Source organism: Rattus rattus, chromosome 7 (genome assembly GCF_011064425.1).
Source record: "Rattus rattus isolate New Zealand chromosome 7, Rrattus_CSIRO_v1, whole genome shotgun sequence".
NCBI lineage: Eukaryota > Metazoa > Chordata > Mammalia > Rodentia > Muridae > Rattus > Rattus rattus.
In genome coordinates this window covers 108,382,783-108,959,498 of record NC_046160.1, presented here as the reverse complement: position 1 = coordinate 108,959,498, position 576,716 = coordinate 108,382,783, and the positions used below count along the sequence as shown (strand labels likewise).

The 576,716-nt window shown below is 36.6% G+C and overlaps 3 pseudogenes; 1 reads left to right on the top strand and 2 right to left on the bottom strand.

Annotated features, from left to right (window-relative positions):
- The first annotated feature begins 24,264 nt into the window (after positions 1-24,264).
- On the top strand, positions 24,265-24,739 carry LOC116906180 (annotated as a pseudogene).
- A 106,471-nt stretch (positions 24,740-131,210) lies between these two features.
- Positions 131,211-131,633, bottom strand: LOC116905840 (annotated as a pseudogene).
- Positions 131,634-394,567: 262,934 nt separating this feature from the next.
- On the bottom strand, positions 394,568-395,421 carry LOC116906178 (annotated as a pseudogene).
- Between the last annotated feature and the right edge of the window lie 181,295 nt (positions 395,422-576,716).

The window sequence follows — 576,716 nt, the reverse complement described above, 5'->3', positions numbered from 1 at the left end:
TTGAAAATGTTTGGCACTGCTACTTTTCCACTTCCATTGTATACATTTTTCCTTCTGGTTTTACAGGTACAAGAGAGATTAAGTCTATGTATAGAATGGAGTAAATCCCATGAATATTGTTACTGGCTCAAATAAATTTTAGGACATAATAGGCAAATACTCTAGAGGTTCATTAAAAATTGATATCATTTTCCTTTTGGATGAAACATTTTATGGATAGAATGTGTATACTTATATTAAATAGCCAAAAGATCTATCAGACCATACATTCTGTAACACTGTTGCAATATTAAGTCACAGATAAAATATTTAAATAATAATAGCAGCATGAAGTTAATTCAGAATCTTGCTTTCTTCTGCTGGTGGCATGGGAGAATGTCACCCAGTGGTGTTTTATACTGTAACCATTTGCATTGGTCATTTCACACAAATGATATTCAAATACTTGGCAGAAATACTGTAAAGGAAAAAATGCTTTCTTCTTTATTATCATTTCCATTTGTTCAGTGTTTTTGTTCAGTAGTTTTTTGGTTCTATGAATTTGAACAAAACATCATATTAATAGGAACTTGTGGGATTTACCTCATGTGCAAAGAGCAGAACATACTTCTGCTGATGTCCCCAGTAGTAACTTCATTCTAGCATCCTATCGAAAATGAAACCCTCAAACTGTGAGACTACGGGGGCCAGGTCAGACATCTGAAAAACTAGAAGTTAGTGCTGTATTAGAAATATCAATGTGAGAAATTAAATACAAAACTATCTGTGAATTAGCAAAAACTTATTGTCATTTCTCCCCTTTTCTGTGCATTTTTTGAGACATTTGATTGCCTCCTTCTTTTCATTACTAATGCCACAGATAATCGTTGTCTGAATTATTTGAATAGGCAATAATCATTACCTAATGAATTTTTAGTAATATATTTGAGAAAAATTGTTCTAGTCTAATTCACAGTGGACAGAAATCTATACAGGCCAAAGAAGACATCTTGCATGGTTTACTGAAATGACATCAGCTGTTAGGAGTTCAGAAGTTATAGTGAAAAAAGTTCATCTCTTAGATCTCTATTTAGCGGATGAACACTAATAACATTAAAAAGGACATTTCCCTTTCCCCTCCACCTCACCTCTCCCACCCAGACCCCTTTCTTCCTCTGCCTCCTGTGATTATGTTCTTCCCCCTTTTAAGTGGAATTGAAGCATCCTTACTTGGGTCTTTTTGCTTGTTACATTTCTTTTTTTTTTCTTCCATTTTATTAAATTGGGTATTTCTTATTGACATTTCAAATGTTAATCCCCTTCCTGGTTTCCAGGCCAACATCCCCCTAACTCCTCTCCCTCCCCTTCTATATGGGGTGTTATACTCCTCATCCACCTCCCATTACCCCCCAACAGTCCCGTACACTAGGGGTCCAGTCTTGGCAGGACCAAGGGCTTCCCCTTTCACTAGGTGCCCCTACTAGGCTATTCGATGCTACCTATGAATTTCGAGCCCAGAGTCAGTCCATGTATAGTCTTTGGGTAGTAGCTTAGTCCCTGGAAGCTCTGGTTGGTTGGCACTGTTGTTCATATGGGGTCTCAAGCCCCTTCAAGCTCTTCCAGTCCTTTCTCTGATTCCTTCAACAGGGGTCCCATTCTCAATTCAGTGGTTTGCTGCTGGCATTCGCTTAGGTATTTGACATATTCTGGCTGTGTCTTTAAGGAGAGATCTACATCCGGTTCCTGTCAGGCTGCACTTCTTAGCTTAATCCATCTTATCTAGTTTGGTGGATGTATATGTATGGGTCACATGTGCAGCAGGCTCTGAGTGGGCGTTCCTTCAGTCTCTGTTCTAAACATGGCCTCCCTATTCCCTCCCAAGGGTATTCTTGCCCCCCTTTTTAAAGAATGAGTGAAGCATCTGCATTTTGTTCATCTTTCTTGAGTTTCATGTGGTCTGTGAATCTTGGGTAATTAAGCATTTGGGCTAATATCCACTTATCAATGAGTGCATATCATGTGTGTTTTTCTGTGATTGGGTTACCTCACTCAGGATGATATTTTCTAGTTCCATCCATTTGCCTATGAATTTCATGAAGTTATTGTTTTGATATCTGAGTAGTATTGCACTGTGTAGATGTACCACATTTTCTGTATCCATTCCTCTGTTGAAGGGCATCTGGGTTCTTTCCAGCTTCTGGCTGTTATAAATAAGGCTGCTATGAACATAATGGAGCATGTGTCTTTGTTGTATGTTGGAAAATCTTTTGGGTATATGCTCAAGAGAGGTATAGCTGGGTCCTCAGGTAGTTCAATGTCCAATTTTCTGAGGAACCACCAGACTGATTTCCAGAATTGTTGTACCAGTCTGCAATCCCACCAAGGATGGAAGAGTGTTCCACATCCTTGCCAGCATTTGCTGTCACCTGAGTTTTTTATCTTAGCCATTCTCACTGGTGTGAGGTGAAATCTCAGGGTTGTTTTGATTTGTATTTCCCTTATGACTACAAATGTTGAAGATTTCTTTAGGTGCTTCTCAGCCCTTTGATATTCCTCAGCTGAGAATTCTTTGTTTACATCTGTACCCTATTTTTAATAGGTTACTTATCTCTCTGCAGTCCGACTTTGTGAATTCTTTGTACTATCGGATGTAGGATTGGTAAAGATCTTTTCCCAATCTGTTGGTTGCCATTTTGTCCTAACCACAGTGTCCTTTGCCTTTTGTCCCTACTTTTTCTTCTATTAGTTTGAGTGTATCTGGTTTAATGTGGAGGACCTTGATGTACTTGGACTTAAGCTTTGTACAGTGTGATAAGAATGGATTGATCTGCATTCTTCTACATGCTGACCTCCAGTTGCACCAGCACCATTTGCTGAAAATGCTATCTTTTTTCCATTGAATGGTTTTAGCTCTTTGTCAAAAATCAAGTGACCATAGGTGTGTGGGTTCATATTGGGTCTTCAATTCTATTTCAATGGTCTATCTGCCTGCCCCTTTCCCAATTTCTTAAAGTCTGTTGCTTGTATTTTAGGTAATCTGTACTTTTTGGTTAATATTCACTTATCATCAAGTACGTACCATCCATGCATTTTGGGTCTAAGTTAGCACTTCACTCAGGATGATATTTTCTAGATCCATTCATTTGACTGGAAAATTCATGATGTCCTCTTTTTGTAGCTGAATACAATTCATTGTGTAAATGAGCCACATTTTCAGTAACCATTACTTGACTGAGGGACAATCGGGATGTTTCCAGCATCTGGTTATTACAAATAAATCTGGTATCAACATAGCGGAGCACACGTCTATGTGGTATGGTGGGACATATTTTGGGTATCTAGGAGTGTTATAGTTGGATCTTTAGGCAGAACTATTTGCAATTTTATGAGGAACCACGAGAATGATTTCCAGAGTGGTTGTTACAGCTTGCAATCCCACCAGCAATGGAGAAGTGTTCCTATTTCTCCACATCCTCACCAGCATGTGTTGTCACTTGAGTTTTTGATCTTAGATATTCTTATATATCTAAGTATGGTATGAGGTGGAATCTCATTGTTGATCTGATGTCTAAGGACTTTACACATTTTTAGGTACTTCTCAGCCTTTAGAGATTCTTCTGTTGCGAATCATCTCTTTAGCTCTGGACCTCAATTATAATTGGGTTGTTTGGTTTTGCTGGAGGTTAACTTCTTGAGTTCTTTTTGTATTTTGGATATTTGCCCTCTATGAGATGTAAGATTCATGAAGATATTTTTCCTAAAATGTAGACTACCAATTTATCCTGTTGACAGTGTCTTTTCCTTTCAGAAGCTTTTCTCTTTCAAAATGTCCAATTTAACAATTGGTGTTCTTGGAACCCGAACCATTAGTGTTATGTTCAGGAAATTTCCCCTGTGCTAAAAAATTCAAGGCTCTTTCCCACTTTCTCTTCTACTAGATTCAGTGTATCTGGTTTTATGTTGAGGTCCTTGATCCACTTGGAATTGAGTTTTATGCAAGGTGATAAATATGGATCTATTTACAATCTTCCTCATAAGACTGACAATTAGACCAGCACCATTTTTAAAAGATTTATTTATTTTATGTGTATGAATACACTGTCACTGTCTTTTGACACAACTGAAGAGGGCATCAGATTGCATTATAGATGGTTGTGAGCCACTGTGCAGTTGCTAGGATTTCATCTCAGGACCTCTGGAAGAGCAGTCAGTTCTTTTAACTGCTAAGCCATCTCTCCAGTCTCAACCAACACCATTAATTCAAGAAGCTTTCTTTTTTCCATTGTATGCTTTTGTCTTCTTTGTCAAAGATCAGGTGATTATAGGTGTGTGGATGTAGTGTGTGGTATTCAATTCTATTGCACTGATCGACCTCTCTGTCTCTATACCAATACCTTGCAGGTTTTATCACTATTGCTTTGTAGTAGAGCTTGAGGTTAGGGATGGTGATTCCCCTAGAAGTTCTTTTATTCTTGAGGATTATCTTGGCTATCCTGAGTTTTTGTTTTTCCATATGAATTTGAGAATTGATATTTCCATGTCTGGCAAGAATTGTGTTATAATTTTGATGGGTATTGTATTGAATCTGGTAGATTGCTTTTGGTAAGATGGCCATTTTCACTATGTAAATCATTCATATCGATGAGCATGGGAGATCTTTCCATCCTATGAAGTCTTCTCTGATTTCTTTTTTCAGTGATTTGAAGTTTGTCATAACGATATTTCACTTGCTTGATAAGTGTGATACCAATATATTTTATACTATTTGTGGCTACTTTTAAGGATATTGTTTCCCTAATTTCTTTTAAAGCCTGTTTCTCATTTGTATAATGGAAGGCTACAGATTTATTTGTGTTTTTGTTATATCCTGCCACTTGGCTGAAGTTGTTTTTCAGCTGTAGAAGTTTCCTGGTTAAATTTTGGGGGTTGTTTATGTATACTATCATATCATCTGAAAATAGTGATGTTTTGACTTCTTTCTTTCCAAATTGTATTCCCTTAATCTAATTTTGTTGTCTCTTTGCTCTAACTAGAGCTTCAAGTACTACAATGAATAAATAGGGAGAGAGTAGGCAGCCATGTCATATCTAAAATTTTAGTGAGAATGTATGTGTGGTAGGGAAGAAAGCAGAGAGGCCCAGAGGTTCAAGAGAATGAATGGAAATAACCAGTCTCAGTGGGAGAAGATGAAAGTTTAATCCTTGAGAGATTTGAGATCCCAGGGAAGAGGGAGATCTGGGGGAGAGGAAGTACTCTCTCCAATGCAAAGAGAAGGAGGAATGGGATGAGGAACCATAAGAAGGGGATTGGGAGTGGGCAATATTGGAATATAAATAAATAGAGAGAAATGGGTGACCCTTTAGAAAGTATCAGAGACCTTAGAGGTGAAAGAGTCTCAGAACTCAATGCAGGAGACCTTAGCCAAAAAGGCCAACAATAGGGAAAGCAAACTCAAAGACTCCACATCCAGTAGTTAGGGCCCCAAGTGTAGGGATGAGGTTATCAATCAACAGTAAAAAGTTCTGACCCAAAAATTTTCCTGTCTAAAAGAACTACAGGGACAAAAATGTAGAAGAGACAGAGGGAAATGTGTTCCAAGGACTGGACCAAATTGGAATCTATCTTATGAGGGGCATGGGACACCATTTTCTGACACTATTACTGATGCTGTGGTGTGCTTACAGACAGGAGTCTGGCCAGGGTGTACTCTGAGTGCCCTACCAACTGCTGACTGAGACAGAAGCAGATACTTAGACCTAACAATTGGACTGAAGTCAGGGACTCCTATAGTTGAATTAAGGGAAGAATTGAAGAAAGTGAAGAGGAGGGCGACCCCATAGGAACACCAACAATCTCAACTAACTCAGATCCCAGGGAGTTCCAGGAGACTGAGCCATCAACCAGAAGCATATGCCACATGTTGATTTAAGGACTCTGGCATGCATGTATATATATATATATATATATATATATATATATATATATATATATATATATATATATATATATAGGGTATTTGTATATATATATATGTATATATATATATATATATATATATATATATATATATATATATATGGAAGTTTGAAGTATATCAGTATAGGCTCCTCAGAGAAGAAGATGTGCTTAATCATAAAGAGACTTGAGGCCACAGAGAAGGGGGAGTTTTGCTAGGGGAAGTGTACCCTCTCAGAAGCAAGGGGGAAGAAGAATGGGAGAAGGAACTGTGGGAAGGGTATCAGGCTGGGGAAACTACTGGAATTTAAATAAATAAAATAATTAAAATTTTCAAAAATAAACGAACTTATTTACAGATAATCTGAAAAATGTAAATTAAGAAAATTGTTGAAGAAAAACATTATAAAAACATAAATTAAGACATTTAAATATAAACATAAACTGACTTTGAAAAATTAAGTCAAGGAGGTATGTAAATTTTACTAGAATTAGGACAGCTTGTCTTTTTAGTATTTGTTTTTCTTATCATCAGACATTCTATTGTGCAGCATAAGTTGGCTTTGACTTGGTGCATAGCCAAGGTTGGCTTAGAAATTCAATATTCTTCACAAAACGTTGAGTGGAAAAATTCCAGATCCTATAATTTTGTACAGTTATGATAAATACTAGATGACCATGATAAAATAAAGACATTTTCACCCATTTGACAGACTTGAAATATTTCATGTGGAGAATCCCAAGAAAACACTACCCCATGCAGAGTGCCAAGGTCAGAGTAAACACATAAATCATTCTGATAAGAGACACCATTACTAAGAGGTGCTAGAAAAAGCCTGCCCCTCTTCATAATCCTTGTGTTCTTCTTAGAAGAAGCATCATTTAATGGAACATTTTATAATCTATTTGAATTAAAGATCTCTTACCTTTAAAATGAAAAAAAAAGAAAAACAAGGTAAATATAAAAATTGTCATATTCATGAGAATTGGCAGAAACAAAAATATCTTTTAACAACAAAGGGACTCTGTGATTAATAAAATGTATCATTATTGATTAGCCAACCACAATAAATATTCTATATCAAGATCATCTACTAATAAGAAAAGATACTGAAATTAAGTATATCAATAGTCTGTATAAATTTTCTATAGATCTAACATGTGTCTCAAATTCAATTTTGTATTTTAAATGTCAACAGCATGGCTGGACAATTTAAATTAAATGATTACAAGCACAGGTAGCAGAAATAAAAATAAATGGTCACAAAAACTGCATCTGCTTGTATGAGAATCGGTAGGTGTATTAGTGAGAAAGATTCTACAAATGATTAAGAACACAGTTAAAGACAGATACATTGGATATGATACTGCATAATGATAGGCTAATATATGAAATACCTTTTAACTTCACATATCTGATTGGAACTTATGACTTCAAACAATAAAGACATATATCCTTTAAAAAAGACAAAATGACTTATTCTATATGAGAATAGGTAATATTTCTGAGAATTATAAAATGTGTTTCTGGTCTTATGTAGAAAATATAGAGAAAATAAAAATTTTAAAACATAAGTGAGTAGAAGTGTGGTTGCACTAGAAGAAAATGTAGAATAGATTTATTGAAAATAAAAAGATTGGGCTGGCAAGATGGCACAGGAGGAGGTGGTGGGGGATTATAAGTTTGCTACCAAACCTAAGATTATTTGCTGAGTTTATAGAGCTACTGGAGAAAACTGCTTCTGCAATTTTTCTTCTGATCTCTACAGGAGCATTTACACATACACACACACGCACTCTCTCTCACACACACACACACACACACACACACGCACTCACACACACACTCACACACAAACATTCACACACAAACACACACACACACACAAACAGAAAGAGAGAGAAAGAGAGAGAGACTGAGACAGAGACACAGAGACACAGAGACACAGGGACAGTGAGAAGAGGGAGAGACAGAGACAGAGAAGCAGAGAGACAGAAAGGCAAAGAGACAGAGAGAATATCTTGACACATGCACATACCCAGAGAGAGTGTAAAAATTAAGAGAATATAAAAATGAAGGCAAAAGATGAGTTAATTATGTAATGAAACATGATTTAAGAAAAATTTTGAACCAAGAGGTTCTCAGGACCCAACAGGAAGTACATTAGACAAAATACCTACAAAGGGGAAATAGAATCTATAGAGACAATATCCAGATATGGTCCCTGGTTGAGGGATGGGGCCACTCACCTGTCTCCAAAATTTAACCACAATTTCTCCTGTCTAAAGGAAAAACAGGGACACAGAGTGAAGCAGAGACTGAAGGAAAGGCCATCCAGACACTGCCCCACCTAGGCATCCACACCATCTGCAGACACCAAACCCAGACACTATTGCTGATGCCCAAAAGTAGGCACTGAAAGGAGCCTGGTACAGCTGTCCCCTGAGAAGCTGTGCCAAAGCCTGACGATTACAGATGCATATGCTTGCAGTCAAACATCAGACTGAGCAAGGGTACCTCAGTGAAGAAGTTAGGACGAGGACTGTAGGATCTGAAGGGGTCTGTAACCTCATAGGAAGAATAGTATTAACTAAGTAGACCTCGCAAGGCTCCTAGGGACTAAAACACCAACCAAAGAGTACACATGGTGGAGGTGGGGGGACCCATAGCTCCAACTGAATATATAGCAGAGGATTGCCTTATCTGGCACTACTGGGAAGGAACACCCTTGGTTCTGTGGAGGTTCGATGACCCAGGGTAGGTGAATGCTAGGGTGCTGAGGCAGGAGTGTTTGGGCAGGTGGGGAGCTCCCCTCATAGAAGAAGTGGGGTAGGGGATAAGGGTGTGTGTGTGTGGGTGTGTGTGTGTGTGTGTGTGTGTGTGTGTGTGTGTGTGTGTGTGTAGGCACTTGGAAAGGTGATGACATTTGAAATATATGGAAATAAAATAACCAATAAAAAATGAAAAATAGTGAGCTCATCATTGACTACACAGTCTATGCAGAAATAGGGTCATAAACATGAGTAAAGTTATTTTTTTCATCCTCTTAGCTAGACACTGAGCAGTGATATTTGGAGCTTTGACAATAAAGACTCACTAGTCAGCCTCAATGTAGTCTAAAAGAATATCAACCTGTCTAAGATAAATCTTTCCGAGGTCTCTCTGCATCCTGGCTTTCAAGGCAATGTCAGAGACTGTTTCCCTCTGTTGGAGTGGTTCTCAATCTGGACCAGTCATTGGTTGTATGATCCCACAAGTTCTGTGTCACCTGTACTCTAGAACATTCTATAGGTTGGACAAATTGTTGGTTGAACATTTGTGGCAGGGTTGGTGTCCCAGTTCATTCATCGGAAGGCTTGACTGGTTAAAGGAGATGACCTCATCAGGAACCATCTACTCCATTGCTAGAGGTTTTAGCTAGGATCTCTCTTGTGGATACCTGGGAGTTTCCATTGTACTATCTTTCTAGATGCCGCCAGATACAGTTTTCTCTTCCAGTATTCTCTCCCTCCATCAACCTAGACTTCATCCCTTCTGTTTCTGTCCTCCACTCTCCTCCCTCCTCCACCTACTATGTCTATTCCATTTCTCCTTCCCAGGGAGATTCCTTTTTCCAGGCCTGAGCCCTCCTTGTTACCTAGCTTCCTTATGTCTGTGGATCATAGCAGGGTTATCCTTAACTTTACAGGTAAGATCCACTTATAAACGAATAGGAACCATGTTTTTGGCTGGAAGTAGGATAGAATGAAACAGGACCTGCAAAAGAAGTCAATGAAGATGATAGCTAATTTTATACTCTCTATTAATATAGTGGTGACTAATGCAGCAGAGAACAGAGAAACTTCAGCCAGCACCTAGCGGAAAACATGCAGACACCACAAACAAACGTTAGGCAGAACTTGGGGGATTGTGTAGAAGATGAGTCAGAGGTTCCAAGACCACCAGAAGGAAACCCACAGAATCAACTCACCTGGGATCATAGGGTCTCAAGATGCTTTACTGCCAACTAGGGAGTCTGCATGGCACTTACTTAGGCCCTCTCCATATATATTAAAAATGAACAGCTTGGTCTTCTTATGAGATTCATAATAGTGGGACCAGGGGCTGGTTCTGACTCTTCTCCCCGCTTTCCTCCCAGCAAGTTGCATCATGTAGTTTTACTGCAACTTGCTATGCAATACTTTTTTAATATCCATGGGAGACCAACCTTTTTTTAATACAAATGGAGGAGGAGTGGATTGAGCAGGTGAGGAAGGACTGGGAGAAGAGGGAGGGGAAACTGAAGTCAGGATATAAAAAGTTAAGTAAATACATAAATCTTCCTTTGTTTGGTATTAAACAAGCATTTTCATTGATTTATCTCACCGTTGTTAAGTCCTAATGTATCATCCTGCATTCAGGCACTTACACTTATGTGAACCAACACCCTTTGAAATAAGAAATCTACAATTTATTTTTAGCAGCTACCAATCACAACCCAAGAAATTCCAAGGCACAAACAACACTATTACAAAATTACAGCTGTGCTGTGTAGATTAATGTCAAGCCCTCTGTAATTTTTGGATGATAAAATTGTATTTTCAATTTTAAGTTTCCATTTAGTCCATTTAGATATGATTAATGAAAATGAGGTACAGAACTAAACAAAAAATTCTTAGCTGAGGAATATCAAATGGCTGAGAAGTACCTAAAGAAATGTTCAACATCCTTAGTCATCAGGGAAATGCAAATCAAAATAACCCTGCGATTCCATCTCACATCAGTCAGAATGGATAAGATCAAAAACTCAGGTGACAACAGGTGCTGGAGAGGATGTGGAGAAAGAAGAACACTCCTCTACTGTTGGTGGGATTGTAGACTGGAAATCCACTCTGGACCAATCTGGAGGTTCCTCAGAAAATTTGACATTGCACTACTTGAGGATCCACCTATACCTCTCTTGGGCATATACCCAAAAGATGCCCCAACATATAATACAGACACATGCTCCACTATTTTCATTGCAGCCTTATTTATAATAGCCAGAAGCTGGAAAGAACCCAGATGTCCTTCAACAGAGGAATGGATTCAAAAAAATGTGGTACACAATGGAGTACTACTCAGCCATCAAAAACAATGGCTTTATGAAATTCATAGGAAAATGGATTGAACTAGAAAATATCAACCTGAGTAATGTAACCCAGTCACAGAAAAACACACATGGTATGTACTCACTAATACGTGGACATTAGCCAAAAAGCTCTCATTACTCAAGATTCAACCCACAAACCACATGAAACTCAAGAAGAAGAATGACCAAAGTGAGAATGCTTTACTCCTTCTTAAAAAGGGAACAAAAATATTCATAGGAGTGGATATGGAGGAAAAGTTTGGAGCAGAGACTGAAGGAATGGCCATTCAGAGCTTGTCCCACATGTGGCCCATATGTATACAGCAAACAAAACTAGATAAGGTGGACGAAGCTAAGAAGTACTTGCTGACACAGTCAGAGCATGTCAAATACAGAGGCGAATGCTAGCAGCAAACCATTGAACTGAGAACAGGACCCCCGTTGGAAGAATTAGCGAAAGGTTTGAAAGAGTTGAAGGGGCTTGCAACCTCATAAGAACAACAATGCCAACCAATCAGAGCTTCCAGGGACTAAACCACTACCCAAAGTCTATACATGGACTGACCCATTGCCTCAACTGCATATGTAACAGAGGATGGCCTTGTTGGGCACCAATGGAATGAGAAGCCCTTGGTCCTCCCAAGGTTGGACCCCCACTGTGTGAGAATGTTGGGAGGGGGCAGAAAGGGGAAATGGGGAGGGGGACACCCTGATAGAAGAACGGGAAATGGTTGGGATAGGGAGTATCATTTGAAATGTAAATTTAAAAATATCCAATAAAAGAAATAAAAGAAAAAATTTAAGTTGTTAAAGTAAAAACTTTAAATGAGAGCTATCTTTATCTTACGATATGGAGAAGAGAAAATCTTCCTTCATTATTTGAGTTGGTTTCAAGGAAAAACATTACTGACAGTGTTTCCTAATGAATCACAGACTTTTTCTCTTCATACATGATAGCACAGGTTTGTAGAGATACATACTCAAATTGACAAAAATTAGCATTTAGAACTAACCAAGCAGCAGTGAGGCAGAGCTCAAAATGTTGCACACAGTGAAAAACCATGTAAAGTGGAGAAAACAGTCCTAATTCTGCATAGCCTCTGAACAACCTTGTCCTAAAGATGGACTAAGAATCCAAAACTTTCCAGAGCAAGCATGTGCCCTCAGATAATGTCATTCTGTGTGGCTGCCAAGGGGAAACACAATTCACAGACTGCATTCCATTTCAATCTAATAGATAACATTTCCCTGTCTACTGAGTTTCCAAGCTATTTTTAATACCTTATTGTTAAGTGTGAATGAGCATTAAACGCTGACTCAAACATTTCAAGATTACTTTATAATGAAAACTGAGCTAAATTTATCACGAAAACAGGACTTAGATGAAAGTAAGCAGAAAAAAACATACAAAGTTAAAAACAGTTGTAATTAACATAGTCAGAGACTATTAATAGCACCGTGATGAGCTTTGGTTTTCATTATAAAGTTAGACTTTAATATAGGGTAAAATTAGGGTGTGTTGCGTTTGTGCCTGTGAAATCAAAAGGAAAAAACAATTAAAGCTACCAGTCTACGTGACGATGATAATCTAGACAGTCTCCAGGCAGTCAGAATAGAGATTTACAAGAAAGAATCATAAACGTCTAGAATCTAGCAGTCTTAATGTCTAACTCACTTGGATTTTTCAGATGCTGAAATTTGAAGAAATATAAAAATAATATGCAAATTTTTCATAGAAAGGAGAGCATGAGTGAAGACACTCTGGGGTGCATGGTGAAACCTGGAATAAAGAATGGAACATGTGAACACACACAGATACCCTGCAGTATAACTTCTGACAAATATTGGAACTTAAGAAGCTGCAACGCATCCCCAATGTTGTTTCTCTAATAAATCACATGTTCATATACTCTTCATCTAGACCCTTCTTCATCACTATGAACTCTAATACAGAAAAAAATCAGGGTTACATATGTACCATCAGAAAAGACTGTATTAAAATATGGTGTAAAGATAAAAGCTTCATAAATATATAGTTTAGATTTCATAATACAATAAATAATATAATTTAGAGAAACATGCATATTTTGTTCAAAAATATGTGCCTAGCACATTGCACAATTGTTCGTTTCATTGTTTGCTTGAAAGCTGATTGTAGCAGAGAAAATGATTATATTTGTGAATTTTTTTATAAATATACTAGCAATAGGTAGTTTCTTAGAACATTTCACTGTATTTGTAAAAATAAATTCTCTATTCATTAAAACTATTTCAAAGGTTTTTATAATCTTTAGAAGAATATATATACTGATAGACATGTAGATATAGATAGATAGATAGATAGATTTTTACCTTTAATCCAAATTTTACAAATATAATAATTTGAGAAGCCAACTTCTCTGGAACAGAGATAAATTTCTGAAGAATAAAATTCAAAACTAATTAGATATCTTTTAATACTTAACAGGTGTGACAGCTCAAAATAAGGACAATTAAAATACAGAGCAATGCCCTCATTTTGGAGTATGAATAGAAACAGAGAAAGAGACTTTGTTAGAATTAGAGTAAATGGAATTGATAATTTTCCCCAAGAAAGAAAGTAAATACATTTTCTTTTATTTCAATTTATGCTATGCACATAAATGTGTGTGAATGTGTGTGTATGAGTGTGTGTGTGTGTGTGTGTGTGTGTGTGTGTGTGTGTATTGGGGCATGGTCACAAAATCAAGCATGTGAAAAACAGAGGACAACACTTGGGCATTTATTCTCTCTACACTACAATGTGGCAAAGAGCTCAATCTATCAGCTTGTACAGAAACCACTTTATCTCACTGGAAATTTTCCATATATATATATATATTCTAAAAATAAATAATATACATGTAGAATTGAAAGAGAAATTCCAGCAACAACAAAAAATGTTTTCTTTGGGTGTATAATGCATATATTGGGTATATTATCAAATGCTGGGGACATTTAGTGGGACAACGCAACATTTAAATATCATGATTATATCTTTTATATATACCAATGCCTTTTCAGACTTTTAAATCTGTTTCATTTAACTAACCTCCAAAAATCTATCATAATTTTAATTCATATAAATTATATAAATGCATATGAATAAGTTATCTATATGAATATGAATGTTATCATTTCTTTATGGGAACCAAAATGTACTCGAATATAAGTAAGGCTCACTTCAAACTTGGGGTAATTCGCCATCTTCAGTCTCATCTGTGAAAGGATTATAGGTCTATTACACTGCCTTTATTTATAAGTGTGTGTGTGTTTGTGTGTGTGTGTGTGTGTGTGAGAGAGAGAGAGAGAGAGAGAGAGAGAGAGAGAGAGAGAGAGAGAGAGAGAGAGAGAATGCACATTTCTGTCTTTGGCATGTGTCAGAAATAACTACTTAACTTACTATGATGTATATTACACAATAAAACAAGATTAAATGTATTAATGACTATGTGAAATACAGATTTAGTCATTTTAATTTAAATTCTATGAATTACAATAAGTTCTTTGATGTGTTCTACATTTATATAATGAATTTTAGTCATTTTCTTCCTCCTCATTTTCCTCTATCACGCCACTGCCTTTCTCACTGAAACCCTTTCTCCCAATAAATGAACTTTATACTTTCCTTCCTTTATTGTATATATTTAATGAGAGTCTCTTCCTCGACTGTGGTTATAAGTATGCCTAATGGAAAAAAAACAACACATGGTTTAAGCTTTATATAGCTTGTGAGTTTTATCATAAGTATTCTGAGCTTTTGGCCTAATATCCCATTATCAGTGAGTACATACCATGCATGTTCTTTTTTGTCTGGCATACCTCACTCAGGAAGATATTTTCTAGTTCCATCCATTTGCCTGTGAATTTCATGAAGTCATTATTTATAATTGCTGAGTAGTACTCCATTGTGTAAATGCACCACATTTTCTGTATCCATTCTTCTGTTGAGGGATATCTCGATTGGAAACCTTGTGCCGTCTTCTTGAAGTCTAACAAAAAGTTATTTCACAAGGTTGCTCTTCTGTCAGGTTTTTCCATCAGTATTTTGGTGTATACATTATATTTTATAAGTAAGATCTCTTGCACTGGTACCCCTAGAAGAGTATGCTTCTCATTCCAGTTTTAATTGTGAAATTGTGTGCTTTATAATCAGCAAGTATTACCTATGAATGATGGGTTTCATTTTCAGAGTTGCAGGAAATCGTGTTTTAATCTGTGGACATTTAACTTTAGGCTTCACCTTCAGACTTTTTAGAAACTTTTCATTGGACTTATATTACTTTATTGAGCATCTCTAATTAGAGATTTCATGTCATATATTGTCTTGTATTTACATCATTGAATGTAGACTTTTTTCAGTATATGTACTTTGTGATGCATGTAAGAGATAGTTTCCATTCTCTCCTTTCACGAACAATTCCACTACGTAGCAATGGAGGTTCATGTAAACTCTCCTCATTGGATTGCTCATCTCCAATGTTCTTACTCAGAACACATACACTATCTAACTTCTCTACACAGTGATACTAGCAGACAGATAACTGTTGGATTCCCATTAGCCACCATGCCAGCTCTTTGTGTGAAATTCTGTAACTTAACATATTTGTGTTGACTTGAGTTCCTTAAGAAGACAGCTTCCTTTTGTGGTGTGCTCTGTTTTAGATCACTTCTTAGACTTTTCTTTCCTTTAGTTCCTATGAAATTTCCATGCTGTCTGCTTTAAAGTTTCTTTTACCTGTCATTGTACACACACTTTTCCTTCAGATCTTTGTCAACTTTGATTACCAAGAAAGAATTTTTCTTATGGATATTTTCACAAGCATTTTTTGTTTGCTTCTTATCTCTTTCTCTCTTTTTACTAGTGGGTATGGCTGTTCTCCTATTGATTTATGAGTATAGGGTCTATGTTTCTGTAAAAGATTACATAGAGAGAAAGTATCTGTTCCAACTTGAAGATGACAGTATAAAAATTTATAGCCGTACTAGGATCAATTCTGCCTACAGTGTGATAATTAGTTCTTATATGTTGTCTATGCACTAGATAGGGACTATATATGATCTCTATTTCCAGGTGTTTCCTTGTACAACTTGACCATAAGATAATTTTGTCAAGAAGTCTAGAATTCATAGTAATTAACCTTGTGATAACTTTTTCTACTTTTCACAAATGTTCATAATTACACAGCTGGGGTCATCTTATGCGTTTAAGTCAGGTTTGTTGCACATGGGTTCATAGCTGAAATCCCAAGATATTTAAGGTAGACAGAGGGAGGTTATGTGCTTAAGACCAGCTTCAGTAAATAGTGTTTTTGAGTGTATCAAAATTTCACAAGCAGGGTATTCAAATATAATACAGTTCACTGAAAAAATTCAGTGACATTGATTTGCATATTGAGAACTTAATTTTAGGTAGAAAAAGGAAGCATGAATCTTCAAAATATCTCTCCTTGCTGAGTAAAAATATAGTATGAAAATTTTAAAGGGCCCAGAGGGAGAATAGAAATGTGAATTGGAAAAAAAACATTTCTTCATATTGACACTGTTATCTTGTAAGTGATTTACATGTGACAAAGAAACCATTAACAGAGCATACCCAGCTGCAGTCTGAATAAAAAAACTAATCTATTAAAACACTTGGGTTGTATGATAGGAAACATTACATTGTAAATGTAGTAGGTATGTGACCTTTGATAAATCAATTCATATCATCCTGCTGTCTGTTTTACAACATCCATTCCAGTGCTACCTTCTCGCTAACTTTAAGGCATGCTAGTTGATATGCCTTAAAGACCAGAAGGTTTAACTTTAACTACTTGGATGCATAAAATTTTAGTCCATAGTTTACATCTACTAGACCATATTTTCTCAGGAAGGAGATAAGAAATATTTTAGGTGATTACTATAATTATTTATACTTTGCAGTTGATAATAATTAATAAGCACAAAAATATTGGCCACTAGAAGCAACCAAAGTGAACCTGGGTAGAGATTTTTCTCCTTGTATAGAAACAGATTAGAGGTGCTTTATAATGTGATACTTGTAGTGAAATAATTTAATAAAGTCTAAACAAAGGTGAAGCAAAGGACCTGTTTGTTCTGTGGTTCTTGATCTTTCTCTTGTAGCAACATTTGTTTTCTCTTGTAGCAACATTTGTTTTCTCTTGTAGCAACATTTGTTTTCTCTTGTAGCAACATTTGTTTTCTCTTGTAGCAACATGTGTTGCCACTAGATCACACTTCCCTTTGACCTAAGAACTAACAAGAGTGAAATACCTTTTAAAAAAACTATCAAACAACATCCACCTCCCTCCTCACACAACTCCCTGAAGGCTGGTACCTCTATTGTAAACCTGCTGTAGGGTTTTGGTTCCTAAATGTAAGAAAGACTTTTTTTTTATGACACATAATATCACAAGGCCAGACTCTGTAACCTTGCAAATCTGTACCTACTACACATTCCCTTGTTAGGAAAAGTCTCTACTGTTATAACAATACTCACTTCCTCAATGCACAAGGAAAACTCATGATTCATAGGGGAATTTCCCTTGACACTTATAATAGAAACTTTACTATACCTGTGGCCATATACATTTTTTTTAAAAAGCAATGGAAAGGGCCTGGAATTTACCAAGAAAATAAACCAAGAACAAAGTAAAAAGATAATGTCTTCCAGAAGGCAAAGAATTGGACTACTGGGGAAATGCTCTCGTGCTCAGTAAATATGCTCCTACACCCGACGCCATGTGGAAAGCCCATGATCCAGTACTTAGCAATGATACATAAGAATGCATGGCTCTACAGAAGCTCTTCTCTCAACCAGTAGATCTTAATTTCTGGAGAAAAAAGATAATAAAATCTGAAATTTTCAAGTTGATCAGTATGAAGAAAATGAAATAAAAAGAACATTGTTTCTGGGTCAACTCTAGATTCAATCTTTACTGAATATATTGTTAGAGCAAAGAGAGTATAGGACAATATGTACCAATAATTTTACTGCATATAAAAACTCATATGCGAATGATAGTTTTTCTCAATTCTTAAAGAAAGGGAATCTTTTATTTTCTAAATGAACTTTGAAAATAGATGGGCCTTTGGGAAGGAGTTTCCATATGGAAACAATTTAAATGTTCAAAATGACTCTGGGTTTAGCTCAAAAGTAGAGTACTTAAAAATCAACAACAAAAATTCCCACACAACAACATAATAAGTGGCGTTCTAGCAAAGCAAATATGAACTCACAGAGAATGAATTAGCATTCACAAAGCCTGCAGGGGTCTGGACCGGGTCCTATGCACATATATTATGGGTTCCGATTTAGTGTTTTTATCATGAATGTGAGATCAAGTGGTTCTCTGATTCTTTTGTCTTCCCTTGGTCTTTGTTATTTCTCTTGATTTCTTTGGTCCAATTTCAATGTCACAGATTTTGTTTGATTATATTTTTTTTGTTTTATGTTATTATTTTCTCTTAGAAGTCTGCTTTTTTCTAATGAGTTACAGAAAGGGAATCAATCTTGATGTGGGGGAGGTGAGGCAGAACTCAAAGGGTGGAGGGATGGGAAACTGCATTCAGAATATATGAGAAAAGAATTTATTTGATAAATAATAAATGGAAAAAATGGAGTTGTAAATGCATCTTTGACATGATATCATAGGAAAAATGTTCGGATTCTAGGCCAAACTTTTCTTCCTCTTAATTCTCTCTCCCTTTAATTCTTTAACCTCATTAAGTCTATAAAATATGGCAATAAGTTTGAATTTAAATTCCCCAAAAGATATCATACTAAAGACACAGTCCAGATAGATGTTAATGCTTGATAATGTAGCCTTTCAGATTGAAGGCTAAATGTGAGGACATAAGACATAGAGAATGTGTCACTGAAGGCCATTTTAAAACTTTTCTTCTTCTTCTTCTTCCTCCTCCTCTTCTTCTTCTTCCCTCTTCCTTTTCTTCCTCCCTCCTCCTCTTTTCTCCTCCTCCTCCTTTCTTCCTCCTCCTCCTCCTTCCTCCTCCTCCTCCTCCTCCTCCTCCTCCTCCTCCTCCTCCTCCTCCTCCTCTTCTCTTCTTCTTCTTCTTCTTCTTCTTCTTCTTCTTCTTCTTCTTCTTCTTCTCTTTCAACTCCCAGCAACAAGTGGCTTTTCTGCTGCCATTGTTATCTGTCTGGCATCCACTTAAAAAAGTGAAAAAGAGTCAACCTGGCCAAAGGTCTTAGCCAAAAAATTAATTCAAGTATTTTCAGTGAAGATAGGAAAATGGCTAGCATAGAAAAATGATACCCAAGAGATGCTTTGTGTTTACTATGTTGAAAAAGTGGAGAAAGCTGTAAGAATTCATAAGCAATTCTGAGAAATAGGTTAAATAAAGCTTAGAATGTTGTAAGTATAGTAGGTGATATTGTTAGGACTCACAATGCCTATTGCAATGTAGAACTAAAAACAAAAAAATGTGCAGAAGAATTTTCTAATAATACTGCTATTTGTTTTAGGAATTCACCTGAGAAATTTATTTCATCATGGTAACTAAAACGAAAGAAAATAGTTAAAACTCACAATGTTTTGTTCATAACAATATCTTGTGTGGAAAGCTGTTCTTAAAGATAATGGACTTTAAATACACTTAGAAGGGGGAACGAAATAATCATGAGAGGCATAGGGAGGGAGAAGCTTGGTGTGAAAAAGGAGGAGGAGGAGGAGGAGGAGGAGGAGGAGGAGAGCAGGGGCAGGATGAGGTATGGTGGCAGGACAGAAGCCCAGAGGACTAGAAGAATAAATTAAAATAAAGAGCAGAGTAGGGTAGGAGGAAGGGGGAACCTCTAGAGAGTCGCAGAGACCTGGGAAGTCTGAGGCTACCAGGACTCAATGGGGATGACCTTAACCGAAATGCCCAACGGTAGAGAAGTGGAACCTGAAGAGACCACTCCCAGCAGATAGTTGGATCCACAGTTGAAGCAGGGGGCATCCACTGATTTTCAATTTTTTTTGACTCAGAATTGTTCCTGCATAAAGGTAATGTAGGGACAAAAATGGAGTAGAGACTGAAAGAAAGACCACCCAGTGACTGATCCAACTTTCATAGCATGTGCAGGCACCAAAAACCCTGACACTGATGCAGTATTGTGCTTGCAAGCAGGAGTCTAGCATGGTCGTTCTCTGAGAGGGCCTACCAGCAGCTGACTGAGACAAATGCAGATACTTTCAGGTAACAATTAGATTGAGGTCGGGACCCCTATGGAAGAGTTAGGGGAGGGACTGAAAGAGCGGAGGAGGATTGCAAATCCAGAGGAAGACAACAGTGTCAACTAACTTGGACCCCTCAGAGCCCTTAGAGACTGAGCCACCAGTCAAGGAGCAAACTACGATTGGTCCATGGCCCAGGTCATATAGGTAGCAGAGAATTGCCTTGTCTGGCCTCAGTGGGAGAGGATGCACTTAATCCTGTAGAAACTTGATGCCCCATGAATGAGGGATGCTAGTGCGTGATGTGGGGGTGGGTGGACAGGCAAGGTTGCACTGCCTCAGAGGCAGGGTGTGTGTGTGGGGGGGGCGCGCAATGGGGTGAAGAACTTATGGATGGGGGATCACAAAGGGGGACTACTTTTAGAATGTAAATAAATAAAATGATTTAATGAAATAATGACAATGGTTCATTTCTCTGAGGAACAACCTTATGATTTTGGAAGCTGCAGAGATTTTTCTGGCTACTTTTAGATAAGGTTAAATTATAAAATGAAGAGCAGTGAGATGCTTACAGATACATTAAAATCAATGAGTTCCCAAATCAAAGCTATAATTTGCGCTTCACCCAAAACAATCACTAACAACTAGTATTCCAACTAATACTTCTTACAGTTAAGATCAGTGAGAAAAGGCGGGTCTTCTCAGGTGCTCTTAGAAATCCCGAACTTGTCTTTCACGATTTATTTACAGCAACAATATAGAAACAAACAAACAAACAAAAACCCAACAAATCAGACCATACTGAAGCACTTTTGGAATGTAAGGCAGATGATGTTTCCAAGTCTGTTGCTATTTGAGAATGTAAAGGATTTCAAACTCTGCATCAAACAGTCAAAAATCTTCCTCTGCTTTTTTTTTTTTTTTTTGTCTGTCAAATAATCAAAATAGAAAACAGACTACATCCTAGTTTGGGTTTATGCATAATAACTTAATTGTTGAACTGTTCTTTTGTAATGTTATGTCCTTAGAGTATCTCCTTAAAGCCTGCCACATCTATGAAGTAGGTGACTTTACCACACATGTGAAGGCTTAGTACCCTTGCTTTAATATACTGCAGGGTGGCAGGGCTAAACCATCCGACTCTCAAAACAGTAAAATAATAACATAATCAAGGAAGGACCCCGAACTACCCCAGCATACTGTGCTCCTCCTCTTCATAGGTAAAAACTAATGCCTCCAAATGCAACATCCACAGTGAGGAGTATCTTCAGGAATAAAATCTTATATTCAAGTTCTGAAGGTAACCAAAAAATAAATAAATAAATAACAAAGCCTCTGTTGTTTTGGGAATCCCTTAAATTCCTCCTGACATTGGTTGTCCAACCTGGCACACAGGTTAAGGAAAATTTCTCATGCCTGACATTAGGTGTATTCTAGATAGTCTACATCTCTTGGAAAGAGTGCTATCATCCTCTAGTACATACATTAATATGTACGGTCTATAATATATATTATGCCTATGTATTATGTCACATTATTTTCAAATAAGAAAAATGAAACTATGTGTGTTTTGGGATTAGGATATCTAAGGTTGTTTTCACTGTTGAAACTGTGAACATTTTCTAAAGATACGAGAGAGTTTACTCATGACGAACTTGCATGCAGACATCTACAGTAGCTCTTTAATCACTCTTACAGTCTTCAGCTTGGTTTCCACAGCCCTTACAGCTAGTGTGTGTGAGCTATTTCTAAAGATCCACCACCTTTAATAGATATGTAACGTGGCCTTTCATCTGAATACATGACTAGAGCCCAGATTCTATCTATTCCCAGAGGGAAAGAAAGAAAGAAAAAGCAAAGGGGTTGTAGAATTTAATTAACAACAATAAGTTGGAAGCAAATACCTGGAAGACTAACATTTGAGATGATGAATTGTATTTTCAGTATGAATGGACTAGTTCCGTAATCCTCGTCCTCAGCGTAGCTCCTAAGCTCTAGCTTCTCAACAATGGCTATTCTTCTGAGAAAAGCAAACAAGCTTCTGCATGAAAGCTTTAGCCACTTGAGGTTCCTAGAAAGCAAATTAATCTGCAGGGCAGTTTTCAAAACATAAAAGAGGGAAGTGGGAGCATGACTCAGAGAGGCAGCTCAGCTAGACCCTTCCTGCTTAAGAATGCACAAGAGGCTCTTGGTAACAGACCTCTACTGTGGGCTTTGAGCCCCTCTGGGTTTGCTGTCTGTGGGAGTCCTAATTCCCAGCACAATAGGTAAAGCTATCATGTATACAACAAGCTATTTAATCTTGTCCTGCTAACAACTCCTGGCCATGTTTGCAATATGAAACAATTCCTGAGTTGGACGTAGGTCGACTTTTTAATTACTGGTTGTTTCAAAGCATTTGAGATTTTAAGTCAGTGACCTGTAGCATTATCTTTGGAATGTGGTAATAGTTCTTATCTTTACAAAAAAGTATCTATTCGTATAAGAGTACATAAATAGAAAGTAGAGTCAAACTGTGGCAAATTTTGGATACATTAAAATTATACATACCATAGAGTGATATATTACATCGTATACATAATTTTTCTGTAGAAAATCCCATTATTTCTGGGTAACTCAAATAAAATTATCAAAGGACCATTCTTTATTGTTAACAATCATCCTAAGTATATAACAATTACTTGACTTAAAATATTCTATGATAAATTCTTTCTCACAAGCTTCTACAGATGGATTATTGTCGGTAAGTTATAAAGATACTGAAAAATAAAAAGGAGAGAGGACACTAGGAAGGTGTCCTTAAGTGTCTATTTAATGTTCACAAATGCTATTATTATTTCTCAAGAACTTAGATTTATGTTTAAAGTGAACAAATATTTAAAAACTTAAATTAGTTCTGATCATTGGACAGGTAAATATTATAGTTACATATCTTTTACTGTAAATGCATTTTTTCTATCAACAGAATATAGAGATTCTTTGCTTCAAAATGCCCTTTCTGTGTTGTTTGCTTATCATCTTTTTACTTATGCAATATCAGTTACAATTTTAAGTGGAAATTGACAAAATTTTCCAAAAGTGTTTTGTAAAGTGTTTACCACTGATGTTGATTCATGCAAAAATGAATCTAAAACCCGTCCCTGATGTATACTTGAACATAAAAAGTAGAGGCCAGAGGGTATCTACAAAAGAGATTATCTGAGCTCTGTCTCCAATATCTGACTTAGTAGGTACCCAGAAGAAGATGGGTGATAACTTGTATTTCAAGCAATATTCTGGCGGCCACACCTGCTGTGAGGTCAAGAATCGAACTTACTACTGCAAACTGGTAGGACTGTGTTGAGAAAGTTACAGAAGGTGATATTTTGGTACTGCTCTCTTTTACTTGACTTCAATGATTTCTTTTATTAAGACATCAAGTTTTCTAACTTTCCATCATCCAGTCTAACACTTTATTCATTCTTATCCAGTTTGCACCCTGATTGAGAAAGAAATTAAAAACAAGTTCATAAAAACATCAAAAATTATATTGAAATAAATCTGAGAAAGAAATGGAAAGAATCGTACAACAAAAAAAAAAATTAAAGACATCTAAACAAGGAAAAAAAGAAAAGAAAAACTGAAGTCAGAATCAGAAGATGGAAAAGCCCTCATCCTCATAGACTGATGGAAATGCCATTGTGAAAATAACTTCTCAACTAAAAATAGTCCCTGTATAAATTCTAATGCAATTGCTCATAGAAGTTGAAAAAAGTCTTAAGTCTCGTATGGATATATAAGAGAACCATGATAGACAAAACATTCCTGAACAAAATTCCAATGTATGTGTCACTCTCCCAAGGTTTTAAGTTATACTTGAGATCTAAAAGTAAAAAGAGTGTGGTAATGTCATTAAAACAGAATCACTGACCAGCAGAATAGGATTGAGAACCCAAACATGAATCCTAAGTTTTATGGACAAGAATGACTTTTATATACTCTGTTTCTCCATGCTACTGTTTTTATTAACATTAAAAGCATTAATGCAGGCTTGGCTGGCTGACTCTAGCGGATTCAGAGGATTTCGCAGAGCTGTTTCCAAGATGAACACCAGAGGCCTGAAGGACAGTATTCCAGTTATAAAGCTCTCAGCCAGTGGGCCTTTCGAGAGTCATGATCTTCTCCAGAAAGGGTTTTCTTGTGTGAAGAATGAACTTTTACCCACTCACCCTCTTGAATTATCAGAAGAAAAAAAATCCAGCTCAACCAAGACAAAATGAACTTTTCCACCGTGAGGAACAACAAGGGTCTGTTTGCTCCCCTGAAGTTGCAAATGTAGTTCAAGGCAGTGCAGCAGATTCAGCGTCTTCTGTTTCTTCCAAGCTCAAACCTCTCACTGGCTATTTTGAGTGGCAACGATGAGACCATTGTTTTGAGGATATTCTTACCGACCCATCACAAAGTGCACTGATGGGCGAGCCACACTTGATGGTGGAATATAAGCTGGGCATGCTGTAATACAGGGTACCATGCAGGAACGACGAATGTGCTTCTCATAGATGCCTCTGCTAAAGTCTGCTGTTCACAGCATTAAAGTACTGAGAGGATCGCTGGATGAGGTTTTGGGTTGTGAGTCAGTTGGAAGCCTAGAGGTGGTTTCTAAGCATTGAGGTAACAGCAAAGCTCAACTTTTGAAAACGTATTTCGTATAAATGTTACAAACGCAGCAAAGTTCCCAGGAGCCTCCTTCAGAATGACGGTTGTGATTGGATTGGGTGACACCTCCCAGAACAGGCTTAGCTTTGCTCTGGAGGATGCTACAGGCACCTTAAGGGTTATAGCCAAGTATTTTTACAAATGGAAAAGTTTAAGTTTCCAGAGTTTGGTCTCTTTTATATGAGAGATCAGATACAGCTTGAACTATTGTGCTTCGTAGATTTTTAGCTTATCCGTGTTCTGTGGAAGGAAAGTACAGGTCAGTTGTTTTTAAGTTACATATCAAGTTACAGAAAAGTTTTTTAAGTTAGGAGAATATTCCTATTATACACCCATGAATAGTTCCATACTACTTTATTTAAATACATTTTCAACATGATGGTTCTTTAAAAATAAAAAGAGGATTAATGCTATACTTGAACATCATCAAGCAGTACAAGCCAGGTAACATTTTATTGTATTCTAGAAAGATAAACTGAACTTTAGATTTCACTAATTATTCATTTAATTCCTAAACCCAATGATAATATGTAAAGGATGCTGAGGTCCACTATATTGGAATAACTCTATTATATTCATCTATAAGGGAAAAAATGGAATCATGACATTGGGAAAAATGAATGTAGTGAGCAATATTTATAACTGGGCAAATATGTTTTCTCTCCTATAAACCCTAGATATCCTAGATATAAAACAAAAAAGCACATGCCCAAGCAAACAAACACATGCACCCACATAGTACACACATGCGCGCGGATGCACACACACACACACACACACACACACACACACACACACACTGTGGAAATAATCTATTTGACAGGACCAGAGACAAGATCCTAGGATGGTGAATTTTCTTAATGTTTTCTCAACCCTAATTTTTAAGAACCATTCTTAAATGTCTTAAAATTTTTAATCTCCCTTCTTGGTCGGCACCCACCGGAGGTAGTAGAATGGTTGCTAGGATATAGGGGAAGTGTACCTGTTCAACGATTTCTCTTTGGAGCAAATCCAACCTGCGTTGTCAGGAAATTAGCAGTTCAGTTCACGGGATTCAGCAGTCGAGTTAAGTAGTGTTAGGATAGCAAACAATAATCAGCAGCAGTAGTATAACCTAGCTGGAATAGCCAGCTCCCTGCCAAGTCGGCATGAGTTAGCAGAAGCAACCAGGTCCTTGCATGAGTCTTGCCTCACCAATAAGTCTATCTTAGCAAAATTCCCTGTGAGTCTGTATCAGCTGACATCACTCTGCCAATCAGCTGAGTCCTCAGAAGTGGCAAAACGCCACTAGAGCATCACTGGAAGATTTTTGGTGCATTCCTCTCCATGGAGTCCCAACAAATGGAGCTCAGCAACTCAGTGTAAGGGAAAACAATACAGGCTCGTCATTTGTGAAGAATCCTTCATGAAGCGTCCTTTCATGTGCTTGCTTTTACAAAACAACCTTTCACCTGTATCCACTTCGGGTAAAGGATCCGTGTGTCTGCCCCAGAAAGTACACGATACAACACAGCTGACTTTCCATAGAAACCATACATTTCCACTTCAGGGAAAAGAAACAGAGGTGGTTGGAATGCAGAGGACAGACTGTGTGTATGTGCGGATGGAACAAAAGTTGGTACATAAGTTGCAGTAGAGGAAGCAAAAGAGAAAGTTGGGTAAGAACAATAGTGTACTAGAATATGCCACAGAGACACCCAAAGTGCTGTGGGTTCACTAAAATTTTAAGAAAAAAAGAAAACAAAATCTTAAATTGAAAATCATCCAGGTTTTCCTGTTTGGCCATGACTTATAATCAATGTCTTCTTGCCTTTATCCATTTATTCCACTCTTTGAATAACTGCTATAAAGGCTTTAAAATATAAAGGCTCACCAAACTAGACAAGATGGATGAAGCAAAGAAGTGCACGCCGACAGGAACCGGATGTAGATCTCTCCTGAGAGACATAGCAAATACATAGACGAATACCAGCAGCAAACCACTGAACTGAGAATGGGACCCCCGTTGAAGGAATCAGAGAAAGGACTGAAAAAGCTTGAAGGGGCTTGAGACCCCATATGAACAACAATGCCAAGCAACCAGAGCTTCCAGGGACTAAGCCACTACCCAAAGACTATACAAGGACTGACTCTGGGCTCCAACCTTATAGGTATCAATGAACAGCCTACTAAGAGCACCAGTGGAAGGGGAAGACCTTGGTCCTGCCAAGACTGAATCTCCAGTGAACGATATTGTAGGGGGGAGGGCGGTAATGGGGGGAGGATGGGGAGGGGAATACCCATAGAGAAGGTGAGAGGGAGGGGTTAGGGGGATGTTGGCATAGAAACCGGGAAAGGGAATAACAATTGAATGTAAACAAGAAATACCCAAGTTAATAAATATGGAGAATAAAGAAATGTAAATAAAGAAATATATCTAATAAAAAATAAAATTAAAAATATCATTGAAAGAAATTGTTAGTAGTGCATGAAGCATTAAAAACTATAACTGGAAAAATGGAGAAAAATAAAAAGGTTCTTGGTAACCTAAGGACAGGGACCTCCGGACAGCCTAGTACCCAACCTTCTGAATTATGATAGTAAAATGATCACTTTTAGATACTCTTCTGAAATGTGGGTAATTTTTAAAAGATTTTCCCTATGTTTGATTCACAAGAAATTAAGAATTTAGTTGAGATTCAGGATGACATTTTTATTTGACAACAGAGGCTACATGAAGATATGCTTTAAAATAGGTTTCCTTTATTAACTCACGCAGACGGAGATTATTATTATATTTAAATACGTTGCCATTTCCGGAACCCACTCTTCAAGTATTTCTTGCCACCGCTCAACAGTCCCTCCACCTCTAGTATTTTGTACGGAATTTACAACCAAGAACTCCGCAGGGATACCCTAAGTAAGTTAAGTTAGAATTCCTTTAGCACAAGTACTTGTTCTTAAATGTCTATAAACGATCTAAGGAGTATTCTTTTCAGCAAACTTACAGGTATCATCGTAGAAATGACAGTTGGCTCTTGCTCTTAGCAATTAAAAATTACATTTTACATTTAAATTAAAAATTACAAATTACATTTGTTCTTCACTCAAAAGGTGGGCATTGGGGTTAGTGCTGGGGAAATGGCTCAGAGATGAAGAAAACTTACTGCTCCTGAGGGGACATGAGTTTTGCTCTCAACACCCGTATTTGGCATTTGTAACCATTTGTAATATAACTCCAGATCAAACAGGCTTAAATCACTTTCCTTGATTCTTAGGGTCCACACACAAAATGGGAGATACACTAAATGTAACCATAAATTTAAAAAAAAAGTAAAAGAAATCTAGATGTAGGTGTTTATAACTAAATAAAATGTTTTTTTTTAAATTGGTCTGGCTTATATTTGCAGATAATACAGCATGATTCAGTCCCAGACAGATTGGAAAATGATCGTCACAATTCATTCTAAGTGTATTAAATTCAATATTCAATTTTATTTTCCTTAATTTTAATTTTAAAAAATACACATTTTATAGAATGAGTGTTTGCACTGTGTTTGTAAATGCTGTGCATCTTACTGTATCTCAAATTCTGAAAGCCAGCGGTACCATGCACAGATCACATTGGGCTCAATCCTCAATGAGAGCAAATGTGACAATCATATAGAGGGGATAATGTAGAAAAGCTGCCTTCCTGCAAGCAAGCGAAGCATTGGAAATAATTCTCCAAATTTGCATTCATCTGGATGAGGAAAAAAGAATATTCTACTGGAGCAAATTATACATTTCATCTAGGGAGGGCTCTGTCTCATACACAGGTAGGAATATTTTGAGCATGTTCCCTTCATCGTCTTTCTTCTCAGACATGTTTCTGGGCAGAAGATGTAGTATTATAAAGAGCAAATTTTTCTTTCAGCTACTCAAAAAAGAGCAAGTGAATTCAAACTTTGTAGAGAGGATCTCTGTTGTACTATGTGGAGGCATCACCTTTCAATAAAAAGCTGATGGCTTATTAGCAAAAGGCAGGAAATAGGATCTGGAAGTTCTGGTAGATAGTTATGAATTGTGGGGGTCAGTTAGAGGCAGGAAAGCTCCCCAATTCTACTCCAAGGAAATCGATATATGAAACTGAGGAGAGGTCAACATCCATGTGGCTCAAGTAGAATAAACGGGTTATGTAAGTTAAAAGCTAGTTGGGGAACAAGCCCAAGCTTATGTCCCAGGCATTAGTTCATAAAAAATAAGTCTTGGAGTAGTTATTCAGGAACTGGGGATCTGATAGAAAATGCCAGAATTACATGAAGTGATAATTTTGGTTTGTTTCCCTGGAAGTTTAACAAACAAACGGTCTCCTTCCTTTAAAAGAAAATAAGAGACAAACAACAACAAATAATTCGAAAGAATTTTCAACATTACCTAGGAAAACTAGTTTTTCCTCCACAGTCACTGGTCATTTTGGTAACAATCTGGCCTGTCTCAGCTCAGAAATCCCCACTTCTCTGAGAGTATGTGCATCATTTTATGTGGCTCAAAGCCTTTTGGATTTCTAAAATAAATTATATTGTGTATAGAGGATACACAGGATAAATTGGAATCGTGTGTGTGTGTGTGTGTGTGTGTGTGTGTGTGTGTGTGTTTCTGTGTGTGTGTGTGTGTGTGTGTGTGTGTGTGTGTCTGTGTCTGTGTCTGTGTCTGTGTTTGTGTGTATGCATGCCCATGTGAATCTATAGTAAAATACTATACTGAAACTTATGGAGATAACTATAATTTTATACTGTTACTCTGTTGCTGATAAGGGTCACTAAAGCTACTCTTTCTTTAAGAAAATCTCTTACATAATTTGTTTAGTCTTTATATTTTACATTTATATCTAGACTATTTATCCCAAATTTTAAAAAGTCAAGTATTGATTGGTGTGTGACTCCACATGGTTTTGCGTGAGATTGCGCGTGTGACATAGAGAAGTCAAGGAGGTCAGCGTGTTCTCTCATCCACACCACATAGCTCAAAGGTTGATCTCAGGTAAGAAACCTTCACAACGTTAGGTGCCCTTTAGATACTGAGCCATCTCTCAGCCATAATCACATTTTTTCCCTAATTCATTGCCTCCTCTGTCTCAGTTTCAGTGTTTGTCAATCGTCTCCCTATCATAGTAAACATTGTTTTGTTCTATGTCCTTAAATTGTACATGTAAGAAAAATCCAGAAATATTTTTACTTCTCCCTGCTGGAAAAGTACATCAAGCACTGTGACCTTGATAAAGATACTCACGTTCCTAACCTGGCATTTAATCTCCATCCACTCAGTTTCTTTGACAATATTTTGTCCCCCTATGGTATTATCTAATTGGAAATAGATACAGTGTGGTGGTTACCCAGTATTTGTCAGGCATTTGTGGAACATGAACATATTTAATATTCACTAAACCAGGAAGAAATTGAGATAAAGAGTCTCATTTTAGAGATTAAGAACTGAAAAGTAAATTATGTGAGGGACCTGAGGCCCTGTAGTTTATAACATGGACAGAAAAGATATAAACTTTTTACAATCTGGTTGATTATATTTCCTCTTCTACTTAGATCTGTGCCTGAACGGATAAAGAATCGTATTTATCTCCAGATGTCTTAATCCAAATGCAAATAATATCGTATAATGATTACTTAATGAATCTTGAGTACCTGAATGAACGAATGGATGAATTAATTAATTAAAAAAATCTCATTTTCCCCAAATTGAACAGTTTTCACAGTATTTGAAGAAATGTACAAAGACTTTTCATTATTTGAGAATTTAATACAAGCATATAATGGATATAATTATATTGCTCACATTCGTTCTTCCAAATCCACTATATTTTGGAAGACATGTCTTATTCTCTCTTCCTAACTTTGTGTTGTTGCTTTTTGATAATTCAACAATTCCGGTGGGTACTTCCCATACTGTTTTATGTATGCCACCATCAACAGGAGCGTGGCAAGCTACCTGTGGTTACATCCACGGGAAAAATATAATCATTTTTTTCTCTCTGGAAGTATTTGCTACCCATAGCTTCTCAGTATGGGATGTGTCCAGGGAAAGACCTAGCCCAACTATGTCATGGACTTGATTTTGTACAGTGTTTATGCAAGTTAACACAATTGCTGGGTGTTCACAATTGTGATAGTCAGGTGACGTTCAGAAGACATTATATCAAGACACTCATACCCAGCCTCAAGCTTCCATATTTTTTGTTTTTCTTTTCCTTTTTTATTGGATATTTTATTTAATTACATTTCAAATGTTATCTCATCTTCCATGGCACTGCTTCTATGAGGGTGTCTCCCACCCACCCACCTATGCCCACCTCCTTGCACTAGCATTTCTCTACACTGGGGTATCAAACCCTCTCAGGAGAAAGGGCCTCTCCTCCCATTGATGTCCTACATGGTCATTCTCTGCTACATATGCAGATGGAGCCATGAGTCAATCCATGTGTACTCTTCCGTTAGTGGTTTAGTCAGTGGGAGTCCAGGGAATCTGGTTGGTTGATATTGTTGCTCTTCCCATGGGTTGCAAACCCTTTCAGCTCCTTCTGTCATTTCTCTAACTTCTCCATTGGGGACCCTGTGTTCAGTCCAATGGTTGACTGCGAGCATCCACCTCTTTATTTGTCAGAAACTGGCTGAGCCTCTCAGGAGACAACTATATCAGGCTCCTGTCATTAAGCACTTCTTGGCATTCGCAATAGTGTCTGGGTTTGATGTCTGTGTATGGGATGGATCCCCAGGTGGGGCAGTATCTGGATGGCCTTTCCTTCAGTCTCTGCTCCACACTTTGTCTCCATATTTCCTCCAATGAGTATTTTGTTCTCCCTTCTAAGAAGGACTGAAGCATCCCCACTTTGGTCTTCCTTCTTCTTGAGCTTTATGAGGCCTGTGAATTGTATCATGGCTATTCCAAGTTTTGGACTAATATCCATTTATCAATGAGTACATACCATGTGTGTTCTTTTGTGACTGGGTTACTTCACTCAGGATGATATTTTCTAATTCCATCCATTTGCCTAAGAATTTCACGAAGTCATTGTTAATAGCTGAGTAATCCTTCATTGTGTAAATGTACCACATTTTCTGTACCCATTCCTACATTGAAGAACATCTGGGTTCTTTCCAGATTCTGGCTATTATAAACTCGGCTGCTATGAACACAGTGGAGCATGTTATATATTAGCCATCTATCTGATTTAGGATGGGTAAAGTTTCTTTCTCAATCTGTTAGTTACTGTTTTGTCCTATTGACAGTGTTTTTTGCCTTATAGAAGCTTTAAAATTTTATGAGGTCCAATTTGTCAATTGTTAATCTAAGTCATTGGTGTTCTGTTCAGGAAAATTTCCCCTGTTCCTGTGTGTTTGAGGCTCTTCCCCACTTTGTCTTCTATTAGTTTCAGTGTATGTGGTTTTATGTGGGGGTCCTTGATCCATTTGGACTTGAAATTGGTACAAGGATATATGAATGGATAGATTTTCATTCTTCTACATGCTGACCTCCAGTTGAACCAGCACCATTTGTTGAAAATGCTGTCTTTTTTACACTAAATGGTATCAGTTCCCTTATCAAAGATCAAGTGACCATAGGTGTGTGGACTCATTTCTGGGTCTTCAATTCTATTCCATTGATCTACCTGTCCATCTATATATCAATACAATGGAATTTTTAATATGATTGCTCTGTAATAAAGACTTAGGTCAGGGATAGTGATTCCTCAGGAAGTAATTAATGTTGAGAATAGTTTTCGCTATCCTCTTTTTTTTTTTTGTTATTCCAAATGAATTTGCAAATTGCTCTTTCTAACTCCATGAAAAAGTGAGTTGGACTTCTGATGGGAATTGCTTTTTGCAAGATGGCCATTTTTACCATATTAATCTTGCCAATCCATATGCATGAGAGATCTTTCCATCTTCAGAGATCTTCTTTGATTTCTTTCTTCAGATATTTAAAGTTCTTGACATGCAGATCTTTCACTTGCTTGGTTACATTCACATCAAGGTATTTTATATTACTTGTGACATTTTGAAGGGTGTCATTTCAGTAATTTCTTTCTCAGTCTGTTTATCACCTGAGGACAAGAAAACTACTGATTTGTTTGACATAACATTATATCCAGCAACTATGCTGAAGCTATTTATCAAGTTTAGGTATTCTCTCGGGAAATTTTTGGAGTAATTTAAGTATAGTATCATATCATCTGCAAATAGTAATATTTTAACTTCTTTTTTTTACCATTTGACCTCTTTTGTTGTCTAATTGCTCTGGCTAGACTTCAAGTATATACTGAATAGGTAGGGAAAAAGTGAGCAGCCTTGTCTAGTCCTTGATTTTATTGGGATTGCTCCAAGTGTTACTCCATTTAGTTTTAATTGGGCTACTGGTTTACTGTATATGGTTTTCCTACATGTGGTTATGGGCCTTGAATTCCTGATCAGTCCAATAGCTTTGTCATGAAGAGGTGTTGAATTTTGTCACATGCTTCCTCAGCATCTAATGAGACGATCATGTGGATTTTTATTTCTTTGAGTTTGTTAACATACTGGATTACTTTGATGGATTTCCGTATATTGAACCGTCCCTGCATCCCTAGGATGAAGCCTACTTGATCATGATGGATGATCATTTCGATGTGTCATTGGATTAGATTTGCAAAAAAATTTATTGAGTATTTTTCATCAATATTCATAAGCTAGATTCATCTAAAGTTCTCTTTCTTTGTAGGGTCCTTTTGTTATTTATTTATAAGTGTAATTGTGGCTTCATAGAAAGAGTTTGGGAATATTCCTTCTGTTTCTAGATCTTCTACGAAGGTCTGATAGAATCTTACACTAAAACTATGGTTCTTTTTATTTTTTATGTTTTTTGTTGGGAGACTTTTAATATCTGCTTCTATTTCATTAGGACTTATGGGACTGTTTAGATGGTTTATCTGATCCTGATTTAATTTTGTTACCTGGTACCTGTCCAGAAAATTGTCTATTGCATCCAGATTTTTCAGTTTTGTTGAATATAGGATTTTGTATTAGGATCTGAGGTTTTTTTTTTTAAATTGCCTCAGATTCTGTTGTTATGTCTTCCTTTTCTATTCTGATTTTGTTAATTTGCACACAATCTCTGTGGCCTCTGGTTAGTCTGGCTAAGGGTTTATCTATCCTGTTGATTTTCTCAAAGAACCAGCTCCTGGCTTTGTTGATTCTTTATGTAGTTCTTTTTGTTTCTACTTGGTTGATTTCAGCCCTGAGTTTGATTATTTCCTGCCTTCTACTCCTCCTGGGTGAAGTTTCATTTTTGAATGTGAGTGCCCTTGCATTTGGAGCAAGCTGTTTAGAATTGGGAGTTCATCGTGGTAGATTTTTCTTTAGAAGAGTATGAAGTGTCCTTTCTTATCTATTTTGATAACTTTTGGTTGAAATTCAATTTTATTCAGTATCTGAATGGCTACTCCAGCTTGTTTATTGGGACCATTTGCTTGGAAAAGTTTTTTTCTCTAGCCTTTTTACTCTGATGTAGTATCTGCCTTTGTCACTGATGTGTGGTTTCTGTATGCAGCAAAATGGTGGATCCTGTTTATATACCCATCTTTTAGTCTACGTCTTTTTTGGGAGGAATTGAGTCCACTGGTCTTAAGAGATATTAAGGAAAAGTGATTGTTGCTTCCTCTTATTTTGGTTGCTAGAGTTGTAATTATGTTTGTGTGGCTCTCTTCTTTGGGGTTTGTTGCTAGAAAATTTCTTTCTTGCTTTTTTATGGTGTAGTTTCCCTCCAATTTTTGGAGTTTTCCATCTATTGTCCTTTGTAGGGCTGGATATGGATATGTGGAACAATATTGTGTAAATTTGCTTTTCTCATGGAATATCTTCGTTTCCCCATCTATGTTAATTGAGAGTTTTGCCAGATATAGTAGCCTGGGCTGGCATTTGCATTCTCTTAAGTGTCATATCTGCCCAGGATCTCCTGGCTTTCATAGACTCTGGTGAGAAATCTGGTTGCCTCTCTATGTTACTTCATCTTTTCCCTTACTGCTTTTAATATTCTTTCTTTGTTATGTGCATTTGGTGTTTTGACTTTCATGTGACAGGAGGAATTTATTTTCTGGTCCAATCTATTTGGAGTTCTGTAGGCTTCTTGTAAGTTTATGGGCATTTCTTTCTTTAGGTTAGGAAAGTTTTCTTCCATAATTTTGTTGAAGATACTGACCCTTTAAGTTTGGAATCTTTCCTCTCTTCCATACCTAATATCCTTAGGTTTGATCTTCTCATTGTTTCCTGGATTTCCTGGATGTTTTGCTTTAAGACTTTTTTTCATTTTGCATTTTCTTTGACTGTTGTGTCAATGTTTTCTATGGCATTTTCTCCATCTGAGATTCTCTCTTCTATCTCTTTCATTCTGTTGGCAATGCTTGTATCCATGACTCCTTATCTCTTTCCTAGGTTTTCTATTTCCAGAGTTGTCTCCCTTTGTGATTTCTTTATTGTTTATATTTTCATTTTTAGATCCTGGATTTTTTTTAATTCCTTCACCTGTTTGGTTTTGTTTTTCTGTATTTCTTTAAGGAATTTTTTGTGTTTCCTTTTTAAGGGCTTCTACCTGTTTACCTGTGTTCTCTATTTCCTTAAGGGAGTTATTTATGTCCCATTTTTTGAAAGTTAATTTCTTTTTTTAATTTACTTATTTTTATTTGATATATTTCTTTATTTATATTTCAAATGTTATTCCCTTTCCTGGTTTCCTGTCCATAAGACCCCTATCCCCTTCCCCCCATAAATGTTTTGCCCCCATCCACTCCCTCTTAACACCCACCCCCAATATTCCCCTGCACTGGGGTTCCAACCTTGGCAGGACCAAGGGCTTCTCCTTCCACTGGTGCCCAACAAGGCCATCCTCTGTTACATATGCAGTTGGAGCCATGGGTCAATCTATGTATAGTCTTTGGGTAGTGGTTTAGTTCTTGGAAGCTCTGGTTGGTGGGCATTGCTTTTTTTATGGGGTTGCAAGCCCCTTCAGCTCTTTCAACCCTTTCACTAATTCTTCTATCCTCATCATGAGTTGTGATTTGAAATTAGAATCTTGTTTTTCTGGGGTGTTGCAGTATCTAGGACTTTCTGTGGTGGGACAACTGGGTTCTGATGATGGCAAGTAGCCTTTGTTTCTGTTGCTTATGTCCTTGTACTTGCCTGTCGTTATGTGGTTATCTCTGGTGTTAGTTGGTCTTGCTGTCTCTGACTGGAGCCTGTCCCTCCTATGAGCCTGTAAGCCTATGATCTTAGTTGTGTTAGCAGTCCTGGGAGACCAACTCTCTCTAGGCAAGATTTGGGTCAGGAGTGCTGTATCACTGGCTTAACTCGGGGGTGGATATGGAGACTGGAAGGATCCTGGTCCCAGTTGCTCTGCAGTTCCTGAGCCCTGTAGTCTCCTAGCAGGTCCCTCTTTGGCCAGTTATTGGAGCAAAAATATTCATCTCACCTGTGAACTGAGGATTAACAGATTCCTGGGAATCCAGCTTTCTCTGGTTGGGATTTGGTTCCAGAGAACTGTGCAACAGGGTTAACACTGGGCACAGATGGAGACCAGAAGGGCAATAAGGACATTTCTATAAACAAAGATGAAGCAGCCTGGCCCTATAGCTATAAACAGAAACATTGAGAAATAATGTTATGACTTGACAATTTAGCAAAATAATAATAAAAATGTTCTAGATCAGGGCTTTTGGCTTCCCCAGGCAAGGACTTTGGCAAAAATTATAAGACCTGGCTTGATATTCACTCATTTGCCACCTATAGAAAGTTGTAAATCTCGAATTTGCATTAAAGTTTATTGACTGTTGTCTTATATTTTGTCTTGGTTTTAACAAGTCTTGGAGGTAGACTTCATATTAACAAATAGTAATGTTGTAGTCTTTGTTAACCTATAACTCAAACAGAAGTCTTCTGGGAAGAGTTAACCCAAAGGAAGAAGATATATTCATTAGATTGGCTTAAATGTAACACTGTGTGGCACTTTTGTAATTGATGATTGATTTGAAAGGACCCTTCATGAGTGATACCAAACTAGGTAGGTAGTTGTGGGTTGTATACAAAAGCAAGCTGGGCAAGCCAAGAGCCAGCATGCCAGGAAGCAACATTTCTCCATGGGTTCTTGTTCAGTTCCTATCTCCAGCTTTAGTTTCAGTGCTTTAGTTTCTTCTTTGGGTTCCCTCAAAGTTGGAATGTAACCTGTAAGACAGATAAATCCTTTCCTCACTAGTTTGCTTCTGATCAGTGTTTTATCAAGCAACAACCGATTGATTAGAACACTGGTTGGTTGGCACTCCTTCCTTGTTGCAAAAGAGAACGTTCTTAATATAGTTGGTAGAAAAATTTAATTATGAGTATCCTGGGAAATAAAGGTCAGAGGAATTACCAAAGCATTGCCCTATTCTTGTATAAAGTTTGGTTTAATGGCTGTATCTACTTTTAAATAAACATCGAACTGCTGCACATGAGATGCAGAATCCAGCCGTTCTCTACCATCTTCACTGCTCTATGCCTTCCTCTTTTCTACCAACTCTTAGTGTGATGATCCCTATCTGCTCCTTGGTGATTCCTGCCCAGGGACAGCTGGACATAATAAGAATATGATGCTCTCTGCTTATAAGCGCCATATCCCATATGAACTCTTTACTATGGCCCACTGATTGTCTCTCAGCATATATGTGGCTTGATTTCTCTAAGTCAATCAATGCCTTGGAAATCATGCTTCAGGGATACAGGCAGCAAAGATGCAAGTCCCTGTGTCCCTGTTGCTATCCCCAAGCCAGGAAGGCCCCTCATTTCTGTGTGTGGTCTCCCCCATGTTGGGATTGCTCAAAGGAATTTAAATACTAAAAATTCATAAACATTCAGTTGAAAGTTGTCTCACTGACTCTATTTGATAATGCAAGTTAATACTGTCCCCAAAGGTTCTATGAGGGTTATGTGAGTAGAAAACCATCCTAACTCTTTCCTGCGTACCTTTGTTTGCTGAAGAGAGCAGTAGCTACAAGAAAAGCTGATAAAAATCTGGAATAGTTGAATTCAACACACACACACACACACACACACACACACACACACACACAAAGAGAGAGAGAGACAGAGAGAGACAGAGAGAGACAGAGACAGAGGCAGAGACAGAGACAGAGGCAGACAGAGACAGAGGCAGAGAAAGACAAAGAGAGACAGATATAAAGAGATAGAGAAACTGAGACAGAAACAGAAAGATAGAGACAGACAGAGAGACAGAGAAAGAGGCAGAAAGAGAGGGGCAGAGAGAAAGGCAGAGATAGGTGGCCGGTAGAGGGAAAGGGAGAGAGGGGAGAGGGAGAAAGAGAGAGAAAGAGAGAAGAGCTTCATAAAGTAACATTTATAAACCCCAAAGAAATGTACCTAAAGTTTTTGGCAAGTAATTAGGGGAATGAAATGACTTGACTAATATGAAACTTAATCATTTATATTAGATGCCTTTTATCATGTTTGTTGCCATGTGGCAGATAAACGTTCACAGTTTTAAGGTCATATCTATGAATTCTATTCCTTCCAGATGAAATATACAAACTTATATAATTATGATTCATGCAAATAAATCTCCTGATGAGCATAGAATGCTTGAGAAAACAAAACAAAACATGAAACCACACCAAACAAGCAAGCAAACAAATGGTCTAAGCTCTGTCAGAATTCCAAATTCTCTTTTCATTATTAATTTTAATTAGTTTTAGTTATTTCCACTCCAGCCATTGCCTCCTCCTGATTCCATCCCACAATTCCTCACCCCATTTTCTCTCCCCTTTGCCTCCCAGAGAGTGCTCCTTCCCCAGGTATCCCCCTTCCTTGTGGTCTCAAATCCTGCTCTAGAATTAGACACATCTTCTCCACTGAGGCCTGAGGCCAGACCCGGCAGTCCTATGTGTATATACACACACACACACACACACACACACACACACACACATATATATATATATATATATATATATATATATATATATATATATATATATATATATATATATATGACAGGAGCCTCAGGCCAACTGTTGTATGCTGCCTGATTAGTGTCTCAATCTCTGGGATCTCCCAGGGGTTCTGGGTGAGTTGAGACTGATAGTATTCCTATGGTATAGTGTTAAATATTTAAAAAAAAATCACCAACCCATACTATGTCTGGCTACTCTCTGGCCCCTGTGGTCTCCAAGCACCCATGCTCTCACCTGAGGGCACCAGTGGGCCTGGTCTCTTCTTATCTCAACAGACTTGCTGACCCTGGAGCTCCAAAATCTCTCCACTAGACTCTAATCTCCCATGGCAGGTCGTTGCACACCACCGACCGTGCATCCAAATTCCCATGGCTGCCTGAGGTGCCAAACAACTGTACCTTTTTCTGGAACTCAGTTGAGTCACCTTGTGAAGGAAAACACCATACAAACTTAGATTAGAATCAACAGCTAACTCAATTGCTGGGCGATAGCAATAAACGTCCTAACTGTAAGCCATTCTGAGCTAAATCTTCAGGTGGCAGATCATAGTAGATCCCAACAGATCCGCCATTTGAACCCCGGGGAGCCTCCCCTACCTACGTTTTGGACTCTGCTCCTTGAGACCAGGCCTGGCCTGCCTATGCACTGAGGCGATAGCGTGGTTGCTTGGATGCCTGAGAGAGACAGCTGGGGGCAGAGATTAGTGGGACATAGTGTGGGTTGGTGCATTTTTAAAATAATTAACATTACATTATAGGGCCATCCTCCCTTTGAGCATCTTTAATCCTTCCCATAATTCTTCCGTAGGGGTCTCCAACTTCAGTCCAATGCTTGGGTGAAAGTATCTGCACCTGTCTCATTCAGCTTCCGGTATGTCCTCTAAGAGGACAGCCATGCTAGCTCCTGTCCATAAACACAGTACAGCATTAGTAATAACCCTCAACCAAAGAATAGATACAGAAAATAGAAACCAAAAGAAGTGTAACAAGCAGGAAGGCCCAAGTGAGGATGCTTCAATCCCACTTAGAAGGAGAAAGAAATTAATCAGAGCAGGCAGACAGAAGGAAGGACCTGGGTAGAAGAGGGTCAGGGAAAAGGGGAACAGGATTAGATATGGCAACTCCACAATGCATTGTACCTCAAAACACAAAATGGATCTGTGGTTACTTAGGCTTATTAACTTGTAAACACACTTTTTCAGAAATGGCCTTAGAATTGTTGAATCATAATAAACAACTTTCGTTTGAAGGAATGTTAATATCATCTCAGTTAGGCTCCTGTCATATTAGAATGGTGGCTCTCAACCTTCCTAATGGTGAGACCCTTTAATACAGTCATAGTTCCTTATGTTGTGGTGATCCCCAGACATAAAATTTGATGCTAATTCATAACTACAACTTTGCTACTGGTATGAATCATAATGTAAATATCTGGTATGCAGGATATCTGGCATGTGACACATATAAAGGTTTGTTTGACACAAAGGGGTCCTGACCACAGTTTGAAAACTACTGAATTAGAATGTTGCTTCAACAATTCCATGGAGACCTCAAGTTGCATTGGACTCTTGATCCAGTATACAATTGGTCCTCATGGAGAATATTATTTTATTTCCTTCTCTGTCTGTTTAGTACACTTCCTCCTTCTCTATTTATTCAAAAGTTAAGGAGGTAAAAACAAAATAAGGTATTAATTATATGATTATCTAGCCACCAAATCAATAAGAAGAACACATTCCTAGACTTACAATCAATATGGGAGTCTACACTTTTTATGTAATCCATTATTTTATTATTTTTCACTTATGTATACCCTAAGAATATATAATATTCACTTTATTAATAGCACAACATTGACAGTGATAACTATGATAATATATACAAATATTATAATCTACTATACGCAATGCTGTTCATATATTCTTGCACTCAAACTATAATCCTGTGCCCACTTTTCTTCCCATGGCAATGGGAAAAGACACTGTCCATAGCATTAGATATAAGGTATATTATATAGATACTACAGCTTCAGCATACAATGCTTTTCTTTTCCTATGATATCCGTGGGTTTTATTTCTCATAAGAAGCAGCTTGCTGCTTCTTGCTTGCTTGCCTATCTAAACCACTGTTCTTCTGCCCTGTAAAGTTATCCAACAAAATAAGAGTTTCTTGTACACAAGTAGTGAGGTGCCATGTCAATTGGCTGGTGGGGAATTTGCATGTACAGTGTGAATACATGGTGGGAAGAAAACTATGGGCTTGTCACCAAGAGCTGAATGATGGAAGTTTTGTCATACTACTCGGAATGGTGCATGACTTGGAACTGGTGAATATTTTATTTTGTGATTTTTTTTTAAATTTACTTATTCAGGTCTCATTTCAATGATGGTGATTGAACAGGTGGGAAGAGAGAGCACACAGAAGGAAAAGCTATTCCATTATCCTAGACAGATATCGTTGAAAGGCCTCAGCATTCAGTTTATTAAACAAAGGAGGAGTTTCTATGGAAGCACAAGAAAGCACTTTAGATTTCAAATTCTCACTGTACACTTTCTCTTTCTCTGGTTATCCCCCGGTTTTAAGATGTCTAGATGATGGTCTCATTTATATTAGTTGTTGGATATTCTCCATGCCTAGAAACTGTTCACTGCTTCATTATAGGATTTTGTTTCATGAGCTGCATCTTTTACTTAACTTCTTTCCAGTACTTGTCATGATAATCTTTCTACAATCTACAAGAAGACAGCTAGCTGTTAACATGCTGCCCAGGTAAAAAACCTCATTTCAATTAAGAAGCCTTGAGACAAGGTTTCTGTATAGAAAATGGAGTTGACCTTTGTTTCATTTGAAAAGGTCAATGTGTTAATGCTTATAACAAACATATTATATTCTTATACCTACATAAACAGCTACCAAAGAATTACTAGAATAAGACAATACAGGTACCTCTCTCTGTGGTCTCAGTAGAAAATTTAAGCATAACACTTCTGGGTATCCATAAGAAGAGAATAAAGCCATCTGCCAAGGCTGAAATTCTCATGAGGCTTCTCTACCCTACCTGAAGATAACTTGCTCCTCAGCTCTTATAGCTGTGCACACGGCCCTCCCTCAGAGTAAGTTACAGAACGATCTCTGAGGCCTTATAAATCACTCACCACCTATCTGGCTTTCAATGTGGTAACCAGATAATTGATAATTTTTAAAAGCATGATATAATATGATCTGTATTGAGAAGACAATGATATATCACTAGTGGTATTCAATAGTAGCATGGCTTCCCATGTTAAGAACATCATCTATCCCTCTCTAAGGAATAGCAAACTTGAAACCTGAAACTCAAGTGTACCATCCATCCATGTGAAAGACAACATCACATCACCATCATCATCATCATCATCATCATCATCATAGATATAGATATAGATATAGATATAGATATAGATATAGATACAAGTGACTACTCTGAAATGGATGCTGAGGCTGCTAATTCCCTGAGACTGAAATCATGGAGGGAGGATAGATGGCGTAGGGAAGAAGGGGGTTCAGAGAGGGGCAGCCTTCCTATCATAGTAAGGAACTGACGTTTGTAATTATAAGGTTAAAAAAAAGATTCAGCATTCTACAAAACTTACACTGGCAATTAGAGGAGTGCAGGAAACATCGTAAAGATTAGGGACCAAGTTGGTTTGAGTTATAACAGCAAACGAATTGAGTAGCTGTAAAGAACACAATGTATGCCTCACGTTGCTGGAGCCTACAAGTCAGGGCACAGCCTCAGTGAAGGACCCCTTTCAGTTTCATATTTCCATCCTTGTCTGTTCTAATGTGTTTTAATAAGAGAAAGAATTTTCCCTACTTTTTCTTTTGCAGCATATAATATAATCCAGAATACTACCTTCATGACATGACTATAGCCTAATAACTGAAGGTTAGACATTTTGATATAGAAATTGTGGGAATAGATCTGTTCAGACTCAATCAGGGACTTAAGCAAAAGCAAGAGGGAAAAGTGATTCTGCACAAAGAAGGAACGCGTTTTAAGGAAAAGATGGCAGGCGTGTGTACTATGGCAGAAACAAAAGCTAAATAATTAATTCAGTATTCACTGCCTATTAATGAAGACATTTTCATTGTTTTTAATTACGACAAATTCTTAAGTTTCAATGTTCTTGGCTTGAAGGCCGCTTAGCGTTCTTGGAAGAAATGAAAAAAAAATACTATATTGGAAATTAGTTCTCATACTACTGTCAGGATGTTTCGCCTTAAGATAAAATTCCAAATCGGGACACTTTCAGCAGCATTTGAACCCGAAAGAAATACAACCTGTATTGCTGCCTTCAGAAGTTGTAAATGCTGCAAAGCAGTTTGAAAAACAGAACAATTGAAATACAAATTATTTGTCCCTCTGGAGATTTACTTGCGATCGAAACAGCCATTTGTTCTGTAGTGACATGGACAGGTCTGGTATTTCTCTCTGGATTCTCCTTCAAGCTTTTATTTAAGCAATTGCAATTTCAGTTTAAGGCATTCCTGGAGATTAATGAATGTCTGGGAGGGGAAGCTCTTTGGTCCATTAACTCCAACCAGTCATTAATTTCCATGAGAAGTCCTGGATGAATGTTATTATTACTCATACAAGCAAAATAAAAGGAACAAATAGTAAAACTATGGATTTTATCAGTTCCTAAGGAAAACGAAAGTCAATTCATCTCTGAGGAAAAGTGCAAAATGAACTTCTTGCATATAAATTAACATATTCTGACACTTGGCAATGTAGTTTGTTTTTTGCTGACACAGTTAAGCAGCCAGTAAGAGTATTTGTCTACGGACCTATTTTGGACACATTTCTCCAACAGATGTATCATTTTTATGGAAATTTGGTTTACTTTATTGAGTTTAAATTTTTTAACCTAGTTTGTAAAGGACGCTTTCTCGTTTAACAGGAAAAAAAGATGTGATCTCTAATGTTCAGACATTGTTTTTAATTCTTCAGAGACTTTAACCATTTACCTATGTAAAATGCATATCAAGGTAGCTATAAAGCATCAAATTAAGTGTTGTTCCTTATATTTCACTAGATTCAGGAATCTTTGCCACAAGGCAAAAAGGATGCTAAAGCTGTTGAGTGTTTGCTTTTACAGAAGATTCAGGTTCTGTTCCCAGCACTCACATGGTAGCCCTCTGTCATACATAACTCCAGATTTGGGGGATTGCATAATCTCTTTTGTCTCTTAATGCACCAGGCAGTACATGCTAAAAAATTTAATTAAAAATGTTTTTCCCCAATATTCCTCACAAGGAGGCTAATCTTACTCAGTTCAACCTTATGGGTCAGGTAGCTTCAACAACAGAGAAAAAATGCTCTCTGACCATAATAGAGGCTGAAAGTCCAAAGATCAGGATGCCCAATGATACAACATTGTATGAAGACATTCTTCCTAGCTTGCATATGGTCATCACTAAAACTCATCTGGTAGAGAAAAGAGAAGGAAGAAGTAAAATCTTAAATATTTTTGTAAGGGCACTAATTCCTGTCCATAAGGGCACTACTGTTCTGTAAGCTCAAAGACATCATCTCCTATCTTACCTAGACTGGAGGTACAATTTCAACGTATGAGTTAGAATGGCACAATTGCTTATAATAGGCTATGATGGCAGAAAGTATACCAGAAAAATAAACCAGAACATGATTTTTGAGTTGAAACCTTTAAATGTTCTCAAAGACTTTCAGCCACTAAATACTTCAACATTTATTGTAAAAAAAAATCCACAGATTAAAAAAAGGTTATAGCATTCCTATATCCACAGATGTCAATGAATAATGACACTATCTCATTTTAAAATATATTAAATTTATTACATTTGCAGCATTTGCATACTCCATTTACACATTTTTTTAGAAAAATAAATAGTACTAAATGGTATGTATGCTATATGCTAATGCAAAATAATTTATTAAATAAAATGAGCTGTCTTAATATAAGGCAAGATGATATACATGGTATGTTATATGTCCACATACAAATGCATGTAATCATGCATAAGTACATGTTTACACATCTTTCTTATGTGTATTCATCATACATGTGGTAGAACACCTTCCATCTCTTACAGACACATAATTAATTAGAGAGAGAGAGAGAGAGAGAGAGAGAGAGAGAGAGAGAGAGGTCACACTTAGAATAGACCAGGGAGATGCGTCCATGGGATAGGATTATAACTGCCAAGGCTGAGTAGTCTTATTCTACATAAAAAGCCAGAGGAGGGGCACTTATTTGTAATCCCAGTGCTCATACAGTGAGATGAGAATCAGAGACAAGAGAATTACTCAGGTTCATTGTCCACCTAGCCTAGAAGATGCTGAATGAATGAAACAAGCGAGATCATCCAATTACAAATTAGAAAGACCTCCTCATGTGTGCCATAGGACTACCAGACCTGTGCACACACACACACACACACACACACACACACACACACACACACACACACACACAAATACAAACATAAAACAAATAAGTCAATAATCAATTAAAAACAAATGAATACTTCAAACAATGAGTTAATGAATGCCCTGCCCCAGCTGTCTCTGTCATCTTTTGTTTACCCATTTTCAGAATGTAATATAGTTTCCTATTTTATTTAATAATACACTCATATTTATTGAAATATTTTAATTGGGAATATTTTTAATAAGTCCCCAAATCTCTGTTCCTTTGCTGTGAAGAGAATTCTTATCAATGAGAGGATTCAATTGGGGACTCCCTGTATTTGCAGAGCCTTAGTCCAATATTGTCCTGGTGATTAGCATAGCATTACCTAGGCAAACAGTGATGGAGAAATATTTGAGAGTTCTACACTACATGGGGGAGTGGGTACAGAAACGCATCTGGAATAGGCTTTTGAAATCCCAAAGCTCACCCACAATGCTACATTTCCTCCAACAAAACCTCCCTACTCCAACAATAGTAAGCCATACTTAGTAAGCCTTCTTCAAAGTGACATTCCTTGATAAATAAGCATCCAAATCTATGAGCTTGGGGGTGCCATTCTTATTCAAATCACTACAGTCCTTGATCTGAAATTTGTTTTAGTTTCTGAGTAGTATTTCCTCCTATGGATGAAGAATATTTAACTTTTACCTACTAACCTATATTTTGGCTTCCTTTGTTTGGGGCACAAATCTTTTCGCTGTTGTAACACATTCTGATCAAAGGAGTTTATTTTGCTCATAGTTCCAGGAGTGTATAATAGTTGCATCAGTGAGAGAGAGAGAGAGAGAGAGAGAGAGAGAGAGAGAGAGAGAGAGAGAGAGAGAGAGAGAGAGGCAGCCGCCCAGTGGAAAGCTTTGGGGTGACAATCAATAAGGCTGCTATAAATGTTGGCATGCAGTTTTTCAAGGCCATGCATTTTCCAATCAGTTAGGAAGCTATTGCTCGACTGTGGTGACTACATTTAGATTTGTGAGAAATTGGCAAACTGTCTTCCAAAATCAATGCACTATTTTACATTCCCAGCAACAACGCCTATGTCCCTGTTGCTCCAAGTCAACTTTGAAATAACAGATCTTTCTCTTTTTTATTAATTATTTCATTAATTTGCATCTCAAATGATATCCCACTTGCCAGTCACCCCTCCAACAACTCCCCATCCCACATTCACCCCTCTCCCCTTTGTCTGCATGAGGTTGCTTACCCATTACCCATGCTCCAGTCCCACTGTTCCAGCATCCCCCTACTTTGGGGCATCACACTTCCCCGGGACCAGGGCCTCCTTGCTCATTGCTGTCAGGCAAGGCCATCCTCTGCTACATCTGTATCTGGAACTATGGATCCCTCCAGGTACACTCCTTGGTTCGTGGTCTAGACTTTGAGAGAACTGGTTGGTCAGGCCAGTCTGTGTTGTTCTTCCAATGTGGTTGCAATCACCCTCAGCTCCTCCAATCCTTCCAGCTACCCCACCGGGTTCCCTGAGCTCAGTGTGAGGTTGGCTCCAAGCATCCACATCTGCATTGGTCGGTTGCTGGCAGAACCTCCCAAGAAACATTCACACCAGGTTCCTGTCAGCGAGAGCCTCCTGACCATGACAACAGTGTAGGGTTTGGTGTCTGCAGACGTGATGCATCCCCAGGTGGGGCAGTCCCTGGATGGCTCTTCCTTCACTCTCTGCTCCAATTTTTTCCCTGTTCTTCCTTTGGGCAGGAACATTTCTGGGTTAAAAACTTTGATATGGGTGTGTGCCCCCATCAGTCTACTGGGTGCCGTCCTGTCTACTGGAGGTGGTCTCTACAGGTTCTATCTCTCCTTCATTGCACATTTTGGCTGAAGTCATCTAAAAGGATGGCAGGTATAATGACATAATACCAACCTTCATGCTATTTCTTAAAAACTGGATATGAAGCCTTAATGGAAAATGTATAAAATTCTTAGCATCGAAGATGAAAGGTTGAATTCTAGAGAATTCTAGAATCATAGACCTTGTTAAAACAATGTTACAATTTAAAATTACTTCATACTATGTAATTGCCTTTTTACAACTTATAATTTCTTTCCTAAGCCTAAAAATGGCTTTTCTGCTGTTTTCTCCTTATGAGCTTCCAATGTAATCAACCAACCAACAAATGAAATCACCTGCATAAAAAATGTTAAGTCATCCTATTGTTAACCAATATGATGTGAATTATACTTTTATACACAGAGTTTTAGTGGACTAAGATGAATTTACTCTCTGCTCAGTGGTGCTTATTTTAGTTTTCATTTCATTCATGAAAAATATTGGTGAGCATTGAACACATTGAACATCAAACATATTGTTTTACAACTTTATAACATTAATCTTTGTATATTTAATTACTCATTTGTGCGGTTTGTGTGTGTGTGTGTGTGTGTGTGTGTTCACATATGTATATTCTCACAATAAACGACATTAGGCACCAGAACTAGATATCTCCTTTGTCATGCAACACAGTACAGGAATTATAAGCATGAGCTAAAGACTCTCTCTCTCTCTCTCTCTCTCTCTCTCTCTCTCTCTCTCTCTCTCAGTCTCTCTCACTCCTCTCTCCCTCTGTGTGTGTATGTGTGTGCGTGTGTGTATACATACATATATATATGTGTTGATATCTATAAGTTCATATCTATGTGTTTATGTATATGTTCATTATATATCATATAAACATATTATATATATATATATATATATATATATATATATATATGAATTCTAGAGAGCTAACTCAGTTCTTAAAGGAAGACTGGCACTTTGCTACCTGAGTGGTCTCCTCAACCTATATTTTGCCTAATTTTATTTGATGGGATTTTGCTTTTATTAACTTTGATAAAGAAATTAAGTTCTTTATTATGTAATTAATAAAAATGGACAGCATAATATTTCCACTTCTACATGAGTTAAAAATTCACTTGGTTACTCAAATACAGAATACACATTTTAAATGTCACTATTTTCACCCAGAGAGAATTTGACATTTTATACTTTCAACTATTTTAGTATAGTAAGTTAATCAATGTAAATAACGAACAGTACACAGGAGCTTAGTTTTCAATGTTTACTGTATAAAAGTTTTAGCATATGCACAGGAGGGAGATGAAAAACAATTGGCTTATATGAGCTTGACAGTCATACCAGGAAAATGGATGATGTACAAAGGACTGAGAATTGGAGCCCACCAGTAGGGAACTATATTTCAGGTACAATAGTCAGCTGGAGAGAAAAACTTCACTTCTCTCTGCATCCATGTTCCTATGTTAATGCTCACTGGGATGTATATCTGAGCACTCTTGTCAGTCAAGTTGATACATAAGATCATTTTGTGAGCTTAAAACATTTTCTAAACATGAAGAGGCACAGTAGGAGAAGATATTTGAACTGTCCTTATAGTGACTGTAGACTCAAGGACATAGTAGGCATGGCCCTCCAGTTCAGAAGACCTTCTGCTGACATTTAGCATATCGCAGACTATTGACTGTTAAGTAGGCATAACCCAGTACAATGTGTTTCTTCTCCTTGGCCTCCAGCTTAAAATCCCAATTGAAATCCTAGTGAAATGCTGGATTGTCAAATATTCAAACATAAAATTAGTAATTCATTAGGAATGGACTGATTTCTCATCTTTACAATCTAACAGTAATATGGAAATACATGAATTGTTATATATATATATATATATATATATATATATATATATACTCACTTGAATCAGAGAATGAAGAAATTTTCATAGTACACAAACTTCAGGTATAAAAGAGGGGACATAAGATTGAGATTCCCCTTGAATTCAGATTTATGCTTAATAGGGTTTGGGGATGGACCACTAGCCTGTTGTGTGATACATACATGAAGCTTTAAATACAAATATTTTGATCTGTAATGGAGAGAATGGGATTCTTCCTTGCGAACCACCATATATCCATTCACTTACCATCATTCATTATCCATGTTAGGTACTTACTAAAATAAGTTAATGAAGTGGCTTTTAAGGGTTTGTACATAATGGGTCATAATTTGATTGATCATTTGGGGAGTAGGGGAAGAACCAAGAAGTGGAGCAGAGGCTGCCTGTTCTCTCCAGGGATTTGCTATAGACAGGTCTCAGCTACAGAAGCTGCTCTGTTTCTCTGTTCTCCCCTCGTCATTTCCAGACTGTTTCAGGGGTAGGAAGGCATTGGTAGGAGGAAGGGAAGTTTCTCACCAGTGGCTCAGAAAGGACACCACACTGTTCACCGGTTTCCTTCCATCTCTCTCAACCTGCCTGCTCTTGTCCTGCCAGGTCTGACACCCATTGCACCCTCATTTCTCAAACTCCTCACACCTCCAATTTGCTTGATGATCCTTAGTATATTAATTATTTATATTTCTGTTGTTGATGGCACTGTGCTCAACTCCTAGAATGAAATACATTGGTGCCCAACAATGCCATCCTCTGCTACATATGCAGCTTGAGGCATGGGTCTGTCCATGTGTACTCTTTGGATGGTGGTTTAGTCCCTGGGAGCTCTGGGTGGTTGATATTGATGTTCTTTTGGGTTGCAAACCCTAAAGATAGTGATTCATCAATCCTAACATAACTTGAATATCAACGAAGTCAGTGGCTTTGTTAGCATTGTATAATACAAAGGAAGTTAAATTATGATTGTTTATTCTAAGTGCGAATACTGCTGTAGTGCTGTTAGCATTTCAGGAAATTCAATAAAACACAATACTTTAATTTTTTTCTTTTTTAAAAATATAATACATTACACTTTACAATTTAATATGACAAAATAATTGAGCTGAATAATCATATTTGAGACCAAAATATCTATGCACAGGGAAAACTTTAGTGTACTTTTTAGTACAAAATACTATTTTTAAATAAATATATAATTATGGATTATTTGGGCATTGTGCTAAAAATTTCAAAATAAATTTTCATATATAAATAACTAAGTAGACTGTCTGGAGACAATAGTATATTGTAAAAAAATAATTAATTTGGGCCAAGCTGTGGTAGCACATGCCTTTACTCTCAATAAACAGGAGGCGGGGACAGGAGAAGCTCCAAGAGTTTGAGGTCAGCCTGGTCTAGAGTGAGACACAGGACAGCCGAGGAGACATTAATTAGTTCAAACGGTATTACTCACTCAATGTAGCATTTCAAATAAATTTACATAACTAATTTACATTTTCTAACATCTTTTATTTTATTTTATATAACTATTAATCAGAAGTGTTTTCAAAATTTTTGTTAGCATGCTCAAAATTGTTTGTTGTAACTATGGAAGCAGAAGCATGACTCATATTCTGAATGTTATTGATTGTCAGGGTCTATTCTACATTAAGGAAATATATATAAAATCATTTCTGTGCATCTAGACAGTAATGAAATAATGGAATAATATATACATTTCATTTTGATCTAGAATTATATTAGGAAATACATAGCCGTGAGAATTTGGAAAATATGGTTTTTAAAAGACTTAGTATGTCATTAGCAGTACTTTAACATGAAATAAATTATTTAAGTTTTCTGAAACATGTCTCATTTAGTGGAGTAATTATTCAATAAAGCTATGTTTGTGTCCTATTTTTCAGATGTATTAAATAAAGCTATTTAGATTAATACAGGCGAATGTTTCCATCCAGAAAGCCAGTACATAGGAAACTCAGGAAGGAAAATAAATGCCAGAGAGACATGGATACCTACAGAGGAGATGAAAGGTTCTTTTGAAATGCCTGGGCTTATGTGTCTAGACCGATGTTCACCTATCCTGCTCTCCTTGAGAAAATAAATACTTGCCTTTTCACTGCAAAAAGACAAGGCCAATGTTTTAGCCCCTGGTGTAGCATACCCAGGAGGCTGTCTACAGGACAAAAGTCGAAAAGTGTTAAGACAGTGTACGCAACAATTTCTGAGTCCCAGTTACATGTTTGTCCCTAGAGATAAAAGAGTGCAGGGGAGATCTGGAAATAGGAAATATCACATTTGAGTGATGAGTGTTGACAACCTGGGAGATCCTTTCTTCCATCTTGACGTCATTAGGTGATCATGAATAGAACAAAACCCTTGAAGAAGCATCAACCGAAATATGAAATGACCCAGCAAATAACTGATAGGAAGGTTCATTAGAGTTTCTTTAAATTCATTCTCCCAAAGCCGAGACATTTACAGTTGAAAAATAGAAACCAAAGGCACAGGAAGAGAAATGGTGGGTGCACAGATGAAGTAATAAATGGAACATTGAACAGAGATGAAAGATTATAATTAAATTGAAGAATTATTAAAGGATGAAACTGAAAGATATTGCAATCTGTGAATATCTGTAGAAGTACAAAAAGTTTAAAAATAATTTTTCATAACAACCCAATGGGGAGAGCCAGAAAAATTATTGTGTTTAGGGTCGAAGAAATAAACATCAGGTTGAGAGGGAGTATAAAATGCTAAACAAATATAGTAATAATAATTCATATCAAAGAAATTATTAAAATTCAACAAGTCTTTAGAGGAAAAACAAAATATCTTAAAAGAAAAAATAGCTATTTTGACAAAAATATTTGCCATAGCCAAAAAAGGATTAAAGAAAAAGAAAGACTACTGTTATTGGTTATAAAATACTAACTTTGAAACTATTTAACAAGGATATAATAAAAAATTATCCACAGAATTAACAAAGGAATCATCTATAACTCATAAATTCTAACATGTCTTCTAAAATCTATACTGTGAAACAAGTGTTTAATTGACTTTCAAACAAAAATAAGCAGAGGAAAGCAGAGCGGATCCAGTGGTATAGCCAACCGGTCCAGCTCTCCCTCACAGCAGCGTAACATTCTGATTAGACCAAGCACATGGAACAAATACAAGTGGAGATTTAGAGCTGGAGCAGATCAGGAGTTAAGTGCATTATATATATATGAAATTATATATATAATTTCATTTTCTTGGATATTTTATGTATTTACATTTCAAATGTTATCCTCTTTCTCCCTCTCCCATATCCCCTCCCCTGCTTCTATGAGGATGCTCCCACTCCCTCCCACCCACTCCCACCTCAACGGCCTAGCATTACCCTACACTGGGGAAATGAGCCTTCACAGGACCAAGGGCTTCTCCTTCTATTGATGCTGGACAATGCCATCCTCTGCTACATGTGTGGCAGGAGCCATGGTTCACTCCATGTGTACTCATTGGTTGGTGACTTAGTCCCTGGGAGCTCTAGTAGGGTTTGGTTGACTGATATTGTTGTTCTTCCTGTGGTGTTGTAAACCCCTTCAGCTCCTCAGTCTTTTCTCTAATTCCACTAGGGTCCCCTTGTTAAATCCAATGGTTAGCTGCAACCATCCTCATCTGTATCAGTAGAGCTCTGGCAGAGCCTCACAGGAGACACCAATATCTGGCTCCTGTCAGCAAGCACTTATTGGGATCAGTAATATTGACTGGGTTTGGTGGCTTCATATGGGACAGATCCCCAGGCTCTTCTTAAGGCCCATAGTTAAATTACTAACACCCATATGGTGGTTCACAACCTTATGAACTCCAGGTACAGGGAAATCTGCTGTTTTCTTCTACCCTCTATATATACTGTATATACACAACATATAGACATACATGCAAGCAAAACACTTCTGTCCATCGAGGTTCTATTGATATTTAATTATTAATAAGGTAGGAAGCTTGAGAAGGTCTATGGAACTGGACTAATGTGAAGTTGTAGGTACCACTTATTTTAAGGTAGAATTAAGAGGGACTAGACAAGTTTCACCAATGAAAGTAGAGTGTAATGTGGAGCAGTTGTATTCAACTCTAATAGCATTGTAACAGACATAGGACTGCTGTGAAGGGGAAGGTGAAACAGAAAGTCCATGTTGAATTATCCTAAGAGTAAAAACACCCATACAAACGTAGTTTTTACACAATTTGGATACTCTAACCCCCAAAAAATTAATTTTAGATTTTATTTAAAAGAATGAATTTGAAAATATTCTTCCATGCTTTTGGTGTAAGCAAACATATGAACTATGTATGTATTAAAGAAAAATGCCTATGTATATTTTATAAATAGTCAGATAAGTAATCAATTAATATAATTCTTAGGGGAAATTTTTAATTTTAATTATGTAAGTAATAACAAATAATAAAGTACAATTTATGGACAGAAATGTTTATAGTGTGGGAAGAAAAATCGCTACAATAAAATGGAATAAGGGCTATTTAAATAGCAATAAATTCTATAAACATAAATTACATATACAAGAAATAAGCCTGGGGGTAAACATTATAAAAATGTTTATTTGAGCAGAGAACAAACATAGATAAGCCACATGAAAACTTATAAATTAAATAATAAATAGGAAAGAAATAAGCTGAGGCAATGTTGTTGGAAATATTGGGCATGTCCTCACGCAGGTTCATCTTGAGATTCCCCTTAGGCAGACTGGTTCAAACCTATAATCATAGGACTTAGGTGACAGACACTCAAAGACCACAAGTTTAAGCTCTTAAAACAAGTAAACAAGTAACTAAGTCATAACAATAAATACCCAAGATTAAAATGATCAAGTGTTTTATACATAGTTGTAAACTATTTTTAAAAGGTATGTTTTTTGATAAAATTTAAAGTAATGATAGGAAAACGCCGCTGACCAAAATTTGAAGAAAGAAGTGAAAAGACCATAGAAATCAGTAACTGTGCTGTATTTAGGAAACCTATGTTATGATTTAAGTTCCTAAAGACATAACCCTTAACCTTGATAGGAATGTTGGTTGAATTCTACCAAGTTTCAACATTCAACCCTCATGTTACACAAACTCATCCCAAGTATTCATTAAAAAGGCTTCATTGCTTAAGGAAATGATTACCTTTACATTCAAAGCAGATTTTCCCAGAGAAAAAGAAAGTCATAGATCCTAATATCTGTGAGAATGGAAGCAAATATATATATATATATATATATATATATATATATATATATATATATATTTGTTATTGGTATATAAATGAAACCTTATTTTGTAAATAAAAATATAACTTACTGTGATATTTACAAATGTAATTAATTATGTCTCTTAGGAATCTTAGCAAAGTTTCTAGCAAATCAGAATACATTAAAATTCCTTATGCATTATACATTATATCTATTAAAAGTCACATATCAATGTATATGTTAATATATATGCAATATTTTAAAAAGCAATCAAGACATTTACCATGTCTACTGTAATTTTTTATGCTGCTGCCTTAGCAAGTTTAATTAGATTATGAAGAAAACTTTGTAAGTATAAGAATTACAGGATACATTTCTTATGTCTGCTATAATAATTTCATGAATATAGCAACTTGTAATATATGTATACATATGTAGGCAATATATTGTCTATACAGAAAAAAAGAAAATGTTCTCAATTTATTACACATAATAAGTGACTGTATTTGAAAGATTGGTTTCAGAATATTGAATATTTGATTTTAGTTTAATAAAATAGTTCAAGATATATAATTATAATTTTATTTAGAATTGTAATAGGTACTTACATGTAAACATAGTCAAAATATGTATAACTTACACAGGATAAATTATTAAAATTCATAGAAGGATGTTAAAGAAACATAAATATCTACAGTGGTACACAAAACCCATTTATGGGAAGAGTTCATGGAACTCTAGGACTATAATTAACTTAAACAGGTCAAGTTTTATCAAATTGATTTTTAATGTCTATGAGATTTTCATTAAAATTATCAAATTCATGGAGCTTCACAAAAAGAATTTAAAACATCCATCAAAGTCTCAAGAACCAATCACAAACAAATAAATAGCGAAATCAAACATTTGCTCCGTACCTAGCCTGATGTATTTTTAAGCAATAATTGGAGAAAGATAAATGAACTGATGAATAGGCTACAACTAAGAAACTACAAACCCCCCCAAAAAAAAAAACAAAAAAAACCAAAAAACAAAAAAACAGGGCAGTGATGGTGACTGAGTGCTGGGAGTGCTTGTCCTCCATGGGAGTGCTTGTCCTCCATGCATAAGGATCTAATTTCAATCTCTCAGAGCCCACATAAAAACAATCCAGGTGCAAAAAGTGCTGAGTGTGGGGATGCTCACATGGAGTCACCAACCTGGGAGGTGGACGGTCCATCCAGAGAGCTTGTTTGGTGAGTCCTGTTTTGAGAGACCTTATCGCAAAAGCCTAAGTGGATAGAAGTGAGGAATAACGACCTAAGTTTGAGTATAAGCATTTTGTTAATAAGATTCCTCAAAAAGACACTTTTATTCACTCTCATGTTCAGTGTCAACACATCAAAGCATTAATAATAAGAGGGAGTTTGTTTACCTGGAAGGAAAACACTTTGTATGTGAATTCCTTTCTACCTCAAACGTTTATCAGTTTTTACAGCTACTTGTTTTTCTGACATTCTTGTAATATTTAGTTTGTACATACAAGAATTTTAAAGACAATGGGCCGGGTGAATTATATGAACTGGTGTACAGAGGTAAGTCTAACGTGTCTTCTCTTAAAACTGTCATTTAATAAAGTTAAGAGTTGATAATGATAGACCCCGGGGGAGAAAGACCTCACTGCCTGGTCAGGTGGGCACTCCTGAGGCTGCAGATCGGAAGAGATCACCAACACTGCCCACCCCTGCCCACATCCCTGGCCCAAGAGGAAACTGTATAAGGCCTCTGGGCTCCCGTGGGGGAGGGCCCAGGAGCGGCAGGACCCCTGCCTGAGACACCGCCAGAACCTGAAGGAAACAGACCGGATAAACAGTTCTCTGCACCCAAATCCCGTGGGAGGGAGAGCTAAACCTTCAGAGAGGCAGACAAGCCTGGGAAACCAGAAGAGACTGCTCTACGCACACACATTTCGGACGCCAGAGGAAAACACCAAAGGCCATCTGGAACCCTGGTGCACTGAAGCTCCCGGAAGGGGCGGCGCAGATCTTCCTGGTTGCTGCCGCCGCAGAGAACCCGTGGGCAGCACCCTGCGAGCGAACTTGAGCCTCGGGACCACAGGTAAGACCAACTTTTCTGCTGCAAGTGACCTGCCTGGTGAACTCAAGACACAGGCCCACAGGAACAGCAGAAGACCTGTAGAGAGGAAAAACTACACGCACGAAAGCAGAACACTCTGTCCCCATAACTGGCTGAAAGAAAACAGTAAAACAGGTCTACAGCACTCCTGACACACAGGCTTATAGGACAGTCTAGCCACTGTCAGAAATAGCAGAACAAAGTAACACTAGAGATAATCTGATGGCGAGAGGCAAGGGCAGAAACCCAAGCAACAGAAACCAAGACTACATGGCATCATCGGAGCCTAATTCTCCCACCAAAACAAACATGGAATGTCCAAACACACCAGAAAAGCAAGATCTAGTTTCAAAATCATATTTGATCATGATGCTGGAGGACTTCAAGAAAGATGTGAAGAACTCCCTTAGAGAAACACAGGAAAACATTAATAAACAAGTAGAAGCCTACAGAGAGGAATCACAAAAATGCCTGAAAGAATTCCAGGAAAACATAAATAAACAAGTAGAAGCCCATAGAGAGGAGACACAAAAATCCCTGAAAGAATATCAGGAAATCATAAATAAACAAGTAGAAGCCCATAGAGAAACAAAAAATCCCTGAAAGAATTCCAGGAAAACACAATCAAACAGTTGAAGGAATTAAAATGGAAATAGAAGCAATCAAGAAAGAACACATGGAAACAACCCTGGATATAGAAAACCAAAAGAAGAGACAAGGAGCTGTAGATACAAGCTTCACCAACAGAATACAAGAGATGGAAGTGAGAATCTCAGGAGCAGAAGATTCCATAGAAATCATTGACTCAACTGTCAAAGATAATGTAAAAGCGGAAAAAGCTACTGGTCCAAAACATACAGGAAATCCAGGACTCAATGAGAAGATCAAACCTAAGGATAATAGGTATAGAAGAGAGTGAAGACTCCCCAGCTCAAAGGACCAGTAAATATCTTCAACAAAATCATAGAAGAAAACTTCCCTAACCTAAAAAAAGAGATACCCATAGGCATACAAGAAGCCTACAGAACTCCAAATAGATTGGACCAGAAAAGAAACACCTCCCATCACATAATAGTCAAAACACCAAACGCACAAAAAAAGAAAGAATATTAAAAGCAGTAAGGGAAAAAGGTCAAGTAACATATAAAGGCAGACCTATCAGAATCACACCAGACTTTTCGCCAGAAACTATGAAGGCCAGAAGATCCTGGACTGATGTCATACAGACCCTAAGAGAACACAAATACCAGCCCAGGTTACTGTATCCTGCAAAACTCTCAATTAACATAGATGGAGAAACCAAGATATTCCATGACAAAACCAAATTTACACAATATCTTTCTACAAATCCAGCACTACAAAGGATAATAAATGGTAAAGCCCAACATAAGGAGGCAAGCTATACCCTAGAAGAAGCAAGAAACTAATCGTCTTGGCAACAAAACAAAGAGAATGAAAGCACACAAACATAACCTCACATCCAAATATGAATATAACAGGAAGCAATAATCACTATTCCTTAATATCTCTCAACATCAATGGCCTCAACTCCCCAATAAAAAGACATAGATTAACAAACTGGATACACAACGAGGACCCTGCATTCTGCTGCCTACAGGAAACAAACCTCAGAGACAAAGACAGACACTACCTCAGAGTGAAAGGCTGGAAAACAACTTTCCAAGCAAATGGTCAGAAGAAGCAAGCTGGAGTAGCCATTCTAATATCAAAATAAAATCAATTTCCAACTAAAAGTCATCAAAAAAAAGATAAGGAAGGACACTTTATATTCATCAAAGGAAAAATCCACCAAGATGAACTCTCAATCCTAAATATCTATGCCCCAAATACAAGGGCACCTACATACGTAAAAGAAACCTTACTAAAGCTCAAAACACACATTGCACCTCACACAATAATAGTGGAGATTTCAACACCCCACTCTCATGGACAGATCATGGAAACAGAAATTAAACAGAGATGTAGACAGACTAAGAGAAGTCATGAGCCAAATGGACTTAACGGATATTTATAGAACATTCTATCCTAAAGCAAAAGGATATACCTTCTTCTCAGCTCCTCATGGTACTTTCTCCAAAATTGACCATATAATTGGTCAAAAAGCAGGCCTCAACAGGTACAGAAAGATAGAAATAATCCCATGCGTGCTATCGGACCACCACGCCTAAAACTGGTCTTCAATAACAATCAAGGAAGAATGCCCACATATGTGGAAATTGAACAATGCTCTACTCAATGATAACCTGGTCAAGGAAGAAATAAAAGAAAGAAATTAAAACTTTTAGAATTTAATGAAAATGAAGGTACAACATACCCAAACTTATGGGACACAATGAAAGCTGTGCTAAGAGGAAAACTCATAGCGCTGAGTGCCTGCAGAAAGAAACAGGAAAGAGCATATGTCAGCAGCTTGACAGCACACCTAAAAGCTCTAGAACAAAAAGAAGCAAATACACCCAGGAGGAGTAGAAGGCAGGAAATAATCAAACTCAGAGCAGAAATCAACCAAGTAGAAACAAAAAGGACCATAGAAAGAATCAACAGAACCAAAAGTTGGTTCTTTGAGAAAATCAACAAGATACATAAACCCTTAGCCAGACTAACGAGAGGACACAGAGAGTGTGTCCAAATTAACAAAATCAGAAATGAAAAGGGAGACATAACTACAGATTCAGAGGAAATTCAAAAAAAATCATCAGATCTTACTATAAAAACCTATATTCAACAAAACTTGAAAATCTTCAGGAAATGGACAATTTCCTAGACAGATACCAGGTACCGAAGTTAAATCAGGAACAGATAAACCAGTTAAACAACCCCATAACTCCTAAGGAAATAGAAGCAGTCATTAAAGGTCTCCCAACCAAAAAGAGCCCAGGTCCAGACGGGTTTAGTGCAGAATTCTATCAAACCTTCATAGAAGACCTCATACCAATATTATCCAAACTATTCCACAAAATTGAAACAGATGGATCACTACCGAATACCTTCTACGAAGCCACAATTACTCTTATACCTAAACCACACAAAGACACAACAAAGAAAGAGAACTTCAGACCAATTTCCCTTATGAATATTGACGCAAAAATACTCAATAAAATTCTGGCAAACCGAATCCAAGAGCACATCAAAACAATCATCCATCATGATCAAGTAGGCTTCATCCCAGGCATGCAGGCATGGTTTAATATACGGAAAACCATCAACGTGATCCAATATATAAACAAACTGAAAGAACAAAACCACATGATCATTTCATTAGACGCTGAGAAATCATTTGACAAAATTCAACACCCCTTCATGATAAAAGTCCTGGAAAGAATAGAATTCAAGGCCCATACCTAAACATAGTAAAAGCCATATACAGCAAACCAGTTGCTAACATTAAACTAAATGGAGAGAAACTTGAAGCAATCCCACTAAAATCAGGGACTAGACAAGGCTGCCCACTCTCTCCCTACTTATTCAATATAGTTCTTGAAGTTCTAGCCAGAGCAATCAGACAACAAAAGGAGGTCAAGGGGATACAGATCGGAAAAGAAGAAGTCAAAATATCACTATTTGCATATGATATGATAGTATATTTAAGTGATCCCAAAAGTTCCACCAGAGAACTACTAAAGCTGATAAACAACTTCAGCAAAGTGGCTGGGTATAAAATTAATTCAAATAAATCAATTGCCTTCCTCTATACAAAAGAGAAACCAGCCGAGAAAGAAATTAGGGAAACGACACCCTTCATAATAGACCCAAATAATATAAAGTACCTCGGTGTGACTTTAACCAAGCAAGTAAAAGATTTGTACAATAAGAACTTGAAGACACTGAAGAAAGAAATTGAAGAAGACCTCAGAAGATGGAAAGATCTCCCATGCTCATGGATTGGCAGGATTAATATAGTAAAAATGGCCATTTTACCAAAAGCAATCTATAGATTCAATGCAATCCCCATCAAAATACCAACCCAATTCTTCAAAGAGTTAGACAGAACAATTTGCAAATTCATCTGGAATAACAAAAAACCCAGGATAGCTAAAGCTATCCTCAACAATAAAAGGACTTCAGGGGGAATCACTATCCCTGAACTCAAGCAGTATTACAGAGCAATAGTGATAAAAACTGCATGGTATTGGTACAGAGACAGACAGATAGAACAATGGAATAGAATTGAAGACCCAGAAATGAACTCCACACACCTATGGTCACTTGATTTTTGACAAAGGAGCCAAAACCATCCAATGGAAAAAGATAGCATTTTCAAGCAAATGGTGCTGGTTCAACTGGAGAGGTCAACATGTGAGAAGAATGCGATGATCCATGCTTATCACCCTGTACAAAGCTTAAGTCCAAAGTGGATCAAGGACCTCCACATCAAACCAGACACACTCAAACTAATAGAAGAAAAAACTAGGAAGCATCTGGAACACATGGACACTGGAAAAATTTTCTAAACAAAACACCAATGGCTTATGCTCTAAGATCAAGAATCGACAAATGGGATCTCATAAAACTGCAAAGCTTCTATAAGGCAAAGGACACTGTGGTTAGGACAAAATGGCAACCAACAGATTGGGTAAAGATCTTTACCAATCCTACAACAGATAGAGGCCTCCTATCCAAAATATACAAAGAACTCAAGAAGTTAGACCACAGGGAGACAAATAACCCTATTAAAAAATGGGGTTCAGAGCTAAACAAAGAATTCACAGCTGAGGAATGCCGAATGGCTGAGAAACACCTAAAGAAATGTTCAACATCTTTAGTCATCAGGGAAATGCAAATCAAAACAACCCTGAGATTTCACCTCACACCAGTGAGAATGGCTAAGATCAAAAACTCAGGTGACAGCAAATGCTGGCGAGGATGTGGAGAAAGAGGAACACTCCTCCATTGTTGGTGGGATTGCAGACTGGTACAACCATTCTGGAAATCAGTCTGGAGGATCCTCAGAAAATTGGACATTGAACTGCCTGAGGATTCAGCTATACCTCTCTTGGGCATATACCCAAAAGATGCCCCAACATTTAAAAAAGACACGTGCTCCACTATGTTCATTGCAACCTTATTTATAATAGCCAGAAGCTGGAAAGAACCCAGATGCCCTTCAACAGAGGAATGGATACAGAAAATGTGGTACATCTACAGAATGGAATATTACTCAGCTATCAAAAACAACGACTTTATGAAATTCATAGGCAAATGGTTGGAACTGGAAAATATCATCCTGAGTGAGCTAAGCAATCACAGAAAGACATACATGGTATGCACTCATTGATAAAGTGGCTATTAGCCCAAATGCTTGAATTACCTAGATGCCTAGAACAAATGAAACTCAAGGCGGATGGTCAAAATGTGAACTTCCTCCCCTTCTTTAAAAGGGGAACAAGAATACCCTTGGCAGGGAAGAGAGAGGCAAAGATTAAAACAGAGACTGAAGGAACACCCATCAGAGCCTGCCCCACATGTGGCCTATACATATACACCCATCCAATTAGACAAGATGGATGAAGCAAAGAAGTGCAGACCGACAGGAGCCGGATGTAGCTAGCTCCTGAGAGACACAGCCAGAATACAGCAAATACAGAGGCGAATGCTAGCAGCAAACCGCTGAACTGAGAATAGGACCCCCGTTGAAGGAATCAGAGAAAGAACTGGAAGAGCTTGAAGGGGCTCGAGACCCCATATGTACAACAATGCCAAGCAACCAGAGCTTCCAGGGACTAAGCCCCTACCTAAAGACTATTATACATGGACTGGACCCTGACTCTGACCACATAGGTAACAATGAATATCCTAGTAAGAGCACCAGTGGAAGTGGGAAGCCCTGGGTCCTGCTAAGACTGAACCCCAGTGAACTAGGACTGTTGAGGGAAGCGGCAATGGGGAGGTGGGAGGGAACACCCATAAGGAAGGGGAGGGGAGGGATGTTTGCCGGAAACTGGGAAAGGGAATAATTTCGAAATTTTATATAAGAAATACTCAAGTTAATTAAAAAAAAAAAGAGTTGATAATGAGGTAAAAATTTTACTAATATTTTTGTTCTTCACCAATCTATACTCCTAGGAGCTTAATTCCCAACAAAGTGTGTAAGAAAACTTTCTGCACAGAGGTTGCATTAAGCAAACCCATTTTGGAATAAACAATTCCAGAAACACAGAACAGATAGTTTACAAAACAGAATTTGAACACTTATCAAGGGACAGCACAGATTTCCATTAAATACTCGTAAGTTGTTATAGAAGTCTACTTTATTTACTGAAGGACACCAATAGTAGAGAGTTTAGTCTACTCAAATAACTAAATGATGATACTCTCAATATGAAAGTAGAAATGTACCTTTTTCTTCAATTTCCTAAATTTCTATTTTTTAATTTCAGAGTTTTTTATTGGATATTTTTAATTTACATTTCAAATGTTATTCACTTTCCAGATTTTCTGTCCATAAGCCCCCATCCCATCCCCTCCCCCTTCTTCTATATGGTTGTTTCCTCTCCCCAACCACTCCCTCTTCCTGTCGCCCCACCCTAGCATTCCCCTCAAAAAGAAAGTAGAAATTTACTCTTTTCTTCAATTTCCTAAATTCCTTTTTTATTTCAGTCTTGTTTCTGCATTAATGAAAGGGTGAAAGAGCTGTATTAGAAAGAAAATGTTGAGAATAGTTAATAACTAGAGAAGAAATACCAGCTAATGCACCCCTGTCCTAGATGCAAAGTTTTCTCATAAGCCAACAAACTTGTCAGAATTTAGAGGTGGTCATGAGTCCAGAACAGATCAGCGTCAAATGATGACCCTCTTTTTATTCCATTGCACTGAGGCAGAAGAAAAGGATACCTGTTTTAATTTGCATGTTAGGCTCAGTTCACTCAGTAACCAGAGAGCAGGACTAGGACCCAAAGAAGATTGCTGCCTTCTTCTCTTAAGAGTCAAATAGCAACTAAAATATCTGACAGTCAGACCTCAGCACAGCGATTGGACTAGCATTACTATACTGGATATCTATACACTAAAACTATTTTAAAGATATTTATAGTTTATTCTGGTTTGCTTTCTGGGGAAAGGACAAACAGACCTCTCACCAAACTTTCTATCTAAGTCTTTTAAAACAAAATTTACTAGAGATAACTATTTGTTGATAGTTGTTCAAGTAATTTAAAACAGCACAATATTAGATTATTATCTGCATGTGTAACACTTGTTATTTTAATTGTCAAATATAGCACCACTTCAAGTAAACAACTAAACAACAACAACAAAAATAGCAAAATGTAAAGAACACATTTTTCTTTTCTTTATTTCCTTCCTTCCTTCCTTCCTTCCTTCCCTCCTTCCTTCCCTCCTTCTTTCCTTCCTTTTCTTTTTGTTTCTTTTTTTATTTTAGTTCAACTTCACATATGGCAGATAATACAAAAACATTAGTCAACAAAATTTACAATGTGGTTAGGCCAAGTGGTGTATCCATTCTACAAGGGCAGGGATTTTTACATATGTGGATTTGGCCATGACCTATGGTCACATTGCCAGAGGGAGTATGTCTAAGAGTATGAGCTTAAATTGAGGGGTTTTGAAAAGATTTCAGGCCTGTGAAATCGTTTGGAGCTTCCTATCCAAAGAATAATTATTTTTATGAATATGTCTCTATTCGCAAGGAAAGATCTGCAAACATCGTGCATTTTCTCCAAGAGCTTTAGCAAGGAATTCGGAACTTAAAGGGAAATTCCAAGGCCTCTTGACTTCCATCTGTAATTTATTTTTCTTTTGCAGGAGGAACAGATGGGATTCCGAGACTATTGTCTGCAAGAATCTGTTTATCAAGTGCACTGCAGTTATCCTCCTGCCTTTTAAAAACAGTATCTATTTATGCATTGTCTGTTATCCTTCTGCTAACTGATGTATTCTCTTGTAACTCACATGCTCTTAGTAAATTTGTTTTGGTTCTTGCTCTTTCTGTTAATAGAGGAGATACAGGTCCCTGTCTCTTACATCCTGAGTGTTTTCCTCATGTGATTATATAAAGGATAATGATTTTAGTAATAATAATAATAATAATAATAATAATAATAATAATAATAATAATAATAATAATAATGAAAGTTAGCTGGTCCTTAAGAAGATAGATGCTAATTAAAAGGACATAATGCAGAGGAAACAATTTTATTCTCAGAGAGTGGGACAGGTCTCATTGAAATGCAATGAGTTTCTTGATAATCATTTGTTTCTTTTATATAAAGAGTTATTGTGGCCTCTCTTTCCTTTCTCTCCCTTCCCTTCTCTGCCCTCCCCCCTCTTCCTCCTGCCTTCCCCTCCTTCCCCTCCTCTCCCCTTCCCTCCCTGTCCCTTTTTTATCTTCTCTTTTCCTTTCCTCTTTTCCTCTCCTCTCTTCTCACCTCCTTTAATTTCCTCTGCTCCCTTTACGATTCTTTTCTCCTCCCTTTTTTCTCTTCTCTTTTCCTCTTTTTATCCCTCTCTTCTTTTTCATTTTATATTCTCCTTCTGCCTACCCCGCCTCCCTGAGTCTTATTCTACTATTATGCCTTTGCATTTTCAAGCTTAAGTAAAAGAAAAAGTCATTTAAAAGAATGTTTTCTCTTTATAAGTTACTCAATTTTGAGTATCTGGTTATAGAGCCACAACCTGTGCTAAGACAGGGCATCTACATATTTCCTGACTCCTGCTCCCACCCCAAATCTTCCAAGAAAACACTGAGGAATCTTTTCTTCCTTTGATTTCTATTTTCATTCCCTAAGACTGACTTTTGTTTTCATTTTGAAAGGGTCTTACATTAGGCTAGCTGCTAGTTCAGGGATATCTTACCATAATATATTCAGTAATTTCAACTGCAAAATTGTTAGTACCATGTAATAGACATCAAGATGCTTAAAGGAGTTAGCTATCTTGTGAGGACAAATCTTACCATAGGTTTTTCTTTTTTTTTCTTTTTATAGCTCTCCTTTTCAATCAATTCTTCTATTTCAACGAGTTCACACCAAACATGCTCAGATATTTAGCTGCTAAATAGTTTAGGATTTCTAGATGCAAAGTGTGTCTGTAATAAAACTGATGGTATATCTGATTGAAAAAAAAAGTGATTTTAGCACGGTAAACCTGAAAACCATTTCAAGAAATATAAAGAATGCCCTTGAGGAGAACCAATAACATGGAAAAGAAGTAGTCATATAAAAGGATATATTTAAGTTGCTGAGTGCTAAGAAGCAAAGAAAACAAGAATTTCATGGTGAGGCACCATATCACAATTGCCTATAGGTATAATCCAGTTCTTATCTTCAAGTGTTGTGTGAGATAGTAGAAAATAGGGTAAAAAAAAAAAAGTTTAAGTGAAATTTGGAAGAGAAAATCCATGCATGTCAATATAATTCCCCTCAGCGGTTTTTAAAATTCTCCTTGTGTTCTCTAGATATGCAATCTATGGAAGAAGATGTTCTTATTCATGTATTAATTTAATCCATGCCAGCCTCCTAGACATGTCTGGGAATCGTGCTACTCCAAATTAAGAGAAAGTTCTTATCACTTACACTGATTTATTTTTTGACTGAAACATTATTACAAAAGAAGTTGCTTTATTGCCTCTCCCTGACTATGAAACAGATATGGACTTAGCAAACATCAATTAGAAAAGAAATATTGTTTACAACTTTTCACATATTTCTTTTCTTGATTTTATAATAAGCAAATATTTCAAGATACCTACCCATATTTAATGCTGTGAACATGACCAAATGCAGAACACATAAAGTGGACATTACCTATTTATAGTTTTCTGCTTTGTTTTGAGATGTTAGGTCATGACAATCGTCTAGAATCAGAGGTAAATAGTTTATCGATTTTGTGTGTGGCATCATGAACTACTAGAGACCTGGAACTTAAGAGATGGTGTAATGGATAAGGTCACCCAGTGTTCTTGTAAGAGACTGAGATTTGGTTCTCAGCACTATCAGGAAGGTGTCAAATGTCTGTAAATATAGTTCCAGGAGAATCAATGCCTTCTTTTGGCTTCTGAGAACACTGGCTCATACTTAATACCGGCAGATAGTTACATATGCAAATAAACAATAAATACATATTTTTTGAAAAGCCGTTGTCAGCATGGAAGTGTTTTTCTTTCATTTGTGTTTTTATTTCAATATATTTGTTATCTTGTATGTTCTATTGTTCCCCAGACCCAGTTGATGTGGGACCTTTCTTATAGAAGCTCAGCCTTTCCTCTTTTTCTCCTCATCTCTCTTTCATATCTGCAAAATCCCTTTTCTTATCTCTGTGGGTTTCATTTCCTTGTTTGCTCCAGCTTATAAAGGTGAGGGTGTGGAAGGTTAGCACATGGTTGTACAAGAAAGAGTCACAGGAAGCATACCAGTTCCATAACATTACATCTTTTTTGACCTATCATTGATTGCAAGCAAACCACATATTCAAACTACTAAGGTACAGTGGAAACAAATACTCAGCAAACAGATAAGGGGGCCATTTTAAATTCTTACCTTATAGGAAAAAATAACTGAGATGTAAGGGAAAATAACATTCCTATACTATAGTTAGAAGACATGTAATTTCTACAAATGAAAAGAAAAACACTCTTTTCCATTCAAATTTTGGCGTTGTATTTAGTTACTATGTACTAGAATTATACATTCCCTGAGCCTTCCTTTGTGTATAGAAAGTGTTAGAAAGGCTTCAGATCAAAGAATTTTAGTAGGGATAAAAAGGACCAGGTGTTCTTCAAAATTATGTGTCTCAGATGGATTCTGAAACCCAACTTTGATTAATTAATTCACTCTTTAAAGGCTTTGATTGCCTTTAATACACCTCACGAGAGTAGGAGCATCTTAAGGGACTATTTTTCTTTTATTGAGTGATAAGAATGGTGGATTTGTTTAAATCATTTCCAGTAGGTGGAACCAGTAAGACAGAATGAAGGAAGCAAAAGAATTCCAGAGCAGGAAAAGAGATGGAAAATCTTGTAATTTGCATTTTCTTTATAGTAGATTATTAGGTATAAGGATAGTTACTTCTGATTATTGCTAGTATAACTTCCAAGCCTCATTGAAATAAGATTAAGACACACTATCTTTATTTATAGGGTTATAAATCAATATAGCAATGGTGGACAATGTCCATGGAGAAAGAAAAATGGTAAAATAAATTTTGATTTAAGACAGTGAGCTAAATTAATTTTCAAGTCAAATGAAAAATAAACGTATCTACACAGCATAGGGACTGGGAAAATATTCCAAAGGTTAAAACATGCAGAGTACTTTTAGCTGGTCATTTGAGGGTAACAAACAAAAAAATACTCACGCTAAACATATGCTTCTAAACAGTTCCTTCCTAGGATCTGTGGAGGGAGTTAATGGAAGGAGGAAGTTCAGATTTTAGTGGACCAAACCATACAAACATATCAGGTTCCTACCCTGGTGTGAACTGAATAAAAAGGTACACAAGAATTCCATTCTGTCTCTCAGGTTTCTGATCTCTAATCATATTTTTGGAAAAGTCACAGAGCAAGAAAAAAATAAAATAAAAACAAATTTGAGCAGCTAATTAACTTAGATACTTTTACTTCCAACAATATAAATTTTTATTTTGATTATTTTAACAGTTTTTACATAAAACATTCATAGCACACATAACCACAGAGGAACTGCATTTAGCAGCCATTTCTGGGATTGGGCCTTCAGATAAATGCAATAGTTGTTACAAAGTCAAAAGTTTTGCTTTTTTTTATTTCTTTTCTTTTTGGGTTTTCCATTTGGTATTCAAGAAATTTAAAGATCTGAATTTCGTGACTTCTTTTTAGAAAAATGTTTACTGTTTAACAGAGAAAACTATTTTAATAGAAGATAAAAGCAAAACTCTTAACCTATATAAAGATAAAATTTGGATCATATTATTAATTTAATTTATGGTTCACAACACGGCTCAGCAAATATGGTAAGTTGAATATATTGAAATTGATAATTTTCTAGGGGTTAATATGCATACTATGAAAAATTAGACTTGGGGCAGGCATACATATTTTTTAACATTTAGAGTGAATACTTATAAGAACTCTGATTTAATGGCAGTCATTTACACATGACCAACTAACAATAATCATGCTGAATATACATATTTTCTATATTCATGAAGAAAATGTGATTATTACATTTTGAGGCAACCAGCCAGAGTAAGTACATCCCTGAACCTGACATCCTGTCCTGTGTGGTCTATGGACAATTCAGATTTTCTCATATGTTTAGATGAGTTAAATCATCAAAAATACAGAAAAAAAAAACGGTCATTTTGTACTTTCAGAGTTTACCAGCAGTGTAATTCCACTGTACCATCAAGACTTTGTTTACTTTAAATCAATCCACAAAACTATTTTAGGAAATTCCCCAAAAGGCCGAGGAGGGTAAAGTTTTCCTCTACTTACTACCTGCCCAGCCCCCACTGACTTACAATCTCACCCCAGTCTCTTTGACCAAGGTTTTAGGACCAATAAACCGGCAAATCATACATCTGCTTTGGTAGGAAAATGAAAGGTTTGCTTTGGGGTGTGTGTGTGTGTGTGTGTGTGTGTGTGTATGTGTGTGTGAGTGAATTCACTGGGAGAAGAAAAGAGTCTTAAATTTAAACACATAAGGATCCTGGGAAATGACCAAATAATATAACTAAAGAGAAGAAGCAGATGAGCATAAGCCTTGAACCAGAAGAGGCCCCATGACTCACACAGGATCCATAGGCTCTTCCTAATGAAGAGGGTACAGCAGACATGAGTGCAGAGCATGACGTGACTCAGCTCGGGAGCCTAAATAATGCCACCAAGAAAGAAAGGCCAATGCTTTTCAATTTTATTTTCTAATTTCTGCTCCAATCCAAATTGAAAAAAAAATTTATTCTTGAAGAATTACAACAAAGATTCTGATCAAAGATCAAGGGCAATGAATATTGAAAAAATGCTTTAACTGTGAGAGTTTAGTTTGAGGCATTTTAAAAAGCACCATATTCTAGGGTGGAAGAAAAGTTTCCATCAGAAAAATGGGTACTACAACAGCGTAATGACCTCCATTCACATTTGCAGAAAACATGAAAAAAATCTGGGTACTTCCTCAGTGACCTTACGGTTTAGGGATAGACTCTGTCTCAAAGCTAAGGTAATGAGCAATGTTGACTTCCGGCCTAGCCACACACGTAGACACACAATATACACACACATTCAACCTACAGAAAATATTAACATATACACCAGAGCACCTTCCTCCAATAAGTTGTGCAAACCCTTAGGAAAAGCTAGTTTTAAATTGGCATGTTTAAATTGTCGAACTTGTTATTAGTTACTGAATCAGATCCTTATTCAACTCTTTAAAATGTAAATTTACATGATATGAATATGGATATAGAAATATTGAAAGTTTATACCAAAGCTTTCATGTTCAATGGTAGCAAATTTATAACTATAACTGATAATTGCATATATTTCTCCTCCTAGGCACAAGGTAGTTAGGCTTTTGTTTTTTTGTTTTGATTGTTATCTTCATGTTAAGTTTTGTCATGGACTTTGCTTTGGTCAATGATATGATAACAACAGAATGATGTAAGTGATTTACAGAAACAAATGACTGAATTGTGTGATTGTTGTGCTGGTTTTTCTATACCACAGCAACACATGGCAATTCGATTGATAAACTAGAGAATTGTTATAACCTTTCCATATTAAATTCTGAAATTCCATCGTCATCATCCAGCCATGCTGAAATATAGGAAATGAAATAAATAATAAGTAACACGAAAAATTAAAAAAAGATATGAAACTCTTAACTAACCATTATGATCTTAAATTTAAAGCAATTGACTTCTTTGAATTCCACAAGTGTTACTTGGTTACCTATTTTCTGTCTCCCAGTCTTTAAATCTATTGTGGTTAAAGAAGAATACATTAACACAGCTTTGAAGTGTAATGTAAATGTTTAACAATATTTACTAGCACCTGCAGTGTTTCCTAGGAGACTTTATATATGGCTAGTGAATTGATACATTTATCCACTCTTTCAGTAAATGATTTTCAAGGTCACTTTTTTGTATCAAATACTCTTGAAAGTGCTCAGAGTACCCCAGTAAATAAAAGATAACTGTTTTCATGATTGCATCTACCAATGAGAATTATGAAAAAGAGATATAAGACAGTAAATTATACTATAAGAGACAACAAATTTTATGTACACGATATAAAATAGTACGAATGGGATTGAGTGCACTAGGTTAGACAAGAGCGACTTTTTTTTTATCTTTATTAACTTGAGTATTTCTTATTTACATTTCGATTGTTATTCCCCTTCCTGGTTTCTGGGCCAACATCCCCCTAACCCCTCCCCCTCCTCTTCTATATGGGCTTCCCCTCCCCATCCTTCCCCCATTACCACCCTCCCCCAACAATCACATTCACTGGGGGTTCAGTCTTGGCAGGACCAAGGGCTTCCCCTTCCACTGGTGCTACAAGAGCGACTTTTAATCTTTCTATAGAACATATGGACAGATTTTCATTCCAAGCCAGCTATAGAAGTAAATCATATAATTCAAATAATCCTCTAAAGAGAATATGATATAATAGTTATTTTCATAGTTAAATTTTTCCTTAAAAATTCGGAGATATTTGGTGTACTGAAACAACACAAAGCTATTTCCAGCAATTCCAGTTTCAACTGCTAAATTTGCCAGAACAAATAAAGGAGACTGTAAGGAGTACGACAAGATCACTCAGCAACCACTTTTGATCTCCTCTGTGTTATTAACCAACCCCAAAAGAAGACAAATGGCATCAGAAGACATAGAGATGGTGTCCAGTGCTTTTTATTTATTGGATGTAGTGCAATCTCTGAGAACAATAAACGGCAGATCCCAGAGACACGAGGGGAAAGAGAGAATACTGATCCAATAGATTTATGTTTATTTATGTTGAATAAGGATGGAGTTAGTATATAGTCACAGTTATATTTGCCTGCCAATAGTCTTGGATGTAGAATTAATCTCAGCAAAGACCCTTAAATAAAAACATCTTCATAAGCTTAAGGAACAGGCGAATGTGGCTGAGGCAGATTATGGACAGAGGAAGAAAAAAGGTCAGGTTAAAAAAGTAGAAACCATGCAAAATCTTCAGGGAAAACCGCTGTTTACCTTCCCATCTGAACATAATTTAGAGTCACACAATCACTTTGTCTAGTGTGGGCAAGAGGCTAGTGCTCGTGTCATTTGCCTACATTAAATTTTCTACCACACTTGATTGATGTCAGGAAAAGATTCATCCAGGGATGCAGGGATGGTTCAACATATGGAAATCCACCAACAGGATCCTCTATGTAAACAAATTCAAAAAATGATTATCTCATTAGATACTGAGAAAGCATTTGAAAAAACTCAACACCCCTTCATGATAAAAGACATGAAAGGATTAGGAATTCAAGACCCACACCTAAACATAGTAATTAAAGCAATATACTTTACCAGTATGCCAACTTTACCAGTAACCAACATCAAACTTAGTGGACAGAAATTTGAAGCAATCCTCCTAAAATCAGGGACTAGATAAGGCTGCCCAATCTCTTCCAACCTGTTCAATATAGTACTTGAAGTCCTAGTCAGAGAAATTAGATAACAAAAAGAGGTCAAAGGGATACAAATTGGAAAGGAAGAAGTCAAAATATCACTATTTGCAGATGATATGATAGTATACTTAAATAACCTCAAAAATTCCTCCAGATAACTCCTACAGCTGATAAACAATTTCATCAAAGTAGCTGGATATAAAATTAACTCAAACAGATCAGTAGCCTTCCTCTAGTCCAAGGATAACAGGCAGAGAAACAAATTATGGAAATGACACCCTTTACAGTAGTCACAAACAAGATAAAATACCTTGGTGTGACTCTAACCAAGCAACTGAAAGATCTGTATGATAAGAACTATAAGTCCCTGAAGAAAGAAATCAAAGAAGATCTCAGAATATGGAAAGATCTCCCATGCTCATGGATTGGCAGGATTAATAAAGTAAAAATGGCCATTTTGTCAAAAGCAGTCTACAGATTCAGTGCAATCCCCATAAAAATTCCAACTCAATTCTTCATAGAGTTAGAAAGAGCAATTTGCAAATTTATTTGGAATAACAACACTACTAAGATGGCTAATATACAAAATATAAATTATGTTAGATATATTGTGATAATTACTCATATACTCTAAATTGAATGTACATTAGCAAACTTCAATTTATTGGAAAAAATATAGAAACATTTTTTCTAACTTAAAACTCCAGGTTAATGGTAACAAAACAGCTCTGTCATTTTGAGGTAATACTTCAGCTATGTTCAAAGGTAATAGACAAGCCTTATCTCACTCTACACATGAAGTAGTGGCATGAAAACACAATAGTGGCAAAATAGAATCCTGATTTTTAGAACATTTGTAACACAGAGACTAGAAACTAATGAAAGATTTGTCCTGAGTGGGTCAGCTGTCTACTGGATGGATTAGAATATATCACAGAAGGGATGCCTTTATCAAAGGAACATTCTTTATCAGAACTTTTCAGGGTAGTAGTCCAAAATCATTTTGCTGGCATTGGTGTTTTCTGGTGAAGTCTGCCTTTCTGATTTGTGGATGATCACCTTCAAGTTGCATCATGGGACCTTTCTCATGTTTACTACTACTCTATGGATACTCACCCTGCTAAGTTAAGTTACAAGTTTATTACCTCTCTAATATGTTGTAGCCTCAAAGACACTCATATTGTTCTCTCTCTCTCTCTCTCTCTCTCTCTCTCTCTCTCTCTCTCTCTCTCTCTCTGAATAAACTCTCTACCTCTCCTCCTCATGCCCTGAATAAACTCTCTTCTATACTATACCATCCTATGTCTTTTCCCTCAGGGAGAAGTGATTGGATCAGCCTCTGAATGGCTGTGATTACAGGTATCTGCCACGACTCCCTTTAAACATACATTCAACTTTAAAATTAATCAATTGAAAATTAATGTTCAAAAGAAGAATTTAGAGGGCCTGGAAAGATTACTGAATGATTAAGACACTGACTGCTTTTACAGAGGTCCTGAGCTCAATTCCCAGGAGGTACCTGCTTGCTTATAACACTCTGTAATGGGATCTGATGCTGTCTTCTTGTGTATCTCAAGACAGCCACTATCTACTCATATAAATAAAAAAATAGTTAAAAAAAGAACTTAGGGAGAATAGAAGTTAGTTTATAACACTACTATGTAATATTACCTCATTTTATTTTGTATCACTTGTCTTTTAATTTTAAAGCAATAAGAACCTCAAGTAGTTGAGTTATCTCAAAGCATACAAATATCCATTCTTCAGAGAGGCATAGAGATTTACTGGTGCACATGAGGTACACAGCATTAACATGATGTCCCCAAGCCTATTAAAGGATGACTCACAGCGATTGTCGCAGCTTTTCACAACCTTCTCCTCCCCTATTCTCTATTTACAGTATATTTTCTCATCCTTTTGATGGCTAACAGGGACTCATTCATACAGCTAAGCTGTATTCACAATACAGGCTTGGAATTGTCTCCAGAAGGCTCTGATATTCTCACCAATTGATATCACTTTTATTCCCTTGGGCTTTACTTCAGAATGATAGGATCTCAGATAAAAACTCCCGCCATTATTGTTTTTGCTTTTTCCTTTTAAGCCTCATACTTTGCCATGAATCACCTGTTGGGATCACATCATACTTTGCAGATATTTATCCAATAATCTACTTTTCATTTCAGTGAGTTTCCTTAAATCTTACGGTTCTAACCACTGAACTTACTATACCTATCCAGTACAGAGTATAACTATTATCCAATTATACAACTTGACATGACACGTTCTTTACTGTATACACATATAATAAACAACTGATCTTTCTGAAATCACAACTTCTAATGAGAACGTGAGACTTGCTTTATGTGAATGAAACATGAGAGAACAAGTCCATTAACATACTAACCAAGTATGTATTTCTTAAAATTTAATGCATTAAATTCACTTTACTTTTGGTTTTTGCAAATTAGCTTTAATGACTTGATAACAAATTGTGAAAAGATGAAATGATGTATCCATATGTTCTGAAGAATCTTAAATTTTATATATTGATAAGGTGTGCCATGGAAAGATACAATATATAAGCTGGATTCGGGAGGTGAAGCAGTTTGCAAAAGATTTTCTAGAGAAGGCATTGACCTTTAACATGACTGGAGTCACAGAGGACACAGATACTAAAAGAAAGAGTCTGAGTCTCTTGAATTCTTTACACCTGGATATAGATCTGCTCTAAGGCCCTCTTTGAAAGAGTACACGGGGAATGTGGAAGAAGTTATTTGAAATCTTTATATTTTGTTGATTAATTTTTTATTAAGGAATAAAAATAGTATATGGTTATCCTAAAGCAAGACTACATGAAGTATGCTATTTTAATTGAATTTACAAATTCAGATATTCAATGTCCATGACTTATTGGCATGTTTCTACTGACATTGGGAAAATAATCAATGAAACAAAAACTAATCCATCCCATTTTGGAGAAGAGACAAGTTTGTGGATTACATTCTTTAAACACTAATAGTTGAACTATATCTCACTGTTCAATGTTCATTCCATATATGATTATCCTTTGATCTGAAATCATATCACTAAAAAGGCCAAACATCTTACAGTGAATCTATGTATCCTAAAGTCTTATGAATTGTCAACAGTGTATTGTCCTGTGACATATGAATTTATGATGAAAAATTCAGTACATTTGTGATTATACACATGTATCTTGACTGTGGGTGACTAATAAATGATAATTATTTGATTTTCAGTTTCAGTTACATGCTTAAAGAGCTTACTTATTTTCTTTATTACATCGAGTTCCTCACCCAGAATGAGCAATATTATATTTGTAACACTACTTGTGTTTCTTTGTTTATACTTCCTTATTCCTTGTTTTCTATAACTAAACATTTCACCAAATTACTCCACTACAACAGCTCTTTGACATACATGCATACAGTACTATACTTCTCTTAAAATATAGCATATAACTGTATTATGCATTTCCATTTCTTCCTTGAGAAGCATTGATTACCATGTAAAAATAACCCCTATTATTTATTTTAATAGTTAATTTTTTTTTAAATTTTGTTTAACCTTTTTTATTACACTCCAGATTTTATCTTCCTCCCAGTTTACCCTCTGATTGTTGATGTCCCATACCTTCTCCTCTCCCGACCCCTGTCTCCATGAGGAAATCCAAACACATTCCAGCCACCACACCCCCAGCCCACCAGCCCTCGAAAGTCACTGGGGCCTTTAGTCTCTTTAAGATTAGGTGCATCTTTGCCTGAGTCCAGACCCAGCAGTCCTTTGCGTATGTGTTGGGGGCCTCAGATCAGCTGTTGTATGCTTGTGGTTGGTGGTCCTGTGTCTGAGAGACCTCAGGGGTCCACGTTAATTGAGACTGCTGGTTGCCCTTGTTCTCAGCTTCTTCCAGCTTTCTCCTAATTCCACCACAGGAGTCAGCAGCTTCTGTCCATTGGATGGGTGCAAATATCTGTATCTGACTCCTTCAGCTCCTTGGGTCTTTCAAAGGCCAGTCATGATATGCTCTTTTTGTGAGCACACCACAGCCTCAGTAATAGTGTCAGGCCTTGAAGCCTTCCCTTGAGCTGGTTCCCACTTTGGGCCTGTCGCTGAACCTCCTTTTTCTCGAGCTCTTCTCCATTTCCTTCTCTGCATTTCTTTCAGGAAAATTATGGGTCAGAGTTTTTGACTGTGTGATGTCAACCCCATCCCTCACTTGATGCCCTGTTTTTCTGCTGGAGGTGGGCTCTACATGTTCCTCTCCCCATTGTAGAGCATTTCATATAAGGTCCTTGCCTTTGAATTGGGACATTCTCTCACCTGCCAGGTGCCTGGTACATTCTGGAATGTATCCCTCACCTCTTACCTCTAGAGGTTACTTGTTTCCATTCCTTCTGCTGGCCCTCAGGGCTTCAGTCTTTTCCCCTCAGCCAATTATGTTTCCCTATTACTCTCCCTGTCCCTTTTCTCACACAGTTCCCCACCCCCTTCTGTGATTTCTTTCTTCTTCCTCCCAAGTGAGATTAAGGCATCCTCACTTGGGCCCTTCTGCTAGTTAATGTTTTTGAGTTCTATGACTGTACCTTAGGTATTCTGTATTTTTTTTTTGGCTAATATCCACTTATTAGTGAGTACACACCATGCATGTCCTTTTGGGTCTTCATTCAGGATGTTATTTTCTAGTTCCATCCATTTTCCTGCAAAACTCAGGATATCCTAATTTTTAATAGCTGAGTAGTATTCCATTTTGTACATGAACCACATTTTCTGTATCCATTCTGTTGTTGTGGGACATCTGGATTGTTTCCAGCTTCTGGATATCACAAACAAGGCTACCATGAACATAGTGGAACATGTGCCCCTGTGGCATGATGGGGCGTCTTTTGGGTATATTCCCAAGACTGGGATAGCCGGTTCTTTAGGTAGATCTATTTCCAATTTTCTGATGAAGCCCCAGATTGATTTCCAGAGTGATAGTAACAGTTTGCAATTCCACCAGCAATCAAGGGGTGTTCCTCTTTCTCCATATCCTTGCCAACATGTGCTGTCACCTGAGGTTTTGATCTTAGCCATTTTTACTGGTATAAGGTGGAATCTCAGGGTCATTTTGGTTTGCATTTTCCTGATCACTAAGGAATTTGAACATTTCTTTAAGTGCTTCTCAGCACTTGAGATTTCTGTGTTGTGAATTCTCTGTTTAGTTCTGTATTCCATTTTTTGATTGAGTTATTGGGTTTTATTTTTGTGGTTATCTTCCTGAGTTCTTTATATATTTTCATATTTGGAAATTTTATGGGTACATATAATACATATTTTTAAAACATACTTTAGCCTCAAGACTCAGGGTCCTTGAATATTTTTCAGTGATTAATATAGAATATAAATCTATATTCAAATATATGGCCATTTGAATTTAGCATCTTCATTTTTATCAAAATATGGCATAATGTTTGAGTCCTGAAAAATAGCCAAATGTACAGTAACAAGATTTTTATTTCTATAATTAAAACAATTTCTTTGAAAGTTGCATATTGGTCATTTAATCTAAAATCATTTGTGGTCAGACTTCTTCCATCAAACATACTAAAAGCATATTCAGCCAAAAATGACTAAATAAAATAATGTTATTTGGTGACACAGTAAAAACCAAATTTTGTTTTCCACAAATATTACACAGATATAAATCAAATTTAAATTACAATGAAGAAATGTATCAATTCATGAATTTCAGAATTTAACCTGTCTGATGTAGAAGCAAAAGAAATTGCCTTGGACTGGAAGGAGCATCCCTCCACATGGCAAGTACAAACCAATGAAATTTCATTGCCCCATGGTCAGGAACATCTTTCTAAACTAGATCCTTTGTAAAGGTCAATGAATGGTATAATGAATATATTTCATTGCAAATGGTACATCATTTATTTATTTTTCATTGAAGTAATCTTGATCCAATGGCATGAAGCTAAAAACACAGTTAAAATCTTGGTAATGAAATTATATATTTCTAATTAAATTTATGCACTGGTAAATCTACACATGCCTCCAAGTGGTTTCTTCAAATTGAAGTACACTTTCATTAATTAATTTTCATTAATATAAGATTAGAGAAAGGCTCTATTTCCCTTCCTCTCTCAACATAAATGGAGACCCACACTCTACATCTTATTTGCATGGTAACTAATTACATGATGATTAATCACATATCTATATCTTTCCAAGTGACCCTTTTTAATAGTTCAGCAAAATTGAATAAATTTACAAAACTATAAAAATAATTGATCCTCCATAATTTTACTATAGAATTACTAAAAGGCAAGTAGCAAATAAAACAGAAAGAATGAGGTTGTAAATGAGAATGCTTTATTATTCTCCTTATATTCATGTTATGAACAAGTTTATTAACCCTACATATCTATACTTTAAAATTAATGAAGTAAGAGTAGACATACTTCTTCAAGCCTTGTCTCTGTTCAGTTTAATACATTTATATTTATAATCCAGCTAGACTATATTCCTCAAATGTCCTTGAGTTAAATGTGAAAAGTATTTAAACTTAAATCCTTATAGTTAGGGATAAACATGCAATATCCCCTCAGTGTGTGTGTGTGTGTGTGTGTGTGTGTGTGTGTGTGTGTGTGTGTGTGTGTGTGAGAGAGAGAGAGAGAGAGAGAGATTATTTGTCTGTCTGTCTGTCTGTCTGTGTTAATCTGTCTGCTTATGTGAGTGGTTTGATTGTAGGGTTCTCCACTATAAATCTGGTAAATTCCAATGCCATCTCAAAATGGAAGATCCTGAACATCTGTGAGGTAAATGTTTTTAATCATTTCAAAAATCAAAAATCATTTCAAGTAACATTAACAAATATGCTTTGGGGAGGCAAGCTTGGACTTTTCTGAGAAATGTTTCTGCACAAATATTAGTACTCTATTTCATGGGCTGAAATTCCTGTTAATTTTACTAATGACTGACCCTGCATGTTCTTTGAGCATGAAGTTTGATTTATATGTGTGTGTTGTATTTCTCTTGTTTCTTTCTAAAGTTGAAATGATGAACCACTGACTAAATAAAAGCCAGATAATTTGGCATCTTTTCTGCCTGCTAGAGTCTGGACAATAGGCAAAGGGCTCAGCTGTATGGCTTTGAACTTGACCACTTCAGACATTAACTGTATAGATATAAGTATTTTATTGAATGTGCCCTCCCATTTTCCCTCACTATCTAATGTGAGTGACAATACTAAACAATTTCAGTGTTTCATACATAGTAAACTCTAGTTATAATTTTGAAGGTGCTAATTTGTATGTTAAACAAGTGAGTTGTAATTTGTGAGATACTAAGGGGGTGTTTGTCAATTCAATGTTGATATAATATTCTAAAGAAAAATTCATGTAAATAATAATTTCAGTATGTTATTTTTGTATCCAAGACTTCTTGCCATAGAATACAAGAGTATGTTGATGTATTAAAGGATAACTACCTTGATCCCTGACCAATGCACTGCATTTATTTTTTCATTTTCTTTGTGTCCAGGTCACACAATATAGTAAAGTTAGTTTAGAATTTATGAAACTTTTATCTCAGTTTTATAATAGCTGCAGTAGTAGATGTTATTTCACTAAGCAATTGAGTTTATGGTTATTTTTTATAATTGTTTCAAGGAACACATGAATTTAGGTGACAAAAGCAAAACAGTCAAATGTTAAATGTATAATAGGCAATAGGTATGTGATATGTAATATGCATTTCATCCACTTTAGCTATATGCTTGAAAAAGGTTTTGGCAATTTTTTTGGAAAAATAGTTAAAAATGAGCTAATAAAATCTAAAAATATACACAATAATCAGATTATTATTAATTATATAAATTATTTGAACACATAATATTGAATTTTACATATAATAATAATACATTTTATCCATATTGTTCCATTGTTCTTTAAAGGTTAATATTCTTCCTCAAATCAGTGTGCCTAAGTAGCAAAACAGTCATAGTTTTCTACCTGACTGTTAGCCCTCAATACACTCTAAATGGATTCTAATGTAGTAGCAATTCCACTCCTAATGGAATTAAATTGCACGTCTGGCCTGAGTTCAGATGAACTAACCTATGATTATGGATAATAAAAGTATCATCACCAGTTTCACTTGTTAATTGTAAAACTTCCCAACTTAAGGTAAAACTCTTGTTGAAATTATGAGACACTATTAATTTGTTACCATGGGAAAGAGTCTCAGCATGGCTAGAGCATGAGTCTTTCTCCCTGATTAAGGAAGGGGGTGCCTTCCCCATGTTAGCTGTCTTAATATACACTGGAAAATTTATGACACAAATCAAAATACGTATGAATTTGATTCTTCCATTAAAATAAGAACTACCATTTTTCCATGTAAATTACTTCAGTAGACCATTTGTTATGTTGGAAGATCATGCTAAACTTTTCCCTTGTTTTCTGCACTTACAAACTGGGAATACTCAAAAACTTTTACTGCTGACCCAACTAATGTACTGTCTATACCCCTTTGCATTCTTAAAAAAAAATTAACTACCAATATTTAACTTTGTTGCTACTGGTCTTTTTCTTGCTACCAGGCTGCCCAGGATAGAGATAACTGGGAAATGCTGGTACTTAACACTCCACAGGAAACCTTATTACACAAGAATATAGAGAGGTAATAGGTATTGTCTTAGTTTCCAGTGTCCCAGAATACATAACCATAGAACATGCTTGACTCTACCCAGATCTCCCACTGAAAAGAAACTCTAGTTCAGCAGGGCTAACACTTATGATGTTTCCTAGGTTAGATTAGCTTCAAACTCTTTTATGTTTTCCAAACTCCTATTGGAAATTCCCATGGTTATCTCCAAATACTTTGGGAGTTCCCTACTTTGGAAGAATTTAAGCAAAACAAAAAAAGAAAGGAAACCAAAACATTCCCATCATTCAGCAAGGACTCTGAAGATACAAACCATATTTATAAAACAGAAGCTCCTAGAAACCAGTTACTATGCTAACAAGTGATGAAAACTTTGCTCTCTGTCTAAGGAGCACATGGTTATAACTCTAGCCAGTTAAACTAGTTATGAAATCCATCTTGTACAGCATTTATAGCAGTGTATAAACGCTGTCACCAGAAAAGTAAAGCAGAAGGAAAATGCAATGTTTACTTGAAGATGTGGCTTTAGCTAATATCCAATGAAATGGTTAACTTTGTTGATTTGGGTCTTTGACTTAGTGATTTCAAGGTATAATTTGAAATTATAAGGTTGAAATTTCAGGTTCAACACGTAGCAGATAACAGAGCAATGAGGCTTTTGACCAGGCAGCAACACAGCAGAAAGCGACTTGAAATGTTGAGTCAGATTCTCTAAGGAGTATTCTTTGTCCCACTGCTAAGAATTCCAATGTTTTTGTCTTCCTTGAATGGTTAATGCAATTGGGCTGCAAAGAACCAAGATACTTTAATTTTAAGGATTTGTGTTAATTTCTGGAGAATAAAAAAGTAAAACATAAAGAATGGAAGAAAGGGAGTGATGAAGTCTAGATGAGGAAGGAACTAAAGAAGAGAGATGGGAAATGACAGAAAGAGAGACAGACAGACAGACAGATTCAAATATACTTATCCAAAAAGTATTGGGACTGAAAAACAAGAAGTGAATAAAAACCCAACTTGGAAAAAAAGGTAAAGATGAATCTAGAGATAATTTTTATTCCTGATACCCATATGTTCCTCTGCCTGGGCCATGAATGAAGAATATTGAGTCTTGTTTGTGAAGGAGAATTAAGAGATCCCTCATGGTAGAGTACCAATCAAATATATATCTGTGTGTGTTATGTGTTATGTTTACATGTGTATATATATATTTTCTCTATGTGGATTGTCTAGAGATAGACATTTTATAAAATAATCAAATTAAATATTGTGTAGATGCTAGTGCTTAAACTTTTCTTATAGCTTCTTTAATGACAGCTATCTTATAGAGAGAAGTAAAACTTCAGAGCAACTGCACACCCATGTGATCGCAGCTGTTATTTCAGTTCTCGTTCTCTCTAATAGAAAGAAATTCCATAGAGACCTGCAACATGTAGACATTTATCATCTTTGGGTATGCTTATAGGACACTCTACATTTGTCTATTTTTTTATTATAAGACAATTAAACTCAAGGAAAACAGGAAAAGAGGAGCTGTGTACAAAGTCCATTGACCTTTAAAGCAGAAACAGCTGTTGAGCTTTGCTGATTTCTGATGTTGGCTGACTACAAACTGATCTCTCAGGTGGATGGGCTTCTGAAGTTCTGCAGCCGATTCTCCCATATTGATAAAAAGCAGGGGTAATTTATAGGGAATAGCTTATTTCCTTAAATCTACCAATATTGTCATTTGGTATAAAATGGCAGTGGCTGGTTGCATCTCTTATAAGTCTAGTGTCCAAATTTCACATCAAATCTTCAAATGGGTTTGTCCAAGGATTCATTTTTGAACTTTTTCTTTTATGAAACTCAATTTTAAGTAATGTTCAGGAGTAATTTAACCCTCTGGTTTTTATCTTATTGTGTTGTTATGTAAACAAATGTGGATGCCATGATATGTCCAAATTCCTTACGTTTAAAGTTTTATATAACAAAAGAAAGAGCAAAGATGCAAATAGATGTTGGCTACAAAGAGAAATATGAACCCAGTTCCTCTCAAACACATGGAGTTAATTCAAGAGGAGATCTTGTTTTAGAAATGTGTAATTACAATATTGACTGCTTTACTTAGTGATGCTGGATTAATATTGTATTACTGTTCAGCACAGCACGTAACACAATTTTCCAATCTTTACATTTGAATTAAAATTCCTGGATAATTTTATGTCAAATGTAACATGAAGTCACATTTTCCTTCAATATCTAAGATTACTTCATAGTGTTAGTCTGAATCTTGAATTACTTTACTTTATTGAGTGATCTGAAACTTGACAGATACACTTGAAACAAGAACGTCTTCAGTAATAAGGAGATCCCATGACTTGGTGTGTGTTTTCTGAGAAAAATCTTCTGATTGAGTGGTTTATTTGGAAATGTGATTTTTGCAGAGATGAGAGGGCCTCAGAGAAGAAAGGATAAATCAGAAAGTTATCCAAAAAATGTGTTAGCAAAATGGTCTTGGGCCAAGATATTTGCACCAGGGGAATTTCTAAGAAGCTTTCTGTTACATCTCAGAATTACTACCACAGAAGGGAAACAGGAATAGTTTATCCGTTGCTTCACCTTGCATCTCACAAATAAATGCATATTTAAATTTAAAACCTACTTAGCATACAACTATTCAGTGTCAGGAGAATATCTGACTTAGAGTCAGAGGGCCTACAGTGCATAGACTAGGCACCATGAGATTGCGCTGAAGCTGAGAGCAAGATTGCCCACGTGATTGGCTAAAGCAGCAGTGATGAGGTATGAAGCCTAGTTGTTCTGAGGCAACCGCTAGGATAAAATTTCCTCTATTTGTTTCTATTAGTGAGGTAAGGAGAAGCAAGTTCTCTTTACAGAGTGAAGAACTACAACAAAAGGCATATCCAGAGACACCCATGGCATGGTGTCAGGTAGCTGGAGCATGGTGTTACAGGATCACATTTTTAACTTCAGTCACAAAGCAGAAAGAGTGAACTGGAATTGGGGCGGGACGAGGAGTGCTCGAAATCCATCTACAGGAATGTACTGCCATCAGTAGCCTGCACCAGTTAACAGTTTCTAACCCCCTGAGCATGGCATCAAGTGGAAATTTGCCATTCAAATACAAAATCCTACATGAGATATTTCAAAATATCACACCCTTGGTAGTGTAGTTATGCGAGCTGAGCTTCACTTCCAAAAGGTTTTAGTTCCTTTGAAATAGTACAAGGGGCTGAAGGTAAATCATTCAAAACACGAACCCCATAGAGGTCATTTCAGGTTCACACCATAGACAGAAGGCCATTCTACTGAATATACTTTACCATCTCTTACTTTTAATATTGCTCCATAGTAGCAAAATTACAAAGTGATTGAGACACAACTAGAGGACTTCACATTCTTGTTAGAGAAACAGGAGCCACAATTCAACGTTAGAGCTAGAAGTAATAGCATATTGTTGCTGATGTACAATTAAAGTGTTTGTACTTTTAAAGTGTTTACGAAACCATAATCTACACATTAAAAACAATTGAGGCATACAAGTGGCCTTTGGTTAATGGGGGATTTTCTTATAAACATACTCTGCAGAGAAGAACAAACCTAGTATGTCTCCCCTTGGTAAAATATTAACAGATATTTGCATGGCTGATCCAGACTTGTAGGCACGGAAATAGTAAGGGGGAAGTAGGATTGTTGCCATGATCTAAATAGCTTAATAAAACCAGGTGCATTTTGTGAGACAATGGCTAGGAAACCACGTCTCTACATGATTCAAACTAAAGGAAAGGAAGTGAATTTGTGTCAGTGTGATCATCCAAATTCTGTATGAAGACTTATTTTCCAAGATAAATTGGTCTAAAGATGGAGGTGGAGAATAGAGAGACGAGAGAGAGAGAGAGAGAAGAAAGAGAGAGAGAGAGAGAGAGAGAGAGAGAGAGAGAGAGAGAGAAAGAGAGAGAGAGAGAGAGAGAGAATATGAGAGACCTGAGAAAGAGGAGGGACTTGTTAGTTTCTGCTGTGGAAAAAAATCTTGACATGTTTGTTTGGTCAAAAATATATTATAATATTAAATATATATTCAGAAAAAAATGATTCAAAATCAACACTTTATTTTTTTTTATTTTTTTCCATCTTTATTAACTTGAGTATTTCTTATTCACATTTCGATTGTTATTTCCTTCCCAGTTTCCGGGCCAACATCCCCCTAGCCCCTCCCCCTCCCCTTCTATATGGGTGTTCCCCTCCCCATCCTTCCCCCATTGCCGCCCTCCCACCAACAGTCACATTCACTGGGGGTTCAGTCTTGGCAGGACCCAGGGCTTCCCCTTCCACTGGTGCTCTTACTAGGCTATTCATTGCTACCTATGAGGTTGGAGCCCAGGGTCAGTCCATGTATAGTCTTTGGGTAGTGGCTTAGTCCTGGGAAGCACTGGTTGGTTGGCATTGTTGTTCATATGGGGTCTCATGCCCCTTCAATCTCTTTCAGTCCTTTCTCTGATTCCTTCAACGGGGTTCCTGTTCTCAGTTCAGTGGCTTGCTGCTGGCATTCGCCTATATATTTGCTGTATTCTGGCCGTGTCTCTCAGGAGAGATCTACATACGGTTCCTGTCCGCCTGCACTTCTTTGCTTCATCCATCTTAGCTAGTTTGGTGGCTTTTTATGTATGGGCCACATGTGGGGCAGGCTCTGAATGGGTGTTCCTTCTGCCTCTGTTCTAAACTTTGCCTCCCTATTCCCTGCCAAGAGTTTTCTTGTTCCCCTTTTAAAGAAGGAGTGAAGCATTCGTATTTTGGTCATCCTTCTTGAGTTTCATGTGTTCTGTGCATCTAGGGTAATTCAAGCATTTGGGCTAATAGCCATTTATCACTAAGTGCATACCATGTGTGTTTTTCTGTGATTAGGTTACCTCACTCAGGATGATATTTTCCAGTTCCATCCATTTGCCTATGAATTTCATAAAGTCATTGTTTTGATAGCTGAGTAATACTCCGTTGTGTAGATGTACCACATTTTCTGTATCCATTGTTCTCTTGAAGGGCATCTGGGTTCTTTCCAGTTTCTGGCTATTATAAATAAGGCTGCTATGAACATAGTTGACATTCTTATACACTAAGTTAGTCATTTATTCACTTATGCAAATCACATGGTATAACAAAAGTCATTCTCATGCTTCTTTGAAGGAATTATGTAAGCACGAGAGACAATGTTCATCCAAACAAATCTTTTTGATCGCATGGCCTTTCAAATATTTATATTTTTTTTTTGAAAAAGAATTGTATTAGATATATTTCTTTATTTACAGTTCAAATGTTATTCCCTTTCCTGGTTTCTGGTTCATAAGCCTCCCCCTACCGCATTCCACTGCACTGAGGGTCCAAGTTCAGCAGAACCAAGGGCTTCTTCTTCCACGGGTACCCCAACAAGTCTATTCTCTTCTATATATGCAGCTGGAGCCCAGGGTCAGTCCATGTCCTTTGGTAGTGGTTTAGTTCCTGGAAGTTCTAGTTGGTTGGCACTGTTGTTCTTATGGGGTTGCAAGCCCCTTCAGCTATTTCAATCCTTCCTCTAATTTCCTCAAAGAGGTTCCTGTTCTCAGTTCAGTGGTTTGCTTCTAGCATTGACCTCTGTATTGGGCATGCTCTGGATGCATCTCTCAGGAGAGATCTATATCCAGTCCCTTTCAGCATGCACTTTTTAACTTCATCATTCTTATCTAGTTTTGGTGGCTGTATATATATGGGCCACATGTGGGGCAGGTTCTGTATGGCCATTCTTTCAGTAGCTGCTCTAAACTTTGCCTCCATATCCCCTCCTAGGGACATTTCCCCCCTTTTAAGGAGTGGGAGCATCCGCATTTTGATCATCCTTCTTCTTGAGCTTCCTGTGGTCTGTGGACTGAATCTTAGGTACTTTGAGCTTTTGGGCTAATATCCACTTAACAATGAGTGCATACCAAGTATATTTTTCTGTGATTGGGTTACCTCATTCAGGAGGATATTTTCTAGTTCATTCAATTTGCCTATGAATTTCATGAAGTCATTGTTTTTGATAGCTGAGTAGTACTCCATTGTGTAGATACACCACATTTTTTTTAATCCATTCCTCTGTTGAAGGGCATCTGGTTTCTTTCCAGCTTCTGGCTGTTATAAATAAGGCTTCTATGAACATAGTGGAGCATGTGTCTTTGTTGTATGTTGGAGCATCTTTTGGGTATATGCCCAGGAGAGGTATAGCTGGGTCCTCAGGTAGTGGAATGTCCAGTTCTCTGAGGATCCTCCAGAATTATTTCCAGAGTGGCTATACAAGTTTGCAATCACACCAACAATGGAGGAATATTCCTCTTTTTCCACATCCTTGCCAGCATCTGCTGTCACCTGAGTGTTTGATCTTATCCATTCTGACTGGTGTGAGGTGAAATCTCAGGGTTGTTTTGACTTGCATTTCCCTGATGACTCAGGATGTTGAACATTTCTTTAGGTGCTTCTCAGCCATTCGATATTCCTCAGCTGAGAATGTTTTGTTTAGCTCTGTACTCCATTTTTAATAGGGTTATTTATCTCTCTGGAGTCTAACTTCATGAGCTCTCTGTATATTTTGGATATTAGCCTTCTATCAGATGTAGTATTGGTAAAGATCTTTGTGCAATCTGTTGGTTGCTGTTTTGTCCTAATGACAGTACCTTTTGCCTTACAGAAGCTTTGCAGTTTTATGAGGTCCCATTTGTTGATTCTTGATCTTAGAGCATAAGCCATTGGAGTTTTGTTCAGGAAATTTTCCCCAGACTCTTCCTCACTTTTTTTTTCTATTAGTTTTCTATTAGTATATTGTTTGATGTGGAGGTCCTTGATTCACTTGGATAAAACATTTATCTTTATTTTAGTTATATGAATATGTGTCCTGTGAAGGGAGTCTGTATGTATTAGTAGAGTGCCTCAGAGATCAGAAGAAGGTGTGAGGTTCCAATGGAACTAGAATTAGAAGTAATTGCGCCTCTTGATATAGGTATCGAAAGGTCAAGTTCAGTCCACTGGAACAGCAGCAAGTGATCTTAATGACTACTTAATTTCTCCAACTTCTTATTCTATTTTTTCTCGAAGAATAATTAAACAAATCAAGATTACAGTCTGTCTTAGTCTCTGAGCTGTGAAGGTCGGATCTATGGTCATGTGGCTTTCAATACACAAGCCAGTGCTGGTCACTTCTGGTCCAGTGATTTAAATGGTACAGTAATCTGTCCTACTGTTTTCAAGTAAATAACTAAACTGTATTATGAGAACTGGGGCATCCTAGATGATGTCATCCTGTGCTACCCTCCTCCTACACTATCCAGAGCTGCTGTATTCTATCTATTCATATGCTAAAGAGGGGACTGACATCTGCCCCAATGTTCATTAGAACAGTTTTATCTGTCTGAGAGAATATTTCTTACAGTTTCGTCAACAGTCACCATTTCCTCCCCTGTGCTATTAGCAATATAGTTTGGTGGTGAAGGTTCTAATTTCTAGGGAAGGATAATGAGTCTTTCACCCTCTTAAATCTAAATTTTATTTTCTAATTTCTCTCTTGACTGTTTCCTATAGCAGGGACACATTTTAATAAGAATTCTTCTGTTTTTTTTTTTAAATTTCATTAGATATATTTCTTTATGTACATTTCAAAGGTTATTCCCTTCCTAGTTTCCTGTCCATAAGCCCCCATTCCCTCCCCAACCCCTTCCCCATACGGGGTTCTCCCTATACATTCCCCTTATTGCCTCCTTCCATATTCCCCTGCACTTGGGGATCAACCTTGGCAGGACCAAAGACTTCTCCTTCCACTGGTGCCCCAACAAGGCTATTCTCTGTTACATATGCAGTTGGAACCATGGCAAGGTCCATGTATAGTCTTTGGGTAGTGGTTTAGTCCATGGAAGCTCTGTTTGGTTGGCATTGTTGTTTTTATGGGATTTCAAGCTCCTTCGGCTCTTCCAGTCCTTCCTCTGATTCTCTCAAGGAGGTTCCTTTTTAATATGAGTATTTTAGTAAAGGTAGAAGATATTTGTGAAGAACTGTTGATTATTCAGAATGAAGGTTGTGGGAAGTGTGTTGTATACATTACATCATGTAACTTTCTTACTGATTACTCTCATTCTGGAAGAGAATGTGAAACAAAAAACTTAAGGGTAAAAGGGTAATTCCTAGCTCATGGTTTGAGGGGCTCTTAGTCCTTCATGAGGAACATGCAACAAGTGGTCTAGTTGCAGGGAACCTATGAATTTATGTCTGCCAGAGAGGCTCCATGTCCAGAATGTTCTATGACTTGCCCAAGTAGTGCTTCAGCTTTGAACCATACATTTAAATATGTGAACACATAGGGGATGTTGCAGACTCATATACTCTTAATATTTCATAATGAATGTATATGCTATTTTGTACATTTGTGGGATAAAGTAACTGACCTTTCTAAGAATAGGCTGACTTTTATCTAATGAAAACTTGTTATCATAAGGCCTGTACCAATGTCTCTGACATTGAGTAGAAGAAAACCTCAGAATGTTTAGAGTGCTTTGGTTGGAACAGATGTATTATATTGCTAAATTACACAGGTGCAATGATTGTCTATGATTTCCAGATAGAGTAATGTTTTATAAATCTAAAATTCATCTAATGCTACAGCGTTAGATGTTTCTCTATTTTTTCCTAATATATTACTTTGTGCGTATAAGAATGTGAGAGCAAAGAGGGTGAGCTTGACTCACTCTGCAATGCCTTCTAATAAAACACATGCTTTATGTCTAGTGTTCAAAAAATATTGACCTTGCACTTTCTCCCAGGAGACCTTGTTTCTCCCAAGCATATGCTTTTAATGCTCCTCCCTGTGATGTGGGGAAGTTGACTTACTTTCAGCGTCAGAACGTGACTCATGATAAGCTAGTTTCCTTTGTTTTGAGGCAGCAGAACTTGGCTTGCATGTGATTTCCTTGGTGAGATTTTCTTTGTTCCCTTCTCCTGGAACTTCTCCAGCACCTGTCCTTCATGGAGAGGAACCTGGCCAACTCCCTTTACATCTCTGCACTTCGGGTTCCCACCCCGTGTCCATACACTGGCAGTGCACCTTGTACAGCTATCGGATGCTAAATTGTTAGTCTTGCTCCACAGCGGAAAGTTCAGGCAGACATTTTCCAGAGGAGGAGTGATTAATCACAGATGAAAATTCCGGGCTCAAAATGAGTCATCTAGACACGTATACCCCTTTTTGTTGTAAAATGAGATTAAAATAAGTATGTGATCATTTTAGTAACATAATACACATTCATAATGAGGGACAAATTTCATTTTGCAGAATCAATCTCAGTATAAAATTTCTGTTTTCCTGACTTTAACATGTTGATAATTCTATGAGAGCCCATTATTAAGATGAAATAGTATTTTCCTACAGGGCCGAATACTTGAAGTCATGCAATTTCTGCCTCAATTGTTAGATTTGGCTCCAACTAAGATGGTGACCTTGGCCATCTTCTGGTTTTGCTTGCCTAGTACAAGATGACAAAATCCATATATCACTAGATGTACTGATTTGCTTATTAAGCAATGGCTAAATAAAACAGGCTATCCTAAACAGCAGACCTTTATATTCAGATTGCTAACAAACAATGGAATTTCAGGATTAAAGTGCCGCCAGAGAGTTAGAACATTCTCCTCACTCTTCACATGGCTGTCTTCTTGTTTGGTCCTCACATGACCTCTTCATACAAAAGAAAGACAACAAGCTGCGGAGGCCTATCTTAAGCTGACACTAAACTATCCAACACATATGATTTCATTCATTCTTAATTATTTCTTTACAAACCTCATCTCCATCATAGCTGCAGTGAAGGATAGGTCTTCAACCTGTGGCTTTTAGAATATGTAAACATTCAGTTCAGGGCAAGAGCCAAGGTTCATTGTAGAATCATCCATACTGTTTATTCTAACTTCACACAGTGTTTTTACTAAGCATTTATAATCAGGTGCACATATGCAGTTAATTTTCTTCTCTAAAGGACTTTAGAATAAAAAGAAAGAATACATGACAGGTGTTCTCCCAATCAGTAACTTATAAACAAACAATTTGTATAACTCCAGATTCTGGGAGTACTCACGGATCTTAAGCAGATGTAATTCTCTGCCACCCTACAGTAGTGTAGACAGTCATATTTGTCATTTTAAGTTGGAAATAAAACCATCATAATGTTTATATCTAGAAGATTAAAAACAGATACCCATACACTTGGACTAGTGGCAGGAAAACACATGCACAGTTTCAAAAACATAATAGGTATCCAGATATGACCGTGGGAAGAATATGAGCTTGCCTAGAAATATTTCCATAGAGATTTATAATTAGTAGTGAAAATATGTTTCATTTTTTAACTTTATGATTCTTGTTAGTCAATATAGAAGACATTACTCATAATGTACCAGAAATTACATTTATGAAATAAAACTTTGAAAGACAGTGGGGGCAAAAAAATTGGGAGGAGTCTGGTGGGATGTTGCCTTCTACATGTTACATGGTATTCACAAAAACACCACATCTTGTACAAAACGTGCAAGGGAAAAACACATACACAACAGAAACAAAATGGCAAGAAAAGGAAAGAGGAAATAAAAAAGGAAGGGAGGAAGGAAGGAAAAAAGGGAAGGGGGCACTAGGCAGAGGGATTCTGTGGTTTGAGGCAGAATGAGAGTGAGAAGTGAGTAGTCAATGTGACAGTAGTGCATCATATACAAATGTAATACTGTTAAAATAAAGTAGTAATGATCAATACCTATAATCATGGTCTTTATAAAGCTAGGAATTAGTGTGTATTGTGCCTGTCACCTAACAGACATTAAATCACATGCCATTATTTTATTTTATTTTATTTTATTTTATTTTATTTTTCTGGAGCTGAGGACCGAACCCAGGGCCTTGTGCTTGCTAGGCAAGTGCTCTACCACTGAGCTAAATCCCCAACCCATTATTTTATTTTTCATCCTGCATTATGTTATTCTCATCTCTTCTCTACAATAGAAGATGGTAAGAATATGAGAAATAAAATATCATATATATGAGTATTGCATGTATATATGTATAAACAAACACATGCATAAACACAAACATATGCATACATATACATGTATGATATACATACATATACATACACATTCTTATAAATACATATGCATACCTATATGTGCATAAATATACACATATGTAGAGATATATGCATCATACATTTAAGTACACATGCAAACATGTGTGTGTGTGTGTGTGTGTGTGTGTGTGTGTGTGTGTGTGTTTCTGTGTGTATCTGACGCCGTTATCTACCTGCTCAGGGATCTACAATGTGGGCCCATGTCTATACAGCTATTTTTTCACGAAGCTCAAATTGCTCTCTAATCTGGCTTTGCCATCAGACAACATGTCTCTCAAGCTTATCTTTACTAACTTTGCCTTCTGCTTACCTTGCCATTTCTGTCATGCAGAAAATGTTTTTCCTGTCTCAGTTTTGTATCCCTGACAAGACTGTACATTGCCACTACCAATGCCTTAGACAGTGCTCACAACCCACAGTCAGCTCACATATATTAGTTTGAGTGAAGCATTGGTAGTAATAATTATCAAAACCAAAAAAAAGCTAGACAGTCAAGGTTTATTTTTATTTTAAATAATTTTATAGAAGGCTTTATAGCTACTCTAAATGTACATAATTAACTTTCATCTGAGATATACATTTAAATGGGGGGGTGTTGAAGCCCTGAGGGCCAGCAGAAAGAATGTAAACAGGCAAGCTTGGGAGATAGGAGGTAGGTGGAGCCTCTAGAATGTACTAGAGGTCTGAGAGGGGAGAGAATCTCAGGACTCAAAGGGAAGGACCTTAGATGAAATGTCCTACAGTGGGGAGAGGGAACTTGTAGAGCCCACCTCCAGTAGAAAGACAGGCTATCAAGTGGAGAGATGGGGCTGCCACCCCACAGTCAAAAATTCAGACTTAGAATTGTTCCTGTCTGAAAGAACTGCAGGGACTAATGGAGAGGAGACTGAGGGAAAGTAGGTCCAGTGACAGGCCCAAATTGGGATCCAGCTCAAGGGGAGCCCCAAGGCCTGACACTATTACTGATGCTATGCTATTTTCTGTGCTCAGAAAAAAAAGGGACCTATCATGACTGCCCTTTGAAAGACCAACAAGCAGCTGAAAGAGTCAGATGCAGATATTTACACCCATACAATGGACAGAAGCTGCTGACCCTTGTGGTTGAATCAGGGAAGCACTGGAAGAAGCTGAGGAGGTGGGCAACCCTATAAGACTAAAGTCTCAACTAACCTGGACCCCTGAGATCTCTCAGACATTAAGCCATCAACCAGGCAGCATATACTAGCTGATATGAGGCCCCAGTACATATACAGCAGTGGGCTGCCTGGTTGGGGACTTAGTCAGAGAAGATACACCTAACCCTCTAGAGTCTGGAGTCGCCAGGGAGTGGGGAGGTCTGCTTGGATAGGGGTGAGGAGTGGAAATGGGATGGAAGGGAAGGTATGGGCTGTGGAACAGTCAGAGGGTGGACCAGGAGGGTGATAAAGTCTGGACTGCAAAAAGAATTAATAAAAAATAAATATTATTTTATTATTAAGTTTTGTTAAGCACAAAAAGTATAACACCATCTTTATATTTCATTCATATAAAATTTGACAACTTTTCCAGAAAAGTTTGACTTTGTCATTACCAATATTTGCATATTGCCAATAATTTGCTGAGGACTGAAAACGGTTTCACAAAATCATCAGATAAAAAATCCCCTTGAAGTACAATCTCTATTTGATCCATAAGGGTACTGTATCAGGACTAGAGAGCAGGGTATTTTGATTATATCTTGGTGCTTCTGTGCACATAATATTTAGTTACCATAGATGCTGAACAAGGCTAGTTTTGAGTGCTAGTTTTGAGGTGTTGTATTTTTGGACTCCTGTGTGAAGCTCCTTTTGGACTGTGTTGCTCAAACTTTCCACTTTGGGAAACTGAACTTTCTGTCACCTTGTGTACATTGCAATCTTTTTCAAGTCACTTTGATATCAAATGATTTCTTTTCCAGCTGGAAGACTCTGGGCTAACTTTTCAGTGACAATGTTTACTGGCTTTTAGTTTCTATTTACCCTAATGAACTCTTTTGCCTTAAAGCCTATGTTCTACTCCAAGGTGAAGGGCTTCATCCATCGGGCATCCTTTTCTCTTGCATTGAATTCTAAACATCAGATGAAGAACCTCATTGGGATATTGACATACCACATCCACTTTGCATGCTACTGTTGAATGGCTGTCTTCCAGTTCAGAGCAGGACTGTGGCCACGCATTCATTGTATCTTTCCCCCTGAATCTATATAATTCTCATTACTCCTCAGAAGAGGAATAGTTCTAATGTTACCTATCTGGACTACTTAACTTTGATAGTTTGCTTTGTGATAGACTCATGCTTTTTTCAACTAACTCAACATTGTACTAACTACTTTTTATGGAGATGGCTTTATTTATTTTTAAAAGAAAAATTATTTGGTGGTGTCTACCTCAAAGTAGCATATGTATTTCTGAAACAGGATAACATTGAAAAAAAGTTTGAAGGTTTATGATGTATTTTTCCCCTAGACACTGAAAGTGAAGCCCATTAAGCTGTATAACTCAGGGTATAAACTCAGGGTTGAATCTCCAGGCTTGTATATAAAAAACTAAGTTGAATATTGGATACCATGTGGATTTGGAAGATTAAACAAAGGTTCCAGGTTTGTCAGTAGACACTTTTAGAAGGGGAGTAATCTTGCTGGGAACTGTTCATCAAGTTTCTTTTCTTTTTTCTCTAACTTCTCATCTCAAATTTATTTTAATCCACAAAGTCTTATCTGATAAAATTGAAAGTTTTAATTATGCTTGGTGATCCTTGTCTTACCACAGAAGTACATGACAAAGCTGTGATTTGAAGGAGCAAGTGTTTCATTAAACAATCTGCTGGCAGGAAGCAAGCATTTCTAAATATTTAGGAAGTATCTTGATGGGGTTCTTCAAGTACACACTATGGTATTTGTTCTAAAATATCTTTTATCTACTTTTATTTAATATCAGAATTTGAAATGAAAGTGTGTCCAAGATGCACATTTATAGTTTTGGGAGATTCAAATTTGCATGTTTGGGATTATGACCATTACTTTCCTAATTTATTTCAAGAAGAAACCCATCTATCTCATCAACCAGCATGATGATAACATTGTAGCATTATTTCTTTCCTTTATAGAATCTCATGTGTGTTATTTTTCTATGGATGTAAGATTAGCTCTTCGTCAGTGTTGTTTGGCAAATAGATTGAATAACTTTATCACCCAAATCATTAAGAAAATGCATCACATATTGTCTCTTGACATAATTGTGGTGCAGCTGAACAACCCTTTCACAGATGTTACTTCTTGAATAATTCAGTGTTAAGTAAAATGAGTGCTAAATATAGTTCTTTAGGCTACCTTTAAGGACATAAGTTTATACATTGCCTATAGCCATTAAAGAAAAAAAAAAACAATACCTATTGGAGTTGCGTAAAACTCAGAGGAAACACAAGATATATGAGAGTGTCAGTAAGATAATTTCTGTTGGTAGACGTGTTTGAGACTACACATATATTTTAGTTAATTTCTAAAGTTTCCAACCCTTATAATTCTGTTATATCATAAATCTGTCTGTTTGAAGAACACTATGGAATTGTAGTTCTCAGTACTGAGAATCTTTTATTTTTCCTTTTTATCAAACTGGGTCAACTTGACCTGGACTGATTAAACGCTAGAAACAGAGCGATTCAAATAAGTCTTGGGCTGCACATTGCTGTTCTTGCAGACTCTTTAGTGTCTGATCTTCTCTCACAATTTTTTGATATCAGATGGATTTCTTTATAAATACAAAGATTTCTAAAGTTAATTCTGCCAAAAGTGTGACCCCCAACATCTAGTCTAATAATTGAATTCCAAGGAGCATTATGTCAGATGCCATTATAATTGATAAGACAAAAATACTGCATGCAAATAGTAACAAATCCATGTAGTTTTAAAGGTGTTGCCTTTCTGTGGTCATGCAAATGTACTGCGATAACATTTGTCTTGGAATGCTCATTTAATGATGTGCTAGAAAAAATTAAGTAGCTAACTGTGTGTTTACTCCATGCTGGAACAAAGGTACCTGGGATATTGAATTGCTTGTGATGAGAATGGTTTAGAACAGTTGCACTTTTCTCAACTTAGTTACTAAACTTTAGTGGACAAGGTCACTTAACAGGAAGATGATGTTATGCTAACACTCATTATAGCATATAATACATGCATGCCATTTTAAATATACTTGGGTAGAGAAACATTTCAGGGTCATACTCATAACCACATATTCAAATAAATTGCTACCACTCCATTGTCCAAAGTATTTAAGTTTCTCCTGAGATAGAGCTACAGAAATTCTTAAAATTATATAGTTTCTTGTGTTTCTCAATATCATGCATCGTCTCAACACTAATTTTAAGAAAATAAGAAATTCATGCGTGGATTTTACTATTGAAATATATCACTTTGTGGTGATGACTCGGATAGTTTGGTTGTTTTTGGAAAGCTGATTGATCTATTCATCACAGGCACAATGTTGGGCACTGGTGGAACTTTGCTGAGGATAACACCCACATAGTTCATTGAACATGGAGAAGTCAAGCTGAACTTCACCATTATTATTCTGGTCTTCTTGGTTTGGGAAGGTACCCTGAAAACTACCTAAAAAGAAATATGGACATCAACCTAGTCATAAAATCTTTGACCTACAATCTGTCCTGCCTATAAAATATGCCAGGACAATGGTGCCATGGACCTTGTGGGAATAGCCAACCATTTTCTGATTTGACTTAAAGCCCACTACATGAGAAGAAACCCATACCTGTCACTGCTTGGGTGAGTAAGAACCAGGGTCTAGTTAGAACAGAGACACGGTATAAAACCAAGCCTTCCTGGTATGTGTTTGGGGGAAGTGGATTAATATATTACCCCCAGTGAAATTCTGCTATATTCATAGATCAATGCCTAATTCAGTCATCATCACAGCAGCTTCACAGCAGAGGGTAGTAACAGATGCCGAGATCTACAGCCAGACATTATTCATAGTGCATAAATGTGATATGTCTGTAAAATCCCTCTCCTCTGAGCTCTGGAAATCTTGGGGTGGGGGAGAAAGATTGTAAGAGCTGGAGGGGATGGAAGAGAGCAGAAGAAAAGGCCCTTTGAATCAACTAAGCAAAGCACAGTAGAGCTCCCAGGGTTGTAGCAAGCAAAGTGCCTGCATGGGTCTGCACCTAGCCCTTTAGGTCTATATTCTAGTTATTAATTTAGTATATTTATTATATTACTGACCATAATAATGATAGGTCTTAGACCCTTGTGTCCACTTTTGGGAGTCCTTACCTCTCGCTGAGTTATTTTATCAAATGCTGATATGGTAGTTTTTGCTTCATCTTACTATATTTTATTTTGTCATGTCTGGTTGTGATCTCTCAGAAGTCAGTTCCTTTCTATTAACAGACAGAATGGGAGTTGACCTGGAGGGATAGGAAGGGGAGGGAAGGGGAGGGGAGAGGAGGGGAGGAGAGGGGAAGTTTGGAGAAACTGAGAGTAGAGGGAGGAGAAGTTTTAGAATATATTGTAGGAGAAAAGAATCTATTTTCAATAGCAGGGGGAACATGTAAAAGTAAACAAAACATTGTTTTTTGATATGCCTCTAAACATGAACACAATACACATATTTGTAAAAAAAATTCCAGGTTCATATGCAAATGAGATAAAATTATAATGGTCATTGTCTATGCCAACTTAAGTTGAATGATAGCGAGGATAACCAGGCAACTGATATACCATGGTGTCTTGTTGTATCTGCGAAGGTGTTGCTGGACATAGTTAGCATTTGATAGGCAGGCTGGGTAAAGAATATCCTACTCTCTGCACCCCAGTTGAGGAAAGGCTGCATAGTATCTGTTAAGGCTTGAGGAGAACAAAATAACCACACATAAACACATTCTTGCACCTTTCTGAAAGTGCCTGTCATTTTCCTACCATTGATGAGATTTACCAACTTTCAAAGACGTACAACTTTCTGTGAGGCTGTCCTCTGAACATGATATAATTCTCTGGACTGTGGTAACTGAAGTTGGAAGAGTTGTTGCCAACTTCCTTACTAGGATTGTAGACCTTGTGAATGGAGAATGGGAGAGAGATGTATGAATCCTCTCTCCGTGGCTCTCATTACAGATGTGATATAACTAGGTGTTTGGTGTTTCAGCTGCTTTGATATCAGTGCTGTCATAGTTTTAACCTGAAATTATGAGCCAAAAAGAGAATATTTCACCCCCATGTTGCCTTCTTAGACTATCACCACCACACAGGAAAAAAAAGAAAAAGAAAAAAAACCCTATTCTTTCTTTGGCTTCTGGGAGAGAAATCATCTAGGGTATATTTCTGATTTTGTGGTCTTCAAGATGAAAATGAAATAATCCACTGGATGTGTTTGCTTGTTCAGCTTACAGAAGGACAAAATCCTATTTTATTTGTCATGGGCTCTTCATTGCCTGAGCTAATTCTAATAGTAAATCTCCTCCTTTGTTTACATGTTATGTAGGTGTGCATGTATTCATGCAGTATCTGCCACTTATTTATCTCTATCACATATTTTGATAACTTTCTAAAATCCATCATTTATCTCTGTATCTATCTCTTTATCAATCTCTGAATCTATCTATCTATCTATCTATCTATCTATCATCTATTTTTATCTATCTCTGTATTTCTGTATCTATCTCTGCATCTATCTTTGTATCTATCTATCTATCTATCTATCTATCTATCTATCTATCTATCTATCACTTATGTATCTCTGTACCTCAGTATCTCTGTATACCTGTATCTCTGTATTTCTGTATCTCTGTATCTATCTGTCTATCTGTCTATCTATCTATCTATCTATCTATCTATCTATCTATCTATCTATCTATCCATCATTCTATCACATACCTATCTACTATCAACCTACCACATAATTTGATTGTTTCTGATGATCCCTGATTCATTAACAACTGAAAATTTATTATCACATTCCCTGATGCAAACTAATGTAATGAAAACTAAAGTAAAGAAAAGTGATGTTTTCCTTTTTAAATTTGTCCCAGAATAAGAAAAATGAACAGTAAAAATACACTTTGGGAACTATCAGCACACCACTTATGCAAAGCATGAGCAGCCATTCACCAGTTCCATTATCTATACAATTTTATAAGCCTCTCCATTTTTATCTGTGTCATGAAAATTGACACGTGTCAGAAAAACATCACTTGGAATCCTAGGATGTATAGAAATACAGAAATATTTTGACTCTCTAAAATGTGGACACAACATAGCACTGTCCCATTAATTTTGTAACTTAGTATTTTGCATACAAAGCTCTGAATAACAGATTTAGCTGTACTTTGGTCACATTTTGTGGTTAGCGGCCTCTTGTATATTGCTTGATCTTATGTTGAAACAGCAATAAATTGGCAAAAGTTCTGAATTCAGGGTATAGGAATGATAATTTTATGTTTGCATGTATAGTTCCTTGGTGGTCTCTAATCTTGAGGGAAAGGGTATTTCTGTAAGCAAAGATAATCTGAAACAGATTACAAGGAAATCATCAGGAAAATAAACACGGTGTCTAGGATGACTTGAGAATGTCTATTAGTTGAGCTGAACTAGAAATGCGGTGGGGGATTGTTTGCTTTGGGGAGTTTTACACAGCTGGGCTTTTGTCTGTCTTGGTCAATGCTAGTCTTGTATGCAGCGTATCCTTTTCTTTCCCTGTGAGCTGGGATCTGAAGGAGGAACAACAAAGAGCACGATAAACACGCAGACCAGTTAAAATAAGCCCCAGTTAAGTTTCAAGAGAACAGGAAATGCCTTATGAAAAGCCCAGATGGAGTGGTCTTCATCTTTATACTGAATCTCTAATATCTTCATAGTCAAAATTACATTGTTTAATATACCACTAAGAGCATCTAAGTGTTGCTTAGGTTTGCAATGTAGGCAGAAAGATATTTGTCTATCTAGGGAATTGGGCCTTTAAGGTTTGCATTACCCCAGTACTTGCCCTGACAAAAACCATTTGATAAATGTTTTGTAGCTCCTTTTTTTAGTGATTTTGCAAGGCAAGTTATATATAGTACAGGGCTCATTCTTCTAGGACTGCTGACTTGCTATATAATAACATCATTCTATGTCAATGATTGCATTTTAGATCTAAATGTCAGTAAGGCTGTTAAGATTCTTTCTGCTTCTTAGCTAGTGAGTAAAACAGTGTCATTGCTCTGTAAACTATTGTATTTCTATAATAAGTTTCTACCCTCGTTTTCTGTATAGTTTAGTAAATCTAAGCAACAGAATTTGCATCCTGGGTATTTAAACTTCAATTATACTCATTTGATTGCAATTATAAAATTGGAGGTAAAAGTAAGGTTTATCTTGTCATAAGAAAAACCAATTATATAACATTTGAAATGTAAATAAAAAATATCCAATAAAAGAAAAAAGCAAATGAGTATTTTAAAGTTTGAAAAAGTACCAATTATTTATTCTGTCTAATGTAAAAAAAATTCTTCACTAGAATGTTCTGAGAGTTTTATCAACCAGAGAAAGCATGCCACAATTTAAAGGGAAAAAAGAGATGTAATCTTTGAGAGCAAGTATTCTTATTTTCTCCGGATCATATCATATGTGCCGATAAGTTTTTTTCATACACTTGATTATTTTTAACCTTGTTAATAGAAATTTCTCCATGAAGAATACTTTCAAATGATTTCTTAATATTGTGTTACACACACTTTATTTTGTTTGATATTGACTATTAGGGTTTTTTTACTAGTAGGTTATTAAGGAATACATCTTATTTTTATTAATAATCTTTTTTATTTAATTTTTTCTTGTTCACAATTTTCTTCCTTCCTTTCTTCCCTTCCCTTCCCTTCCTTTCTTTCTTTCTTTCTTTCTTTCTTTCTTTCTTTCTTTCTTTCTTTCTTTCTTTCTTTCTTCCTTCCTTCCTACTTATTCACTTTACATCCTGATGACTGTCCCCCTCCTGCTTACCCACTCCCACAATCCTTTGGCCATACCCCTTCCTCATCTTCTCTGAACAGGTTGAGGACCCCCTGTGTATCCCACCACCCTGGCACTGCAAGGCTCTGCTAATCTAGGCACTTTCCAGGCCAGGGAGAAAAATGCACACAAACTCAAGTCACACAAAATCCTTGTATTGCGTTAGAAGTAGTTACATATTCATCAGTACTAGCTAAGAAGCTTCTAGCAATTGATGGTTGCTGATAAAGAGATGATATCGTATACGGAAATTACTATGTAATTTGACCACGTTCATAGAGAGGCCCCATAGACAGTAGTATTTGTGCAACACAAATTGGAATAACAATAACAAAAGAAAAGAACAAGAAATTTGATGGGTAAGTAGGGTGGAAGGTAAGGATGAGTCTGAGAAGACAGTGAATATGGTTAAAAGGTATTGGATGTAAAATAAAAATGAAAGAAACATAAAAATAAATCAAGTATTTATTTAAAACAGCAAAAAATATTGTGAAAAATAATGAAAGATGTAGAAAGCATTATTTGTGAAAAATAATATTATGTAAAGGAAAAAAGATGAATAGACTATCTCCTATTTTATTTCCTCTTCTACACCATACATTCAATACATCCATGCATGCATGTTATATACAGAAGTAAGCACCCACATGTTCAGGAATGAGTTAGACATTGCAAGAAGTGTTAAGAGTTGTTCTCTCTGTCTTGTTATAGGAAATGGCCACTAACCCCAGGAGCACACAGAATTGACTCTTGGTAGTCTGTAGGTCACATTAGAGTAGTGGCCATTCACACTGCAAGTTTCCAATATGTAAGACACTTAAAAACAATACCTGTTTGTTTCTTATCCTAGATTTTTCTCTATTGCCCCAGCTATTTCAAACGTAATGTTTTGTTTGTTTTTGTTATTCTTATTGTTCTTTCCATCTTACAATTCGCAGATAACACTCCATCACTGAGGGAAGTCAGAGCAGCAGGTCAAAGCAGGAGTCTGAAGCAGGAACCGCGGCAGAGACCAGAGAGGAACACTATTTAGTGTGGTTTGTTAGCTGTTGGTCTTTCGACATTTTATAAAACAAGGACCATCTGCCCAGGGATAACAGCCTAGCCTCGGTCACCTGACTTCAATCCTTAATTAAGGAAGTACCACCACAGACTTGCCTACAGGCTGTTTTGATGAAGATGTTTTCTGAATTGGCTTTCTCTCTTTCTAGATGATTTTAACTTGCGTTGAACTGACAAAAACAAAACAAAAACAACTAAAAACACCTCGAAAGTAATAATCACACTTTCTTCTCACTGTGAATCATTCTGAATGAACATGATTTCTATCTTTGCCAGACGAAGAAACTGAGAGATCACGTGGCACTGCTTGTTCCAAGCAGCACAACTGGTTACTGATGTCACAAATACTGCTGCCCAGAACGTCCCCACTCTCAAATCAACAGTATTGTTTCTTATTCTGTCCAAACTTGGCACAGTGAGGCACAGGGATTGAGAACAATGCAAGAAAATGTAGCATTATTTTCTGTCTTAGTAATGACAGAAACGGGGAGATATTTTTGTTCATGGTTGATATGGAGACTTGGCGTCTATCATAACATTTATTCAAGAGTTCAATACCCAAAAAGTGTTGGTCTGTTAGCATAGATGAAATTTCATTAAAATCTCAGACACAGATATAGCTATGTGTACCTTTGGAAATATTGGGTATATTTCCAAATAATGGAAAAGATCCATTGTTTCCTCAAACGTAAGAATAAAAAAGACCTCCACTGAAGGTCGTGTCATGCTATTGTATTGATTCTATTTCAGGTAAAGTGAAAGGAAAACAACTTCATTTAATTGAAGAAAAAAGCTATCATGGAAATATGACTGGCTTATTAACTGTAGATCTAAATTGCACACACCTGTGTGATCATTTCCTAGACAATTCTAATGAGTTAAATTGTTTATGCTCGGATTCTACAAATTACGGAAAGGTGTTTGCAAAGACAGTAAAAAGCAACTCATGATTCAGGGTAAATTCACATTTCGATTTAAAAGAGTGGTTTTCACATTCAATGACTTGGATAATTGATGACAGGAAATAAATTTTTCCTTAACCCTTTCATCTCCATGAAGGCAACCCTTTGTATTACTGTGCTGTAAAATGTAATGATTTGGTTTGAATTTTAAAATTCTACAAGGGGTGGTGGTAATATGTTTGGAAATTTGGAAGGATGTGTCCGTGGGAGGTGGGTGCTCTAGAAAGCCCGTGCTGACACATGGGCTTCCATCCTGTGAAGTACCAGTCATAGGACAGGTCTAGTATAAAATGAAGTTTATTTGGGGTGTGAGAAAGAGGGTATGGGAAAGATAGGGAACAAAAAGAGACAGGCAAGAAAAAGAAGGGAAGAGGCGTGCTGGGAACATATGGAAAGACTGGCCAGGGGTTGGGGTGGGGAGACAGAGAGATACAGAGACAGGCCAGAGACAGACAGAGGCAGATAGAGGCCACGCAGTCTTAATATAGAAATCCAGGCTTGTACCTGGCTATTGCCAGGTTACCGTTGGGCGGAGCCAAGAAGAAATCTTCCACTTTTCAAACATAAATGATTCTGCTAAAATTACATCCATGCCCAAGGCTGGACCCCCACCCCCAGCACAGTGCGGGTAAATGTCAGGGTTGGGAGGCAGGAAGGGGTGAGTGAATGGGTGGGGAACACCTTCATAGAAGAAAGAGGAGGGGGAATGGGCTAGAGGGGTTCATGGACAGGAAACCAAAAAAGGGGATAACATTTGAAATGTAAAATAAAAAAATCCAAAAAAATGTTAAAAATAATACATCAATGCATAAACATCCTATCTCTTTGCAAATCCACATATCTTCTCACTATTCAGAAAAGCTTAGGGGAAGTGATATCTAGCTAAAAAAAAAAGTTACAGTGAGCTCGATACTTAGTATGTGAAACTAAGCCTTTCTCCTTATGTGTTCTTTTCCTTTCAGATGCTGCTGTAGTGCTAGCAAGCTGCCTAGGTCTCATGCATTATCGTAATTTTTTTGTTTTATTTTTTGTTTTCTTAGTTTTCTCAAAGTTCTTGGTGTCTGTCATTAATTTTAGAAATCATACAATTAGCATAATTTCAAAGATCCCCCTGACTGAATTTCATTCTGGTATTTCAAATAGAAATACGAGTGATAACTGGGCAATTCTTTCATGTGCTATAGACTTTGTTTGGCTTTGTCTTTAGCTGCGGTTGTTATTTGTGTTCGACTTCAGTTGTCTCTGAGTATAGAATTTTTAAGTGTCTACTACTGTTCCTTCGAGCCTATTGATTCTCATACTTCACCTATCAACAAGAAGTTAGTAGCACGTTCTTATCTTTTACAGACTTTAATGAGATTCATCATTGTTTTACATTTTCTGCCTGATACCTTTAATGTTTATTCCCACATGATTCTCTGGGAATTTCACATAATGTACCCAGATGACATTTACCTCCCAATCCTTCATGCTCACCCCTTCCTTGTGACTATCCCCAAATGGTAAAAATAAGAGTAATTTTAGTAAGTCCAATTGCTATTATCTATATTCTTGCTTGGAGCATGGTCAAATTCTCAGTATCTTGTACCTTAAAAAGATCTGAGTCTTTTACCTATCATACTTCTGCCAGATGCCTTCAATTGTCAAGAATTATCCTCCATCATCCCCATCATACTATTTAAGAGGTCTCTTAAGTGACTTCCTGTTTAGGATGTTACTTTGGGAGGGGGGTTGTTAGTTGTTTTCTCAGAAGCCTTCCCTGTCTCTACCTATCAGTTATGTGTCTACTATCACAACAAAAGTAGCCTCTTTGCTCTTCATAGTCAGTGACAGCACAGATCCTGGGTCTCCACATGGTTTTTGGCAACAGAACAGACCACAAACACAGCTCCTGGCTGTGAAAATGCTCAGTTTTATTATATATAACATTCGTCATAATTCCTGTTTGGCTTATCAGATAAACTTTTGCCTCATTTTTCAATGTGTCATATTTTTTTGAGAACTCAATACACATAGAACATGAATAACTAAGATTTAGATAAGTAATAGTTTATTGTAAGAATATTTTTAACTGGTTAGGAGTCAAGGTAAATTTAATATTTACCATATTATCATATGTCTGATTTTTCACATTGATGTTAATACCTTCATTGGTGGTGGTTTTGCCTGTAATTCTGGGCTTCTTAAATAGTGTTCTCCTGATATAGGAGTTATTTCCAGTGCCAATAATAATTATTATGGTCAGATTCCCCATGTTGTGGTGATAAGGTACAGAGGAAGTGAAACATACCACAATTTCTTGTTAGGTTTATATTAGTATGTGATGTCTCTGTCCAATGTTCTTATAAATCTTCCTTAGCTCTCTTCCTTTCTTCTTTAGTAGGACAAGATGGAAGAAGGACCTTCCCTTGATGAAGTAAGGCACTGGAGACAATTCCAATAATAAGATAAATTATGAAAGAGAACAATACAAAAATCCCTTGACATCAAGAATCGTCAAAATTGATTCATATATTTATGTATGTTAGATATTTGCCACATCAGAGTAAGCAACCAATCGCTCACTTAATTCATCAACTAAATGATTTACAAAATCAATATACTTTCACTCTCATTGGTTAATCAGGACTTGCCCTTTATACCCTCTATTTGTCGTATTACAAGCTTCTGTAAAGTAAGGTTCATAGAAATAAAAACAACTGTGTTCTGAAAGGTTATATATATATTATATTATATTTTCTTTGTGAATCTAGTGGCTTTGCTTTTATTCTGTTTTCATTTGTTTCTTATTTTTAGTATTGTAAGCCAGCTCCTTTCTAATTGTGAGTAATGGAGAAGCAGTCCAAAGATTTTGAGGGTTTAATCTAATGGGATTATTAAAATAAATTATGAAAAACAGCTTATTTTACTAATAGCACTGAGAAATTCATGTCTGAAACAATATTTCAATAAGTTTTCAAATTTAAAACAAAGCAAGTAATCATATATTGAAATTATTTAGACATAAAAAAGGAAGATTATGTACCATATAGCTTAATATTATTTCCCTGAAATCAGTCTTAAACTATTATAACAGCTGAGATTTTTATGTAATCCCAGCCCTTCTTTCATATTTTCCTGGGCTTTTCATGTAATGTGTCTCTTTAGAAAAAAATTAAGCAACATATATTTTAATGTTTGTTTTCTTTTTTCTTTTTTTTCTCATTATAATGGGTAATTGTTTGTGAAAGAAAAAAGAGAAAAATAAAATAATACTTTGTTTATGTAGATAGTTTACCCTGTAACATTGTGACAATAGTCTGTTGATAAGTTTAATCATTTGGGTATAAAATAGCTATTGAGCAAAACTAGTGCTATCTGAGTAAAGGAGATATATATATATATATATATATATATATATATATATATATATATATATGTGTGTGTGTGTGTGTGTGTGTGTGTGTGTGTGTATCTGTGTGGGTCTGTGTCTGTGTATACAAACACACACACACACACACACACATATATATGTACATATATACACATATATATGTCTCTGTCTCTCTCTGTGTCTGTCTCTCTCTGTCTCTCTGTCTCTCTGTCTCTCTGTCTCTCTCTCTCTACACACACACACACACACACACACACATGCACGCACATTCACAAAACTCAAAGAGAATCATAAAAATAAGCCGCATATATACATCCCATGTTCTTCTCTCTCTAACTTTCTTGGTCTCCTTCCCAATGTCTGTTTTTCAACCACTGCATAAGAACCTTAATTCTCTCATTTTTATTAACCTATCATACTTTTTCCATTTAGAATGCTGAATTCCATTTAGAATACATTCAGCATTTATTCAATGCTGATAAAGATAATTTGTTGTAATGTGGAAGTTAGAACAGAACAATAGAATATAAGAATTTTCTGGTAACTGACTAGTAAACCAGTTCAATTATTTAGTAGAATGCAATTTGCATAGCATTTCCTCCTTAAATTCTCTTTGTTTGTTTTCTTGTTGTTGTTTTCCAGAGTCTTATGTATCATAGGTTAGCCATGCATGACTTCAAATTTCTGCCATTCCTGACTCAAATTACTGAGTGTTGGAATTACCACAACCTCTCAATTTGTGAGGGTGAAGGAGATCGAGTCCAGGGTTTTGTGTGTGACAGACAGCCATGTACAGACTGAGAAACATCTCAAAACACCAATGTTTATTTTAAAGGATGTTTTTGTTCTTCTTTTCACATTTTCTTACTTACTCATTTGTTTCATCCCTTTTCATAAAGATCATTATTGTTACTAATGTTATTGTTATCCATGAAACTCTGAATTCAACTTTCCCACTGGAACTCTGGCTAGTTTAGTAACAGACTTTATTACTGCTTTTCTCCAACGAGAAAGCAAAACAGTGAGTAGAAATGAACACTAACGAGATGGTTGTGTTTCGAGCTTGTTTTGCTGCGCGTTATTCATTCAGTATGGCTGCAAATCTCCTGCTGTGTGCCAGGACATACTTGATCTCACTATGTGCTTAGTCATCTTCCTGACAGCTGAAACAAGCAGAAGAAACAAAGCCACAGACAGAGTTGCGAAATGTACCGTTAAGTGGTGACACTGTCTTTGTACTTTGAAGATCACTTATGAAACATGGGTGAAGTTTTTAGGTGTCATGTGCATGCTGACTTAGCTGATTATTCTGTTCCTGTAAAAAAAAAATTCCATACTATTGGTTAACAATAATAGCAACAGAAAAAATATTATCTAAGCCAAACATTTTGAAACTGTGGAACATTTGGAAGTGAGGAAACTACTTTCATGAATTAATAAACATTTGGATATGAAGATGAGAAAAACAATTTCATGTTTGGCATTTGCTTGTCTTATGCAAAGAACACAAAATAGAACATTCTGGAAAGGACATTGAAGAAACACAGTATGAGAGCTTTATTAGATTAATACATTTTATTAAGAAATCTGTGATTCATTACCTTTAAAACCCCATTAATAAGGGTGTAGACACTTTAAATAAGATAAAGTTCATATGAATTATATTGAGACATTTTTGATTTTCTATTACATCAAATCTTTCCTACTCAAATGCTTTTTGTATTTTGTTGTGGAAAGCGTTTTCACAAATTTGGGGGATTAGGTTTCAATTTGAGCTTTCAAAGTGTTATAGTAATAAGAAAACTATGCAACTAGATAACTATCTGAACATCTGCAAGGCCATCCATCATTCTGAAGAAATATTTTACAGCGCTGGACATTGAACTACCAGCGGGAGAAAGTCTATTTAAAAGAATAGGAATTTTCTGGTCACGTGCCACATTTCCTTATCCATTGTGTTCGACACCAGGAAACAACTTGGCATGGGCTGCAGAGAGATCCATCAGCAACTGTGAAAACTTTATCACTTCCTGAGCGTATGCATGCAGGAAGGGGATGCAAAAACAATGATTTGTAAGAGGAAAGGATGCTTGGCCATCAAAAAATAGACGGTGTACATTTAACCCCTGCGTGCCATCTCTTTACTGAGAGCAAACTAGAAACTCATTGTACAAAGACACATAGAGCTCATCCTTACAAAGGACACAGATCTTCATAAGTAAAATTAAACGTGTTTATACTTTGTCATTTCATTTTGAATTTTCTGTGTTGGAACTAGAACTCATGGCTTCGTGAGTTGTTTTCACACTACGTTTCATATGAGATTTTAATAGGAGAGTCCGACTCTATAGTGCCTGCTTTTCAAATACGAAGTCCTGAGTTTGAATTCTCAGTACCCACAAAGAGATAGAGCACATGTGCACACACACGTATCCATATTGTGCATATAACAAATATATACACAAAGATAAAAATATAAAACTTTTAAGTACATATCACTGTGTATTTCAGATCAAAAGGGAAAAGAATAGGAAATATCATGAATACTTAGAAATGATGCCAAAATATGAATTTCTAACCATAATGGTTAGTTTATTCACTATGAGGAGATAGGATTTTAGCCAGAATGAAAAATAAATGAGAAAGAATATTCTTGGATTCTGATTTCTAACAATATATTGAACACGTAGGTTGCTTTTCCCATTCTAGTGACTGAATATCTGACAGGAAGTGAATTCGTGAAGGTGGGATTTGTTTGATATGCCAGCCCATTATGACAGGGAAGGCATGTTTGTGGGAGTGTCTTGTGGCTGTCGAGATGGGAGCATGAAGCTCTTTAATCACATCTCCAAGGATCAGAAAGCACCTAGATAAGAAGACTAGCAAGTACGGTGGTGGTCTCTGTTTTTACTTGGTTATTCAGTCAAGGACCTGAGTTCATGGGTTTGTATCACCAACATTCAAAGGAACATATGCCCTCTCAGATACACAACTCTAGGAATGCTCTCACACTTACTTTCAGAAGTAGATCTTGCAGATATTCTAGCTGTTTCTTAATGATCAAATTGCTAACGAAAATCAACCATTTTTACTTACCATTCAATGTGATCATCAAGGATTATATTTGTTAATGTTATTTTTTTTATCTTCACAGTACTCAGTGGAGAATTAAGAAAACTGATCTTAAAAAGAGAAGGTCAGAAGAGCAAATATGTCAGAGGAATCTTTGGTAATGCAGTGAACGTCATTGCATCGGCCTTGAGGAGTGACTACCTTAGAATTAGATGTATCTATCAAAAATCCGTTAACTCAGAGGAGTATATCCATATACACTGCCCTGACTATTGTATAATTTACTTGTAACTGTATCTATTAAATTAATCATCCTGTTGATTTACTGTGTAAAGTGTGGTTTTGACTCACAAGTTTGTATTTTTCATATTATAATATAATATAATATAATAATATTTCATAAAAGGACTATTCCTGTCGGCTCCCTTATATGGTCAAATGATAACTGTTATTTAACTTAATAGAAAAATCTTTAAATTTATCATAATCCCAGAAGTAGAAAAATGAGTTTTCCTTGAAAATGAAGATAATTTTTGCAGTTTCTACCACTTCTGCATTTACTCGGTTTTTCCTTAAACATTTCTCCATAGTTTATATTGCTCATGTTATAATATAATGTCTAGATTATTTTATATTTATACTATATTTATGGATTATAATTAAGTGTAACATTTATTAAAAGAGAAAAGAATTTTATTTCTTGTCTTCCATCTCCCTTAAAACATATTTATTATGTCTGAATATTCTCAGGATCAAGAAAACATTACAATAAAACATATGTTTTTGACACAGGAAATTGTAAAATGATATATAAATATATATATATGTATATGTGTGTGTGTGTGTATGAGAAACAAGCAAGTTTACTACCATATCTACTTGTATGATTTTATGACCTGTAGTTAATATTTGTATTGAAATTGCTCTTTTCTACAAATATGACAATGATTTACATCATTAATCTGGAGGATTCCAGGAAATTGTGTAACATTACTTCCTTTAGACCTTGGAATTTTATTATATCACAGTGGAAACTTGGGGGACTTTTCCTCTGCTTCAATCCAAACTTCAAATCGTTGAACACAAATGCAGTATTTATCAGGCATATATAAAATGTTGATTTCTAAACTCTTTCCCAATGCTAATTTCCACAGAGTGAAGGGAGATTCGACATCCGTTCACTATGTAGATTGTGATGATTTTAAAGACACGACAGTGGATCCTGAACATTGTTAATATGAAATATCATTGTGCACAATGCAGGTTCCACTGAGGAGAAACCCTGGCCCAAGCAAAGCAGAAAGGGAACACCTTCCTGAAGAACGACCTAGCAAGCCATAGATCAAACTGCAGAGCTCTGTCTGTTTGTCACACATTTTAACTTTATTTTGGTTTGCTGACATTTGGAGTGACTCTGATTGGTCTGGAATTAGCCTTCTTATCCTGTGAAACATCTGTACTGTATTGTTCCAAAGGATTAGCTGCCCTCTGGGGATTCTGTGAAGTCCGGACAATGGAGGTCATTAAAGGTGCAAACATTTATTTTCCGGCCTTTTATTCAGCAGGGAAAGCCAGGCAGAGCATGGATTTTTTTTCTTTCTCTTTTTATCTTTTTAATCCAGAGCTTAGCATTCTTAAAACCAAACAGCAGCAAACCCAGCTACACTTGTTACAGTGGAATTGATGACTTTTGGAATTTGGAATTATTTACAGGTCAAAGTAGAGGAGGTATGAAAGTGTGAGATTCTGTGACAATGAAGGGGGTTAAAAGCAAAGGAGATAGAATCTGTCAAAGGCAGAGATTGTCACATGAATATGAGAACCGCTAGAGTACTACTGCCTTAGGTGGAATTTCTAATTTAAATATTTCCTTCACTGATTTCCCCAGTTAGAATAAACTGTGTTTCTGATGCTGTGTTTTCCAAAATTCCATCAAGTTCTTAGTTACTAATCTCATGGGAGCCCAGCCACAGTTGACACTGTGATGTTTAAACTGGAGACATGGCTCAGTCGTTCAAAACACTGCCTGCTCTTCCAGAAACATGGACCATGGACACACAAACAAGCATCACAAATGAAAAGAAAATATTTATAAATCGCATAGATGCTAAATTAGACTCTGTAAAGTGCACTCAGAACTCACAGGGGGAAATGAATATTCCAACTTAAAGAGACAACATATAGAGTTGTTTCTTATAGATACTAAATCACAGCTCCAGATATCAGATGGATTAAACAGGAGACATTTGCTACTTTACTGTTTTACAAGTACTAAGTCCAAAACCAAGGTGTCAAGAGGACCACCTTCTTACTGAATACTATATGTAGCTCCCCGCCTTGCCTCATTTTACCTAGGAATGTCATATGGATGCTGTCCATCCTTGGCATTTTTAGGTTGTGGAAAATCCTTTTCTCGCCATACCTGTGGTTTCCTGTTGCAAATGTCTCTGACACCATTTTTGTTAAGGACTCTCCTTTTCACTTTGACCATTTTTTTTTTTTTTTTTTTTGGTTTTTTTTTTTCGGAGCTGGGGACCGAACCCAGGGCCTATGCCTTCCTAGGCAAGCGCTCTACCACTGAGCTAAATCCCCAACCCCCACTTTGACCATTCTTAACTTGATTATATTCCCTAAACACCTATGTATTGTGGGTCACATTTGTAGGTCCCAGAGGGGTAGGTCATAAAAAGTGTTTGTAATTTCAGTTACACACAAAATCAGAGGAGAATGTTACAAATGATTAAACTTTAGATTGCATTATTACAATGAGAATTGCATTTGGAAGTCAATGTTATTTCAGTAAATACACCAAAAGTAGTAGGCAAGCACACATTTTGGTTAGCCTGTAGAGAAAGTTAAAAGTAAATATTCCTTTAAAAAGAGAAAATACTTGAAGTTGTAACTTTTATAAAGAATTTAACACTCTTACTGTATAAGCGAGTCATTCAGTAATTAAGCACTTAGCTATCTATGTGTAAGTAATACAAACTATAGTCCTATAGGACCTTACACATGAATACTCATAGCAGCATTGTACACAGTTGAGAAAAACTAAAAAATATGTAATATCTATTCAATGAATTGATAAACAAAGGACAATTTGCAAAAATGCCATTCAGAAGTAAAATGAAGTTCATACTGCATGAACCTGTTTTAATGATATATATCCTAAGTGAACAGATTAGAATAAAATTCAATGTTATGTAGATTAATTGGAATGAAAATTCCAGATAAAACAAATCTATAAAGAAAGATTAAATAGTGGTTAGCAGCGACTAATGAGATGTTACCGACTAAATGGAAAATAAAACAGAAGGAACAGAAATCTCTAGATCCGGACCGGAAATATTTTGATTGACATTATACAGGAAGCTAAAAAAATAAGAATTATTGTAATATTCACATGGCTTTTGCCTTTTATATAACTTTAACAATTTGAGCAACAATTTCATACAAGAATCAATAAATTCAATTTCTAAATAAGTAAATTGGGATAATAAAAGTTTAACGATATGGATTGCATGCAGAAGAAAATAAAATAAAAATATGATGGATCATTGAAATTGAAATGAGAAAGAAAACTCAGCCCAGACAGCTAAACTAAAAGTTTATCCTTTGAAAAGACCAATAAAATAATGAACTCAACAAATATTTGAGGAAAAAAAGAAAGAAATGGAGTGTTGCATCACTAAAAATTTTAAAAACCTAAGCAATAACCATCACAAGAAATATTTGGCTTCTACCATTCTTTAGAATTCTTGAAAACACATCTTAAAAAAGCAAAAAGCAATCAGAAGTCCCAGGATGAGTATAGCCGTTAAAGAAATTGAATTCATCCTGTGAGCAAACAGTACTTATATGACAAGCACAAATCCAGTCAATGTTTAAGAAAAAATAATACACTGATGCTTACAGGATCATGAAGAAAACTTCACATTTAATTATATCTTCCTCCTTGCTTTGGCATTACAATATTCTCCTGTGCATACAGTATTTAAAAGGACTTGAAAATAAATGTAAGATCAAAATTAAGTCATTCGCATATTATTTCTGAGATTTTGCTTACATTAACAGAACTAAAATTTTAATGTGTATGTGTGCATTGTGCATATGTGATATGTGTACATGTGTGTGCCTGTGTGTCTGTTTGTGTTTGTGCCTCTGTGTGTGTGTGTGTATGTGTGTGTGTGTGTCTGTGTGTGTGTGACTGTGCCTGACTGTGCGTTGGCGTGTGCATGTGTGTGCGTGCGCATGTGTGTGCGTGCATGTGTGTGTGTGTGTGTGTGTGTGTGTGTGTGTGTGTGTGTGTGTGTGTGTGCGTGTGCGTCATGTGCGTACTGGAGCAAGCAATTACAAGTAGAGGACAACAATGGACTTGGACTTGTATCTCTTCCTATCATTCTCTGCCTTATATTTATAGACAGCATAGCTCAGTGAATCTTGAACTTACAATTTTGTGTAGATAGTTTGTCCATTAATCTCTGAGGATCCTTTTCTTTCTGACTGAAACTCTAGGGTATACACATGTTCCAGCATGCCAGGAATTTACATGACTCTGTATATCCAAACTGATGTCTTTATGCTTGTTCCCTTCCCCTGGCATGGACACTAGATAGAAAAGCTCTCCAGTGGTCTATCTGACTGAGATGCAGTTTCTTATAATTAAATTACATTTCATATTGTAAGTATGATGCATGTATGTTGGGTCCAGCAGGGAAAGTCCTTTTGGATGAATGCTGAAAACGCATAATATTTTACTTGTCCTTAGTCTAGACTTTCTCTCATTTTCCCCTTAGGAGCTGAATGTAACTGAAATTACATTCTGTATAGAAAGAGACCACTCATGCTGAACTTAGCTCAACTCATTTAGAAGACATTATTGTAGCTTTAAAAATCTTTTCGTTTTGGTCGAGCCATGTCCTTCAACTTGGATTGTATTCATTTATCATATACTACTGTAGTTATCACAGTACAATATATAGTGGTATTGGTGGGCACATCTGTAAACTAGCACTTGGGAGGATGAGGAAGAAGGAACATGTGCTCGGGCCTAACATGAGCTGTATAGCAACAGCCTGCCTCTCACCCACCACACAGATATTATAATGCTGACTCATAATTACATGATACTTTATGAGTACATTATATATATGTACAAAATTCTCAAAGTATAAGTAAACATATTCCAGTGAACGTGTTCAATCCGTTTCATCTCTGAAGCTAAAGTAGGTTGGGCCTGTTGATACTTGGATGAGAGAGATGTATAGCCCTGTCCTAGGGCATGGATGGTTGTGTTTGGTTTATGACCTCTCTTTATTCCTGCACCTTCCTTTGATATCCCACTGGCATTTTCCACCTTGTGACTATGTTGTGAGTGCTTTTGCACCCACTTCCTCAGAACATGTATAAAGCACACACAGAACCACGTACAGTTACAGTCGATTGTCAGACAACCTCCTCAACCCGTTTCCAAGAGCAACCTCTCCTGAGCGCATCCCCGTTTTCTCCAAATGAGTATTATTCATGCATTAATATAAGCTTTCTGGTTTGTTTTATGAACTAAGAGTAGAAATCATTTATTAAAGTATTTGACCTTAGTGTGTTTTGTTTGGTTGGTTTTGATTTAATGAAAAAAAGAATTTATACTATTCAGGTTGACCTAAAACCCTAGTAAACATGGTTGACTTTCTGATCTTCCAATGTTTACCTCTCTAGAGAACCAAGATGACAGTTGTGTGCAACCATATACTATTTATATAGTGTCGAGCATGAAACTCAGGGCTTCATTCATGATAAGCAAACTCTCTACGAATTGATGCATATCACATCACCAGAAAGTCTGTTTTATATCCCAAATATAGTGTTGTATGTATTATTACATATCAAATAGCTTGTAGGTATAGTGCATGCTATTTCATTTAATCATCAACATAATATAGTAGGGTTGGTGTTGCCTGAGCCCTGAACTTCTCACTGACTGACCCTACCTGCCCTTGGCAGTTGGAGGTGAGGTGACACAGAGTCAATGACACAGGCTCCAGAAGCAGGTGAGCAGCAAGTTCCTCTGAGCACTGCTGCGAGCTCCTTTAATACCCTTGTCTGAGCCCTATGGTCCCAAGGAAGCATTTCTTCTAAACAGCAGCTCCTGGTTGGCTGGCATAGTTTGTACCAGCAATCCTTGGTCTCTCAGGCAGTCCTCAATTAGGTCCTCCTGCAGGAGATGATTTTTAAGGCTGTGCATCCTGTCATTTACACAGGCAGCCTGTGGATCCTGCTACAGGTTAGTATTGCATTTGAAACCTGATGTTCTTTAAATATTTTGAAAATTTAAACAATATTACCAAAGCTATAGAAGCAGCATGTTTAGTCTTCTGAGGACATCTTTTTTAACTCCAGAGTCTACAGTTTTTTAAACAACCTCTGTGTTTTTCCCGTAATTGTTTTAAAATTTTTATAACATTTTGAAAATTGTATAAATGAGTACTATATCAATATCATTTCTCCCTTCCACCTCGCTCCTAACTCCTCTTGTATCCTGACCAAGTTCTTCTCTAATTCATGACTTTTTAATTATTATTTTTACAAATATACACACAGAGACTGATGAGTTTATTTAATTCTGTTGCATGAACACATGTGTAAGTTGTTATTGCTTTCTGCTTATGATTGGATAATTTACCATGGGGTTAGTTCCTGAAGAAAAATGGTTCCTCCTTTCTTGGCATCCATTCAATACTATCAGGATAGATACCATTCATTGGATGTCCTAAAATAATATAGATAATTACATACCTGAATTCAGTAAACCAGTTGATCTTAACTCTGGCTGCAGTTTTATGTCATATGAGAAGCGTTAAAATATCGTCCTGAGTGAGGTAACCCAATCACAAAAAAGCACACAAAAAAGCTCACTAATAAGTGGATATTAGCACAAAAGCGAAAATTAACAAAGATACAATTGACAGACCACATGAAGCTCAAGAAAGATTACCAAAGTGCACATGCTTCAATCCTTCTTAGGAGGAACAAAATTATTCATAGGAGGAGATAGGGAGACAAAGTTTGGTGCAGAGTCTGAAGGAATGGCCATTTAAAGCCTACTCACCTGGGGATCCAGCCCATACATATACAGCCATCAAATCTAGACTCATATTGATGAAGCAAAGAAGTGCATGCTGACAGGAGCCTGATATACCTGTCTCCTGAGAGACTTAGCCAGAGCATGACAAATAGAAAGGCGAATGCTAGCAGTAAACCATTGAACTGAGAACAGGGTAGCCACTGGAGGAGTTAAAGAAAGGATTGAAAGAGCTGAAGGGGATTGCAACCCCATAAGAAAAACTATACCAACCAACCAGAGCTCCCAAGAACTAAACCACTACCCAAACAGTACACAGGAACAGCTCCATGGTTTTAGCTGCATATGTAGCAGAGGATGGCCTTGTTTGTCACCAAATGGGAGGAGAAGCCCTTGGTTCTGCCAAGGCTGGATACCCCCATGTAGGGGAATGTCAGGGCAAGGAGGAGAGAAGGGCGGTGGTTGGGGAGGGGGAATACCCTGATAGAAAAAAGGAGAGGGAGATGAGATAAGGGGTTTGTGGACGGGAAACCAGGAAAGGGAATAACACTTGAAATGTAAATAAAAAATGTTCAATAAAAAATACAATAGGGGCTAGAGAGGTGGCTCAGTGGTTAAGAGCACTGACTGCTCTTCCAGGGTCCTGAGTTCAAATCCTAGCAACCACATGGTGGCTCACAACCATCTGTAATGAGACCTGATGCCCTCTTCTTGTGTGTCCGAAGACAGCTACAGTGTACTCATATGTAATGAATAAATAAATCTTTAAAAAAATACAATAGGCTTGCTCCCAAATCATATAAAGTAAATTGAAATATTAGGCCATGTCAGATGTCTGTGTAGTATACCAGGATTAAGTGAGGATTGAAAAACCACTACCATGATAAAACATATTGAAAAAGCATTACATCATTGAAGCTTGCAAGCCCATGTAACATGCTGCTGTACTTCTAATTACGTGCTATCAAGGTTTCCATTTTAGAAACAAATCATTTTCTGGAAGGACATCGTTTATTTAATTATGTCCCGTGCTAATTATATTTGCAAATGCTAGCTAAATCTACTTAGATAAATATGTCAAATTATATTTTTTTTATAAATAGTGGGAAAGAGTACTGCAGTCATCAGAGAGGGAATTATCGGTAGCAGTGGGTTGTAATCATTGTTAGATAATCTCAATTTAGAAATACTGCAGAAGAATTAAGTAATGAATTAACTAATTAAAAATGAAATGAAATGAAATTAAACGTTTAGTCCATAAACTTTCAGAAAGAATAATTAGAAGCAATGGAGGTAAATCAATTATGAAAATGAAAAACAAACTATATTAATTACTATTGATGAACGTAACCAAAAAGGTATTTTTATCTCAAATTACAAAGCAGGTCACTTTCTCTGGCACTTCTTCTTTTACTCAGCACCATTCCTATGCTATCTGGCTAAAAACTGAAATTCCATCGTTTACGATAACATGAATCAGCCTCACTGACACTATGCTAAATTATATATAAGACATATGAAGATAAATGTATATTCACATATGTGGAGACTAGAAAAGTCAGATGGTAGAATAATTGTTGTCAGAGACTCAATAGAATTGGGAATGGGTAAAGAAAGGTGACCAATGAGGGGGCCAGCCAGGTAGAAAGCAAACTCCCTGTGTTTTATCTTATAGGATATGTTATAACTGTATTGAAACATTTAAAAATGAAGACCAATTTGAAGGGATTTATAACCACTTTTGGGAGAAAATGAAAAAGTGCTCAAAAGGAACACATACCTAGATGTGATGGTATTGGTACTTCCAGATCTCATGAATGTGTTCTCATAGTTATGCTGTTGTCATATACTAGTTATTCAAAGGTTATATGCATTCTCCTCAAATAAACAAATTAACAGAACATATTCTATCACTTCAAACTCCAAACAAAACTGCAATATTAAATTAGGTAATGTTAACCCACTATTAGGCAAAGCAGAGTTGTACGTTTTCATTGTATGCCAACTAACGTTGTACGTTTGACTAGTTTGCTCTTGTCACTTTTCTTACATTTGTTGGAAGCAGAAAGAAAACCAAAAGCATATTTAATGACAGGTTGCATTTTCCCACCCATGGACAGAAAAAGTAAGATATGGTGAATCTTTATTCAAAAAGTAAAAATTGTGAATGATCTATGAGGGTCCTTTGTGTGCTGCTGTTTGGGAAATCACCTTCTTGCTATTCATTGTATATTCAACACCTGTCATAACACCGTTGCACATAATCATTCAAACAAAGCATGTACTTTCTGATATTCGATTCCACACTTTTCAGGTAATTCAAGGTACTATTTGTCTCCATGTAAAAGAAATACAAGGATAAAGAGAAAGTAAAGATCTAGTTAATGTCTATTTTGAAATGATTTAGTTCACAACTACACTAATGTAGCTTTCTGCAGCTTTCGAGTCCCTTTGTGTGATATTTGATGTGGAAAACACATATATTCACTCCCACCCAACAAAAACACATATATACTGTCCTATATTGCACATGAAGTAGAAAAAGAATGGCAGGGATTTCTATATAAAAAGTGGTGTAGACTACATCACACGTCTTTCTGTACCTTTAGGTAATAGGGTTTTACAAGATGGTTATGCTAACTGCAGATGAAAGGAGAGACCAAACATAAAATACCTCAAGATTAGGAGAATCAAGTTTCACCTGCTATGTATACCATTAAAATCAGTGGCTAAAGATTGAATTAAATACCTTTCATCCTTTCTAGCCCAAGAAATCCCTGCTATAGTCCAGGAATATAATGTATAGGTGTGAGCTGGGATTATAAAAAAACTTCCATTCTCCAAAAAGTTCTGTCCCTTGGGTATGATCACCTCTTTTGCATTAAAGAACATTTACCACATTGTACGGAATACTATGATGTCCAGGCACCTGCCGTGGGAAGCATGCCTTCTTATTTATTTATTTATTTATTTATTTATTTATTTATTTATTTATTTATTTATTTATTTATTTACATTACATGTTGTTAACTGACCCTCTTCCAGTCAACCCTTCAATCCTTCTCCATCTCCTATCCCCTTCTCTTTGAATGGGTCTCCCCTTTATTCCCCCTGCACCATACTCCAAGTCTCTGTGAAACTAGGTGCTTCTTCTCTCACTGAAGCCAGACAAAGCAGCCGAGCTAGTAGAACATATCCCACATCGAGTCAACAGCTTTTGGGATAGCCCCTGCTTCAGTGTTTGAGATCCACACGAAGGTCAAGCTGCACATCTGCTACATATGGGCAGGGAGGCCAAGGCCCAGCCAGAGTACGTGATATGGTTGGGGGTTCAGACTTTGAGAGCCCCAGGGCTTCAGGTTAGTTGAATCTGTTGGTCTACTTGAGTTCCTATCCCCTTCGGGACCCATAATCCTTCTTGGGGACCCATAATCCTTCCTCCTATTCTTGCATAAGAGTCTCCAGTCTCCACTGTTTGGCTGTGGATGTCTGAATGTGTCTGAGTTAGCTGCTGGGTGAAACCCTTCAGATCAACATGCTTCTGTCTGCAAGCACAACAGAGTATCATTACTAGTGTTAGGGACTGGTGCTTGCCCATGTGATGGGTCTCAATTTGGACTAGTAATTGTTGGGCTATTTCCTCAGTCTCTGCTCAGTACCACAGGCCTGCATTATTTGTAGACAGGATAAATTTTGGCCTAAACATTTTCTGGATGGTTTGGTGTCTATCTCTCCATTGGGGTTCCTGCATGACTACAGGAGGCAGATGTATAGGATCCATATCTCCAGTGTGGTAAGTCACAGCTAAGAACACCCACATTGATTCTTGGTCTATCCCAGGTCTCTGTCTAGGCCTGGATATGGCCCCTACCTCCTCACCCCTGTCAGCTGCAGATTTCCATTCATTTTCACGGACAGACAGCTACCTCTCCTCTCCTTCCCCAACCTGATCCTGAATATCACATTTCCCTCACTATCCCCTTTCCTACCCAATTCCCTCCCTCTATCAGCCTTCTGTAACTAACTATATTATTCTCCTTCACAGTGAGATCCAAGCTTCCTCACTTGGGCCTTCCTTACTGAGCTTCTTTGGGACTGTGGAATACATCATGGTATTTTATGGCTACTGTCCACTTAGAAGTGAGTGCCTTCCATCCACATCCTTTGGCACTAGGTTACTACATTCAGGATGGTTTTCTCAGGTTCCATCTCTTTGCCTGTGAAATTTATGAAGTCTTGTTCTTTAATAGCTGAAGAATATTCCATTGTGTAGATGTACCATATTTTATTTATTCATTCTTCAATTAAGGGTCATCTAAATGATTTCCAGCTTCTGGCTCTTATGAATAAAGCTATTACGAATAACAAAGTTGAACACATGTCTTTGTGAACTGTTAGAGCATCTTTTCAGTATATGCCCAAGAGGGTATAGCTGGGTCTTTAGTTAGATCTATTTCCAATTTTCTGGACCATCGGAGTTCTGTTCAAGAAGTTTTCTTCTGTACCAATGAGTTCAAGCCTATCCCCCACTTTCTTTCTGATTAAATTTAGTGTTATCTGATTTTACATTGAAGTCTTTGGTCCATATGAAATTGATTTTTGCATAGTGTGATAAAGATGTATCCATTTGCATTCCCCTATATGCAGAGATCCAGTTAAACCAGCACCAGTTTTGAAACATGCTCTCCCTTTTTCATTGTATGGTTTTGACTTCTTTGTCAAAAATCAAGTATCCATAGGAGTGCGTGTGTGTGTGTGTGTGTGTGTGTGTGTGTGTGTGTGTGTGTGTGTGTGTGTGTGTGTGGTGTGTGTATTCCTGGGTTTCTATTTGATTTCATTGATCAACCTGTATGTATCTGTACAGGTATTATATTGATTTTATTGCTCTCCCCTATGTAGTTTTTTTTTATTTTACGACAGACTATTGTTCTGTCATACAGCTTGAAGTAAGGGATAGTGATATCTCCAGAAGTTCTTTTATTTTTCAAGATCATTTTAGTAATTCTAGGCTTGCTGTTTTTCCATATGAAGGTGAGAATCCTTATTTCAAGATCTGTAAAGAATTGTATTGAAAATTGGATGAGGATTGCATTGACTGTGTAGATTGCTTTTGGTAAGATGGTCATTTTCACTATGTTAAAACTAAGGATCAAAGAACATGGGGAAATCTTTCCATCTTTTAATATCATCCTCAATTTCTTTCTTCTTGTTATACAGCTCTTTCACTTACTGGGTTAGAGTTATTTCTGGCTGTTGTGAAGAGTGCTCTTTCCCATATTTCTTTCTCAGCCTGTTTATATCTTGTGCAGTGGACGGCTACTGATTCTTTGATCACATAATTTTGTATCCAGCCACGTTGCTGAAGGTGTTTATCACCAGTAAGAGTTCTTTGGTAGAAGTATTGGGATCACTTATATTATCATATCACATGCACATAGGAATATTTTGACTTCTTTTTCAATTTGTAACCCCTCAATCTCCTTTAGTTGTCTTATTGCTCTAACTAGAATGACAAGTACTATATTGAATGGATAGGAAGAAAAAGAGGACATTCTTGTCTTGTTTCCAATTTCAGTGGAAATACTTTAAGTTTCTATACAAGTAGCTTGATGTTGGCTATTTGTTTGCGGTGTATGGCCTTTTTTGTACTTAGATATGCCCCTCATATCTATGCTTTCGCGAAGACTCTTTCATGAAGGGTTGTAGGATTTTGGCAAAAAAAAATTTCTGCACCTACTGAGATGATCAAATGTATCTTTTTCTTTCAGTTTGTTTATATGTTCGATTAAATTTTTATATTTTCAGATATTAAACCAATTCTGTATCCGTGGAATGAAGCCTACTCGATCATGATGATGATGTCTTTGATGTGTTCTTGGATTTGCTTTGCAAGTATTTAATTGAGTATTTTTGCATCCATATTAATAAGAAAAATTGGTCTCAAATTCTCTTTAGGTTGACTCTTTCTGTGGTTTCGATATTAACCTAACTGTGGCCACATAGATTGCCTTTGCAGTATTCTTTTTCTGTTTTGTGGACACAGTTTGAGGAGTATTAACATTAGTTCTTCTTTGACAGTCTGGTAGAATTCTTCACTAAAACCATCCGGCCCATAATTTTTTACTGGGAGGAGAGATCGTTTAATAACTACTTGGTTTTGTTGCTTTGTATTGTTTTCTTTGTTTCTACCTGATAGATTTCAGCCTTGATTTTGATTATTTCCTGTTATCTACTCATCCTGGTAGGGTTTGCTTCTTATTTTCCTTTTCTATAGCCTTCAGATGTACTTTTAGTTTGTTCGTATGAGAGCTCTCCAATTTCTTTCTGAGGGTGCTTATTGATTTTCTTTAGCACAGTTGCCATAGTGTTCCAATGGAACACAACATTGTTGACTCCTCGTTTTCACTGTTTTAGGAAGTCTTTAATTTCTTTCTTTATTTCTTCCCTGCCCCAATAAAGAATGAGTAGAGAGTTGTTCAGTTTCCATGATATATATGCTTTCTAATGTTTCTCTTGTAGTCCAGCTTTAGTCCATTTGATCTGATAGGATGCATGGGATTGTTTCAATCTTTGGTAACTGATTAGGCTTGGATTGTGACTGATTTAATTCTCAATTTGGAGAAGGATCTATGAGTTGCTGAGATGAAAATATTTTCTTTTGTGTTTGGGTGAAATGTTTTGCAGATATCTATTAGTTCCATTTGCATCATAACCTTTGTTAGTTTTGTTATTTCTCTGTTTAGTTTATGTCTCAATGACTTTTCCTTTGGTGAGAGTAGGGTATTGAGGTCTCCCATTATTAATATGTGGGGCTCAATGTGTGAATTAAGCTTTAGTAATGTTTCTTTTACAAAAAAGGTGTCTTACAATTGGAGCATAGATGATTATAATTGAGATGTCCACTTAGTGGATTTTTTTTCTTTGATGAGTATGAAGTCTTTCCCTGTCTCTTTTGATTGCTTTCAGTTGGAAGTCTATTTTATAAGATATTAGAATGGCTACTCCAGCTCATTTCTTTTGTTGCTTTGCTTTGAAAACCTTTTTCGAGCCCTTGACTCTTTGGTAATGTTTATCTTTGTTGCTAAGATATGTTTCTTGTATATGGCAGAATAATAGTTTGTTTTCATATCCATTTTATTTGCTTGTGTCTTTTTATTGGAGAATTGAATCCATTGCTGTTGAGAGATATTAATGACCAATGATTGCTAGTTTCTGTTATTTTGATGTTGATGATGGTAGTATGTGTGTGGTTCTCTTCTATTAGGTTTAGTTGTGTGAAAGTTTTTATTTCTTGTGTTTTCTTGAGTGTTGTTAGTGTCATTGGGGTGGATTTTCCTTCTAGTGTCCGTTTATGGGTATTTAAGTGGAACGTACAGCTTAAATTTGCTTTTGTCATGAAATATCTTGATTTTTCCATCTCTGCTGATTGCAATTTTCGCTAGGTATAATAATCTGGAATGGCTTCTGTGGTTTCTTAGGGTTTGCAACAATTTTGCCCAGGCCATTCTAGCTTTTAGAGTCTCAGCTGAGAAACCAGGCTAATTCTGAGAGGTCTGCTTTTATATGTGATGGGCTTGTTCCCTTTCAGCATTTGAAACACTTTATTTGTTCTGTATATTTATTGTTTTGATTATCATATATCAGAAGGGTATTTTTTCTAGTCCAATCAGTTTGGTGTTTTGTAAGTATCTTTTACATTTACTGGCATCTCTTCCTTTGATTAGGAAAATTTTACTCTATGATAAAATGTTCAAGATGTTTTCTAAGCTTTAGAACTCAGAATCTTGTCCTTCTATTTCTATTATTCTTAGGTTTGGTCTTTTCATAGTGTCCCAAAATTCCTAGATATTTTGTGTCATGTACATTTTAGATTTTGGTTTCTTCTGTTTTATCTTCTTCACCTGAGATTCTCTCTTCCATCTCTTGTATGGGTAATGATTACGACTGAAGTTCCTGTTCTCTTTTCTAGGTTTTCCACCTATAGAATTACCCCTCCCCCCTTTGAGTTTTCTTTATTGCTTCTATTTCCTCTTGTAGGTCTTACACTGTTCTATTCATATCTTTCTTCAGTTTGAACATATTTTCCTATATTTCCTTAAATGACTTATTGATGTCCTTTTAAGATGCCTCTATCACCTTTCTAAGATTGGATTAAAAATCCTCCTCTTGTGCTTCAGTTTCATTAGGGTATAGTAATCCTAATGTGACTGATTTAACAATCCTAGAGTGTGTTATAGCAGAATAGCTGGACTCCAGTGGTGCTATATTGCCCTAGGTCTTATTGATTATCTTCTTATGCTGTCCTTTAGGTATATTGTTTTTTTCTGGTCATGGTTAGATGATCCTCATCAAAGCAGGACTTCTTTTCAGGAAAATGTACAGAACTGTGGGCCGGACAAACAGGTCAGTGTACTGGACTCTCTTAGCTGTGTCCCAGGCATACCTCACTGGCAAGGGATTAATTGGAAAATATTTTAAGATGGCAGTTCTTGGGATCTCTATTATACTTCTTAGGGTCTCACAAATGTTTTCAAGACCAAAGAGTGATCCTAGAGATAGCAAATGGAGTTCAGAGGACTGTGTGCAACTCATTGCAGCGGGCTGTGTCCTGGGTTACCTGACTGAGAAGGAACTGGTAGAGCAGGCTTCCAATTTGATTGGTTTTGGGACCCTCAAATATTTCTAAGGGGAACAGGACACTGCTGGTTTCCTCCAAGACACCTGTGGACTGAAGAACAAGCCCAAAGTTAGACAGTGGGGCTTAGGGGACTGACTGCATGCAACTCAACCCCCAGGTTGTTTCCCAGGTCAACTCTATAAACAGTATTAAATGATTCATAAGAGTCAGAAGAAACTGCTTTATAATATAAAAAAGGCATGTAGTTATATTGTGTAATTCAATGTAATCCAAATAATTTCATTGATGGAAATGTGTTTAGTTACAAAATTTAATGTGGACATATTCTCTTACAATACTGTTAGTTCTTTGAGAATTACGTGTATTTGAACATATTTGTGCCCCGCAACTTCACCCATTGTACCTTGTCTTCGCTCCCATCTTTTCTCATTAAACTTTGGGATTGCATTTTTTCTCTCCCTATGAAGCCCGCTTTGTATGGTCAACCAGGGCTCATATAACTAAAGAAAATCAAATCTTCCTGTTTAGGCACCTCTTAAATACCAATAATGGTATTTAGCTAATGGTGGGTTATACATCCACCTTCTCATATCTACTGTGGAATACTGTTTTCTTGGAGCTGGGTCAGGTCCTATGCCAACTATCAACATAATCGAGTTTATATATCTTGCTTTATCCAGAAACACTGCATCTTCAAAGTTACACAACACTCTCGTTCTTATTTTCTGTCATACTTCTATGTAGATCCCTGAGCAATTGGAGCAATGGAGGGCAATTTAAATATCCCATTTAAGAATGAGCACCACATATTCTTTTGATAATTGATCAAGGAATGTGCATGCAACAGCTATAAAAAAAATCTCAACATAGGCAATAGAAGGTGGACATATAACATCACAGGTATCTGAAGTGCTATTGCCATGTGGCTGCTGAGACATGAAGAGTCAGGTTTTTTAATGATGTAACCCTCTGTTAGGTTGACCACACAGCATGGCAGGTCCCATTCCTGAGACTAGATAGGCAACACAAACTGGACATGATGGGGAAAGAAAACTGGTAAGAAGAAGAAATCTCAAAGTTGTATTGGAAGTAATGATAATCTAAAGAACATCAGGTACAACTCTCAGAGAATTAATAATAAATTTCTAAAAATGTGAATATTATATACATTTAGTAATAACACTTAAAACTGAAGTCAGAGGATTTTAACTATTGTCCGTCAAAAGTATACAAAATGGCACAGTATCCCTAAGGCATTGTGCAATGCACATATTATGTATTTGTCTAGGTATGCCAGTATAGTCATCAGAAATATTATGATAGGACAAAGAGTTACTCAAAACAACATCTAGTTTAGTAGAAACCATGATGTGATCTGTGAAAAACACACTGAGAGCATAAAAGACTTTTAAATATTCCATATTTTAAGGTAAATATGATGTGTATGTAATTCCGGTTTAAAACTTCACATTCATAATTATGATGAAAATTATGCAGATTCTTCTAAATTTATGATAAAAATCTGATGTATTTAAATAAGAAGGATAAGGGAGAGCCTTGGGCTTTATTTTTTTAATTAAAATTAAAAGGTAGCCAATGACCCATGCCTTTTGAACAAGAGGATAAGAAATGATAGAGAAAGTTGTTTCTTCTATTTGTATTGTTATTGAGAATGACCCAGACAGGTATTTGAAAGGGGAGATCGTCCTTTGACAGAAATTGAATCCCCCATATGTCAATGTGTGTGTAGTGATCACTTCAGTATTTCTAGTAAAACTAAAGTCAAAAGATTCAGATTCAGGAAGTGTCACATACACGAAAACTTTACAGAGAAAAGTCAATTCATATTTGTGCATGCCTCGCTTAGAGAAAGTTCACTTTTATCTCACATCTTTTAATTTATAGATAATAGATATTATATCATACTATAGATCAAAATTATATAGAAGGAATGCATGGAAAATTGAAAAAGGAGAAGTGAATTTTATAAACAAAATAAGGAATTATTATTAATATGGAGATAATTAGATGGATTTCTGTTGTTTTAATGAAACCTTAACTTTCAGGATCTTGACATTACTTCTTAATATAATATACAACATGAAACATTTTCTGTAAGGAAATCAGAATTAATGAAGACTAGTATCAGTTAACAGGAGTTCCTGAAACAAATTAGCAACATTTCAAATTACTAGAGTGTCAAATGAAACATATGCACAGCAATAAGAGTAAGTAAAAATGTACCAAATATACACTTAAGAATATTATTGTACCATTCTCCAATAACAAGTAGCTTTTACCAACTGTCCTTACTGGCTTTATATTCCAAAACACTTAAAAAAGATAAATGTGTCATTTTCTTGAAATGACCTGAAGAACACACTGTTTATTTAAATACAAAGTCAGAAGGTAATGGCATTTTATACGAACAAATTATACATTAATATTGTCTTCATTGATTATTGATCTTAATTGGTGTCTGATACCTGATTAAATAGTAAGCCATACATAAAGGAAACACAGAATGTTTGAAGGCATGTTGAAAGATTTGGGAATTCAACCTTGAAATAATTTCGACAGAGGTTTTCTCCAATGAACTAAGGGTCGGATTGAAAGGCAAATTTGATATTCTCTGAGAACAGAACAATTCTTTGAGAAGGATCATCTTCACAGTTTAGAAATTATAGGAAATTGAATTTATTCTCAATATGCTGGAGGAGAGTCTATTAGGACTACTGTCAATGGGATAAGCAAGGAAAGAAGACAGTCACTTTAAGATTGAAGTTCACGCTGGATGAACAACTATCAAAATGATTACATTGGTCATATCTGCACGGAATGGGAAGTTGACCTGAATGAACTCTCAAGTTTTCAATTTCTCAGATGGAATCTTTTATCTTCCTTTTAATGAAAAGAAGAAGAGGAAAGATCACCATTTTTCCTTTCCTGTTTATTTTTCTGCACCAGATAAATAGAAGTATATTTCAATTTAAAGTGATTCTCAATTTTTTGAGTTCTGTACTGTCTTACATGGTAATATATATTGCCTGAACCGTGGCAGAAGAGCCATTCTCGTGCTTTGCAGAGATAAATAATTTTTAAATATCCCTGATATAGCCAAGTATACTGCTTACAAGAAAACAAGATAAGAATTTAGCCAAGGATACCTTGCCTGAAACAGATAAAAATTTAGTGGCAGCACTCAATTACACAGTGTACAGATAGTACACAGCAAGCTAGAAAGGAGTTTTATATATGTCAATCTTCAAAGCTGGCCTACACTTTTGTTGTCATTATTATTGTAGTTGTTGTTTGATTGTTTTTTCATAAAGTATTACTAGCTTGGTATATTATCAGAATGAAGGGTGTGTTGAGGGTGGTCTTCTAAATACTTCAGACAAGGACCCAGTCTTTTCTGTGCATGTCCATTTGCCAGACCCAGAGATGTGCTTCTATATGGGATATGTTCATCCCCTGCATTCTCCATTGCAAAGACTTATTAAAATAAAGATTACATGTTGATGCCCTCCAAGGGCACATGCTTCTAATGTGATTCCTGTAATAACAACATCTGGCAGACTTGGTGTAGGTGAGAGAAAATTATAGGTTAACATCTAAAGGACTATATTCCTGCCAGCCTTTCACATAACCTAAGTCGAAGACTTATAACCCTAGTCTTTCTTCCTTTGTTCATTTTTGCTTCCTTCTTTACTTCTTTTCTTTTTTCTGGCCCTTTTGGACTGATCAGTGAAGAAGTTGTACAGTTCCCCTAGTTACCTAACAAGGTCACATAACAATCACATTTGTTCTGATGAATGTTTGATGGCCACTGTGTGTTGAGCCAATTCCAGACAAAAAGAACAAGTCCAAAGCCAAAGCATTGACCTGGAAAATACTGGTTGGGAAGAGAGAGAAGCAAGAAAATATCTTACCAGTTCTTGACTGTGTGCTTCTCAGAAGTACAACTATCTCTCCCTTTTCCAGTTCTGTTCCTAGAATGTGAAAACTGTTTTATAATTCTGAGAACTTGTTGAAGATCAAGTAGATTAACTTCAATTAACATTGATTGTTATTATTTTCTTATGGAAGAGAAACACAATGATGGAGGATGGGAAAAGGTCAGAATTAGGACTAAACTAAAGTCAGGTATATAGTCTCTTAATAAACTATTGCAACACAGACATTCCAGGTGTTTGTTGAGACTTGCAACTAGTTCTGTAATGAAGGAAAAGCATGAATGGAGTAAGAAATGACAGAGAAATAGCCTGTAAATACACACACACACACACACACACACACACACACACACAGAGAGAGAGAGAGACAGACAGACAGACAGACACACACACACAGACACACACACACAGACACACACACACAGACACACATACATACACACACAAAAAGGTTGTGGTTGTACCACTCTTTTGAAGTTTGAAACACTATATCTTTCAGGTATCAGCTTCATTTCTAAGTTCTCTTTTAATTTAGCATTGTATTCAGCAAGAAGTTGTAATTTTCTTGTTTTTTGCAAGTTCATGTATTACCCCAGCTGAAAATGACTGAATTAAACTTCATGATACATGCTGATCACAAGTGGGAATTTTCTCCCTAGGAAAATATCAAGTATTCTAACCTTGATCTTTACCCCTTCTGTTTCTTACTTACCTAGCCTTATTTTTTTCAAATATAATTTCTTTTAAATTTCTAATTATTGTTTTTTAATTACTTTTAATTTTTACATCCCAGTCATTACCTCCCACAGGTCTGCCCTTCCACAGTTCCTCATTCCATTCCACCTCCCTCTTTCATCTGGGGAGCATATGTGATTTCAAGAAAAAAAACCTTTTTTTTTTCTGATTTCCAATTTCCAATCAATTCCACAAAGCAATGATATAAGCCGGTTACAGTGCTTTGAGTTCATTGGCTGTTATGCAACTCTCAACTTATGCAATTTGGATTTGTCTTGACTTGAGTCCCAATGTCTTACTTTGTCTTCATAACCTGGTATTATAATCGTTTATTATTACCCCATATCAGCATCATGATACATGAATTTTCTTGCTATCAAGTACATTAACAAACAAAACCTTCTATTTAGAGTTAATAGTGTTTGAGAGAAGATGATTCTTTAAACTTTACTGAGAGGCAATTCCCAAGAAAATCAGGGTAGACCAAACTCTGAAATATTACTCCCACAGAGTAGAGTCAGTAGCCTAACAGTAGAGCAATCAGAGCAATGTGCTTCCTCTTTGCCTAATGACGACATGAAATACTTCAGAAGAGAGGGGGAGGGCGGTAATGGGGGAGGATGGGGAGGGGAACACCCATAGAGAAGGGGAGGGGGAGGGGCTAGGGGGATGTTGGCCCGGAAACCGGGAAAGGGAATAACAATCGAAATGTAGATAAGAAATACCCAATTTAATAAAGATGAAAAAAATAGATAAAAGAAGAAGAGAGCACATGCAAATTTTCTAACTCCTTTGGAGATGCTTTTCTTTTCATGGGCTAGACCATAGACTTTCTATTTTTCATTACTTCTCTGTATTTGTTCTGGGTATGTGTATAAGATATATATGTGTGTATTTAGGTCTGTGTATAAGTCCATGTATGTGAGCACTATTTACCCATTCATCTCTCCCAAATGAATGAGTGCAGAGATCATGGGACCAGCCATTTTGTACTTCACTGTTTTGCCTTTCCACCATTTTGGCGGGGTTTTTTTGGCCATCATTAAGAAATTTACTTATTTGTAGAAAAATCCAAATGGTGGCATTGTCCAGAGAATTTTAACAGGTTTATTTATAATTGTTACAAAGTTGAACTGTTGAAATGTGTTCACTGAAATGTTTTGCTTGCATTTATGTTTTACATCTCTTACATTTATATTAAAAACTCACACACAAATGAACGTGGAGAAACTGCCGATGCCGGATTCTGTCCCCTGTGGTTCCACTAGCAATCACATACTTATGTACCTTTGACCCCATGGAAAATATATATATATTCAGAACTACAAACAACAGGAAAAAGAGAAAAACTTTTTTTTTCTCTGAGAATGAAATGTTTCTCCTCACAGTGGAGTCCTAAGCACGTTCCCCGCGTATGTGACTTGCTAGCTGGATATCTTTTAGCATAATTGTTACAAGTTTGGCACGGAGAGCACACAGGTTGGTATCTTCAAAAAGGCCAACCAGATAGGCCTCGCTTGCCTCCTGCAAAGCACCAATAGCTGCACTCTGGGAGCACAAGTCTGTTTTGAAGTCCTGAGCAATTTCTTACACCAGACGCTGAAAGGGGAGTTTGTGAATTAGAAAGAAGTTCAGTGAACTTCTGATCTTCTGAAGACCTTTGACTTCACGGAGTGCCATAGTACCAGGCCTGTACCAATGAGGTTTCTTTACCCCTCCAGTAGAGGGCACACTCTTGAGAGCGGCTTTTGTAGCCAATTTTTCCCTGAGTGCTTTGCCAATGATGAGTTTGCAGGCAGTCTGCTTTGTACGAGCCATGGTGTGGTAACTTCCTTACTTACCCACCTTCTTCTTTGGCAGGAGCTCAGCAAGCAAGAGGTGGCACTTGCGTTAGAGAGCAGCAGCGCCGCGAACACCTCCAGCACTCTTTCTTGCATCCCTCTTAAATTATGAGCCTAAGTCAATTCTCTCTCATTAAATTGCTTCAGTCAGATACTTGGTCACAGTGATGAGAAAAATAGCTAACGGAATGATTAATGCATTTTCACTTTCATTATTCATGCAGAGGCACTGAGGGAGGGATGGTGGGGGGAAGGATGAAGCACTACTAAAAGCTTTTATTATTTACAGTTTATGAACACTTTGTGTCCTACCTAGACATTATTAGATTGAAATAATATTAAAACTCCCAGGAGATTCTAATCATAACTGCCATTACTCCAAATGCGGGCAAATGTGGACTATGATATTGGATATACTTAATACTAACATAGCTTCCAACTTGTCAATCACTGACTACAAATGATTGATATTGGAGTCATGCACATTTTTGTTAACAGAGGAAGGTGAAATCAAGACATCAAGTAGATAAAATAGTGAGAAGGGATTCATTAGAAGGATGAAATTGGTAGGAAATATGAAATATGCCTGTTTTTATGAGTTAGACGTGCTCAGACCTGCTTCTTTTCCAATTTTTACTGATAAATTCAAGTTATTACCAAAAATGCATGAACTTGCTAGTAAAGTCAACAGTGGGATTTTCTAGCATTTAATTTGATAAATACAAAACTAGCACTAAAAGATTTTATATTGTCTATAATATTTCTCATTGAATATGCAAATCTACTAGGGACACTTAAATATGACATATATGTGCTAAAAAGAACCCAACAATTGTGTTCTTTATTGCGAGGATGAAAACAGGGCAAAATAAAAGCAATCATTCAGTATTTGAAAAGGTACAGAGGGCACTTGTGTTATATGATACATGTAAGTTTGCAAAATTATTTTGAGAATACACGAATAGTATAGGCTTCAGTCATGCTACATTGCCATGAGATAAACTATCATGATTACATGAACTAGAAAAATGATTAAATTTAATATAATAAGAAAAAGGCTTGAGTCCAAAGAAGAGACACTTAAGGTCCAAGAGACTCGACTGAGTCTGAGGAATTAGTTTTATTGACAGATGATCTAGACCATAGCATACCATTATATGATGTAGTTAAAGGCTAGGTGTTTGTTTCCAGAAATCTGATATTTATTGGAGAAGAGAGTGCAGACACAGTTCTGACTAAATATACAGTCAAATTTCATGCTAGGAAATATGACAAAGCATCAGCAAGCAAAAATTGTGCATACTTTGGTGAGGCAGGTACCCCATGTACTGAAATCCCTGTCAGAATGACAAAGAACAAGATTTATCACATTTCAAGACACATGCGATTTGAAACAAAGCCATGTGTGTTTATGTATATTTGTCTGTGAACGTTTATATGTGTGTATCTGTTTATGTATGTATCTCAGTGTTAAATGTTCTGATGTGTGTGCATACATGTATATTTACTATATATATGTAGTATGCATATCTGTGTTTGTATGTGCATGTATAACATGTGTTTGTGTATATAGTATGTGATCATGTGTGTCTATGTATCTATGTGTGTTTGTTCTTGTGTGTATGTACCTGTTTGTCTATCATATCTATGATATGAATCCTGTGTTGGTTGTGTACTCGTGTAGGTGTCTATTTGTTTTAGTTTAGTTTAGTTTTAGTTTTTATTGGTTATTTTGTTTATTTACATTTCAAATGTTATCCCACTTCCTGGTTTCTTCTTCACCTCCCCTATCCTACATCCCTTCCCCTGCATCCAGGAGAGTGCTTCACCACCCAACCATCCACCTACCCACTTCATCCCCACCACCATAGTATTCCTCTACTCTGGGGCATTAAGCCTTCACAGGACCAAGGGACTCCCTTCCCTTTGATGCCAGACAATGCCATCCTCTGCTACGTATGCAGCTGAAGTCATGGGTCCCTCCATGTGTACTCTTTGGTTGGATGTTTAGTTCCTGAGAGCTCTGGCAGGTCTGGTTGGTTAATATTATTGTTCTTCCTACGAGGTTGGAAAGGTCCTTCAGCTTCTTCAGTTCTTCAACTAACTCCTCCATTGGGGTCCCCCTTCTCAGTGTGATGGTTGGCTTTGAGCATACGGGTCTTTACCAGTAAGACTTTGGCATAGCCTCTCAGGAGACATCCATATCAGGCTCCTGTCAGCAAGCACTTTTGGGCATCAGCAATAATGTCTAGGTTTGGTGACTGCGTATGGGATTGATCCCCAGGTGCGGCAGTCTCTGCATGGCCATTATTCAGTCTCTGCTCCACGCTTTATCCGTGTATTTCCTTTAGACAGGAGCAATTCTGTGTTAAAATTTGGAGATGAGTGGGTGGCCCCATCCTCAAACCTGGGACCTTGCTTAACCTGTAGATATGGTCTCTACAGGTTCTCTCTCCCCTTTGTCACCTATTTCAGCTAATGTCATCCCCATTGGGTCCTGGGAGCTTCTTGCTTTCCTAGCATCTAGGACTTTATTTTGACTACCTTCAATAACCCATCTCCCATCGCTACAGACCTCTGTTTAATTTTCCAACCTTCTGTACATCTCACACTTGTCCTTACACACTTATTCCTGGCCCCCTCTTTTTCCTCTCCCTCTCCTCTCTTCTTCCAAAGTCCCACCTACTCTCTACCTCCCTTGATTATTTTGTTCCCTTTTCCAAGTAGGACTGAGGCATCCATACATTGGTCGTTCTTCTTGACCATAATATGGTCTGGAAATCTATTTGTATGTGTATCATATGCAAGTATATCTCTGTGTATATGTTTAGCTATGTGTGAGCAAGTATGCGTTTACACATACGTATGTGTGTTTGGTTGTATGTGTGTTTGCATTTGTGTGTATGTGTGTGTGGATGTGGATGTTTTATTAACTTCTGGAACTTTTGAAAATGATTAATGTTGAACTAATAAAAACACTATCAATAAATCATCATCTCTTATGAGGTAAACAGGAAAATGACCTCAATTTTACAAGTGAGTTAACTGAGGCAGAGCAGGGTTAATTAGGCAGACCAAACTCAAGCCATCAATAATCAGAATTAAGGTCTGTTGTCAGGGAAACCACACATCCTCTTCATTTTCTCACCTTATATCTAAGTTATTTACAGACTATAAAACATAGCAAAGAGTAGAGAGTCAAAATACTGGCTAACAACGGCGGTCATCTTAAGTATGACATTTAACTCTTTTATCCTTGCAGTGTAAAAGTGGATCTGGAATTAAATCAATAGGGAGACCCAAACCAGAGAACAGAGAATGAGAGAATCAACATCAGTGAAAAACACAAGGACTCAAACTGTTTCAGTTCTATACATCATAAAGAAGGTCCACTGTAACAAGACCACAAACTAAATAAGATATTCATCACCATAAGACCTCTGCATGATAACTTCTATATGCTACAAAACCCAAAATTGGTGAACTTGTACTCCGTAGGGCATTATATGTCTTTATTTGTTTGTTTGTTTGTTTATTCTATTTTTAAATTGAGTATTTCTTATTTACATTTCAAAGGGGAGGGGAACACCCATATAGAACTGGAGATTGAGAGGTTAGAGGGCTGATGGACAGGAAACCAGGAAAGGGAATAACATTTGAAATGTTTTCTTACGAGGAACAAAACCATGAATGAAATAGTGTCCAGGTTCCAAAGGAGATGGGATCCTAAGAAATACCCTCTTCCCATACTGCTTAGAAACAGTAAATAATCAAAGGTTATTAAACAGAATGTCTTAAAGATTAAAAAGTGCTAAGCTAAGAATTACTCTAGGCTTTTATATGAGAACCAGCATGAATGACTTTGGGTAATTTATCTGAATTTATATATCTCAAGCTTTTCCCTTTTCAGGACAAAACAGCTGACAGAGAGAAATCTTCAGTGATTAGGCAGGATATTTAAAGCTTTGTGCTGGTGTCCATGAATGCTAACAAAAACTCCAAATTAATTTCAAACACTAGTCAGCCAACAATGTAATTGGAGAACTCTTTCCACATATAAAATACATCTATAACACCTAAAACCAATTGTGTTACATGACAGAGATGAAGAGGAAGTTTGTAGGTATATGTGCCAGACTTTCTTCTGACACTGAAAATAACTTCTAAGCTATTTATTTTTATTAATAGGTATATGAAAAATCAATGGGATTTTTATTAAGGACAAGAGTAAATCAGGGCTAATTAATTTTTGCTTATTTTGAGTTAAAATCAAGATATAATAAAAATCTTTGCTTGTGGATTTAGTCATCCAACACATATTAAACAGACATAATTTGCTAAATATTCTAGTTGGATCTTAGTCTCTGTACAAGTAACTCCTTGTGACTTGGCTGCAATTTTTCACAGTCCTCCAAGATCATATAACAACCACTGTCTTAATATTCTTTGAACAATGTCTCAGGCTATTTGTATAATAAGAACTATATAAATACATAAACAAATTATAAATGTTAGAAAATATGAAATGGGAGCATATTAAAATGAATTTTCATTACAGTGTTCTTGGATTTGCTGGTATTCATAAACCATACCATAATTAGATTAAATTCATTTCCAATATAATAATGGCCTGAGACATGTTTTAAAATTGATTTAAAAGATTGTAACTTACCTTGAAATAATCAACTTTTCTCAATGAATGTCTTTGGGTGCAGCTGAAAAGAGTTCTTGAAAATATCAAATGATTATTGTCAATACTTAAATAGAAATATAATGTCAAAGTAGGAGATAAGATGAAATTCCAATTTCTCAAGTGCAGAATACACATTGTAATATTTGCAAACTCAGGTGATGAGTTGTAAGTATATAATAACAAATAAAATGGAATAATTGTTTAATGAATAATTTCCAACTTTTCATATTGTTGAATTAGGTCATATTCACAGACAACAAAGGAGGCATTTCTTATAACTTAGAAACTTGTACACTCAAGCAAGGTCTGGCTACTTCAAGATGAATATTAATAATTGAAGCTTGAAAGTGAATTTATTTTCCACTTTTTATTTACCCCAGCCTTGTTCTTTCTTTCATGGATTTCCTATTAAAAGCCCCTTCTTTCTTTCCCTATTAGGGATACCTATGTTAATGGCATATGAATGAAAAACACTGTAGTGAATGACTTTTCTGAAGAGGTCTGAGTGAATAACAGTTCAGCCCAGATAGGGCAGTAAAAACACACCAAAGAAATGATTCTACCCAAGTCTAGCTTGTGGAACCAGCTAGTTTATTGGGGGCTACTTAGAGTAGCATGAACGAGGAGTTATCTTCAATATAGATAACTAAAATGAAACTTAATAATCCAAGTGCTCCCTGAAACATATCTGATCTCTCCTAAGAGCAAATTCCCAAAGCTTCATATCCAGCTTTCAGGCAGCTTTACCTAAGAGTCTCCTCTCTTCCAGCAATTCCTTACTCCTTGTACAACCATGAGAAAGGAATTCCTGAAGTATGAAAGTTTGGTTAGTTTCTTGAGACTTAATGAGTCTCTTTTGTCTTCCCGGAAAACAATGTTTCAACTTGGAGAAAATCTTAAGTACATGCCACTCTTCTCATATTCTTCATCACTTTTCTTTTTTTTCTTTTACTTAATTTTTCTTGGATATTTTATGTACTTACATTTCAAAGGTTATCCCCTTTCCGTTCTCACCCCACACCCTTCCCCTATTTCTATGAGGACTCTGCCACTCCCACCCACTCACTCCCAACTCAACATCCAAGCATTTCCCTATATTGGGGAAGTGATCCTTCACAAGACCAAGGGCTTTTACTCCTGTTGATGCTGGACACGGCCATCCTTTTCTATATATGTGACTGGACTCATGGGTCCCTCCATGTGTACTCAATGGTTGGTGATTTAGTCCCTGGGAACTCAGGTGGAGTCTGGTTGGTTGATACTGTTTTTCTTCATATGGTGTTGCAAACTGCTACAGCTCCTTCAGTCTTTTCTCTAATTCCTCCCTTTGGGGTCCCCTTGTTCAATCCAATGGTTAGCTGAAAGCATTCTCATATGAACCAGTTGCATTCTAGTAGAGCACCTCAGTGGACACACATATCTGGTTCCTGTCAGCAAGCACTTCTTGGCATCAGGAATAGTGACAGAGTTTGGGGGTTGTATATGGGAAGGATCCCCAGGTAGTAAAGTGTCTGGATGGCCTTTGCTTCAATCACTGCTCAACTCTTTATCCCTGTATTCCCTCCTGTGAGTAATTTGTTCTCCCTTCTGAGAAGGAATGAAGCATCCACATTTTGTTCTTCCTTCTTGAGCTTCATATGATCTGTGAGTATTTTCTTAGGCATTTCAAGCTTTTATTCTAATATCCACTTATCAGTGCATACCATGTGTGCTCTTTTGTGATTGGGTTACCTCAGACAAGATGATATTTTCTAGTTCAATCTATTTCCCTAAGAATTTCATGTAGTCATTGTTTTTAATAGCCGAGAAGTTTTCCCTTGTGGAAATGTACATGTTCTGCATCCATTCTTACGTTGAAGGACATCTGGGTTGTTTTCAGCTTCTGGCTATTTTAAATAAGGCTATTATGAACTTTGTGGAGCCTGTGTCCTTGTTATATGTTGGAGCAATTTTTAGGTGTATTTCCAGGACTGGTAAAGCAGGATCCTTACATAGTACTATGTCCATTTTTTTGAGGAACGGCCTGATTGATTACCTGAGTGTTTGTACCAGCTTACAACCCACCATCAATGGAAGAGTGTACCACTTTCTCCACATTCATGCCAGTACCTACTGTCACCTGAGTTTTTGATCTTAGCCATTCTGACTGGTGTGAAGAGGTATCTCAGGGTTGTTTTGATTTGCATTTCCCTGATGACTAAGGATGTTAACATTTCTTTAGGTACTTCTCAGCCATTCAGTATTCCTAAGTTGAGAATTCTTTGTTTAGTTCTGTGACCGATTTTTTAGTAGGATTATTCGATTTTCTGGAGTATAACTTCTTGAGTTCTTTGTATATATTAGATTTTAGCCTTCGCTCAGATATAGGATTGGTAAGACCTGTTCCCAATCTGTTGGTTGCTGTTTTGTCCTATTGACAGTGGCCTTTGCCTTACAGAAGCTTTGCAATTTTATGAGGTTCCATTTGTCAATTCTTGATCTTAGAGCATAAACCATTGATATTCTGTTCAGGAAATTTCCCCCTGTGCTTATGTGTTCAAGGTTCTTCCCCATTTTCTATTCTATTAGTGTTGGTTGTATGTGGAGGTGAAATTTGTGCAAGAATACATGAATGGTTAATTCTTCTACATGCTGACCTCCAGTTGAACCAGCAACACTTGTTGAAAAGGCTCTCTTTTTACAGTGGATAGTTTTAGCTTCTTTGCCAAAGATCAAGTGACCATAGGTGTGTGGATTTATTTCTGGGTATTCAATTCTATTGATCTACCTGCCTGTCTCTGTACCAACACCATGCCTTTTTATAAAAATCACTATTGCTTTGTAATATAGCTTGAGTTCAGGGATAGTGATTCCCCCAGAAATTCTTTTATGTTTGAGAATGGTTTTAGCTATCTGGGTTTTTTTACTTTTCCAAATTAATTTGAAAATTGCTTTTTCTACCTCTGCAAAGAAATGAGTTGGAATTTTGTTGGGGATTGATTGCATTGAATTGGTAGATTGCTTTCAGAAAAATGGCATTTTTTACTATATTAATACTGCCAGTTCATGAGCATGGGAGAACTCTCCATCTTCTGAGATTTTCTATTTCTTTCTTGAGAGACTTGAAGTTCTTGTCATACAGATCTTTCACTTGCTTAGTTAGAGTCAAATCAAGGTATTTTTTATTACTTGTGGCTATTATGGAGGGTGTCAGTTTATGAATTTCTTACTCAGCCTGTTTATCCTTTGAGTAGAAGAAGGCTACTTATTTGTTTGAGTTATATTTATATCTAGCCACTTCGCTGAAGTTATTTATCAGCTATAGGAGTTCTCTGGTATAATTGCTGGGGTCAATTAAGTATACTATCATATTATCTGTAAACAGTGATTTTTTGACTTCTTCCTTTTCAATTTATATCGCTTTGTGTCTAATTGCTCCTGTTAAAAATTCAAGTACTATATTGAATAAATATGGAGAGAGTGGGCAGCCTTGTCTAGTCCCTGATTTTAGTGGGATTGTTTTAAGTTTCTCTCCATTTAGTTTGATGTTGGCTACTGGTTTGCTGTATATTGCTTTTACTATGTTTATGTGTGGGCCTTGAATCCCTGATCTTTCCAGAACTTTTATCATGAAGGGGTGTTGAATTTTGTCAAATGCTTTCTCATCATCTAATGAGATGATCATGTGATTTTTTTTCTTTGAGTTTTTTTTTATATAGTAGACTACGTTGATGGATTTCAATATATTGAACAATCCTTGCATTTCTGGGATGAAGCCTACTCTATCATGATGAATGATCATTTTGATGTGTTCTTGGATTTGGTTTGCTAGAATTTTATTGAGTATATTTACATCAATGTACATGAGCGAAATTGGTCTAAAGCTCTCTTTCTTTGTAGGGTGTTTGTGTGGTTTAAGTTTAAGAATAATTACAGCTTCAAAGAATGAATTGGATAGTGTTCCTTATGTTTCTATTTTGTGTAATAGCTTGAAGAGTATTGGTATAAGACCTTCTTTGAAGGTATGGTAGAATTCTGCACTAAACACATCAGGTCATGGGACTTTTTTTTTTTTTTTGAGATTTTTAATGATTGCTTCTATTTCTTAGGGAGTTATAAGACTGTTTAGATGGTTTATCCGATCCTGTTTTAACTTTGCTCCCTGGTATTTGTTTTGAAAATTGTCTATTTAATCCAGATTTTCCAGTTTTGTCAAGTAAATAAATGCTTTTATAGTAGGATCTGAACATTTTTCCAGTTTCTTCTGTTTATGTTGTTATGTCTCCCTTTTCATTTCTGATTTTGTAAATTTGGATATTGTCTCTGTGCCTGCTGATTAGTCTGGTTAACGACTTATCTATCTTGTTGATTTTCTCAAAGAACTAGCTCCTGGTTTTGCTGATTATTTTATATTTCTTTGTTCTACTTAATTGATTTCAGCTCTGAGATTGATTATTTCCTAATTTCTACTCCTCTTGGGTGAATTTGTTTCTTTTTGCTCTAGAGCTTTCAGGTATGTGGTCAAGCTGCTAATGGATGCTCTGTCCAATTTCTTTTTGCAGGCACTCAGAGCTATGAGTTTTCTTCTTAGCACTGCTGTCCTTGTATCCCATAAGTTTGGGTATGTTATTCCTTAACTTTCATTATATTCTAAAATGCCTTTAATTTATATTTTCTTCCTTGACCAAGTTGTCATTGAGTAGAGGGTTCTTCAGCTTCCATGTATGTGTGGTTTTCTATTGTTTCTGTTGTTATTAAAGACCAGCCTTAGTCCATAGTGATCTGAGAGGATGCATGGGATTATTTCAAACTTCTTGTATCTATTGAGTACTGTTTTGTGACCCATTATATGGTCAATTTTTGAGAAGGTCCCATGAGGTCCTGACAAGGAGGTATATTCTTTTGTTGCCAGATGAAATGTTCTATAGATGTCTGTTAAATCCATTTGGTTCATAACTTCTGATGGTTGGTTCACCACTGTGGTGCTGTTTAGTTACTGTTTCCATGATCTGTCCATTGATGAGAGTAGTGTGTTGAAATATTCCATTATTAATGTTTATTGCAATGTATGCTTTGAACTTTAGTAAAGTTTTGTTTATGAATGTGGGTGCCTTTGTATCGGGAGCATAGATGTTCAGAATTGAGAGTTCATCTTGGTAGTTTTTTCCTTCACTGAGTATGAAGTGTACTTTTTTATCTTTTGTTATAACTTTTGGCTGAAACTTTTTTTAAATTTGATATTAGAATGGCTACTCCAGCATGTTTCTTTAGACCATTTGCTTAGAAATTTGTTTTCCAGCCTTTTGTTCTGAGGTAGTGTCTGTCTTTGTCTCTGAGGTGTGTTTCCTGTATGCAGCAAAATGCTGGGTCCTTTTTAAATATCTAGCCTGTTAGTCTACGTCTTTTTATTAGGGAATTGAGTATATTGATATTTAGAGATATTAAGGAATAGTTATTGCTGCTTCTCATTATTTTTGTTGATAGACATGGAAATATGTTTGTGTGGCTATCTTCTTTTGGGTGTTTTGAAAGAAGATGACTTTCTTTTTTGTTCTAGGTTGTAGTTTCCCTACTTGTATAGTTTCCATCTATTATCCTTTGTAAGGCTGGATTTGTGGAAAAATTGTGCAAGTTTGGTTTTGTCATGGAATATCTTCATTTCTTCATTCATGGTAATTGAGAGATTTGTAGGATATAGTATCCTGGGCTGGCGTTTGTGTTCTCTTAGCGTCTGTATGACATCTGTCCAGGATCTTCTAGCTTCCCAGTCTCTTTCGAGAAGTCTGTTGTAATTCTGGTAGATCTGCCTTTATATGTTACTTGACCTTTTTTCCTTACTGATTTTAATACTCTTTTTTTTATTGATGTTTTGTGTATTTGGTGTTTGGAGTACTATGTGACAGAAGAAGTTTATTTTCTGGTCCAATCTGTTTGTGGTTCTGTAAGCTTCTTTTATGTTCATGCGCATCTCTTTCTTTAAGTTAGAGAAGTTTTCTTCTATAATTTTGTTGAAGATATTTACTAGCCCTTTAATTTGGGAATCTTGGTTCTCTTCTATGCTTATTAGCCTTAGTTTTGGTTTTCTCATTTTGTTCTGGATTTCCTGGATGGTTTGGGTTAGAAGACTTTTTTTCATTTTACATTATCTTTGATTATTGTGTCAATATTTTCCATAGTATCTTCTGCTCCTGAGATTATCTCTTCAATCTCTTGCATTCTGTTGATGATGCTTGGATCCATGACTACTGATCTCTTTCTTTGCTTTCCTTTCTTCAGAGTTGGCTCCCTTTGTGCTTTCTTCATCGTTTCTCTTTCCATTTTTAGATCCTGGATGGTTTTGTTCACTTCCTTCACCTGTTTGGTTGTGGTTTCCTGTAATAAGGGATTTTGTGTTTCCTCTTCAAGGGTTTCTACTTGTTTGCATGTTTTCTTATGTATTTCTTTAAGGGAGTTATTTATGTCCTTTTTAAAGTCCTCTATCATTATCATTAGATTTTATTTTAAATCCAAATCTTGCTTTTACAGTGTACTGGGATATCCAGTATTTGCTGTGGTGGAAAAACTAGGTTCTAATGATGCCTAGTCATCTTGGTTTCTGTTGCTTAAGGTCTTTTGCTTGCCTCTTGCCATATGATTATCTTGGATATTAGTCTTGCTGTCTCTGACTGAAGTTTGTACCTCCTATAAGCCTGTGAGCCTGTGAGCCTGTGAGCTGTGATCTTAGGAGTGAGATGGATCATGGAAGACCAGCTCTCTGAGGTCAGCTTTTGTGTCCAAGGGCTGTGGAACAGCCCAGCTCTGGGTTTAGATGGAGACCACTCTTCATCTTTTTCTATTCCTCTTTCCTGCAGTTCCTGAACCACAGAAGAATTGACATAAATGTGTGTTTACTTACTTACATTTGTGACTGAGCACTTGATCACCACACCATTGCAACAGTTATATGCTCTCTGTAGAGTGACTGATTATGAATCTATGTATCCTCATAACCAACATGGCAAAAGTAGTTTCACCCTGTGACAAAAACTGTTATATATAGACATGACATAAAGATTTAGAAGGCAACTTGACAAGATGATTTATATCTATTATGACCTTTCCCAGCCACATATGCTGTTTAGTTTAAGGCATGGATGTAGTACTTAAGTCCACCACCAGTACAGATTACAGATGATTTCATTAGTGTGATAATTACATTAGTGAGTAAATATTTTTAGCATTTTAGGAGTAACACACATAATCTGCAAGCAAGGAGGCCACTTGTTCATTATTCTCACTCACCCATATTAAAACTAACTAAAGGGAAAGGATCTTCCAGCTCAGACCCAGATTAGTTTTCTATCACCTAACTCAAGTATGTATTATCTTCAGCCTTACCTCCCTACCAACAGTTTCTAACACAACCAACCATGATGACTCTTAAAGTTTCAAAGATCTTTAAGGCCACCATGTCCAATAACTCATAGAGAAGCAGTCTATTGCTGGCACTAGAATTTCCTTTCAAAGATCTTAAGGACTTACCTTCTATCCAGAAAGTACACGTAAGAAAGTTCTACTCTTAATTATGAACTTTACTGGACTTCCATGTACTTTATCAAAGACACAAGGTATTTGGAACATTTACATAACAAAAATGCTTCACGGAGTATTGGAAGGATCTGTTCACATTGACTACAATCTGTTCTGAGTAATTATCAATTTGTCTTGGGATTTAACTATGATAGTAATACAAAAAAAAAAACTCCACAAATTCTAATTGAGGTAAGCAAATATTTCATTGCTCATATCAGTTGTTATGTCAAAACTAAATGTTAGCCATAACAGCAAGATAGGAAGCATCTCCTTAACGAACTGTGTGTGAGTCACTTTCATTGTCTATGATTCTTCCTATGTTACATTTACACTACTTTGATAATACTGTATGTCTCATAGTGCTCATGTCTCTTGCTGTCCTGGGATGAGCTCAGTGAGCTCTCAGTCTCTCAGTCTCTCTGTCTCTGTCTCTCTCTCTCTCTCTCTCTCTCTCTCTCTCTCTCACTCACACACACACACACACACACACACACACACACCTTATCTTCTGTTGCTGTCTGACTGACCTTTACTTTTGAATTTTCCAAAGTCCACTGAAGATGGTTCAAACCTTTGTGTATCTTTGTTCCATAAAACTTATCCTTTATTTTCTTACCACAAACTAGGTTTAAAGGTATTAAAGGTAGCAAATGAATTATTGCTGCTTATTTACTGCATATCAGGATTCAGTTTAAAAATAACAGTGTAATTGCTAAGCTCTAATTTGGGCTTCCTCACCATCAGTCTACTATATGTAGAAATTTAACTTTCAATGTGATATAATTAGGAGGAAAACTTTGTGCAAGGTGATTGTATCGTAAAGGCAGAGCCTATATGAATAAAATTAATACTCTTTTAAAATAGACCCAAGGAAGATTGTTCCTCCTCATGTGCCAGAAAAGAAGAATCAGGAATGAGCCTTTGTCAAATAGCCAGTTTATCATACCCTTTCTTGAATTCCTGGTTTTCAGATTTGGGAGATATAAAATTCCGTTTTTGTACATTATTTGTTTCACTTTGGTGGAAAATTGTTATATATTCAAAATAAACAAGCATAGTAAAACATTTCAGGTTGAGAGAGAGAGAGAGAGAGAGAGAGAGAGAGAGAGAGAGAGGAGATCTTATTTATTTTGGAACTTTGAGGTAAACACAATTTTCTTTAGAGAAAAAGTATTAAAGTAGAAGCTCTCTCCTGAATTAACTGAGCATATAGCCAAGAAGTTGGAATTTGAACCTCTGCCTCCATTTTCAGTCATTTAGAAGCCTACTAAACATCTTTCAGTTTAGTTAAGCTTCAGGCTTGAGCTGCTACTGAATTCCAACACATACATCACAAAAACTGGAAATTTTGCATCTAATTTCTATAATTGATAGTAAAGCCTTGTACTTAGAAATCTAGAATTTACAATATTTTCATGAAGCAACTGAGCACAGATTATGATTTTGTTCATATGGTGTCTGTGTCAATCCTTATAATGCTGACTTGCTTTCTTGTCCAGAACAGGTTGAATTCTTAGCATTTGGGACTCTTTCTGTAAAATGACATAATTTCTGGTTAGCCTACAGCAAGCTTAATTAACTCAGAGTACTTCTGTTACTTAAGATAAATCCAATGATGTGTTCTTTGAGTAAAGTAATCAACTTCTCAGTTTAATGTTCATTTCAATAATTATAGTATGTCTTTCTAACATGGTATAAGGCATGTGCTTTAAATAAAGTTCATTTAAATTTAGGTAGAGTTCATTCAAAATTAGGCAATACTTTCAAATTTATATTCTTTTCTAAATAAAAATTTATTTTTCACCAACACTATGTAGTTATTCAGCTACACAAATATATTTCTCTAAGGTACAAGAAGTGACAAGGTAAATAGCACTAACTGGAGACTCCAAGAACCACCAAGACATCAAGTATGATTTAAACATACTTCAGACCACGGGGAAAAGAAATCACTAATTGGGTTCCTTTTTCCAGAAATAAAGTAATTTTTCATAACCGTATTGAAAGATTTGAAAGGCTGTTATAGATTTTCGCTTTCTAAATAAGTGAGCTACACAACTTACTTGAATGTACTGAAAACCACTTAGCGCAGAAGCACAACTGACTATGATGTCATTTCGGTATTTCAAGCCCCACATCTGTAGCTACTCCAGGGCTCCCTTTGTGCTAGGGAGAGTGATATCACTTGCTTAAAATAAGCATTCAGTTCAAATATTGATCTGCTTTTGTAATTTTCCCAGATCACCTCTCTGTATAAAAAGAGTCCAATTCATGTGTGCTGGGGTCATGGTCATATCAACTATATTTTGCATTATCTCTCCCATCAGCGGGAAGCACAAGTTAATGCTAATGACTAGATGCACTCAAACTAAAGGCTGTTTAAGGAACCAAATTGAATCCCTTGTCCCACATGTAGTGCTTGAAATAAAAAAGATGCAATGACATACCCGAACCACAGAACCACTTATTTTAAAAGTTGTCCCCTAGATCTTGAGGATTCAAAAAGAGAGCAACATAAACTCTTCATTTCTGCACTGATAATTCCAGCATATGGGAGAACCTAGAATCATGTTTAATTCAACCTGTAAAATCCTTTAATGATTTAAAGAACCTAAGGAAACTCTTACTACATTGATTTGGCTTTTACCAAAAAAATAGTGTTTTTGATAATAATAGTTTGTTGACTGTACATGACCTGATGCTTATCCTCAGGCATGGCTAAGTTCCCACATTATATTCCATCAAACAATATAGGGGCTTATATTAAAATGGAACAAAATGTTAATACATACAATTGTGTTTTATGATTTTATTAAATATGGTTCTTAAAAATTTTGTACAATATACTGGCTTTTACTTGCACACACATGCACAAACACACATATACATACACATAGAAAATTGATATTAAATTTATTTTTTAAAATATATTACTTTGTACTTTCTGACTTTTACTTGGACATTTGATTTCACAAAATCAGTTGTCTAGATGTTAAATTTTCCTTGTCTGACTCAATTGAATACTACATAAGTCTTGTTCTCTGAGCATTGGAATGTATTTTTGTGCTATGACTCCAGAGAATTTATATTGTATAAAAGTTTCCTCTGTTTTGAAATATTTCCTCCAGGATGAGGGAGAAGTCTCATAAGACCCAGCAAGTGAACGACATTCATGTCTATCAGAAAACTGAGAGCTATATGATTATGGAAGAGGTAAACAACACCCAGGAAAGGAAACTCAACCAATTGAAGAAAACCATGTTACCTAGAGGACATTCTGGTTCATATGTTGAGCTTGCGGCAAGAATTCCAGTAAGATCAGGGATTGCAAACATGGCAGTAAGATCAGAAGCAACATCTTTTATTAGTATCTCAAATTTCAGGACCAGCTTTCACTGATGAAGCTTCTTTTTAGTCATCTCTTCTCCAGTAAGAAAACCCTCAGCTATTTTACAGTAAGCATCCTTATTAAAAATATCATTGATTCACCAAGTAGGACTGTAGTAGAATCATAGTTTAGTCTGTGATGGATTTTATATATGGAAGGCGGATGTTTTGAATATGTGTGTTTCCTGAACTTCCAGAAAAAAGTTTCACATGATATCTTGGATCTTGGATAAAAATAATGTAAATGATCATATCTGGTTCACTTTACTTCCTGCAGAAAACTCATGAACTTAGACATGAAATGTTCTTATTAGTTGTTTGTTTAACCCTAAGATAGATATTGGATGTCAAAGAGTCATTATGCAGAAAAACACTGTGGGGGGTGGGAAAGGTAATTTAGGACAATGAGAAACAGAGAAAGGTAATCATAGGCTTAGGGAATTGTATAAAAGAGGTACATCTCAGATTGTTACTTCAGTTTATAGGGAATTAAAGGTGAGTAGATGTTCCTCTATACCAGTGAATCCCATGTTGTGGTGAACCTGAACCATAAATTTATTTTTGTTGCTACTTTGTTTCTGTAATTTTGCTACTGTCTAGTATTATAAATATTTTTGAAGATAAAATTTTGTTGAAGGGATCATGAACCACAGGTTGAAAGCTACTGATCTATATACAATAAAATATTACCAAATACATTCAATAAAAAGTTGTTGATAAATTTGAGCTATTTTCCAATAATTAAATATTTAGTTATCTCATATTAGAAATTATGTCATTTTTGTACATACTGAAAGTCTCATAAATATAAGTAGGTATTAAAATTAAAACAGAAGAAATAAACTAATTAAGAAACTATCACTAAGGAGGTTACTTTTTTTAATACTTTTAAAAAGTATAACGGTAATTTAAGGAATAGTTTTAGCCTTGCAATTATATCTAAAGAAATATATTAGTATTTAATAGTGGATTTATTAAGTCTTCACACATTAAAAGAAATAAAACTCTACAAACAAAATAAACCTAAGAATTGTGATGCTAATTAGCACTATTGGAAAAAAGGGAAACATCAAAATCTTGATTGTTTTACAATGGAGGTGATAAAATTTATAAAGATGGAAAGATGATTAGCAAAAGTAACCTTTAAAGATGTGTTGAAATACTCACTATTTCTAATTACAAAGAATACCCCAAAGCTGCCATAAACAAAAGAGAGTTGTATAGGGCAAAAGATAAAGGAAACAGCACTTGCAACCCAGACATTCATCATAAGGAATTATCCTCAATCACCAGTGACTTACCAATAAAAAAAAAGTGATTTCTTCAGCATGTGGAGCTTGGACAACTAACTACATATATACATTTAAATAATGTTGAATCTGATATATGTGAATTAGAGAAATCACCATGAATCTTAGCGAGCAAAAGAATATAAGTGCGGAGTCTGAGTAGAGAAAGGGAAGGAGGGAATGTCATATTCTCTTTAATTTCAACATACAAAATCAAAAACTATAAGCTTTAAATTTAATGGGTACCGGGACTGTGTTTTTCACTTTTGAAACCCAAGGTAGTTTTCTTCATGTCATTCCTCCATGCTAGTGATGATTAGTTTGAATAGTCATATCATTCCTTGATTTTTATCTTATATTTTAATAAGTATTTCATGGCAAATTCCATTTTTTCTTCCATCTTTATTAAATTGGGTATTTCTTATTTACATTTCAAATGTTATTCTTTTTCCCGGTTTCCATGCCAACATCCCCCTAGCCCATCCCCCTCCCTTTCTATGTGAGTGTTCCATTCCACATCACTCCTCATTACCACACTCCCCACAAGAATCCTGTTCACTGGGGACCCAGCCATGGCAAGACCAAGGGCTTCCCCTTCCACTGGTGCCCTTTCTAGTCTATTCATTGCTACCTATACAATTGGAGCCCAGGGTTGGTCCATGTATAGTCTTTGGGTAGTGGCTTAGTCCCTGGAAGCTCTGGTTGGTTGGCATTGTTCATATAGGGTCTCGAGCCCCTTCAGCTCTTCCAGTCCTTTCTCTGATTCCTTCAACAGGGGTGCCGTTCTCAGTTCAGTGGTTTGCTGCTGGCATTTGTCTATGTATTTGCTGTATTCTAGCTGTGTCTCTCAGAAGAGACCTACATCCGGCTCCTGTCGGCCTGGACTTCTTTGCTTCATCCATCTTATCTAGTTTGATTGCTGTATATGTATGAGCCACATGTGGGGCAGGCTCTGAATGGGCGTTCCTTCAGCCTCTGTTCTAAACTTTGCCTTGCTATTCCCTTCCAAGGATATTCTTGTTCCCCTTTTAAAGGAGTGAAGCATCTGCATTTTGGTCATCCTTCTTGAGTTTCATGTGTTCTGTGCATCTAGGGTTATTCGAGATTTACTGATCAAGGAGTGCATACCACGTGTGTTTTTATGTAATTGAGTTACCTCACTCAGGATGATATTTTCCAGTTCCCTCCATTTGCCTATGAATTTCATAAAGTCATTGTTTTTGATAGCTGAGTAGTATTCCATTGTGTAGATCTACCACATTTTCTGTATCCATTCCTATGTTGAAGAGCATCTGGGTTCTTTTCAACTTCTGGCTATTATAAATAAGGCTGCTATGAACATAGTGGAGCATGTGTCTTTGTTATATGTTGGGGAACCTTTGGGATATAAGTCCAAGAGAGGTATATCTGGGACCTCAGGTAGTTCAATGTACAATTTTCTGAGGAACCTCTAGACTGATTTCCAGAATGGTTGTACCAGTCTACAATCCCACCAACAATGGAAGAGTGTTCCTCTTTCTCCAGATCCTTGCCAGCATCTGCAGTCTTAGGATTTTTGATCTTAGTCATTCTCACTGGTGTGATGTGGAATCTCAGGGTTGTTTTGATTTGCATTTCCCTGATGACTAAGGATGTTGAATATTTCTTTAGGTGCTTCTCTACCATTCGGCATTCCTCAGCTGTGAATTCTTTGTTTATCTCTGAACCCCAATTTTAATAGGGTTATTTGTCCTACTGCAGTCTAACTTCATGAGTTCTTTGAATATTTTGGATATAAGCCCTCTATCATTTGTAGGATTGGTAAAGATCTTTTCCCAATTTGTTGATTGCCGTTTTGCCCTAACAACAGTGTCCTTTGCCTTATAGAAGCTTTGCAGTTTTATGAGATCCCATTTGTCGATTCTTAATCTTAGAGCATAAGCCATTGGTGCTTTGTTCAGGAGATTTTTTTTCCAGTGCCCACATGTTCGAGATTCTTCCCCACTTTTTCTTCTATTAGTTTGAGTGTATCTGGTTTGATGTGGAGGTCCTTGATCCACTGTACAGGGTGATAAGAATTGATCCATCTGCATTGTTCCACATGCTGACCTCCAGTTGAACCAGCACCATTTGCCAAAAATGCTGTCTTTTTTCCACTGTATGGTTTGGGCTCCTTTGTCAAAAATCAAGTGACCATAGGTATGTGGGTTCATTTCTGGGTCTTCAATTCTATTCCATTGGTCTATTTGCCTGTCTCTGTACCAATACCATATAGTTTTTATCAATATTGCTCTGTAATACTGCTTGAGTTCAGGGATAGTGATTCCCCCGGAAGTCCTTTTATTGTTGAGGATAGTTTTAGCTATCCTGAGTTTTTTGTTATTCCAGATGAATTTGCAAACTGTTCTGTCTAATTCTATGAATAATTGGATTGGAATTTTGATAAGGATTGCATTGAATCTGTAGATCGCTTTTGGTAAAATAGCCATATTTACTATATTAATCCTGCCAATCCATGAGGATGGGAGATCTTTCCATCTTCTGAGGTCTTCTTCAGATTTTTCTTCAGAGGCTTGAAGTTCTTATCATATAGAACATTCACTTGCTTGTTTAAAGTCACACTGAGGTATTTTATATTATTTGGGACTATTATGAAGGGTGTCATTTCCCTTATTTTTTTTCTCGGCTTGTTTCTCTTTTGTGTAGAGGAAGGCTACTGATTTATTTGAATTAATTTTATACACAGCTATTTTGCTGAATGTGTTTATCAGGTTTAGTAGTTCTCTTGTGGAACTTTTGGGATCGCTTAAATATACTATCATATCATCTGCAAATAGTGATATTTTGACTTCTTCCTTTCCAATCTGGATCTCTTTGACCTCCTTTTGTTGTCTGATTCCTCTGGCTAGGACTTCAAGAACTATATTGAATAAGTAGGGAGAGAGTGGGCAGCCTTGTCTAGTCCCTGATTTTAGTGGGATTGCTTCAAGTTTCTCTCCATCTAGTTTAAAGTTAGCTACTGGCTTGCTGTATATGGCTTTTACTAGATTTAGTTATGGGCCTTGAATTCCTGTTCTTTTCAGGACTTTTATCATGAAGGGGTGTTGAATTTTTTGAAATGCTTTCTCAGAATCTAATGAAATGATCATGTGGTTTTTATCTTTCAGTTTGTTTATATAATGTATTATGTTGATGGTTTTCCATATATTAGCAATCCCTGTATACCTGAGATGAAGCCTACATGATCATGATAGATGATCATTTTGATATGTTTTTCAATTCATTTTCAAGAATTTTATTGAGTATTTTTCCATCGATATTCATAAAGGAAATTGGTCTGAAGTTCTCTTTCTTTTTTTGGGTCTTTGCGTGGTTTAGGTATAAGAGTAATTGTGGCTTTGTCTGTTTGAATTTTGTGGAACAGTTTGGACAGTATTGGTATGAGGTCTTCTATGAATGTCTGATAGAATTCTGCACTAAGCCAATCTGGTTCTGGGTTCATTTTGGTTGGGAGACCTTTAATGATTACTTCCATTTCTTTAGGAGTCACGGGGTTGTTTAAATGGTTTATCTGTTCCTGATTTAACCTTGGTACCTGGTATGTCTAGAAAATTGTCCATTTCCTCCAGATATTCAAGTCTTATTGAATATAGGCTTTTGTAGTAGGATCTGATGATTTTTTGAATTTTCTCTGATTTTGTTGTTATGTCTCCCTTTTCATTTCTGATTTTGTTAATTTGGACACACTCTCTGTGTCCTCTCGTTAGTCTGGCTAAGGGTTTATCTACCTTGTTGATTTTCTCAAAGAACCAGACTTTGGTTCTGTTGATTATTTGTATAGTCCTTTTTGTTTCTACTTGGTTGATTTCAGCTCTGAGTTTGATTATTTCCTTTCTTCTACTTCTCCTGGGTGTATTTGCTTCTTTTTGTTCTAGAGCTTTTAGGTGTGCTGTCGAGCTGCTGATGTATGCTCTCTCCTGTTTCTTTCTGCAGGCACTCAGAGCTATGAGTTTTCCTTTTAGCACAGTTTTCATTGTGTCCCATAAGTTTGGGTATGTTGTACCTTCATTTTCATTACATTCTAAAAAAACCTTTAATTTCTTTCTTGACCAGATTATCATTGAGTAGAGCATTGTTCAACTTTCATGTATATGTGGGTGTTCTTTTCTTTTTTTTTTGAAGACCAGCTTTAGCCCATGGTGGTATGAGACTACGCATAGGATTATTTCTATCTTTTGGCATCTGTTGAGGCCTGTTTTTTTTTTTTTTTACTGATTTTATGTTTAATTTTGGAGAAAATTCCATGACATGGAGAGAAGAAGGTATATCCTTTTGTTTTAGGTTAGAATGTTCTATAAATATCTTTTAAGTCCATTTGGTTATTAACTTCTGTTTGTCTACATCTCTGTTTAATTTCTGTTTCCATGATCTGTCCATTGATGAGAGTGGGGTATTGAAATCTCCTACTATTATTGTATGAGGTGCAATGTGAATTTTGAGCTTTAGTAAGGTTTCTTTTATGTATGTAGGTGCTTTTGTATTTAGAGCATAGATATTTAGGATTGAGAGTTTGTCTTGGTGGATTTTTTTTTTTGATGAGTATCACGTGTCATTCCTTATCTTTTTTGATGACTTTTGTTTGAAAGTCGATTTATTCAATATTAAAATTGCTACTCCAGCTTGCTTCTTCAGACCATTTGATTGGCAAGTGGTTTTCCAGTCTTTTTCTCTGAGGTAGTGTCTTTTTTTTTTTTTTTGTCTTTGAGGTATGATTCCTGTAGGCCGCAAAATGCTGGATCCTCGTTGTGTATCTAGTTTGTTAATCTGTGTCTTTTTATTGCGGAATTCAGTCCACTGATGTTGAGAGATATTAAGGAAGAGTGATTGTCGCTTCCTGTTATTTTCATATTTGGAGATGAGATTATGTTTGTGTGCTTGTTTTCTCTTTGTTTTGTTGCAAAACGATTGGTTTCTTGCTTTCTCTAGGGTGTAGCTTGCCTCCTTGTCTTGGGCTTTACCATTCATTATCCTTTGTAGGGCTGTATTTGTAGAAAGATATTGTGTAAATTTGGTTATGTCATGGAATATCTTGGTTTCTCCAAGTTAATTGAGAGTTTTACAGGATACAATAACCTGGGCTGCCATTTGTGTTCATTTAGGGTCTCTTTGACATCTGTCCAGGATCAACTGGCTTTCATAGTCTCTGCTGAGAAGTCTGGTGTAATTCTGATAGGTCTGCCTTTATATGTTACTTGACTTTTTTCCCTTACTGCTTTTAATATTCTTTCTTTGTTTTGTGCATTTGGTGTTTTGACTATTATGTGACAGGAAGAGATTCGTTTCTGGTCCAATCTATTTGGGGTTCGGTAGGCTTCTTGTTTGTTTATGGGCATCTCTTTTTTTAGGTTAGGGAATTTTTCTTCTATGATTTTGTTGAAGATGTTTACTGGCCCTTTAAGTTGGGAGTCTTCACTCTCTTCTATCTCTATTATCCTTATGTTTGATCTTCTCATTGTGTCCTGGATTTCCTGTATGTTTTGGGCTAGGAGCTTTTTCTGTTTTACATTATCTTTGACAGTTGTGTCAATGTTTTCTTTGGTATCTTCTGCTCCTGAGATTCTTTCTTCTATCTCTTGTATTCTGTTGGCGATGCTCGCATCTATGACTCCTGATCGCTTCCTTAGGTTTTCTATCTCCATGGTTGTCTCCCTTTGTGCTTTCTTCAGTGTTTCTATTTCCATTTTTAAGACCTGGATGTTTTTGTTCATTTCCTTCTCCTGGCTTTTTTGTTTTTGTCTTGTAGTCCTTTAAGTGATTATTGTGTTCCCTCTTTAAGGGCTTCCAGTTGTTTACTTCTGTTTTCCTGTATTTTCTTAAGGGAGTTATTTATGACCTTCTTAAAGTCCTCCATCATCATGATATAATGTGATTTTAAATCTAGATCTTGCTTTTCTTGTTTATTTGGATATCCTTTATTTGCTTTGCTGGGAGAATTGGGCTTTGATGATGACAAGTAGTCTTGGTTTCTGTTGCTTGGGTTTCTGTGCTTGCCTCTCGCCATCAGGTTGTCTCTGGTGTTATCTTGTCTTGCTATTTCTGACAGTGGCTTGACTGTCCTGTAGGCCTTTGTGTCAGGACTGCTGTAGACCTGTTTTCCTGTTCTCTTTCAGCCATTTATGGGAACAGAGTGTTTTGCTCTCAGGCATGTAATTGTTCCTGTCTGCTGACTTTCATCTTTATGTGAGGGCAACAACCAGAAGGACTCTGCCCCTACTGCTCCTAGTTGCCTGTGTGTAGGGGGCCCAGATGGCGCTAGGCATTTTCTTCTTGAGTCAGGAATGTGAGCAGAGTTCTCAGGGGTGTGTACCCCTCTGATGGTCTAGCTCCCCCAACCACCGTTGGGATTTGAGTGCAGGTTGCTGTTTGACCAGTTCAGTTTAGATCTGGGCGCAGTATGGACCAGGGGGTTCCTGCAGCTTGACTGCTCTATATTCTTGTGTCCAGAGGCACTATACAATTTTCTTTTGGCCCAGGAATGTGGGCAAAGGTGGGCAGAAGTGAAGTCTCTCCTGCCCTACAATCTTAGGATTGCCCGCACTTCTGGGTGATCAGTTCTCTCTCTCTCTCTCTCATGGGGTTTTCGAGCAGGGAGCTGTGGACCTGGATCAGGGAGGTTTGGGCGCCAGCTAGAAACCAGAAGTGCATGGTCCCAGAGGGATTCTGCCTTTGTGTGCCCTGAGCCCAACAGGCAGGTCACTTGGAGCAGACTAGTTGGTCTTACCTCTGGTCTCAGGCCTGAAGTTGCTCTGGCAAATTCCATTTTTGACCTTTCAAAGTTTGCATAAATGCTAGCACTACTGCTTACCTATGCAGAGTTAATCTACCGACATATTTATCTCATGATATACCCTAACTTTATATTCGCAGGTTAACAAATTTAACCTAAGTTGACTCAATTTGAATCTCATACTTGGAAAATAATCTTTTAAAGATAACATTTAATTATCAAAACCTGGAGTTAATAATCAAGCCAGGGCACCGCAGGCAAACATAGAGTATGTCCCAATCCAGTGTTTTAAATGAATGAAGTGAGGTATCATTCACCTACAATTTGTTTTTAAATTTTAATTACTGGGAAGCCAATATTGTTTGAGTAGAGTTCTTAAAGTCATCTAGAATATATTTATTGTTTTGCTAATATCCTCAGGCCCATAGGAAAGTCAGTAGACTCTATGAGCTGACCAATATATTAAACAGTTCAATAAAATTGGTATGTGTATTCAATTTTTCACATATGTAGCAATCAAATTTTTTCAAGTCACTAAAACCTTAATTATTAAACTTCCCCAAAATTGTGTCAACTTTAAAGGATTAAAGTAAAATTTAGAATTTTTTTTCTTATTGTGTCATATGTGCTGAATACTAGAAAATTTTGTAACTTCATGAAGTTCTGGTTGGTTTTTAGTACATGCCAAACAGCCATTACTAAATTTTAACTGAAAATTATGGTTGAAAGTAGGCTCTGAAGAAACTCATTTAGTAGCTTGCACCAGAACAGTGATCCTATCCAGGTTCAGACAAAAGTGCTTTGTGAAAAGAAAGTGATTACTCTGTTATGCCCCAGGTTATTCCTGAGAGGGGAATAATCTCTTTGGTCTTTTTAATAACAATAGTTTATCCTTTAACCTAACCCCTCTACAGAGAGCTTTCACATAGTTCAGTAACCTTGTATTTGGTTGGAAATATGGGCTTTTCATTCTTTGAGTTATATTTGTATCTCGACAGCATGTCTGTACCACAAATTTGGACTTCCTTTCTAAACTAAACTGTAATGAAAATTCTAAGCCAGGAGAACTGAATGCAGGCCGATAGCCGCAGTGAAAATGGCTATCTGCTCTGATGACCTGATAATTCCTCTTCCTGGGAGGAAAGGCCCCACCTTGACATTGTGCATGACATTTTTTCTACAGTCTCCAGGCCTAATAAATACACCAGACTTTAAAGGCCACCCTATAATACATCTTCTCTAAAAGTCCCAACTTGTTATAAAAAGTGACATTAAACTTTAATTTAATTCCTTTCCTCACTTCATGGAGGCAGTTGGAAGGCTCATTCCATACAAAATCATGGAGCGTGTTATTGAACCGACATCCTCATGAATAATGAAACCCAAAATTGTGGACATGTGCCTCTGGAAGAAGGGGCATCAACCTGGCTTACAGTTTTCGCACCGGAATTTTGAATGGAATGTTTTGAAAATCCAAACTATTGATTGAGTCTAGTCTGAAAATTTATGATAGTACTAAATAAATTAAATTTAAAAAATGAGCACAGTGAGTTAATATTTAAAATGTAAATGAGTAAGATAACTAATAAAACGTTTAAAATATGAACATAGTAGGTTGGAAACGTACACATACCCATGAGGTCTTTCATAGAAACTGTGGATTTTACACTTCCTCCTCCTCCTCCTCCTCCTCCTCCACTCCCTACTGCTCCTCTTCTTCTGATATTAGTATTGAAACTAAGACAAATGCAGCCTTTTGGTAGTATGGTGATTGCTGTAAATTGCCATCTCACATACTCACTGTCTTTGGATATTGCACCTTAAGATCAAGGTTTAATAGTAAATTTTGGCATAAGAAATTCTCAGAAATGTCACATTTGTCTGTTATTTATATAGTGCCCTCTTTCCTTAAATTTTTTTTGTTTGTTCCAGGTTGGTTCCTATGATTGAATTCCTTCTAAATTAATTATATCCCTACTAATAAAATCAACTCTTTTTTATAAAATTGATCATTTTTTTTGTCTCACTAACTTGCAAGAGCTCACTGTTCCCAGATATACTATTGACTGGAGAATGGGCCTCAATTATTGTACAGTAATAATTTATAACATTAATTTTACCAGATTATTCTTTAGTCCTACTAATTTTAATCAGATTTGCTTGCATGGGCATGAACGTGAAATATTTACTAAAGTATGGACAATTTATCAGTGTCTAAACCATGGAGAAAAATAATACAGCCTTCCCAGCAACCACTGTGAGCTATTCCTCATGAGTACAGTGTTGGCTATGCTGTGACCAGAATATAGCTGCTTGTAGCACACCCTCTCATTTACCAGCTTATCCACTCTTTCAATTCCTTTTTCTGCAGTTATCCCTGAGTCTTTGAGGGGATGATGCTGATGTCCAATCTAGACACAAGGAGTCCACCTACACTTATTATTGGCACTTTGACCATTTGCACGTTTTTGTTATTCCCTGTTCATTGCAGCGAGACTTCTCCAAAACCACCTGACAGCAGCACTAATTTATTCAAGAAACCATTCACTTATTTAACAAAATAATAGTGGTACTTTCCATCACTGGGGCTATGAACGCTCCAGCCACAGGCTCTTGACCAGGAAGCCAAAAGTAGGTATGGTTTCTTCTTGTGGAATGGCCATTAAATCTAATCACGAAGTGGGTAGTAACTCTGATAATAGTCCAATCACTATTGCACTATTAAGCATGTCTTTCCTAGAAATTGATTTACTGTCGTTTTAATGATTCAAAAGTAGACATACAGCTATTGATTTTTATCCCCCAGCATCCTGCACTACATTTTCTAGCATTAGGACAGTTAGGCAGAGAGTAGGGAGCATCTATCTAAGTTATTCATACACAGGTTTCTCTATGTCCTGTGATGTTTGTGTGGGACCTTTGAACAGGGGGGCCTCAGTGTCTACTTCTAATGAGCAACAAAGAGAAATAGACTTTATTTGTTGGGCTGTTATGGCTTCTAAAAAATAATGTCTAGAAGAGATATCCCAAACAAGGCACAAGGGTTTTTACTTGATAATGTATTTTGTTGATGACATTATGAAACCAATGGAAAAAGAGAACATCTCTCTGTTGTGTGAGTGAAAGTACACATACATGCCATCAATTCAGTGTATCAGGAAGGATGTTTTGACCCTTTCCTAGTCATTTCCTTCTATCCTCCTCAAACTTTCTTCCATATGGGACAGGTTAATATAACCTACAGGAGTCACATTAAAATCACCCAAAGCTTTGATATTTGATATTGGTTCTGGAGAAGAAGAGAAGAACAGTGCCTCTTCTCTCTTCCTTCTTGTGAGGTTTCTTTAAGTTGGTTTTGTTTGTCTTATTATAAGAATAAGCTGCACAATTACATCAACTAGGGATCTTTAAGGATCTTGGACTCTGTAATTTCCCTTACCCGTTTAGATATAACCACCCCATCCTTCTCGCTCTCTTTATCTCTCCCCACCTCATATAACTATAACCCATGAACCACTTATTCCTAAAGTTACTGTATCATTTTAAGGTAACCATTTAGAAAATAATTTTTGTTTTAAATTCCTACCTCTTATAATCTTACTTTTGCACATGTGACCTGATTGATTGCAGTGTTATTGACTATAGACAGCAAACTGAATCCTTGTACAATTTCTATATAAGGTAAAGGAAAAGAAAAAGAAAAAAGAAGAGAAAGCAAAAAAAGAAAAGAAAGAAAAGAGAATAAAGAAAAGAAAAGAAAAGGCAGTCTCAGAAGCTGGACAGCATTACTGTGGGATACTGTGTTTAGGATATCTACTAAAGATCTTCTACCCATTCTTCATTTTCTTATTTTCACTCCACCCTCTTTAGATAGCATTTTTGGTGTCCCAGGGCCTGAGTCTTTTCTTACAAAGAGATGGGAAAAATCCAGCCACAGGAAGTTTCTGATAACACACTCTGTTACTATATTTTTTCTTATCCACTGATGCCATTTTGATCTGAGAGAACAATAAAGTATATCTAAGTTAACTAAATTAAAAGCAAACTTTTTTATTTAAACTTAAAAAAAGAAAAATGAAGGTCATTGAACTTTCTTTTATCTTACAAAGCAGTCGTAAGAGACTGACCAGTTACACACAGAATTAGTCTTGCGTCCTTAGAATACAATGTGCTAAAGATTTTATGATTTTTTTATTCCTTTTAAAAGGCATGTGCAATATGATTTTTATGTGATACCAAAAAGCAAAAGGCTGCTTTCTAGATCTCAGCTGACTCTGGGGTTTGCTTGTTCCTCACAGGCTAGACTTTGTCTTTATATTTTCCTCTTCCTACTGCTGACACTTTTTAAAAAAATATTTATCTTGTATTATATTCTTCTTTAAAATTTATTTAATTTCCTTTTTTCAGTTTTACACTGAAGATTTTATTCCCCTCCTGGTCCACTCTCCTACTGTTCCACATCCCATACCTCCTCCCCACATCCCTATCTCCATTAGTGTGTCCCCCCTACCCACCCACCCCACCAGACCTCTAAACTAGCTAGGACCTCCAGTTGCTTGAGGATTAGATGCATCTCCTCTGACTGAACCCGACCCAAGAGTTCTCTGCTGTATAAGTGTTGGGGGGTTCGTATCATGTGGTGTATGCTGCATGGTTGGTGATCCAGTGTCAGAGATCTCAGGGATCCAGATTAATTGAGACTGCTGGTCCTCCTACAGGGCCACCCTCCTCCTCAGTTTCCTCCAGTTTTTCCCTATTCAACCATGGGGGTCAGCATCTGTTGTTGATTTGGTGGGTACTAATATCTGCACCTGACTCTTTTTAGCTGCTGGTTGGGTCTTTCCGGGGTAGTCTTGATAGGTCCCTTTTTGTGAGTGCTCTATAGCCTCAGTAATGGTGTCAGGCCTACCCCCAACCCCCTTGAGCTGGATCTTTCTTTGTGCCTGTCCCTGGACCTTCTTTTCCTCGGGCTCTCCTCCATTTCCATCCCTGCAGTTCTTTCAGGCAGGAGCAATTATGGGTCAGAGTTTTGACTGACAGATAGCAACTCGATCCCTCTTTTCACACCCTGTCTTTCTTCTGGAGGTGGACTCTACAAGTTCTCTCTCCCCACTGTAAGCCATTTCATCTACCACCCCATCCCCAACTTTGAGTCCTGAGAGTCTCTCACCTCCCAGGTCCCAGAAGCAATTCCAACCACCTACCTCCCAAGGTCACCTCTTTCCATTCTTTCTGCTGGCCCTCAGGGCTCCAGTCCTTTGCCCTCACCCAATACCAGTCATGTTCCCCTCTTCCACCTTGTCTTTTTTCCCTTCCCAATCCCTCCCTTCCTCCCGCCTTGTGATTGCTTTCTTCTCCCTCCCGAGTGGGACTGCAGCATCCTTATTTGGGCCCTTTAGCTTGTTGACCTTTTTGAGTTCTGTCTACTGTATCTTGAGTAGTCTGGACTTTTTCCCTCACTTTGGCTAATATCCACTTAGTGAGAACATACAGTGCATGTGTCCTTTTGGGTCTGAGTTACCTGACTCAGGATGATAATTTCTAATTCCATCCATTTGCCTCAAAACTCAGGATGCCTTCGTTCAGAATAGCTGAGTAGTATTTTATTGTATACATGAATCACATTTTCTGAATCTGTTTTCTGTCATGGGACATCTGAGTTGTTTCCAGCTTCTGGCTGTCACAAATAAGTCCACTATAAACATAGCAGAACATGTACTCCTTTGGCATGGTGGGGCATCTTTTGGGTATATTCCCAAGAGTGGTATTGCTAGGTCTCTAGGTAGATATATTTCTTTTTTTTTTTTTTTTTTTTTTGGTTTTTTTTTTCGGAGCTGGGGACCGAACCCAGGGCCTTGCACTTCCTAGGAAAGCGCTCTACCACTGAGCTAAATCCCCAACCCCAGTATATTTCTAATTTCTGAGGAACCTCCGAATTGATGTCCAGAGTGGTTGTACCAGTTTGCAATCCCACCAGCAATGGAGGAGTGTTCTTCTTCTCTACTTCCTGGCCAACATGTGTTCTCACCTGTGTTCTGATTGGTGTAAGGTGGAGTCTCAGGATTGCTTTGATTTGCATTTCTCTCATCAGTAAGGACCTTGAACTTTTCTTTAGTTGCTTCTCAATAGTTCGAGATTCCTCTGGTGTGAATTTTCTAGTTCTTTACCCCAATTTTTGATTTGGTTGCTTGATTTTTTGGTGGTTAGCTTCTTGAGTTCTCTCTATATTTTGGATATTAGCCTTCTCTTGGATATGGAATTAGTAAAGTTTGTTTCTCAGTCTATAGGTTGCAGATTTGTCTTATTGACTATGTCTTTCGCCTTAGAGAGACTTTCCAGTTTCATGAGGTCCCATTTATCAGTTCTTGATCTTAGAGCTTGAGCTATTGGAGTTCTGTTCCCCGTGTGCCAATGAGTTCAAGGCTCCTTCTCACTTTCTCTACTATTAGATTGAGTATATCTGGTCTTACGTTGAGGTTCTTGATCCACTTGGACTTGAACTTTGTGTAAAGTGACAAATATGGGACTAGTTTCATTTTTTCTGCTTATAGACAGCCGGTTAGACCATCATCATTTATTGAAGATGCTTTTGCTTTTCCATTGCATATTTTTGGCTTCTTTGTCAAAGATCAAGTGTTCATAAGTGTGTGGTTTTATTTCTGGTCTTCAGTTCTATTCCATTGATCAACCTGTCTGTCTCTGTACCAATAGCATACAGTTTTTATCAGTAGTGCTCTGTAGTAGAGCTTGAGGTCAGGGATGGTGATTTGCCCAGCTGTTCTTTTATTGCAAAGAATTGTTTTTACTATTCTGTTATTTTTTTCCATTCCAGATGAATTTGAGAATTGCTTTTTCTATGTCTTTGAAGAATTGTGTTGGGATTTTGATGGGAATTACATTGAATCTGTACATCACCTTTGGTAAGAAGGCCATTTTTACTGTTAGCTCTGCCAATCCATGATCGTGGGAGATCTCTCCATTTTCTGAGATCTTCCTTAATTTCTTTCTTGAGAGACTTGAAATTATTGTCATACAGATCTTTCATTTGTTTAATTAGTGTTACCCCAAGGTATTTTATATTATTTGTGGCTATTGTGAAGGTAGTTGTTTCCCTAATTTCTTTCTCAGCCTCTTTATTGTTTGTATGAAGGAAGGCTCCTGATGTATTTAAGTTAATTTTATCAGTTGAAGAAGTTCTCTGGTAGAATTTTTAGGATCACTTATGCATGCTATTTTATCATCTGCAAATATTACTTCTTCTTTGCAAATTTGTATCACCTTGATCTCTTTTCGTTGTCCTATTGTTCTAGCTAGCACTTCAAGTACTGTATTGAATAGATGTAGAGAGAGTGGGCATTTTTGTACTGCTGACATTTCTAAAATTTATTTCCTTTCATATATGACATCCCTACTGAAGTTCCCCCTCTTTTCTTCTCACATCCCCCCCCCAACTTCCTTCCCATAGATCCATTACTCATTCTTGTACCTTTAGAAAAGGGCAAGCCTCCCAGTGATATCAACCAAACATAGCATATCAAGTTGCAATAAGACTGTTAACAAGTAGGAATCTTTCTCTTTTCCTTGTAATATCTTCCTCAAGATTTTTGCCTGGTATGATCACTTTATATTTATAGTATGCCAAGGGCTTTCAAATTAATACCAAGCATTAATATTTCCCTAAAGCCTAGGCTCATTGATCAACATATCTATTCAACAGCTCCACTTAAATATCTTCATAAATAATCCATTAATATACTTTGTTCATTAATATCTATTCTTCAGATCTTTATTTCTCTTCCACCTTAGATCTTTATTCAAATTTCTCCTTTGTTTGTACTACCAGGGGTAAATCAATTTACCTTGCTGCATCTTGACCTAGTCAAGATGTTTATCAATGATCTCTATCCAAACTGATTAGATGTACTCTTTTCAATATATTCTTATCCTTTAACCCACTTTATTTGCAATGTTCAACTTAAATATTTGTAGGTCCTACTTTATTTGTAGTAATTAATTTCTACTTCTCATTGTCTTTTATTTTTCTAAGTTTGATGATTGTTTCTTAAGGTTATTGTCAAATGTTGTCAATGTTCTATTATATACAACCATACCTAATCCATATACTACTATCACTCTACAGGGCTGTGATTGGAAAGGTAAAATAGTAGAGACATTCCAAAAATTGATAAGAATCACTAACTATCTTCCCAGCAAGTCATGTGGAGAAAAATATCTGCTACTGCAAAAGCTTAATAATATGGATATAGATTAAAAACTAAAAGTACTATTTATCTCTTTCTTGTAATAATACTTCTACACCACAATATTAACTCTGACGGTAACTTGGTTAGATAGGTGAATTGTCTCTTTAATAGTTCTGAAGCTCCTAATATCACCTGTGACCATCTGTGCACAGTGGTGAAGATCACCACTAATGGGACTAATTTGAAACATTCAATAATATCTGCTCAAAAACGTAAAATGAGGTGTATTTTACTCACCACTTTTGGTTTTAGATCAACATTTCTTCTTTGTATTTGTGCTGAGCAAGCCAACATAGAGCTTTCTTGTGTTGAGTTGTTTAAAATGAGAAAATACTATTCATCCCATGAATTAGAATACACTGTTTGTAAAACACAGCTATCATCGTATATCCATGGAGATCCTTTTTTTTTTTTAATTGAGTCTTGAAAATGTGACCGTTTATGAAAGCAAAATAGATTGAAGCTTTGGCTCAATCCTTCCTTGGGTCCCACAAATATGAACAGTTCATTGGCAATGGAATTAGTTAAATGGAATTAGGAAATGAGCAGTAAAACATGAAAGACTTAACAAATATGATTTGTGAGCTCAGATTAAGATATTGACAGAGAATATATCTTTGGGATAAAAAAATGTCTTTCCGAAAGGAAACTCTGGTGAGAGATGATGTACATCACTATGGGAGATGATGGGTACCTTTCTTAAAAAAGTTTAACTCTGTCCTTCAAAGGAGCCTAGAAAATTAACAATAGGATCAGTAAGTAGAAATTACCCGAACCTATGGCAGCTGTGCAAAGTTCTCCCAACGGATAGAAATGGGAGCCTAAAAATACACCCATTTCTTCAGAATGGGATGCAGTTTAGAATTTGTGGTCATTATAGATTCAGCTAAAGATTGTGACTGATTTATGAATTACATTGTGTTCTACCATATGGTCATTTTAACTGTACACCCGTTTTTAAGGCATGATAGAGAGAAATCATTTAGCTCAGAAAAGAAGATATTTATAGATTTCTTCAGTAAGACAATGACAGACCTTTGTCATTTAGATACACAATAAATAAAAAAGAACACACACATACACAGAGAGAGGGGTGAAGGAGAGAAACAGAGATATGAGAGAGAGAGAGAGAGAGAGAGAGAGAGAGAGAGAGAGAGAGAGAATATGAAAGAGGGAGGGAGGGAGAGAAGGAGGAAGGAAGGAAAGAAGGAAGGAAGGAAGGAAAGAAGGAGGGAAGGAAGGATAAAATGGAAAATTACAAGAGTAAAATTTTCATAGTCCTTTATCTTTTCTGTTTTTCTGTGGCCTTTTGACAAAGCTTAAAATAGTAGAATCAAAAATGACCCTTTTAGGTGAACAAAAGGTTTCATTGTATGGATAAAAGAAGGTTCTTTCTACACCTGGACACCTGATCCAACAGCAAGTTAAACATTTCTCAAAGACATTCCAAAGGCGTGTAAATCCTATCATGTCCATTTTCTTTTAACCTTTTCACTCACACATTTCCATCTTTCAAGGTTTCCAAGTCATTTTAACCAGCTTTATTTGAGTCGTGTCAAGGCATGTTGAAAGCAGAAAATGTGAAAGACACGTACCTAAAGAGACACTGTCTTTTTTTTTTTTTTTTTTTTATTAACTTGAGTATTTCTTATGTACATTTGGCAAACATCCCTTCCCCCCCCCCCTTCCTTATGCGTGTTCCCCTCCCCACCCTCCCCCCATTGCCGCCCTCCCCCCGACAGTCTAGTTCACTGGGGGGTTCAGTCTTAGCAGGACCCACTGTCTCTAAATGGGCTTCACTCTCTTTCTTCCTCCTTTTCATGAAACGAAAGTCCTTTTTGTCAAAAAGGATCTACTCTGCTGTGGCATGGCACATGACATATTATAGCTCTTAATTTTCCTTATTAGGCCTCCCTGGACCATACACTACAATAAGAAGATAGTCACAGCACACGCCGTGCTCTGGAGGGATCCACTGCAACATGAGGAGATGCTGGAGGCTAAAATAATCTCTGCTTGAACTCCTAAAGTAAAGTTTCAAGGGAAAAGCTCCTTTCCTTAGTGTCTTTGCTCTTAGAGGAGTCCTTTTCCTTCCTTCCTTCCTTTCTTTCATATAAATTATATATAAAAACTTTGTTGATAAATTTAAGGCACTCTTCCCTTGAACAGGGAGCTTAGTTCTTTCCCCAATGAAAGTGCACAGAAGTAGTGACACTAGGGCAACTCAAAGAATCAAAACAGACATTTTTCCTCAGTTGCTTACATCCTGAAAGAGGCTCTGAGTGAGCCAGGCTGCCATATCAGTTGGATCTTGTAGGAATCTTTTCTATACCCAAAAAAAGAGAGGATCATGTATGTCTCCTCCTGCTCTTAACATATGTTTGACTCCGGATGTATATTCGGATCTCTTTTCTCCATCTGATTTTCAGTTAATGTTCTTAAAATAAATACAGACTCACTTTCAAGCTTGAAGTAGATTAAATCTTCACAACTTTTAAAAACCTGGGGTTTCTAGGAACCTATTTTTTTTCTTTTCAAATATTTGTGCACATCATATGTCTTCATCTGTACACATTAAGAGTAAGGAAAAGGGTAAGCAGACATTTTAAGTGGGCTAAAAAGATAATATTTGATAAACCAAGGACAATAATTCGAATCACATAATTTCCAGGTTGGAGTTCACATGTAAAGTTAAATGTACAGCTTCCTTTGACAAAACACAACACCAACACATAAGTGCATATAAATTTAAGCTCCCAAATATTAGCATTACCTTGGCTAAATATCTATTCCCTAATTCTAAATTTAAGTGAAATTGAAATTTTAGTATTTATCACATTCTCTCAGCTTCAAACCTGGCAGAAACCCTGATTCTTCCATTCTTAGTTTTATCGCTCTCCAAGGCCAAGCCTTGAAGAGATAAATACACACTGATTAGATTGCTTCTTCAAGCTGGACAGAGTCTTGGCAGCTGAATTTGCACAATGGAAGGTAGTCAAAATGGAAAAGTGTAGCGTTGCTTCACAACAGATACTTTGCACGGAGTTCAGGTTCACAAAACAGTCAAATAAAATCACTGTAATTCCCACTGATAAAGGAGGGAACCTCATTTGTAAGTTCATTAATGCAGCTTATTATTATCTAAATAATGAATTGTGAAATAGAAGTTATTGTTTTGAACATTTATGCACAAATTAGCAAAATTATGAATAAGGAATATTAAAATAATTGCATGCATTGTCATTCTTTTCAAAGTATTTACTGTAAATTCTAATGAATTAAAATAGTTTAGCATGTATTGAAACATCATACTTAAGATGTAAGTTGTAACTACTTTCAAAAGTCTCCATTAAGAAATAACAGTGTTGCAAAAGTTAATATTTATATTACTATCACAGATTCAGGTAATTTCATATTTGTCCTTGAACAGACACACATTCATATTGTCTGTATACACACATACAGATCTATGTATGCATGTACATGCATGCATTTGTAAAACAGCTAATATCCTAACACAAATGTTTCCCTACCTTAACACTGTTATGAACTTCGCCTCTGTTAGGGATGATAGCATGATTTAAGCAGTAAACTGCGTGTCTCGTCATTTGTGAGTACTACATATTTATCAAAGTTCTTCGGTTGATGATTTTCTTCTGTAATTTTAACTCAGTACCTTATGTTTCAGTTTATACACTTTATAAAATGAGAGTATGTTTGTAATTGATGATGTCTGTGATTGGCAATAAATAAGTACCTGGAAACAAGCCTGCTGTAGCTTGCAACGCAGCCTGGGTTTCTTATCTAGAAAAGTAATTTATAAGTGACACTCAACATTACAAAAAGCATCTTTTCATTCCACACTTTCTCATAAAAATAGAAGACACGGTGTTTATAATACTGACATGCACCTACTCAGAGGCAGCCACAGGCTTGCTAGAGGGTAAGGAAAGAGAGAGCTTCCTTCTTTTCTCAGGTGAGTGACAACAGGGTGTTATGGCATTTCCTCCTCAGACAATACCGCTGGAATCTGCTTAAATCCAGTTTTACAGCCACCATGATATCACGTTCCTTGATGGCTTAAAGGAAAAAAAAAAATATGAGAACATATCATCACCTACTGTTCAATTGTATTTGAGATTGGGAAATGGCTTTCACTATTCGTTCAGTCATATTAACACTCGATGTGCGGTGGCATCAGAATGAGAACACAGAATGAGAACAGCCCAGATGAGAACACACCTGTGAATCTCTCTGTGACCTCTTTCTGCTCAAATGCCATGGTGGCAAACCTCATCATGTTAAGCTTTCCACTTCTTTGTCTCCTCTCTCTTTGTTAGCATGCCTTGCAAATGTATAATGACTTTTCAAGACAATTAAAGTCCTTTCCACAGTTTCTATGTCTTGAAGGTCCTGAGGTTCACGTACTGTTCTTTCTGTCATAGTCCCCATGTGTGGCAAGGGAAGAATTCTAACCACACTGTCTTGGAACTCTGTTTATCTGCCATTATCAGGAGACAGTTAGCAATTGCAAATCCAGTGTTTTCCCTTCATCATCAATGTATCACTAAAGCCTCCCTCAAGAGTTTTGCTGAATATATATTTTAGAAAGAGGAAAAATATAAGTGAAATAACATAGATGACATTTCCAAATGAGCCCCGGGAGTCTCTTTTCAAGTTCCCATCCCAGAATTTCAGTTCTTCAGAAATGTTTATGCTGATGATGGGGGTTACAAGGGTATTACTGTCAAAATACTGGATTCAGATGCATTTTAATATTAAATTTTAATCTTTTCTTAAAGCCATATGATAACATTTTGAGACTGAAGGAATAAACACAGCACAATAAAAGCACATTGCCAAAATCATGATTAAAGTCCTCGGATTTGGAATTTCAGCAAAGGCAATTTCCCAAGGCGTTCTCAGCACTGAACCTGCCGCAGCCTCTTGGGGTTGTCATTTGGCAATTGAGGCTACACAGAACAAAGGATGATCTATCGCCTGGCCCCCAAACAGTGCTCTTTCAACCCAGTAACTGTCAAGAGAGGAAGAAGATAATGCCACTTTACCACATTTACAGTGAGGCTGGAGCAGCAGGGAGCAGGCAGGTTGAAAGAGCACGGCTCACACTGCTTCCTTGAGGCTTTCCCAGGCACAGGAACAATGCATATTTCTCCGAAGATTAGCTGTCAAATGGAAAAGAATGACACACATGTGCACACACACAGAGCAAAGCAGGCAGAAGCAATTGGAAGTCCTCTGCAATAACGCCGAAGAGAAATGTCAACTTTTTACCTAACAAAACAATAATATCCAAATTCATTTCAAACCAATATGCTGCCAGATATTTTTTAAGGTAATTAAAAAATGAAACTATCAAGAGGAGTCTTTTTAAAGTGAAGGGAGCGTTTTGGAGAATAGCTATAAATGATCTGTTATCTAGTCACCTAAACACAAACCAATTTTAGTAATTCAGAGCTAAATCTTGATATATATTTACATTGCAGTAATATCATATGTGGTACATTATTGAAATTACCATATATGGGGAGTGGAGGAAGGCCAGAGTGTGTGAAATCCTAAATGTATGTGCATTGGTGACATGGGCACAGGCATGTCAAACGTGTAAACCTTCACACCCATAGAAAATGTCAACGCCTATCCCCAACGAGACTCAGAAGGATGTCACAGGCTTCCTTTGATCCATGTACAGATGTTGAGAGCGTGCAGATAATATCCACTTAGCTTTATTCTTCATGATATTTATAGCCTGAGTACTGTTTCAGTACAGAGACTGCATCTACCACGATTAGTTAAACCTGTATCTTCAGTCCAGCTGTGTACCATGAAACATGACTTCTATAAACCCTACCTCCTTATTTAGCTGTGTGCAATAATTCTGCTTCTTTGTGGAACACTATATAATAGATGTGCTGAGCTACTAGGGTTCTAGTCCTTCCCCATCAGAGGGTTCAGTCTACCTGCTTCCAGCTTCTCTGTTTTTTTTTTTTTTTTTTTTTTTTTTTTTTTTTTTTTTGGTGGGGGTGGAGGTTTTTTTTATTTTTTTTTTTAATTTTTTTTTTTAGTCAGTGTACATTTCTCTTTTCTTCATTCCCTTACTGCCCTCCACAGATCCTTCTCTGGGTCCAAGGTGGATGTGACAATCATATCAATAGTTCTTTAGTTTTATCTTGTAGCTGAGTTTTTATTTTGTGTATAATCTTTTCATCTTTGTATATTGTTTCCTCATCCTAAAGGCATTGGAAAAATTATTGCATCTGAGTTCATATTACATAAAACAATATTGGCATGATTGTCCTTATAATAGATGATGTCTGTTTACCATAGATTTTAGAAATAGAACAGCTTTTCAAAAAATAATGACAAATACTATCGCTATTGTTTTATACTATATTTTGAATCATTGATTTTTATCAATTTAACCAAATTTCAGCAACTTGTTGTGGCTTTTTGATGATGTTTTTTCCTCACCAAGATTGAGTTCAGTTGATATTTCATTGCACAAATCATGGAAGATTCACAAATTGTATTCAGATTTGACCTACAATAATCTCTAAAGAAGAATACAATGATGTTTTCAGGACAATGTTTAGAACTGGAAATTATCAGATTAGACAAAAAGTTAATATTCATACATATGAAGCATATTTTCTCTCATATGTATGTTACCTATGTTATGAGAGTAGATGGGAGATTATCTGCAGACAATAGATGGGTTCCAGAGAGAGGGAAAGAAAGTGAATGGCATGTGACCAGGTATGCCAAAAACACTTGACAGATTTCAATGAAATTATGCTGAGACACTTGTTATATACAATGGGTTTTACTAACCAGAAAAAGAGAATAAGAGAGAAAATTGTACCTGTTAAGGGTTTGTTCTTTCAGAATACATTTCAGACTTCTTGCATCTAAAAGACTTCCTTTGCAGGTAGAAGATAAGGCTGGGAAGATTTCCTATACTACTCCTGTACAAACCATTCAGACTGGAGACTCTTTCCTTACCCTTTCTTTCCTTTTCTAGCTCAGCTTTAATCAGTAACTGAAAGAACCATTACATATGCATAGTGTAGGGTACATTATATATAAATATATAATATAATATATTTTATATTATTGTGCTGAAATGCAACTGGGTAGAGAATTCTTATATGTGAAATTAAAGATATATTGTAAAAATATACAAAATAAAACAGTCCTTTTACCCACTCTAGATCTGGCACCAAGGCGTCTGAAGATATCTGGTAGATATCTTAAAACTCTGTCAGCAAAGTCTCTCACAAACGTTGCTCCATCCCATATCACACTGCCCAAGGCCTCTCTCTAAGCCCGGCAGCAAACTCTCTAACTCACTAGTTCCCAAGGCAGATTTCCAGGCCAAAGACACACATCCCAACTCTGCAGTGGCCCAGTGTCTCCAGCCACCGCACATTTTCCTACATTTAAAACCTCACAGAAAAGAACACACAACCTCTTACTCCTCTCTCTTGTTCTTCCTCTTCTGGTGCCCTCTTTGTCCCTGTCTCTTCTCTCCCCATCCCCCCTTCCCCCAACGTGCCCATGGCCGGCCTCCTTCGTTCCTCCCCTCTTCTACTTTTTCTCTCATTAAACCTCTCCATGAGGAAAAAAAAAAAAAAAAAGAACACACAACACAATAACCTTTGACCCAGTTGATAAGATATAATTGCCCATCTAAACATACAAAGCCCAGTACCAGCCATCCCTTAAGAACATTAATAAAAACCTGTCAAAACACAGAGCAGAATCTTAATGCCACCTTCCATGTTGTCTATGGGTTACTTTCTCTCTCCCCCTCTTCTGTTCCTGATTTGTCTCCTCCTCTTCCTTCAAAGTCTTCTCCCGCCCATTCTTCCTTCTCATCCAACGACAGGCCTCCTTCTATCCTGTTCCTGCCCTCACCTATATTTTACAATTTAAATGGGGGGAAGGTTCTAGTGAAGTCACCTGAGTCCTGAGTAAGTGACTAGGCAGCCATCCTTGGGGCAGTGGAATTAGCATCAGAATACAGATAACCTGAGGGCAAAGCACAACAAAGATACAAATTATTTCTGAGCATCATATAAATTGGATGTAGCAACAATGATATACATGAAGACAAACATGATGGATATGATATAAAATGAACAAAGTGAACTTCCAGGGAAAACACCCAGTTACACTGAAGTGAACTAATACCTATACTATGTCCTTGGATGTTTGTCAAGCTTACAAAACATGTAAATAAAAATTACAAGAGGGTAATTCACAACTTCGTGACATATGCAGAGGAATTGAGAAGCATCAATGCACTGTTAGATAAATAAAATTAAAAATCTTTTCTATGTTTCTTTTTCCATATTCATGAAGGACATCTCAGAATTACCACCCATTAGTTGTCTGTCAAGACAGAGTCAGAGAAGGAAGCCGACGATGCTGCCTCAGTGAAGTCAAGAGCGCTACCACGAACAGTTCATTGATTATAGGCTCAGAAATTCACAGCTAAAACAGTTCCGAGGCAGCACAGTTCCTGCAGTGAAGAGCCAACTATGTTTCAGCCAAATTGTTGGGTGCCGTAATCTTAACTAGGTGGAGCTCCAAAATAACAGTCGTAGCCCAGTTCTCTCATTCTAACCCTACAATTTATTCCTCCATGTCAAAGAGAAAATTTGTCCTAAGTATTCCAAGTTAGGCCGAACTTGCAATTATCTTGTTTATAATAATGCTACTTAATCATATATACTATCGAGTTAGATTTGAGAGTTAATTTATCTCCCTAATACTATGATTTAAAAAAAAAAAAAGATCACATCAGCCTAACTACAAAACCACCTTAAGATTATAAATAAAACCACCTTAAGATTATAAATAAAAAACGTTGCTAATGTGAGTGCGAATTTTGCTCCTGAATCTTGAACTGCTGACCTAAATTGAACTACTTAAAATACTCTTGACGAGCGTTATGCATAAATGAAAGTTAGTTGTTCAGCTGTTTTCATCATTTAGTAATGTCTTCATGCGGTGAATTTAGAACTCACGGTGTTCTCTAGCTCATACAATATCGAGCTTATGTATATTCTCCCTGAATATATTTTTATTAATTTATCTCTGATAAACAAAACAAACTCCATATAATTAGGAAATGGCACAAATGTAACTTCCAAAAATCTTACAAAATTTAGGTTTCAAAGTTAGAAAAATGTAAAGTTAAGCTTTAGTCTTCAATAGACTGTAAATAAGAGAATGAAAAACATACCAATTCTTTTAAAATTAAAAAAAAAAAAGCTACCAAAACGAAATAACAGAAAACAATAATCTTGTCACCATTTCTATTTTCAATTCTTTTGATTAATATTTTTGATATTATAATAAAATTAAAACATTCCTTCCTTCAACTTTTGCCTACCATCATCATGCTCCTTTGCAAATATATATATATATATATATATATATATATATATATGCTGCTTAGTCTGTATAATGCTACTGTTTAATATTTTTTCATGGCTGACAATTTGGTATCTAAGCTACAACCTTGAAGTTTTCTAAATTATATTTAATTTTTTTTTTTTGGTTCTTTTTTTTCGGAGCTGGGGACCGAACCCAGGGCCTTGCGCTTCCTAGGTAATTTTTTTACACTCCAAATTTCATTCCTTTCCCTGTCTACTCTCTGACTGTTCCCCATCCCATACTTCTTCCTGCACTCCTGTCTCAACAAGGATATCCCCACATCCCCACCGTTCATGACACTAGACCTATAAACTCTCTGGGGCTTCCAGTTTCTTGAGGGTTAGGTGCATCTTCTCTGAGTGAACTCAGACACAGGTATCCTCTGCTGTATATGTGTTCGGGGCCTCATATCAGCTGGTATATGCTACCTGGTTGGTGATCCAGCGTCTGAGAGATCTGGGGTCCAGGTTAATTGAGACTGTTGATCCTCTTCTAGGGATTCCCTACTCCTCAGCTTCTTCTAGATTCTCCCTAATTCAACCACAGGTTCACCAGCTTCTGGTTGGGTGCAAATATCTGCACCTGACTCTCTCATTTGCTTGTTGGGTCTTTCAGTGGGCAGTCATGATAGGTTCATTTTTATGAGCACTCCACAGTGTTTGGTCTTGGGACCTCCCTTTGAGTTGGATCCCACTTTGGGCCTGCCTCTGGACCTCCCTTTTCCTCAGGCTCTTCTCCATTTCTATCCTTGCAGATCTTTCAGAAAGGAGCAATTATGGGTCAGGGTTTTGACTGTGGGATGGCAACCCCATCCCTCACCTGATGCCCTTTCTTTCTGTTGGAGGTGGGCTATACATGTTCCCTCTCCCCGCTGTAGGGAATTTCATTTAAGGCCCCTCCCTTTGAGTTCTGAGAGTCTCTCACTTCAGGTCTCTGGTACAGTCTGGAGGGTCCTCCACATCTCCTACCTCCCGAGGTTTCCTGCTTCCATTTTTCTGCTGACCCTCGGGGTTTCAGTCCTTTTCTCCAACCCCCAATACCTGATCATGTTTTTCTCTTCCCGCCATGTCCCCGTTCCCACCCAGATCCCTTTCGCCCTCACCCTTGGTGATTGCTTTCATTTCCCTCCCAAGTGGAATAGAAGTGTCCTCACTTGGGCCCTTCAGCTTGTTTACCTCTTTGAGTTTTGGCACCAGTGTCTTGGGTATTCTGCATCTTTTTTTTCCTTTTGGCAAATATTTACTTATTAGTGAATATGTCATGTGTACCCTTTTGGGTCTGAGTTATCTCACTCAGAATGATATTTTCTAGTGCCATCCATTTGCCTGTAAAATTCAGGGCATCCTCATACTTAATAGCTGTGTAGTAAGAATCAAAACAAGCACACTAGTGTTGAGATGTGCTTGATTTTCTGTGCATTTGTTCCTACTGTATCATTTGTAGTAAATTCCCTGTATGATAGATTCATTGTAGTTTTCGTGATTGTTTGTAGGGAATTTTGTGACCTATGGAACTCTCCTTACTTCAGGCCTTACTTCTGGGGTGTTGCCACGCATTTTCAGCAGAAGCTACAGCTATTACCTGGGCAAGCAAGATGAGCTGTCTTCAAAGGTAGGGCCAGTTCAGCTCAGTGTATAAAATATGGGACTGCATGTACTGGTTCACTCCTTGTCATTAGTATCATGTCAAGTTTGATATGAAGTAGAAAAAAGCTTTTAAATTTTTACATAGAATATATATTTATTATGTGTATTTGTATATGAGTTGACTTATCAATCAAATTTCTGATGCCATATACCCATATATTCCATTTAGACAAGAACTGGTTTTTATTTTTTATTTTAAATGTATTATATGAACATTTAAAAATTTGTCACAAAAACTCTTCTGAGTCCTTTAGATTTCATTTTTCTCTGACAATCCACACTTATTCACAAGTAAGCACCAAATAATACCTATTCACATCTCTTTAGGATATAAAAGCAAGCAGCACAATGAATATTATCTTGCATGCTGCAAGATGCTTGGTAATGAATTTACCTTAAGTTAGGAATACCTGAGGTAGGTGTATATGTCTGTACATTCAGAGAGAGAGAGAGAGAGAGAGAGAGAGAGAGAGAGAGAGAGAGAAACACAGGCAGAGATATACATAAGAAGGAAAGAGTGGTCAAGGACTCATGAAAGCAGCCAAATAAAAGTCAGGAAAAGAGGCCTCAAGAAAGGCCATGTTTATCAGTAGCTTTTCCTCCAGAAACGAAAAGAAATAAATCATCTCTTAATTTTCCAGTGTGTGATATTTGTGTGGCAATCCTGATAAGTATCAAATCTTTGTCCCCTCGAGTTATTGCCTATTATAAATGCCATTGTTACTGTATGAAAGAAACAGCAGAGAGAGATACTTACATTAACGAATGGGTTTAAACACTTCTGAATTTTACAGGAAAACATACTTACAATATGAGTACCATGTCAAGAATTTATGAAGTATACACATAATTTAAGGATCTTGAAATTTCATTTTGAACTCCCTGCCAAACTTCTCTGAACTCAACAAATAAAAATGCCTTAGGCTGAAGCTAAGTATCTACTTCAGTGGTCGAATGGTTGAATAGTTACTTAGAAAACAAAAGCCCTGGAGCCAGTTACCATCAACAAAAAAAGAAAAAAGAAAACAAAATAAAATCAAAATACTTGGGTTGGGGATTTAGCTCAGTGGTAGAGCGCTTGCCTAGGAAGCGCAAGGCCCTGGGTTCGGTCCCCAGCTCCGAAAAAAAAAGAAACAAAAAAAAAAATCAAAATACTTCACAAAGATTTTTTTACTAATTAAATTACACATATACTTTAAAAAAGAGAATTTCCAAATGCCATACATAGAGAATTGTTATAAAAAATAAGTTAATCCAAATAATTATGAACAACTTATACCCTATCAGTACATTACATATGTAGCAGTTATGCCTTTATGACTAAAACATTGTCTAGGGTTTTATCTTGGGTAGGAGAAAATGAGTATATTATTTGATTTGAGCATTCAGACATAGAGGTACCTAGTTAGCTATGAAACTAAGATTCCCCAGAATGTAATCATTGTGGATAGAGGTAACAAGACAGCTCAGCAAGGAAAAAAATGAAAAAAACTGAACAGTGGTGACTGAAAGCAGGTAGCAGCCATAGGACATTGGACACACACACACACACACACACACACACACACACACACTCACTCACACATACACTTATCCAACATACAAGAATGGCACTACAAAATTATTATGGAGATTGAATTATTGAATATTGTTATTAATGCCAAATTAAACAAACACCTAATATTGGAGATTTGTCATCCTTTAGCTTTTATCCTCCAACCATTGAACATCACAGTGCACCTCATGGCTCTGCTTCTTGGCATAACTGATTTATGACATTCCTTTTTTTTGCTGTCACTTTTTTGTTTTGTTTTGTTTTGTTTATGAGACATATTGGGCTACTCTCAACACCTGCACAGGAAAAACCAAGCCAAAGCAACACTTTACATTGTATCACTCTTAGTTTTTCTGAAGAAATATAGCATTGCAGAGCAGAACTCTGATTGCAATTGGCAAACCTTTGTTCATGTGTTATTTTTAGGAAGTTGCATTGTCTCTGTCATACCAAGAAGAGCAAAGCTGACTAAGATGGCTGAGTCAATAAAGCACTTGTCATAAAACTGGGAAGACTTGAGTTCCCAGTCCCAGGTCACTTGTAAAGGCAAGCATAGCAGCTTGTATTTGTAATCAAAGTATGTCTATGGTGAGCTGAGAATCAGAGATAAGAGATTCCCCAGAAGCTTATAGTCCAATTAGCCTAATATCTATAGAAGCAAACAAGAGAACTGTTTCAAATAAGGTGGAAGGTGAGGACCTCTCACTTACTTACACACATTAGAGTCCACATGTCAAATCTCATACCTTAAACATGCACACATGTAACAAAATAAATACAAACTGTTATTTGATAAAACCGTTCCTGGGGAAACACAACACGTGAGACAGGGAGTAAGGTGCTGTCAGTGTGTTCTCAGTTCCCTGCTTTTGGGAGCTGTCACCATGCTGGGATGAACTTTGGTGATGGAGCTGTCTTTGAATAATTTCTGTTGCTCTTCAGACATCACCCTGTAAGTAAACCCAATGAAAATGAAATGCAATGGTTCACAAAGTTGGAGTTTGGTGGCATCTGTGGATTATTCTGTCTCAACATGTGTGAGAGTGAGCCTGCCAAATGGTTTAGTTTGTCTAAATGTCTCCAGGTAGCCTGGCTATTTTCTGCTTCTTCTAAGTTGCTGGTCTGCTCTGAAACGTCTTTGATTCTTGGCTTCTTAGAGAGTTTTCTTTGCAATGTGACTTGTTTACTCTGGGAAGGAGGGCTCTATTGATTCTAGTATGTTTCAGGGATTTCCCAAAGCTATTCTTAGTTGTTTACTCTCTGTGTGAAGGAGCTTCCCTCTAGGATGGAATGCTTTGATTTCAGCGGAAACTGTTACATGACACATGTATACATACACAAACCACATGCAAAGAAAGATAGTAGAAAGTGCTAGACAGGTTGGGTATATTTTGTTGAAAACATTTCTATATGAGACAAAAATGTGATGTACTAATGCTAGAGGATTTAGGATGGGTTCATCATTTCACATAATCCTATATAGATTTTTGCGGCTTTACTTTAAGTTATAACCACACTAATTTTTGCAGCACAGACAACTAACTTTAGTGGACAAAACCCAAGGTTGTTAAACTATATGTATCTGTCATGTAAGATAGAACTATACATTTAAATAGTTGCAATTTTAATATTTAAAACAAATTCTTTTATTTCTAGTTTATCCATTTGTATAAATATATATTCAATTAATCTTAATTTTCATGCCTATAAAATTGATGATGATATATTATATCATACTATATACATAATAATAATCTCACCTGCTTATTAAATAGATGTTCTTAATGGGACTAATAAAATGCAGTCATGTTCAGATAAAACTATCTAACTAGATATTTTCATCAAAAATATTTTCAATAGTATATACGACCAATGTGCTAAATATCTATCATAATGCAGTCACTAGATACCTCTTTCTAAGCACTCCTCTTCCATCAGTTTTTCCTAAATTTTCCTAAACTTCTTCCTCTAAGTTCATTTTTACTAAGACATTTACATAAAAATGGATATTTAATAATACAGAATATTATTGGAACAAGTAAACGAATTGTGTAAACGAAGTGTGAGTACCAATAATAGGGTACACTTGTTTGTATTTAAATTTGTTTAATATTTTTCGGTAAATGACCTTGAAAATATTAGAAATCCTGGGTAGTTTTCAAAGTCATATTTGAGAGAGACCATGAAGCATGGCAGTAGCAGACGAGGGTTGATATCTAGGGCCTGTTAGTGATGGTTTCATGTGTTCACCTAAAACAGCTTTCATTCATGAATGAGAATAATATTCATTTTGTATGCTTTCCATTGGCATGATAAGAAGAACATGAACTAAGAGGTAAACATAAGAAGCAACCAAAATCAGAGATATATCTAAAGTGATATTACCTGTAAATCTTATTTTTAAGAACTTCTCATGTAACTTACTGCTGCTGAAACTCAAGAAGTACAAGTAAGTCTGCCTAGACTTTTCATGAGTAGAAAGCTGAATCTGGGCATGGTCACACACACCATTAATCACATCACTTATGAGGCAAAAGCAGTTGGATCTCCGATTTCAAGTTCAGCCTGGTCTACAGAACACGGTCAGGTCAGCCAGGGCTACATAGAGAAAATCTGTTGCCAGGGTGGGAAAGTATTACAAAGAAAAAAAAGAAAAGAAAAGAAAAAAGAGCAAATTAGATTACAGGTGGCTTGTGTACCTTTCAGTGTTAATAGCTATTCTTGAAGACACAAACCTATGCTAGTAACTCTCCCCTCCCCCATCTACAATGGAGCTATCAACATCCCCAAAATATTGTTTGTCAGCATGTACCTCTCTCATCTGGTTCACACTCATAATCACTCATTTCTTCATGGCTTTGGCTATAAAGCAATTTTTTTGTTTCATCCATGTAGCCTTGAACTTAACATGCAAATGTGCCCACTGTTATGTATTTGTACTTACATATATGTGATGTAACATCGGTTCATCCCAGGTAGGGAACCAGTAAAAGATGAAAACCAAAATAACTGTACCCAGTTCCAGTGAAATCATTAAGATTACCTGCAAGAGGTTATAGAAAAGGTTACATAAAGAGTATAAGTTACTCGAAGGGAACTCCATCGTGAAATATCCCACCTGTGCATGGGGTGAGCACTCATGAAATTTGCCTTCCTGGAAATTTCTGTTTAACCAAGAGAATTGCCTGTTTTTCTCATCAGTTGCTACCCATATAAAACCTGAGAAGAGGATTCTTTAAGTTTTCAGGAGTTTGCTTACCTTTGTATATTTCTTTAATTTTGAAGTCTTATAGGCCTCCCTGTCCCAAATAAGATGGAATGTTTCAGTTTAGAGTCAACAGTTGCACAGAACCTACCATCGCAAATCTCTTGAATAATAAAACACACATGACAATGGTTGCAATAAATATTGTTTAAAAATAGTATTTATTCCAGAAGCAGTAAAAAGTCAACATTCCTCATTGTTTAATAAGCCATTGTTCTAAGGAGGTGACATGTGTACATTTCAGTTTCTTAACTTCGATAACCCAACTGGGACAGAATTGCACGCTACCTAACCACTATTCTTGTAGGCACAAAACTATGAAAGTTACACTCCGGTTCCCATGTGCACTGGAGGTAGTGAACTTATCTTCATATATTCATTGAGAAACAGCCTGTCAAAAAATCTTATATTGTTAGTAAGTAAAATTTAACCTGATAATTTATATCAATAATACCCACTATTTCCCAATGAATTTGAAACATGTAAGCAGAAAGCTATCCTGTGTTACTATATCATTACCACCTTCATTTGATACAGGAACAAATATAAAACAAGTTATGTTTTAGCATTCTCAATAAATGTGTTCTACAATTTGTACTACAGGCTAAGGATACAACAGTGTGGAAATCCACTGAATAATCTAATAGAGTTCATTCACTTGCAGCTTCCCTGTAGATACAGAGAAAATAGCAGAAGAGGGGGGTCAACTAAGCAATGTTTATCAGAAGTGCTAAACAAAGATTATGCAAAGAAGAGACAGGTAAGAGTACAAGAAATAGAAAAACGTAAGAGCTTCAGGGAGTGCTGTATGTAGGGGTGGATAAAGTGTCTGAGAAGAAAAAACAAATAAAAATAAATTGATGGCCAGCAACACTTGAGGCTAAAGTATAAGCTTAGCACCAACATATGAACTACTGTTATTGCAGAATAAGAGTTATAGTTGTGATGAAATAAGAGAAAAATAAATCAATCCCCAAAGGATACCTAAGGACAAATAAAAAACACTACAGTACAAGGCATACATACATACATACATATGTATGTATGTATGTATCACCACTCTCAGCTTACCCAATTTTTCATTAAGTACTGGATTGCACTTGCCTTCTTTCAAATGACTAAGATAATATTATCTCATGTCTTGACAGATTTGACTCAGAGCATGATTACTGCTTCCTCGAACTCTTCCCTAAATTGTTCAACAAAAGCTCCAACAATTATGAACCTATACGAACATTTCTGTAAAGATAGAACATAGTTCTCAAAATGTATAATGTCCCCTGGTGGAAAAAGTAATAGGAACATATCGGTGTGAATTCATTTACATTCAGGGTAGTATTTGGCTAGTGTGTACATATGCACGGAACATTTAGTAAATTGGTAACTGTAGGTTATGTTTAGAAATAGTGGTAGCGATAAGCATTCCACAATCTCCTGGTACAGTGAGTATTGTCATAATTCAAATATAGTGTGAGTGGACAAAGATAGTGTAAAAGGCTTGTAGAAATTAACGCAAAGGAAGAAGGGAAAAACTATGTTTAAATGTTGATGTAATAGCCACATAAAGATTTTCAATAGATCTTTGAGACTCAGAGTATAATAAAATTTATATGCTATCAAGGTTTAGTCTTAAAAATCTCATGATAAATATAGAGATTATTATTATTAGAAAAGATCTCCTTCAATATTAAGGTGGAGGCCTGAGAAAATAGGGTCCATTTATTGACCTTCTTCAGGTAATGTCAAAATGAAAATTAAAATCATGACTACAAGAGATGATTGTGGAGTTTAAACTTTACAAGCTTAAGTATCCTCTTTTATAGGTATGTTTATTAAAGACAGCACTGTATTTTACATATCCTTCTCCAAAATAGTGCTCTCTCTCTCTCTCTCTCTCTCCCCTCCTTCCCTCCCTCACTCACCCCGTCCCTTCCTCTCTCCTACCCTCCTTCTCTCCCTCCCTCCCTCTCTCTCTCTTAAGAATAATTACAGAACATTGTTTTATATTCGTTATCAGAAGAGGCAAGAAAAAAGTGTATAGAAAGAAAGATATATAACTCTGTACTCTTTTTTTTATCAGTATGGCTAAATATATTAAGAAACTAATTTTCAGGAAGAAATAAATATATTTAGTGTTCAGGAAAACACCTTTCATAGTTGGCAAGTATTTTCAAATTGTTTTCTGTTCTGTCAGTACCAATTATACAGAAGATTAACTTTTGCATTCCAGCATTCACAAGGAGGAAAGAGAAATGGTCACATGTTTAAGTTGTAGAAGTTTGCTTAGATGGCAATCACCCTGTTGTTATGTTTGCTTGTTTTGTGGTTGTAGTTATTTTTATTTTTTGAGAAAGTCATCCTAAGTCTTTTGTGATAGTCTACTCTCTACATTCCTCACCTCATCTCAGATATACCCCTCTTTGTTGTCAGCAAGTTCTATGCCCTCTCTTGCATCAAAGCCAGCCTGAGGTGCTGAAATATTCTTGAATATTTGCCTTCCACTGGAATATGTTCTAGCTATCTCTTCTTCTCCCAGCAGCCATATAAAGACTAAACTCACAGTGGTACTCAAATCAAGGGAAACAAGTCTTGGAGCTTATAATAAATATCTATGAGTTGAGACACCAAACAAAACAAAGAGTTCCTTACTCAGCATTTTGTTGTTTTGCTTTGTTTAGGGCAGTTTGATTGTTTTCTAAAGGAAAATGTCTATCAGCTTCATTTGCAATGCATAATCTTTGTAAAACATATACACAAACATCTACCATGGCAAACATTCTCCTTGACTGTTGGAAACTATTTTTAATGCCACTTGACTTATCCCAATTTAAACTACAATGGCACTCAAATTAAATACTGTCAAGCATCCTCAGTACTATGAAAAAGCTGCAATTCTTGCCCACCTGCAAAGGGTTTTAAGGTGGTGAGTAAGCATATCTACCAGTAAGAAATTTTGCCTTCCTGTAGCAACTCTTCCTGTTCCATAACAGGGATTGCCAGGCAAAAGGAAGCTTTTTAAAGCCCTTTGTTACGGAATGAGGTATGGATGTGAACATAGCTGAAATTTTGGCTAGCTTCACTCCCAAGTTTTTACAGAGTGATATCATTTTGGATGCAAATTCAAAGCAAGGACGATCCAGACTATTTTCATTTGGGTGTGGACGGGAAAGGAAATACTATGTTACAAGCAATTGTAATATGTCTTTGTAGGCAGCATATCTGAAAAGATTCATACACATTTTTGGATGTACTGGGTGGAAATCAATCACAGACATACACTGATCATCCGAGACATGCCAGCAGGGGTGTTGTGTGCTATTGAGAACAGATGTTGACGATACTTATTTCAAATATAAAGACTCGCACTCTTCTCCTTCTCTTGTGTGGTGTGAACCAATGTAACATTTATAGTTAACTGTGGCTGGACACATTATGTGTCCACACTATCACGAATTACTCGGTCAGTGTTTCTCAAAGGTTTCTTGTATGATCGCTGGCAGAAGAAACAGAGGGTAAACCTGTGTCTATAACATACCTGGATGAAACGGCCGCTAGCAAGTTTCTGGAAATAAATCTGAACCATAAAACCATGAGAAGATATAAGCTAAAATCCACCAAATACTTGGTATATTATATTATTTAAAGTTCTATTCTCCATTCCTACTCTTCTATAACATGTTACATTTTGTTCTGTTTTTTTTTTTTTCATGCAGCTTCCTTTGTCCTGTAGTAATTAGTGGCCATAATTATTTAAACATTCAAGTAAACTTGGTTTCCCTGAAAGCATGACAAATTATTTCACATGTCTCTAGTGTCCAAAGCTAAACCTTTTATAACTTGATATTATATGCTTTTCCTCAGCTAATAGAATTATCTCTCTCCTCTAAGATTACAGCACTGGACAATGAGAACTAAAAATATTGTCTATCGTTTTGTCATGCCCCTGTGGCTCTGTGTATCCACAGAGGAGTTGGCGGAGGAAACTAAGCAGGATGATACAGGATGCTATGCACTTTAAAATTGGACCCAGGGAGAAGGTTCTAGGACAAAATGAAAGCACAGATGCTTTGATTTGCTCTCCTCTGAAGTTGGCATAGATCTTTATGTGAGGGTGATACCTTGCATGCAGAACAGCAATGCTTGTGTAAAGGTTTATGTATGAATTTGTGAGAGATATTAGTACTATTTTAATGTATGTACAAGTTTAAATATTTTATTAGGTAAGGCAGCCCCTCTATCTACTTATTGCTGCGTCCCCATCATATGAATCATATTGAATGAACATAAAAAGAATGGACTATTTGAATAACTTCAAAATATACCCAGAAAATACTTTTAAGATGTCCTTAAATGTTCTATAAGCATGTGTATTTCCAATTCAAGGCATAGTTATGGATAGGATATCATCCAAATAGCTCAAGATTTTAAACATTTAAACATTAAATATTTAAATATCCACTTTATTTTCTCTTCACCTTCACATATGCATTATTTGTCAAACTTATTTTAAAATGGAGTCAAGGTATTAGAAATAAATATATGTTCAATAGCTCTTATATTTTGGCTATTTTAAGTTTATCAAATCTGATTTTGTACAAATGATTAGACGTTTTTTGTCACTCGGACACAAGGAACTATTCACATTAGCATAATACTTAAATTAACATATTTGAGTGAATAAGCAAAACAAGTATAAGACAAAGTCTAAAGATACATAAATATAGTAGAGATAGATGACTGTGGAGATGAAGTGAGGACTATATGATATATTTAATTACAAGGCAAAAATATTCACATAATGTTAGCCTTGTGGTACATGCTTGCAATTCCAACACTCATAAGGTATAGGCAGAAGAATCATTGAGTTCAAAGAAAGCACTAGAGGTCAGGCTGCACTATATGAGCCTGGAAGGGGAGAGAGATAGATAGATAGATAGATAGATAGATAGATAGATAGAGAGAGAGAGAAAGAGAGAGAGAGAGAGAGAAAGAGTGAGGTTTAAAAATTAAAAATAAACAGGGCTAATTGAGTTTGAAAAGAATCATAATACACTGAAGTAAACCTCAAAATAAGTCAGAAGGTTTCTATTAGATGTAATTTATTATTTACTAAATTGATACTGTAAACACCTCTTTGGGATAATTTTTTAATTCAGAAAATGAAGCCTAGGGAGATATCATGAAGTTGTTACCACAACTGAAAATGACACAGCAGAGAATAGTGTTCAGAGGACAATTTCCCATCAGGTATATTGTTAATATTATTCATAGTCATCCTTACTGTATTAAAAATAAGCCTAGAATATTCAATGACTTTAATATTGCTACAGCATAAGAAGTATAATCCTCCTAAACATTCACTTTAATTATACAACTTAATTTTATGTGCTGATTTTGCACATTAACAAAACATCTGAACCAAATATAAATGTGTAAGTTCTTTTGACCCAAGTCCAATTTTGTTTAGTAGAGTGTTCTTCACAGGATCACGCAAGACCAAAGTCAAGGTACAGACTGAACTGTAGGCCTTTCACGAGCCTGAGGATTAGTCTACTTCTAAAATAAGTCAATAGGAACAGAAGTCAGTATAAGCACTTTCAGGGACAAGATCCCTGTTTCCTTTCTCTCTGTTGGCTGTAGATCATTCTGAGACAATAGTGTCTACTTGTTAGCACCCCACATCTACAAAGTCAGAAAGGACAGGACTATTGTTTCCAGTCCTTCCTCCTTCCTGACTTTATTGCCCTGATATCTAAAAAAATCACCTTGTGAATACATGGAGTTTTATGGTAACAATTCATAATAAACTTCTCTATCAACATCAGATATTTAACTTTAACCTTAGGAGGAGGAGGAAGAGGAAGAAGATGAAGAAGAGGAAGAAGAGGAAGAAGAGGAAGAAGAGGAAGAAGAGGAAGAAGGGAAGAGAGTTTTCAAATACCCAGGTCATCATTTACTCTAAAAGGATTCATTCTGAAGAAGAGGAGACACTGTTAATAATAAAGGGGACATCCTACAGATACAAACTGCTTCTGATGCCTTCATTTTCTTTTCCGAGAGTCCCTTATTCCCAAACTTACATTGCGAGTAGAAAATGTTATTTCAGCTTCTTCAGAAAACTCTTATTTCCTCAGAATTAGGACCTGTGTCAAGGTGACCTGACCCTAAAATGAGTGTTGGAAACATTGATAGCAGAAATGCAGCCAAACTAGCTGCTGGGCGGATAATTCCATCACCGCAAGGTCAGCAGCCAGTTAGAATCTCAGTCAACCAAAAGTTTAAGGAGACACTGAAGAAAGCACATTTGCAAGAAGATTTTGCTCCAAGTGCCATCAGGGTAAGAAGCACAGGTTGAAAATGAAAAATAACCTATGAGTAAATATTTCACTCCCTGGATGTCTGTGTAACCAAAGGACTACAACCTACTATATACATACTTGCTTATTCATTCTTATCACTGATTTTTTATACAACCAAAAAGTGGGATTGGACTAGAGACCAGATATCCATCAGAACAGGAATTGATAATGATAATGTAAAAAATACACACAATAGAATTATAATTAATTTTAAAAATTATAAATATTGAAAAGGAAAATTGATAGAACTGGATAATGTAATTGAGATAACCTAGGTACAGAAAGACAATTGAAATTTATTCACTCTTGTATATAACTTTTCTTTCTAATTGTTAAATATTTGTCCATATATGGGAACAGGCTAAGGAACAGAAACAGGGTCCATTAGAAGGGAAAACACAGAGTTTAAGAGATAGAATTGAGGAAGACACCTAAACAGATGTTCTATTAGAGCAGAAGGGATTACTGTAAACAAAGAATATAAACTTAAATATAGTCTTAGACATTTGAATACTTTGTCCCAGTATACTGGTCAGAGTGATATTAGCCTGGCAGACTCATTGGTGTGTATGATTAGCTCTTAATTGGTGAAAAAGATAAAAGGATGTGGTCTTGTTGGAGGAAATTTGACACTGTGGCTGGGCTTTGGGCTTCCAGAAGTCAACATTATTCCCAGTGATCTTCTCAGACTGTCTCATGCATGTTGTCTCAAGATGTGAGTTTTCAACTACTGCTTCAGGGACATGCATGCCAGTCCCCTGCCATGCTTCTTACTATAATGGCTATGGACTCTAATCCCCTGGAGCTGAAAATTCCAATCAATTATTTCTTCTATAAGCTGCCTTTGCGATACTTCTGGAGAATGACAGAAAGTGATTAAGATCAAGAGGTTTAGAATATATGACCTTGCTATGATAGCATGTCACTGACGATCACTTCTGTGGTTTCAAAATCAAATGGCTTTTTCAATTTATTGCTCTTTTGTGTTTGCTACTTGAGGATGTAAGTCCTCAACTTTCTGCTCTAGTTTCCATGCCTGTGTTCAGCATTCATCTACACACATTACTATGAAACCCAAACAAATCTTTCCTTCTATAACTTTCTATATGTTTATCACAACAATAGAAAAATAACAAACATAAGGGGTGAAAGAGGATAGAGGAATCAAGTAAAACTAAAGCATGCATTAAAATATCAAAAGGAAATCTGTTACTGTTGTAAGCTAATTCTTTCTAATGAAAAGATTTTCAGATTTTCAGTATATATCCAATATAAAATCAGTATATAGGATACAGGAAGAACAACCAAAAAAACCTAATAACAAAAAAACAAAACAAAAACATCAACCAAATAGCCCAATTAAAAATGAGATACAGAAGTAAACAAAGAGTTCTCAAAAATGCAACACAAATTGGTTGATATAAGAAAATATATATTCAGATTTCTTAGATATTAGGGGAAAAGAATTTTCATCTCACTGTAGTCAGAACTATTAAGATTCTAAATAGAGGTAAGTACATGCTTTTCGTTCCTAGGAAGATTACAAACTGTTACAGGCAATTTGGAAATTGGTGTTGTGGTTCCTTAGACAGCTGGGAATCAATCTATGTCAGGATCAACTATATCACATTTGGGAATATAACCCAGAGGCTCTACATTCTACTCCAGAGGTCATGATGGTCAGGAATTAGACAAATACTAAATGTCCACCAAGTGATGAATGATTGGATTATGAAAATGCAGTAATTTACACAATGAAATATTATCTATATGCTGAGATATAGCATATAATCAAATTCATGGAAATGGATCAAGCTAGAAATAATCATTTGTTTGAGGTAACAAAAATCCCTAAAGAAAAGTAGATTAGTTAAGGCTTAGTGAATAAAATATATTGATTCATAGTTATAATAATTATTGTACATTTTATGATAAAATATCTGGGCAGCTATGTTCCCCTATGATAAAAAAATAGGATGGATATACTACACTACCATCCTCCACACACTCACACACACATTTTTCTATTTTTTGTTGGTGTTTTATTGGCTTGGCATCAATTATATATGTAATTGTATAATCTTCACTTGCATCCATACAGTTTATCCATCTGTTAGAAAGATCTTACTCCAATGCCTTCATTTATATTCATATTGTGCTTCTACAATGTGCTGACATATACTGATAAAATATCACAGCTCTATATTTACAATAAAAAGACCATATATAGATAGATGGATAAATTTGGATAATTTACCTTCACATAAATTATACATGAAATATTTACATTTGTTAATAATCTAGGCATTGAACCCATATTCTTAGTGCAGTAGTATTTGGAGACTCAACTTTTGGAAGACAATTAGGACCAGATGAGTTCTTACAGGTAGATTGTTAATAGGAATAGCTACATAATTTTTCCTTTGCAATTTCTAGCATCATATAGTAATAGAAAGATAATGATTTAAGTCCAAGTGAATCAAAGACCTCCACATCAAATCAGATACACTCAAACTAATAGAAGAAAAAGTGGGGAAGAGTCTTGAACACATGGGCACTGGGGAAATTTTCCTGAACAAAACACCAATGGCTTATGCTCTAAGATCAAGAATCGTCAAATGGGACCTCATAAAACTGCAAAGCTTTTGTAAAGCAAAAGACACTCTCATTAGGACAAAATGGCAACCAACAGATTGGGAAAAGATCTTTACCAATCCTGCATCTGATAGAGGGCTAATAACCAAAATATACACAGAACTCAAGAACTTAGACTCCAGAGAGTCAAATCACCCTGTTAAAATGCGGTACAGGCTAAACAAAACATTCTTGGCTGGAGATTATTGAATGGCCAAAGGCACCCTATTAAATGTTCAGCCATCATAGTCATCAGAAATGCAAATCAAGCAACCCTGAATTTTCACCTCACACCAGTAAAGGTAGCTAAGATCAAAACTCAGGTGACAGCAAATGCTGGCAGGATGTGGAGAAAGAGGAACACTCCTCCATTGGTGGGGTTGCAGAACTGTTTGTATAAATCATTTGGGTTCAACCCAGGCAAAATTGGAAAGAAGTTCTGAGTGTCAAGGCTATCTTGGGCAGAGTATTTTTTAGATGTTCCAACAAGAGACAAAACTAAAATTAACTGTTTTAAAAATAAATAGATCTGAATTTATTTATAGAAAACAGTACAGATACTTTAATATATCAAAAAAATGAGTTATTTAATATATTAAACATTCAAAATGATGCATGCTTGATTACATTCAAGTTAGGAACTAAACCAGATTTACATCCTGATTTTACTCAATAAGAAAAACACTTCCGTGGTATTGCATTTTATAAAAAGTGGATACTAGCCAAAAAGCTCTATTTAACTACAAACTGGGAAAAAATAATGATCAAAATGTATGTCCAACAAAATATTCATAACTATTTTTAAAAAAATTAAGTGGTTTTTAATTTGGTCCTTCATTAGATATTCATTATTATGACACTGAAAGTGAGACAATGAGATGTTTAGTTACTAGCGATGTGTTATTCATCCCCAAATAGTCTAAATTTAACATTGGGGGATAAGGCAAAACAGATAATTGTTGTTCCTAGAAGTGGTCATAACAAATAATCAGCACTTGAGTTAAATCATAACAAGCACTTAGCTTTTAACATAATTTTATGAGCCTAACTGTTTTCATGTTTAAGTTGGCTGTTCATTAGGACATATCTTATTAACATATAGGAGACCGAGCATTGAAATATTTTCCTAATGAGTAGAGCAAGCAGAAGTATACGTGTGGCACCTGTAAGACATTATGCCACTTTTATGTGTGGAAAATTACATAGAATTATGACATTTTTAGTGTACCATTAAAGAGGCACCTCACACATTATGCCATTGACTTTCCAATAAACCATTAAATACTTTTTATTCCTGGCATAACTATTTAACTGCTGGACCAACATTACCCTGCCCAAATCTCATAAATTATGCAGACATTTCACCCCAACGATATGGCATTCCCTGGTTAAAATGAAGAGATCCCTAGCCAATGAGGATTTCTGACAAAACAACAGTGTGTTTTGAGTTGCAGAAGGGAAACTCCTTTAATCTGACAGAGTGCTATTGTGTATGCGTTAGGAAACAAATGCAACACATCCAGATTTGAGAGCATCTAGCATGTTAAAGTAGAGCTCAGACCTGGTTCATTTCGAAGGAGGTGCACACACATTGCCTTTTCTACAGATATTTGTGAAGAACTAAGGAGACAGTACACAATACATACAACTGCCGGTTCTAGTGCAGGTCTCCTCTGCTCAAACAACTGGAATGATTGATGTAGCTATGCCTTCTCTCTCATATACACTGAGTCTCTCATCTTCCATTAGATGGGCTTGTTTCTCTAGATGGTAAAATGACAACCTTCAGATACTCTGTTATGATATCAATGCTTACACCTGGTACATAATAGAAAAAGGCAAATGAGTTTTGGATTCATTAGAAAGTAAATACTTGAACAAATTAACAATATGCATACTTATTAATAAGACAAAATATATTTTATTAAAAATTGTACAAATATTTGCACCCTTGACATTAACATGTATAATAGTATATATAATCTATATCACTTCTTAAATAGACATTGCGTCTCAATATTCTATAATGCAAAAGTAATATTTTCCTTTACCATGACTGTAACTTTTACTATGTCCCAATAATTGTAAATTGGTGAATGTGTGGCTCTGGCATCTTCAGAAATAGAAATAATAGGATATTAATAGGTGATAGTTGATGAAATAGATATAATTATTCATTTGATAGAGTATTCATAAATTATTTCTCTATTCTGCAGATAGATCAAATATGTGTAAGCCAATATCAAAGATACATATAACATTTTTACATATTTTATTTAAGATTTATTTAGTTCAAGTGTCAGCTTTGAGAAATTGGAATGTATCAAGATCTGCCTTGTCAGTTTATAGATCCAGGAAAACCATAATATAATTTATTGAGTCCACAGGCCTGAGAGTCAAAAGGTCTAATATGATTCTGAATCTAAAATCAGGAAAAATAAGAAGCACTGTCCCAGAAAAATACCAGATAAAGAAAATTTCATTAATATTTTTATTTTTATGCAATTATTAGTTTATTTAATTTCTACGAATACATTTCTATTCAATTCTTCCAAAAATCGCCAAATAGGCATCCACATTGAAAAATCCAATGTTTGATTTACTCTGTACTGATATAAATATTATATAACATCTAGAAACACCCACATGCACCTAACTATAACATTGAATAAAGACGATGAAAACATGTCATAATGTCCATATTAGAAAAAAACAGAAAGTAAATAACATATATAAATAAGATGTCAAAATGGAAAAAAAGACCCTTTCCTGTCTATTCACTCTATATTGAGTTAATGACCCTCAAGTCAAATATTTTATTTAAACAAACCCCCCTCATAGTTCAGCCTTCTACAGTGACGAATTATCCCTATATTTACTCCTTTGATTTCAGACACTAACTTGCATTTTTATCTAAGACCCTTTTCGTTGCTTGACAGTAAACCAGAAAGAACAATTTGATAAATAGTCTACAACACAGTCACTACTGCTGTGTGCACCTATAAAAGCATCAAATGGGGTCACCTGATTCATATCATGTCCTCAAATGGGAAAATAATGATATAACTGAGCATCCCAGGAACCCAGGCTCTACTTCTCTCTCTTTTTTTTTTTTTACAGCATAGGGTCACAGAATCCTAAAGTCGGAACATTGCCTGAATTTATGACAGACACCAACATCTCCCGGAAATATGACATTTCCATCTTTCTCTGGTAAACAAAAAAGATTCCAGTGCTTGATGTGACTGAGCACTCGTGCCTGGGACTGGCCTTATCATCCTGACCAGCAATGTGGGAGGACTAACTGTCTCATCATTCCCACCATCCCAGGAAGCCGGCATGATGCCAACATTCTTCCAAATTCTTCACCTTCCCAAATGAACATTTGAGACTGTTGGGAAGTGAGTAATTGTTAGGGGAAGATAAGATTTCCACTTATGTCATCGTGTAAAAATTGTTAAGGGTTGGGGAGATAATATTATTGCCATCTCTAAAACAGTTCCCTAGGATGGATCTCTGAAACACATTTTCCTTGCATTGCTGTTCCTTCGGATGTTGTGGCCAGGTTTTCAGCATTTGGAATTCAAAATACTGATGAGTTAGTAACACTGTTAGTAGTCCACACTTTATGAGCTAAGATCCATAGAGATAGATAAATTACAGAGGGCAATAGCATATAGAAAATTCTTACCCAGATTATTTGAAATACCAGCATTTGTTCAGGCAAAATTATTTGTATGCAAAAGCAGTATGAAATCAATTCTCTTATTGATAATACGCGTGCCAGTCATAACCTATATAATGTTTACTACTTCACAGATGTTCAACAAGAGTGTCAAGTAAAAAACTAGTAACCTGAGCTATATGACTAGTTAAAAGGCTAACAGCATCAACACTACATTATTCTCTGTAGGCTATTGTTTTACCTCCCCTTAATATACAAGAAATCAAACCTGTAAGCCTTGGAATCAACAATTTCACTGGTTTTTGTTTGTTTGCTTGCTTTGTTTGTCTTTTGTTGTTTCTTTTGTTGTTGTTGTTGTTGTTGTTGTTGTTGTTGTTGTTGTCTTAAGTCTGTGGCTGTTTTTTTCTGTAACCATTAGACCTGATGACCTTGTAGAGTTCTTTTAAAGGTTATAGTTCATGTGGTTTTTTGGTTTTTGTTTGTTTGTTTGTTTGTATTTTTCTTTAATCGTGCCCAACACAAGAAGATAGATTTGCAAAGGAAAATTAATTGAAAATAAGACTAAGAGTATATTTTCTTTCTTTTACAACTTAGAGTGTCACAGATATACAACCAGCATTTCATGCTAGTGCTTCTAATTCGTTACCATTAGTTCACAGCTCAGTCACTATTTAATTCATCTGACCACAACACTGAACAATCCATGCTCAGTAGGCTCAGCTAAACTTTACCAAGCTGTTTCTAGCCTTTAAATCCTATGTGCTTCCCTCCACATGATAACACTAACCTGGCTAATCATGCAATATATTATATGTTTGCCAAAACCTCCTCAGTCTTGTATGCAGTTCATTGAGTCTTTCTGATTATCATATGCTCCTCTCCTCTTCCCTTCTCCTTCTTCCAGTCATTCCCCTTCCTTTCCATCCATCCACTCACACTGGTTAAATAAACTTAAATGAGTTACATTCTAATAGAAAAGGTTGTGCTGAGAGGTACACCCCTATTTCCTCTCATAATTTTACCCTAGACATACTTTGCAGCTTTCACTCTCTATGTGATCTCATTCTGGGGTCGAAGGTCAGGTGTTCTAATGACCACAGTGTGTGATGAGGCCCCAAATATTTCAATAGTCTGAAATTTTTCACCATACTCTCATTAAGATGTCAGTTTCTCTAGATATGAAAATATGTCTTCATTATCTCAACTCCCAGCGTAGAGCTTTTAAAAACATTGTTTCAAGTTTCTCAGATGACCTGTCACCATTCACAACAGGCTCACAAACGCTCACAAAATCCAGACAACTTTGGAAATTTTTCCAGGCAAACTGATCCGCTATTTGTTTTTCTCTTAGCATTTGATGACTCATGAACATGGGCCGGGCCAGTGGCTCTTTGAGAACTTTCTGCAGTGCATACGAGTTCCCTCAGTGTGTCATTTCAACCGTGTGTGTGTGTCAAGATCAAAAATTAAACAGACCAGACACCACAGCGTTTGCAGTTCAAAAAACACTTTCCCCCACAATTTTCCAGGCTGGCAAACTTCTTTGACTTCTGCTCCCCACAAATCCCATCCCTGGCTGTATATTCCAACTTCTGTTTTTTCTTTACTCATCAGATATATGTTTTATCAGTTGTGCTCCATACCAGGGCTTTTCAAACATCTTGTCTCTTCTAGAAACATTTTCAGATGCAATTCATGCTGAATTCTTCCTTTTTATAAATTAATTACAACACACACTCCTACAACTATTCTTTAGCCAATTGGATGAATTTTTACTGGTTTCTAAATGGAAAAAGAAATTACAGCTATAGGCTTCGATCTAGTGCTAATAAAATAGACTACCCAAACATATGTAAAAGTTAGGATTGTGCTTGGTAAATTATTCCCATACATGTATATGCACTTACAAAATGAGGCAGACAGGAAAGAAGGCATTTAATTCAAAAATTTGCACCCAGTTTGCAGGGTCATCTTTGTGAACATTTTAAAAGAAAACAAAAAGAAAATGAATTAAAATTGAGGCAAACACCAGTGTAGTAAGCTGAATCAGAAGAAAAAGGGGAGAAAGTATAGCTCAAGGTAATTATGTGAAGGAGTTATTAGGATAGAATATATATATATAATGTATATTAGTATTAATAGTATATATTAGTTACTAGATATACAATTGACATGCATAGAAATCACACATGAAAAGGAAAACTTTTACATTTTACTTAGCTAGAAATTTTCATAAACTACTGAAACAAAGATGTTAATTTACCTTGAAATTATACTACAACTTGATTTTTTTCTATTTTCCCTTTGTATGTCAAAATAAGGACACACCAACGACTTTTTATGCCAGTTATATATAGTAATGTCTCCATTAGTGATTATTTTCTTAAGAAAAATAGAATGCAACCATGGTATCTCCTCAGGAGCAAAGGTAGAATTCAGTTTGCTTCATGACAGTACAGTGAATATTTCAATCAAATACACATACATTTCTGACACCTCTTCAATAATCTCTTATTAAGTTGTGAGGCAATGTTTATTTAAAATAAAAGTTTTGGCACTTGTTAAAAAATTACATTTAACCCAATGATAGTGGTGCTGTGGCGTGAGTTCCAGGACAACCAGAGCTACATGGAGAAAATCTGTCCCAAAAATCTAATTGTCTATCCTCTATCTATCTATCTATCTATCTATCTATCTATCTATCTATCTATCTATCCTATCTATCCATCCATCCAACCGTCTATCTCTCTACCTTTCTATCTTTCTGTTTATCCATCATTTATCTACCTATCGATTGACCTATAAATATAATGAATTTCTAAAACTAATATACATTGTACATATTTTCTAAATTTTCTAAGGATTTACTCAAGACTTACATAATCACCTACTTCAATTTGTGGCACATACACCTGCAATGAAAATAAGTGCATGCTGTAAAGGGTCATTTCATGGAGCAAGTCATTTGATAACCAATCATTTCACTTGATTCAGTTTCCACCATGAAATAATTCATCTCCAGCTTATCTATCTTACAGCACATCTCTTAGACTCAACAACTTAAGGCTTCATTTATTTCTTTGAGATATTTAGATTTGATGTACATTATAGTGAAATTTGTACCACATTTATTCAAATCCCTGTAACATTTTCTAGGAAAAGGTAATAATGCAAAAGTTTTATTTACTTATATGTTCTAAAGTGAATAAATAAATAATCCTTATTATGGGTGTCCTGGTTCTTGGGTGAGCTTCTCTTTTGTGGTATATGAAGAATGAATTTTAAATATTGTCGCCAGGAAAATACACTTTCATGTATGTTGAAGTTTAACCACTCCAAGGCACAGTTAGCACATGAGGTAGCCTCATAATGAAACTTAAAGACCTTTTTTAATCAAGGAAAAAAGCAGATCACCTAGCCCATAAATACAAAGATTTGCTTGTTCTTCAATTGTTCCTAACTAAAAATCTATTTTAGTGTTTTTTGTAGTAAGTATTTGTGTAACTTAATATAAATTTATTTATTGCCTATATAAGCTTAAAGTGTGTTTAGAAAAGAAAACTCAAAGATGCCAGAATTCCAAATGGATATTTCTTTCAGTGTAGTGTGTTTCCATGTGGGTTGCTTTTGTGGGATTTAGACTCAAACTTACATATGGATTTTGAAATTGTAGTATCAAACTAGTTTTGGAAAATTCCCATGTTTACTACAAAAATAAGTAGATGGAGATTTTTAAAAATAAACATTATAATATACATTCAATAATGAATACAAATGCATAAATAGCATGCTGTTCATTGAGAATACTTTGCACCGAAATAAAATTTTATAATTGAAGTCAACAAATTGACAAAAAGATGACAGTTCAAAACTGATGATAAAAACATAAAACATCAATATTTCAATTTGATCGGTGACATTCATATTTTCAAATAAATTAAAAAAAAAAACAGTACCCCAATGCCAAGCTTTAGGCAGCTCTCTCCAGGCCTAGGTTTAATAGTGAACAAGAAATTACAACTCAAATGAAGAAGTTTTAACTCTAAAATCAGTGTCTTAAAACCTCAACTCATTAAGATGTACTTGGAGATAGGGTATTTTAAGAGATGGGTAATTTAAAGTTAAGGTTAGAGTAAATTTGAATTCAGTCATCTCATCATTTTAAGAGTAATTCTGCACACACAGAAGGACCTCCCAAGTCCTTGCTCCCAAGAGAAGTGACAATGAAAGAGAAGGAAACTAGAAATCAAAGACAAAAGCCTTAATTCAAAGAGAAGGAAACCAAAAATCAAAGACAACAGCCTTAGAAGTCAATCACTTCTAGATTTTAGATGTGTAAGAAAGCGAAAAAAATAGTTGACTCTTGAGGAACGTTTGATTATTCATCTTCATAATGAACCTATATATTCTAAAACAGCACCTTTTGACTACACTTTACTCTCAACACAACGAAGTGTTCATATTTCAGCAAATACTTCAGTATTTAAAAAGTTAAATTGAAATTCAAAGCCAGATAGAAAATATATTCTGGTGTATTCCATCAAGAAAAGTGTCCCCATGTAGTGCCAAATGTTCCAATAACTTCAGGCTTCTGTGGAGAATCCTCCTCCCCACCTTGGTAGTTTGTCCCTGGTGTCAGGAAGTAGTATGCTTGGAAATTTTGAGACCTACATGATGTTAGATGATTCCATGATTTTAGTCTACATTTTTTTCAGAGCTGAGTACTGAACCCAGGGCCTTGTGCTTGCTAGGCAAGTACTCTACAACTGAGCTAAATCCCCAACCCCTCTAGCCTACATTCTTATCTCCTTGTACAAAGCTCAAGTCCAAGTGGATCAAGGACATCCACATAAACACATGGGCACTGGGGAAAATTTCCTGAACAGAACACCAATGGCTTATGCTCTAAGATCAAAAATATACAAATGGGACTTCATAAAATTGCCAAGCTTCTCTAAACCAAAGGACACTGTCAACCAACAGATTGGGAAAGGTTGTTTATAAATCCTACATCCAATAGAGAGCTAATATTCAACACATACAAAGAAATCTGGAGGTTAGACGACAGAGAACCAAATAACTCTAGTAAAAATGAGGTACAGAGCTAAACAAAGAATTCTCAGCTGAGGAATGCCGAATGGCTGAGAAGCACCTAAAGAAATGCTCAAAATCCTTAGTCATCAGGGAAATGCAAATCAAAACAACCCTGAGATTCCACCTCACACCAGTTAGAATAGCTAAGATCAAGAACACAGGTGACAGCAGATGCTGGCAAAGATGTGGAGAAAGAGGGAAATTCCAGATGGCAAATGGTACAACCACTCTGGAAATCAGTCTGGTGGCTCCTCAGAAAATTGGACATAGTATTACCTGATGACCCAGGTATACTTCTCCTGGAGATATACCCAAACGATGCTCCAACATATAACAAGGACAAATGCTTCACTATGTTCATAGAAGCCTTGTTTATAATAGCCAGAACCTGGAAAGAACCCAGATGCCCTTCAACAGAGGAATGGATACAGAAAATGTGGTATATTTATATAATGGAGTACTAGTCAGCTATTAATAACAATGACTTTATGAAATCCTGAGGCAAATGGATGGAGCTAGAAAATATCATCCTGAATTAGGTAACCCAGTCACAAAAGAATATATGTGGTATGTACTCAGTGATAAGTGGATATTAGTCAAAAACCTCAGAACACCCATGATAAAACTCATAGAATAGATGAGGCTGAAGAAGAAGGAAGACCAAAGTGTGGATGCCTCAGCCCTTCTTAGAAAGGGAAACAAAATACAGGAGGTAAAAGGTGGGAGGGACTTGGGAGGAAGAGAGGAGGGGAACGGGAAAAAGGAGAGAAGTATCAGGTATGGGAGGAGACAGGGATCATATATACAGAGGGTCCAAAAATTGAACAGAGGCATGTAGCAATGGGGATGGGAAATGGAGTAGCCACCAGGAAGTATCAAATACCAGGAAAGCAAGAGGCTTCCAGGACTCAAAAGGGATGAGATTAGCTGAAATGACCAAAAAAGGGGGAGGGAGAACCTGTAGAGACCTCTCCTTCCGACCCCACAAGACCCTCAGTTGGTGGATGGGACCACCCACTCATCTCCAAATTTTAACCCAGAATTATTCCTATCTAAAGGAAATCCAGGGACAAAGTGCAGAGAAGAGACAGAAGGAAAGGCCATCCAGAGCCTGCCCCACCTGGGGATCTGTCCCAGACACAGACACAGACACTATTGTGGATGCCAAGAAGTGCTTGCTGACAGGAGCTGAGATAGCTGTTTCATGAATGGCTCTGCTAGAGCCTGACAAATACAGATGTGGATGCTTGCCATCAACCATTGGAATGAGCAGCCAGACCCCAATGGCAGAGCTAGTGAAAGAACTGAAGGAGCTAAAGAGGTTTGCAGCCCCATAGGAAGAACAGTATCAACCAAGTAGACCACCCGGAGCTCGCAAGGACTCTACCAACTAAAGAGTACACATGGAGGGACACCTGGCTCCAGCTGCTTATGTAGCAAAAGATGTCCTTATCTGGCATCAATTGGAGAAGGCCGTTGGTCTTGTGAAGGCTTGATGCCCCAGTGTAAGAAAATACCATGGCAGTGGGGTGGGATTGGTGGGAGGGAGGGGCACCCTCCTAGCAGCAGGGCATGGGGGGATGAAATAGGGAGTTTGGGGAGGGGAAACCGGAAAAAGGGATAATATTTGATATGTAAATAAATAAAATATCCAATAAAAATGCCTGCACACTAATGATGGCATCGTAAAATTTTCAGGGACAAATTAGTCCCCCCATACTTGCTTTTATCATGCTATATAATTATAAGAATTTCTCTTGGGGTTGGGGATTTAGCTCAGTGGTAGAGCGCTTGAATAGCAAGCGCAAGGCCCTGGGTTCGGGCCCCAGCTCCGAAAAAAAAAAAGAAAGAAAGAAAATTAAAAAGGGGAGGGGGGGTTGGGGATTTAGCTCAGTGGTAGAGCGCTTGCCTAGGAAGCACAAGGCCCTGGGTTCGGTCCCCAGCTCCGAAAAAAAAAAAAAAGAATTTCTCTTTACTCCTCAATACTTCTATATCTATGAAATGTTTTAGTCTGTGACTTCAATTCAGAAAGAACTACAACAATATTTTTACCATGACTACTATATATTCCTTTTTTCAGTTACTTTAATTTTCTTGTGTTTTATTTCATTGTCCAATTTTTTCTTGTTTGTGGTGGTTGTTTGTTTGTTTAGCTTTTTTAGTATTTTATTTTTCAGTTAAATATAAATGTCTGAGTTCTTCATCCATATCTTAGAATGAGATGTATTATATTGTGTTGTATTACGTTATGCTATATTATATTCTATTATCTTCAGACATGATCCTGTTTTGGGTGATGAAATTGAACAAGTTATTATCTTCACCACAACCTTAAATGCCAATATATCACCAAATATGACAAGCCATAAATATGTGGCTATTTCCATTTATTTGACAGTGCAAGCATATCACTTTGATCAAAATAAGTCTGCTTTCATTCATGATAGGAAAATATTTGTAATGTGACAGCTAAATTGTATTTTTAACATTATAACTGAATGATAGAAGCCCTGAATGGAAGTGTGGCAGGCACGTCTAGGAAGGTCAATTGATAATAGTAGAGGTACCGGCCCTGAAACAAGGAAAGGAAACATGAAAGACACAGAGAAGAAAATAAAATTGAAAATCAAAACGGTGAAATGGGAATGCTATTGAAACAAAAGTTAAAAGTTTCACACAAAACATGTTCAAAGAAAGCTCAAGGGATTCTTTAGCTGGTATTGAGAAATAAGCAAGGAACTCTTATGAATAGAAAGATAAACAATTAAAAGATAAAAATGATAATATTCAAATGACTGCTGCATAAAGAGAAAGTCATAATTGACCCTTAAGGTTATTTCAGTTCAGTCCTTACTCAATCAAACGTTGCCTTTGAATAACTTAAAAGACTTTCCCTGTACATTTCCAGAACAGAATAGAATTGGACATTTGCCTGCTTTTGCTATAGAAAATGCTGTACCCCTTCAGTAAACTTCCCTTCTTACAATTCTTGAAGGCAAGGTGGTCAGTATATATTTCCAAATAATTAAGAAACATGAAAACACCCCTTGCCCGTTATAGCATAAAGCACGCTTTAAGCTGTCTGGGTTTCATGAAGTCTAGCCTGAAGGTAAAGAACTGGTATGTGCTAGGGGCCACAAATTGTTTGAACTTGGCAGTTTTTATTGCCCATTTTAATTAATTTTCTTTGTCACATTCCATATATTTCCTTTACTGCATTCAAGGGACTATGCAGAGGTGCCCCGGGGTAGTTAATTTAACACCTGAAATTTTCATTATTTTTTTCCCTGTGTCTCAGATTGACTAGTGGGAGATGATGGGCCTGAGTACTGCACGGAAAATTCCCACAGCAGACATTTTATTTCAGATGGCTTTGCATTAAAAGCTATTAATAGGGACAGCAATTTCCTTTGAAGTTCCTGGACAGGACCTTTTGTAATTCCCATGTAGCTTTTACTTAGCCAGAACCCATAACTTCTCCTTGTTTGTTCTCCATTCAAATCTCATTAGTGTGGTATTTGCATTCACTGTTTAGGTAATGATAAAAAATTCTTACTTGAATACTGCCACTGAGAACATATCATATGCACATGAACTTGATGTGATTAGAAATCCTCTGTACAGTTAGGACAGTCTCCGAGGCAGAGAAATGAAGACATAATATTTTGTCAAGCTTGGGTTAAAATTTCTACTTTTAGTTTAAGGCTATGATTGTTTGAGGAAAAAATCACACAATATGCTTTCAATTTCCTCAACTGTAAATAAGGTGCATGATGGTGTTCTTTCTACATGAATAAAAATGTATAGCAAACTGTACAGCAATTAGATTATATTTCACAATTTTGCTGTGGGAATCATTGTAGCATAAAGTGCTAGAGTTGGAGCATCAAATAATAGTCCATAAATATATACAATTATCATATGGCAATTAAAATCATGTATATAATTTAAAAGATCTAATCTATGCCTTCTCTGACCATTTTCTAGCTGCTGGATTTCTTTCTGCCTCAATTTTTTTCTCTTTGTATTCCTTATGTGGTTAGAAAGATAGAACTTGAAAATTTTTGGGGCTGAATGAAAAGTCTACCCTAAAGAACTTACTGTCTCAGGAAGATGACTTAGTGAGTAAGAACAAGCATGTTTGACTCCAGTTTGAATCCCCAGCAAATTATGTAGTAGCCAAATGTCACTGTGTGCTCCTGTTACACCATTATTGGTATGGTTGTGGAAATAGAAAAATCAATGTCTTAGTGATAGATCATGCCTCACAGAAATGAGGTGAAAAAGATACACCAAGATGTCTTGTTGTCCTTTCTATAGCTCTACTGCTAAATTCATCCTCCTACACACACACACACACACACACACACACACACACACACACACACACACACACACACACACACACACACACACACACAATGGACAGAGACAGACAGACAGAGACATAGAGACATAGAAACACAGACACACAGAGACAAAGAAGCCTTTCAACTAATTAGAGTGAATATTCAGTTATTTATTTTATTAATCTATGTATGAAAAGTATTGCTATTATGATACAAAGAGAGTTCCCTGTAGTGGTACCCTTATGTCTGATGAGATTATAGCTCACATTGGAGTGTAAAAAAGGTGTCTATGCTGCTAAGATGTTAACGACTTGACACAAAATGCAATCATCTGGGAACAGGTAACCTGCTTCCATTAGACTTAGCTAGGATAGTACTTATGGAATAAATTATTTATTAATATTTGATGTCAGAGGTCCAGTCTACTATGGTGCTGAGGGGCGCCATCACTGAGAAGGCTGTATGAGAAAGCTAGATGAGAAGACCCAGGTAGAGCAATCCAGAAAGCAGAAATCTTCAACTGTCTCTACTTCAATTCCTGCCTCCAAATAAACCTTTTCTCCATTAAGTTGCTTTTGGTCATGGTGCTTATTGATACAACAGAAAGTAAACTAGAACAATGCCCTTAACAAACCAGTGGTCTACAGCTATATGTTTATCATTAACTTAGTACATATTGTGTGAAATAGCCATAAAACATAGGCAAAAATTTTTATCTATAAAAACGTAGTAATATGGCTAGAGAGATAGTGTGGTTATTAAAGGTTAGGATCTTAACCAAAAACTATCAATAAACTAAATGGTAGAACAAATATTAATGCTATTTCAAACTATAAAACAATAAATTGGATATGGATATATTTTATTGTATTTCATGTGTATGTGTGTTTTATCTGCATGTGTGTCTCTATCACATGGGTGGATGGTGCCTGCATAGGTCAGAGGGAGTCATAAGATGCCTTAGAACTACAGTTAAGGGTAGTTGTGAGTGTTCAAGTTGGTGCTGGGAATTTAAGCTAGGTTTTTCATTAGAAAAAGTGCTGTGAAGACCTATGCCGCCAAACCTGAAAAAGTGGACTGGACCACTGTCAACAAACTGTAAAACAGGGTTTTGAATTTCTGTCTCTTCTAATGAAGTTCCTACAGTTTTTCCACTTTGTGCCAGTATCTGTGGCAGACATTCAGTTTATACTCAATAGAACAAGAAAACAGAAACTGAACACATTTTGGCCTGATTGCTTAAATGTTCTTGCTGATTTTCAGCATCTCTGTCTATTTTTCATCATTACAGGATACTGTTGTTTCTTGATCATTTCTTTTACTCCTAGTGTAGTTCTCATCCTGGGTAGCATATTTTTATTTAGACAGACATCCAGCTTCTTCTCTGCAATTTAGTCACAGATAGTTTTGTGTAATTCAACAGCATTGTAGAAAGACAAACATCCAGTTGCTCAGATAGATAGTATAATTGTCAGACAAGGAAACTGATAATTATTCTCTATGATCAGTTTGTCTGGGTAGTTGGCAAGCTCCAAGCCCATCTTGAACAATATAGTGAGAATCCTGGTGGTCTACAACCTTTGTATTCTCTCTGATGGCCACTTTTCTGCCCACTCTTTTTGTTGTTTTCTTTTATCTTCTTGCATATATTTTACACATGAATTAAATCACATGGCAGAATTATTATTTTCACCTTATAGTTGCCCAGCATGAAACCCAGTGCCATCAGTGAGAGTCACTGAATCATTGTATTTGATTGGATCTTGTAACTGTTCTTATGCAAACATTTCTAAGGCTAACACTAGAAAATCCACCTCTCTGTAGTATATCAATAGAAGTGTTTGATGGGAATCTGCGGAGCATGGCTTGTCAAATCTCTGCTTTTGCAGTCTCTATAATCCATTCCTGGATCTTCCTTTCTACTAAAACCAGAAGAGGAACAAAATAGAGATGGCCCTGTTGGAAATTTATGAGCCCAGAATTATAGAAGGTAGACTTCCCTTCTCCCAACCCATTCGCTAAGACTCGGTTAACTTGTTGCTCACAGAAGAACAGACGAAACAAGGAAGCATAGCTTGAGCACAGTAGGAATTTGAGCCATATTTGATGAGGAAGTGATCAGATTCTGATGTTGTCTACAACTTAGGAAATTAAAACTCTGTATCTCTACTTTACTCCCTCCGACAGTGTAAGACATATCTCTTCTCCCTACGATTGGTAACTCAGGAGCACATTTAGCTATTGCATTCAAATCAAATTTGAAATATTAAGAGAGAATTGGCACTTGATCTTCATACTATCATAAATAATAAAAAAAAGAAATAATCTGCTGCTAACACACAACTAATGGACCATATCTGAATGGAAAGTAACTAATTTCAAGTGTTCTCATTTGGCAAAACAAAGACTGGAAGGAAATAAAGTCTGCTGATCAATAATGCTTTTTATATTCTACTGAGTGGTCCTTAAGAAAGTCCTCTAAGTGTGAGGTGGAGAAAATTCATGTAAAAGAGCAGATTTTGGTTTCTGATCATTATCTCCTCATTGGTTATTCTCTGTGATCCTTGCCTCTTCCTTGCCAACATGGTTAAGCATTGCTCAGAGAATCCTCAGAGTTGTCTGTTATCTCTGCATTTTCAGCAATAGACTCCGTTTAGTTTTTAAAAACTTTGCAGGTTAGGTAATCTAGGTAGTATTTAAAACACGCTTGGGAATGTGTAAAATAGGTGTTAGGCACTGGGAATTTCTAGCGTTTACCTAGTTCTCCATCTCTTTTGTTTGCTGACATACTTTGTAACTTAAAGAATATTTTAATACTTGAACAGATAATGTTCTTGAGAGAATAAGAAGTCTATGGAAACCTCAAAGTTCCTCACAATCTATGTGAGGAAGGAAAACTATCTCATTAGTAGCTCGTGTTGGTAAAAACATCTAGAGACTAACATTGGCAGTTCAGTTTAGGCATATTTAAGTACAACACAATTGTGGTAAACGTTTTCTGATGATAATCAAATCAACACTGTGTGTACAACAAAACTTAAGGCATGTTTACATTGAAATACTTTACAAAGCATTATGACCTCTTGTTGGTATAAAGATGGTGACTGCTGACAGAGAAACAATGCTCAAGGTATAGCTCTGGGAAAAATGACTAAGATAGATATCAAGGCTCTGGGAGTCGGGAGTGAACTGACCACATAGATAGCACAGAGGTTACCTATGTTATTGAAAATGTTTGTGGCATCATCTATATGGATGGGTTCTACTGAATGAGGCACAACACTCAAGATAAAGATGTAAGAGGAAAGAGACTGGGATGCACATTACCATCTATGGGAATCAGGTGTGGACTGGCCCTGCAAGTAGCATAGACCACCAGGCTGTCTGGGCAGAAAAGAGTTGTCTTTTCATTGACGAGACAGTCCTGAGTGTTTAATATTCCTCATTTTGCCAAGGACCAGCCTTGACTTGGAGGGAGTTTCTGAGAGAAGGGGTGCTTGAGAGCAACAACAAAAACAAAAAAACAAAAAACAAAAACAAAAACAAAAACAAACAGACAAACAAACAAAAGAAAACAAAAAGAAAAAATACTCAAAGTCTAGACATGAATCTTGGAGTACAAATTGATAGTTGTTATTCTTCTGGATACAGTGTTTCTAGAGATCTCCAGACAGCTTTTCCAGATAAATCTCCTCTCACAAACCAAGGCCCAGTCTTTTATTTACATATAAATTCAGTCATTTATTTCATCTTTCCCTTTTACTATCCTATCAATCATCATTCTAAGACATTAGCCCCTTGATTCTTAAAACATGGAAAGTGATTTCAGATACTTGCCTGCCTTTGTAAGCAAAACCAATAAATTGATCTGGATGTGATCATGCCCTCATATTACCATACCAACCACGCCTATACCTAAATTTACTCTGTCCCAGGCTGAACTTAAACTCATGAGTCTGTCTGTCCTCTGTATCTTTCTGACAAACTGGCTCATAGCAAAGCCACCCCTCTGATCTTTTATGTCCATAGATCCCTTTATAAATTCATCTTGCATCGTTTTACATAATTAAGAAATTATTTATTTTTGCACTCATATTTTCAGAGTTTTTCCCCATAGCCTTGAGGACAATTCTAAAGGTCTTAGTGTTTATCATTTTTTTTCTGGGACATAGACATCCACTTGCCTTGCAGATTTGTTCTGTCTCTAATTATCATGAGATCATTAACCATAGCAGAAAGGACATTCCCTGATAACCTTGGCAGGGTTCTATATATTTCTACATATACGAAGGAGCACCAGTCAGCAACTGTCAACCCCCGTGGAGGTCTATACCCTGCTGCCTCTTCTCCAGGGGCAGGAAACCATGTAACACTCTCCCTTCCATGACCATGTAGGACTTGCCATTTCTTTTCCATGCTTATCTGTGAGCACAAGGACATCATGTCATCTACAGCCTAGGTTACTTGATTTTGTAAAAATCATAATTTAGAATGTCTTCACTTTAATAATTTCAGATTCCAGAATCCTTCCCTAACTCAGAAATCCATTTCTTTATTCTTCTATTTAAGACAGTCTCATGTAGGCTAGGCTAGCTTCCTTTTTTTTTTTTTTTTTTTTAAGTTTTGAATTATACTGATTAATGGCCAGACCAAGTGAAAGCTCCTGCCTCTGAAAAATCTGGTAGTTCCCACGCTGGTATTGCCTTTTTTATTGGATATTTTATGTATTTATATTTCAAATGTCATCCCCTTCCCCTCTCGCCCTGCTTCTATGAAGGTGCTCCGACTCCCATCCACCCACTCCCCCCTCAGTGCCCTGGCATTTTCCTATACTGGGAAAATGAGCCTTCACACGACTAAGGGCTTCTCCTCCTATTGATGCCAGCTTTCAAAGGAATAATGGCCAAAGACAGCCTTGAGTTCTTGATGTTCCTGCCTAAGCATCTTTGAGTGTAAAGATACACAACCATGCCCCGTTTAATGTGGTATTTGAGTCAAACTTTAGACTGCTCCTTTCTTAAGGATATACTATCCCAACCCAAAAAAAGAAATTCCTCCAATTTCAATTTTCTAAGTAGTTGTAAATAATTGACTAGGTTTAACTTGATACAGCCAAACTATTGCTATTTTAAGACTAACTGAAAATAGAAGTAAAAATGAGAATATAAAATACTTAATGAGATTATTGTCACTGTGCTTTGTGTATTTTTGTTACTTTTACTGTTATCTTGGATACTGCTATTAGTGCAGAATGACTTTGAACTCAAAATCACTCCCTTTTGATTCTGCTCTTTCTTTTATGTGAGATATCTTTAGGAGTCATTTAACTAAAAGATCTATTTTTACCTTACATATAATTCATATATTTTTCAAACACAGTAAGGATCTTGACCTGTAGTCTTCTCTCATTTTCTCTAATATATTGAAAAATTGCAGATTACTTGTCTGGGCATGTCTCCATTTTTAATGGCTTAACTAGAAAGCAATGAATCCTTGGTTCCTGCTATAGGCTACCTATCTTCACCACTGTGGGACCGAGATAATTTTTCAGTTTTGAACTATAAATGTCCTCTGAGTCATGAAGTTATTTAAAATGTTCATTATAACATTTCTATATTTAATTAAAAGAATCACACATTATGAAATGTAGGAACACGTGTATATGCTTATATGTTTCCCATGCGTTGCATTAATGGATCATTTTATTCTTACTGAGTAGAATTAAAAAGATATGCAATAAAACAACTTTCACCATTGTAATAGGACTGATTCATTTTCATGTTTTCTTTACAATGTGTTGTCACTACCACAGTGCTCCTTACCTACACAGTGGCATAGTACTATTCCAGTTCTCTACTCTATGAAGTATTTTCCATGGACAGAAAGCAAATACCAAATCATTATGAGATGTTTCTAAAGCAATTTCTTTAACTTTACTGAGACACTTAGTGTTATAATCATACTAGTAATAAATAAGTTTCTTAGTAGGGTATGCACTACAATACCTCAATTGATATGTCCACTATCAAATATATTTTCATTTCACAAAGCAGTTATGGTATCAATAAACTCAAGTGTTTGGATGCTTAAACCATATGTATGCATAGCATTAGGAGATATGGACTTGTTTGAGTAGGTGTCAGATCATTGGAAGAATTGTGTCACTGTGGGGATGGGTTTTAAGGTCTCAAAAGCTCAAATCATTCTCTTTCTACTGCCTATTGATGTGGATGCAGAACTCTCAGCTACCTCTAAGTACAGTAACTGCCATGAGGATGATAGATCAAATCTTAGTACTGTAAGCTGTCCCCATTTAAATATATTACATGATAAAAGTTGATGTGGTGATGGTGTTTCTTTCCAGCAAAGGAAAGTCTGAGAAAAGTAAAGGTCTTCAGTCTTTTTCATCTCACTAGTCAATCACCACCCACTCAATTATATTGCAAATTAGTTCACATCAACATTTTCCTATAATACATATGTGTTTCTTACGTCAGCAAAAGGTTTAGATCTCTCTATTATTATTCTGTATGTCTTAAGTGTTTTAACATCAGAGTATCCAAAAATTTTGAATGAATGAATAACTAAATGATGAAATACCTTATCATCAACTAACACTTATGTTAGAATTTCTCAAATACCTTGTCTAGATGATGACCAGCATAATGTTTCTAACAAGGCTAGCTTTTGTGGAAGAGAATCCTGGGAAATAGAATTGGGGTACACTTCAAGAGTGACATGAAAATCTAGGGCTAGTAGAACTTTAAGGGTGACACTAGTGAAACTCCTAATCATGGAGGACACAGTGTTTGATCTGGCCCTTCTCTGTAACTAGGCAAAGCTTCAAAAGGAGGGATTGGAACACCAAGCTAGCCACAAAGTCTTCAATCTACAGTTTGTCATTATTGCATGATGTGCTGGGATGATAGCCTAGTATAACTCTGATCAAAAGACATTATTCAGAAACTGTTGGGAACAGATGAAGAGATCCACATCCAACATTAGGTGGAGCTTGGGAAGTCCTATGAAGAAGAGGAGGAAGGATTGGAGGACCAATAGAGTCAATCACAACACAAGAACCCAGCCCACAAAATCAACTCACCTAGGCTCAAATGACCTCGCAGAGATCAGGGAGCCTCTCTGAGTCTGACCAAGATTCTCTGTATCTGCGTTATGGTGTTGATGTTCCTGTGGGACTCCTAGCAGTGTCCCTGTCCAGCCACGATACATTATTATGCATTCCTAGTCTTATTCTGGCTTGTTATGAATTCTTTAAAAAGCATATAAAATTTTACTCCAACACAGAAGAATGTATATGTTCAGATTGTACACAATTTAATTTTTAAAATTTGTTTAGTCATGTATGGGTGATTGTGTACATGTGTGTGTGTGTGTGTGTGTGTGTGTGTGTGTGTGTGTGTGTGTGTGTGTGTGTGTGTGTGTGTGTGTGTATGAATGTGTGGCTGTGACTAGATCAGAGAAAACCTTGTGAGAGTCAATGAATTCAATCATTTTATTGTGTGGGCCCCAGATGTCTAACTCAGGCCTTCAGGGTTGGCTCAAGCTCCTTTATTCACTTATAACTCTGAATATACCACTTAATTAAAGTGCTTCTTATTTTATCAATACTGATAATCTGAAATCCCATAATATGCATGTGGGTAGTCAATAAACAAATTCAAGAATCACACCCAATAACAAGAAAAAATGATCCTGTCTTTTTGTCCTGAGGAGTTGTTGACAGTTTTTTTTTCCACACTGTAGTATAAAAAGCGTGTGTATAATTAGCATAAATTTTTAAAATATAATTTTCAAGAGAAAATTAACCCAAATCTCTTCTTTCAAATATATAGACGATTTTAAATGCCTCTTTGAAGTAAGTTTGTGTTCTTGAACACGCAAACATTACCTTAGACCTCAAATTCAGGGTATCCCTAAATGATTATAAGTAGGGGCAACGTTGTCTGAATAAGTAACTGGTCTTGACTTTGAAAGAAATATAATTTCTCACATAAAGTTCACATAAATCTAATACTTATAAAGGTAGGAACCAACAAGACAGTAAGTAAACCTAGATAATATTTCTTTTCTAATTTAAGTGAATATTTTTGAAAAGCTCAACTTCTCTAAGGCATTGTATTTGATTCTCCTTCTTGTTTCATATATACTATGCAATTTTGTTACCAGCATCATAGACAAGACAAAGCCCTATGTTTATTGATCTAATGAAGGTTGCAGAAACTCTGAATTGTCCGGAGTATGGATTGACGTATGTATTTAAAATTTTCAGTTTAATATGAGTTATATACAACAACAAAGACATAATGAAAACATAGACCAACTGTTGATAGGGTAGACTTTCCCATATGTCAGTCTATATAATATAACTACAAATGTGTTATTTTTAAATTTATATTCTGAAAAGTATATTATATTTTCCCATTTTGTGAAAGGAGATATTTAGCTTCCAGAGATTAAGTGATTTATGCAAGTCCATATGGCTAGATTTTTTTAAAGGTACAATATCTTACTTATCCAGTTATATACATTTTCTTTCTCTGCTTATATTTTTGACCTGTCCATAGACTAGGTATTCTTCCCATAAATTAATAATCTATTAGGTATAAATGCTGAAGTTCTGTTATTTTTCCCCATCTTAATTAAATCGGGTATTTCTTATTTACGTTTCAAATGTTATTCCCTTTCCAGTTTCCATGCCAACATCCCCCTAACCCCTCCCACTCCCACTCTATATCCTCTATATGGATGTTCCCCTCCCTATCTTCTCCCTATTACCGCCCTCCCCCCAAGAATCCTGTTCACTGGGGTCCAGCCTTGGCAGGACCAAGGGCTTCCCCTTCCACTGGTGCCCTTATTAGGATATTCATTGCTACCTATGAGGTTGGTCAGTCCATGTCTAGTCTTTGGGTAGTGGCTTAGTCCCTGGAAGCTCTGGTTGGTTGGCATTGTTGTTCATATGGGGTCTCAAGCCCCTTCAGCTCTTTTGGTCCTTTCTCTGATTCCTTCAACGGGGGTCCTGTTCTCAGCTCAGTGGTTTGTTGCTGGCATTAACTAAGTTCTGTTATTTACCTAATAACAAATATTGAAGAATTCAAAGGCTTGACACTTAATAAAGATAAAGACAATGGATTTACAAATACATGATTTAGGCCATGGGACACCATTTGAATCCTGGGCTTGCAGAGTTAATTGACTCGTAATGTTCTGAAGTGTGTGAGGATAAGCATGATAAAGAAGTGTTAATGGAGGCACACAGTCCATCATTCTTTCTTGTGAAGCATGCGTGTGCTTTTGCATATAAAACAAAGATGAACATGTGCTATTAATGTTGCTTCGTGTATCATTCCTCCTGAATAGGAAGAACAAATGTAATATTAGAACGATGGAGCTTTCAACTGTGAATGATTTACTGTTTTAGAGGACTGAAACAAATGTGTTGTGTTTCTGGGTGTCCAAAGGCTAATACTGACAAATCTAAAAGTTGTCATTAAGAAAAGAGGAGCAAAGGGTGGTTAGCAGGAGGAATGTGTCTAAACTAAGAGTGGATATTAAACCATATTGACCAGGTTCAAATCTTTATTAAAGCAGCCATGTTAATATTTCATTGCTATGATATAGTATACTTGTGTCTTAGTCTGTGTTTTACTGTTGTAAAGAGACACCATGACCACAGCAATTCTTACAAAATGAAGTATTAAATTGTGTCTTGCTTACAGTTCAGAAATTAGTCTATTATCCTCATGGTGAGAAGGACGGTTGGCCTATAGGGAAACATGGTGCTAGAGTAATAGCTCCGAGTTCTAAATCTATAGACTGTAGGAAGAGAGACTCTGAAACTGGCATGGGCTTTTGAAACCTCAAATCCCCCACACCTCTTCCTACAGCACACCTCCTAATGCTTGCACTTAGTGCCACTTGTTAAGTATTCAAATATGTGAGCCTATGGGTTATTCTTAGGCAAACAATTACAGCTTCTAAAACATCAACTCTTCTGTCAATGCAACAGGTCACCTGTATGGTTTCTATCTAGGTGTTTTCTATTTCTAACTTCATTTTTGTTTATTTTTGTTTTTTATGAAAATTACAAATACTATGGATATTTATGTACTGCTTATTTTGTAGAATTTAGGACTTCTTTTAAAAATTCCATTTCATGGGCTGGCAAATTATTCAGTTTCCTTGTATCGTTGTAATTACAATGCAAACTTGAGGTTTTAGGGCCAGAAAGATATCATTCTTTCTTTCTCAAAGATGTATTTGTTTGTTGAATGGGAACTTGTTGATGTCTATATGTATGTATATGAACCATCTGTGCACAGGTACCTGGGAATTCCTTAAATGGATATTATATTCCATGGAATTGGAGTTACAATTAAGTTGGGAGCCAGACTCAGATCACCTACAACAACAAATACTATTCTAAAACACTGAGGCGTCTCTCTGGCCTCAGGAGGATAATTTCAAAGTAATGCTTTAAGTATTATCCTGTTAGGAACTGGAGAGATTGCCTCATTGGTAAGATTCAGTCATGAGGAATTTTGTTCTCCCAGAACCCAAGTACAAAACTTCCTGGCGTGCTTGGATTCTAAACCTTAGGGATAGAGAAAGGAAGATCCCTGGAAGTCTGGGGCTGTCTTGCTGAACCAGGTGAGCTCCAGATTCAGAGAGAAGGAGTGTGTTGAGTATGGCTTAAAATTCCAAAAGCATGATTGAGGGAGATCTATAGCAGGGAGTCCTGGCTTTCATGCAAACACACAAACACACACACACACACACACACACACACACACACACACCATAGGACGGGGAGAGAGAGAGAGAGAGAGAGAGAGAGAGAGAGAGAGAGAGAGAGAGAAGGAAAGAGAGAGAGAGTAATCATCAGACAATTTAACATTGTTTTAAACACATCAGCTGAATCTCTTCTTGAACTAAATTATAATACCAATGAGTTCTTTCAATATTCATTAAAAATTCAGGAAAGTATAGGCTTACTTTGTTTGTATTTGAAAAAATATTTTGCTTTCATTTTGCCATAGGAAACAGTTCTTCATCACCTGACATTTCCCTTCTTCAGTTTTTCCGCATTATTTTTTCATTACATGTTAAACTTGGATTCCATGTTTCAGAGTAATTAGAATAAGGATAAAAATGGATGTATTTGAAAGGTTGCTGTGCTGGGTACTTTATTGCCAACTTGACACAAAGTAAAGGGATCTTGGAAGAGGAGCACTGACTAAGAAAACACTTCCCTAAGATTGGCCTGTGGAAACTGTGTAGGTCATTTTATTGATTAATCATTGCTGTGGAAATGCCTAGTCCAGTGTGGGTGTTACCCCTTCTGAGCAGGTAGTCCTTTGTTGTATAAGAAAGAAGACTAAGCAACAAATCAATAAACAGTTTTCCTCCATAGTCTTTCTTTAAATTTGTGACTCCAGGTTGGTTCCTCATGCTCCTCACCTAACTTTCTATTATAATGGACCATGGTTGGAATATGCAAAGCAAATATAACATTTTCTCCTCAAGTTTGTTTTTACTTTTGTCATGGTGTTTTACCATGACTATGACACAGTCATGGTAAAAGCATAGAAACAATGACAGTCAGAATAATATCAATGAGATAAAAATAAAAGTGTGTTGAAGAAGAAAACTTTACAAATCATTATAACATATAAGTGCATATTTGGCTTATGATTTAAAACTTGGTTTGTAATGGGCCTTGACTCCAGTTACTCTAACACACTTATAAATGATAATCTATTTTCTCAGTTACTTTAAGTGTTTTTTTTTTCCATGTGGATAAGTTTAATGAGAAAAGAAGAGTAGAAGTGGGGAGATGTAAAGGAGGACAGCCAGGGGCACATGGAGGGAAGCAGGGAGGGATAGAAAAGGGAAGGGGGCAAGAGCAGAAGCAAAACTCAAGGAGCAAGAGCAATTTAAGTCTTTTTTTTTTTTATTTATTTTTTTATTAACTTGAATATTTCTTATATACAAAGTGTTATTCCCTTTCCGGTTTCGGGCAAACATCCCTTCCCTCCCCCCTTCCTTATGGGTGTTCCCCCTCCCCACCCCCTCCCCCATTGCTGCCCTCCCCTGACAGTCTAGTTCACTGGGGTTCATTCTTAGCAGGACCCAGGGCTTCCCTTCCACTGGTTACTAGGATATTCATTGCTACCTATGAGGTCAGAGTCCAGGGTCAGTCCATGTATAGTCTTTAGGTAGTGATTTAGTCCCTGGAAGCTCTGGTGGCTTGGCATTGTTGTACATATAGGGTCTCGAGCCCCTTCAAGCTCTTCCAGTTCTTTCTCTGATTCCTTCAACGGGGGTCCTATTCTCAGTTCAGAGGTTTGCTGCTGACATTCGCCTCTGTATTTGCTGTATTCTGGCTGTGTCTCTCAGGAGCGATCTACACTTCTGCACTTCTTTGCTTCATCCATCTTGTCTTTTATTTTGGGCCACATGTGGGGGGCAGGCTCTGAATGGATGTTCCTTCAGTCTCTGTTTTAATCTTTGCCTCTCTCTTCCCTGCCAAGGGTATTCTTGTTCCCTTTTAAAGAAGGAGTGAAATTTTGATCATCCGCCTGAGTTTCATTTGTTCTAGGCATCTAGGTAGGGGTTCAGAGCTAAACAAAGAATTCACAGCTGAGGAATGTAATGGTTGAGAAACACCTAAAGAAATGTTCAACATCTTTTAGTCATCAGGGGCAAATCAAAACAACCCTGAGATTTCACCTCACACCAGTGAGAATGGCTAAGATCAAAAACTCAGGTGACAGCAAATGGAGGATGTGGGGAGAAAGAGGAACACTCCTCCATTGTTGGTGGGATTGCAGACTGGTACAACCATTCTGGAAATCAGTCTGAAGAAAATTGGACATTAAACTGCCTGAGGATCCAGCTATACCTCTCTTGGGCATATACCCAAAAGATGCCCCAACATATAAAAAAGACACGTGCTCCACTATGTTCATCGCAGCCTTATTTATAATAGCCAGAAGCTGGAAAGAACCCAGATGCCCTTCAACAGAGGAATGGATACAGAAAATGTGGTATATCTACACAATGGAATATTACTCAGCTATCAAAAACAACGAGTTTATGAAATTTGTAGGCAAATGGTTGGAACTGGAAAATATCATCCTGAGTGAGCTAACCCAATCACAGAAAGACATACATGGTATGCACTCATTGATAAGTGGCTATCAGCCCAAATGCCTGAATTACCCTAGATGCCTAGAACAAATGAAACTCAAGCAATTTAAGTCTTATGTTGACAGGAATATGTGCAATGAAAACAATAATATTCCATAAAACTAATAAAATTCTTAATTATTTAAACATGTATAATACAAATATAAGTCATTTTCAAAATTTTACCATCAAAATGCAAATAGGCATTAATTACTAATTTAATTGAAAATTAAAATTAATTTATTTTTTTTAATTTAAATTTATTTTTATACTCCAGATTTAATTCCCCTTTTGGTCCACCCTCCAACTGTTCCAAATCCCATATCTCTTCACCCCCACCCGACAACCCCAAGCCCCCACCCCCTCAGTCTCCATGAGAATGTCCCCACCCCATCATCTCACCTGACCTTTAAACACCCTGGAGCCTCCAGTCTCATGAGAGTTAGGTGCATCTTCTCAAACTGAACCTAGACCTGGGAGTTCTCTACTGTATATGTGTTGACGTCCTCATCTCAGCTGGTGTATGTTGCCTGGTTGGTGATCCAGGGTCTGAGAGATTTCGGGGGTCCAGGTTTATTGAGACAGCTGGTCCTCCCACAGGGTCATCCTCGTCCTCAGCTTCTACAGCTTTTCCCTAATTCAACCACAGGGGTCAGCAGCTTCTGTTCATCGGTTGGGTGCACATATCTGCATCTGACTCTTTTAGCTGCTTGTTGGGTCTTTCTGAGGGCAGTCATGATAGGTCCCTTTTTAGTGAGTGCCCCATTGCCTCAGTAATGGTGTCAGGTCTTAGAGTCTCCCCTTGATCTGGATCACACTTTGGACCTGTTGCTGCACCTTCTTTTCCTTAGGCTCTTCTCAATTTCCTTCCCTACATTTCTTCCAGACAGGAAGTTATGTGTTAAGAGTTTTGACTGTAGGAGAGCAACTCAACCCCTCACTTGATGTCCTGTCTTTTTGCTGGAGGTCGGTTCACCAAGGTCCCTCACTCCACTATAAGTCATTGCATCGATGGTCCCCTCCTTTGAGTCCTGAGAATCTCTTCCTTCCTAGGTCTCTGGTACATTCTGGAGGATCCTCCCAACCTCTTTCTTCACAAGGGCGTATATTTCCATTCTTTCTGCTGACCCTAAGGGCTTCAGTGTTTTTGCCCACCCAATACCAGATTATGTTTCCCTTTCTTCCTATCTCATCACCTTTCCCTCCCCTGTCCCACGCTTGCTCCAACCTTGTGGTTGTTTCTTCTCCCTCCCATGTGGGACTGAGGCATCCTCACTTGGGCTCTTAAGCTTGTTGACTTTTTGAGTTCTGTGGACTGTATCTTGGGTATTCTGTAGGTTTGTGTGTGTGTGTGTGTGTGTGTGTGTGTCTAATATCCACTTATTAGTGAGAATATATGGTTCTCAGATCCTTTTGAATCTGAATTACCTCCCTCAGGATGACATTTTCTAGTTCAATCCACTTGCCTGCAAAACTCAGGATGTCCTTGTTCTTAATAACTGAGTAGTATTCCATTATTTAAATGAACCATGTTTTCTACATCCACTCTTCTGTCCTGGGACATCTGGGTTGTTTTCAGCTTCTGGCTATCACAAATAAGGCCTCTGTGAACACAGTAGAACATGTGCGCCTGTGACAAGTTGGGGCATCATTTGGCTATATTCCCAAGAGTTTTATTTCTGGGTCTTTAGGTAGGTCTACTTCCAATTTTCTGAGGAATCTTCAAATTGATTTCCAGGGTGGTTGTACCAGTCTGCAATACCACCAGCAGTGGAAGAGTGTTTCCCTTTCTCCACAATATTGCCAACATGTGTTGTCACTTGAGGTTTTGATCTTTTTCATTCTGACTGGTGTAAGGCAGAATTTTTGTACAGTTGTTTTGATTTGCATTTCTATAACCACTAAGGACTTTGAACATTGCTTCAGGTGCTTCTCAGACATTTGAGATTCCTTTGTTGTGAATTCTTGGGTTAGTTCTATACCCCATTTTCTGATTGGGTTGTTTGGTTTTTTTGATGGTTATCTTCTTGAGTTCTTTACATATTTTGGATATTAGTCCTCTATCAAATGTGGGGTCAGTGAAAAATTTTTTCCCAGTGTGTAGGTTGTCAATTCATCTTATTGACAATGTCCTTTGTCATACAGAAGCTTTCCAGTTTCATGAGGTCTCATTAACCAATTCTTGATCTTAGAGTATGAGCCATTGGAGTTCTGTTTAGGAACAGAACCCCCTGTGCCAATGAGTTCAAGGCTCTTTCCTGCTTTTTCTTCTATTAGATTCAGTATATCTGGTTTTATGTTGAAGTCCTTGATCCACTTGAACTTGAGTTTGTGCATGATGACAAATATGGGTCTATTTTCATTTTTCTACATGCAGACATCCAGTTAAACCAGCACCATTTATTGAAGATGCTTTCTTTTTCCGTTGTATATTTTTGGCTTCTTTGTCAAAGATCAAGTGGTCATAAGTATGTGTTTTATTTCTGGGTCTTCAATTCTGTTCCTTTGATCAACCTGTCTGTCTCTTTACCAGTCCACACAGTTTTTATCACTATTGCTCTGTAGTAGAGTTTGAGGTCAGGAATGATGGTTCCCCCAGCTATTCTTTTATTGTTGAAAATTGTTTCACTCTTCTGGGTTTTTTGCCTTTCCAGATGAATTTGAGAATTGTTCTTCCACGTTTTTGAAGAATTGTGTTAGGATTTTTATCAGTATTGCATGGAATCTCTAGGTGGACTTTGATAGGGTAGCCTTTTTACTATCTATGGGAGATCTCTCCATTTTCTGAGATCTTCAATTTCTTTCTTGAGAGACTTGAAGTTCTTAGCATACAACTCTTTCACTTGTTTGGATAAAATTACTCCAAGATGTTTTATATTATCTGTGGCTATTTCGAAGGGAGTTGTTTCCCTAATTTCTTTCTCAGCCTGTTTATCATTTGTATAAAGGGAGGCTACTGGTTTATTTGAGTTAATTTTATATCCAGCTGCTTTGCTGAAGTTGTTCATCAGCTGGAGAAATTCTCCGGTAGAATTTTGGGGTTGATTAAGTGTAAAATCATATCATCGGCAAATAGTCATACTTTTAATTTTCTTTGCCAATTTGTATCTGCTTGATCTTTTTTTGTTGCCTTATTCTTCTAGCTAACACTTCCAGTACTATATTGAATAGATATGGTGAGAGTGGGCATCCTTTTCTTGTCCCCAATTTTAGTGAGATTGCTTCAAATATCTCTCCATTTAATTTGATATTGGCTATTGGTTTGCATTAAATTGCTTTTATTATGTTTAGGTATGGGCCTAGAATTCCTGATCTCTCCAATAATTTTAACATGAAATGGTGTTATCTTTCCTCAAATGCTTTTCCTGCATCTAAGGAAACGCTCCTGTGTTTTTTTTTTCTTTGAGTTTGTGTATATGGTGAATTATGTTAATGGATTTTACAATATTGAACCAACCTTACATCCATGGAATGAAGCCAACTTGTTCGTGATAAATGTGGTTTTGATATGTTCTTGGACACCATTTGCAAAAATCTTATTGAGTATTTTTGAATCGATATTATAAACGAGATTGGTATGGAGTGTCTCTCTCTCTCTCTCTCTCTCTCTCTCTTTCTCTCTCTCTCTCTCTGGTACAGTACTTGGGTGGTTGGTTTAGTTATCTGAGTATTGTGGCTTCATAGAATGAATTAGGTAGTGTTCCTTCTGTTTGTATTTTATAGAATATATTGAGGAATATTAGTATCGTGTCTTCTTTGAAGGTCTGGTAGAATTCTGAACTAAACCCATCTTGTCCTGGGTTTTTTTGGTTAGGAGACTTTTAAGGACTGCTTCTGTTTACTTAGATGTTATGAGACTGTTTAGGTGGTTTATCTGATCCTTATTTAACTTTGGTACCTGGTATGTGTCTAGAAAATTGTACATTTCATCCAGATTTTCCAGTTTTGTTGAGTATACATTTTTGGATTAGGATCTGATAATTTATCTTATTAAAATTTAACAGTAAAGATTGTTAAGGGCACTGTCAGATGTACTTCTATCTTAACTTCATAAGAAGTCCTGCTTTTTATTTAGACTAAGATGAAGACAGAAGTTTTTATGTATGAGCATATTTACATGAAGATATTAGGAACCTATTTTGGATTTGTCTTTATGCTTGAATTGTTGCTTGGGTTTCTAAAATTGCCTAAGGATTATCTAGCAAGGGGACCAAGGAAGTAGGAGAATCACCATGCCAGAAAAGGAAGAGAAGTCGAGCTTGAAAGCTGCAGAAGGGAAGGTATGCAATCATGTAAGAGCTGAGGAAGAGCAGCGCCAGGACACCACCACCACCACCACCACCACCATCCCCACCACCACCACCACTGGGTCTAGCAAAGCAATGAAGGAATATAGATTTTAGTAAGTAATTATTCAAGAGTATTGGAGGGGAGGTGTTAACAACATGGAAGTTTGTCAGCTGCCCATTGATTGAGCTGATTAAGGAATATTAAATATATAGCTGTGTTTGTTGTTGGTGTGTGTGTGTGTGTGTGTGTGTGTGTCTGTGGTCTGTGTCTGTCTGTCTGTCTGCCTGTCTGTCTGTCTAACTGACTTTCATTCAATAATTTAGAGCATTATGTTTGGTAGCAAGGTACTTGAGCCACTTCTGAGGAGACTAGACCAACAGAATCTTTGCAAGAAGGATAGTCAAACAGGATTAGAGGACATGGAACATGGGCCCATCATTTAGCACAACCACAAATGATGTGCCTTATAGAGACAGAGCCCTAAGTTTGTATCCTGTGGACTTCATGCTGTTGTGGAGTTTTGCTATGTTTGCTGTCCTTATATCCCTCCCAATTTATGTCTTGTATGAAAACTCTAAGCAGTGTCCTGCCACTCACTAGACAGTATCATTGCACTTACAATAATAGTGATCGGTCATTTTCAAGCATTACTGCTGGAGCAGATTAATGATTTATCCACTGCCCTCAGAAAGAATTGTAAAATGTTAACATTGTCTACCACTCTTAGTAAGAATTTCCAAATGTGGATTCTTAGTAAAGACAGGTTAAGAAGTTTTTGCTGATGGATTTGATGTAGAAAAGTTTAGGGAACAATTTGAAATTCAGAAAGGCACACTTGACATAGTTGAGCTAGGGAGATTTTTTGTGTTAGAGAACAAGAACAATGGTTACCTGACCAGCACTAGCTGACTTGCCTTTCTTATTAAAGTTGGGCTTAGGATCAAGGTGGTGATTAATCTCTTGTACCTATTTTTGCTCTCTGCTTTCCTGATGATTTAATAAATAATCATACTTAGTATGAATGTACTGTGAGGATTTAAATTAGAAAGGGCTGATTGTTTTATTAAAGTTTAGATTTCTGATTCTCTTAAGTTTTTTTTATAAAAGTACTTTAATTTTAACAATAAATAATAAAATAATTGATTATTTCTTTGTAACTGCAAGTATAAGAGGAACTGGTTGAGGAAATGACTGTGCTTGCTTGCACATTGTTAATCTGTATAACAAGTTTCTTAGCTAAGAATGGATATAGGATTTTTATGCATTTGTTTCTTTTTATTCATTTTATGTAAAACATTTGATCATGTGAGGATATTGGGGAACATATTTTTCTTACGTATACTCATGAAATCATTCACTTATAGAAAAATAGAATGTAACCCTATCATGAGATTGGCACTGTTTGAAAGATTTTGCTGGCCTTTTAAGTTGTGGGAGAAAAAATAAAATTGTTGGAGCTTTGTACATCTCCTAAATGTTCATCTATGCACATGTGCAAAATGGTTGAAGGATTGCTCCATCCATCCATCAAAAATATATGTAGATGTATATGTGTAAAATAGTTTCAACTTTGCTCATTCCAACAAAAGGATGTCTATGCACGAAGTTGTTGGAACTTATTGGAGCCTTGCTGTATCCATGTGTGTGTGTGTGTGTGTGTGTGTGTGTGTGTGTGTGTGTGTGTGTGAAAGTGTGTGTACTTTCACCTTTCTCATTGGCCCCAGAGAATATTTCACTGGCCCCAGAGAATCTTCCTTTGTTCCTTAAGAGAAAAGTCTGCTGAGCGATCAATCTCTGACTCTGTGCCCCACTTCAGTTGACCTTTGGATGTCAAAACTGGTCGTTGACATGAAAAATGTAAACATCTCCACAAGCCACATAAAATATTATAAAGGATAGCTCAACATCACTTTTTAAATAGTAAATCAGCATTAATGAAAATATTGGATATTTAAATGTGAAAAAGTCCATGTTCTCTTTCAAGATATTTTACAAACTAACAAATTAAATTAACACATGAAGTTTTATAATCTGTCCATCACATATTGATTTAAGCATTTATTAAAACTAACCTACAGGGCATTATACTTTAATACCTCTACAATTTTAATAACAATAAAAGCCATTTCAATAAATATCATAAATGATTCACTAAATGTTTTCGAACATGACATATTTTTAGCTAACAACAACAACAATAAAAATAATAATAATAAATACAATGAGCATTCACTACATCAACATATTTCCTAGTATCTTTAGTCTTATAAGATTCAGCACTGTCTTATAATGACATGTGATATGGATTCCTGGTCTTCAGGGTGTCTGGAAGAGATTATTTTAAGCAAGTGATCAGAGAGAAGAATGGAATCAAATAGTAAGCCATGTGAGATGTGTCCAGGAAGAAGCAACAAGACATCCATCCATCACAGATTCAGTCAGCATGCCAAAGGGACAGCGGTGCATGGAATCAGCATGGAGAGAGTCTTCTAAGGTTGCTAAAGGATCAGTTACAGGAGCATAATAAGCCTTGAGTTTAGATAGCAGGAACTTTAAAGAGGCCATGGATATCTGGAAGGCAGATGCTCCAAATACATATGAAAGATGAATAATACATAAATAAGAGTCTCATCTGGTGCCACATATCTACAATCCCTATATTCAGAAGGCTGAAAAGTTGTGAGTTCAAATTCAGCCTTGTCTAAATGGTATTTACAGATCGTTTTCCCCCCAATATTAATGAATTAATTAATTCAGGCAAAGTAAATATTTAAAAATGACATAATTTATGATAAAAAAAGCAGCAGGGTAACCTAAGGGTGATGTTTAAAAACATTTATATATAAACTCAGAAGATTTAGAAGACAAGAGGAGGTAGATATTAGGCAAGACTGCTGGGGAATCCAGCAACATGGCTGCTCCTTAATAAGCAAACATTCCTTTTATCCCAAACGATGATGTCTAGTTGTGGGGTAGACAAAGTAACAAATCAGAGAATGCTTTGCCAGAAGGAGTAAGAAATAGGATATACCAAACTCTCACATGGACAGGAAAAAGAGGTTACAGAGCAGTGAGGGACAGAGATTGCTGTTCCACTGAATTCAGTTCAATTCAGTTTTCAGTTGTTAGCAGTTTTCAGTTCAGTTCAGAGAGATCAGTTCAGTGCATTTCAGTTGAGTTTCATTCCATGCAGTCGAGAGAAGTTCAGTTCATAGAGTTCAGAGGCTGTCTTTCCAAGAAGAACAATACTGTCAAAAGCATAGAGAAACCAATTCAAATCAGTCAACTGGGAGAGGAGATTGAGCCAAAACAATTGAGTTGAACCAGCCAGCCAGAGTTCAGAAAGAGTTACAAAGAGTAGTAAGCCTCGAGGATGACAACTAGTCTGACTAATGAAAGTTACTTTTACAGGAGACAAAGGAAATTAGTGAATGACTGTAAACTATTAATGTATATGAGCAGGAGCAACACAATAAAAACCAAAGCTCCATCTTAGGATGTGAAATTTAAGAAAAAGTGTCACAATTGTCCCCTCCCTAACATTTTGTCTTAAAACACCAGGTGGTCTATTAGGGCAGGGAGGTAAATAAAATCTGGCTACTTACCCTGAGTGTTACTTCATCCTGAAGTACTTTAGAAATTCTTCTCTGCCATGTTATCATGTGCCTCCCTTCTACAAAAATATGACTTTATTTGATATTCAGAGAACAGAGTTCATGGTTGTCTATATTGTGAAAACAGGGTTGTTAATAATTTCTTTAGAAAAACTATTTTCTCTATGTTCCCATGTAATTGTTGTTATAATCTGTCGGATTCTAATCTATATGGAATAAGCAGGACACAATAGTTGAAAGCACGATTACTGAGCACTCTGCAGTAGTCCTGCACCTTCACCTCACGCACTTTCCACTAGCTCCACGCAACAGGAAACACCATGCTTAGAAGTGCTAGTGCTGTGTTTGCGATCAAGTTTGGTTTCTCTGTTGTTTGTAACATGTCTTTTAAAAGCAGACTTAGCAATGTCATAGTTCATAATATTTTTTCTTTCTTTTCTCTTTTCTTTCTTTCTTTCTTTCTTTCTTTCTTTCTTCCTTCCTTCCTTCCTTCCTTCTTTCCTTCCTTCCTTAACCCTTCTAGGAATAATGTATTTTCCTTTTTGTTACATTAGTACAATAAAAATACACTTGTCATAGAATTTCATATTATAGTTAAAATGGTTGCTTAGCTTATATTTGCTTCTTCTATGAGGCAAAATTAAGGTAACTTTTAATAAATTTTCATATCAGTGTTGCATCTGCTAGCAGACTTGCTGTTTTGAACATAAGTGGAGTAGGCCAACAAAAAGCAAAAGAGGAAGGGAGACAGTGATAAGAATTGTAATTCGGCATGCTACCTAAAATTTATCTGATATTAATCTATCTATATAGGTCAGAAACCATGCTTCCTGACATAGCAAAACAATCCCCAGAAGACAGAAATGGGAAAATAGAAAATGTCATATTCTACACTTTCTCATCCATCTCTAGATTCTTAAAAGTCTTCCATTTTAGCAGTGACCTGTCCCTATATTTTTGAGATGATAAGTAAACTTATGGAGGTAGCAGCCAATAATATTTTAAATGTTATGTAAAACTGCCAAACTAGGATGAGGTTCATGACCATTTCTGCTCAGAAAACACATTTAGTTCACATTTCAGCATCTAAGCAATAAAGTGTGAAGACCTGATGTTACAATTAACAAAACCTTCTACTCTGTCTCAAATAGGAATCCATCTAATTAATGTGACGTATATATTCTGATCCAGGCAGTCTTAGTTCTAAGAAAATAAGGAGCACGAGTTTTAAAAGACTGTTATTAAAACTTCAGAGCTATATTTTGAAACAATGATATGCACACAAATGTATGTAACACAAAATTGTATTTTGTGATTAAAAACATTGAGGCAATTATCATGAATTAATAATGTATGTGTGAAATTTACTCTAAGGACTTTGTATATATTTCATTTTTAATCATCATAGCAACCTATACAGAATAAATTTAGTATTTTTCATACATGAAGAAAGTGAGCTTAAAGGGGTCAAGGGTATGTTTTCAATCAATATCAAACAGCTAAAGCAAGGATTCAAATTTAAATCCATCTGGTTCAAAGGTAGGGTGATTATAGAATGTTGTACAAGATCAATGTAGGGACTTTTCAGAAAGTCTGAAATGTGTAGAGATATTTAAACTCTCCCCTTCTTAGAAATGGAATTCATGGGATGATTATGCTGCAGCTCTCTTATGTATAATGCTTATTTTGAAAGGAGATCTTGTTGTCACATGATAGGAATGTTAGAGAACAATTTGAGCCAGAAAAAAATTCTTGTCCACTTATGTGCACTTCTACTCACGAGAAACACTAGGTTACCTCAGAGCATGTGCTCAATTCAGCCCAATCACAGAGTATTCACACAAACACTACAATATCTTCCAGCTATTTCAGATTCCCCCATGAAGTCTAAGTCACAGAGCACTATTCCATGTCTAGTGCTATCAATCCCTATTTGACTTCTGATAGACTCCTTTCTCATATCAAAATAAAGTATTTAGAATGAAGTGTTTCCACTTTCCTATTAAATTAGCTGGTAGCCACTGTTCCTAACAGTCACTAAAGATTCTCATAAAAGTGTCTCTGCCAGCAGTGAATTTATTTGTATGCTTGATTCAGAATTTACTGGCAAGATCTGAGATAATATTTTTCTGGTGGTTATTTTTTTCATGGTGGTGGATTCGGATTAAAATATTATCAAATAAAGTAAAAACAGAGGACATTGTTACCTCTGGTTCTGTTTTTTCCGATGGGAAAGAGACTCATGAGGTAAACATAAAAGCAGTACCTGGCAGCCATACAGTGGAAAGCCAAAAGATTCCAGGAATAATGCCAGTATTCTAATGATTTTGTAAATGTTTTACATTCCATTTTTTAGTTTTATTATTTACATGATGTAAATAAATGATGTATTAAGAAAAAAACCTAAAATTACTTTAATGCTTATTTCTTTTTTTGCTGACAATTATTTATTCTTTGAATATTTCATGCATACACACAGTATATTTTTATCATTACCTCACATTATATTTCTCTTCTACTTTATATAATTTTCATTTTAAAGATTTTTTTAAAAAGCATTTTATTGATTTTTTTGTGACTTTCCCATCCCACAGCCCAGTCCAGCTCATCTCCCTGTTCCCTTATATCTGTACTTCACACTTGCAAACCCTCTCCATCAAAATAAAACAAACACAAACAAACAAGGAAATACACCAATAACAAGTAAAGCATAGAAAACATCTCTTTTAGGAATTTAAGGTATATCACAATATGTTGCACAGTGTATTCCTTTGCCCACACGTACTCATTTGCAAATTTTCATTACAATGAATCAATGGTCTGGTTTAAGATCTCTGGCTTCTGTGACACCATCAATATTGGATCCTTATCAGAACTCCTCCCAGTCATCCTGTTGTTGCCCAATATCGTGGAGATTCTGCAGCTTAGAAATAGTAGCACTGGCCCTTTCACCCATCCCAACTGCTTGCAGATGATTTAGATTTTAGGATGGGTCAATTAAGATCCCTGGATCAAGGCTTGGGTGGTAGTTTTGCTGTTCAGCTCACAGGCTCTCTCTCTCTCACATAGCATCAGGATGAGCTCTCCAGGTATACAGTAGATCAACAGATGTGACTGCTAGTTATTCTCTGCCCTCATTCCCAGGGGACTATGCAGACCCTGGTAGTACAGCTTGATTTCCTCCCTGTTGTGGACTCCCTCAGCTTCCCTTTCTTAGCCCATCCCATTCCTATGCTATTCCATCCCATCCTATTCCTAGATCCCAATATCTAGAAACATATTTTACTTGGACTTATATTTTAGTGGCCACATCTATTCAGATGCCATAAGAATTTCCTACCATAAAAGACACAACCACCACATGCTAAAAAAGAACCAGAGAGGGTAAGAGAAACCAAAGAACAAAACAACTAATGAACAGAGACAAGACCCGAAATCAGCACCTAAAATTACAGTCTTTTTACACTAGAAGCTTAGATGCCGTCAAGACAACACAGTAACAACCAGGAAAAATTCTCCACAAGAATCCAGCAATGCCAGCACAGCATGAAAATACTCAGCTACTTGAGCATCACAACATAGCTGAAGTACAAGATAAAGACTTTGAAGTAGTTTTTATGAATATGATAGAGATTCTTAAGGAGGAAATGAGTAGAGTCCCTTAAAGAAATCGATAAGAAGGGTTGGGGATTTAGCTCAGTGGTAGAGCGCTGGCCTAGCAAGCACAAGGCCCTGGGTTCGGTCCCCAGCTCCGAAAAAAAGAAAAAGAAAACAAAAAACAAAACAAACAAAAAAAGAAAAAGAAAAAAAAAAAGAAATCTATAAGCACCTCCCCCCAGCCAAAAAAGGAAATGGATAAAGCTATCCAATACCTGAAAGTGGAAATAGATTCAATATCGGAAACCCAAATTGAGAAAAATAAGGAAAAGGAAAGCTTAGATACTCAGACAGGAACATCATAGATAACCTTTCATCAACAAAATAAAAGAGATGGAAGAAAAACAAACTCAAGTGTGGAACACATGATAGAATAAACAGCCAAAGAAATTATTAATCTAAAGAAACCTTGGCACAAAATATCTAGAAAATGAAAGTTTGATGCTACAAAAAATATCAGATCTAAGAATAATAGAAAACCCGTGAAGTTTGTCATGTTAGAACCTGTTTGAAAAAATGGCCGAATATTATCTTGCATTTAAATACTTGGTCTCTAGTTGGTTTTCTTCTTTGGGGAATCTTAGGAGGTCCAGGAGTGATGGATGAGGTTGACTAGTGAGGGCAGGGTTGGAGATGAAAATCCTGCAATGATTTCCCATTGTCATCTGCCTCGTGCTTTTATTTCAAGTTGTGAACTCTCAGACTGGCTCCTACCATCATGCCCACTGAGCTGTTATGCTGTCCCGCCATTGTGAACTCTACCTCTCTGCAAGAAACCAAAATAAACTCCTTTATAAAAAAAAAAAAAAAAAAAAAAAGAAACCCGTGAAGAATGAACGAGGTCAAAGGTACAGAATACGTTTTTCACAAAAACATAGAAGAATACGTTTCTAATATAAATAAATAAATGCTCATCAAGGCACAAAGATTATACAGAGCATCAAATAGTACCTCGATATAAAATTAATTCACTAAAATCAATCTCCTATACAGAAATGACAAGCAGACTAAGAAAGAAATCAGGGATGCAACACATTTTACAATAGCCTAAATAACATAAAATATGGTGTACCTCCAACCAAGCAAATGAAAGATTTGTATCATAAAAACTTGAATAGATTGAAGATATAGATTGATAAAAATATCAGAATACAGAATGATTCCCCATGCTCATGAATTGGAAGAATTGTTATAATAAAAATGACAATAATAAAAAAGCAGGAAGCAGATAAGATGTAATTCTCATCAAAAATTACTACACATTTTTACAGACCTTGAAATGATTATCTTCAGCATCAAGCACACACACACACACACACACACACACACACACACGCACACAAAACAAAACAAAACCTAAGACATGTAAAAGTTTTAAATGATTTTAGAACTGCTGGAGATTTCACTATTTCCTGGATCAAATTTTCTACAGATTTATAATAACAATAATAAAAAAATGATATTGTCACAGAACAAACAAATTGATCAATGGAATTGAAGACCCAGTCATAAATATACACAGCTATGAATATCTGCTTTTTGATAGTCAGAAATATACAGTTAAAAAACAGGACAGCATCTACATGCACCCATGTTAAATGGTGCTATTCATACTGGATGACTGCATGAATGAGAAACCCCTATTCTTACCATCCTACCAAAACTCAACTCCAAATAGATCAAAGACCTCAACACAAAAGTAGATACACTGAAACAGAAAAGAAAGTAGTACATAGTCTTGAGTTCATTGGCACAGGGCAAAAAGCCTTTCTGAACAGAACACCGTTAGCGTGGGCACTAAGACTAACAATTAATAATTGGGACCTGACTAAACTGAAAACTTTGTGAGAATCAAAAAGCACCTTCTCATTTGCATAAAGTGGCAGAATACAGAAGGAGACAGATTTTTACAAACTAGATCCAATAGAAGGCTAATATTCAAAATACATAAAGAACTCAAAAACTATGTATCATTAAACCAAGTAGCCAAGTTTAAAAATGGGGTACAGATCTAAAAGGAGAATTTTTAAAAGAAGAAAGTCAAATAGATAAGAAATATTTAAAGACATGTTTATAATACTTTGTCATCACAGAAAGGTAAATGAAAACTACTTTAATAGTTCGTTTTACAACCATAGGAATGGCTAACATCAATAAAATAAGTGTTTGACTATTTATGGATATGTTGTGGAATAAGGAGAACATAGTTGGTGGAAAACTGTGCAGTTACTATGGAAATCAAAATTACAGTTTCTTAGAAAGATGGGAATCAAATTGTCTCAAAATGCAGCTATACCACACTTTTCTTAAAAAATTAATCACTCCTTTTGTTTACATCTCAAATGATACCCCCCTTCCCAGTTACTCCCTCCACCAATCCCCCTATCTCATGATATCCTACTTCCTGGTTACCCCTCCACAAGTTCCCCATTCCAACCTGCCCCCCACCCTTTTCCTGTATGTAGGTGCTCCTTCACTCACCCACACTCTCCAGCATCCCTCTATGATGGGGTATCAAGCAACCCTCCCCACCTCCACTAAAGGCCTCTCCTCCCATTGCTGTCAGGCAAGGCCATCCTCAGCTACATAGCCATCTGGAGCCATGGATCCCTCCAGGTACACTCCTTGGATGGTGGTCTGGAATCTTGGAGAACTGGATGGTGAGGCCAGCACAGCCTTTGTTATTCTTCTAATGAGGTTGCATTTCCCTTCCTTGCCTCTAGTCCTTCTGTCAGCTCCACCAGGTTCCCTAAGCTCTGGTTGATGATTGGCTCATGTATGTATCCACATCTGCATTGGTCAGTTGCTGGCTGGATTTCCTCGGGACCCACCACACAGGTTCCTGTCAGAAAGCACCTCTTGACCACAACAACATTGTTTGGTTTGGTGTCTGCAGACAAGATGGACCCCCCAGGTGGGGCAGTCCCTAGTTGCCCTTTCTTCAGTCTCTGTTCCACTTTTTGTCCCTGTTCTTCCTTTGGACAGGAACATTTCTGGGTTAAAACTTTGAAATATGTGTGTGGCCCCATCCCTAGATCGGGGGTCATGCCTGTCTGCTGGAGGAGGTCTCTACAGCCCTTCTCTGTGCATTTTGGCTAAAGTCATCTCACGTTTCCCTGTTGGGATCTGGGACCCTCCAGTGAAGTGACTATTCCCAGTTCCTCAACCCCCTGCTACATATATTTTCTTCAATTTCCTGACCCTCTGAACCTCTCATGTCCTCCAGATCCTGATGCTGACACCCTTATTCCTTTCCCCTTCTTTTCCCCTGCCTGGTCGGTCCCCATTTCCCTTCATCTCTCACAATCATCCTGTTCCCCCCTCAATGCAGAACTGAAGCATCCACACCCATATGTTCTGTGGGTTGTATTATGGGCATTGTGGGATTTTGGGCTAATATCCACTTATTAGTTAGTACATACCATGTGTGTTCTTTTGTATCTGGGTTACTTCACTCAGGATGATATTTTCTTGTTCTATAGATTTGCTGTGAATTTCATGAAGTCATTGTTTTTTAATATCAGAATAGTACTCTATTGTGTAGATGTACCTCGTTTTCTGTATCCATTCTTCTGTTGAGGGGCATCTGGGTTCTTTCCAGCTTCTGGCTATTATAAATATGGCTGCTATGAACATAGTGGAGCATGCGCCCTTATAACATGTTGTAGCATCTTTTGGGTATATGCCCAGGAGTACTATAGCAGGGTTATCAGGTACAACTATTTCCAATTTTTTGAGGAACTGCCAAACTGATTTCCAAATTGGTTTCACCAGCTTCCAATCCCACCATCAGTGGAGGAAGGTTCCTTATTCTCCACATTCTTGCCAATATCTGCTGTCACCTGGGTTTTTGACCTTAGCCATTCTGGTGTGAGGTGGAATCTCAGGGGTGTTTTGATTTGCATTTTCCTGATGACTAAGGATGTTGAACACTTCTTTAAATGTTTCTCAGCCATTTAAGATTCCTTGGTTGAGAATTCTCTCTTTAGCTCTGTACCCCACTTTTTAATAGGGTTGTTTGGTTCTAAGGAGTTTAACTTCTTGAAGTCTTTGTATATTGTAGATATTAGCCTTCTATTGGATGTAGGGTTGGTAAAAATATTTTCCTAATCTGTTTGTTGCCATTTTGTCCTATTGATAGTGACCTTTGCTTTACAGAACATTTTCAATTTTATCAGGTCCCATTTGTTGATTGCTGCTCTTAAAGCATATGCCATTGGTGTTCTCTTCAAGAAGTTTTCCCCTGTGCCCAAGTATTTGGAGCTGTTCCCATTTTCTCTTCTATTAGATTCAGCATGTGTGGTTTTATGTGGTTGTCCTTGATCCACTTTGATTTGAGCTTTGTGCAAGGAGATAAGAATAGATCAATTTGCATTCTTCTACATGTTTATAGCCAGTTGAACCAGCACCATTTATTGAAAATGTTGTCTTTTTTCTATTGGATGGTTTTAGCTCCGATGTTAAAAGTCAAGTGACCATGAGTATGTGAGTTCATTTCTGGGTTTCAATTCTATTCCAATGATCTACTTGCCTGTCTCTGTACAAATACAATGCTGTTTGTATCATTATTGTTCTACACTATAGCTTGAGGCTATGGATGTTGATTCCCCCAGAAGTTCTTTTATTGTTGAGAATGGTTTTTGCTATCCTAGGTTTTTGTGCCTGTGGAGTTGAGCTACAACTGGGGTGTAGGCTGTGTGGGATCTGGTCTGGCACCAGGGCTCTGGTCTCCTGCACACATGCGAACTGGAAGGCAAGCTACTATACCATTCTTAAGTGGACAGTTAAGGGTTCCTTAGAAAGTCAGTTGTGTTGAATGGTATTTTGCTGGAGAAAACGTAGGTGAAAAAGTGTTTTGCTAAAGCAAACAAATGAAAATACATGTAATGAAGGATTCACCAATGAGACACACACATATTGTTGTGCTTAACATTTTTTTTAGTTGAGCTCCATTTGTCATAACTCCATAGAGTGAAACACACCAAAAACTTCTGGTAGTGGTGTGCTTGCAGTTTCCTCCAAGTTCAGTTGACTCTGGAAGATCGGCAGAATGATGTCAGGTGATACAGATTCATGTGAAATTTTGCTAAGACAAACTCATATGCTAAGGAAAGACACGAGGTGAGATAAGTACAGCTGATGTTTAGAGGGAGGATAAAGAGGACTCAACAGACTGTGAGAGGAGATTGCTTGTAGAGCTAGCTTTGCTGCCTCCCAGTCTCAAGTCTCTTGGCATCCAGAGTGATCCTGGTCCCTCTTTTCCATGACTCATGTCCATTTGACCGAGGCCTGGCAGTCTCTGCTAGATCATACCACCACTGTTAATTCGTGCTTGCTATCTTGACTCTACAGAACTGGACTGCTGATATATTTTTAAAATATTTGCAATTGGACTGAGCCAGTTCTGCTGACCTGTGAATTGAACTGCTGATTTCCTTACAGAGCAGATAGGATTTGCTCCAAGTGGACCATTTTTAGACAGATCCACTTCTGTTTCCTAATTATCTTTCTTTTCTACTACCTTTAGTGGGTGATGGGGTTGAAGGGAGGTTAAAGCATTTAAAAAACATCATTAAAATCAAGCTTAAAAATCAAAGTTAGACAGTAACAGTTCTTGTTTAAAAAATTTGAAGATGGGTTGGTGGTCCCATACCTCCACTGGGAGCCCTGTCTATCTCCTGGAGGTGGTCTCTTCAGGTTCCATCTCCACGCTGTTGGGCATTTCAGCTAAGGTCAGGAAAAAATGGAGGAAAGACTAAAGGAAAGGCCGTCCAGTGATTGGCCCAACTTGGGACCCATCCCACGCCAGCACCAAACCCTGACACCATGTTGTGCTTGCAGAAAGAAGCCTTGTATGGCTGTTCTCTGAGAGATTCTCCCAAAAGCTGACTGAGATAGATATAGATACTCACAGCTAACCATTGGACTGAGAGTGGGGACCCCTATGGAAGTGTTAGAGGAAGGATTGAAGGAGCTAAAGGGGATGGCAACGTCATAGTATCAACTAACCTGGACTCCTGGAAGCTCTCAGAGACTAGGCCACCAACCAAAGATCATACATAGGTTGGTCAGCAATCTCTGGCATATAGGTAGCCGAAGACTGCCTAGTTGGACTCAGTGTGATAGGATGTTCCTAATCCTATAGAGATTTGATGCCTCAGGGAAAAGGGATGCTAGGAGGGGAGGTAAAATGGGGCATGGGAGCTGGCTGGGTGGGTGAGTGCCCTCTCAGAAGCAAAGGCAAGGGGGATGGGGTTAAAAAAGATAGAAAATCATTAAAGGTACACTTGGGTATATACATAAAGGACACTTCATCTTACCACAAAGACACTTGCTCAACCATGCTCATTCCTGCTTTACTCACAGCAGTCAGTAATTTGAAACAATGTAGATATCCCTTGACAGGAGAGTCAATGAGGAAAATATGATATATTTGCACCATGGAATAACTTAGGTGTTTAAAAGAGGACATCATAAAATTCACAGGTAAATGGATGGAACTAGAAAAACCATCTTGAGTCATATAACCTAGACCAAGAAAGACAAATGTAATCTGTATATATATATATATATATATATATATATATATATATATGCTGTTAAGTCAATGTCAATGGTAATGAAGCTATGATCTGTAGAACTGCAGAGGTTAGGTATAGACTAAAGGACAAAGGATTTTCCTAAGGAAGAGACATAAAATAGGTATAGATGGGTGGGGCGGGGCTGCAGTTGAAGGATCAATGGGGTAGGACAGGGAAAAGATAGGCAAAAGAGAGTATTTGGGGACAGTAGCTAAACTTATGGGCCATTTGGAGGTGGAATGGAAACCTAATAGGGTAGAGCTTCTTAAAATATATACATATATGAAGGTGATCTAAATGAAGTCGGCAAATAATGGGAGATATAAATCCTCTGACTTGGGTACACAAGATCAAGTCACTGGCTAAAGGAGAACACTAAAGAACACACGATGCTGCCAAGACTATAGATTGTTCTCCACAAACTGATTACAAATCTCCATTGCTGTAAACAACACCTAAATATTGAATATGGAAAAGTCGAACTTGTGCCTACATAGAGCTTTTATCTACTATGCAGCATCTTTGGTAGAGGATGGTCCATTGTTTGATACCAAAGGAGAAATTTCAAGACAAATCCATCCTCAAGTGATTGGATATACAATGGCTTTACTGCCTGCAAGGTATTTTAGTGCAATATAAACTTTGTGGGAGTAAGAAACCAATATCTGATTTGATTGAAGGCCCCTTCCTTGAGGTGGATCCCATACCTGATACTGTTTGTTTGATTAAGATCAGGAGTCTTGATAGCCCAGGGACCCAAGAGAAAGACAAATACTGTTGTTCCAATGAGCATAGCAATAAAATGACTCCTAATGACAATCTTCTATACTCATAGATCAATGGCTTGCTCAATCATCCTTAGAAAAGCATTTCCTATAGCAAATGGGAATAAAAACAGAGAACTATGGACAGACATTTTACCGAATGTGAAAGACATGAAACAATAACCCTCAACTAGGATATCTCCACAGATCCCCCCCTTCTTGGGATTCAGGGAACCCCTAGGAAGAGATGTGGAAAAGTGCAATCAAGAAACCAAATACATGAAAAAAATCATGGTAGATGAACACATGAACTCACAGACTGAAGAAACACGCACAGGACCCAGACAGGTCTGCACCTGATGCCGTCCTACAGTTGAAAAGAAAAATAGAAAACATGACCCGTGTGCTGGCTGGTTTTGAATACAAGGTAGAGTTATCAGTGAGAGAAAGGCCTCCATTGAGAAAATGCTTACATGAGATCCAGCTGTAAGGCATTTTTTTCAATTAATGATCACTGTGGGGAAGGCTCAGCTCATTTTGGGTGGTGTCATGCCTCAGGTGGTGGTCCTGGGGTTTATAAGAAGGCAGGCTGAGCAAGCAAGGATAATCAAACAAATAAATAGTACTGGCCTCCTGCTTCCAGGTTCCTGCCCTGTTTGAGTTCCTGTCCTGACTTCCTTTCCTGGTGACCATCCATGTGGAACTATAAGCCAAATAAATCCTTTGTTCTATGGTGTTTCCCTGCAGCAATGAAAACCCTAAGACAATACCATTTCTAACCCCAAAAGCAATTTCCAACTGACAGTCATTTGCAAATGTAGATTTAGTTTCCTCCAAGAGAGTCTCACCAAGGGAGAAAAATAAAACTACTCTTAGAAATAGGCAGAATGGTCGGTCAGCTGTAGATGGCCATGAGAAAGCAAATACAAGTGCATCTTTGGAGGTCCCTATTTCTTAATGTGATGTCAGGACTTTCCCTTTTGTTTAAAATTTTATCTCATCACTTTTATTTTTATATTCGTTCTCTCTCTCTCTCTCTCTCTCTCTCTCTCTCTCTCTCTCTCTCTCTCCTTCACTCTACCACATATATTTTGGTATTTTATAAGATTCCTGAATGCACCCACATGTTAGGCTCTATACCCCCTGTTCATCGCTTATTGGTTCATTCTATTGTGTTAGTTTTGTTTCATCTTACTTTATTTTGTTATTATTGTTACCCCAAGGAAACATTTCTGTTTTCTAATGATAGACAGAAAGGGGCGGGACTGTATGGGGAGACAGGTGGGATAAATACATGAGGAGTAGAATGAAAAGCATAATCTGAATGCACCATGTAGGAAATGTCTATTTTCAGTAAAAGAAAAGAAAAAAGTTAAAAAGTAGTCTCCCTAGTAACAAATAGATATGGCAACCCTAACTTAATGAAAAATTTAAATATTCTACTAAAAACTAAAATAAACACATCATCAGACTCATGAAATATAAACTAAATGAATTAAAGAGAAAAATAAGGTGCCATACAATAGTAAAAATACTCATAACTTTTATTTATGTCTATGCCACATGCATGCCTGGTCTCTATCGAAGTCCGAAGAGTGTGTCAAGTCTGCTGCAGCTGGAGTTATAGATCGGGTAACTATAGAGATATAATTTGCATCTACTAACCTCAAGGCTACACTGCTCAACTCTGGAGCTGTCTTTCTAGTCCTTTACTATAATTTAAATGTTGAAAATTAGTTGTATTTTTCTTCACTGTCAATATACAGTATAAAGAAAGTACATTTGCAATATCATCAAAAATAATAAAATGTTCAAGAATTAGTTAACCTAAGAAGTAGAAGAATTACTGAAATTTAGACATTTCATGATGCAATTTAAAAAAAGAAGTAAAAGCACATACATTTATGAAACAAGGGATTTAATATCACTACATACAAAGTCAAAACAAATTATTCTTAACCCCTAGTGATGTTTTTGACACATCCTATTCTAAATTTCATATAAAACAGCCTGGCCACTATCAGGAGGCAAGAAGACTCACACCCCTTGTTTTTAAGACATGGAAGAAAGCTAGAGTAACCGGAACAGCATGGTGCTACCCCACAGATAACCTAGAAAGCAACAAAGTAAAAAGAAGCGTTTGAAAACAAACTGCTAGAGAGACAGTTAAATATTTTCATACAGAGGTGCCTGCAAGAGGCAAGGGGAGTCGTTCGAACATGTGGTGATGTGCAAACCATATTTCTATTTGCATTGTAAACAGTATACGAAACCCCATTGAATGTACATCATGGTATTAAATATAAACCTAAAGGAATAAATCTCTTGAAGAAAAGCAGCCCGAAAATTAACTACCCTTAATTTGCCTGAAGACGCAGAGAACAGAGAAAGTTAACAAATTGGACTTCTTAAATGTTAAAACCCTGAGGGCTCAAGTGACAGTTCATCAGTTAATAAGAACATTGTCTGTTCTTCCAGAGGACCCAGCTTCAAATCCTCGCACCCATATAAAGCTCACAATTGTTTGTGACTCCTGCTCCACTATCACACAAACATGTGGGCAAAACACCAATGCATATTTAAAAAAAGAGTCATTGGAAAGTTAAAAAAAAAAAGAAATCTGGGGACTGGAGAGGTGGTTCAGTGGCTAAAAGCACTTGCTGCTTTTTGCACAGGAAATAGGTTTTGTTTCAGCACCCATCTACCCCCACATAGTGTGGCAAGTTTTAGCATTTGCTGCATAGAATCAGATACCTCTGTGCATCCCCATACACCCACATGCAAAAGCATGCAGCCTTGTACTGTACACACAAAAGCTTAAAAATCTTAGTCTCAGGTGCAAACTTAACTTATTTTTTTACGCCAGGAGAATAACAAAAAAGGTCAACTTGGAAAACAAAAGGATGAGGAACCCTAACACTTTGTTTTACTGATAATCAGTAATTAGCACAGACAAGTAGTCATCCTGACATCTATAGAATTAATGGATGATTGGAGGCGATGAAAGATGCAGGTTCTACAGTTCAACAGTTTTTCTCTCCTAGTTTGCCAAATTTTTAGATGGTTTATTTAAAAAATGCCAGTGCTGATGTTTTGATTGAAAATGCCTTTGTTTAAAAATAGCACAGCTGTTGGTCATATGGCAACTTCACAAGGAGGAAGAAGGAAAATCTGAAAAAAAAAAATGGAATTCAACTTGATCGAACCCTCAGGCTAAAGAAGAAAACATTTTTTTCCATTTAATTAGTAAATTGGACCTGATTTATGTGTATTTTATAAAGGATCAGATTCTCAGAATGTTCACACTCATAATTCACATCCATGCACTTATTTTCTATTAAAAGAAACACACAAACATAGAATAAGTAACACTGTTTCATAATTCAGGAAATAAAAATTAAAATGAATGTCAGCTATGAAACCAACAGCATCAGTTATCCAGAGTATGGATTCTGCTTAAATGTTACTCTACTCACAGAAAGAGAAGACAAAGGCAATTAGTCTGTGAGGTACATACTCAAAGTAGACATGAGGATAAAGATGAAAACTGATGAAAAAACTTTTCTCTTTCTTCCAAAATGTAATGTACTCTCTTGAGATATTTCAAGTAATAACCCTACAATATGAATTGTTTTCTTTAATAAAGTGTTAAAGACCACTGTCACCAGGCCTATACACCTATTCTAAAATGTAAAGAGAAAAAGCAAACTCACCAGAAAGTAATTAGTTACCTACGTATTCTAAGTCTGAACTGGGTTAAATAAACTTGCATAGGATCATATGATCACTAGTTTCCCCAAACACTCTACATTAAGCGAGAATTTCTTCATCATATATGTAGCAAATTTGGGGTTCCACAAAGCTCATTGGTTTGATGCAAACCACAATATAAAACAAGGACTTAATCCTTAGATTTATGGCTGTCCCCCAATTCCCTTATTTCTTATTTAAAGAATAATGTAAATTCATTTTATTGGTATGGTTGAATTAAATCTCCTTATCTTACTTTGACCTTCACAAAACCCAACTTGGGTCCAACTCTCAGATCAAGGGAAATTAGTCAAGAGTTGTCATCTGTCGCAAAGTGGAGGATGGAAACTTTAAAAGGTAAAAATATCTCTGTTTCCAAATTGCTTTACATATCAAAGCTTTTAGGAAAAGGCTGGTATAAACAGTTCAGTTTCTGGAAATTTATTTAAATCAACTTGCACATTCTTTAGACAAGTTAACCACAATACTTTGAGGGGGATTTATAAGCATCTCAAGCTGGTACTAGATACAGTCCCTTGAATGTAGCTAAGTGCAGAATCCAAGTTTTCTCATGACTTCACTCAAATCTTGATGGCAAACACTGCATGGCTTTCTCATTTTCAGACAGCCATTCATCCTGCCTAATTCTTTTCTTGCCTCCAGACTTAAAATATTTAAACCTGTTGAGTTCGTTCTATGTACTATATGCCAGATGCAAATGTTTCACATATGATTCTTTTGAAGTCACATTTCTTAAAGGAAGCCATTTACCTTGGATGTTAATTCACCAAAAGAACAAAAGTAAATAAATTAAAACCTGTATGGAGGCGGCTGACAATGCCAAACAGTTTAATTTGCATGATTTAATACAAAACCCTGAACAGCGACACCAGCCTTCCCTATAGTAGATACAAGCCAACATTTCTATGATCCTCTTTCCGCTAGACAAAAGTGCTATGTGTGAATATACATGAATGTGTGCATTAATGTGCATATTCTCAGCACTCTGACCTAAGTTCTACCTTAGTTCATAGCGTGGAGGAACAAAGACCTTACGTGAGAACCCATTATTGTTATTTTACTTAACATCCCTGCTGTCAAATAGCATTTTAAACATTCATGCTTATAGCTATAGACCTGGGCTACTTGTAGGGTTGGTCAAGAAAGCTGCTTGTTACAACAAGTAGTAGCCAATGGAGAGAACCATTATTATTCTTGAATAGCTGAAAATATGTGAAGACTGTACTTTTTAAAAAATGAGTTGTTTATATGCAGCCATGGCTTTCCAGTCTGTGAGTTATGTAGGCAAAGCTATCCATGAACTTAAAAAGGTCTACCTGTATCCGCTTTCCAAGGGTTAAGACTAAAGGAATGGACCACCAGTTCAAATAACGAGTATAGAATTCTTAATGGATGTCTGAGATAACTAATATTTCTATTGCTTTGAAGAGACACCATAACCACAGCAAGTCTTATAAAGGAAAACACTTCATTAACATTGTGTAGAGAAGCATGACAGCACATGGGCAGACTTGATGCTGGAGAGGCAGCTGGAATGCTATATCTAGATCAGATCAGCAGGCAGAAGGAAAAGAGAGAAACAGACAGAACTGGCCCTGGATTAAGCATCTGAGCCATCATAGCTTGACCCTGGTGAACCCCTTGCTTCAAGGAGGCCACGCCACTGGAATAATGCCATACTTCCTAATATTGCAAGACTCTATGGGCTTAGGAGGCCATTTTTATTCAAACCACCACAAGAATTGTCTATCACCCTCACCAGCAAGTCTCAGGGAACATCATGGAAGAGGACGTAGAAAGGAATGCAAGAGGCAAGGAGGTGCAAGAGGGCTATGAAATGCTATATTCTGGACATCACTTGACAATTGCATTAATGAAGTAAAAGCATCTGTGGTTACATATACAAGACCCATAGAACATCAAACCGGCTAAACTTGTGCTTCAGGTACAACCCCTTACTAAAGAATTTTTAGAAGTGGGTAGGTGGGAAAAATTAAACCTTTTTTTTGTTTGTTTATTTGTTTTAGATTTGGCCACTGGATGTTTCTAATACTCCCACGGAATTACCTACACCCATGGATTTATAGACATGCTACATGAACTTAGTCATTTATTAAAAATATAAAGCATGCATTTGGAAGGGGTTTGTGTTGGAATTGGTATCAGGGAGGTGGAAGTGGGAAAAATTGTGATCACATTTACTGTGTAGCTATTTAAAAATGTCAAAATTAGGAAAAATCTATTTATGGTCAAAGAATCTTTAGAATGAATGTAGAACTTGATTAGCTACACAATATTCTTTGAGATCTAGCAACTCCCCTTGTCAGCAAAGTCTTGCAGCTTGAACATAGATGTGTTTGATGGGTCTGCTGACAAAGTTCCCTCAAAGTTCACCTGTAAGAAAAATGTTATCAGCAACAACCCAAGATATAATAAAATGAAGCAATGGAAATACCAAGTGTTCTGACATATATTAACTGTGAAAATGTGTTGGAGCACTTTTCAGTGTTTCAGACAAAGGCTTTTTAGAACTTGAACAACTGCAATCAAACTACGTGGATCAGATATCCCACATCATCCAAAGCACCTCAGCAGGTCCCATTGGTGATATCAGACTCCCCTTGCTTCATGAAGAAAACCAATTACTTGCTAAACATATCTTTATTTTGTTGCCTAGCCATGTTTTTTTTATTTTGTCAGTCATAAAACCAAATATATCTTGTCAGTTAACATATTCTACCAAACGATACAGTTTAGAAATTGTTCTCACTTGACAAAGAAATTTCAGGAAATTCTAAGGAAATCTATTTAATGAACAGCATCAATCAGCATAGTGTACTAAAGAAAAGCTAGTTAAACGTGTTTTTCTGCTACTATGAAGAACAGATCTAAAATGGGGATGGATATGCTGAGAAGACGAGCACCAGAAGGCAAGACTGTGGTCAGGGATACCGTGCCAAAAGGAGACAAATTAGACACCTGAAGAGAAACACGGAGCTATACTCCAAAGCACAGATGGCATAATCACAAAGCAAAGTAAAAGGTAGACTGCATTGAGAAATCATTCAGAAAAATCACAATGTATAGTTAGTGGCCTTATTTCCAAAGTGGCTGTACTACTTTAGAGCTGGGCAGTCTTGGCATGGCTGGACATTAAGGGTGCTTTACAGGGAAAAATAGTGAATGGATGTAAACAGAATTCATTGCATGAATTTATGAAAATTCTATAGAACAAATAAAAATATAGCATTTAAAAATATTTTATATAGGATGAGACTGTAATGGAAGGTGATGGGAAGTACAAAAAACAATCGGATTATGGATTCACTTCATTTACAAATTTTTTCCATATAAAATAAACCTGCAAAGGAAATAGAACTTTAAAATGAAAAATTAATTTTACCTATGTATATGATTTAAACACTTTTTTGGGTTACCAGTTGTTTATTATTAAGGCAAAAGATTTTCCTACACTAAGAAATATAACATAATTAAAACAATTAAGCATTCTATAAAATTTATGACTCTACTAGGCTATGACTAGACTTTTTTTTTGCTCAAAGCTAACCTCATAGTAATAAATCTTTACTAAAGTTTTTACTGAGGTAACATTTTGTTTTTAATCAGTAGAGTATTTCTGCCAACCAGATAAATCTCAAGTAAATGAGCATCATGTAAAGGTAAGATCAGGTTCTTTGAGATGAACTTAGGCTTCAAAATAAGAAAATTTAAATTAACAATGAAAGCAATTTTAGAGTATCACTCAAAAATTTTAAAGCATTAAATATGAATATGAAGCAAACAATTTTGGAGTAAAACCTATGCAACTTTTTTTTTGTACAGACATGATGATTATCTTTAAATGGTAGGCTGATAGGAATACATCTTTTACTTGGTCTATGTAGCATGACAAACACTTCTGTTCTATGTATATAAGTTACTTTAAAATTGACATTATGTCACAATATGCATATCTATTTTGTGAGAAAATGAACATTATAGATTTTATTTCATTGGGTTTATATGCTATTTCACAAGGGTCAATAATAAAATTTTATTATCTTGTAAAATACATATATAAGTTAGAATTTGGAAAGACTCACATGTATTGATTATTTAGAAGACTTTATTGACAAAGTTTAACTATGTCTTTTCAACTTAAATATTTCTCATGATCTTAAACATTATCTTGTCAAAAATCACAATTCTCAATGTCTCATACTACTCCTCTACGCCCGAAGATAACTCATCAGATTGAGCATAAAATAAAGATTTAGAAAACCAATCACTTTCCCTATATATACATTTTTTACACATAAACTTCAAATATGTGTTAAATAATTCTCATGGGTCCTTCTGCTCTTCTCACAGTCTTGTTTGCATGCCTTGAGATAGTAATTTTATATATTCTGCTAAATCCCCAAGGTCTGGGCAGGTGACCATGTTTTATATCAATAAATAAAATTAATTGAATTAGAATTTCTTTATCTTCTTTGCTACTGTTAGGTGTTTAGAGCTCTTTTGTTCTGCAAGAGTGCTTTTCTCTCATTGAATTTAAAATTCATCAATGACAGCTGTTCAGGATCCTGTTACCCACACTCCTCTTTGTTGCTATTCTCTTATATCCATTTGCTCTCTTCCATTATCTTCTACAATTTTATGTAGAGTCTCCTACTCTCCAAAATCCTCATTGACTTAGACATTTACATATGTGCAACTCTTTTGACTACCCAGATGTTCAGCAATTACACTGTAGATTCAACACTTATATTTCTCATTTTATTTTTTCCAGTATAATGCAAAATCTTCCCTTATCTTATATCTAAGGAAATTATTTATTGTTTCTGTGAGTCTGATGATATTGCATATTAGTTATATGTCTTCTATCACCTGAATAATTTTATTATTTATGGTGATTCATGGATATTTATACCCATAAAGTTAGCACTAGGGTCCCTATGCAAGCCTCCCCATCTGTGTCAGTAAGGCTCTGGCAAAGTCAATCAGGAGACATTCATATCAGACTCCTGTCAGCAAGCACTTTTGGCATCAGCAATAGTGACTGGGTTTGGTGGCTGCATATGGGATGGATTTCCATATGGAGGAGTCTTTGGATGGCCTTTCCTTCAGTGTCTGTTCCATGCCTTGTTACAGTATTTCCTTTAGACAGGATCAATTATGGGTTTACATTTTGAAAAGTGCTGGTGGCCCTGTCCCTCAACCCAGGGCCTTGCCTAACCTCTGGATATGGTCTCTTCAGGTTCCCTCTCCCCTTTGTTAGTTATTTCAGCTAATGCCATCCCCGTTGGGCCCTGAGAGCCTCTTCATATCCTGGCTTCTGGGACTTTCTGATGACTATCCCCAATTTCTCATCCGCCATTGCTACACACCTCTGTTCAATTTCCTGACCGTCTGTACATTTCTCCCATCTCCTCCCACACCTGATCACGCCCCATTTCTTCCCTCTCCTCCTCCACTCTTCCTCTGAAAACACTCCCACCCTCTAATTCCCTTGATTAGTTTGTTGCCCATTCTAAGTAGGACTAAAGCATCCACACTTTGGTCTTCCTTCTTCTTGAGCTTCGTATGATCTGTAAGTTGTTTCGTGGGTATTTTGAGCCCCTTTTCGATAATATTCACTTATCAGTGAGTACATGCTCTGTGTGTTCTTTTGTGATTGGGTTACCTCACTCAGGATGACATTTTCTAGTTCCATCCACTTGCTGGTTAATTTCATGAAATCATTGTTTTTAATGGCTGAGTAATACTCCATTATATAAATGTACCACATTTTCTGTATCCATCACTCTGTTGAAGGACATCTGGGTTCTTACCAGTTTCTGGCTATTATAAATAAGGTTGCTACAAACATAGTGGAGCATGTGTCCTTGTTATATGTTGGAGCATCTTTTAGGTATATGCCCAGGATTGGTATAGCTCAGTCTAATTCTGAAGGAGATGAAGGGGTTTGCAACCCCATACATAGGAAGAACAACAATATCAACCAACCAGACCCCCTAGACCTCACAAAGGGCTAAACCACCAACTAAAAAATGCATATGGAGCAACCCATGTCTCTAGCTGCATATTTAGCAGAGGATGGCCTAATCTGGCATTAATAGGAGGGGTTGTCCTTGGTCCTGTAAAAGCTTGATACCTGTAAAGGCTTTGAGTCCCTACAGAATCACACATATAAAGGTCATAATCATAGTAATAAAAATAAGGTTTTGTAGTTTATTTCCCAGCAGAGGGGAATACTAGGGCGGTGAGGTCAGAGTAAGTGGGGGAGTAGGGGAGCACCCTCATAGAATCAAGGGGAAAGGATGAGATAGTGAGTTTTTGGAGAGGAGTCCTGGAAGGGAGATAGCATTTGAAATGTAAATAAATAAAATAAACAATGCAAGTTAAAAGTACAACACAATTATATCCTTTTAAGGAATGATAAAGAAAATTTAAATGATATTTCTGGATTTAGTCTTGATAATAAAAATATATACTTGTGCTATAAAAAATATGATATAGAACCATTAGATTGCAATTCAGAACTTCTCTGCATACTGCTGTCCTAATTGCATAGTTATAAATATGTAATTTTTGAATAAATAAGTGAAACATCTTTGATAGAGAATGCATTGAATTGTCAGTATTCAAAGATTGTGTATAAGATGCCTATGTTTCATGTAGAATTAATGTAAACTACAAAACCTCATTTTTATTACTATTATCATGACATTTATATGTGTGATTCTATAGGGACTCAAAGAATGCCAAACCATCTTGACTTAGACAGGAGAATTACCTAACATTACTTAATCAGTACTTAGGTACTTTTGAGTACTAGGAAAGATAATGAGACTGCTGATGGGTCTTTATTGCAATTGTCCTTTAAAGAATACTTTCCTTCAAATAAGCTAAATTGTTGGGTCTTAGCACGTTTGAAGCTTAGATCTCTCTATCTGACAGTCCCTCTGTAACTGGTTGCCTTGAAGTGGTACTTATTGATGAAGTACATCTTCTTTTGATGACTCAACAAATGTCATCAAAGGTATGCATCATATTTGACAGACATTTAGAAAGAAAACAATCATTCAAGGATTCGAGTGGTTGACTTTTTGTATTTGGGTTTAGAAGACGAGTGTGTGAGTTTCTGGAATTCTGAACCCTGGGCATGAAAAGACCTGTTCTTTGTCTATCTCCTTTTTCTATTGTGAGAGGGAGAAACACTCATCCAATTATTTATGGCACATATACTTGAAAAGGTTAGTGAGTATATGGGCCCAAGAGTGTATGATAGCTCTGGGGTAGATCCAAGCGAGTAATATGCATAAGTAAGCAAATATGTAAATGAGTAAATCATAAGCTGATGCCGTAAGGTATTCTATATCCACTCAAATTGTACAACCAACTGCAGGTAACAAGAACTGGTTCCCAGTTCATGCAGTCTTGATAACAATAATACAAATCTTGCCACTTGAATCTTTTTCAATTTTTAGGTTGTCTAAACCTGAACGTATCTTCTGAAAGTAACGCCCATATTTGATGACATTATAATGTAATGTCATCTTTCGCCTATAGCAAGCCAATCCAACAGAAATAGAATGTAGGCTACATATATAATTTCTTTTTTATATATTACATATATAATTTTTCTAAAGTTGCTTTAAACCCCCAAAAGTAATGGGCGGAAATAGCTTTTAATGATATGGTCTAATAATTCTGTGTGTCCAGGGAAATTATCCTTATAATTACAACTAACAAAAAAATGGAAAATGTATTTGCATTCCTTTTGGCAATAAATTAAAACAATACCACTAGATCTTCAAGGGTTTTAGTACGCCAAAATCAATATGAGATTGTAGAATTTACCACCCACAAATTACCAGTCACCCTTTGTATGTCTTTCTCTTCTAGACCATAGTAGAAATAGAATATATTATGTCCTTTTAACTAAACAATTTTTAGGAAGGAAATCTTAAATGGTTGAAGTTCTGAGTGACATGTGTTGTTGACATGGGTACTACCATGTCAAAGACTCCAATAGTTCAGACTGAGAAAAGTGACAACTTTACATTTATAGGCAAGAATGGCAAAGTTTTCCCCCAGGGTCCAAGTATGATCATTAATGAGTCTGTACATATATTAACAACTCCTCCAGATGATTGCTGACTAAGAGTGCCTGTGTAGAGACACCTCTTATCAAAACTAGAAAATCCTTCCTGTTAAGTAAAAATGTTGAGATTCCAGATAACCTAATAGGAAGTGCCCTCCTTTAGAGGTAGCAGAACATCACTGATAACAGATTTCCTATAGGTTTATCTCTCCTTTATCTTTATTCCCTTACTACCGGAAGTCAGGGTTCCAGGAATCAAACAACCAAGGTATTGGTAGTAATTGGACAAATCAAAAGAAAGGACTTAACACCACAGAAAAAAACATGTAGATGGAGACTCAGATCCCCTCTATGCTCAATCATATACATAATTCCATAAGTACCTGATTCCATATCATAACACTTCTTAAGTATTCCTTTTATTCTGTTATTCAGTGAATATGAAGACAAAATCATTTTAATTGTAGTGAGGAAACTTAAATGTAACTTAATAAAGTGTTTTTTATTAATTTCTTTATCCTCGATTTATTAGGAAAAATTATTGGAAAGCATTTCTTCAAAGTACCTTGTCCCTAATGAAAAACATCTTAAAACATTTCTTTCAGGGTAAAATTGGGTTTACAAAAGAAAAAATTTTAAATACCTGAATTGGCAAAAATAATACTAATAGCAATTACTAACAGTAATAGTAATGATAGTAATAATAATAATAATAATAATAATAATAATAATAATGATAATAAGCAGGAGAAGAACCTGCAATGATAATCTTCCACAATTTACTACCTTTTAAGCCTTGGGCTGAAAAATGTCAAGAAATTGTATTATAATTTCAAGAATAGGAAACAGCATCAGGATATATTTCTGTGGCTAATAAATTCAAGGAAATTCATGGAGTTCTGCCCTCAGAATAAATTAGTAAGTGTATAGATGAATTACATTTGTTTTAATTAATTTTTATTCAGTTTACTAGAAAATGTTGTTTAAAACCACACACTTGATTATGAATTTTTGTTTGTGTTACAAGAAAAAATTAAAATTCTCAGTAAGTTATACCTGTTTGTGCAATACACCTAAGATTTTTAGATAATAGAAATATTTCTTTAGCCCATTGGTTCTTCTGTTTTTAAATCTGCAATGTAAAATAAAGATAGGAAAGACCCAATACTATACCTGTCTTTGAAATATACTTTGGGTTTCTGAAAAATAGACATGGCTAGTCTTTTGTTTTTTTTTTCTTTTCATTGTTGTTGTTGTTCTGAAATCTGTAATATAAAGAAAACAAAGACCCAAAACAATGCCATCAATGGGATGGCATGTGTTTCTAGAGCTAAGAAACTATCAGGGGTGTGGAATTGTTATGAAGATTAGAAAAACAGATGCTCAAAGAAGCCGGTTACAATAATTATGAAAATAAAAATAATAAAATATTGTTTGATTTACAATTTAAATCTATTTTACATATGTTGGAAAGTCATGGAAAGAATTCTTTTAAGTAATTTTGGTGATTTGGTTTTATTAATTTAGCTATTTAATACCTAGCCAAAGTCTTTGTTAGGCTATGGTTTACATATGCTCTGGTTAAAAGTATACCCATAAAGAAGAGGAGGGGAGGGATTAGGGGATGTTGGCCCGTAAACCGGGAAAGGGAATAACACTCGAAATGTAAATAAGAAATACTCAAGTTAAAAAAAAAATAAAATTAAAAAAAAAAAGTAGGCCATGCTTCATTGCTTTAAATCCAAAGTACTTAGAGCGACCTGAAGCCTGTTCTCTAAACCTGAGTCAGGTATGCACTCACTTTTGAAGGCAACCTGACTGTTGAACTCAAATCTAATGGTATAAAGTTTATAATATGGTAGCCCTTTTGGTGCTTAGAGAGCTAAATCAAAGTCATTGACAATGTGAAAATAATGCCAAAATAGAAATTGATGTACTGATGTTTTGAAGAGAATAGTGAGGTTTATGTAAGTTTCCCACACTTATCAGTTTTAATGTCCCCTAATGAAACACTGCGTGTCTCAGAAATGAGCATCTGACTCTAGAATCATAAGTTTTAAAGAATTACACCCTTTTACTATTACACCATGGGATAAAACTGTAGACATTAATGGAGTATCACAAGGTGGTTGCAAGTCTGCATGTATTTTGTGATACTCAAATGTGAATTTATCTATCTTTAAAAAAACTCTTTAATTTTAATGGGGAAATATTCAAATATTTTCTTCTGTCATCAGTCCCATGTGCAATAGCATCAGACATATGTCCTCAGCTTCTTACAACTAAACTCGAAGTGAGCCAACTCTATCCGTGAATCAAAACATTTACGAGGACCCTTCCATCTCACTCTGCACTCGGCCTGTCTCTTTCCCCATAAGGTTGTTTAAATAAATTGTGTCTCCAAAACGTTCACTATTAATTCTGTGGGCTCATGCCATTTGGTACCAAATAACTAAACAAAGCCCCAACTTCTCATGTAGTAGAGTTACCTTTTGGGAAATAACATATTGTTTTGGAATTTTGTTCGCTAAGTGTGTTCATACTCATAAAGACTGTGTACCCTCTTTTTGAAATCAAGTCTTTCAAATTCTATTATCCACTAGAACCTCAGCTGGTATCTTTAGTATAACTTGACATTGGATAATATAAAACAATTTCTAAGTTGAAGGTTTCCTTTTTCATTTGCTTTGTGTTTTTTTTCTCTCCTGTATCTTAATTTTTCTTCTCATCGTTATTTTTAACTCAATGAATTTTTGAAAATCCAAACATTAATATGAGACCTAGACATATCCTGAGTATATGTTACATAACTCAGGCCAAAATACAAGTCCTGCACACTGATACTAACTGATTTGGAGGCAAAAGCCATGGTTGTCCTTTTTTGGATGATTCCTACAATTGAACAGATACCTAGATGGTCAAAGGTCTCTGGATATGGGCAAGAAACTACGTGATTTAGATAATAACACCCACAGTATTTCCCAAAATTTACCATTAACATTAAGTCAACTGACTACATGTTTCCAACCCCAGCCAAACCTGCTAATCAGGTGCAGGCTGGCCTCCTTTGTGCCAAGGTGGAAGGAGAGTGTGTGATTTCTCTGCATTCCTCACACTCACTGGAGGGTGCACCTGGTCTTGGTTAATTGGGTGAAGGAGTTGTGCCTGTAAGGTAGATGGAATTAGTGACAGGTTTCTTATTCTCTGAACTCCCTAAGGTGGGATTAAAAAGGCTTGACTGGCTTCCTTATTCTATAAGATCAATCAGGGACAGACATAAATAAAAGAAAGATAATATAGGATGAAGTTTCTTCTTTGTTTCAGGATGAAAAAGATGGAGTAATACAGTTTAGGTGTGTGTTTGTGAGATGGCTCTATTTTTAATATAGTTAGCTAGCAACAGGCACAATCCCTGACATCATTTAGCTACACTGGGTTATAAATTTGTCATTTGTGACTTAGTTGAGTGATGTTGAATAGGTCTTATAAAGTTTATGGGAAGTCGAGAAAGGAAACCACCACACCTGGTGAGCTCTGACATCAGGGAGAGTGCCTTCTGGGAGTTACTTAGACCTTTTAATATGATCAATGGCCTGATGTTACCCAGCAGAAAGAAATAAAAGACTTGACTTGGAAAGTGTATTAATTCTTTCAGGCTATTTGGCATAATTTAATGCACCATAAAGTGCCCAAGAGTATTCAAAGAGTTAAACTCACTGGAAAAATGAAGGATAATTCTCCCCTTTTCCTGGAAAAATCAGCCCCATATGTACAAAAAGAACTTTATTAGCAGGGGTTTTTAAATGGGGCTCACTATAAGTGACTTTCCGAGGACCTGTTCTGTGCCATCTGTCCTTTCCCCCCTTCCTTACCAGTAAAAGTAATAAAATGTACACATTCAGTGAGAAGGAAAGAATAGAATTTAATGGCCTCCAAGGGTTGTTAAGTTCCACTGCTTTGTAGACTGATATTTCAGGATGTTCTTCAAATAACTGAGTTGTAATATGCCTATTACAAATTGTCTAAGCTATATGGTAATTATCACGTGAGTAAGCTGAGTAAAAACATGGACAGATAAACCGTAAATAAACGATAAAAGTGACTGTTAAAGAGGCGATGTGCATAGAGGAGTCAGAGCAGATAAATCACATTACTGCGCTTCTATTTTCATGATACACTTTAAAGGGAGGAAAAGCATTTAAATGAAAAGGACTTGGATTTGGCTTAAAAGTGTTCCCTTGAGGTCTCATCACAGAAGACAATCACTGGCAATAAAGAATTTAAATACCCCATTGGTCACAGCAATGGCCGTCACTAATAAATCATGGCCTGGATTTAGACTCAACGTTGTCTGTTTCTCTCTTATCTGTCTTTGCCTAGACTCAATTTTACTGAGGGAGCTTTCTAAAACTCGCCTACTTCATTAACCTTCAGTCTTGTAGCACATACTTGCTTCAAGAGTTATCAGATTCCTTGTATATAGCTTGCAAGCAACATAATGTCCTTTGAAAATATAGAATCATGTTAAAAGCACTGCCATGAACATATTTGTCCTAAACGACAAAAGAGAGGGGAAGAAAAAGGAGAGAGACAAACACAGCGAGAGATACACGGGGAGAAATGTATTTGGCTGGTGTGTTGCATGCTAGACTTTGAGTTTTGACCTCTACATAATTTGGCCATATTGTTTTGTAATGCCATATATTCTGACATTTGTCACTGTGATGATAATAGCAGTGCACATAAATGTCATTTACCGCACTGCTCCAGATTGTTTTTACTAATACATAAAGAGCATTGCACATGCTGTTCAGCAAGGGAAAGTCAAGGGCAGGAAATTAAACTCTCCTTCCTGAAGTTGTTCTCCGGGTAGGAGATAAGTCAAGGATAGGGCTTAAAATAACATGCTATTGATTTTCTGTGTCATTAGATGACAGGGGTGTCATTCCACAGCGTTTCATGGTTTACCAGAATGTTGTGGCACCTTATCTCTCCAGGCCTTTTGAGATATTAAGTCCTTTTGTTCCCTTATCTAATCAGCTCTGAAGAACATCCTTGTGTATCAGAATGTTGAGGCCCACCACTTTCTCACTCGATATGAGGTTCAGGAGCTGCTGGAGCCTGTGATGCTGAGAAATCATTATGGAAGCTCAGGAAGGCAGCGAGCTCGTCCAACAATTTGAACTCAGCTAAAACGCCACAATCTAAAAGGCTCTGGGAGTTTATGTTTTCCTGAATCTTTTATTTTTGATTTATGTTTTCATAAACTATAATTATATCACATCACTCCTTTTCCCTCAACCCTGACCTTCTCCCATGACTTCTCCATTTTTTGCACACGGGGTGTGCTTGTTACACCCAGTGATACTCCATTCGAAAAACAATTGACTCTCCACTTCTCAGTTTCTACAAGCAACTTTTTGTTAGAAATGTGACTTTGTGTCTGCATCCCCTTCCTGGTGAAGGGGTTTTGTAGAGATTTTGTAGAGATCTGGCGCATGATGCCACTGTCTCTTTGACTTCACATGTGTATCATTCTAGTTGTGTCTGGAGGACACGATTTACATGGATCAGTCAACCTCTTTGATTCTTAACCAGCAGCCCCCAAAACATGTATACAAGTAACAGTAAACCAACTGACCAGTAATATTCAGGGACATATATGACTATAGTTCTCTGTATATGAATGTAGCATTAATTTACACAGAAAGTTGATAACTTTGGAAAAAAGCAGAGATGGATTAGTGGGAGGCTTTGAAAAGAGGATGTAAAGGGGGAAATTGTAATTATATTATAATCTACAAATAAAAGAAATAACTAAAACTACTCTTTAATGCCTGTTTATTTACTCATTTTTATACCATAAATTGTACATAAAGACTATAGGAAAAGAAAAAGGATTGGCTACGTTCACATAACTTTACCAAATCAACTATAATTTATACCATCTGTCGCTCATTAGTGCCTTTGTGATAGGCAAAACTGCACTTCATTTTCATTTCTGTGTTGTGACATTTTCAGTCAGCATTGTAAGGTAAATATAAGGCTATGATAAAGGGATCATTGTGTATTCCATTTTACCTGCGATTTAGTAATAACTACTGTATATGTCATGCCCAAGTTAATTCTCCTCTATTCAGCATATTTTCAAGTCGACTACTGTAAACGACACCTATGCTCACTCATATGAGTTAAATGTTGGTTGCTTTTAATTTTACATGCAGCTTTTGCAGTGAGAATTTCAGTTTCTTTAAGAAACACAGGTACATGAGACTATGTTTTTGTTTTAATCTTAGGAATTGGATTTGGGGCTGCTGCAAATTGTCCACTGAGGCTATTTATGATTTGTGTCATACTCAAGCAGGGGTGTGATTTTTCCAGCAGTAGATAGTTTCTACAATTATGTGCCATTTGGAAACCTTTTGACAAGGTACACAAATTCTAGGGCCTTGAGAGGCTGTGTGTATGTGTTGGGGTGTGCTCTGTTGTTGTTGGTTGTTGGTTGTTGGTTGTTGGTTGTTGGTTGTTGGTTGTTGGTTGTGGATTGTTAAGTAGTCATGTGCAAATAAGAAACAAGAAGTTAGGAGTTCTGACAGTGAAGATCAAACTTGTCCCAAGGAACTCTATACCTCTATTTAGCAGGAAGAAGTTTAACAATAAACTGCCCCCTTTCCTTTCTATCTTTTTTTTCCTTTTCTATCTAGGGTTAGGAGGTTGAAAAAGTGGGAAATGGTAGAGAAGGGTGGATAAAAGAAGAACCCATAAGGTACCCAAATACTGGGTACAACATTTTGTCATTTATGAGAAGCAGTTTTACGGATTGTTGAATCTGTATCTAAGGCAGATTCTCTCTTATCGTTTTCAGCTTGTTGGGTTTCAGCTCTATTTCAGCGTTATCAAACCTTTGTGAAAGTATTTAGTTATTATTGAACCTCGTTTCTTTGTAATTAAATATATTGTAAAAGCCATTATTTTGAGGTAATTAACAACACAGTGATGACACTAATGGTTTTTACATAGAATTAAATAAACATTACATGTTACACATTCTCCCAGCTATACTTGAAAACAAGTACTTTCCATTTCGTTTGATAGAATAAGAGATTTTGTTTTGGATTAGCACATGGAAATTGATGTTTTAACCCTAGTCTCAAAAAGCACTGAACTAAAAAATACAGAAAAAGTTTGAAAAATGTAAAGTGCTACAAATATTTCACTTGTATAAGAGAATAAAGTAAGTCACATTGCATATCAAGAGATGTTCAGTTAAATAACAGATCATTTTGTCAGAATGTGGCTCTGTATTTTGACCTACTAGTGACCTTATACCATTATCACAGTCTTTATACAGCAATTTGGTTAAGTGAGTCTTCATTGTGGCATATTTCATTTGCCATATCTTTCAAGAAGTTCTTGGCTAGATTGGAATGGAGATATTTGGTATAGCATTTACCTATTACATGCATAGTCTTTGTTTTTAGTCTCAAAAACAAAAATACTACTATGAGTACAAATAGTGAGAATAATACTTAGTTTTCATTATTAAATTTGGAATTATGATTGCTTTCAAACTGTTGGAATATTTTTGAGTTCCGGTATATCAATAAAGTATGCAGTATCATCTGAAAGACTTGTAGAAAAAAAAGACAAAGAAAACCTCACTATAGTAACTTGACTACCTTTGTACTATCTTTGGTGTGGCTTCCTATATTAACTTATAATTCTGGTTAATTATCGGGACTACTACAATGTTATAGCTTCATTGTAATCTGGAAAATCTTATTTATTTTTTGATATTTAATTGTCTACAGACTGCAGTGAAATATGAAAAATCATAATTCTTAAGCATATCATGCTAGCATTTCTGAACTCTGAAGAAGACACTGCTGGAGATGCATCGAGTCAATTACAGTCCTCAGTGGCCTGAAGAACCTTCTGGTACTAAGAAGATTTATTGCTCCCATACATTTCCAAAGCTATTGTAGCATACAGGATACTATATTTTTATCATGCTTCTGTTTCTAGATATCATCAAATGATATTCTTTGATAAACATTTTGTATAGTAAATTATATCAATAAAATAATCTTTTAATTGATCATTCGTTGAATAATAATTACAATAGTAATAGATTAAAAAATTATCTTATGAACAATGATATTTTACTTTTACCTAATACACTTGACCAATGATAAGGAAACCTTGTTGCCTAGATTTTCTTTCTATCCTCATCCAGGGAAATGCATATGTTATCCTTACATCAAAGAAGTACACTTAGAGGCGAAATGAACAACATCTATTTAATGTATTAATTTCTTTCAAGAAATGCCTCTATTTTTAAATATTTGTTAGTCATAACCACTAATAATGTCTTCCTGTAAACACAAAGGTAGTCAGTAGTCACCGTTGAATTCTTCTGAGAAAACATGCCTTCATCCTTTAAAAAGGATGCAGTGGACTTGGCATGGTGGTGTACAGCATTAATCCCAGGGCTCAGGAAGCAAAAGCAGGTGGATCTCTATGTGTTCAAAGTCAGTATGGTCTACATAATGAGGTCCTGGGTATCCAGAGGTACACAGTAGGACTCTGTCTCACTCATACCCAAACACATGCACACACTGGTGCAATTTCAATATTTCCCAGATATTCTTTAAACTATTTAAGTACTACAATAAAAGAACATTTTGATTTTTTTTTAGGAAGGTCTGCCAATGTATTGTTTGTTGCCTTCCATTTTCTTTTGAAACACAATATAAAATAAAGGGGAAATATATGGAGATATTTTAATTTCTAGAAACATGAATATTCACTGTAGCTGATAAAATATATAAACTTGAATTTTAACACACATATGATGGATATCACCCAATCATAAATGGTTAAAAATTTAATGACCCAGGTTATTTTCACTTCATAAAAAAAAGGATGAGTAATACACATTTTTTCTCTTTTCATTAAATTGGGTATTTATTTACATTTCACATGCTACTCCCTTTCCCGGTTTCCTATCCATAAGCCCCCTTAATCCCTCTGTCTCCCCTTCTATAAGGGTATTCACCTCCCCACCGACCTCCCTTAGCAACATTTTTATTTTAATTTGGATAATTTTAAAGTTGGAGTGTTGGTCTGTGGTTAAGATCACTTGCTGTTCTTAAGAAACCTAGATTTGGATCTTAGCATCAACAAAGTAGCTCACAATGACATGTAATGTCATGTAACACCAGGTCCATCCTCTTTTGGTCTCTGCAGTTGCCCATGTGGTATGGAAACATATACACAGAGCAAATATTCATAAACAAAAATAAAAATAAATTTGAAAAAAGTAATTACAAAAATAATAGTAGCTATAATAATTACTATTAGGCAAAATCAATAAGAAAATGATAAGGTGATCTCACATATACCAATGAGCTCTTAATAACAATAAATCATTGCAGGTATCTGTTTGGAATTTCACTCTTCTTAAATTACTACTTAAATGCAATCTACACACATATAATATAATATAATATAATATAATATGATATGATACGATACGATACGATACGATACGATATAATACAATACAATACAATACAATACAATACAATACAATACAAAGAACACATCACTCATTGTGAAGGAACTGAAGAATTTTGTAGACTACTCCTTCATTCACACAAGTGCCATGTTCCGCTGTCTGCAGAAACACTGAGTGATAGGTGATCACGAGCTTTTTATGTCATCTTTCAGCAGCTTTAATTAGTCTCCATTCCATTCCTGACACAGACCCTGACTCTATCTTGTAACTCCTTTTTTCCATTTGCAAGGAATATTTCTTCTAGTGTCATTAATTTGGTTGGTTTTGGTGGTGGTCGTTTGTTTGTTTATTTATTTATTTACTTATTTATTCACTTTATATCCTGATAACTAACCCACTCACCCTGGACCTCCTGCCCTGGATCTCCTGCTGTGAGAGGCTGCAGCCCCCTTTGTATCCCGCTACCCTCGCAAATCATTTCTTTTTTTTTTTAAACCCAAGGAGGATAGAGAACATACTTTTTTTTTTTAAAAAGATTTATTCATTTATTATATAGAAGTACACTGTAGCTATCTTCAGACACACCAGAAGAGGGCATCAGATCTCTTTACAGATGGTTATGAGCCACCATGTGGTTGCTGGGAATTGAACTCAGGACCTCTGGAAGAGCAGTCAGTGCTCTTAACCACTGAGCCATCTCTACAGCCCGGCAAATCATTTCTTTGTAGGACCAGGCACATCTCCTTCTACTGAGGCCATACAATGCACTACGGGTAGGAGACCCACATGGAGACTGCATAGCACACCTGTCACATAATTGGGAGACATCAGTCCCAGCCTATGTATGCTCTTGGCTTGGTGGTTCACTCTCTGAGACCTCCAAGTGTTCAGGTTAGTTGATGTCACTCTTCTTCCTCTGGCCCCTCAATCCTTCTCCCAACTCTTCCAGAAGAGTCTCAAAGCTCTGTCCAATATTTAGCTCTGGGTCATTCTAAAATCAGCTGTTGGTTGAAGCTTCTCAGTTTGTAGTGATGCTAGGCTATTGCCTACAACCATAAAATATTTTTTCCCTCCAGGTAAAATAGTTATCTTTTTTTTCCTCCATCTTTATTAACTTGGGTATTTCTTATTTACATTTCAATTGTTATTCCATTTCCTGGTTTCCGGGCCAACATCCCCCTAACCCTTCCCCCTCCTTCTATATGTGTGTTCCTCTCCCCATCCTCCCCACATTACCGCCCTTCCCCCAACAATCACGTTCACTGGGGGTTCAGTCTTGGCAGGACCAAGGGCTTCCCCTTCCACTGGTGCTCTTACTAGGCTATTCATTGCTACCTATGAGTTGGAGCCCAGGGTCAGTCCATGTATAGTCTTTGGGTAGTGGCTTAGTCCCCGGAAGCTCTGGTTCCTTGGCATTGTTGTTCATATGGGGTCTCAAGCCCCTACAAGCTCTTTCAGTCCTTTCTCTGATTCCTTCAACAGCTGTCCCATTCTCAGTTCAGTGGTTTGCTACTGGTATTCGCCTATGTATTTGCCCTATTCTGGGAGAGATCTACATCCATTTCCTATCAGCCTGCACTTCTTTGTTTCATCCATCTTATCTAGTTTGGTGGCTTTATATGTATGGGCCACATGTGGGGCAGGCTCTGAATGGGTGTTCCTTCTGCCTCTGTTCTAAACTTTGCCTCCCTATTCCCTGCCAAGGATATTCTCGTTCCCCTTTTAAAGAAGGAGTGAAGCATTCGCATTTTGGTCATCCTTCTTGACTTTCATGTGTTCTGTGCATTTAGGGTAATTCAAGCATTTGGGCTAATAGCCACTTATCAATGAGTGCATACCATGTGTGTTTTTCTGTGATTGGGCTACCTCACTCAGGATGATATTTTCCAGTTCTATCCGTTTGCCTATGAATTTCATAATGTCATTGTTTTTGATAGCTGAGTAATATTCCATTGTGTAGATGTACCACATTTTCTGTATCCATCCCTCTGTTGAAGGGCATCTGGGTTCTTTCCAGCTTCTGGCTATTATAAATAAGTCTGCTATGAACATAGTGGAGCATGTTTCTTTGTTATATGTTGGGGCATCTTTTGGGTATATGCCCAAGTGTGGTATAGCTGGATCCTCAGGTAGTGCAATGTCCAATTTTCTGAGGAACCCCCAGACTGAGCATCAAGACCTAGTGGTTGCTCATAAGATGGGTCTCCAGTTTCAAGGGCAGTTGGTTGGCCATTTGCTCAGTTTTTCTTCCACAATTATCCCTACATTTCTTGTAAATAAGATAAATTTTTCAGTGGAAAATTTTCTGGGTGTGTTATTGTCCCTATCACTGCATTGGGGACACTGTCTGACTACAGGAGGATATCTCTTCAGGTTCCACATTCCCACTGCTATGAGTCTTAGCTAAGGTCACTCCTGGGAGACTCTTCATTCTTGTCTCTGGCATATCCTCAAGAATACCCCACAACGCCTTCCACCAACTGCAGATATCCTTTCACTATACTGGCCATATGGTCCTCTCCCTTGTCCCCCTTCATGCCTGATCCCAACACAACCATTCCAAACCCCAGTTCCTTTCTCATGCATTTCTGTTCCTCCTTCTGCCTCCTAGGACTATTTTATTCCCTGTGTGATTTAAGTGTGATTTAAGCATATTTGCTTGGGTATTCCCTCTTGTTTAGCCTGAAAATTTTAAGGTCACAAAAAAGGAGCAGAAGTCTTTGCACATGTCTGTAGTATTCTTCATCATGAAGGAATTCATATCTTGTAGCTCTTAACATAGTATAAAAAAGATGGTTCTTCACGGTTGTCACTCCCTCTTGTTATACAAATAGATTAGCTTAAGTCTTACATCTTAACACTGAGGATAGTTTTAGATATTCAATTGTCTTGTTTCTATTTCTCCCAACTGCATACCTAGCACTCATTTAAACATACTCATTACTTTTTTATTTTAAAACTTTTGCCATATTTTTAATTTGTCTTGAATGTATAATCTATAACTGATTAAAATTCTTAAACAACTATGTAATTTTATATTTGTAATTGATATTACTATGCTATAACATGTTTTTACTTTTTTTTAAAGACTTTTTGTTTTAAACTCTATTACTTGATTCTCAATGGAAAATTCAAAACATTTCTACAGAGGAATTTAAATCCAGCAATATGACTTCATAGTCAAAGGATAACATCTAAACATCTTCTAGGTCTATGTGATAAACATGGAATGATAAGCCTTTAATTCCCCTGGCGGGAATATAGACATGCCCTTAGTACACATCTCTAATCCCAAACAGTTAAGGTAAAGTTAGTTTGTAGAAGGAAGCAGTCATGTTTGAAAGTGACATCTAATTGATGGGCAGAGAAAATGATGAATCAGAGAAATACTTGACAGAATGAGTCAGAGTTAGGATAAGACCAACTCTCATGAGAACAGAATGAAAAGAGACGTTTTTGTAAAAGCAGTGCAGAGTAAGTCAAAAAATTATGTTCAGTTCATTGCAGTTCATGTAGTGGAGTTGAGATTAATATTGTTTATGAGTACTTTTCTGTTTGTCCATTTGATGCAATTCATTTCATCAGAGGCAGATGATGACAGAGAATAAGGAGCCAGAAGTTTAGAATAGTGTCTTAGACTTAGGTTGAAGCCAAGTAAGAGTAATTCAGTGAGAAGCTGAGAGAAACCAGCTTGAATCAGTAGGTTGAGCTGAACCAGCAAGCCAGAGTTCAGAATGAACTAGAAAGAGTGAACTTATTCAGCATGAAGCCTTCGAGATGGCAATTACATTTGAGGAAATAAATGTTACTTTTACACATTTTCACCTTTTTGATTATTAAATTAAGACTGTGCATATAAACATTTATACATCCTTGAGACAGAACACATATTATGTGAAATGTCTATATCAGACATGATAATCATCTTTTAAAATAATCACAAAAGCTATTCCTTCAACTTAGAATATAGGAAAGCTATATATAGATAAATTACCTTAAAATATTTTGTAATTTCCTTGAACCTTCTGTTATAATAAATCAGGGAACATTTGTATGAAAAGGCAGTTTTAGTGGAACAAATTTTATCTCTCTGCTAATTCAGACATATTGCTAAAACTGTATATGCAAAAGCATTTTTGTCCTGCTGGACAAACACATTTAAGTCTTTAGGTAAGTAGGCTATCTGACTGAACCTATGTTTTAGAATCTAATTATTATTTTCTTGGCAATGATACTTTAGAATCCCAACCAATTTGTGAAATGAAGTTGAAATTAACAGCAAACACTAAATTTCAAAAAAAAAAGTTACAGACGAAAAATAAAATAAATACCAGTATCAGGATATCACAGGTGAAAAAATATATTTTCCTACAAAGAGGCAGCTTTTGTGGTTCCATTTATGTTTTTCTTGGTGTCTGAGTATTCAGTAAATACTTTGCCAAATTTCCGTTGTAGATCAAAGAACAGAAGTTCACAGAGATAGTAAAAAGAAGTTTAGGAATGTTTCCATGACTTTTCTCTAGTGCTCAAAATTGTTTAATAGGAAACACACTGAAGTTGCCTGATTTCTTTTTTTTTCATCTTAAAAGTAATTCGACTTTAAACTGAAACAACATTTTAAGAAGCACTATCGACTAAGTATACGTGCATGAAAGGCATTCAGGGTTCCCAGGTGAGTATAACACACGTTATTTTTTTTCCTTTAAAAGTCAGATTACAGGGTTTACACATAGAGATATGCATAGAAAAAACTGTCTAATCAGAACCAAAAATTTCTAAGAGCTTTTGCTTACCCTCTACAGTCTCTCAAGCACTCAACTTTGTGAAAGGACACTTGCTTTGTCCTCATAACTGTTTTCCGTTATTGTTAGAGTATTGCTTAATTAAATCATTCATCTGGAGAGAGGCATTTCCATGTAGTGCTCTCTTTGTCTCTCTCTGTCTTTCTCTGTCTGTCTCTGTCCATCTCTGTCTGTCTCTCTCCGTGTCTCACTTTCTCTCTGTTAGTTTTGCTGTCTGTCTCTGTATTTGCGCATGTGTGTGTATGGTCTGTATCTCTTACATTCTTGCTCTCTCTTATACTCTCTCCTCTCTCAATCATTTTCATATATGTTATCGAAGTTGCATCCTGCTGCTCTAAGCCTGAATTCATTTAATGTTCTTTCCTAGTGTTTTTGTTTGTTTTTATATTCAGATTTATGTACATAGAATACAATTATTAAAATAGGATAGATTTGTTCTACATTTGGAGTTAAGCATTAATTTCATGTGAAGGGAAGCTAAGGCAGGGAGAGCAGCACCTTGAGGCTAGCCACGATGCCTTAGTGAGACATAACTTAGAAATAAATCATTTGCTATTAGAAGCTTCTAACTATTTTTGAATTTGAAAGACAAAGTATGTAGAAGGGGCTTAGAGCAAGTAAATGACATACACAATGATGTAATCATTTTACCATTTAAAATGTACAATAAATTCTTATGATCATCTGAACCTCTAATGCTAGCTTAAACATGAAAATCATTTTTATTTTAAGCAATAATAAGATCTCAATTTGTGTGAAATTATTTTGAATTGTGTTTTATAACCATATTTACATTTATACTTTTAATTTATTTATGAATTTGAACAATGTCCAGTCCTGTTTGATATACATCTACTGCACAATCCCTACTCCTAATCTCAGAAGATAATAAAAAGAGAGAGAGAGAGAGAGAGAGAGAGAGAGAGAGAGAGAGAGAGAGAGAGAGAAACGTTGTAACAGACAGAGGAACAGGAAGTCTGTTGAAAGATAGTGTATTCTAGAGGAGGAAGCTACAGTCATGAAGTCTCAGCAGTATGGCTACTTCAATAAAATACAGCCAATGATAACACCAGTTGATATTCTTAAGATGATGGGAGAAGTTTCAAAAGTCTTTACTCCTACACGAAGAATAGAAAGCAGCAAGTCTTTAAAAAAAGGACAATTAGTCTTCCCCTAGGAAAACCCTACAAATAGTTGTACACTACCAACTGAACAGCCTTAAAAGAATATACATAAAAGCAACAATAAATGGACTTAGCTCATTGTGTTTATATACTTATTTTCTTCCATTAAAAATAAGAGCTAAACAAAAAAGAGCCATGGATTTGTGATGGGGGCGGTATGGTAGGGACAAAGGAACAGGAAAAGAAGGGAGAGTGACACAAGGAAATTTAAGTAATTACATTTTAATGAAATAAAAACTAATTTTACAAAAGGATATAAAGGGAGCTCTGCCTGCATTCCAGGGACAACCAGGTAAGACCCCTCCCCCTTGGTCTCCTGCCTCCCAAGTCCCCCTAAAGCATACTGTACACTGCTCCATTTTCCAGTTCCCGGTGAGCCTTCAATTCCAGAGGACTGCTGGCACCAGAGAATGGCAGGTGAGAACCCTAGGCAGTCACACGCCCGATCTGCTGGGGCATGCGCAGCAATAGTGAGCCACACCTGCCTCCTGTGTTCCTTTTACCTGCTCCATGGCGCTGTGTGCATACCCGGAGGTCTGCCAGCAGAGGCAGAAGCCAGGTAAGACTGTTGTGTCCATTCATGGTTAATGATGCAATAATAGTAGGATTTAATCTCGAGCTTGGGGTCATCATTAACCCTGACGTAGCAGGACAGAAAGGTGAAGCCCTAAGCTCTCGGCAAGAGAAGGTTTTATAGAAAATGGCATACAAGTGAGGGGGGTTCTAGCCTGGCCCATATCTGACTAGGGGACTATTACGGGGTTCTGTTGCCCTTAAATCATAAACTTAACTTCTGTTTTCCTTCTGATTGATGTGTGGGGGTAGTTTTTAGCAAGGTGCAGGCCCGTAACTGAAACTGGTGCTAGAGAGTTCAACCTTAGGTCAGGTTCTCTAAGATGGAATCGGAACCCAAGAACTGGTCTCTGAGGACCCCTCACAGGCCCCTTGCCCACCAGTTTTCCTTAGGGCAAACATAGCAGTGGTGAACCGAGCTCTTTCCCTTGAGCTCACAACTCTGCCTGCATTCTTGCAGGCCTGCCACCTAAGGGACAACTAGATGGGTAAAGGTCAGTGTTAAGAAATTAATCAACAAATATCAGGGTGATATGGTACCACCAGAGCCCAGCTATCCTATCACAGTAATACCTGGATATCCTAACATAGTTTAAATATAATAACCTTAAATCCAATCTTTTGAAGATGATAGAGGTATTTAAAGAGGAAATAAATAAATCCCTTAAGTAATATAGGAAAGCACAATCAAACAGGGAGGAAATGAATAAAGGTGTTCAAGACCAGAAAACTGAAATAGAAGAAAAAAAGGGAAGCCTGGAGCTGAAAAACCTAAGTAAGAGAGCAAAAACTACAGATGCAAGCATCACCCACAGAATACAAGAGATGGAAGAAAGAATATCAGGCATAGAAGATACAATAGAAGATGGAATTCATTATCCAGGAAATTTGGGACACTATGAAAAGAATAAGTGTAAATAATAGAAACAGAAGAAGGAGAAAATACCTAGCTACAGGGTCCAGAAAAGATCTTCAACAAAATCATAGAATAAAAATTTCCTAACCTAAATGAAGAGAGCAAAACAGCTTATAAAATACCAAATAGATTGGCTTAAAAAAAAACCCTCCTCCTGTGATATAGTAGTTAAAACACTAAATGGGCAGAACAAAAAGAATATTAAAACTAACAAAGTAAAATGTCAAGTAACACATAAAGCAAACGTATTAGAATTGCACCCATTTCTCCACAGAATCTTTAAAAGCCAGATGAGCCTGAGCACGTGTCTCATATTCTTTATTACCACAGACAGCAGCCCACACTACTATGACCAGTGAAACCGTTAGTCATCACAGATGGAAAAACAAGATATTCCAGGATAAAATGAAATTTAAACAATATCTGTCTACAAATTCAGCCCTACAAAATTTATGAGGAGAAAATCTCCAACACAAGGAGGCGAAACTCACCTCCTCAGCCAAAAAAAACAGGAAATAAATAATTTCATATCAGCTAAAACAACAGAAGGGACACACACACACACACACACACACACACACACACACACACACACACTCACGAACACTATCACCACCCACATCAAATACCAGGAATTAACAGTTATTGGTCTTAATTATCTCTCAGGATCAATGAACTCAATGAAACTAATAAAAGATACAGATTATCAGAATGGATGGAAAAACAGGTTCCATTCTTCTGGTAAATATAAGAAACACACTGGAGTATCAATAGATATTACCTCAGAGTAAAGATTTTCTGAGCAAAAGGACCCCCCAACCCCCCAAGAAACAACCTGGAGTAGCCATTCTAATATCTAATAAAATAAAATCCCTACTAAAATTAATCAAAAGAGATGGTGAAGTATTGGGAGGATAAAAAGGCCGAGGATGCTGCCATTCATTATAAAATAATAAAATAAGAGTGAAATAAAAATAATAATAGCAATAATAAAATCAATTAATTAGTCATTTAACTAATTAAAGTCATTCACTATTTAGCACACACAATGTTTGGATGTGAAAGGTCTATGAGGTTTCTTCCATGTATGTATCCACCTTTCTCAACAATAAACACTATCTTGCTTCCTTCTTCCATGTATTTCTGATGACTTTTAAATTAAACTTCATATGTACAGACAGCATGGCAAACATGTTGCAGAATATACTGTTTTCTCAGAAACAAGAATGATTTCAATAGTTACGCTTTGCAATGAAACAAAAAAATCCTATTATGCACTCAATATTAATTCTTTCGTATTTCATTCACATTTAAAATTTATTTATCTTTTCTCATTCAGATTTGGTGAGTTCATATTATATTAAGTGTATATTTTATCTGATAAATGCTTTACAGATAATTTTTATAAACTTGCTCTTGCTTATCTTTAGTTTGATCATTTTTTTCTGCTGTGTGACACTTGATTTAGTTTAGTCTTTTCTCTATACATATTTTGAAGCATAGAATTTTTGGATAGTATGGAAGACAACTTTGTAAAAGTAAGTGCAAAGAGATTTTTAATTTCATTTACAATAGTCATGGCCTTGGGTCTTTAGAGCTTTAATATTTTATTATATATGATAAAATGTAAGAGACAAGTTTCACAGAGGAGTGTTTAAATGAACACATTGGATTCTTTGTGTATGTGTGTGTGTGGGTGTGTATGTGTGTGTGTCTATGTGAAGCGGTTTGGTCATATTTGTCGTTATGATGAGTTGCTCATCTGATTCATTTTTAAATGTATTTTCACACTTAAACTATATGGTTTTGCAATCTGTCATCTTGGGATGTCATTCTAATTCAATAACTGTGATTCCTGCAATTTTGTTAATGTGCTTTGTTTTACCCTCAGAACAGCCTGAACATCATTAGTGACTTATGGTAGCACACAGATTGATGTGTTCTTTTTCTCCTAATTCCATGAAGAATGCTATCAGGATTTTGAGAGAGATTGCTTTTAGTTTACATGTTGCATTACAAGTATGGACATTTTATCAATGACATTTCTTCCAACATAATAGTACGTAGTGCCTTCTACATTTTAACTCTTTTGCAGTGTGACTTAGGCTCAGATCTAATAATCACTTCAATACACGAATTATATTTTTAAAATTATGTACACACAGCTCATATTTATGTGTAACAAAATTTTATCCCAACTGAGATATGAGTGCTAGCTGCTTCAGAGATTGTCATAGTGTGCAGTTCCCAGCACCCCCATGGCAGCTCACAAACTCTGTAACTACAGTTTCAGGGGATCTGATACCCTCACACACACAAACATGCAGCTAAACCACCAGCACCCATACAACAAAATGAACAAATCATTTAAAAATATTAAATCTTAAAAATAAGAGTGAAATGCTTCACCTCAAAGAGGTTCAATCTAAAATCAAAGTCACAACAGCAGGGTAGGGTTAAAGAAAATCATGACCAAAAGTACAGCTCACACAAATAAGCATTTCAAAAAATGGTAAAAAAAAAAAAGTGAGAACTCCTCAAATTGTATTTTGTGAGATACACACACACACACACACACACACACACACACACACACACACACAAATTTCTGAATTAGGTACAGAGTAGAAATAGTCTTTTAGTAGTACAGACCTGTTTTAGAGATGTTGTCTACACCTGACTTTTTGTACTATTTGCTTTAGGTAAGTTTAGTACCTTTGTTGTGATGGAACTATTGAAATATATGGATTTCAAAATTATATAAGCATGTATTAATATGTATATTAATGATCAAGAGACAACAACTAAGAAATTTTGCCAAAGTGGTACAAATCTGTACCAATGAGAAATGCAGATGCTTGCTTATATATGTACATAGATAGATATGCATATATATGTCTACATTTATATGTGTGTGTATAATTTGCTCATTGTGTGCTTGCATCTGTGTCTCTGTGTCTTTGTGTAGATATATTTATGTTAGTGCTGGTACTCATCGAAACTCTAGGCTTTTGGTCATCTGGAGCTGAGCCCAGGAGCAGGTGTGAGCTGTGTGACTTCAGTGTCAAGAACAGATCTTGGCTTCATTTTCGAAGAAATACTTGTTTTTAATTGCTAAGTCATTCAATTCTGCAGCTATGCTAATAATTTCCTGCTGTTTTCCTTTATGCAGGTTTCAAAAAGATAAAGAAGGATGATAAGATTATAAAATTTAAGGTCATAATTGTATAAATTTAACATAGTTATTAAAAAATGTATGCAATCTTTAGAAAGGTAAGTTTGGGGCTCAAGTCTGGGATTTTCCTTTTACTAAAATGGTCTAAAATCAAGAATTGATAAATGGGACGTCATGAAACTGGAAAGTTTCTGTAAGGCAAAGGACATAGTCAATAAGACAAATCAGCAACATAAAGATAGGGAAAATATCTTCACTAATCTTCACTAACCGCACAACCTGTAGAGGGCTAATATCCAAAATACAAAATATATAAAAAACTCAAGAACCTAACCACCAAAATTAATTAATTAATTAATTAATTAAAAAAGAAAAAATCACAACAGAGGAATTTCAAATTATGGAGAAGCACTTAAAATAGTGTTCGAAGTCCTTAGAAATGCAAATCCAAATGACCCTGAGATTCTCCTTATACAAGTCAGAATGGCTAAAATCAAAATCTCAAGTGAAAAAACATATTGGCAAGGTCCATTGCTGGTTGGATTGCAAACTGGTACAACCACTCTGGAAATCAATTTTGAAGTTCCTCAGAAAATTAGACATAGACCTACCTAAAGACCCAGAAACAGCACTCTTGGGCATATATCCAAAAGATGCCCCACCATGCCATAGGGCATGTGTTCCACTATGTTCATAGTGGCCTTTTTAGTGATAGACAGAAGCTAGAAACAACCCAGGTGTCCCATGACAGAAGAAGGGATACAGAAAATGGAATACTACTCAGCTATTAAGGTTGAGGACACCCTGAGTTTTACAAGCAAATGGATGGAACTACAATATATTGATCTGAGTTAGGTAACTCAGACCCAAAATGGACATGCACAGCATGTTCTCACCAATAAGTTGATATTAGCCAAAAAAAGAAAGGTACAGAATACCCAAGATACAGTCCACCAAACCAAATAGGTCAACAAACTGAAGGGCCCAAGGGAGGATGCCTCATTCCCACTTGGGAGGGAGAAGAAAGCACAAGTGAAAGGGAAGAGAAAGGGGATGGGATTGGGGGGGAAGGGGAACATGATCTTGGGTAGGAAAAAGGACTGAGGGCCAACAGAAAGAGTGCAAACAGGTAACCTCAGGACGAAGAAGGTTTGGAGGACACTCCAGAATGTATCAGAGACCTAGGAAGTGAGAACCCCTCAGGATTCAAAGAAGGGAACCCTAGGTGAAATGCCTTATAGTGGGGAGAAGGAACTTGTTGAGCCCACCTCCAGAGGAAAGACAGGGCATCAAGTGAGAGATGGGGGTTGTCATCCTACAATCAAAACTCTGACACATTATTCTTCCTGTCTGGAAGAAATACAGGGAATGATATTGAGAAGATACTGAGGGAAAGAAGGTCCAGCGACAAGCCCAAAGTGGGATCCCACTCAAGAGGAGGCCCATGACCTAACTCCATTACTCAGCCTATGGGTTGCTCACAAACAAGGACTTCTCATGACTGTCCTCTGAAAGACCCAACAAGCAGATTAAAGAGTCAGATGCAGATATGTGCATCCAACCAATGAACAGAAGCCGCTGAACCCTCTGGTTGAATTAGGGAAAAGCTGGAGGAAGCTGAGGAGGAGAGAAACCCTGTAAAAGGACCAACTGTCTCAACCTGGAACCCTGAGAACTCGCAGACACTGAATCACCAACCAGGCAGCATACACAGAAGAGATGAAGCCCCCAATACATATGCAACAGATATATACTCTCCACTTTGGCATTCCCGTACACTGTGTCATCAAGTTTTCCCAGGACCTCTCCTCCCATTGATGCCCAACAATGCCATCCTCTGCTACATTTGCAGGTAGAGCCATCAATCACTCCATGTATACTCTTCTGTTGGTGGTTTAGTGACTGGGAGCTCTGTGGGATCTGGTTAGTTGATATTGTTGTCTTTACTATGGGGTTGCAAACCCCTTCATCTCCTTCAGTCTTTTCTCTAACTCCTCCATTGGGGTCCCCTGCTCAGTCTGATGGTTAGCTGCAAGCATGCTCATCTATATTAGTAATGTTCTGGTAGAATCTCTCAGGAGACATCCGTATCAGGCTCCTGACAGCAAGCACTTCTTGGCATCCAAAATTGTGTCTGTATATTGGATGGATCCCTAGGTGGGGCAGTCTCTGGATGGCCTTTACTTTAGTCTCTGCTCCTCACTTTGTCTCTATATTTTCTCCTGTGAGTATTTTTCCCCCTCCTAAGAAGGACTGAAGCATCCACACTTTGGTCCTCCTTCTTGAGCGTCATATAATCTGTGAGTTGTATTTTGGATATTCTGAGTTTTTGGGCTAATATTCACTTATCCGTGAATGAACAGCATGTGTGTGTTCTTTTTTGTTGTTGTTGTTGTTGTTGATTGGGTTACCTTACCCAGGATGATATTTTCTAGTTCCATCCATTTTCTTAGAAATTTCATAAAGTCATTATTTTAATTTCTGAGTAATATTCCATTGTGTAAATATATCACATTTTCTGTATCCATTCCTTTGTTTATTTATTTAAAACACATATTTTATATACTGTAAGGATATAATAATAATTGAAGATGTAACAGGACTTTAATGTTATTTTTATTAAGACAAAAGGAACTTTAAATATAAATACTTCAAATATATAATTATTCATACAAATATTTTATAGTAATAATGGAACATTACGACCAAAACTAAATTGTGTTTTCAAATTATTTTGTTATACTAGAATACAGTTCCTAAAGAATTTGAACAAAATTATTCAAATTCTTTTGAAATTATAAAATAACTACTCAGAAAATTATAAAATAACTACTTATAAAATAACTGGGCATATGTATATTTGAACAGAAACTGGATCTAATTTTAATGTGAATTGATTTTATAAATGTGCAATTCAAAACATTTACACATTTACCAGAGCATTAGAATATATGGAGATAAATAAATTCCAAATAGAATACAACAAAAATATTATTCATCAATTCAAAATTATTTCTGTATGAACAAAGATACAAGAATAAAAAGCAAGTATTGAATAATAAGAATCAAGAGGTATCAACCCTTAATATATTCCAATATAAAATTTATTTTATAAAATAAAACTTTAAAATACATTGTGTTGGCTCTGCTTTCAATAGGTTGATAAATAAAATTTCTGAGATCATGTGCTCAGTGACTAGTATGAATACCTAGAAAATGTACAGTCTACCAAACTGACTCATTAAGAAATTGTATAAATGTCCCCAAGCATACCAGGTCCCACATGATCTGGGCTTAGCTCCTAAACTCTTGTGGTTTTGATATTTCTGGTGTTTTTTCACAATTCAAAGCTTTCCTATGTCACTTTTCAAATTGAGATCCTCCATAGGAGACATATGAAGAACTGGGTATGCTTCCTGATGAAAAGGGTTGACAGTGTACATTCAGAAGAGCCAGTTGGGGGTTCTTCATGAAATTACAGGCTTCATATTACATTAAATTATAAATTAATGTTGTTTTGGGCCAAGAAACAAAATTCAAGTACTGTGTAGAGGAATTTCCATTTAGCAATATGGCTGCTCTGGCAAAGAACCTTATCCAAAACTTCTAGGTCTTTGCAATCTGTCTGGAATGCACACATGCCCTAGAGTACAGTATGATTTGACTAGAAGACAGCTACAAACAATATACAAATTTAGTCTCAAATGATGAAAGTAAGGTTAGTTTGTGGAAGGAAGCAACCATGTTTGAAAGTGACTTCAAATTGAGGGGCAGATACAGCAATAAATTAAATAAAGAGGTGATGGACTGAGTCAGAGATAGGATATGCTCGACACTCATGAAAAAGCACAGGAAAGTGAGGTTACATAATATAATAGTGTAGAAGGAGAGGGAAAGGAGAAGCAGGTTTACCAGGACAGTTTTACAGAGACATAGCGCAGGAAAAGACAGAATGAGCCAGAGAATGAGAGGGAGCCCGATTAGAACAGTTTTCCAGGGTGTTTTTGAGGCCAGGCAGAGCAATTCAGTCAGAAGCTGAGAAAAGCAACTTTGAATCAGTCAGCTTGGAGAGGATTATAAGCCAGAACAACTGAGTTGTTCTAGCCAGCTGTACTTGAGAAAGACCTAGAAAGAATAAGTTTACTCAGAAGTCACAGAGAAAGCAATTTCATAAGGAGAACAAAAGTCGCATTTATAGTAATGAGAATAGTACTGTAAACCATAGGGGGAAATTAATAAAGATTTATAAGCAAATTGTATATACATATTAAATTAGTAAATATCCAGTAAAATAAATAGCTCATATCATGTACAACAATTTTAAACACGACCAGGAAAAGTAAAAGTGTAAAATATAGACTAAAAAAGTATTATTTTAAGGAGAGGATTACAGCAAACTTAGAGAAAATGTTGAAAATTTTATTCATTAAAACCAAGGATTATGGATTTATAAAGTATGTTTAAAGATTTCAGTCATTAGAAGTATTTTATTTTATTATTATCAATTCCTCTTATCCATTTTGGATGGCTTAAAGCTACATGTAACTCCAGCTTCCCAAGATCCAGCACCTCTTCGCTCCCCTGCCAGTTCCAGCACATAAATGTTACATATGAACTTAAACACTCCTGCACACACAGACATAAATAATGATAATTACATATACTTTTTAAATGAAGGATATTAAAGCCAGGAGTGTTAGTTGTTAAATGGCAATCACCATAGATTCAGCTCAAGGCAGTAGGAGAATCATGAGTCTGAAGCCTTTTTGAGATTTATAGTAAGTTTTAGGATTAAACTAAATATAACCCATCTTTGATATTCTTCAAAAGTAGTTATTGAAATATGGACTAGAACATGTGCAGTCTAAAGCAGAGGTGATTACAGGAAGCAGCAATGAAGGGGTAGATGGAGGAAGCAAGGCAATTGAACATGTTATGAAGAAATGTGCTTCTCTCACCTTCATCATGGATTTCATGCTTGTGGTTTTTTCTGAGAGTTGAACGACCTATCAGACCTTCCAAGCCTGGTCCTATAGAAGGAGAAGAGTAACCAGTTCAATAGAGTGGCAGCCCATTGATAGGACCAAGGGACAAGAATACCCTGATAGACCTGTATATTCAAAGACCAGAAACAAGGTGATTTCTATGATTTTCTTTGCTTCTGATAATATCTTGAACCCAGACAAAAGTTCACTATCTGAGTTCTGAACTATCTAAACTTCAAGTTGGGTCTCTCTTGCAAATACAGCTCAAATCAAAAATTGCATTGGAAAGTGTAACGTAAGTGGCCAGAAACATTTGAGAGAGCAGATCATTTGAGTTTTGCATTGCTTAAACTCGGTAACTCTCTTAAGCATGCATCTCAAAATATTCATCTATTACCAAAATAGGCAGGAGTTTAATTGAAATAATCCAATACAGAATATACAGAGCAAGCTTATGGCCAACTCATTAATATAGTAATTAACATTGTAATTGACATATTTCCTCATACTTCTTTATCATGAGTTAAATTGTTTTTAAAACATTTTAGTTATACAATAATTCAAATCAACTATACTGACAACTTGCTTAAGATATATCTAGATGATATATAAAATTATTTTCCTGTATACAGATATGCTAGTGCTAGTGAAATGTCCACAAGTCCCCTCATTGGATTAGTTCCAGTAGATGAGATCATAGAAAAGTAGTTGTATTGCCAAATTAATTGAAAAATATACAATGTGTCAGGTGTTCTAAAGTGGTCTACTTTACTAATCTCAGTAAGTAATTATCTTGTTGACGATCAGTGAAGTAAAATGTGTCCAATTATAACAATAAAATACTATCTCACAATCAAAAATGATCATTGTACAAATCACAAATTTTGCTTAGAAATATGTCCTTTTCCTTTTCTTAATACAAATAATACAACAGACTGTGTAGGGCAAATATTCAAACAGAAAAGAGCTATTTACAAGGGGCCATTAAAATATGTTCTATTACTTCACTTATTACATGGATATAGTCAGAGCAAATAGACAAGATTTGTATCACCAAGGCAAAAGAGTAACAGGACATTATTTTATGATTCATAGCAATTTTTAAAATTCTCTACATCTTGACATGCAGAATTTTAAAATGGAGACAATAGTACATTGAATATCACACATTTCCATTAGTTTTCTGTGAGTTAATTGTAGTTGTGGTGTTCATTTTAATAACTGTAAGTTGTGTTATTGAATCAATATTTTGCTGACCCTAGCCAGGCCTTGTTAATAGCTGTTGTCATAGTCTAGTTGTTAATAATATTTACTCACAAAATGTTTATATTAGAAAGATTAAGTATATGGATTACACCAACTAATATTTATTTTGTAAGTCTAGGGTTTAAATAATGCCTTTTATAAACATATGTAAAATCTTGCTTACGGATTCAATTCACCATTGAATATAATTACACATGGCAATCCAAACATCCAAAACATTAATTGTATCAATTTATCCAGAGAACTAGAATGATAGCATCACTTTATACATCCGTGGAGTGTTTTCCTTATGAAAAAATAAATTTCAGAATGTATATATTAAAGAAATATTTAAAACATTAATTGCATAGAAAATTATTACTTTGAAAAACATCAAAATTATCTCCCCAGAGTAGCTTATATAAAAATATTTTAACTATCTGAATAAACATATCCATATTGAATACAAGCGTTACATGCTATACACTGTCTTGTGTGTTGTACCTATTTACCAAATGTCAATTTGAATCTGATCATCAACATTCGCTATGTTACTTAGTCAGTTTTAATTTGAGTTACACAACATCATTGCTAAAATAGTCTGAATAAAAGCTCCATATTTACATGTATGATATATGTGGCATCATAACATGAAAAATTTGAGTGGACTATTTTTAACACACATGACTGTAAATACCAATGGGTCGAAAATCATAACATAGAAACATTTACCTGAAAAATTAAGAAAGCTACAGGTTAAACTGAATAGTTACGGGATTCAGAAAACTGTGAGGACAGTGATAAAAACAAGTTTTGAAACAGAGTTTGAATCAAATCCAGACAATTTGAAAATAAATTCAGTGAGAAGTCATGAGCAAAAGGTTTTAAAATTGCGACTATTTGATTGTCTCTACTTACAGTAATGTCCATAGACACAAATACAAATCATTCTTTAAGAATTTCCCTGCATGTCTGATTTCATTATTAAATTTAATTAATTATATAAACTATTGCATTTATATTCCTAAGTGCTGATATTTTTGTAACTTGGCACTTTGGGTGATGATTGAATAGGTGAACTCCATGTAACACCACAACATGCCCTTGACAGTCATGCTGCTTGACAGTAAATGAGCCGCACTCTGATTTTTCGAATGATTGTATTTAGCTTTTTGTGGTTGATTTTGATTTTTCCCATCACAGTTTCTCTGTGTTGTCCTGAATGTCTTGGAACTCTCTCTCTGTAAATAGGCCATCCTCAAACTCTGAGAGCTGCTTGCCTCAACCTCCCTAGTGTTGGGATTCAAGGTGTATACCACCACTTCCAGCTATAGATTTAACTTTTTTTTTTCACATTGGACACTTGCTTATAATGAAAATATCTCTCCTCCTCAAAAAATGAACATAAACTTATAGCTATTCATAGAATAACCAACCCAGCTACATGACCAACTTTACAGTGAAAATTTTTCAATTTTTTTCAAAGCTTTCTAATTGTACACACCACTAAGCACCAAATGACAAATGTACAATAAATATATACAACTGTGCCAAAATCTCTGAATCTTCAGCTTATGAATATGAAATTCTGATGTTGATGGAGTGGATCAAATCTGCATTTGCTATTGAACTCATTTTCATATGACTTCTGTAATTGCATTGCAACTAAATTTTCCTTGCATTTTATATCAACTTTAAGCAAAAATAATAACTTTTTTCCAATTTAATCTCTGATCATTGTTAATTTTTAACCAAAGTTGACAGTTTATTTCAATGCTCTATAAAATCATCAAATGTTTTGGAAATATGCGTTTGTGTGTATCAAATGATGCATTTTGTGATTCACTTTGGAGTCCAAAACAAGTTATGTAAATGTAAATGCTTTGCTTCCTCGTTTTTTTCTGACCTATTCTTATAAAATAAGTAGCTTCTTTCCTAACTTTTAACATTACCCAAACCGAATCTTTAATTTTACATCTACAGCAATAAATGAAATAACAAGAAAGGAGGTGTTTGTGTGATAACCTTGAGGTTACAAAAAATATAGCTGTTAATAGGTATTTCTTTTGCCAAATCTTCAGCCCAGGACTTGAACCTGCAATGAAGTCTGATAAGAAATGCAGTTTACTGGTGGTGTGGGCTGTAAAACTCTCAGCTTGTGAGGCATTTGTGAGTCAGTAAAATAACATCTCACAGAACACCTTCAAGGGAAAGAGCAAAACACTGTCTTTACCACAGCCTGGGCCAACTGTAAAATGCAATCTGCAATAACAGTTAAACCTAACAGTCCTATGGGGAATTATATAGCAACATATAAAAGTAAATGGGTCACCAGCTTACCAAATGTGCCCTGCCTTTGGAAAAACCAATGGTTTGGTCTAGGAAACCATGGATGGACAAGGAAAAGACTTTGGGACACTGTTGATTCTGGTTTGTCACTCGAATAAAGACATTACTTCAAAACTTAGTGATCCGTTTTATATGCTGGATTATTTGAACCAGTCAAAATATAAAAAAGTAAGGGGCTTTGATAAGAAGAGTGGGCATCACCCTTTGTAGAAAAATGTTAGGCTTCAGTGCTATGTGAGTACTGCAGGTCTAAATGATATTAGAGTTTTAAAGCATACATTCTTATTCTGTAGCATTTCCAATGTTAATAATGGGAGCTTAAAGTTTTTAAAGAAGATAGCAATACTTTATAATATATTTCAAGTAGCAAACTGTAGAGTTTTGTTGTTTTTATTTAAAGAATTAGTGATAAAAACGGTTACAACAACCCCACCCCCAGGCACTGATTTTGGATTTTTGGTTGGGTTATTCATTCTGTCATATTAGTGTGTACAATGCTCCCCCCAGCATGAGTGTTGCAAGCTTCCTTCTATAAGAATAACAGAGGCAATGCTGTACACTGATTTAGATGTCTCAGATCTGAAAGAAAAAAGCAAAATTTTATTTAAAATTGGTTATAAAGTAACAGGAAAAGATTATGGAATATTATCCAGATATCCACCAAAACAAATGCATGCCAAAATTTAACTAGCCATTTTATTAAGTGAATAATTGTAGTGACACCATTGAATTTAACATTCGGCAGTATAAAAATCTTCCTAATGTTCATGTAAATATATATGCTACAGGTAATCAAACTTTCTTAGCTACTTACTAATTAGCTCCTTGTTGTATGCCTAAAATGAGCACCCAGGAATCTGATGTCTGCTCTTTAAATAGAAATGGGTACCAAAGATCTCATTCTGTGAAAATCGTGTCACCACAGTTTGAATTCATTGCAGGCACTTTACTCATTCTACGGTCACCCTTCCTATCTACGTTTCCTTACTTTAATGGTTATTTCACCATTTTCTTTTCAAATTAATAGCCATGGTCATTCAGTGCAAGAAAGATAAAGTTTTTCAGATGTATGTTTCATTCAGGCCAGTTGCTCCATTGTCTACTTCTTCAGTCCTATGCCATCCTCTGACTTAGATTTTATCTCTCTGTACACTCATTCTCAGTAGAAGACAGGTGTAAGGAATTTTTACATGTGATAAGGAAATTTAGAAATCAAAAGCAGACCGAATAGAACTATGAGTTAGAAACTTCTATGCTATGGTAAGTAAAACTATGAGTAAATTTATAAGCAATGACTTTTTTCTTATCAGTAATAACATCTTTTCTAATATGTTTATAGTAAATTTGTTTAAATCCATCCACAGATCTTTATCACTTACAGTTTATTTCCTTTTATGAGTGGAAATAATGCCCTATTAATGGTGAGCCCTATACATAACATAACATATATATAGAAGAAAAACTCAAGTAGTGAATTACTCATTAGAACACAATTACTCCTTAAAACAGAATCTGATAGAAAGAATAAATATCATCTACATACATTGCCATTCTAGATATCAAAGCATATCAAACCCTACAAAATTCTATAAGAGAAAAGAAAGTGTGTTTGATAAAATAAATTATATTATATTTTAATTTGTCAAAGGAACATTAATACAATTTATACATTGACATGAAGCTACTTCTTTTCCAAAAGAAAAAATGGTTTCCAGAGAGGAGAATTATCTTTGATTTTACAGAAACTTTTTTCAAGTTTCTAATAAGAATTTTGTGTAGTCGTTTACCCAATAGGGTTATCAAAAACTGTTCATTGAACAGGCATATGGAATTCAAGCAATAAAAATTCAGAAGATAATTTACTTTTATAACATCAAAATAAAATCATCACAATCTGAGGGATGAACCAATAGAGAGCTTGTTTCTGTAACTGATTCATTAGTCAAATTGACTGAAAGTTTCAGTGGGTTTTTTTGTTTGTTTGTTTGTTTGTTTGTTTGTTTTGGTTTGGTTTGGTTTTTGGGGGGGTTTCTTTTTTTTTGAGAAAAATTGAAACTCAGAGGCTGTTTACTACATGATAAACTAATGTGTTAACTAGGGAATACAAGAATTAAAGAGATATTGCAGGTGACCGTTTTAACAATTTTATTTTTGCTGTAGACATCACATAGAGAACTATCTAGTGATCACTTTCCTTTATTTATGCTCAAAACTATGATTTAATAAAACCTTATACTTTTAGAAATTGGAGATGAATTCCTTAGGAGGGGAGGGGTATAGAAATCAATTGTCCTCGCTCCTAAAGAAGCTGACCTTTTACAAGAATGTCAGAATTAAAAACAAATTCAGCAAATTCGTATTACTAAAGTGGACATTTTCTTTGCTTCTAGATTTCATGTTGAATATAGGATAGAGCTAATTCTTCCAGTATTTTATTGTAGCAGTTCTGAATACCACATATGAACAGCAATTTACTTGGGCTGGAGAGATGGCTCAGCAGTTAAGAGCACTGACTGGTCTTAATGTCCTTGGTTCAATTCCCAGCAACCACATGGTGGCTCACCATCATCTCTAATGGGATCTGACGCCCTCTTCTGGTGTATCTGAAGAGAGCAACAGTGTACTCACATATATAAAATGAATAAATAGATATTAATAAAAAAAGCAATTCGTTGACTAGAAAAACAGATGAAAGAGAATAAAATTTCAGCTCCCATTGACGCTATCTCTTCTTCTTTGGTACGTCTTTCCTCTTACTTTTCTTTCTGTGCATATGATTCAAACTATAACATACACTCAGCAATTGAGATAATTGTATTTATTGATCCATTGATTTTAAGCCCTTGAACAAGTGGCTCCGTTAGTACCTGCAACTGGTAGACCTCCAGCCCAGGATTTGGAAGACTGGATGTTTTTGTCTTGACGTGTAAATTTCCCAGAGAAATGAAGGCCACAGTCACATCAATTACTCCCACAAGGAGAAGAGTGGTGGGTTGGAAGAAACTGACTAATGATATGATATCTAATAATAGAGTAATAAATAAAAATCCTTCATTATAACGGGCAAGGATATGATATGAATCACTGCATTGTTTTTTCATCAGTTGCTCAGTGAAGTCTCTCTCATGATAGTTAAGCAATGTCCCTATCTAACAAAATATTATTAACTGTGTCAGGGTGGGAACAGAGGCTGTCTCTGATTCTGTTGCCTGCCGTTGGGTATCCTTTCCCCGTACTGGGCTGCCTCCTCTAGCCTCAATAGGAGAAGATGCGCCTAGTGTTACTGCAACTTGTTGTTACAAGGCTGGTTGATATCCATGGGAGGCTTCCCCTTTTCTGAGGAGAAAGGGAGAAGGAGTAGATAAAGCTAGATGAGATGTGGTGAAAAGATAAAGAAGAGAGGAGGGAGGAAACACTGCAGTCAGAATGTAAGTCAAATTAATTAATTAAAATTTTAAATGTATGGGAAGGGGATAGAAGGAAATGGAAAAGAATGTATGTATGTCTACAAGTGATGCAACTTATATAGCTGTAGATTGCATTATATATGGTACCTCTTTACAATTATGAATATGTTTAATAGTTTGTATATTTATTTGTTTCATTCATTATAATATTACTATTGAATTGTGACTGTGAGAAAAGAAATCTAAATGAAAATTGTTGCTTCAGTACTTACAGAAACAAGTGAGTGACATTAGTTTTGATCCTTGACAACAGCAGCTTCCAAAGGAATATCAGAGAGAATAAACAGTCCTGCCTAGACTGAAACATATGCATATGCAAACATATACAGTAAGCATCCTCACACACACAACACACACATCACACACCCTATAGTACGTATCAAGTCACACAGTAGCATGTATAATGTATAATAATCGTGTGCATCAATAGTATACTACACACTCTATCTCACAGAAAAAAACACACACGCATACACACATAGCTTCACATATACCACCACACAAGCCATTGCACCATTCTTAAAATTACCCTATACACTGCACCTCACACATAGCACACATCATCATGAACATCACCCACATAAACATACACCATCATCATCATCACACCAAAAAAATCTGTCACACCATCTTTATCTCTGTCTCTGTCTTTATTTTTCTGGCTGTCTGAATTTCTCTGTCTCTGTCTTTATTTTTCTGGCTGTCTGAATTTCTCTGTCTCTGTCTCTCTCTGTTTCTCTGTCTCTCTCTCTCTCTGTCTCCCTCTGTCTCTGTCTCTCTCTCTCTTTGTCTCTCTCTCTCTCTCTCTCTCTCTCTCTCACACACACACACACACACACACACACACACATCCATTGTATTCTAGTTACACTTCCAGTAAAACTAAATTCTTCCTCTCATTTTAAAGGAGTCCACATTTACCAGCCTGTCTCCTTGTTTTTTTTTTTTTTTTGTTTTTTTTTTTTTTTTATCTGGCACTGGTCCTTGAACAAAAATCAATCGCCAGTTCCTTTTAATGTTTAGTACTAAATCGAGAAAGCAAAACAAAACATGGGAGTCTCACATTTATTATGGAACTTCTTTTATCTGGCTGGAAGGCAGCCTTCTAATCAACAGAATGAATAAACAGTCATTTACTTACTTTCAGAGACGAGGGAGACATCTCAATTTTCCTGAGGGCCAGTCAATCCAAAAGGGACTACAATTTGTAAATCAAAACATTAGCAGCTTGCTAATTCACCATAGCAATTATTAAGATGTAAAGAAGTTTGTATCAGCATGTTTATTGTTGGGGGTTATAAAGACAAACAGAAGAATCTATTTTCCTTCTTTGTGGAAGAAAAGTATCAGGTAACTGACTAAAAAAGTTAAGTATGTGAGCTTTTAAAACAGAATCCTGTTCTATATATCATATATATATATACATAATTTCTAAGTTATATACATATATATACTTTCTAAATATTATATATATATATATAATTTGAAAGAAGTGTTGAGAGATAGTTGAGTCTGTGAAGTCATTGCTGAGAATTCATAGCAACCTAAATTCTGACCCCTATCATCTACATAGAAAGTTGCATGTAACGGTGTTTACACACTTATAACCCTGCTTTTGCAGTAAAGACAGGTGGATATCACAAACCCATTTGCAAGCTGCTCTAATTTAACCTGTTAGTACCATGCCTGGTATTGAAATCTGCCATACATGCATACATGTGTTAATAACCCCTCATGCATCTGCACCTACACACTCATGAATACATGTGAATACCGCATACTCACAAGAAAATATATATGACTATTTCATACACATTAGAAAGAGTTATAACTCCTACATATACACACATTAGAAAGAGAGAAAAAGAAAGAGAGAAAGAAAGAAAAAAAGAAAGAAAGGAAGAAAGGAAGAAAGAAAGGAAGAAAGAAAGGAAAGTAGAAAGGAAGAAAGAAAGGAGAAAATAGAGGAAGGAGTATAGGTAATAAATGTAAAAGAGAAGGAAGGAAAATATTAGGAAGAGAAAAAAAAACATAAAAGAATAAGGAATCTAAAACCCCGAGAGAACTACGATGGTTGTTTCATCATTTATTCAATAGTATTTATTCTTTGGAGGCTTTTGAATCTGGATTAAGTTTATTGTTTACTATGACATAAACACGGTGAGCCTGTTGGCCATCAAATGTTAGAACTATACAGTGGGTCCGAACAAAATCATACCACATAGCAGGTCTCACATGGGAGCTCTATTTGGAGAGGGAATAGAAAGAGGAAGGAAGGAAGGATGCAAGGAGAATGAGGCTTTTATTGGGCTCTGTGATGCATGCACAAAGGGATATGTGACAGGGACCATGGAGCACGTCCAAAGGGACAGACCCAGGAGTGACTCTGTCGCCTCTTGCGCCACTAGAAATGATGTGTCTTGTTGCTGAGTCCCTCAAGAACTGGCTGAAAACATGTCTGATTGTTGTGATGTCGCTTCTGTCTGTCCATGGGTTTGCCTGATTGCCAACACTATGTAGTGCAATGTGGTGGTCTGAATGAGAATTGTCCCATATGTTCATGAATTCGGATACTTGGTCATTAGTTCGTAAAGATGTTTGAGAAGATCCAGGAGAGGAGGCCTTGATGAAGGAAGTGTATCACAGGCTTTGAGGGTGCAAAATGCGTGTGAGGCCCAGTGTTCTCCCTTTGCCCTGTGATTGTGCATCAAAATGTAAGCTCTAGCTGTTCCTTCATTTTGCCATTTTGGACTCTAGCACTCTGAAAGCATAAGCCAAATTAAACTTTCTATTTTATTAAAAATGTGAACAAACTATAGTGTTTTCTGTATAGTATTGTAGTCTTTCTTTCTGTGATGAGTAGTGCACTATGAGATATATACATGATAACAAAAGGCAGGCATATATAGGCAAACATTTTCAGTGAAAAATATTAAAACCTTGCTTGTATTCAATTACAGACTTTTAAATTCAGACTATAAGCAGCATTTGTATATTTACCTTCAACTAAAATTCAGATTTACCAAAGTAAAAATAAACTGTATGATAGAGAGCAAAGTATATACCTCTTTTGGTTTTCTTGGAACAGTTAAAGTATCAAGCTTATAAAAGACTTGATTGGGAGGCCATTTTGAAGTGTATTTTATTGTTAATTTTTAGATCATATTTAAATTAATTCAACATTAACACAATGAGTCTTAAGAGTGAGCTGTGTAAAGGTGCCTCTTTTATCACAGGTTACTTGTCAATAGAAGACTCTAAATTGTGATCATTGAGAAAAGTACTAGATTGAAGAAATGTGAGCATCCTAAAATATCGGTAAGCATGAATGCTATTCAAAAGCCAACACTAGTAGGAAGGAAAAGATGGCATGTTCGATAGAGTCCAGGGAAAGAATTCAGGAAATGTAAAAATCCAAACATGGAAGATGCTTACAACATGTATGAGAAACATGGCATTGCAACCAGCAATATAAAAATTTTAGGCAAGGGACAAGATGCTTTCTTGGGGGTCGAATTAATCTAACTCCAACAAAAGTACTAAGATGTCAGTAACTAGATAGCTTATTAAAGAGCATAAGTTTATTTGAATTATATTTTATGAGGCTGAATTCCTACACAGAATGTTCCCAGATCTGGTGAGATCCAGAATTGCTTGGTTCTCTCCATGTCATATTGCCCTGTGCTGAGGGATGAGAAGAAACCATGCAAGAGGGAGGAATCCCTTCAGTGAACACAAAACCAAAGACGTATTGAGGGGCCAGGCTCCCATCATGGCATAACTCTATACTACACATATAAAGGTTTTATGATAACAAAATAAGTAAACACCAATGAAATCAGAGGGTCTCATCAGAGTATGATTCATGAGTATCCTGCTGCCCAGACCCTCAAAGAGTTAAAACATTTGCCAAAATTCTTAACTCTCAAAATAATACCATTCTCCTCTGTGCTCTTTTCAGGAGCAGGTGTACAATGCGTGAATTCAATGGAGCCAGCTACAGTCAAAGCTCATCAAGGTCCTAATGTTTATGTGTCCGTGTGTGGGATGTTGATCATACTAAAAATGGGGGGGGGAGCTTTCTTACTTCAGAGTTGAAAGAGTGAAAACCTGACAAAATGAACTTTTACAGGAATTCAGCTTAATGCTGTCCTAGGTATAATCCTTGGAGTATTTAATTGAAAGATGGACGAAACCACTCATTAAAAACTATTACTTTCCATTGAAGTTCTACAAACCGCATGCAAGTTTACCTCAGTTTAGAATTTAGAATCAGCCTCCTCAGTTAGCATTGAAATCTGTAAGGTTTTGCTCTGCTGTAAATTTCTGTAATAAATGCAATTTCACAATTATTTCTTGGAATTATTTAGTAGAAATACTAAGTTCCTTAACCTTTAAGAAGGCAAATTCCACAACTGTGAACCCAGTCCTCAAATATTCTGCATGATAATCCACGTGTGTGTTGGTGTGTACCTTCTCATTTCAGGCTCATGAGTTCTGACACATGCATTCCTTCTAAGCAAGTACTGAGCGCATATATTCAAACTCAATGGGGTGACTCATACATAGCATTACCTTCTATCTGACACAGCAACTAATCCTGAAGTGATGCGATAGGAGCATGTCTCCCAATAGTTCACAGGTCACCGGCCTGGTTTCCATTCTTTGGCACTGTCACAAGGTGCTGACACTTATAAAAGTGGAGTTAAGTAGGAGGCTTAATGGTCATTATGGATGTGTCTATGAAGGTGGTCCTGGGACACTGACTTCTTCCTGTTTTTCACTGTTGACCAGCTGCTCTGAGTTGAAACACTCCTTCACATTCCTTAGATATGAGTAGTACATCACACATGCCTAAAAGTCAGAGAGCTGACTGAAGACGGGCTCCAAAGCTGGGATTCAAAAATGAAACTTTCTTCCTGGTAAGTTAGTCAATTTAGTAATACTTTTTATAGTTTCAGAAAACTGAGTAAGACAATATGAGAAGATGTCAATATGTAAAGTGAATTGCTTCTGGCATATGGGCACAGGGCAAGAACGCCTATGCTAGGATGATCACACTTAGGAAACTCAGTTCTTGATCCTTGCTGGTGTCCTGTAGGATGCATTAACTATTCTGATAACTCTACAAACAATACAACTAGAATTAGCAATGGGAAAAACACAGCCATAAGCATAAATGATAATCTCCCTTTCCCTTCCAGTATTTTGTTGAACATTAACTTGGTGATACTTTCCCACCAATCTTTGGCTGGGGCACATACCAATTCAAGTATAGCTAATGGGCAATCTGTGTCTTTTAGTTCATGCATGAATTCCAGGATCGCTCCTTGCAAATAGTTTGTTCATATGGCTTTGGGGACACAGGCTAAGTAGATGGAAAATATTAGTTCAATTTCATCCAACGTCAATAGTTTTTACAAGTGTTTGGAAATAGCTGTACATTGTGAACTTCTCTGCCTTGTATGTGTGTGTATTGCATAGAAATTAGGAGCTGGCGAGATGTCTCAGTAGGTAACATTGGTCATGTATGCATGTCCCAAGGTGAGCACCCGGGCACACATTTGTAACTGCAGCAGTGTATTGTAGAACTCATGGATGCCATATCTTAGCCAAATCGATATGCTCCAGGTTAAGATAGAGACACTGTCTTTTAAAGTAAGATAAAATCAGTGAAGGTGTATATTTGATGCCAAATTCTGGGTTAGCCTGTCATGCACATGGGAACACAGCCACAGCAATACACACACACACACACACACACACACACACACACACACACACACACACACACACACACACACAAGCACACGCACATAAATATGCAAGTATACACAATGTAAAAAAAAAAACATTAACTTGAGATCATTAATGCTTAAACATCTAACATTTTCTTCATTGTCCTAAGTTTCTAGGGAAATCATGAGCTATTCTTAAAGTCAGGAACCTGTCTTCTCAGTTTAGATCTTCAGGCAGAGTAATGAACAATGGGGCATTCTGCCTGATGTTCTGCCAACTGGAGTAATATTTATCCTCATTGTCTTGCAGAAGCAATTTTAAGGAGAAAGGAAATTCTTCAGGAGCCACCTGAAGTAAGTGCTCAGATATCCCATAATACAAGTCCTGTAGCAGACCCACTTTGCTCATTCCTTGCCAGTTGTTAGAGGAAGTCCCTGCTGGTGTAGGTGGGTGCTAGGAGGCAGCAGCAGGGTAGTTGGTTTGGAAACATACCAGATGCAAGACAACTTCTCTTGACCTCTGCTGGTCAGGCTTCTCAAGGGCTGCTACAGGAAAAGGCCTAGGCAGGATTTCACTACCAAAGGCACAGACAGTGTTCTCATTGCCCAGCTCTCAGGAATGTTTTATTCATTTGATTCTCTTTTAGTCTTTGTGATTACTTGTGGAAAATATCACATTATTCTCTTATTGTTTTTAACCATAAAAATTAGCAGAGGTGTGGAATTTAAATATATTTTCATAATCATTTTTAAATTCAACCATGTAAGCACCCTATCAAGAAAAACATTCAATTATACATAAAAGATGAAAGCCAGCGGGCTATCTGGGGGTGATATTAAGGGACTCACATAGCCCATTGTGTAAGAGTGCATCCTGTGCTAACACATGATCCCAGCACATGTATACAAATTCCAGGCATGCTCGATGTGGCTGTAACCCAGGTGCTATGAGAAAATGGATACTGACAATTCCATGAGTCTTGCTGATCATCAGACCCACTGCAAGCCCATGAGAGAATACATCTCAAAGGAATAATGGGGAGAGTAATTGAGGATGATATTCAATGCCCTCCTCTGGCTTCCACAAATACATTTGCTTACTTAAAAGTATGTGTGTACCACACACAACCACACACATACATGCATACCATGTATGTGTCAGAAATTTAGAAATAAATCTTCATTGCACAGTATAACAAAATTTATATGGTAACTCATACATTATTATAAATATAGACATTTACATTCCACAGTTAAAAGTAATGACAGTAAACAGTCAATTACCTTGTATTATGTCATTTATTTGTTTGTTTGTTTTTTTAATTCAGCAACCATGCCTCTTTAGTATAATCCATCACACAGGGTTATGATGTGGAAATGTAGCATTCTCTCTTCTCAGCATGGATTAGCTGTTTTCACAACTAACTGAAGACAAGGTTGTTCACATCATCAGAACTACTGTTCACTCCTTCTAGTCAGTTCACTTTGACTCATCCAAAACACCTGCTCTTCTCAGGGACAACGAATTGTCCTGCCATTCAGTGAAGTAGTTTTTATTGTTTCCAACCAAAAATATTATAGGGATTAATAGTGCTTCTTCATCCTTGCCCAAAATATAATAAGGCATAGCCTAAAAAAACTGTTAATAATCACAACCCTCTACCATGGGATCCAGTTTATATTTCTGAAGTCATTGTCAGTTAGAAAGCAGTGTTGATAGCCAAGTTCCTGGCCAAGGTAAAAGCGAATGCCTATTAAGCAGTGGAGTGTCGATGGTCTGATAAGTTGTCTTGGCTCTGTGAATACCCATTAGGCAGTAAGATTGTCCCCCAGGGAAACTGCATCACACTGCTGAGACAATCGAATTCCTTACAACCAGGGACTTAAAATACATATTGTTGAGTTCTTGTCATTTCCTGATTTTTTTTCTTTTGATATTTTTCTAAGCTTAAGGTTCAGGAAAAGGTGAACATTAATCACAACATTTGAGAAAAATCCCTTAGCTCATTACATGTGATGAATATGTTAAAAACAGGCATAAGCCAGTGCCAAAAAATGTTACGTTTGACTTTTTAGTTAATCATGATAACTGCTAAAGTCAAAGGAGGAACAACTTTAAACTTTGAGTCTTTTGTAAGCAACCCTGATCTAGGAAATAGTGTTTTCACAAACTAAGTGCTTCACATTGTCCTGATTTGCATACTGATTAAATTATAAATGAGATTTACCATTATGTTTATTTTTAACATTTTTTATAATACAGTTGAGTAAATTTATAACATACAGACTCAGTGTCAGCTTATGTTTAAGAAACTTAGTACTCAGTTAAAGGTAGGAGGTTCAATATAAGGAACCTGTCCTGTCCTGATATAAGTATGAAAGGTCATAGTGAAACCTATTAATTTGTATTCAAGCTAAAATAATTTTGACAAACAACTATTTCAAACATATTTAAAAGAGCAAACAGTCGCTATATTTTTCTATTTGCTTGCAATATTTTAAAATCTATCTTCTATAAAAGAGCCTACATCAACATCATTTTTAACAATGTATAACAATCATAAAATGAAATAATTTTAGTTTAAAAGAAAATATCACGCTCTATTATATTTATTTTAAATGGTGGATGCCATGATTATTTTATTAAGTGTTTTCCCCTAAAATAAGGATAAGATATTTAAGCATGTTCACAAAAGTATTTTGTATATTAACTTTGCATTTAACCAATGGTCAAAATAGACCCCAAATCTGAGGAATCTCAAGCTAAGAAAAACCTTAATGGTTTTAATTTTTATATTTTAATAAAAATAAAATTACCCTGTTTTCTCTTTTTCCTTTCTTCACTCCAGTTCTTCCCATGCATTAACCCCTTTGCTCACTCTGGAATACATGGCCTTTTTTTTTCTTTTAATTATTTTTACATACACACACACACACACATGACTAAATATATAATACAGCATGCTCAGTCCATTTAAGGTTTCTTTACTTAATATTACTTAGGGAATACATGACTTAATATATACAATTAAGCTAATATCTAAAATAATTTAAATTTACTTACAAGTCCTAAATATAATAAGTTCAAGTAGTTATGTATTATGCTCATAGTCTTCTGTAATTGATTTAATTTGAGTGTAATCTAATAGTAAAGATAAACTATCTAGTAGTTTGTTCCAAGGCAAAAATTAACTGAGTACAAAATTTTCTTCACCACTCAACAGTGGAACGTTGTGTCTACAGTCCAACCACACATTCAAGTCGTTTCTTCCTTTTCTACAGCAGGGTTGGCCACTGTAAGGGGAAAAACAAATATAGCAACACAATCAAGTTTAGTGCATTACGCGTTTCAGGCTATTGTTTTAGTTCTGGTGACTCTCTCCCTGCCAAGAGTAACATAGAGCGATCTTAAGTCACCAATGAAGTGGTGACAGGGGACAAATGTCCTCAGAAGCGTCAACGAGTTTCAGTGTTTATACATGGAAAATATAAACTCTGCAGGCTGCCTTTCATGTTGCTTTTGACCTTGAAAACTTAACAGCTTCGAACTGATAAGCAGGCCAGTGTAGTAGCTGATGACCTACCACGATGTCACAGGCAAAAGCAGATGCTCCACGAACATTCATAAATGCCTTTTGCAATGCAAGGCTGGCGTGCATTTTTATAGGATACTATGCATGAAACTATGTCTTCAGAAGCCGGGGTTGGATTTGCAAACTCATTTTCCCGCAGCTCTATGTGACTATATAGCTCTCAGCAGCTCTTCAGGATGAAGTTGGCTTTGCTTAGAACCAGCTCTGAGAGAACTGTCATTGTGATCTCCTGGGTAAGATTAATTCTTGGACTCGCTGGCCTCTTGGCCAAGTTTATTAGCAATAATAAATATTTTGGCCACCCACTCCCTCTGTCTTCTCTCTTTGCCAATAGAATGAAGCAGTCTACCTTATCTCTCACTGTTTTGGTGGTTAGGATGTAATAGGATTTGTTCTTACTTAGCCATTCTGAGAACACGGGCTGTTCTTAATGCACACTCATTCTCCTGGGTCATGTACTCCACATATGTAAAAACTTTAAGGCAAGACCACGACACTTGGGCAGACATATGGATTGTTTAGCATATTGTTAAAAGTACTTGCTGGTCTTACCAAGAATCCTGATGAGATTCCAAGGACCTACATGCTGGAACCCTAAACACTCTCCCTCTCCTGGCCTCAGGGGCCACAAGACACGCAAAGTACTCACGTGCATACAAACATTAACATATATAAAACAAAAGCAAGTGAATATTAAGAAACATAATGCTATTATGAAACTGTCCTACCTTTAAACTTTCTAGATTATGTCAATGTTGCTATGACATGTACTTGACATTTCCTCTTGTGTTTATTGTTGTACCTCCAGAATTTAAATTGTGCAGTGGAAAAATAAGTGAAACCTCATTAGGGTTTCGATGGATCAAAATGGTAGCGATCTACACAAGTCTATTCATTTACTTTTGCCTGCAGTTGTTTTGGTATTTGCTAGTTGCTTTGTTTGTTTCCCTTGCTACTCAGTTACCTGAATACTAGGCTGCATCCATACCACTTGTTTAACAGGCTTTTAATCTGCCTTTGTTAGCTCTTTTTAGCTTTGTACTTATTGACCTATATGCACATGTGTGCCTCTTGGGGGGGGGGGGGCAGAAGATGAAACTTGGGCCCCATCCTGGAATTGTGACTGTGAGTTGCCTGACTTAACATCTGGAAATCTTGCTGGGTCCTTGGCAAGAGTCCACGCTCAAAACCACTGAGCTCCTTTGATTGTGTTAGATGTATTTTACTAAAGGGGGTGGGTATTGGAATTAGAAATGTAAGATTGGCTTCAGCTACAGTATGGCGTAGCCAAAAGTAAAATGTTCACTTTAAAAATGACTTATTTACTTATGTATATGTACATTTGTCTTTGTTCATATGTGTATGTCTGTCTGTCTATGTGTGCATGTGTGGATGTCTATCTGTGTGTGAATAAATGGTTTTATGTTTGGATGTGTGGATTTGTGTATAGGCTTGAAAACTGTGCTGCCTTGGATCTAGACTTACAGGCAGTTGTGAAGCACCGGACACGGGTGCTGAGAATCTAACTCATATGGTCTGCAAAGCATCTCTCAAACTGCTGAGACATCTCTCCTGTCCCTCACACATCAAATATGATTTTACATCATTTTATGCACTTGGCTTTACAGATATTTCATGCTACCAAAACATTTTCCCTTTGTTTAACATTGATCAACCCAAAACTACATAGTTTGGTTTAGTGATAACTAACCCAGATTTATACTTGTGCATCCAAATGCAATTTTGCTCAATCTTTCTAAGAGCCACCTGATCTTATTTAAGTTAAATTAGCAGTACACTCAGGCAGCCAATAGTCTCCATTCTCCAATTATAAAGGAGCCACCTGGTTCTATGGCCCTGCCCATTTCCAGTGAGGATGAAGACATGATCTATTAGTGCAATGAGGCTGGAAAACTTGCCTCTGGGGAGACTGTAAATCTTTATAAAAAGAAATTTTGACCCTTCCATTTTCTGCCTGCACCTGGAGCTGAACCAGTCCCGCAGCTCTCTGTACCAAAATCAGGTAGGGGAGAGAGCTGGACTCCCAGAAGAGGGGACAATCCTGAGAACTCAGATGAGACAACTACTTGTGTTCACATTCCTGGTCCAAGAAGTGCCTGTCTAATGTCCTATGGGCACAGAAAACTCTGAACAGGACTCTTCGGGTTTCTGCCTGCTCCCAGAGTTGAAAGCCAGTCAACAGGAGCACTGACACACTTGAAAGCAGAGGTAAGACCAACACTTCCTCTTCTTCTTCTTCTTCTTCTTCTTCTTCTTCTTCTTCTTCTTCTTCTTCTTCTTCTTCTTCTTCTTCTTCTTCTTCTTCTTCTTCTTCTTCTTCTTCTCCTTCTCCTTCTCCTTCTCCTTCTCCTTCTCCTTCTCCTTCTCCTTCTCCTCCTTCTCCTCCTTCTCCTCCTTCTCCTCCTCCTTCTTCTCCTCCTCCTCCTCCTCCTTCTTCTTCTTCTTCTTCTTCTTCTTCTTCTTCTTCTTCTTCTTCTTCTTCTTCTTCTTCTTCTTCTTCTTCTTCTTCTTCTTCTTCTTCTTTTTATTTTAAGCAAACTTCAGAAAAGAGTCTCATGGTGTTTAAGAGTTCCTGAATTTAGAGGGTCAAATAATATAGCACTTAACATAGTTTTTTGGCAATTTTGCTTTTCATTTTTTTGATGATGCTGAGGAGAAGAGGGAAGCAAAGGACGGAGGAAATAAACATATAATTAGCCTGAAACTTAGAAATAAACAAAACTCAAAGTTATTGTTCTGTACAGTGTTTCTGACTTAGAGCATAAAATAAATGAAACGAAGATCCACTTTAAGACACTTCTGCCTGGAGGCCTCAGGACACAGAAACTCAGGAGGAGTCTGGGACAGGACCCTTCCAATTTCTGCCTGCACCTGGAGCTGAACTGGTCCCAAAGTTCTCTGTACCCAAATCCCATGGGAGAGAGAGGTGCACTCTCAGAAGTGCAGATATTCCTGAGAGCTCAGGGGAGAGCACCGCTTTTTCTCATGTTCCTGGCCCAAGAGGAACCTGTCTAAACCCTCTGAACACAGATATCTAGGCGCAGTCAGGGGCAAAACACTTCTGGTTTCTGCCTGCTCCCAGAGCTGAAAGACAGTCCCAAGAAGCATCAACATACCTGAAAGCAGAGGTAATACCAAGTCTTTTACTAAAGCAACCCACCTGGTGGCCTCAGGACACACAAGGCAGAAGTCATCTTGGACAGGACACTTCCAGTTACTGGCTGTGCCTGGTACTGAACCGCTCCCACAGCTAACTGTACCCAGATGCAGCTTAAAGAAAACAGGTCTGCAGGAGTTCTGTCACTCAGGCTTAGAAAAGGGTCAAGTCACTGTCAGAGATAGCAAGACAAGCTAACTCCAGAGACAATCTGATGGTGGGAGGCAAGCATAAGAAACTAAGCAACAGAAATCAAGATTACTTGGAATTATCAGAGCCCAGTTCTCCCACCAAAGCAAATACTGTATATTCAAATATACCAGAAAATCAAGATTCGGATTTAAAATCACATCTCATGATGATGATAAAAAGCTTTAAGAAAAACATAGATAACTTCCTTGAAGAAATACAGGACAACAAAGGTAAATAAGTAGCAGCTCTTAAAGAGGAAACACAAAAATTCCTTGAAGAATTACAAGAAAATAAAACCAAACAGGTGAAGAAATTGAACAAAACCATCCAGCATTTAAAAATGAAAATAGAAACAGTGGGAAAAAAATCACAAAAGGGAACAACATGGAGATATAAAACCTAGGAAAGAGATCAAGAGTCATAGATGCAAGCATCACTAACAGAATACAAGAAATAGAAGACAGAATCTCAAGGGCAGAAGATACCATAGAAAACATCTACACAACTGTCAAAGATAATATACAATGCAAAAAGCTCCTATCCCAAACTTACAGGAAATACAGGACACAATGAGAAGATCAAACTTAAGGATACTAGGTATAGAAGAGTGTGAAAACTCCCAACTTAAAGGACTATCAAATATATTAAACAAGATTATAGAATAAAACTTCCCTAACCTAAAGAAAGAGATGCCCATAAACATACAAGAAGCCTAGAGAACTCCAAATAGATTGAACCATAAAAGAAATTCCACCCATCACATAATAGTCAAAACACAAAATGCAGAAAACAAAGAAAGAATACTAAAAGCAGTAAGGGAAAAAGGTTAAGTAGCATATAAAGGCAAACCTATCAGAATTGTACCAGACTTCTCACCAGAGACTGTGAAAGCCAGAAGATCCTGGGCATATGTCAGACAGACACTAAGAGAACACAAATACCAGCCCAGGCTACTATATTCAGCAAAACTCTCAATTAACATAGATGAAGAAACCATGATATTCTATGACAAAACCAAATTTACACAGTATCTTTCCACAAATCCAGCTCTACGAAGGATAATAGATGGAAAGCTCCAATACAAAGAGGGAAACTACACCTTAGGAAAAGCAAGAAAGTAATCTCCTTGCAATGAAACCAAAAGAAGAGAGACACAGAAATATAATTCCACCTTTAACAACAAAAATAAAAGCAAACAACAATCACTGTACTTTAGTATCTATTAACATCAATGGAATCGATTCCCACCTAAAAGACATAAACTAACAGACTAGATATGTAAAGAGGACCCAGCATTTTGCTGCATACAGGGAACACACCTCAGTGACAAACACAGACACTACCTCAGAGGAAAAGGCAAGAAAACAATTTTGCAAGCAAATGGTCCCAAGAAACAAGCTGGAGTAGCCATTCTAATATTGAATAAAATCAACTTTCAACCAAAAGTTATCAAAAAAGATAAGGAAGGACACTTCATATTCATCATAGGAAAAATCCAACAAGATGAATTCTCAATCCTGAATAACTATGCTCCAAATACAAGGGCACCTACATTCATAAAAGAAACGTTACTACTCAAAGCACACATTGCACTTCACACAATAATTGTGGGAGATTTCAACATCCCACTCTCATCAAAGGACAGACCGTAGAAACAGAAACTAAACAGAGACATAGAGAAACTAACAGAAGTTATGAACCAAATGGATTCAAAAGATATTTATAGAACATTTCAACCTACAACAGAAGAATATACCTTCTTCTTATCACCTCATGGTACCTTCTCCAAAATTGACCATATAACCAGTCAAAAAAAAAAAAAAACAAAAACAGGTATATATCCCATGCATCCTATCAGATCACCATGGACTAAGGCTGGTCTTCAATAACAACAAAAACGACAGAAAGCCCACATACACATAGAAGTTAAACAATGCTCTATTCAATAATAATTTAGTAAAGGAAGAAATAAAGAAAGAAATTAAAGGCTTTTTAGAATTTAGTGACAATGAAGGCACAACATACCCAAACTTATAAGACACAATGAAAGCAGTGCTAAGAGGAAAACTCATAACACTGAGTGCCTCAAAAAGAAAATCAAGAGAGCATACAATAGCAGCCTGATAACACACCTAAAGTTCTAGAAGTAAAAGAAGCAAATGTATCCTAGAGGAGTAGAAGGCAGGAAATAATCAAACTCAGGGCTGAAATCAACCAAGATGAAACAAAAAGAACTACACAAAGAATCAACAAAACCAGGAATTGGTTCTTTGATGAAATCAACAAGATAGATAAACCCTTTCCCAGACTGACCAGGGGCACAAAAATTAGAAATGAAAAGGAGATATAACAACAGAGTCTAATGAAATTCAAGAAATCATCAGATAGTATTACAAAATCTTTATTCAGCAAAACTGGAAAATCTAGCGGAAATGGACAATTTTCTAGACAGATACCAGGTACCAAAGTTAAATCAGGATCAGAAAAAACCATCTAAACAGTCCCATAAATACTAAAGAAATATAAGCAGTTATTAAAATCCTCCCAAACAAAAAAAAAAAGGACCAGAAGGATTAATTAGTAGAGAATTCTATCAGACATTCATAGAACATTCATAGAAGACCTATTACTCTTCCACAAAAGAGAGATAGAAGGAACACTGCACAATTCCTTCTATGAAGCCACAATTATGCTTATAACTAAACCGCACAAAGACCCAACACATAAAGAACTTCAGACCAATAATTTCCCTTATGAATTTCGACACAAAAATACTCAACAAAATTCTCTCAAAATGAATCCATGAACACTCAAAAACTTGATCCATCATGATCAAGTAGGCTTTATTCCAGAGGTGCAGGGATGGTTCAATATATGGAAATCCATCAATTTAATCCACTATGTGAACAAACTCAAAGGAAAAAGAACCACATGATCATCTCATTAGATGGTGAGAAAGCATTTGACAAAATTTAACACCCTTTTATGTTAAAAGAGTTGGAAAGCTCAGGAATCCAAGGCTTATACCTAAACATAGCAAAAGCAAAATACAGCAAACCAGTAGCCAACATCAAATTAAATGGAGAGAAACTTGAAGCAATTCCACTAAACTCAGGGTCAAAGCTAGGCACTCTTTCCCTACTTATTCAATACTACAGGAAACCCTAGACAGAGCAATAAGAAAACAAAAGTAGTTCAATGTAATACAAATTGGAAAGGAAGAAGTTACTATTTGCAGATGATATGATAGTATACTTAAGTGACCCCAAAAGTTCCACCAGAGAACTACTAAGTCTGAAAAACAACTTAAGCAAAGGGGCTGGGTATAGAAATTAACTCAAACCAGTAGCCATTCTCTACTCAGAAAATAAACACACTGAAGAAGAAATTAAGTAATACTCACAAATAAGATAAAATAACTTGGTGTAACACTAAACAAGCTAGTGCAAGATCTACATGACAAGACCTTCAAGTCTCTGAAGAAAGAAATTAAAGGAGATCTCAGAAGATGGAAAGAACTCCCATGCTCATGGATTGGCAGGATTAATATAGTAAAAATGGCCATTTGCCAAAAGCAATCTACAGATTCAAAGCAATCCCCATCAAATTTCCAACTCAATTCTTCATACAGTTAGAAATAACAATTTGCAAATTCATGTGGAATAACCTAAAAAGAACAAAAATAAAACAAACAAACAAAAAAAACCAACCCCCCCAAAAAAACACAAAAAAAGAAAAACAAAACAACAACAACAAGCAGGATATAAAAATATCCTCAACAATAAAAGAACTTATGGGGAAGTCACCATTCCTGACCTCAAGCTGTATTACAGAGCGATATTGATTAAAAACTGTATGGTATTGGTAAGGAGACAGACAGGTAGATCACCAGAATAGAATTGAAGACCCAGAAATGAACCCACACACTTATAGTCACTTGAACTTTGACAAAGGAGCTAAAACCATTCAGTGAAAGAAAATGATAGCATTTTCAACAAATGCTGCTGGTTCAACTGGAGGCCAGCATGTAGAAGAATGCAAATTGATCCATTCTCATTATCCTGTACAAAGTGGATGAAGGACATCCACATAAAACCAGGTATACTCAAACTATTAGAAGAAAAAGTAGGAATGAGTCTCGAACTCTTGGGCACCAGGGAAAATTTCCTGAAAAGAACACTAATGGCTTATGCCTTAAGATCAAGAATTGACAAATGGGACTTCATAAACTTGCAAAGTTTCTGTGTCGTGGTTTGCCCTGGAGTTATTTGTATTTTGATGCTAATTCCACTGCCCCAAGGACAGCTGCCTAGTCTTGTACTCAGGACTCAGGTGACTTCACCAGAACCTTCTCCCCATTTAATTTGTAAAAATACAGGTGAGGGCCAGTACAGGATAGAACGATGCCTGGCATTGGACAAGGAGGAAAGATGGGCAGGAGAAAAAGTTTAAGGGAAGAGGAGGAGAGAGGAGGAGAGGGAGAGTAGCTACAAGACAATATGGAAGCTGATGTTAATATTCTAAGCTGTACCTTTACAGGTTGTTTTGAATGTTAATGGATGGATGCGTACAGGGCTTTGTATGTTTAGGTGGACAATTATATCTTATCAATTTTATCAAAGTTAATTATGTTGTGTGTTCTTTCATGTGTAGATTTAAGTGTAAGGGAGTGTGCAGCAGCAAGTCTGGGCCACAATGCAGTTGGGATGTGTGTTTCTGGCATGGAAACCTGCCTTGGGAACTTGATAGACAGATTGTTGCCAGGCTCAGACAGAGGCCTTCAGTAGTGTGATATGGGATGGAGCAGGGCAGGTGAGTCGCTTTGCTGTCTGAGATTAAGATAACAATCAGATTATCCTGGGGCACTGCAGTGCCAGATCTAGTGGGGGATAAAAGACAATATTTTATTTTTTATTAATTTTACAACAACACTTCTGTAAGGCAAAGGACATTGTCATTAGGACAAAATGGCAACCAACAGATTGGGAAAAGTTCTTTACCAATCCTACATCTGATAGAGGGCTAATATCCAATATATACAAAGAACTAAAGAAGTCAGATTCCAGAGAGTCAAATAACCCTACTAAAAATGGTATACAGAGCTAAACAAATAATTCTCAGCTGAGGAATAGCAAATAGCTGAAATGTACCTAAAGAAATATTCAACATCTTTAGTCATTGGGGAAATTCAAATCAAAACAACCCAGAGATTCTACCTCATACCAGTCAGAATGGCTAAGATCAAAAACTTAGGTGACAACAGATGCTGGTTAGGATGTGGAAAAAGAGGAACACTCCTCCATTGTTGGTGGGATTGCAAGCTGGTACAACCATTTTGGAATTCAATCTAGAGATTCCTCAGAAAATTCTCTATAGTCCTACTTAAGGACCAAGGTATACCACTCCTGGGCATATACCCAAATGATGCTCAAACTTATAACAAGGACATGTGCCCCACTATATTCATAGCAGCCTTATTTGTAATAGCCAGAAACTAGAAGGAACCCAGATGCCCTTCAACATAGGATACAGAAAATGTGGTACATTTACACAATGGAGTACGACTCAGCTATCAAGAACAATGTCTTCATGAAATTCATAGGCAAATGGATGGAACTAGAAATATCATCCTGAATGAGGTAACCAAATCACAAAAAAACACGCATGCACTCGCTGAGAAGTGGATATTAGCCCAAAATCTCAAATTACCCAAGATACACTCCACAGACCACTTGAAGCTGAAGGAAAAAGATGACCAAAGTCCAGATGCTGCAGTCTTTCTTAAAAGAGGGAATAAAATTTTCATAGGAGGAGATACGGAGACAAAGTTTGGAGCAGAGCCTGAATGACTGGCCGTTCAGAGTCTGTCCCCCTGGGGATCAAGCATATACAAGAGCCTGATACCTGTCTCCTGAGAGTCAGACAGAGCATGTCAAATACAGAGGTGAATGCTAGCAGTAAACAATTGAACTGAGAATGGGGTCCCTGTTGGAGAAATTAGAGAAAGGGTTGAAGGAGCTGATGGAGCTTGCAACCCCATAAGAACAACAATGCCAACGAACTAGAAGTTCCCAGGTACTAAACCACTACCCAAAGACATGGACTGTCCCATGACTCCAGCTGCATATGTAGCATTGGATGGTTTTGTTAGGCACCAATGGGAGGACAAGCCTTTGGTCCTGCCAAGGTTGTACTCGCCAGTGTAGGGGAATGTCAGGGCAGAGAGCAGGGAAGGGGGGATGGTTGGTGAGGTGAACACCCTTATAGAAGAAGGGGAGTGAGATGGGATAAGATAGGGGGCTTATGGTTGCGAAACCGAGAAAGAAAATAACATTTGAAATGTAAACAAAAATATTCAATAGAGAAAAAAAATTTGAAGAACAAAAAGAGAAGAATGTCAGATACAGTAAGTGGAGAAAAACAGACTGAGAAGAGGAGAAAATGGGGTAAGAATGACTGAACTACAAGGCAAGAGGGTGGAATGTAAAATCATATTAGCACCAATACCAGGGCAAACACTTTAAAGACCTACCAAATTTTAAATCTTTAAAATTTACCTAGAAAGGCCCTTGTCAAATTTTTAAATTTTCATACAACCTAATGCAAAGATAGAAATATTGGAAAATTAACCTTCCTTATGATATGTTGTGGCCTATTGTAGAAAAAAACTTTGACATGAACAATCTATTCACAACACCCTACTCAAAAGACAAACAATATATTCCCATGTTATGTCATGGCAATTGACTCCTGCCTTTACTACAGCACTCATCATGAGTTTGTATCAAGAACAGTCTCTGTGCTTGACCCTTTACCAGTCTGTAAATTAATTCATGTTTTATTCTTAAGGTAGGGTACAGAAAACATATACTCTGAAACTGTTGAATGACGCTAAGGTGTAGCATGTACACGTGCATTTAATTATTCCATAGTGTAATTTCTCACCAGTTTCTGTTTTTTTTTTTTTTTAGATAATTTAAGGATATAATCCCTAGAGTTAGTGTGGATTCATACATGTTAAAACAAAAAATGTTTGAGTCTGATTTCTGTTTTGTGTAGGAAATTTGAGTGAGAAGTAGATACTGTCTTCCAAACTATGTATTAGAAAGTTTGAAATACTACTTGTCTTGCTGTTAGAAATAAAAAGTAAGCACAAATTGAATGGAAATTCTATAGAGTGCTACCACTCATTTACTAATTGGGAAAACACTAATTGGGAATGCCCAGCATGTGAGCCCAGCTCTTTTTACGTGATCTTCTGAATCCTAATGCAAACAGCAGCAACAGACTCAGCTTCAGAAATGACATTCCAGCAGTCTGAGATCTTTCTGACTTTTTCTTATTATCCTATCTGCTTCCATATCATTTTTACTCAGCGTGCACTGACTGCAGGCGAGGCTTAATGGATTTCCAATTGGGAAAGTGCAACATTCAGAGCTATCTGAAGCAGGTCGGTTCAGGGGGATAGCTGCTGGAAGATTTCCCTTATCATCCTCTAATCATTGAAATATCAACGAGATTGCCTTCAAGTCCAAGTGACAGACTTTCTGCGTCGATTCGGAGCAAAGCGAACTGAAACTCCATCAGAAAAGAAAATAAGGGCCATTCTCAGTCAGAGAGTTCATTACCATGATATTTTTCTGTGATGTTTCTAAATTGTCTTTGTGGATGGACCTGAATGAGTAAGTGCTTTATGTTACTCCAGACAACTATAGTTATTACAGATCCTTGTCACCATGATACTCTCAGGAAAGGCCTTCAATGTATAGTCAAATAATGGTTACAGTACATACTGACACTTTAACCATAATCGGAGCATTTAAAGTGTGCATATACACTATCGATAAATTTTTATTTTATTTATGTTAAATTTATGTAAGTTATATATTAGCTTGTAAGATAGGATTCTAAGACATTACAGTTACTAGATGTGGGTGTGTGTATTTTCACGCATTCAATACATTTTTAATATAAGTAAACATCTCCTTATAAACCTTAAAAAAGGAAACCTTGTTTAAAACAAGAATATGATAGCATATAACAATCCAAAGTGTACAAAGAAATTCACATTCTGCAGGTACTAAATTTTTTCATCAGAAGTATAAGCAGTATAAATTTTAGATGATAGCTTTTTGATACAGAGGAAAATAAGTACAAACTGTTAGGCATTTGAAAGGAAGTTGCCTCTAAAATCAACTAACAACAGTGCAGCACCATTCTTTACTTCAAAATGATTGTTAACGTATGGTAGCATAAGTAAAGAGGCTGCAGTAAAAAGATATAGAGTTCGTCAGACTGAGCTACATTTTAACTTCGCCAGCATTATAGACTTCAGACCCAAGACCCAGACAAAGAAGAAGAATCAGGGAGGAAGGAGGGAGAAAGGGAGGGAGAAATGAAAGAAAGAAGGGTTGAAAGGACAGAAGTAAGGACAGAAGGAAGGAAGAAAGGAAGGTCAGAAAGAAGGAAGGAGGAACATAATTACTTTCTTTAAAAATAACTATTGCTGAACGTGCTTGTTGGGGGGAGTGTGGCAATGGGGGGAGGATGGGGAGGGGAACACCCATAAAGAAGGGGAGGGAGAGGGATTAGGGGGATGTTTGCACGGAAACCACGAAAGGGAATAACATTCGAAATGTAAATAAGAAACACTCAAGTTAATAAAAAAAATAACTATTGCTTAGAGTACATAAATATCTGTGCCCCTCCCCCAAAGACTCATGTCTGTAAATGCTTAGCCAATAGAGAGTGGCACTGTTAGGAGGTGTGGCATTGTTGGAGTAGGTGTGGCAGCTTGGGAAGAAGTGTGTCACTGAGGTGAGCTTTGGCTCTTATAAACTCAAGTCTGGCCTGTGCGTCAGTCTTATTCTGTGGCTTAGGGATCAAAATATAGAATTCTCAGCTCCTTCTCCAGCACCATATCTGCCTGAATAATGCCATGGTTCTGGCCATGATAACAGTGGGCTAAACCTCTAAAACTGTAAGCCAGCACCAATCAAATACTTTCCTTAAAAGAATTACTATGGTCAAGGTCTTCTTTTGTAGATTGTGAACAATCCTACAAACTCAAATTATCTGCTAAGTGTTTTCTGTACAAATATTCTTAATAATGTTTTGAGTTTCTCTCATGTGTGACAGTCATGGATGTCTTCGATCTCACTTTGTAGACCAGGCTGGTCTTGAACTCACAGAGATTTGCCTGCCTCTGCCTTCCAAGTGCTAGGATTAAAGGTGTTACACTATCACACCTGACCCTGGACAAAGGTTCATATAATTTATTTATAGTTTTGAGAAGAATGCTTATACTTAGAATGAATTTCCTCTTAACTAGGGGATACTTAGAAAGAGACTAATAATCTCTTTTGGCATATTTAATAATTCAGAAAGAAAAACAATCCAATCCAAAATTCCATGTAAAACTGAATGAGCAAAGTGAAAGTCCAATATAGTTAAATGGTTGGAAGATAGTGTGCTATTTCTTTGAATGTTACTCAACAGAAATGAATTGTTTTACATTTGATCATTGGTAACATATAATGAAACAAAGAATATTCTTGATGGCTTCAACAAATAAGTAGATAGACCTATTATTACAAGACTTAAAAGAAAAGAAAATTAAACCATCATGTCCATTGGGTTCTTACATCTTAGAAGAGCAAGGAATGTGTGTTCTGGATCCATGGCATCTTTGTGTGTGTGTGTGTGTGTGTGTGTGTGTGTGTGTGTGTGTGTGTGCCCTTACCCCCTCTGAAACAAAGTTAAAATTACATTTTTTAAATGCAAAGGGTGGGAGGGAGGAGAGAGGAAGAGAGAGGGAAGGAGAGGGAGAGAGGAGGAAGGGAGGAAGGGAGAGAGAGAGAGAGAGAGAGAGAGAGAGAGAGAGAGAGAGAATGAATTAGAGAAATGATCAAGTTATCTTAAAATATCCCTTAATACACCAGCAATGATTTGCAAAGTGACTAGACAAAGTGAATTAGGTCAGACCATAAAACATGTGAGAGTCCTTGATAATACATGTATATTTTATTTGGTGGATATAAACTATTGACAATGTAAATTTACAGAGATTATAGGATTTTCAACATGTATCTCACTTAAATATGACAGGTAAACAGAATATTCCTGAAAATTTGAAAGTTGTGTTTCTTAAGTGATACAATATTTTATGTGAATATATAAAATCAACTGTATTTATATATTAAATTCATTGCTGATATAAAAGTCTTTAATTTAATTGAACATTTATGATGTATTAAAATGTAAAAATTAGACTTCTGGTTTTACATGTGCATATAATTAAAAATAGTGCAAATGAATACCCACAAATAAGGAAATATTTTTAATACAAAATGCAAATGAATACATATCATTGAGTTTTGAACTATTGCTGACGATTTTGTATTAATTCCTTGTCTCTACATTTCCTAAAAAACATATTCTAGGTATGAAAGATTTCTTAACATACAAGGACCACAAAAACTTAGAGTAAGAAAATGCACATAAATTTACTGAGTTCCTTCTATGTTTAGGACAGTGCACATAGTGAAAAGGATACAGTATCAGCTGGAATGAAATCAGATGTGAACAGGAGCAATTATTATAAAAGGTCGGCTGTGAGTTCACACGACAGTCCAAATCCGGAAATCTGAAGGTGTTTATTTACTCTGCATACATAATTGTGAGATTTCATTGAAAAATTTAGGAAATTACCTGGATTCCAACATAGTGTACAGCAATCTATAAATGTTTTGAGGTTGTTTTTCTCTTGTTTTAAAAAGAGATGGAGTTAGGATTTTCTGTTTCCGTATTGATTGAATGGTTGGTATCTGAGTTTACCATGTTAACTTGCAGGCAATCACAACTCCTGGTCGGGCCACTCAGTGTGCAAATTTTATTGACATATATTAGTGTTCCAAAGCAAGACACACAATGAAAGACATTTTCCCAAGGGTATCTCAATTACTCTGATTATAAAATCCTCAATAAAAGCAAAGATAATTCCCTAATTATAAATTTAAATCCCTCTGACAGGCCCTACATATAGGAGGAGCTGTCTTTCCTTGTGTTTTAGGATCACCGCAGTCTCTCTTAGGTTTTGAGTTCTTATTACAAATTACCCAGCTGTCTCCAAGAGTTTGTCATTATTTCGATGGATATTTTTACATGGTGATACATCAGCTGTCTCCAGGCATGACTCCTAAGAACACATACATGCAATGTATGCTTCAGGCAAGTTAAATTAATACACTCCACTTTGATTGAAAATATAAAAATATATTTCGGTGACACACTGATTTTTTTCATTTTTTAAACATACTTAGTTCTTAGGTTGGAGTAAAATTGGAGTATGAATACATGTGTTCCAAGTCTGAAATGATTTTGATAACACAGTAGTGTCAAAAATAAACTACAAATGTAACTACCCCTACAGTCATGGGACATATACTGCTCATTTTCATTTGGAGAATATGTTTGAAACATATGCTAATATAAAAAAGTTAGTGTATGCTCCACACAAACTAACCAGAAGAACCCAAGCTAGTGTTTGGTATGCACTATCCTCTGGGAGATACTTGGAGCCAATAACATACATTTATTCTTTATAAAGAATATGCTAAAGCGAATCAGCTTGGTCACAGCTATAGTTCATCAGAGAGCTTTATAATAACTACTGGGTTTTATGTAGTTCTTTGGAGATGAAAAATAATACCAAAAGGATACTACCAACAGGAAGATTAATTAAGACTAACTACTGCTGGATAACAATACCTGAGATACATGTATGAAATCATAAATATCCAATGTCTCAGTTGTCTCATATATGTTTAATGTCTGATGGGAAGTTGATGCACTTGACATTTAGTATGCATAATGCCTTAGGCATCTTTCCTTTGTGTACCATTCTATGTTCATACATGTAGTCTATTCAATAAAGAGCTAAATGTTTTAATTCCTAAGGTTAATTTATTTTTTCTTTTTTTTTTTTTTTTTTTTTTTTTTTTTTCAGCTGGGGACCCGAACCCAGGGCCTTGCGCTTGTACTAGGCAAGTGTCTGCTAAATCCCCAACCCTATATAGTCTGTAGCAAGTCTGAATATTCTTAAGCAACGTAGCATACTCCTGCTACACATTAAGAGTAGTTTTTGGATTGGCCTGTCCTAAAATGTACAGCAAAACACCTTATTTGACTTTCAAGAAGCTTAAAATAGCAGGTAGGCCTATTACTGTCAATGTTCTATAAAAAACAGGTCTTGTTCAGTCTCTATTGATTTCTGTTGGATTGCAAAATCACACTTGGAGGGGAAAATGAGGAATTTAAGAATTATCATTAATTTTATACATTTATGAAATGTAGTTAATGTCTGCTTATGTAGGTGAATACGTTGAGTAAGGAAGACAGATAGAAAAATAACTGGAAGCTCTTTCACTATTTGTAAAAGTTCTAATTCTTGAAAAGGTAAGAAGTATGTCTACATGATACACCAATGTAGTCTTTTTACCTCTAACCTTAGGAATACTTGATTTCCTAAAAGATTCCAGTGGGTTGCTCAAAAATATGTGAATAAAGGTTTAATGAGAATGGCACAGCAGTGATTTTATACAGGAAAATGACCACTGGTAACAACATAAGCCCTGGGACAATTGCTGCTCCTCAAAAATAGACTAAGATAATCCAGTACAAAAATATTTTGGAAAATAGATGTATTTTTAGGGAAGAATGGTATGGCAGTTTATTGAATGCCCCTCCAAATTACAATATTTGCTCCAGCAGAGGAGCGACTCATCATTGAGTGCTACATGGAGTCAACAGAAGGCCACATGTTAAGAAGATAAAAAGTTCAGATGGTTCCTGAGGCACCCTAAGCAACATTACAAAACAGAGTAATGGGTACTCTAAAGGATATTTAAAGAGCTCCAGGGTTTCAGGTTGTGGGAAGCAGAAAACTAGCTGAGATGGACTTTCTGGTGATAAAACGTTCTTGAAGTATCCTTGGTCCATGAGAGTACAGTCAACCATACACTTGTTTGTAACCCCAATTCAAAACTCATTGCTTAACCAAACTGGACAATGATGGGATTGTTTCTTGGCTTTATTGGGTGTGCAGACTTGTGCGTGTTTACGTGTGTGCATGTGTCGCAATTACTTAGGTAAAAATGGGTCAAAATGCAGATATCCATGGCCATAATTCAAATCAATGATGGTAGAAACTTTCCGTTAATTTTGAAACAATCCTAAAAAGACCAACTTATAACACTTGAATTTTATATTTTTTTTTCTTATTTTTAATAATTTGGTGAATCAATGAATTATTGGGGTTACTTGCAGTAATAGTGGTGATGGGTTACCTACAGGAGTAGAAACGATGAAAGACATCTGCATCACCAATGTCCACCCCAGCATGGCTGACATGTCACAAAGAATGTAAACCTGGAATGCAACACACAGGCAGCTCAACAGACTGTACAGCATCCTTTCCAAGTGACTCAGTTGGTCTCAATCTCTTCAAGACAGCTTGTTTGGCCCCAGAGTCTTCTTTGCAGCAAGCCTTGCCTGAGTGTGATTTATAGCTTATGCTAGCATGGATAGGGGCCTAGTGAATCTGGTCAGTTTCAGAAACTTCCTGAAGCTGTATTTTGAGTTGTTTTCTTAATTAAGCATTGTTTGTAGGCACATATCTTTGCATCTGCTTTCCTAACGTATTAGATATTTAAGAAAGTCCAAAACTCCTTCTGTTATATACACTAATAATGAAAAAGACAGAGATACCCCTTAACTCCAGATCTCCTTAAAATTCAATATTAAAGGTATTATAAATGTAATATTTACTCTGCTTAGAACTTGAGAACAATATGAAGAATATAAGAAAAAAATACATTTACTCTCTATTGGTAATACAATATTTTGAAATACTCCTCAGACAATTATCAAATGGAGTACATATATACTCACATAAATTATGTGTTTTTATGTTTCTATATAGTAAAATTTCTCCAGGTGATACCACTGGCCATTAGCTCATCTTTGTAAACATATGAACTATTGTATTACCAAAATAGAACATTAACTAAAACTGTTAAAGTGTTTTGTTTTTGTTTCACTACTCTTGAAAAATAAAAGAAAGTAGTGTTAAAGTCTACCTAATATTTTAATATTCTCAAAATATGGCTATATTCATAGTGATTAGTGTGGCTTGATTTATAAGTTTTCTGGATAAACATAGATTTTATGTTTTAGGCAGACAATAATTATGTTATCATTTCAGATAAGTACAAAACTAATAAGAATTTTTTATTTAAAAATTATGTTCTATACTTCTAGGAATTCCAGTAAATACGTTGTTACTTTCAATATATGCTTTATGCTTCTGCTATTTCTATTATTTTTAAATATCAGAATGTAGCCTAAAATTTTAGGTAGTAATAAGACTCCAAACAGAAAGAAAAACAAAAGGGATAGAAACACTCTCTACTAATTCATAAATTTTGATGTATGCATAAGATAAATAATGTAACATTTCCTGAACAACACTCCTTCTTGTTGGTGTTGGGATCTCTCTGTAAGCATCATCCTTCTGGCCCACTCAGTTGTTATCTATCTATTCATTAGTATGTGTCTTCAACGTGTAAAATTGCTGAAAACCTCCATGACTTGCAAAGACTGGTCGGAAGACAGCTTAGTCGTGAATGTGTAGATGTTTGAAAGGCAAAAGCCTTGCAAAGATAAATACTGTTATTTCCATACCTCAAGGTTCACAAGGCTTGGAGAGTAAATCAACAAAGGATAGAGTGAAATCATTGTCATTCCCTTTCTGTTTCAGAAATCTGGAATCTTAGATCTTCTTAGGTTCCAGAATTCTCTCCCTAGTCTTTGGCTGTGAAACAATTCTAAACATCATTAAACTATCATATATTCTGGCAGAGTTGCTGGTGTCTGCTCCAAGAAAGGCAAGAGATGACAGCATTAAAAATTAGGTCTTAGATAAGTTTAACAGACAGGGCAAAGGGAACGTAAAAAATTCCTTCATCATACATGAACAAACTCATGGGCACCGCCGATAATGTTTATCAAGAGTGCTCCTCAGGGGTGTTCAGAAAAAGGAACCAGATTTTGGATGTTTAATCAGTCTTTCTGGTATGCAAAACTGAGTGTAAAATCCCTCAAGGAACCCTAAGAGGACTGAGGCAGAGAGTTTCTCACACATGCAGCAGCAAGTCTTAACTGCAATTTTGTAGATACTGGGAGGAACTACTCTGACGACTGCTACAGTGATCCTAAGTCCAGCACCAAAGCCACAGAAAGGGTGTTAAGTCTAAAATAGATTTTTAAATTTCAAGGCAGAAATAATATTAGGTGATGATTAGATAAATATAAATGTAACTTATTGTTTTATCAAACATCTCTGCTTTGAGCAAACTGATTCTGATTAAAACATAAGGAAGTTAATAGGAATTTAGAGAAGGTAAGGGAGACAAAAAGTTCATAAAATTATCAGCTGTCCTCTGGTTGTAAATTCTATTTTCCCAATTCTCATCATCAAGAGTCCTCACACTGGGGTGATTACAGCCACCAGTGAGAGAACCTACAACTGTTGTTATGTGTGGATAATTGTGCTCTGGTTTCATGTCATGTTTCTCTTCTTGGATGACACTATCTTCAAACCATTCAGAACAGTGGCTGACCTATGCGAGGTTGATTGTCAGTGATGACCTGATTGTTTGCCGTGTCTGACTCTAGCTGGTCATCAAAACTCATCTTCTCCAGCAAGTGTCCAGGAAGGTTACTGGAGGAGGACTCTCACATCTCAAAAACAATGCTCCTCAGGAGAGATGTATTTACACCCCCAACACCTGTGACTTTCACCTTCATCTATATTCCTGTAAACATTTGAAAGTCCATAGAACACAAAACAGCCATGATATGAGCTACATACAAATGATAGTTAGGACCTAATAAACACAAGTCAGTAAGTAGTTTCTTGTTTGTTTGTTTTTTGTTAGGGACATGACAAGGCTGATACCTCATAGAGAGAGTGCTGCTTTCTATGGATACTTCAGGAACTAAAGAATGTCTCATTCACTCCTTTATCTTGTATCATGTGATGACAATTGTCCTGCCTGAACCCCACCCCTAACCCCACCTCCGCTTAAGGGTGGAATAAGCTCTGTCCAAAAGGCCCTACTCCTTTTCTCAGAAGAATGGGTTGATGTATTCAATTTTGCACTGAATTTCAGTCACTTTATAGTCTTCCTTTCAAAAGCCATTGTGTATTGTCAGTGTTCTAAAGGCTTCTATAATTTTTATTTAAATATGTAATTTGTTGCCCAAAATTTCATATTGTAAACAAGTGGGAGAAATTATTTTGTGGCATAAAACAGCATGTGAAGACAGCCAGAGCAATTACTCCTATAACCTGTGCTAAGATCCATTCGCAGAAGGACATACCTTCTGCTACTCCATTTATAAAATACATTAGGGTGAAAGTAGGATTTGAGTCTTAGTAGATGGGTCAGCATTTAAGAGACCTTATTCTTCCTGTGATGTTGGGCTTGATTCTCAGCACTAGAAGCACCTGAATTCCTATTCCATCCCCCACAGGCATTGGGTTTGCACATAGTGCGCGCGTGAGCGCGCACACACACACACACATACACACAACTGTATGGAAAGTTTCCTTACACTTACAATAAGGAAAACCATAATATACCAATTATCATCATAATAATAAAACAACAAAAAGCAGAAGAGATTATGGGACTGGAGAGGTAGCTCAGCGTTCTGTTCATACAGTTGTCTCATGCTTGATTCCCAAAACAGCCTTGAGCAGATCACAACCATCTGACACTACAGCTCCAAACACTCCAGCAGACATCCATATGCGTATTCACATACACTTTTGTAGACAGAAATGGAAGAAAAAATAAAATAAAAATAACTTAAGTAAATAAATAAAAGCAGAATAATTATGGGCCAGAGGAGGGCCAATGACGTGTTTTATAAACAAATATAAACTATGGTTCATGTGGTTTAAAATATGGATCATACTTAAATAAAAACTTTGAACGTATGACTTTGATGAACCACAACAATAACCAGAATGTCACTTATATCTGGGTGGTCACAACAGTTCTTCAGTTGGACTTAAGGCCAACTCAATAGGAGGTAACGCCTGTCTAATACTGTAACCAAATACCCATAGCTGAGGGTACCCTGGAATGTAGAGGAGAGCCTACTACTTTACTGCCCTAAAATATTTTCATTTCAAGCTGCATTCCAAATATTCATCCTTATATTCACAGGTGCATAGAGCTCCTTATTAAAGAAGGGTCTTTTCTTTTTTTTTTTTTTCTTTTTTTTTGTACTAGATACCATAACAGAAAACTGTAACTAGTTAAAATACAGAGGACAACTGATCATGAGGTGCTGAATTCCAGCTGATACTCCAATATAACCCATATACTGAAGGCTCATGGAACATTGTCAAAGAGGTGTTGGAAGATTATAAAATCCAAAGGACTAAGATAATGGACAAGATAGTGTTTCTTCTATATGACAGGAGAGAATCTCTATGATATGTTTGCCAAAAAATAAAAGTAAGCAAAATGAGCACAGCTCTCATCAGGCCACACAGATGGGAGAAATCTCTGAGCACCACCTCTGCTAGTTCAAGTGATATAGGCAATTGATGTCCTCCCAAGAAAGGATTAATCTTCTGTCAGGATGAGCCATATAATTGGTACCCAATCTGAAGAAGTCAGGTCTAAAAACATATGTATGTGAGCAACAGTAAATGGACTATCAAGTTATAGCTTTACCTTAATTTCTAAATATATATTTATGTTAGAAAAAAAAAGACCATGAATTGGAAAGGGAGAAGTTGAAAACTCAGAGGGACAGCAAGAGCTGGTAAATGAGAAAAATGTATTAAACATATAAAAATTTAAAAATAATCATTTTATTATACAAAAACAAAATCAAACATACAGAAATAAAAGAGAAGAGCATAATTGTAATATAAACAAGCTATTGTTATGGTGCTTGTGTCAAACTTTATGTAGGACATTGAACATTGGCACTTATAAAACTAGATAACATACCAGTTGGTTCACTCAATAATTAAAGTGCTTGTTGACAAGCCTTTCAAACTGTTTGATCCCTGTGAACTGCGCAATATGAAAGGAAAGAACTGTTTCTCATAATTTCTGCTCCAACCTCCAGACAATACAACTATGTATGTGCAAAAATATAAAACACACACACACACACACACACACACACACACACACTTGGACAAACATACACACATAATTGTAATTTAAAACATATTTACACTTTTGATGATTAGAGAAAAATATAATTAAGATGTTAGTTGTCATTCCACTTGGATAATGTGAGGAGTGAAAAAGAACTTATTAGTTAGACAACAAAAATCAACCCATTCAAATCTGAAGTGCTCTATGCAGATTCCACCAGGACTGACTAAATGACATCATCAATCCTATTGAGTGTCATGAGATAATGTCATGAGGAATTAACAAAAGGGATACATAACATAGGAATTGAAACTCCAAACCAAACAAACTGCATTTTGAAAGTGAGGTGGGGTTATTCATAACACTTTTAATTGGCTACCCTGCTTTAGCTTTTCCACACTCATGGTCTGAAGTGAAAATATATGCTTGATAAATCACATAGTGTGCGAAATAGATTCCTGCAAAAGAGTTGTCAGATGAGTTAGCAAGGGTAGTTTATGCTCCTCCTCTCTTTGTTTAATGTTAGGATTCATTGATAAATTACTCTATAATTCTGCATCAGGAACTCTTTGCTCAGTTTTCAAGGGCAGCATGCTCAGTTGTTAATAGATTGCAAGTAATTCCTCTAAATGGTGTCCAACCTTTTCTGAAATATGTGTTTCCTATTTTCTCCTTTTGTCACCAGTTACTCAAGTTTAATTTACCTAGAGAATGAAGAATTCTTACATTGTATAAGAAAAAAATGCAATCCACAATCATGGAACATGATTTCTCATAGTGTGGCTTCTTATAGAAAGAAACTTGAAAAGCAAAATATCTTCCTCACAGCAGTTCCAAAAAAGGGAGAAATTAGAAATACTGTGGCCATCATCTAAAACATCCAATGGAATGTCCCCATCTTGCCTTGGTAAACTGATGATTAAGGATGCTATATTTAAACCAGTACAATCAAGTTTTCTATGTCACTGTTTGTAAAGTATAGGTAGAGAAGAGCAGTTTTTGGCTTGCATCGTAGCTGCATTTCAGTGCCCAAATGTGTGGCTATCTGCCCAGACACAAGTAGGTCATTCAGTTAGTGAACAAGGATGCTTCTTGTGAGAGCAGATTTTTTATGAGGACAGCTGTCTAGCAGGAAGTGTATTGCCATGTGGTCTTTTTGAATTGGGCAAAAGGCTGTCAAATACTTCTAATAACCTACTTAATTTTTAGTGAGTATGTTTATGGAGGAGTGTGTTGATAATTCTAACTTTAGAATAGATGCTACTGTAATTTGGTTCCAGTCCTAGTTGAAAATATGCATGAAATATTAGATGACAGAGTTTTTGCATTCAGGTAGTATTGTCTCTAGTCACCCTAAAGAACTTCAACTAAGATTGAATATAGATAGCTTCACCTTTTAGAACATCCGTATCCTAATCGGGAACAATGCTGACAACAACCAAATTGAGATGTCTGTTGAAGGAATATGGAGTAATAGAACAGTTTCCACTGAGCCTGTCTGTAGTGTAGGACACGAATGAATTTTTCCTTAAGCTGCTATGAGAAGACTTAGGTTAGGTTCACTTGCACTAGACTCTAAGCTGTGAATTTGAAGCTACTAGAATTATTTTCATAATACGACAAACTTTTTTGAGAAGGGTAATCTCTTTTAGCACTGCTGTTCGATTCTTTGCCTGGGATCCCAAAACGTGATGATACCCCCCGCTGTGGATATTAGGCACTAGTGTGAGGCCATTGATATAAATATCAATGGCAAATATTAGCACAAAATTGAATTGAATTTCTTGAACTCTACTATACAGGTGAGATAATTGCTTCCTCTGTAGGTGATCATGAGGTAGTCACGTGCCCACATTTTCTATTACCATGATCAGAGGCTTAGGATTCTCTTTTTTGCCTTATTAATTTACTATGTGGAATATTGTGGTCCTAAAGTGATAGCAAATGGCCATTGTCTTGTTTGCTTGAATATTTTCACTTATTTTGCTCTTACACAACACACACACACACACACACACTAAGCATTACTTTGAAATTTCACAGTAAAATCTTCAGGTTTATCCGGATTTTTTAATAATTTTAAAATCATTTATATGATGGTAACCTCTGGTATTCCAACTTCAATTTATATCACTATAAAACATATACTAGTAACTTCAAAATAAAAGGTGACTGAGAAATCCTTCTTGATGCATGGCTTACCACTTTACTGAAAAAATATCAATGGTGGCTTGTTTGACAGGGCAAAAGAACAGTTGGGACAATTTCATGCTTTGGAAAGAAACAGTATATTTAAGTCACATGATCACAAAACATAGTATTTCTTCAGTTCACATTCTATTTTTTCTATTTTTTGTTTCATTTGATATAGAAATATTTTAACACAAAAAAGTAAGTGTGATTTCTGTTAATATGATATAAATGAAAGGAAATTATATAAAATGAAGCCTTCGTTTCCAAAAGGTTCTATATTCTGCCTACATGGATTTATTTATTTATTTATTTGTTTATTTATTTTATAAATAAACAAATAAATAAATGAAAGAGCATCTTCTAAAAATCTACTTTTTACAGGACAAATCACAGTAAGGTATATGTATATTTTGAGTAAGGATATTTGAAACATATACATTATTAAAAGAAACCAAACCAAAGTCTTGCTGTTGTGTCGTTCATCTTACTACCAGACATTCCTGTCCTTTTAGGGTTATTTTTGTACATTTTATGAGTGCTTGCTTAAGGATGAAAACATACTTAAATGTAAACGCAAAACCTTTTAGTTACCCAAAGTGTTCTATCATTTAGTAAACATCCCTTTTGGAAGTTCATGTTAGTCCCTCGAAGTGCCTTTGCTAGATAAACTGATGTCTTTTAAACAAAATGTATAGCAGGCTTTAAATGTAGAGAAACCTACCTGAATGAAAACCATTCAAATGTAGTGTGCTTTAATGATGAATTGGATCTTCTGAGAATGCCATTGAATGGCACTATTTGTTGTGATAAAATTATGCATAAAATAGCGGCCATGAACTATCTCTGCATAGCTCATATTTAGGTTTGATTAGAGTTTGTCAGTGTTCTACACTGGGAACAGAAGTAAGTAAAAAGAAGATGGGGAAGAGAAAGAAGGTCAAAAGAAAGGAAAGACCGAGGGAGAGGATGAAGCGGAGGCAGAGGGATAGACATGCACACACAAACCCACATCACAAACCCTCTCTAGTGATATGAAAATCAAAGAAGAATACACCCGTGGTTGTCTGGGTCAAATTGTGTTGTGCATCTCATGTTTTTGTTTTTCATGCTAATTTTTTTCCTTTGGCGGAAATTTTTGGAAATCTGAAGTCATGAAACTTTTTCCTAGGAGCCAATCGAGAGCATCATTTTTACAACTCAGAGTTAAATACTCCCCCACAAATTAAAAATGTATGTACTTCTACATCTTGATATAGCTCATTATTTTTAAGTGGCAAGTCTCGGATAGAGGTGAAGAACCCATATTTGTTTGAGAAAAATTAGCATCTATAATTTATAATTTAAAGAAAAATAGAATATAATTTGAGTTCAGATTTTTTTTTAATTCATTGCTCAAATAAATTAGGTTTCAAAACTTTTCCTGGTGTAAAAGTTTTTTTTTACTTATTAATTAATTAGTTACGGAGTCATCAAATTTGGTTAATGAATCAATTCATTCATTCATTAAATTCGTGAATTTATCATTTATGATGGTAAAAGAAACAACTAGAGTATTTAGAAGAGTGAAATTAGGTTGCAACAATATTTATTCCCCCAAAAAAAAATAAGCCTCCAAGTATGGATTGCTAAGTATATGCACGTAAGGCTAAAGCCTGTGATTGGGTAATGGAAAAAAAAGGCGGGCTGAGAGTTTTAGAGACAAATACAGAGAGACAGAGAGACAGAGAGACAGAGGGAGATGGAAATGAGGAGACAAAATGGAACCTATAGCAGAGGAAGAGGAACCAGAACCACACAGTCCTGGGAGCCGTAAGTATTGGGGATTTCTTAGATAGACGATTAAGTAATAAATAGGGTGTGTTTGCCCCATCTAGGTGTGCAGCATGTATTTATATCAATTGAGTTTTAAGTTCTTTGTGTGGGCGTTCTGTGGGTTGAAAATTCACTGATATAAATCTGACGGATAAATTACAAGCCTCTGGAGTTTTGATTTTACCAGGTGATTGGGATTCGTGACAGCTGACCACAGGAGGCAGATGGCTGGGACTATGAGCAGAATCTACTTCAAGAGAAGGGTGAGTTGGGCACCTTGGAGACCCTGGAGGCAGGAAAATCGCTGTCCTAAATCTTAGCCTGTGCTAGCGTGGGTACCTTTTGTTATATTTCACACAGCATCCAAGTTGTTATTCAGGAATTGGGACCTAAGTGGTAAACTGTGCTGATAAATTAAGTCGGTCTGAGTGTCCTGGAATTCAATTTGTTTACCAGGGTGGTGAACGCAAAGATCCGTCTGCCTCAGCCTCCCACGTGCCAGGATTAAGGGTGTGCCCTTGAAACACAGTTACATCACCTTTCCTCATACATTCAACCTTTGAGCCCAACGGACCTCCTGTTCACCAGGTGATAGCCTGTTTTTCAAGATGTTTTCTGTCATCCTTTGAACACAGTAATAGAAAGAAGACTAGGGCATTGGATAAAGATTTGTTTTAACTTGATAATTACATTGATTTCCAAGTGGAAAACTAAGCTGCAGGTGCTCAATTATATTTATTTCCAAATTATATTTATTTCCACTCGTTATGCATTTAATCCAAACTATGTGACGAACTGTGCACTTTCTAATGTGGTTTACCTCTTGAATTCCTGCAACAGAAAACCAGTACATGACCCGATTATACCTTCAATGAGTTTAGCATTTGTATTAGTCAGCTCCCTGTCAGTATAACATCTACTTTTTACTAAGCAAAATGTAAAAAAATAAGTGGGGACGGTTACTTTGGCTCAGTAAATATTGCTCATAATTGTTGACTCAAAAATCTAGGGCTGTGATGAAGCGTGACAGGATATGGTATGAATCACAGAGTATGATCACTCAAGTAAATGAAAAGAACTAGAAGGCCTAGGAGTCAACATTCCTCTCCAAGCCACTCATTAATGACTCAAGTACTGCTTCTCACTAGACCTGGGCTCTAAAGGTTCTATGACCTTTTCATTTATCCCAATATATCCCATTTGGATTCCTAGTATCTTCATCGTTAACTGTATCATCCTTTTAGACAGCTTTATAAGGACTCTTTTTCTATCCACACTGGGAACATTCCAGGTCTCTCCTCTCTGATTTACTTTACTCACGATTCTCACTATAAATGTCTCTGAAATCAGAGTTGTAACTATACTGAACATGAATCCTTGATACTTAGAAATCCTACACCAACCACAAATGTTTTCTTGTCCTCCCAGGCAATGAACTAATACATCAAAACGTTTTACTTCTCTGTGTTAGGAGCTTTTAGTCACTGTAACAAAGAACTCTGACGATTTTTATAAAGATACAAGGTCTACTTAGGTTCATGGTCTTGGAAGCTTCCAGTTGGTGATGATTTGGCATCTTGCTTTGGACCTGGGCATGGTAAGAGTCTTCTCTCGTGTCAAAATAGAATAAGGAACGTGCTAGTGTCCTACAACATGATGCCACCAGTGATAGAAAGATGCTACGACTTTCCAAAAAGGTTTCACTGACTTACAATGGTAGGAACATGAAGGGAACATGAAGCCAAGTTGTTAGTACTTTGGGGGAGTTAAAATACAAGTATGCATGGAAGTAGGTACTCAGCTTATTTTTTATTTTTCATTAACTAACTTCAATTAATTACTGACTAATCATATTGTGGATCAGATATAGGTGATTAATGCAGTTTAAAGAGGAAAGAAGTGGGAAAAAGAGTTGAAATATGTTTGGAATGTGAATACAGACAGACTGATGTACAAAATTGTGTGCAAAGGCATGTGTAAACCGTAGGAAAATCTTGTCATAAATATTTAAGTGCCATCCACCATTTGGTTATTCATTTGTTTGTTTGCTCGTTTATGAGGTTAGCCATGTTTTAATAGACCTGGAACTTGCCAAGTGGTCTAGTTTGGTTGTCCAACATGTCCTAGGGATCTTCTTATCTTGAACCATCTCCTTGGTCCTTTAGCACACGTAATTGAGAGAATAATGATCCATGTGTGAGTTATAGTCCTCTGTATGCATGTGTATGCATGCGCCTCTACAGAATTGTGTTTAGTTTGACGCCATGTTTTGGTCACATCAACACTTTTATAAAATCCATCCTTCAAAAGAGAGACCCCCAAATCCTCTGCATTAGACAAAACAATATGATTTAATCAACCATGCATCCTCTGTCTTGGCTATTTATAGAGTTTATGTAATTGACTTGGAATCTTTGCCTAAAATTTCTCTCTAAGATGTTAACTAGGAAGATTAAAGATGTGGCTATCTGAGGAGCTAAAGGTTTGTGACCTGTAATTTGGTAAATGGTGGAGGCTGGCATCTTCCACTGCTCCTTTAAGGTGCTTGAAATTAAACCATCTGTAGAGAGAACCTGTGGACATCTACATTGGAGAACAGGGAAGTTCCCCTGTTAGTCTCAGTTCTTGCTTCCTGCCTACCACCAATCCTTTAGTTAACAAGAGAGAGTTCCATCAACTCTCTCAATTATCAATAGATGATAATCTATTCCTCTTACATTTCCAGCCTAATTTCTCAAGTTTGCTGTTGTTGGCCTTATATTCCCTTGTCTCAAGTAGATGCAAATGATCTTATTGGAAGTGTTCTGGATATCTACTATCTAAGCGACTGATAGATAATCAACACATAAGCAATATTATTGGTGCAAAATCAGCTTATGTTATAGTCTGTTTCTTAGTAACGCTGACTTAATATATCAAAGTATAAAATCAATTAGCTAGAGTCCATACTGGCTAGTGGAATTAGGGTGAGCTTTCAACTCATTCCAAATTAGTCAAGAGTAATAAAAACATGATAGAGAGCTATTCCTCTGAGGTGAACCCAATGTCTCTGAAACACCAGTGTGCCATGTCCATATCTGAGAGCAGAGTGCAGACTTGTAACATGAGCCATCATTCTGACGGAGGAAGAAAAGAAATTTCTTCAAGAAACATTTTAGGTTGTGGGTTTTAACCTCAGAATTTCTCACACCAGTAACATTAAACACTAAAAGCTAAATAAATATTAAACTTAAAAGTTAAATAGAAAAATGAATAAAAAGAAAAGATTTGCTAAATACCACACAGACCTGCTGCTTCATATCTTTATCCAATATATTTTTATGCAGTCTTCCCAGGAGATACCAAAGCCCTCTTCATGTTATAAGGAGTAAGTTGAGGCTATTCACCACTGATTCAGAAGTACAGGTTGGTCTTTTTATACTTTTATCTAGACCCAACCACTTAGGAAACTCTAAAATTCACTAGTTTGTTCTTTAAGTATTTCATAGATTCATTTAATCCATTCGGATCTCTCCTATCCCCTCCTCTTCCATGACTACCTCCATTCCCACTTACCTGCCCCTTCACTTATGCACCATTTATTTTATTTTCTGAGGCCCCTGGGTATGTCCGGAGGCTTTGCTTGGTTCAGTTCTAGAATTATCCATTTGAGAACAGTGGCCTCACCAAGGAATATATAAGTGAAGATAATGAGTCTACCTCTTCCAAACATCATACCTATTGCCAGTATTTCTATAGAGACTCTCTCGGCTATGAATACCTATCAACAGTACAGTTCGGCATTTGCTGTTTGCTACGACTTAAAGCTTCTCTGATTAACATTGAGACATCTATGGGTACACATGTAGGTATTTAGGAGGCACTGTGACACTCTAAGCATTCATGGCAAGTTTGTCTGTAGAGCCTGTGACTTCCAGACATAGGAGAAGTAATTTATTCAGGAGCCACATTTGACGTTTGAATCAAGTCCAAACCACTCTTACTATCTCCACATTGACCTATTTTAAAGCAAAGTCTAAAGAATGCCCTTCCTTTATCCTCTGGTTCAAACTTTTTTTTTTTTTTTTGCTAATTTGGATGCTTGCCCACCAGTCTAATTTAAATGGTAAATAACTGGCGATGGAATTGACTGAAACTTCTCCCTTCATCTGCTTCCTGAGTTTTGCAATATATCAAAGTTCTCAGAGAGGCCAAAACTCCGGACTAAGGGAAACTAAAAGAAAATTGTATTCCTGCTGTCCTACTTTCTGCCTCTTCATTTTAGATTTCAAGTTTCAGGGGATAAACAAGGTCTATTTCCTATTATGTGACAACATCAGCGTAAGAAATCAAAATCTGTGCCACATTGAAATTGAATAATTTACCCTTGTTTGTTTATTTATTTATTTATTTAATTTATTTATTTATTTATTTATTTATTTATTTATTTGCATTGGAAACACCAGCAATAGATTTTAGTAGCAGACACAAAAACAAAAATTTCTTCGAATCTGGGAAAAAAAATTGCCATTTGTATTCAGACATATTTATAGCACCTTGAGCTTTCTTTCTTAAATTTTTGTCTTTTTTTGGGGGGGGGTGTTGTATGCTTGTTTGTTTGTTTATTTTCAGCAAGTGCTTATTATGCTGAATAATGCATATGCGAGTATCCAGAATGCATTGTGCTAATGCAGAGTTCATGCAGTGTGATATTTTCATGCATGTCCTGTCCCTCAAACCTCCCTGCCTTGCTTCTCCCTGTTAATCAGTACTCTGCATTCATCTTGATTACTTAAACTGTTCCACAGGAGAAGTCTATGCAGAACCTGTCTTTCTGGGTCAGGCTCGTTTCCATTAAGAACACATCCTCAGTTCCATTAACTTTGCTGTGAATGATATAATTCCATTCTTTCTTGGTACACAACAATGCATTGTCCGCATATCCCATATCTTCTCTACCATTAGTTATATTGAGAGACACACAGGCAGATTCCATGTATTGGCTGTTCTGAACTTTGCTGAATTAGCATGACTGCTGGTTCATTCCCTCCGGTTGTATATACTGAAATGAGATACCTAGATCTTATTGACATATCTATTGTAGAAAAATAATTATGGCGGCTCTCTTATCTTCATTTATAGTTCTTTAAAAGAAAATTATATTAAATAGATTTTATATAATATTTGCCACTGCACAACACAAAATAATTTTGAATGTTAATTCAGGGAATCAGAACGAGATCAGATTTATAAAAGGCTGGTAAATAACTTAAATGATTTTGAGAAAATAAGCTAGATCCTGGAGATATTTCTAGGCTTGAGACAGTACTGCATCATTCAACAGACAAGGTAAATGTGTGTGTACAATGACAGTTTACATTGAAGAGGCCCATATGGCCACTAGCTTATTTCCTGAAAGAATTCTTATATTTCTGTCCTTCACTACGTCGTTCTGATACCTAGAAACTTCCAGAATTCACCCCTTCTCATATACCCGCCATGCCTTACTGGCTTTTATCTCTGTCATCTGTCCCTGGGAGGAGGTGGAACATCTCCAGTGCACACAGCCTTGCATCTGGGAATTCCTCACCTATGGCATTTTTCTCTGAACAAACCTTGAAACAGGCCAGTAAAATATGGTGACCAGCTCAGTCCACAGCAAATGATCCTAATGAAAGCAGGGGCGAAGAGTTCTACTGATTTCAGCTTCATGGGGTTTTGATTTTATTTTTGGTCTTGTTTTAGTTTTTTGTTTGTTTGTTTGTTTGTTTGTTTTCCTTTGTTTTGTTTGTTTGTTTAAGTTCTTTGCAATTTTCAGTTTTTTCTTCAGTTGAGTATGTGCTGATCATAAAAATCAAAGTAAACTTTAAAATATGCAAAATACTTCTCAGAAACTTGCTTTCTTTAATTTCTCATAGGTATTTTACCATAATATCAGATATTATATCTATGGTAATCATTTCTAATTTGAAAAGAAAAAAAAAACAAAGCTAAGACTTAACAATTTCATATAGACCCAAATAGATTCACCTCCAATAGTAGTGGCGAAGTCAATGTATTTGGTCTTGTGTATGTAGCAGGATTGATTTCTAGACTGCTTGTGGCCATCTCCCAAATGATTGTGGATCAAGTATCCCTGAAAAATGTGACTAATCATATGAATTCTTTTGCAGTTAATAAGTATGTTCAGGTGCTGTGGTAACATACTCATTCTTAAAGGGAGATGCTACTGTTTGTAGAGCAAGAACTGATGATCTGATATTACAAAAATGGTATTGGTCAGAAAAACACATAACAAACTCAATATCACACCTGCTTCTCTGCATTGTTCTCAATTAACATTGTTCCAGCTAACAAAATACCATCAATTCTGTTTGTTTTAATGCTTATGCATGGGTTGGGGATTTAGCTCAGTGGTAGAGCGCTTGCCTAGCAAGCGCAAGGCCCTGGGTTCAGTCCCCAGCTCAGGAAAAAAAAAAGAAGAAAAAAAAAACTTAATGCTTATGCGTAGAGCAGTACATGTGTAGCTTCGAGAGCACAACATTGGTTGTCATTCTTCGATCTGCCCTGCTGCCGTTAATTTTTCCTTTATTATACAAACTGGTACTGTACACTGTCTTGCTGCTGGGAGACCTCCAGGATCTGTTATCTTTGATACCACAGCACTAGAATCAAACTTTGCTTCTAGATCTTGTAAGGGAAACCTTCTACTAACTGAGCCATTTCCTCGGGGCACTATATAGTCATTTAGTTAGTTTATGTTCTCAAAGCCCTTTATGTGTTCACAGTTAAAACATTTGCACGTTTGTCATATTTGTTATAAATTAACACATTTCCTTTCCCCTGCTATCTTCAATATATATTCTATATCAAAGAAAACTAATATTAGAATAGCTTGATCTGCTAACATTCTGACATACTTGACCTGCTAATATTTGCATCTCTCATAAGTACCTATGTGTGGGAAAATAAAAATCTAATGATTTTATTATTTAAAGTGAGGGCCATTGTAGGTCATGTCTAACAAAGAATGCTATTATTTGAGGAGTGGCATGAATGCTTTAGTGTGCTTATGATTACAGAAATGTGTTGTGAACACATTAACCTGCCTTTTTGTGCCAGAAAATAAACACACACACACACACAACACACACACACACACAGAGAGAGAGAGAGAGAGAGAACAAATATCAAGTTATTATAAAATGTATTTATGCAATTTCTTTAAACTTTCTTTAAAATTCTCTCATAGAGAGAATTCAAAAGATGTTAATATATTAATTATGAAGGAGAGATCGGCAAAATTTAGAACAGAGGCAGAAGGAATACCCATTCAGAGCCTGCCCCACATGTGGTCCATACATATACAGCCACCCAATTAGACAAGATGGATGAAGCAAACAATTGCAGGCTGACAGGAACCAGATGTAGATCTCTCCTGAGAGACACACCCAGAATACAGCAAATACATAGGCGAATGCCAGCAGCAAACCACTGAACTGAGAACGGGACCCCCGTTGAAGGAATCAGAGAAAGGACTGGAAGAGCTTGAAGGGGCTCGAGACCCCATATTAACAACAATGCCAACCAACCAGAGCTTCCAGGGACTAAGCCACTACCCAAAAATTATACATGGACTAACCCTGGTCTCCAACCTCATAGGTAGCAATGAATATCCTAGTAAGAGCACCAGTGGAAGGGGAAGCCCTGGGTCCTGCTAAGACTGAACCCCCAGTGAACGTGATTGTTGGGGGGAGGGTGGTAATGGGGGGAGGATAAGGAGGGCAACACCCATAGAGAAGGGGAAGGAGAGGGGTTAGAAGGATGTTGGCCCAGAAACCAGGAAGGGGAATAACAATCAAAATGTAAATAAGAAATACCCAAGTTAATAAAGATGGAAAAAATAATTAGCTTGTCAAGTTCACACAAGATAACTAATCTATTTGTTTCTATAGTTTACAGGCCCATGTTCAAAAGGTGGGACAAAACAAAGCTGCATTCAGTTTGCTATCAGCACTTGTTGTATTATTGGAGCTGAACTGTTTCTTTTATGGACAGTCTCTGGCTCTACACATGATGATTGTTGGATTTGACAATGACAATGCAAATCATGTGATGTCAAACCCTACCTGTCATAGACATGCAGTCCCTATTACTGACCTGTGAAATAAAATTAGTTTTCTCCTTCATGTCTGAGTTGTTTCGTACAAACCAAAACATTCCTGGACTTTTTGTTTTCATTGAAAGTAACAAGTGGGGATAAAGAAATATGTTGTACATACTTAGTCCCCCTATAGTTCCATATATAAGCTATTAATAAGGCTTATTTCCTCAATATGGATATTTATTGTGAGTAAAATGAATCAGCAAAATTAAGTCTAGTGATCTTTTGGACAAATATAATCTCCAATGATGACTGGAAAACAAACTTGAGAGGGTCCAATGATGGTCATTTACACATAAGTCTTTTTAATAAGCATCTTCTAGGCATAGCTCTGACATAGGTATCCCTAGTCTCTTGTTATGTACCCAAAGACGAACAATGACAGATAATACTGTCCCAAACATTCTACCAGCAAAACTCAGCTTGCTCTAACATCACAATGCTGCATATTTGCCCGTGCAGAGATCAAATGTATGAGACGTTCACTGCCATTTCTACCACCCAGTGGAAAGTCAGCCCATGGAAGGGCACAACTTCTTCTGAATCAGTTTATGTACGGGCTCAGTGAATAGTTCAGCAACTGTGAATTGTATAATTGTTTCCATATCTACTTTGATCTTCTCAAAAATCAGTGGACAAAAATCCAAGCATTACTTCCCTAGCATTTAACATCCAAACTAAGGATGTAAAAATACTAATAGTTTTATTATCCCAAATTTTCGACAGCTGTAGTGATAGAGCCTCGGTACTGAATATGAAGATGCTTCCCCTTATTTATAAGTTTTTGTATAAATTAATGGTCTCTGGGAGTTACTGACTTCAGAAAATCCTGCTTAAATAGAAAAGCAGATCTCTTCTTATAGAAATGTATTATTCTATACTATGCAGTTGTTTGAAATATTGCGTTTATAATTTAAAAAATTATGTGCAATGTGTTTTGATCACATTTTCCCCCCTCCGTCAACATCTCCAAGTGCCCATATACTTCTCAGTCACATAACTCTATGACCTTTTTAATCTCTTACAAAAATGAAAATTAAAACCAAAATAAGCCCACAAGAAGCACATACACACTAGATGCAACCTGTTTTCTGTTAGCCAACTACTCCTGAGTATAAAGCCTACCCTGCAGTCTGGTAGATAAAGCCTCTCTAAGAAGCTATCTATTTTGATTATGAGATAGAACCCAGACTTGACACTGATAATTAGGCAAAGAACCAGAAACTACAAAGTTCATGAACTGTAGCAGAAAATGGTATTTTATTCTGCTAAAGGAACATAGGTATAAAGGTCTCCTGGAGATATACTGGTACACTCATAGATCAGAGCATCATCAAACCCTCTCACGAGAACCTTCCTACAGATGATGGTAATTTACACAGAGACCAATAACTAGACAGTGTTCAAAGGGTGAGAAACTTGGGAGTGCTCAGCCCTAAATGATGTATTTATCATACTCCTCACCTCCAAACTAAGAGATCTATGTAGAAGAGGAGATGGAAAGATTGTGAGCACTAGAGGTAATGAATGATACCAAGGAAACAGCATTTTCCAGAACAAATAGTGATGGTACTCAGATGATCTCATAGAAAAATGGGGCAGCATGCTCGAGACCTGCAGTTCCAAGTCATACAAAATCCAGCAACAGGAAGGGTTGTATGAGCAGTGCTCTACCCCTACCCAAAAAAAAGATTATATAAAATTTTAGACAGTAAGTGCTTGAGAACCCTCAGCTTTCACATGTATTTCTCACATTGTCTCCCAGGAGTGCACTGTGCCTAGACAATCCTAGCAATGATGACTACTGTACACGCAGATCCGTCCCTGACTTTTGGAGCTACAAATTGGAATCAAGCTCATATTGAACTCAGTTATTAAACGAGGATTATTTGCAAAGAGCTCTACACACTGGTCTTTAAATTTCCCTCTTATCAACTAGTCATTGAATCCTGGAAGGTATCTTAATATGCATAAATGTTCAATAATTTAAAAAATCTTCAAACGTCTTCCCAGGAAGGCTTTCTTTATTTTTCACATCATCTCCATGTTCGTTAATTCAAATACACGCCAGGTGTGCAGACGAATCTGTATCGCTCATCTAATTCCTGTCTCCTCGTTGAGAAATCTTTTTCAATCTCACTTTCATACATCACTGGAACTGGACTTCAGTCTGTGGAGGCTTTGTGAAGCTAAAGATACTCAGCAAAAGGCAAAAGTTCTACATTTTTATTGTCTGCTCATCTGGGGGGGAAATTTTTAAAGAGATATGATGAGCTAGAAAGTATTGTATATTCTTCAAACATAATATTTATAGACAAGTATGTGAGTATGTGAGTGTGAGTGAGTGTGTGTGTGTGTGTGTGAGTGTGTGTGTGTGTGTGTGTGTGTGTGTGTGTGGTGTGTGTGTGTGTGTGTGTGTGTGTGTGTGTGTGTGTGTGTGTGTGTGTGTGTGTGTGTGTGTGTGTGTGAGTTGAGTGTGTGTGTGTGTGTGTGTGTGAGTGTGAGTGTGTGTGTGTGTGTGTGTGTGTAATAGTCTAAATAATGTTGTTGCTGTTCCATATTCCAGACAGAACAAACACTAAAGCCTACTGAATACACGGAACTCTTTCAGGATATTTAATCCGGATCTGACAGACTTATAAATGTAATGGGACCCTGTGTTCAAATGTGATGTTTACCACCTTTATTTCAACAAACAAAAAAATACAGTAAAAAAAAAAACCCTGTCTTTTGGGATTTTTAATCATTCTTACCTTGCATATGACTCATTTCTGCATCTTAAAGAGAGCAATGAAGTTGTACATTTGCTGGAATATTTTTTGTTTCATTTTCTAATTAGTATAGGGTATTCCATATTGTTTGAGAAATGTTTTATCCTCTTACTGTGGGGGCAAGTGGACCCTGCCAGCAGATAGAAGAACTGGTAAGGTTGAAGCAGGTTCAAAGCTCCAGGGAATCTCAGAATTGAGTACAGCAGTTATGGAATTAGGTCCCAACAAGGCTTTCTGTCCTGGTACATGTAACTATGACACCTTACTTAGAAGACTATAGCAATCTGTCATGTTGCATAAAACTCTGGAGTTCTCCATGGTAATGAGGTATCTAAATAGGACCAGAGTGTTCAGCCAATGAGCTTCCCTTCCTGTGTATCCCTTCCTGCAAAAGGTATTTAATCCTTGGTTTACCCTGAGTAAGGCATATGCATTCACAGATGTCATAAAATAAAGTAGTTTTGGACAAGCAAGGACCATCTCCTTCTTCAAGGATCATTGTGGCGGGGAGGCCTTTAGGGTGAAGAGCTATTCCTAAATCTCCAGGATAAGGTTTTCATTCAGCCCCTCTGAACTCTCAACAATCACTGGGAACCAAACTGCCCTGATCTGGATTCAGCCATTCCCTTCCTGCTTGGCACTTAGGGGAAGTTCAACTCCTCCTGGTTCCTAGAGGCCTCTGGGTACAGGAGATTTAGAACAGCAACATTCATCCCAGGACTCCTGTTTCTCCCCCAGAGAAACATGGCCTGGGACCCTTTTCATGCGCTGTGTTCTGCCTCCTTTGAGCAGCGTGTCTGTAGTGATCCGCATCCCAGTGGTGAGGCAGATGTGCTTCTATTTATAGTTTTAAATATTTCTATGTATAAAAATACATTCTGTAATGATTTTAATTCAACTAATTAAACAAATTGCACAACCAATCCTTTATATGCTATTAACTATTACATTTCTATATTCGAGATGTTACAGGTGCTTTCTTTATGTTTTCAATTAATTTGTTGAATATGTGTGTTTTAATTGATAAACTACATGCTAGGCTGAAAACTAAGTGTTTATACTCATGAACATTTGATCTAGAATATAGAAATGCAATACCACTGCAAGGAAATAAATGTTAGGATTGGGAAAGAGACTACCAAGGAAACAGAAGGGAAAGTAGACAATTATGCTCCCATGCTACAACATTTTAATAAGTAAAGACATTTGACATCTGGGTCAGCATTTCAATTTCTCCATGTCCTTTTTCTTTTTCTTTTCCATCTCAGGCTGATCTTGCTAATGTGTCCACTATGATGTCTGGGAATGACTGAAAGGAAATGGATTGGTCTATTTGCTTTACAAATTGAAACCCAAGTGGCCAGTGTGATGTCTGTTTAGTATCTGTAGTCAGTCTTGAATTCTTTTGAAGTTCCAAGCAAAAACTAATTATTGTTTAATAGCAAGAAAAAGCTCTATTCCAATGGGAATGTTCTCTGTCTACATAAGCTTGGGTCACTCTAAAGCTGCACTATCTTTCCAGCCATCAGTACTTGGTTGCCTGGTTTAATATAAGATATTGTCTCCAGGCCATGGGAAGTTCACTTAAAGGTATACTGTTGCTGTACTCTGGGCAGACGTACATTCTCTTAGTGTATTAGCAGCCTCTATTTCTGATGGATATTCTTTTTACCAATTTTCTGCTGTGTGTTCTGGGAAAGGCAGAAAGATATCCCTAGTCTTGTTTTCACGTATTTACAATTTTACTAAAAATGGCAACTCTTCTGCTCAGGAAATAACTCCAGAAAGTAAAGTAAGTCATAAGTTGGAATATTTAATGAATGTCTTAAGTGAAGTGCTCACCACGTCATAACCAAATTGACTAAATGTAGACAGGCGGGGATTCTCTTTAAAACAGTAAGAGAAAACAGACTTGACCACCAAGGCAGAAATCATTTGAACCATCAAAAAGCACAACTCAGACAGTAATGGCTTGATAGTTTACAAAAAACAGTGTAATATGGAATTAAAGTGTAAGAAATCAATATTCTGAAATACAAATACTTCAGAAATAAAGCTTAAATAATGTAGTGCTATGTAGAAGACATAAGATAATTTTCTGTGGGCAATACTATTCTACACGTACTACCACCTGACAAAGGTCTTAAAATGGATGATTCTTCCAGAATGAAGTTTCAGCTTTAGAAATGTGAGAAATGCTTGTGGATGATGAAAGGAAAACCTAGTTAGACGATGTGATTGTCTGAGTTGCTCGAAGGTCGAAAGCAAAATCTCATTCCTTGCAGTGTTCTTAAAGTATACAAACAATCGAGGGACAGATCATTTGTTAGAATGCTCTAATGACATTTGCCATGATAAAACATGGATCAAAGGCTATGTGAAAGATGAACTTTTTGTATTATAATCCCTAAGACAATCTCAGAAAGAGTATGCAAAGGGAAACAGCACAAATGCAACAGACTTTAGAATTTAATGCAAAGCATAATTTTCAGATGAGCTCTGAAAATCAGGAAAAATCAAAATACAGACTATGAGTAGAAAGCAGATAGTAAAATAATAGAGCAAAATCCAAGCATATAACAAATGTGAATGTAAATTATATAGTAATACAACTAAGTGGCAGGCATCTTGGTTTTAAACAAAAATAAAGAACCTCCTATCTGTATTAGGTTTTTATTATTATTGCTTTCCATCTGTTCTCTTAAGACAAGATTTCTTATTGAACCTGAACCTCCCTGTGTTGGCTAGGATGGCTAGATTATGAAATACAAGATTTAATTTTTCTATAGATATTGACACACAAACATTACTGTATTCTTTTGTTGTTTGTTATTTTTAGGTGATAAGGATTTGAACTCAGATCCTCAAGTTTTTAAATGAAGTTGCTTACTGAGTCATATGCCAAACCCCATTCATTGCATTATTTTTAAATTTTCATTTACTACTGCTAGTGGCAACAGCAGTAGTGGGGGGGGCAGCGGCAGCATTAATGGTAATAGTATTTGTACGTGTATGAATGCAAGACTGTGTGTATATGTGTATTATGAGTGCATACATGCCATGGTGTACTTTCAAGAGTTAATTCTCTCACACTATGGTGTCGGGTATCTAAATATTCATATTTGCAAACTATTCTAGTTACTTTGTGTTGCTTGATAAACCCATTAACCAAAGCAACCTATTCAGGAAAGTTTATCTGGGGCAATGATCACAAAAGGTCAGAGTCCATGATATCAAAGAAAGGAATTAACGGCAGCTGAGAGACCATACCTGGAACTGAAAGCAGAAAACAGAGAAGGAACTTGAAATGACATGTGGTTTTGGAGAGCGCAAAGCCTTTCACTCCAGTGACATCATCCAGCAAGACCACACCTCCCACACCTATACCAACAGTGCCAACAACTGGGAACAAGTTTCCAAATACTTAACACTAAAGGGGGACACCTCATTCAAGCTACCACACAAAGAGAGTGCCTTTATTCATTGAGTCATCTTGCTCTGCACATCTCTGATCAACTTAAATATGTACGTACTGTTCGGTCAAGATCTCTTGTAAGTATTTAGTGTTGAGAAATTAAAATGTTTGCATGCAAGGAATGCTTGTATAAATTACATTCTTTATCTGCAAAATTTGAAGATCCAAACACGGTCTACCAAGGAAATATATACATATTACCATATCCATAAAATGTAAACCCATTACACCCCAAACAAGAATGCCCGCCAAGTCATACTAATTAAATAAATCTTTCATAATTAATTTATTTTTTTATTTTTACACTCAAGATTTTATTCCCCTCCCTGGTCCTCCCTTCTACTGTTCCTTCTCCCACACCCCCAACCTCTCTGCACTAGGGTGTCCCCCCACCCCCCACCCTGCCAAACCTCTAAATTCTGGGCCCTCCAATCCCTCCAGGGTTACATGAATCTTCTCTTACTGAAACAAGACCTGAGAGTCCTAGGCTGTATATGTGTTGGGGGCCTCATCTCAGTTGGTGTATGCTGCCTGGTTGGTGATCCATTGTCTGAGAGTTCTCTGGGGTCCAAGTTAATTAATACTGCTAGTCCTTTTACAGAGTTCTCCTCCTCCTCCTCCTCCTCCTCCTCCTCCTCGTCCTCCCTCCTCCTCCTCCTCCCTCCTCCTCCTCCTCCTCCTCCTCCTCCTCCCCCTCTTCCTCCCTCCCCCCTCCTCCTCCCTCCTCCTCCCCTCCTCCTCCTCCTCCTCCGCTTTCTCCAGCTTTTCCGTAATTCAACTGAAGGAGTCAGCAGCTTCTGTTGATTGGTTGGGTGCAAATATCTACATCTGACTCTTTCAGCTGCTTGTTGGGTCTTCCAGGGTTGGGGGCAGTCATGATAGGCCCATTTTCTTGAGCTCTCCTTAGACATCGTAATGGTGTCAGGCCTTTGGGTCCCCAAAATGGACCTCTTTAGATGGATCCTCTTTTGGTCCTGTCCCTGGACCGTTTTTACCTCAGGCGTTTCTCCATTTCCATTCCTGCATTTCTTTCAGACAGGAACAATTATGGGTCAGAGTCTTGACTGTGGGATTGTAAGCCCATCCTACTCTTGATGCCCTGTCTTTCTGTTGGAGGAGGGCTCTACAAGTTCCTTCTCTCTGCTGTAGGACATTTCATCCCCACTTTGAGTCCTGAGGTTCTCTCACATTCCAGGTCTTTGGTGCAATCTGGTGGGTCCTCCCAACCTCCTACCTCACAAGGTCACCTGTTTCCATTCTTTCTGTTGGCGCTCAGGTCTCAGTCCTTTGCACATACCCAGTATTAGATCGTGTTCCCATCCTCCCCCTCCCCCATCTTTTTTCCCTCCCCAGTCTGTCCCTCCGTCTCCTCTTGTGGTTGATTTTCTCACTCTACCAAGTGGGACAGTGACATCTTCACTTGGGCCCTTCAGCTTGTTGACTTTTGTGAATTCAGTAGACTGTATCTTTGGTATTCTGTATGGTGTTTGTTTATTTGTTTGTTTGTTTTTGTTTTGTTTTGTTTTTTGCTAATGTCCACTTATTAGTGAGAACATACCTCACATGTCCTTTTGCATCTGAGTTAGCTTACTCAGGATGACATTTTCTAGTTCTATCCATTTGCCTGCAAAACTCAGAATGTCCTCATTCTTAATAGCTGAGTAGTATTCCATTTTGTAAATGAACCGCATTTTTGGTATTCCTTCTTCTGTCATGGGACATCTGGGTTGTTTCCAGATCCTGCCTACCACAAATAAGGCTGCTATGAACATAGTGGAACATGTGCCCCTGTGGTATGATGGGGCATCTTTTGGGTGTATTCTCAACAGTGGTATTGCTGGGTCTTTAGGTAGATCTATTTCCAATTTTTTGAGGAACCTCCAAATTGATTTCCAGAGTGGTTGTACCAGTTTGCAATCCCACCAATAATGGATGAGTGTTCCTCCTTTTCCACATCTTCAATGACATGTGCTGTCATCTGAGCTTTTGATCTTAGCCATTCTGATTGGTGTAAGGTGTAATCTCAGGGTCGTTTTGATTTGCATTTCTCTGATCCCTAAGACTTTGAACATTTCTTTAGGTGCTTCTCGGCCATTTAATATTCCTCTGTTGTCAATTCTCTGGTTCTATACCCTATTTTTTTAATTAGATTGTTTGGGGTTTTGGTGGTTAGCTTGAGTTCTTTATATATTTTAGATATTAGCCCTCTATCTGAAGTGGGGGTTAGTGAAGATTTTTTTCCCCAGTTTATAGGTTGCCTATTTGTATTATTGACTATATTTTTCACCTTACAGAGGTTTTCCAGTTTCATGAGGTCCCATTTAATAATTCTTGATCTTAAAGCATGAGCAATTGAAGTTCTGCTTAGGACATTTTTCCCTGTGCCAATGAGTTCAAGGTTCTTTCCCACTTTCTCTTCTATTAGATTCAGTTTATCTGGTTTTATGCTGAGAACCTTGATCCACTTGGCTTTGAGGTTTGTGCAAAGTGACAAATATGGGTCTATTTTCATTCTTCTTCATACAGTCAGCCAGTTAGACCAGCACCATTTGTTGGAGAAGCTTTCTTTTTTCCATTGTATATTTTTTGGCTTATTTGTCAAAGGCCGATTGTGTGTAAGTGTGTGGTTTTATTTCTGGGTCTTCAATTCTATTCCATTGATCAACCTGTCTTTCTCTCTATCAGTGCCAGGCAATTTTTATCACTATTGCTCTGTAGTTTTTATACTATTGCTCTGTAGTAGAGCTTGAGGTCAAGGATCTTTATTTCCCCAGCTATTCTTTTAATGTTAAGAACTATTTTTGCTATTCTGTTTTTGTTGTTGTTGTTGTTGTTGTTGGGTTTTTCTTTTTTTCATTTCCAGATAAATTTGAGAATTGCTTTTCCATATCTTTGAAGAATTGAGTTTGGATTTTGATGGGGATTGCAATGAATTTATAGATTACCTTTAGTAGAATGGCCATTTTTACTATGTTAATTCTGCCAAGCCATGAGCATGAGAGATGTCTCCATTTTCTGAGGTCCTTTTTGATTTATTTCTTGAAAGACTTGTAGTTATTGTCATACATATCTTTCACTTGTTTGGTTTGTGTTACCACAAGACATTTTATACTATTTATGGCTATTGTGAAGGGAGTTGTTTCCCTGATTTCTTTCTCACCCTGTTTATCATTTGTATAAAGGAAGGCTACTGGTTTATTTGAGTGAATTTTATATTCAGCTGCTTGGCTGAAGTTGTTTATCAGCTGGAGAAGTTCTCTGGCAGAATTTTAGGGGTTCCTCATGTATACTATCATATCATCTGCAAATAGTGATACCTTTATTTCTTCCTTGCCAAATTGTATTCCCTTGATATTTTTTTGTTTTCTTATTATTCTAGCTAGTGTTCTTATTACCACATTGAATAGATATAGGGAGAGAGGGCTCCTTGTCTTGTCCCTGATTTTAGTGGATTGTTTCAAGTTTCTCTCCATTTAATTTGATATTGGCTGTTGGTTTGCAGTAAGTTACTTTTATTATGTTTAAGTATGGACCTTGAATTACTGATCGCTCCAGTACTTTTAACATGAAGGGTGTTGTATTTTGTCAAATGCTTTTCTGCACGAAACACATATTGAATCCCACACAGTAATAGTGGGAGACTTCAACATCGTACTCTCATCAATGTATAGGTCATTGAAACATAAACTAAACAGAGACACAGTGAAACTAAATAAATCATTAAAGCAATATTTTCCAACATTTAAGATTCATGTTATGCTTCAGTCTTTAAAATACCAAAATATAACAGTGAAGAAACTTGTGTGGATACATGCCCATTGTAGGAAGTAGGAAAGTGTTGTGATACAACAATGGTATAAAGAATGTGTGGAGAAGTGAGAAAACATAAACCCAGTTGTTGTTTGCTAGTTATGAGCATGTGCATATATTAGATTTTTCAAATTTTAATGACTAATTTATATCAATGTATAATAATTAAAGTAGACTAAGAAAAATGTTGAGTTTACCATTCTTGTTCTTCTAGACTTTTTTCAAACCTATGGAGTATTATTGCTAAAGGTATGTATGAAGTACACAGTCTTAATCAATTTCCTGTTGCTGTTAGAAATAGTACATGGGCTGGGTAAGTCATAAACAAAAGTGCTATTTTGGTAATAGTTCTGGCATGAGTTCAAGGCTTCTCTGAAAAGATTTCCTTTACATGGAAGAGTCTACAGTTAGCTTAATGCATTCTGGAAAAAGAAAAGGAGTGGCCATGTGTCATCTGCTCTCTCTCTCTCTCTCTCTCTCTCTCTCTCTCTCTCTCTCTCTCTCTGTCTGTCTGTCTCTCTCTCTGTCTTTATAAACACTTGAATCTCTTGTGAAAGTTCTCATCAAAGCATCTCTTCAAATGACCCACCCTCAGTACTAGAGTAACAATAAATCACAACATTCTTATTACTTACAATGGGAATTAAATTTAAACCCATGAAACACAGATGCTAGAAATATCGCTCAGTAGTTTCAAAATGAGCTAACACTTTTACTTTTCATTACTGATATTGGGAGAAAATATTTTATCTACCTATAATCCTTTTTCTCCACCAGTATTTTAATCCACCTGCTAAATGTTGAAGGCAAAACAGTGATTATCTTTTGGGGTTAAGAAAGTTACTACATGGAAATTCATGAGACTGTTGGAGGGCTGGTAATGCTTAATTCCCTCATAATGATGGTATTTACACAGGTGGGTACATTTTCTTTAAATTCATCACGTAATCTGTTTTTTTCCCTTCAGTATGCATAATTAAAGGTTTTAAACAAAAATAAAAAATGTAACTCTTGTGCAGTTTAAAAGCCACTTGAAATGTTAAAACCCCTGATGGTTCCCTCAATGTCTTAGAAATTTAGTAATTTTAATTTAGTAAAGCCATGGAAATGTGAATGCTTTTTGATTTTTTAAAAAATATCATATTGTAATCTAATCATGTGTGTGTATCTTGATTATTTACTTATCTCAAAGTAGAATATTTAATATTAATGGCATTAATAGTGCCACAAAGTCATATGGCTATCAACAACAGACATTCATTGGAAGAATATTGACAAAGAAAAACGATAGGACATAGAGCCTATACTCTGATTTCTTCTTTTGCTCTCTCTCATCCTGGTCCATCCTTGTTTTTCTTTTGATACTATGTTTGATTCCTTTCTTAATTTCATGGATCCACTAATGGTCACATAGGCTTTATATGAAGATGTATCCTTGCATGGGAGACTCATAAGATTTTTGATATTGAAACATAAACAGGGAGAAGTTTGGTGTTCCAGCATCTCATCTATTTATGGGCTGTGCGTTGGATTCTGTTTATATTACTTTAATCCTACACCTTGGGATAAACTGTCTTTGGTGTTCGTGCTGAACAAATGAATGTATTGGATCTAATCAAAGCTGAAAAGTGAAGTCCTTATAAATACTTTAAATATTGAACCAATATTTAGAGAGCTTGATGTAGTAGTTTTTTATAATATTTTATTGAAACATTCTAGTATGGATTTAACCTATCAATACTCTTTAGTTGAGTCATGTCCCTAGTTAGTCTTTGTAAAGACTCCATTAATGATTAGTGATTTTAGGAAGCATCATTATTACAGCATGACGGTAACTGATAGTCAATGTAGTCACATACTGGACTTGTTTATAAGACAAACAAGCAGGTATTAAAACACATTAATAAACAGCATAAAATTAAAATAACAATTTCTCAAATAACAATCTGGCTTGTTAAATATACAGATTCTCAAGACACTTTCTTGAATATGCCAATACAATTAAATCCTATGTTGCTCTTATTGATCACTGGCAATCATTACTTCGGATTAATTCTAACTACGGAAAGATGAAATGTGTCTGGAGAGGAACTATATGAAGGAGCACAAAAGAACTGTAGTTTAGGGTTGCATCAATTGTACCGATTCCTATCAAAACGGATGCCTCTTAGCTTTTGATAATTCAACTGTTTTACCAATTAATGTAATAGAATACACTTTTTATGTGAATATTGACTCCAATTCTAAGAAGATCAAAAGGGTTAAAAGCAGTGAAGCTTTCAAAGACTATGAACTGAGATACTCCAACAAATCTGTTACCACATGTCCTGCAGAACTAGACTCGGCCTTTTGTAGAGCTCTGATATAGGGAAGGAGCTCCGTACACTCTGTAAACCCTTAAACATCCTAAGAACTATCCTTGGAGAGCAAAGAAACTCTTCAAGCCTGAGCCATCTGTTTTGTTGTGTTAAAATAGAGGGCAAGAAAAGCTTCCTACAAAGGAGATTCATATGCAAACTGGTTTCAAATAAATATTTAAAGGGAATAATAATAATAATTAGAGTAGCAATATTAAGCTTTCAGAAAATACTATTTCTTATCAAAGCATTGTTGTAAATTATAGGTAATCTGAACACTTAAGAAACTGCCAAAGTATTTTGTTGTAGGACAGAAACAATTGTGAAATTTCATTTAGTTTTACATTCTATCAGAAGTAATTCTTTATTTTCAATAAAGTGGGCAATAGAAAGCAAAACCCACCCAAAGCCTTTCTTTTTCATGTAAATGAGCTTCTTTTCAGAAGAAAGCAATACTCAGTTGAACGTAGTTATAAGACTAATTGTATTGAGCTTTGCCTAATCAGGATCATTCTGTGGCGTCTCCACTCAGGGCACTGCAAAAGGAGCTGGGTCTGGGTGCAAAAGGGTGACTGAATATGTTTTTTGATACTGGTACACAGGAGTGCATTTTGCCTGAAAGTAAAGTATTTACCAAAGTATAATAATTTATTGGAAGCCAGGCTGAGCTCATTTATTTTTGATGGAGTTGAAATGTTCTTTTTTACCTGTTTCTGGCAAAGCATTTGCAGGTATACGCAGTAAAGTCCCCCCAGGAGCATACCTCAGGTCTGGCTGACATACACTCCAGTGGAAAAAGAGAAGCATCCTTACTTCTGTACTTCATCTCATTACTCTGCCTTTAATGGGACTTCAAGTGAATATCTGCCCTCCAGTAGAACAGACAGCCAAATGCTCTGGCTGAGCAGGACTTTACTTTCATTCTTCTCTTCAACTTTAGTTTTTACATGATTGAAGAGAATTGTTTAAAACAATCAGTACAATTGTGTATTTTAAAACATACAAAATATACTAGACCGTTTTATATATTTTAATGGGCTTTATGTAACAATATAAATATTTACAGCCTTGCTTTGATTGGTCTATAACAACATTTGATTTCTTAACATCATTTACTATATATAATGATCATCCAATTTTTGGGGTCATCAATACCACCTGGAGGATGCTTAGAAATCTAGTCCTGAGCCCTCCCCCAGACTCTCTCTAAGAAAATCTTTAAGCAAAGAACTTAAGAAAGACTATGCTAACAAGCTTCCAAGATTCCATGGAGAAGGTTGCCTTCAATTCTGCATTGAATGTTCTGTTGAATTCTAGGTTTTTTCACTGTGATAAATAAGTCTAACACTTTACATCGGTTCATTATGTGCTAGTCACCAGGTTTTCACAGTTTGAATTCCAAGAGGTAACTTTGCTGGTGTAAACAACAGGAACAATTTAAATCTGTGAGTAGCTATGGCCAAGCTACACTCAATCCACACTGGACTGATTTACACCTTTGACACTGGATCTGGCCCTGTACCAATTGTTGGGGTCAGAGATGAGTGGACTAGGATGCTTGCCCATGCTTGCCCTGTGATCGCAGTCCCACAATGGGAAGGGACACTTGTGTCTCTGGAACAGAGTGAAGATTTTCAGCACTTCGAACAGTAATCATAAACAGAGGAGGAATTACAAAGTCATGTCAGTCCACATTGCAGAAAACACTTAGTAGATTAAGTTGGAAGCTAATTCCTGCTTCCCAAAATGTTTTATTTCAGAAATTCCCAAGGTAGTTTTGGAAGTAGCAGATTGTCAGGTCTTCTAATCCTGTAGACCATTCATTGGAATAATTACTCAAGTATGCTGGACAATTATTAGATGAAGAAGGGTTTGGAAACTTACCTAAATTATTAAAGTGAGTTTGGAAGAATTGTATTTCTTTCTTACTATCCTAGCTGGATGGTGTCGTTTGCTGTTATGTTGTGATTTTGCTTTTCTGTACAGCCTAGTTGTGCACTTTAGCCCGCATCCCCATTTATTGGTTGAGGAACAGTGTGCGGATATTATCTCTTAGGTGACAGCAGAGGGATATATGACACTTCAGCGTGCAGGCAATGTCATAGCTGTCTGAGAAGCCATCATCTTGTCCTCTCCTTTGCTTTATGATTAGGTCAACAAATTTATCCAAAGCTATATGTTTTAATAAAATGCTGCCAATGAAAACTACTGCTGTACAAATCCAGTTATATCTTTGTAGTGAGAATTCTGGGACCTTTGGTTTCTTTAAAAACAGAAAACAGTATCATAAGAATGTACTTTTTATATTTTAATATACATTTTATTTGCTTATTGTATCCACAGTAACATTTACATAACTTAGAATACAGTTATGAACAATTGGGACCTGTCTTGCCATGACATAATGGTTCCAATATGTCTTATATTGTTTGTGACTAAATAAGCATGTCAAGCAAAATTCTATAAAAAGTTATAAATTAAGGATGAGGGATGAATAAAAGCTCATATAGTAAAGATTTGTGCTAATCTCAGTATCAACCATACCAATTTGATAATGTAGCCAATTTCAATAGCAAACCTTTACTGTTAGGATAAATTCTACTCAGAAGAGATAGCCTTCTCTCTTGAGAAATGCAGTTCAAATGTATCTCAGTGTTCATTGATCAAGACCATGAATAAATTTAGAAAGCATCATTTGATAATTCAATGTATGTATTTGTACTTTGCAACTAGCACCCATTCTCATCCATCTACAGCAATGAGGGGCACAGAATGGGGAAAAGAAAGATAAGTAAAATCACTATATATATCATTGAATTTAGTTTTTCTTTTTTTGTAACTTAATTTTATTCATTTATTTTTTATTTATTTTTAATTGAGTATTTCTTAGTTACATTTCAAATGTTATTCCCTTTCTCGGTTTAAGAATGTACTTTTGCTTTAATCCCAGGTGTGGGGATGTAGGGCTCTTTCAAACTGTCCCTAGCAGCTCTCTATGACTTCCCTGTGCTTAGTCTAGCACAGGTGTGGTTTTGCCAGCCTCTGATAGATTCTGCAGTTGGGTGACACTTGGTACACTTGGAATGTTTCAGAGAGTATGTAAATGCTAGATCCCAGATAGGTGGAGTGGGTGATTGTTGGTCACTTGGAGACATTGTTTGTGGTTTGTTAGTACCTGTGGTCAAAGAAGAAACAAAGGGAAAGAAATTAGATTTTCCTAATTCCTCTTTCCCTCTATTCTTGCTTCTCTCCTATCTAGTGTTAGAGAGTAGAACACAGGGAAAGGGGTAGGAAGAAGAAGAACCCACAACATACAAGGCCTACTATATATCTTAGTGTATAAAGTTTGTTATAGTAGCCCAAAAATCTTCAATAACTAATAAGTAGCCCTTAACCTGATGAGTTTGAGCTTTACAATACCATCTATCTTCTTAATAATGTAAAATAAAACCTCATATTACATTCATTGCATTCAGACATTAGGTGATTTTACAGCTGTAACTTTTTCTCCACTAAATTTCATTTAAAGTTCATCATTTCATTGATCTGTGAGATGATGCAGATTGTAAAATTGGGTACCACGCAAGTCTGATGACTTGGTTCCATCACTAGAACCCACCAAAAGCCCATTGCAATGTCGTTTATCTCTAATCCCAGTATTCCTATGAAGAGATAAATGGAAGGGAGATATTGCCTGAAAGTTTTCAGGCCAGTTAGCCTAAAGTTTGCCTAGTGGTAGAAAAGACCCTGCTTTGAAGTAGAGAGGACCAACTCCTGAGAGCTATTCTCTAACTTCCACAAGCACCATAGTGTGCACCTACACACAGGTGTCTGTGCAAATAGAATAACAGATGCTTCATAAAATCAAAAAAAAAAAAAAGATGGAATTTTTCTTCTCTGAACTTGTTTATGTCAGTGTCCTCTAAATATTTTTTGTCATGACTTTTCAACTATTTCTTCAAAGTGAGCACATTCACTGAACATAAGCTCTCCCTCCCCTAAAGAAAAGCCTGAAAGCGAACCCGAGAACTGATGACAAACAGTACCGAGCATTTTAACTGCACAACTAAAATCGTCAGTGGCCTCTGTTCCAGATGGCCCAGGCCTTCACTACAAGCACAGCATCGCTCCCTTCTCATCCTTCCTTATCTGTCACACATTTCAGAGTGAATGATTCGGACTGTATTATACCACTAAGATGGATTCCTAAACAAATATTTGTGATTTTTATTCCCAGCAAAGCCGTGGAATTGCATTTACTCGCCGAAGTCATTTGCCTGTTCTCTGGGGATCGCTCAGGTGAAACAGGCTCTTCTAAGATATACATCTCATTAATGATACAGCATTTTAGGAGCATTTCAATTTGGGGCTAATATTTCCACTACTTTTATCTTCCTCAAAAGATTACTCTTCTCAATTGGAATTTCTCATGGTTGACATCACCCTGACAGACTGCCGCTTTCTTCTGAGTGACATGAATGGCAATAAATACCATCCCAGGTTTTATTTATTTTGCCTCTGCAAAATGCCTGCCTAATTATTTGGAAGAGGCCAACTTTGCCCTGAGATTTTACAGCTTTCAATTTACTGCTTATGCAAAGTTTGTTTTCTGCTGTCGACGTTAGAAACTTTCAGGATATAACATTTATCTACAGTTTGTATGCTTGTGGTATCAAGAGGGGGAGGACTTTTTAAAGAAACTGACTCTTTCATAGGCATTTTCTCAAACTTATTTTTAAATGTCTATTAATTAATGACAGTTAATTTAATTATTATATTAATTGATTACAGTTTAATTATTAGTTATTTTACATATGTCCATACATGTGTCTACAGAAGGTTGGGGATTGACATTCAAATAAATTTAAAGAATAATTACTTCAAAATTTTTATTAATATATTTTGAATGTTCAATAGTGTAAGGCAGATGCAATTAGATGTTCAAACATCTAAATTAGAGTACATTTAAAAGAGTCCTTGCTTTGTTCTAACATGACAAATTTGCTTTTGTAGTCAAAGTTTCTAGAAGCTATTTTAATAGGAAAAATATTTCCTGGAGCTGGAAAGAGTGTTTTGTACTTGGGGGTAGAAAATGTGCCTACAGAGGGCTAGAGTTCTTCTCTCAGCGCCTAAGTCATGTGGCTTACACACGGGGCTACCCCAGCTCCATGGAATCTGGCAGTTTTCTGAAATCAATAGGCACCAGCATTCACATGTTCTTGTTTCCTCTTGCCCCTGAGAGTACAAAAGTACACACACACACACACACACACACACACACACATACACACACACACACAATTTAAATTAATAATAAATCTTTAAAAAATGATATGGCAGGTCTTTATAAACCTACTGTGGTTTGATTGATTATTTCCCAAGTCTGTAGCTGTAGAGACTTGGTTCCTATGGTGGTACTCTTTGAAAGTGCTGTTAGTCCCAGTGGTGGTAATCCTATAAGGTCCTATGGACTTTAAGTTATGTCAGATGTTAGCTACTAAGGTCGTTGTAGTCATATCTTAAAAAATGTTCCAAATATCAGTGAGTTTCTCTGTATTCAGGCTGAAACAGAACAATTTTGTCATAATTTTTGTGGCCGTGACATTCATATTTTTAACATGCAACTAATGATTTTAATAATGGCATGCAGACCCTTCTGGTAACCAACCACTCTCTAATTGGACTTAAGACCAACTCAAAATGAAGGAAATTATGTCTCATAACAGAAAGCTGGCCAGATACCTGGAGCTTGTAATGCCAAAGATCTTGGAGGATTCTGCCACTTTATTAAACTAGAATAACCTCTTCCTGTCCGGGCGCCATCCGAGAGCTGCAGCCGTGGCCCTGCACTACGCCATGGATGTGGGCCTCAACAAAGGCCACAAAGTGACGAAAAAAAGTCAGTAAGCCGAGACACAGCCGCCGCCGCCGCCGTGGCCACCTCATCAAGTACACCAAGTTCGTGAGGGATATGATCCGGGAGGTGTGCGGCTTCGCGCCCTACGAGCAGCGCGCCTAGGAGCTGCTCAAAGTGTCCAAGGACAAGCGAGCACTCAAGTTTATCAAGAAGAGGGTGGGCAAGCACATCTCCTCAAAGAGAAAGAGGGAGGAGCTGAGCAATGTGCTTGCAGCCATGCGGAAGGATTGATGACCCCTCCCCCGATAAAAGATGGTTCTTAAAAATAAATAAATAAATAAACCCCTCAATTTCTTCTAAATATTTATCCTTATACGTATAAATATTGTCCTCACCCATCATCAAAGAAACATCCTGCAGGAGGCAGAGACCAGTATAGGAAAACGTAACAGATTAGTATGCCGAGAACAACTGACTATCACGATTCCTGCATAAAGGACTCTGGAATCATACAGTGGTAAGAAAGGTTTAAAAAGCCAGAGGAACTAGAAGTTTGTGTGGGATTAGGCCTCCTAGAAATACCTGAGAAGCTACATACACAAAATCTCATCAAATGACTGACTAAGCAAGACTCAAAATAATGCCACCAATGGACATGATAACATGAAAAGGTCAAATCTCACATGGCCTCAACTTTCCACCAAGCACTACAGAAAGCTAAGGAAGACATTTTGAGAGCCTGAGCAACAGCCTTTCCAAGGGACAAGCCCTCAAATCGACAATCCAATACCACACGGCTAACCCTGAAATAATATACTTGAAAGTAAGTTTATATATTACCAAGCCAGTTAAATTTATGTAGTTTAAATGTGTGTGTGAATGTGTGTGTGTGTGAGTGTTTGTGCAAGTGCAAAATAACAGTTAAAGAAATAGAAATAGAGTATTTGAGAGAGAGAGAAAAGCGAGTATGTAGAAATAATTGGAAGGAGGAAAAGAAAGATTTAACTGAATTTTAATTAATTTTTAAACGTAACATCAGAAAGGTAGATTATATTTTAGTTCATTGTTTGAGCTGGTCAAGTTCTTTGTGGCAGGGTCGGTAGAAAATGGAGCAGCCGATTTTATTCTATTCACAGACAGAAGACACAGACAGATGCATTCTGACCTTCCTTTGTTTTGAAACCACTCCTCATGAGAGACTAACACCCACATTGAAAGGGGAAACTATCCCCTCTTCAATAAAGTTCTCCGCAAGCACCTTCAGACATGCCAGGAGATGTTTCCCATAGGATACTTTCAATTGAATTGTTAACAGGAAATGAGGGTCAAAAGCACCTATCCCCTTACCTATACAGCTATCCATATCCACGTGGATTCTGTTGTCTTCAAACAAATTCCAAGAGAATAAACCACCTAACCATGTACTTGGATGTCTAAAACTGTGAAGCAAATAAAAACTTTGCCATTATTTATGTGCCTACTATTTCATTGTGTGGCAAGGAGAAGTGTTGGTGTATTAACTTTCATAAATCATCAATTTATTTTTTATAATTTTTCTAAAAATTTTTCATATTCTAAAATTGTACCATCTTTAAGATATTTTAAATTATTCTACAAGGTTAAATTACAGATGATGGAAAAACTTTCAGATCTGTTTCCACATGATTATTATATTACTATTGCACACAAGGATATAAGAAGGAGGAATTTCAGTGCATGGGGAAAATTGAAACTATCTTTCCTTTGCATTCTCACAGTTTTTATTTTCTGCATTTGATTAATTTGCTTGGCCTTGTTTCACCTATGTTTCAGCAATTAAGAAGTAGGTAGTTTTCTGTGTTCCTTTTCCAACATTTTTCTAGGTTTGATAGATATCTGTTGCCAGCGACAAATGCCAATTTACTTAAAATGTCCACAAGATTTCTGAGTTACTAAATGTGAAAAAGCAATGGTCTTAGATAATTAAAGTACCTCCCAATTAATCTTCCTGATCCATTTCCCCCTTGCAGAGGCCCTCCCTGCATAGCAGTCAATAGAGCACTGCTGAGAGGGAGTTTTACTATGACGCTTTGCTTTTGAAAATCACTGAATGGACCAGAGACCTAGTCAAAGTTAAATCCAAAGTTCACAGATGAGACTAGCTTAGACAGCAAGCAGCCTGTCACTCACTCTTGAATAGCACTCGCTATTTCTGTTCATTTTATTTGAGAAAAGGGCTCATGCAACAGGCTGGTTCCAAATTTAAAATGGAATTAAAGATGACCTTGTTCTTATGATTTTCCTGTTTCTATGTCCAGAATGCTTGGATTATAAGAATACCCAAAGTAGAGGTTACTGGAGATTGAACACAGGGTTCTCCCATGCTACGACTATGCTCTACCAACTGAACCACACCCACTCACATCTCTAACGATACCATTCTTCCTCTACTATGCAAATCCAGACTGCTTGACCTCATCTCTTTGCTCAACCCAGAGCATGTGCAACCTTGAGCTCCCTCAATAGTCTGGACCAGGCTCCCACATATACTTTGAAGGAAATTGTTAACTTCACAGAGAGGCACTCATTCAAATGTATGGTCTCAAGCTGATTCCCAACTCTCCTAATCTAATTCCTCTATGATAATAATAAATATCTAAAATAATAAAAACACAAAAATAATACATGTTGTCGCAATCAATCACTTCTTAGTAGAAAGTAATCTACATGAAAACAGAGCACACCATTTATTGTTTACCCTGTGAGTCAATTCTTCAAATCTTTAGTTTTCTAAACATGTGTGTTATATTTAATACATTTAATACATGTGTGTATTTTAATACATTCCCAGTCTTAGGTTTCTCTCTAATCTGATCACAGTGAGGGAGGTGCTGGAAAAGAGACTGAATGCAGGAAATATCTAAAGCATTGAAACACAGCATGCTAAACTTAGAAGACACTTCTTCAAGCTTTAAAATTGAGAGTCGGAGCAATTTGTAAAGAGAAGTGAAGCAGATGAGCAGAATTGGATGATACACTTTAGCTCTTCCTCATTTTGCTTGTATTCTACATCTAAGCAGCACTTAGGTCAGTGTTCTTTTGAAGCTACAGGACAATGCCATTAGTCAAGTGAGTCTTAAGACTCTATGACATCATTCCACCATCTGTCCTCTCAGGACCTGTCCTGCCCCTTGAGTTACACAAGCTGTGTGTACCATTGGTGTCAGTTGGAGGAATAGCTGGTACTTCTCATCAAACACTTTATGGGCTCTCTCTAGGTTTGTTTGCATCCCAGTTGGCAAGCATAGTGGCTCATGCAGAGTTGGCAATGAATACATTGTGATTGTATAAAGGAAATTCTACATAAGCATTTGTACTTCTGTCCCATCTGTTCCTTCTGACACCAGTGTCTCTTTAGTTCCTTCTATGGGCATTCTGCTGCAGCAGCACTTCGTTGGAACAGTAAAAATCTCTCTCTCTCTCTCTCTCTCTCTCTCTCTCTCTCTCTCTCTCTCTCTGTCTCTCTCTGTCTCTCTCTGTCTCTCTCTCTGTCTGTCTCTCTCTCTCTGTCTCTGTCTGTCTCTGTCTGTCTGTCTCTCTCTCTCTCTCTCTCTCTCTCTCTCTCTCTCCAATCATTTGTTACCTTCAAGCAAAACCCATATCCCTTAAATGCTTTGTCTCTTGTTAATTTACTCTTTTCTTCATTTTACAGCCTGATCACAGCTCCCCTCTCACCATTCCTCCCAGTCTAACCCTCATAACATCTGCCCATTCCCCCATCTCCCGTTCCCCCAGCGAAAAGGGGGACACCTGTGGATACCAACAGACCCTGTTACATCAAATTGCAGGAGGACTAAGTGCATCCTCTCCCACTGAGACCAGACAAGTCAACCCAGCTATGAGAAAGTACCCAAAGACAGTCAACAGAGACAGAAACAGCCCCACTCTAATTGTTAGAGGACCCACATGAATAACAAGCTGCACATGTGTTATATCAGTGTAGGGGACCAAGGTTCAGCCTATGCATGCTCTTTGGTAGGTGATTCAGTCTCCGTGAGGCTGACAGGCCCATGTCAGTGTTCTCTATAGGTCTTCTTCTAGTGGCCTTGATCCTTCTGGTTCCCTCAATCCTTTCCCTGACTCTTCCACAAGTCACAGCAAGCTCCTTCTAATGTTTGGCCGTGGACTTGGACATTTGTTTCTACCAATTGATGAATGAAGCTTCTCAGAAGACAGTTATGCTAGGCTCCTGTCTGTAACCATATCATAGTATCATTAATAGTGCCGGGGTAAGCACTCTCCATTGGGTGAGTCTCAAGTAGGGCCAGTCGTTGGTTGGTTGTCCCCTCAACCTCTGCTACAACAATATCCCTGCACTTCTTGTAAGCAGGGGAAATTTTGGGTCAAAGGTTCTGTGGATTGGGTTTGCGTTCCCCTATGTCTATCGCATGCCCAGCATGATACAGGCTCCATATCACCAACTGATATAGACATCTTAGCTAGAGTCGTCCCCATAAACTTCCAGAAGTCTCCCCTGTCCCAGGGATGCCCCCTCCAACTGATTTTCATTCTCCCACTCTTTCCCGACTACACACATTTCATCCCCAAACTTTTTCTCCTCCTTACCACTCTCCCACTCAGTTTCCTCCCTTCATCTACTTTAGGTGTCTATTTTACGTCCCCTTATTCAAACATCTTCCCTTGGGCCTTCCTTTTCACTTAATATCCTTAGAGTTTGAATTGTAGCCTGGTTATCCTGTAATTTGTGACTAATATTCTCTTATAAATGCATACATAACATTCCTTCCTGTCTTTCTAGGTCTAGGTTATCTCACACTAGGTGATATTTTCTACTTCTATCCGTTTTGCCTGAAAATTTCAGGATATTCTTGTTTTTAAGAGCTGATTATTATTCCTTTGAATAGAGGTACCAAATTTCTTTATCTATTCTTTGGTTGAGGGGCGTGTAATTGGCAATTTAGAATAAAGCTTCTATAAATGTAGTTGAGCAAGTGTCTTTGTGGAATGTTGAAGCATCTTTGGTACAGCTGGGTATCCAGATAGAACTAGCACTGTATTGAGACATATTGGATCAGGTGACAAGGGAGTCACACATTTGTCACTGATGTGGTAGGGATTGGAATATAAAATGCATAGGGCATAGTATGCTCTAATTTATACAGTTTCCAAGGCATGGCACTTCTGTATGTATTATGTTGGCAATTCAAATCTTATATCTTTATTTAAGACTATACTTGTTGAGATGTGTCTTGTCACACAAAAGAAACCTCTCTCCTCTATCTCTCTGTCTCTATCTCTGACTCTGTCTCTCTCAAGCAAAAAATATTGTATATTCTCAAGGGTAATCAATACTAATATCTTATGTTATAAACTGTAAATTTCTATAACTTTCGTTAAAAAATACACACATAGGCATGTTTAGTTACAATTTGTTGGCATGTTTTGAATGTTCCTTAGGCAAAAAAAGGACAGTGAAATAAGGATTTAAGTACAAAACATTTAAAAAACTCCAATCCTACATCTTCTTGTTGTTTGGGAGTGCTTAGAAAACTTTTATAGTAAATTTTCATAAATAAATCCTCAATTTTCCACTATAAAGTGTGTTCATTGAGAGGACTGATTTCCTTCTGCATATAATTTTTTTTTTAAGAAAAGTGACATTAAATGAAGTTTGGAGAAGGTCTTGTACAGGATGTGTGTGTGTGTGTGTGTGTGTGTGTGTGTGTGTGTGTGTGTGTGTGTGTTTAAGCTGAACCACTACTATAGGCATGTGATTTCAGCAACTCAAGGAGCTGAAGAATAAAGACTGAGTTTTCTTCCTTCAATCTGTGTTATACATAACTCACTTTCTAAGGAAGAGTCCAGGTTGTCAGAAATATAGTGGTGAGAAGGACATGATCAGCCTGACCTCTGGAGGACCTGACAAAACTGATAAGTGCTCCTTTAGTACAGGAAGGGTGTGCTTAAGGAAAGGAAAGGTGCTGTACATTAATACATTTATGTGATATCACCTACCCTAATGCCTTGGATGAAAACAGATGCCTTTTAGAATTTGAATATCAACCGTTCCTAGAAAGAAGAAATGAGACCAGCTCTTCCAGAAGTACAATGGTGGTGGTGGGGGATGGGGGGTGGTGTGTGTGTGTGTGTGTGTGTGTGTGTGTGTGTGCATGTGTTGGGGGTGGGGGTCGGTGATGAAAAGAGAGTGAATGAGTCCTCTTCATGCCACAGTATTCCAAGTCCCATGATTCTTTCATTCCAATCCATTCTTTGATATCATGGAACCTGCTTGTGTGATTGCTTTTAGGCTTTACATTTATTGAATTAAGGCCTATGTGGAAAGCTGGTAAAACATTGCTTTTAGTGATTCGGCTAGGGAGTTTAGAGGAAATGTAAGTTAAATAGGACAAAGAAAGTGCCATTTTCTCTGTGATTTGGTTTTACCCAATGAGTCAGAGATTCCAGGGGAGATTAAAGAGTGGAGGAAGCATGAATCTACTCCCTGCTTTGTATCTCAGAACCATTCCTTTGCTGCCTTTGTCTGCTGACACTGCATTTTCTGCGGGCCTTAGGACTTCTAAATCAACTGCATACCTTACACTGACTAAATTACCAAGGTGATTTTTACATCTGACAGTCTCACCCTCAGCATCCATGGCATTGATTCCTTTAAATTTGGATCGAGACATGTTTCAGCATCCTTGGTTTTCCAACCTGAAAATAGCTTATCAGGGAAATCTGTCCCCATAAGACCATAGGTAAATTCTATTATATTGCATGTCACCTATCCAGCTAGCTGTGTTTGTTGTCTTAAGGGAGAACTCTTACTAATCCACTCATGTATGTGCATCCTCAGATGGAAAGGATTTGCTCATCTCCCCTTTCCTTCAACTGAATCTCCCACTTCTTTTCTTGACTATAGGTGATTCATAACACATTGATAGATCTCGGCTATCAAACCCTTGAGCAAGTTTTTCTGGTTTAGCATCTATTTCCATTGTGTTCTCTAGCTTTTTGTTTGTTTATAAATAGACTGTGAATTTGGGAATCATAATTTTAGCAGCTGCAAAGGAAATTTCTTTTGACTCTTTTTCTTACATCCCAGGAAAGATGAATGACGTTTTTGTATTATCTCTGTGTACTTAGTTTGGTTTGACCTGTGCTTTTGTCTCCCCTTCCTCCTACTCTCTTTATTAACCACCTAAGGGCCTATGGAGCAGCCCCTGCTCTCAGATCTCAATGTTAGTGTGAGTCTTTATTATTCAAAGTTCACTCCCGAATCCCTCAGGAACTTCTCTCTCTATGTGCCAGGTCAATGCTATGGCTTCCTGATTAGGTTAGTGGCCCACTAAACTAAGGTACCACATCTCCTTTCTCCTTTACGGAAAAGACAGCTGAGTAAGACTTTGAGCATAATGGGAGGATAAAACTTGACATGATCCAGCCTCTCTCTCTTGCCTTGTATTTTCATGAACATTCTCTGCTCTTCTGATGATTCTCCTTTGGTAAAAATTGTGTATGGAAAATTCGCTACTCACACATCTCCAGACCCAGGAAGAGACAAGTGCAATTTTCAGGCTAAATGGAACAACCGACTCATATTTGACATCTTAAATTACATGATGGAGCAATTAATTTTAATTGAGAAAAGAAGGTAAGAAGTAGAACAGAAAAGATAATTCATGCATTTAGCTCAGTTTGACTATATAAACATATATGATTAAATATGAGATTCTCAGGGGATCAGTGTGCTTACCAGTTTCTTGTCAGCACTACCACCACCACCACCACCACCATCATCATCATCATCATCATCATCAACAACAACAACAACAACAACTACAACAACAACAGCAGCAGCAGCACCTACATCACCGTGTTATTTGTGTGGTGCATGTATTCATGAAACTGTATACATTTGCACGGACGTGTGCATGTATACATGCATATGTTGGAGCCAGAGGAGGACTCCACTTGTACTCTCCATAAATTTCTGTAAGACAGGATCTCTCCCTGTATTGCAAATTCACTGTTTGGAAATCATAGCAAGCCAGGGAACTCCTGAAATCAGCTTGCCTCTGCCTCCCAGTGAAAGGATTATAGTCTCACCTGTGACCTTGCCTTTATTTTATGTGCGTACTGAGAAATAAGACTCAGACTCTCATTCAACAAAATATTTATTCAATGGGCATAAAAAAGCAAGGACTATACAAAAAGGAAGAGAAAAATTAACCTAGGTTGAACAACTAAATACATGGGACATAAATATACAACCTGACTATTCCTTTTGTTTAAAAACAGTAAGTTCATACACAGCCCAGAACCTCTCTCTAATTGTTTAATTCATTTTACGTCCAGACGGTTGGTCCGATAGCTCTTCTCCCACTGGTTCCACCTCCAAACCCTGCTTCTCCCCATTACCCTCTCCTCTTCTCCTCAGAGAAGGAGAAGCCTCCCACTCAAGGATACTAACCTGTTAGCACCTCAAGCTGCAGCAGGGGTAAGCTCATCCTTTCCCACTGAGGCTAAACAAAGCAGCCCAGCCAAGGGAAGAGGGCAAAGGCAGATAACAGAGTCAGAGACAGACTCTACTCCAATTATGATTTGACCCACATGAAGACCAAGCTCCGTGTCTGCTAAAAATATGTATGGGATTGAGTTCCAGCCCATGCATTCCTTTTGGTTTGTGGGTTTAGTCTTTGTAATTGCCCATGGGCACAGGTTAGGTGACTCCGTAGGTCTTATTATGGTGGTCTTAACATTTCCAGCTCCCTCATTCTTGCCCCCAACTCTTCCACAAGTCTTCCCTGAGCTCAACCTAATGTTTGGCTGTGGGACTCTGCATCTGTTTCCATCAGCTGTAGGATGGAGATTGATTTATTCTCTAATTAGGTAGAGTGATCTGATTAGCTATGTGAAGCCATTGACCTGATATTAATAAGAAGAAACTAAAACTTTTTCTTTCTTTAGAGGGAAATATAGTCAACCCGACACTAGATAACTTATGAATAAGCTTCTTCCAAAGAAGCACAATTTAGCTTAGGAATCTACAAACTGAAATGTAACCATTGACTTCCAAAGGTTTTGAATATGTAGGTGTATATTTGCTTATACATACTTTCAAATCTAAATGATATTATTTAATAATTACTCTGGAATCCCATGTCTATGAAATTCTGAACTATAGTAAATAGTGTCTATTTTTTTTATATTGTTCAAACCCTTAATAAACTTCTAAAGAAATATTCAATCTCCTTTTATACTACTGTGTAATCAGAAGTAGCAAAAGAGCTTCTGTACCAATGATGATCAATATAGTTATAAAATAAATAAATTTCTTTAAAATTATCCTTCAAATTGTTAGTCATATTTAAAAACACAATATTTTAATTTCTTGGGATTATCTACTTATATATCCTATGTTATTATTATGTTACAACTCATTAATACATTTAGAACTTTTATTTTACAAACAGTGAGAAGTCCCAGTTTTCTTCTCCTCTCCTCATATTCTTTAAGATTCCACAGCCTCTTTTAATATTTGTCAAAAACATGCTCCCCGTTATTAGAATGAAATTTTGTGAAAGTTGGGCTCTTTATTTACAATTCCTTACAGTCACGGTCAAATTCACCTCCTGTGTCTTCACCTTCAGTCTCTTCCTTATTCCCCCCCCTTGCAGTTTTCCACTCCCGCCTCATGTGCTTTCTTGTTCTGAAATGCTGACCCTTCTTACTGCTGCCTATATGTGCATTACTGTAGCCATCTACTGAAAGATGGCAGGCCAAGCTTATTATTTATTAATGTTCCAATACCAGCATGTCTATTCTGTCATCTTCTGATTATTCTTCCGTCTGTACATGGTCCACAGGCTTTAGCCCTGTAGAGACTATTCATCTCTCAGCAAGAAAATAGCAAAACTGCTACGTAAGAGCTTTCTGAACCAAAGTTTATGAGAACATGAATGCCATAGACATTTGGTGGCAGCAGTTTTCATTTTGTTTTGTGTTCCTTGGAAGATTATAAAATCCCATCTTGTTAAAGAAAAATGAGTCATTTCAAATAAATATACAATCAAAGGTGGAAAAAAAGACTCAGACACTCCTATGTGCAGAAAGTCATTTCCTCACTTTCCTCCATGACACTTGTTAACTATCATTGTTGAAATAAAACCTTTTAGAACTCCTTTTCATTTACATGAAGTGTAAAATAAACACTTTGAAGCCAGGAAACAACAAAGTAGTCATTGTCAGCCACACAGCTCTAGAAAAAGCAACCAACATCAGAACTATTATAAAGAGTATTTAGTAATTCAATATTTTACGGAGTTGAGGCTTCTATGGGCTCTCAGGATTGCCAGGATTATGGCTGAAACAGCCATGGGTAATTAGATTCAATACTGGAGACAAGTAATTAGGGAATTAAGTGTGTGATACTGCATGAGACATATTGAAAACCTATGCCATAGTCATACAGTTTTCCCTCACAACGGTGTGGGCACTAAGAATAAAGCAGCCAATGAAAAGACCTTTTACGTTGTATGTTACTTCGGTGATGTCTAATTGATTCACTATGGACAATAAAAACTGAAAGGAGCAGCCTTGCTAGTGTTTCCTATTGATTTTTTTTTCTGACTCAACTCCCTAAAACAATCTTGGTTTTAGCTCAGACATAATCATAAAATGCCTTGTATGATTTTATTATTACCAATTTCCTTCCCTATTTAGAAAAATCTCAATTCAACTGCAGGTTCTAAATGTTCTCAGATTGCATATAAAGAAGCTCCGAGAGCCACTTTACGTTTGAAGAGTCAAAACTTCATTTGGGGTCCAGGGAGATGATTTCATAAGGAAGGCTGTGCACATTCAGGGAAAAGAAATTTAAATAACTGAAAATTGAGTTGCACTTGGAAAAACAGCCTCCAAGGGGCTTTGCGTTTGGATCTCTGGGAAAGACCCTTAGCCCTGGGAATTGTTTTATCTTGGTCCCTAGCAAAATCTTCTCTCTTTACCCTGAGTCTTCTCACCTGTCTTGAAATCTCTATAATCTTATGCCCAGGCACATGAGAGATTTCATTCTTCTCCCAGATTCCTGCATATCAATCCTTTTTCCATAAAGTCTTTTCTGACACTAGGTCAATGCCTTGAAATAAGCTATGGAAACACATGCTCTACTTATGGAAATAAGTAAAAATACATTTTTAAAGGCAGCATATTGTCTATTATACATATAGGCTAAACTACTAGTATGCTTAGCTAAATATTGCATGTTCAATAAAATTTTGGTGAAAAGACTAAATCAACCAAAAGTGATTTCAATGATATTTGAAGTTCCAGCTCTCTATCACAGTAATCACCCGATTTTATGAACATTTTGTTGTAGAAACTAAGCTCGTTAGAATCCACTTTCCTAATTCTGAGCTATTTTTACCCACAATTCGGTGAAATGAAGTCAGTATTTTGTTTGTTTGTTACTTATATGGCTTGAATGTTTCTGTTCCCTACAAAAGTCATGAAATAAGTCTTAGGCAATACTACAATATTAAGGGATGAGGCATATGCATGTAATTACAATTAATAAAAAAAATAGTATGGCTTTTAGCTTGGCGTTCTTGTGGGACTCCAAATATTGGGAGCAGGAATGTTTCTGATATCGAGTTGCTCTTGGGATGCTTTTCCTCGGATTGAATTGACTTGTCCATATGAGGGTTTTTACCTTGTCTTATTTTATCTTGTCTTGTCTGGTTTGACTGTCATAACTTTAAGGCCTGCTCTTTTCTGAAGTGGAAACAAACCTGAGGGAGAGCGGAGGTGGGAGCAGATCTGAGGGAAAGTGGAGGTAGGGGCTAATGCGAGAGGAGAGGAAGAAGAGAAAACTCTTTTTCAGGGTGTATTGATTGAGAGAAAAATCAAGTTTTATTATTTTTTTCATTCATTAAAATACAAATAAGTAAAACGAATGAGATAAATATCCTGTAAATTTTTAAGAAATCAAGGAAGAAAGAAATGGAGAAAAATTATGTAATATTATTTCCTAAAAAATAATATTTTTAAAATAGTTGAGGCAACCATGAAACAATTAAATCATGAGGCACAGCACATTTTGTCTTCTTATCCTGCCTATCATATGGGAGCATCATATTAGTGACCTCTAATACAAGTAGCAACATAAGAGCATGGAAGTAAAGAACCAGGATATCTTTAGATATAAACTCTGCCAGTAACGTGGTCAGGCATGTTCCGGCTTCTAGAGCTATAAGAAATAAAATTGAACTCTAGCAACAAATCTCTAAGACAACATCATATTAAAAATTACTCTCTGGCTGGGTAGCAAAGGTGTATGCCTTTAATCCCAGCACTGGAGACAGAGACAGGAGGATATCTATGAGTTGAAGACCAGCCAAGTCTGCAAACACAGGCAGATCTCTATGAGTTCAAGGACAGCCAGATGTACAGAGTGAGCTGTAGGACAGCCAAGGCTACACAAACATACCCTGTATCAAAAAACAAACAAGCAACCAAATAAACACCTCTGACATGTTTCCTTTGCTTCTCAGACCTATTTCATCGTACTAGCTCCTAATCTAAATCCCGAAAACACTGTCCTGTTTTTCTACAACTGCTCAGTTTTAGTGAAAAACTGATTATTTAAAATAAAACAGGGTGAGCAACAGACACATTTTCTCTGGCAGGCACAGAGAAAAAATAGCAGCAACCTAGGAAAGGAAATTCATTAGAACTTTCTTGTTCCTAATTCTAGAACTGTGGTGCATTATTTAATCTTTCAAAGTCTACCATTATCTATGAAATTGGGAAAATTATACTTTACCTATGTGATCTCTGTGATTATAACATGGGTAGAACACAGAGACTATCTAGTCTAATCGCACACAGTAGATGGCAATCGCAAGTGAAATAATTTTGCGTTATATAATAAAACAGACTCAAAGAGACCTTCTGAAGTTTCCATTACCTATAAATTTCTTTTGATAATTTAATAAACACATAGCGGATTTCATGTCAAAAGAGAAGATGGTACTTGTCCTCTGACACATAGAATGGTGTTTCAATATATTTTCAAATGTTACCAACATAGCAGCTTAAGGAGGGGAAAAAGAAGTGAACAATTTTCAATGGTTGATGGATCTATGAAAAACTGTTCAACATCAACTACCTTAAAATGTTGATTAAAATACAATGACATGTCATTTAATACCTAAGAGATTGAGTTTTATCAATAATCTAAAAGACAAAAATATTATGGAAGATGAGAAGAAAGGGACCTTAAACACTATAGAAAGCATTATGGATTAGTGTAGCTATATTGGAGAGTGGCATATTTTCTAATCCCATACTATACATCAATTCAAATAAATTTAACTCATTATTCTGAAGATGTGTAGTGGCAGAATAAATAATATATGGAATCACTCAAGAGTTCATGGAAGGGGAATGGAACAAGAAATTAGGCTGTATGAACATGATGAAATATTACTTAGACATAAAAATAAAGGAAATCCTGTGATCTACAATAATAATGGTGTGTTTAGAAACTACTGCAGTAATTAGACTGAATTGGTCACAAAGTATCAAATTTTCTATGACCTTAATACATTTGCGATCTTTAAAATAGACTTTTCTACATTATGCATAATGTTTATAACATGAGCAAAAACAAAAGAAATCACAACAAAAGTTCTGAAGTAGATGTTTCCTGCTTTTCTACATCTCCCCCATTCACAATCAGATATTGAAAGCTATAATTAAATGGTTCTCTACAAGAAAATTCAAGTGAACTAAGAAGCTTGGGGTTTGCTAGAAGAGTTGGAATGAAAAAAGAATGAGCTCGAATTGCTGTGACAACTCAAATACAGTGTTGATTAGTAGTCATTTTTAAATTGAAGGGATGTAGAACCACAATGGGCACAAACAGTTTATGTCTGCTAAGTTGTTTTCAGAAAAGTGTAACAGAGCAGAGAAGACTCATCCTAAATGTGGATATAGCCCTATTTCATGTGCTACAATCATAAAGAGAATAGGAATGAGAAGCTAAGCACCATCAGCCATCCCTCTCTGCCTTTTGACTGTAGGTTCAATGCAACCTTTCACCCCGTGCTCCTGCTAGCATGGTTCACCCATTGTGATGGACTGTATTCTCTAACCATAAGCAAAATAAAACTTTCCTTCCCAAAGTTGCTCTTGTTCGACATTTTGTCACAAGGGCAAGTAACTTACATCTTTCATTTTCCAAAACTATTTGAAATATTTCACTAAAAGTATATGTGTTTGACTTGTCCTAGCTGTTCTTTGCTAACAAAGAGTTATAAGTTACATTATGTCCAAAGAAACCAAGATGAAGAAGAAGGCCAGGATTAAAAGATATATATCTGGAATATTTTATAGAGCTTCAATGTAACTTGGGAGGATGTACATAAAACCAAACAAAATTGAACTCATAACATTTGAGAGCAGAAAGTTGGATACTAAAGGCCTGATAGCTAGATGAACAAGATACTTCGGTCAGCAGATACATTTTGTAGTTAGACAAGATGAAAAAGCTAGCATTCCTTTTATTTTAAGATAATGGAAGATGAATAATAAAATGTACCTTTCAAAATATCTAGAAGAGAGAAACTGAACGTTCTTTCTAAAAGATATATATTACTTTTTATGTTGTGTGTATGAATATCTTACTGAGTGTATGTCTGTGTACCATATGTGTGCAGTGCCCTTGAAGGCCAGAAGTTGTCAGATTACTTGGGACAAGATTTGCAGATGGCTGTGAGCTGCCCTAATGCTACTGAGAATTGAGCCTGGGTCCTCCGTAAGCACACTTCATGCTCTTAGCCAGTGAACCATTTCTATAGCCCTTGAATGTTTTTAACGGAGAGAAATAGTTTTAGAAAATGATGATAATCCTCCTCATTTGATCATCTCAAACTAAATAATATATTAATTTTTTGATATAGTTTATTACTGTTTCACCATAGATGGCCTAGAAGCTGCTATATGGACCTAACTGGTTTCAAACTCACAGATGTCTGTCTCTGTCTCCTGAGTGCTGGAATTAAAGGTGTTCCCAGTGCAATCCTTCATAGACAATATGTGGAAATAACACACTGAATTATGAAAGGACACTGTGATTTTAATTTTCAACATAAAATGAAGTGTTTCTGAAAAATAGTCATTTTTTATCAAGTGTGTCAAAGCTTTCACAAGCTGTGTTGTTCTATGAAGGAAGAAATGTTTTCTTGCTCTGTTGAGAGTCCTAAGTGTCATGTCCATGGATTGCAAGTGTTCATTCCAGGTTTTGGAAGACTCAGGAGAAAATCTTCCCTGTGGTCACTCGGAGATTCCCATGATGTCAGCAATTCTTAACACTCTTTTTCGTTTAGTCTCAGAATTTTAATGTCTACCTCAGTTATCACAGGTCTATCTTCACTGTGTATCTTTGTCTCTCTCCTTTTAATTAAGTGACTAGTCACGTGATATCAGTATGTGCCCTGCTAAATTGAATTCTAATCACAACTGTCAAGTGTCTATACACACATAAATTTCCATTAATAAATCCTCGGGTTGATGCACAACCCTATCTTTTTGAAAGACAAAATGCAAGTCAAAACATAGGCAAAGTATAAAAAAACAGAACATAAACAAAAGAAAAACAAATGCAAATAAATACGACAGCAGAGGAGATCCAGGTCAAGGGCAGATTTTCAAACAAATAATAAAAGATTTGCAATGTGCGCAGACCTCTAACAAGGCAATTGGAGACAAGATTTGTAATTAAAAAGTGAAAAAGTACATTCGCCTGTAGCAGATGTTGGATTTATTTTATATACTTGACTGTTTATGAATTTCATTCACAAGCATGTATTAGTTCATTCATAGATTTGATGTAATAAGAACATTTCAAAGTGTGATCAATCTGGTATAGTCCAAAGAAAACTAGTTTAGAATGCATGAGGCAAAGGATGTGAACCCTAGGTCTCTGATTTATGAACTGTGTGAACAAAGGATGATCTGAGACATTCCAGGAATTCATTGTATCTAAAGCTGTGAAATAGAATTGAAGAGACATAATCATCATGTGCTAGCGCTGATATGTGCAGAATACATAAGTGAAAGCATCTTACAGTTTGAGTGACAATGAATATGTCTTAATATGACTATAAGATACTAGGTAAATACCAGTTTAGATTCTTGTTTAAATGTCATGCAAATTAACTTATTTCATGGCTCTGAAACCATCACTTTTTGACTATTGGAAAAAAATTGCTCTTTTTTTTTTCTTGAACTTTGTTAAATCTTTTATAACCACAATGCTTTGTTTCTGAATATTATGTCTATATACCTTTTACCTTCTCTCTTTCATTTACTACATAAAAAATAACATTAAAATATTACCTTAATTAAGATGAAAACTTTATGTAAAAGAGTTCTCAGTAAGGAAAGAACAAAAATCTGTGATACAAAAGAGAGCTGGGTTTTGGTTGGAACAGATCTGAGTGTGCTTGTCCAGCTGATAGTTTTATAGTGAAAAAATAAATACCATAAGAACACAGTTGAGATGTGATTTCCATTGGGTTTAGAAAAATAAACAAAGATAATTCTTTTCTCTTACTTCTATATATGGTTAAGAAAAGGTCTTAAGCAGGAGCATGAAAACATGACTCTAAAGTATGGCTGCAGATCCAATGCTGAGAGGAGAATTTACTGCCTGGAATACATGTATTCATCCCATGGACATCTAATGGTGGAGGGCTATAGGCCCTTAAGGGAATCACATATTGCTCCGATTTTTAGCACCGTAAAAGTAATTTATGGGCTACAGCTATTGTATGGTCTATTCTCCATGTGGGTGCCTGTCATTAATTACATTTTTCCTATCTTGCCTCAGCAACATGTTGACCCTACTTCTTAAATAATCCAGACACCTTACCTAAAACAATGCCCATTAGAGTTCAAGGAAGATGTGCAGACTCTTGAATTAGACCTTAGGACTTATTAACCAAAATCGTCATCACAGCAGTCAGTATCAACAGCTAACACATGATACCTGATGATACATGTTCCTTTCCATTTCCTTAGGGATAAATCTCAAATCTTAGAGAAATACAGAGGTAAATGATTTTAGAGTTCTTATATTCACAAAAGTTAATGAAATAGACAAATTTAACAATAGAGGTTAAAGTAGAAAGATGTTTATTGACAATGAAATGAAATCTATTTATAAAATTATACCGTATAGAAAAAAAGAGGGAGCGCTCAATAACTAAATTTAAAGAACTGGAGAATTGTTACTGTGAGTTCCCTGTAGAGGTTTTAACCAGGCAGAGGGTGTGAGAAGATTTTGGCATTGCTGTCATGTCTAAGCATTTAGGTTGCTGTTGGTTTCATACAAATGTGGGAGGTGTTTATTAGACCTGTCTTTGTGAAGTTTCCTTATTCATACAGCAGCAGTCCCTGCCAATCACAGTTAACTCAATATTCTTTTCTTTCTCAATCTTTATTAAATTGGGTATTTCTTATTTACATTTCAGTTGTTATTACCTTTCCTGGTTTCCAGGCAAACATCCTCCTAACCCCTCCCCCTCCCATTCTGTATGGGTGTTCCCCTCACCATCCTTCCCCCATTACTGCCCTCCCCCCAATAATCTCGTTCATTGTGGGTTCAGTCTCGGCAGGACCAAGGGCTTCCCCTTCCACTGGTGCTCTTACTAGGATATTCATTGCTACCTGTGAGATTGGAGCCCAGGGTCAGTCCATGTATAGTCTTTGGATAGTGGCTTAGTCCCTGAAAGCTCTGGTTGGTTGACACTGTTTTTCATATGGGGTCTCAAGCCCCCTCAAGATCTTTCAGTCCTTACTCTGATTCCTTCAACGGGGGTCCCGTTCTCAGTTCAGTGGTTTGCTGCTGGCATTCGCCTATGTATTTGCCATATTCTGGCTGTGTCTCTCAGGAGAGACCTACATCCGGTTCCTGTCAGCCTGCACTTCTTTGCTTCATCCATCTTATCTAGTTTGGTGACTGAATATGTATGGGCCACAAGTGGGGCAGGCTCTGAATGGGTGTTCCTTCAGGCTCTGTTTTAAACTTTGCCTCCCTATCCCCTCCCAAGGGTATTCTTGTTCCCCTTTTATAGAAGGAGTGAAGCATTCGCATTTTGGTCATCCTTCGTGAGTTTCGTGTGTTCTGTGCATCTAGGGTAATTCGAGCATTTGGGCTAATGTCTACTTATCAACGAGTGCATACCATGTGTGTTTTTCTGTGATTGGGTTACCTCACTCAGGATGATATTTTCCAGTTCCATCCATTTGCCTATGAATTTCATAAAGTCATTTCTTTTCATAGCTGAGTACTATTCCATTGTGTAGATGTACCACATTTCTGAATCCATTCCTCTGTTGAAGGGCATCTGGGTTCTTTCCAGCTTCTGTCTATTATAAATAAGCCTGCTATGAACATAGTGGAGCACGTGTCTTTTTTATATGTTGAGGCATCTTTTGGGTATATGCCCAAGAGAGGTATAGCGGGGTCCTCAGGTAGTTGAATGTCCAGTTTTCTGAGGAACCTCCAGACTGATTTCCAGAATGTTTGTACCAGTCTGCAATCCCACCAACAGTGGAAGAGTGTTCCTCTTTCTCTAGACCTCTGTATGTTTTTGAGTGCTTCCAAAATGGTGGTTTATATAGACCTGGGATTGATAATGCTCTAGCCAAATTATGTGTTCTGTATATGCTAATAGGAGAAAGGGCAAACACAGGCCTTAGATATATACATGGTGACTAATCTACACAGTATAAAAATCCCTCTCAGAATCAAACAACGTGCTAGAAGAAAGAAGCGGTTGAAGTCAAGCATGCTGTGGAGTGTCAGGAATTCAGTCTGAGGGCTAAACTATGACAAGTAGAGAGCAAGAGCCTAATGGCTGCCTGTGAAGGCTGTTCTACCAATGAACCTCAAACTCAGACTACTAGATATCTTCACGAATGAGGTCAGGTTGAAGCCACAAAAGGGATAAGGTTGTTGTACACTGTATTAGTCATTGACAGAACCATGACTCACACCACCTGAAAGTCTTAGTGACTTGGCCTCCAGGACACTGTATGGGTCTGTCTTTAACACTGAAGCTGTGGCAATCTGATCTCACATCTATTATGACTGCCTATGATTATCAGGCAGAGAGAACTTTGAAGAGAGCTGCTTCCTGGAGTGTTCTGCCTGAATTCCACTTATTCCCAGAACTACCACTACAATAAGCTAGGTCCTCCAACATCAGTCACTAATTATGGAGAGCCTCTACAGGCTTTCCTACAACCTGATCTTATAGAGATATTTTTTCAGTTGAGAGTTCCTCTTCCCAAATGACTCCAGCTTAAGGCAAGTTGACATAAAACTAGCCAGGACATCTTCTAATGCTCAAAACCCCAAGTATTGCTCAAAAGTGCAATTTCAAAGATGCCTTTGAGACTCAAGCCATGGGCTTCTACAAAAACTCATAAAATAACAGACAATTTTTCAAGTTACAATGCCAGAGTAAATATCCCCACTGCAGGGAAAGAATAGGAGAATTTTAGAAAGGATTGAAACAAACAAGGTCAACCAAGCACCACAAACATTAAACGTTATATTTTATGTCTGGTAAAGGACATATGGAATTATGTTGTGAACTCCAAAGGACTTGGCTATCCCTCTCTTCCTCCATGGCCTTCCCTCTCATATTGCCAATGGCTATTCTCTTGATTTGCTCCAGTCATTGTCTCTGGCTTTTTGAAGAATATGTTAATTATTCCTGGCTTATCTCACTTTCTGAACCCTCCGTTGAAGGTTTGGTTGCACATCTATAATTTCATGTGTGACTTTCTGAATGCCTTGACAATTACATAGGAATTGAGAAATTTCCCTCACACATGTAATAGATTTCTCTTTGATTTACCAACATTTTAAACTCTAAGTATACAAAGTTACTGGGCTATAATATCAGATAGTTTTAAATATGAAAAAGATAGTTTTTCATTTTAAACTCTTTCATTAGTTTAGCATGAATCTTGGTGGTTTTGTTCTCAGTATATCCCACCTCTTTCCACATGGCTACATCATTATGCAAATAAGGTAATCAGTTCACTTGTTCTACTCATGATTCACCATTCACCATTTAGATTGTAGTTGAATATATGATATTGTGACAGATATTTCTCGTGAATAGACATATGCAAAAAAGCTAACAAATAATAAAGAAAATGCTGAGATACAATCAATACTGAACACCTGACCAAAACTTTAAGTTCACACCCTCATAGTAGAGTGTAGAATACTCCCTATAATGCCTTATAAGTGAGATAAACTAGCAATGGAAACAGAGAGAGTTGCACATATATACATATGTGTGTGTGTGTGTTTGTGTGTGTGTGCAAAATATGAAATCAGAAAGACAAAATAAATTGTGTTTTATTCCAGATACAGTAGTCACCCTTAGTGTACTCTGTGGTCTTCCACATCCACAAAGAGACTCTCTCATTGTTTAGTGCATGCTAAATGTGTCTTAATCATATTGGAATATTTATATGATCTATAAGATATGTTGCCGATGTGTTTTAAAAACTTTTTAATGGAATTTTTGGTAAATATGCTGCTTCATAGGAAAGAAAAGTGATAGAATCTGGAACGTATAACATCCACAATATTACTAAGGCACATACTCTGCTGTTTATCTCTAATGAGATCTAGTGAGCATTTCCCCCTTTTTCTTCCTTACTGCTAATTTCAATACAGAGGAAGTTACTTTCCCATAAATGAGTAAAAATTGTCAACTATGTTTACTTAAATTTTATGATGCTTGTTAGAATAATATTCTATTTTGTATGTGAAGTTCATGAGTGTGGATATTAACTACATGCAAATATAAACGTGTTAAAGTGTTAAGAAAGCTAATAGTACAGTTGGAGTAATAAAGACTAAAAAAAAATCGAAGGATGAAAATATCATGCTATAGAGCACGAAACATTTATATATGTTGTGTTCTAAAATTAACTATATTGTTTATCTGAAATATGTTAAATGTTTTCTATGCATATGGTGATATTTTATTGTCATAGAAATGGTTAATGCCACTGGGATACAATGTCTGAATCAAACTATGCTGCATATTTTATTTCTTTTACCTACAAAATTAACCCTGGAGAAACATGTAAAATACCATTAAAAAGCAAATTCCTTTTATTTTTCCATGTCCTTAAGCATGCAAATGTTTGTGTATGTATGTGGGTGGGATGGAAACCAGAGACGACCCTTAGATGTCTTTTTTTATAAGCTACCCACCATATGGGTAGGTAGAAGGTCTTTTTCTGGGACCTAAGGCTAGCTAAGTAGAATCCACCAGCTGACCAACAAGTAGAAAATTCTATTTCTCTATCTCCTCAGTAACAGGATTATTAATTTCTAACACTCCCCATTCTATAGTGATAGAAATCATTTTCTTATATTTATGCAGAAAGTGTTTTACTGACTTGGTATTGCTTCAATTTCTAAAAACATAGATTCTTTCATAATATCATGTGGGAATATATATTGAAATATTTCTGACAAATACTTAGCAAGATACTTGATATAAATACTCAACATTGGCTTTTGCCAAGTATAAATCCATTGGCACACAAACAAGAAGTCCACACAGAGCTCGGATGTCTATTTCTTTTGCGGAAGTTCCTTTCTTAACTAACTTTTAATGATGTGATAATCTACCAGCATATGGAGCATGATTCACCTGGGAACGGGGAGGCTGAAACTTGCTCTCCTGCTTGAGGAACTTATTAAAGTTGTGGTTTTCAAAATATGTCAGGCATGTATGAAAATTACATAGAACCTTTGGGGTAAAGACGATAGTCAATGCAACAAGATAATCAAATCCCACCGTAGACTATTGTAATCCCTCGTTCAAAAACAAAATAGTGATTTCTTTTGCCTCTAGTGCTCACAATCTGAAAATACAGCCCTAACCTGGTTAGATTAAATGGCAAAATCAGAGCAGATAATGAAGTAATGAATAAGAATATAGGTAGATATTAATATTAAATCTTTCGTGAACACAATTTGACAAAAACAAGAAAGTAATGCTTTTTTAATTATGATACTTTATGCTTTGTTACTGAACATTTATGGAGAGGCAGTAGTAACTCGTGGGCATATAATTAACCTTACTTTTATATTTTTTTAGATGAGAATTTGAATGATAAAAATTTCTTTATTATTTTTTAGTATCTTCTTCTGTAGTTATAGATATGTGAACTAGACAAGTGTGGATACAGTCTCTACCAATATTCTAATATCAAGATTCACAAACTTTTGAAAATTTTATTTTTCTTTCTTTGAATATATACCTTATACTGAGAAGAAAGGAAAGTTACCAAAGTGTGAGTAAACCATGAGAGATTATTTCTACTTTTTATGGTTACTGGCATTATAAAGTAAGGATGCAAAAATCACAATATTACTTAATTTGGCTTCACTTCCTCACAAAAGAAAATGGAACTCACATGGCTGATTCTTCTGGAAGAGAAGACAAATTTGCTGGAAATAAATAGAAAATTAATTGAGAAAATCATTTATGGATAAAAGCATTTCAGAAATCTGAATGCAGATTAATGACATTGAAGGATTGTATGTGATATTACTATTTAAATAGTTACTTATGCAGTATATTGATATGTAAATATGCATATTTATAGAATTTGCATATATATCCCATATAATGGAAAGATGAGGTTACTTTAAATAACTTGACAATTACTACTTTCTACAATTTTGATTTGTCTGTGTACCTAAGGTAATATCTTTGCATATTAATTATCTGTGGGCATAATTTATTTTGTTCGTAATTACAGTGACCATAGATGGGGAGCTAGAATCTCTAATTTTCATAACTTCACCACACTTTGGCGCTACGTAGTGATTTCTGCTTAATTGAAAAATCCACCCAGGAAGGATAATGAAGCCACAGAAGACTCAGGAAAATCAGCATGTTAACATGGCTTCTAATGTTATAAAAGGCAGTAACTGATGCTGAAGAAAAGGAGATATTTCAGTGGTGTTGCCTTCATCTCAAGTAGCAAGCTTCAAACATCGGTTGTCAATACTCTTTGCCCATGGTGGGTTGGACAATACTGCTGCCTTGAGACTTTCCTGCTTCTTCAAATAACCCATTATACATGCTTCTGTGAATAATTCCCAAAATTCTGTTGAATCACTAAACTAGAAATAGGTGGAATCATTGACTTGGTCTGTTTTCCCACCCTGTCTGGAATGAATAGATACTTTTCATGTCCCTCCATGAAAGCCATACAGTATTGTAGCTATGATTAACATGCACATTAAGAATAAATTCAGTCAGTTTCTAGATGGTTAATAGATATGTAAATATTTTATAATTATAAACCTTTCTATAAACTCCAGGAGAATTTCTAATGCTATGCTTTTTGAAGTGCCTTGCTTTTCCAGGCTTCATGATGCTTGTTCTTACTGGCTTTTAAAAAGGAAACCATCCTATGGCTATATCCAGAATTCAGGTGGCTACAAGAAAATGAGTACATCTGTCATCAGCCAGGATATTAATAACATTTACCTATAATACCAATTTAATTTTACTGGGCATAGATTTTTGTGTATTATTGTATCATTACACGGCAAAGTTAAATATTGTATAAAACCGTACTCCTCCTCAATTGGCTTCTACAATCAGTTATATCTTAGTTCCTACTTATAAAACAGAAATAGGATGATGACACATTTCATTTACCATGAGTTAATTCAGACATCTGCTATGACACTCTGATGTCTCAGAACCACAGTAACAGTGTCAGGAGTGACAGATTTCATCAGTGAGTGGAAGCGAATGCACTTTTACCTCCTGAGGATTTATATATGTTCATTATCAATATTTCTGTAAGCATGGTGCCCTCATATGATCTAAGCGACATCTCATCCCCCAAGTGTAAACAGCCGAAATAAAAGCATCAAAGTGATTAAGCCACTTTGCATGACATCTACACATCCACCCTTCTAATTCTCAGTCCTCCAGGGTGATGGGGACATTCAAATGTCCATCGCTTTATGGAAGCTGTAACTCTAAAGAAAGTGTAAAAGGACTCAGAAAGGTCCCTGTGGAGACTCACTGAAACATGTTTCTTCTCTCTGAAGTGCTTTTAAACTCTTTCTGCGGTTTCTTTTCTGCACTCGAAAAATTCCTTTGATCTTTCTAAACCATTTAAAGTACATTATTTATTAAAATCTTCAAGTGCGTTGTGTTTTACTGATACGTGAGCATGAAGGTTAAGTGTGATGCACATGTGTTGTTTGTGTCCTTGGATGTGTGAGTGAAGCAGAAACAGAAAGAAGAGCCTGATAAATAGAAAACACTATTAGCAACGTGAAACATGGCTTCTGCTTGTACATGGGAGAATTGTTTCAGATCCCCTTCAGGCCTGTCCTACACTCACTCTTCAATGTCAACCTGTGGAGGGAGGTGAAATAGTGATTCTTGGTTCTCACAGCGCATGGTTATAAACATCACTTAGAGTCATGTGAGGTACAAATGACTTTCAATAATAGCATTTTGTAATGTCCTTAGAACTCACAATTTATTAACAAACACATTATGTGAGTTTGATAAATCATGAGACTGGATAAACTGTACTTGATAGAGATGTGTACCATTTTATAAGGCATAGAAGAGATTGGGAATTACCCAAGAAGTGTTTTGACAGGTATGCCCAGATATGCCATTTGTCTGTCTCTTTTTATATCTAATATCATTTATAAATCATATTGATATGTTATACGAAAACTAAGATCGTGCAAACTATGCCTTTTATATATAACTATATTTCCAATTTTCTCTCTACTTGCACTTTCTGCATTTAGTGAGGATAAAGGTAAGACCTCTGCTGATGAAATTCCATCCACTTATAGAATTTGAGGGTAGTATAGTTGAGGAAGTTATTATACAATCAGAGATCTTGGTTCAAAATCTCCTCACTATCAATTTGATGATAGGTATTGCTCAGTTTCTTTTATGCGTTATGATGTTGACACTGTGGAGGAACACAATTCTGTATAATTTCTTTACCTGCATGTTTTGTGGAGAAAGCAGAACAAGGCTGCAATTTTTTAAATTAAGTCAGGGAGAATGACAACTCATGAAAACACACTCACTGTGCATTATCTGCAGAAGACAAGTTGAACAGATGTGACAGAGAAGCAAGCAATTAATTCCTCTGATGAGAAAAGAAGAAGGAAAAGAATCACCAACAGCAATTCAGTCAGTAGAGGTGATTTAAAAATTTTTAATTAAAAAAAAGTGCTGAGAAGCTCTGCCGGAGTCTTACAAATACAGAGGCAGATGCTCACAGCCAGCCATTGAACTGAGAACAGGGTCTCCAATGCAGGAATTAGAGAAAGGACTGAAGTAGCTGAAGGGGTTTGCAACCCCATAAGAAGAATTCAGCATCAACCAACCATACCCACCAGAGCTCCCTGGGATGAAACCATCATCCCAAGAGAACACAGGAATGGACCTATTGCTCCATCCACATATGTAGCAGAGGATGGTCTTGTCAGGCATTGATGGGAGGAGAGGCCCTTGGTCCTGTCAAGGCTCAATGTCCCAGTGTAGGGGAATGCCAGGATGGGAAAGTGGGAGGGAGGGGGGAGATTGGTGAGGGAGTACCCTCACAGAAGCAGCTGAGAGGGGCAGTGGGATAGTGGAGGGGAAACCAGGAAATGGAATAACATTTAAATAAATAAAAATAAATAAAAATGCAATTAAAAAAGAGAGAAGTGCACATGAAAAGTCTCGTATTCTGTCTAAAGCAATTGCATGTTCCATTTTATAAATTCTGATATCAGAGGGCATTTTACAAATGTTCTTCATTTTATCACCCTAAGAACCAACAGAGGCCTCTCCAAGGACAGCCATGCTAGGCTCTTCTCTGTAAACACACTATAGCATCAGAAATAGTGTCAGGACTGGGAGTCTCCCCTTGAGCTGGATGCTTATTTGGGCCTGTCACTAGACCTCCTTTCCCCAAGTCTCTTCTCCATTTTCCTGCAGTTCTTGTAGACAGGGACAAATCTGGGTCGGGGTTTTTGACTGTGGGATGGCAACCTCATCCTTCCACTTGAAGTCCTGTCTTTCTACTGGAGTTGGACTCTACAAGGTACCTCTCCCCATATAGGATACTTCATCTAAGGTCCCTCCCTTTGAGTCCTGAGAGTCTCCTACTTCCCAGGTCTCTAGTACTTTCTAGAGGGTCCTCCACCTCCTACCACCCGAGGTTGCATATTTCATTTCATTTTGATTGACCTCAGGGCTTCTCTTCTGTCCCCACGCACCCCTATACCTGACCATGTTCCCCTTTTCCCTTCCCCCTCTCCTCTCCCACCCAGGGTCCTCCTTATCTCTGTCTCCCTCAATGGTTTCCTGCTCCCTCCCAAGTGGGATTGAGACATCCTCACTTAGGTCTGTCTGCTTGTCAACCTTCTTTAGTACAAGCAGCTGACAGAGACAGACACAGATACTTACACCCGACTATTGGACTGAAGTCGGAGACCCCTGTTTTTGAATTATGGAAAGACTAGAAGAAGCTGAAGAGGAAGGTGACCCCATAGGAAGACCAGCAGTTTCACTAACCCAGAACTCTGAGATCCCTCAGACACCAAGTCACCAACCAGGCAGCATACAGGAGTAGGTCTGAGACTCTGACACATACAGCAAAGAGCTACCTGGTCTGGCCTCAATGGGAGAAGATGTGCCAAACACTCGAGAGACTTGAAGACTCAGGGAATGGAGAGGCCTACTGGAGGGGAAAGGGCATACTCTTCAAGACAGGAGGGAGGGGGTTGGGGATTTAGCTCAGTGGTACAGCGCTTGCCTAGCAAGCACAAGGCCCCTGGGTTCAGTCCCCAGCTCCAAAAAAAAAAAAAAAAAAAAAAAAAAGAAAAAAAGAAAGACATGGGATGAGCAACTGTGGGAGGGCAGACCAAGAGATGGGGCAATGACTGAACTGTAAAAAAAAAAGGAAAAGTAAAATAATAATAATGATGATAATAATAATAATAAAAATTAGTAAATAAAATAAATCATTAATAATAAAAGAAAAACAAAAAAAAACCACAACAGAGAAATCCAAAGAAGGGTATGAGTATCAAAATAGTGTGCACTTTTTAATTTTATAATAATACATGATGTGACACTAACTCTAGCTCTAACAACACATAGAGATCTATAAATGTAAAATGGCCCAAGGACCTAGCAAGACTTCTAAGAAAATATAAGCTGAATATCTTTTTGTTTATGTACTGTAAACATGTATGACATTTATGCATGTATCTTTATTACATTAAAGACAATTTAAAAGTTGTAATAAAAATGGTTTATTTTCTTGTTCAAGACTTAGCCATTCTTCACAGAAAAAAAAAAGTATGAAATAATGGTTGGCAGACAAAAGAGTTGGAGAATCTCTCTCTCTCTCTCTCTCTCTCTCTCTCTCTCTCTCTCTCTCTCTCTCTCTCTCTCTCTCTCTCTCTCTCTCTCTCTCTCTCTCTTTCTTCCCAGCCTAGACCCTACCCCCTCCCAGTCCTCTCCTCACAGGGTTTCTCTCCCATCCCATCCCCTTCTCTTCTGAGAGGTATCCCCCAACCCTGACATATGAAGTCTTTGTAGGATTACGCACATACCTCCCCACTGAGGCCAGACAAGGGAGCCCAGCAGGAATAACGTAGTTTACAGATGGCAACAGCTTTTGGGATAGACCCCACTCCAGTTTTTGGAACCCACATGAAGACCAAACTGCTCATCTGCTCATGTTCAGGGACCTACTTCCGGTCCATGTATTCCATTTGGTAGGTGGTTCAGTCTCTGAGAACTCCAAGGGTCCAGATTCATTGACTCTTGGTTTTTCTGTGGAGTTCCTATCACCTTTAGGGCTTCGGTTCTTTCCCCAACTCTTTTGGAATCTATTTTCAGAGGAATAATAATAATAATAATAATAATAATAATAATAATAATAATAATAATAAATTAAATAATGACTAGCTTCTGATTTTTCTCCCTTCTTCAGATTTTTCCTCCCTAAATTTTTAAGGGGATCTAAGATCTAAATTTCTAAGATAAGATCTCAATGAGCAGCTTCAAGGACACACACAGACACACACATAGTTTTTTTTTTTAAGTAAAATTTAGATATTTTAAAATAGTTCTATACTCTTTCATGGCAAAACATTCTATTATCGAGGATTTCCTCCAAGAAATACTCAAAAATTGACATCATGTTACTTTTACAATGAGCCTAAATATAGCTTCAACATCTTCCAGGCACATTCTAGAAAATACAAGACTCTTGGTGCAGTAAACTAATATTTGAGAAGTAATTCCAGGCTGTGAACTAGGTTTCCAGTTTCTCTTTCTCTTGTACGTCCTTCTCTACTTCATGAGAGTCAGCTGAGTCACACAGGAAAAAAGGAATGTGTCTTGTCTCAAGTATTTGATTTCAAAGCCTTTCTTTTCTAACTTGGCACCTTCTGTCCTTGACTCGGGGGTGATCCATCATAACAACAACTGGGAATCTGTCATCATCCTGGGGCGTTTTGCACAATCACACAAGAACATGAATAGAATTGTGTACTACAAGCTGTGCGAGTGTTTTCTTTATAAGTCAGCATGAGTCATCTGATGGCTTATATACAATGGTTGTGTATTTTAAGGAAATCATTTAGTTCCTGCTACACACAATTTTTTTTCCATTCATTTCGAATCCAGTAATGGTAATGACTAAGTTGCATTCTTTAAATTGAAGTTACAATGATGACATTTCCATGTGCACTATTTTTGATTTCCTAATGCTAGCAAAAGAGCCAGGTCCTTGTAATGTCGAAGCAAATGATCCACCACAGAGCTAAATCCTCAATCCCAGTGCTTAGTATTTGTGAAAAATCAATTGTTGTTAAGATAGATGTTTCAAAGTTGATAAAATGGAAATAAGGAACAGTTGTGCACTGATTTGGCCTTTATTGATTGATTCTTTTGCTCATTTGGTCATCTTTCCAAATGTCCAGCATTCTTCCCAAACCAAGGTGTTTGTATTGACAGTCTCCTGGAGGAAGCTCACCTACTCTACTAGTACATTGATTATTCTCTCTCTCTCTCTCTCTCTCTCTCTCTCTCTCTCTCTCTCTCTCTCTCTCTCTCTCTCTCAACTGTATTATCTGAATTGAATTGTTAATGGATTCAAACACTTTGAAGTTGCCTGCAAGATGTAAGAGATACTACATATAACTTAATCTCTTGGGCAATATTGTTTACTTTAATGATTTTATTTTAAACAGGTAACTCCTTTTACTTAAAATTTTATTGTGTTGAGTGAAAACATGTTCAAATCCGTGCCTCTATGGATATTTTTTTTCTACCACGCACGCCTGTGTTTAAGGCTCTACCTCTTGTCTCCTTCCGCAGTATTTTCATGGAAATGAGGTCTGAGCATAATGTGTTTGTAACTATTAAATGCCATGTGTTGGTCTATGTGGTAATGAAGTACATCCGTGCCTTCTGAATTTCCCTGGCAACTATCTCCACATTCGCTGTCCTCCAATCACCGTCTGCAAATGTGACCACTTAAATCTGATCCCCCTGTCTGAGTCAGTTACTCAGATAAAAGGCAGCCGAGATCTAAGCAAGGCTCCATGTGGGACCCTCTTAATACTTCCCTTCAGAATGGATGTGGTTCCTCATTCCAGGAGTGTCTGTTTTTTGTTTCGTCCACTCATTCTTTATCTACTCCCTTGTCTCCTCCTGGATTCTTGGGAGCTCTGTCTTAAGCAGGAACCAATTATGCAGAATTTAACCAAAGGCTTTCTGAAATGCAAACAGTCATAACATATGTATTGTCACTCTCAACGCTGCTGGTACCACTTCAGATGGGAAAGGATGGAAAATAACCAGATCTGTTCTCTAAACTCAAATTCATCATATCTGTTTTGTCCCTCAGTTAAACAAATCATTGGTTAAGCAAAAGTCTCCATACTTTTAGCTACTAAATACATATAAATGTTGTAAATGCCTCAAAGAAATTAAGCAGACATCTAGAAATTCTACTAAATTGATTTATATTTTCTGAATGAACATTAAGCTGATGAGTTATCTATTTTTATTACTAATCACAGTTTACTTATTATTCCAGCACAGATATAAAATAAACATATGAACATGTTCTGAGGACTACAGTTACACAGATACAAAGGATTTACTTTAAATACTCTCAGAATTAAGCTAAGATATAATGCATGCTTTCCAAGACTATATTTCATGAAGTTTATTGGATTGTGTTTCATGAATCTACTGTCTCTGTGAATTTCATCCCAAATTAGTAAGTTTTACTTGCTATCATTATAGGGACTAAACCATCATAGTTTGAATTTGAGTCAGAGGTATGAATGACAAATAATGTATTCTGATTCTGAATATTCAACTAGCTTCTGGTCCAATAACAAGCTCTTAGTCAGCACTTTCATAGGTAGAATATGAATTTACATATTCATACTGTGATGGTTTGCATATGCTTGGCCCAGGGAGTGGCACTAGTAGGAGGTGTGGCCTTGTTGGAGTAAGTGTGTCACTGTGGGCTTTAAGACCCTCATCCTAACTGCCTGGAAGTGAGTATACTCTCAGCAGACTTCAGATGAAGATGTAGAACTCTCAACTCCTCCTCGATCATGCCTGCCTGGATGCTGCCATGTTCCCACTTTGATGATACTGGACTGAACCGCTGAACCAATAAGCCAGCTCCAATTAACTGTTCTTATGAGAGTTGCCATGGTCATGGTGTAAAACCCTAACTAAGATACATATAGAAAAGTACATGTTAAGGATACTATATTTTTCATTCTTATCAAGGCTTTTCAATTATAGTCTCTAATATTTTTATATGAGACAACTGAATTTTAGGAGATCTTTTTAACCTATGTAATATGTCATGCACTCAAAGGATGGATTTTGATTCACATTCCAGCACCTTCTCAAATTGCCTCAATTGCACACATTGTGCTGCATTGGAAAATAACTACACATACAGACATGGAAGAAAATATTTCAAACTCTGATTTGTAAAAGACAGACTACTTACCTGAAATAGAGAGAAATTTGACATGACCAATTGGATTCTTCACTATTGAGAGATGAGCCCATTTTACTGGAAAACTTAACAAAATAGAAAAATACGCAGATACTCTAACATAGGATTTATTAGTGGTTCTGTTAGAGAACTAGTTGGCAAACATATTTTCCAGGCCAGACGGCCAATATTTTGAGCCATTTTTGAATTGTGATATATTCCTGTTTTACTTATTCAATTAAGTTGTGGAAGTTAAGAGGTAGAGTTAGGAGGGAACAAAGAATTGGTAGCCAGGTTTAGTATGAGGAGGCTTCCTGCAGTGAATGCTATTAGTCCCTAGTTTCAGGTACATGATAATATGAAATACCTACCTGAATTTTACCATCAGAACATAGCAGGCAACAGAAAAGATCGATGACTTGAGTTCTCCTACTCTGTTACCCTCATTCTACTATTGTTTGTTAATATGTCTCAAAGAGAATAAGGCTTCTTTGGGAAGTTATGCTATGAGTAAAGACCTGGTCAAAACATCTAGGGTTCTACTCTGGCGGTGACAATAGAGATCAGTATTTAGCTATTTGAGAAGTAACAGGGAAAGAAAAATTGGCCGAATGCAATTCTTCTTATATAGCAATAGAGTAACCTTCAACGTGAATGCTTGGTAGTGACAAGTTCTGGAAGAAATTAGTCACACAGTTTCAAGGCTCATTATTAGATTTTTGGAAGAAGGGTAACATGAATGTGATGTTCAAGTAACAAATTCCACCAGAGCTGCGGAAATCTTAGTGGAAACACTAGAAATTGCACTGTGAAATAACGTTTGACAGCAAAGCATGTCAATGGCTAATTAAGTACTCAGAAAATAAAATTAAAAAAAACCAACTTGATGTAAGACTTGGATACAAGCCAGAGTGTTAAGAATTGTAACAACAACAACAAAAACAACAACAGCAGCAGCAGCAACAACAACAACAACAACAAGAGAAGGAAAGGACTGAAACACAAATCATTTTTACATAAATAAGATATACATCTTGAATAATTTATTTTCAGTAAAGTGCTTCGAAAAGTGAGTAATTTTGTTCTTGTTCACCTCAACATACAAGCCAAGAGAAATACTTAGAGGTGAGGGTAAAAAAGGAAAGATGCAGTTATTGGTGTGTGAAATGTACACATGCAAGAGTGATCTTTTATTGAAAGTATTCCATAAAAGCAGGCAGACTCTTGCTGCTTCCTTAATTCATGTTGCTTTTCCGTGTTTCTATGCAATCTCAAGTCCCTGCCAATTATGCATTTGTTAAGTCATGAACAATTCATACACTTCTCATTTGACTTAGCATGCACCAAGTGATCACCATTGACAGTGACCATGTTATATGCACCCCCAAAGGAGGAAGAGATAGAAGTTCACAGTGAACTGCTCTGATGCAGTTCCAGTATTTGTCTGGTTGAAGATCAATAGACTTTCAAACGTTCAGAATTATTTACTATGTATTTTTAAGTTATTTTTTATTACAACATACACATTTTGTTCCCCATAACAGAAAAAAAATGAAACAAAACAAACGCCCCCCTATCTGAGCATAATGCTAAAGCACCTAATTGATCCCAGCACATGATGCCAAGAAACCACACTAAATCCAGATGACTGAACCCGGTGCTTTGTGCCTGGTCTTTCCCACTCAGCCCCCTGTCAGGGCTTCCCCTGGCCTTTCCTCCTTTGATGTCAGTGGGAGCTCAGAGCTTAGAGGAGTCACTCAGAGTACAGAGGGACACAGAGGACAAAACTGCTTGACATTCTGCCCTCAGAGGAACATGGACTTGGTGAGTTAGTAATTGGAAAGAAAAAAGAAAAATCCTAACATTCATCCAAGTGCAAATTCATCCAAATTCTTTCTTCTATTTTTCAAGTTTGATGTTTGATGTTTCTTTACTTTGTGTGTGTGTGTGTGTGTGTGTGTGTGTGTGTGTGTGTGTGTGTGGTGTTTTTTTCCTTTGCTCTTCCTGCTTCCTAGAGTGATTGGAAGAACTTTAAACACTTTGGAGGGTGTGTTCTGTTGTTATTCCTAACAGGGACTGGGGCAGAAAACATGACTTATGAACTTCTAACTCTTTGATTCCCTGTCACCAAAACTTTGAGTATAGAGTATGAATTTATCAGCTCTGCCTTCCCTTTTCAGGGACTTCCAGAACAAAGATAACACTGATAGAGCTTTCAAACTTAAATCATTAAACCTAACTTTATCCTTTGCTTTAATGTTATTAATTAAGAACTATTACCCATGCTTTCTTTAAAGCAGACATATTTAATATCGTTACCTAATTATATATGACTTTCCAATTATCATATATTAAAATATTTTGAATCTTTTAATAAGAAATACATTTCAGACAACATATCCAGAATGTCACATAACCATATTTTAACAAACTGTTAGTATTTAATAAATGTGCAGTTTTTACATTATTAAAATAAAATTTGATTCCAAGTTCATCTATTTAACTTAATATTACTACTTCGGCTAATGAAAGTTAACTTCCCTCATTCTTTCTGATAGATGAAAAAGAAATGTATTTATTGTACATAACATTGTGTAGGTAGTTTGCTTTTATTATATGCCATTGGATTAACTTTATTTTTTATTTGATATTTTATTTATTTACTTCTTTGACTTTCTTAGCTATTCACTAACTCACCTGGTAACCTATAGGACTTTTAAGATGCCCAGAACATTTTTTATTACGTCAGGATTCATGACTAACTGATTGATGCATTTTAGAAGAAGCTCATTAAATTTATTTACTTAAACATTTTATCAAATGTATTTACACATCATGTGAGATGGCATATCCCAAAGGGTGGGTGTATAGGTTAGAGAACAGCTTAGTCCTCTACTCTTCATGATGTGAACTACGTGTTATTCAGGCCATTAAACTCATTTTCAGACAGAAATAAGCAAATTCACAAACGAAATATGGTGACTGTGACACCATACACCAAACCTTGCAGACAAAATCCCAACATGGAAGATGGGAAATAGACAAGAGTTTCCATCATTATCTGAGACGTTTTTGGCATTTGATTTATTTAGTAGTGTTATATCTGTCATATTGACCACACCCACAGTTAGGCACTATCCTCAGAATCAGTCCACACACACAAGATGTACTCCATGTGTTCAGATTGGGAAAAGAGAACGTGAACCTGGTAGATGGAGTGCTAAGGCTGTATCTGAGAGAACTTGCTATGGAAGGAATGAATGTAAACGAAATATATTATATAAAATTATCAAATACTTCATAAAGCATTATATAAAAGAAGCTAGTCCATAGGTATCCCATGTTTGGAGAAAAATATTTGAGGTAGATGCTGTTACAGCATTCTTTTGTTAACATAAAGAAAAATAACCGTGATTTCACATTCTCATGGTTTAGATTCTAAGCTTTATAATGCACATGAAATCTTTCTGAAATGCTAAATTCTTCATAGCTTATAGAGCTTCAAGAGAAAATTAACAAGCACTAAGTTATTCTGTGTTCCGTTTTGACTTCCTGGTGCTTTACATTTTCCAAGTCATCTCTTTATTGAATCCTATGAATGAATTACATTGAATTAAGTCATCGCACAGTATGTAATCTAAGTAGTTATAAGAAATAAGCTAAGATTATTTCTACTTCACAATCAGCAGCACAGACAGTTGGGAAGGTTATATAACTTGATCAAGGTCAAAAGTGTAAATTACAGAAAGGTTTTGAATTTGAGAAGTTCTGATTCAGAGACCAGCTCTTAATAAAAATTTTCCTTGCCTCTCGAACCAGTGTGTGACTTTACCACCACAGTAATTATTATCCAGTGTAATTGCAATTTAGCAACCAACAGGGTTGTTTTACCACTAAAACTAACACAGCAAGCTAGTTACAGGTTTGACCTAGCTTCCCTAAAGTTTAGCCTTATTTTCCTTTCATTATATCATATTAGTTTTTAGTTAACTTTTTCTTATAATATCAATGTACTTAACAACATTTTGTTTATTGAACAAATTGTTTTTATAAACCGGCATTGAGAAATCAAAACAATTCTGTACCTGACCCTTTTCCATGGCTTTTATATCTTGTAGGGAGGATGTTATTTCTTAATTTTTATTTTATAATCATTTATTATTATGATTATAATAATTAACATTTTTTCTGGAGCTGAGGACCGAACCCAGGGCCTTGTGTTTGCTAGGCAAGCACTCTACCATTGAGCTAAATGCACAGAACACATGAAACTTAAGAAGGATGACCAAAATGTGAATGCTTCACTCCTTTTTTAAAAGGGAAACAAGAATACCCTTGGCAGGGAATAGGAGGCAAAGTTTAGAACAGAGGCAGAAGGAACACCCATTCAGAGCCTGCCCCACATGTGGCCCATACATATACAGCCACCCAATTAGATATAAGATGGATGAAGCAAAGAAGTGCAGGCTGACAGGAACCGGATGTAGATCTCTCCTGAGAGACACAGCCAGAATACGGCAAATACATAGGCAATGCCAGCAGCAAACCACTGAACTGAGAACGGGACCCTCATTGAAGGAATCAGAGAAAGGACTGGAAGAGCTTGAAGGGGCTCGAGATCCCATATAAACAACAATGCCAACCAACTAGAGCTTCCAGGGACTAAGCCACTACCTAAAGACTATACATGGACTGACCCTGGGCTCCAACCTCATAGGTAGCAATGAATAGCCTAGTAAGAGCACCAGTGGAAGGGGAAGCCCTTGGTCCTGCTAAGACTGAACCCCCAGTGAACGTGATTGTTGGGGGAGGGTGGTAATGGGGGGAGGATCGAAGGGGAACACCAATAGAGAAGGGGAGGGGGAGAGGTTAGGGAGATGTTGGCCTGGAAACCGGGAAGGGGAATAACAATCGAAATGTAAATAAGAAATACTCAAGTTAATAAAGATGGGAAAAAAGAAAGAAAAAAAAAGAGAAAAAATAATTAACTTAATTTTGTATGTGTGTGTGTGTGAGAGAGAGAGAATATGTGCACAACAGTTTAAGTGTCAATGGAAGCTGGGGGGCAACAAATTTCCTGTAACTAGAGGTAGAGAGTTTTGAGCCACTTGATATGATGCCAATAACCAAACTCAGATTCTCTGCAAGAGTATGCACTCATAATTATTGATCCAAATCTATTGATATGTATACTGAGCCAAATATTACATCATCATCATCATTATTATTGTTATTTTTATTATTGTTGTTGTTGTTATTTAATCATGTATAGAAATGTAAGTTTTATTTAAGCAACCAATCGGATAATCAATGATTGTACTTTGGTTGAAGGAAGTTAGAAAACTTAAGAGCTCTATCTGCTGGTTGCCCATTGTTCTGTGTCATTACCCTGATGGTAGCATCTTTCTCAACACTGAATAGCATGGATGGATTAAGGGCAGCATATAGTCTAGTGTCATGCCAGATAGGATTTCATTTGATTAAGGTAATAGAGAAGGATCTCAAAGACCTTTTGGGATTTAGCTATAGACTAATGTACAAGGGATGTTCCCAAATTCCATATCAGGACATCCTTATGGTGTACTCTATATACAACTGAAAAAACTCAAAATCACTGCAGAGAAACAGGCACTTGAATTGAGTAATGGCAACTGAGAGATAAGGTAGTTGAGATTTTGGAATATTAGAATGTGATATTATTGCTGTAAAAGAGGTATTAGCTAAAATTACTAATTCAGAAGGAGAGTGATAAATTACCACAGTCACCAGGCACAGACCACATAAACAAGTTAATTCTTGATGAAAAACTGCCAATGTTCATTCGTCACTTACAGCAATTATCTGCAAGTCTTTTCATTACTGTAAAAGATGTGGCTGGAATGTCTGAACTATGGGAAAAATAATATCTTAGTCAAGATTTCCTTTTCTCTTCCAAAAGAAAAAAAAACTATATAGTCTACTTAAAATATTAAGAGTATACAATAAAAAGACTCTTACATTTCTAAATATCAAATAATACATTATCAAGCCTGTTGGCATGGCATCTTAGTGATGTCTGTTGATTTCTGTAAGTTCTGAAAAGCAGATATGCTATCACTAAGATGCTATGCCAACAGACATTTTGTATTGCATAACTTTGGATATATTGGTAGAGGAGACAACTCCCTGAAGAGAACACCAGTGGCCCAGCTCTAAGATCATCAATTACATAAATGGAACATCATGAAACTGAAAAGCTTCTGTAAGGCAAAAGACACCCTCAATAAGAAAAAAATAGGAGCCTACAGAATTGGCAGAGATCCTCACCAATGTTATATCTGACAGAGTGGTAATATCTAAAATATATGAAGAACTCAAGTAGCTAGATACAAACAAACCAAATAACTGAATTTAAACATAGAATACATAGCTAAGAAGGTAATTCTCAACAGAGAAACTTCTACTGGCTGAGAAACACTTAAAGAAACGCTCAATAACTGTAGCCATCAGGGAAGTACAAGTGAAAATAACACTGAGATTTCATCTTAAGCCCATCAGAATAGCTAAGATCAAAAACTCAAGTGACAGCCCATGCTGATGAGGATCCGGAACAAAGGGAACACTCCTCCATTGCTGGTGGGAGTACACACTTGTACAGCCATTCTGGAAATCCATTTGAGGGTTTCTCAGAAAATTGAGAGTAGTTCTACCTCAAGATTGAGCTATATCACTCTTGGACATATACGCAAAAAAATTCTCTGCCATAACACCAGGACAAATGTTCAACTATGTCCACAGCACCTTTCTTTGTAATAGCCAGAAACTGGAAACAACCCAGTTTTCTCTACAGAAGAATGGATGAAGAAAAATGAGGTTCATTTGCATAATGGAATACTACTCAGCTACTAAAAAAAGACATCATGAAATTTGCAGGCAAACTGATAGAACTTGAAAAAACTTCCTAGATGAAGTATCCCAATCCCCCCCAAATAAAACCATGTATCATATATATTCATAAGTGGATTTTAACCTTAAAGTACAGGATATCCATGATACAATCCACAGACCCAAAGAAACTAAATAACAGTGAAGGCCCAGGGGAGGATGCTTGAATCTCATTCAGGAGAAACAGAGTATACATCAGGAGTGGGGGAAGACAGGAATTGTGTGGGACACGGGATGGACTGGGAAGAGAAGGGGAAGTGGGGAGCAGATGCAGTGAAAGCCTGGAATAGATAGCCTGAAGAGTGTAGGGAAATTAGCAGCACGTGTTGGGAGGGGGAGCATATCAAGGAAGGGCTAGAGATTTGGGATGACTGAGACTCTTAGCAATGAGAGATATGGAGCTTGAAGGGACTACCACCTATAGCTAGGCAGGACTCCCAGTGGAGAGATAAGGACACTAAACACCCACAAAAGCTTAGACCCAAAGTATGTCTCCTTCCTACAAGATGTGCAGGAACAAAGATACAGCAGAGACTGAAGGCATGGCCAACTAATGACTGGCCCAAGTTGAGACCCATTCCAAGGGCAAGAAACAACCCCTGACATTATTTTTTTTTCTTTACATTTTATTTTATTTTTTTTAACTTTTTTTTTTTTTTATTATTATTAACTTGAGTATTTCTTATATACATTTCGAAGTGTTATTCCCTTTCCCGGTTTCCGGCAAACATCCCCCTCCCCCCCCCCTTCCTTATGGTGTTCCTCCCAACCCTCCCCCATTGCTGCCCTCTCCCCAACAGTCTAGTTCACTAGGGGTTCAGTCTTAGCAGGACCCAGGGCTTCCCCCTTCCACTGGTGCTCTTACTAGGATATTCATTGCAACCCACGAGGTCAGAGTCCAGGGTCAGTCCATGTATAGTCTTTGGGTAGTGGCTTAGTCCCTGGAAGCTCTGGTTGGTTGGCATTGCTGTACATATGGGGTCTTGAACCCCTGACATTATTAATGATACTCTGCTGTGGTTGCAGACAGGAGCCTAGTGTGAGTAACTGTCCTTTGAGAGGCTACACGCATCAGCTGATGGAAAATGGGAGAGGGAGCAGTCAATGGAAGGCTATGTGAGGGGGGTACTGGGATATAAGTGAGTTGTGACTGAATGTAAAGTGAATAAATAAATAATGTTAAAATATTTGTTTCATAACAACATTTTGAGGTAATATATCTCTAGTTTTAGATATTAAAAAGAATTTGGCATATATTAGTCAAACCCAGAATGGTGTTTCTGGCTATTACCCAATTGTTGCCATAAAAAGAGACAATACAAAAAGCTGAAAGGGGCAAAATATTTTGCACAGAGTTTTATTTTTAACCAACTGATTTTGAAAATTAAAAAGACACATATTAAAGTATTTTAATTTAAATGTTATATATTTGGATTTGTGAATATTATGTATAAAGTTTTCTATCAAAGTCATCTGTATTTGCATTGTAAAAACGTTACATAACCTGGATTTCTAATTTTATGCTGAATGTTTATAATATTCACGCAATAAAATGACCGAATTAAAATACTCTACCTTATTTATTCTATTTAAAGTTTATTTATTGGGGAGATTTATTGTCAGTTAAATATTTAAATATTTAAAAATAAAGAGTATGTGTTTATTCTAATAAGATATTAAAATATTAACATGTGTATTTAAACAAGTTTGAAAGTGGAATGGACATTTTTCAGAATACCTTAAAATTATAACTAGAATTTGCTAGACTGACTAATAAACATTTTTTTTAAAGAAGCAGGCCCTGAATTGTGTAACATCTTCGGAATTCAAAATTCACAATGACATTAGGGAAGGGGAATAAATTCAGTACACATTGAAACTCTTCTCTCAGTTCCTAGGAGATATGGAGATCCAAAAATAGTTATATTAAAAAGCAAACACAATGAAAACATTTAGAAACAAAGCATTCTTTGGTGATTACAGACATCGCAGGACAAATAAAGTAAGAAGAAAGCTTAAGAGTTCTCTTCCAATTCCACCTGCTCACTGACTTCCATTGTGTCTTGTTTTTGAACCTGTAGAGAGTAGAATGATGAAGGGATACACAGATTGTAGTCTTTAGATAATACTATATGACTTATTAGGTCTTATCCCTTATAAAACATGCCATTGTTTCTAGCTCATGGCTATCATGCCACCTCAAAATCCATATGATTAAAATTTTCCACATCTAATTCAAGTTCAGTCTCCTCTGAACTTCATTGGAAATAAATGGCATTCATGATTCAACGGAAGTGTGGGCCATATAGTTAGCATCTCATTAAAACATCTCATTATTTCAATCCCAGTTGAGTCTGCTTCAGAATCAGGGAGTAGTGTCTTCTAGCTTTTATTGTAACCATCCATGACTTCCAGGTTAGTTAAGGAAAGAGCAGTTTTTGGGGGAGACAAATATCTGATCTCTTATAATAACAGGCAGGTTAATAAAGGATACATGGAGCTGATCTTAGTTCAGTATCTGTAAAGTACACATGGCTTGCTAACCTACTTTGATAATCAGTTTTTAAAGCCCCCCCCCTTTACTAAGTTGTCTGAATCTCTCTGGAGGCAATATTCAGCCACTATTGAGGAAACTATTCTCTCTTGTGAGAACCACATAAAGGCAAAGTTGAGGTTTATTTATTGATTGTTTCCAAAATGAAACATTCCTGACCAGTTGACATTTCAGTAGGTTGAGTTGAGCAAACTGTACCAAGAGAGAAGTGTTTGCTGACAGTTTGACAAAAGTGTATGTTGCTTTTCCTTTGCCAGAGAAGTGGTTAAACATTGCAGCCCCACTCTCGATGAGACCTTTGGGTATTACAGGGATCTCCATTCACAGATTTCACTGTGATGAATGGGGTCTTAGCAGATGTCTTGCAGGGAAGGTTAGGGAAGAATAGATTCCTCAGTATGTCTGCCCTTCTCTGCCTGCATTGAGTGAGGCAGATTATTAGGGAAAAAATGATCTGGGAAGTTTAATAAATCCCATGTGCCTTAACAGTTAAGAAAAATCATTCAAAACATTAAGTAAAAAGTAAAACGTGAATTTAAAATTTAAAAACAATCTATGTATGTATGTGTATGTATACATGTATATCACATCTCTAAGGAAGTTCAGGAATGTAAAATTAGCAAAGTATGTATGTTCCCAAGTTTGAAATTCCATATGAATGGATAGATTTCGGCACAGGATCCAAGGTAAACTGCTCACTCTATGGTTATGAAACAGAGAGTTGTGTTGATTGAACATCAAGACAAATGAATCAAAACAGATTCAAAGGATTTTACTCTTAACTCATGATGAAGAATTTTATAGCAGGATATCCGTACCTGGAAATATCTCCACATACTGAGTACACATGCATAGAATAAATGACACCTTTGTTGCCATGTCTAAATGCAAAGCTTATCCAGGAACTTGAGAAGGCAGCTGAAAATTTTAAAGGCAAGAATAAATTATTATGTTAACTTATCTTCTTTAACATGATAATTAAAAGAGGATTGGTCTATACACTTTCATTTCCTTTTTATTCCATCACCTCCATATTTTCTTGAACCATGTTTATATCATAATTCAAATAAAATCATTTTCAATAATTTTTATTATCTACTACTTAATACACTGAAAATAAAATAATTACACATACACATACAAGAACTGCATAAGGAATGAATACAGGGAAAATTACAAAGGAAATACTATTAATTTGGCGAAGCATAATAGCACATGATACTTTATGGCATCTTGTAAATAGTTAATAACACTGCTCTGCTGTTGCTAGGCAACCAAAACTTTGAAAAGAAACATGAAAAACCAATATATTGGAAATAAGTACAAGTTTTAGAAACTAGGCCCTAAAACAATTTATTTAATTCCATTTATTTTGTTGATAGATTCTTCCCATAATTAAAGCACTTCATTGATAAAGCATGTAGTTCTATAATTATCAGGGCAAATATTTTCAGATCTTTCTGAGAGATAACTCATGAAGTCGGTTCAGTGGTTATTTAATTCCTAACAAATGCTTAATACTTGATTTCAACTACCTAAATGACATGCATTTTTTTTTACTCTGGAAAAATAAACTCATAAGATCAATTTTAAAGATATCAACTACCATTTATTTATAAAACATAATAACATCTAGTTTAAAATAATGAAGTGGTTATTCCTATAGCTGAGTAGAAACAAGTTATAAAAATTTTAGGAGCCTTATCATTTGTCTTAGTTTGGGTTTTACTGCTGTGATCAGGCACCATGAGCAAGGCAACTCTTATAAGGACAACATTTAATTGGTGGCTGCATTACAGAGTCAGAGGTTCAGTCCATTATCATCAAAGCAGGAAGCATGGCAACATTCAGGCAGGCATAGTGCAGGCTGAAAATTCTACATCTTTATCTGAAGTCTTCTAGTGGAAGACTCACTTCCAGGTAGCCTTGTCTAGGGTATTATAGTCCATGCCCACTGTAACACAACTACTCAAATAAGGTCACAACTCCTAATAGAGCCACTCCCCGTCCCTAGCATATACAGTCCATCACAGCATCTATCACAGTATGGGCTGCATCAGAATGCACCCTAGTCAACAAGAGAGATTGAAGGAGCAGACTGGTGGGTTCTAAATTCTATATGCCCTAACAAGACTTTTAAAGAAGAAACTTGTCTAGAAACCATATTTTTAATAATTTAATCCTCAGATGAAAACCAAGAAGTTAGTGAAAGGACAATTATGAAAGGATGAGGGAAGTTAACAGTAAGAGAAGATCATGATGGTGAAAATATGAAGACCATCAATGACAAAGAAAATGAAATTTTATTATGTACATAAAAAGTAAATTTCTTCTATTCTTTTATATCCCTTTTGGTCATAGCTTTAATCACATCAATAGAAACCCTAGGCATTTGCCAATAAAAATCAACAAAAATGGCTTGGTTAACTTTTTTTGTACTTGTTCAGAAACCTAATGAAGAAGGTTGGGGAGACAGTTTAGTGTGGAATCAATCAATCAATCAAACAAACAAACAAAAACACTTTACATACATCTTTACAATCAGAATTGACATTCCCTGAAATCCCACATAAAAATCTAGAGGTGATACAAAACTTCTAAACTTGTAGGGGTAGCAACCAGTGCTTGCTTTAACTTGAGGCCTGGGCTATGAAAGGGAACCCATATCCTACACTACCTAAATGGCCAGAAACCAGAGATTAGACAACCCAGAGGCCAAGGATAGAACCAAATACAACTGGCAACAAAAAGACAAAAAAAAAATAAGAAGGAAAGGAAAGAAATCAACAAACCAATTCCTAATGATATTCTGATATACTCATAGTTGTCTAGTTTTCAACACAGGCTTCCTCCATTAGCATATGGTAGTGGGTGCAGAGACCAACAGCCACACATGTGAAGAGACAGTCTAACTGGAGGTCTCAATTGGATCAACAAGGGAATTCCTTAGGAGAGGTGAGTGGAAAATTTGTAGCAGTCAGAGGAAATGGATGACATCAGGAGAATATGGCCCATCAAATCAAATAAACAGGTCTCACATGGGCTCCCAGAGACTAAAGAGCAAGCACGGGGGCCTAGGGGGATCTGCACCAAGTCATTTGAATATATTATGTCTACTATGAATATATTCTTTAGCTTGGTGTTTTTGCAGGACTCCTAACAATGGGAGTGGGTGTTTCTATGCATCTTTTACCTGTTCTTGGAACTATTTCTTCCTACTGTGTTGCTTTGTCTAGCCTAGTTAGAAGAACATACATCCTGTGTTATTGTATTGTTCTTTGTATTGTTTGGATGTCATCTCCTGGAGGCTTGCTTTTTTCTAAAGAGCAAACAGAAGGGGAATATAAATGGTGAAGAGGAGAGTTGCGAGGTGAGCTAGGAAGAATGGAAGGAAGGGAAACTATGGGTGGAATATATTGTATAAGGGAAGACTTTATGTTCAATCATAAATGCAAAGGACCAGCCTCTGCTTAGAGAGGGCTTCTGAGGAGTGGATATACACTACTTGAAATAAAATTGTGAGTTAGAAGCTGATAAACTCATTCTCCTCAAAACAGCTCTCAGATTGCTTTCTTCGTGTTCTGTTCAGAAACAGCTTCCTTTTGCTATGGATAAAGCTCATCCCTTGCAGATCAAAGGCCTAGTCTTTTATTTGTATAGGAATTCAGTGGTAACCATAGGTTCCCTTTTGATTATCCAATGAATCAGCATCCCATGACTAGCCCTTGGTTCTTAGAAGAAGAGAGCAAGCATGGATTTTATTCTTATATTGTAAAAGAATTCAGAGATATGCCTATCTTTATTAAGCCTAGATAATAAGCTAGCTTGGTGGGACATCCCCCAACCAAAACTACTATTTCTACTCTGCCTGGGCCCTGAACTAAACTTCCTCTGTACCAGGCTGACCTTGAATTCAGGAATTTGCCTGCTTTTGTAAGCATAAACAACAAATTTAGCTAGATGGGATCTTGTCCTTCAATCACCACTCCCTAAATCTCCTGATCACCTTTTTTAGTATTTTTCTGTCAGCTGGCTCATAGTGCAGCTGCCTCTGTTCTTTCAGTTCTATGAAGATCCTTATACAGTTCGTATTTCACCCTTATATTTTGAATTATTGAGTAAATACTATATTTGAACTCATGTTTTCAGAGTTCATTCCCACAGCCTTAAGGATGTTCTTGAAGGTCTCAGCATTTGCCATTTTGCTAAGACCTAGACACATTCTTGCCTCCTGAACCCCTGCTACTTTTAATTATCATGGAGTCATTATAAGCTTTGTAAAGAGAGTATTTTCCAAAGGTAAAATAATAAGTAAATTATATATACATATGCATATATGCATAGATACATAGAACATATGTGCATATGTGTAAATATATGAATATGTATATATGCATATGTACATGTATACACATACATACATGTATGTATGTTACATATGTAATGTATGTGCATATATGTACATATGTTCATATGTACAGACTCATAGGGTTGGGCTTTTCTTATTCTAGCATATACGGATTTCCTGGAATTGCCAACAGTGCTGACTTAGCCATCATTGCTTTTTCGTGACCTGGAAGATTATAGCAAGCATCATGCCACAGCTATAGTTCCAGCCACAAATCTCAACAAACATATTTTGATTGAAATCAAAGTGACTGTATCTTCTTCAGTATTGACCAAACACACTGGCTATAAATCACAATACACAATCTATAGGAGACAAAATGTATATACTCACCAGAAGAAGTTATTGGTATCATTCATGACTTAATGTATTTTCAGACCATGTTTGTGAACCATCAAGGACTGTCTCTGCCTTTGTGCTTGCTTTGTGCTGAATGTAAGCCTATCACAAATAGTAGAGTGATTTTCTTGGAACTCTGGTAAATCCAATTTTCACAACCACATTCTTGTTCATGAAGAGGAGACAAAGTACAAGAAAATGTAAAATGCCCTCGAGATCGTGATACACTTTTGTATACACTCACTTTATTTAAATCAGATCTCTTCCACTGCTTTCCTCCACCCCCCATTATCTTGGCAGCTCGTTCATTTATCCATTGTGCATACTGACTGGTGTGTAGTTCAGGGACTAATTCTTAGTCTTTTGAAAAAAGCTTCAATGGATAGCTTTGAACAGAATCATAAATAGTTCCTATTTGCTAATAGCAAAGTTTGTGATGACAAACTTGTAAACAAAATTAGATTCACAGAGTTCACTAACCATTTCACTGGATCTTTAACAATTTTATGTAATTGAAACATTAGATTAAAAAAAATCAAGAAGAAGAGGTGGTGTACAGGGTGAGAATGGAAAAGCCCAGATAATGAAGATATTTACTTAATTTTATTTTACAGAATATGTCCTTGACTGCCTTTAATATACTCCACAAACTCATAACCTCATAAGAGAAACGGCATGTATTTAGTCAAATAATAATAATAATGAGAGCTTAATATTTTTATTTCCATCATAAAATCCATTTTAAAATGTCCCTATATTTCCCATTCAACTATTCATTTAAAAAGATTTGGCAAATTATCATTTCATGTGTCGCACTGTGGTGGCTGGCTGTATGGTTTCCCTTTATTTTCACTGGTTGGATTGGGTATTTAATAGAAGCAGAGGTTTCGCAGCCACAGTTAGTTAATGGGACTGAATGGTGTTTTAAGAGACCAGAATTTTCATCATGGAATCTTTTTAGGGAGGCTGCATAGAGCCATTCTCACTCTAAATCTCCCACTGATTTTCAATGCAAATACTGCCAGCCTTGCTCATAGCCACAGGATTTAGTTACACACTTGACTGAAAACCATGTCAATGCTAATACAGAGGATAAACCAGCATGCAAATCCCCAAGGCTTTGGCAAGTTATAATTTAGACACAGTATTAGCAAAACAAGATAGCAATTATGCAAGGAGTCAGCTGAAAGGTTATTTTTAATTTAAAAATTTTGCATCTTCACAGCTGAGAAAAATGAAACCTTCCCTATTCTTTACTGTACATGCTGACCAGGAAAATCTCAAAGCCATATGGTCCATTATCACATATTACAATGTGAGTCATGCATACACACATTCACCCAACGTGCTCTCAAAAGAATAAAGAAACTTTTGATGAGGTCAATCTGATATGTTTTGGACAATATTCATTACTGATCTATCAGAAACCAACACATAAATGTCATCCACTAAAACAGAGATTTTCAACCTGTGGGTCATGACACCATGGGGAAATGATTGGCCCTTTTGCAGGGGTCACTTAAAGCTTTCAGAATACACAGACACTGATTACTCATAACAGTGGCAAAATTATAGTTATGAAGTAGCAAGAAAAAGAAAATTTAGGGTGGAGAGTCACTGTACCATGAGGAATTGAATTAAAAATTTTTAGATTTAGGAAGACTGAGAACCACTGCACTAAAACTTGTGTACTTGAGTGAACTCTACTCTGCATTTCCGTTAACTCTGAAATATTGATCTCCAGTTTTGCAGTTTCTTTAAGCCCCATATTTTGTGCTTTCTCTGAAAAACAAACAAAAATTTAGCCGAGATGGATAAAAGGATGCCACCTTCTATCACTATCAAGGCTGAATTTTGTATTAGGAGAAACTAAGGCAAATTTAGCTTTACCTGAAGCTATTAATTCAAGAGGAAACAATGTCTTCCTATACTATAATGTCTCAGGAGCCACTTGCATATCATAATCCTGAGTCAGGTCAAAGTAAGACAAAATCTCTTTATAGTATCTTTTAGAATCAAAGAATTACACATAATTTTTTAAAAAGAGATAGCATGATGATGTGACCACATTAGGAATGGCAATAAGTAATTGTTCTCCCATTCTTTTATTGCTATGATCAAATTATCTCACTAAAAGCAACTTAGAGATAGAGAGGTTCGTTGTAGGTATAACTTTTTTGTGCTGTGTAAAGGTTTTCCTTTTGTTATTCAAATGCTGATTTGTTTAACTACACATCTTGTTTTAATCCAATGCAGCATTGTAGTGATTATATCAAGAATCTCTTATCTTAAATTAGTGTAAACAGTATTTATCATTTATTCTTTGCCTTGTCAATATGTGCTGATTGCCCAAAGGTTGGGCAGAAGAGAAAATATGAAAATAAGAAAGAGAGAAAGAAAATACAGTGGGGTTTCTCCCAGCTAGGAGAAAGAGAGGGGAAGAGAGTTTCCGATTTAGGTGGAGGAGAGGGTCAGAGAAGACACCATGAAAAAAATAAATGAAACAAATAAACAAACAAGAACCATCTGAAACCCAAAGATCCAGATTAATAATTGTATGCAACTATCATAGATCATGGCTGGGAGATTGCTAGCTTAGCATAAGAGTTATTATAGATCATTTAACTGCCCAGTATTGAGGTACAGCTTGAAATATAACTTGCTTTCTCTGTGTGGTTATACTGGTCTAGCAAAGGTAAAGGAATACAATCACCAGATTAAATCACTGGTTACCTTTATATTAAAAATAACTAATTTTACATTTTTACATTTCATTTTAGCTTACTATTCCAGCTCAGTTTACTACTCCCAGTCAAGAGTCATCATTAATGGAAGTTAAGGCAGTTACTTGGATGCAGGCCTGTTTTGTTCCATTTCCTCTCATCAAAGTACTCATTTTGTAGCCAAAGAAGTGGAGCAGAAATTATGAAGGATTTTGGTTTCTGGCTTACTAGATAAACTATCTATAGAAAGACTCTAGAAAGAATTTGTGTCTTTTTGAATTTACCTAAATAATCTTCATAGATTCAGTTACAGCTACATTTGGGTTGGTTTCTCCTAATCTATCTCCTACTGATTAGGACTACCTGCCTAGGGAATGGTACTGCCAACTGTTGTCTGGGCCTTTCTACAGTGATTCATCAAGACATTCACATAAGCCAAGCTGACCTAGGCAATTCAATATGGAAGGAAAGGCATGGGAGAAGGCAGTTCCATGGCTGGGGACCACAGGAGGCTGAGATATCCCCTCTTCATGTAGAATTTGAATGGAAAGCAGAGGCTAACTGGACATAGGCTTGTCCTCGAAGAACCTGTTTTTCCTGCTGCTCCACTTCCCAAAATTTCTACAGTCTATTGAACGATGCTAGGCACTGTATAATAAAACAGTAAAACATATGTAGGAGACATTTCACATTGAAATTATAGCATTATGGCATGCATTCATGGTATTATAGTCATATATTAATAATACATTCAGTTCAACTTCAAGTGTCTCAGTATTATTTACTGTGCTTTAAAATCAATAAAATTTTAATATCATTAACATTCAAGAGACACAAGTGTCTTGTCTGAACACACACAAAAAAGTTAACGCTCATGTTTAACATACAGAAAACAGAGCAACAGCGAAAAGCATTTCCAAGGAAGAAAAAAATTAAAAGAAAAGAAAAGAAAAGGAAAGAAATGAGGGCTGGAGAGATGGCTCAGTGCTGAACAACACATACTGTTTTTGTAGAGAACCCAAGCTCAGTTCTCAGCATCTACTTTAGAAACTGAGCACTGCAATCATGGCTATCTCCACTTCAAAGACAACTGAAGCTTTCTTGTGGTCTCTGCAGGCCTCTGCATTCACATGCACATCCCACAAAGAGACATATATACTTGCATAAATTCCACACTTTTAAAACTGTTTACAGAATTAAGAATAAAAACAGAAGTTAAGGTTCCAACCTAAACCAAAATCCACTAAAGCAAATAACAAAGTTTGCTTCTACATACCAGGTAGATGGCGTTATTATCTTTATCTGGGTTCAATATACTTTGGTTTGGTGGTTGGAATATGTTTGGCCTAGGGAGGGACTCTACTAAGAGGTGTGGCCTTCTTGGAGGAAGTGTGTCACTTTGGTGGTAGACTTTGAGAACCTCCTTCTGGCCACATGGAAGCCAGTTTTTCCTGCCTGCTTTTGGGTCAAGATGTAGACCTTTCATCTCCTCCAGCCCTCTATCTGACTGGACACTGCCCTATTCATGTTGATAATAATGGACTAAACCTTAGAACGTGTTGACACTGTTCCTCCAACAAGGCCACACCTCATAAAAATGTCACTTCTCATGGGTAAAGCATTCAAACCACCACACTTAGCAAATAGCCACATATAACCTGGTCTCAACAGTTTTCTTAAACCTTTGTGTAAACCATTATGTCCTCACACTTGGTTCTTGTATATTTGAAAAAAGGTACTGTCTTAGGTAGGGTTTTATTGCCATGAATAGACACTATGACCAAGACAATTCTTATAACAAAAAAAATGTTTAATTGAGGGTGCCTTACAATTTCAGAGGTCTAGTCAATTATCACCATGGCAGGAAACATGGCAGCCTTCAGGCAGATGATGCTGGAGAACAAGCTGAGCTTTCTATATCTTGATCTGAAGGAAGCTAGCTAGAGGGAGATTCTCCCCAATGGGCATGCAGGAAGATGATCTCATCTGCACTAGGCGGGGCCTGAGCATAGGAAGCGACATTAAAGATCACCTGTTCAATGACGCTTTCCTCATCAATGTCACAACTCTTAATATGCTACTTCCCATGGGCCAAGCATATTCAAACCACCACACGTACCATATTGTCTGTCTGAGATTAACTTGGTTCTGGTCTTCCATAGCTTTAGTGTATATGCTTCTAGTTATAGCAGGGAATATGTTTTCCTAGGTAATTAGTTTAAAACAGGAAAGCCCTATATTGATATATTCCCAGATTAGCCATTTTTCTTTCAGATATATTTTTATTTTTCCAACAGAAGCCCCAGATAGGTAGAATCTTACTTTTAGAGTACATTTTCCATTATATTGGTCCAAAATATGTAGTTTCTCTTACTAATAGCAGTGGCATTAAAGATTATAGACCCCTTGTCTACATCTGACTTGTCTGCCATTTTAGCCAAGTTCACGCTCAGAATCTTTGTCTTATGAAACAATAAATTTGCCCTACTTTTTCTCCTTTCCTCTCTATAAATTTCACTAAGCACTTAGGGCAGTGACCATGCCACAGCCTGCCTGCTATTCTGTCTTCAAATTTATTCTATCCCATTAATTACATTAACACTCTTAACGAAGAGTGTTAATCCGTACTCAAGTTGTCAGGTCACCTGTCAAACCCAGTCAGAAGCTTTGCTGTATTGTAAATGAAATTGTCTCCAGTTCCTGATAGAGTCCTCCTTCCTATCTGATATCTCTTTAGCACAGGTTTTGCCATTTTCATTTCTGTCGACATTCTGTTCTTCTAGATTATTAACCAAATATCTCATTAGGTTATGCTTGCAGCGTTTTAAAACATGCCTAGCATATAGTGATTTTTATACCTGCAAAAGTGTTCCAGGGATTTATAACTAATGTGGTCAGGTTTACTATAAAAAAAATCCTATTTCCTAGTATTGATTTTCTGCACTAACTTCTTTTCTTATTGCTTTCGTTCAATGATACACACCAAAGCAGCATATGGGAAGATGGACTTATGGATTGAAGAAATATCATTAATTATTGTGGCTAAGGTATGATAGCTTATGGCATGATGTCAGTGACAGCATGCAGAGCTGAGATTCCTCAACTAATTTCTCATGGAACAGGAAGCAGGTTGGGATTACTAACCCAAGGCCCACTCAACCAGAGATCAACTTCCTTCAGGTAAGACTCCAACCTCTCAAAATTTCCATAACCACAAAAACAGTGCTACTAGCTGGAGACTAAATTTTCAAACAATGAATTGTGTGTGAGAAATTTTTGTAGCCATATAACCATATCATCAAAATAAAGTGTAATTCACCAGGATATCAAAGCAGCTATGCTATTATCTTTAAAGTTTAGACTTAGCTCTGTTCGGAGAGACACCTTTTCATTTCTCTTCCAGTTCATATCAGTTTTAACAACTTAGGAGTTAACCATTGTTTACTTCTAGGCTGTTAGATCCCTGTAGGATTACACATGTTCTTTTTCTTCCTCAGCATCCAACCCTGGACTGCCAAACAACTATGTGTCCTGCATTAACTCAGCAGGCATAAATCCCTCCATCCCTTCCTCAGCAGGATCTCTCACAAAGGCTATTTAGCTTAGGAGGAAAAATGCATCTCTTCACAAGTGCAGACAGTAACTGGAGCATGTACTTCAGCTCATGGGATTTGGAAAGGTCAAGCTCGCTGTCTGGACATGCTATATTATAGTAATTACTTCCCCTGGTTTCTCCTCCTTAAATACTGTTCGTGGGTTCCACTGAGTCTTGACCTGATCTCCAAAGACTGCTAGTTCCTGAGTTACTATAGCAAGAGTAAAAGTGCAGCCACTTGACAAAGCCATAAATAGGAACCCAGTGGGATAAAAACTCCACAATAGGAAATAGTAAAAGTAAAATAAATGAATAAGAAGAAGAATAAGAATCACAAAACCTTTTCTTGTCCTCCGAGTCTAAGCACTTAGGTCAATGCTGTATTAAAACCATGTCAAGATCATGTGACTACTTAACACAGTATTACAAAGTAAACCATATAGATAATATTGTTAACTCACTTTTCCATGTTCTCTAAGTAAAACACTTACTTTTGAGGACATATTTGACCCAAGATTTCCTCCTGTTGAAATGGTTCCTTGGGATGCCGTAAACATATATAAACATATGCTTTGTTTATTTGGTTTTCTTTTGAAAAATTCTGATTTCTTTTTGTTAGTTTGCTTGCTTTGAACCAGGGTCTTCCTCTGGCTTTAATTTCATCATCCTTGTGCACTAGTCACAAATTCTATTTTTGAAAAGGGCTTTTAGTTCCCATAACCTCGACACCTTTGCACCACACCCTCATAACCATATCATAGTCTTAGAAATTTTAAAATAGTTTTCATGTATCAAAACTTCTTATCATGCACATTTCTTCTCTGCATTTGATTTTTCTGGAAAAAAAAAGAGTATCTTTTCCTTGGCGGCTGTCCATATCTTCTTCCCTGACTCTGCTTGGCAGAACTCAGCTGTTCAAAATTCACACTCAAAGATTTCCATGAACTGTTTGTTTGAACTGCATTTTAATGTTTGCACATGTACTTCTATTTTTACAACAATTTTCACATGCTATTAGATCTCAAATGTAGAGGCCCTGCCTGTTGGACAGTGCAGTCCCAGAGTTAAATACAATGCCTGAATCACACCAATGCCTTGGGGAAAGTGGTTTCTGAGAAAAGGAATTGTAGCTACAATCGGTGCCCAGAGGTCACATACTGCTTCCATTCAGAACTGAAAACAGAACAAAGTTAAATGTCACAGCCTCATATATTTCTTGCTTTGGAATTAATTCTGAACTATGTGCAAAATCAACACAAATAGTATGCAGAGTGGAGACACGGAGGCATTACTGAAATTGTATCATTTGCTTACAATAGCCCCTCAAGTGTACACGCACAATTTTCAAACCTTTCAAATCCAATGTCACATTAGTAAAATGTTTTTATTAGCAGGAAAACATCCAGGCTTCACTGAACAATTTGCAAAGGTTACCTTATCAGTTCACGAAGACAGAAAGGCTGAAGGCAGGATGTTTATGCTTCAAATGAACACAGCTAAAGGAAACATGTGTATGGTCATGCATGTGTGTATGTGGTAGATGGTGATCTACCCTCAATATGCTAATGCTTCACCAGTATCTTTTTTAAATTACATTTACAGGCAAGACTCATGAGATCTCTCTGACTCTGAACTGCCAACCAGGCAGCATACATGAGCTGGTCTAAGACCCCAGCACCTAGACAGCAGAGGACTGCCTGGTCTGGCCTCAGTGGGAGATGTGCCTAACCCTTGGAAGATTTGAGGCTCCAGGGAGAGGGTAGGCCTGGCAGGGAGGGAACATACAACAGCATGGAGACAGGGTAGGAGGAATGGAATGAAGGACTGTGGGAGGGGGTCTTTGGGGGAGGGTAATGATTGGACTGAAAAAAATAAAAGTAATATAAAAAATAGCATAACATCCAAATAAAAGTGACTTTCTGTCATTCTTTGTAGTGTGACAGACTGCATGCTTGCAGGAGTAAAGTTTCTTTTTGTTTCTCTGTAAGATATGCATGCCATTTTTCCTACCTCAGTAAGGGCTGTCTATAGACCTTCATGTCTTCGCCTTTGGAAAAATGTAAGAAATACAAAATATGCGCATCATTTTCTCAAATTTCACCATGTGGAGGAATTCTACATTCTGCTTGCTGCTTTAGGCATTTCTTGATTATATGTAATGAAACTACACACTCCCAACAGTGCAGCAGATATGCAAGTGTAGATATGACCAGCAGGGTTTGAGGAGAGCATCAAAGAGCCACTTTCACTGTGTTCCTCACCATTATTCTTTGAAATACAGGACTGAATCTGAGCTATCCAGCTCATCCAAATGTTTTAATAAAAATGCTCATAATCTTAGTCATAGTCTCCTCAGTTCTTATTTCCAGTTTTCTATCCTTGCTTTCTCTCCTTTTTTTTCCCCCTGTGTGAACTATTCTGAATGTTCTCCATTCTCCATATATGGTTTTCTATCCAACCTTGTTGAAACATTAATATCAAGAACAATAAAATTCTTCCCCTCTGTCCCATTCCTTTTTATCCCTGAAGTGCTAGCAGATACCAGTGGATTTCAAAACTTTTAGGAGTTAATGACCGAAGACCATCACAAAACACAGATATTTTACATTGCAATTTTTAACAGTAGACAAATTACTGTTAAAAAGTAACAACGAAAATAATTTTACCCCAACATGAGGAATTTTATTAAATGGTTACAGCATTAGGAAGGCGGGAAACTATTGAGATAGACAATGTAAGCATATAATTACATATTGATTATATGTTTTCCTTTATGTTTCACATATGCACAACTTATTTCCCCAAAGATGATCTAGGACTTTTACTAATATCATGCCATAAATTATTTAAATCCTCCGAAGGCTAAACACTGGGTATGAAAAAGGAGCTGCTTCTTTAGGAACTGGGGTTAAATTTATTTTTCCTTGCAGATTCAAGGAGTCTTGCCCTCTTTTATGTGGATTTTAGTGCTTGAGTTCCTTTCTTCTCCCTCTTAAACTCGCAAATGGCAATTCTCTGTTAAGACACAGGGCATGGGGATATTACTACTTATTCATTTCCGAAAATGGTATATTTGATTTTTATTTTTCTGTCAAGCTTTTGATTTTATGCTGCTTTGACTGTTAACCACAATTCTTTCTAATGTTATGGTTTATATGGTTTACATGTTTCATCCTCAATGCTATAGATGACAGCATTAACTGACCACCTTACTACCACCAAATGTCAACTGCCTAATTCACAAGACTTTCTACAGTTGAAGAGATATGCAATGGCTGTAGAGTAACTGACGATGGTAGATGTAGCAGAGTGCTGGATGAGTACTGGAGTGCTGTAGCTCTGACCTCTCATGACGACAGTCAGGGGAAACTGAGTGGAAAAACAGATTCTCAGTGTCTATATCAAGGACATAGAATGACACCATGATTTCTGTCCTCTGGTGTTGATTTCAGACTCATAGCTTTGAGAATTCTGATAAAGCAAGCTTCTGTTGTTCAAAGCTCACTGCTTTGTTTGTTTGTTTGTTTGTTTAGAGAGATCTGAAGTGATTTTACCTTTATTTCCTTCACGTTAAGCCAATCATTACATTTCACAGTGATTTCTGGGGTTGGGGCAGAAGGAAGGCGTCATTCTGAGCGATGGAGGCCGTAGCCTGGTTGGCCTTTCTGGGGAAGCTGGAGGAGCACGGACTGCCCTGCTGGCAGGTAGGTGATGTTCCGAGAGTGGGAGAGCTGGTAAGCAATGTCCTCACCAGCTTCCCGCTTTCGCAGCTCGATCAGGCCATCACCGGAGGTGGCCAGTGAGTTGGAGATCAGCTCGGCCGCCTTGGAGTCCCCCTCATCAGAGATGATGGCCGCCTTGTTCTGCTGCTCAGCCTTTTCCACTACAAATCTGGCTCTCTCTGCTTCCTGCTGAGCCACCTATTTGGCTTCCACCGCCTCTGTCAACTCCTTCCCACAGGTCAGATGTGTCAAGGACACGTCATCCAGGATGAGCCCGAATGCTGCTGCTCGCTCTGTGAGGTCATCGCTCACCTGCCTGGAGACCAGCTCTCGCTGGGTAATCAATTCTCCAGCATCGAATCGAGCCACCACTGACTTGAGGATCTCTGTGGTGACAGATAGCAGCACCCGCTCATCATAGTCCTCGCCAATACTGGTGTAGATACCAGGAAGCTGGCTGGCCACTGGCCGGAAGAGGATAACATAGTGATGTTGACATTCTGCAAGTCTTTGCTACCAGTGATGACCGGCACATTCCGTGGTCGAGAGCAGCAGTCAAAGATGATTGGCTTCTGTACCCTAGGGATGAGAAAGTGAGTCCCTTCCCCTACCACGATGTCCTGCACACCACGGAATCGGTCGAAGATGACAGCTCTGTGTCCAGCATCCACGTTATATAAAGCAGAGTTCGCCACGCCTCCCGCAACTGCTAATGCCAGACCGAACTTTCCGATGGACTCGAACACTTTGGTAGCCATGACTCCCTCTGTTGCTTCCACTCACACCTGTTTCCAAACTGACCTCCACATGAATTCCCCAGTGCTTTATATTTCTTAATGATAGGAACCTAACATATTTCTCCCATTTGTGAAATATAGGAGAACAAAGAATTATTATTCGTAAATGGGTGGTTTGGCTTAAATCTGATAAATATGAGTATTAGCTACTGTACTATTACTATAACCACACAACAACAACAACAACAACAACAACAACAACAACAACAACAACAATGTGCTCTTCAATTCATGCTTCAAAAGAAATCAGAATAAAACAAAAAGTGGCCATGGATAATAAATCCATAGAACCACTGATTTGAACCTCTCCCTTTAACTAGGTCCAAACTCCTAAAGTTCCTACAATCTCCAACAACAATGGGGACCAACAATTCAAAGGATAAAGTGCACTGGGGTTACCTACTGAATTTGTAAGAACATTTTACTGTTTTAATACTGTTAAAAATGCTAAGGGGACCAAATGCAGAGACCTATAACAAAATATTCGGTGGAGTAAGAGTACAGGTTGGAGGCTGCTATATGGTTCCTCCCCAAGGAGCTCATAGAACCCCTCAGAAAAGGGGAGGAGGAAATGTGCAAGCCACAGGGTCAAGGACGTTAGGAGAGCATATCCCTAAGAATCAACTAAGCAGGACCCATAGGGACTCACAGAGTCTCAAACATCAATTGAGGTCCCTGCATGGCTAAGTGTTAGGGGTCCTCTGTGTATGTTAACGGTTGTTGGCTTGGTATTTTTAGTGGACTCCTGACAGTGGCTGTCAGGGTTTCTCTGACACTTTTCCCTGCTTTTGGGACCCTTTTCCTCCTACTGGGTTGCCTTAACCTGATGTGATATCTGGGCTTGTGCTTTTTGGTCCTTTTGGGGAAAAAGGGAGGAGTGGATCTGCAGGGAGAGGGGATTTGGAGTGGCTTCACTGAAAAGGGGAGGAAAGGGAAACTGGTCAAGATGTATTGTATGAGAGAACAATAAATACAAATAACACACACACACACAGAGAGAGAGAGAGAGAGAGAGAGAGAGAGAGAGAGAGAGAGAGAGAGAGAGAGAGAGAGACTTCTTGTTGCAGGTTATGTTCATATCTTGTGTTAGGTTATTAGTAATTGCATTTAATGAATATATTTAAAGGTTACATTATGGCTGATGAATATTTATACTTTGTGGTTTGTGTGTGTGTGTGTGTGTGTGTGTGTGTGTGTGCATATATTGTGTGTTCCACCTTTGTCTCATTGTCATTTTAATATCTAAGTTTTTTACTTCACTCTCTGTATTTAAAAGCAATGCCTCACTATTCGATGGTTGAAATATTACTCTTTATATATTCTTTCAATAGTCCTCTCTGGAAAACACAGTTCTTCTTCTCTCTAAATTTCTCTGTCACAAACCCAATGAATCAACCACTAATCTATTTTTTTCACTCTTTATCCACTACATTCAGCCCATCTGCACAAAGTATCTTGACTGTCCTAAACTGATATCCTGCATTCATCTTCCTCATTGCTGCCCAACAACTCACAGGTCAGTAGGCAATAGGTTTCATAACTTATTTCTAACTTCTGTTATTATTTTGACTCCCTTGAGTTTAATCTTCAAGTACTTCTTATAGAACACATTTTTTAAAACAAATCTTGATTCATCCACAATTGTGTGGAAAAAATATTTCATGATAAAAATACATTTAAGCAAGTTCTGTCTATCACTCTATGTCTCCAGAATAAACTGCAAGGAAAACATCATTCTGAAAAGGTAACCAGACCCAACAGGGCACAAAGGATGGACAATCCCAGAACATTTAGTTAAAAAGAGAAACCATACCTCAATAACAAAATAAAAGATATTAATAAAAGCTTTCATTAATGAGTTTCAAAAGTAATGGCTTGAAATTACACAGTAAAAGCACATAGACTAAATATTGGATTACAAAACAGGATCTAACTTTCCGTTGCATCCAACAAAAATACCATAGCACCGAGGAAAGGCATATTGTGTGTGTGTGTGTGTGTGTGTGTGTGTGTGTGTGTGTGTGTGTGTGTGTGTGTGTGTGTGTGTGTAGGGAGGGTGTGCTCATTCTCAACATGTGTATTTGGCCCATTTGGGTGACTGAATGATCCTTTCACAGGAGTCTAATATCAGATATCCTGCATTTAAATATGTATATTATGACTCACAATAGTTGCAAAATTGCAGTTAGGGGCATCAGTGAATCTAATTCTATGAGTGGGGTCACCACTGTTTGACTTCTTCTTGTGCCCATTAAGTTTGACTAGCTTAATTTGTTAAAGATGCTGTCTTTGTTCCAGTGTGTGTTTTTGGATTCTTTAGAAAAATAAGGTGTCCATAGGTGTGCAGATTTACTGTCTGTGTCATTGATGAATGTTCCTGTTTTATGCCAATATGCCACTTTTTTATTCATTTTGGTCTGTAGTGTAATATGAGGTCATGGGTGCAAATGCTGATATGTGCAGCAGTACTGTAATAGCTCAGGATTGCTTTTTTTCATTCTTATGAAGCTGAGAATTGTCCTTTTAAGATCTTTAAAGAACAGTGTCAGTGTTTTGATGGGGATCACATTGAATCTGGAGATTTTGGTTGACCATTTTTACTATATTAAAACTACTGATTTGTAAACATAGAGGATCTTTTAATCTTATGATATCTTCAATTTCTTTTTCAATGTCTTATAGTTTATATCATACAAGACTTTTATATGCTTTGTTAGCATTACATCAAGAAATTTCATGTGATTTGAGACTATCATGAAAGGTGGTGTTTCCCAGAAATCTTTTTCAGTCTATTTGCTATATTTGTAGGAAGGCTAATGATCCTGTGAATTAATGTTTCTGCAGTTACTATGCTGAAAGTATTTAGGACATGTCGCAGTTTCCTGGTGGCATTTAGTAGAACTCATTTATACTATCATATCATCATCAAGTGAAGATACACTGATATCTTCTTTTTGAAAATGTATACCCTTTAACTATTGCAGTAATCTGATTGTTCTAGCTAGGACTTCAAGTACTACAATGATTATGAATGAAGAGAGTAGAAAACCTTGTCTTCTTCCTGGTTTCGTTTTAATTGTTTTGAGTTTCTCTCCTTTTATGTTGCCATTGGCCATGAGCTTGGTATAAACTGCATTTATTGTGTTCAGTTATGTCTCTCATATTCCTAATCTCTCTATGACTTTTATTAAGAAAGGTGTTATATTTTTCTCAAAGGGATTTTCTGCATCTAATGAAAATCTATCCTGTAGTTTTTATATTGAACCATTGCTCACTCATTGGGATGAAGCATATATGATCATGGAAGATGATACTTTTCAGGTACTTTTAGATTCAGTTTGAAAGCATTTTATTGGTAATTTTTGTGTGTATGTTCATAGAAAGGGCTCTGTAATTCTCTTTATTTGTATTAGTATTCAGGTTAACTCTGACCTTATAAATCAAATTGGTATATTACCATGAATAATTGCTACCAAGTAAATGATAATCAAGGTACAATTTATATGACACAGAGGTTAAATATGGATTAAGTGATTCAATGTTTAAATCTGGGTAAAACATACAATATAAAAATGTAAATCAGTATGGAGATATAAGATAATCACTGTACAAATAACTTAATGATAATAAGTGTATGGTATTGTTTAAATAACCCTAAAACAAATTTAAAATTCTATTTTCCTAATTTTGTGATGTAATTTTGAGAATATTATGTAAATAAGTTAAAATTTCTATGGGGTTGCAAGCTCCTTCAACTCTTTCAATACTTCCTCTAATTCCCCCCCGCAAGGGGGTCCTATTCTCAGTTCAGTGATTTGCTGCTAGCATGGACCTCTGTATTGGACGTGCTCTGGATGTGTCTCTCAGGAGAGATCTATACTGACCCAGAGCTCCAACTGCATATGTAGTAGAGAATAGCCTTGTTGGGGCACCAGTGGAAGGGAAAGCCCTTGGTCTTGCCAAGGTTGGACCCCCAGTGCAGGGGAATATGGGGGAGGGCAATAAGGGGGATGCATAGGAGGAATACCTGTATGGGGGAGGGAGAAGGGAAGGGAATTGGAGTTTATGGACAGAAAATCAGGAAGGGGAATAACCTTTGAAATATAAGTAAAGAAATATATAATAAAACATTAAAAATGAATTCAAAAAATAGTTGAAATTTCAATGTTCAAAATACTGAAATATTTTAAAATTTATTTTAGTCAAATTATTTGTATGCATTATGTAAACATAAAATTTATTTAATTATTAATAAATAAAGTTTACACTTAAGTGCACTTAAAGGTAAATTAAGATCATATTTTTTTTGCTTAGAGAAAGGGAAAAGAGGGAGGAAGTCCATCCAACATATGATAGCAATTGTCCTTTGATCTTATCAAAATACAATGTATGTAAAACTGACTTCAGGGGTAGTTGATATACCAAATTCTATGCCTTCAATTTGTGAATATATCTTGTATGTTTTCAATATGATAGCACTGGAACATTAACTTCCTTGATATAACTTTTATTCTTCACAGACAAATTCCATCCACAAATGGTAGTATCAACAACCATGGACATTACTTTTGAATAATATGGACAAGTTTTAAAAAATTCCTATGGGTTACTGACATGATATAGGCTCACGCCTTGAAATATCTAAAATTCTAATAGCAAAGAAACAAGCTTTTAAAAATATAGCAATTTTCATAAAAATCTATAATGAAAAATTGTGCAGCATGTAAAATTAGTTTAAAAAAATGAAGACAGATTTTTCCAGGAGAGGTGGGACAACTAGCATAAACAAGTAGAATGTGCATCATAAACTTATTTAAGTCTCAAACTAAATAATTTCTATATCATAGGTTTTTTTTCATCTTTCTCTGTCCTTCCTGCTTATCCCCTGTTCTCCCCTCTCTCTCTTTCCCTCTCTCTCTCTCCCCTCCCTACCTTTTTCCTTGCCAAATTACAGACTCTAGCTTGATATTATACCTGTCCTCACCAGGGTTTCAATAGCAATCCATAGAGTATATCATTCCTTCTCACAAGAAAATTGGGTGGTGGTGTTCTGTACAGGACGTTTTTGCCTATGCTCATGTGTTCAAGGCTCTATCCCACTTTCTCTTCTATTAGTTTAAGTGTATCTTGCTTTATGTAGAGGGCCTTGATCCACTTGGACTTTGTACAAGGAGATAAGAATGGATTGATTGACATTCTACTAGCCCAGCAATTCTAAAAGCTATGTTGGTTTGTTTTGTAGTTCAAATTACTGTTACTCATACATGTATTTTACAATACCTTTCTCACTAAAATTGACCTTATGAACTTAAAATATTTCTATTGTTATAAACTGCTAAATGTTAGATGATCTGGTACAACAAATGAGATGTGTATGGATTTAGGATCTATAAAAAGGACGCACCCTAGCATGGCAATATTTGCTCATTTCTGTGCATACAATATCCACACAAATATTTTTACTAGTTTTGAACACTTTGATTAGGTACTTTGTGGGTTAGAAAATATTTAGTGAAATAAAGGGATATAGAGAAAACTTTGAAGAAATGATGTGTAGAAATAAATAAAACCTATTCATCAAAGATTCTCTTTGGAGAAGATCAAGAGAATGAATTGTGTTTTTCCTTCACCTTTTCAGACTTATATTTATCATTATGTATTCTACATATGTTTCCTTCTTGAGATAGAGACAGTAGTCCACAATGTAGTGGGATATGTAGCCGGATCTTGGGTGGCAATATTTAGCACTTATATGTATTTATCGTGTGTATGCATGTGTGTATATAACATAGATATTATGTATATAAATATTACATATATATTGTATGTGTTCATATATGTATATTGACAAAAACCTTAGGAGTAATAGGTCAATGCATTTTTAAATTTTCTCATTTATTGGGGTTTGCTGTAAGAAAAGCAGACCTAAATTACTTAAAGCTAAAGATGCCTGCCTTTCAGGAGTATCACATGTTCAGCAGTGAAAATTACAGCTATTCCTTGGCTCTCACTGACACAGATAAATGTTTTTCATCTTTCCTCATCTCCAGGTGGCTTCATTCTCAGGTCAGTTTTCTGAATAATATCTGGGCTAATTCATGAAGGAGCTTGTACTTACTACATGGCAATTGTTAACATTTAGGGCTTTTGTGAACTGGCATCCAAATCATTGGTAAGTTGCATCTGCCATGGTGAGAGCATTTACAACACAGAAATCAACACAGACTATACACAATTGTGACGCTGAACCTGAAGTATTCATTAAACATGGGGAGGGGAATACCCATATAGAAGGGGAGGGGGAGGGGCTAGGGGGATGTTGGCCTGGAAACCGGTAAAGGGAATAACATTTGAAATGTAAATAAGAAATACCCAATTTAATAAAGATGGAAAAAATATGCCAGTACATAACTTATTAATCCTTTAAAATTGTATTGACCATGAGTTATAGTTTAAACAATATTCTAGAAGAAAGGAAATCATTTATATTTTAAAGAAACATAAAATTACTATTTTGGTGGTCTGAACATTGTACTAAGCTCTAACCTAGGAAATTCAATTCTTGATCAGTTGTTGTTCCCGATTAGAATAAAATATATTGCTAGCAATGCAGTAAAAAGCAACACAACAGGAAAACAAATGTGAAATTAACTTCATCAACACTTTTGAGAGAAACATATAGGCTATGTAACTCTACTCAGGCCCAACTTTCATCAGCATAGATCTCCACAACTCTCTCAAAATTACCAGCTTGTCAAACACTGCTATTGTCATTAAGATACCATGATCTCAACTTTATCACAAAGAATGGCAGTATTTTTTTCTATATTTAAGAAATTATCATAATTATATTTTTATTTCTTCTTATGTAGTTACTCAGAACCCAGTGACTCACTACCCAAGTGACCAGGTCTTTTGAATGTGCCTGTACAAGAACAAAAGGATAATGAAGTTGCAGGTATTCTGTTTCAAACTGTGAAAGATAAAAACTATGATTTCAACTAAAATCTTCCAACAACACTGTCATCCAAACACAACACACATTTTTAAAGAAAATAATTTAAATGTGTTCTATCTGTAAAATGGACATTCATAAGGAAGTTCAACACTTTCCTAGTGTGCTATGAATCACAAAGGTTTTGGGGAATCAGCCCATCTTGTGCTCCAGCACATGCCTATTGTAAATGGGATAGATATTGAGGTCATCCAACTCAAGAACCTGGATCTAATGGTCCTGGTGGTAGCTGATTTGGACAGCCTGACAGCTCTTCTGCACCCATCCACCACAGACAGAGCTCCAGGACTAACCAGGCAAGTGTCAGGCCAGCTCACAGAGTGCAACAGGTGGCAATGCGGGGGTTGAGATCCATGTTTGTTTGTTTGTTTGTTTGTTTGTTTGTTTGTTTTTCTCTCTCTTTCTTTCTTTCTTTCTTTCTTTCTTTCTTTCTTTCTTTCTTTCTTTCTGTGTTATTGATGTTGTTGTTGTTTTTAGATCCACAAATGATATAGGTCTTTCCTCAGCATTTTAATTGCCATCACCGAGATGTTCTACGAGGTACTGGCCTGCTCACAAAAATAAAAAATTAAAAGCTCTCATAGAAAAAAAACACTCAATTGAATAATATTATCTTTTTCATTAGTTAACAATGGTTGTTAAGATTGTCATTGTTTTAGAGCTCCCTATCATCATTGATAACTTTTCTGAGGACATATTTCTGGCTGCTGTTGGCTTTTCCCTGTTAACACTACTGATGGGCTAAGAGGGAGCCCCCAATGGAGATCTGAAGCTGAACACAGGAGCGGTGGGATTCCCAACAGCATTTTCTGCTCTGCCGCAGCATGCAGGGTTGGAGGACTCTAGATGCAAAGGTAAGAGGACCTTCACAATATCAACCAGAAAGAGATCCGGCTTTGTTGGCCCACAGTGGAAATTGATTAGTTGCATGCCAGTGACCAATGGAGCTGCTGCCTTTCTGCAAGCCAAGTGCTTACTTCGCTGAAGCTTCAGCAGCAGCAAAAAAGAAGAAGAAGAAGAAGGAGGAGGACCAGGAGAAGGAAGAGGAGGAGGAGGAGGGAGAGGAGGAGGAAGAAGAGGAGGAGGAGGAGGAGGAAGGAGAGGAGGAGGAGGAGGAAGAGCCCATGCCATGGTTGTCCCAACAGCTTACATAACACTGCCTTTGACAGCCTGCAAGTACAAAGAAGACTAGAACTAAAGACATAAGTCAAAACCTGTCCAAAGCTCTCTGGATGGACATATAGGGAGGGGCATAAGAATGGAAGGCCTAGAGCAAAATCCCTAATTGAAAAACACCCTCAATTTTGCCAGGCTTTCTCTTTCAGCTAGTGGGGTTGACAGCTTTTTCCTGATTGGTTCCATTTTATAAAACATTTATATACATACCCCAATCAGCGGCTACCCAGCATTATACAGTAGGGTATGAGGACTCTACAGAGTCATATTGGTTTGCTCACTGTAGAAAGAAGAAAGCGGAGACTTCGTAATTTGGCTCCTGGTGGTTGTCCATCTCTTAGTTGGTCCCAGGCTTTGGCACACAGATGCTCCTAAGAGAAAGAAGAGTAGTGCTAAGTCCTCTTGGAGACAGGTTCCATGGAGATAGACCTGTTGGAGCCTGGCAATATGCAGAGTAACTGCATTCCAGCTTCCACCATTCCTGTTCCTGCTCCAAGGATCCCTGCCTCTTGTGAAATCAACCATCCTTGACTCAGCTGGGAAGAGCTGCAGCTTCAGAGGCAATCCGGGATTTACTTCCGCCTTCTTGATCAACCTCGTACAGGAAATTCGCCTCTCTTGCCATTCATTTCTCAACTTGCTTTCTGCAGACTTGCTGCAAGAGTGTTCTTGATCAGCATTCTGAGAGTGCTCGGATTGCTTCGGGCTTCCAACCTCTTTTCGACCCCCAGCCTCTCTCACTGGCATCTTGAAGCCAGCTCTGAAGAGAAAGCTGTAACACCTGCAGCCTCTTCTGGTTGGCACTTTAGCATTAAGATTTCTGCTTTCTCACTTGAATTTTTTTCTTCTTCATATTAAACACAAGGATACCTTCTTTACTCATGTTTGATGGTCTGCCCACTCTGCCCTGATGATTGGATAAAGGGTAAAATAGAAACCCAAATGAAAAAGAAAACTGACTTTCTCAACTACAATTTCAACTTCTGTCTCAGAATGGCCAAAAAAGCAATTAATTCCATTAATATCTTTCTTATCTTGTAATTTTTACTTTCACGTAAATGTCTGATTGCTTTTTTTGTTCAGTTACTTTTTAGGAATGTTATATTCTCCTCCATATAACACGTCAGTCCCATCTCATATACCTTCTTGTCTATTATTCATTGCTAGATGTGGGATGCCTCCCTATGAGCTATTCAATATGAAGACAACAGTGTCCACATCAAACTCTGTCTGTTGTTCCTTTTGGCTTCTCACTATAACTAGAGGACAAGACTTACTACTGAAGACACAATTTAGATGGGTTATAAGACATGAAGAAATCAAGCTTGCAACCGCCCTAAGAACTCATCACTGCTGCTGAAACTTCACAGTATGGCAAAACACTGTGGGGATAAAACCAAGAATGAATGTACCCAGCAGTGAATAACGCATGCAAAAATACTGACCTGTCATGCCAAATGTGTCCTCTGGTGCAATAGTGGCACGGAGGTGAAAGTGGCAAACAGTTACTTTACTCCGTGATTGGATTTTTTGAAGCCCTTTTCCACAAGAAAGAGTTTGTGATTGGTACACTGTAGTGGTTTCAATGAGACATTACCCACATAGTCTGTTGCATGCTAGTGCTTATTTTCTGTTTGACGGCTGTTTGGAGGTTTTTATTTGCTGGAGGAATTATGTCCTTGGAACAATGCTTTCAAGGCTTTACAGCCTCATGACTTGCAGTTTGTTAGCTTTGCTTTATGTCTGTAGTTCAACATGTGAGCCCTCAGCTTTCTGTTCTTCTCATCGTACCTGTTGCTCACTGAAATGCTGTCCCAGACATAAGGATTCTAACTCCTGGGTAAAATAAACTCTCTTCTTCCTCAGGTGCCTTGATGGTAGTGTTTGACCAAAGCCACTGAGAAGTAAACAATACAGTAAAAATAAAGTAAGATACTAAAACTTGATCAAAAAGCCATGACTCAGGAGGCCCAGTGGGGAGGGACAGAACCTACTATGGTTTCTTTACAATATATACATTATCGTGAGTATTTGATCTCTAAATACATACGTGGATAACCTTAGATCAGTGCTTCTCTTTACCTTAGGCAGAAAGATGACCTAATTCATGGTACAGCAGCTAATAATACAGAATCTCATAACTGGGCAAAGTGCTGGGACTAAGTGATTATTAAGAAGTCAGTCCTAAATGGGAAAGCTTTGTAACATCTCCCCTAAAACATACTAGGACAGATTTAAAAAAATGATACCTGAAGTTTAGATATGAGGAAGGGAAGCTGGTAAGGAGAATGTGACCAAATATGTGTGAAATTTGCAACGAATAATGATAGTCTACAGAAGGAGAGAATTTTCTCTCCCTATAAAAGGAAAGGTAGATGAACAATTAAGCAGAACTGTCCCTTTCTACTTTCAAGGTACTCTTCTGGTGGCCCTCTCAGAACAGTGGGAATTCTTTGTCACAACCCTTTCTCTCCCTCAAGTTATATTTCCAAACACTAGTATTCCACAGATATTAAATAGGTGTCACATGAGAAGAAGATTTCATAACTTATAAAAAGTACGGAGACTTGTGGTTTAAACTACAATATAGTTCAAACTTTCTCAGAGATATTATTGAAGTAATACACATTGCAAATATCTGTACAGGGAATAGAGTATAGAACAATTTTTAATGTTTTTGTTGTTGTTGTTGTTGTAGTCACGTGATCTTCAGGTAACTCTTCCATGTTTTATTCTTATCTGATATTATTTGAATACGAAATGTAGTTACTATGTTCATGTTATTTTATGCTTTTTTCTCCCACTAGGGGTGTTATTTGGATGGATTCCACAAATTTCAGATAATAGGGTCTACACAGACAAAGAAGGCCACTGAGAATACACTACTGGGATTTGATTGTGTCCGGCTTCTTCCTCTCATGATCTCTTTGCTTCCCCACCACATAAAATTCTCATCTGTCACATATTTCTACCAGTTTTATATTCTGACCAAGCATTCAGTGAATGAACTCTCTTCACGCAAGAATCAAAGTGAAACTGTCTTCCTGTATTATGAAATAGGAATGAGCAATGAAGAAATAGTGAAAGGGGACCGTATTTCTGAATGACAAATAAAAATCTAAGGAGATATATTTTTGCTAGATTTGCTCACTACCACATGGTGCTGAAGTTGACCAGTCTTCTTATGGATGGTTTATTGCCTCTCTTACTTGCTCTGTTTTAAACATCAAGTGCTAAAAGGATGACTTCTCCCCTAATTTGCAATTGGTTTATCTCACTAGACCATAATAAATTATTACTCGTACCTCAAAACAACATAAACACCATTAGTGATTAATGAAATAAAATGCTCTGATCTTTAAACCGTATAAGCATCAGATCTGACTCTGACTTTCTAATGCACTGAATTTCAAGAAGTCGACAGATCTCCATTCAATGCAATGTTTCTGTTTCTTTTCCACTTAAGGACTTCATTTGTACTGTAGTCATTCTGTTCCTATGATCTGGAAACCATCTGCATGTTGTGTCCCCTCTTATTGTCACTATGTATAGTGAATTTGAAAAGGAACATGAATTCCGTCCTCACAGTCTCTTCCTGCTAGACAATTTGCAACAGCCCTGTCAATCAGCAAACATTTCCACTCTGCTGAACACCAGGCACTAGCTTGGATCAGTATCAGGACTCTCGCAATTACACGTCCTAATGCATCCCATTTGCACTCAAACGGAGTTAAAATTCTCCTTCACAGGCTGATAAACTCTTCATTCTTGTTTCAGACATTCATCTTTCTTCATACCCCACTCATTTATATATGCTCCCTACTTTCTGATTCTTTTTCAATGTACAAAGTTACTAACTTTTACCTTTGTGATGATTCAAATGAGCACTGTCCCCATAGACTCAAATGTTTGAATACTTTTTTCCTAGTTAGCAGAACTATTTTAAAAAGATTAGGAGATGTGACCTTATTGAAAAATGTGTGACACTGGGGTGGCCTTTAAAGTCCAAAAGCTCAGATTAGGCAGATCTCTCTCTCTCTCTCTCTCTCTGCTCTCTCTCTCTCTGTGTGTCTGTCTCTGTCTGTCTCTGTCTCTCTCTGTCACTCTCTCTGAGGAACAGCATGACATAAAATGACAGCCACTGCTCTATCATCATAAAGCTTTTTCATACAACAAATTCTGATATTTCCCCCCTTCAATGACTGAAAAGCCCCTCCCCAACTTGCCTCTTCACTCAAAGTTATGTAATTTCTTCCTCTTTTTCAAAGCAGAAAACACAAAAGCAAAAAAGAAATAAAAGAAAAAAGCCTAACAAAAAGGAAAACTGAAATCAGCATTAATAATCAAAAGACGAAGAAGACAAAAATTGTCCAAAGGAATCAAACTTTCACAAAAACTGTTGGCCAGTTGCATATAGGCGTAAGAGCCTGGCCTGATGTATGGTTGTAAAAACTGGTTTTCCCTTTGCTAGCAGGTATCCATTGTAAGTAGCTTTTGGTCAGGAGTGGGGTTTTGTGTCTACAGTGCTTAGACACTGAATGTTTTGAACCTGTGTAGGTTTCAAGTCTCTTTAAGTGTTTCTTTGATTGATCAATTATGCATATCTTTTAAATAAATAGAGAAGGAGATCCTCCCTGGAATTCTTCTGCCTTAGTTCTTGAACAAAGAAGATCTATGCCCATCATTATTAGAATATGCCCTACAATCCTGGACAAATCACACCAGTACCAGGTCTCATGTGGGAGATTTTACTGGCAGAGGTGGCCTGAATTTGTCATTGGAGGAATGTGGAGATGAGGTTAATGAGGCAGGGAACAAATAGTAAAGCCAGAAAAATGAGAAGTGGGGTTAAGAAAGGCAGCATCCATTTCCATATCCCAAACCCAGGAATTAGAAGCCTCCCACTATCCCTTGTGTTTTTGGATGTCTGACTGTAGCTGCTGGAAAGTCAAGCTATAAGATTGAGTGATATACTGAAATCCTTTAATAAAGGCAGAAGGGCTGGAGGTAAAAGATCTAAGATTTTTTTTGGAGAGAGAGAGAGAGAGAGAGAGAGAGAGAGAGAGAGAGAGAGAGATTTTTCATTCAATGTAAATGGGTCATGTACTCTAATAAGAATGTCTAACCCAGCAACTTCTCTTAAAGGACCAACGCTGGGCTAGCTGGCTTGGGGAAGAATGGCGGGGGTGGGGTGGGGGGAGGAGTCTGGAGAAATCGGGCAAGGAGACACTGGGGAAGACTGGTAAGAAGAGGAAGAAAAGGAAGCTGGGAAAGTAGGAGAGATTGTAGAGGCAAGGTCATTAGCTAGATCAAGAAAAGTAGAAGTTTCATCCAGTTGAGTTTTCATAGCCAGAAGGAGTTGATTTGGGGGACAGGAAGAACAAAGAGGGTTTGGAGTAAAAGCTTGGACATAGAGAACCTCCTTCCATCTACCGGTCTGCTGGTAGAATGTATGAAGTTCCTTTAGAATAGTAGGATCAAAAGTGCCATTGCATGGCCACTTGGAGTCTTTATCTAGTGGGTACTGAGGCCAGACCTGATTGCAAAGGTGTGTAAGTTTGAATGCCTTTAAATCAGGCACTAGGTTTAGAGGTTTGAGGTTTTTCATGATGCATGCCATTCGGAAGCCCAGAGGTACAGTCAAAGACAAGATGCCCATTGGGCGAGAGACATATTAAAATGTTCTTGCTGACAATCCAAGAACAAATTAATAATGATAGATCAATCTTACCGCAGCATCCCAATGGCAGTAGATCAATGAATCATAAAGATGAGCTAAGTCTAGACTTATCCAGTCTTCACATGGAAGCTGCTGGCTGATAACTGTGGGTCTAACACCCGAACTGTGGGCCCAGGGTCTGAGGGAGAACAGTTTACTAGCAGCGCTGCAGGAGAAAGAAGTTGACAGAAAAAAAATGCATCCCAGACATCAGGGGCGGAGGCGGGGTGGGGGGGCTGTTCACCAATTCTCCCAAGTGTAGAAGTCCTAAAATGAGGAGTCAGCTGGAAGGCCAGTCATGGTTCAAGGTCCAGGGTATGGTGTGAGACATGACCTGATTCTGCAATTCTATACAAGACTAAAAAATGCAGATAAACAGATAACCTTGCAGATGTATGCATGAGGAAGAACAGTAGCTGGTGAAGTAGCAAAAATTACCAATTATTCCTAGTCAGTATCTCAGATTAATGAGAGCTAGGTAAGAGGTGTAAATGGCATAAAGCCCCTAACCCAGTGGCTATGTAACATGATCCATGATCCTACTTAATGAATGGCAATAAACCTGAAAGATGATCATTTAGATTCATGACTTACATTTGTGAACGTTTTAATTAACAAGCCTTGCTGTAACTTTTTAAATCTCGGGGTGCAGACACCAGGTTTCAGTAACTCTGGAAGGGTATGCAGCTGACAGAAGACCAGTAATGTGTGCTCTTCTGCTGTAGACTGTGCCCTCAGCCTTGCCTCAGGTAACTGAAAAATTACCTGGAACACTGTGTTTATTATTATTTACAAATAAACCAGTTCTCAAAATATAACAAAATAATGTCATTTACAAAATCTCCAGAAGAGTGAATTTGTCCTTGGGTTTAAATTGTATATTATTTTCTGGATAATGCTGTCTATCTTTACATATATAATCATATATATTTACATATCTAATATATAATCATATTTAATCAGAGTATATTATGCACTTATTATGCAGGAGACACACATACACTCTTTCTTATGAGATCATAGCCAATATCAACTCTGCACAGAATGGCTTAATGTATGGTCATTGAACAATAATGTTACATTCACTTCGTGCTAGTCTTCATCTAATGCATAGCCATGATGACTCATAGCATCTTCCTTTTAACAATCAAGGAAGCTGTCAGTTCTAAAAAGATACCAGGGGAGTTAGAAAAATTCTTGCAACCCCTCAGTTCTGGCACACGCACTGCTGTATCATTGCCACCGCCACAGAAGATTAAATGAAAATCCATTTCCATTTGAATGATGTGATCTTTCTGTTGTTTCATTATTAAAAACACAGCGATTCGTTCGGAATGCACAATTGTATTCAAATGGTTATTCATGGAGTTCGAAGCACTGTTTACTTAAAAAACACAGCCTCTATTTTTACATCTAAATGTGCTGAAATGTGTTCGGATTGAGTGCATCTGGGAGAGGAGAGAGAGACTTTGCAAGACTTTTCTCTTGTCTGAACCAGCTCACTGGCACTTAAAACAGAACTAAATAATCTTGCTTGATTTCCTTTTGTTCCGTTGCAGGATAACTTCTGATTACCTCTTTAGGGAACCTGCATATTTGCTCTGTATGCAGTCTGCGGGTGGGGGTAGCACACATTCAGAAATTGTCCCTCACGTGCAGCAGGCACTTACTGAAGAGTATGAGACAGAAATTTAAAGGCCTAGTCACTCAGTTTGAAATGATCATTCAGAAATAATAGCCGGAGACCAAAATGGAAAGAGTGTATCTCCATATTTGCATAAACGAACTTTCAAAGCAGAGTGAGGCAAACGGAAAGTACACACAGCCATGACTTGGGCATGGAATGAAGGGAGGCCTTAGTTCCTAACGAGTGTCAGTTGCCACATCAGTTGCCTAATAACACAGATGCTCACCTGCTCACCCTTGCCTACGTCTCAAGTACATCAGCTTCCAAGGGTAACATGCAATGAGAGATAGTACTGAGATCTGGATGTCAGAAAGGAGAGGAATGAAATTGAATATGAGTCTTGAAGAAAAAATATTTTCAATGCACTCATTGATAAGTGGCTATTAGCCCAAATGCTTGAATTACCCTAGATGCACAGAACACATGAAACTCAAGAAGGATGATCAAAATGCGAATGCTTCACTCCTTCTTTAAAAGGGGAGCAAGAATACCCTTGGCAGGGAATAGGGAGGCAAAGTTTAAAACAGAGTAGAAGGAACACCCATTCAGAGCCTGCCCCACATGTGGCCCATACATATACAGCCACCCAATTAGACAAGATGGATGAAGCAAAGAAGTGCAGAAGTGTAGATCGCTCCTGAGAGACACAGCCAGAATACAGCAAATACAGAGGCTTAAATGCCAGCAGCAAACCACTGAACTGAGAACAGGACCCCGCTGAAGGAATCAGAGAAAGAACTGGAAGAGCTTGAACGGGCTTGAGATTCCATATAAACAACAATGCCAACCAATCAGAGCTTCCAGGGACTAAGCCACTACCCAAAGACTATACATGGACTGACCCTGGACTCTGACCTCATAGGTAGCAATGAATATCCTAGTAAGGGCACCAGTGGAAGGGGAAGCCTTGTGTCCCCAAGACTGAACCCCAAGTGAACGGATTTTGGGGGAGGCGGTAATGGAGGAGGATGGGAGGGAATTCCCCCACAGAAGGGGGAGGGGGAGGGAGGGTTATGGGATGTTGGCCCGGAAACCGGAAAGGGAATAACATTCAAATGTAAGTAAGAAATACTCAAGTTAATAAAGAAAAAAAAGGAAAAAAATTTATTTTCTTTTTCAAATGGGAGTTAGGAAATATCAGGCATTCCAAAATTGAGTCGCCAGGGAAATCTCAACCTTGTTCCCCTGTGAACTTTAAATTTGGTGTTTATGGTTTCTATACACTTGAACTACACTTAAGTTTATCTAATGTGTGCGCACGCACATGTGTGTGTGCACGCCTGCCCAGGTATGAAGATGCACGTACCAGGAAGCCCATACGTAGAGGTGACAAGAGGCAGATATGAAGTGGGTGCTATTATTCACCACTTTTCATTTGGAGACAGAGTGTCTTGTGGAACTTGGATCTCAATGTCTTTGGTGGGCTGTCTGGCCAGTGAGCTTCTTGAATTGGCTTTTCCCCATTTCCTGGTGCTGCAGTGTCAGGCATGTGCTGACACGCCCAGCTGTGAAGTGAGTGATAAAGATTTGAACTTAGATTCTCTTGCTTTGACAGAAAATGCTCTTACTGCCAAGCCTTATCTGATTGATAATGTTATTACCTTAAGGTTTTATATTATTCTTATGTCACATCTATTACTCAATACTTTTATTTAGTAACATGTTTATTATATGCAAATTTGCCACCGGAAATGAAAATCCTTGCCAATAAATTATTTTGTATTAATCTCATTTTTATGAGACTCATATTTCAATACTCAGTAAATAGTTAATGACTGATATTATATTAAATCTTATGCAGGAATATTCACAAGTGATCAATTTAAGGTATACATTCAGACTGATACAAGGATTTTGAATGGACTTGGTTGCTTTTGGGAAAAGGCCTAATCCTCAAAATTCTCTTGATATAAGAGTCAGGGTTCTCTAAGAACCTCACATGTCCCAGGCAATTGCTTTACCAAACGCACAGTAACACTTACCTTTGAGTGACTTTTAATGGTACATGTTCTAGAATCTTAACAAAAATATAGACTCGGTTTTCAAATCTAAGAAATCAGAAATGGTATTTTAACAAGACCCTTGAGCATCACACATACCTACTGGAATTGGAGAAGCTATGATCTAAATGATTTTTTTTGTCTAGCCTAATTAATGGTTACAACTGATATGTATAGACTAGCAAATCTTAAGGTGCTGCAAAGGGCCCCGTTGGTGGCATTTGATATCTCTGTGTTAGCATTGGGAATGTTCATAAGGCATCAGTATATACCTCCTGTCATACTGTAGAAAAGTCTTAAAAGTACTTACACATTTTACATTGTGTGTGTGTGTTTATCAAATATACATATACGCATACACATATACATACCACTGGAAAGCTAGGTATGGTGAAACATGAATATTATCCTAGCATTCAGGAGGTTGAAAAATGAGTACCATGTATTAAAGGCCCACCCTGAACTATGTAGACTCTGTACCTATGAGTATATAATAAATCAGTAGGAGAAAAATATATTTAATAGAAATATGAATAGAGAAAATATGTATGCCTTTGAGAAAAAAAAGCAGATTCATGATAAATCACTTGAAAGAGATTTATTCGGGAGTCTAAACCAAAGGAATTTTAGAAAGGGTAATTTCTAAGTCAGACTAAACTTGAAGAGGGGTATGTTTATTTTTTTAATTGAATATTTTATTTATTTACATTTCAAATGTTGTTCCCTTTTCCAGTTTTCCCTTCAGAAACATACCATCCAATGCTCTTTCCTCTATCATGGTGCTCCCCTATCCACCCATCCACTCCCTCCCATCTCCCTGCCCTAGCTTTGCCCTACACTGGAGCATTGAGCCTTCCCAGGACCAAGGGCTTCTCCTCCCATTGGAGCCCAACAAGGCCATCCTCTGCTACATATGCAGCTGGAGCCATGGGTCCCTCCATTTGTACTCCTTGGTTGATGGTTTTGTCCCTGGGAGTTTTGGGGTGTCTTGTTGGTTTATATTGTTGTTCTTCCTATGAGGTTGCAAACCTCTTCAGCTCCTTCAGTCCTTTTTTCTAACTCCTCCATTGGGGACACAGTGCTCAGTTCAATGGTTGGCTAAGAGCATCCACCTCTGTATTTGTGAGGCTCTGGCAGAACCTCTCAGGAGACAGCTACATCAGACTACTGTCAGCAAGCACTTCTTGGCATTAGCAAAAGTGTCTGAGTTTGGTATCTATATATGGGATGGATCCCCAGGTAAGGCAGTTTCTGGATGGTTTTTCCTTCATTCTCTACACTTTGTCTCCCAGTATTTTCTCCTGTGGGTATTTTGTTCCCCTGTCAAGTAGGGTTGGAGCATCCACGCTTTGGTCTACTTTCTTCTTGACCTTCGTGTGGTCTGTGAATGAAATGGGGTAAGTTTTGATTTTGTCACTTTCAAGAAAAGCTGATCTTGCCATGCTCATTTACAAAGCTAAATAAATGTTAGCCAAATACCTAAACAGTATAATTATGAACTAAGGACATTTATTTGCTTTCTCATTACACAGGATCTGGTCAATGTGCTTTTTGTGGGTCATGTCACCTTCAATGACAATGAATTCTTAATATGACATCTTTCAGATTTTCTTCTTTTATTCAGGATCAATAAATTCACGGTTCTGGGTGTATTGAGAATACTGCCTAAGATAAGATCATATTGTATAAAGTAAGATCTTCATTTCTAGATAATTTTCATGAGCATTCAGCTTGTTTCCTTCATTATTTTCCATGATGTGACATTTTTATGCAATAGTAATTAACTCCATAGAATTATGTTTAGAGACAAGTAAAACAAAGCAAACAAAGAAACACTAAATGCAAGGGGACATTTATAACCTAGTAATAATCTGACCCTATAGTGCAAACCGTATCAACAGTACAGTTTTGTGATGAGAATGGAATTTTATTCAAGGCCGTTAGAAATGTGCAGTCTAAAAAGTTATGAAGGATAACATTTGGATGGCATTATGTGTCAATTTGCTATCAACCTGGCGCCATCATGTGCATGGCGGTAGAGGGAAGCCCTTAAACAGCGATGAGTAGTAATTGTGTCAATGAGTACTTCTTGCAGATATATAATGGGGAATGTGATGAAAGATATGCATAATCTTTTTGCAGTTGTCTGTATTGGTACATGAATGACAAAAATTGTTTCTAGCTATCTCCCTGCTTTTCTTTGTGAAAAAAAAAACACTTCATTCTAGTTACTCCATAATTAAAAGCACTACACAGCAAATATTAGGAGAGTACACACTTTTCTAGGCATTGATGCTGTACATCTTAGCGAGCTTCTTTGCAGTTAGAATAGTCATTCAGAATGCATGAACAAAGCTTCACCAAAGGACTAATATACTCACTATTAATATATATATATATATTTAATTAATATATATATAATATATATACCAATTATATATGTGACTCTTATCCCTATCAATTATATATATATATATATCAATTAAATTATATATGTGACTCTTATCCCTATTTACGAGGTATGATTTTTGTCATTCTTGCCACTTTAATTCTTGTGCTTTTTAAAATTTATTTATTTATTTAGTCACTTTATATCCCTATATCAGCCCATCTTCTCTTTCCAGTATCCCCTCACACAGATCTTCAGCCCATTCCCCCTCCCCTTCTTTTCTGAGAAGGAAGAACACTCCTTCTGGGTCATGTTGAGTCATGCCACCACACCTCCCTTTGGCACATCAAGTTACTGCAGGATTACGTGCATCCTCTCCCCAAGGCCATACAAGGTGGCCAGCTAGGGGAATGGGATCCCTAGGCAGATAATAGATTCAGGGAGTGTTCCTGCTTCAATTGTTGGGGGACCTGCATGAACACAAAGCTGCATTTCTGCTACATATGTACAGGGTGCAGGGTGGGGCGTTGCTGGGTCTAGCCCATGTTCACACTTTAGTTGGTAGTTCAGTCTCTGGGATCCACCAAGGCAGCAGATCAGTTCAGTCTTTTGGTATTTGTGTGGTCCTTGTCCTCTTTGGGTCCGAGTCCTTTCCCCAACTCTTCCTCGGGATTTCTGGAGCTCTAGCCAATGTTTGACTGTGGGTCTCTGTTTCTGTTGATCCACTTAATCCACTGGCTGCTTGGTTAAGTCCCTCAGAGGACATTTATGGTAGGCTCCTCCTGCTTGAATGCATGTTAAAAAAGTAGAAAGACAGATTAACCTATATTCAGGTTCTTATTTTTCTCATTGAATTTTTTTTTTTATAAATCCTGTGGAAAGGATGAGGAGTGAGGTGCTTAGCTTGTAAGGCACGATGCGTGTGCCATCTTTCGAGGAAACAATTTAGGGAGGGGTGTGATGCTCACAGAGGCTGTCGGGGCGAGGAAATTGAACTAAGTCTCTAGAGTTCCAGTGCCAATTTATCAGGATAAATATACATCTGCAAACTAGCAGGCTGCAGATGAGAAACAGGCCCCAGGCTTCTCCTGCCATATTTCATTAGCCATCTTTCTGATCACAGGATAACACCAAAGGAAAAACATGTATGTCAAAAAACTCAGCGAGAACCAAAGCAGGTGGAAAGGGGAGGAAAGAAAAACCATCAATCAAAGCTTTTTAAAATTTATTTTTGTGGTTTCTGTAAAACAAAATGTATAAGCTAGTACATATTTAATTAATGGATGTATGAAACGTTTAATTGTGATCCGTTTGTATTCTGAGGGAAGCGATCCGGTTAGGTTTTGAGTTCTCCTTCTTTGACTAACTGTCATGTATTAATTGACATCTAAATTGTAAGTAGTTGGATGGGAGGCTTTCATAAAAGAACTGGGATAATCCTTGGGTCCTCCCAGGCCATGGAAGTGATTATTTATGCAATCAAACTTGGAGCTATGTCAGACTGGCTTGGATTAAAAGCCCCTCGTTGCTCAAAAACAAAAATAGTCAAATCCATTTTGTAATGTTAGGGTAAGGATCTGCCTTATTCTTTGAGTCCATGTGTCTTAAGTTGTCATGTATTGAAAATGTAAATTAGATCAGAGATATTGTTCAGTGGGAAGTGATTGTCAAAGCACGCCTGATGTCATGGGCTTAATTCCTAGTGTGGAAAAATAAAGGAAACGAAGGGGGTGGGCAGATAGCTAATTATGGTCAACTTATTACTATATGTGGACTTACACTAAGACATGTTTGAATTAGGCTTTCTATGTGAAAAGCCACTTTTAAAAATGGAAGGTTAGTGGTATATAAGTCTGCCACAAAAATCAATTCTTTTTTTTTGTTGTTGTTGTTGTTGCTGTTGTTTTTGTTGTTTTTGTTTTTTGCTCCAGTGGTGTAAAATTGTTCCAGGAAAGCAGAACAGTGGTGATCAGTAATGTTCATGGACCTAAGATGTTATAGCTGGCAAAGGGAGGACATCTAGAAATGTTCATAGTACCGTAGTACACACTATAATACAGCACCCGCCTCAACCCTGGCAATCTTAAGTGAATCATATTAAAAGGCAAACAAGCTATAACCAATGGCAAGATGAAGATTAAATTAACTTACAGTTGCCATCAACCAATGGAGGACAGAGTGCACACAATTGTAAAAGGAATGGTAGAAAACAAATCTAAAAGACCAAGCAGTGTCTTCATTTTAGAGAAACAAAAAGGGTGTTAAAACAACAATAGCCACAAAGTAATCCTTTAAATTAGGGTGTCCATAGGTGATTTGCTGATGAAATTGATTTTCATTTGCATATTTTCTACAGGAAGATTCTTTTTCTTTCTTTTTTTCCTTTCCTTTTTAACCAGTTGATAAGCATCCCAGGGACTTCCTGACCGTGACGTTTTAAGGTTTCCAGACACAAAAGGCAATTATATTTTAACAACTGGACCAAACATGTAAAGGGCTGTTAACCATATAATAAAACAGTGCTCCTCTGTGTGGTCCTCAGCATCGGGAACACTTGATGGATTCTAAGCGACCACCCAGAGCTTCAGCTCTTTCATTTCTTAATAATATTTATATTTTCATATTTTTCTATATTATGTGAAGATACTCATTGCATATCTCATATACTTTCCTAAATCTGAATTCTTTGAATAAGTATGTTTATAAAGGCCGTGAAATTAATTTCTTAAAATCTTGGTATATGTATATGGGATATGTGTTTATGTTCATCCGTATGAATATGTAAATATTGCAGCATGTCCTAGAGCAAATGTGGACGTTAGAATATAATTTCAGGTGTCAGTCATCCTTAGGTTTCTGTCCTCACCTTCAATTTGTATTATACAGGGTCCCCCTGTTGTTTGCCAGCTAAATATTCCATCCATCGGCTTTAAGGAGCCCTGCTTGCTGTCTCAGCATAGGAGCTCTCTCATTAAGGTATAGGGTAATCTATTTGGATTGCCTTGGGTTCTGAGATTTGGAACTTAAGTCCTTAACCTTACACAGAAAATGCTTTACTCACGAAGCCATCTTCCCAGAGTCAGCAAAGGTAGATTTTTCTGAAGGTAATTCTGTGCAACGTAATTTATAAATTATTATAAAGCAGTGGTACTCAGCCTTCCTAATGCTGTGACCTTTTAATACAGCTTTAATAATATGTTGTGGTGACCCCAACTATAAAAACATTCTTGTTTCTACTTCATAACTAACTTTGCAAGTGCTTAATTGTTCAAGGCGATCTGTTTTCTAACAGTCTTAGGTGAACTCTGTGAAAGGGTCTTTTAATCGCAAAGGGGTTTGAGAATTTCTGTTATAAAGCAATCTAATGAGTATCATGTTCAAAAATGTTTGATAAGACATGAAAAGACCAAGAAAGAAATGTGCCTGACAAAAAAATAAGTAAATAAGTAAATTAATAAATCAATGAGATGATACCTAAAGATTTTTGCTATGTTCATAATTTGGTACCTCCAGCACCTAATCTTCCCAGGTGCAGAGACCCACAGCCAAACATGAGGTGGACCTTGGTTAATTATAGGGAAGGCAGGGAGGAAGGCTTTTAGAAGTCAGAGGACTTGAAGATACTAGGACCACAGAGTCAATAAAATCAACAAACCTAGCAGCAAACAGAGACTGAAGCAACAATGAAAGAGCTTGCACATCACTAGGTCCTCTTCTTAGATCCTATGGTTGTTTAACTCAGGATGTTTGCAGAACTCCTAACAGTGAGAGAAAGGACATATCCGATTCTTTTGCCTGCTTGTGGGATCCTTTTCCTCTTACTGGTTGCCTAGTCCAGTCTTGCAATGAGGGTATATACCTGGTCTTATCACATCTTTGTATGGCATTTTCAGTTGATATCCCAGGGATACCTTCTCTTTTCTGAAAGGAAAGGGAGGAGCAGTGGATATGGGGGGAGACGGTAGGTAGGGGAGAACTGGGAGGAGTAGAGATTGTGATCTGAATATATTGTTTCAGAGATTGATAAAAAAAGCTTAAAATATCATGTGGAAATAATTTAAGGTAAGTACCAAGAAGTGAAACATCACTGGAGCTGCAAAAGACAAGGATATAAGGCTTATATTAGAGATGAACTGACGGGCTCGACAAGAAAAATGTTGTGAAAATGTCCAACCTATTAAAGGTAATCTGCAAAATAAGCATGATACACTCAAAAATTCCAATTCATTCTTCGGATTCATTTAAAAATTTAATTTAAATGTCATATGAAAACAAAAAGACCCAAGATCACCAAAGCAATTCTGAATAACATAAATACATACATAAATAAATAAATAAATAAATAAATAAATAAATAAATATGCTGGAGCTAACATTAATCTAAATTTAAATTATGCTACCGAGCTAAGGTACCAGACATAACATAGTACTGGCATAAAAAAAGATAAATATCAATAAAATATAACTGAGGACCCAAATACAAGCCCAGGCTCTTCAACCACAAAGAGTCCTACAGCTCACACTGGAGAAAAGACATCTTCATCCAAGGGACAAACTACATACAGAATAATGCTGCCAGCTCATCTTTCACCTTGCACAAAACACAGACTCTTACTGTGTGATTAACATGGTTGGCCTGCGGTGACCAGTTTTCTTCAACACTTGGGAAAGCATTTCATTAATTATGAAGTGTGGCATTTTCATTAGCATATTCAAATTGAAAATGAACATTTAAAAAAAATGAAATATTTCTTTTTAAAAAAATTAAAATAATTATCCCAATTATTGCCTTCCATGCTCGATTCCAGAGTTCTTTATCCCATCTTCCCTGCCCTTTGCTTCTGAGAGGTTGCTCCCCACCTCTCTTCATCCTCCCTTCTCTGAGATATCAAGTCTTTACAGGATTAGGCCCATTCTCTCCCATTGAGGATAGACAAAGCATGCTATATTTTTTTCCCAGGACCTTGGACTAGCCTGTGTATGCTCTTTGGTTGGCAGTTTAGTCTCTGGGAGATCCCAGGTGTCCAAGTTAGTTGCTACTGTTGGTCTCCCTCTGAGTTGCTGTCTCCCTCTGCTCCTTCAAGTCTTCTTGTAACTCTTCCATTGGGGCCTTGGTCCAGTGAGTGACTCTAAGTATCTGCATCTGTCTGAGTCAGCTGCTTGTAGAGACTCTCAGAGCACAGTCATGCTAGGCTCCTGTCTGTAAGCACAACATGGCATCAGTAACATTGTCAGTGTTTGGTGCCTGTTCATGGGATGGATCCCAACTTGGGCTGGTCACTGGACAGGCCTTTCCTTCAGTTTCTGCTCCCCCCTGAATTTCTTTTAGACATGAACAATTCTGGGTGAAAAATTTTGAACATGGGTTGGTGAAAAACTTGTAATGCAAAGGACATTGTTGATGGGACAAAAGGCAGCCTATAGATTAGAAAAGATCTTCAGTAACCCACATCCAATAGAAGGCTGATATCCAAAATATACAATGAATTCAAGAAGTTAAATTCCAAAAAAAGCAAAACAAATCAAACCAAAAAAAAAACAAAAACAAAAAAAAAAAACAAAAACAAAAACAAAACAAAAACAAAAAAAAACAAAAAAAAAAACAAGAAACAAATTACGATATGGGGTACATTGCTAAAGAGAGGAAACTCAAATGACCAAGACGTTCAACATACTAAGTCATCAAGGAAATGAAAATCGAAATGACCTTGACGTTCTACTTTGCATCAGTCAGAATGAGTAAGATCAAAAGCTCAAGCGACAGCACATGCTGGACAAGATATATTTTAGAGTGCAAACAGGTATAACCACTCTGTAAATCAATCGGGAGGTGCCTTAGAAAATTAGAAATACCTCATTTTAAAAAATTAAAAAGTTTAATTACACCAGAACTTTAAATTAACCAATGTGAAGTACATGTATGAAAATATAGGGAAATCATGCAATTTTTTAAAAGGATATTTTACCTTTTCAGAGGATAAACAAGTTCATGTGCTAAGTGGAAGAGATAATAGATATGGGGTAGATATGTTAGAAAAAAGTCAAATTAGGATTTGTGTATCACACTCCATGCTGAAACCAACACACACACACACACACACACACACACACACACACACACACACACACACGCACACACACACAAACATATATGTATATATATATAGTGGTTTAAAGGGATGTCTAAGGTTTTGCTAATTTTTTTCATATTCTAGGGGAGAAAAAAAGACCAAAAGCAGATCAACCTCACTTTTATAGCAGCTTTTCACTTCTTTCATTTTTTTCTTTCCTTTCCTTTCCTTTCCTTTCCTTCCCTTCCCTTTCCTTTCCTTTCCTTTCCTTTCCTCTTCTTTTCTTTTCTTTATTTTTCTCTTCTTGTCTTGTCTTTTCTTTCATTCTTCCTTTCTTTCTTTCTCCCTTTTTTTTTGACATAGTCTTAGAGATAATAGGTTATGGGAGAGCCCACCTTTGCTGTACAAATTCACAGAGAAGAAATGACTACTTTCTTTATTAGTACTGCTTGCCTTTGGTCCTTCCTAGCTTGTTGGTAACCACTTATGTTCAAGATCTGAAACCAGCTGACTTCCTGATTCCTGGGAGAGACAAAAGCAGGAGACTGATAGAAGACTGCAGGGAAAGATAGAGGGAAGAAGATAGCAGCACACGTATTTGCTGTTTTCCATTTTACTGGGAGCTGCTCAACAGAGGCAGAACCTCCACAACTGTCCAACTAGAAGTAACAGGCAGAGCAATTGCCCTGACATCTGTGCGGTCCTAACACTTGCTCACCCACCTTGCCTAACATGGCGGTCAGTTCCTGATGTTTCCTGCCATTAGCTTGTTTATCCTGGCTAAGCTACTCCGGCTCTTTTAGCTCAATACTATGTAAGCTCCATTGCTTTGTGAGACTCTGAGTGATAACAGAAACTCTCACATAACACATCTTTTCATTTCAAATTATTAGCATATTCTTAATAGGATTTTCTTCTTGCAAGGTAGACTTGTATTTCTAAGTAACATCCCCATTTGAGGGATAGGCCACCCACCCTTCCCAAAATTGTAACTCAGAATTGCTCCTGTCTAAAGAAAATACAGGGACAAAGAGTGGAGCAGAGACTGAAGGAAAGGCCATTCAGAGACTGCCCACGTAGGGATCCATCCCATATAGTCACCAATCCTAGACACTTACTGATGCCAAGAAGAGTTTGCTGAAAGGAACGTGATATGGATGTTTCCTGAGAGGCTCTGCCAGAGCCTTACCAATACAATGTGGACACTTGCAACCACCCATTGGACTGAACATGGAGACCCCAATGGAGGAGTTAGGGGAAGGAGCAAAGGAACTGAAGGAGTTTGCAACCACATAGGAAAAACAACAATATCAACCAGCTAGAATCAACAGCCTCCCAAACTCTCAGGGAATAAACTACCAACCAAAGAATGGAGGGACCCATGGCTCCAGTTGCATATGTAGCAGAGGATGGCCTTCTCTGGCATCATGGGAGGGGAAGCCCTAGGTTTGTGAAGGCTTGATGCTCCAGCATAGGGAAAAGGCTAGGGTGGTGGGGCAGGAGTGGATGGGTGGGTGGGGAAGCACAGTCACGTAGGCAGGAGGTAGGGGGTGTAATGAGGGGTCTTTTGGAGGGGAAATCGGGAAGGGGAATAACATTTGAAATGCAAATAAACAAAATAACCAATAAAAATAAAATAAAACATAAAAGACAAAAAAGGGGGGTTTTAGTAAGATTTTTCCATATTCAAGTTGTGGGGAAATGCTAAAATAGGCTACTGTGGGTACTTAAAGGACAAATATTCTGCTACCCTGAATAAGTTTCGTTAGTGAACATATTATAATATAAAAATTAGACCCAATTGTATCTTTTATTTTGGCTTATAGACATCTTCATCTAGAATAATTCTTAGATACTCCATATATGTTAATAATTTAAGAATTCGTATTCTAAAAAAGAAGTCAATATGTTAAGTGTACATACAAGAAAAATGGCTTCATTTACTGGTATGCATTGTATATGATTTTATTTACATTTACTAGTGATAATGTAAATTCAATCATCTCTCATTTATCTATAGTAGTAGGATTTTGTACCATCCATTTCAAATGGTTTCCCAGAGACTATTAAACATATGAGCACAGAAACATAATGTAGCCAAAATTTCTGAAACTCAATATTCTCTTTCCCAATTCAAATTTGCCCACATGTGTTTGATATAAGCAAAGTACCACAAACATGAATGTTTTACTACTGATTTCTCTGGGTGAAAGAAACCCTAAGATTTGAAAATGAAGTCTGTGTGCATAACATATCAAAGTGCCTTCTCAAAGCATCTTGAACTAAGCTAATTAAGCCTGCCTTTTATGACTGTTTAATGCTGACTTTCAGGCATTATGTATTTGTAAACAGATACTGCATGAGTTCCGTAACAACTAGGTCATTCTCGGTTCACATTAAAATCACCAGTGCTTGTATATCAGATAATGCATGATGTCTGCTCAAGAACTAGAGGGTTAGAGAAGTATGAGTGCAAGCTTGAGGACAGCATGGTCTGTGTATGAGCTTGAATCTAACAATATAGTAAGATGTATCACAAGAAGTAGTGGGGAGTGAGATTGTGGAGAAACACCATTATCTGACGTCATCCATCTGCCTGTCATGTCACAAGCAGTTCCTGTTGTAAAGAAAACACATAGGGGATGTCCAGATGCCTTCCACCCCGCAAAAAGCTGGTGAAGGCAAAGATAAGACATGGATAATGTATAATGCAGGGTTTAAAGGTGCTGGGTATGCCAGTAATATCAGCAAAGTATAGATCACTTGGCAAGTTTTAGAGAATACTTCAGTTTATCTAAAGATTTGAATAAATACAATGTCATGGTGGTATCTCAATGCTGGTGTCATTACTTCACATGGAAATGGCACCTGCATGGACCTCTGTGATTATCTACAGCTTGGATAGAACTTTATTGTGAAATTCTTAAGCAAAATGCCATGGTAAGTTAGCAAGGGAACTCTGTTATGTTTAAATATGACATGCCATCATTGGAAGGCTCTTTCATAGCACGTCTTATTCTATTTATTGGTCTGGGTGCATTATAAGCCAGGATGGTAAATATGACTTGTAAGAGCCTGGGGTTTGAAGCTAGAGTGGGTGGTATGGGTAGCTATCAAGTTAAAAGACTTGTTTTGATGTAAAACTGGCCTTGGATGAGGTGAAACAAAATAACTTGAATTACTGAATCTTTATCTCTGTGAGGGATGAGGTTATGAACTGTAATCATTGGAAGTTGCCCTTTGTTGCATCCAAAAAAATCAGCTTGCTGGAAATGTTCTCTTGACTCTTATGAACATATTTTACAGAGAACACATGGAGAAAAGATTATGTCACAAAAGGTTTATATTCCAAAACATTAAAAAGGGCAGGAAAGTGTGAACTTAGCACTATGACCAATACCAAATAGATCAGTATATATAGATGTTAGTTAAGATATAAGAATTCATATTCTGTATTACATAGCAATTTTATAAGGTTTCTTATTGGACCTATTCAAATCCCCACTTCAGATAAATAGTTTTTGAACATTTCAATTAATAAGCCCACATCAATGCTATCTCTTTTCTAAGTGTGTAAAAATTAGAAAATCTAAACATGTTATTTGTTCCTCTCCTCCCTGTATAGTAAATACATAATGTGTCATAACCTAGAGACAGCTTATAAGACAGGGCGTGCTTAATAAATGCTGCTCCAGGTTAGGTAGTTTCTCTGTCCATTCGGCTAAAGGTTCGATGGAGGAACAGACATTTATTAGAGCTGTATTCTCTTAGACATTTACAAGGGCCAGAAATAAATCCACTGTAATTATACTCTGGGGAGCTCTGAAGGAACATTGGTGCATATAAGGTCTGCAGTTAGAACAGTGCTACCATAACACCGTTTCTTGTTTGGAGGTAGTGTTGAGTCGCAAATCATTCTACTCTGATGTTCCTGAATAAAATATGTGTGCATAACTTTTTGGAGGGGTATCCATAAGGATATCTTTACCATCTATCTATATTTGGGAAGTCAGATAGATTGAGGAAATTAAGAAGACAGGAAATAGAAATGGTTTCTAAATCGGGTAATCCTTGGGGCTCTATATTCTTTTGAAACTCTGACCATCACAACCATGTGTCTGGTGTGTCGACAGTGCTTACACCAAGCCTTGGGATGTGCTCAATACTATGATACTTGACAAAGGAAAAACAATAGAGAACAATTATTTAGGGAGCCTTCACTCATTTAGAAGGCTGACACATACACACACAAAAAATTTAAACATTCAAGATAAGCAGTATAGTCACTTTTTATGTTACTGGCTCAAATTACTTGACAAATGGAATCTGAGGATAAAGTATATGAGTTATAGTTTCAGAGTAGCCAGTCCACCAGGCAAAACAGGCATAATGGAGTTCAGCATGGCAGGAGTTTGCATCCAGGACTCCTCACATCTGGGGATGTCTGGAAGCAGAGAGCTAGACAGTCCAGGGTTGAGCTCCCTTGCCTTTTCGTTTTCATTCACTTAAGGATGTCAGATAGTGGGAAGTGCTCAAGGTCATGGGTAGTCATGCTGCAAGCCAAGAAGGGCAGATGGAGAAATAAAGAGCCTTACCCTAAAGCTTCAGAGAGCCACTGTCATAGGACTATTGAGGCCACCAGTGGATTTGAGGCTGTGCCTTCTTATATAACCATGTCTATGATTCAGACAGCTGAGTTTCTTTTTTTAGCAGATAAGCATGTTAACGAAGTTAGTAATAGAATCTTAGCTTCAAGCCTAATAATTCTTCACTCTTTACTGGCCTCAAATTAGGCACATTTCCTCATTGTTTCCCTGGATGTCCATTTGGGTAAATGATACTATCTTTTCTTGCAGAGAAAAAAAGTTCTTATTTTGAGAATAAAAGATGTGTGTGCTTTGGGAATTACCAAGGAATTACAGAACATGGGTATGATTATACTTCTTCGCTATAGAAAACAATCTTGTCAAAGAAATACCAATAAGGCTAGTCATATTTTCATATCTATTAGTTAACAAATATTAGGATGTAATTTTTCACATGTTCATTCATTTTTACATGTGCATGTAGAGATAATAGGTCAATATCATGTGTCAATTTCAGTACTCTCTTCCTTAACCTTTGAGACAGGGTTTTTCCACTGAACTTGGAGCTTCTTAATTCTACCAGGTTGACGAATGGGCAAGTCACAGCAATCGTCCTGTCTGGGCCTCTTCTTAGCATCAGAGTTAATGATGCATGCCTCGGCACCCTGTATTTTAGTATGCTGTGTTGGGCACACAATCAGGTCCTCTAGTTTGTGTAACAAGTAGTTTACAAAGTGGACTATAGCTAAAGCCTGTGTTATACTATTATCTTTTTTTTAAAAAAAAGAAAGAAAAGCTTTTGTGGGGTTTATTAATCTACGGTGCTATTATAACTTGTATCTCGATTGAGTTCAATGCTCCTTTAAAGGATAACACAGTCTTATCCCTCACACTGTTTGACTTTGTGAGTTGTGTTCCGAGAGTAGTGAGCCTGTCCACTCTAAAGAAGATATTTACGTCACATAATCTCACACGTAATGTTTCTAAAGTCCAGTGCTTCGTGAAATCAATGCCCTCATTTACATATACTTTCTCTGTCATTCACCCTTTCTCCAATGAGCCTTTCTCATGAGACCTAAGAACATCAATTTCCTTGATGGAGTTTAGTTAGATTCTGGAGAGAAGATTGCAGATATCACTTCTCAGTAGGCTCAGAGCTCCAGTCTATCCTGATGCCCTAAACTGTTGAAAGTCACCAGCTTGACCATCACAGCCACCAAATGCTGTGCCACAGCCATGACTTCAAAATCCAGAAGAGTGAGAGAACTGTAATTATTCAGCGAAAGTTCTGTTTTGCACCTCCTCGTGTCTGAAAACCTTTCCCGGTGACTCTGAGTTCTGCTGTGGTCCATCTCACTTTTTCCGTGCTGCCAAGCATGTTCGATGGGTTTGGAAAATGAAACAGCTATGCACTATGTAAGGCTTGCCAGTTTCCTTACCACCGTAGACCCCATGGAGGCACATGGTTGAATAAACAGGAAAGCTTTTACCCTGCCAACCTGCTGGGCGCCTTTCTCCAAGGCTGAGTCAACACACACCAACTGTCATGTGATAGATTTGGAAGTGTAGAGGGAGGGGGTGATCTTTCCCAGATTTATTAGGGAAAGATGACTTTCAGGTCGTCCAATTTTATGTCTATATACTGCTGCATAATTCAAGTTCAAATAGTATTGATATATGCATTCTATTTCAAACTTGGCCCAAATAAATTTGATATGAAGTGTCTAAAAAAAAATAAGTGAATTACTAGATGTGTACTGGCTAGTCTTAGCTTCACACAGCCTCTGAATACTTTAAAAGTAAATTTAAACACATTTAAATTAAGGCATGCTCACATGGAGAGGATGGCGGTGGTCAATGCTTTCAGGTTTATTTTTCAATTTTTAAGAAAGCACATATCCTTTCTCCCGGTTCTCAGTGGGCAGCGAAAGCATCTGGACTCAGTTACATTTATTTATGTTCTATTCTAACTAAAATGGTTTAGTCGAAAAGGATTTCAGAATTTATTTAAGGAAAAATAAAATTGACTCGAGGCTCATGTGCCAAGATTTTAGCCCAAAGCAAAGTGTCGTGGTTGATTTCTAAACAAAACGGAAACACTGGCCAATGTTTTTCTGCTGGTGGTACTGAGGACGTCAGGTAAACATAAGAGTCAGAGCAAATAATGGAGAAAGCTGTCCAGGCCTTTGCCATTCATACTTGCTCATGATGACCAAGCTGCAGAAAAATATCTTTGAGCATTGTTTCCTATGAGATATAGAACCAAAATCTGGCTAATTTCCCATTGCAATTAAAATACACTTTCTGATATGAGAACATGTACTTCGAGAGTCTGTTTACAAAACCACTGGAGACAATAACAACAAAACAATTTAAATAATCAATAAAATCAAAACCTTTAAAGTGAACTTCCTGCTAATGCCGTTGAAATGCTTGTGAAATCTTTAACAGGTAGGATTTTTTCTTATTCCTACTGCCCAGTGCGTTTATATTACTTTAACTTTGAATACTCATATATGCCTGTGGTTTTGACTTTATTATGACTTTTGATTAAGCTGTATGTATTATGCATGTTAATGAATGTCTTTATGGTACTTCAGTATACCCTTGCAATATGATCTAACTGCATCCAGTCTCCCTTCAATCACTTTCTTTCTCTAACCACTAGTAATAACTATTCTTCATGCAGGACAATCGCGTGTGAGTGCGTGGGTCCGTGCATGCATGTGTGTGTGTGTGTGTGTGTGTGTGTGTGTGTGTGTGTGTGTGTGTGTGGTGTAATGAGGGGGGTTTATGAGTAAAGTGTATGCATGTTTTCAGTATTTTAATGTGGTGTGCAGATAGGTTTAATGCAGAAGCCAGATTAGATTACATTAGACAACATTAGGTGACCTGTTTAATTACTCACCTTATTGCATTGAGTCAGGGACTCTCACAGACTCAGAAGCTGGTCTGGTCAGCAGACAATCCCAGGAAGAGCTATTCACAGGTTAGCTGGACATGCTTGTTTCCATGGTTTCTGTGGGTGTCGGGAACTGAACTCAGGTCCTCATGCTTGTGCAGCTAACACTATTATATAAAGTACTGCCTCTCTGTCCCATGCCAGTTGGTTTCTAATTTCCACAGGTGAGAGCATTCATATGTACTTTTTTTGTCTAGTTTACTTGTTTGCCTGATAGCCTCTAGCTCCATCCATTTATTGCAAATGATAGTATGTTATTCCTATGATTCTGTGTACTATACATATATAGTTTCTTTATATGGTCATCTATCTCTGGGTTCCAAAGTTGATTTTGTACCTTAACCACTGTAACCTGTGACCCAATAAGCAGAGAGAGGCAGGTATTGTTTGTTACGACAGTTTCATATGTTGTCTTTATGAAATGTGACAGATCTTATGGGGTGTCTAGCTGAAGAGCATTAGCCATATTGGCATACTGTTCTTCCTATGACTGAATTTGATTGTATTCTCGCCAACACTTGAGAATTATATTTTCCATAAACCCTTGTCAGCATTTGTTGTTCATTTTTGCATTTACTTACATGTTATTGTATTTGTATGTGCATTTGTGTATAGGCATTCTAGTTTACAGAGACAGGATTTCTAAGTTTGGTTCATATTTCATTAAGATCTGAGGGAAATGAGTTTTTTCTTCCCTTTTTCCTTTTTGTTATTTGATATTTTTCATTTTAAATAGTATTTATTAAGATAATTATAGACTTTTGTAAAATGCTTCTTGTTCTTTTATTGGTATAATTTATCTGGCGGCTTATGTATTTGGATTGTTCCTTAAAAGACAGCAGTTGGTAATTTTTTCCCATTATCTAGGTTGTCTCTTTACTCTGTTACTGTTTGCTTCACAGGTTAGAAATTTTCCAGACATGGTGTAATTCACACCTTGTGTAATTTACAATTTTGGAGTAGTTTGAAAGTTCTGTTTCTTGCAAATGTCCAAAACAACAGCCATGGAATCTGAAAATCATAGCAGCCTAAACACAAGGATGGCATTAATGGGGAAGCTAATGTGAGAAAGGAATGCTCGGGACACTTGTCCTCTGGACAAAGGACGACAAGCACATAGGGAATGCTTAGAGAAACGTTAAAATGCTTAGAGGAGAAAAACGCTTCCCCAGGGAAAAACACAGCAAGCAGACATCAAGTACCAAAATGGATAGCCCTGAAAACACGTGCATAAGTAACATCATACAGATTGCCCAGGTCTTTCTTTCTTTTTTCTTTTTTTTTTTTTCCGGAGCTGGGGACCAAACCCAGGGCCTTGCACTTGCTAGGCAAGCGCTCTACCACTGAGCTAAATCCCCAACCGCTGCCTAGGTCTTTCTTACATATATATTAAGAATACATACACACATAAACCTAAAGAAAAAGTAGGCCATGGTGTGGGTGGTTTTGGAAGAAGTAAGGGGGAATGATATAATTATATTCTAATATTAAAAATATCCTATGAGACTGTCTAAAAGTATATCAATGATTTCTTTACTTAATAAAGTAATGTAGAATTTTTATACCAAGATGTTCAATTAGTTGTGTTAATTTTTATGCTAGATGAATGGTAGAGGTCATGTGTCAGTTTCCTGCATGTGCTTAACCAATTTGAAAAACAACACTTAACAAAGAGCCCTTTTGCTATCTGTATAATTTTGGTGTTTATTGTGAAAATTGGTAGCTGTTTTGTTCTGGAAACTACATTCTGTTCCATTGGTCTGTGTTGCTTGCTTAAGCCTCCCTTATCAACCCTCTGCTTGTGTAATGCTATAATATTTCACTTACTTACAAATTATGTTGCTTACTATATACAGTGAAAGGTTTTACTATGACATTCTAATTAGATGACAGCAGTGTATACAAAAATCAACTCATAATAAGTTTCAAGAACTAAAATGTAAACAAACAAACAAACAAAAATACTCCCGAACAAAAGAACTGCAGGTGAATTTACTGGGAACTGCCCCACAAAATTGCTGTGAAATGTGGTATAAGAAGAATTCCAAAGCACATTCTTCTGTCTTTCTAGAGAAATGGAGAATTTAATGAATCTTTTAATTAGCTCTGAATAAAATTTCATGGAAATATTTTTAAATTGTTATAGACAGTTAAATAAGAGGAATAAGCACAACTCCCACAGTAGGAGAAAAACATTACTTAGAACTTTGAAATTTAGTAAATTAATTCATGCATGAAAGTTTCTGTATTTCTTTCTTTTAAAAATTTAAGCATAAATTTTTGTTTGCATGGAGTCCATTACGTTATCTTATTATTAAATCATATTATTTGGTGAGTTTTATTTTTAGAAATTTCCATAAAATTAGTTTCCATTAATTCTGGTATGATTTAGTTCTTCACGTTGACAAACTAAAATACCAAACCTGATCTATGTTCAGAAACAAATCAGAGAGCTTAACAAATGTGCCTTAATAGAACTTGCTTAGTGACTACAGCTAGAGACAAGAAACAAGATGTTGATATTGAATGAGGTTGTAGGACTATGTTCAACAAAGAAAACCCCAAGATCGTCCTGTTTACTTCCTATTGTGTGCTAAAGATGGCACTTGTTTTGCTAATCCATTTTTAGAGTACTTTTAGTCTTACAATTGCCTTATGCTGATTTATTTTCTGATAGATTTATTTTGGTTCAGGTTTTATAACAAAGTCTTTCTCATTTGTAAATATTGACTATGGGCAAGTTACACAATAGATTTTGTTTATTTTATACCTGCTCATTTAATGACATACCTATGCTATGTTCTACTTTTTTGTTAAGCAGAATAATTAACAAAATTTACTTTAAATAAAGCTGCTTGCTTATATATGTATTATATATGATTTAATTATCCCTTCTGAATGATTTACATCAATGGCTATAATAAATAATTTTTTAATATTTAATTCAGTGTGGTTTATTTTGGGGGCTTCTTATGTTGGTCATGCAATTACTTATATAAATGTTCACTGTAATGAGAAACATCTTCAATGTCATGCTTAAACTCCTACAATTCTGAAAACTTGATCAAGAATGAGTGTGAATTATTTCTAAAGTGATCATATTGATGTTAGACATGGCTCTCCCAAACCAGAGTCATATAAAATTTTTGTTCAAATAGAGAATTCATTTACCCACAGCAATTATGGCAACATGCACCAGACCAATATCTCTCAAGCTCAAGCAATCTTGATATTTCAGTAGGGTAGAGGTAGGGAGGTGGGCATGCAATCCTACCACCAGGTAAGTAGTAGAAAATGGTGCCATTTAGGATAGACAGTTTTCTTTAATAGTGTGAGATTGTTAGGTCTCTAAACTCCAGGGCAGACCACACTCTCAATAATTGCTAGACAAGGAAAACTGGATTCTATGTGAAGAAGAGAAAACGGGAAGAAAATGAGAAATTCAATAGGGAGCAGGAAAGGGGAAAGAAAAAAAGAAGAAAGAAATAGGAAAAGAGAAAGACAGGAAAAAGGAAGGAAGTAAATAAAGCAGGAAACAAGGAAGGAAGGAAAGAAAAAAGTTGGGTGGACCTGGAAGAGGAGTTAAGAGAATATTTATGATAAAATGTTTGTATTTTTCTCTCATTTTTCTACTTTGATACTAAAAGAAAATTTTGACTATTTGCATTCTACTTTTTAAGAAATTGTATATATATATATACACATATATAAATATATATATATATATACATATATAAGCTATATCCTTTTATAAAACACGGGAAATTAAAAAATTTTAACAAAAGTCATTTAAGGTAGACAAAAAGATGCTTCAGAACAAATGGAAAATTCTGCGATATTTGACAATAAGTTCCATCTTTGGGATCTATATGGTTGAGAAAAGTGACTCATGAATCTTTCCTTGAAACTCCATGTGCATCATGGCATGCACTAGTACCACACCTACATCCACACACATGGGGAGGAAGAATGAAGACATTTCAATCCAAATAAGAAATATACCTTTTTTATAAAAAAAAAAACTTGCCATGATTTACCTTTTAGACAGTTAAAATATTGTTCTTAAAGTCCTTTAAAACATGCTGGTAGGATGTCAAACCAAGAGTTCCAGGGACTAACAAATCCAGTAGATAACTACTGAAGTAGATAACCACTCACCTTTCTAATTGACAGCAGACATACTAAGCAATACAATTGCTTTCGATTGTCTTACTGAAATTTCATTAACCAAAGAAGATCAAAATAAATATCAAATATGGTATGGCAATGCCAAAAAACTCAATTCCAGAATTTGTCTACCCTTTTGAACATACTCATCTCTCACAAAATTGCTTCCTCTGACTTTAAAGTATCTACATATTCCACTATACTATCTGCAACTGAAAGACATTTAAGTCTTCTTTGAGCTTTGTTATTATGGTCTCAATGGACAGGACAGACTTCACACTAAGTCTGTAGTCTGTTTCTCTTCTTAATCTATTCTTTTCCAGATTCATTCAAAGAACATTAGTACAAAATTTCAGGAGAAAAGTTGAAGTTTTGGGAAAGTTATCCAATTACTTAATATTCAAATTTGAAGTTACTTTTATATGCCAAAAATTACTCATTTTATTTATTTATATTGTTAGCCAAGGAAAAGTACGGGGAAGGAATATTTAATAAGTTTAAATTTGATTAAGTGTTTTAAATATATACATCATTAACAATCAGCATTATTGTAAAAATATGAAATTTCAGAAATTTTTTTATTCCTCTGTCTCTGGTTGATCCTAGCTATATTTGGTTTATCCTGGGAGAACCACTTTACTAATTTAGGTCACTGCAAACTGGTTTTGCATATCTTCAAGTACCTAGAGATACACTTACGCAGCAGGGTATTACTTTTGATTCTCAGGTTAAGAAGCATGCCCTCGAATTTATACATATAACTTAGGTATTTTATATTGCTGAATTCCAAAAGTGTGAGTATCCCAAAAAAATAGGGGAATGAACCTGACATAAAGAGATGAGCACCCTGTATTTATCTTCCCTGCTGAGCATGCTGGAAGCTTCTGTGAGACCGATCACCATGTGAGTGTTGAGAGCCACACTGGTTACCACAATGTTTCTGTGTACTAGGCTGTAATCAATGGCCATTTCTGATTCAGTGTGCCTGGACACCATTGTGACTTGGAAGTGGCTAAAAGTGTTTCTGATCCCTGCATGAATGAGGCAGTATGCCTCGATAAGCTAGGACGATACATGTGTGTCTGTCCTCAAGAGTATTCTGTTGTGAACTTTGTATTGAAGATTGATGAAAGTGTCCCAGTCATGTCTACAAGGTGCCACATGCCAGTATGTTTTAAGCTTTCTTCAGACTATGTTCCTGGATCTCTTGAGACCACTGTGGACTCAACTTTTGATGAATGAACTGTCAGACGATTTCCATGCAGACTACCCATGGATGGAAGAAACTACGCGGACTGCATGTGTGGCAGTGGATTACAAGGATATTTCTGTGAGACTTTGATGCTTCATTGTTGGTCAAAAACCTTGTTACAATGATAAAACATCTGAAGACACTGTTGGCAGCTCTATTTGACACAGCTGGTCTGAAATTATAGGTGCTCTGTGTAAGACAGACATAAGTGAATGGAGAAGCAGTCCCTGCCAATTTACAGGTTGAGGGGAGAAGATGTTCTGAGCTATCCTTAGAGGATCAATAAATATGGATGACACATTTCAGGCTTGCCTTCTCCCTTCAACAGCCTTGATGCATCATGCTATCTATCATCTGGATTCAAAGACAGGAGCCTACCATAACTGTTCTCTGAGAGGCTTCACCCAGTAGCTGACGTAAACAGATGCAGGGACTCAAAGATAAACATTGGAATGGATGTGGGAAATCTTGTAGAGAAGTTGAAGAGAGAATTAAGGAACCAGAAGGGGATAGGGACTTCACAAGAAGACCTTCAGAGTCAACTAGCCCAAATCCTTGGGGGTTCTCAGAGACTGAACCACAAATCAAAGACTGAACCACCACTGAGCAAGGGCTGTACCTAGGTCCACTATTCGTATGTAGCAGGGGTGCAGCTTGGTCTTCATGCAGGTCCACCAACTGAAGCAGGGCTTACTCGGATTCTGTTGCCCATCTGTGAGTCCTGTTCCCCTAACTGGTCTGCCTTGTCTGGCTTTAATGAGAGAGAATGTGCCTAGTTGTGCGGTGACTTTAAGCAACGGGATGTTTTGTAACCCAAGGGAGAAACTTCACCTTTTCAAATGTGAAAGGGAGGGGTAAGGGGAGGGAGAATGTATGTAGGGGGACTGGGGGAAGAGGATATGATCAGGATATAAAGTGAATAAATTAGTGGAAAAAAAAGTAGTAATAAGAAAAAGGTTATAATTTGTGTTTTATAGTTTAAATGTATTCAAGATATAAATGGAGTTATATATACATATATAATACATATATATATATACATATATAATCACCTTTTCATTTAATTTGATCATTATTAGAAAAGGGACGATTTCTTTATTACACTCCCATACATATACACAGCATATATTGCACTTCTTATTCTAGTCCCTCTAACTTCCATTATCCCTTCTCTTGGCTATCCTATTTCTTCCCCCAAATAATCTCCCATTATTCTTTTTTTTTCCTCCATCTTTATTAACTTGAGTATTTCTTATTTACATTTCAAATGTTATTCCCTTTCCCAGTTTCCAGGTTTCCAGGCCAACATCCTTCTAACCCCTCCCCCTCCCCTTCTATACGAGTGTTCCCCTCCCCATCCTCCCCCCATTACCGCCCTCCTCCCAACAATCACGTTCACTGGAGGTTCAGTCTTGGCAGGACCAAGGGCTTCCCCTTCCACTGGTGCTCTTACTAGGTTATGCATTGCTACCTATGAAGTTGGAGCCCAGGGTCAGTCCATGTATAGTCTTTGGGTATTGGCTTAGTCCCTGAAGCTCTGGTTGCTTGGCATTGTTGTTCATATGGGGTCTCAAGCCCTTCAAGCTCTTCCATTCCTTTTCTGATTCCTTCAACGGGGTCCCATTCTCAGTTCAGTGGTTTGCTGCTGGCATTCGCCTCTGTATTTGCTGTATTCTGGCTGTGTCTCAGGCTGACAGGACCCAGATGTAGATCTCTCCCATTCTTCTTTAATATCATGCACCTTCCAAAGTATTTTTGTCTTCCTCCCTTTCGATCTCTACTTCCATGTCACATCCCTTTTAGCATCATGACCTACACACACACACACACACACACACACACACACACACACACACACTGCCTATATCTCGATTCACAAAAAAATAAATCAAGGTGTTTGTTTTTTAATCTGAGAGCATGCATGAGATTTGTAAAAGTTCAAGCCAGACAAGGTCCCAGAACCGAGAAGGAGGTGTATACACAGGACCCCACACCTAACCATCAAGTTACTTGCTATTGATACCCACTGGCAAACCAAAAATCAGTTTTCTCTATGGAGTGACACTGAACATAACAGACATAATCTATGACAGGGCCAATGCCCAGGGTTAGTTGACAAACTGAAAACAAACTCTGTGGAATGTTTTTGGGCTTTCTGTTCTGTTTTAGGATTATTTTATCTTATTGGGTTTTTCCTTGTTTGCTTTTTTTTCTATTTGTGATGTTATTTGTTATATATATTTGGTTGGTCGTCTTTTTTCCTTTTCAGTTTGGGATGGGGAAAACCATATAGCCATCTATGGACTATAAAACTAGAGTCATATTTCACCCCACAAAAAAGTCAATTACAGAGCTCAATAGGAGACTTTAAAAAAAAGAAAAGAAAAGAAACTTGGAGAAAGCACAACCAAAACTCTTTGAACCAAAAGCAAAGGCAAAAACTTTCAAACTTTCTAAACTGTACTCCAACAACACAGGAAATATTCTCAACAATTGATAAATGGCATTGCTTGGAGGTTTTTTGATTTTTTTTTCTCTTCACAGTGAGGGGAGAAAAGGAAGAAAAATCTATTAAATGTGAAGAGAAAGGTTAGGAAATTGAAAAATGTATCTGATAACCACATTTCAGAGAGAAGATTAATATTTCCATCTGTTCCAACTACATAATTAAACACTATTAATATTCTATTAATGAACCAATGAACAAATAACATTTGCACATTGTAGGTGAGCAATAACTGTTTCAAAATATGTCACCTTCCTCTAGCATTGTATTTGGTATAGTATTCTCATCAATATTTTCAGGATTCCTTCATCTGTTTAACATGGATATAGACAATATTCCTATCATATACTGCCATGTCAGCGAAATATCTCCTGATATAGAATGGCCAGCCTGGTAGATCTGAAATATTTTCCAAATTTTCCCCATTTCTCGAAGACATTTACACATTGTAATAAATTAATTTTATTCCAATTATAATAGCTTCCTAATTGTTTTGTTCTAGATAATTATTAGTCAGTGCATCCCTCTATTTAATTAAGGAAAAATGTGAGCATAGCATAGTAAGATAAAATTAGATAAAATTTATAGTAATACACAGTCCTATGAAAAAGCTTTGTAGAATTTAAATTGGTACTAATAGCTTTTTCTCTTTCATTAAGTAAATGCTTGTTTCACTGTAATTAGTAGATCATTATGTTTTAGTCTCCAGTGTGGCTTATTAATGATAAAAACAATTGGTTATAACAAACTAACGTGTACCACAATGGAAATATTAACTTTATTGAGCAATCCAAACTGTATTATGGTATATTAAGCAAGCTCTACATCAAAGTGCCTCCAAGTTAGAGTTCACACACAGAGGAAGACTTACACATATTGGGATTTTGTGTAATTTAAAGAGACTCATCAAATACTCCTCAGACAGAGGATAAATGTACTTTTAAAAAATGAAATGATGCTTAAACTATCAATTTTATATTATGCAACAAAGTTCTCCATTGCAAGTAAAAGTAGAATAGTATATAGTCAGCTATAAATGTTCAGTTGGGGGTGCTTCTGTGAGGAAACCTATGAATATACTGATTATAGGAATAAATGCTTTAGCAGCTGCAACATTTTCTCAGCAAATATATTAACAAATTTGTTCATTATTCTTAGATTGAGAAATGTTAAAATGACACAACTAAATTTCCTGATGACAGGGAATTCTGCTGTGTCACCAATTCATCTTGCAATTTAATGTAGGCATGTGGAACCAAATGTAAATTGATCAGCAGTTTCTCCCATTTTAATATTGGTTCAGACAAAGGTACTATTGCTAAGGCCATCGATACTCTTGTAGAAAATGTAAATTAGTAAATTTGCAAAACTATGCTGATCGGTTTGCGAATGTGAGCACAAGGAGAATATGTCTTGAAAAGCTTCATGTGGCAGCAGCAAACCAAAACAATGTAGAGACTCACAGCCAAGCTTTAGATGAAACATGGGGAGTCCTGTAGAAGAGTTGAGGGAAGGAATGAGGAGCCCAGGGTCAATAAGGACTCCACAGGAAGACCTACAGAGTCAACTAACGTGAAGTCTTAGAGGGGATCCCAGAGACTGAACCTCTATCCACACTACATGCAGTGGCTGGACCTAGGACTCCTACATATTCATAGCTTATTGACATCTTGATCTTCATGCTGGTCCTACAACCACCCAGTGGAGCTCAAGTTGCTCCTGTCTCAGTTGCTTCCCTTTGGATCCTGTACTTCTAACTGGTCTGCCTTCTCTGGCCTCAGTGGGAGAGGGTGTGCCTAGTTCTGCAGTGACTTGTACCAGAGTGGGTTGGTGAACTTGTGGAGAACAGGAGGGAAAGAGTGTCTTCTAAAAACAGCAGGACTGCTATAGTCCCTACAGCTTTGTTTGCCTGTACAAAACCTGCCCAAGGTCTAGCCAGTCAATATTGGAGCATCATACTCCTGGGACATTTGGTCATGATGGCTCATGTGCCGTAATCTCTAACTCAGTAGTTATAGATAGTTAGTGGTCTCTGTGATAGGCTCACGGCTTCTCTTAAGTTGACTAACTCCAATGCGTAGTTCCAAACCCTTGACTATAGGGCCAGCACAAATTAGTATCTATATACTATAAAATAATAGAAATGAAGACAGAAATTTGAGAGGTAAAATGCAGTCTGAGGTCAGTATTGGAGGAGTTGGAAGGAAAAGTGAGGAGGTAGGGAAGAATATAATCGAAACGTTTTGGGTGGATTATCAAATTTTCAAAAAAGGAATAAAACTACTTTTTAAAGAACTGGAAAAATACAACATGTTACATCTAGAAGTGGGTAGGGTCTGGGACAGTATGAGAACATACATAGTACGTGAGAAGCTTCTTGTAAGGTGTAAACTTATCCTAATGATGACTTCTTGTAGTGGGGGATTAGGAGTCTCCGCTGTAGCAAGTCTTCCAGTGGTGAGACTGGGTTGCCTTTAATTGAGATTCTAGCAAAGTGGGACCCATGGAAATACCCCAACAATTCAGGCTGCTTCTAAGACAAAGATTTGCTTTCTCAAACTTAAAGCAGCGCCCCATTGCTGAGGACGACACACATACTTCACTGAGCAGAGAGAAGTTAAGCTGATGTCTACATGGAACCTTCACATGTTCAATACAGATTCTTTGGTACAGGAATGAAATCTGAATGCTACCAAGAAGAAAGATCCACATCAATCCAGCCCTAAATCCTTTGCTCTACAATCTATTTTGCCTACAAACTATGCTAGGGCAATGGTAGCACTGAACTTGTAGGGATAAACAACCAATGTCTAATCTGATAAAAGGCCTACCCAACGAATGGAAACCTAGGCCCAACTCTGCTAGTGAAACCACAAACCAAGAACTAGATAGCTCAGAGAACTAGGATAAAACAGAACACACCTGGTCTAACAGCCCCCCAAAACCCAAATAACAAAAGAATGTATCAATCAAGTGACTTAGTATTCTGGTAAATGCATACAGTAGTGTCTTTTTAAATCATCATCAGAGAGGCTTTCTTTGCCTGCATATGGGAACAAATGCAGAGACCTACAGCAAGACATTACGTGAAGACAGAATCTAAAGTGGAGGCCTCGATCAAATCACCCACCTTAGAGGTCAGGGAATCCAGCAGAAAAGTAGGCAGAAAGAGTGGAAGCGCCAGGGGGAATGAAGGACACCAAAAGTGCAAAGCCCTTTTAATTAACTAAGCAAGGCACATCGGAGCCCACAGAGATTGAAGCAGGAAGTATTAGTCCTACAGGCCTCTGTACATATTATAGCTATTAGCTTAGTATTTTTATGGGACTATCTACTATAAGAACGAGTGAGTCTCTGACTCTTATGCCTGCCTTGGGACTCTTACTCATGATAGGTTGGCTTGTTAAACTTTGCTACAATGGTTTTATTTTATCTAATTATATTTTATTTTCATGTGTTTAATGGTGAACTTTAGAAACATATCCTTTCAAATGACAAACAGAAAGGTAGTGGACCTGGAGAGAAAAGGAGGTGGGAAAGAACTGGGCAAAGTAGAAGGAGATAAAAGTATGATTAGAATCTATTGTATGAAGAACAGGTCTGTTTAAAAAAGAAAAACAAAACAAAACAATGATGTAAGACAAGTCTCCTTTTTAGCAACTATTTAAAATTTTCCTTCTCAATATTATTGCTAGGAAAATTTGCCATTCTTTGTAATGAATATCCTTAGTATCTTATTCTTCAATTGTATTATTTAATGTACTTTAGTTGTGCACCTAGAGTACTTTTAAATCAGATAGTAATAAATGGTATAAAATGAGGCTATAATTTTTATAACAGCAGAGAACTTGATCTCTGTTTTCTGTAATCACACACACACACACACACACACACACACAAAGTCACTTTTAGTCATCCTTCTTCTTTCTTCAAAGACTCTGTCCATCTTAATGCACTTGTAAAAACATATCTGTCTTTGACAATCCCATTGTCTAACCCTAGAAGACTTGAGGACCTAGAGTCACTTTGGATGTCTCTCTGCTCTGTAGCCTTTTAATATCATATTCTATTTTCCTCATTCAAAACTTCCCAGTCCTTCAAATTTCAAATTACCTAGTATATTTGTTAACATTTTCCTGCTTTGAAAAATGCCTGAGAAAAGCAAAGTAAGCAAAGGAGGATTTGTTTCTGTCTATGGTTCAAGTTAGGGCTAGAGTCCATAATAGCAGTTAGCCATGACACAAGAACTTAAATCAACTGATTATACCATGTCAGCAATTAGAGACGGGAGAGAGGATAAGAACAGTGATAGGTGATGAAAGCTCAGTCACGACGAAAATATATACACAAGTAGCAACATATAAAGTAAACTGGTTGTATTTTATATTTAGAAGTATATATATATATATATATATATATATACTCATATATGTATGTATATGTATGAAATAACATTTAAAGAAAAATTAAACCACCAGCCAATGAGTACACATGGAGGGACCCATAACTCCAACCACACATGCAATAGAGGATAGCATTGTCCAGCATCAATACGAGGAAAAGATCTTGGTCTTGTGAAGGGTCATTTCCTCAGTGTAGGGTAATGCCAGGGCACTGAGATGGGAGCAGGTAGGTGGGAGTGGGAACATTCTCATAGAAGCAGGGGTGGGGAGGGGATATGGGAGAGGGAGAGAAAGAGGATAACACTGGGAATGTAAATACATAAAATATCAAGGAAAAGTAAAATTAAGAAAAGAATAAAAATGAAGGAAAGAAAAATGAAGCAGTAATTTGAAGAGAGCCAAGAGGGGTTTGGTGGGAGGAAAGGGAATGGGAAAAATGGTGCTATTATATTATATATTCAAAAACTAATAATTTAAAAGTGCAAACCTCAAAGTCCTTACTCAGTGGCCATTCTTTCCACTAGACTTCATTTCCTAAAGGACCCAAACATTTCCACACCACCAACAACCAAACACCCAAGCCTGCAAAAGTAACTTTTATTTTCTTCACATTCTTTCTTCCAATAATTTATTTATCTATTCAATTGACATCCTCATCACAACCCACTTCTCTTCTTCCCTCCCCTTTTCCTCTGAGAATGCAAAGGCTCCACCCTGGCACATCAAGTCACTGCAGGATTGAGAACATCCTCTCCCACTGAGTTAGGGATCAGGATATACAGGCAGACAACAGAATCAGGGGCACTTCCTAGTCCATTTGTTTTGGGACTCACATAAACACCAAGCTGCACATCTGATAAACATGGGGAAGAGTCAAGCCTATGTACATGCTTTAGTTGGTGGTTCAATCTCTGGGATTCCCCCAAATGTTCAGGTTAGTTGACTCTGTTGGTCTTCCTTTGGAGTTTATGAACTCTCCTCCCGATCTCTCAATATTTTCCTCAGTTATTCCCTAAGACTCCCGGAACTAAGTCTGATGTTTCCCTGTGGGTCTCTGCATCTGTCATCTGCGGGGTGGACACTCTCCCACGACAGTTATGCTAGGCTCCTGTCTGTAAGCATAGCAGAGTTATCATTAACAGAGTCTGGGATTGGTTCCTGCCCATGGGATGAGTCATTGGATGACAAATAACTTTTGTTTGCCACATGTAACTGTCATCTTAGAGTCAACATGTAGATCTTAGAGGCTTGCTGCTAAATAAATAAACCCTTTCTAGTTCTTTCTGAACTCAGTCAAGCTATTCTTACTCAAAACTCCCCTCGAAGTTTAGTGATTCAAATTGGCTTCTTTCTGCTTCTCCTTGAATTAGTGTGCTTGGCCTCAAATTAATTCTGGCAATCTGTTCTAATCTCCTTCGTATTCTCTGGCTTGTTCTGCCTTCTCCTACCACCAATCCTGCCTCCCTCCCTCTGTCCCTTCCTCTCTCTCTTTCTCCCATTCTCTCTGTCTGTCTACTAGATATCAATTTCAAACATGGTTGCTTCCTTAAATAAATTAACATTTTTGGCCTATGGGCCTATTTGTATTCCAGCCAGATTATTCTATAATCCAGGCATGTCTTCATTCTCAAAAGATCACATAGACCTAGGAGGTCTTTGGACATGATCCCTTGCCAGAGCAGCCATGTTCTTGGATTACAATCCCTTTAGATGAGCCTGTGACTATCCTGACTATCTTTCATTGGCTTTCTAAATGCCCCTTGTGACTTGTTGAACATCTCAGCACTTACTTCATAACAGACTTTCTCTATATGGACTCCTGTCAGCTTTGTTATTTCACTATCTGTGGCCCTGTGCTACTTATGTAAGTATTGTAGGTTCCAAACATTTGACCATCGCCTGACAGCAGTTCTTTATGTTATCTTAATTTAGTTTTACCGACATTGTAACATTAACTTTTCATCACTATATTACTCATCACTATATTTCATCACTATATTTTATTACATATAAAATATCACATGTTGATACTGAATTTTGTGATATCAGCTCCTCGTCTTCTGTTCTAATAAGGTATTGCACATTGAGCAGTTTTTCCAGGGTCATGTTCTATTCTTTAGAGTAACCAAAATTTTGAAGTCACTAACTCCATTTTGACTTTTTATAATAGCTGATGAAGTTATCAATTTTTTAAAAAATCTCCATTTTCTCCATCTAGAATATTATCTGAAACACAATACAAAGTTAAAAGTACATCCACACTCGATATTATCCATAGTCGTAAGACAGTACTAGAGGTATACTATACATGTGAATGGATACCATTTTAATATGAACAAGTGAAATCTTATGAATCCCCACCTATCTACAAAGAGGTATATGTGATTATGACTGCTAAGTCTGCTGAGAGAGGGAGAATCAGTATACTCCATGGACATATTAAATTACACAATCCAGAGTAGTCAGGCCTACTATACATGCAATCATACACACACACACACACACACACACACACACACACACACACACACACACACACACACACACACTCCAATGCATAAATCATGAATTTGAGAGGAATAGGAATGGTTCCAAGGGACACACAGAGGAAATGTAAAGAAGAGAACATAGGGTAGAAATGATGCAAATGAAGCAGCACTCATGCCTTGGAAATATCAAACAAAGACTAAAATCAATTTACCCGTTACAACTTAAACACAGCACTTAACTATCAACGACAGAAATGATTCTGTAGAGGAATCTCACTGAAGACTTTTCTGATGCTTCTTCATGATATTTAGAAGTTCAGTCTCATATTACTTTTAATTCCCAATCTCTCCTAATTCATTAGTGTTTCCCTTCCCATTGCTTCAGTTCATTACAAATAAAAGTGTATAATTTGCCTTCTAAAAACACATAACTATCACAATAACCAGTGTGTATATTTATTGATCTATGTCATTCTTCCCCTGATTCTTTTAATAGTAACGTTTTTCCATACATTTTGCCATTTTAACTTTTGATTTTCTAATTTTTTTTCTCCTTGGTGTTAACAGGTTTCTGCTTTCAAAATTCTCTTGCAAGTGTACCTTGGGGATTCATGCTGCCACATATAAAAGTTATTTCTTTATCTTCCCTTTCTGTCCCCTCTTTGCAGAATTTGACACATTTCATGATTTTTCTTTAATCATAGTCTTTCTCCCAGTCCTTTATAGACTAGTACAGTCATTTTTCTCTAAATTAATCATCTATTATTTCAATCTTTATACTAATGCTGTCTCTTCTGTCTTGCCTCTTTGTACTTAAATGCAAGGATATGTTACTGGAGTCAAAATACTTTATACTTGTAATTATTTTTCAGTCATTCTGTTTTTCTATAATTTACACAGGTCAATTTTGAATTTAATTATATAGTGCTTATAATGAGCAATTTGCTCCCGTGTCATTAACCAATCTTAAAATGTTTCGTCTATATTTCTATAATTCAGAAACTATTCTTAGTCTTGATGCATTAGTGTCTGGGGCCATGCATCTTATTCACTTCCACTACCTCAGTTAGGTATTTGATTTAATTTTTTAAAAAAATAGCATTTCCATAACTCTACCTGAAGTCAGACCCTTCATCAATCCTGTCTGTCAGAGGAAATGACTTTACTATATCTGAAGATACTTAATTTAAAAAATCAGAAAAGGAGAATGACTTCTTTCTCTTTATATACTTCTATGACCTTTGTCTCCAGTGTGTAAAAGACACATTTGTTGATCTTAAAGTTATGCTTTGAAACTTCCAACATTATTTCCTTGCCTGTGTATCATCTGTTCAAAATATGACCATTCAATACCACACCCTCTAAATTATATGCACTAAACTCCTATATAATCAATCCCATGGAAACTATCCAAATAGTCTGCAACCTGATCTCTCTCTCTCTCTCTCTCTCTCTCTCTCTCTCTTTCTCTCTCTCTCTCTCTCTCCCCTACTTCTCTGTGTATATCTTTCCCTTCTTCCTTCCAATGTCACTCTCTATGTTTTAAAGTCTATCAAGATCAGTGGTTGCTAGGGAGTAATAGTGCTTAAGATAGTGATATTCCATGTTTTTTAATCATTAAAAAACATTCAAGGGGTTGGGGATTTAGCTCAGTGGTAGAGTGCTTGCCTAGCATGCGCAAGGCCCTGGGTTCGGTCCCCAGCTCTGAAAAAAAGAAAAAAGAAAAAAAAACCATTCAAATTTTGTTCAAGGGGTGGTCAAAAAATCTTAATTGCAGATATGAGCCTTTTATACTTCAACTTGATTGATTGAATACAAAGGTTAAGTTTCCACAGCATTGTTTAAGTCACTAATCAGACAGTGGATAGTTATATAAAATTGAAATGAAGACCAATATTTCATTCTGATGTGTATCTATTTTTGAATTTGTTTGATTCTGATCAACTTGGTTATGGAGTAGGGAAAGAGGCTGTAACATTCACCTGAAAAAAATACATGTATGTGTATTTGCAATATTGAGAGTTTGTATAAGCTGATAAAGGAGTGTGAGGGATTTGAAAGGCCTGGGTAATTGAGCAAACAATACATCTCTAACTGATGCCACATGGTTTCCCAAACCATATGTAACAGATTAAAGAACACACAGAAAAAGGAGAAATACTGGATATTACATTACAATGGGGAGAAAAGTCATGTGTGTTTTGCTTTAAGAGTATTCTGTAAAACTAAAAGCAATTTTTAGGATGTAACTGCTAGTAGTGTTTACTTCAGGAAGTATTTGCTTTGAACATGTTAAGCACATTGTAAAACATTCACATGTGAATGCATTGATCATTCAATGAGTTAAGCACATAGACTCCATAAATTATAAAATGGCTTTTATGCTTCATGTGGTTTAACTGGGCACTAGCCCAATATTTCTAGTTCTTTAAAAAAACATTCAATGAGTTTGAAGAGTGTAGAGAGGATTTTGTTCTATGCTTTTGGTGTTTTTATTTTAATAATACCCATACTTGTAAATGGGGCAAATACCTATAGCCTTTGGTTGCACATGTAACATTGGTTAATGTGGGAAGTGGGAGACAGCATTCTAAACTGGTCCATAATGATGGATACCTTCTTTTTCAAGCTTTCTTATACCATTGATTTAATATTTTACTTTGTTCATTTATATTAAAATTATATTACGTTAGATTAATGCATTATTTAGGATGTACAGCATGATACTTTGACAAATATATCATGTGGTTAAATGAACAATGGGATACGTGAATAAGTGCACATATTACCTATTGTATGGAAAGGTTATACACTAAACATTTTCAAGTATACAATGCAGTTACTAAAACTGATGCTAGCCCTATGGTGTGCAACAATGTTTGAACCTGTTAATTGTATGCAACACATTTTGTGCATCTTTTATTTCAGGTAGAAATCCCTGGTGACTTTCTTCCAACAAGGTGAAATGGCAGGTGTGATTAAATATCCTTGCTAAGCTTCAAAAGACACTAGTTTCTGTATGTGTGGTGTAGCCTACCCTTTATTTGTTAGCTACACTTTTTTTTACTGTTCCAGAAGTGAGCATGCACCGTGTCAGTGGCTATAAGACATGCAGAAAGGGATCCTCAAACATTTGATTCGTGAATGACACAACATTAATAATGGTGATATAATATAGCACTAGAGTCCATTCAAATTTTTTATTAGAAACATCTCCCTGAATATATCTCTTTCTGTCATAGTCCCTATTCACTTTCTCCTCATAGTATTTGTTTGTCACTGCCACATTCACTTCATGTCTCATGAGTGATGTATATATTGTTACTTCTCAATAATTTCTCATTATCACATTTATTCTTTGTGTTTCTCCATTTTTATTTCTAGAATTACCTAATAATTATGATATAATCTTTGTATAGGAAAATCTCTATCCCCGCATTTAAGTAAATTTATTAATATATTAAAATATCCACATTTAATTTTTCAGGAGCATACAAAGAAATGCATATCTAAGGTTTTTATTTGAATTATATTTGGCAATGATCAACCTATCTCTATATAGTGTTTATTAAATTAATTTTTTAAAATATATGCAAATATTTAAATAATAATGTCTTAGGATATGAACAAAAAAATCTATGCACCAATAGATTTTCATGAAAAGTACTTATTTGAATAGTGAGATAGATAACTAACACTTTAAATCTTTTATTTATAGCTATGTTGGCCTAAATATTCATGAATTGTAAAGTGGTTGAATTTTTATTGTTTTGTAGTTTATCCTAAAAATTTTACAATCATGCCATCTAGAAAGTTGATATTATATAGCACAATTTTTATATTTATTAAACTTTTTATTGCATACATTTAGAAATAATCTTAAATAATTTTATGTGCTTTATGTTTTTCCACTGTATGTTCTTACATAATCAGTAATAAAACAAAGACAGGATAAGAATCATTAACATAGGATATTTCCTTTTTATTCTAAGTACAGTAAATATCCTTAAGAATATTTCAGAATTAAAGCTACCATGAGGTTATTTTTATATGTTTCTTCCAATTTAAAAATGAGTTAAAGTATATGATTATCCCTTTTATAAGAACAGTATTGTCTATCAGATATTAGCACAGGTTTTGACTATTGTAATAAGATTCTAGCACCACACACTACTTTTGTAGTGTAAACTCCTAACATTATGTTGTGATGGACATATGAAAGGGAAGTAGGATTTAATCCACCCCTGCACTTTATGTCATGTCAGCACAGATTACCACTTGACTAATAACAATTTTTGCATCTTGTCAAACTGTATTCTTTCTTCTACAAAGGATGGATACACCTCTGTCTTATTGTCCTTGTCATAGGTTAGGACCAGTGAAGGAGTCAATTGCAAATTCATATAATTCCTCTAAACTATAAGACCCAAGAGCCAGATGATAGAATGATGGAGGATAGAGTCAATCCAAATCCTAGCTTGGTTGAGATCTCACTATATAGAAAAGAGTGATGGAATCTGGACAGCCTATCAGGAAGAGACTGGAGGAGATGGTAGAGCATGACTACATATGAAGACTATCACTCATCTCACTGAATGCCCTCAGGTTGTGTGAGGTGAATAAACCTCATTAATTCACCCAGTAACCTATGGTCTTCAATTCTTAGTTGGACTTTTATTTTTGTCATTTGCAACTGAAATAATCCTAACTCAGGATGGGTTGAGGCATGTACAGAAGAGAAGGACGACATCTTTGTGAAAAGATAATCCATTCATTCTACAAACTTCCATTCGAAATATTATACAAGAAATTCCAGAATTACTCTAGAAGGGGATATGCCAGCTCTCATATTACAGAAGTAGAGGTGGCTTAACCACTTCTTTGCTACTTTTGTAACATGGAAGATCTTATCAAGAAACTGCTTCATCTAATAGTCCCCTGGTTTCAGGTCTCGGGTGGTGAAGTCTCAAAGGCAGTAGGACTGCAATGAAGTTTTGACTGTGAATCTGTAAACATAAAACATTCGAGGAAAAACTGAAAAAAATTTCTGTTTCTATGACAAAGCCATATTCATCAGCCCTAGTAATTAAATAAGTGAAAGTAGGTTAATATAGATACAATTATTTAAAAGTGAAATGGACCTAAGTCTACCTTAGCTTCAGTTAATTTCTAACATTACACATTTCCTTTTGATGTTAAAATAATGATGTGAAAAATAGCTATTTATGCAAGGAGAACTTAAATAATGGGTACTTGGTTTATATGCCTAGAAAGGGTTGGATGGTGTTCTTCCTTTAATAGCCAGCTGCTAGCTTTTTCTTTTCTTTCCTTTTCTTTCTTTTCTTTTCTTTTTCTTTCTTTCTTTTTTTTTTTGACTTGATGATCTAAATTTTTATTGCATTCTTGAAGTTATGGTTAGGATATCCTATATACAGATTATAATTTTCTTACCTGGAATAAAATTCCACATGTAACCTTTACTTTAGGAGGACTTATTTTTAGGTGTTGAACACTCATGTCTACCTTACTCGCCTACAACTCTCGCATGTACAAATTCTAGTCAGTTCTGCTCCTCCCATTTGTAATCTCTACAATCCAGATCGCATACACCACATAATATATTCTTCACTCTAACGTGCAGCAATAAAAATACATAGGTAGAAAATTGGAATGAGCTGGGGTAATAGCCTTCTTTCAGCTGTATTGTCTTGGTGTTCATCTGTCCAATGGTTGAAGATACTGTTTAGTGTTCTGTTTATCTATAGGACAAGAATTATTGCAACTGTGATGTTTACCACTGCTAGAAAGTAATGTGGTTAGCATTTCCTTTAATATGTAATGCGACAGGATCAGTTTGTCCCTGATTAAACATGAGCAAGTTTATAAAAGTATGTAACTTTTATCTTTCTTGCCTAATGTTGTCATGACTGTCTTACTGTACTTCAGTGTTTATTTCTTGAAGGTATTAATAAAGTGTATTACTATGTTACTCAGAGAAGGATAAGAAAGGAAACTAATACTTGTAAGCTCTGAGAAGATATGTGATTTAAATTTATGTATTATTTCACCTGTGATGCATGGGGACTCTTTTAAGGATGGTGGTGTACTCATATGTTGAAGGTCCCTAAAGAAACACAGAAATTTACTATTCTGTAGACAATTTATAAAGGTTAAATTTTTATTCTTTGCTTTACTGGGTAAAGAGAAGTTGAAAATATCGTTCAGAAAAAAATCTGCTATGTTCGATGATGTTTATCTATCTTTTCATTACACTTAAGTAATGCTGGCCAAGTCAGGGAATCTGGCAGAAGTTCTTTAATTCTTGTAATACGTGATAGCAAGTTCGTACACTTTGTCTAAAGGAAGTAGAATTTATTTAAATCCTTTCATTTCAATGAGCAACCTAATGACCTTCCCAAAGTTGCCCCAGGTGAACTTATTCTGGGCTTATGTTTGCTAAATAGATCTGCTGTGGTTGATTTTCCTATCTATATGAATACCATTTTAGGTAAAAGTTTAACCCTAAAGACTCCAAGTAGGTCAATTAGCACTGACTTCTCTAACTGCTGGGAGTAATCAGACATTTGTGTGTAATTAAGAGAATCATTGGTAATTTCGAGTCCAGTTAACTTTCTAAACCCATAATGATGCTTTGGATTGTTTCTTTTTAGTTAATTCTTACAGTACTTTTCTTAAGAGCATCTGATTGGTGAAGCTTTATTTTGACTATATATGTAAGACATATTTCCAATTAAGAAAATAACTGAAGACATAGACACACACACACACACACACACACACACACCAGAGAGAGAGAGAGAGAGAGAGAGAGGAGTGAAACGCAAGCAGGGAATTTGTACAATCAAGGGCTTACTTCTGTCACCTATTATAAATTTAGTTGCCACAAAGGGGTCAGTGTTAAAGACACTAAAGCCATCGGGCTTTAACACATATGGTTTCAAGCTCTGATGCAAATTTAAAGGTGAGGCACTCAATTTAAACACAAGGAGACTAAGGGATGTTTTAAATTTGTTACATTTCAAACCTGTTCTTCAGAGTGAATTTACCATCACTATCATTTATCTTCTTTTATAGTGTTTTGTTTTGGATGGTCTTATATAATCATATATCTTTGAACTTGAGACGATCTACAAAAGTCAAAGTTACAGACTGCACATGTTCTGTTTCTCTAACACAGTTTTCTCGTCCTCTTCTGCAAAGGCTGCAATTAGGTTGACCTGAAATGTTCCCCAGGACCCTAGATTTTAAAAGAATAGCTCAGTTTTGTGGCACTTATTATGAGCACACTGAGCATAAAACAGACTAATACTCATATTTTTCTACGAATGTCAGACTTCATTAAATAGCAAGATTTAGCAAGTTCAATGACAGCAATTTGTCATAGCATTTTACTTATCTTGGAAATGTGGTGAAAATAAATGCAAGTTTGTATTCAATTTCTATTTCTGATATTAATTGTCATAGAGCACACAATAAACACATCTAATCCACTTATTTCTGTGTGTGCATACAAGCTTCTGGGTGTATGTGTGCATGCGTGTTATATAACAAATATACATTAAAGAGGTTGCAACAAAGATAAAGAGAACTCAGAAGTGGGGTAAGAGTCTATACTAATACCCTTACCCCTGATCAGTATCTCAAGATCCTATATTGAGGAATTTTTTTATTTTTTTATACTCCAGATTTTATTCCCTTCCCAATCTACCCTCTGACTGTTCCCATCCTATACCTCTTCCCTGCCCTGCCCCCATCTCCATGAGGATGTCCACACCCCACTCACACCAACAGAACTCTGAACTCTCTGGGGCCCCCAGTTTCTTGAGAGTTAGGTGCATTTTCTCTGACTGAACCCGGACCCAGCAGTCCTCTGCAGTATATGTGTCGGGAGCTTCATATCAGTTGGTGTATGTTGCTCAGTTGGTGATCCAGTGTCTTAGAAATCATGGGGGTCCAGGTTAATTGAGACTGTCGGTCCTCCTACATGATAATAATTGGAATTATGATCCTTGAGAACTATCTTAAAATTGTACTATTCTTTGCATTCATATCTTTTCTAAAGTATAGACGTAATTCATAGTAAAATGAAGAGCTGAGACTTTGAGATTTTTTTCTGACATATTCCTTCAAGAATTTGTAAGTTTCTCACCGTGAGATCACTTGAACTTCATAAAGTATTATTCCACACACTTATTCCAAGTCTATGTTTAATCAAGATTCATCCCTAATGTTCCTGAACTACGTATAACACTATTTAATTAATGTTTTATTTTATATTTCTTCAGACAAAATACATAAGGAGTCAGCTACTCCTCCTTATGTACCAAATATTCTTTCAGCAAATAGTCATATTGATACATGACACTACGGCAAGTTCAAAATTTTATTTTTAAACTTTTTATAAATTACTGTGCTGAAGTAAGCTAATATGTATATGCATCAAAGTATCATCAAATCCTTCCAAATACTTATCAAGTATGTTCAAATTGTTTAAATCATCCTAGGTCATGCTAAAATTTCTCATTAAATGGCATCACACACTTTTGAAAGAATTGTATTCAACCTTATCTACCACACATCATATGCTTTTGAAATGTTCTTATTCAACATTATCTACCCACAATTCATTTTTAACAATGTCAAGGCCAACCTTTCATGTACATAAATCTGAACATGACAACCACCACAATGGCTTCCTATTGACCTCAGGATACATCCAGAAAATGTCCGTGTAATTTATGTGGCCTTGTTTGACCTGTGTCTCCTTTCAATCTCAGTATCATATAAACCTGTTTAGTACACTCTATGTACTGGTTATACTGAGACCTCTTTTTTATGATAAAATAACTTTCAATTATGATTATGTTTTAAAAAATAAAATTAATTTCCTTTTAAATTAAACGTTAACCTGAGGGCAAAGTAATTTTTATTCACTGTCATTTCTATTTATTTCAGCAAATCTCATTTTTATTGTACTTTGCTTTCAAATCTATTCCTTTTGTTACATAAAGAGGTATTCTAATTTTTAATTGTCTCTTTAACACTCACAAACTCAAATGAATAGAAATAATTTTGAAACAATTATTCTAAAATAGGATTTATTATTTGGACAAAACCCTTAAGATGGTCTAAAATATCACTTTCGTTTATTGCGCTAGTTTGTCTCAGTCTTTAAAACCCATTTTCTTAGTTATTCAGCCTGTTGTAAAATAATATGTCCTTGAAAAATACTCATCAATATGGTTAGATCATTTATATTTAGCCAGATTTTTTTTGAGGACGAGTAATAACACACACATTTTCTTTATGTTTACCCATCAGAATACCAATGATTGAGTGGTGTTTTGAGCACTTCGTTAGTCTGTTCCACTATAATAGAGTTTACACATTTTTCTCTTTCCTGCTGCCTTCCTTTAATCACATGTAAGAAACACCACAGCTCCTTGTTCAAGCACATAGTTAGTGCTCTCACATAGTAAACACTTGTACAGGTCATTTCTAAACTGTTAGTTACTACAATACTTGTTTTCCTTTTGAGAGGTGAGAAAATTGAGGCACACCTTGTACATTTTCAGACCCCAGTAGAGCCAGATGCAATTTCTGATTATACCATTCCACTCCAAGTGCTCTTGACACATATCTCCAACCTTGCAATAACAAGAAATGAACTTGACCTTCTCTTTGGTCTTTAGTTGTTGAAATATGTATTTTCCCCTTCTCTGGATTTTTTTCTCTGAGTGGGGGCATCACAACCTGACCTTCTCTTTATAAGACAGCACCATGTCAGCATGGTGACCAAGCTGTGCTGTGTGTAAGAGTCTTATTGTTTTGAGGAGACATGATTGAGAACTCCGTGAACACAGGTCCTTTATACCATTTCTATAGATACTGCAATTGCCTCCTATTTGTGAAGACACTAAGACTGTAACCTTGTAGACTCAGGAGATATTTTCACAGGTACTTGACAACATCTCTTTCATGTTTACGTTGTAACCATTTTACATAGTTACGTTGATTTTATTTTTTAGAAAATCTTATCCTAATCTCTTGTTCTATATCTAACGTTTGTGAATATCAATGAATAAATAGCTAGAAACCATATATAACCAAAACTTATCACATTATGTTTTCTGAGTCTTGGTTACCTCATGAGTGATGTTTTTGAAGACCCAGACATAAATCCATACATCTATGGATATATAATTATTGATAAACAAGCTAGAATAAATACTGATAAACACTGATAAAAAGACAGCTTTTCCAGAATCTTCAGCAAATTATCCTGGTCAAACTTCACAGCTGAATGTAGAAAAAAATCAAATAGATCCATATTTATCACCTTGCATAAGCCTTTAGATGGAGCACATATCTCAACCTGAAGTCAGATACACTGAAACTAATAGAAAAGGAGATAGAGGGCAACCTTAAACTCATTGGCACAGGAAAAGACTTCCTGAAGAGAAAGAAATTGACATATTCACTATGATCAACAGTTAATAATGGGACCACCTGAAACTGAATACCCTTACGTGGAAAAGACACCATCATTCAGACAATATGGATAATTTTGAACTTCCTACAAAAATACATGAGAAATATGGAAATCCTGTCATATAGATGTGGCTATAATGAGATTGTAGTAATCATTAACATTTGATTGTCTCATAATTAATATAATTTGAAATGGTGTTCAGTGGACAAGAATTACCTGTCATTTTTTAATTTAATTTATTTATGTCCTAGAGTTTTCCTTCCTCCTTACATTACTCTGTATAGAATTCTTACTGTATGCATTATACAAACATGGAGACCTTGAGATGGTAACACTGATGGCGGCTCTACTCACCATTGCTCAATTTTATATGTGGAAGTGGCTCACACGTTTCCATGTGAACACACTATGTCAGCTAAAAGGCAGTACACTTAGTATAAGCTTGGAAAACTGTGATAATGAAAGGAATGATCCATTCAATATTATAAAAACAAAAATGTACACTAAGTGAATTTGCTGAATTAGCAAAATTTGCTCAGCTTCCCTAAAGAAACAAGTGGGTTGCAATAGGAAAATTACAAGAGACTGTGGGGCATTTTTTCATGTCCCATCTAAGAACTCAGAGAGGAAAGCTGAAAATTGGAAGGTTGATAATTACAAATGGATTTTTTCTCAAGTATGAGCTTCTCTGTGTGGGAGGTAGGTGGATTTTTTCTGCTTTTAAATTTTTATTGGATATTTTTCTTATTTACATTTCAAGTGTTATTCCTTTTCCCGTTTCCCAGACATAAGCACCCTATCACATACCCCTTCCCTGTCTTCTATAGGGTGTTCCCTTCCTCATCCACTCCCTCTTCCCACTCCCCCAACATTCCCCTACACTGGGAGTCCAATCTTGGCAGGACCAAGGGCTTCTCCTTCCCTTGGTGCCCAACAAGGCCATCCTCTGCTATGTATGCAGCTGTAGCCATTGGTCAGTCCATGTATAGTCTTTGGGTAGTGGTTTAGTCCCTGGAAGCTCTGGTTGGTTGGCATTGTTGTTCTTATGGGGTTGCAAGTTCCTTTAGCTCTTTCAATCCTTTCTCTAATTCTGTGTGGGAGGTAGGCCATTTTTAATGTTACTTTGACTGCTTCTAAGCTATTGAAAAACATACTAACATTAACTACAAAGTTATGTTCATTGATCATACATGAATAGATTATTTATGACACAAGACTTGGTCAGAGGAGGTAGTCATTGAAGTTATTTTGTCTTTGGCCACTTACTCGTTGCTCTGCTTCTCAGATCTTAAAGAGCTTTGCTCTGTAGTATTCCTGTTCTATGACATTTCACATAATCACAAACCTACTTAGATGGGACAAAGCAACCAGCAACTGAAACTGCGACAAGGAGCCAAAATAAACCAGATCTCATTGAATAACATTTTCAGTAGTGTCCCATAGTGATTAAAAGCTCACTATTGTCTTAACTTAATTTAGTCATGAATAGATAATGAAATAAAGCAATGAACAATCTCCCCATCCCAAAACAGAAACTTCTAATAGCCTCATTATTTGTACAAATTGGTCTTTGAACCAGAGCTAATTTCTTATAAAAAAAAATACAATGGCCATTTTTTTCATTTACGAGTGTGGTTGACAAAAAGAGAATTCTTTTAAAAGATACTAATAAATTTATCCCTTATGCTTGGATAATACTTGGAAATCAGGACATCTCTCTTCCAAAAGAAACTTAGGAGACATAAATACATCACTTTGCTATTTTATTTACCCCTTGATCACATAGGTATAATTGAAACTTTATCATCCTTTAGTGTTGCAAGACATTCTTCAATGTTCATTGGGTATTTTTTAAGGCCATACCGTTATTCCTTTTAGTAGATACACTACTGAACTGATTCATAAGGACTCATTGTTACATCCATAGATTGGTCCATCTCTCAACCTTCGTTAGAGATACATGTCTTTGCTGTAGATGGTGATAACATAAAGATCCACAAGTGGTCCAAGTTCAGAGAATAAAAATGTGAAATGCAAGCCTGTAAGTTGAACATCTATATCACACAACTACTCCTGGGGTTCCGGTTCTGGGATCATTGTTTGGGTAGGTAATTTGGAATACCTGTAGGCAAGAAAACTGTTTGTGTTTAGAGTAGGAAAATTGTACATGTGATCTCCCAGCCCTTGAGATAGAATGTTCAAGATCTGCACAAGCTCAAAAATAATAATCAACTTTCTTTAAGGGTTTGGCAGCGGGTAGGTTCATGTTTCAGTGGAAGATCACCATGAAATATATTGTGAGTATGTATTGTACTTGATGCATTAAGGACACACACACACACACACACACACACACACACACTGCACATACATAATAACGATAACAAAATCTAGAAGTTGAGTGTGTAGGCATAAATTTCAGCAATAGAGAGAATGAGGAAGCAGATTCATCATGAGTTATAAGACAAATTTAAATGCATATTGAGTTCAAAGCCAGATTAAGCTAAAGTTCTGAGTTTCTGATTCAAAGCTAACAACAACACCAACAACAACAAAAACAAAAACAAAATAAAACTAATAACTCCAAAAGCAAACAAATCCCCCCCAAAAAATCCATAGAAACCAAAAATTGTGGTTTTTACAAATCAATATATTGATTGCTCTAAATGTCTATGTAGAAACCTAAGAATTCTTTCAATCTGGAAATAGATTGTGAGAGTTTGAAATCATGTTCAATGCTGAAAGACTGAAATCTTTCTTTTTAAAAGTAGTGAGAAATATTTGTTCTCCTTCTGTTTGATACTACGATAAGAATTAGCTGTTAAACAGAGATTAAAGCTCTACACAACCGAAACAAGTCAACATATGTCTCACCACAGAAAACATGATGTGTACAGAAAGCCTAGGGAAGTCACAACACATTATTATCCCTACCAATCATCTCAGCACAGGCACATCATATGAGTTTAATATACAAAGATTTATTTTATTTCTCTACAATACTAACCATAGTGCAAGTGTAAGTATAAACACTCTATTCACAATATCATCCAAATAATAAAAGTGCATAAGAATAGAATTCACAAAAGATTATTAACTGCCATACATTAAAATATACAAAATATCAATAAAAGACTCTCTTAATAAAAACCCCAGATAAATGAATAGATATTCTGTATCCATTATTTTAAAAATATTAGTAATGTTAAAATCAGCTGACAACCTCAATACAGTAATATTTCCCTAGACATGTCCTGCCATTTCTATGAAAATAAAAGTCAACACTAAAGTGTATATAATATGGCAAGAAACCAAGATTAACAAATGCAGTTTTGTGCAACTTGGTATACAGATGAGAAAGAGGGGGCCATTACCTCATAGAGTAAGAATTAATTTAATATGAAGCAAATACTTTTTAAATTATGAGTTAAAATTACATATATTAAAATATAAACACATGCATAACTGATCTTAAGCAATAATTATTTTAGGATGTGAAAATCAGATTCAGCAAAGAAAAAAAACTTTATCTCATTTAAGAATATTCGTGCTTCACTTGATGCAGTTAAAATGTAAAATAAACCAGATCATGGAAGACTGTGTTTGTAAACCATGAACAGGATAAAAAAATGAACGTTTGAGAAATATGTCAACTCAAAAAATATTAAAAAATATACAAACATGTCATTCAAAGACTAGATGCTGATTTCTATAGATGTCTTCTGAGGAAGTTCTGTAGATTACAATGAGTAGCTGAGGGGATGCCAGAAACCATTTGTCACCGGGGAAACAAATCAAACCCCATTTGGTAGATACAGCCTCTCACTCAGAAATGTGACTAAATTCTGGTACACACCATAGTGCTGTGGGGCTGTGGAAGGTGAGAGTCTTCTGATTGGATTGCTGGAAGCAGTGATAAATAATACAGTATCTTTGGAATATAGTCTAGTAGCCGCTCAGAATATGACACATGAACTCTATGTGGTGTTACCCAGACAATTTAGTTCAGGAGGAAACTCTAAGACACAAAGCCAAATTCCCATTAAACAATTACAATGAGAAATGTTCATAACCGAATTTTTTTTATCGATCATCAAAAAGTGGAAAAATATCAATCAAAGGCATGGACAAACAAGCTTTACTTTCACATAGTGGATTATATTTCAGTAATGTGCATGTGTTGCTGAAAGCTATTACATAGAATAATTTTTGAAAACATTATGTAAACAAGAAAAAGAATTATAAAGATCTTATCCTAAATGATCTAAATATGGAAACTTTGAAATTGGCTAGTCCAAAGAGATAGAAAACAGTGACCATCTTCAGAGGTTGGGAAAGGAGGGAAGTGGGAGGGGAAGGGGCAGGTCATGGACATGGATGTCTCCTTAGAAGTGATGACAAGGTTCTAAAATTTCATTACAATCATTCTTGCAAGCCTTTTTAATGATATGAAGTGACACTAAGTTGTAACTTTTAATAGTGTCCTTTGTGATATGCCAATTATATTTTACTAAGGCAGGTGTCAATATAAACATGTTAACCTGGTTATTATAGAAATTTTCACCATATGAGTGCAAGTGTTGCTGGCAGAACATGTTTGATGTTATGTGGCTAGTGAGGTAGCCCAGGTTAGTAATGACAGTGACTTCAAGTACACTGAGTTCATAATGTACTACAAATGCTAGTAGCATTTCTGATAAAGATAGTAGGGGCAAGGTTTTTTTTTTTTTTATTAACCCAGTTGTGGTGAGGTGGTTAAGGTCTAATTCACTCTTATGGCATTAATCTTCATGGGTTGGAAATGGCTGCTACTACTGTGTTGTATTGACCAGACAGAAAAATAAAGTTCTTGTTTCAAGTGCATTATTATTATCTATTATTATTATTTTGCTGTTGTTACTGTTTTGATATATTAATGAAGTGTATATGTATGTTTGACTTATTTCCATTATTTTACACTGTTTGACTGTGTTCCAGTTGAAGCAGCTATTCATTTCAGTTGCCTTATGACTAGGTGTTCTAGAATTAAGAAAAAGTATAGGATATCCTGGGGTCATGAACTCTCACACCACTCCACAAGTGTAAGATGATGTCATCATGCAGGTGTAGGCAGGTATAGGATAAAGCGAGGCCTGTCATTGGACAAGAGGGACGGATGAGCAGGAGAAAAGTTTTGGAGAGAGAGGGAGACTGGAACAAGGCAGAGAAGCAGGGGAGAGAACATGGAGGCTGATGTTAAGATTCCTCTCTGTGCATTTACAGGTTGTTATGAATATTCTTAAGGAATGGGTGTGTACAGGGCTTTGCGTGTTTAGGTGGGCAATTATATCTTATCAATTGGATCAGAAATTATTGTGTTGGGTGTTCTTTCATGTGGCGGTTTAAGTATAAGTGAGTACGTGTTGGCCAGAGACACTAACCTGCCACACAATTGGGATGTATATTTCTGGCATGGTGACAACCTGCCTTGGGAACTAGATGGGTAGAGAGATTGCTGCCAGGCTCAGCGAGAAGCCATCGGCAGTGTGATATGGGATGGAGCAGAGCGGGTGATATGCTTTGCTGACTGAGATGAAGATGTCTACCAGATACCTTTGGGCACTACAGTACCAGATCTAGTGTGGGATAAAAGACAGCATTTTTATAATTTAACAGCAATACAATAGGACTGTAATTTGAATATGTCTATAAGAAGAGAAAAACAATGTCTCAAGGGCTCCTCTTTACTTCCTCAGAATGCATTCTTCATGACACCATTTAAACCTCCTATGGTTTCCTACTGCCATGTGTATATCTTGTCAGCAAGTTCTGCAAATTACCCTCTAACCATTCATTTCACATCTTGTAGTCTTTAATGTGTCTTTTATTTTTATTTTTTTTGTCTCTTCAGTATATTTGTTCCTGCCAAGTGTTTTCTTTGAAGAAAATGGGGAAAAGACACACCCTGTCCACTAAGAGAGGCCAGATCTCATTCCATCTTCAAAATATTAAGAGTGATGAAATTCCAAATTACTCATTTTGGGTCACAGTTACTGGAAGAGACTCGAATGATTTCTAAGCTTTGTAAACAAAGCCATAAACCACATCAGAAACGAGGCCTGAACGGGTTATTGTTATACCATTCCATCTCTAGCTTGGAGCAAGCTAGGGACATGGCTAGTGTAGGATTTGTTTTTCAGCACTCAAATGTGTATTAAAAAAAAAAAAAACTAAGATGGCCTTGAAGCCCAACTGTATCCACTATCCCTCAGCAGACTGAAATTTGATGAGTACATAGCTGACATTAACAGACGGATTAAATTTTTTAAAAAAGGCTCAAGTTTAAAAATAATATAATCAAATTGCAGCTTTTTAAAAGTTTAAATTAGAAGAAAAAATGTTTTCTTGAATCAAGAACTGATAATATGTTTCATTTTTTGTCCATGGAACAGAAATGGAAGGAAAGGCCATCCAGAGACTTCCCTACCTTGAGAACCATCACATCTGCTCACACCAAACCTCCACACTACTGCTGATGCCAAGAACTGTTTGCTGACAGGAGCCTGGTATGGCTGTTCCCTGAGAGGTTCTGCTAGACCTGACCAGTACAGATGCAGAAACTCACAGTCAACCTTTGAACTGAGCCTGTGGACACTAATGGAAGAGATAGAGAAAGGACTGAAGGAGCTCAAGGGGATTACAACTTCATAGGAAGAACAATATAAACTAATAGGACCACCTAGAGCTCCCAGGAATAAACCTCCAACCTAAGAGTATACATGGAACCAGGGCTACAGATACATAGGTAGCAGAAGATGGCCTTGTCCGACATCAGTGGGAGGGGAGGCCCTTGGTGCTGTAGAGGCTTGATGCCACAGCATAGGGGGACGAAGCAAGAGTAGGTGAGTGGGTGGAGAAGAATCCTCATTGAGGCAACGAGGAGTGAAGAGAGGGGCGATGGGTTGGAGTTGTCTGAAGGGGTGACTGGGAAGGGGGATATCCTTTGAAATCTAAATGAATAAAATTATTTTTTATAAAAAGAACTGATAATTTCACTTTGATCAGCCTGTCCTTCAAAAAAAAAATCTGAAAGTGGAGATGTGTGTATGTGGAGGGCATAAATCCAAACATGTGTTGAAACCAGAAGAGTGTGTCAGCTACCCTGGGGCTGGAGTTTCGGGTAATTGTAAGCCATCTTATATGGGATCTCAACCTGGATTCCTGTTCTCTGGAGGATGTGTGAGCTTAAACCCTGAGCTATCTCTCTAGTCCCATCTTCCGCTTTATTTAACTTCTGAATATTGGGAAGAGGGGGCTGTAGGAGGAGAGTAAAGTTCTCCCAAGTAGAATAATGAATGATACAAGAAATTGGGGGAGTAGAAGAAGTGAAATCACATAATGAAAAAAAAAAAGGTCAATGGAGGAGTTAATGTGAGAACGGATAGCAGTATAACACAGCATAATGCACACATGCAAGGGTATCATATCTCATTGGGATTTTATTAGCTACAAAGAAATGGGGCATGATAGAATGTGATGGCTTTGTGGACCTAAGGAAGTCTTTCATTTATTGCTCACAGAAGTTTAATTTCTATGTTCTTAATCACTCCCCCCTTCCCCTCAAACACAGCCTTTCTGCCTATTTGCATAGATCTACAGAGTTGGCATATTTTTACATTATTCTACCACATAGTCATCACTGTCACTCGAAAACAGACAATCGACCATTTTTTTTACCAAGATTCTATTATTATTCTCTTGATTAAAATAGTTTTGACAAAAAAATATGTGATCATACAATCCAGCTTATAGGAAGTAAGCAGTAGGGAAGATACTGACCTTCTATAATACCCAGATGAGGAAGTTGTCTTAAAGAGCAACGCAAGTCCGTTCTGCTAAAAAAAAATTGCTTATAAGTTTTAGACATTTTCTAGAAAGTTCACTATTGTTTCTCCTTACCTCTTTCTTGTTTTTAAAGAATGGGTTTTGAAATTGAGTTTTTTGAAAGAAAAAATAAACCCTGAATTTTATTGAAAATTGAAAAGATATCCTTCTTTTATTAGTGGTTAGAACTGTACTTATCAGTGGGTATAAGAATAAATATGTATAACATAGTTAGAAATTATGGTGTCTTAGTAAAGTATTTATTGTATAAATTCAATAGTTAAGGCCAGTTGGCCTGCTTCTCAGTACAAAACATGTTTTTGTTTTTCCTTTTGTACTGGTGTTTTTAAGTGCAAATATAAAGCTGGTGATTTCCACTGAGATTCCTCATACAGCACCTATAGAAAAAGGATTATGCCATTCTGGTCCATGTTCTACTTGAAAGGTGCCCTAGTTGTCAGAATTATTGATCAAAATAAAAAGAACACATGATTGTGTGGAAACCATCTCCAGAACAGTATCTGAACCTTAGGCTCAGAGAAGATCCCAAAGAGTGCAGAAAAATTGTAAGAACAAGATTAAAAGAAATTCGCAAGTGAGATCACATCTCCTAGAAATGTCAGGGAACTCACAATGATCAATTCTCAACAAAACGTTTGCTTAAACAAGGAGGAACAAGAATCACAATAGACATGGTGGCATGAAAGGAAGAAATCTTCCAGGGTCCCTGTTCCAGGCCAAAAGCTATGGGCAACTAAGGTCTTTGAGAGTGAGAGAAATAGTCTTCCCAGCTGATTATCCAATACCAAGAGGTCAGCCCTGAGATCATATACATATACATTATATTATATGAACAAAGCAGGTTGTGCTGATATATATATATATAATAAGTTATAAATATGCATAAAATTATAAGTTATACAAAACATGTTATATAATATAGCTGCATACAGTTAAATTTATTAATCAATAACTTTTAAAGGAGGGCATGAGTTTACGTGCAAGCAAGAAAGAACTTGATAAGGTTTGACAGGAGAAAAGTGAAAGAATAAACAATGTGATCACGTTTTAATTAAAGAGTAATTTGGACAAAATTATAGTGGGATGGTATATTAATGTGTTACTGGTTTTTCTCCTTTCTAGGACAAAGCACATGACAGAAGCAACTTAAGACAGAAGGATTTATTTGGCTTACAATGTCAGTGTTCCAGTCCTGTTACTCTGAATGCCAGCATGACTCAGTCCACCTTGGTAAGAATATTGTATGTATGGTCCTAACTCAAGGGCAGACCAGAAAGCAACAATCGAGATAGAGAAAGGAGCTTCTGTTAGTCTCTTCTACTGAAATCCTTTCCTCAGACAATGCAGTCAATTAAGGACTAAGTTTGAATGCATGAACTTGTGGGGATATTTCACGTCGAAAGCATACCATGGGGTAAAAAGAATAGGACTGGTGGGCTTATGACCTAATACTTCTGGTTTCTTGTAGTAGAAAATTAGCTAATTTTATGTGACTCCATTTTACAGAGATAAGACTAAAGGTTTGTGACATTTCCCAGAGATTCAAAGAGAAGCAACAGGAAGTAATTTAACAGTGTTTCTGATTGAAATAAAACAGTCTGGTTGCCACTTAAAGAATATAATATTCTTCAAGGGATCTGGTAGAAATACTGGTTGTATCCAGAGATTCCTCCAGTCCTAAAAAATAAGCTGCCAATATCCTTTTGATTCTTATCAAATATTACTTTTATGAAAGAGCAGCTTTTCAATAAAGACTGGTTAGGCTATAAAAACTACGTTTTCAGATTGTATGGCTTTGGAAGAAAACTGTATCTATGGATTTAATTTTAAACCTTTACTATATTAAATATGACCTGGATGTCATTGTTCTATAGAGTTGCACACCATGACTTTAACTCTGATGAAGCCACCAACATCTGTGGGAAACTAGAACAGCAATACTGAAAAAGTCAATAAAACTTACTCAGTGTCACATATGATGCTCCAAACAAGAGCAAGCTAGTTAAACAAGGATTTCACTAAAGTTAAATAAAACAAAACTCTTAATTTCATTCTAAAATTATTCCATTTAATGATCCAAAGTTGCTTCAAGTGTGATCGAATACTCTGGTGGGAATATAGTGAAAATGAGGTCAAAGTTAGCATTTGTAAAAAAAGAAACAGACAAAAAAATATTTGATCTATAGAAAAACTAGAAAACTTGCTCATTAAGGAAAAATATGTAATTGATAGAACACGTGTAAGCAAGAGGCACACTATTCCAATAACTGATAAAGCTTCTAAATTGTAAGGCATGAAGATAATTGAGCTTCTAATCTTCCTTCCAGCTATAGGCCATCTATAGGTATGCATTTTCTGTTAAAATAAATAAAGTTTTCTTTCTGGTACTATCTTTCTATCCATCTTTTATTTTTGATGTTCTTGAATCTGGAAATCCTAGTGGATGTACACTGAACTCTGATATCAACTGATAACAATACATTTTCAAAAGTTAAAAAAAAAGTAGAGATAGTACAGAGTGGTATGTTTTAGCAGCTATTGTGACTTGAATGTACCTCCTGTGGGTCTATCTTAGCTGGACCATGTGGCGATATTGTTTGGATAATTCAGAAATAGAATTGAGCAGGAATTCTTGGGCTTTTAGGAAGGATCAATATTATCTTGATCACATTCTAAATTATTTCAAGAAGAATCTTATCAAGAAACTAAATCTTGGATTATTCAATGGCTTCCTACTTTAAATTTAAATTTGGATTTAAATATATATATATATATATATATATATATATATTTAAATTGTGATGACAAATTCCTTCCCAGAAGCAAGGTAGTGCCATGTATTTGAACCATCCCAAATTATAATTAAGTAAATCTACTTTATTCCTTATTCTCATCTCTATATATCTTCCTTTCTTTTCATGCTGTCACTGTCTCTGTCTCTGTCTCTCTGTCTCTCTCTCTTTCTCTGTGTGTGTGTGTGTGTGTGTGTGTGTGTGTTTGTGTGTGTGTGTGCATGTGTGTGTGTGTTTCTTTTCTTGTGAATTCAGGAATATGCTCTTTCCATGAAACATGTAGATGTCAGAAAATAACCTTTGATGCTGGTCACTACCTTTCTTGTGTCATAAGAGAATATCTCTTGTTCACTGTTTCATGTACACTTGCTACCCTCTAAAATTCTGGGACTCTCCTATACCTACCTCTTGTCTTTCTACAAGGACTCTAAGATTACAGATGTATGCTGGTTACTTCCTCTTGGTTTGTGAAGACTTTACAGATTCACATTCCTTTATGGTAAATGCTTGCAGAGCCATCTTTCCAGCAAACAGCTTCTTTACTTTGTAAAGTTACCAGCCTCAGACATTTCGTTATGATGTAAATGAAAACTCAGGTAACATGCCAAGAAATGGTTACTCCATGACTGTGTTCAAATGCATTCAAACTTCCAAAGCTCAGTTGCTCAGGCTGCCCACTGTTCCAGTGATAATATCTATCCGTATATATCAAATGATGGATTTGCTAATCTAATAATAGATTATTCTCTCATTTTCAAATCCAGGCATTGCAATTAGTGTTGACTTATGGTGAGAATAAAGAACCCCAGATAGAACAGTATGCATAACAAATTATCAAAATGTAGTAAAGGCATCCATCACTAAGAAAGTAACAGGAGATGCTTCATACTCTCCTTAATTGATTTGAACTTATTGTAGCATGTTAAGTAATTTCTATTTTAAGATTCATTCAGAAGTTATTGATTTGTCATTTTTTGATTTAAATGAAATCTGCCTTTAAATGAGAAAAACTGCTAGAACTAAATTTGTACATGTAAGATTTCCCTAGAGTAATATTATCAACTTATACTGAGGATCATGATTTGAATACTATCATTTAAACGACTATAAAAATATTATATATTATTGCTAGAAAACTTCAATAGAGTTTTTCTGCATTCCCATCTTAACAACCATAAGAAATCATATCATTTTTTGTATTTCCTGCAGTCTTTTAAAAAGCAAATTGTTTTGAGCCTCATACTTTTCCAGTTCGTTGAAAACCGAGGCTATGAAATGGAGACAATTATAATATAACTCTTAATTCTCTGGGCTTGGATGACTGACAGGTCCCAGGTGCTTTGGTCTAGAGCTAATATTATCCGGGTGGCAGCTTCGGGGTCCCTGGTAGATTTCACAGGCAGTTAGGTTGATGGCTCTCCAATTGCTTCCTGTTCTGTCACTGCTCTGTCTGTTGAAGGGCTTCAGTGGGCTTTCCTAGTCCCCTTAGGTATAATTTTTTTCTTGACTTCTCTTTGATCCTGAGGTAATGGGGCATTTTATCAATTTTAGTGAATAGGTCTTGATCAGTTTTTCTTCTTCTGTTTTTTTTTTTTTTTTTTTTTTTTTTTTCTCTTCAGAAAATCAAGTCTCTGCTGTTTGGTCAGAAAGAATAGCAAAAAGGAGATGAGGCAGAAGACGTCTACCTCTGCCTGTGTGCTGACTGCCTTAACCTTTATAATGTAAGCCAGGTGGCAACATTCCTGTCTTCATTGGGGAGAGAATGTTTTGAAAACTATAGAATGCCAGATTAACCCTCATTAGAGCACAAGGTCCCTTTGTAAGGGATTTTGAACTTAGATTTGTAAAGCCTTACCTATGTGATGTTTTTAGAATGTGAACTATATTTCTAGAATATTTTCTTAAGTATAATATACATTACCAATCTGGAGATTATCAGGGCAGCCATTTCCAGGATAAAATGAAAGTAGAATGAGACCCTCAAAAAAAAAATCATGTTCATTGCTGACTGTTTGATGCTATGTTATTTGCTACTTTTCAGTTCATCAGAGGTGAGGGAGTGCAGACAATGATTTCTTCCTTCAAATTAGAGGCAATTATTAGAGTGCTACGCCAGAATAAATTCAATTAGCTTTATCTCTAGACACATTAACATTCAAGTAAAATGAGTGTGATATGTCTTGAAAGTAAAGAGAAGCAAAGTTCATTTCTTAAAGATAAAAATAAGTGTTATTTATCTAAAACGACTGGTTACATGACACAAGAACCCTGCCTAGTGTTTGATATGAGCTATTCTATAAAACGTTGCAAGCAACATGTCAAGGTTCTGGAATTCACTGAATGTTATTTATTAACTTGTCTCACTTATGTGAATATGGGTTTTCTGAAGGAGGTAACACAGTAGTCAGGTTGCCATGGAATGTTTTGGATGGGCTGATATCATGATGTTCCTCATGCTGGCTCACACTTCACAGTTGAAATTAATGCACTTTAGTGTTAAGATCTGCAAATTTAAAATTGTACACAATGTATATGTATATGTTAATATATATTAATGTAATGACTATGTATCCAGTGTAAGCAGGTATTTGACAAAAGTAATAACTGTGACAGCAACCACTGCAATGAATAACACTTGCTCCCATGGGGTGAACTTATGAGAAAAAATTCCAGGGTTCCAATTTTTACTTGAACGTATGGTATTTATGAAATTGTAAGTTTTATATTCTTCAGTTGAATATCCCTCTCCCTTTTTGTTTCAGCAGCTAGAATATCGAAGCAATAGTTCATCAATAAACAGTTTTAAAGAATAATTGTGTTGCATTCAATATTATTATTCTTTCTTGCTGTACATGATTCCTTTGTACTTTTACCTCCTTAAATACTAATAACTTTTCCTGTAAAAATGTACCACATGTGAAGTTAGCTCTGCTATCAGTAAATGAAGTTAAAGAAATAGCTGAGATTTTTTTCTCTCCAAATGAACATCTCTGTCCATGAGTATGCAGTAAGTTTCCAATAAATAAAAGTGACAGGTTAACTATAAATTCCAAAATACGATACTTTTCTTAAAAATATTCTTGTTTTATTCTTTTTAATCATTGACGACTTCTTATAGAGAGATCAAAGATAATTTTCTAAATATAGTCCTTTTGTGTAATAATTGTTTACCCCCTCAACTTTTACAGAAACCAAAAAAAATCACTAAAGCTTAGATTTGCCCCAGTGCATCATTCCTCCAGAAGTCTGTCACAGAGATGGAATGTAGCCAGCTATGTGTCAGAGCTTAGACACTCTTCTCATTGACTTCCTTGTTTCATTTATAACTGGCTAGCTATAGTCATTTGCCATCTAATATCAATTGTGCTCTCTGATAAATGCATCACAAGGCAATTTTCTCATTGGGCCAATTATTTAGAGAATATTACAAAAATAAACTGTCCATATTTTCAATAGGATATACGATCTTACTAGTAAGGGAGTTATGCTTTCTTCTTCAAAGTATTGCTAAGGCATATATAAATGCATCAACAAGATGCTTCAGTATCTTGCAACAGAGTTGAAAAAAAGTTATGTTTTAAATAAATATTAGAGTATTAAACATATCACCAAAGTGTGGGGTCATAATATATGTTTGGGACACATATATTTCAGAATATTGATTTTGAACATAACAAAATGTATGGTTTATACTTTGTTTTAACATCAACCCATTTTCTGACTAAGGGATTGGTAACTCCAACACTTGTACGATTGTTGGTTGAAAATAGCCACAAGTCTTTCATGAAGGTCTTTTGAGCACTGCACATGTCTGAGAAATATTATGAATTCCTGATACTTTTAATGACTTCTATTGAACATATTGTACAGTTCAAAAGCTGTCAAATTATGAACAAGGACCTAATAGAATAGATATAACTACCACTAAGAACCATTTGCATAATTTTTCCTTGCAGATTTACAAAGAGAAAGAATATTGACTGCTAAAAGTTATATAGCTAGGAGCATTTTAAAGTTCCTTAACTGTAGCATATAATTTAAATCTTATGAGAACTCTTTGAGATGGGCAATATCAATAAAGCCATCTTCATTTTACGAAGGGAAATAGGAAATAGAGATTTTATGTATAACTCAAAGAGAAACATAAGCATGAAATTTGTGGACAAATTATGAGCATCTAGTATGTTTGACAGAATGAATGAAATTGGATTTCATCTAATCATGAAATATTTTATATGACAGAACACTGGACAATTTATTTGATACATTTTCTTTAGAACCAGAGGGTATGACAGTGCATAGAGTCATAGTATAAAAAGGACTTTGTCTGGATGTTATTTTTTTGATGCCGGAGTTCATTGCCTTGGGGACACTTCAATATTAAGGAGAAAAGAGTCCTCTACATTTGTTTACATCATTATAAAGTTGAATATTTTTTCAATATAAATCTCCCTTTGCAATGCCATCTGGATTCATGTTCTCACTGGAATAAAACATTGAATGATCTTTTTCTACAGGTTTCTTTCTTTTGGGGGAACATTTTGCTCAGGAGTGTTAAGGGCATTTTTGGATTGAGTGAAAGGGAATTATTGTGAGTTGAAACATAGTTGTTCTTTAGGATTATGCACTCAATACTGTTTATCAAAGATCTCAATGCTGCTGGATCACTGATTGGCAAATTTCTGCGTTTTTCCATGACCATATCTTCTGGTTTTCTTATATGTAAGTTTATTTCTCTTCTCTTGTCCAGTATTCTGAACATCCATTATTCTGCTCCATATCTATGTTCACTTATAAAAAAACATACTTTCTTATGATTGTTCAAATGCTTCATTATTTTTCGCTGCTATGTCTCTCAGTGTGGCTTATATGTTAACATAGAAAGTAAAGTTTATCTGTTAGTATATTAATTCTCAATATGTATACATGAGGTCTTTGAAAAGCAATCAGGATTTCCAGAGGGATTTATTGTCTGAGATTTTGAATTGTTAACTAACTGCATAAGTTACTACAAGAAAAAATGTGGCAAATTTGACTTCTGTGATTCATAGACCCTTCTTCACATGCCTGCTTAACTTTTTTCTCTTTGGTTAAGAGATGAGACAAAAAGAGACACTTAGTTTATAGTTGAAAGTAGTTGAAGATCACATAAGTACTAAGTAGAATTGTCAATCTATGCTCAGGGATATATATACTCACAGACTATATGAAGCTCAAGTAGAAGGTCTGCATGCTGCTTCAGACCTACATTGAATGGGGAACAAAATAATTACATGAAGTAGAGGGAGAAAGGGAATTGGGAGGGGCATTTAGATGGAGGAGTGGGAAAGGGAACAGGTTCAAGTATGGGAGGAAATAGGGAGATGTTCAGAGGGTCAGGAAATTGAACAGAGGTGTGTAGTGTTGGGCGATGAGGAACTGGAGTAGCTACCAGAAAGTCCCAGGGACCAGAAAAGCAAAATGTTCCCAGGACCCAACACGGATGACATTAGCTGAAATAGCCAAGAAAAGGGAGAGGGAACCTATAGAGACCGTATCCAGTGGTTAGGGATGGGACCAAACATTCATGTCAAAAATTTTAACCCAGAATTACTTTTGTATCTTAGAAGAAGTGGGAGGTGATAGGACGCTTATGGACAGGAAACCTGAAAAGAGAGTAACATTTGAAATATCAATAAAAAATTATCAAATAAAAAAATTAAGAAAAAAGTAAAGGAAATGCGGGGACAAAAAGTGGAGCAGAGGCTGCAGGAAAGGCCATCCAGAGACTCTCCACCTGGAGATCCCTCCTATCTGCAGCCACCAAACCCAGACAAAATTGGGGATGCCAAGAAGTGCTTGCTGACAGGAGCTCTGTATAGCTATCTCCTGAGAGGATCTGCCAGAGCATGACAAATACAAATATGGATGCTTGCAGTCAACCATAAGACTGACCATGGCCACCCCAATGTAAGAGTTAGGGGAAGGACTGAAGGAGCTGAAGGAGTTTGTAACTCCATAGGAAGAACAATATCAATGAACCAGACACCCCAGAGCTCCCAAAGACTAAACCACCAATCAAAGAGTTCACATGGAGTGACCCATTGCTCTAGCTGCAAATGAAGCAGAGGGTGGACTTATCTGACATCGCTGGGAAGAGAGTTCCTTGGTACTGTGAAGGCTCAATGCACCAGTATGAGGAATGCTATGGTTGTCAGGCAGGAGAGGGTGGGTAGATAGAGGAGCATCCTCATGGATGCAGGGGAAGGGGACTGGATAAGTTTATGTAGAGGAAAAACAAGGAAGGGACATAGTATATGAAATGTGAATAAATAAAATAAGCAATAGTTTAGAAATAGAAAAAGAAAAATAGACAAAAAATAGACAAAATCTTCCTGCAGTGACAGGCACAATTTCCTCAATCCTGCAGCCCAGCAGTCTAGAACATACTAGACACTCAAGAACATGTATTAAATAAAATACTTTAAAATATAGAAATCAAACATCAGTGGGAAGAAAAAAATAATTGTTCTATTCATATATTATTTTGGTGCTATTTCTTGCAACTTTTCAAGTCAAAAATTAAATCAAGGAGGGAATTTAATAAAGTTTAAAACAACCAAATAAACATGATATTGCTTTTAGGACCTCTTTAAATTCAAATTAGATATTAAGATATAAATGGATTGCAGCAAAAATATTCTTTCTAAATTGCATTGCTAAGGTCAAGAATATTGGAGTTTATACAAAAGAAATATACAGACTAAACTGTTTGATTTTTGAAATTGTTAGACAAATTTTGTGAACATTATCTTGCAGCATCCTCCATAAAGGACTCATGAAAGCACTGGGAAAATCTTTGTGTAATTATTAAGAGACATTTGGTCTCTTAATCAAAAACTAATGCTAACCTCTTCAATGGACGCTGGGGTTTAAAACACTCCCTCGAACACCAAGATTGGAATATTGTTCATGTTCAGAAAATATTTGGCTCCAACCACTACAGAGTCAGAGAATGTAATCTAATGTAAGAACTCTTAAAGTGACATTGTACTGAGTCTCCTATCTCTAATCCTAGTACTCGGTCCTATATAGAAGGAGCAAGGTTTTGAATCATCTCAGGCTACAGAAGACAGATAACAGGCTGGGGAGATGGCTTAGCAGTTAAGAGCACAAACTGTTGTTCTTCCAGAGGTCCTGAGCTCAATTCCCAGCAACCACAGGGTGACTCACATCAATTTATAATGGGATCTGATGACTTCTTTTGGTGTGTTTGAGGACAGTAACAGTGATCTCACATACATTAAACAAACAAACAAATAATTTTAAAAAATAAATAAATATTATAACGTTTGCAGATTTTAAAAAAGAAAACAGACAACATAACAAAACACAGAAACTAAAAGCAAACAAGGACAATTTCAGTTTGAACTGATGGACATTTAAAATGATGGGGTTTCTTTAATAAAGAATAAATTGAAAAAACATACTATTCTCAAATATTTTCTACATAAACTATAAAACTCTATAAAAATAAAGTTATGAAACATGAAATACAATTAAGGTATCAGATGCATTTACATTATGGAATAAAGTCAATTAATGACAACTCAAGATAACTTTCTATAGTTCAACAATTATTTCCACAATATAATTTCATAAATATGCTGAGTTGTTGACTAAATTGATTATAGAATCTAATGACATAATATGCCTAGTTGTTTTTAGATACAAATCTTTATTTTCTAAGGCTGAATTGACATGTTATCCCGAGCAGTATGTTTTTTGGCTCTAGTGAGGACAGAGACGTTGATGGTTTAAATCATTGTGCAGTTAGATTTTTCCTCCTAGTGTCCCCTCTTACAGTTCCTCCCCCAATAACCCTTCCCCATCTCTGACAAGGAGGTACCCTACCCCCATGTGATAACCCACTCAAGCACTTAGTCACTGCAAGACTGGGCAATGTCTTTTCTCACTGAGGCCACAGAGGCAGCCCAGTCAGGCGAACAAATCCACTGGGAGGAAACAAATTCCCTTCTCCAGTTGTTAGAGGATATGCATGAATACCAAACTGAACATCTGCTACATATGTACAGGGATACTAGGTCCAGTCTCTGTTTCTTTCTTCAGTCTCTGAAAGGCCCCAAGGGTCCATGTTAGTTGTCTCTGTTGGCCTTCCCATGTAGTGTATAGTAGATACCCTCTTTGTTTATCTCAATTGTTCCCCTGACTCTTCCACAGTTCCATCTAATCTTAGACTGTAGGACCCTGCATCTGTTTTTCTGCATGTTTCTCTGCATCTGTTGAGTGGAGCCTATCAAAGGATAGTTATTTTAGGATCCTGTCTGCAAGCATGTTGGGACATCATTAATAGTGTCAAGGATTGGCTTTTGCCCATGGGATGTGTCTCAAGTTGGCTCTGTCATTGGCTGGCCATTTTCTCCACCTCCTCTCTCTTTATCCTTGCACATCTTGTAGGCATAACACACTTTAAGTCAAAGTTTTGTGGGCATGCTGTTGTCCTTACCCCTCCACCATTAGTCTTGCCTGGCTACAGGAAGTAGCCACTTTAGGTTCCATATTCTTCACTGCTAGGAGATTCAGCTAAAGACACCCCTTTAGTGACCATGGGGACTGCCCTATCCCAGGGGGTGTCCCCCTCACCTTTCCAGTCTCTCTCCACTGCTGTCCTCACATCCAATCTCCCTTCTTTTTCCCCTCTCTCCCTCTCCCACTCAGTTTCTTGCCTCCACCCACCTCCAATATCTACTTTTTTCCCTTCTGAGAAAGATTCAGTCAGCCTCCCTGGAATGGTCCCTGTTTTTTTGGAGGTCCTTTGAGTTTGAGCTTTATTAGCTTATAAACACTCATCAGGGAATACATGCAATGCATGTCTTTGGGTCCAGATTACCTCACTCAGTAGGAACTTTTCTAGAACCATCTATTTGTCTACTAAATTCATGATGTCCTTGTTTTTAGTAGCTAAGCAGTATTTTTTTTCTTTTCTTTTTTTTGGGAGCTGGGGACTGAACCCAGGGCCTTGTGCTTGCTAGGCAAGCGCTCTACCACTGAGCTAATTCCCCAACCCCTGCTAAGCAGTATTTTAATGTGTAAATTAACCACATTTTTATTGAACATCTTCTTTATCTACATTTCAAGTATTATTTCCATTCCCTGTTTCCTCTCTTGAAACCCCCATCCTCTTCCCCACCCCCTGCCTCCATGAGGGTGCTCCTCCACCCACCCACTTCCTCCTACTTCCCCACTCTGGCATTCCCCTACACTAGTACATTCAGCCTTCACAGGACCAAAGACCTTTCCTCCTATTGATGCCTGACAAGGCCATCCTCTGCTACATATGCAGCTGGAGCCCTAGGTCGCCCCACGTGTACCTTTTGGTGGTGGTTTAGTCCCTGGGAGCTCTGGCTCATTTCTTTATCTATTTTTCAGTTTATGGATATCTAGTTTGTTTATTCATTTGTTTCAGTTTCTAGGTATCACAAATATGGCTGCTATGAACATGGTTGAGAAAGTATCCTTGTTGGATGGTGAAGCATGTTTTGGATAAATGCCTAGGAGTGGCATTTTGCTGGGTCTTATAGTAGGACTATTTTGAATTTTCTGAAAAAAATGCCAAATTGATATCCAAAGTGGTATAACATTTTTTGTACTACCACCAACAATGTTGCAGTGTTCCCCTTCCTACTCATCCTTGCCAGCACGATCTGTTCTTGTTTATTTGATCTTAGCTGTTTTGGTGAGTCTGATATGTCAGAGTTGTTTTGATTTGCAATTCCTTGATTTTGAATGTTTCTTTAAGAGTGTCTCAGCTATTAGAGATTCCTCTGTTGAGAATTTCCTGTTTAGTTATGTACCCTCTTTTTTAATTGGATTGTTCAAGTTGTTGGTGTCTAATTTCTTGAGTTTTTTATCTTTTGTATCTTAGTCCTCTGTCATATAAAGGATTGGTGAAGATTTTTCCAAATATATAGGTTATTGTTTTGTTCTATGTCCTTTCACTTACAAAAGCTTTGCAGGTTAATGAAGTCCCTTTTTTCACTTAAACTTAGTTCCTGAGCCAACAGGGTTATGTTCAGGAAGTTGTATCACGTACTGACGAGTTTAAGGTTATTCCACACTTTCTGTTCTATTTGATTTAGAGTATCTTGTTTTACATTGAGGTCTTTCATCCACTTGGACTTGAGTTTTGTGGAGGGTGAGAAATATGGATATAATTGCTCTTTTCTATATGCAGACATCAAGTTGGACAAGCACTATTTGTTGAAGATGCTCTTCCTTTTTCATTGTATGGTTTGGGCTTCTTTGTCAAAAGTCATCATATGAAGGAATATGGGTTTCTTTCTGGGGCATTGACTTGATTTCATTGATCAACCTGTCTATTTATAAACCAATATCATGTGATTTTTATTACTAATCCTCTGTGGTACAGTTTGAAATCAGCAATGCTGGCATCCTAAGAAGTGCTTCTATCATACAGAAGTGTTTAAGCTATTCTTGGTTTTTTAATTTTCTGTATGAACGCAAAAATTATTCTTTGAAGGTCTGCAAAATAATGTGTTAGAAGTTTGATTGGAATTGCATTGAATCTGTAGATTGCTATGGGTAAAATGGCCATTTTCAGTGTTAATCCTACAGACCCCTGAGTAAAAGATACCTTTCCATCATTTGATATGTCCATCAATTTCTTTCATCAGAGACTTGAAGTTCTTATCATTGAGGCCTTTTATTTGCTTGATTAGAGTTACAAATAAAGATATTTTATATAATTTGTGGCTATTATAAAGGGTTTTGTTTCCTGAATTGTCTTTTTAACCCATTTATCATTTGTAGAAATAGTGCTAATACTTTCTCTGAGTTAACTTGAATCCAGCTGATTTGCTGGACATGTTTATCTGCTGTAGGAATTCTCTGGTAGAATTTTTGGGAACACTTATGTATACTATCACATCATCATCAAATGGCAATACTTTGATTTTTGCTTCCCAATTTCTGTATCCTCGATCTCCTTTAGTTTTCATATTTTTGTAGCTAGAATTTCAAGTATTATATTGGAGAGATAGGGAAAGAGTTGACAGTCTTGTCTTCTACAAAATTTTAGTAGAATTGCTTTAATTTTTTCCATTCAATTGAATGTTGTCTATTGCCCTACTGTATATTGGTTTGATTGAGTTTACATATGTACCTTGTATCCCTGATCTCTCCAAGACTTTTAACATGATGTGGTATTAGATTTTGACAAACCGTTTTTAAGCATCTATTGAGATTATCATATGGGGTTTCTTAATTTGTTAATGTGGCAGATAAGTTGATAGACTTTCCTATATTAAAATATACCTTCATCCCTCAGATAAAGTCTGTTTGATCAAGATAGATGATGTCTTTGATGTGTTCTTGGATTTGGCTCCCTAGTATTTTATTGAATATTTTTGCATCAATGTTTGTGAAGAAAATGTGTCTGCAATTTTATTTCTTTGTTGAGTCTGTGTGGTTTAGATATAAGAGTGATTGTGACCTCATAGAATAATCTGGGAAACTTCTTTCTGTTTTTATTTTGTTGAATGCTTTGAGGAGAATTGGTCTTAGCCCTTCTTTGAATGTCTGGTAAAATTTTGCACTAAAAGCATCTGCCCCTGGGCTTAATTTTATTTATTTTATTTTATTTTTAGTTGGAGAATTTAATGAATTCATCTATTTGCTTAGGGGCTATGGGACTGTCTTCATTGCTTACCTGGTATAGATTTAACTTTGGTAAGTGGTAACTGTATAGAAAATTATCTATTTCATTTATATTTTCCAATTTTGCAAAATACAGGCATTTGAAAAAAGAGGCAATGATTCTTTGAACTTCCCCCCAGTCTGTTGTTATTTCTCCCTTTTTATTTCTGAGCTTGTTAAGTTGTGTAAGTTCTTTTACTACTATGGGTTTGCTTATGCTGTTGATTTTCTGAAAGAACCAGATCTTTTTTTGTTGTTTCTCTGTTTTGTTCCCTTTGTTTCTAAACTGATAGATTTCAGGCATGAGTTTGATAATTTCCTACTATCTATTTCTCTTGTGTGTGTTTGCCTCTTTTTTCTAGAGCTTTCACATGTACCGTTAAATTACTAGCATTACTTTCCAATTTCTTTATGAGGGCGCTTAATTCTATGAAGCTTCCTCTTAGTACTGCTTTCCTTTTGTCCCATAAATTTGGGTATGCCATGCTTTCATTTTCATTGAACTCCAGAAAGTTTTTAATTCCTGCCTTTATTTCTTTCCTCATCCAAAGATCATTGAGTAGTAAGTTGTTCAGTTTCCATGGTTATGTAGATTTTTCTGTTGTTGAAATCCAGCTTTAATCCATTGTGATTTGATAGGATATAAGGGGTAATTTCAGTTTCCTTATACCTGTTAATGCTTGTTCTGTGACTGTATTTGGGATTATGGGCAGTTTTGGAGAAGTTTCCTTTCTTCTTCCTTTCTTCACTAATTATCTACTTAGTTTATTTTGTGTTTATAAAAAAATTGGCAAATCATATGGTGATAATTGCATGAGTTATCGCTAGTGCAGAATAATATTTTGGCATTCAGAATACAGTGTGATCATCCCTTCTTTTATTCCTAATACCAAGTCTAAGTCCTTAAATAATAACTCATAGCTAAGTTTCTATATGGATTTACATGTTATCAGGAATATCTCACGAAATTTTCCATTTGTAAATTGTTTTGGTAACTTGATAGTTTATGCTCACTATTCTATTTATTAGATTTCATTGTCAAGTTGTATTTTTATTTAATGTAAAGTGAGAACTTGTTAAGACAAATAATTCCTTGGCCTCTGCCTGTAGATACCACTTAAATGTTTGCCGGCTACTACTTCTGCTAATCGTCTTTATTCGTCTTTGTGATATACTTTACTTCTACATTTTCATGTTCTACAGACATTCTCCAGAAAAATAGGCATTATTAACACATTCCAAATATAAGTACTCCTCTGGTTAAAAGCACAAAAAGGTCTACTCTGTAGCTTAAAGCTGTGTGTCAAATACCTTTCATTGAACAGGACCTTGAGTTTGAACTTAACCTTCAGCAAGGCAAGTAGAAGATGAAGAAACAGGCGTGCCATGCCATTGCCAACACATTAGACATGCATTGTTTTATATCACTAGACCTGGCAAAAGAACACTCGTCTCAGACCATTTAGCCATTTGGTAGTAAAGTGTGGTTGAAAACTAGAATCATCGTTTTGAAGTGCAGGACTGATTGGGATGTGTCATCTTGAATGAGAATATTAGGAAGCTGGACTGTTCCAAGCAAGGAAAGATCAGCCTCCTCCTTCCCCTCTCCCTCCACTTTCCCGTCTCCCAACACTTCATTCTCTTCCATTGATTACATCCATGATTTGTAGTCCTTCACAGAATCTCTGCTTTGTCTCATCACATGCTTTCTCCTTTCCTCTGGGGAAAATACCATGAAAAGTTAGGAAACTGACTGACCCAAGTCAGTCATGGGGTTCTGTGTCAGTAGAGGCAAAGGAAATCAGAAACTCGACCCCTTATGGCCCATCTTGTTTCAGAGAAGCTGTTTGGTATCAGGGCTGGAAATCGGTTTTCTTCCATGTAACATAACGCTAATGAACGTGAAGGGGAAATTACGAAGAGGTGGGAATGCCATATGGCGGGCCATAACCTCTTCACACAGTGGGCTCTATCAAGTATCCCTTTTCTCGCTGGTGCCCCGTTATTTCAGAAGAGTTCAGCATTTCTTATTTAAGCCCATTTCTGAAGTCCCTGGAAGATACATGAGCTCTGGGCTCTGCACAAAGAAACTTTTCAAGTTTCGCATCATTCTTAGAGTCCCTGCCCCAGCTGTGAAAATCAATTAGCCCTGGTGAAAATTGAGCTGTTCTACATTCTCAATAACGAAAAAGGCCAACTGCACGGTAGCAATTTTCTCTGTCCTTCAAAGACAGATGAGGACTTGGAATCTCTTTCACAGCTCCATGGAATTGCCTATGACTTCTACTTTGAAAGTTGCCAAGCATGAGAGAAGATTAACACTGAAGATGCTTCAGAGCAGCAGGAATATTATACCATTGAACACCAGTGACATTTCTAACTCCCTCGGGCTGATATTCAGCCATGAGACAGTTAAAACAAACATTTCCGGACCACATGCCAGAGTCAGTTCCCTCCCTGGCCCAGACTTCCTGGATAACCATAGAAATGGCTAGTGCTAGGGTTGGGGATTTAGCTCAGTGGTAGAGCGCTTGCCTAGCAAGCACAAGGCCCTGGGTTCGGTCCCCCAGCTCCGGAAAAAAAAAGAATGTTAAAAAAAAAAAAGAAAGAAATGGCTAGTGCTAACCATTAAATTTAAGGATCTACTTAGTAACTTAGGTGACTTTCCATAGAACAATATGGAAATGTAGGCGTAGTGCTTAGAGAGAGGCACAATTTCAGGATAGCAATATAAAAAAGTGACTCTTCTTTGGTGACTTCTGAAGAAATGGGGGATGGGGAGTTGAACTCCTCCTTTAAGTTTCTTCCTGGAAACTCTTTCACAATAATATAGTATTGTAGCAATTCCATTCAGTTAAAGTGTGGTCCTTCCAACTTGGGCATAACATGCTGGCTAATGAGGCAATGAGGTAGAAGGGTTAGGCTCTGAATTTTAGGGCTTAACAGCATCCCTGGCTAGATCACCGGGTTCCAGTTCCAATCCACTTCCAAGCTGTGACAGTCAAAACTGCTTCTAGATGTTGCCATATGCATCCCTCCCTGGGGAAAAATGACCCTTAAAGACAGCATATATTAAAGTGATGCTTCGTTTTTACTCAAAGAAATGTGAAAACTTGGGAAAATGTATTCACGTAAAGCTGTGCAGAGTGTACTTCAACTGCCACGGCTACCTAGCAGAACCATATTTACTGCAATGGATCTCCTGGTTATCACTGTGAGACTTTGCAGGCATAGACAAATAATTAAATACAAAATCTTATATTTTTGAACTCATTACTGTTAAGACTTTGTTTTTATTATGAAGTTCTTTTCTTGAACCTTCTAATTAATGTAACATTTTTACATTTGTTGTTTCATGTGACTTGCAGGTAAGAAAATCAAATTAGCTTCCAATTTTTATTCCAAAGGCAGATGGGTTGGATGCAAATGACTCGCTGGAGGGTAAATGTCAAGCCTTTTAAAAATAAAATTATAGTTTTCTCTGTGTGATAGTCTTTCTATGCACCTGAAAATGAGAGCTATTTTATAGTTTAGTAGAAGTAAGCACTTTTAATTAAAAGTGTGAGTTAGGATGGGCTGACATGGCTTAGTGAATAAAGGCACTTATTGCTAAGGTTGATGTCCTGATTTCCATCCCTGAAACCCAAATATAGGAAACAAGTCTCCTTCAAATTGTCTTCTGACCCTCACACAAGAGTTCTGGTATAATGTACATTCACAAACACACAAAGAGATATGAGGAAATAAAATAAAAATATAAAACCTTGAATTAATAAAGATTTCTGTCAACATTTAGATTATTTTCTTTCTTTCTTTTTCTCTTTCTTTATTATTGCTATTCTTTAATTTTTTTTCTTTCTACAGTCCAATCATTATCCCCCGCCCGCCCAGGTACACACTCTGACTGTTCCTCATCCCATTCCTCCTCCCCTTTCTCCAAGAAGATGCCCTCATACCTCCACTCCCTACCAGGCCTCCCCAATCCCTGGGGCCTCAAGTCTCTCAAGGGTTAGGTGCGTCTTCCCTCATTGAGGTCATACCAGGCAGCGCTCTGCTGTATAATGTGTCCAGGGCCTCATATCAGCAGGTGTATGCTTCCTGGTTGGTGGCTCCGTGTCTGAGAGATATTGGGGGTCCAGGTTAGTTGAGGCTGCTGTTCTTCCTATGGGGTTGCCCTTCTCCTCAGGTTCTTCTAGCCTTTCCCTAATTCAACCACAGGAGTCCCTGGCTTCTGTCCATTGTGTGGGTGTAAATATCTGCATCTGACTCTTTCAGCTGCTTGTTGGGCCTCTCAGAGGGCAGCCATGCTAGTCTCCAGTCTGTAAGTGTACTACAGCACTAGTAATAGTGTCAAAACTTGGAGCCTTCCCTTTAGCTGGATCCCAAGGGCCAGCTTACATTCTTGTAAAATATATAAAGGATATCACATCATCCATGAATAACAGAAATGATTATTAATAGATTTATCAGTAGAACTCAGGGTTGAGTGGCAAGGAAAAATAACATGGGATGTTAAGATGTTGAACAATTGCTACAAAATATTCCAGACATTCATTCTCAATAAATACAGTATCTGATTTCTTTAAAATAGTAACTGTGACCTCAATATTTTATTATCAATTCTTTGTCCTCAAAAAGGGGTACAGTAACATTCTATTTAAATAAATTAACATGGCATATGTGATTTATGAATTTGCAAATCGGTCTTCCCTGCTGAGAATGCAAAATAACTTTAGAGTTTATACTATAATGGGGCCACATATGATTCTGTGACACACAACAAAGTTGTCGGGTACTGAAGAAATAATTTATGCTTCTGTCACGAGCTGTTTTATTTTCTAATCACTCCTAAGCCTTCCATTAAAATCGACCAAAGAGAACGAAACAAACAGGACACAAGTCGCAGCTACTGTGGGTAGGAGTGACAGACCTGTGAAAGCATGTTTCCTTTAAAGCTCTTGCCAAGTGAAGAATGCAGAGAACTGCAAATCACTCTAACGGTGGCTAATTTTAAATGGACTCTAAACATTCCCAAACACGCGTTAGCAGAATAGTTTTTCCCGCTTGAGAAAACTCCTCAGGCCTTCCAGCAGGTGTTCTAGAGACCTTGTAAAATAGATAATGTTTATTATGGAAGCTGCTAGACAGATATGATTATTGTAAAACAGCCTTTGAAAACATTTTCTCTGCTCCCTGGTACATAGGTTGAGTGTGTCAGTGGATAAGTCAGTTGTGGACTTGGGTCTTCTGGATAGTAAAGATGGAGTGTGTGTTGTTGACTAGAACTGGAATGGCACAGACCCACAGGATTCAGAAAAGCCTTCCCTGGAACAGGCTCAGGGAATTGACAAAGCCTTTCTCTGGTTTGTGTGCAAATGTTGTCAGAGTGTAGAGAAATCAGGCACTGCGGCTTTCTCTCTTAGATGTTTCCAGTGCGAGATTTTTGCCCCTCTGGAGACCTTCTATAGAGACTAGCTTAAACCTTCCTTCTCATTCTACTGTATACCATAAACCTGCCTCTTTGTCTAAATATATAAAATAGAGGGCCTGAGTTTCCAGGTTGCTATTGTTGCTAATGCAACTCCATTAGAGCCCACCTGCCCACTTTCAATGCTCGAGTTTCTGTGTCCTTTCTTCTTTCTGTTGTCAATGCCAAAAGGTTTCCAGGATAAGACTTATTATTTATCTTAATACACTTAAATGAACACTTGGAGTCATATCAGGGAACAATTCAAAATGAAATTTGTTCATATGCCCAATGCCAGAATAATTATATGCTGCAATCTTCTTGGAAATAGATTACAAATACAATTAAAAAATGGATTTTTAATAAGCCACATTACACGCTAAGGAAGTTATTGTTTAAGCTTAGTACATATGCGGTCCTTTGCCAATAGATAAAGAGTATGCTTTCTCCCTTTCAGTGTTTCTCAACCTGTGGGCCACAGTCCTTGCAGGTGGGACAAAAGGTAAATTCAACATAGGTGTCTCCTAAGAGCATTGGAAAACACAGATACTTAGAACTTAACATTAACAAAAGTATTTATAGAGTTGCAACCACAGTAATTTTATGGTTGAGGGTGGTTAATACAAAATGAGAAACTGTATTTAAGTGTCTGAGTTTTAGAAAGGTTGAGAACTATAACCATAATACATATTCTACAATTAAAATCTAAGCAAATATTTAGATGTCATTTTGAAAGAAAATTACTTATTAAAAAGCAAAAACAATGATCACTCTACATCTCAGGGAATATACTTTTATGCCCTTTTCATTACATTTTGTCTTCTGTTACATCTAAGGCCTATTTATATTAAAATTATCAGACTTATGAACATGTACATTTTTTGTCCCACATCCATAAAATCACTCTTGTTTGGGTGTGAGTCTTCTTTTCAGGGTATAGAGAAGATGCATTTATACAATGACATGTGAATCTTCTTGAAGTGTTTGCAACTGGGTGGATGTACTCTTTGATCTCTTCCAAGCTCTCCCCAACTCTTCAAGGTAACATTAAGGAACTATAATTATCAATGATCAACGTAATCTAAGCACGATGTGGATCCCTTTATCTATACTTCTGTGCCCCCTGAGCTGACTGACAGGGGTAATATCAGTTAATAATAAGCTCATTGTGTATTTGAATAAGAGTTGGCCTTGGACATTTCCTTGTATCTCATATGCAACAGGCCTTCTCAATTGTTTCTAACCTTCTCTTTGTGTCACTATCCAAATGTAAGATTTCTGACATTAAAGCTTACAAGTAATCATCATACCTTATAAGTCCTATTTTAAAAGCACGAATAAAACAAAAGATCTAAGACCTGGCAAGCACTCAGAAATCTGTGCCTTTTTGGTCTTGGATGGGAATAATAAAGAGACAGTAAGAATTTACATTGAGCTTCGTAGGACTGCTTCTTTCTTGCATTTGCAGTCTTAGGTCCTATCTAACATTTACATACTTGGTCTTTTTAAGGATACTTTGGTGATAAGTCATCCGCATATGGTACCCACATTTAAACATATACATTTCGTTGGGTTTAACTCCTTTTGACAAGAAGGAATAAAAATGAAATGTCTTTCATTTCCTGAACACAGCAGTGGCCTGTCTCGGAGGGAGGAGGGAGGGGAATCTATTTAAAAGTGAGATAGAGTTTAGTTGTAATTTCCTTTTAGAGACCAGGGTATTTTGCACATCAAAACACACAGCCACTGGGTAACTCATAAACATGGCCGGTGATTATATCTAAGAAATGAGAGGGGGGGGAAGTCTCTGAGTAAGCTGAGTTTCATTGGCGTGAAGCACAGGGAAGAGAAGTGATGTTGCAAAGATGAGCCTTTCACTTTCTACAGGTAAGTTACAATCACTTGGAACAAAGATTCCAGAAATATGAAATACAATTAATTCTTTATGTAATCTTTCAGAGGCAATCTGTTGAATTATGGGTTCCTGCTCCCATTATTCTCTGATACAATGTGACTTAATTGTAAGTTGATAAAACCTTTCCTCCTCAAACTTGTTTTTGGCCAAGATATCTGTCACAACATCAGATGGATACAGACCAGGGCACCAAATCACATCTCAGTAGACATGGATCTAAATCATAATATAAAGGTGTAATCTTAATTTCATAAATATTCCTAGAGGCCTGTATCCATGAGAAATGCAACACTGTGTCAAAGGAAGTAGGCTGTAATGATATTGCACCAGATATTAAGCAAAATAGTAAATTTCAAGTACATGCATGAAAACATTGATGGTTTGACTAATGTCTATGTTACCAGTTTATGTTTATAGTTAAGTGACACAAAATGTACAGCATTATATGAGGCATAGACTCCAACTCCTTCAGCATCCCGGGGATGTCTTCATCATATTTTTTTTAAAAAGGAGATGTGCTCTATTCCAGTGGCATTTAATTTCTGGACGTCTAAATACTATTAAGTAATATGCACTTACGTGCACTTGACTTTGAATCTGAAAAGGGTGACTTCAGGTTTGCACAGAGGCCATGTTAACTGAAAAGAAGATCAAATAGAAGAGAGCCTAATGAAGTGAGGTAAGGCATTGCACCAGCACAAAATTTAGTTTGAAAATACTCTTTTCTGATTTTCATCCCAATGATTTAATTTCTTGGCTCTAGGGAAATGCAAGTTAGGAAAGTAAAGCAAATTTATCACTTCTGAAAACTGCTGCAAGACCCCCCAAGACAGAACGATTACCCCAAAATTGAATTTAAATAAAAGTAATTAGTTTTATCTTATGTTTTAATTCATTTACCTCTGCACTGAAATCCCCCTGGAGTTTTGAAACTCATCAGCGATTATCCCTGAAGCTGATTCAATAATTTGCGAATAAATACACCATTAACCAATTATACATAATGACTGTGAGGCATGCCAATAGTTGGACAGCTCAGGTGATTTATAAGGCTCACTCCCTATAGCCCGCTTGCAACTTAAATTTTCATAAAAAAAATGCATTGCCAGTTAAGAAATACTTTATTTAAACTTGTAGTCACCTGCTGGGGATATGAATATATAAAACCAAGCAATATGTATTTCCTTTTTAAAAAGTTTGTCACATAAATATTCCCAAGTATAAGCTGTGAAATATTCGTCTGAAGTTAAAGGTGTGTAGATTTTTTTGTTTTGTGGCCTACTTCTAGATATGTCAGTTTATATGAACCTAAATGATGACAAGTCATAAGAGCTATTGAATTGATTAACACAACTTGGCTTTCATTTCAACCAAAACTAAGAGAATCTGGGTCTGAAGTCATGGCACCAAGCAAACCTGTTTCAATTCTCAGTACCCACATTGGGTAAGTTACAGCTGCCTACAGCTCCAGTTCCAAGGGTTCCATAGCTCTTGGCCATCATGGATACTACACAGCTGTAGGGAACATAGAAATGAGGAAGCAAACACACTGGAGATATACACATACGTATGTATGCATGCAATTTAGAAATCAAAATATGTACATTTTAATATTGCCATATGCTCTTTAAGATAATTGTGCCACATACTGCGTCAAAATAATTAGATTCCCATTAGAAGAAATAGTAGAAAAGGGGGAATGTGAAAATAAATGATTTTACTTGAAAATATTGTGCTGTCATTTGAGGTTTTGATCTTAAGCATACTGATTGGTGTAAGGTGGAATCTCAGCGTCATTTTGATTTGCATTTCCCTGATCACTAAGGATGTTGAACATTTTTTTTTTAAATTGGGATATATGTTTTTATTTTGGAGATTAACTTTTTGAGTTCTTTATATATTTTGGATATTAGCTCTCTGTGGTATGAAGGGTTAGTGAAGACTATTTTCCCAACTATAGGTTGCTGTTTGTACTATTGGTAGTGTCCTTTGCCTAACAGAAGCTTATACGTTTCATGATGTCCTATTTACCAGTTGTAGGTTTTAGAGCCATTGGTGTTCTTTCTGCTCAGGAAATTTTCTCTTGGGCTAAGGAGTTCCAGGGTCTTTATCACTTTCTTTTCTATTAGATTGAGTGTATCTGGTTTTATGTTGAGGTCTTTGATCCACTTGGACTTGAGCTTTGTGCATGACGTTAAACAACTCTGATATCCCTCAACCAAAGAATGAAGAAAGAGAATGTGATTCATTTACACAATGGTATACTAGTCAACTATTAAAATGAGAATATTATGAGTTTTGCATGCAAATGGATGGAACTAGAAAATATTTTCCTGAGTGAGGTAACCCACACCCCAAAAAACATACATGGTATGTATTCACTGATAACTAGATATTATCCCCAAAGAACAGAACACCTAGGATACAACCCACATATTGTAAGGAGTTCAACAAGAAGGAAGGTCCAAGGGAGGATGTCTCAATCCCACTTAGAAGGGGGAATAAAGCAATCACAGTAGGCTGAGGGAGGGAGCGACTATGTGGGAGAGTGGAGAGGGTGAAAGTGGAACTGGATCAGCTATATGTGAGGTAAACAGAAAAGAAGCCAAGAGGGCCAGGAAAGTGAATGGAAATGCCAAGCTTCTGTGCGTGGGAGGCTGGGGACCCTCTACAAAGTCCCAGAGACCCAGAGGTGAGAGACTCTCAGGACTCAGTGGGGTAAGTTTAGCCAAAATGCCAATAGTGGGGAGAGGGAACTTGAATCCTCCTCCAGTAGATAGACCATACCTCAAGTGGAGGGATTAGGTTACTAATCCACCATCAAAATTTCTGATCAAGAATTGTTTCTGTCTAAAAGAAATGCAGGAATGAAAATATAGAAGAGACTGAACAAAGGCTGCCCAGTGATCTGCCCAACTTGGTATCCATCTCATGGGTGGGGATGTCACCCATCTGACACTATTACTGATGCTATGATGCGCTTACAGACAGGAACCTAGCATGGCTGGCCTCTGAGAGGCCCTACCAGAAGCTGACTGAAACAAATGCAGATACTTTCACCCAGCCATTGGACTAATTCGGGGACCCCTATAGAGTAACTGGGGAAAGTGAAGGAGGTTAATGGGAGAGGGAACTCATAGGAAGACCAGCAGTCTCAACTAACCCAGATCCTTGGGATTTTTTAGAGACTGAGTCATCAAGCAGGTACCATACAACATGGGGTAATTGAAGGCCCCCAGCATACACATGTACACACACACACACACACACACACACACACACACACACACACACACACACACAATCAGAAGACTGTCTGATCTGACCACAGTGGGAGAAAATGTGTCTAATTCTTGAGAGACTTGAGGCCCAAGGGGAGAGAAGTTCAGAGGTTGTATGGGGATCAGGAAGAAGAAAGGGTGAGGAACTGTGGGACCAGGAGGTGGCAACAGATATAATTTAAATAAATAAAATAATTAATCAAAATTTTAAAAATTGGCAGATTTCACCAGGATTCCTTGGAGACCAACTGTGAATTCAGCTTTGATGAATGTGCTAGACACTATGTCCCCATGGCTATGTGTGGACATAGGAAACAACCACTACTACTGTGCCTGCATGGGTAGCAGATTCACAGGAACACATTGCGAGACTTTGATGCCTCTTAGTTGGTCAAAGCCTTGTCACGATGATGCAAAATGTGAAGACACTGCTGACAGTTATAACTGCGACTGCTGGCCTGGATATACAGGTGTCCTGTATGAGATGGACTTAAATGAATGCAGTGGCAAGCCCTTCCAATTTTGGGAAATTTTGCTGAGCTGTCCTCAGAAGATCGATAGGGACACATTGCAGGCTTGCCTTCCTTCTTCAACTACCTTAGATCCTCAGGCAATGTTTGTATCTGTCAGCCTAGATTCACAGCCAGGAGCCTAGCATAACTGTCCTTAGAGATTCTCTATGGAGCAGCTGACTGAAACGGATGCAGTGACCACAGCCAAATATTAAACTGAGCTTGGAAGGTTGTGGAAGAGTTGCGGGAAGGACACTGATGAACCTGAAGGGAATAAAGATTCCACTAAGACCAGCAGAATAAGCTAATCTATACTCTTGGAGGCTCCCAGAGACAGACCCATCAATAACAGAACATACAAGGTCTGGACTTAGGTGCCCCATTCCGCAGCAAGTATGTAGGGACTTGGTCTTCATGTGGGTCCCCAACACCTGGACTGGAGGCTAACACTGACCCTGTTGCCTGTCTGTGGATCACGTTTTCCTACCTGGGCTGCCTTGTCTGGAATCGGCTGGAGAGGTTATGCGTAGTGTTTGAGTAACTAGAGTTATCAGGGTGATTTGATACAAGGGAAGGGGTGAGAGGTGGGGAATTTTGAAGAGTTTACTGGGAGGAGGTGGGCTGAGATTTGTATGGAACTTGAATAAATAAATTAATTCATGGGGAAAAGGGCAGATGTGTGAATTTGGAAATCTGGTTTTCATTTGGCAAATGGAAAAGATCAAAGTATAGGCTAGTTCGGAGTGCTTTGGGATAGTTTAAATGAAATATTTCATTTATGTGTTTAGTGGAATGTTAAGTATATGGTGAGTACTCAAATGTTAGTCATTACTATATAATCTGGAAATTGTCACAGGTTTTGTTATCAGTTTTGATTTATATGAGATATGTGGAAGTAAATATATTTTTCTTCTTCCAGGACCAAGTGAACTCTGTATTTTACCTTAGGTACCTAGGCAATTATAAATCATTTCACAATAACAACTGAAACAAATATACATTTTTAGGAAGAAGCAAAGAAAGTTCTTGACTCATACTAAATGCCTTTTAGTCACCATGTTCTACACTCTATTATTTCCAAGATTCTTTTTTAACTGTTTAACAACAGCATGCCGGAGAAGATGAAAATTAAGTAGAGAAAGGTACAATTATTTGGAATGAGGAGTTAGCAAACATTACAAGTTTGAAACCCGGGCTTTCCACTCCTATATTCCTTACATAGGGCTCTACATAATAAAGTCAAATTGGCCATGGGTGTTTACACTCTATAATTGTAGATGTCTATCAAAAACCGAGCCATAAACTATGTAAGTATTGAATTGATTTACCATGTGGTAAGATAGAATCACATGTTTCATATTCCACATTCCTTTTCTAGTGACACAATTCCTGAAACAACACTAATCCTTTTTTATTGTTGCTACAGGGAATCGCGAGAGGGCAAACAGATTCTCAGTGATGTTACAAAGTTGATAAAGTGTGATAAGTAAAGATGAAAAGTGAAAATCTACCAATGCTTTTGAAATAGTGCCTCTAAATGCGATATTTTTATCATAACAGATTTATGTGGGTTTTAAATTGTCATGAGGTGCATTTCTTTAAGTAATCACTTTTACAAGCCTGTCAAAATCATATCTCCTTCCTAGAGTTGTGTGCTAATAAAATAAATTACGTAATGTATAATGTATAAAATAGGAAAATACTTATATGAAAGACCTTGAATCACACAGGCATATCTTATGCTATAAAACTCAGAAAGCCAAGTTAGAGTATTAAAAACATTCAGCAGACAAGTTTTGTCCACAACTAATATGCAAATAGGTTTTTCATGTCCATAATCACCAAGTGATGAATTAGAGAGATCTACTCCTTCTATCTTTGATATCTTAGGGTTACTGGCCTTCTTGACTGATCTATTTCCTTGTGATGTTCTAAACACATATCTTCTTCGAGGAGGGGAAAAAACTCCTTCTTACTGAATTTTGCTTACTTCTCAGACAGAGGCTTGCACTTAGTTGAGTCACTATTATAACTAAAAACATCTCAAGGCAATGGACTAGCATTTGCCTTTCCATTGAAATATTCTGCTCTGGGGGTGTCATGGAAAGATCATAGGATTGAGAAAGGTAAGTATAGTCTTCGGACGAAGAACCTCCGGAATTTATGAATTTATGAGATCTGTCACCAGGTGGCATGTATAGTAAATAATTTGTAAGCACAGGATACTCTGTTGGAGCTTCGTACAGGTTCGCTATGCAACAGAAAAGAAGGCAATGTTCCTGAGTCACCATTTATTCCAGGATGGGACCTTTGGAGATGCAATTGTGTTTCAGTAACCCATACCCTTAATCTCACTGGGCACTACGCTTCTCTTGCCTGGACTCATGCCCTTTTTCCTCCTCATTCATGTCCTGTCTGAAGTTAATGCATGGCTGTTCACATCTGCCCCCCAAGAAATCACAAGACAATACTTGTTATGTAAAGGTACTGTAGAGAATATGGTAGAATGGCTGAAGGGGTACAGGAATAGAAAGAAAGGGGAAGCCAGATTTGTACTGGTTCAAATCATATTGCTAATATGAGGTTGTAATACAAAAGTTGACATTTAGATTTATTTTTTATAGTGAAAAGCAGTTTGTTAATATTAATGACCATAAGCTAAATTAGAGTATGTGTTCAGTTACTTTCTAAGTATTCCACATCTTTTTTTCTCTTTATTGTTATTTATGGCCTATCTCTCTAAGAAAAATTGATTTTATGCATTTCACCCTCTCTGTCACTTCTCATGATGCTTATCTTCTCTACCAGAATGGGCCACACCAGTACGAGGAAGGAGATATCAAACGTCATCTTTCTCTATCATTTAGTCTTCTCGGAACCTGGCTTTTTTTACTCTAGGTCCCAAGGTAGTGATTTAGAAATGTATTTGTTATGCTTCCGGTTTTAGAAATCAATTAGCTTGGGCTGTAAAAGATAGAAATATAACCATAAGCTCTTCAAATCTTCATGCTCTAAAATTAAAACACAGTGATTCCAGGTTAACCAAATGGAATTTGTATGTTTAGTCGATACTACGAAGAGAATGTCGCTCATCTTTCACAATAGCTGCCTTCATATAATACAGGTTAGTTACAGTATCAATTGATTTCACAGAGACTTCACAATGAGGTATCTGTATAAAAGAAAGACCTAGAGGGAATTTTTGAAGACAGTTGTGAAATTTGTATAAAGTCTGATGTAATTATTAAAAGCCCCAAATGCTGTCTTGAGTGGTCTATTGGTCACGATGACATAATTCCTTTCACTAACTGTATGAATTGACTCTCTGCCATCACTGTGAAAGTGAACCCTGTTCAGCAAAGAAGATAGAATGTTTAAGAAAACAGATGGATTCTTCTTGGCTGTCAAAACAACAGAGAGTGAAATTAAGGATGCTAACTTTTGTACTAACAAGAAAACTTTCACGCGAAGTGAGTTTGCTCTGGAGGTCAGTGTATTATGCTGAAAATCTTCATGCTGTGGACTCATGTCTTTACCTCTTCACTGTATTACTGTCAAGGGAATAAAAGAATGAAGGTTAATACTATCTGGAATCTCTCTTTTGTTATGAAGCCTCTCAAACTTGATTAAATGTACTGCAAGTTTAAATAACATAGGCTGTGGGAAATGTTCAACTCTAAGGTAATAATGGGTTCCCCTGGTTAGGTAAACAATACAGCAACACTTACTAAGAGATTTCTTTTATTAATAAAGAAGAACTAAGTAACTTCATATTTTTCCTATGTCTCCTATGAACTTTTAAGAGTTCTCTGTAGTTATTTGTGGTGTGTGTGTGTGTGTGTGTGTGTGTGTGTGTGTGTGTGGTGTGGTGTGGTGTGTGTGTGTGTGATGGCTTATAGATATCTAGATGCTTGACTTTATGATAATGGAAGTTTTATGTATGTTAATTTTAGGGGTATTTGGATATTTGGATATACCTGTTAAGCCATCTTCCAAACTAGATAAGGTTATTGATGGAATTATTATCTAATAAGTTACCCTTTGGTTTTTGAGAAAGAGAAGAAGAAACAGAAGAATATGTACTTGAAAGTGTTTTAAGGACAGAAATGTTTGGCTGAGGCAGGGAGCCTCCTAGAGGACAGACACGATAGGCTCCTGTTTGCAAACATAACAATGTCCTTAATGATGTTAGTGGTCGATGTTTGCCCATGGGATGGTTCTCAAGTTGGGGTAGTTATTGGCTGGCCATTCCCACAGTCTCTTCCCCAATCCCTTCTTTTCTTTTTTTGGGGGGGGGATATAAAATTCTTTACTTACAGGAACAGAACAAACCTGGGGCTTCCCTGCATTCTGTATTTCTGTAATTGAATATTGTTTTGCTGGTTTCTTTATTAACTTTTTACATTTCTTATTTAGTTTTTCTTATTTACATTTCGAATGTTATTGCCTTTCCCGGTTTCTGGGTCAACATCCCTAACCTCTCCCCCCTCCCTTTATATGTGTGTTCCCCCCCAACCCCCCAATACCACCCAGGACTTATATCAATATATACAAAGAACTCAGAATTTAGACTGCAGGGAGACAAATAACCCTATTCAAAAATGGGGTTCAGAGCTAAACAAAGAATTCACAGCTGAGGAATGCCGAATGGCTGAGAAACACCTAAAGAAATGTTCAACATCCCTTCATTTCTTGTAGATAGAATAAATTTTAGATTGAAAGTTTTGTAGGTGGCTTGGTGTCTATCACTCCACTGGGTTTCTGCCTGGCTGTAGGATGTGGACTCATCAGTTTTTTATGTCCCCAATGCTAAGGTCCCCCCTATTGGTTTTTGGGTACTTCCCTCATCCCACATCTTTATCAAGTCCTGGAAATACACCCCAACTCCCCACCCATGTCAGTTGCAGATTTCCAATCATTCACATGACCATCAGGCCATCTTTCCTGTCCTACGCCATGACTGATCCTGACTTTCCCATTGCTCTCCTGATCCTCTCTCCATCCCCCAGTTTCCTTCCTTCCTGCTTCTTATGACGATTTTATACCATTTTCTAAATAATATTCGAGCATTTTCACTTGTGCATTACTTCTTCAGCTTCTTTGGGTCTGTAGAGTGTAGCATGGGTATCCTGTATTTTATGACTAATATCCACTACAGATTCAATACAATCCACATCAAAGTTCTAGCAGAATTCTTTATAGACATTTAAAGGGCAATGCTCAACTTCATAAAACCAGATACATTAAATTTCATAGAAGAGAAACTGGGAAATAGCCTCGAATGCATCATTGCAACCATTTTGGAAGAAAATTTGACAGTTTCTCAGAAAGATCAGTTCTATGAATAGTTAGTGAATAGTTCTTCTGCCTTAAGGCCCAGCTATACCACACATGAGCATGTACCCCAAAGATGCACCCCTCTCCCACAAAGACACTTGCTCAACTATGTTGATAGCAGCTTTATTTGCAATTTCAAGAGACTGAAAAAATCCTAGTTGTCCCTTGACTGAAGAATATATATAGAAAAATGTGGTACATCTACACAGTGGAATACTATTCGGCTATTAAAACAAACACATCATGAATTTTGCAGGTAAATGGATGAAACTGGAGCATAGTCATCCTGAATGAGGTACCTGAGTCCCAAAAGGGCATGCATGGTATATGCCCACTTACAAGTGCATAGTTTACAACATATATTAATGAAAGGTAACATTGTAGATAGTATGTCAAAAGAGGAATTCTAGATTCAGAGTGTCCTGAAATGTTTTGTTTTATTTATAGAACAGTTTTTCTGGGTATCTTTTGAATTGTGTATTCTAAAGATTTATTTATTTATTTATTTATTTATTTATTTATTTATTTATTTATTGTATATAAGTACACTGTAGCTCTCTTCAGACACCAGAAGAGGGCATCAGACCTCATCATAGATGGTTGTGAGCCACCATGTGGTTGCTGGGATTTGAACTCAGGACCTCTAGAAGAGCAGTCAGTGCTCTTAGCCACTGAGCACTCCAGCCCATTTAAAGAAATAGCTTACTTATTTTTTTTTTTAATTTTACGAATAGTGGTAGTATGCCTGTGAGGGTGTCAGATCACCTGGAACTGGAATCACAGACAGTTGTGAGCTGCCATGCGGTTGCTGGGAATTGAACCCGGGTCCTCTGGAAGAACAGCCAGTGCTCTTAACTGCTGAGCCATTTCTCCAACTGAATTGTATATTCTATACCTGCCAGTAATTATACTACACACACACACACACACACACACACACACACACACACACACACACACACACACACACACACATATACTTGTGACAATTAACGAAATATAAAATATATCACTAATCTTGCATCTTCTGAAATGATCTATATTAAAGGTGGAATAAAATAGTCAGCATGCCTTAGAAACATGAGATATATTCAGTCTTTGAGACAAAATATGTTCCAAGGAAAAAACACTTTTCAAATCAGGAAGGAACTTTATTGCATCGAAAGCTTCGTTCGATCTGCCTTTTATCATATTACAATGTCTACGTTTTTTTTGTGACTCCAGAGTTTGATGCCACACTGGGCTACATCTATTTTGAAGTGAAAATAGCATCACTCAAATTATAGTTAATAATAGCTAGGAAATAGTAGAAATTAAATTAACTACATTTTATGGTTAAGCCAAAGGCTGAACTAGTGTACTAGGCTTGAATAAATGTTGACTCAGCTCATGTGACAGAATATTTCAAAGCCATTGTTTTCTAGCATCATAGCCATAGTAAGGGATCTTTCTCATACATGAATCTCAAAAGGCTCTTTAAAAATTCAGAGTAAATTTCACATTACTTTAGCAAGGTATGGTGAAGAAAAATCTGTGATTTTAATTTAAAACACCATATTTTGCTGTTGGTGATTTTGTTTTTGTTTTTGTTCTTTTTGCTTTTGAAAAACAGGAGTATAAAATGTATAAGAAGACAAATATCTCTTGATGTTTTATTCTTCTTTTTGACATAGTGCCTAGTTTTGTTTGGAATGTTTTATGACTTAGAAAATACACTATCTTCTATTTTTGAAGTCCCTGGTTTCTTTTCATTAAGTTACTCAGGTTAACATCACCAACAAGTGCCTTTCTTCTCCATAATGACTTCATGAAGTCAAATATCCCAACTAATTTTTAAATTTTAAGGAAAATTTAATAATATCACTTTACTCTTCACTTTTGTTTCGCCAACACCTTCCACGTCTCCCCTCTCAACCCTGTCCCATGCTACTCACTGCTCTCACATTGAAGCTCTCCCTTTCTTTGATTATTTTTGTGATTAACATACACAATTATATGTTTCTTAAAATACAAATATCAACCTCTGACTCCACTTGGTATTGGTTTTATATGTATAGTTTCATGATTACAAAGTTTGTATTGGATAAGCAATTGGCGTGCTCATACCTAAGAGAGAGTAATTCAAACCTTTTTGTTTTACAACTATTAGGCTCCTGTAGTTATTGAACTGGAGTTTTGACCTTGTGAAATTTCACTCTTTTCTGTCAGCATATCTATTAGTATTTCCATTATTTCAATCTTGTTTAGTGAATCATAATATTGAATTTTGGGTGTAGCCTCCAACTTTGTAGTCTATTGGCCATTATAATATTACAACCCATCTTTTCTGATCCTGTGTGTGTGTGTGTGTGTATCTATATGTGTTTATGTGTGTTGTATGTAAATGGACATATATAAATATAAATATATATATATACATGTGTGTATGTGTTTTATGTACATGGATATATACATGTGGATATATACATGTATGTATCTTTATGTGTACCTATGCTTACATGTAGGCTTGAGTAGGAAATCATATATTGTTCTGTCACTCTTTGTCTTTTTCTCTTGTGATATAATCTCACAGTGACCTTCTGGATGAAGTGACATTCAGTAGGCTTCAGCAACTTTCCTGTCCCTGCCCCACTGACATTTTAATAAGGTGGGATTAACAGATACTGAGTGCTTACTCTTTGCTGTTTAAGTGGGCACAGGAATCCTGATTCAGATATTCTTTTCAATTCCTCAAGTATTCTTACAGAGAGAGAAAATTCCCCAGGTTAATATTAATGATTTTTATATACAATATTGGAGAAAATTTGTTTTGAGGCTTTAGACACATTGTAAGAAAAGAGGATATATATATATATATATGTCCGTATTTATATTTATATATCCACATTATAAAAGATATATATTGGTCAAGTACCCCTCCACACATCTGCCAACTTAATACACCTGGGCAGTAAAGAGTTTTCTGCTAAAGATGCTTCCTCTTTCTCAAAACAACATATAATTCATCACTAGTGCTGTGTATGATTCTGTCTCTAGACATTTCTTTCCAAATCATTCACAAATTCTAACAAGGTCTCTGCAGCCTTGTCTTTAGCATCACTGATTAATTTTTAGATCAGTTTTTCATTGATGTTATATTGCATTATATACTCTAAAATTGGAATTTTCTTCATGTTTTTAGGAAAATTTTGAAGATCCTATTTTGTCATTGAAATATGCTTTCCTCTATGAATTGACTTTTCCCCTAAGATATCACTTGCCTCAGAATTCCATGTTTTCCTTCCAGCTGAAAAGATGTTCAGTATTTTAATGCCTTTAAAAGAACATTCAACATCAATTAATTATCTCTGTTCCTTCAACCACTGATTAATTTTTTTGGGTTGCCAGTCATCGTAGAAAATAATTAATATCTATGATCCATAGAACAAGACATCAAGACATCAGTACAACAGCAAATAAAATTTGCTGGGGGAGAAAGAGGGAGAGAGAGAGAGAGAGAGAGAGAGAGAGAGAGAGAGAGAGAGAAGAAGAAAGCCTATCTTCCAGAGGGTTTTTGTCAAGCTAGTATAAAAAAGACAAAAATGTATCTCTGAATCCTTTCTCTGGTTCTGAGATGCAAAAAAAGAGATGGTATATATCTTTGTGACTGCATTTACATGTAAAGCTTTCTTATCACAATAGGGTTGCTTAAGATCCCATATATGATCCAATTCATTGGCTATTTTGGTTATAACTACCTATCTTCCCCAGCTTAAAGTAGGCAAACATGTTACCATGATCACATTTCATACAAGAAAGGACGGGACAAATTCAGCTAACATTTCTTTGGTGTGTGCTATATGCCTTGAAGTTTTCCTCTGTATAACAAAATCAGAGAATTCAAATGCGATAACAGACAGTTCTGAGACAACACATCTGGACAGATGTGAAGTAGTCATCCAAGCATGCAGTCACTCTCCTATCTACACTCGGTATTAGACAAGGTGCTTTCTCAAATCTTATTCAAATTCATCACAATGCAGAAGATTAATACAATTTTAGTTATTGTATTTGGAAATACAATGCCACCGTACTAATAAGTCTTCCTTTTCAAAGTGACAGAATTTAGAATTTATCTGGAAAACATGCATCAAGGTATACATGAGGGCATTTTCTTGAAAGGTGGACCAGAGTGTTGATGTATCATGAATTGTCCTAGCCCAGTCGGTGGTTGAGCCCCTACACTGTGAAAGAGGAAAGCTGGAGAAACACCAGCACTCCATTGTCTCCATTAACAGTAGGTGTACCAAGCAGTGGCATGATCCTTCTGCTGCCTTGCTAAACTACCATCAGAGATGATATAACCATATGCAGTGAACAATAAGATCGTTCTCCTTGGTGTGACTTGTGTCAGACCTTTTATCTCAGCAGTGAGAAACATGACTAATACAGATAATATAGTGTGTCATGGTGGAATAGTCAGAAATTTTCATTAAAGTAAAGATCGATATGGGTAAAAGTATGAGTGGGTTCAAATTGTCTAACCCTCTGTGTCCTTAAATGGTCAGAAAATAATGACTTGCACCTATGGGGCCATTCCTTCATTAAAATCGTACAGTATGCTTAGGGATGCATTCTGCCTAGCACCCAGCTGTCAGTCAGATGGGATTGGTATCCTACAATCATGAGAAAAGTCATCAATAAGCATAACTTCGGAGTGCAGGGATGTCAGCAGTAAGGAATTATGGGTCTGCTGCCTCAAAAACATCTGAAAAATTTTAATGTGCTCAGACCAGCTCTTTGAGAAGTGCTGATAGGTGTCCTTAAAAGGATTCTTATTCTTGTAGAGAAGATCCTGGTTTCAATGATGTTTATTGAACTTCTATTATATACTGTATTAAATTGCAAATATTACCATTTTTTTACCAGTGCTGAAGGTAAGATTTTTTAATGATAAGCTCAGATGTGTAAAAAAAAAATTACAGTCCACATGTACTTTCATTCCACTCATCAGTTATGATCAGAAACACTTGCTGCGTTGCTTTGTCTAGTTTGTGAATATTACTCAATAAAATCTAGAACTAAGTTTACAGTTTTACAGTTAGGTAATTTGTAAATTCTTATTAAATTATGTGAAAGAACAAAACCAAAATCTCCCATAGCTTTTGCAAAAATCTGTATTACTTTCCAAGATAAATATATCTGTATTACTTTCCAAGATAAATATTTTCAGTTAGGTGTGTTATTTGTAAGAAAGTATAAGAATATATCATGAACATAATATCTAGGAACATAATGCTATCTTTGCTGAAGCCTTCTGACCAAAATTCACTAAGAAATTAAGTGAAGTGAGAAAAACTTTACATTTTTATGAAAAGCTCCAGAATTGTAAAACAGAATAAAATACCTTTCTCTCATTTTGAATTATAAAACCAAGAAATATGTTACTTTCCTATTATTCATTTTCTGTGGGCAGAAAAATGTCTATATATCTTACAAATTATTGACCTGAAAACCTCCAAAAATTAATCCATAGAACTTGAAAGTAATTTGGAAAAGCGAATGTGGATTAACTGGTCTATAAGAATATGCCCCAAGGTTCCCCTCCACAAACTCCATTCTCTAGGTGCTTAATGAAACAATATTGAAGGGGAGGTGTAAGGCCAACCGAAATCTGGCTATCTTTAGATGTCTCCCATATGATGCAAGAGGTCAGTAAAGGTCATGACATTCAAAACATTTCAAGATGAAGGAATTTTTTAGAAGAAAAAAAATCCGTACTATAATTACTTCCAAGATGATCATATCCAACACAAGGACATTTAAAAAGTCTTTCTTTGAAACTCATATTTTGAGTTGGAAGAATGATCTATTTAAATGCTTTTGCAGGTTTTTCATCACGTAAGACTTTTTGTATTATGTCAAGCTGCACAATGTCAACAAAAACAGAAACACAAAAAAACAACCAAAAAATTCAAACAAAAAAAAATACTTAATAGGAAGAAGGTACCCCCATTACTCTTCATACAACACATTTCCGGAATCCCCATTCAAGGCCCCAGATTTGAATACATTTGGAGACAACTTACAAAACATGAAAATTGTTGCCTGTTAAGCAATGCTGTCTGTTCCAGCCTAACTGGGAAGAGAGGAACATTAACATTGCTTTGTGTGGCTGCTATGGAGAAGATATTTTCAGCAGCTATAGCAAAAATGGTAATAAAATTGGATGTCAAATTGTCTTTATTCCAGATTACAGCACTCAGCATTTTCAATGTTCAGTACTCAGAAACAACATGCTGTAATGAGCCTTAGCTATCCTGTTCCCAATTCTCTACAGTATCAATTACCATCAGTGCAATGCCACTCAAAGAGGATTATTTTCTGTTTATTTTAGGCCCAGCCCTCTAGCAAATTTGCTGAAATTGAACTGTATTACTTAAACCATACTACTAACCTTTGTGATCCACAATGTTCAATATTACCTTAAGTAATTTTACGTATTCTTGAGCACCTACCGTAGGTTTCCCATGATGTGTATCATATAATTCAATAGCATGAGATATAGTCGACATTAATATTCTTATATGACAGCCTTAAGACCTAAGATCATGTAATTAAAATGGCTTGTCATTCAAACAGATAGGCACACTGATAATTTGTAACATAATGTAGAATACAGTCTATGTGTTTCAATTTTTTTTTTCTAATTAAAGGACAATTTCATTGTACTCTATTCTGATTTTCTTCCATATTTATGGGTTGACAGTTTATAGGGATATTTAACAACAAATTGCTTGGGATGCTATATATTCTCTTATTTATGTTTAAAATTTGGAGATAAAAGTAAAAAAATGCAGTAATCTTGTTTTATATACTAAGTAATATATAAACACACATAAATGGTATATTATATAGACAAATAGTATAAATTAAAATTACACCCACAAAAATGCATACATTGTTGAAATTTTGCGAAGACAAAATAATAATGAATTGGCTCATAAAACTAATAACTTGAGCTTTATCAATAAAACCAACAATTGTATACTCTCTTTTCTTGTACAAACCAGTAGCACACTACATTTTTCTTTTTCTATCTAACCACGTTTCCCTCTTCACTACATGGCGATTTCCTTACAGGAAGTAGTTATTGCATTGTTGACATGTTGTCGTAACAGGAAATGAGAAAAACAATAAGGTCTTCACATCTCTGAACACGGTCACAATATCTGAGCCTTAGTATTTTTCATTCAACAGGCCCTGGTATCCAGCACTAGCTGATTTTCTATTTCTAACAACTAAGAAGCCAATATCTACACAAACCAACAAAATTTTGTTTTTCTCAGTCTTTCAGAACGCCTATGTTCAAGTGATTTCTTTTGCATCTTAGTGACTTAGTGACTCAAAACCCTGAGAACATCCAGAAACCCTCAGTGTGCCTCGGGGTGGTCCTGCACTCTCTGTGCAGCTGGAATTTCTTCATTGGTCAGACCTTGAGATATATTGGAGATCGTGACTGTCACTCCCACACACAAGTAAGCTCATTTGCAGAGAGGGTGAAATAAATGAGCTGCAGCACGAAGTTTCCTCTTCTCATAATCTGAAATGTTTAGGAAGCATACACTTTGTTGGACACACAGTTGAGGTTAAAATAGATCTTATGAAGGAGCCCAAAGGGCAAATGACTAGGAATCTAAGTGAAAGGAATGCTCAAGTGAAAGAAGTGTCACTAAGAGTTGGGGATTCTTCCAAAACAAGACCTTAGAGACCTAAACTTTCCTTGAATGAATTTTACAGCCTGTGGAATCAAGAGTGGAAATGTTTTGATTTCTGAAGCTCTGGCAGCTTCCTTTGTCATTACTGAACTTAAGGTAAGAAATTCACACTTATAAATTTATATTGTCAAGAGATAAATGAAGATAAATCCATGTGAATCTCTAATCCTATTTCAGGAAATACTTTCATTTCTCTTTAAAGTATATTTGTGCCCAAAATAGCCTTGATTCAAACTTAAAGAACATGACGAGACAATAGTTTTGTTCTGTTTGAAATAAAAAAAATCATGATGCCAACTTTGGAAATATAATATTCAAAGGGATAAAGCAGATTTAAAATGCAGAGAAGTAGAGCAGGGCTACTTATTGGTGAGTTTCCCAGTAAGGCTCCCTCATGGAGGCTCATGCTTGAATTCATACTAAGCTTCTGTATGCTATTCTGAAGAACAAAATACTTTTTAAAGAGAAATAAACATGGGGACCATGTGGTGGTGAGGAAACCTAGCGTTAACCCAGATGTACCCACTCTAATAGCAATGGAGGTAGAAAAGCATAAGGAAAGAGATTCACAGCTTCATAAGAATTCTTAGAATAATCTGAAAAATTTTGGCTTAGTGGTGGATAAGAGAACAAGACTCAATGCCTGTGGATAAACCCCTATGCTAGAAAAGGAAAACAAACACACAAACAAACATATTTTCTTTTAAAGCTTCCGGAAAGGAATGCACACCTGTGAACATCCTAATTTCAGTTCCAGTAGATCGATCTTGTAGCTCTACCTTCTCAAGGTCGTTGAGACAATAGGTTCATAATTTGTAAGGCCCTAAATTTAGAGCAATGTGCTACCACAGAAATAGGAAGCTAACATATCACTGTTAATTAACTGTTTCCCAGGTAGACTTTCCTCCTCCTTTGAAGCAAACCCCTTACCTTAACTTATTCTTTAAGTGTAACATAATTCAAGATTGCCATCCTTCCAAAGTTCTGCTCCACTTGCTTCCCTCTTTACTTTTTTTTTTCAATAGTTGGGTGACAAGTTACACCTTAGTCCTAATTGTTCACACTCAGTTCCTACAGAAAGCAAATAAAACAAGGTAATTAGCTGATTGCAGTCCAGATGTCCCATCTATTAATAGCTGTCACTCAGGTTCAATTACAACTGCTTAAAAAAGAGAGGCACCCACTGAAATTCTCAGCACCTGTTGCTATACAAAGAGACTGCCTTTCACCAGGCCACACTTGCCAAAAATAATGAATACGCAATGGCCTCCAGCGTTATTTTCTGTGTAAAAAATACTGAACCATCTGAGTCCAAGGCAGAGATGAGTTTGGCAATAAACCTAATCCACAGCAGTTAGCTTTTTTATTTCAAAATTCTCTTGAAACACCCCCCCAACCCCAGCCTTTGGTTGGCTACACACTACAGAATGACAGCAACAAAAACATGAAAAGTATGTTTTCCTGGTCCAACTTTAGCTGCCAAGGAGAACAAATAGAGGTGCTCAGCAGTGCAGAAAGCAGAGAGAAAGAAACAAGGCCTTGGACACCAAACAAAAGGCTTGATGCAGAATGTTTGCAGAGACAGGGGGAGCTCATGAGTGAACAGACAAAAGTGGTATTAGTGTCCATGACTGGGACAAGGCACATGGCTTCGCCACAGAATGTAGCACCAAATCTTGCGGGATAGAGGATGAGGGGAACGTACTCAGAAGATATTTTATATGGCCCCAAATCCTGAGTCACAACACATCCTGTATAGAAAGACTGATCCTAGGGTGAATGGAATGACCTGTGAGATAAATGTACTGACTGTAGAGGCTTTTGACCTGGCTTCAACTCCTGAGACACATAATTCAAGGACAGAGCTAATTCCTTTAGATTGACTTGTGATCTCCATGAACAGATCAACACACACACATGTACACTTAAACACACACACACACACACACACACACACACACACACACAAACACACGTACATATACAAATAAATGAAGAATACTTTAATCAAGTAATTAAATTTTTAGGAAAGAAAGCCTGATGTCTCCTATCTCCTAAGACAACAGTTTAATTTCCAGGCATGTAGCAGTGAGTTAGCCTGGGAATTTTTGAACAAGGGTGTATTTGTATCACACAAATTACTCACCTAGACTGTACTGAGTTCACTTGACTGAACTATTGAGACTAGCAATTGTCCGCCCCTTCTGTGCATACTAATAAAAGATAAAATTCAATGTGATGTGTATCTTTCAAGCTATGATAAGATAGCGAAGGGGGTAATAATACCTGATGCTTATTTTTTGTTTATTTTATTTTATTTGTATTTATTTTGTATTTATACACCTATGCTTCAGTTTTTCAGCTGAATTTTATCACTGTAATCAACCTTTTTAGGTTTTTCCACATAATCTACTTTATAGTAGCTATTATTCTCCTGCTTCTCATATCTCTGAAACATGCACTGTCCTTCACATTCTTATTTATTATCTCTCCCCATTTTCTTCCTTTAACCTTCTCTGATACCCCACAGACTCTTATCATCTTAAAGAAAATAGAGGGGCTAAAATAGCAGAAAAATATTTCAGGATATTAATTTTTAAAAGGATCAGTAAACATTTAGAAGATTTAAATAAGAGAATTAAGTGATATCCTAGAAAAAAGCTGCCAGAATAGATTAAATGATTAGTATCTTGGAAGGAAAAAATAAAAATAAGAGGAAAAAAATTAATGAAATTGAGATTCCTAAAAATGGAACAGCTCACATCTAATCAACCAAAGACACAAGTCAGAGTGGCAGGTATTGTTTCCTGACAGGACCAGGGAGACAAACTTAAGGTGTAAGGACCAATACAACAATACAATCTGTCATATTGGAATACAAATATGAACATTCCCAAAACTTCCAGAAAGTACAGAGATCTTTAGGAGACTAAACTTAAGAATTCATGCCACAGAAGATCTAAAAAATCTAGTGTCGTTAATAATTTAACAAAAGGTATCAAGACAGAAAGACAAATGGCCATCCAATAATGAGAGGAGTTTAGAATCCCAAATTGGCAGAGTCAGATAATTTTACCACAACATAATTAGCAAGATGTGAGAAACAACAACAACAACAACAACAACAACAACTAAACCCAAGAAATAATATTAAAGGATTCAAGGTGAAATGACAACTTACATATAAAGTTAGAAGCATCAGAATATCATCAGATCTCGATTTTCAAAAAGTGCAAAAGCCAGAGGTATATGGTATAATACATTTCAAGCTTTGAAAGTAAATAAATGACAATAATGTTATGCACAGTAATGGCAACTCTTAAAACTCATTGATAAATAATATTTCAATATAAGTGCAAATTAAGTTGATTTATGCAATCGTGGCAAGACTGCAGTGTAAAACATATATATTTAGAGGAAGAAGGAAGATAATGGTATCCACAAGAGTCTAGGAAGGAACGTATTCATGAGAGAGTTACAATAAAATTGGGAGAGCTCAGAACGTCTCTCTTTTCCCAACAGCAATTCACCAAATCCTGAGTACTAAGAGAAGAAAGAAAATAACTACCAATAGTCGAAACAAACAAAACAAAATAAAAATTGAGGAACTACAGTAAACAGCACACCCTCTCAATAATATCCTTGATTACATACAGACTCACCCCATAATTAATAAAAAGTAAATAATAAAAAAGCAAACAAGGTTATTGACTTTTTTAAAACACAAGATGTAACTATCTGTTGTTTCTAAGAAACATAACTTACTGGTTAAAACATCCATAAATATAGGTGAAGGACTCAAGTACTCTTAGTCAGAGGAAGCTGTATCAAAGCCATTGTAGTTAATTTTGTGTTTAGTTAAGTATACTTCCACACAATACTAGTCCTAAGAAATAAAGAAGACCATATGTTGATAAAGATATCAATATACCAATTGTAAATTGTTATGACCTGACTGTCTGAGCTTCCAAACTCATGAAGCAAACACTAAAATGCATAAATTGTGAAATTGGAACTTACACAATCATGTGCGATTTTTAGATATCTCAGTGTAATATTTAGGTATGTCCTGCCTACTAAAACTTACCAAGAATTCAGGGCTGAGTCATATCATAAACCAATCAGATATAACAGATATTTATAGAATATTAAACTCAACAAATAGATGATAAGCATTTTATTCACAGCTCATGGACAGATCTCCAAAATTAATGGAACCATGGGCCAATATCCTAGATTCATTTCTGGTGCTACACTACAGCATCCTGACAAATATCAACACATAAGAGTTGACTGCAGCTTCTGATTCAAGATTACATTCGTTATTGCAGAACTTGAAGCATCTCATTTATTATATATGCTTTCAAAAACAGAGAAAAATAAATATATTCATTTGTTTGCTTACTTGAACTCAGTTTAATTTATTCACTGTTTTTACAAAGTACCATCTCTGAGTCTAGAGATTGGTTCTTTCCATGGACATAGTGGAACACATCCCTCTGTGGCATGGTGGGGGCATCTTTTGGGTATACGCCCAAGAGTGGTATTGCTGGTTTTTCAGGTAGATCTATTTCCATTTTTGAAGAGCCTCCAGATTGATTTTCAGAGTGGTTGTACCAGTTTGTAATCCCAAGAACAATGGAGGAGTGTTCCTTATTCTCTTACAGTTTGTCTTGATTGTGCAATTCTGGTAGTTATTTTAACGGAACTTTGGTCATACTTACTGGACAGCAATTTTATTATCACCTTTCTGCTTTTTGGATATCTAATATTTAATGTGAGAAGGATTGGATGTTTTGTGTCCTTAAAGTTTTTCTCAATGCAATGTGTTTTGAGATAGCACAAGATTATTTCTTTTGTAGTGAATAAAGTCAGTGGAGGACTATCCTTAAAAGCCCTGCTGTCTTGTTGTGTGTGTTCCTTAATCTACAAAAGTTCAGGAACTCTGACCAACACATTTGCTATTTCAATTATCTCAGTACATTATTTTCTTCAGTTTCACTTGGGACAGGATGCTATTTTCAGACAAGCACATTATGAACATTCCTGGCAGGTTAATCCTACCTTAAAAAAATCTGAAAAAGTTCAGTAGTTTTATTTCTCTAACACATGGACTGATAAAGGTAAAGCCCTACTTCTCCTGAAGACACATGTGTCAGGATTCCACCCAGAAAGAGTTACCCAAACTTCCCTAATGAATTCCCATAGGGTTATTGTATCAAGTAGTCAGCAAAGGGAGATTAGCAGAACAATATATATTTATTTATAGATATATTTATTGTAATTAGCAAATAAATGTTGAAATATTGTCTCTGCACTCTACATTCTCAGTCTTCCACACTCTCTCGTGAAATAGGTCGTAGTGTGGATTTTGTTTGGTTCCCTAAAACAACTCATGTTTTGCCCTTTGGTAAGTACAGGTAAGTGAGAGGAGGCTTGTTGGAATGTATTCTGCAAGACTAACATTTGTATTATGTGTCTATGAGCACAGTCATTCAGAGACTGATTTATTACTCCGGGATATATTTATGAAGTTAGGGCAATAAAAACATCCTAAAATTTATAAATATTAGTGTGGGAAGACCATATTGATAGAATCTCTTTCATGTGAAATTATAGTTTTGTTTCTTTGATCTTCTTTCTTGGCCATATTTTATGATTTGAATTAACTTTATCTTGTCATATTCTTGTAACTTCCCAATATGAAAACCATTAATCTCATAATTGTGAACATAAATTTAATGTATTTTCACATGCCTATCTAGTTTTCCTGCTATTGCTTTTGTCTACTTGACAGAAGAATTTCTTTTTGGCACTGAAGTGACATGTGTTTGTATCTTAAAACTTATTCTTTTGTAATCTGAAACAGTTAAAATATGTTTAAATATATTCAAGCGAGGGAAAGAGAATATAATTTTACAAATACTGCTATATGACAATGAATCAGCACTAAGGAATGCAGAATGGGGAGGAGGGCAGACTGCAAAGAAGGCACATCTACACAGAAACATGGATAATTTATTTTATTTTGTTTCATTTATTGTATTTTATTTTGCCTATGAACTGCAAAGTCATTTTAGATAAAAACTAAATCTCTTCCAAGCTGTTTCTAAAACTTTAAATAAGTAGATATTTTTGTCTTCCATTTAAAGTGAACTTGATTCAATTTTAAACTATCTTACAGATTGAAAAAGATCGTCTGTGCCTTTGAAATTTAAAATGAATTGTGTTTATCAAGGCACAATTATCATGACATCAAACAGTTCTATGAAGGTTATACAGGTCTGGTATACAACCGACAATTCATAAATTTTGTTTACAGTACAATTAGAAGTGGCATGTGTCCATTCACTATTTTTTTTTCATTTTTACCCAACCGTAATGTTTACCTAACATGAAGATAGACATTTGTTCATCCTCAAAGTTTAAACTCATGACTTGAAATAGTACAGATTTTATTTCAGTGTATTTATACAACATGAATTAGGAAGAAGAAATCATGCTAAACATCATCAAGGCTCATATGCTGAACACTAGGCAAGCGATACTACACAAAACTTTATTCTTACTTCTGTGTGAATCTCTACAATGATATGCAATTGATCAGTCTTCCTTACAGTTAGCTTCAGCTTCAGGTTGTAAATTTTAGAGGAATAGATTTGCAAAGCCCCTGGAAGCTGAAATATGTGTCTAGAGGTTTACACTCTACATGAAGGGAATGGAAATTAAAATTTAACTTTCAAAAATCTTAATAACATATTTGGTAGAAAATTTTAGGTAGAGAGCCACAAGAAGATTGGCATCAACTATTAATATTTACTGAAATATAAAGACCTCAACTAGGTGTTGAGAGTAGCTTCACTCATGATTCCCTGTAACTACAATGGCTTTCTAAATCCTAGACTCAAATATTCTTATGATACTTGCTTTTAGAATTTTCACAGGTCATGATAAACCTCAGTTCCTGGATTTCTATGTTAACACCCAGGCAAAAGGAATGAACATTACGAACAGTTCTTGCCAATACCCAGGCTTCCATAAATAAAAATTAGCACTCAATACAGAAACCACCCAAAGGCAATAACTATCTTACAGTAACTGGCAAAATCTTCAGAGGGTTTCCTAAACTCAATTATTTTCCTCTCATCTAGTCTTAGCCTTTTAGCTACTAAATATCATAATATTGCGTGTTTTGAAGTAAGGATTACAAGGGTAATCAGAAGTAAATTTGTGAATTTATCAATAGATAAACTCATCGACTTTTGAATGTTTGTCTTTAATAATCTTCATTATCCCAGCCTGGAAAATTTTAAATCCCCAATGACTTTTCCTTGGATTGCTATGTTAACCTTACTTCCAATGATGTTCTTAATCTCATATAATGCTGGAATGGAAATCTATTTTCTTCATTTCTCCTTATAAGAATTACCCACTAATGTATGAAGATTGTGTTAAACATAATTCTTCTCCACATATCTACTTAATATAATGCCTGCATAGATTTATGAGTAGGCACCAGGCATTCTTTTTATTAATTAGGCTACTAAAGTCCATAAATTTAATTATTTTTCTAAAATTTCATGTCTAGTAGAAAATAAAACTGACACAAGTAATTGTCTTCTTTTTAATAATACTTCAGTTTTTCATTCCACATGCCATTACTAAAGATAAAATATTAATAAAAAATCACACTTTTAGAGTTGTTTTTGTCCCGTATCATTTATAAATTAGATCACATCTTCCCTCCTAAAAACATGGTTTCTATTCTCTATTTCAACATACAGGGACAGACAGTTACTGCTTTAATTTCAGAAAATTATGCCGTATCTACAGTGTTTTTATAGTTTTACTTTTACACATACATGTTTACCTCCACATAGCTATGTGCACATGAGAAAAAGTGTCCCCAGAAGCCAAAGGGGTCATATTCCTTTTTAGCCAAATCTATAGGTGGTTATTTTTTTATACATTGGGAAATGAACAGAGGTCCTTTACAAGATCAATAAGTATTCTTAACTACTGAGCTATCTCTCCTGGCCCTTGTCATCCAAATTTTAAGTTTCTATTAGAAGGCACGAAAATTTTCAAATACCATGTAGAAACACAGGGTAAATTATTCTCCTACAAAACAGATGCCATTTAAATTTATTCTGAAATATGTCGAAATTAACTAAACACCATCATAAATAACAAATCGAATAATGAAGTAATATCACAATCAATTCGTACTAATACAACAAAGCAATGCAGATAAAATTGCATGTCAGTGGCATGTACGTGGAGTTTTGTGCAACTGTACAGACTATAAGAGATAAGAAATAAAAGAAAATATTCTCTCTCTGCCTGAAGCATGGTAGTGAAATTTTTTTTAAAAAACAAAATGGTTTTTAAAGCTTATGTAAGCACCTTTTTAACCTCTTTAGATCAAGGTACAAAGTGACCTCTAAGTATGAATTGAGGATAACAGAATGCAAAAAGAAGACAGGAGGGAAGTTTTTATGCTGAAAATGGCCATTTTCTTGAAATAGAATAAGGGAGTTTCTGTCTGTTGTACTGTGCTTCCTAGGACTGTCTTATCGTTTCCTCAATGAGTCAATTACTGAGCTGAGTATCCAGGGATCATCATCCATCAGCTCATAGTCTGTCCTGTTCACACCGTACAGCTTGTGGGAAGGAAGCAATACAAAAGTCTCAGTTACTTCTCAACACTGGGTGGCCGTATCAACTCTTACAGAGGCAGCACGCAGATCAGTAGAATAAAATTGAAGACGAAGAAATGGACCCACACACCTGTGGACACTTGGTCTTTGACTAAGGAGCTAAAACCATTCTGTGGAAAAACAGACAGCACTTTCAACAAATGGTGCTGGTTTACCAGGAGTCAGCATGTAGAAGAATACAAATCTATCCATTCTTATCACCAGTATAAAGCTTCTATGACTAGAGAAGCTCCCGAGCTCTACTTCCGGGATGTCCCACTCAGAGAGACTCAGAGACGGAGATCGATGCAATAAGTAAGAGGTTTAATGATCCAATGCACTGGGGTGGCACTGTAATCAAGACCGAGGCGACACCGGAGAACAAAGGCACACACTCTATATCTTTTCAGGGTATAGGCTTTAGGTTACAGCATGAGTTGGTTATTTCTCATTGGCTGGGCTTATTACCTATTGAATTCATTGGTGGCTGCCTACTGTCCTTTGAATTCATTGGAACCCTTGGTGGGGAGACATCTCTGGTATGCAGGAGGTGGGGTGGAGGGTCCCGCCCATACCGTGGTTGGGACGCTTCCTGAGTAGGGTGTTTACTCAGTGAATTCTGGTGAAACAAAACTGATGTTTTCTGAGATAGTTTTATTCCCTTGGTTCCCACATTTCACAAGCTCAAGTCCAAGTGGATCAAGGACCGCCACACAAAACCAGATACAGTGAAACTAATAGGAGTGAAAGTAGGAAAGTGCCTCAAACACGTAGGCAGAGGGGAAATTTTCCTGAACAGAACACCAATGGCTTATGCTCTAAGATCAAGAATCAACAAATGGAACCTCATTCAATTGCAAAGCTTATGTAAGGCAAAGGACACTGTCATTAGGATAAAACAGCAGCCAACAGATTGAGAAAAGATCTTTACCTATACTACATCTGATAGAGGGCTAATATCCAAAATATACAAAGAACTCAAGAAGTTAGACTCCAGAGAACCAAGTGCCCCTATTAAAAAATGGGGTACAGACCTAAACAAAGAACTTTTAACTAAGGAATATCAAATGGCTGAGAATCACCTAAGGAAATGTTCAAAATCCTTAGTTATCAGGGAAATTAAAATCAAAACAATTCTGAAATTCTACCTCACACTAGTCAGAATGGCAAAGAGGAAAAACTGAGGAGACAGCAGATATTGGCAAGGATGTTGAGAAAGAAAAACACGCCATTGTTGGTAGGATTGCAAGCTGTACAACCACTCTGAAAATCAGTCTGGAGGTTCCTCAGAAAATTGGACATACTACTACCTGAGAACCCAGCTCTACCATTCTTAGGTATATGCCAAAAGATACTCCCACATATAACAAGGGCACATGTTCCACTATGTTTATAGCAGCCTTATTTATAACAGCCAGAAGCTGGAAAAAAAACCCAGATGTTCTTCAATAGAGGAATGGATACAGAAAATGTGGTACTTTTACACAATGGAGTACTACCCAGCTATTAAAAACAATGACTTTGTGAAATTCTTAGGCAAATGAATGGGACTAGAAAATGTCATTTTCAGTGAGGTAACCCAATCACAATAAGACACACATCATATCTACTCACTGATAAGTAGCTATTAGCCCAAAAGCTCGGATTACCCAAGATACAATTTATAGATCACATGAAGCTCAAGAAGAAGAAAGACAAAATTGTTGATTCTTCTGTCCTTCTTAGAAGTAGGAACAAAATACTCATAGGAGGAAATACAGAGACAAAGTATGGGAGCAGAGACTGGAGGAAAGGCCATCCATAGACTGTCACACATGGGGAATCCATCGTATATACAGTCACCAAACCCAGGAACTAGTGGGGATGTCAAGAGAGTGCATGCTGACAGGAGCCTGATATAGCTGTCCCCTGAGAGGCTCTGCCAGAGCCTGACACATACAGAGGAGGAAGTTCATAGCTAACCATTGGACTGAGAATGGAGTCCTCAATGGAGGAGTTGGAGAAAGGATTGAGGTAGCTGAAGGAGTTTGTAACCCTACAGGAAGAACAATATCAACCAACCATCCATTCACTCCAGAGCTCCCAGAGACTAAATGACCAACCAAAGAGCACACGTGGAGCAATTCATGGCTCCAGCTGCATATGTAGCAGAGGATGGCCCTTGTCGGGCATCAGTGGGAGGCCCTTGGTCCTGTGAGGCTCAATGCCCTAGTGTAGGGGAATGCCAGGGCATGGAGGCAGATGTGAGTGGGTGGCTAGGTGGGGTAGCACCCTCATAGAGGTAGGGATTTGGGGGGGAAATGGGATTGGGGCTTTCCAGAGGGGAAGCCAGGAAAGGGGATAACACTTGGAAGGTAAATAATGAAAATATTTATCCAATAATAAAAAAGATGTAAGAAACCTAATTTTATGAGATTCCCAACATGTATAGAATATCTGAAGGAATATTTGCTGAGGAGAGCTGCTAAAGTGGTTTTCGTTTGTCTCCAAATTTAATTTACTCATTTCCATGCAAAATCATAGCTTTCTCTCCACTGATAAGCAATTGCTATAAAACCCAGCACTTCAGGTAGTTTAGTTTTTTAAATGAAATTTTCATTTATGTTAAAACTCTATAAGCAAATTATCCCCCATATCACTCCTTCAAATCAACCTTGCTTCTTTTTGGTTGTTTTGCCTGTCTCTACTCTAAACCTGATACCAATATGACTCAACCCCTCTAGCCATCTCTTCTCAGTCTAAGGGTTATCAGCAGTCTCTCTGTGATGGTTTGCATATGCTTGGCCCAGGGAGTTCCATTATTAGAAGGTGTGGCCTTGTTGGAGGAAGTGGGAATGGGCTTGGAGACCCTCCTCCTAGCTGCCTGAGGATGCTCACTCTCTTCCTGGCTTCCTTCCGGTGAAGATGTAGAACTCTCAGCTCCTCCTGTACCATGCCTACCTGGATGCTGCCATGCTCCTGCCTTGATGATAATGGACTGAACCTCTGAACCTGTAAGCCAGTCCCAGTTAAATGTTGTCCTTTATAAAACTTGCATTGCTCATAATGGCTGTTCACAGCAATAAAATACTAACTAAGACACTATTAGGGAACTACATAACTATCTTCACCTATGACCTACCCTGTCACATTTTACAGTGTAATGTATCATCCAATTTGGGTTGTGAAGATGCTCTGTGCTTTTCATGACAGTAAGTGAATATTGTTCAAATCTCGGTCATACTAAATGGATACTTTTCTGTCCCACACAGCACTTTTTCCCCCTAGAAAAGTTTCTCTCATATTCTGTTGTTTCTGCGTCTTTAAGATTAACTATCCTAAAATTGCCTGTTGACAGATCTTTACGAATCTTGCAATTCTGACATATTTTTTCCATTTACTTAACCTACAGGTTTTTTGAAAAGTGGCATGCTTCATCACCTGCAGTATGTATGTGTATGCCTGTGTATGTGTGTACCTGTGGATGTGTGTGCCTGTGTTGTGGGTGACTGTGTATGTCTATGCCTGCGCATGTGTGTGCCTGTGTGTACATGTCTGTAAAATTGTCTTTGTTTTAATCTTGTACTTAATTAAAGAGTGCCACTTGCTATACTTTCTGTGTCAAAATAAACTCTGTATTTGAAGTATTTTTAGCATTCAAGAGCTGATTTGAATACTGAAACCTTGACTCGTTGGCTTGTGATTTAATCTCTAAAAGCTACATTGAAATTACTTCTTAAACAGTTATTTTTATTCATTTGATTTAATAATGCATCCATTGGTTTGACATTGATCTTTCTATGTCTGTGATGAATTGTGTTGGAAATTTGATGGGGACTGCATTGAATCTGTAGATTGCTTTGGTAAGATGACCATTTTCACTGTATTAATCCTGCCGATCCATTTCCTTCAGTATGAAAAATATGAGGTTTTACACTCACCTATTCTCAAAACGATCTTTTGCCTACTTTAGGAATTTCACAATCTATTCTTTTCCCTTTTTAATTTCCCCCGTTTTATTGTTGAATTGCTTGTCATGACTCCCTTTAAAACTGTATGCTTGGTTTCCATGTTTTTATGAGCCTTTACTTTTTTGGCGGGAAATGATGAGGTTCACTCTAGAGAGACCAAAGACTTCCAGAAACAAATATGTACCCTAATTTTTTACTATAAGTAGAATCCTTTAAACGTTATCTAGACATTATCAAACCTCTACCCACTTTCATACTTTTTAATTAGGCAAGAAAAAAAAAGCATTTTGTATTATTTTCTTCCTTCGATATATTTTTATTGGATTTTTTTACTTACATTTCAAATGTTATCCCCTTTCCGGGTTACGCATCCATAAACCCCCATCCCATCCTCCCTACTCCTTCTTCTATAAGGGTGTTACACAACACAACAACCCACACCTTCCTACCTCCCCACCCTGACATTTCCTTACACTGGGGTTCAAGCCTTGGCAGGATCAAGGACTTCTCCTCCATGGGTGCCCAAAGGCCATTCTCTGCTTTACATGCAGCTGGAGCCATGGGTCTGTCCATGTATACACTTTGAATGGTGGTTTATTTCCTAGGAGCTCTGGTTGGCTGGAAGTGTTGTTCTTATGGAGTTGCAAACCCCTTCAGCTCCTTCAATCCTTTCTATAACTGCTCCAGTGGGGACCCAATTCTCAGTTCAAAGGTTGACTGTGAGCATTAACTTCTGTATTTGTCATGCTCTGGCAGAGTCTCTCAGGAGACAGCTATATCAGGCTCCTGTCCACGTGCACTTCTTGGCATCAGCAATATGGATTTAGTGGCTGTATGTGTATGGGCTGGATCCACAGTTGGCGTCATCTCCGGATGGCTATTCCTTCAGTCTCTGCTCCAACCTTTGTTTCCATATCTCCTCCTATGAAAATTTTTGCTCCCCCTTTTAAGAAGGACTGAAGCATCTGCACTTTGGTCATCCTTCTTCTTGAGTTTCATGTGGTCTGTGGGTTGTATCTTGGGTAATCTGAGCTTTTGGGCTAATATCCACTTATCAGTGAGTACATACCATGTGTGGTTTGTTGTGATTGGGTTACCTCACTCAGGATGATATTTTCTAGTTCCATCCATTTGCCTAAGAATTTCATTAAGTTATTATTTATAATAGCTGAGTAGTACTCCATTGTGAAGACATATCACATTTTCTTTATCTAGTCCTCTATTGAAGGGCATCTGGGTTATTTCCATCTTCTAGCTACTATAAATAAGGTTGCTATGAACATAGTGGATCATGTGTCCTTGCTATATGTTGGAGCATATTTTGGGTATATGCCTAGGAGAGGTATAGCTGGGTCCTCAGGTAGTAGTTTGTCCAATTTGCTTAGGAACCATCAGACAGATTTCCAGAGTGATTGTACCAGCTTGCAATCCCACCAATAACAGGGAAATGTTGCTGTTTTTCCACATCCTCACCACCACCTCTTGTCACCTGAGCTTTTGATCTTAGCTTTTCTGACTGGTGTGAGGTGGAATCTCAGGGTTGTTTTGATTTGCATTTCCCTGATGACTAAGGATTTCTTTGGTGCTTCTCAGCCATTTAATATTCCTCGGTTGAGAATTAATTTGATATTTTATTTACTCTAGGAATTTCATGTATGCGCTCAGTACATTTTAATTACATTCGGCTACTCCACTCCTTGACCTTACTCTTGATAAATGCAGCCCTTTCCCCTTCTCTTATCATACTTTAAAAAATTCTATTGAGTTCAGGTTTTTCTGTCTACGCATAAGGCTCTGCCGGGTCATCCACTAGAGTGTAGATAATGTAGCAGAGACTACATGTAAAAAGATACTGACTCTCCTCCTGTCACAGTAGTCAACTCCCAAAAGCACCACCACTTCAGGTCAGAACTCCTGAAAAGGTTCACTCTCTGTGATGGAATGCTGACTGGTCTACTATTTTACTGCTATTGTGTAAGCAACCATAGCCATGAGGAGATTGTGAGTGTAACACTAGTGTCTTATCCAGAAAACACAGTTCCAGCCTGATCCTCCCTTTTATAATCTTTTTACTCCCTCTTCTTACACGATCCCTCAGCCTTCAAATGGAAGATGGGTGATACGCATGTCCCATTTCTACCACAGCCCTCCAGAGATACTTATTCTCTAAACTCTGAATAGTTGTGAGTTTCTTTACTATCTACTACACAAAGGGACCTTCTGTGGTGAGGTCTTAGAGTTGCACTAATATGTAAGTATAAATATATGGGCCTTAAGGGCTAATTGATATAATTTATATTTATCAAAGTAATAGTCGTGGATTTAGTCATAGGGCTTATAAGTTCCCATCTAAGAGTTCTTGGAAAAATTTATGGTAGTTTCCTCCTGACTAGTTGGACTTAGATTCAATGAAGAAACTGAAGATCATGCCAGACATATAGGCCACTGCTGCACCTTTGTGCAAACCAAGCACGCTGGTTAATAGTGCAGTTCATGCCTAGGTAAAAAGGTTGCTTACTTTTCTCCTCCGCAGCCATTATAGCACCTTCTGATGCCAAGAAAACTATAATGAAACTTCTGGTCACTGCCAATTTCCATGTTGCATTAAAAATGTGTCATAATCAAAATCATGATCAGAATCAGTTTCATGATTAAGTTTTTTTGGCAACCAAAAGAAATAATACTAGCTTATATATTGTCTGGTAGTCCCGGGAACACTCATGACAAACAGCTTGAGGGCAGGTATTATCTATCTGACATTGACATTTTATTTGGTAACCTACAGCTTCTGGTAAGAGCATTATCACTTGTGTAGTGTAATGCCAATTCAAATAATTTTCACAATATATATTCATTTATATGTTATACATATTCACTTATATGTTGTATAATTATTTCATTCATATATTATATATTATGCAAATATTCATTTATATTTTCTATAAAGTAATATTATATATACATATTTATATATGTGTGTATATATTTATGTGTATATATCTATGTACATACATATATATATATATATATATATTTGTGTGCGTGTGTGTATAATGAAACAGTTGGTTTCCATGTGAGATTTTCCTGTATCCCTAATGGTATCATTCATCTTCACTGTATCCTTTTGTCCCACCCTCCTATTTATTTCCATTCTTAAACTTTACCTACCATTCTCCTAGCTTTTTCATGACCTATAAGTTAAAATCTTTCAGAAATTTTACACTAAATGAGCCAAATATAAATTTTTATATTTTTTCTTGATTTCTTCTGCTTTTATAGTTGGACACACACACACACACACACACACACACACACACACACACACACATTCACACAACACCCAGCCTTTTGCTCAACCATTAGAAGGAAATCAAATTATGTTTTAAGTTATGTTCTAAACCACATATTTAAGGTGCTATATTGTATTCAATCGCACATTCTGGGCTAACTTTGGGCTCTAATCCATCATGATTGACATGAAATGTATAATACTTTGAGCTATTTTCATTGCCACACTCCTCAGATATTTGCCATTCATCCATTTGCTTTGTGGCTTAGAAAATTAACCAGTCTATTGATCAACGATCTTTCTAACCTTCTCTTCAGATAAAGTGCCAGATTGGCTTTTTGATCGAAGAATTGGAGTTTATTAGAAAACAATATAACACATGTCCAAGAGTTTACGATAGGGTTTAATAAAAGTAGAAGCACACAGGAAAAGGAAACTATACACCCTATAGCACGTTTTTCTTGTTGATAATGTTTATGGATCTCACTATGGACTCAGGCTAGCCTGTGACCTTTGCAGTCTTCTTGCTGTAGAACCCTAGATGCTAGAAATAAATGTGTAACATCACAGGAACACTTTTTAACTTACAACTGGGTGTCTGATTTGCTGCTGTTGTTACTATGTGGCTGTTTAAAGAATATAGGGTTTGTAGGTCCATTAAATTCTTTTTGGAATTAGCATGGCTGGTGTTGTTTTAAAGACTCTTATTTCAACAGTGCATTATCTAATAGAAAACTAATGTACTAAAATCCTTCTAAACTGAATGCATACATGAAGGTGATCTAAATGAAATTTGCAAAGTAGCAAGTGAGACCTAACTTGAACTGGATATTTCCTGGCACCAAATGAACCTTCTAATACCAACAATGGACTACAAAACAACCAAGTGATTGGCCTCATGGCAACCCTCAAACAAACAAGGCTGTTGGGTATGCTATTGGTTGGTCTCCACAAACTCATGTGTTGTCCTCATTTCTTGAAAACAATATCTATATAACTCATTGAACGTGGATAATTTGAACCTGTGTCTACCGAGAGCCTTTGTTAAGCACTGGTTCTCATGGTATTGGAAGATGCTCTACATGCTACCAAAGGTGCAAAAATAAACACCAAACCAGCTAAGAGAACATGTCTAGAGTGAGCTCTATATTTAAAAAAATGCATTTTAATTAGGGAGGTTAAACAGCAAGCATGGAATTAAAGGTATTACTCAACACAGTAGCATAATAACCACATTGCCTTTGACACAGATACAGCCTAATGTGTATTATTCATGTATACTCATTCCTATTAATGTTTAAATCTTACTGAGAGCAATATGTCCTGTTTTGACTAATTTGGCCCAATAAGCAACATTTAGGAGAGAATGTAATGAAATAAAAACATGATTTTCTAAGCAAATATTTTTGCCCGCACTGTGTTTAAAAGATTCTTTCTGTGGATATGTGGATAAAAATAACATACTGAATCGAGGTGCTATGATAAAACACCATGACCGAAAGCAACTTAGAGAGGAAACATCATTTTGTTTACATATCCTAGGTCACAGTGCAGGGAGGGAAACAAAAACAGTAACTTAGGCCAGGGGCAGGGAAGCTGAATCTAAAATAAAGACTATGGTAGAATATGTTTACTTAGATAAGATAGATAGATAAATTGATTGATTGAATTATTTATTCATTCATACATTCATTTCTTCATTAGTTCATTTATTTATTTATTTATTTATTTATTTATTTATTTATTAGCTTCTACACCCTACTTTCTTATAATCCCAGAATTTCCTGCCCAGGCTGGTACCGCTGAGAATGGACAGGGCCTCCCCACATCAACCATTCCTTAAAAAAAATCCACCGCAGTCTAGCACATACCTGGGTCTTATTGAGGCTTTGCATCAGTTCTGATTCTCTTTTTGTCAACGTGCTACCTTGTCTCAAGGTGAAGCACAGAAAGAAATCCCCACCAGGACAGGGAGAGTTTAATGTCTTCATGAAGCAAAGTCATGAAAATATGCAACATGCTTTTCGGTACATTTTTGTCTAAATACATACTAATTTTTCCTGTTAAGATTTGTAAAATTTCAAGTCTGACTCTAAAACTAAGACAGGAAAAGATGAAGACTGTGAAGCATGTAAGTTTGCTAATTATATATAAACAAAAGGTGTATGTGGGATGATTTAGAGGATTGAAAGAGAAGACACAAAGAAAATAAATCACAATCTCAAACATATTATTAAAGAATACCGGTTGGGGATTTGGCTCAGTGGTAGAGCGCTTGCCTAGGAAGCGCAAGGTCCTGGGTTCGGTCCCCAGCCCCGGAAAAAAAAAAAAACATTAAAAGAATACATGAGGAGCTGCCTCAGATTGGAGAAGAAGGTTTAACTCAAAGGTTTGCACAACCTTTGAAGGAGTCCTCCATAGAATAAAGGCCATTCACATTGCTTTCCATCAAAAATAAAGGTGCTTATAGTTATTAAAATTTCTTGAGGCCAGAGATTAGTGTCATTTGTCGTGCCTCGTGGTAAAATCCAGCTTGGTTTTGGTATAGAATCTCTCTCTGGAATTATCTGAGTATTTCAGGCAAGCTGAGTAGTTTGTCCATTCGCACTGTCTTTTTCATGCTGAAGTTCCAAGCATGCTACACTATATTCAGTTCTCTTGCTTGCATTCTGAAGAACAAAAATCAGGTCTTCATGCTTGCATGGGAAGCATCTTGCCTGGGCCATCTCCTCAGCCTCCAAGAGTGGGTATTTTGATTAGATAAATATAGGGGAGACATTGGTTTCTGAATAGGGGCTAAGAGAAACCATCACTCACTTCTATTCTCACAGAGAAGTTTGATAATGTTAACTGACCTTTTTGTGGACATGCCCAAAGTAAATGCAGCATTTATCTAGTGAGTGACTGATGAGTTGATGGTGAAAATCTTAAAGAACTTTTCCTCACATTCCAGAGTATTCCCATTGCAGATTTAAAGCAGAGAGTGATTTAACTTTTCACCAGTGTGTCAAGTAAGGCTTATCTGGAAAAGATGTTAGTGATTCATGCCATAGGCCTATCTTGCAGCTGAAAAAGCTTTATAATGAGGCACTTCTGCAGCCTGAAGGAAGTTCTTTAGGGAAGACTAGGCAGAAAGGCATCGTGCCAAATTTCACACCCGCTCAGATTAGATCTGGACACACCATTAGGGACAGATCTGATTTTATATGATGAAGTTTTACCACTATTGGGAATGTTCAGAAGAAAACACTGCGACCAATTTGTGACAATCACAACTAGATTAGGAAACATTTAGAACCAACATGTGACTGATATAAAGGATCGATTCTTTGGATATTAAATTTCTAACATCTTTATTTAAAAGTGTATCATAGACTTTTCCTGGAGTTTGTATGTAAATGGAAGCAGGCCTCTTTGTTCACAGACATGCGCCGGTAAATATCCCATGTGCCAGGCATTTCCAAAATAGGTGATTTGTCACTAATATTTCAAGAGCAGCAAAGTAAAATGCATCTCTGTGAGTTTTTATGTCTGCATGAATTATAAGGCATATGACGTCTTCAAAGCTGTTTAGTGTCACAAATGCCTCATATACAAAGACCAGCTGAGTATTGTCCTGGTCCTGTGGATCTCGAGTACAGAGTGAAACAGTCTTAGGTATTTATATACAAATCTATCTTCTTATAGGTATGGATGAATTCAAAGCTCAGAAAATGTGCTCCCCGGAGAGATGGAAGAAAAGCAAAGAAAATAGCTGGTCTACCTGGAGTATTTTAGTAAATGGCCACATGTTTTGAGATGAAGCAGGAATAGTAAGCAGGAAGGTAGCAAACAACAGCCTTATATCTAAGAAATCTCTCAGAGGGCATCTAGGATCAAAAGGAGAGGTAAGGCCTCTATTTCCAAATACAATAAAGTGACTACTGGTATATGAAAATTAACCTTTAAGGAAATCTTTCCACATTCATTTGTAGCGAAATAGGTATATGAAATTATGTGGGTTTGTGTGTATTACTTACTTCTATACACAAAAAAAATGATAAAAGAAAAAAAAAGTCTTGTATGGAGTGGTATAGGTAGATTCAGATTTAATTTTATTGCTGAAGTGTTTGTAATAAAGAAATGCCATTTAAAATATTTAGCTAGAACAGTATAGGCATCGTAAATAATAACTTGAATTTATTTAATTTATTTAGTGTTATAATCTGTGATTTACATAAAATTCACCTAACATTATTATAATCTTGTAAATGTATGTAATATATATGTAAATGTGTATGTAAATTGTGTAAGTATAAAATAAAATCTGAAGATTAATCTTTTAAAAATTTTCCTTGCATCATTTTGTACTTAAATTTTCATATACTCAAATCAAGCTAGGGATTTAGGTAGGCTCACTGTATATCGTTACCACTTACTCGATCCTATACTGTAGCAGAACACCTACTGTCTCTTCCTTTCTGCCTCTAACTCCACAGGGATCATGTAGACCTTGTCCTCAAACATCTTCTCCCAGACTTATCACTTTATCCCCATCTCCAACAATTGCAGACATTCTCTGGGAACATGCGAGTCTCTCTAAATGCAGTCTCATCCAGAGAGCTGCAGCAGACAATCTGTTGCAGCTGACCCCCTTGACTCGAGCTCCAGTGGATCACACAAATATTCCCCTCCAAAATTTCTTCCACCAATTCATTACTTTATCCTAGCCCACAGTTCCAGCAAGCATTGTCAGCCAAGCCAGAGAATCACAAAGGTAAGCAAAGCAGGTGGGCATACTACAAGTCTTTATTTACTTCCTGTCCTCAATATCCAATCCCATACTCTCATCCTCACTTCTGCAGGAAACTCCATGCGGTAGCCTCTCTACAGGTTCTGCCCCCATTTCAAAAGTATGAAGCAGATCCTGGTGAAATGTCTCCTTTTCATGTGTGGAGCCTTTCAGTCTGTCAGAACTGTTGGCAGTCAATACCTAGGAACAGATTTTTCCATGAACTCCCAGGGGCCACACATATTGGAATCCAAGAAGAGTTCTCCATGAGAGAAAACACAGCAAGCACACTATCCTAAGGGCCAGAGGGTACAACAATAACCAAGGAACAAAATATTACCCAAAAAGACAAGGTCAGGTATCTGCACCTAGAATTACAATCTTCCTGAACCAGGATAGACGCCTAGATGCCATCCAGAAAACATGAACGATGAGATTGATGAAAATATGTCTACATTAGAACTCAGCAACCCCAACGCAGCAGGCCTTGAGTATTACAACACAGCAGAGCACAAGCAAAAAGACCTTAAAAGGGCATTTATGAATATGATGGCTCTCCTAAAAGAATGTCTTAAAGAAATCTATGAAAGAACAAATAGCAGAAGAAAACTAATAAAATAATTCAAGCCTAGAAGTGGAAAGAAAATCAATACAGGAAATCCAAACTGAGGGAAATCTGACAAGAAAAATTTTAGAACTCTTAATAGGAACTTCACCTACGAGCTTCAGAGAACACGAAAGATTAAAGATAAAATCTCAGGATTTGAAGATACCTCAGAAGACATGGATACCTCAGGCAAGGAAATGTTCCATTTAAAAGTTACCTGGCACAAAGCATCCAGGGAATCTGAGAAAAATATGAGCAAACCAGGGACATCACGGTAAAACCTAAAATAATAAATAAATATGAGCATAGCAGTGACATGACTCCTAGTGACATTCTTTACACCTGTGCACTGCTCGTCCATCTTCAGAGAAGCATCGTTTTGCAGCAGGTGGGGGATGAATAAAGAGACCCATAGCAAGATATAAGGCAGAAGTAGAGACTTTGGCCCATTCAGGACTAAAGGAGATATACACATCAAAGTCCTAACCTCAGGGTCAGCGAACCCAGAAGAAGATGAGGAATAGTGTGTCAGAACCAGGGGACTGAGTACAAAAAGGCAAGAAGTCCCCTTAATGAACAGGATCAAAGTTCATGTGAATTCATAGAGACTGAGGCAGCATGCATGGTCCTACCCCAAGTCCTGTGTAAATATATATATTATGACTTCCAGTACAGTGTTTTATGGTGTTTCTGAGTATCTGAACTTGTGAGTCTCTATTTCTTGTGACTTCCCTTAGCCTGTTTTTCTTCTGTTTCTTTTTTACATTTATGATCTATATATTTTGGTATTATAGTATTATCCCATAGAAGTCTGTTTGCTCTCAAATGAGGAACAAAAAAGGGTGGATCATAATAGGAGGGGAGGGGAGGAGGAATTAGGAGGAATAAAGGGAGTACAAACTGAAAATTAAAATATATTACATAAGAAAAATTTTATTTTCAACAAAAGAAAGCAATAATAACATATATAAAAATGTAATATATTCATTCCAAATCCAATACATTTCAGATTCTTTCTCTCTCTCTCTCTCTCTCTCTCTCTCTCTCTCTCTCTCTCTCTCTCTCGAACATACACTTACACAAATACACTTTTATATCAGTAAATATTTACTCTTTTGCAATAATCATCTTTTTCTATGTTTTGCTATAACCTTCCTTTTCAAACAATACAATATTGCATTTCCATCAGCCTTAAAAATCGAAAGCTCTTGTTTCAAATGTCTGTCTTACCTTCCTATCCTATTACCTCCACACTGCTGTTCACAGGTCATATCTGAGGTTAATGCTAGCAATGATCTAAATATTAGCACATTTACAATGTCATTATGCCTTGATTCCAAATACAATTTCTGTTCAATTTTGATTGAACTCATCATGATTTAAATTAAGGTCATTACCACCCATTAAAGGACAAGAAAATGCTTGGACCTCTCAGGTATGTGAGAATGAAAACTCTCACCTTAACAAAGTGTTTTTATTGGAACCCTGGGCTTCAGCAAATTATAGCCTTAATTGATCCAGTACAAAGTTACATACCTCATCAGCTAAGAGTTTCAAGCCTGTGCCCTTAGCTCAGTTCATTCAGTTTTAACATGCTGTCCCCAATAGTATAGTATCAGGAGGTGTGGTCTTTAAGACAAGATTTTACTATTAGCATGTGATCATTATGTCTAGGAACTGTGACATATTCCTGTGGAATGTAGTGTTCTGCTCTACCTGTGCTGTCTACCATGTTAGGTTACAAACTATTATTATTTGAAAAACAAAATGGCCTCTACCAGACATTAGATCTAGAACTCTTTAGTTTTCTGTAACATGAGAACTAAATTTCTGAGTCTTTAAAGCTATTATGGCTTTAGTGTTACATTATTACAGCACTAGAGTTCTAAAAATGTTTATCATTTAATTTTTTCTGTGCCAGAAGATTTTTAGGTCTCATCATCAGAAAATAGTGATAACTGTCACATTCTTCAATAAATTATCTATTAGAAAATCAGAAAGGACTTGGTACAATCTAAGAGTTTCTCAGTGTTTCTGACCTCTGGCAGTTATTTAGAAAATTCTATTTGAAAACCTTAACCTGAGACTTATTATTAGTAGATATCTGGGTGCAAAATAGGTGAATTTCTTTCTGCCGTTTATTAACTGAAAACTTAAAACAAGTTGCATAATTTGTTTGGTAAAGAATGGAGAACAGAAGCTCACTACTTCACGCTGCAAATAGGTTTTGGTTCTGTAACACACCAAACCTGGGCTATTCTCTGAACCAGCAATTCTACCAAATGCTCTACACATCAGCCTCCCAGAGACTGGTCTACTTGGAATGAACAGATATTCTCTAAGAAGTCACAGAAAATAGAGATTTAGAGTTTGGACAATACTGGCAAAGGAGTTCTCCTTGTGCTAGAGAAAGGACATTTATCAGGAAGCTGTATCTCTTTTTATTCCATTTCTTTGAGTAAGTTTAAATAACTTGGTAAATAGAACACGTGAAGTAGCATAGTTAGGCAGCTCTTCTTACACTAATGGAACGCCGAATTCTCTATAGATCCTGCGAAAATTCAGACTATAATTTGATAGTGTCAATGAAATTCTGAATTGCCTGACTTATTTTAAACATCTCTCATCGAAGTCTGCCAGAAGAATGAAGGAGAATAATATTCCTTAGCTGGCAGATATTTAAGCAACTCATTTGTTCGACATAGGCACACATGATCACAGTACCAGTGATCATGTGACATATACTCACATGATCAGCAGTGCCACTGACTAAAGCAGGAACGAAGTGAGGAGCAGAGAGCATGGGAAGAGAGTGTGAAGGCAGGAGGCAGGCTTTTGTTTTTCTACGATAATCAATGCAATGTAATGTAATATCACTGATTCATGAATTCACAGTCTTTATCCAAATCACAAAGACATTCTTAAACTTTTGAACTCAATTAAAAAAAAGTATGCTTTACAAAACTCTTGCAGGAATAGAAACTATTATTATTATTATCACTGCATTTCTGATTGATGGCAATCATTCCTGTTAGGTTAGAGCATTTTCTATGTAGCAGAAGTTGGGTTCGGTATTCTTCTCATTTTAACTCTAACAATGTTATATTTGTTTTGTAGATAAATAGCATATTTTCCATTTGTTAATTGTGATATTTTAAAGATTTATTTTTATCTGTGGATCACGTTGTTTTAAATTCCAGATAGTTCTTCCTAATCTGTAAAAAACAGTTCTTTACCCACCTTTTGTGTTGTAATTTTTTTTTACTTACTGTGACTAAATAGTGATAAAGACAACTTAAAAGGGGAAGGGTGCACTTTAGGTAGATAGAGTTCATAATGACGGTAAAGGCGTCATTTATTTGTCTGTGCCAATGAGAAGTTGCTCACTTACAGGTGAAATAAAAAGCAGAGGAGAGTTAAGAAGTGGGCAGACTGAGCTGCAAAATTCAAGATCAACTCAAAAGCAACCCACTTTCTCTTATGAGTTCTACCCCAACACCAGGGCTCCATGCTATCTATCCCTAATCACCACTACCAGGTCTAGTCAAAGTGTTGACATTAAACATAAAAACTATACAGCTTCTTGGTTGATTTCACTGTCTTTATTTAAGTGGAGAAAGTACCCTTTTAGAATGATATGAAGGAAGCTATGACAACATGCATGTATGAAAGTGATTCTTGTATGTGGAAACAGAAGCACATATGCTCCTCTTCTCTATCTGACCTGACTCCAGTTCTTTTCTTCTGATGCCAGCCACCTTCCTTTGACCTTTAAGATAACTTTTCATTTTATAAAATATGTATGTGAAGGAAAAGTATTTTCTGTCACAATAAATGACTTAAATCAATACTTTCATCTCAAAGTACAATTCAGAGATACCCCATATCATATCAGAGATACCTCAAATGCATTCACTATTTACTCTATATTTGACAGCACTTAATATTAGTTTCATTACATAGAAAAGTATGTAATAAATAAATCCATCTCTGCTTTAAATCATTGTAATTTCAGACACTTTGTCAAAGCACTTAAAAGTGGAACACATCCTAAGGGCAGGAAGGGTCCGATTGCTGCAATTATTTCCCCCTTTGCCCATTCATAGTTTTTCTGCTGCAGAAAATTCCTAAATTTTGATTTATATTCAAGATGGAGAGAATAAATATAATCTTTCTTGAAAGTGCAAAAACAAAATCAAAGCAAAGCAAACAAAAAAGCAAAGCTAAAAAAAAGGGTAGTTCCATAGTCAAGCACTTAGGTAGCATATGTGAGGTCCGTGGGTTCAGTCCTTACTATGGACAAGTAAATAAGACAGCAAAAAAAATGTACTTAATATTGCTTTCCTGTATCCTATAATGGCGTATTTTGGTTTTCATAATTTTAATGGTATATCAAATGTAAAATGAGAAATATGAATATACATGTAGAAATTATGAATTTCGAAAAGGGAAAGTCCTATTAAATATGATGAGAAAAGCTAAGATCAAATGATAATTTAAGTTAATAAAGTTTCTCAATGCATTTTTGCAATTTTAACTTTGCAGTGTTTATGAAATTAGAAATAGTTTTAGCAACTTCATTTCCTAGTTTTCGCCAAGGTTTTTAATAATATTAGACAAAAAGCAAACATGTAACTTTCTACTTAAATTTTTCAGCAGAGTTGGTTGATGAAACTTAACAGAAGTTTGCACATTGTCTTCATGGAAAAACTCTGAAAGAGAGGCAGTGAGAGAATATGTTCATATGTTACTCAAGAATTAAGTAAATATTGTATCAGAAACTGACTTGTTGAAAGGTCAAAATGTTGTGTAAATGTATAATTCTAAAGAGGCGGTAGGAATTTCATTCTCTGGCATATTTTAAGCATGTCTGTACATGGGGAGAGAAGGAGTCTAAAAAGCTGGTAGGAATTCTAAGCAGAGAACTGACTTGAATTCATGCCAGGTTCCTTTCAGTGATGGCACAGATTTTGATCTTAATCTGTAAAGGAATTCCTTTCTTATTTCTCAGAGTGTTAGTACATAAAGATTGTTACTGGTTCATTTTGGAATTTTCGCAGGAAAGTACAAATATGGGAAAAATGCCTCTGATTTAGTAAGCTTCCCACAATGTCTCACTATCAGAGAAAGAAAGGGAAACATCGAGACTTTCCATCAATACACGTGATCAGCTATTCAGTTGATAGGTGTCCCTGCTCATACAGGAAAGATTAAAATACGGACTAGTTGTATGTGTACAAGTTCAGATTTATGTTATGTAGGGAGAGACAGGAGAGTGGCAGGATGGCTTGGGGAGAGGGGTAGGGTAAGGAGAGTTCAGAGACCAATAGGAAAGAACCAAGAAATCAGAAATGCTAGAAATATATTTAGAAGAGGAAGAGAAAGGGCATTTCTCTTGAAAGGAATGTCACATGGCCAAGTATGTTTTTTTAAAATAAAGAACAGAGAATATGGTTAAAAACACAAAGTGTCTTGTGTAATAAATTGGATAAAACAAATACTACGAAAAGAATAAAATATCTTTGATACATTGCAACTTTAAAAAAAATCCAGCCCAATGGTGACTAAACAAGGTGTAAAACTTATCGTCATCCTGATTCTCTATCTGAGACTAAGTGTAATCTGCCTGGTTTGTGAAGTTTGTCATCTTGAAAAACGCATAGAGTCTTTACTGCATTTGTAGATGTATTCTGAATCATGCAATGGAGTAAAATCTCATAACAAATGTCAATGACCTTGCTATGACTACTGACTCAGAAAGTGATGATGTCAGCTGACTATCTCCAATCTAAATGAGATTAGTACAATCCTCATAAAGTCTTTTTCTTTTTCTATTGGTGCCACACTTAAGCAAAGGTGGTTACTCTGGTGCACCTTGTGGTATCTTCATTATCTAAAATAAGTTACAATTATTTTTAGTCTGGAAATTTTTCATTTCTGTTCCTTGTTCAGGAAAGAGGAATGGCATTATTACCTTGTAGAACCTAGATTCTATACTGGTCCATTTCTGAAGTAAATAGCATAAGCTGCTTTCAAGCATTAACTTCCAGTGAATGAAGAAGGAGCAGTGGGATGGAGGTGGGGAGAAAGGCTTTATGTGATTTTGCTTCTTGAAGAGCCAGGAGCAAAATAAGGCAGAAATGTGCTAGCATATGGGAAATAAATTTGGGGAATATTGGATTCATATAAACAGGTTTGCCAAACTTCCATCGTTTTTGACATTGTTGTGTTCAAAGGGGCACAATTAAAAGGGGAGAAAAAAGTGCTACAGATTCAATGTACACCCCTTTCTACATGATCGCTTCCTATATTAATATTCTAAAATGCAAACAATTTTTATGAGTTTTTTCTTTTAATTTTACTCTAAATAATTTTAAAGCCCTAGTCTTAATGAAAACCATATGTACCTTTAAGCCTCAATCATCATTATTACAGAGTTAAGTCTGAGAAAGCTTTGATTGCTTTAATGTGGTTTAATTTTCAACATTGTAGTAAAATCTTATATGGCGCATAAATGGAAAAGCTTAGGAAGCTTTAGAACCACCATTCAAGCATAGTTTCATTCCTTGATCACATCTTTCTTTCATACTAGAGTTCCTGAATTAATTTAGGGCATTTTCCACCAAATAACTTTCTTAAGGTCCTTGTGTATAGAACACAGATGATCAGATGTTTTATTCAGCAAATGCACTCTTTTAGGGTTGAAGTACCTGATAATGACAGGAGAGTACAAAGGAATGTGAGTTCCTTACTTTTCAGAAAATTGAAAAATGTGTGAGTAATTTTATGATCCACCCAAGTCAGCCATTGGTATATGCTTACAGCATGACCAACATAAGCTGCCTAAAACTTTCTTACATGCTTTATTTTTTATTTTAAAAACAGGGATAGATAGAAATGCCAACATGGCATTATAGCTGAACTTAAACTCGATGTGACATTGTAAGAAGGTAATTGTCTTTTTCTCTAAGAGGGGAATAAGTAAAACCTTGATAGGAAGTACTGAGAATAGTTACATCAGATTCCATTTTGGCATGGTCCATTTGTCACACAAACAACATATAGTCTACATTTTATAAACATATTTTCATATGTATAATTATATATATACATATTTAAAAATGAATGAAATATACTTAGTATTCACATTTATACAGTTGTTCCAGATAAGTTCTAGAACACTCAAGTCTGAATTAAGGCAACATTCCATATATTTTATAGAACAAAAACAAGATTAATGATAAACACTGTTAATAGTTTTACTAATTTAGTTGAAGGGAAAACTTAGAGAATTGACACATACGCACATAAAATTATGAAATAAATTTATTCATTTATAAATAAAATAAAATGAAGTAAAATTATCCATGAATAAAATTTTATAGTAATCAAAAAGATGTTTTATTTTTTTCAGTATATGTCTTTGAAGGTCACGTGTGAATACTCTTCCGTGGGTATGTCTGAAAGCCTCAGGTTGAGATAGTCTCTCTCTATTGTTTTTCATCATATTTTTCAGGGTTGAAATCCATCCTTGAGATCATGTCTTTCTCCACCACATTCAACACTGGAGTTAGAGTTGAATGCCTCCCTCTGTCTGACTTTTATACCAGGACTGTGGATTCAAACTCAGGTTTTCATGTGTGTGTGTGATAACAAGTTTACTGATTAAGCCATACTCTTAGCCAAAGAAACTCCAAGTACATAGATTTCATTCCCACAAATAGTTCTACCTAAAGAGCCAGCTATAAATCTCTTGGGCATATACCCAAAAAGATTCCCCACCATACCGCAAGGACATATGCTCAACTACGTTCATAGCAGCCTTATTTGTAATAGTCAGAAGCTGGAAACAACCCATAAGTCCCTCAACAGAAGAATGAATACAGAAAATGTGGTTCATTTAGACAATGGAATAATATTCAGCTATTAAAAATGAATTTTGCAGGCAAATGGATGGAACTAGAAAATGTCATCTTGAGTGAGGTAAACCAGACCCAAAAGGAAATTCATGGTATGTACTCACTGGTAAGTGGATGTTATTCTAAAAGTGCCGAATACCCAGGAAATAGCCTACAGACCATAAGAAGTTGAACAAGAAGGAAGGCCCAAGTGAGCATGCTTCAGTCTCACTTAGAAGGGGGAACAATATAATAAAGGGAGGCTTCAGAGGGATGGAGTGACCTGGGTTGGAGAGGAGAGATGAGGAGGGGAATAAAGGAAAGGATGTGGTTTGTGTATGGGGGAGGGGACAGGACAGAAGCCAAATATGCTAGAAGAATGAATGGAAATATGCAGCTTCTTGGGGTAGGAGGTGAGGGCACCCTCTAGAAAGTCCCAGAAACCTGGAATGTGAAAGACTTCCAGGACTCAGAGGGGTTGACCATATTTAAAATGCCCAAGAGTGGGGAGAGGGAAGTTGAAGAGTCCTCTACCAGTAGACGGACAGGGCTCTAAGTGGAGGGATAGTGTGACCAACCCACAGTCAAATTTTTTTTTTTTGGTTCTTTTTTTCGGAGTTGGGAACCAAACCCAGGGCCTTGCGCTTCCTAGGTAAGCACTCTACCACTGAGCTAAATCCCCAGCCCCCACAGTCAAAATTTTTGACCCATAATTATTCGTGTCTAATTGAGTCAACTGTAGGGACAAAAATGGAAAAGAGCCTGGAGGAAAGACTGTTCAGAAATCAGTCCAACTTAAGATTCATCTCATGGAGGGGTGGGGAAGGCACCAAGGCCTGACTCTTTTACTGATGCTATGAGGTCCTTACAGACTGGAACCTGGCAAGGCTGTTCTCTGAGAAGCCCTACCAGCACCTGCCTGAGGCAGAAGAATACTTACTCCCAAGAATTAGACTGAAGTCGGAGACCACTATGGAGGAATTCAGGGAAGGATTGAAGGAGCTGTAGGTGAGGATGACCCCATAGGAGAACCAGCATTCTCAACTAACCGGGGCCTCTAGGAAGTCTCAGAGATAGAGCCACCAACCAGACAGCATACAAGGGCTGGTCCGAGGCCCACAGTACATATATAGCAGAGGACTGCCTGGTCTGGCTTCAGTGGGAGGTCCCAGGGAAGGGGAATGCCTGATGGATATGGAAGCACCCTCTCAGAAGCAAGGGGGTGGAGAGTGAGATGAGAAACTGTGTGACTAGGAAGCTGAAAGGGGGGGTGGCTGGAATGGAGGGAATTCTTATTATAAATAAAATAGTCATAAAAAAGATAAACTGTTCATGTCTTTCCAAAGAACACTTATCCTCTGACAACTCAGGGTGTCTAGTTAACATTTTCGTGAAAAAGAATGCTCAAGAAATTTGTGATGAAATTAACAGTGAAATTTTTACAATGCATGCAAATAATCTAGAAATGTATTTGGATACATTTAGATACTGAATGTTTTTCAAGAAGGTTAGAGAATAGAATCAAGCAGAAAAGGATAGCAAAGTTAACTATAATTTAAAATATATTTATACCAAAAATACATTCATTATTTAACTGTCAGAAGTGTATGACCATAGTTGAACTTTATATTTTAAATATTATATTCCATTAAGGGTATGCTGATTGTGAAGGCAGTGGTAGTGTTGGTAACTATGAGGTCACTGCCAATTCTCTCTGAATGGGATGCTTATTAATCATTGTGCTTATAATAAGTCATTGGCAATCACAATAACATTACCAACTATAGTAACATGGATGAGGTATCTGAAACACATAAAAATAAGCAATGAGGCTGGGAGATGGCTCTGGTTAATCTTCCAGAGTTTAAGGTTCAATTCCCAGCACCCAATGGTTGCTCTCAATTGTGTGTAACTCAAGTTCCACTGTCGCACACATACATTTAGCCAAAACACCCACAATAAAAGATAAAAAAATAAAATCGTATGTAAACATTTTTTTACATCTTTTTTAAAAAAAGTGGTGATAACCTTGCCTAACTTTCAATTTCTATTGCTATGATGAATCACCATGGCCAAAAATCAAGCAGGGGAGAAAAGAGTTTATTTTGTGCACACTTCTGGATCGTAGTCCATCAGGATAAGAACACAAACAAGCAGGAACCTAGAGTTAGAAGCTGATGCAGATACCAGGAAGGATGCTGCTTACTGGCTTGCTCATCGTGGCCTACTCAGATTGTTTGGTTATAGAACACAAGGGTATCAGTTCAGGTGTGGCACCATCCACAATGGACTGGGTCCTCCCCCATCAGTCACTTATTAAGAAAATGGTCTCTAGCACACTCGTATGAAAACACTTTCTTAAATAAAGTTCTCTCCTATCAGATAACACTATCTTGTGTCAAATTGAAATAAAACTATCCAACTAGTAGCTGATAAACAATAAGTTGTGCTAAATGTAACTCCACTTAATGACAAGTATATGATATTGATAACAAAATGAAATAGTAAAGAACTTTAAAAATATATTCTACTTGTTACATATCCACTGATAGAGAGTATTATAAAATGATCGATACCTTTGTAATTCACTTAGATACTTTAGTTAGTTACCGGAGGACATGGGATTTGTACTAGAATTTTACTGAGGCAAAACCAGGGTACTCAAAATTGGAAAAAGTAACAGCAAAGACAGAAAAATTAAAGTATAAACAAGGCTGTTGGTACACAAGGTGTACATTAAGCCTATTGTAGAGGTAGCAGGATGATATGATTAAAAACGTTGGAAAGTGTTGATGTTGGTATAAATTCAGTTTAAATATTGTTAGGTAGAGAATGACTAATGAGAAAGAAAAGTATCACTCACATGACCTGATCTAACTTTTCAAGATATTTTAATTTATGCTGAAATGCAATATTTTCCAAAAGCTAGATTTTCTTCAGGATAAAAGACTCCCGGAGACTATGAGGTACTCCCAGAGAAAACTAAGACACCAATAGTTCAATCACGTTCATAACTCATAATTTATGTCAATGGGAATTATATTTTGTCAACGGTCATTTTAACAATCTGAAAAAAAGGTAATGACTTTTACCACCACAAAATAGTGTAGAAGTGTGTGAAAGGTAAGAATAATAAGCCAGCCCTTTCTAGTATTCTTTATGTGAAGTGTGCAATATTTTATTTAAAAGCTGCTTTTTCTCTCCTTTTGTTTGCCTTAGTTAAAATAATTCTAAATTAAACCCAATAAAATATGTATTATTGTGTCACAACTTCTGTTGGACTGTGAGAAGACAAACTACACGCAACAAAATTGAGAGACAGTAGCAATATTTACATATAAATTGAGTGAGAGACAGATGTGTTCACAGATGTGCTCTGTCTGCTTGACTCACTTATAATCCTTAAACTAAAAATTGCCTTTCAATGACAAGACTAAAAAAGTTGCTTTCTTTTCTTTTATACTAAATACCTTTCTTTTAAATGTAAGTTTGTCTTTTAAAGAAGACAGTTCACTTTCAAATTACTTATTGTTTAAAAATAAATGAGAACTGTGTTGTCTTCAATTAATTCAAAATGCTCTGATCTTCTTTCAAATGTAGACCTCATCCCTGTGTAGCATTCTTTGGTTAATCTAAGAGTATGCCTACAGAATAGATGGCAGGTTGCTTTTTGATAGTGTATCTTAATATTCATCTTGTATAATTTTATACTTAATGGATATTACTGTAGTACTTTGCAGTGAACATAAAAACTCCTGCTATTAAATAAAGGCACCTCATTGAGATATGTGCAAACTTCTAAATACTTCTTTTATTTTTTTCTGAAGGCTAAAAGAACATTTTAGATTAGTGAGTTTTATTGAACACTAATATATTATGGTATATCGTGTACAGTATTGTAATATAAAATTATGTGGTAAAATGCTTACAGTTTGTATCTAACATAATATTACCATCATTACTTAAGAAAAAATTATGATATTAAAGTAGATGTTTCCTTAGAGAATTAAAATTGACAATGGGTTTACACACACACACACACACACACACACACACACACACACGCACACACACGTATCACATTGATTTTTTGTAATTAGAATAAATCTAAAGATAGGTTTAAAGAACCATGTTAAAAGTTAATATATACAAATTTATATTATCAGCTATATACCTGTGATTAATAGGTTTAGAATTTTGCTCTCCTTTCTGATGACAAAATTTTAACATGGCATCTTTAAATAAAAGCATTAATAGACTTAATTCTTATTTTAAAATTTGGTGAAATATTTCAGAATAAAGTAGACGGTAATATTATTGGAAAATTTTGATTAGAGCATCTCTCCCCCAATTCACTGTTTCCATTGAAATTAAGAGAGAGATGACTTTAATTGGTGGCAGATAGACTTTACAAATAATTCCAACTGATTTAAAATTATTCCGTGTTTCCCATGTATTGGAAATGGAGTGAAATATATTTATTTATTTAAATTGGCTTCTTACTGCATTCAAGCATTGTATTGTAATTGATGTTTACCTCTAATCTGTTCTAATATAAAGGAAGTACTTATCACTATTTCATGGATGACTGAGAGTAGATATCCCTGCTCTGTTTGGAATATTGAACACAATCTTCCATGAGTTGGCCAGAGATGGTAAAGTGTACAATGTCTGCTGCTCCTTCTAACAATGATCCTTTCTATGCCTTAGACTTTCTAGAAATATTATTGACATCCTTTGAACACCTAAGCCAATAAACCTCATGCTGTCTTAACTTTCTCATAATGCTTTCCTCTGGAATGAACCAGTCAATGCACTACTTGATCACTGTGGGATCTAGTTTGCATAAATGAATATAATTATGGCACTACCACTCAACATCCATGTAGGGCTGACTCCAGTACTATCTGTTGACAACAGCTAAGATAATTTAAGTCTCTGTAGAACATTATATAACATTTTCTCATACCTAATACATATTCTTGTGAAATCTTTAAACTATTTTCAGGTTACTTATAAAAATAAATGTAATGTAAATGCTATGTGTGACAGTATGTCATTTATTAAATAATGGCAAGAAAAAAATGATGACACATGTGCAGAAGAAACATATCTTAATATAATTTGATACTACACTTGATCTTTGCCAAAAGGCTGAGAAGCCCAAGATACAATCCAAAGACCATATGTAGCTCAAAAAGAAGGATAACCAAAGTATACATACATCACTCCTTCTTAAAAGGTGGAACAAAAATATTCATAGTAGAGGATATGGAAGCGAAATATGGAGCAGAGATTGAAGGAACGGCCATTCACAGCCTGCCCCACATGTGCCCCATATCTATACAGCCACAAAAACTAGATAAGATTGATGAAGCTAAGAAAGTGCATGGTTACAGGAACCAGATATTGATATCTCCTGAGAGACACAGGCAGAGCATGTCAAATACAGAGGCGAATGCTAGCAACAAACCATTCAACTGAGAATGGGAAACCTTGTTGGAGGTATTAGAGAAAGGATTGAAATAGCTGAAGGGGCTTGCAACCCCATAAGAAAAATGCAAACCAACCAGAGTTCCCAGGGACTAAACTACTACCAAAAGACTATACATGGACATCCAGCTGCATATGTAACAGAGGATGGCCTTGTTGGGCACCAATGGAAAGAGAAGCCCTTAGCCCTGCCAAACTTGAAACTCCGATATAGGAGAATGGTGGGGAGGGTGAGAAGTGGGGTAGAGGTGGAGGGGAATACCCTTATAGAATAAGGGGAGGTGGATAGGATAGGGGGTTTATGTCTGTGAAACTGGAAAAGGGAATAACATTTGAAATGTAAATAAAAAAATCCCTTCACAATAGTCCCAAATAATGTAAAATACCTTGGTGTGACTATAACCAGGCAAGTGAAAGATCTGTATGACAAGAACTTCAAGTCTCTGAAGAAAGAAATTAAAGAAGATCTCATAAGATGGAAAGATCTCCCATGCTCATGGATCGGCAGGATTAATATAGTAAAAATGGGCGTTTTGCCAAAAGCAATCTACAGATTCAATACAATCCCCAACAAAATTCCAACTCAATTCTTCATAGAGATAGAAAGAGCAATTTGCAAATTCATTTGGAACAACAAAAAACCCAGGATAACAAAAACTGTACTCAACAATAAATTCTGGGAGAATAACCATCCCTGACCTGAAGCAGTATTACAGAGCAATAGTGATAAAAAATGTGTGGTATTGGTACAGAGACAGGCAGATAGATCAGTGGAATAGAATCGAAGACGCAGAAAACAATCCACACATATGGTCACTTGATCTTTGACAAAGGAGCTAAAACCATCCAATAGAAGAGAGATAGCATTTTTAACAAATGGTGATACTTCAACTGGAGGTCAGCATGTAGAAGAATGAAAATTGATCCATTCTTATCATCCCATACAAACTTAAGTCCAAGTTGATCAAGGACATCCACCTCAAACCAGATACACTCAAACTAATAGAAGAAAAAGTGGGAAAGACTCTTAAATACATGGACACTGGGGAAAATTTCCTGAACAAAACCCCAATGTCTTATGCTCTAAGATCAAGAATCGACAAATAGGACCTCATAAAACTGCAAAGCTTCTGTAAGTCAAAGGACACTGTCATTAGGACAAAATGGCAACCAACAGATTGAGAAAAGACCTTTACCAATCCTATATCCAACACAGGGCTAATATATAAAATATACAAAGAATTTAAGAAGTTAGACTCCAGAGAGTCAAATAACCCTTTAAAAATGGGGTACAGAGTTAACAATGGATTCTCAGCTGAGGAATATTGAATGGCTTAGAAGCACCTAAAGAAATGTTCAACATCGTTAGTCATCAGGGAAATGCAAATCAAAACAACCCTGAGATTCCACCTCACACCAGTCAGAATGGCTAAGATAAAAAACTCAGGTGACAGCAGATGTTGGCAAGAATGTGGAGAAAGAGGAACACTCCTCCATTTTTGGTGGGATTGCAAACCGGTACAACCACTCTGGAAATCAGTCAAGAGGATCCTCAGAAAGTTGGACCCAGCTATACTTCTCCTGGGGATACACCCAAAAGATGCTTCAACATACAACAAAGACACATGCTCCACTATGTTTATAGCATCCTTATTTATTATAGCCAGAAGCTGGAAAGAACCCAGATGTCCTTCAGCAGAGGAATGGAAAATGTGGTACATTTACACGATGGAATACTACTCAGCTATAAAAAATGACTTCATGAAATTCATACTGATATGGAATTAAGTAGAAAATATCATCCTGAGTGAGATAACCCAATAGCAGAAAACACGGATTGTATGCACTCATCGATAAGTGGATATTGTCGCAAAAACTCGAATTACCAAAGATGCAATCCATGGACCACATGAAGTTCAAGAAAGGTGACTAGAATGTGGATGCTTCACTCCTCCTTAAAAGGAGGAACAAAAATATCCAAAGGAGGGGATAGGGAGGCAAAGTCTAGAGCAGAGACTGAAGCAACAGCCATTCTGAGCCTGCCCCACATGTGCCCCATATACAAAAAGTCACCAAAACTAGATAAGATTGATGAAGCTAAGAATTGCATGCTGACAGGAACCTGATATAGACCTCTCCTGAGAGACACAGCCAGAACATGCCAAATACAGAGGCAAATGCTAGCAGCAAACCACTGAACTGAGAACAGGACATCCTTTGGGTGAATTAGAGGAAAGATTGAAAGAACTGAAGGGGCTTTCATCCCCATAAGAACAACAATGCCATCCAACCAGAGCTTCCAGGGACTAAACCACTACCCAAAGCCTGACCCATGGCTCCAACTGCATATGTAGCAGAGGATGGCCTTCCTGGGCACCAAAAAAGGAGAAACCCTTGGTCCTGCCAAGGTTGGACCCCTGTGTAGGGGATTATCTGGGGGTGGCGTTAAGTGGGGGTGGATAGGGAGGGGAACACCCTTATAGAAGAAGAGGAGCGAGAGCTCTTAGGAGGCTTATGGACAGGAAACTGGGAAAGGGAATAACATTTGAAATGTAAATAAAGAAATATCCAATAAAAAATCAAATAAAAGAAAAAAGAATAAAAGAATAAAATTTGAATAGAATACAAAGTCCAGGATAGTGGGTCTAAAACTGTCATGTCCAACCTAGAATCCAGGTAGAGATACCTGTGTTCCTACTTAGTATGTTTATTACGCTGCAAGAGAATCATTGCATTACTAAAAGATGAAGAAAATTTTAGAATGACTTCTTCAATACGATCCCATTTTCAATATATCTGTCATTTAAATTCTCTCTATTTTACGTTAGGTCAAAAGGTGTGTGTGTGTGTGTGTGTGTGTGTGTGTGTGTGTGTGTGTGTGTGTGTGTGTATGTGTTTGTGTGAAAGAACAAGGGGGAGATAGAGAGAAAGAGACAGACAGAGATAGAGACAGATATAAGGAAACAAAGAGATAGACAGAAAGATACAAATGAAGAGACAGAGACACAAATGGAGAGACAAATGGAGAGACAAAAATATATATATATATATATATATATATATATATATATATCCAAATTTAAAAACAGAACATTACAGTACTACCAGAGGTTTGCACTACTTTTGTTTACAATACTAAACTCATTTAAGGTTGTATATTTAAGGTTGTGTGACCAGACATGGTTCTCTATAGAATTGCCTCACTGTGTACAGTGCTTTCTTGTCCACTGTATTTGTGGGCAAAGTTTAAGTACTCTTAGGACGATGGCAGATTAAATTAGTGAGACAGACTGTCACTGACCTTCCTTTCATTCAACATGCAATTTAATTTCCTTGTAAATAATCTCTATTGAATGGAAGTGTCCAAGGAAATGTCTGCCAATTTCCACTGTATTTAATAAAAGTATCCGGTAATGAAAAGGCATGTTTTTTTTCCTTTGACATTATTTAAATGCCTCGCTTTAAAATGTGGAACAATGAAGAACCAGGCAATGTTAAAGAAGATAAAACATTTCTAAGAAATATTGCAAAGACCCTGAAGTTACTGTTGACAAAGGCTTAATTTCTCCATTGTAGCAACTAATCCATTCTTCATTAATGTTTAAAGAATCTGCTAGGCAATTGAAGTGCTATTGATTTTGAAAACGTGTCCAATGTAGAAATTGTTTCACTTATGTTGTTTCCTGTATTTGCATTAAAATGTTGGGACACAGAGAGCAAAGCACTGTAATTTAAGCACTGGATATAATATAACCCAGTCAACATTTATCCAGTGTGCTAATCTGGAGGCTTGGGATGGTTATAGGAAAAAAGAAAGAAAGAAAGAAAGGAAGGACGGAAGGAAGGAAGGAAGGAAGGAAGGAAAGAAGGAAGGCAAAGAAGAAAGGCACATGGACATAGAATTGTAGTTATTTAACTCCTGAGTACATTTCAGTGAGCACTAATAATACTTTTAATAAGTTACCTTAAGAACTTGGTAAGTTCAAAGGTCATCAACTGCAGAAGGATGCAGTGTTCTTTAAGTAACTGTTGGGTGAGTTCCCTCACCAACATATGGAGAGATGCAGGCACGAAAGAGAGCAGGGAGGAGACTTACACACAGCCTAAGTAGAGCATAGGGAACAAGGGCATTGTGTTTCTCTCCACAATTTATGTTCCTCTTTTCTAAGAACAACTTGTCCGAGGACAGAAAGAAAATGAAAACATGTTCTTTAAATTCCTCCAAGCATGCTCTTAAAAAACTCTCCTCCATCCCAGGAGATGTTAATTATGCCCTATCAGGAGAGTATAAGATGAGTGGGAAAAATAGCTTGTCTAACTGCTGGGGGATAGGATCATCTCTAAGGGCAAATGCCAAGAGTCTATCCATAAATCTCACCACCCTACATTCCGAAATAATGGGCAGAGTTACATGATTCTTTTCCTCAAACAGTGCCTGTCAATCCTACTCCCTTAAATCATCTTCAAAACATGTTATTAATTTGTCACAGTAAGAAAATTCAACACCCTCCCTAGGCAGTTAAGTTCTTCACTCTAAATCTACACATAAAAGGGAAACTTGTCATTCCTTATTTCAAAATGCATCAATTAATCCTTGGTATAGAGAAGGCCAACTCTGGCAGAAAGATTAACTCTCTTTTACCCTCCATGTCGATGCTAAAGTTTAAGTTATCACTTTAGTGATACTGCCTGTGTAGAAATTGAAATTCCTACTTTAGAGCTCGAATTTCCAAAGAGGTAGACACTAGCCATATGTTGGGCTTTAAATTGAATTCAGTTAAAATTAAATGAAAATAAACATTTAGCTGTTTAGACAGTGTAGTCACATTTTAATGCTCGATAGTCCTGTGTGTCACTTGTATACTGCATTTACATAAACAGATTGTATTGATGACTAAAAAATGTATTTTTTAGATGCAGGATGAACAAGTAGTAGCAAAATAATAAAATAACAGTAGTGGCCATCAGTGTAAGAGAAAATATCCTTTATTTGAACAAGATAATAGGCAATTTAAGTCATTCATATATCTCTTTATCAGAAGTTCCAACTAAAACAAATTTTTAAAAAAATCACTCCTTCACAATAATTTTTGTATAGAAGTTTTATTTGTTTATAATAGTTTCTTTTTAAGGTATTAATTTTATAAAACTAAAAATTCAGAAACACAGGTTTCACTTAATAGCAGTCAATAAATAGTATCAGTTTTCTCTTCTACGTGGATGTTATTTTTTAGCTAAATTTAAAAAGTACGTTTTTCATTATTACTTTCAAACCTACAAAACATATATAGGTATGACATGTTATCAATATATTGATCAGAGGAGGCTCTGACACCCATCATTTGCAGCTTGTCAGACGAAACATAATATCTTCAATTATTCATCTTTATTTGCTCATTTCAGATCTGTCACATATTTTCATAAGTAGGAGGTTTCTCTTCTATTGAATATTCTTGCCGAAATGAATCATAAGCAATGGGAATCACAGGTCTTATCATTATTATTCCTTGTCAATCTGAAAGACTTTTGGAGGGTCCCAACACAAACTATAAAATTAACCTGGAGACCAAAGGATCCAACTTGGACAAATAAGTAGAAGAAAAAAGGGTAAGCACCATAGAAATTACTGCTCTTCTTTGGTAATCTATTCATATAATTTTATTTCTCTGCATTGCTTCAATTTTTCTGTTGCACAGTTTTTAAAGCAAGAAATATTTAAAACATGAAACATACCAAAAATGAAGAAATCAGTCCTAGTGAATATACTCAGACCAATTGTTGACAAACAAAGGAGATATGTGCACAGAGTAAAGTAGCAGAGGATACAACAGTTTGCAAACAAAGAGTCTTGGAACTAGGAATTGGACTGTTTCTCTATGATTGCTATATTCTGCAATATATGCTTTCGTTACATTTCCTGAAATTATATGTTCAAGGCCATAGTACCCTATAGGTCCATATTAGCTATAAGTTGGATAACTTAGTCCTGCTCTGTATAGCTACAGTCCTGTCTTTCTTGGTTCTCTCTGTCTCTGTCCCTGTCTCTGTCTCTGTATCAGTCTTGTTCTTTCTCTACCTTTCTCTCTCTCCTTATCTCTCACTCTTCTTCTGTCTCTCTGTGAGTGTCATGCGTGTGTGAATTTGAGTATGTTTGCGTGTCTTCATGTCTGTGACTAGGAAGTACAAGCACAAAGTACATGTGAGGAGATCAGAGGATAACTTCAGGTGTCCGTCCTTGCATTCCACTATGTCAGAGGCAGAATCTCTTGCTGTTTACAGATATGTATGGCAGGCTGGATGGTCATGAGTTTTCAGAGACTTTAGTATTCATTCGGAATGAGTTCAATTAACCTAGCTCCATGAGAGCTATGAATGTTTAATTGAGAGATGAGAATAACAGGATTTTTTCCTATGGTGGACCTAATAACATAAATGTTTTCTATAACACTATCAAGAAAAATAATGTCAATGATTTTTGTTAATATTTAGCAATATTTTTACCTGCTACACCATCTTTCAAAACATTGGTTATACCTTACTTTGTCCCTCAAGACCTTAATATCAAGGCAATTAAATGTACAAGTGCAGGTTTAACAATAGCCTCTAGTGAACGCTGGATTCTCACTAGGAAACATTCTCTTCCTTCTTGATGTAAACGGTTTTGAGTATTTGTATTGCCTTTCACAAGGGAAAAGAAACTCACAATTGACTCACATAATACAGTGGTTGGGGGATAGATGTCTATGGTTATTGCATGTCAAAGTTTTACTGGACCTCCAGGCCCTAAAAGCACAGCTAATAAAAATTTGCTTATCCAAATACACAACAGAAAGGCCTGAAGCCATCATATTGGAGCAAACGTATTACATAAACACAAGAGCATGCTAATAACTTTCCACTACACATGCCTGACATATGTTTGTGCATATAATTTTTATAACAGAACTAATTCAGACTGAAAATGATTTTTGAAATTTTATTCGTGTTTGTACGTGTTGGATTTGAGAGAGAGAGAGAGAGAGAGAGAGAGAGAGAGAGAGAGAGAGAAGAGAGAGACAGAGAGACAGAGCAGAGACAGAATGAAAGCATGTTAAGATACTTGTAAAAGCACCATGGGGGGTTAGAGGCCACCTCTGCGGACTTAGTTCTTGACTACATTGTTGTAGGGGTTTGTCATGTTTCTGCTATGAAGTGTATTCTGGAGTTAATAACTAATCCAGTAGTTTATGGGGATTAATTTTTGTGTTCCCAATTTCACTTCTCCTTGGAAAAGGGTGGAGATTAGAGAGGTGCTCCTCCACATAGACTTTTTATACATAGGTTCTCAGGATTAAACCCACATTATCAGATGTGCATTGGACGCTCCTCCAACTATTAAGTCATGTCACGGGATCCCTAATTTTGTAAGTAAAATGTACTTTAATATATGTGTTATCTATACATATAGATTTAATATTTATTTAAATATTTAATATAATATATTTAACACACATGTTAATGTTGGAGGGGAGGGGAATATTCATATAACAATTCACATTTAGAAGTCAGTTGCCAACTTCCTTCACATGTTCTAGTGATTGAACTCAGGTCATTTGGCAACTATGACCTTCACCTGAAACATTTTGCAAGTCCTATTAGCTTGTATTTTGAACCATTGTGATTATATTGAACTATTTTAGATGAAATTATTTACTTCCTTCAATATCCTCCAATTGATACTGCCTTGTTTCATGTAATTGCCATCTAATCTTTAGACAGCAGTCTAACTAGGATTTGCTTTCAATTCCTCTTGGACTCTGCTATTCCAAATTATCCTACAGATGTGCAGCTCAGGGGTGAGAGATGCTAGCTCTTTATGTCAGCCTTAGCCCAAATAGTGAAGAAAGAAGGAATCTGTTAAGGAGTCACAAGAAAAATAAAAGTAGTTAGAATGTACTTGTTGGTATTTTGTTTTTCAAACAGATTGCAAGAGCTGTTTACGTTAGAGCTGATTTGAACAGATGGTTCCCTAAGATGTAAAACAAAAGTGATTTTAATTATTCACCAAAGCCTGGGACTAAGAAGTAGAAGGTGCGACGTATATCTGGACCAGTTGGCTTCATTTAGCAAAAGCAAATGCTAGAACGTAACGCTCATAAACTTTACTCTGGCACCCAGGGAACACCTTTCAAACATCTGTGGCCATCCCAGTAGAATACAGAGTTGGAAAGTCCATTGATCAATGATGCAAATCTCACTGCAATCTGCGGGAAGCCATCTTGAAGATTTCTGCTACCTTCTATCTAGACACAGCATTAAACCTAGCTTTAAATCAGAAGGAACTGGAACTGAAAGGAAATTGAAATAAGCAAATTTGAAAACCCCTTTGGACAGTGGGTTATTAGAAATTAATTCTATACATAAATGAACTCAGTAGCTCAGTTGTAAAAACTAAGGAGCAAATGACTGAGAAATATTTGGTGTCTTAAAAAACAAACAAACAAACAAAACCCACAAACAAAACAACAAAAATCCACTTACTCCAACTCCAACTGTAGCATGTAATTTTAGAAACCCACTTGCTCCTTCTCGAGAGCTCTGCCTGAGCTCCCTCAACCTCTCCCGACTAGCTCCACAAGCTACCAACGAGCAACCAGACTGTGCCCTTTCTCCTGCCCACCTTTGTAGCTGTAGATGAAAATCACCAGGCAACCTTAATATTTTAAATCTACCAGATAACTCAATGGCTGGGCAAAGAACATCCTGCCCCATTCTCCTTAGCTTCAGCCCAGTGGAGGCTACAAACTATCGGAGACCTGACCTGTATGTCTGCTGCTTTGTCTGCTCCACTGCTTGCTCTGCTTCTGCCTCTCTTCCCTCTGGAAACTAGAAGGCCCACCATTTTCCCTTCGCCCATTGACTAGCTTCTACCTCGTTTATTGAAACAATCAAGAACCAATTAGGGAATCACTACCTCTCCCTACATCCAACTCACTGCTTTAAACTTTCCCAGAGTTAATCATTGCATACAAGGACAAGGTAAAATATTACTCTCAAAAAGACATTTAATGTCTTCTCCAACCTTTTTATACAACTCTCAAATGTAATCTTACATCTCACATTGAAGCTCAAACTACTTGGGGGTCTTTGCATCAGGAGAGTTAATCCTATATATCTATGCATTTTCCTCAGCTCCATGACAAGACACAATCTTTTTTTCACTATCTCCCAGAAGCTTGCCTGAAGGCATTTCATGAAGTTCATGGCCTTCCCAGATCTACTCCACTGTCTATGCATCTGTGTTTGTCACCTACTGTGAATGCTGGCCAATTTAAATCAGTCCCTCTCTTGTATATATCCTTCGGTCAAATAGAGTCTGTTTTTTCTAAGAGCGAGATTCATCAAATTTCAAATAATCCATAGCTCAAACCAAACTACCTTTTCTTTTGTGATTAAAATAACATGGAAGTACAGCCATTCCTATTTAATTTAGCCATTCTCTTCACAGTACAATGATAAAACACTTGCAATGTACAATAAATTGCACCTGAAACTAAGGATGCACTTTCAGGAAAAGTTTTCTAATGTCTAGATGAAATAAACTTGTGTAGCTTGTATAACTAGTTTAACACAGAAAATTGGTCTCTAGCTGAGGACACATTTACTGTTCAGGTTTTTGCTTCTCCTAGTCTTATAACTTCATTTGATTTTCCTTTATTCCTGGGATCAAAAGAAATCCTCTAATATAACTACAAAAATTTAGTTCCCTACCATCATAGCTTTTTGACTTTCAAATCAAATGCACACACACACACACACACACACACATATATCACACATATACAGACAGATATACACACACACCACACTTATACACACATATACTCACGTACACACCACACATACACACACATACACTGACACACACAAATACATACTAGACACATGTATGACAAACATGTACAAATACCACACATACATATGAAATGGTGCTATGTTTCTGTCAATAGACAATAAATTTATTATGTTCATAGCTATGAACTTTGACTCTGTCCAGTGAGTACATGCATACTCACACAGACACAAAAATACACACAAATATACATATATACATACACTCAAACATACACACATGCCAAACATATACACACATATACAAACTATGTACACACACACACACGCACACAGACACACACATACACCATACACACACACATACCATACACACACATAAACAAACTATGTATACACACCATACACAGAGAGACACACACATCATACACATACACACACACCACATACACACACAGACCATACACACACACACCACATACATACACACACCATACACATACCCACACACACATACACACACACACACACACACACACTAAATATAAGCCCTATATGCTATGTGTTTGTATCATGTGTTGAACATCAATTCATGATCTGCCTTTAGCATTTGACTCACTTTGCAACTAAGTGGCTTGAAACATACATCAAAATTAAAGCATTAATTCCTCTTTTATTTTTCCCTTTCAAAATATGCCATTGGATAAGGGAAGAATCTCCTCATATGGGAATGAAATAGTGCTGAGAGCATCTGCTACATTTCTGTCAATAGACAATAAATTCACTATGAAGATCATAGCTACTACCTTTGACTCTGTCTAGAGAGTGCAACACAGGCAAGGTTAGAGGGTCTGGTTTTATTAATCATAATTATTCTGCAGAAAACACATCAACTCTCCTCCCTTCTCATCCCTTTTAAACTTTATCACAGACTCCTGTTCTTCATCAAATGAGAACACTGTTCAGCTATGTTTATTCTCTAAATGAGTCAGTCAAGGTCAAGGCTAAATTGTTATAGAGGCAGAGAGAGGGAGGGAAATGGTCCCGGGACCTCTCCTTCAGTGAGGGACAAAAAAGGATATTGTCTTCCTATCAGTAATTTGAAAACTAAAAATTGAAGACTAGTATGTTTTCATTTAATTAGAAGATAAATGTAGAAGGCCCACTTTCCAACATAATCTAAAGAAAAGTGTTTTTATGGGGGTGGAGAACAAAAATAAATTGGTCTTTCAAAGGAAAACAGACCTTTAAGAAGAGTGTAGTCTGAAAGGAGAAAAAAAGGGAAGTGTACGAAGAAAGTTGTTTAGCTTCAAAGTTTGTGAAAGATGTTCGTCATTAGATTTTTTTTATTTCATTTATTTTTAAAGAGAGAATCTTGCTTTTCAGCCATACTTGGCCAGATGTAAACTCACAATCTTCTAATATCAGCATTCAAATGCAGAATTCAGAGGTGCACATCATGTTGACAAAGTACTGTACAATGTTCACTTGAATTTTCTCTTCATGTTAATATAGACATAAGATATTGATCTAATTTTTAATTTTAATTTTCTTGCATGTTAAATTTGTACTAGGAACTTTTAACCAAAGGTTAATTTTTACACTGATCCAGTTTTCTGGGGGAAAAGGCATTGCACAGGAAATGAAGCAGTAGATGTATAAATCAGAGAATGCTAACATAATCGAACTTTCTTACTCTGAACTTTCCTCCGTGTCTCCTTTCTCTCTTTCTTATTCTTCCCATTCCCACCTCCCTTTCCTTCCCTCTGCTTCCTTTTTCCTTCTATTGTTTTCTCTTTAGCATCCTCCTTCTTTGAAAACTCCTCAGAGTTTTTTATACATACATATATATATATATATGTGTGTGTGTGTGTGTGTGTGTGTGTGTGTGTGTGTGTGTGTGTGTCTGAAATAGCACTGAAACACCCACTAATGTTGAATATCTGGGACAATTCTTTCATAATCTGTGTTGTAGATAAAATAAGATTTTGGAATATTCCTATTTAAAAAGCATCTAAAAATAAATAAGAGTGGAACTTTCAGTGCTTCCTTTCTTTCTCACTTGCTCAGGGAGGAGAAACCGACAGAAGCTTGCCCAGCATTTAAGCGCTTAAGCAATCTTAATTTCTTTTCTTCTTTCATGTAATGAAAGCATCATATTTTATACTAGCCTTCATCTGTCACGTAACTTGCAGAACGTCTTACAAATATACACATGGAAATTAAAATATTATCAACTTAGATAAGAAATACAATGCCTTCAGAGTGCTTGCTCAAGTGTAATAAGGTTTTTTATAATGGGTTTCTATCTAATTTGAGGAAGAAACACAGTTGCCAGTAAGTGTATGACTTCTAAAATAAGAGATATGAAAATCTACTTCAGTTATATACTATGATGTCATGAAAGGAGAGCTTTTATATCATTTAGATATAAAAAAATAAAAAATTATGAGCCTGAAAAATTAGTTAATATCCCTTAAGTCTAAATACTAAATATAGCATATTGTTTTGCTTGATATATTGAGAATTTAATATAAAATCTGATATACATAATTTAAGGATTTATTATTTATATTTATAACCTTATATATTATGATTGTGTAGGTGTCCCAAGCAGCAAGTAAGTTGTTTCTCCTTGGGACTGAGTTCTAGGCAGCTATGTGCCCACTAGCCTGTGTGCTGGGGAGATTGAAGAGAGGTCCCTCTAGAAGTACTTCTAGTCACTGAGTTATCACTGTATACCTTCATTAGTTTGTTGTTGAAATAGTTTAACACTTCAGGGCACATCGTACCTAAAAATATTTAACACTTTCATGCCAATTAAATAAAGCATTGATATGATTGTCACCATTGTACTAAAGGAAATCTATCTTATGAGTTGACCAAAGATACAGACAGCGACTAGATACTAAATTAATAAAGGCCATTTATGAACTATTTGTACCTGTGTTTTAAAATATTTACATTTTTAATAATTTTAAGTTATGAGTTATACAGACTAACAAATTAATAGTTAATATGTGAATAAAGATAAGTTAATCCTGCATGTTCTTAATTGCCTTTACTAATTGTTTTAAGAACAAAAAGAGGAAATCGTGTTACGCTGTTTATTTGCTCAGGAATTAATAATATGGAACTTTTCTGCAGTTCTGAGAAAGTTCAGAAGACAACAAAAAGTCTATGCAGCTCATAAGCATTTCTAAGAGTATTACCTGTTAGGAGCGATTTTCCTTTAGATGAATTTAAGACATAGACTTATTTTCACTATAATAAATCACTATCATTATCTACTTTCTTGTTTATACTCAAATCACTTTGGGATAAAGTGTCAATGACTACATAAAGAAGAACATTCTACACATAATAAAAGTTGCAACATTCTGAGTAACAACATGCCTCAAGGGCAGAACTAAATTTGTAGAAAAAGAAATACAGAAGGACTTCGTCCAGTCATGTTTTAAAGAGAAAGGAGACACGTTCCTCCTTGATGCTGCTGAAATATTTATAACCAGCTCTTGGCTATTTTTTTCACTCTGGGACTGCATGCTAGGAAGTGGTGGGCTCAAAAGACTTACTCTTTTATTTCTTGGACTCATAAGCTTTCATTTTGCATAGTCTTATACATTTGCAGCCCTGGGCTACCACTTACCAGCCAGAATGAACAATCATTTGACAAAATCAGCTCATGTAACTAGATTACACTCACTTAAAGGTTAAATATGAAGAAATGGTGTTTAATTTATGCTAGTGCTTTCAATAATTATATCTAGAGAATTAATATTGTCAACTCTAAGGCTTGACAAAGAACATGCATTTTTCATTTATTTTTGTCACATATGTGGGGAAACCTGAATTATAACAGGGCAATGATAGTGTTTATATACCATAAGTTAGCACTTTGTTATTGTAATGTTCATGAACAATAAATCAACATAATCATGATATACAAATAAAGTGAGAGAAGAAAACCAAATAAAAGAGAATTATTGATACAATCATACAAATAAAAATGCACTGACCATGCACTCCAGATATTTTCAATGGTATATTTTGATCAGGGAACCAGTAATTTTGCTTTCCAGTTTTATATATTTAATTTCCCATGGGGTCCACAAAACATTTAATCACTGACCTTTTTTCAGTAATAGCTCTTATGTCTTTGATATCAAGCTTGTTATCACTAAAACCCCACAAAATTAATTCTTTGATAGTCTGAAAAAATATAATATGTAACCATTTTATACCCTTTGCATTGAGTGACTCTTCTTCCTTTAGACTGCACACAATAAGCAATGATAAGATACAAGAAACCTCACCAGTGCCAATTTAGCTTCAATGACTTTACTTAGTTCTCTTACTGTGTCATCATTAATGGGTGTCTACTAACTGCTGGCATTCACTTGATGAGCAAAAAGTCAAGCAGAGACGGATCACCATGTACAGGAGGTAGAGCAAGAGCTTGCTATACCATTGTAAGACAAAGCCAGAAACTATGGAGTATAGATACAGGATACAGAGGATCCTGCAATTGTGATATATTTTAATAACACAAAAAGGACTATATTACACACAATTTTTTTTACCTATCACTATGCTGTCAATACTACAGAACTCACTTCTGCTGTGCAGGAGCAAATCAATTCCCAGAATGCAAAGCTGTCACTTAGTAGTGGAGAGGTGTCCAATCTCTTGCCTTTTTAAACTACAGCTTCTGAAAGTCTATATAAGAATTTGATGCTAAAAAATTACAGCTTTTTTGCTTTCTACTGTTTATTCTTGACTCTAAAAATACAAAAAAATTATTAGTGGCATAGCAAATTTAATCAGCCTTTCATTCTATATGAGGACTCTGTCGCAAGCCCATGGTGACAGGAATTGGCAGGCTTGTTAATTCCATGTAGTCAAACTGCAGTCAGCCGAGGAGTGAAGACAGGCAAAATTGCAATCCAAGATGGTCTTGAAAAAATAATAACATCTAGAAACAATCAAACTGCATTCATTAATTCAAAAGAAAATCTGAGTAAACCAGTGATATATAATGAATGAATATATAATGAACAATGATTATAAGAAATCAAGTTTTCTGACATCTTGTGTACTTAATAAATTTATTGTTAGAAAACTTAATTCCAATAAGTCTTGCTTGTCCAGATTTGGCATTTCAATTCTCTACATGTTGGATATAATGCACTTTTTGAAACCGTTTACTAGATTAATTTAATTAAGAGAGGTGAGAGGATGCTAAAGTTAGTCATAGAGCAGTGGATAAAAGAGAACGTTATTTTTGTTGACACATGTATCAAAAGATTATCAGTGATTTGAACAGGGAATCGCACGATAATCATAATATTTTCCAACTGATGTCTTTTCATGAAGGTGACATCAATTTTTTTACTGAACGGTTATTCGCCTTTCATCTGCTGGATAACTTCCATTATACTTGGGGAGTCTAGCCTCTAATATTGTCTCTTCTGTAACATTTTCAGCCAGTTCAGCCGCATTTTGTTTAGGTTCAGCATTTTGAATTCACTCCAAACTTTGTCTTGTCATAAGTCGTGTTTGAGTGGTGTTCAGTTTTCCTCTAGCTCTATAAACTTTGACAATTATATGTCAATATATGTCACTATTTAATGACATCTTCATCATACAAAACATGTTCTGCATAGCTTTTAAATCTTGTATCTTGTATTTTGACTCTCTCCCAGTCCCTCTCGCCCCCACGTGTGTGTGTTTGTGTGTGTGTGTGTGTGTGTGTGTGTGTGTGTGTTAGAGCATAATTAAATACATAGGAAATGACTGTTACAGTCATATACAACAATTACCAAATCTTTTGGTTCACGGTCATTTGGGGTACTTTGAATACAATTTCAAGGAGCCTCATTGATAAATTGTTTTTTTTCCTCTTAATATGCATCAAATAGTATAATTAAGGGATTATTTTTGGGTTTATACTTCATGTACATAAGGGTCCCATACATATTCATCAATTCTTGTTACTGTAGACCATTTTTATTGTAGTGATATTAACAGGTTCAAATGATATCTTTGAGTAGTTAAAATTTGGCCTTCTTTGATCATTGAGATTTTTAACAGAATTATTTTGTAATTCTTGTCTTTATATGAGTATCATTTGGGAGAAAAGTCTGTTTGGATTCTTTTGCTAACTTTAATTGTTTTTTTTTTTTTTTTGGTTCTTTTTTTGGAGCTGGGGACTCAACCTCAGGGACCTTGCGCCTTTCCTAGGTAAGCGCTCTTACCGCTGAATTAAATCCCCAGCCCCTCTAATTGTTTTTATCTAGGCTACAGTTGTTTGATTTCTTCTGCATTTTTTCACCCAACTCCTTATCACAGGACTGGGTCACAATGTTTTCTGTATTATAGAGATTATCTTCTACTTTCTGGTGCTATTTTATGGTTTCTTTCCATTGCTAAAGTACCATTGACTTCTCTTTTATTTTCTATAATAGTTTAGGTTTGATCTTATATGCACTGCTGCATAGGATAAAACTCTATGTTGAATTACTTCACCCCTCTTAAGTTTATATTTTATTTATGATATGGCATAAAGTGAAAATTTCACTTATTTCCAAGTATACATCCTGTGTTCCTTAATATCATTCACTGAAAAATCTCTCCTTTTCATATTTTATGTTTTCGGGAACTTCACCAAGGTCAATGAAACAATTATTTGAATTTATTTCTAGGCACTTGTTGTTTATTATTTCCTGATTAATATTGTGTTAAAACATGCTGTTTTATCTACAGATCACTGAGGCATATTTTAAGACTATTCATTTTTGGTATTAAAGCTTATGTGCAAGATTACTATGAAAAAATTTTATACTTGCATATGAATTTGTAAACATTTTTGATGTCTGTGAGATCTGCCTCGTGAAGGTTCATAGGAATAACATTGAATTTGTATGTTACATTGGATCATAAAGGCATTTGATGTTTCTTTTCCTACCAGGAAAACAGGATATGTTTCAATTTGTGTTTTTGTTAATTTCATTAACTAGCATTTTATAATTTCCCAGATGCAGATTTTATCTTTTCTTCTATTAATTTATGATATCATATTATACTTTTACAACAGGATAAAAGATATAACAATAAGTATAGAACAATACCATTGATGTACAAAGATAAAAAAGTATCCACTATTTCATAGAAAAAAATAATTCAACCTCAGCCTATTAAAGTACTCCTACACCATGATTCTTAATGTTTATTTCTGGAATGCAAAAATGGAATAGCCCAAGGAAACATTTATTTAATCTGCAACATTAATGAACTACAGAAAAGCATGTCACATATTTTACCATAGAAATGAGGATCTACAAATAGTGTACACAAATTTAACCCAGTGGAATAAATAAATTGCTAATTATGACAAGAATAGAGTTAATATTATTAATAAATGTGAGAATATAATGGTCTTTTCTGAAATTAGAAGGCAAAGAAACTTCCCATAGACTATTTTGCACATTATTATAAGTCTCAGTGAGAACAATTAACCAGAAGAACGAATAACATACAGCAACATGAGAAATGACATCAAATTGTCTCTACCAGATAGATAATATTATATTAGGTATAGAAAACCAAAAAATTCTATCAAGAAGACTTTAGAATTAATAAACTCATAGAGCAACTTTGTAAAATACAAAACAAAAATAATGAATCCAATAAAAAACTTCTTAAAATTAAATTAAGAAATAATACATTTTACACTGGCATAAGCCACATGAAGAATGGATAAATGTAGTGAAATTTCATTTAGTTCTTTTTTTATAAAGTGACACAATGTTCTCAGGCTCTTTCTCCTTGGTGTCGTTTTTGTTAAGTCCACAAAGAATAAATAAAATATTGACAGTTATTTGTTGGAAATACAGGCCAAATCAAGTAATACTCAATGTTAATGTTGAGGCATAAAATTAAAACTGCAGAAAAATTACACTAAGGAAAAATTATTCAGCTATTATAATAAAATAATTTTATAATATTGATATTAACAATTTTAGTGGCTGAATTTGTTGTTGATTTTCTCAATATGTATATAGAGATGCTCCTGAGTGACGTAACCCAGACACAAAAGAACACACATGGTATGACTCACTAATAAGTGGATATTAGTTCAAAAGCTCACAATGCCCATGATACAACCCATAGACAATATGGAGCATAGAAGGAAGGAAGACCAGAGTGTGGATGCTTCAGTCCTGCACTGAGGGGGGATCAGGATGATTGTGGGAAGGGGAAGGAGAGGGGGACCTGAGAGGGAGACAGAAGGGAGAGGAAATAAGGGTGGCAGTATCAGGAATCAGAGGAAATATGAGAGAGGTACAGAGGTTCAGGAAACTGAACAAAAGTATGTAGCAGAGGGAAGAGGACTGGGGATAGCCTCTGTAGGGTCCCAGACATCAGGGAAAGGGACGACTCCTGTATTTATCTGAAATGTGCAAGAAGGTGGAGATAGAACCTTTGAGACCACCTCCAGCGATAGGCACTGCACCTGGTTGAGTTATGGCACCAAAGTCTGTCTCAAAGTTTTTAACCCAGAAACATTCCTGTCCAGAAGAAGAGCAGGGACACAAAATGGAACAGAGATTGAAGGAAGGTCCAACCTGGGACTGCCCAACCTGGGGATTCATTCTGTCTGCAGACAACAAATCCAACACTGTTGCTGTGGTCAAGGAACTTACTGTGGTGGTTCCTTGGGAGGTCCGGCTAGCAACTGTAGCAACTGACTAATGCAGATGTGGATGCTTGGAGCCAACCCTCAGATTGAACTCAGGGAATCTGGTAGGGGAGCTGGCCGAGGGACTGGAGGAGCAGAGGGGGATTGCAACCTCATTGGAAGAACAAGATAGACTGGCTTGACCACCACTTCTTCCAGTGGCTAGACCACCAACCAAGTACCTGGAGTGATCCATGACTCCAGATACATGTGTAGCAGAGGATGGCCTTTCCTGACAGCAATGGGAGGGGAGACCCGTGGTCCTAGGGAGGTTTAATGCCCCAATGTAGGGGAATGCTGGAATGGTGGGGTAGGAGAGGGTGGATGAGTGGGGAAGCACTCTCATAAGACAAAGGGAAGGGGGGAGGGCAGATGTTGGATGGGGGATTGGTGGAGGGTAACTCGGAAATGGGATATCATGGCATGGGAGGTTAGCGGAGGGCGTCACTGGGAAGTGGAATATCATTTGAAATGTAAATGAATGGAATGATTAATAAAGAAAAAGAATTTCTAAGATCCCCGAAGAACTGGGGAAATGAGTTGTGACATAAACTCTTTTATTTGAGAAGAATACCTTAGCAGATGGCAAGGCAATCAGGACTAATCTTCCAGGCATACACTTGTTTGCACTTCTGAATTAAAAAAAGGCATTCGTTTACATTTAGCTTTCTTAGTGACCTTGTTGGTGCTGCTACTCTTAGTACGGCTTTAGTGTAATATATTTTCCTTTTCCCAAGCGCAGCCTAATGACATAGCTTAGTACTTTAAATTCCTTTTCGAATAAACCCGTGATTGTGTCACTACAATGAATTCACATTACTATGAATACGCTGTGTCCAGTATCATGCTTGTCATCCGCACTTTATTTTACCTGGGCCTCTCTGCTTAGTTAGTCGGCAAACAGCTCAAAATTTGTATTCTATATTCCCACTTGTCAGGAAAGATCTCTTTGCCTGAGGCTTCTGTTTCTGTAAAGGTAATTGCTGTTGTTTCCCATCAGTAGTTTAGAGTAAAAAAGAAAACACTTTCAGCTGTCTTTTTCATGGCTCTCCATTCTATGCTATAGATTACAATTAATTGCCGTGGAGTGTAATATACACACACACACACACACACACACACACACACACACACACACACATCTCTCTCTCTCCTCTCCTCTCTCTCTCTCTCTCTCTCTCTCTCTCTCTCTCTCTCTCTCTGGCTCGCTATCTGACTGATAATAAAATCTGCCGTTGCCTTCCCATGCTTATATTACTTTTGGGTTAGTTCTCCTAGTGCATTTAGCTCCCTTTCCTCTCTCATATTTTGTCTGGAGCCTTATGAGTTGACCTTTTCTGTGTTAAATTTTGGATCCAAATTTTTTCAAGAGCTTGAGTCTCATATAGAAGGGTTTCTGGTATGTATATGGCCTTAAGAGAGATTTCCATGACTGGCTTTTATGAAGGATTTCTCTTTCCTCACTATTTCACCCTTTAAAACATTTCTCTTTCCTTCTCATTGTGACTGTGGCTAATTTTTTATAGCACCCACACAAGTCTGCCATGACCAGATTATCTAAGCACTACCCTATGTGTCATTGCTGAAGGCTTTGTGATCTTGTTAATATTTAGGAGAAGCTTACAATGGGCAACAGAACTTAAAATGTGGTTGTCCCTTTTTAAATGTGTTAGTTGCATCAAATAATTGACTTTTCTCAGAAGGAGAAATTGTGTCTTCAGATGGAATGGAAATTTTAGCTCAACTTTCCTTCTCTTTGCCTGTTCTATAGACTTTCACACTAAAGATTTGATACTAACTTGGCCACCAGGTCTAGCTTAATAATGTTCAATTTACCATCTCCCATGGTTATGTCTTCAGAAATAAACCTTTTTCAATCAGGCATATATAGTCAATTTATTCTGTATCCTTGAAGAACATTGACATGTTTACTTTTGTCTTCTGACACATTATATATTCATTTATTTATATATTTCCTCTTCCATACCATGACAGCATTAATGCATAAGACTTGAGTGCTATTTTTCTTTCCTTTTTTAAAGATTTATTTATTTTGTGTAAGAAGAGTGCATCAGATTCAATTACAGATAGTTGTGAGCCGCTATCTATCTGCTGGGAATTGAACTCAGGACCTCTGGAAGAGAAGGCCAGTGCTCTTAACTGCTGAGTCATCTCTCCAGCTTGAGTGCTATTTCTTTATCTCAGTATTTTCTAGAAATATATCTCAAAATAGTATAATTCTAAAATAAATGAGTGAATGGATATTATATTGTTTTATGAACAGAGTGATAGTTCATAAAATCAAAGCAAAATAAACTCTCTAAGGATATATATGTAAGTAGAAATTAGTTTATGAAATTACCATGTACTGATTAAGAAACCTTTACATTTCTGTCTGTATCATTTTGTATATGTTCTCGTTATGTGTCAATATACAGACACATGAATGTTCTCATTAGGCTGTCAAGGTAGATTATTGTTGTATTTCTTCAATTACTTTCCATCTTTAATTTTTGAGGAAAGGTCTCTTAATGACCCTAAATCCTGTTTACTTAACTAGACTTGCTGGCCAATGGCACATCAGTATTTCCCCCTTTCAAAGCTGACATTTTCAGCATTCAAATCTATTCTCATATTTTTACATGGAATCTGAGGATTTGAACTGATGTAATCATGATAGCATAACAGGTCCTTTACCAATTCAACTATTTCTTCAGCAACTATTAAGTGATTTTTATTATGTTTTCCAAGAAATAATCTGGGTCGTCTTTTGTTTGTTTGTTGACTTAACTTCATCTATTATCTGTATATTGATTATCTAATATATGTAACAGGTATATACATATAGAATTTTAATTAACCTATTTACCAAGGGTGAGTGGGACACAAATATTCACAACTACTCACAACCAACACACTACCAATACATATGGAAGGAATCGGAGGGAGGACACTTAAGAAGGGGAACAATGAGGAAATAAAAAGCAAGGAAATGTCCAGTTATCAGTGAGTATGTACCATGTATGTTCTTTTGTATCTGAGTTACCACATTCAGGATGATATTTTCTAGTACCATCCATTAGCCCAAAAATTCAAAATACCCATAATATTACCTACAAACTATATGGAGCTTAAGAAGTAGGACGACCAAAGTTTAGATGCTTCAATGCTACATAGAAGGGAAAAGAAAATAATCACAGGAGATAAAGGGAGGGAGGGACCTGAGAGGGAGAGAAGAGGGGGGAGGAAAAAAGAAGAGAGCAGTATCAGGTATTGGAAGAGACAGGAGAGAAGTACAGAGGGTCAGGAAATTGAATAGAAATATGAGGCAGTGGAAAATGGGGAACTGGCATTAGCCACTAAAAAAGTTCCAGACTCCTGGGAACCTAGAAGCTCCCAGGACCCAACTGAGATGACTGTAGCTTAAATACCCAACAAAGGAGAGAGAGAACCTGTAGAAACCACCTCTAGTAGATAGGCATGGCCCCAAGTTGAGAGATGGCACCACCCACCCATCTCAAAAAATTTTAACACAGAAACGCTTCTGTCTAAAGGAAAGGCAGGGGCAAAAATAGAACAGAAACTGAAGGAAGGGCCATCCAGAGACTGCCCTACCTAGGGAACCATCCCATCTGCAAACAACAAACCCCAACACTATTGTTTATGCAAAGGAGTATATGCTGAGAGGAGTCTGGTATAGATGTTACCTGAGAGGTTCTACCAGGACCTGACCAATGCAGATGCAGATACTCAAAGTGAACCAATGCCCTGAGCCTGAAGAGCCCAGCAGAAGAGCTAGGGGAGGAACTGAAAGAATTGAAGGGAATTGCAACCCCACAGGAAGAACAATATCAACTCATAAGAAAATCCTGAACTTCCAGGTTCTAAACCACCAACCAAAGAGTTTACATGGAGGGATTTATGGCTCAAGATATATATGTAGCAGAAGATGGCCTTATCTGACATTGATGGGAATGGAGGCCCTTGGTCCTGTGGAGGCATGATACCCCAGCATAAGGAGATGTGAGGTGAGACTGAGTGAATGGGTGGGGGAGAATCCTCATAGAGGCAAAGAGGATGAGGGAGTATGGGACGTTTGTGGAGAGGTAACAGGAAAGGGGATATCATTTGTAATGTAAATGAATAAAATGATCAATTAAAAATACCTCTCTTGGGCATATACCCAAAAGATGCCCCAACATATAACAAAGACACATGCTCCACTATATTCATAGCAGCCTTATTTATAATAGCCAGAAGCTGGAAAGAACCCCAATGCCCTTCAACAGAAGAATGGATACAGAAAATTTGGTACATCTACACAATGGAATATTACTCAGCTATCAAAAACAATGACTTTATGAAATTCATAGGCAAATGGATGGAACTGGAAAACATCATCCTGAGTAAAATAACCCAATCACAGAAAAACACACATGGTATGCATTCATTGATAAGTGGATATTAGCCCAAATGCTTGAATTACCCTAAATGCACAGAACACATGAAACTCAAGAAGGATGACCAAAATGCGAATGTTTCACTCCTTCTTTAAAAGGGGAACAAGAATACCCTGGGGAGGGAATAGGGAGGCAAAGTTTAGAACAGAGGCAGAAGGAACACCCATTCAGAGCCTGCCCACATGTGGCCCATACATAACTAACCACCAAACTAGATAAGATGGATGAAGCAAAGAAGTGCAGGCTGACAGGGACCAGATGTAGATCTCTCCTGAGAGACACAGCCAGAATACAGCAAATACATAGGCGAATGCCAGCAGCAAACCACTGAACTGAGAACGGGACCCCCGTTGAAGGAATCAGAGAAAGAATTGAAAGAGATTGAAGGGGCTTGAGACCCCATATGAACAACAATGCCAACCAACCAGAGCTTCCAGGGACTAAGCCACTACCTAAAGACTATACATGGACTGACCCTGGACTCTGACCTCATAGGTAGCAATGAATAGCCTAATAAGAGCACCAGTGGAAGGGGAAATCCTTGGTCCTGCCAAGACTAAACCCCCAGGGAACGTGATTGTTTCGTGGATAATGGGGGGAGGACGGGGAGGGGAACACCCATATAGAAGGTGAGGGGGATGGGTTAGGGGGATGTTGGCCTGGAATCCAGGAAAGGGAATAACAATCAAAATGTAAATAAGAAATATCCAAGTTAATAAAGATGGAAAAAAGATTATGCACATAGAAAACTGGGGGGGGGGATGAAGTAATTAAAATGTACAAGATACAAAGAAAATCAATGAGACTCTATAAGAGAACACTAATTTTTCTTTGTAACTGTGTGTTATTTGCAATTAGCTTCCTGGTTTGAGATGGGATCCTATGTTCCTTCTCCATCTAAAGGATAGGACTTATCAGACTTGGACAATGTTTGTAAATTGTTATGAACACAGTTTTGTTGTGTCTGGAAATTTCTATTTCTTTGGTTTCATTCATCCTTTTTGGCTCTCACAATATTTCTGCCTCCTCTTCTGTATAGCTTCCTGAGTTATCGAGGTAGACTTCTGCATGTTGTTCAGGTTTTGTTCTGTTTCTTAGTTCCCAATTACTGCAATGGTATCTCGTTGAGTATACTAACCATACTTAAGTGTTGGCCCATTCCCGGTAGTATCTTTTAGATCTCAGGTCTTTGGCTAGTATATTGTGGTTTCTGATTTTGTATATTTACATTTTGGTGTGTGTGTGTGTGTGTGTGTGTGTGTGTGTGTGTGCATGTTTCTTGTGATATTTTTATTTTATTTTTTCCCTGGTTGTTTGATTTCTAAAAAGAAATGTAAGAGTAAGATCTTAAGTTTGGATAGGTGGTGAGTTGGGAAGGACTTGGGAATCTCTGAGAAAGTGTTTGGGGTTGGAAAACCGTAAACAGAATGTATTGAATGAAAAATCTTGTTTTCAATGAAAGAAAACAAAAAAGCAAAAACAAAAACCACTAAGAACTGTTTAAAAGTAACAATGCTATCTGATATGTCTTCTCATTGGAACATGTGTCTATTTGACACTTTTAAGTGTCCACATTTCAGTGTCCACATTTCAGTGTCAAGATTTTTTCAAATAATTGATCTTTAATATTGAGAAATATTAAAGAAGGTCATCAATTCTGTCATTTAAAAATGTAAAAAATAGCAGGACCCCAAATAATGGGCTAAAGTATGTTTTCTTTGTAGTTTGGGGTGTAATATTCATTTCTAAATGCATTTACATTGAGATCAGTGAATGTGGATAATCAGAACAAACAAGTGTTCTTATATTTTTACCAAAAGTTCTGCAGAACTGAGTGGATCATTCTTTGTTTACATTTGTTCTGAGAGTAGAAAGAACTACTATAATTGTAAAGAGAAACCATAAAAAAATTTGTTCTGGTGGCTTCTATCATACTTTATAACTGGTGTAGAATTTTCAAGTGATACATTTTTAATTTGTCCATTCATTCACTCAGTTTCAAAAATAAAATACATAAGTTTTGTATTGACATATTTGTACAAGTATTAATGGTACATGTACTGACCTTTAAATCTGATGCACAAATGTACAAACACACACACACACACACACACACACACACGTGCAAACATACACAGAGACATGAACTCAACACAGTGAGACAGGTTTCTTAGTTGGTGCAGTGAAATAATTCAGTATGGATATCCTGTATGTAATTATGCATAATGGCATAAAGAATGTTTTATATCAGTTTTATATTTACTCATTTTAAAATTTACAAAAATAACTTGTGTCACCTTCACCTCTTTTATGCTGATTTATAGTTCTATAGCATTTGAATCTAAAATAAAAGTTTTTGTTTATTTTTGCAGAGAAGTATTCCATTCTGTTTGTTGTAGAAAATTTAAGTGTACTACATTTCACTGATCATGAGATCACTGATTTTGTTATGATAATGTCAATGAGCAAAACACCTGGTGCTAGCCACCTGTGCCGTACATACCAGTTTGAGTTTAAAAACAGATAAATAAAATGCCAAAATACTAATTAAAGATACTATCCCGATAAGAAACACAAGTTCAATGTTTTATTAACAGCACCTCCAGCATTATATAGTAGGTACTCAATAAATATGAATTAAATAATAACTACCTCAAAAGTTAAGTTTGCTTTCTCAATGAAACAAAATAACATGGGTAAAAATATATGTATTGCCATTATGTTTATGTATCAATTTTTAAATGTATGCATACAAGAGGCAACTGGTTTCAATTATCCCGATAATGTGCCTTCTATCAGCATTCAATTTACCTTTGCACTCTGTGTTGCTTTTCAAATAGCATTTCACTGCCTTGAAAGAATCGCTGTTCTGCCTGAACACAAGAACTTACTTACTAAAACATTTCCTAATACCTACATTTAAGCTAAGACTTTATCAGATGCTTATATTTTCCCCGCAGTGTTTGCAATATTTCTGAAATGTTTTACAATTTCTACTGTTCAAAGGAAAGTGTTGTCTTTGCCTTCAGTGACTAAGGCATTTACTTTTTCTTGGAAATGTTTTAAGCTGAAGGGGGAAAAAAAAGGTTTTCATTTAGAAATGTAAACATTTGTGCTATTAGGGTGGTACCAAATAAAAGCCTCCCTGATTGCTTTAAATGAGCCATTTAGAAAACCTTTGCCAATGTAGACACAGCCCGTTGGCATTCCACAATATGTCAGAATGTTCCACCTTCTTTGGTGCTTTTGCAGATCACACCAGGGATTTGAGTAAATTATGTTGGCTTTTCTTCAGAAACCAGATGTTGCACCTCTGCTGAGCTTTACGTAGGAAAACAATGTATTATTACAGTGAATATGAGCTGGGCAATCAGAAAGAAATTCCACATCTGGCTGTACAAATCACTGCCCAGTTCGAACCTGTGGCAACGGTCTATACAGGGACTAACAGCTCACTACTAACTGAGGGGTGGAATTAAAGAGAATGGTTAGAAGACTTTGTGGATTGTAAAACTGCATAAGGAACCATGGGTATTGCCTAGGGAGAGTTGGTCCCTGAGGAGTGCTGACACACCTAAGATCACAGAGTCACAGGCTTAAAGGCTTACAGGCTCACAAGAGGAACAGTCGCCAGTCAAATACAAGAATAACTAACACAGAGATAAGCAGATAGCAAGAGATAAGCACAAGAACCTAATCAACAGAAACCAAAGCTACTTGGCATAATCAAAACTCAGTTATCCAGCTACAGCAAGCCTTAGATATACAAACACGCCAGAGAAATAAGATGTAAAATCATATCTCATGATGGTGATAGAGAATTTTAAGAAGGACATAAATAACACTCTTAAAGAAATACAGGAGAACACAGGTAAACAGTTAGAAGCCCTTAAAAAGGAAAAACAAAATCCCTTAAAGAATTACAGGAAAACACAACCAAACAAGGTATTGAAAAATCCATCCAGGATCTATAAATGGAAATATAAACAATAAAAAAAAATCACAAAGGAAGACAACCTTGGAGATAGAACCCTAGGAAAGAGATTAAGAGTCATTGATTCAAGCATCACTAACAGAATACAAGAGATAGAAGCGAGAATCTCAGGGGCAGAAGATACCATAAAAGACATTGACATAACAGTCAAAGAAAATACAAAATGCAAAAATCTCCTAACCCAAAACATCCAGGAAACCAGGACACCAGGAGAAGTCCAAATGTAAGAATAATAAGTATAGAAGAGAGTAAAGATTACTGTCTTGAAGGGCCAGTAAATAGCTTCAACAAAATTATAGAGAAAACTTCCCTAACCTAAAGAAAGAGATGCCCACAAATATACAAGAAGCCTCCAGAACTGCAAATAGGCTACAGCAGAAAAGAAATTCCTCCCTTCACATAATAATCAAAAGACAAAAAGCATGAAACAAAGAAAGAATATTAAAAGCAGTAAGGGAAAATAGTCAAGTAACATATAAAGGCAGACCTTTCAGATTATACCAGACTTTTCTCCAGAGACTTTAAAAGCCAGAAGATTCTGGGCAGATGTTGCATTAACATAGATGGAGAAACCAAGATATTCCATGACAAAACCAAATTGACACCATATCTTTCCAAAAACCCATCCCTACAAAGGATAATGAATGGATAACTCTAACCTGAAGAGGGAAACTGCACCTTAGGAAAGGCAAGAAAGTAATCTTGCAAGAAACTCAAAAGAAGAGAGCCACACACAAACATAATTCCAACCAGAACAACAAAAATAACAGGAAACAACAATCATCTTTTGTTAATATTTTTTAAAATCAGTGGACTCAATTCCCCAATAAAAAGACATAGACTAACCGACTGGATACGTTAACAGGACCCAGCATTTTGCAGCATACAGGAAATGCCCCTCAGTTACTATGACAGACACTACTCCAGAGCAAAAGGCTGGAAAAAAAATGTTCAAGCAAATGGCCCCAAGAAACAAACTTCAGTAGCCATTCTAATATGAAGTAAAATCATCTTTTAACAAAAAGTTGCCAAAAGGATAAGAAAAGACACTTCATATTCATCAAAGAAAAAAAAAAAACTAACAAGATGAACTCATAATTCTGAACGTCTATGCTCCAAATTTAAGGGCACCTGTACTCATAAAGGAAGTTTACTAATGCTTAAAGCATACATTACACCTCACACAATAATACTGGGAGACTTCAAAACCCAACTCTCATCAAGGGATAGATCATGGAAACAGAAACTAAACAGAGATAGAGGAAATATAAACCAAATGGATTTACCAGATATCTATGAGGATTTCATCCTAAAAAAAGAAAATACTTTCTTCTCAGTTCTCATGGTACCTTCTTCAAAATTGACCATATAATTAATTATTCATAAAGAAGGCCTCATCATATACAAGTAGATTGAAATAATCCCAGGCATCCTATTAGATCACCACCTTGGACCAAGGCTGATCTTCAATAACAAAAAGAAAAACAAAAAAAGCAAAGAAATAAACAAACAAAATACAGAAAAGCCACATACAAATGGAAGCTGAACAATGCTCTGCTCTACTCAATAATAACTTGGCAAAGAAAGAGAAAAAGGAAAGAAATTAGGGAATTTTTAGAATTTAATGAAAATGAAGACACAATATACCAAATTTATGGGACACAGTGAAAACAGTGCTAAGAGGAAAATTCATAGCTCTGAGTGCCTCCAAAAATAACCTGGGGAGAAGATACACTAAGAGCTTGAAAGCACAACTGAGAGCTCTAGAACAAAAAGAAGCAAATGCACCCAAGAAGAGTAGATGGCAGGAAATAATCAATCTCAAGGCTAAAATCAACCAAGTAGAAACCAAAAGAATTATACAAAGAATCAACCAAACTAGGCATTGGTGCTTTGAGGAAATTAAAAAGATAGATAAACCCTTAGCAAGATGAACCAGAAGGCACAGAGACAGTTTCCAAATTAACAAGGCAGAAATGAAAAGGGAGACATTTACATTTCAAATGTCATTTACATTTGAATGTAAAAAAAAAAAAACAAAATAGAGGTGAAGGCAATTCTAATGCTTAACCCCAGCTTCTACACAAGAAAGAAAGAAAGAAAGAAAGAAAGAAAGAAAGAGAGAGAGAAAGAGAGAAAGAGAGAAAGAAAGGAAAAACCCTAATTTTCATTCAACATACTTTGTTCATATTCTTTTGCATCTACCAACTCCTCCAAGATCATACTCACTTCCCTACCCACCAAACAATATTCTTCCTATTTCTATCTCTTAAAAAATATTAAAAGCCCCAAAACAAGAGAAAAAACAAATATAAAATTAAAACAAGTGAGTAAAAATCAGTAATATAAACAACAAAAGCCCTCAAACAAAATAAAACAAAACAAACAAACAAAAAAAAAGAAGAAGAAGAAGAAGAAAGAAAAGGGAGACATAACAACAGAAACTGAAGAAATCCAAAAGCATCATCAGATTCTAGTACAAAAGCCTATACTCAACAAGACTGGAAAATCTAGATGAAATGGAGAATTTTCTAGACAGATACTAGGTACCAAAGTTAAATCAAGATCACATAAACCAACTAACTATTAGTCCCATAATACCTAAAGAAATACAAACAGTTACTAAAAGTCTCCCACCAAAACGCCCAGGACCAGAAGGGTTTAGTGCAGAATTCTATCAAACCTTCAAAGAAGACCCAATACCAATATTCTCCAAACCATTCCACTAAATAGAAACCAAAGGAACACTACGCAATTCCTTCTGAGACTACAATGCTCATACCTATACCACACAAATACCCAACAAAGCAAGAGAACGTCAGACCATTTTCCCATATGATTTTGAAACAAAAATACTCAAGAAAATTCCCGCAAACTGAATCCAAGAACAGATCAAAACAATCACCCACAATAGTCAGGTAGGCTTTGTCCCAGGGATACAGGGATGGTTCAATATATCCACATCCGTCATTGTAATCCATTGTATAAACAAACTTAAAGAGAAAACCACATGACCATCTCACTAGATGCTGAGAAATTTGAGAAAATTCAACACCCCTTCATGATAAGAGTCTTGAAAAGATCAGGAATTCAAGGCCCATACATAAACACAGTAAAAGCAATATACAAAAACCAGTAGCCAAACTCAAACTAAATGAAGAGAAACTTGAAGCAAAACGACTAAAACCAGGGACTAGACAAGGTTGCCCACTCTCTCCCTCCCTATGAAATACAGTACTTGACATCCTAGCCAGCATAAACAGAAAACAAAAAGAGATCAAAGGGATACTAATTAGAAAGGAAGAAGTCAAAATATCACTATTTTCAGATGATATGATAGTATACTTAAGTGATCCCCAAAATTTCAGCAGAGAACTCATAAAACTGATGTACAACTTCAGCAAAGTGGCCGTACATAAAAATAACTCAAATCAGTAGCCTTCCTCTAATCAAAGGATAAACAGGCTAAGAAAGAAATTAAGGAAACTACACCCTTCACAATGGTCAAAATTAATATAAAATACCATGGTATGACTTGAATCAAGAAACTGAAAGATGTATATGACAGGAACTTCAAGTGTCTGGAGAAAGAAATCAAAGAAGATCTCAGAAGATGGAAAGATCTCCCATGTTCATGGATTCTCAGGATTTTTATAGTAAAAATGACCATCTTGCCAAAAGCAATCTACAGATTCAATTCGATCACCATCAAAATTCCAACTCAATTCTGTAAGAAAAAGCAATGTACAAATTCATTTGGAATAAGAAAAAAAACCCATGATATCTAAAACTATTCTAAAAAAAATAAAAGAATTTCTGGAGGAAATCACCATCACTAACCTCAAGGTGTATTACAGAGCAATAGTGATAAAAAACAATGTGTGGTATTGGTACAGTGACAGGGATTAGATTAATGGATTATAGTTGAAGACCCAGAAATGAACCCAGATACCTATGGTCACTTGATCTTTGACAAAGGAGCTAAAACCATCCAGTGGAAAAAAGACAGCATTCTCAACAAATGGTGCTGGTTCAACTGGTGGTCTATATGTAGAAAAATGAAAATTGATCCATTTTTATCTCCTCATAAAAAGCTCAAGTCCAAGTACATCCAGGACCTCCACTTAAACCCAGATACACTGACTAATAGAAGAGGAATTAGGGAAAAGTCTTGAATATATACATGGGTACAGGGTACAGGGGAATTTCTCCTGAACAGAACACCAATTGCTTATGCACTAAGATCAACAATGAACAAATGGAACCTTATAAAATTGCAAAGCTTTTATAAGGGAAAAGACACTGCCAATATTACAAAATGGCAACCAACAGTTTAGGTAAAGATCTTTACCAATCCTACATCTGATAGAGGGCTAATATCCAATATGTACAATGAACTCAAGAAGTTAGACTCCAGAAAACCAAATAAATGGGGTACAGAGCTAAACACAGAATTCTCAACTGAGCAATATTGAATGGTTGAGAAGCACCTTAAAAATATTCAACATCATTAGTCATCAGGAAAATGCAAATCAAAACAACCATGAGATTCTACCTGACACCAGTCAGAATGGCTAGTATCAAAAACCCAGGTGACAATCAGAATGGCTTAGATGAAACTCAGGTGACAACAGATGCTGGTGAGCATATGGAGAAAGAGGAACACTCCTTCATTGTTGGTGGGATTACAAGCTGGTATAATCACTCTGGAAATCATTTTGGAGATTTCCTCAGAAAAAGAGACATTGTATTACCTTCCGACTCAGCTATACTACTCCTGAGCATATGCCCAAATACATACAACATACAACAAAGACACATGCTCCACTATGTTCATAGTAGCCTTATTTATGATAGTCAGAAACTGGAACGAACCCAGTTGACCTTTAACAGAGAAATGGATACAGAAAATATGGTACATCTACACAATGGAATATTACTTGGCTATCAAAAACAATGACTTCATGAAATTTATAGGCAAATGAATGGAAATAGAAAATTTCACCCTGAGTGAGGTAATCCAATCAAAAAAAAAAAAAGAAAGAAAGAAAGAAAGAAAGAAAGAAAAGAAAATCCAAAATCAAGAACAAGAAAACACACATGATATGTACTTACTGATAAGTGGATATTAGCCCAAAAGCTTGAATAATCCAAGATAACAATCCATAGACCTCATGCTCAAGAAACTTAAGAAGAAGGATGACCAACTTGCAGATGTTTCAGTCCTTCTTAAAAGGGGGAACAAAAATATTCATAGGAGAAAATATGGAGACAAAGTTTGGAGCAGAGACTGAAGGAATGGCCATTCAGAGCCTACCCCATGTTGGGATGTAGGTCATATACATACACACACCAAACCTACACAATATTGATGAAGTCAAGAAGCACGTGCTTACACTTCAGGAGCCTGATATAGTTGTCTCCTGAGAGGCTCAGCCTCTGACAAATACAGATTCTGACAAATACAGATGTGAATACTTGAAGTCCACCATTGGATTGAGCACAGGGTCCCAATGGAGTTACAGAAATGACTTAAAAAGTTGAAGGAGTTTTCCACCCCATAGGAAGAACAACCTTATCAATAAGACCACATAGAGTTCCCAGAGACTAAACCACTACCCAAAGAGTACACATGGACAGAACCATGGCTCCAGCTTCATATGTAGCAGAGCGTGGCCTTGTTGGACACCAAAGGCAGAAGCCTTTCTTCCCACCAAGGCTAGACCCTCTAGTTTAGGGGAATGTCAGGGCGAGTAGGCAGGAAGGAGAGGTTGTTGGGGAGGAAGAGTACTCTCATAGAAGATGGGGGGAGGGGGGATGGGATAGGGGGCTTTATGGACAGGAATCCAGGAAAGGGAATAACATTTAAAATGTAAATTTTAAAAAAATCTAATAAAATAAAAGAAAAAAAAAGAAATGGGCATTTAGGAGTCTTCAAACAAAACATATAAGATTGAAGAGTTAAGATGTGCAGGTCCAAGAAAGGTGAATTAGGTAGAATATAGAATACACTTAGAAGAGTAACTACTACAGTTAACATATAAAGATGAATTTTTAGGGAGTTTGAGTAAATCTCTATCACATAGATGTACAAGCATTCATATTTTCAATGAGTGTAATATTTATTTCCAGAAATGGAAAACAAATTTTCATATGTTGAACATATCAATCAATTCTGACAAAATGTATTTCATGGCCTATTAACAGAATTACTATATATATATATATATATATATATATATATATATATAATGAAACATATACTATATAATAATATATGTATGTAAAGATTGATAGGTGAATGGTATTCATATGAGAAGATTTTTTTTGTAAGATGTAGTGATTTCTTCTTTTTTTTAATGGTTCATGCGATCTCATTTATTAATAACTGGACCCTACACTTACATTTCTTTTTCTCTTTTTCTTTTTTTCCCTTTTGGATATTAATGTAACATAGAATCATGAGAAGTAGATAAAGAGTGTGTTAGTCTGTCTTAGATTACTGTATCAAACAGCTGAACCTGGCTCCTCTCTAAGGAACAGAGATTTATGTTTAATGAAGTTTTTGATACTGAAAGTTACAAGATCTGATATCCCTGTCTGGTCACAGCTGGGGACCCACTTAGCTGCAAAACAAAGGGTAGAGAAGGAAATGGCCATTTACAGAAGAGGCCAGGTACATGAAATGAACTTCCTGTATTACAATGTGCTCTTATAAGAACCCACTTTGAGAGGAAGCATTAGTCCCTTTTGCATTGCCACAGATATGACCCCATCAGGCCCTGTATTTTTTTAATCATTTTATTCGTTTACATTTAAAATGATGTTCCCCTTCCCAATACCCCTCCACAAACCTGCATTCCATCCTGCTCTTCCCCAGCCCCATTCCCTCTATGAGGTTGCTCCTCCACCCATTCACCCACTCCCACCTCACCCCTTTAGCATCCCCCTATGCTGAGACATCAATCTTATCCCCCCCCCATTGATGTCAGTTAAGGTCATCCTCTGCTACATAAAATCCACTCTTAATGCTGTGTTTGAATTATTATGTCATCATTGCATAATTCTCAATGATTCTTTGAATCCACACCTCAAGGTAAGAAATACAATATCAGTTTAATTCTTTATTACATAAGTGTCTGATACTTGGGATCACCCCTGTCAACATCAGTTTGAAGTGTCTATTTATGACCCCAGTGGTGAGATACAGATTCACTCTCCCTTGTTTTATATATTACAAAAATAGCATGATTAAATAAAGTACATACCAAAAATGATTTAATTTATAATGCATGTTAAAGAGTAAATACAATGTAGTGCTATTCCCCAAACATGGAAAACAACTTATTTTTTTCTATCAAACTGTTAATTGTATTAGAATAATGTCTATCTAATTTTCTAAGAACTATGTAAATCCCTATAATTGAAAAAAATAAACACATTGTTCATTTTGTATTTTTTTATTATAAATCATTTAAAAATTAAGAGTTTGTATTTATGTTTTCCTTTAATTAAATTATTGATTCATTGTTTTTGTTAATCTTGGGCCTTTTTCTAAGTTGTTGTAGATATAAACACTTCATTGTACAGTAGTTATCAAAGCTTTCATTCAGAATGTATTATTCTCTTTACCATGTCCTTCTCTCCTTTTCTTCTATCAATTATTTTTTTCAGCTGCACTCTATCATTCCTTATTCTCCTAAATAAACAAATGAGCAAACAACAAAACAGCTCCCTTCTCATCAGTGCGGTGTCAGCTATACTAATTTCTCAATAACAGCTCATGAAGCTGCACAGACTGAGCAGTGGGCAGTGCAGTTGTTGTGTAAGTTTAAAACTTGACACTGAATCTGTGCACGCATGTAGAAAACCAGGTAGAGAAATGCCAGCCCATAACTCCAGCATTGAGGACAGGACACTGGGCTTAGCTAGCTACCAAAGGCAACCAAGTTGGTGAGTTAAAATATGTTTTAGTCATATTTATGGAAGTTTATTTTCTAGCTTCCAATGTGTGTGCACTTAGTTTAAGAGAGAAAAGGAACTCTTACACAAGTTTCCCTGAGGCCCATTAAATGACTGTGGTCTCTGCATCTGTTTTAGTCAGCTCCAGGGTGGGGCCTTGTTAGAGTACAACAATGCTAGTTGCTTGTTCACAAGCCTATCATTAATATTGTCAGGGCGTGGTTCTTGCCCATGGGGTGGGTCTCAAGTTGGGCAAGTCATTGGTTGGTCATTCCCTCAGTCCCTGCTGCATGTTTGTCCCTGTACTTCTTGTAGACAGGACAAATTTGGGATGGAAGCTTTTGTAAATGTGTTGGTGTCATCCACCCACTGGGAATCCTGCCTGGCTACAGGAGGTGGCCACTTCAGGCTCCATATATCCCACTGCTAGAAGTCTCAACAAGAGTTCCCATCATAGATTCCATGGAGCCTCCACAATTCCAGGTCCTGGTAAGTCCTTAGAGATGCTCCCTACATCTACCCCAGATGAATCCTTATCCATTCTGTGTAATTTTAGGTTAAAAACATAGTGTTATTTTGTTGTTGTTTCTGCATATACATACATACAGACAGACATGTGCATGCATATAAGATGCTGTGTGTGTGTGTGTGTGTGTGTGTGTGTGTGTGTGTGTGTGTGTGTGTGTGTGTATGTTTATGGATAAGTTACCTGCATATGTGTCTGTACATCATGCATGTGGATGCTTACTAAAAGTGGAAGAGGATTCCTTGAAACTGGAGTTAGAGATGGTTATTGACCTCTAGATCAGTACTAGTAACTCAACTCTGTGTGTGCTAATAACCACTAACACATTTTTCTACTCACTCTTGAACACTGCTTTAGAGAACTAAATTCAACCTCTGTTCTTCACAGACACAAACACACACACACACACACGCAGAGAGAGAGAAAGAGAGAGAGAGAAGAGAGAGAGAAGAGAGAGAGAGAGAGAGAGAGAGAGAGAGAGAGAGAGAGAGAGAGTGAGAGATTAGTCAGGAAAGAAATCTGTATAGAAGGGGACTACTGTAATCAATTGTATAGTCCACCATGCTTAGGTCTGCAGAATTACCAACATTCTTTTATAAAGGAAGAGGGTCTGGATTTCTTATACTGACAGCTTTGGCTAATCAAACACATGCCAGTTTCAAGAGATATCAGAAAAAGTGAAGTGAAAAAAAAAAACACAGCTGTGTCTTCCTCACCTCTACACACTCCCCTATCTCTGCTCACTTTATCAACAATAAGTAAAATATCAGTAGTTTCTACCACAAACATTTTTGTTCCTAACAAATCATTACAGCATGTCAGATCATTTTATTTTACGCCTTTAGCAGTAACAGTAGAGTTATGATGTAACATACATATCAGGTAAAATGCTAGCATCTTTCACTGACAATACATATAATTTATAGGTTTTGGATAATATACACAAATATGTGAGTATCTTACTTGTAATAAGCCTATTAAAAAACAATATTTTTTTGGCTCTCTAGAGAAAAGGTCTCAAAAGACTTACCATAAATTTTTCTATGCCATTTAAAGGTTTTTGGTTTTTTCTTTCATACATCGATAAATTCATGGACAAGAAAATTTGCATACACACACACACATACACACACACACACACACACACACACACACATATATATATATATATATCAGTTTATTGGTACCACTGAACAAAATGTTTATTTGTATTTTTAAGAGAAAACAGTATGTTTCATTATTACTCCTGGTAGCACATGCTTTCTAGAGGGGTGTGACATGGACAAGAACTGAGAGTTTATCATATTTGAGTTTGATCATTTAAGATTAATTAATAATACTGATTTTATTCTTCTCTCTTATTCCATACAAATTTAACCTATTTACTCTGTTGGCTATTTATGTTGTCAGGAATGTTAAAGGTAAAATTCTAAACTCAACCATTCTGCTAGCTGCACAAAGCCATTTGGAGGCATTCATTCCTTATCCCTAAAGGACTCTGACAAGGCATTATTTTTTACAGTTATTTTTTTATCCTGACTCCATATTGGAATATCTTCAATCCCTCTTTCTTTAACCTATATAAGAGTAACCACTCATTCATTGTTATTACATCTCCTGTATCACCATAAACATATATTTGGTTCATAGTGCATTGATTTGAAATTATTTAGATCAAGCTTGTTTTATAAACTGAAATTCTTCAATTAATTAATTGACAGTAATACCCCAGCATGAAAGTCTAGCCATTAAGAGCATGGATTTATAGTTAGATATTTGATAACCTGGTCTTCATCCTCAAATCTGGCTGTTAATATTAATTTCCTATTTGTCTAGTAATAGTTAAGTTTCCATATGTGCTTTGAAAAATATATGTTGACATCATAAACAGTTAACAGGAAGTTACATAAAGCAAATGTTTATTAATTGTGAGTAGTGATTATTGTTGCTAAAAATGTGTACCCTGCATATCCTGGCATGATGTGCATCTCAGCATACCACATTTCTGGGGCAGACCCAGGTACTACCTCTCTGGATTCATAGGCTCTAGTCATGATAATTAAACATATCAATGTTTTAAAGAGTCCAAGTCAACCTTTAATTTAGTGGCAATATATTTTTCAACAGCCTACCTATGAAATGGTTTATTACATAGTATATGTTCTTTATGAAAAGTAGAAAATATGGAAGAATATAAAGCCGAAAATTTAAAAATCGGTACTAATTTTACATCCAAAATATGGCCACTCTGTTTGCTAACAAGAGAAACTATATCGTGCATATTCAATATCCAGCCTACTTTTCCTTGTTAATATGTCACAAGCAATTACACTGTTATCAGGGGTTTGAAATATCGGCAGTGGCTACATAATAATCTACTGAATGTACATGTCACGTGTGTTGGATATTCCCCAGATACTGGGTATGTGCCTAGTTCCTTTTGAATGTCTGTTACAAAGATTCTTAGAAGTGAAACATTGGATAAAGGCTAGGAAAAAGTGGAGTGCTCTTAATAAGAAATTGTGAACTTGCAAAAATAAGAAGTAAGAAAAAAGAAAGAAAGAACCCTACCTCCTATGAGCTTGAGGGTCAGCCATTCTCACTGAATGTTCAGGTATTGACCTTGCAAACATACGTCATATACATTAGTACTTCTTCTCTACTTCTTGGGAAGCTGACCCCTGAATAAAATTTACATTTATTCACTGTTTATATGTTCCCCAAAGCAGTTTGTAAACTCATTTGTGAGTTATTTTCACTTTGATGCACACGGTTTGGCTTAGAAGAGGCATAAGAGATTCTGACTGGCACCAGAGAGCACGCTCAAAAATCTGCTTCCTTGGTAACAGCTGATTCTAGCCTCAATCACTTACATGCTACATCATTCAGTCAAATGACCTAGCTTTTTTGGCTATGATTTCTTCAAGAATAAATGGAATTTGGTGCGTTACTAAGTGGTAAATATGATAAGTGACATTAAAAACATAACTAAAGAGGTAAATCATAATAAGACCTTCTAACATTGAAATATATGCATTGATGTTGTACATATATATATATATATATATATATATATATATATATATATATACTCTCTCTGCAATACTACCACAAGTTAAACAGATAGGATTATTATTAGAAAAATTACTTGTGTAAAGGTCTTCATTTTAGTAAGGAATTTTACAGTTAAAAATAAATTTCAACAAAGAAGTATAAAATATGGCCAAAAAAGTAAATGTTTTCATTGCTACTGAAAGGCCATACTACTACAGGGTAAATAGACACTGCACCTCCTTATGAGTAACACATTCAAAAGTCTCTTCTTTTCAAAGAATCTATTACTATTATTACTGCTACTTATTTTACAATCTAGTTTGGTACCATATTAATATCATGTTTGCCTATTTGAAGCACTTTTGTTTTAAAATTTTTTAACTAATGTTTCAGACTTTTTAATACGTAAATATTGCTGTCCAATTAGCCATCAGAACAACAACAGTAAATTTTGAAGTTCTGAGAGGGAATGTGTAAGGACAATCCAATAATACACCAGTGTCTTGTGGGCTTCTTTCAAACCATGAATAAAAGAATGAATTATTCTCCTTGGTATTTGCATTTTGATTGAAATTATGGAAAACTCAATTTTCCTTATTTATTGCTTGCATGACATGTGTTTCCCTTGCAAACTGTCATACAGTACCACAATGGTTCTAGATTGGAGAGGAAATTTGTAAAATCTACAGTCATGAGCAATTTTAAATAAATCTGTACACCACTTTTTAAATAGATGTGAAAATAAAAGACAAAACTAAGAACTTACTCTACAGTATAGTCACTAAAACTATAAAATATTAACTAGAAAAAACCCAGATGTACCACAACAGAGGAAAGAATACAGAAAATGTGGTTTATTTACACAATGGAATATCACTTGGCTATCAAGAACAGGCAAATAGATGGAACTAAAAAAAAAAAAAAAAAAACTGTCTTAGTCAGGGTTTGTATTTCTGCACAAACATAATGACCAAGAAGGGATGTTACTTGCTGGCTTGCTTCCCCTGGCTTGCTCAGCTTGCTCTCTTATAGAACCCAGGACCACCAGCCCAGGGTCGGCACCACCAACAGTGAACTGGGTCCTCCCTCCTTGATCACTAGTTATGAAAATGCCTTACAACTGGGCTTCATGGAGGCATTTCCTCAACTGAGGCTCCTTTCTCTGTGATAACTTCAGCTTGTGTCAAGTTGGCATATAAAACCAGCCAGGATACTTCCTGAGAGAGGTAACTCAGACCCAAAAGGACACGCATGGCATGTACTCACTAATAGGTGGATATTAGTAAAAAATACAGAATACCCAGAATACAGTCCACAGAACTCAAAAAGATTCGCAAGCTGAAGGGCCCAGATGAGGATGCCTCAGTCCTACTTGGGAGGGAGAATAAAGCAATCACAGGAGGGGGGAAGGAGGGAGAGATCTGGGTGGGAAAAGTGACAGGGAGGGGAAGAAGGGAATATGATCAGGTACTGGGTGAGTGTGCAGGGGAACAGGACTGAAGCCCTGAGGGCAAGCAGAAAGAATGGAAGCAGGCAACCATGGGAGGTAGGAGGCGGGGTGGGGGGTCCATCCAGAATGTACCAGAGACCTGGGAGGTGAGAGACTCTCGGGACTCAAAGGGAGGGATCTTAGATAAAATCCCTTCAGTAAAGAGAGGGAAGTTGTAGAGCCCACCTCCAGCAGAAAACCAAGTCATCAAGTGAGGGATGGGGCTGCCATCCCACAGTCAAAAACTCTTACCCATAATTGTTCCTCTCGGAAAGAACTGAGGGGACAAAAATAGAGAAGATCCTGTGGAAAAGGAGGTCCAGCGACTGACCGAAATTGGGATCCAGCTCAAGGAGAGGCCCCAAGACCTGACACTATTACTGAGGCTATGGTGTGCTCACAAAAAGGGCCTATTGTGACTGCCCCCGGAAAGACCTAACAAGCAGCTGAAATAGTCGGATGCAGATATGTGCACCCAGACAATGAACAGACGCTGCTAACCCCTCTGTTGAATTAGGGAAAACCTGGAAGAAGCTGAGGAGGAGGGAGACTCTGTAAGAGGACCAGTCTCAACTAACCTGGATCTCCGAGAACTCTCAGATATCGGGCAGCATATACCAGCCTATATTAGACCCCCAACACATACACAGCAGAGGACTCCGTGGTCTGGACTCAGTCAGAGAAGAATCACCTAACCCCAAAGCAACTGGAGGTCCCAGGGAGTAGATAGGTCTCTTGTGGTGCGGAGTATGGGGAATAGGGACATCTTCATGGAGATGGGGGTGAGGTGGAACAGTCAGAGGGCGGACAGGGAGGGAGGATAAAATCTGAACTGTAAAAGAGGATTAAATAAAATTTAAAAAAACTATAAAGTCAAATGTGTCACACATATTCGGAT